Below are 576,716 nucleotides of genomic sequence, written 5' to 3'. Positions count from 1 at the left end.
GTCCGTGAATGCTCACACGGCATCTGCTAAAGGTCATATAGAGAGTAAACTTTCATGAATGCTCACCTGGATCTGCTCAAGGATGTATAGATGGTAAACTGTTGGACTGGAGACTCCCATGGTTTAGTGATCCCATAACTCTTCACCACATTGAGATGGGCTTTTTGATGACCCAGTTGCTGGAGTCATTGTTCCCATTGTAAATAACTCCAATAAACCCCTCAATTCCCCAAGCTGGACTTAGAAGTGATGATTTGGCCTGTTGTTGCCCTCACAGTCTGGAGAGAAGACACATAGCCACCAGGAAATGCCAAGCAACACAAGAGTTTGGCACAGCGTGCTCTACAGAGGGGGAGAAACCCATGCATGTCAGATATCACGACCTCTACGTGGAAAGAAAACAACTGGTCTTTAAAACGAGTAGGTCCATCTTTATTCGGTTTCCTCTTGTCACAAACCAGTCCCCCTCGAGTTCTCTTTAGCAGAGACTTCACACTCATGGACATCTCCAGCACTGGTCCAGCCTGTCCCTTAGCCTGAAGCTCTGCCTCCTCCTCTTTCTGTCTAAACAGTGCTTCTCAGCCTTCCTAATCCTGCTCCACCCTTGAGTACAGTACCTCATGGGGTGGTGAGCCCCCCACCCATAAAATTATTTCCATAGTTACTTTATAACTGTCATCTTGCTACTGCCATGAATATCTGTGGTTTCCAATAGTCTTAGGTGATGGCTGTGAAAGAGTGTTTGACCCCAAAGGTGTCAGCCACCCATAGGTTGAGAAATGCTGTTCTAGTATCTAAAGGGTGAAATCCATTGGCTCCCCCTGAGATGAGATGATGCCCTCATGGTTCCCAGAATCTCTGAACTCCTGAACTCCAGGGACAGACACATTCCCAGCCCTCTGCACTGTGTACCAGGTTCACTTGTGTGTGCTTTTTTTGGGGGGGGGGGGCGCGGTTGAGGCAGGGTTTCTCTGTGGCTTTGGAGGCTATACTGTAACTAGCTCTTGTAGACCAGGCTGGCCTCAAACTCACAGAGATCTGCCTGCCTCTGCTGGGATTAAAGGTGTGTGCCTTATCCCCAGATAGGTGTGAAGCTCTGCCGAATCAGGGTTCACACCCCTTTTGTACTCACCTATATTCAATTAAGTCCCAGTTCAAGAGAACCATCTTTTAATTTTGTTCCTCACCCCAAACAGCTTTTTCTTTCTTTCTTTTTTTTAAGTCACACTTGGTATAAAAAATAATATTTCAGGGGCCAAAGAGATGGCTCAGTGGTTAAGAGCCTAGTTTCCGTTACCATCACCCACATGATCACAACCTTCTGTAACTCCAGGAGCAGGGATCTCACTCCCTCTTCTGGTCTCCAACGGAATCAAGCTTGCATGTGCTGTGCATGTCTACCTGCAGGCAATGTGCTCAAACACATAAAATCAATAAACACTTTTGTAAAATTAATATTTTGAAGTAAATGTAATTTTTTATTTAAATTCTTTAACTACTCATATTTACATATCCATCCCCCCATTCCCTCGCCCTCCCATCCTCTCATGTTCCCCACTAACCCCCCCAACCCATCCCCCAACTCCTTCCCAGGGATAGTGAGGCCTTCCACCAGAGACCTTCAAAGTCTGTCATATCGTTTGGGGGAGGGCCTAGGCCCTCCCTGCTGTATCTGGGTTGCAATAGTATCCTTCCATAGGGAATGGGCTCCCAAAGTCTATTTGTGCTCTAGGGATAAAGATTGGTTCCACTGTTAGAGGTCCCATAAACTACCTTGGCCTCCTAGCTGGCACCCACATTCAGAGGGCTTCGTTTGGTCCAATGCTGTTTCTGCAGCTTTATGACTAGGGTCTCCATGTTCTCACTAGGTCAGGTCAACTGTTTCTTCAGGTTTCTGCAGCACCATCTTGGCTTCTTTGCTCCTCCCTCTATCCCCCCTCCCTCTCCACAATTGGATTCCAGGGGAAAGGTTCAGTGCTTAGCTGTGGGTTCCTGTTTCTGCTTCTAACAGCTACTGGATGAAGGCTCTAGGAATGGTAACCAAGGTAGACGTCAATCTCATTATAGGGAAAGGGCATCGATGGCATTTTCTCCACCACTGCTTGGATTCTTAGTTGGGGTCATCTCTGTGGATCCCCTAACATTTTCCATGGGCCAGATGTCTCTCCATACCTGTACTGTCTCCCTCTGTCAAGGCATCTCCTTTCTAGCCCTCCTCTATTCCTTCCCTGTCTCAGTCCTTATATTAAGAAATTTAGACATTTTCTTGGTTTTATACATTTTAATTATAAGTACATTACATTTCCCCCTTTCTTCTGTCTAGCCCCTCCCAAGTACTCTCTCTAACTCCTTTCATGTCCTTCTTTCACTCTGGAATCGATAACTTTTTCTTATCCAATTATTAACATATACGTGTGTGTGTGTGTGTGTGTGTGTGTGTGTGTGTGTGTGTGTGTGTGTGTGTGTGTGTGTGTGTGTGCACAAATATGTAAGGATCGGCTGAATCCGTTTTGTTTGTGCGTGTACTGTTTCAGGGCTGACCACAGCCAATTAGGGGGCTTGTTCCTGGGAGAGGCCCACTCTCTCTCTCTCTCTCACCAGTCATCAGCTGCCCGTAGTTCATTGTCCAGGGCTGTGGCCTCACTTCAGCATGTTGGCTGCTGTCACCATGGTTCAGATCTTGTCGATGCAGCCATTTCTAGGACAAGCTGTTTCAGAGCAGACTTCCCGATAACCCGGGCATTTACAGTCTTTCCATCCCTTCTCTTCTAAGACCCATGATCTCAGCAGCCCCAGGAAGCTGGCTAGGTTTCTAGCGCTAGACATGGTTTCCCTTCTGTTGAGCCGGCTTAAGTCCAATTAAACAGCTGTTACCAGTAGCAAAAGAGTACCACTCACTGCACCTGTATCCTGCCATAGTGGTCATTGTTGTGGTGTGGCACAGCCAGTGTAGGACTATTTATTGTGTCCCTCCCTCAGCAGGGTATTTCAGCAGGGTACAATGAAACCTAGACCACAGGAGCGAGTCTTTCAGGATAGATGTAGCTCTAGCAATCCGTCCTGTGTCCTAAGTGTGTGGTGTCTTCTTCAGCAGTAGGGGCTTGCTTATCACGAGTGTCTGAGACAAGCAAGGGCAACGACTGTAGTCTATATTGTTTGGGGAATCACTTGGACTGTCTTGACCAACTGTTCTACAAGAGATTTCTCCTGCTTGATACTTGGAGTTTTGTTAGATTATCGTTCGTGTGGGGAGCATCGTCAGCCCTAGTGGCACAACTTCCTTTAAGGTACATACATACATACATACATACATACATACATACATACATTCTTTAACACGATTAATATGAACCCAGAGACAGATATTGGGGTTCAAGCTGAAGATCAGAAAAGCAAAGCAGCCAAGCCAGTAGCTCTTATTGCTACCAATCTGAAATGACAATACTGTCTCCACAAATCCTCAAAGACAATGCTCTCTACGAATCCTCAGAGGCAAATGCTCTGAGTTCCTATCTCTTCCTGCCTTATATTCTTTTCTCTGCCCAGCCGTTTCACTCCTGTCTCCACCTCCCTAGTGCTGGGATTAAAGGCGTGAGCTCTGTTACTCTTTAGACTGATTCACTCTTGTATAGTCCAGGGTGGCCTTGGACTCACAGAGATCCAGCTGCCTCTGTCTCCTGAGTCCTGGGATTAAGGGTGTGTGCCACCACTGCCTGGCCTCTATGGCTGTGGCTAGCTTTGCATTTTGATCTCTTTATTAAATCATAAACAATGTATCACCACCTAGATCTGTGACTCTCCCACCTGAACGTCACAAGTTTGGAAAACAGATCCTAGCTCAATGCACTTTCCCTTTCTGTCCTTGTGTCACATTTATTTACTGAAGGATTTCTTCAGTCAACGTCTATTGACTGGTCATGAGTGGAAGGGCCATTTATGTGTCTATGAATTTATCTACTAGATACAGTAGTCATAAAATGTAAGTCTGCGACTAGATATTCATTACACAAGAAGGAAAGATTCATACACACACACACACACACACACACACACACACACACAAATACCTGCTTTGAGATACTTTTTCTGCACTGTTTGTCTCTGCTTTGGGTCAGTGGTTGCTGGGGATCTTTTCTGTCTACATGGTGTAGATGCTGAGATCTGCCCTGTCCCCACTTCAGAACTGAGTGTCTCCTTCCCCTGCTACCAGGAGGGGTCTCTCTAGTGTCCAGTGGGGCAGCCTCTCCCTTCCATCCCACTCGCCCATCCTTTGACATGGGGGTGCTCTTCGCCACACTATTCCGTCTTGGCTGAAGTCTCTTTGTACAACCCGTGTCTCAGAAGCTCTCTCCTGGGAAACCTCAGCTCCAGCTGTGCCTCATCCCACTGGGTGTGGGAGGTACTGTAGGCATTCAATGCTGCGTGTTGAGGCTTTTGACTCAAACCCAGGTCCTTGGGCTGACACAGCAGGCCCTTTGTGTAGTCAACCATCTTCCCCAGTTCTAAACGACAGTCTTAGAATAAGTCTCTGTGCTGTGGTATGGCAGAAATTCAAGCTCAGGTGAGATGCTATAACAGAGGACAAATATTTAGTCTGTACAAGTTCCTGAAACCGAACCACATCATAGCTCTCACTCTATGGAAATGGAAGTCCACAGAAGTTAAGCCACTTGCCCTAGTCTACTCGACTAGAAAGCAACCCAACAGGCAGAACACCTTCAAATCCCCACTTTTGATCTGCACATCAGTACGCCAACCATGGAATTAAAAATATAAATAAAAACATGACAAAATAGTTGAATGTGTATGGCTGGAAGAAAATCTCAACAACCAGATTAGACTCTTAAACTTTTATGTTTTCCAGACATCCACTGGGTATAACCCCTAAAACAATAAATGAATCGAGTCAATGTCATGATTTATAGACTTAGCACAGGCCTAGCTCATGATAAATGCTTGATGAAGGTACCTTGGTCACATCACTGCCACCAAAGCTCCGACAGCACAGTCAGTTGACTGGCATCACTTGAGAACGGTCACTTCCTAGGACACACCCAAGCTCTGCTAGCCTTCTTGAATTCTTACCTTATGCTATTTTTTTCAAGCTTTCTCCTTCTGAAACGTTGGAAAGGACTTTGAGAGAGAGAAGAGAGAGGGGGAAAACTTTCATAGCATCAATTCATCAGAGAGAAGATGTGTTTTCATCTGAGAAATGCACTTTCTAATATGTTGGTTTAAAATCAGCAAATACTACCTGGAATCATTTGGTAGAATAGCAAACCTCCTTTTGAGACAGCTTTTTGACCACATGTCAAAGAATGGAGCATCATCAATTGAAAAGATATCTAACATCCTCTTCCCTCATAATTCCCACAGAGAGTCTTTGTGATTTCTTCTTTTCCATCTATTTTCTTTTTCTGTAACCATAGCTTTGCTAAAAAACCCCAAGACTCCAGACTTTTCACCATGAGGGCATCTAAACATATCTACCAAATCAAAGCAGTGCTCACAGAGTAGAACGCTTTACCACGTGGGACTTGATAGACAGAAATATGGGGACATCAGCATGGTATGCAGTGTTCTCACAAACCAAGTTCGATGACTCTGGAAGCAGATGTTGTACTTGATGAAAAAAAAAAAAAACACAACAGTTGCCTGAAGAAGGGTGGGGCTTTCAGTGGAGGCCACTGTCATCACAGCTGTAGGGGTGGCTTGTGTTGGAGTGTAAGCCATGCATCTTCCAAGGTGTATGAAGCAGTGTGAATGTCAGTAAAATGGGGCTACTTTCTCCACATCACAGACACTTGATAAGGATTTATGGGTTATCAATGGGTTATCTGGCATGTGCAGAAATACAGTGTATCAGGCATTTATTTCCCTATCATGCATGTTTATAGCCTTTATCTCGCCACATTCCTGTGAAGTAAGTTTTATCAAAAACCCTCATTTTACAAATAAAGAAACTGGGTCAAATAACTTGCCCTTGGAACTTTTTAGTGATAAGTGATAAAAGAGAGATTCGAATTCAGGCCATTGTTACTGTAAAACTTTTGCTCATAAGTACTGTGAAGTACTCTTGAAGGAATGCCCCTACTTGACTGGGTATATTGCAGAATTAGCTGGGAAAAGGAAATACCGAGTTTCTGCCTCCAAGAGTTAGCGCTGTACTCATGAAAACTATTTTTTTTTCAAGCAACATTTTGGCTCTCACTTTAGTGACATGTCATAGTCACAGGGTGTCATCCTGGATGGCCAATGTTTACTAAAGAAAGAGTTCTCCAATCCTGAAGTGCAGGGTGCTGAACGGAGAAAGTCAGTCAGAGGAGTTTGTAAGTTGTCAATCCTGTCCCCTTGAGAGTTTCTCAAGAAGGAAGAGCCAGTTATGCGTCTTGTAGAGAAGGAAGAAAGACACGGGGCACTTTACTCAGCACTTTGGAAGTAGAGTCCCACCCGCTTTCTTCCCCTCCAGAAATTGGAAGGGACCGGTGCCTTTTGAATTCTACTTGAAGAGAGGAGGTTGCTAGGGCTATTGTTGCCTTGACAATAGAGGATGATTTTCATAGACAAGCTGATTACTTTCGAAGCTGCAGAAAAATACAGCCGATTTCAACAGCTACCTGAGACTGAGAGCAGCCACTTCTGAAGGGACAAAGCTGAAGTGGTGGCAGCTTTACCAGTCAGTTGCTCCCGCTTTGGGGGGGGGGGGACAGCGAGGATCATGATGTTTCCATTGGATCATTGGACATCCTTCCAAGGTTCCGGCAAAGTTTGTGCCTACTGAAGCTTATGCAAGCTTGTAGAATATAGCCAGGAAAATGGGATAATGAAGCCCAAACCCGTGTTTGTGCTCTCTGTCAGCACTAAGTGCATATAGTTAGTGTATGTAAGTAGCCTGTTTTCTGAGCCATTGAACTTGCTCTGGAAAATCTATCATTGCACATAAGAAAGGAGTACCTCCTTAGAAAGTCAGGAAAGTGTGGCCGGAACAAAAAGATATGGATGAAAGTACACATACTGACACATAGATGAGATGTGCCTGGAATGTGATTATTCCCCAGTCTTAGTGAAAACAGTCACCATGCCACATACTCATTTCCTCTAAGAGAGAGGTCACCAGATGGCTGCAGCAATCTTCACATGACCCCAAAGAAGATTTCTGCATAGATAAATGATGAACCAAACGGGTGGAGAGCATCATACCCTGTGGCCTGAGTAGAACATATAGATCAAATCATTAACTACCCTTGCTTTCCTGGGTGGTATTATCCTACTTCTTAGGTGACTTATGGAGATTTTGCGACTTGTGTATTAATGAGACATAGTGGCAAGAGTGCTATATTAATCAAGGTTCTCTAGAGTAGTTATGGAATGAATCTCATATATATATATATATATGTATATATATACATATATATATATGTGTGTGTGTAATCTCTCTCACATATATATGCATATATATGTATATATCATAAAGTATATGCTATTAGTTCAAAACCATGAAGAAGAGGCAGGGTAGCCATTCTTGTAGACATACAGAGACAGCTGTAACCAATAATTTTTAACATCAGTACTTTCTTCTTAAAGGATCTGAAGAGTGACCCAGGGGTCAAGGGCGGCCTGGAAGAATGGCTGTGGTTCTATGAACTGACTCTTTTCCTATGGATCTCTTGTGTCTGAGGTCTCTAGGGACCCAGGTAGGCTTCCCTGTGGCAACAGAGAGGCATCTAGTGGCCCAACTCCATACTCTTGGGGTATGAAGAGGCATAAACATAGACTTGCCTGACCAGCCTTCCCTGGGTGAAATCACTTGTCTAGCCTTTTAGTCCCATGCCACTGCAACACAGAATGTCTTTGACACCACCCTTCTCTCCTGTTTCTTAGTTTCTCTTGGAGTGACCCGGATGTATGCTCATGACACACCACACACATTTTTCCCATGTTTCATTTTAATGGATTCTGTCAGCTATTTACAGAAAAAATGTATCTCATAATTACTTGATAGTATCAGTTATTTGAAACCTATTATTTGCAGTTACATATAAATATGCAAATAATGTGGGTTGAAACGTTTCTATTCTTATACCCAATTATCAGTTTCCATTGCACACACACACAAATATAAACACACACAAATACATGAATACACACACACACACACACACACACACACACACACACACACACACACACAAACCTACCTAGGTATTCAATAGTAAAATGAAGAAGAGAGAGAAGTCCCAACTTTACTCTCAATTTTTAAGCAGGAAAAGAAAAAAAAAAATTCTACTTTTCCATTCTTCAGTTTAACCTTGATCTTGAGCACATTACATCATCCCACTGAGACTTGGTTTCTTTGTTTGAGAATGAAGACAATAAAACCCAGTGTGCACAGGACTTAGAAAAAAGTTGAGACATTTACCACAATCATTAGCCGTATATGAAAATACCTGTAAAGGCAAATACCCGGTGAGCAAGATGGCTCAGTGGCTTCAGCCCCCTACCACCAAACCTGACAACCTGAGTTGGGTTCCTAGACCCACATGGCAGAAAGAGAGAACCATTTACCACAAACTTTCCTCTTGTTTTCATACCCATGGATACCCACCCACTCCATACCACCCAACATGCAAAAGAAATAAATGTAAAATGTTAAATTTAAAAAAAAAACACCTTTTTTCCACATGTGGAAAACAGTAGCTCTTCCGTTAGTAGGCACAGACCACAACTTATATAATAATAATAATAATAATAATAATAATAATAATAATTAGTTTATTTGAGACAGAGTTTCTCTGTGTAGTTTTGTAGACCAGGCTGACCTCGACTCACAGAGATCTACCTGCCCCTACCTCCGGAACGCTGGGATTAAAGGCGTGTGCCACCACTACCTCCCCGATCAGATGACAACTTTTAATATCAGTGCTATCTATCACTTTGTAAACAAGGGGAGATTTGTCATAATACCCAGACTGACTTTCGTAATTCCCAGGAGCCAGACCTAACCTTACAAGGATGTTTCCCGAGTCCTTACAACGTACTCCTAAAACAGCAACAGCATACAAAAGAAGCCTTGGTTCCCGTGGCTGTCTCTGCTCCTGCAGCGGGTATAGCTTTTAGATATGATAGACTGATGTCATCCACGCTGGACAATGGATTTCTCATGTGTCTGATCATCTATAGTAAAGCAGGTTTCACAGTGAGATTTTACTGCCCCACCCTCTTAGTCATCCACATAATCTGGGGGCTGACCTTTCATTCTGTGTTGCTTTGCCTTGGCTTCTAGACAAAAGAGAACTTCCCCAGCCCACCAGGGCTTTAGTTACCCAATCCCAACAGAACGTCGTTGACTTGATCAGATGGACACCAAGACAGTCCCCCAGTGTCTGATGCTGTTTCCACTCCTTCTGGTGCTAGCTAGGGTGCTGCTTCTTGATCCCTTATGTTAGTAAATCCGGTAAATTGGTCACGGCTCAAAAAAGAGATGCATAGTGAATAAGCTCACTGTGAGTTTCGTCAGTGATTCTGAAATCCACAGACCAACATCCTTAGTCCCACAGGAAGCAAATTATCAGCGTCAGCTCCCAGGCCACACCCTAAAGTGTGCTGAACCAGAAGTTGCATTTTAATAGGATTTGTAAGAATTCCATGTGTCAAATAACTTTATTTAGATAAGACAGTTTTCTATCTAGTCCAACCTAACTATCTGGACCACTATCCTAAGATTTGGTACAAACTTCTGGTTGGTATATATTTGGTACTTATTCCTTTATATAGAGTTTCTTTATATACAGTGCTGCCGTTGCCCTGTGTTTATACTCCCCTCTGTGCCTGCTTTGTGGGGGGCTCCTCTGTGGTGATCTCCACCAGCTGGCACAGGTTCTTGGGAGCCTATTTTTTAGTCTCCCCAGATCTGCTTTCATTGATGTTCTGTTAACAGCATGTGTTAGCCTCTGTGGGGAAACGGGCAGCCCAGAGATAGGAAAATGCTATAGATCAGAGTGTTGTATTCCCAGAGAAGTAGCTTATGGTTTTAAGTCAGACATGCTGTATCTTGGCATAGTAACTTTATAAAAGTACCCTAGTCTACTGTCATTTCCAGCATACTAATTCTTTGTGCTATAGACTGAGCCTTCACCAAAATGAACAAATGATACCACCTGGTAATCTCAATGAAACTCTATAGCTCTACAATTTAATATCACAAAGAGTTCCTGAGCTATCCATTGAAATGTTCATTTGGAGCTGGGGTTTACCTCAGTGGTGAAGCATTTGTCTAGCCTGCCTAAAGGCCTGCTTTCAATCTCCAGAAACACACACACACACACACACACACACACACACACACACACACACACACACAGAGAGAGAGAGAGAGAGAGAGAGAGAGAGAGAGAGAGAGAGAGAGAGAGAACACAATTTTGTGCTCCCAGAACATAGTATCCCAGCTCTCATCTCAGCTGAATGGCATCAGCAAGTTGAGCAGTCTACAGAAGCCACCTAGTCAACTAGAAGAAGATGGTTACGTGGCCTGATTTCTACATTCTTGGATTCTCCATCGGAGGCCACTGGAAGGCTTCTGGTTGTCAGCTTCCCTGGGATGGCATCTCCAGCTGAAATCAGCAATGCATTCTTGATGCCAGGGGCTCAGGTCTCCTAAGTCCATCATCATTATTCAAATGGATTATGGAAATTACATGTTCCCTATTAATAACCCACAAATAGAAATGCAGAGAGAAGTGACTTGTCAGGGGCCTTTTGGATCAGTTAGCTAAGCTATTCTTAACTGATGGGATTAGATTCAGTCTGGTCAACTGGTCCTTGGTGACTAAAAACTAGAATTTTCTATTACGATGAATGTTCTAGGCTTATGAATAAAAGTGAGCTGTTCTGACATCTTTGGGGCACTAGTTTGGAGCAGTATAAAGGCAAGTGTTTGTAAAGAGGCAGGAATTTCCATAATGCTGTAGTTTGGATCAATTCTATTTTGAGTTTCTAACTTGCATTCTCTCTGTAGGTTCCATGTTGAATCTCTGCTAAACTTCATTTTCTTTCCTTCCTGCTGAATGCCTTATATGTTGGTGGGTGTCCGTTATCGCTTTTACAGAATTAGAGGATTGTCTTGCGTATAGTCATGCAGGTGGGAAGACCCATCCATGGTGGGTGGCGCCATTCCCTGTCTATGAACTGTGACAATGGAGAGCAGGAAGTGAGCAACAGCATGCTCTTGTCTCTCTTTGTTCTTGATTGTGGCTGAGATGTGGTCTGTTGCTTCAAGTTTCTGGGCCTTGCTCAACTGTGCCTTGGAATATAAGCCAAAATACTCTTTCTCCCTTAGGGCCTTTTGCCAAGGAACTTTATTACACACACACAAGAAACTAAATCATCTTGTAAACATCCCAGCACATGAAGACCCTAGAAATTCTTGTCTGCTGTTACAATCTGGCACAAGCCAATCCCCCACTTGATAACTATTATGATATCAAGACCGAGCCCATAACAGAACTCAGCAAATTTTGACTTTGTCATGAATCTACTGAGATCCTGCACACAGTGTGTCTGTAGGTCCTAGGTGGCCTGATACTGTGTGCTAACGCATCCCCAGCTGGTGCCCAGCTCTGTACTATGGGTAGCAAATTTCTGTCCCCCAAATTCTGTGACTAGTACTGTGAGAAATGTGTTTTAAGGTATGGATAGTGTTCTCAAGGGAACAAGACAATCATACAATCTATTGTATAAAGTGTGTGGAATCTAAGTGTTTGCCCTTTTCATTATTGTGCCCATGCTTCAGCATAAACCCAAAGTGACAGTGAAAGGAGGGAGTCAGTTAATCTGGAAGACGTGGGCAACCTCAGAGTTGGTTGCTAGACTACTGCTGTCTGGGGGCCAGCCTCCAGCAGCACAGGGCTTTGACAGAAATCCTAAACTTTTCTATCTAAGGGCAGTTAGGGAAAAAGGCACTCACAAACTCTTTTGATGATTTCCTTCTTTATTCTCTTGTTTCTTTATTCTCTCTCTCTCTCTTTATTCCCCTTCTCTCTTCTCTCTCTTTATTCTCTCTCCTTCATCTGATGTTTCTTCACAGCTTTTATACCCCAACAGAATCTTCCAGGCAGTACAAGAGACAAAATGGTTGCATTGCATTTCTCAAGTGAATGATTGTAAGTAAAAACATGTTTTCCATCTCCCTTACATAATTAAACATTTTATGCATTATAGGTGAAAAACAAATTGTCCCAAGAACCCACATAGATTCATACTCAAGCAACTTGTTATGGATTAACCATGTGGGCAAGCAAGGTGTTTTTGTCAGGTCTTTTACTGGCAGGATGCATTTTGTAGTTACAAAGGATCAATTACCTTATTACTTATCTTGAAAGGCAATCTTACAAAAAATCTTAAAGGAATCACAAACCTAAACTTTTATATATGAAAAAGAATCAGCCAGCTCTACTTTAAATCTTTAGGGTACATATCCATTCATTAATAGTCTTTTTTATATCACAAGATTGAGGGCAGAAATGGGTATAAGGAATTAATCGTCACCTTTGGTCATCAGCCAAACCTAGCAAGGGTAGTGCGTCATCCAGGAATAATTGGGCTGCTTTGTTCTTGTTTCCTGGCCTTAAAGAGTTCCACATTTAGCCATGTGTCTTTCTAAAACTTCAGATTGTCTTCTTGGGTTTTTCACCTCCAAGTTATTTAACAAAAACATCTTAGTCCACGTTTGTTATTTTCAAAGCCTTTTTTCAGCTGTGATGCACTCTGAGACCTGTGAACACATCTCCCAACATTAAGGTTAAAAGGATCTAAACTAGCTTGGCTACTGAGACTCAATGGTTAACTTGAGCTACAATCCACTAAGCTCCTTAGGTGAAACTCACAGACCTTGGTTGTGAAACATATCCTTGTATTTATTTTTATTCACCAAAACTCTGTCATCTTCTTGACAGTCCAGAGGTAGAAATGCCCAGTGGAATGTGATGTTTCCAAGAGAAAAGCACCTTATATTACAGGCGGTGGAGATCTCCCCACATCCACTCACACCATGCTAGATACCAGAGAAAGAGAGCTGCAGCAAACATGTAAAGGCACAGCAGAAGCAAAAGACATTCTAGGGTCTGCAGTCCCGTGGCCTTACCTAAATGAGACTGGCCCATCAGAGGATTTCCTTCTGGTGGGCTGACACCTGGAACTTCAATTGCAAGCCACTGCTCCTGTGTCATGGCCAATGGTACTAGACAAAACACCTACCTCTGCAACACACAGTGTAATCAAGCTTCAGGCACCACTGTGAAGAATTTGGACTTCTGGCTTTGCTGGATGGTAACACTCCATGTATGAGCAGGAATGTCTCCATAATACTTAAAAGAAGCATAGCTAATCTGCATATTTATAATACTCATAGCTAATCTGCATATTTTGAATACCCGCAGTTTCATCAGCGTAAGCCTGTTTATGAAAACGTGCTAATCTCTGAACTTCTGCTGTCACTGGAGATAAAGATGCTGGGTGTTTGTAGTAACCATTGCTTTACTTTGCCTTTTGATTAAATGCCAGTGAACCACCCCCTGGAACGTGTAAACAAATTAGGGCAACTAAGAGCACTTATTTTTACCATAGTCTTTGGAGAGATATTTTAAACTAAATTACAGACCACATAACAGACTCTTAATAAAAACAGGAGATTCAAATTGGACTCTGAGGCAGGCAAGATCAATTTAACATCTGAGAGCTATCAGTGTGAAGTCAACAGGCAGAAATAGCCTCTTTCCGTGAGACAGAAATATTCCACTAACATTTCCCAATCAAGACCTGAGGGTCACCCCCAAAACTTGGTGTCTGTGACACACATACTTTTCCGATGTATTTCTGCCTGGACACCTTTGTTGTCATGCCTTCAGGACAACACAGCCCCTGTGAGGTATGGCACCAAGTAATCAAGAGTCAGAATTGACAATTCCAGAGCCAGCACTTCCCAATCTTCACTTTCAGACCTTTATTCTGACATCTTATCACCCTGTAGTGCTCCCACAATGCCTCTGGAAGCAACAGAATGGCCCCAGATGAATCTCTTCATCCACACTCACTGAACCTTTGTCTTTGTTCATGGCGGGAGGAAGGTCAGTTAACCTGATCCAGTCATTCTTCTGACGTTCACTTAATCAACTAGGAAACCGGGGCCTCAGGAGATAAACAAGTTCACACAGATGGGGCAGAACTTGAACTCATTCTGTCACAGAACACGGGCACTAAGACAGTGAGGTGGAGTTGCCCTCTCCTCTCCCAGGAGAGCGGAAGCTCTGTAGAGCTTCCGGGAATTACAGGAACTAGACTCCGGACTTGCCTAACCACCCCAACACCCGCAGCCACTTATCTCAATCCTTCAGCTCCAGGAATAGTGGGCTTTGCTTTTTCTTGTATCTGATAGAAATCTGCCTCTCCATAGTGCCTGGTTTCACCCCAAAATCCACAATTAGGACTTTCACTTTTCTCAGTGCCTTCTGGCACTTGAAACCAAGCTGCTGGCCAGACCCATTGACAACTCACAGCAAAGACAATTATGGCTGCTCCCCTACCTGAGAATGTTTTTCTTGAGTTTCTCAAGAAACTGGCTTTACATACAGCTCATTCAACTGGTGTTCCGTCAAATCACCTCACTTCAGATTTCCTCTTTTTGGTCTTCACTTCTCAATCCGTTTTCATACTTAGTCTTTTTGTGGCCTGTGAGATCCCAAGTCAGAGAAAAGCAGGCTTCCTTGAAGCACTCTTTGGCTCTTCAGTGTCACTAGTTAGAGTAATGGCATTGGCCAAAGATGGACTTTCCCCATAGCAACATGGCAAAGTACTCTGGGAAGTAACCTACTCATATTCTTTACACTGTGGCTGTCACCCTCAGATTCTCCTTTGCCTTCTCCTATCATCTTCCCTTTCTGCTATGGTTTGACTATGAAATGTCTACCAAAGACTCATCTGTTAAGAGCACGGCCCACAACTGGAGCGGTAACTTGGGCAGGTTCCGGAAACTTTAGAAGGTAGAACCTATTTGGACAATCTGTATCACTGAAGATGGGCCTTTTGAGGGTATCCTGGCCTTGCATCCATCTCCCCATCCTGTCTTCCATGAGATAAGAACCCATCATGCCACATGCTCCCGCTGTCACTGATGCTCTGTCCAAGTCTCTAGGACCAAATAACCAGGGATTGGGCCCTCTGAAATTACACCACCCCAACCCCAGATTAAGCTGTTTTGTCAATAATTTGGTCATAGCAGTAAAAGAAAAATCTCACTAATACAACTTCCTTCCTACTGTTCTCCTAGCACACCCCTGCCTCTTTCTGGATGTATTTGCCTTCTAAGAGACTGGAGGGAAGAGTTTGGTCCTATAGAGTTCAGCTTTATAATGTACTGATACTAATCTGACAGCTTCTCCTTCACCATCAAACTGTATGACCTCCCCAAATCGGGCAGGTCTTCAGGCTGTTTCTGGAATCTAATACTGCAATAATAACAATGGCACAATGATGACCGAGAATGACAACGAGCATAAGAAGGAGAACTCAAAAGGAAGAAAAAGAAATCGAGCAAAGACAGAAGAGAAATAAAATTGGGTTCAGATAGCAGACAGCAAGGCACTGAGGAGGAACTCTGCAATCTCTACCATTGCATGTGTGATCACACGAAATCTTCACAGGGAATTTAACCCTTACCTTCATTTCATGAGTAAGGCTGTCTAGCTATATCCAAGCCTACAAGCAAACAGAAATCTGGGATTCAGTGTCAAGGTCCCAAGTCATTGGTCCAGTTCCAGATCCTGTGTCCTACAGATGACCATGCAACTCTGTGTGGGTTTTCACTTTGGGCGTGATGACAAGAACACCTATGTGTTGAGATTAGACCCTGAAGAGTCAGAGACCTAAAGGGCTGAGGCTGTGGCCATTGTTTTAGCCTGCTTTCTGTGGGACCTCATGAGCTCTCAGGAAAGAATCCAGACATTCTGGGGATGTTGATACACGTGTCATGGCCACCACAGAACCCAGTTCAGAATTTCCCTTGCTCTGAAGCTTGGAACCTGATGAGTAATTCCTCAAATATGGCTGAAGCCCTACCCCATCTTTCTGCCTCACTGCCCCCCACATTTTTTCTTTTTTTCTTTGAATTAGAAACAAGATTGTTTTACATGTCAATCCCAGTTCCCACTCCCTCCCCTCCTCCCCTACCATCCCCAACTAAAACCCTACCTATCACATACCCTTTCTGCTCCCCAGGGAGGGTGAGGCCTTCCATAGGGTGTCATCAGAGTCCATCATATCCTTTTGGATAGGGCCTAGGCCCAGCCCCGTGTGTCTTGGCTCAGGGAGTATTCCTCTATGTGGATTGGGCTCCCAAAGTCCACACCTATGCTAGGGATAAGTACTGAATTACTACAGGAGGTCCCATAGATTTCCAAGGTCTCCTCACTGAAACGCACATTCCTGGGGTCTGGATCAGTCCCATGCTGGTATTCCAGCTATCAGTGTGGGGAGCAAGAGTTCCCTGTTCCACCTGTTTCTGTGGGTTTCACCAGCCTGGTCTGGACCTTTTGCCCATCACTCATTCTTCTCTGCAACTGGATTGCAGTTGAGTTCAGTGATTAGTTGTGGGTGTTGGTTTCTACTTCCACCAGCTGGATGAAGGCTATAGGATAGCATATAAATCAGTCATCAATCTTATTATCAGGGGAGGGCATTTAAGGTAGCCTCTCCTCTGTTGCTTAGATTGTTAGCTGGTGTTATCTTTGTAGATCTTCAGACATTTCCCTAGTGCCTGATTTCTCTGTAAACCTAAAATGTCTCCTTCTATTATGGTATCTCCTTTCTTGTTTTCTTCTATTCATTCCCCACTCAACCTTTCTGCTCCCTCATGTCCTCCTCACCCCTCCCCTTCTCCCCTTCTCATTCTCCTGGCTCCCTCTCTCCTCCCCCCATGCTCCCAATTTGCTCAGGAGATCTTGTCCCTTTCTCCTTCTCCAGGGGACCATGTATGTCTCTCTTAGGGTCCTCCTTGTTTCCTAGCTTCTCTGGCAGTGTGAATTGTTGCCCCACACATCTTACGCTTTTGACCAGAAGGCTTTGCAGGCTGAGAGTACTGGCTTCTGACTCTGGCTCTCATTGTGTTCCTAAGAAAGGATGTGCGCCCGTCTCAAGAAACAGCATCAGCTGAGAAGCTTCCTTCACTGGGGATCACACCCTCTTTTCTACACACTGCCCTAGATCCTCACAGCCTCACAGGCATGTATTATAATAATACAAGCAAACTGAGATGAGAAAGAGTTTCGGAAACTGGCCTGAGAATCCATGCCAAAGCAGAGATTGAACTGGAGCCCTAGATGGTCAATAGGCTGACGTATGAGTCATGTCAGGAAGACTATGCGAAGCTGTACAATGTCTGGGCTGTGCATTGATGCGCCAGAGCTCTAGTCTTCTTCTTCTTAAGATTTAGTTATTATGTATACAATGTTCTACCTGCATGTCAGAAGAGGGCACCAGGTCTCATTACAGATGGTTGTGAGCCACCATGTGGTTGCTAGGAATTGAACTCAGGTCCTCTGGAAGAGCAGCCAGTGCTCTTAACCACTGAACCATCTCTCCAGCCCCGAGCTCTAGTCTTCTAATGGTCTTATTTGCATGGTTGCCAAGCCTTAAAACTGACTACAACTCAATGAAATGGGCCGTCCTTTTTGTTGTTGTTTTTATGTTTGTTTGATCCCAGGTTCTCATGAACCTCAGGTTGGCCTTGAACTTGCTATATAGCTGAGGCTGACTTGTTTGTTCTTTTGAGACAGGGTTTCTCTATGTGTCTCTGGCTGTCCTGGAACTCACTCTGTAGAACAGGCTGGCCTCAAACTGATAGATAAACCTGCTGCTCCCTCTTGTGTGCCTGACTGAGGCTGACTTTGAACTTTGGATTCTCTTGTCTCCATTTCACTAGCATTAGAATTTCAGGCTGGAATTTCAGGTCACTGCTGAGTCTAGCTTTTTTTGTTCTTGTTTTTTTTCTTTTTCTTTTTTCATCATAGCATGACACACAGGGGACTAATTGACAGAAGCATTTTTAGGGACCCCCCACTAGGAAGTCCTCTGTTAACAAGTTGATGTAAAGTCTTGACTGCTCCATTTTCTCAATTGTAAAAGGAGTCCCTGGCCCAAAGGCTCAAAAGTTCTCAGGAATAAATCAATGCACTAAATTTATCGCCTACCCTGCAGTTCTTCAGTTGGTATCCAGCCCATATAGGTTCAGTGTCTGGGGCCTTTCTGGACAGACTTCATCTTGCAGGGCTCCTGCACACCCACCAGCTAACATCTCATCAGAGCCTCAACTGTACTTCAAGCATGTAATAAAAAGCTGTTCCATCACCCAGCCGCCTCCTGGAAAACCTGTAAATTCATCTCTTGCACTTTTAAATATTACCATGACTACAGCAGACAGTGAGAGTGGACACTCGTTGTACCGTGGATTCTTCTAATCATCTTGTATTTAATTAACAACTATTCTAACCTACATTAGCAATCCCATGACGTAGTTAGCATTAGTTGTAGGGAAGTGACATCTGGGATTGCTTGAGCTGTTGGCCCCTGGCATCTGTCAGGGTCTCAGGAAGGAGCCAGGGGAGGTGGAGGAACCAAGTTCACAAGGAGAGAGAGAGGCAGGGAAGGCTGCTAATACCCCTGCAAGAAGAGACAGCCCAGCTGCTGCTCCTGGCTCGTGTCAACTCAGCTCTGGCAGGGCCAGCAGCTGTTCCTCACCAGCCTGCATAAATCTGCAAGCTGGAGACTACTGCCGACCTCCATCCTGTTGTACCGGCATTTCTTTTCCCTGGTGACAGGCCTCAGAGATGGAAGGGCCCTAGAATGTCAGCAAAAGGCTGCTGCTGCCTGGCTTCCTTCTCCTTTTCCCTAGAGTGCTAAGTGCGTGTGGCCTTTCCTCTGGCTGGAGGGAGCTCTGCGTTCTGATGGGAAAGGAAGCCGGTACTGGGAGTAGAGGAGGTGACTTTCTGGAAATCAGCAAAAAAAAAAATGGTAGCATGCATCAGAGGAGACCTGCTGTCAATATGGTTATCAGACCAGCTCTGCCATTTTATAATGGGTTGGGGGACAATTTTCAGGCCCTGGTGGCTGTAAAGGGAACATATGTCACCATTTATTTTTAAAAAAACTAAGGAGATTTTGTACTCCTAAGCTCTCCTCATGTGGCCGCAGAGTGACCTGTCCTTTGTTTACTCTGCTTGCTGCTGCTTTCCTGTCAGTGAAGGCCATTCACTGAGTAACGGTGCTTTTGCAGCAAGGCTCACAAAACATTTGAAAGTGACATAAATTCACCTGAACTGTGTTCAGGGCCAGTGTTTGTTTTTTTTTTCCTTCGTTCCTTTACAAAGTGGCTTTGGGTTCTTTTCAAGTTTCTTAGTCTCAGATCTCGCCAAGTCATGCAGAGAAAGTTTTCCGTTTACTCTGCCATTTAATTCTTGTAAATATGCATCCTGCCTAACCCAGGAGTGCCACTTCTTCAGAGGCAGTGAGAATGTCAACAAGGGTGGAGTCACTCAGTCTCCCCCCCTTAACTCACGCCCTATACTCCTGACTGCATTTGCTGTCTTCCTAGAAACTAACAAAGCAGCTTGCTGGCTCTTTACATTTCAGTGGCTCTCTCCTGATCTTCCCTTCATTCTTCACTGAGGTGGACATCAATAACGGCTTCAATGGTCCAAGGAAAGTATCTGAAGGAATCCTAGAGACCATCTCAGTGAGATAAGAAGTTCTTCCTGATGCCGACAATCTCCTGAACTGTATTTGCTTTCTTTGTTGGTATTTATGTCAATAACTCTTAGAAACTGACAGGGATATAGTCAAAGAACTTGAAGAATTTCCAGTGTGAAAAGAGCATCATTGCATCTTTCTCCCATGATGAAATCTTGACAGGACCAGATTTATGCAGATAACTTTGGATGCAGCGAGTGAGTTCACAAAGGCAATGGCTATGTCATACGCAGAAAACATCTATACCTCTCCATCCCCCGGTTCCTACATTCTTGTTCCTCTTCCTCGGTGTTTCATGAGCCTTGGTGGGAGGGCTACAGCTGTCCCAATGGGGACAAACACTCCACAATGACATGGTCTTAGCATTTGGACCAGCTCTGGTTTTCTCTGTTAGCCCCAGGTCACAGCAGTAAGAAGCGTTTCTCATGAAGGTTGGTTACAAAGACAAAGTGGAGCCGGGCTTGTCATTAAAATTTAAATTAAATTTTACTTTTATCAAAACAAATTATAAACACTGCTGAAAATTCAAACAGTAGTAAAAAAAAAAAGACGTATACTCTATAAAGCATCATTCATGCTTCAGTATCAATCTCTTTTGGCTTTTGATTGTTTTTCCTAGGGTACACACATAATTTTATGATATACTCTTTTATGACTTTGTGTGTCTGATGGGGAATGTACTGTGTATGTTTATCTTACTGATTGTTAAATAAAATACTGTTTGGCCAATGAGACAGCAAGTTAGACGGGACTAGGAGTCAAAGAGGATTCTGGGAAATATAGTAGAGAAGTGGTGATCCAGGCAGGAAGTGACATAGCAAGGAGACTCATATCTAAGCGAGGAAACAGGAAGTGGCCCCTTTTTTCCCTTGCTCCTCCAGCGGCAGGATGTGAGCCACCAGCAAGGAGGGATGCCAATAAGGCGTCCAATAAGATAAGTCTTATAACATATAACATATAACATATAACAATTAAGACTGAGCTAACAGATGAGGAATCCTAGTCACTGGCCAAGCAGCTTTGAACCTAAAACAAGTTTCTGTGTATTCATTTGGGCCCTAACTCGGGCGGGTGGCTGGCGTAAAGCTCACATGTGGCAGTGGGGCTCGGCGGCTTTTGGCGGAAAGATTTATTGTAACATGTGTCAGTTTGAAGGTTTACATTTTGTTGAATGAACTCAGCTCCCTTCTTCAAAAACACTGACACACTTGCCTGTCCTTCAAAAACATTTCTGTCCATATGATGTTTAGATTAAATCATGTCATATGTTCATACCTCATGGCAATGTGTAATGTTTCATATGACACCTTTTCTTTTTCCTGGAGTTTGCCTTGTCTTGTTTTTTATTTGGTTAACTTTCTTGCGAGTGGTCACCAAATCACCCTTCAACGATGATAGAGCTAGGCTCTTCAGTTTGACCGTTCCTGCTCCCCACAAAATAAATGAATCTACCCATCAACTCCAGCTTGTTTCTAAGGCAGCGGTTCTCAACCTGTGGATCACAACCCCCAGGGGACAAACAGCCCTGTCAGAGGGGTCAGATATCAGATACCCTGCATGTCTGATATTTACTTCACAATTCATAGCAGTCACACAATGTTCTGATGTAGAAATGAAATAATTTTGTGGTTGGGGTCACCACGTCATGAGGAACTGTATTGAAGGGTGCCAGCTTAGGAAGGTTGAGAACCTCGTCTTGCATGGAGCCTTGCCTGTCACTGAAGTCTGCCCAGCTGCCTTCAGGCTCGGCTCTGTCCTGTCCTGAGACTTGCCTTCCATTTACCTCTGTGCTTCACAGTCCATTTCTTGGAAGCATGTCTTGGTCCCTTTGGTTTTACTATTTTCTGAGCAAGCAACTATCTCTGACTACTTTACTAAGTAATAGAAGGCAAACTCTCTGAAAATCAAATAGGGCACAGTTGGGAATCTGCAGCTGACAATCTGTTTTCACCTCATGGATGTGCTTATCCTCTTGGCTGGATCGAGGGTTTCTCCAGAGAAGCTGAACTTGATTCTTATTTTAGGGTCTTCTCTGTGCTGCCAGTGTGTGAATGTCATTATTTCTTAGGGTGGGTTTTCCTTCATCCAGGAGTCCATTTTAAAATAGGAACCAGTGCAATTCGCTTGTTGGCCATTTTCCCCGACCATTTCTTTGATAATTTGGCCCATCTCTTGGTGGATTCTTCCTTCTGGTATTTCTGCATTGTAGATTAAGAAACGACAGTTATTTTTGGATTTCTGCTTTTATGTCTTTCCCTTGAATTTTGGTATAATTTTCATTGTCTTTTTCTTTTCTTTCAGAATGTCCTCTCAAATTCACTTTCAAGACTCTGAATGGAATTTTAAGTTTGACCCCATATTGTCTTAATTCTAAGAATGTGTATATATTTCTACTTTTATACTTTTATTTTTCCTATTTCTGATGCAAGAATGCTATATATATATATATAAAATGATGCGTGTGAGTTGTGTATGTATGTGTATTGTGTATATGTGTGATTGTGTGTGTGTATTGTGTATGTGTGTGTATGTGTGGTGTGTGTGTATATCTGTATATGTGTGTGTGTGTGTGTGTGTGTGTGTGTGTGTGTGTGTGTGTCTTCCCAAAGGAGAGGGAGATCAGGAGAGCAGATGAGAGGATGGAAGAGACAGTGGACTGAAACAGATAAGAAGAAAGAGGAGGAGAGGGAAGGAGAAGGAACAGCTTCAGGTTTTTGCTTTTTTCCCATAGGTTCATCCTAATTATTTATTTCTGCCTATTATATTATATTAGGATCAGGCATTTATGGAGAAAACTTTCCCCAAATGTCAGGTGATATGTGGATGAGAAATTAAACATTTAATTTGTGTGTGCTGATGAGTCTTGTAGACTGGCAATTCCTACCATGGGGCAATTGAGCTTTGTGGGTTTTTTTGGGGGAGGGTTTCCGCATCTCATTGTCTCTAAGTCTTTTTGATAGAGCTGTTCAGTCTCTCCATTAGTGAGCAGCCATCCCTTCTGGTCATACACTGGGCTCTCTAGATACAGGGGACGGGCATGCTGTGCCTGAGCTTTGACTTAACCCCCTCATTTTCAGCCTCCTCTTTAGCCACTTTGGTCTTCGGTTCCGTTTTGCTATAGCTGGTAAATTTCTATAAAGAGTAATCTTTCATGTGTATGTGATGTGTGAATATGGGTGTGGTTTACATCTCTGTGTGCATGACGGGGGCAAGGGGAACCATGCCAAAAAGCCTTATGAGTGGGTGAATGGAAAGAGAAAATGTGGTACCTGTACACAGCAGAATAGAAAGGATTAGCGGCTGTTACTGAGATAACATGGATGGAACTGGAAGTCATTTTGTTAAGTGAGGCAGGCATAAAAAGATAAGTATCACATGACCGAATGTATGAAATTTAACCAGAGGGTGGAGTCAGAAGAAGTAGAAATGGGGATATGATTGACAAAGGTGGTTAGATAACACATCTCCAGAGCAACTGTGCAGATCCATCACCACAGAAAACAATCACATATTTTGGATAGCCTAAAAGCCAGAAGAAAGTATTTTGAGTATTCCATCACAAAGAAATATGTGTTTGAGGAGATACATGTCTAGCCTGATTTGAAATTATGTGGTGTATACAGATGGTGAAACATCACAAATCAGTTCTTTCTTCTCAATCCATCAGGTAAGAAAAGAACTTTAAAACCATGACTACCAGGCTGAAGGTGGGGGGCCCAGGAATCCAAATGCATGATACACACTTTCCACCAATCAGCTGCCTTTAGCCCCAGTCTCTCTCCTACACTCCAAAGTGCTCCTGTCTAAACTGGTTCCTGAATCTCGGCAGTTATTTAACTTCCTCTGCTTTGTGTGCTGGGCCATTCTTTGGCTTGTGCTCTTTTCTGTGGTGCTCTTACGATTTCCTCTACACAAATTCTCTTCCTACATTCTGGTGGCATTTCAGGAGGAGTGAAACACACCCCTCTGCCATTGACTGTGTTACATCGGAAGTCCTCTTGGCCTTCGTGCTCATTCAGAATCCAGGGAACAGCCTTCATCTCAGGCCACTTCATGTTTAATGAAGAAATAAAACCATCACTTACCTCAAGAGTGGCTATTTTCTTGCAATAAACTCCACTGTGTTGTGCTTGACGGGGCAGCAGTTAACCTTTATGGGGTGGATAAACACCTCAAAACACACAGGCACGCAGAAACACAGATACACGTACATCAAACTTGGTCCCAGCAAAAAGACAGGTCATCACAGGAGGAGATTTTTAGGGAAGCTGTGACTGTTTTAATACATTCAAGCCTAATCCCAAATACTGTTTGTAGGCCCAGTTTAGATATAGCCCAGTGGAAGTTTGTTAAAAGCTCACAATATATGCACACATATACACCAACTCATTGAATTCACACACCCTTGCAATCAGTGTTCCTAGGTAAACAAAGGAAATGTGTTTAGTCTCCATCATCTCTGATGCAGGATTCTTTTAAACGACAAGGCACTTCTTAACCCAGGCCTGTGGGTTCTGTCTCCATGGCTTGTAATGTTACCTCCAGGCTTCTTTCCTGATTGCTGTTCACCTGGAATGTGCCCGTGCCAAATGGAAGTATGTTTGCTTTCAACACTGATCTTTCTCTGCCAAACAAGGACGCAGCTGCAATCCATAACACCGTGCCCACAAGTTCTGATGCAGCTCAGCCTTCCAGATGATAAGGGCCTTCAACATCCAGGTCCCATAAAGAAAATTTAGAGCCCTTAGTCAAAGATAAAGCTCTTGTGCTGCCCATACATCAGAAACTTCCCCACTTTTTCCAAATCCCTCCCTGGCTATGTTCCTGGATTGCAAATATACCTGGAGCGAAAGGCAACAGAGGTAAAGGAATGCAGAGAGGAGTCCTTGACTAACAATATAGCTGTAGGGTATTTAGAAAATCCACCTGGAGTTCTGCTTAGGTGTACCACATCCCTCCTGTAAGGAATCATGTCTGGTTCTTCTAGTGTGTAAATTTTCCTAATGTAATATTGGAATAGGGACTGGAGAGATGGCTCAATGGTTAGGAGCACTGCCTGCTCTTCCAGAGGTCCCGAGTTCAATTCCCAGCAACCAGAGGGTGGCTCACAACCATCTATAATGGACTCTGATTTCCTCTTATCTCTAATGCCCTCTGATGATCCAGGAACTACATGCAGATAGAGTATTCGTATACATAAAATACATGAATAAATAAACATTTCAAAATGTTATTGGGATAGTTCTCTTTACCTGCAGTTATCAAAGTAAGATATGATATGTATGACTCATTGGTGACACTGGGAGGTGACTTTTCTTTTTTTCTTTTTTTTTTTTTTGTAGACATCAAGGGGAAGTAACTCAACAAGGATATTGTCACCCATTAAAGTAGCCAATGATCAGTTGTATTTTTAGAATACCTATCATAAACAGCTTGCTGTAGCTGGAGTTTCTTTCCAGCCTGGCCCGAAATAGATTGACCCCAAATAAACACACAAAGACTTATATTAATTTATAAACTGTTGGCCGATGGCTAGGGATTCTTACTGGCTAGCTCTCTCTTAATTATTAACCCATTTTTATCAATCTATGTGTTGCCACCATGGCTTACCTGTATGTAATCGGGCATGTTACTCCTTGGGCAGCATGGTGTCTCTCCACGGACTCTCTCTGCCTTCTCTCCCCAGCCTTCTCGTCTCCTAGTCCTGCCTATCTTTCTGCCTCTATTGACCAATCAGTGTTGTATTCATCAACCAATCAGAGAAACATATATACAGAAGGAAGTCCCCATCAGCTTGTACAATTATAGATGCTTTTCTCCGGTGCAGTTGTCTTGCGTGCTTGTATCTCATACCACGTCTTAGTTAAAGGTGTGTTCCTTTGCAACAGTGCCCGTTGCAAGCACCATAAATGGAGATCATTCACCATCACAGTAACTATTCTGCCTGAGTCAACAGCAGCCGCATGAGCTGCCTGATTCTGCAGAGAGAGCACACCATTCTGGACTAGCTGTTCCTCACGTGCACAGGGGAATGTGTTCTTTTATTTATCAACATCGGGTCTCTGTGAGGTTCAGTACCAAGGGCTCCATTTTAAGTCATGCATAGTAGCTCCCTAGACAGCCCAGGAATTAACTGGTCAATTAGACATCTAGCCTGGATGTATGTCTAATTGACAATGAATACATTTTGATACTATATCTGCTTAGGAGATTATCCACAAATTGCTTTATGCTTTGGATGGTTCCAAATTGTTATACGGACATCTGTTTTTGTTGGCCACAAACGTGCTATTTGCAATGACAATCTTGTCATTAACTGAAATCATGGCTTTACCTACCATATTATTTTCTCTAACTTTCTTATAAATAATTGAGGATTTTATTTTATTTTGAGGAGTATGATATTGCTAAGACGAAGAGTTTCTTAGGAAATGTCTCCTAAAATGTATGCAAAACATTATCTTGGTTAAACTTAGCGTACGCTTGTTTGCTTTTTTAACTGTGTGTGTGTGTGTGTGTGTGTGTGTGTGTGTGTGTGTGTGTGTGTGTGTGCACATGAGTGCAGGGAGCTGGTAGCACCCAAGGCACTAGATCTCACTGGGGCTGGAGTTACAGGTGTTTTTAACCTGCCTGACATGGCTGCTGGGATCCGAACCTGGGGAGTTTGCAAGAGCAATTTGACCTCTTCACTGCCAAGTTCCATATGCATTTGCTTAGGAGTCCAAATAGACACCGGAGAAAACCACCAGGCAAGCCTAGATCAATAGACATCCGATTAGTCCTCAAAACTATGAAACCATTGAAAATCATTGAAACCAAGGAAAGTCTGAAGAGAAGCCAAAAAAAAAAAAAAAAAAAAAAAAAAGAGTACCTTAACAAAAGGTACTGTTCCAGATCAGATCCTGAGACATATAATGGCAAAAAAAAAAAAGTAAATACAATTAGGAGATGGGGCGATAACTAAGTTGGGGAAAGGCTTGCTGTGTAAGCATAGATCTTAGCTTCAATCTATAGAAGCCACATTCAAAATAAATGTTGGGTGTGGCGGCACCCACTTGTCAGTCCCTTTTGGTGGGGACAGAGACGTGCAGAGTCCTGGGGCTCAGTGGCAGCCTAGCACACTCAATGAGTCCCCATCCAGTGACAAACCCCAAACTCAACTGTCTAAGACTGTGTCTGACCAATGAAATCCAAGGTCAAGCTTCCACAATCATGAGCCCTCCCGAAAACACACACAAACACCTAACTCTTGACAACAGCAATAAATACAAATTCATTGGGAAAATTTAGGGGACGATAATGCGGTGACGAATCTATCAGTTAAGAAAAATTACCATACTAATGTAAGCCACTAAGAATCCATACAGGTACATATTGGCGACTTCTTTAAAGTGATCAATATTTGAGTGATTTGAAAATAATTTAGAAAACTTGTTCTGCAGGGGACACTGAGTTCAGGGTGAAAACCCTCGGTTACTAATTTCATTTTCATGCTATGGTTAATATATACCTGAGTGCTGGAGAGATGGCTCAACAATGGGTAAGAGCATGTGTTTCTCTAGAATACGATTCAGGGTTAATTCCCAGCAACACGTGTTCACTCACAACTGCCCCAGAGCTCCAGTTCCTGGGATCTAACTCTGTTTCCCTACTTACACACACACCAGCCATGCATGTGGTACGAAGACATACATTCAGACAGACCATGGATACACACACACCAGCCATGCATGTGGTACGAAGACATACATTCAGACAGGCCATGGATACACACAAACTTTTTAAACTAAATCTTTTTTTGTTTTGTTTTGTTTTTTTGAGACAGGTTTTCTCTGTGGCTTTGGAGCCTGTCCTGGAACTGGCTCTTGTAGACCAGGCTGGTCTCCAACTCACAGAGATCCACCTGCCTCTGTCCCCCAAGTACTGGGATTAAAGGCGTAAACTAAATCTTCAAAAATTCCTAACTGGTTTCAAATCATTTGGGTTACTTATTTTCTGTGAATGTCTGATTCCTTACCTATCAAATGGGAGTAAGTATGTCTGCTCTACAGCTACCTCCGAAGACTCTTTGGGATATGGTAAAAATGTGTATCCTAATAGGGGGTGTTTGTATAAACAGTGGCTGAGACAAGCAGGGGGAGCCCATCTCTCCCTGGAGCACTAGGCAGTGTTGATTCATTCATAAAATCATTAAAAAATACCATTACTCACTCTAAAAAATCAGTGTTCCTGTTAGGGATGGATCCTTGCTGTAATCATTCCTTCTAACCTGAAATAAGTAAATTTGCTAGGACAAAGACAGGACTCACTCCCTGACTGACAGCTTGTCATCTCTTCCTGGCTAGCCTGACTACCTGGAGCCATGCAGCTGTTATGTAAGCTGAACCGTCCTTGTGCCAGTGGCAGTCTGAACAGTCACAGAGATGCTGGGGAAATGCCACAAACAATTGCAGCTGTTTGTTGTCCTGTTGAGCATGAAGTCTCGGTCAGGCCCATTTCAAACAGTTTGTGCGCCAGTTTCCTCACAACTGTTTCCACCCAGACCAGAAGTGGAGAACTCCTCTTGGTGGCCGGTAGAGGGATAGACAATGCCATGACTCATATAGATAGAATTCTTCTTGAAGGTCTGCTGTGATGTTCAAATACTATTTTCTGACTGTCTCATGAGGCTGTTTGACTCACATTACCCTCAGGTAATGCCCCCTCGTTTACAATATTAGCCTCAGCTAGGGCCATAAGGACATCCAGGCCTGGGCTTCTGCCAAGGACCTTATCTGAGTCCATGCTCTTTCCATAGCCTGAGTAGGTGTTGATGTCTATGGCCCATGTTGCCACCAAAGGCCACATGGATGCCCAGGATCTGGGCTGCCATCTCTGGCCATGTTGGTTTCTGAAGGCTGTGTCCCTTCCAGTCCCATAACCCAAGTGACAAGGGCTGCCATTCAGGGCCATGATGGCAGTGTCCACATTGATGTCTGAGACTCCTGTTGCCATCTGGGTCACCACCTGGGGACATGTTGGTACTCAAGGTCCAATCAGTTTGACCTGCACTGCCAGCTGGGGCCATGGTGGCATGGTGCCCAGTCTGCTCCTAAGGACCATGTCTGGGTTCACGGTCCAATAGCAACTAGGGTCTGTGTTGATAGTCATGGCCTGTATTGCCACCAAGGGCCTCATGAACATCAGGCGTCTGGACCACCACCTAAGTCCATGTTAGTATCTAATGGCTATGCCTCTGCTGGGCCCATACATATCTGAGTGGGTTGCACCGCCATCCAGAGCCATGCAGTCCTCTGGGCCTGGACTGCTGCCAAGGACCATGTCTGGGTTTGTGGCCCTGATGCAGCCCTGTCTGTGTTTGTGTTGAAGTCTGTGGCTCCTGTTACCTCCGAAGGCAGTGAGGATAGGGATGCACAGAGTTGGCCCCGCCCTCACTGGCTGCAGGACTAGGGAGAACTGCCTCCCTCCACCCCCCACAATGGCAGCACAATTGTTGCTGGCACAGCTCTCTCTGCCTACCTTTCCCAGAATTCTCCTCATCCTAGCCCTGCCTATCTTCTGCCTCATTGGCCAGACAGTGTTGTATTTGTCAACCAATAAGAGAAACATATATACAGAAGGACATTCCCCATCGCAGCACTTGGGGGAACCAACCCTGCTGTAGCTGGACTTTTCTTTGGATCACCAGCTCACAAATAACGACATGGAGGCTTATAAATAATTATGAAATCTTGGCCTTTAGCTTCAACCAGCTCTTATAACTCAAACCTGTTTCTATTAATCTATATTCTGCCATGTGGCTTTTACCTTTCTCTCATTCTGTACATCCAACTTGTTCTTCATCCCACACTGCCTACAGTACACTAGAGCTGACTCTTTTGGTTGGGACACAGGTGATCCAGCCCTGAGGGTGTGACAGGTGATCCATCCCTGAGAGCTGGATTACTGACCCCCAGCCCCAGCTCTCCCTACAGCAATCAGGATTGCAGGGCCTGTACCTCACCTGTTCAAAACAATAGAGCTAGTGCTGGCTGGGTGAGTGCGGGCAAGCTGGACCCGAGGGCTTGAAATCAGGAGAACTGGCACTGCTCCTTGCTGCCTGCTGCCTTGGGTGAGCTAGCCAGGGCAGTGCTAGAGATCTCTCCTGAGTGGTGATGACAAGGAAATCTGGCAGGCTAACCAACCCAGCTACCAACCAGACCAGAACCAGGGCTGAGATGGCCTACCCCAACACCCACCTCATCTGTGAACTGCTAGAGCATGTGAAGGAATGAACCTACAGATCCAAAACTACAGGATCTCCATGACACAAGACAACAACAGGATATCTGAGAGGAGACCCAGTGAGGGCCCATTATAGATAGTGCAGCAGAAGCTACAGGCCTTGAACCAGACCAATGATTCATAGCAAGGAACACTTACATGTAAACATGTATGGACTAAAGGGTAAACTGCGTGGCTCACTGGGCCACACTACAGTTTCTCTACCAAGAATTTTGGTGGTGGTGGTTGTTGTTTAATGTGTTCGGTGTTTGGTTTTGGTTGTCCTTTTCAATTTTGTTTTGTTTTGGGAAAGGGTGCCAGGGTAGAGGGCAGATGAGTGGGATCGGGATCCACAATGTGAAATCCACAAAGAATCAATAAAAAGTTTGAAAAAAAAAAACATAAGGCTCAGTCAAAGCTTCTCTTGGCTAGTTTTTGCCAACTGTTGCAGTCTGCCGTTAGTGCAGGGTGACTTGGTGACATGAAGAATGAAGAGATGGTAGAGGAGACACCCAGACTTGTAGAATGACTGGAGAGCCAAACTACCAAAGCAGTAGAGCTACAGAGTAGTGGGCGACTTGGAAAGCCACAGGGCTCTCAGAGCCACAAGCTTAGCATCATCACTGGGGCAGTAAGGGGCAGGGACAGCAGTAGAAAGCAAAAGCAGCTGTCCCAGAAACAGTGGCAGCTGCCACCCCAGCAGCAGCAACCTTGGCAGTGGCTGCTGCTACAAAAGCCAGCTGAGTAGTTCAAATGAGTGCACGAGACAGGAACAAGGGAATGGTAGAAATAAAAGACGGCAAGGAAAGGCAGAGCCAAGAATATACAGCTGTAACGAGGCAAGGAATAGGAGTGTCTGGCCTTTGTCAATGGAAAAATTGCAGAGAGCTGCCAAATCTTTACTGCCAGAATTCTCAGTCAGCCTAGTCCCAAAGTTATAACACTGGCCACTCTCAAGGTCTGGTGTATCCTAACTTTCTAGTCTGGCCAAAGGTGCCATCATTAATAAAGTATAGAGCTAAAAGTTGAATAATAGTTGTGACACTAGAGGGCTCCACTCTCTGGTGTCAAATAATGAAGGAAACAAAAGCTGCCCAAGTCCAATGGTGGATATGGGATGTCCTTCTGTATGTTGTGAATATGTGTTGCTCTTATTGGTTGATAATTAAAGCTGATTTGACCAGTGGCCAGGCAGAATATAACTAGGCGGGAAATCCAAACGGAGTTACAGTGAAAAAGAAGGCAGAGCCAGAGAGATGCCATGTAGCCAGCAAAGGAGTAACATGCTGGAGCATTACCAGTAAGCCACAGCCTCGTGGCAATACATAGATGAATGGAATTGGGTTCATTTGTAACAGAGAGCTAGCCAGTAATATGCCTGAGCCATTGGGCAAACAATTATATTTAATATTAGCCTCTAGGTGATTATTTCATAAGTGGATGAGGGGACATGGAAGGTGGGAAAAAAACTGGTCCAATGGGACTGGGCAAGACAGAGGAAAACATCCAACTACTAATGGTGGAAGAGACTCTCTTTTTCTACTGTGATTTGCATCATGTAGGGCAAAAGGCACCCAGCTAATCTCTGGTCTAGGTATGCCAAATAGTAATAGAAGTTTGAATTTACCTGTTTTACAACTTTCAGCATCCTGAGAAGCATGTTAAAGAACCATGCTCAGTTTTCTTGTCAACGGAGCTGCTGCATTTCAGGAGCTTGCATAAAGGGTGTTCTGTATAAACAAGGGTGACCAGAGAAGGAAAGGATGTTTGTGAATGCAGAAGTCTCTCCTAAATGGAAGGATATCAATGTCTTAGATGTCTCACATAGATTAGTCACACATTATTACTTGACTTAAGTTCACTGACACATTTCAGTGGCAGACCTGGTGGTGGGCAGAAGGCAGAGAGAAGTGAGTAAATAAAGCTGCCCTTGCCCGTTCTTTGGAAAGCACATCTCTCCCTGCAGTGGTCTGTGCATCATGGCGTAGCCATCTACATACTTGTAGCAATGATGGGTCATTGATTTTCACATTCAGTTTGATGCTTGCCTTGTGGTTTGTGATCTTAAAAGCTATTCTGCACAGAAGGAAGCTACAAATGACCATCAGCGATAACAAATCTTGGACTCTAACTACCCAGAAAACAACAGCCTCTGAAATTGATGACCTGGTAGTCAAGGGCATTTTGTCTTCTGTTTCCAGGACTCTGAGAAGCATCCACTCTATTGATGGAAAAGGAAACATACCTTCCACTTTCCTAATTGATTAATCCAAGTCCTTCCCAAACCCTTTAGGCTGATTCCTCTGAAAGTCTTTGGAGGGTTGAGCTTATGTTAATGTGCCTGTTAAGAGAGCCATTTGGGTTAACATTTACACTGAACATCTGAACAGCCTGCTGTGTCAATAACCATATGAAAATCAGTTGCTGGAAGCATTATTTCAAAGAGTAGGTCACCACCATTGGCTATCTAACAACCTTCTTCTCAAGGTCCTATTGCCACCTCGGAGGGAGGGCTTGTAATGGGCTACTTTAAAGATAATGCTGTCACCTGTATTCACAAACCTAGGTGGAAGCCACAAATACATTTATCAAATTAAGTTCATGTTCATCATAAGAAAAGCACCTTAAATAGGCTAGGAAGCAATTGGTATGTTTTCTAGCTAAAGAAAACGATATTTTTAAACACACACACACACACACACACACACACACACACACACACACACACACACACACACACACACAGTGCAAAGCCTTCTTTTGGTAAATTAGAGGGCAGCCAGTTCTCTATGAACACAGCACAGTTGTAAGAAAAGACGAGAGTTCACTTCCCTGTTCCAATGCACTGGAGAGCTCACAGGTAATGACAACTTTTAGCAAACAACTATCAGAACACAGCTGCCATCTCCTGAAAAAGAATCCCTAGTCTCAACCCTTGTCCGATTATTTTAAGTCATCATCCACTCAAAAAAATTCCAACACAATGAAAGAGTCCATGTCCCTCATTGAGTGTGTTATCAAAGATTGCACAATGAAGAGAGAAACTGGTTTACACAATGGAGATTTTCAAACAAATTTCAAAACCATAGCTATCACTGGAGTAAAATACATTTTGTAAGGTTGCTGCTTGGAAGGGGTGATTTCTGTCCCTTGAGCTCACTTTTATTATCCCTCTGTAAATAGTAGTATAATAAATGATCTGTCTATTATCCCCCTGCTTTGAGAAAGAGGAAACAATCCCAAGTTTTCTCAGTTAGTGTCATCCCATGATTTCCACAGAGCCTGAGCACTATGGCCATATTTTCCAACTTTCTTTGTCTCAGCTTATTCCTTTTAAAATGGGCAGAGGGCACAATGTGTACGCTCTGAGCTGTAGGAAAGATTACAGGATAACAAATCCAAAGCCTTTCGATGAGTACTTATTATCATCATTTTACAAGCTGTTCAAGGTGCACCTGGGATATGCAATCCTGTCATCACGCTGTGGATACTAAGGAAAAGTCCTGAGAAGGTGATGGAGCACTGCCTTTTAAAACATCTGCTCCACTGGATAGCAGAAAGAAGCGCTCCAGGTTTGGGTGTCCCGGAGTTACTTGGACCCAGCAACCAACACAACCGTTTACTCCAGTGACGTGACACCTGAAGAAGGCAGAGGCCTCACTTGCCTCACTGCTGTGATTCCCTTTCCACTTGTTTGAAGAACGGTAAGTTAGCTTAGGGATTTCATTGGAAAGAGGCATCCCTTTTCCACCGGGCATGCTGAGCTGACCGAATAAAGCGCTTGAGTCCCAGATGGCCATCCAGCTTGCTCCCATAGAAGGAGAGTGTTCTGGGTACTGTTATGTTGAAGTGACCAAAATGAGTGAAGAACTCAGCTTCAAGGAAGGGATTAATATTGCTCTCAGGCTGCAATGATTCAGCCCATGTTAGCTATCTCCACTGTGATACAGAACAGAAGCAGAGCCAAAGGAATTCAGGGGAAGGAGATAGGTGCTGAGAACTCCTTAGCACCTGAATACACCAGTGTCTTCAGGATACTCACACATTTTAGCTTCAGGTGACAGTAAGTCTTGTCTTTCTATGCTCTTCTTTGTTATGGTGCTTTTGAAGTCAATTTAAGTAAGGCTTTGAAACTTGCAACCCACCCCACCTCATGACTTAGTGTCCCTGGATTTGGAGTCACTCAAACATGATAGATTATGCTGCGTTGAGAAGCCAAATAGAGAGCATATCAGGAAAATAGGGAACATAATCTCAGGAGAGATGGGATCAGACATAGAAGTAGAGACAGGTTCTTCAGAGCTTTGCTTTCGTAGAGGCATGGTCCACTCCCTTTCCCTGTCCAAATGGGACCCCAAAGAGAGGGGAAACTTATTCTTACAGGGTCCACCATGGTTCTTGTGACCAGCCTGCTCCAATCTGATACATCCAGAAAAATGATACAGATCCCTATAGGCAAGTTTGCCTAGGCCAAAAGTCTCTGTACACACTATCTTCATTCCATGCCCTACGAAGTTGGCATACTAGAGACAACTAAGTACGTTTCAAAGCTATACCTTTTTGAAAAGCTTGTTTATGTTTATCCAGCAAGTTAGACTGAGGTTCTCTGTGTGAATTACCTTAACCACTTCCCCGTTAACAGGAAGAAAAACTCACCCCAGCTCACTGGATGGTAAGAGCAATATCCTACTTGCATTTTAATTCTGATTCTATTAGGTAGAAGACCAGGAAGACAGAAAGCAAGCACCTCCTTAATCAATTCCTGCCAAAGCCAAGGCAGACATATTTCATCTTCTGATTGGACCCTCAGGGCTGAATTTGCAAAGAGTGCATCGTAAGCCATTAAGCCAACAAATGAACCTATTTTCAAAAGACCTGTTTAAGCAGTTAGCTCAGTTACTTAGAGAGGATTTCCAAGTATGAAGCTTTGGGTAGGAGCCTGAAGGGGTATGTAGCCTCAATCTTATCTTCTATTCCTACTGAGTAGTCACAAGGGAAGCTTTCGGTGACTGTGAACACTACTTCTCCGACCTTGGCATCTAGATGCTGGAAGGGATACCTACATACTACCTACCCAGTCCACCGCAACTTTGAACCCACAACAGAGTTCAATGCCTGTCCGCAACCAAACATGAGTATTTAACATTGTCTGACAGAGAGGAATCAAAGGACTTGATTCTGTCCTGATCTTGTGAAAATGGTGCAGAAGCTATGTTCTAATCTTCCATGTTTTAGAATAATGAATTCCACACTAACTGTGACTCAGTTAAAAACAGAACCTAATCGCTGTCTTTTCTCTCAGGGCTTATAAGCAAAAGCAAGATTTCTTTGCCAGCTTTCTCTTGGCTCACACTTCAGATCTGTCTCCCAAGGACCAAGGATGACTGTGGGGTTTTATTATGTATGCACTTGCCACATAAAGGTCCCATCTAATGCTCATGCTTCTCCACAGAAATCACCCGTATCCATCTCTGCCTCTCATCAGATTTGCCATGAGGAGTTCCACCGAAAGCGGCTCTAACAAAGAGGCCCTTAAGCCACAAGGGAGAGACTCACGGTTAAGTCCGCTTGGGAACATTATGTACTGGATCCTCCCAGCCAAGATTCATTGTTTGTGTGACATCACACTTCAAAGGGTAATTAAGGCTTGGATCTGGAACGTCACCCAAACATTCATGTGTCACTAATGGATTTGCTTCTCAGCTTGGTGGCACTTCTGGGTGGAAACTTTCAGAAATGAACGGGCTTGGAGAAAGTAGGGCATGGAAGGCGTGTGTTGAAGAGTGTCTGTTGTCTCCTGCCCCCCTTTCCTGGAGCCACTGTGCTACCCATGACTCATTTCCTGCCATGAATTCCCACTCTGCCTCGGTGTCTGTATAAGAATAGCAAAACCAGTTGAGCATCAGCTTACACCTGTGAAACCACGAGCCACGACGAACCTTTCTCTCTTTAAGTTGGTTTCTATCAAGTATTTCGTTAACACCAATGGAAAATGGAGTAATACAAGCATCTTCAAAGTCCTGAAGGAAGCCAAATCTCCAGACTGTCATCAGTTGTTTCAGATGTCACCAGGAGAAGGAGCTGGCGAGATGGCTCGGTGGTTAAGAGCTCTGGCTGCTCTTCCAGAGCATCCAAGCTCAATTCTTAGCACCAACATGGCAACCATGGTTGTATGTAACTCCCTTTTCAGGCTATCCAACACCTTCTCGGGGCTTCCACTGGCAATATATGAACATGCCAAGCACATATTCATGCTCCTATTCACATAAAATAAAATAAGTTAATCTATTTTTAATATTATTAAAAGTTACAAAGGCGGCTACCAAAAAGGGTAGCTTTTCTAATTCTTTCTTCTCCTCTGTCTTCAATTTTTATTTGTTGAAAGTTTTGTACTTGTATACACTGTATTTTGGTCATATTCACCATCATTCCTCTGGGACCCACCCCAACTCATTTATTTTCCACCCAAATTCATGTCCTTTTTTTTTTTTTAAGTCACTAAATCCAACTAGTGTTGACCATATGTGCATGGGCAGGCTCACTGAGCCATGGGCAACCTAGCAATGTCCACTTTCCACCAAGAAAAGTGATTATCCCTCCCTCAGAAACCACCAACTCCCCCGAGCTCCTCAGGGAGTTTGCACATCAGGAACCCCCCCTTCTCCACACTGGAATTTCCAACAGGCTTGTACTTCTGTGAGTTCATGTGTGGAACAAGCATGGCATGCCCCCCAAACAAGCATTTCACCTTACTCTTCCTCATCATTTGGCTTTTATATCCTTTCTGTTCCCTTTTCCAAATTGTTCCCTGAGCTTTGGAATGGAGGTGTTCATCTATATCCTTCTAAGACTATATTAATACACAGGCCTAGTGAGGTCATAGCCATTTTAGTTTGAGTAAGCATACTCTACGAGATTCATGCAATGATGACATTACCTACTGGCATGCTTCTCAGAGGACGTCACCATCATTAAACAATGCAAGACTTCACTAAATTATGTTACAACTATAAAACTACAGATGCACACCTCGCTTAAACAATTGACTTGTACCCACCAGTGTGTGAAATACAATTAGATATAAATCTCCTTTAACTATGCCCTCCTTTTCTTGACCTGTTTTTTTCCAAACTTCGAAAGGGTTGTATAATTCTAAAGGAATTAACATCCTGAAAGTATACTTAGATGTCTAGGGGCCTTTTACATTTCAGCACAAACTACCCAGAAGATTCAAGCTTCCTGCTGCTTGTCTACAAATGTCAAACAACCAAATACTTGTTTTGATTGATTTTTCAAATTGTGCTGAATGAGTGGATTGGCAGTTCTCATGTAACAAACAAACTACTCAATCTTTCTCTTTCCTAAATGGAAGTTTGTGTTCTGCTTCAAACTGTTTGTTGCTAATTATGATAATACCCACACTATGAATATTGTCCACTCTGAAATGGGTTACTTCCCTGTATTAATACGCATATGTATTTATTAGATTTTTTAGTATGGAGTCTGTACTGAAGAAAAGAAAAAACTCTGATATAGGCTCTGCCTTTGAAATGTTTGAGAGAGCAACCCTGATTTGTAGCTGTTGTGAACACAGGTTAAAGATGGAGTAAGAGGGCTCAATGGAGATGATATACTTGACTGAGCCTACACTTAGAGGAAAGAATTAAAGGAACTAGGAGGAAGGGGACCATATAGGAACACCACAGAGTGTTGTCACTGTGGTTTCATTGGCCTTGGTCAAGAGGTAGCATCCAATTTGGAACAGTCATGGGTGCTTAGATTTAGTGTCTGAACCTCACTGAGTGTATGTGGAGGGATTCAATGTCTCGAAGATATCCTGGCAAGCTATAACAGAGTAGCTGAGAGCTGAAGCTCTAACACCAGAGCTGCTACTTCCTGGCACATTATTTAAGGTCTCCACTTACAGTTGCTTTGTCTCCACATTCATGTCTGTGTGGTCCCTATAATGTCTAAGGGCATTTTTCTTAAAAGCAGAAACTACCATGAGACTCAGAGGAAATTAAATTTCTTTATTGTTTTGTCTACAAATGTCAAGCAACCAAACACCTGGTCTGATTAGCACAGAATGCAATAGTTCCTTTCTACCAGGGATGGTGTGAGAATTAGGGAGTTACTCATTCAAATACAAATATTTATCAAGCACGTACTACTTTTGAGGCTTTCTTCTGAGCACCAGTGACAGTTCTGACAGCAAAAAGATGAACTTCTGAGGAGGGCTACCTTCTAATGGAGGAGACAGACAGGACATCAGATAAATTAGGCTTATAAACTATGACAGGTACTGCAAAGAAAAACTAAATATGAAAGTGATAGTTTGAAACAAAGAGAAAGTAAATATGAGGAGGCGATTTGAAATATCAGGCTATTGATTGGATAAAGAAGAACTCACTGAAAGCGACTCTCAAGTAAAGACTAGAAATGCATTTATCAGTATGTAAAAATTGGAATACCAGTTCTGAAAACCCTCTATTCAGATGGAAAACATGCAGAAAGGTCCTGAGGTAGCAGGGTGGCTAAGATTTTTAAAGTAGAGTGAGAAAATCCAGGCAACATGAGAGTTCATATAGGCTACTGTGAGTTTGTGGTAAGGAGTTTGTGGGTGAGGACCACGAAGGTCCTGAGTTTATGACAAAGACTTCTATTATTGGAAGCTACTGAAGAATTTCAGTTGGATATGTAATAATCTTTTCTTTAGTAATACTTTATCTTCCAAAATCATGGATATAGATGATATAGACATAAATGATAAACACATAGATGATTGATATATCAACCCAAGACTAGAGATATGGTATGGCCACAAAAGATGTCATCTATTATTTTTTTCTTTGCTATTAGCATTATAAGGTCAAGGAAAAAGCAAACACTCTGGTACTAGCCAGGATTCACAGTAAAATAGAGAGTAGAGGATTTTTTCCCCCAGAACTCTTTCTGTAATATTGTGTGTGTGTTACTGTGATAATGAGCCCTCAACTAGTAGACAGCATCAGACAGATCAACCATCATCTATGCTTAGTGATTGTGTCCTCTGACTTTGCTGGGTGGTCTGATTACCTGTGCAATTTCAGGCTATTGTCAAGCTGTGGCATAGAGATTCTTGTAAAAGTACATAGGTAAAAGTTGGCACAAAAATAACTTATAGAAGCTCTAGAGGCTCTTGGATGCTACATTGGGTCCTTTCAGGGTAGTTGCTGATATCCTGTCACTAAGACCCCAAGCACTCAAAATTCCTCTTAGACAATGGGTAGTGGTGGCTTCTAGTATATGGTGGGAGTCCATTGTTCCTCCTCTGTTCTCAGAAACCAATGAACATATAACAGCTTCTCCTGTTAATAAACAGGAGAAGACACAGCCTATTCATTCATCTTCTCACACAGTCTGTGCAAACATACATTATTAAAAGTTTCCTGCAGATAATTTTAGGTAATAGCTATTAAAAAATCTCCACCCTTACCTAGCAATTTTGTCTTTCCATCTATTAATGGTATGCAATTACATCTTTGAAAAAAGAGAAAGAAACTTGAAATGTCTACTTTGCTCCTCAACAACTTGAAACGTAGGGTTATGGCTCTGTGTTTTTCCAAGGTTGCCTCAAAGATGTGCTCATGATGGACACAACATCCATTGAGTACAGCCAAGCAGTCGTCGAGGGGTACCAGGAGGAAATGGAAGCCACTCAAGAGTGAGTGTTTCCCAAAAAAAACAATGGTGGTGGAAAGGGTCTGAGCTCAACTTTGCAGGATAAATGCATGGCTTTTGGCTACATTTTTTTCAGTCAAGCCCCACAGCTCTCTTCTCTCTTTCCACAATTACAGTTCCTGGGTCACATTGGGAAAACACATGTCAGGCAATTGGAGCCATTTTTCCTATGCAAGTTTTTCCATATCATATTTTGCACCCTGTTAATTGATATGAACAGGTGTTATTGGAAAATGTTTCACAATTGATTACTTGGGATGATTTGGTGGAATTTATCTAAGTATCTTGGGTGCAAAGTTTCTCCAAAGGCTGATTTCATAATTCATATTCTATACTTTATGTTGCGTATAAAGTAACAGAGTGAATCCACAAGGTCAGGAGACTGTCTCAGACTAATTACCATAAAGATTGGGAGGGTGTCTTTTTAACCTATTAAGTTTCCATAAACCAAGAATAATGAACATATAAGTTTGGAAATTTCTAGATTGGCAATAGAGATTTCTTTTTCTTTTTCTTCTTCTTCTTCTTCTTCTTCTTCTTCTTCTTCTTCTTCTTCTTATTATTATTATTATTATTATTATTATTATTATTGAAAGACCCCCGAAGAGGTACTTTCGTAGAAGGAGACCCGTACCCAGGAATCAGCGAGACCATGAACTTGGATGCAAAAGCAAGAGGCTTTATTGGAGATACGGGTACCCGGGGCGACTTAGCTTCTGTGAGGCCAAGTGCGCCGAGCCAAGGGAAAGGGGTCCTTATATAGGGAAAAAGGCGCAAGCTAGAAGCAGGGATTCTATTGGATAATTCTAATGAGGCATCGTACAGAGCTATTCCCATTGGTCAATGTAAATGAGGCGCTATACAGGGTTATTCAAATGAGGCGAAATACAGAGTTATTCAAATGAGGTGAAACACAGAGTCTTTCAAATGAGGCGAAATACAGAATCATTTCTATTGGATGGTTCAAATGAGACACAGAGCCATTCCAGACCAGCATATTCTCAAGGTCTGGTGTCTGGTACAACAGACTCAATTCCCCCCCCCTCCGCGTCCAGATGGCTGACCTTGGGGGCGGAGACCTTGGGACGGAGTGTTTCTCATCAGGTGGGGGTGTGGGGGCGGGGCCCCAGGCCGGCCTAACTGGTGCTCTCGCCCTCGGGCCAACGCACCTGGTGCTCGCCCTCGGGCCGGCCCACCTGGTGCTCGTTGCTCGGCCCCAGCCCCGAGGCGCGGTGCCAGGCGGGGCAGGCCGGGGCTCGAGCCCTGCCGGGGTGAAGGCTTGGGAGGCCCCCGTGTCCTTGGCCTTGGAGGCGGCTCCCCGCTCGCAGCTCCTGGACAAGCAGCACTGCTGCTCTCCCAGCTCAAGTTCCCCTTCCAGGCGCCGCCCTCGCTGCATTCTCCAGCCCCTGGCCGAACCCTGGCCCTGCCCTGCTCAGTCCCTGCCGCGCTGCCCTCAGTCATCTGCTCCTCCCGCCTGCTCCAGAGAGAACACCCAGCACCGGCACAGGCGGGGAAGACAGAGGGGCAGGGGTCTTTCTATTATTATTATTATTATTATTATTATTATTATTATTATTATTAATTCAAGTTAGGGAACAGGCTTGTTTCACATGTAATCCCCTCTCCCTCTCCCTCCCCTCACCCCCATTCCTTCTCCCCCACCTCCAACCTACCCCCACCCCATCCACCCACCACTCCCCAGGCAGGGTGGGGCCCCCAACCGGGGCTCCACCAAGTCCACCAAATCTTCCTGTGCTGGGCCTAGGCCCTTCCCCATGTGTTCAGAGACAGAGTGCATCCCTTCAAGTGGGATGGGCTCTCATAGTGCCCCACACACCAGGGCAAAATGCCAGTCCACCTCCGGAGGCTCCCAGGACTGCAGGGGCCTCCCCATTGGCATCCATGATCAGGGATTAGTCCCGTACTGGCCTCCCAAAGAGCATCTGGGGTCGATATGCTTTCCCTTTTTCAGGCCAACTGTTTCTGTGGGTTTCTCCAACCTGGTACAGACCCCTTCGTTCTTCATTCCTCCCTCTCTTCAACTGAGTTCCAGATTTCAGCTCAGTGTATGTCTGTGGATGTCTGTCTCTGCTCTCATCAGCCACTGGATGAGGACTCTAGGATAGCATAGAGAGTAGTCATCAATCTCATTCTAGGGGAAGGGCTTCTAGGCCATCCTCTCCTCCACTGCCCAGACTGTCAGATCGTGTCATCCTTGTAGGTCTCTGGAGATCTCCCTAGTTCCATATCTCTTCTCAGACCTATAGTGGCTCCCTCTGATATGGTATCTCTCATCCTGCTCTCTCTCCTCTATTCTTCCCCCAACTCAATATATCTGCTCCTCCATTTCCTCTCCTCTCCTCTTCTTCTTGTGCTCTTATTGTGGGAGCACCCACTCCCCTACTCTCATGCTCTCAATTAGCTTGGGAGTTCATGCCACTTCCCATTCCTGGGGTCCATTTATCCCTTAGAGTCATTCATGATTTCTAGTTTCTTTGGGGAAGAGGATTATAGGCTGGTAAACCTTTGCTCTATGTCTAAAAATCATATATGAGTTAGTGCATACCAAGTTTGTCTTTTTGTGATTGGGTTACCTCACTCAGGATGGTTTCTTCTAGTTCCATCCATTTGCCTGCGAATTTCAAGATTCCATTGCATTTTTCTGCTGAGTAGTACTCCATTGTATAAATGTACCACATTTTCTCTTTCCATTCTTCAGTTGAGGGGCATCTAGGTTGATTCCAGGTTCTAGCTATTACAAACAATGCTGCTATGAACATGGTTGAACATATGTCCTTGTTGTATGGACATGCAGTATTTGGGTATATACCCAAGAGAGGAATGACTGGATCTTGAGGTAGGTTGATTCCCATTTTTCTGAGCAACCGCCATACTGCTTTCCAAAGTGGTCTTACAAGTTCACACTCCCACCTGCAATGGAGGAGTGTTCCTTCTTCTCCGCATCCTCTCCAGCATAGGTTGTCATTGGTATTTTTGATTTTAGCCATTCTGACAGGTGTGAGGTGGTATCTCAGAGTTGTTTTGAGTTGCATTTCTCTGATGGCCAAGGATTTTGAGCACTTTCTTAAGTGTCTTTCAGCCATTTCAGATTCCTCTGTTGAAAAATCTCTGTTTAGTTCTGCACCCCACTTTTTAATTTCATTGTATGGTGTTTTGGTGGCTAGCTTCTTGAGCTCCTTGTATATTTTGGAAATCAGTCCTCTGTCAGATGTGGGGCTGGTGAAGATCTTTTCCCATTCTGTGGGTGGTCGTTTTGTCTTACTGACTGTGTTCTTTGCCTTACAGAAGCTTCTCAGTTCAGGAGATTTCTAGATTGGGCTTCGACAAGGCAGGAAAGTCCATTTCAGACCTGCCTTTTGCTAGAATTACTTCATGTGGGTGACTTGAAATTGATGTACTGGCCACCAAAGAGCTGGATTTAGATTAATTCATGGTAGGAGAAAGAACCAACAACTATAAAGTGCATTGCACGCGCTATCTTAAGTCCCTTGCAAAAACAACACATATGACAGTTGCCAGAAGATGTACATGTTTAGACAGCAAAACCATGCAAGCTGTCATTCAGGAGAAGCCTGGAGAATCCACAAGAGCATTTTCAACCAGTGCCCAGGCAGATGTGTATCTGGAACACAGCTCCACATTCCATTCTTAGCCTAAACACTATCTTGAGGGAAACAGCCCCGTATCTGAGAGGACTGCTGAGTTCACCTTGTGTTGTCAACAGTAAATATGTCAATCACACCCAGAAAATGCCTGACAGCTTAGGATTCACATTTGCATTCCATCCAAAATAGCTGCCCACAGCTGCCTCTGGGTGGCTCATCAGCTCAGCACTCCAAAGAGGAGACTGTCCCAATGACATAGTCACTTGCTCTTCATTTGTCACCCAGAAGGTGGTGTGTCTGGCATTTACTGCATGGAGACCTTGAACCTCAGGAGTCTGTTTCTTTGATACTGCATCTTGGTGTAAAACCTGGCTCTGCCAGGCCCATTGCCAACTTTATGCAAGGAAAGCTACTCGGAGAGTTCTTTCTGGATGATACACCATCAGATGTCGGCAGAACTAAGTGCCCGTAGCTAACAAAGAGGGTTTGAGTCTACAGCTGGAGTTGAAAGCTAATTCATATAAGAAATCACATCACATCACGTAGTACGAATAATAAAAACCTAGAGACAGGTATTGGGGTTAAAGCTGAAGATCTGAGAAGCAAAGCAGCCAGCCACTAGAGAGTTCTCACCTCTACCAATGGTCAGACTGAAGGGGTGACCCACCGAACCTCAGGCTGCATTGCTCTCCACCAAACCTCAGACTCACTCAGCACCTATCTTCTCCAGCCTTATATTTTAAAAGTGTGGGATCCCAAATGCTGAGATCATTTCTCTTTCAGACTGATTTGTTCTCATGTAGCTCAGGGTGGCCTTGAACTCACAAACATCCATCTGCTTCTATCTCCTGAGTGCTGGGATTAAAGGTGTGTGCCAACACTGCCTGGCCTCTATAGCTGTGGCTAGCTTTGCACTCTGATCTTCAGGCAAGCTTTATTTGTTAGCTCATAAACAAAATAACACCACAATATTAAAGTAAGGTTTTAGAGAGGTATGGTAGAAAGTGCTGGAGTTAGATTGCCCAGGTTTGACCCTTTCCTGCACCACCCATCATCTGTCTCCTCCTTAACCTGCCTGAGTTTTAGCTGCTTCCCCTGATAGAAAAAAATATTATTATTTTATATTCAATTTGCTTTCCTTCATGAAGCCTAGGTCAATGTAGTGAATTCATCTGAACATTAATAAAGTAAGAGTATGGTGCTTCCTCCAAAGCTGGGAGATTCTGTTTCTGAGCCAAGATGTTACATTTTTCCTTTTGGATGTTTTCTCCAATTCTCTGTTTCTCCCTCTTTTCTCAAAAACACTCTTCAACAAAAAGCATGGTTGTCTATGGAGAAAATTGCATTTGCATATCCTCTGTGTCCGAAATGTGTTTACCAACCACACAGAATGGGTAGGAAAGGATGTTTTAAGTAAGGTACCAAACCATTGCTGCATCCGGCCTGCCTGGATCCTGTCATCTTTTCGCAGAGAGTCGTATTAAGGGTTGGGTATCACAACTAAGGTGTATGTTTTGGTTTAATATGTTGGCCTGGGGATCCATTTCCAGGAACCTAATTCATCTCATCCTAAGCAACAGTTCTATCCTATGAAAAAAAATGGTTATATCCGTGATGGGAGGGACCAGTCTACAAACCAGGGTTAGCAGTGAAGTCGGTGACAGATGCCACCTACATGAAGGTTGTGTAACACTCCCCCTGGAGTCCCTGCACCTATGCCTGTCTACTAGGGTGTCATGGAGACCAGGTGTGACTCTAAAACAAATGGATATACTTTCTCTCTAGTATTCTTTGGATCTCACAAGAAAGTCAGCTGGTTAATCTCCACTGTAAAGAGAAAGTAAGGCCTCATAGAGGTTAAGCAAAGAATCTGAACATGCAGAAAAGATGCCAAGAAAACTAGAATTAAAACCTCTTGATGTTTTTGTAAGGATCCAATCTTCAGATGAGTACAAAATCATAGCCAATTTCATAGACTTGGGGACTGAGAAAGGAAAAGGATTGCAGTGAATGCCCAGACTGAATATGATTCTAAAATCCTTTGGCATTATCATCTTCCCTGCTCCAGGGGAGTGACTTCCAGTAATAAGACACTTTAGACAAGGACAATATGGCGCTAATAATAATGGTTACCATTTATTCAGTGTCTCCAGACATTGTTTCAAGCCCTTGAAATAAACAAATTCTGTTAACTCTATGTTAATCCTACGAAGTAGATTTTTATTATCTGGGAACCAAACCTACACCCTTTAGAAGATAAGTGTGAGCCTGAGACTTCAATGGCTGAGCTATCTCTCCAGCTCAGATCTTTACCATCTGTACAGATCAACGTACTGAAGCATAATGAGGCTACATAGCTGACGTCACAGCAGTAAAGGGTGGAGCCAGGCCTGGACACAAAGAGCCTGTCAGCAGAGCCGATGATCTTAGCCTTTATGTTAGATAAATACCCTTGACCAGAATCTGAAAGCTCTCCTAAGTTAACTAATATTTATAAATAAATCTATAGATTACAATATTTAAAATGCAATTTATTGATTGACTGATTGTGTGTGTGTGTGTACATTTGTGGATGCATAATATATATGTATGTGTTTGGATGTGTGTTTGCCACAATGTGTGTACATATGTAGGTCAAAAAGACAATATGTAAAAGTTGGTTCTCAGGCTGGGCGTTGGTGGTACATGCCTGTAATCCCAGCACTTGGGAGGCAGAGGCAAGTGGATCTCTGTGAGTTTGAGGCCATCCTGGTCTATAGAGTGAGGGCCAGGATAGGCACAGAGAAACCCTGTCTTGGAAAACAAAACAAACAAAAAAGAGTTGGTTCTCTTCTTCTGCTATGTAGGGACCAGGGATTGAACTTGGGTCACCAGGTTTGGCGGCAAACATCTTCACATGCTAAGTCATCCTGCTATCATTAGGTTAAAGCTATTGTCATTCACAGATGCATGTGCCATTCTCACCATGTGACAAAGACTTACCCAAGCGTCCCAAAAGACCACATGCTTCCAAAAAAGGGCTCTTCATATACCTATGTCAGGCTAACCAAACACCTGACATGGAGCAATTGTCCACTATCTATTTGGCAAATGGACAAAGCAACTACAACGAAGAACTAGCTCATGCCATCAGCATCACCCAAATAGGAAGACTCCAATTTTCCACTCTGCCTGTGAACCATAATTAGTTGTCCACAGTGTCTGTCTCTTTCAGTAGACCTACATACAAGTTGTGTGAGTACAGGGAGTGCATATTTATTTGTTGTTTTGGTCCCAAGTGAAAATCAAAATACCTGGGACATGGCTGAATGCAATAACTCTTTGGTAAATAGGTGAATTAGGTTTTAGAACCTCATAACTTCCTGTGGAGAGAGCTGAATTCAATGCCGAGAGTTATCTGATGAGTGTTGCTTGGGTCACCAGGTTTCTGCTGTGATCTCATTCTGATTATGGGAAGGAATTTGTTATGTCAAGTCAACCAGTGTTCATTGAAATGACAAAAGGCCTGGTTGTTCTTAAGAATGGGAGACACCACCTATGGCTGAGTAGAGCTGGGAAAACTGGGGAGATGCCCTGGGAGCTAAGGGGCTGAAAATTAAGTCATCAAGTATTCTTTATTGAGAAATCTCTACCTGGAGCAGGGATATGCATCTTGCAATGTTTACTGGTTACACTGAGAAATGGTAAAAGCTAAAGTTGGAAAGGAACAGTAGGATTCCTCCATGGAAGCTCTTTAACCCGGGGAAGAAGTGACCCAGAGTCTCTGTCAAAAGGGAGGAAGAATGAAGGGCAACAACAGACGTTAGGGAAGAACACACAGACCTTTATTAATAGATGAGAGGTTAAGAAGGGGCCCTTTTGTAGAAAGTTCTGAAATAAGGTGGAATCTTTGAACTAATGGCATTGAAAGAGCTTAACTTCATACGACAAAGATAATTTTGCTTGTTTTATTGGGGGTGTTTGTTTTAGTTTTGAGATGGGATCTCATCTATTTCAGGCTGACCTGGGACTGCTAGATTTCTGAGACTGAATCATGTTCCTCCTGCTTCATCCTCCCAAGTGCTGGAATTAAACCACCACACCTTGTTGGGAAGATCATGTTGATCCAAAGAGGGCCTCTTGGTGCCAGGAATCACACCTTTCCAGTAATAATGGCAACTCTGAGATCTGAGAATTGGATTTGACAGTTTTTCATGAAGGCACAGTGTGGTCCCCAATAGTCAGTGATTCTCAGTGTTCGTTTTACAAGTCACACAGCTGTGTTATATGACACAGAGTGTCTTAAATGTACTATTTAAAGTATTCCCTGACATTATGAGAAAAATGCCTGAATGGTTCAACATATCTGGAAATCACAGCTGGAAAGGAGAGCTCTGGACCAGGAATCAGAATACTCAAGTTCACATCCTCGATTTGCCAATTTGTGGTCACGTGGTCTTGATAGGTCATTGTATCTCTAAATTCTCGGCGTCTGGGGTCTAAAATACATAAACACCAATTCCTAACCAAATGCAATGACATGTGAATCCTTTAGAAATGAATACAGACTAAAGCCCCATGAACTGTGTAATAAAGAGTTGTCATGAAACTTACACCTTATCCATTCTGCATATTCCTATCCAATGATCAGACCCCAACACATTTTGATTGTACCTTGAGAAAAAGCTTTGATTAAGGTTGACTGAGATATAAGAATGAAGCCCTAATCTAATAGGGTTGGTGACTTTATTCCCTCTTTACATACACTGAAGAAAAGCCATGCAAGACACAGAAATGAGGGAACTTCTAGGAACAAGAAACCTGGCTACGTGGTTCTTCAACTTTGGACTTTCTAGAACTATGAGAAAATAAATTTCTGTTGACTTACTTTTTTGTTATGGCAATCTGAGCAGCGTAACTCATCTTTATTTGTTAACTTATTTTGAACTGTACTCCACACAACAGAGGGTTTGTTCTTTTTTTAGCATAGATTATTGATATCAAATATTATGTTTCATTGTGGAATTTTCATACATGTGAAGTTGAATGTTTTTCTGGCCTGCTGATTCCCCTGGACCAGTTTCTCTCCTACTTGCTGGTCCCAGGAGCCGCTTATGAAATAATCATTCAGAGGCTGACATTAAATATAATTGTTTAGCCATTGGCTCAGACTTATTACTGGCTAGCTCTCTTCACATAGCCATGGCTTACCAGTAATGTCCTGGCATCTTACCCCTTTGGCAGCTACATGGCATCTCTGTGACAACACCTTTTTTTTTCTGACTCTGGATTTCCCACCTAGCTATATGCTGCTTGGCCATTGGCAAGTAAGCTTTATTTATCAACCAATAAAAGCAACACATATTCACAGCATACAGAAGGACATCCCATATATGCATACAATATACTATTTTCCATGGTTCCTTTTACATTTTTTACAGCTGATGTAAGGAACTTGGAAACAAAAGCTGCCATAAATACCAGAAGGAACCCACTTTTGTCCCTTGTCAGAATTCTCTATGGGAACAAAACTGGATTTTTGAGACACAGGAAGAAATATGAAATGTTTACAATTGAAACACAGAAAAGGAGGATAGGGATCTAAGGATAGGGACTTATCAGGGAACTGGATTGCAGCACAAGCATAAGGAACAGAATTTGGATCCCTAAAACCCACTTAGAAACTGGGTAAATGAGGAAGCTTGCCAGTAAGGCCAGCACAAGGAAGGTGGAGACATGGAATTTTTGGCACAAGATGACTAGCTGGAACAGCCAACATGGCAAGCTTTGGGTTCAGAAAGAGACCTTGCTACTTGAAGAGTGATTGAAGAAGATACTTGACATCAAGCCCAGCCTCAACATGCACTCCAATGTGTGTGCATACACATGTGTGCCCACACGTATCAAAACACAAGCAAACAAACATACCATCCATACAAACATTTTAAACAACAGAAAAGATCTTCAGTAACACCGTGAGACTTTTTTATGTTGAGTTTGTTTTATTTTCAATTTTTGTGTGTGGGTGTGTATGTGTTTATGTATGTGCAGGTGTCACAGAGACTAGAATAAAGTGTCTGGTCTCCTGGAGAGACTTATAGGCAGTTGTGAGCCACCAGACATAGGAACTGAGAACTGAACTTGGGTCTTCTGGGAAAGCAACAAGCTTTCTTAACTGCAGAATCATCTTTGCACCCTCCAGGTGAGGACTTCTAAATGGCAGTGTGTGTATATGGAAGAGGTCACGTGATATCAAGAAGTCATTGAATGTGGAGTCATCATTAATTCTTTGGTCGACTCAATGTACCAGATTATTGGTTCATTCCTTGATTCATCTGTATGTTTTCAACAGATACTTATCATTAATAACAGAGGAGTTCATAGAGCTTAAAATACAAAGGAAAAGGCAAACTATAAACTGTTAATTGCATAATTCTTTTTGTTTAAAGGTAATTGACATAACAGCTAGGAAAGAAATATCAAATAGTCTGACACCGTGTCATAACGGGTTCTTATCTAATCCAGCATAAGACAGAAAAGTCTTCCCTAAAAACTCATTTTGGCAGTTGCCAATCTGGAAAGGTGATGAACATGTAAGAAAAGAACATTTATCCTTAGGAAGAGGTCAAGGTGTGGGACAGGACAGGAAGACCACATAGTGGGGTAACAAGCAGGGCAAACACAGCCAGAGTGTGAGGAGCAACAGGGAGCCTACTGCTGGAGAGAGAGGGGCAAAGGTCAGGTGATTTATGAGCTTTTGAGCATTTGCAAGATAGATATGCTATAGGAGTCAAGGGGAATCTCTAGTGGCTCATCTAAGAGGCTGTAAGTTGAGAGCAGGATGACTGCTGGGCTTCACTTTCCAAAGCAACCTAGTCCTGGTTAGAGGAGAATAGAACATTCTACCATCTACATTTAGTGATGTCATGGTCTTATTCAGCCAATTTTCATCAAGGAATTGTAGTTCTTTTTGGAACACAGTCAAATTTATAAGGCAAAGCACTGGCTGGGCAGCTATGGACATGGACCACAGATAAGCAATTAGTTAATGGCTGCAAAGTGTTTTATGGATGGAAAGTAAAGTGGTAAATAGAATTAAAATGATCTGCATGGACACTGGCAGCTAATGGAAGTTCTGAGCAAAATTTTCCTACTCTGTGCTGTGTTGTGCAATGATCTTTTTATACATAGTGAAGATTTGTCACATCAGGTTGGTTTAATAAAAGTCTCAATGGCCAATAGCAAGGCAGGATTTTCATGACAGAGAGGACACTGGGAGGAAGAAGGGAGAAGACATGGAGAGTCTCCAGCCATTTGGAAAGGGAAAAGCATGGGCAGTACAGAGTAAATATAACAATGCCACGAGACAGAGAATAAATTAATGAAAGTGGTTTGATTTAAATTTTATGAGCTAGTTAGTAACAAGCCCAAGCTATTGTTCAAGTTTTCATAATTAATAAGAAGTCGTTGTGTGGTTACTTGGGAACTGGCAGGTGGGACAGAAAAGTCAGCCTACAGTACTAGTCTCCCACGTCAGACTGGCTAGTCTTGCCCAGACCATTCTGGGAGGAAATTCTACACAGAACCGGTTTCCTGTGTTTCAGTTTAATCTCCTAAAAGTGTTGTCCAGTGGAGAACTATCAGAGTGGACCTCCACCCCATTTGGACACGGTCATTGGAAATGATGTAACTTGCCGGGCTTCTCACTGTCTTTTCCTCTACAGCAAAGGTAACAAGCAAGTCCTGACACCACCAACAGACAACCACATGACCTGAGGTAAGTGGCCTTTGTGCATTTTAGTTAATTGCTGTTCATTAATTAGGCTAAACCGTCAATTGTTCGAAAGCTTATCCATTCAAAGGCTCATTGAATAAATAATTTGAAAGTCATTTACTGAATGACATCCTAGACCTGGAGACACAATGGTACACAGGATTGAATTCTTGTCCTCAAGACAGAACTGTAAACTATAGGGTAAGGATGATATAGTTAATGATAAGTGCTACTGGAATGCAGGATTAACCCTAGTGTACATTTTGCTTTTAAATTTTCACTCTTAAATAATTTCATATTCACAGGAAGTTCTAAAAGTAATTTCAAGGCATTTAGTTTCCTTCCTATCTTCCCCTCAAAGAAATATCTTACATAACTATGGTACAGGACATTGATAGTCCAAACTACAGAACTTATTCATGCTGCACCATTTTACATGCTTCTGTAGATATTACAGTCAGCATTATTTTATTGCAAATATAGTGAAGATGGTGGTTTCTGTGCTGCCAGCTCCCATCACCCCCTAGCCCCCAAATAAGCACACAGAGACATATCAATTATAAAGCTGTTGGCCCATGTCTAGGGCTTCTTATTGGTTAGCTCTGTCTTAATTGCTAACCCATAACTACAAATCTATGTATTTTCACATAGTCTTATCTTACCAGAGAAGGTTCCGGACCTGTTACTCCTTCCTCGGCTACATGGCGTCTCTCATCTGCTTTCTTCACCCCAGTCTTCTCCTGGCCTGGTAGCTGCACCTAAGCTTTCTGCCTGGCTATTGGACAAACTGTTTTATTCATCAACCAATAAGAGAAATATAATACAAAAGGACATCCCCCATCAATATAGGTTTGTGTATCTACCATTACTTGAAATATCTATGCATCTCTATCTCTATCTCTATCTCTATCTATCTGTATGTGAAACAGATGTTAAAGACAGAACAAAATGAGATGTGTTAGGACTGAAGATGGTATTTGTCTCGGGGTTTCTCTTGCTGTGATGAGACCCCCATGCACACTCTTATAAAGGAAAAATATTTAATTGGGATGGCTCACTTACAGTTCAGAGGTCTAGTCCCTTATCATCCGTCATGGCAGGAAGCAAGGCAGAAAGCAGGCAGGCATGGTGCTGGAACTGAGAGTTGTTTATATTTGATCCAAAGGCAACAGGAAGTGAACCAAGACACTGGGTGTGCTTTGAGCATATATGAGACCTCAAAGCCCACCTCCACAGTGACACACTTCCTCCAACAAGGCCACACACTCTCCAACAAACACTCACCTCCTAATAGTGCCACTCCCTTTGGGGACCATTATCTTTCAAACCACCTTGATATTCTTGTCTCAGATAAGCCAATCTAGAAAAGAGAAAGACAGCTGGGCTTTTGAGACCTTGTTAGAAGTGCTACCTTACCAACTTGTATTTACCCAACAAGTCTAATTTCTTGTGTACCACAAGGCCTATTCCTGAGTGGTTGAATGGTGCTCAGTCAGTTCTTAGTGTGGGGTGTCTTGTTTTCCAGATAATTAGGTTCTCTGTAAAGGTCATGAAAACGCCAATAAGTGGGGCTGGAATGTTCAACTCTGGAGGGACAGAACATTTTCTTGTCACTTTTAAGGAATACCCCAATGCAAGTTCCTTGCTGATAAGAACCATTTATTCCACGAGTATATTTATATTTCCAGTAAACACTTTGTCTGCCAACCTCAAGATGCCCAATGTACATCGACTGATGTCTCTGACCTTGTCAGTGATTCTTGACTAAAACAAGAGTCAGTTTTTTCACACTAAGCTGAAGATAGAAGGTTACAGAAGTTGAATGATGGAGCAATAAGATTCTGCTGTGAATCAATTTTTAAAAGCAAAACAAAGAAGAGACCATATATTTTATGTTGCCGTATTGAATTATACACTGAGCCTTAAGTATATATTATTGTTTATTTTTCTCTCCCCCACCATATTTTGTGTGTGGGAACATGCGTGAGGAGGTGTCTTTGCAAGTGTGTGTGCACATGTGTGGAGTCCTGAGGTAGAAGTTGGGCATCAGCCCCCATCAGTCTTCTAGATGACTGATTGAGTCAGGGTCTCTCAGGCAAACTCAGAGCCCACCAATATGGTCAGTTTCCCTATCCAGCTTGCCTATCTCTGCCTTCCTGTGATTGGATTACAGACAGACCACTAGGCCTACTTGGTATTGAAGGGGAATCTAAATTCTGCTCCTCAAGTTTGAATGGCAATCTCTTAGCCACTGGTCCGTCTCCCTGGATCCCATTATTGCAATGACAGCACTCACCTCCCAAATGTTGAACAGGGAGGAAATTCTAGGTGAAAGACACTTTTTTGCTAGCACTGACCTGTGGCACTTGGCACTCTTTTCCTCTTGCTTCCCTTCATGATAAGGTCCAATGAGATTTGATGCATTTTTGCTTTTATCCGGCATTTACATGCCTGTAGATGGAGGTTTTGCTCCACCTAGTCCCACAACCGGTTAGCCCCGAAGAAACAGAGAGACTTATATTAATTACAAACTGTTTGGCCAGTGGCTCGGGGTTCTTATTGACTAGCTCTCTCTTAATTATTCACCCATTTCTATTAATCTAAGTATTTCCACATGATCTTGGGCTTACCAGTGAGGCCTGGTCCTCTTTCTTCCTCGGAAGTTACATGGCGTCTCTTTGGCAACTCATTTGAGACTCCTCCCTGTCCTCTTCCCAGCATTCCTAGTCTGGTAGCCCAGACTATCCTTCCTGCCTGGCTACTGACCAATGAGTGTTTTATACATCAACCAATAAGAAAAACATATATTCATAGCACACAGGACATGTCCCATCACATCCCAGTAGGAATAATATAAACCCCTTTCCTAAACACAGCTAGAAACCAGGCTGAAAAAAAATGGAAAATAACTGAATAATGGACCAAAAAATGAATGAGGAAGAAACCAAACTGCTCTATAAAACATTGTTGTAGACTGTCAAAAGAACTAACTCTTCTTGCAAAGGCTTGATCTTGACTAGTTTCTCATAAACTACTCAGTAGTAAGTTAAAACCTGAAATATCTATGTACCATAGAATATAATGAGATTATTACATAAACATCCACAACCCTTCACCCATACAGAGCCGGTGGTGCCCTTTCCATGTGTATTTTGTTTGTTTTTACTGCTTGAGATAGCTTCACTATATGACCCAAGCATGCCTTGAACTCACAATCTCCCACCTCTGCTTCCCACCATGGTTGGATTATATGTGGTTTTGAATCATTTTCTATGTCCTTGAATGTGGGTTTCATCATGATTTGCTTTGGCCAGGAAAACATTAGAAAAGTAAAAGCCTACCTACAAGTTCTGCACTCTAGCCTCTCTGACTGAGTGCTTCCCCCTGCTCTCTCGTAGACACTTCCCATGTGAACAACCCTGGATTAATCTACTGGAGAATGAGAAGTCATGAAGAGCAAAGCCAAGACCTCTGAGCCATGGCCACCATCAAAGCCAACCCCGAGAAGTCCTGCCAACTGACCACAAACACATTTTGGGCCTAGATAAAGTAACCACACCTGATCCAGATTGTTGGCATCACTTCACCCTCCCTACCCCAATAGAAACATGATCAAAATGAAACTCTCATTAATACATGGAGCCCCACGGCTGCTTTTCTGCACTGCTACAGTGGCAATAGACAGCCAACACATTGAGCCTCTTAATCCCTTTCCTATTAGTATTTCATTTTCTCTGCCTAGATACAGCGACTCCAGAGCTTTATCTGAGTTAGGCTGGATTTCTGCCTGGTGAGAGCAAGCAACACCCTTCTGGTAGAGAGACAGTGATGTGTTTTGCTCCTGTGTACAACACAGCCCACAAATCTCCTGTAAGGCTGCTCTGTGGCAAAGCTGGAGGCTAGATGCTGGCATCATCTTTCAAGCTGAAAGAAACTAAATCGAACACTAGCTCCCGGGCTCAACCATTTCCCATCCAGTCCCTGGCAAGAGAAAGAGCTGAGTGGAGACCTTCAGCCCCCACCTTTCTAGTTTGATAGGCCAGTGCCTCGGTATTTCCACATGCAGATTATCTGTTACAAATATTTGCAGGTAAGGGGGAAATCATGTCTCAGTGCAGCCTGAATTGTGATATTCTCTACCGTCAGTAGATGTCATGTAACTCCATCGTTTCTCTGACCCTGATGGATTTTTTTTTCTTAAAAATGGCTTCAAACAAAATATTGATCTTCCCGGATTTTTTTCAAAGGTTGAAATTTTCTGCAATAGACTAGGAAAGAAGGCATCATGAGGATCTATTAACAAGCATTTCACCAGCTAATTCTCACTCGTACTTTACAGCTAAATCTAGCAAATCAACGAGCCTTGGATATCCTAGTTTGTGATTCAAAATGCCAAGTCATCAATAATTTGGATGACAGCTTGTGTCCATTACCCAGCCTCATAATAATGCAATAAAAGGCTTTCATTTCTAGGCAAGCTCCAAATACAACTCAATACTGCCATTGCTGTGCATCAGCTGACTCAAGGCCGCCTTTAAGCGATCAATATAAACACTGAACTCTCTCCCTCCTGTGGAAACAGAGGCCAAGGACCAAGAATTAGCTCATCAGCAAACCCGAAAAGGCTTATTTGTATAAAGAAACTAAAATTTATTATGTTTAAGTCTTCCTACTTGAAGGGTCATGTTCTATGTAGACTACAATTCACATGCACACAACACAACACAACACACACACACACACACACACACACACACACACACACACACACACCACAGTATTCAACTTTGCACTCAATAATATATATTGGATCTACTCAGAAGCTTCTAGAAGTGGGTACCCTTCCACTCACATTCTGTATTTTTATGTTTCAGGAACAGTACTTGGGATGAAACAAACACAGAAATAATAAAAGAGCTAGTTGTTGACCGCACTTGGGAGGAAGATGAAATGAGACAGAGTTCAAGGTTACTCTGGGCTTTGTCACAATGCCCTGTTCAATCAAAGTATGATGATGATGATAATAAAAGATAAGTAAAAACTTGATCATTAATTTTAGTATGGTCATAGTCAATATAGCAATTGAAATCTGCTTAGATTAGACACCAACAGAGAAGACAGTATATCCCCTATGCCTTTACTCAGTATAGAGACTCTAAATTGATATTTATTGATCATAGGAGCTCACACCATTTAGTTAAGTCTTTTTTTCACTCTGAGTGCATATCATCTAAGTGGTGACTGTTAATGCGTCACAGTGAAGCTCTGCTACAACAGTGTAACAACTATCTTTGTCAGTAGGCTTTAAGTCCCTGAAGGTCAAGGACCACATTTTTCTGTTTTCTTGCTATTGACTTAGTGCCTGGAGAGAGAGAGAGTTTCCTCTACAGTGAACACACAACAATGATTTGATTTGTTGAATGAATGCATAAGCAAATGAATTAATGAATGCATCAACAATCTAGCAATTTCAGGATTAAGGTCATAATAGTCACTCTACTCAAATAAGGGGTTTAAAGCCCTCATATGTACAGAAGATTCCTTAGCCATTCATCTTCCAGAAACCTCTCTTGTTATAACAGGACTGTTGGCACCTTCCCCAGATCTCTTCACAAGGCCAGTCACCCATCCTCCACCTTTTATGAGTGTCAAACCTTACAGGCTCATGGCTGCACCATTTTTTTTCTGGAAAACTGCCCTCAGCTGACAAGAGATGTAGATGTGTGGAAGGTCGAAAAGCCCCTTCCTAAGAACAGTCAAGCTTCAATGTCAGGATGAATCAAGAATACTCACAAATGTGTGCCCTGCGTTAAGATGGAGGGATTCTGTGGTGTCCTCTGATTACTAAATCTCCACTGAAGGACAGGAGTAGACTGGATTTTAGCTAGGTTCTTATCTGAACTCAGCTTCACTCCCTGTCATACACTACACCCTTATTTCTGTATGGGTTTCCCTAAGAACACCAGCTTAGTAAATACCTTACACAGGAATCATGATTTCCAATTTTGCTATGAATTAACGTCTCCTTCCCAAAGATAGAAGAGTCCTCCAGAGTCCCATGTAGGGACACATCTTTTATCCAGGATGAAATGGCCTTGGTTCAGGGAGAAGGGGATGACCTTGCTTCTGTGTATTATGTCTGGCATCTGAAAGGGACTGAGTAGAGATAATTCTGCAGAGCCTGTGGAATGACGTATCAGAAACTGGCAGCTACTTGTTGAGGAGAAAATGCGTAGACTTAGGTAAAGTAATCAGCCGCCTTTATGGTGTGACTATTGGTGACAGTTTGAATGTAGTTGGCTACCATAAGTTCATAGGGAGTGGCACTATTAGAAGGTGTGGCTTTGTTGAAGTCGGATTGACCTTGTTGGAGGAAGTGTGCCACTGAGGGGGTGGGATTTGAGATCTTATACATGCTCAAGCCATGCCCAGTATCTTAGACTACTTCCTGTTGTCTGCAAGCCAAGATATAGGATACTTGGCTCTCCCTCTAACGCCATGTCTGCCTGCACATCACCTTGTCAGACTGTGATGATAACAGACTAAACCTCTGGAAGAGTAAGCCACCACCAGTTAGATATTTTTCCTTTATAAGAGTTGCCCTGGTCATGGTGTCTCTTCACAGCAACAGAAACCCTAACTAAGGCACTATCCAAAAATGTATTTAAAGGAATTCAGAAAGACCCCTATTGGAGAGAATTGTTCTGAAGTCTGAGTCCAGGCCCTCATTTTAAAAAGTAGAAAACTTGCCCAGGAATTCTAATTCTCGATCTTGACAAGGCTTCTAGCCAAAAGTCGGGTACTGATAGCGGCAGAATTTGACCTTGATACCAAGAACATCCTGGGAAAGGCCCCTCAAGGTGCTGTCAACAATGGTAAGCTAGGAAGCCAGAAGAAGGATAATTTACTGATATGGAATGCTTCCCATGACACAGGAGTTAATATCCCGAGATGAGTCCAGGCACTGTACCTGCTGTACTCCTGGGACGCCTCCAGCGGATTGAAAACAAGTAATAGCTACATTAAGTACAACAGAGATGTCCACATTTCAGTTGCAGCGTATAGAGGGAAAGATGAAAACTCCAAGAGATGAGGATGCAAGAATGATTTCACCTATCTGGTCAGGAGCCCGGGATATGATACCATTACTTTGGAGGGCCCAGGGAGAGATTTGTTTTTCCAAGGTGTGGGTGATGGAGTGTGCAGCATTATGAGACAATGGCAGTGTATGCCCTAAGTGGATCAGGACTGACAGCAGGCAATATTGTTATAGAACTGGGCTCCGTGGTAGCCATGTGGAGAAGTAAGAAACAGCAGCCCATGCCAGGTGGCAGCACATGACCATTGGAAGGAATGCGGGCATACGTATCTTAGTTGGCGTCCGGGTTGAATTGGATGCTAAGTCGATTCCCTGAGGATTGCCTAGCAGCCCGTGTTGCCCACTATCTTAGCAAAGGCAGGCTTGCCAGACACCAATATCCCTTCTATGCTGAATCTTAGGCTCAACGCAACCTTGCAGTTTTCATACATCAGAATTATAAAAGGACATTTTGGGGGAAAACAATCTTTTCCACGCTACATATTATGATAGAGTGGGTTTTGACCAGGTAATTGGAGGAAAATGTATGCTTCAAACAAATGAATATTAGGCTATCAGGTGCACATACACTTGTATACAAATGAAAATAAAGGTCACTTGAGACTCTTAAATTGTGAATTATCCCTTTCACTCACTCAAGTTCAACTATTTCCTGTTTGCAAGTACAACCTGCAGTGCCCTTTAGCATGCTCCTCGAGGAAAAGGCACGTTCTCAAAAAACATCTGTATTTGCAACAACTTGATTTCAGACCTTGATTACGGAACAACAGCTATATTAGTAAGGGGAAGCTAACCTCTGTCACAGCCATCTCCAAATCTCCATGGCTTCACTTATTACCTGCTGGTTCCTCATCACAGGCTAATCAAAATTATACATTGAAAACACTCTGTGCTGGGGCTAGAGCCATGGTTTAGTGGTCAAGGGCACTTACTTGACACAAGTTCAGTTACCAGCAAGCATGGTAGGGGGTTCGAACCATCCTCAACTCCAGCTCCATGGGGATCGGAGACCTCTGGCCTCATGGGCACCTTCGTTCAAGTGAAGATACCCACACTTGGACATACACGCATACACATAATTAAATACACAATGGTGTGTGTCTCTGTCTAACGAAAGGTCCTAAGAATGTCACTTAGTGCAGTGTGGATACAAAGGAAGGAGAAACCTATCCAAGTTCTCTGGCTTTCAGTGTGAAATTTCCATTTAAGTGCTGTGTTCTTTAGCACCCCCTGGGAGATTCAAATAGATCCTTACAGAAAGGGGCTCTAAGAACGCAGATCTCCCTCAGCTCTTCTCGGAGGCACACACTGGAAGCTCCTTTGCCCATGGCAATGTTAAATGACAAGCCTGCCACCTCCTTTTGAGACAAACATCTCAGCAGTTGGTATTCCTAATACAGTGGGTCTGGGAAACAGAACACTTATCTTTCAACTCCTTAGGAACCAAAGCTTCTACAGTACATCACAATGTTTTGTGTCACTGATCATAATGGTTGTTAATAGGACAATCCATAGATTTCACAACCGACAACATTGGAAAGTGTGGTTTCGGTACTCCACAATGCAGTTCGTTTTGACATACTTTTCCACCGTTGGGAGAAGCCTACTCTAACTAGACCATCGTTAGCTTTCCTCTGCTTTGCTTGCTCCTGTTACAATCATCTCTGCCCTTGATGTTGGTGCCCTTCTGCAATCCCTTCTTCTTGAGTGTTGGCTCAAAGTTCTGATTTACTTGTGAAGAGTATGGCAAGAATAACAGGATGTCAGCCCCGAGTTTACGTTCTTACAACCACGGTGGCTGTCATTGACTATTCCATACTAACATTAAGAAGAGCCAGCTGCTCCTTGGTGAGCTGAATTATGGTGAAGCTGAGGCGGCAAATGGTGAGAACTCTAGGCAACAAGTGAGGAACTGAGGTCTTCATTCTCACAGCCAACGAGAAGTTTGGTGTCTTAGTTAGGATTTTCCTTGGTGTGAAAAGACACCATGACATAGGGACTCTTATAAAGGAAACATTTAATTGGAATGACTTACAGTTTCAGAGGTTCGGTCTATTACCATCACAGTGGGGAGTAAGATGGTGTGTAGGCAGACGTGGTGTTGGCTACATCTTGCAGGCTATGTTACTGGGTGGTATCCTGAGCATAGGAAACCTCAAAGCCTATCCCCACAGTGACACACTTCCTCCAACAAGGCCACACCCACTCCAACAAAGCCATACCTCCTAATAGTGCCACTCCCTGTGAGATAATGGGAGCCAATTCCATTCAAACTACCACACTGAGTCTGGCCAGGAATGAGATAAGAAGCAGGTATTGTTCCAGTTGAGACTTCAGAGGAGACCAATCCAGAGCTGCTCAGCAAAGAGTTTGAGTGAGCCTCAAATAGAGGCGCCACCGCTGTACTTCTGGTAATAACTGGTTTTGCCTACTTTCTATTCTCAAATAATTGTAGAGTCATAGGAGACAGAAAGCATAGGAAGTTTCATCAAAGGTAGAGGAGCCTCTTGTACATTTTCCCTAGTTCCTTTCTGATGATTATGTCTTATAAAACTATAATGCAATTTCACTACGAAGAATAAAACCAGGTACTCTGTGTGCATAGTGTTTTCTGTCATTTTAATTATTGCATAAATGAGTTTTACATAAAAAAATCATGGTCTTCCTCATGATAGGAAGGCTACAAGTTCTTCAACATACCCATTTGTGGTCCTCTCCACCCTGAGCACCACTTATCCTCCCTGGAAACCACTGGGCATTTCTCCACTTTTATTAATTCAATAGTGTTACATGAACCTTGATGGAGAAGCCCACAGAAACAGCTGCTATGAGCTAGTTCAAGCTCACTAATTCTGGACTGACAACTGGGGAACCTGCATAGGACTGAACTAGGTCCTCTGAATGTGAGTGACCATTGTGTGGCTTGGGTAATTTATGAGGCCACTGAAAGTGGGACCAGGATTATCCCTATCGAATGAACTGGCTTTTTTGGAGCCCATACCCTATGGTGAGCTACCTTGCTCAGCCTAGATATAGTGAGGAGAGCTTTGATCCTACCTCAGAGTGATGTGACAGACTTTGTGGACTCCCCATGAGAGACCTCACCCACTCTGAGGAGTTGATGGAGGGAGTAGGTATGAGGGATGGGAGGAGAGGGGGGAGAGAGGGGGAACAGGGATTGGTATGTAAAATTAAAAAACATTGTTTTAAAAACTAAAATTAAAAGATTATAAAAATGTTTATACAACTGAAAAAAATGTTACATGAAATGAACTGTATAACATGCATCATCTTTTATAGATAACTTTTTCACTGAACACAGAGACTTTTGAATCCATCTGTCTTTTATTTTAAGCCACTAAAATTCCAGTAATGCATTAGGCAGCAACAGTTGACACATCACTCTTATGGAGAAAAATACTTTCTGATTGGAGCAGATGGAAACATATGAACTACTCACACAGACTAAGCACCTCAGTTAAATGTCCATGAGATCATTAAACAACAGAAAAGAAATAGACAGTAATGTTTAACTCATCACCTTAGAACTGCAGTAATGTTCAACTCATGGTCTTAGAACCCAAAGCAATGTTCAACTCATGGCCTTAGAACTGCAGTAATGTTCAACTCGTGGTCTTAGAACCCTTCTATTCACAAACAAATGAATTAGAAGGGGTTATAGTTGCATAAACACAAACCAGTATTTCTCAAAGTGTCTATCAAGCAAGAGTTCAATGAGATGCAGCTCTGTGAAAATGGCACAGGTCAAAGGGAATCAATGCACTAGGCCATGTTTGATTGATATTTGGTTCACAAATATACCTAAGAATTGCTTATATCCCCATATAAACATCTGGATTCAATAGTTTGGAGTTCACAAGCTGTAGGTGCTGATTCTGAGGCGTTTATCTCAGCATCGTATTTGGAGGAATTACTTCCTGTCACATTTCCCCTTCCCCTGGACATGCCAGTCTTAAAATACTTTCGCATTTCTTTCTAACCTCAATTGCAAAACTCACTAAGTTAACACTAGTCATTGAATAGTATCTAGAAAATAGGCTTGAAAATTACACTGGTATGAGATATACTATTAACCCTTTCACTGTCTGTATCACTAACTTGGATCTGCTCCTGCCTGAGAAGCTGTTATGCTTGTCTCATAGTTTGTGTGCAGCTTTCAAAGCATCCTTTGACTTATGCTGGTACGTAGTAGGAATGTTATACACCCTAGCTAGTTTTTTCATCACTCTTATCCTTCCTCAAACATTATTTGGAAGCTTGGATCTCTATCAAACTTATCCTTTCCTTCTTTTTTTTTTTTTTTTTTTTTTTTTTTTGCTGTTACTAGTCTCCTGCTCTGCTGCTGTGTCTAGGACATTGATAACCACAATGCATTTTGTTATTGCTTTCACTACTGTTGTTCAGGTAGAAGTTCTATGGCATGACATTCCCCCACATAAATATTTTTTTGTGGGCCAACTGCCAATAAAAATAACCACAGGAAGGACCTAAAGGCTGATTTTGTTTTTTAGTAGATTTTCCCCTTTGTAAAAGACACTGTTATTAAAACATTCTTAACAATTTCTGGAACCAGTTACTTCTTTACAAGAGTCTCCGGTTGGTAATGAAAGAATGAACATTAAATGCTTTTACATAAGTGGCTGGGGGGAAAATAGGAATAGTTATGTTAAGAATATTTATTAAATTATGAGCATTTTATGGTGCTGTTAAGGTATCAGAACCCCACAGCTTGCTTTTGCTAACACTACTTTTCTAAATCTAGCTTTCTCTGGTTTGCTTCCATTTTCAACATTTTGTTTCCTGGGCAATTTGAAAACAGCAGGCCAGTTCAGGGATAAACATTAAAATACAAATCCTTCAGCTCTAGTGACTTTGCAAAGCAGCCACACAAAGCACTTGCGGTGTTAAGATTATTTTTTAAAAATGTACATTTCTTGGGGACTGCTGTGCCATAATATCTTACCTTCAATAGGTTGTTGATTCGTGGTGACACATTTAATGTCAGTACTTTTATTACTTAGCATAAAATTTGGCAACAGGCCTGGTTCAGATTCAGAGGGGGAGAATGCTAAGAAATCTGTTTTATTGATCTCTTTAGTGGAGAACCTGTATTTGTAAAAAATACACTGACTGGACATGTTTAGGGTTCCTTTTATAATATGCCATTGTAAATGATGCTTCTTTCATGATTAGCAGTGTTGTTAGTAGAAATTATCACCAAGGGTGCTAATAAGCATGTCTCAGGTAATACTTGCAGGTTACAAAGGGATGCTTCCCCATGCACTGTCTCAAAGGGTGACTGTTACTTCCATCCTACAGATGGAGAATACAAGGCTTAGGTGAGCGAAGCAACATCTATGAGCCCTACTTGGGAGATGCCTGGTCACTTATAAACCTCAGCTCGTCTTGTTTTGTATTAATGGTTTTTATCACCCTGACAAATGCCGGAGGAAAATAACTCCAGCAAGGAAAGGTTTATATTGGTTCATGGTCATAGTTGTTGGTCTTCAAGCTCCATTACTTCCAGGTCCGTGCTTGGTGATGAAGAGTGCCTTGGGAACATATGATGGAGCAAAGCTATAGAAGGCAGAGACTGGGGATGAGTTGTAGCATTTTAGGACAATTGTCTAGTAGCCTACTTATCTAAACAGGACCCCCTTCTTTCCACCACCTCCCCAACATGCCATCAATCCATTAAGAAATTAACTGTTTGAATGGGTCAGAGTTCTCAAGTTCTAATCACCCCCACCCCAAAGCCCATCAGCTGCCTATCAAGCCTTTAGTGGAAGAGCGCTTGGGGGAGGTATTTCCTATCCAAACCATAAAATCTAACAAAAATTTCTCCCAGATGCCAAAAATAATGACATCGTTTAGATAAACAATAGATTCATGTGGTGTAGATGAGTTCCATGTTCTAGCTATTGAGGAGTGGTCTGTTGGTTTGATACCGCCATTTTTGCATTTCCCCCATTTAATCCTATTCTGCCACACAGAGGCCTCCACTTTCTTGCCTTCCACAGAAGTTATATAAAATGGCATTATGCTAAGCATTGGGGATTTAGCAGGACACATCCTTGGGTTTAGGATCTTGCTGTCAAGTGAAATAGGAAAGATTAAATTCAAAATTGCAAAGGGGACTTCATTACCAGAACATGGGTTTTTCTTAGGACATACAGTGAGACCATGTGAGCTAGGTGGAGTAGAAAGAGGAGGACAGAGGTAGCAGGGGGTATAGTCAGATCATAGATGGTAGGCTTCTCTCCTACCTCCTGTCTAGATAAGAGCTGGCAGCTTACGTATTCTTCTCCATTTAGTATCTTTTCATGACAGAAAACACATTTCCCTTGTATTTCTTTCATCTCTATGCTTAAGGTAGGAATTCAATTGACATTTGCAGTTGCGGTTTTGTACCCACAGCAAAGATGGGTCAACTACCTTCTCTCTTCACCACAGGAAAAACAATAGACTATATGAAGTTTACAGGTGATTTTTCTGGGGTTATACACAACACACAAGATGCAAATTAACTGTTTGCTGGCATTTCTTCAGTCATGTCCTCTTCTAATGTTGTTGTTGTCCTTGGTAATAGTGTGTTATAATGTATATTGCTGTATATGTCTTTAAAAGAATCTATCATGACCATCCATCGTTCCCCGATTTTAGCAAGATTCCATACATTTAATATTTGCCATGATTTATTATATTATGTTCACAATATCATCTTAGTAGAGCACTTACTTTTTCTTCTAGTAATTTATAGGCCCTTCGTATTTTCTCATGGAGAGGAATTAGTGTTTTACAGATGGGTAAATGGATGCAAAACTTAGGGGGCTGGTTCGAGGACTAGTTAAATGGTGACCACGAAAGGTGAGTTAGTCAGTCTGCATTTGGAGCCTGCAATCTCAGGAATTGTACAAACAGATGTTTCTCCATGTTTTAGCTCACATGGCATCCACTTGGCCCAGTTGTCTTCCTGATGCTGCCAAATTTACTGTTTCATTTGAAAAGTAATTGTTCTGTGGAGCATCTCTGAGTCAGTGCCTCCAAACCTGAAGCCTGTAGTGATCAGTCATTCACTAGGCAAAGTGGCACAAAGAGTGGACTAGCTCTATTAATCATTAGCCCGTCAGCTGACCATCTAACTGACCAGACCTATGAAGAAAAGATTTGAACCGTTGTTTGTTTAATTCATAGACTACACAGACAATGAAAAGGTTTCAATCAGTCAGCCTATTCCAAAGAATTCATAACTCCTCCCAGATTAAATCTGCAGATCTCCAGCAATTTTGTTTTGCTTTGTGTTTTTGTGTTTGTGTTTTTGTATTTAGAGACTAGGTTTGACTGTGTGACATCTCTAGCTGTCTTAGAATTAGCTCTGTAGAGCGGGCTGGCCTTGAACTCATAAAGCTCTGCCTGCCTCTGCCTCCCAAGTGCTAAGATTAAAAGCATTTCAGCAAATCTTGATAAGCGCAAACCGCTATGACGCTTCCATTTCTGTTCTATAGGATCCTTTTCTTCACGTGTTAGAGGAGCCCTGTGCAGACAGACCATAATATTTGGAGCCAGCTTAAATATTTTCCTCACTGATGCATGTGTCTTTAGTCATGGACCTGGGAAGACCAACAGACTTCCACTGCCTCTCCTACACCCCTTTTCCCTTCCTTAGTAGTTGATTCTCCAGGGTAAGAAACACCAGGGTAAAGATTTGATTGACACATCCGTCCATCCCCTAGGATGTCCTAAGGTCACCTTCTGCATATGAGAAGGGATATGTGTGCATAGGTGGTTGGATCATGGTGAAGGTCCTGGCCAAATGCAATGCTTTCTTCCCCTTCCTTTATTTCTGACTGTTGTTGTAACATTTTGACATTATTTGGAGTAGAATGGGGAAAGAGGGGACCTGGGGAGGTGGCTTCTGAGGGAAAAAGCACCCATGGTGGAAGAAGAGAACTGACTCCTGGAAATTGCCCTTTGATCTGCACGTGTGTGCTGTGACGTGCACACACTCACAGACGTGCCTACACTCACAGACGTGTACACTGGTACACACATGGGGATTAGGTAGTCAGGCGTTTGCTTGTGTGGCTTGGTCTAAATTGCAGTCACAGAGAGGAGAATACACATTTCTTGTTAATTCACAGGCTGTGCCTAGGAAAGCAGGTTACCTTGTGACTGTAGATCCCATAAGGGACAGAGCACACAAGGGACAAGGATAATCCGAAACTTGACTTTTGCCATGACCACACTTGACCCTGTTGGCACGTCGTATGCAAGTAACTGTGTCTCATCCAAATGGCTATCTACCAAAAACAGGCAGAGGGAAACTTAGGTGACTGTGGATTTGGGTGGTTCTCCCTGATATTAATCTCCTGTCAGTGGATTTGTCCCTGAGCCCAGAGCTGGCACCGTCCGTGGTATAAAAACCGAAAGGAGCTACTTCAGTTTATTTGACATTTCTGAAATTTCCCATTATCTCCTTGCACAGTTACACAACCCTGCAGATTTGCAAGCCACCCTCTGCACAACCCCCACCCCCAGAGACTGGAAGGCTTCTCTTCTCCTTCCATGTCTGGTTCTCCAAAAGACCCATTCTGAAGTTCAGACAAGGACACTACATCACAAAGAGGAGCTGTTTTCTCTGTTTCCTGATGCAACCACAGGTGTCGATTGTAGTAGTTGGTTCCCTTCTTTCAAAATCTTCCGATTAATATGCACGAACAGCTTTTGCCCTTGTAGTTGACAAATAAGTAGTTAGTGTATCTCTTTAATTAATATTCATGACATGTCTTGAATTTTATACTATCAAAGATTTTAATTAAATATTGAAAACTTTTGTGGCACAACATGACAGCTTGCTGCCAGATCACTTGCGTATCATGTTACATTATTTTTAAAGCTCTTGCCCTGGTATGCAAAATCTTTAAAACATGTCACCTACCAAAAGCACTCAGGTTTTTCTACAAACTAAATTGTGTGAAAAAAGATGATAGTAAGTTTGGTTAGAATTTCTCCTTCTACAAAACTCAAGGGGGGAAAAACATCTTTCTTTAGCATACTTCTTAATACTGAACAGTTCAATCTCTTAATTTCTATTTTATATGAAAATACATTGATTTATTAAATGTTTCTTTGTAAACAACCTGGAGCTTTAGATTGTATCTAAATCATTCCTTCTACCCTAAGCCTTAGGGAACATTGCAGAATAGAGGACAAGAAGATTATAAGATCCAGTGGTTATGAAATCATATCTCCTGGATATGATGGTCTGTTACACTCATGAGCTCATGGCAGCTCAAGGTCCAGTGGTGTCCGGAAGATACTGTTTCACAGACGGCATCCGTCCTCACCCTAGCTGAAGAGATGAGATACAGGCAGTTGATGGCTGCTGGATGAGGGAGAGTCAGTAGCCTTTAAGGGTGTTGTCCTCTAACAAGTTGCCTATGGTCTATTGGCCGTATGTCATGTGCATACAGACAGCATTAATTGGACTTGGCGGGTTATATTAAGAGATAAAGAACTTGAAGCTGACAGGGAGGGTAAAAGGGTTTGGAGGTTGGGAGTTGGGGTAGATATGATTTTACATGTGTCAAATTTTCAAGTCATAAATTAAAATATTTTAATATTGAGCATAATAATTTATATTCCTCTTAAGGAGATAAGAAAACTGAGACCCAACTAGAAGCATATGTGCAAATTCATATGAGAATTGACAGATGAAGCTATGTTTTCAATTATTTCCTTTTTTGTAGATAATTAGGTTACAATATATGGTATCTTTAATTATAATTAATTGGGCTGATTCTGCAAGCCATACATGAAAATAACTTTCATTATGTATAATTTTTTTTCATGATAATCTTAGATACTAAGGTTATCATGATACATTTGGAAAAAACTATCCTAACACATATTTACCATCAGTTTAAAAGCTTGGTTTTTTTTTTTTTTACGTTTTTTATTTGAATTACAAACAAGATTGATTTACATGACAATCCCAGTTCCCTTCTCCCTCCCTTCCTCCCCTACCACCCCCCCAACTAAAACCCTCCCTATCACATATCCTTTCTTCTAATCTACACCTGACTCAACCTTTCTGCTCCCTCATGTCCTCTGCATTTTTCCTTTTCTTCCCTACTCATTCTCGTGGCTCCCTCCCCCCTCTTCCCATGTTCTCAATTTGCTCAGGGGATGGTGACCCTTTCCCCTTCTCCAGGTAACAAATTTTGTCTCTTTTAGGGTCCTCCTTGTTTACTAGTTTCTCTGGCAGTGTGGATTGTAGGCTGGTAATCCTTTACTCTATGTCTAAAATCCACATATGAGTGAGTAGATATCATGTTTGTCTTTTTGTGATTGGATTACCTCTCTCAGAATGGTTTCTTCGAGTTCTATCCATTTTCCTGGAAATTCCAAGATTCCATTGTTTTTTTTCTGCTGAGTAGTACTCCATTGTGTAAATGTACCACAATTTCTCTATCCATTCTTCAGTTGAGAGGCATCTAGGCTGCTTCCAGTTTCTGAACTAATAGATGTTTTCAATTATTTCAATTCAGAATATTTTCTCACGTTCTGGACTTAGGTTTCTTTCTATTTAACTTTTTAGCGCATTTTCCCCTGAGAGTTGAGAGAATGATCTTACCAGTTTCCTTCCAATCCTATGATCCTGTACTATTAGCCAATTCATTTCTTCCATCTTCTACATTACTGAGCATCCCTCAAGTTGCTACTTGTCAAGCATTCACCAAAAGAGAAAATGCATGTCATCAGTGTTGGGACAATTTCTGATGTTCTCACCTGTATAACCACTCATGCCTTTCCTGGGTACGGCATTATTGACCATCTGCTGCTGTAATAAGCCCTTGGCATGGAGCAAACAATTTCAAGATTATTTTTTGAACTCACATATGCTACTTGTGTCCACCTGGTTCCCTCTATATTTTCTCTTTTTTTCTACATGCTATGTAATGGAGGCTTTATTAAGTCATCAGTGCTGGCAATCTCCACAGTTTAGGGGTACATTTACAAGTTGAAATTGGTGTTGTGAGATGTTCCATCAACCACTTATTTCTGTGGATTTCTTAGTCCTTTGTGGTACTGGATGATACTTTTATTTGTTTTATTTCTACTTGTCTTTAGTTCATCTTTATTTAACCTTTTGTGTGTATTGTTCACACCTCCCCCAACTTGTCTGTAAGCTCTTTGAGTCAGTCCATGATGGCTGTACACATAGAATTGCTTATCAAATATCCACTGAATAAATCCAAGTCCATTTCTCTGTCTCCTGTTGTTGCTGTGTGTCTATAATCATGAGATGGCAAGTCTAAAGCCATGTTACAGCAAGCTTCTGTAAATATGAATAATACATACACCCCAAGAAAATTCACAGTCCTAGTTAGCAAACACTTCCCATGAATGATATGACCAGTGACTATAACTTTGTGATGTAGAAAACAAATGCTCTCCTAAAAGTCATCCTCTCCTAAAAGTAGCTTTATGACTTTTTCTTCCCTTCTCAATAAAACTATTAGAGCTTGGCAGGAGAAAAGTACAGAAGTTGTCACATTGGTCTTCATCTGAACCTTGTTGGACTCATCTTAGATATATTGAAGATAGAAGGTACCCTAGCTATGCCACTAAGGTATGAGAGTATCTTCATAAATAACACAGTATTTACAAGGTAAACAAGGTTTAAACTACATATTTTGCTTCCTTAGGCAAACTTTACTTTTATTTCTTCTCCCATTTTCCTGCTTTTATCATGCTAGTTTAGTGTCTCATTTCTTTAGGGATATACTCCCAGCTCTACCTACTTATAGCCCCACACTAATAGTATAAAATCAGTGAATTTTGTGACTTCAACAAGGAACAAACTGAGGTAAAAATAAGAAAACCTTGACACTATTCATCCTAACATATACAAAGGTCTGTGATCTACTTCAGTTCTTGCCTCCAGTTCCTGCTTGGATTTTATTCAGTAATGTCCTATAAAGTATAAGATGAAAAACAGTATCTTTTTCCTCCCTAAGTTAGTTCTAGTCAACATTTTATCACAGCAAACAAAGAAGCAAACTAGGACAGAAATCGAAAAAAGAGTAAATACCTTTTCACCCTTAATTAACATCTATGCCAGATATAATCCTGTTTTATACAGATCAACTAAGTCTTCACTGTAATCCCAAGAGAAGTGGTGTTACCTTTCACTAGCAAAGAGAAGAGAAAGGCCTGACTCCACCAGTCTGACCTCTGGGCCTGTCCAGTCAGTTACCCTGCAATGGTGGCTATGACCATTCAAAGTTTCCCAAGAACTATGAGGCAAACAAAGATTACTAGTTCTGAAGAGTCCCTATACCTGGTCAGCAATATTTGGCTTCATCTTTTTTCTGCCTATTCTTTTAATTTGTGTGTTCCTAAAGCTTCTCATAACTTCATTTTGATACATTATTACCATTGATAACAGGTATTCATGTCCCAGAAGTTAGCTTCCAGCTCACCTCCAGTAGGCAAATATAGATGTTTCTGACTGAAATCCCATTGACCACCACACAATGAGTGTTGGTAAATGAAGGCATCACTGTAAACATCTGTTTACCTACCCACCCGGCAGAATGCCTCTCCTGGAAAGTGAGGCAAGCTTTTCCTTCTTCATTTAATAAGCCTTCTTCATTTAATAAGAAATAGCATGCTGCTTGGCAAGAAGGCATGATTTGCAGCCCATCATCTTTGAGTAGGACTGGAATAAAACTGATTTTATATTAATGAAAACTGCACCGAAAATCAGAATTCTGGAAAGCATTAGGCATTTCCATTTTCTTCTGTAGTTTTCCAACTCAGGGAACTACCTGGGAGGCATATTAAATGGTTTAAAAATTGAGTAATGAAATGAATCACTCATTTCTTGTAATCAGTACTATGCCATATGTAAGCGGATTTAGGAGTGTGTGTTTTGTTTCCTTCCTTTCTGTACTTCTCATGATCCTCCAATGGATTTTTGTCCCACTCAGTCATTCGAATATCAGGTGTAGAATTTTTAAATGAATACAAAGTGGCAGCCTCTGGAATGTAAGACAAGAGGAAGATTAAGGCAATGAACTCAATTGACTTCCATAATTAAGAACAAGCTGCAGAGATGAGGTCAGAGAAAGAAATAAGACAGCCTAGACTGAGATGGAGAATATGGAGGGTAGGTGAATGAAGAAAAAACTCTGCAACAGCTGCCAGGTAAGAAAATCCGGGTGATTAGAGGAAGTTATGACAAATAAGGAAAGACATGAATGTCCTCTCACTTTGTGTTTGGGTATATGTGTTTATGGACAATGAACATAAATTTGTGTGCATATGAATGTGGAGGTCAGAGGCCTATGTCAAGTGTCTTTGTCAATAGCTCCCCATCATATTTTTTGAGACAAGAGACTCTTACTGAATCTTGAGCTTGTGTATTTGGCTTGATTGACAGGTCACAAGTTCCAGGGCTCCTCTTGACTCTGCTGGCCAACACTGGAATTACATGCTTATGTCCAGTCTCATGCCTGGCATTTTTACATGTATGTGGGGGATTGAACTTAGATCCTCTTGATGTATGGCACAATGGAGATGGTGGAGCATCTCTCCAGTCCCTATTCTTTCATGGGATGTCAGTGGAAACTATTTTGTAACATTTTATTGTTTGAGCATTTTCTACATTTGTATGATGAATTGTGGTCATTTCCACCCTTTCCCTCTTCTCTCAGCTCCCTCTCTCTGACATTAATTAGAAAGCTACTTCTCAAGAAGCCTCTGTCCCACTTTGATGGCTTCTTTCTGTATATGACTCACTGTGTTTAATTAGAGCTTTTTTTTTCAGAGAATGGGTAGGCAGTTATTTATCAGAGCAAGGGCAACTCATCAGTGGCTGTACCACCGGAAAAAAAAAAAAGATACATTCTGTAGATGGCCAAGAGTACCTCAGAAAGGTGTGGAGCCTCATGAGTCCCTCCTCCATATATGAGGAAACAGTGATTGGTTCAATCTTGAGTAGGTCTTGTGCAGATAACCTCTGCTGCAGTGGGTAGGTTCATAAGTTCAAAGACTGTCATGTCCAAAAAAATATCTCTCCAATCTGCATCTCCGGTTCTTATATAATTTGGCAACACAGAGGCAGTGTGTGTTTCCCCATGCTCAGAGCCTATGATCTTCCCAGCTATAAGCTCTTGGCCAAGGTTACAGAACTAGGCAAGAATTCCCTCCTGGAAAGCAGGATTCAAAACCAATAAGACATTTGTTTGTCACACTCAGAAGAGTTATGTCATTATAGTCAACACTAGTGCTAAACACACACACACACACACACACACACACACACACACACACACACACACACACACCAAACTTCAATATATTATGCTATCATAGTCAACTCTAGTGTTTTCAATATATATACTATAAATATACATATAGATGTATATTTCAGTGTAACTGTTTTAAGGAGAAAAGACAACCAGGTTTCCCACATACTTAAGGCAACAAAGATTATTTTGTAACAGAACATTGTCTTACAACTTCATAAGCACATGTTCACCAAAGTACATTAACAATTTTCAAGCTTTGATTTCATTTAAGGACAATGTCCAGTGAGATGAGTTAACATTTTATCAACTCATTCTAGCAAATCTGTTGGTTCTTCTATAGAAAATGTTACAGGCAGAAAACTCCGTTCTCTCCTAGTCTGATTTTGGATAAAACAAAAGACCTCCTGGATTCAGAGACATTTGTGATGTAAAGCAGTATCTCCTGTTTTTCTGGGTCCTCTGTATTTTCAGAATTTCTTAGAAAAGAAGATTATACCACTGGTGAGATGGTTCTTGCTGCCAAACCTTATCTCTTGAGTTTGCTTCTTGGGATGCACATGGAGAAGAGAGACAAATCTCTCAGTTGTCTTCTGACCTCCTCATATGAACTCTTGTATGTGCACCCATGTGCATAGGCATATAGATGCAAACAATGTGAGGTACATGCACACGCGCGCGCGCGCGCGCACACACACACACACACACACACACACACACACCATTAGAGAGACACAGAGAAACAGAAACAGAGATAGAAAGAGATATACACATGATAAATAAATCTACTAAAATTCAATAAATGCACATACAAAATTGTTTTCATTTTCAATAGGCTCAGAACTCTTCTGAAACCCTTCTGTGAAACTCAGAGACAACTCATGACCTGAATTATCAATCCTCCCTCTCCTGAAGTAGTTTCACTGGACTTCCAAGTTCCACCAGGCTAGACTATTCCATCTTTCCAGTTCACATGAGCTGCCATTATTCTGGGAAACCTGGAGTTTTATTTAACCCAAATTAATTTGTGTATGTAGAGATTCCAGATTCGATCCATTCGCCTATAACTGCAGGTCATAGAATTCAGTGGATTAGCAAAGGTAACTACTGATTTGACTGCCCCATAGTGGGCATTGCTTCATACTTGATTCATGATTGTGATTGGCAGGTTTGCTAAAAGCGGCTAAGGTTCTAGGTAAGAGGAGAGGCCCAGAAAGAGAGTGGGCTAGAAGAAATCAGGGATAACAGCATTCTTCACATTTCCCAAAGGAAACCTTTGAGGGTACTGGAGCTGTCTATAAATGAGGAGCAGGTTTCGAAGCCTCTTGCAGCTAACATTTTGCAGTAAACCACTGAGAGCATATTTACTTTTGGGCTATAAGTCTCATAATTCAGACTGTCCACCTGAATCAGGCCTTGGAGAATATGAGTAGAATGTGAGTAGAGTTTAGAGATTTTTCTTCTGCTGCTCTCTGCATCTCCCCATCTCTCTCTCCCCTAGTCACTCTTGCTACAAAACATCACTCAGGCTCATCACCAATCTTATTACCAAATGAAATCTTAAAATTCCCTTTACTGATCCATGTAAAATTTCTACAATCAAAGGAGGTGACAATTCCAATCAGATGTCAAATGCTTTTAAGGTACAGTTTTTAATAACTAGTTTCTTTCCTTTAATCATTTTATGAGGAACAGTTATATAAATATTATGCTTTAAAGAAATATACAGCACTGCTGTTTTTCCTTTGCTGAATCACAAGGCATTTTTTCCAGTAGGATATCAAGATGACAAAGAAGTTTCTTTTTTCAGAAGCAAAATTAGAGTTTCTAAGAAAGGGATTTAATATAGATTCAAGCACGGGATTTAAAAGACAAAGACTATACACCCAAGAAAAGAACATTAGTCCATGATCAAGAGTACATACCGGATCTCAAGAGTGAGATACCAGCACAAAAGACAGTCTTACTACTGAACTACAAATAGCATTTACACTATCAGGCTGGAGTAAAATTTCAATAGTATAGTCATAACTGTATTTATATTATATAATAAGGCTGACTGGATTCTACTTGCCAGATACAGGAAATAGGCACTCTCAGAAACAAGATGTCAACTTCATGTGAAGTAATCCAATGCCTGTACAAGCAGGGGTAGGGTAGGGGGTGATGGAAGAAAGAGACAGAGAGACGAGAAAATAGTAAAAAGTAAGTGAAAGAGAACAAATGACATTATCAATGTTCAGAGAAAGCAATATTCAGAATAAAAATCAATCCAATGGAAAGGATTCCTTTTTCTGCCATGTAATGCCAGAGGTGGTTAAGCCTCATCAAGAGTAATTTCTTCCATATTAGCCATTTTGCAGTACTTATGACTAGAGTCCCAACATCTGTATGTTGTTTATTTCTTTCAAGTCAAGAAAACACATCTTCCTTCAATCTTGCCTTCAGTGGAACAACTTCCAGCGTCTTTTTTGACCTCCTCAGGCAGAGACTGAAAGTCTGTCCTGTGATGGACATCTGTCATTCTCATAGAGAATGGCGTGAGTTACTTGGGGAGAAGTGTGGAGTCTGTTTAATAGGGATGTAATTCTGATGTCGAGAGATGCTAAATTTGAACCTTCAACCTGTGAGTGGAGGTCACCGGCCTCCTGGGAGAAGTCTGAGTGTCCTTCCAGAGGCTGAGACCCTTGGTGCTCATTTATAAGCTGATCTTCCACCTAGACCCAGCCCTGTCACTTGTCTCCACTGATCTGACTCTATGCTCTGGACCTCAAGTTTAATATGGTGAAGCTTAAAGCAGAGATCCCAGCCATAGGAAAGATAACCATCCTGAGCAACAACAGTCACTCTGTAGATGGTGTTGTCATAAGTCAAGTTTCCCAAGGCAGCATTGCAGATAGTGTACTGTGGTCTGCCTCCAACTTGTGGCTTACACCATCATTGGCTGTCTTGTCTATTCTTAAAGTAGATATCTCATGGGTATACCTTATCATCTCTTTAAAGTAAAACAGTGCATCACTGCAACTAAACCTTCCCTACATGCCTCACTCATCACTTTAAAAACCTTTTAGTGTAATTAACCTAGGTAAAAGTGGTGTGTAGTTTAGAGAGTAGCTAGGTATCCCTTCATCCATATTTCTAATGTTAATGTTATTTTCTTCATAAATATGTTCTCTGTGTCTCTCTGTGTCTCCCCACACCTCATCATCAGTCACATAACCCATGCTGTCTTTCTCCTGAAACGTGATTGTGTGTTTACTGAGCAGGTCCTCTCACACAATCACAGCACAATTTTCAAAATCACAACATTAACATAGATATAATTGTGCTGTCTCTTCTACACATCTTATTGAGAGCTTACCAGTTGTCCCAACAATTTTCATTATGTGATACGAAAAGTCAAGATCATTCTGGAATAGTTGAGTACTTTTCAGATAAATTCCTCCCGGTATAACTCAGCCAGAATTATTTACCACTGCTTGTGACAGATAACTCAAATTTGCAAAAGGAATAATGAACTTTAAATGTATAATTGCCTTTGTGGCAAAAGATAGGGGTCAAAAGGAGAAAAGATCCCTGTGCTGGACTGGCAAGGTGTGGAACTGTTTCATGTTGAATCTTTGAGACCATCAACATTCCAAAAGATAGATGAATGAAGAGTGTAGGAACTGTTCAAAAGATTGGCAAATATTTATTATTTTTAAACATATATAAATACCAGTTAAATCCTATAAGAAAGAGACATAAGGAAAAATCTCCTCATTTTCTCTGAACTTGCTCATGTATATCTGTAGCTGATACCTGGCATTCTGAAAGCCATTTTGCAACCAGAAAAAGCTTTCAAGAAAGGCATGCCACAGATGGGGTGACACTGGACCCTTGAAAGCGTGCCTGGCATCCAATCCCTGGACTGTAGCTGTGTTTATTTATTACTTAAGCTGGTGTCTGCCATGGTTTTCTGTTATTCACAGCTGAAAACACCCTAAAGATAGACATACTCAGTGAAGTGACTCTTACACTGTGCTGACATTTTGTTTGAGGGTTAGACATTTTGGTAAATATAACACCAGAGATTGGGTCATTATGCCCAACTGTGCTGCACAGCTGGTTTCCTAGATCCTTGTAACAAGCAACTTCTCTTTCTAAAGCATCAGAATCTGGAATAAAAATGTTAACATGCTAACACCATGTAAGAAAACAATATGAAAGGGCCTCTTATAATTAGCTTCCTGTGTAGGTAGGGAGAGCTTTGCTGTGGTGCTCTGCAGCATATCTGGGTGAATATAATTAATAATAGTGTATTATAGGGGTGGGAGGGAAGCAGGGGGGAGTGGTAGGAGAGGAGGGAGGGAAAGCTGGGATTGAAATGTGAAAAATAAATAAATAAAACAGTGCGTTATAATTCTCAGAATAATAAGATGAGAAGATTGGGGTATGGGGTGTAAGGCAATGCGGAGGGAGCATTTGCAAGGCCCCGGGTCAGTCCACTGCAAGGAGAGGAGGGATTTAGAATATATGCACCACAAAGAAATAAATCATATACAAATCACTCTGAGCCAATCAGCACCCGATATAAACAAGAGTCAAAATAAAACACTGAACCATATACGCATGCACAAATATTGCTATCAGTTGATAAGATAGGGCAATGACTTTTTTAAAGGCTCCATGTGCTAGAGGAAACCAACAGGATGTCCCCTCAGCATTTTTAAGTTCAAGTCACCCCTTGGTATGGATTCCTTTATTAATACATGCCGTGCTGTGCAGTAGTGATTTTCATTTTATAGATGATGAAAGGAGTGTTGAAGAGATTAATCAACTACCTCAATTTCCCAGGTACCCTCAGTGATGGAGTTAGGATTCTGACTGGAACAGTCCAGTTCCAAGGTGATAATGAGGCCAAAGTAATGACTCCCCTCAAGGCAAAATTAATTTACAGGTTCATTTGAACTGAAGGATGGATATGTGTGCTGAGTGAGGTGTGTGGGGAAGATGCCATTTCCAGACCTTGATGGGCGATTTCAGTGAGCCCGAGACTGTGGGCTAGTGGGAAGGGGCTCATGAGCTCCCATCAACAAAGACCCCTGCTCTCTCTGTAGAGTGGTCAATGCTAGCCAGCTGCCTCAATGGTGGAAAGAGTTGGCACAGAGGAACCAAAGGGTAACTAACATTTTCGAAGGAATTGTTATGTTTAACAAAACCTTTTCAGGGAGCAGCTAAGGCTAACGGCCTCATTTTCTGCAAAATGAATCCGACACGCTTGCTCAATTATATACTTGACCTGTTCTCTCCTTCTTCAGAGGCTAAGACAGACTTGTGGGCTGCCCCAAGGTGGGGGAATGGCTACTCATTTTAACAGAGTTCACGCCCCTTTCTTGGCTCTGCTGAGGCCTGTCTTCCCACCCTATCTGCTTCCTCACAGCCTGCTACTCCAGTCTCAAAGACAATTCTCCACTAGAGAGAAACTGCCGCCTGCATCTCCTAAGCATATCTCTCAAAACACTTGCCTCAGTTTTAGAAACATAAATTCTGAAAGAGACGTGGCCCATGTAGTAGACTGGGTAGAGGCACTATTAGAGTATTTGTTCATCATGTTAATCTTTGATTTGCATTCTTCAGCAACACCGTCTAAATGTTCTCTCTCCTTCCAAACCATTAACCAATGTATCTGTGTAGTTGTTACCTTTACATTGCTATGGCTGAATATTTAAGAAAACCCTTGTAACAGAGGAAGGAACTGATATCGCTCCTGGTTTCAGCCTCCTGTATTTCTCGTGGCTTCACAGTTCCAGGTCTGTGGTGAGGCAGAAGGTCATGGCAGTATGAGCACCCGGCAGAGGCTGCTTGCTTCATAGTAACCGAGAACCACAAAGAGGAAGAAACAGCAAAGAAGACGGGAGCTATGACATCACACAGTCCCTAAAGACACACCTCAGTGACCCACCTCATCCAGCTAGGCCCACCTCCTAAGGTCTCCAGACCATTCCAAAATTTAACCACTAGCTGAGAGCATAAGCCATTGGAGGAAGGCTTCCTATCCAAGCCGTGGCCTTATCTCCTGAGATTACCTGATAGTAACTGGAGTGAGATTTTTTTTCTCTTTCCACCCAGCTCCCAAATGAATCACACACAAAGGCTTATTCTTAGTTGTGAATGCCCGGCCTTAGCTTGGCTTCTTTGTAGCCAGCTTTTCTTAACTTAAATTCTCCTGACTACCTCTTGCTTCTGGGCTTTTCCTGTTCTCTTACTTCCATAAATCTTACTCTTACCCTGTGGGTTGCTGTGTAGCTGGGTGGCTGGCCTCTGAGTACGACCTCTCCTTGTTCTGTCTTTCTATTAATACTCTCTGCCTGTCAGCCCTGCCTATCCTAGCCCCTGCCTCCCTATTGGCCCTTCCGCTCTTTCTTAGACCATCAGGTGTTTTAGTCCCATGTGTGTGATATTCCTTTAAGCTGCATTTGTTTAACTCTGTGAAGCTGTGATTCTTTGCTTGTCTATTTATTTTACCACTAGTAATCCAATTTCAGAGCCAGCCAATCAGAGTATGGGAAAGGGGTAAAAAAAACTACCACTTGTGATCTCCTTACACTCTGCCAGACCATGAGCACAGTGCTTTGCTCACATTAGTTAATATCCGAAATAAACCTGTGCATAAGCCTTGGTGTCCCAAGATAGCATGAGGAAAAGAAGGCTCTGAGATACTGCATGACCTTCCCGTACTGGTAAAGCCTGTGATCATGTTTTTCTTGTCACTGAGGTCAGTACTGAAACACAGACAGGGGACCCTCCTGATTAGTCGCTCAGCTAACATAACCAAATACAGGGGGAACACAATCAAAGAAGCACTTCTCTGTGTCCAATTTCCTTTCCAGAGAGAGCTAAAGAGAAAAGCACAATATTGTGGGTGTCTAGGAGAAATACAGGGCGGAAAATCGACTGGGACGTTCATTGATACTAAGCACGTAACTTTCTGCCTGCAGAAATGCCTCCACTTGAAGTTCAGGGCACTTCTCACCCCTGCTTCTCCTCCTCAGATCCCGTTTCAGGCGCCTTGTCCTCTGCTAACCCTCAGCTGTGTCCCTCCACCCTCTTTTCTTACTAAATTCCTTTCTTACCTCATCTCATTCTCTCGTGTAGCCTAAAATAATATTTTTGTACCCATGACTCATAAATCTCTATCCCCAGCTCTTAACGCTCTCCCTCGGGCTCTAGATTTATTTATCTAACTGCCTAGTTGACATCACCTCTTAACTATCTAATAGACGTCTTGCGTTCAGTATGTTCAAAATAAAATTTTTGATTTATCCACATCCATCATCCTTATCTCAGCTAATGATGTCACCACTACCAAGCTTCTTAAGGCAAAAAGGTAGAAATAGCCCTCACTTAATTTTCCCCTTACACTTCTTGTCCAATATATGCACAAATGCTTATGTTAAAAATAAATCCAAGGTCTCACCATTTATTACCATACCATGGCTCCACTCATAACAGAAGTCACCAATACCCCTGTCATACTTCCACTCTTCTACAAGAGTTCACTCCTCACTCAGCAACCACCTGAGGTGACTATTCTGAATTACAATTCAGGTTCATTATTCTAAAGTTTGCAACAGTTCGATCAAGTTTAGAGGAAAACACAAATCCATGGATGTAGCCAGCAAAGCTAGCCAAACTCTCAGATATGACAATTTGCCTCTTTCTACACCATTCTCCTATTATCCTAGAGTTTGTCTATTCCTCTAACACACTGAGTTGAAAATCATTCATGTCACAGACCTTTGCAACCTACTCTGTCTTCAGCATTGTAAGCTCATCCCTAAATCTTCATTATTGTTCCCATTCCCCGTCGTTTGAGTCTCAACTTAAATGTCACAACCTTGGCACCACTTTCAATGGCCATTCCAGCTAAAATAACCATTTCCATTCCCCTATCCAAATTCACTGTGTACCATGACCCAGTGTTGCTATTTTAAACACACTCACATTGCTCTGTGAGCATTGTATATTGCCTGACTCTGCTTTCTAGAATGTAAAGTACAAGCCAATCCGACTAAAAGAAGGTGTGTCAGTTGATGAAAGGCTTGGTTCTGTGGTGTCAGAAGGAGGTTATTATTCTAGAGACTGGGTGAGTTAATGTCAATGTCATCTACTCGTGGTGGAGCAATCCACTAGCAACTGGTTACCAAGAAGACTTCAGATTAAAATAGTGGTTTCTGGAATCCCTTGACTTCTATTTCAATACACTGACAGTCCAGTCTTTCAGGTGTACTTTCCATTTTAAAGTTTGAAACCACCACCTTTAGCTGTAATCTCGAAGGAGTTTGAATATGCAGTCCAGTTGCCTGGGAACAAAAAACTTGATGATAATCAAATTTTAGGACCCTATAAAACTGGATTTTGCATTTCTCTTTTTCAATACAATAATACATGCCTAGAGTTGGGCTACCGTATCAAAGCAACAAAACCTGTGTTAAAATAGCTCAGTGGTCAGGTGGAATCATTATGTTGTTACAAGTTCAGCCATCTGTATTAAGCATAAGTTTTATACCATGCATATAAGAGTGTCACCTGCAGAAACTTAAAATAAAAGTCATTTACCTTGCCCATTTATAGTTCTAGGGAAAATGATACTACAATAAAACAATGCACTAAAATAAAATTGACAATTGACAAGCAAACGTAGGTCACAGGGAAAGGTCTAAAAAGTTTGAGGATTTGAAGAAGCAATAGTTTTTATTACCAACTGGTAAAAATATTGATTATATAAAAATTGTAAGAGCCAGAAGATTGGGGAATTTGCTGCGAGGCTATGTCTCCTAAGAATGTCAGAAGCTATGCCCGTAAAATCTCATTAATATGACTGTCTAAGCATAAATTGAACAAGGATAAGAAGAAAAGAAATAGCGAAGTGGACAAGGAGAACCACAAAACCTCCATAAAGAACTACAGGCAACTAAAAAAAAAAATACTGAGAGTGGGAGAAATGGTCGTCCTCAGGGGAGAGCACACAAATTGGTTAGCCAATACCAGATGGTCAGCCCTGAAAACATTATATAAACTGAACAAGCTATATTTAAGAATATGTATATATGTGCATATATATGCAAGTATGTATGTAACAAATATTAATAGAAATAAGCTAATAAGTCAAAAGAGAGCAAGGATGGGTGTTTGGGAAGACTTGAAGAGAAGGAAGGGAAAAGAAGAAATTAAGTTATTATACTAAAAAAAACAAATAATTGACTCTAATGCAGCTTCCTTACAAAAGGAGTGCAAGTTTTATACTAGTATCATCAGTTTATTAAAGTGAAAAATGAGGTGATATTTATCAGTTTAATAAAGAAGACTGAAGTTGTGATTCTTTACCTGAATTTCAGTTGGCTGAAGATACCTACAGTTATATGAAATAGCTCTCTATTTCATTTGCCTAACAACAACAACAACAACTGTGCCCGGAAGGTGGTGGCACACACTGCACGCCTTCAATCCCAGCACTTGGGAGGCAGAGGAAGGCAGGTCTCTGTGAGTTCAAGACCAGCCTGGTCCACAAGAGGTAGTTCCAGGACAGCTAGGGCTACATAGAGAAAAACCTGTCTCAAAAAGCCAACAACAAAAAGCAATCTCCCTCCCTCTCTCTCTCTCTCTCTCTCTCTCTCTCTCTCTCTCTCTCTCTCTCTCTCTCTGTGTGTGTGTGTGTGTGTGTGTGTGTGTGTGTGTGTGTGTTGGCACTAAATGTTGACCAGAATCAGCTATCAAATGAAATTGATTAAATTTTTGAAAAGTTATTCAAGCGAATAAATCATAAATATAAAAGCTCTGAGACATTTCCATGTGACAAAAAGTTTAAAACACCAAGAGGTGTGTTTGTGAACTCTATAAGAAGGTTGTTAGCTCAGAAAGCTTCTCCTTCCACAAGGAGGAAATGTTTGAAAACCCACACTGTAGACCAAAAGGCATAGCCAAAGGCAAGAGAGGATCGTTGGCTGGAGAATCCCTGCCCAAGAGTTTGATGAAATCTTATCAAGAACTGAAGGTGAGGATGTACACATCACTAGACCCAAGATAAATGGTAAATGGGTGTTTATTGGGGAACAATTACACATAAAAATGCAAAGAACCACTGGAGCATTTCCCTGCCAGAAAAGCACACAAAGGAAAGCCATACCTCAAGCTCCTCTCTTTCCACTTCTGTCCACCTGAAACCACACCCTAAGGGGTATGCCCACCATTACACGTCCATGGACCAGATGCCTACAATTCCCCTTTTAGTCTAAAGAAGAAGGTTTTAAGCCTGATGCAAAAACTATATACAATGATAACAAATGTCAAGTATACTCCAGGAAAAGGAAAGGTAAACAAACACAAATTAAAACCTACTAACAGCAAGAGCAACACTGAGCAACAGATATATACTACATGTCCAGTATACATGTCCAGTATCAGGGCAAAGGCATGGCAGAGATCACTCTGATAGCAGTCCTAATCTGGAAAATCTAAATCTTGTCTATCTAAGCTAAGAGAGGATATTGCTGTGACTGTCTAGTCTTCAACCTCATCAAAGACCTGAGAAGGAAAATAACAATACTAGGGTAGTCTGGGAGTGCAAGTGTGAGATTTCCAGAAGCACAAGCAAAGACAGACAGTCACCCAAGGTCTCACAGCAATGTCGGTGCAACCAACTTTGGCTAAGGCAAAGGAAAAGCAGGGAAATTGAAAAACTGTCTTACTCTGACTTGGCAGGGTTCAGCAGTCTTCTTTAAGTTTATCTCTTGCAAGCCCAGTTAGGATAGCATGTCCAAAGTCAGCGGTCAAGGTGGGGGCAGTTCTTTGCCCAAGAGGCCAGTAGCAAAGGAGAGAATGAACTCCAAATGGAGTGTCATCAGTGTCCAACATACTCTCAGGAATAGCTCAGTGCTGTCAGTAGCAATTGTGTCTCAAGTCAATGGAGTACTAATATTAAAACATTTAAATATCTTATTCTGTATGACTTTGAAATGTTTGAAGATCAAATATCTATGTCTGAATAACCTCATAGGTATAAGAAGCATGGGTAACTATAATCTGTAATTCTCAGAAACATAGTTGCTTAATGGCTGAACCTTCACAAAATTATTTAGCAAGGATAATGACTTCAGAAAATGTGTGTGTGTGTGTGTGTGTGTGTGTGTGTGTGTGTGTGTGTGTGTATCAATAACAGAGATAGAACTGAAATGTCTTGACTAATGGTAGAACTGTAAAGTGCAATATGATAAAATATCTTAAGTTGTATCAATATAATATATGTGTGTGTGTGTGTGTGTGTGTGTGTGTGTGTGTGTGTGTGCGCGCGCGCGCGCGCGCGCGCGTGCAAAACATTGGAAACAGAAAGAAGACCCTACTTAGTCAACATACAAGAATCTAACAATGTAAGTTATCTGTAACTAATAGTTGCTAAAATTAGTTCACAAGAAGATATCCATCCTAACCATACCTTTCCCATCCATACCCCTCAACTTATCTAAAAGAGATCCCCAAGTCTAACCATCACCTTCCATATCCAACCCTACACAACTTAAAACCAACCCTAAGCAGGAGATAATTACCCCCTTTTCAGCGACAAGAGACAAAAAAAAAACAAAACAAAACAAAACAAAAAAACCAGCAACAACAACCAAATGCCAACTGTAGGGAACGTGGGTGTTTTATGTCTTAAGAGTTGCTTCCTGCTGAAATGGGGCAATGTTGACTCTGTGTGTAGGAAAAGAATATTGCAATGGAAAATTTGAGAGGACTAACTATAACATTTGTAGCTGGTGTCTGAGTGGCAGGAGATGCTTGACTGAAGTTCTTATCAGAGGCTCTGGCCTGAGTGTTATAAAAAGGTGAACCATTTCACCTAGCTAGTGTGAAATTGTTTAGAGCAGTATTAGTCCTAAACTGGCCTTAGAGTGGTGTTTACTAGTTCAGAGACAAGAAGTTGAATCCATGATGTAGGGCCCCATCTTCTTTCTGGAGACTTCAATGATTGCTGTTAGGAAATGCTATAGTTCATTGTGGAATACTTCATCATTAATATCAATACAGAAAGTTTAACTTGAATAGGTGTGCATACCTATTCTCCTATGAGGAGAATCCTGGGAAAGTTAACAATAAGGATGAAAATAAATATGAGTGAAATTAGGATATTGGAGAAATAAAAAAGACAAATGATAGTCCCTAGATTTTGTTTTCTTCTCTCTTATACCAACTGGTTTCTTGATATAAGACAGAAACTCTGAATTTTATTTTAACAACATGCTTGAATTTAGAGGAGGAAGGCAAAATGGAACTCCAAAGATGTTATTGATTTTACATGAATTGGGACTACCAGAGTACTAGGAAGTAATGAGGACCTTAGTAAAAATAGATATTGTTACTATAAGTCAGGTTCTTCTTTGTTTGATGGTTCGTTCTGGATAGCTATCTTTTCTTCTTCAGGTATCGGCACGTCCTATGTCTTTTGGCTTCTTGAAAATGGGTGTTTTCTGTTTTCCTGTAAATACAAGAACAGAACACTCCTCCTACCTTTGTGAGGTCTCCATACAATTTGTGGGCTATACCTTGTTGGATGACCTATCATTTCTCCTCATCCAGAGGTTTCTCCTGTACAAATCAAATCTTGATCAACTTTGATAGCATCCAAAGCTTTTCTTCTCCTGTACAAATAAAATCAAAACCCCTAACCCAAATGTAACACATAACCTAGTTTCCATACTGAGTTCAATACATCCTTGAAGTACACTGGCTGATTTAGCTCAGAAGTATTTTCCATTGTCCAATGTCTTTCTGCAGCTGCTTTCCCTTTCCCATTAGCATGAAGAAAGTTTAAGGTTAGTAAAGCATTATATAATCTGTTTTGGGGGGCCTTGGTTTCCCCCTGCCTGTTTACAGAGCATTTCCTTTAAAGTACGATTAGCTCTCAACAACTGCATGTCCTGTAGGATTGTGTGGTTATGCCACTAACATGCTTTATGTTATAATATTTAAAAAACTGTTGCAATTTACTGGAGACATAAGCTGGAATATTGTCAGTTTTTATTTGTGCAGGTATATCCATAATAGGTGTGTGATAACAGAATCAGCCCTTTCAGAGCTCAGAGCAGTTGCCCATTGAAATCCTGATAATGTATCTATTATATGGTACACAGATTTTTAATTTTCCAAATTCTGCAAAGTGAAACACATCCATTTGCCAAATTTCATTTCTATGTATACCTTTGGGGTTACTAACCTGCTGGTAAAGGCGTTTGGTTATAGAAGGAACAAGTAGGGCATTTTTTTTTACAATTTCTTTAGCTAGTTGCCAAGTGATCGAAAAGTCCTTCTTTTAAACCTTTGCTATTCACAAAGTGTTTTTATGAAATTCTGAGGCCTCCAGCACACTTCCTATTAATAAACAACCAATTTCATCATTGCCTTGTGCTAGAGGACCTGACAGACTTGTATGGGATCTGATATCTGATATATATATATATATATATATATATAGGATGAATCATATTCTTGATTATTTCTTGTAATTGTATAAACAATGAAGTTAATTCTGTATCATCAGGAAGAAATTCAGATGTGTACTACGACTATCTCTGCATATTGAGTGTCAGTAACTATATTGAAAGGTTCTGTAAAATCCATCAGTACCATGAGAATGACATACAATTCTGTCTTTTGTACAGAGTTATAAGGAATTTCAACCACTTTACTTATATTTCCTGATTTATATCCTGCCTTACCTGATTTGTTTGCATCAGTGTGGAATATAGGGACTCCATGGATTGGTGTTTTCCTTACAATGCATGGAAGTATCAAAATGGTTTTCTTTATGAATTCTATTCTCTCATTTTTGGGATAATTTTTGCTAATCATTCCCAAAAAGTTACTGCAAGCTCTTTGCCAATATTCATTGTCTTTCCATAGGAGGAAATTTCCTCATTAGTTAAAGGCACTATGATTTATGTTGGGTCCTTTTCTGACAGTTGATGAAGTCTTGATTTTCCTTTTAAAATCAAATCAGAAATCTTTTAATATATGTTTTTAATTTTTTATTCTGTTTATGTGCTAGAAATTCTAATATGTCATCTTTCCTCTGCATCAAAATCCCTGAAGGGTATTCACTAGATGGTAATATAACCAGAATGCTGTTGAGCTTTGGGTACACATGGTCCACATGTGCCTCTAGTATTCTTTTTCCTACCCATTCTAATTCTTTTTCTGCTTCAGCTGATAATGTTCTTGGACAATTTAAGTCCTTGTCCCCTTTTAGGGTCTTTTCCAAATTTTTTAGATCATGACTTTCTACTCCAATAATAGTCTGTAGCTGGGAAATCTCTCTTAGCAATTTTTGAAGATCACTAAGAGTCTGATGTTGATTTCTCCTGAGCTATACTTTTTGTGGTCTAATTTTCTGCAGATCTATTTTATAGCTGAAATAATTGATAGAATCTCCACTTTGTTTTTTATTTCAGGGGAAATTTGTAACCCCCAGTGAGGTAAAACTTCCACAAACATTTTTTTTTTTACATCTCTGCCTTAGAATCAGCTAACAATATAGTGATAAATTATAGAAAATTGTTTCTATAAATTATAGAAACAAAATTGTGGAAACTATTTATGAATTATTTCCAATAGTTTTTGCACAAAATATTGGCACAGGTTGGGGTTATTTAACATTCCCTGTGGCAAGATTTTTCCATTGATATCTCTTGACTGGATGAGAATTATTGTAAGTAGGCACCATAAACGCAACATTTTCATTATCCCTTTCTTGTAAAGGTGGAGTGAAGAAACAATTTTAAAATCAATAACTCTAATAGGCCATTCTTTAAGTATCAGAGAAGGCAAGGGCATTCCAGGCTGTAGAGACCCCATTGGTTGAATGACTTTATTGATGGCTTTCAGGTCTGTAAGCATTCTCCATTTTCCAGACTCCTTTTTAATAACAAATACAGGAGAATTTCAAGAGCTGGTAGATTTTTTAATATGTCAAACATTTAGTTGTTCCTGAACCAGTTTTCCTAGAGCCTCTAGCTTCTCAGAGGTCATAGGCCATTGCTCTACCCAGACAGGTTCATCAGTCAGTCACTTTAAGGGTAGGACTTTTGGATCCTCTGTTAGTTTGGCAATTGTATTCTGTTTTTGTACAGCCTGGATAGTTGATATCTGTTTTATATAGTGCCTTACAATATTTTTCCACAACCATGAGTTTGTTTATGGTCCATATCTGATACTGGAGGAATGTTAATCTGGGTATTCCACTGCTACAATAGATCATGACCCCATCGACTTATTTCTATATCAGCCACATATGGCCTCAGCCTTCTCTATCCCTCTGGTCCTTGTAAGGATAAATCTTTCCACCAAGCCGTCCGAGCCCCGCCACCATGTGGGTGCCCGGGATAACACACAGAGATTTATATTAGGTACAATGCTGCTGGCCAATGACTAGGATTTCTTATCTGCTAGATCAGTCTTAATTATCAACCATAACAATTAATCTATATATTTATAAAGACTTGTCTTATCAGACGCCAGTGGCAGGTGTCTTCTCTTGCCAGGATCACATGGCGACTCCACAGAGAAGAGAGGAGGAGGAAGAGAGCAATTTCCTTCTTGTCCCTGCTTATATTCTGAGTCTGCATGCTATGACACTTCTGGCCTGGATCACAAGACTTCTCTTTACTACATTTCCCAGAATCCTCCTCTACTCCTAGTCCTGCCTAACTTGCTTCCCTATTGGTCAACAGTACTTTATTTATCAACCAATAAGACAAACATATACATAAAACAACATCCCCCATCAGGCCCTATATATTCAACCCATCTCATGCTTTGTTTTACCTGAGATAGGGTTCCAATACCTAAGAATTGAACATTTGCCGACTTCAGAGGCCATTTTGGTGATCAAGATTCTTGAGTTATAATGGTAACATCCACCCCATGTCCAGGAGCCCCACAAGCATTCTGTTTTTTATTTGGACTCTTAATTTTAGTCTTTGATAATTTACAGAAGTCTGCCAAATATACACTTTCTGTTCCTCCATGTATGTTTCATTCATCTTCCAAACATAATCTACCATTCAGAATGATATGATTTTTTTACAATAGGCATTAGATTTTTCTAATCATTCTGGGGAGGATTGTCCTTCAAGGTGACTGGAAATGACTGGACCACTTTTGACATAGGAGCCTTCAAGGAGGCCCCCTCAAGGAGTTTTTCCGATGCTAAAGTGTTTCCTTGCTTGTCCCTGCTAAATCTACATTCATTGGTCCAGTGTCAGCCTTTGCCACATAATCTAATTAATCCAGAACACTGGGGCCTTCTGTTTGAGTTATTTCTAGATTATTTTCAGGAATTTTGTCTACAATTTCTTCTCAGACATCCTATTCTACCACAACTAAAACATTTGGTATTTTGATGTCTTTTCATACCTTTGGAGATTGCTTCTCCTAGCTAAGCCTCAGTGTCAAAATCATTAGACTCAATATTGGCTGTATGCAGGATACATTCATCCAATGGTGCTGTTCTGATCTTTAAGGGCCAAAGCACCTTTTTGCATTGTGAATTAGCATTCTCATAAGCTAGAGATTCTGTGAGTATTCGTCTACCTTCTGGATCTGCTACCCCTATTTGTACTACTCTAGTCAATCTTTGCAAAAATTAACTACAAGGTTTCTTTGGATCTTGTAACACCTTAGTATAGGACTCGATTCTTTTCCTGGTTCTTGAATCTTATCCCAAACATCCAAGGCTGCTGTATGGCACAGGGACAAGATGTGTCCACCATATGCAGCTTGAGTCTCTGCATCAGCATAAAGACCCTCACCAACCTTTCTTTCGGCCTTGAAGTTCAAGTGCTTTGGCCTCTTTCCTCCATAAAGTATGCCATTCAATTTCAAGGACAGATGAGACTAATTGGCCCCAATCATTAGGGGTCACCCTTTATCTTGTTGTCCATGACTCTACTAATTGCCTCACATAGGGTGAATACATGCCATAGGAGACTACTGCTTCCTTCATACCTTCTAAATCTTTCATATGTATTGGCTCCCAATGACATGAGGATGATGATAAGGAGGAGGAGGAGGAAGATGAGGAAGAAGAAGATGAGGAGGAGGATGAGGATGATGGGATTATGATGACAGCAGCACCTCATAGTTATCCCAGCATTGGGATACTGGTGAAACACTAGAGTCCTTAGCAGTGGGTGTGTGCAGAAGCCTCCGCCTGGGGAGGAATTGACATGGAGGTGGAGGGAGGCCATGGGAATAGATACCCCTGGATAGCTCTCGCTTGAGGTGGATGGAGATTCAGGTGGTCCCTGGTGAGCAAATAAGAACCCTGAAGTGGGGCAGGGATGGAAAGAGCCAGAGGGGTGTGAGTAAAAACCTGGGCAAAGAGCCAGGAGTGGTGGCTCACACATGCAATCCCAGTGTTTGAGATGCTGAGGTAGGTGGGTTACCTTGAGCTTGAGGGCAGCCTGGGCTATGTGAGTTATTTTCCCATGGGTAAAGACTCAGCATAAACTGAAGGTTCAGGTGGACAATGATAGAACAAAGTTGTCATGTAGACTCAGTCCCATCCCCCAGTCATTGAGAAGCCCCCAAAATAAACTGTCTATAACAGTCAGACTTTGTTAGCTGAGACAGATGCTTGACACACACAGCTTAAGAAAGGGAAGGGTTACTTTCAGTCCATCATGGTAGGGAGGGTGTGGTGGGGATGCTCCCATCATGTCAAACAGGGTACAGAGTGGAACCAGAAAGGGGCCATGACAAGACATGGTCTTCAAGAACATGTCCCAAAGGACCAACCTACTCGAGCAAGATTTGGCAGTAGAATCTGGAAGAGTGAATCCCATAAATGAGGTAGACTAAAGCTTCATGCAATAGTCAACTTTATTCAGAGAATCAGACATTTTGTACTCTGAGGGATAAGAGCAGTCACACGAGTAAAGCAACCAATCACAAGGACAAGCCACATGTGGCAAAAAAAAAAAAAGGTTTTCCATAGAGACATATAAATAAATAACAATAGTCAGTTGTAATGAATAACACTAAGTAAATTCACTCCTATACACTATACCTGAGGGTTATGAAACACATTCCAAGATCAGTTCTGTGTTTTAAAGAAACTGAGGTCACAAGACTCTTGTCTGGTTTTCTTGGAGTTTCCTCACAAGCTCTCAGAAATCTCCTCCATTACTCCACTCTTGGTACCAATTGAAGGCGAGGATGTACTTAAATAACTAGACCCAAGATAAATGATTAATGGGTGTTTATTGGAGAACAATTACACAGAAAAATACAAAGAACCACTGAAGCATTTCCCCGTTCTTCCTACAGGATCCACTGACCCACCAGAAAAGCACACAAAGGAAAGCCACACCTCAAGCTCCTCTCTTTCCTCTTCTGTCCTCCTGAAACCACAATCAAAGGGGTGTAACCACCATTACAGGTCCACAGAACCTATAAATAACACACACAAAAGGCATGGGAGAGAAACTTCCAATATGATTTTAGAGTAGTTAGGACTCACCTACTTCTCTCCAAATGTTCTACCATTCTGTACTCAGTGAAAAAATAGAGGGAAAACTATTTTCCCATATTTGTTTGATGCTTTAAATTTTCCATATCCACATGTGAAAAAGAGACTAGCTGGTTACCATTCAGAAATCATAAACTTGGAGTTCTATGCTGCTGGGGGATGTACTTCTGTATGCTGTGAATATGTGTTTCTCCTATTGGTTGATGAGTAAAGCTGTTTTGGCCAGTCAACAGACAGGATGTGGCTAGGCAGGAAGTATAGGTGGGGCTACCAGACTAGGAGAATTCTGGGAAGAAAACTGCAAAGAATGAGTCACCAGGGAGATGCCATGTATCTGCCTAGGAAGAAAGAGGTCTGGGCATCACTGGTCAGCCAAGACCACATGGAGATACACAGCTTAATATAAGTGGGTTAATAATTAAGAAAGAGCTAGTCAATAAGAAGCCTGAGCCACAGTCAAACAGTTTATGATTAATATAAGCCTCTGTTTATTTATTTGGGACTAAACAGCATTGGGACTGGGTAGGACAGAAACTCCCGTCAACACTATGCCTTGACCAGACAGAACTTCAGGGTTGTTTCTATAGTGTTCCTCATGCTGTATGCAAAATAGTTCTAAATCTCTTGTTTCCAGTTACATGAGAGGATTATAGTCCCTTACTCAAACTGGATGCATGAATGAGACATTGTGACTGTTTTCACCACTGAGCTGGGACGGAAAACAGCACATCTTTTGTTTGTTTGTTTGTTTGTTTGTTTTTTCAGCTTAGAGAACTTAAGTCCCAGTGGGAAAGCACAAAAAAGTCTTTTCTGTAGAGCCTGGTGACTAGCTGTAGTTGGATAGGCTTCTCTTTCTGACTCCAGAGCAGCCCCACCTCCTCCCAAGATCTGTATGCACAAGCCATTGCTATTTCTGAATTTTAACTGAGTTGACTTGTGTCTCAGCCTCTGGTATATATTTTTAAGATACTTTTCTTTTTAAATTCTTATTTTATCATCTTCTAACATCTATACACTATTTATGACTAACTTATAAACCAGGCTCATGTATCTTTCTCTAACATTTTATGTATTTTTCTGCTACATCAGTATTCATGGAAGCCTAATAATCCAAGTAGGGATGGTATAAAAGTTTTTACACAATCCCATTTTTGTAAACCTAAATGAGCTATTACCAGTTTTTACTGCTATAAGTATTAAAATGATGTATATTCTTACAGTTAAATCCTAACATTAAGTTCACAAGGATTACCAATTCTTATAAATTGTACATCAAAGCTTATGCAGAATTTTAAATATTTGGGCATTTAGTCATTTATTCTGGTTGCATCCCGGGCATTGAAGATAGAGTGATGAATATGACATTTGAAGGCTCTGTGGAGCTTGGTACCAAATTGCTAGCAAAGCATTTACCAATACCCTCAATACTTGTGAAGGCAGGAGTGTGTGAGTACCCCTACTCACACCCTTGGCTGCTCACTCATGGACCCATAAGTATCCTCTTGCCACCAAAGAATTATATATCTGGAATATCCTATGCATTTTTGACGGTGAGATTATAGTAATTTCCCAAGAACGGTGTGATCCAAATGCATGTTTTTACTTTCAGAAGAATGAACACCACAAACTAAATAAAGCTGATTACAACTCAAATGTCCACCGAGCTGCTCTAGTCCACAAGGAGCACTTTTCTCACTATGGCATTTTTTAATGTTTTTTTTTTCCCTCATAGACCAGGAGGCCTTTGAAAAGGAACAGGAGAGAATCTCCAAAGTATAAAGGTAGCCAATTGCTAGAGATGATGAAGGGTGGATCAAGCCCTTGCTTACACTTCAACTTCAAGACAGTGACTACCTGCAATCTCCTTCTTTTTTTTCCCCAAGGAAACATTTTTTTAAATCTAATTAGAAAGAAGAGTATTTTACATGTCAATCCCAGGCCCCTCTCCCTCCCCTCCTCCCCTCCTCCCCCAACTAACACCTTACCTATCTCAGACCCTTTCTGCTCCCCAGGGAGGGTAAGGCCTTCCATAGGGTGTCTTCAGAGTCTGTTGTATCCTTTGGGATAGGGCCTAGGCCAACCCCCTTGTGTCTAGGCTCCCAAAGTCCATTGCTATGCTAGGGATAAGTACTGATCCACTACAAGAGGCCCCATAGATTTCCAAGGTCTCCTCACTGACGCCCACATTCAGGGGGTCTGGATCAGTCCCATGCTGGTTTCCCAGCTATCAGTCTGGGGATCAAGAATTCTCCCTTTCAGGTCAGCTGTTTCTGTGGGTTTCACCAGCCTGGTCTGGACCCTTATGCTCATCAGTCCTTCTCTGCAATTGGATTTCAGTTCAGTTTAAGGTTTAGCTGTGGGTGTCTGATTCTACTTCCACCTGCTGCTGGATGAAGGCTATAGGATGGCATATGTACTCACTCATATGTGGGTTTTAGACATAGAATAAAGGACAACCAGTCAACAATCCACACTGCCAGAGAAACTAGCAAACAATGAGGACTCTAAGAGAGACATACATGGTCCCCTGGTGAAGGGAAAAGGGACAAGATCTCCTGAGAAATTGGGAGCATGGGGGGAGGGGAGAGGGAATTAGGAGAATGAGAAGGGGAGAAGAGGAGGGGTGAGGAAGACATGATGGGGCAGGGAGGTTGAGATGGGGGAAGAACAGAAGAGAGCAAGATAAGAGATAAAATAATAGAGGGAGACATTATAGGTTTAAAGAGAAATCAAGCACTAAGGAAATGTCTGGAGAGCTACAAAGATGACACCAACTAACGATCTAAGCAACAGAGGAGAGGCTACCTTAAATGCCCTCCCCTGATAATGAGATTGATGACCAAGGAAACATTTTTTATTCTCTAAGATATAAACTAAACAAAAGCCAAGACTTGTGGGAACAGAAACAAAGATAGTACACAATTAAACACTAACATGGGCCGGGCGGTGGTGGCGCACACCTTTAATCCCAGCACTCTGTGAATTTGAGACCAGTCTGGTCTACAAGAGCTAGTTCCAGGACAGCCTCCAAAGCCACCGGGGAAACGCTGTCTCGAAAAACAAAAACAAAACAAACAAACAAACAAACACGACAACAACAACAAAAACCCACTAACATGTGGGGAGCAGATGAAGTCCTGAATGAGTATGTATTGGTTTTTATTTAAATTAAAAACAAACTTGTTTTCCATATCAATCTAAGTTCCTTCTCCCTCCCCTACAGCCAACTAACACTTCTTATCCCATCCCCTTTCTGCTCCCTAGGGAGGGTGAGGCCTTCCATGGGGATCTTCAAAGTCTGTCATATTTGGAGCAGGGCCTAGCCCTCCCCTATGTGTCTAGGCTGAGAGAGTATCCCTCTATGTAGAATGGGTTCCCAAAGTCCATTCATATACGAGGGATAAATACTGATCCACTACCAGAGGCCCCCATAGATCTCCAAACTGACATCCGTGTTCAGGGGGTCTGGAACAGTCCTATGCTGGTTTCCCAGGGAGAAACCCACAGAAACCTGAACAAGGGGGAATTAACTCATGGATCTCCTTTCATTCTTTTTTTTGGTTTTTCGAGACAGGGTTTCTCTGTGTAGCTTTGGAGCCTATCCTGGCACTCGCTCTGGAGACCAGGCTGGCCTCGAACTCACAGAGATCCGCCTGCCTCTGCCTCCCAAGTACTGGGATTAAAGGCGTGCTCCGCCAATGCCCAGATCTCCTTTCATTCTTAACACCGTCCTCCATTATACAGTTAGTTGTGCAGATAAACGTAGTAATGATTGCTTGCTTGAAAGCAAGTGCATGCTCACAATAGTTCATAGGTGATTGCAGACTGGTTTCTGTTTGTTTGTTTGTGTTGTTTGTTTGTTTTTAAGGAGCTGAAGAAAATAGCCAAAGGTCAGCCTCATGAAACCTGACACAAGTATTTGGCATATGGATCTGTAAATAAATTAATGTAATTAGATAAATATAATGAAGAGTAATCAGAAACGAATGTAAAAGGTTATTCTCTTCCTCCACACCGATATCAAATTCCATGTATACCAGCAATGAAGATACAAGGTAATGATAAGTATCAGAATTTGGCACACCCAATCTGTGGAAGTTAGGCTCTCAGTCAAATGAAACTTTAGGCATGAACATTTTTTTAAACTCTAGAGGGGAGATTTTGAAAAGAGCTGAAAAGGAATATGATCTTTATACTTTATAAGGGAAATATTACTTCTAAGAATAAAATACATAGCACCTTGCTGTGGTGGTGTTCTGAGTAATTTGTAGGCATTTCTGTGATCTGGTCACATTTAAGGATACATTGCATTCTACATAAGCAGTAAGTTGAGCTATTGATAAACACCTTTTTAAAAATTCAAACCTCAGTGAATTAAGAATTCACTACTTCTTAAAGTAATTGTATGAATAGTACTATTATTAATTCTTGGGAGTGAGTTCAAATATTCGCATCTATACTTCCCACCAAACTGTTAAAATCAAACATCAGGAAGGAGTGTGCCGTAGAAAGCTACAGAAAAGGAAACAGCTGCTTCCTGCTGCATCTATTTAACCTCCCAGAATATCCTTTCTTGCTGGATGCTTGAATGGGGGATAGATACCAGAGTGGGGGATATGGCATATGCGTCTTCCCAAAATCTGCTTTGTGCCTAGTGTCTTAATAACAGGGAAAACGTCTTTAGCACATTGGAGACCTTCTTACAACTTGCCTTCCCTTCTTGACTGAAAGCCCTCTTCCCGTAGAAAGCCTCTGTGACCACAGGGCTTTTCCTCCCACTTTTGTGACCTATTCCTAACAATTTTACCCCCTTACATCTCTCCATTGTGTGTGTTCTTTTCCTCCTTTGTGTTCACTTTGTGCTTGTCGTAACCAGAATGGCTTCTTTCTACCGTTTATGGTCCCAGACGCTGTATTTTCTGTAATTCTTGCTCCAGACACACCTTAACCCCAGACCTCTCTTGAATTCTCTGTTCATTGATGAAGGTCTTGGGTGACCCATGTATCGTTCAGATCTCATGGTTTTACTCTTACATGATGATTGTATTTGGTTGTTTGTTTTCTTAAAATTTCCAGCAGATAGGTTTGTCTAATTGACCCAGTAAGTATCAATAAGATTTATATTTAGACCAAGTTACTTTCCTATGTGCCCTCCTGTTTCACTGTAATATTTTATTAGTTTGCTAAGAACCTCATGCATGTATGCAGTGACTTTTGACAGTATTCACTCCTCCCTTCTTCCCCTTACTATTTCCAGATCTGCCCACTCTCTTTCATTTTCATGTCCTGCCTTTGTCTTAAGAGTCCACGGAATGCAATTTGTGCTTCCCCGAAACAAATGGATGAGGACCCATCCCCGGGAGTATGATGGGCTGCACTGTTTCCATGTTGCTTTAAACAACCCACCTAACGATTCTCATGAAGAAGGAGTTTCGAGCTGCAGTAGCATCGTCTCTCCAAAGTGTCTTCCCATACAGCAGTCTATGAATTGTCTTTTGATTCTCTTATGCCTTCTATGATGTCTAAGAGTATACAGAGAGATAAACAGATGGGTAACTAGCATGCTACATTAGGACATAGATGAGCAGCTGAATAGGTGCTAGATGGACATATATAGGTCTGCTGTGTTACTGATCTTAAACCCCTTATTGAATTATTTTAAAAGTCCTCAAACATTGAATTATCTTCTGTCTATGTTGATCACACATGTTACTAATGAATATAATTCTATTTCCTCTCATGTTTGCTTCTCAAATCTGTTCCAATAAAGGAAAATCTCTAGCTTCCTCCAGACAAAAGCCCCTTGGAATCTGCCTGATCAAATAGGTACACATAGTTGCTTTTGCACTTTTAATTAGGAAAGAAAAGAAGTAACTCCAGACTGGGAAATGTTAGATTTCTTTTGCATGATTAGTCCTTATGAGATGAGATAATGTTGTATAACTGAGACCTGAAATGTGATTCTCATTTATGGTGACTGTTTTAACTTTATGAAATCATTTCCATTAGCAGTTTGACAGGGGGAAGCAAAAGCAAGCCATCCTGTGTCTTCTAACAGCTGCAGACTTTGAGCAGAGAGTAAATGGCAGAAGTATATTTGGATCAAAGTGTGAACTTAATTTTCTTCCAACACTCATTCTCAGCTCCATTTTTAAAAGCTAAGATTTAATTCTCATGTGCACTCTCCAATTCTAGATTTGCATGGGAGTTACTGAGGAAATGCATGGCCTGTGATCCACCTGGAGTCTGGAAGGAAGCTCATTAGATACCCCCTTCCCAAAGTGGAATGTCTCAGTCCCCACCACAAACCCCAGTTCTCAGATTCCATTCTCCAGCAGCAATATGACAGACAGCCTGTCAGGGCCACTACCACAAATAACTGAGAAGAGCATTATGATTGTAACCCTTACTGCAAATAGCCAAACCCTAAGACAGCTCTCCTCCCAGATGAAACACCTCACCTTGCTTTGACAAAATGAAAATATCTTGTCTACTCCAAAGCATGGCAGTGGTGACAAGGAACCACAGAGTCTAGGTTCTAAAACACAAGATCATTACTTTTTTGTTAACCCTTATTCTGCTGTTTCATTTATTAAGGTTTACAGTGAGCATGCAAAACAAATGGTTTTATTGATGACCATATGTGTGTGAATACATTATTGTACCTTGGCTTGAATTATCTCCCCGTTGGTTCCCTTCCTCCTTCCAAATATTTTCACCTTTTATGTCTTATATAATACATGAATATTATATGGATGCATCTTAAGTCCAGAATCCACATATGAGAGAAAGCATGCAATATGTTGGGTTTTTTATCTCTCATTTCTATTATTTTCTCTTATCCTTCCTCTTATTTCCTTTTAGACCTCTTCATCCCCCATCTCATAGTCATTGCTCTTCTTTCATGTTGTGTGTGTGTGTGTGTGTGTGTGTGTGTGTGTGTGTGTGTGTGTGTGCATGTGTATACATTCAGATTCTATGAAGAAAAACACGATATTTGCTTTTTTAAATCTGACTTACCTCATTATGTAATTATCACAAGTTCTATCAATTTCCTACAATGACATAATTACATTCTTTGTGGCAAAAAACATATGTACATATACACACTGTATGTGTATGTATGTATGTGTATATATATATACATATACACAGTAGCTTTGATATATATGCATATATATTAATTTATTTATCCATTTATCTGTTTGTGTGACTCTCACTCAAGTACACACTACAGATTACATTTCTCACACTGTTTACACATTACATTTCATTTCTTAATTTTGATTGTGTAGTCCCCACTGTCATGCTCACAAACTAATTTTAGTGAAAATTCCACCAAGGTTTTATTCATTCATAAAATCCAAATGCATGCCAACCAGAAGTCAAGTACTATGCCATAATTTTTGAGATACAATGATAAAATAAAAACAAAATCAATCTGGAATTCAACCTCTCTTTACAGGGCCAAGTATTTAGACTTGTGGACTACATAGGTTTTTTTCCTAATCACAGCTACTCAACTCTGCTCTTGTAGGAAAATACCCATAGACTCATAAGCCAATGATCTAGGCTGTTACTGTAACCTTTTATTTACAGAATATATGACAGACTAGATTTGGTCCTCTGGTGTGGTTTGCTGACCTCTGTTCCAGTCATCTAGGATATGAGTCAATACTGTCCAATAAGAATACAGTGGACAGGGCTGATGCAATGGATCAGTGATTAAGGGTGCTGGCTGCTTTTCCAGAGGTCCTGAGTTCAATTCTCAGCAAGCAACCACATGATGGCTCACAACCATCTATAATGAGATCTTGTGCCCTGTTCTGGGCTGCAGGCACAAATGCAGACAGGACACTGTATAAATTAATAAATAAATAAATCTTTAAAAAAAGAATACAGTGGACACAGTGATATGTATGAATCTAAATTTTCAGCTTAGAACACTGGAAAAAATTAAATACTGAGGGAAGTTAGATCTGATAATGTTTATTGACCTTGATTTGCACAAAGTGTTGTTATTTCAACAAGAAACATATTCATGTCTTATCTTGCTTTCATGTTTTTAGTTCTAGGTCTTTTACACAAGAGCTCATTTCAACGCATCCGTGTCATGTTGCAAGTGCTCAGTGGTCACCACAATAGTGAGAGGACAACACTAGACACTTGCCTAGAGACATCAGTAGATTGATGTATGAGTTTTGGGTGGGAAACAATTCCTACTCATCCCAAGTAGAGAGGACCACAAATGACAATTAAATTATTCCACTCAAGACCAGCTTATTACCCCTGAGTTTACTTAAGCTAAATGGGTGTTAGGTGACTTACATGGTTACTCTCGGGCCAAAATGCTCATCCCCACATTGGTAATGGTTGATGAAGGTGCATCACTGGAGACACACTGCACAACCTGTAGGCACTTATACCACCAAAGCCCCTTCTCTACCAGCAATTATTTACTGCTTATATCACCTCACAGAGGGTCCTCATGAGTCTTTTGTGTGTTGTATGAATTTCATAAACCCTATGAGTCTTGTGAGTTGCAGAAGTCGCCTGATCTCTGCCCTCATTGCCTAGTCAGTACCATCCAATAAAGAATAAAATATGATGCACAAATACACACATATATAGAAACATACACATATATGTATGTATATAATTTGAATGTTTCAATATAGAGGAAACAGCTACACACATAGAAATATGAGGAGATGTCCACGTGATTTGGAATAAACATAGAAAAGAAAAAGACAATTTCCCAGCTATGGTAGATGTGGCTAGCTGTCAGAAGAGGGTCTTTCACATGAGAACACTCCCATGGGATGAACAAGGCTTCTTGAGTTGAGTGCAGGGAGAGACAGAATTGTAGTTGGAGGAAAGCATGCATTTAACAACCAGGACAGAGGAAAGGTGGCATCTTCTCCAGAGAATAAAAAAATATGTCAGTGCCACATTTAGATGGAGGTGCTGACCCTGAGGAGAGACAGCACTGTGGGAACAGTGTGCAGTGAAATGGACATGAGACATGCTAACAACAGAAATGATGAGACTAAGATACCTGACACATGGCAAAGAAAAAACAAGAGGGTGGGATGATGTTGAGGATATGCGCTCCTACCCAATGCAGCGATGGAACTGGCATCTGTCAAGACCAGACACCCAGGAATGGGGGAAGATCTGGATAAAGATGAAGGGTATAGTCTTGACCATCTTTGAGCCCTTAGGGAGGCCTATGAAATGATAACAGGAACCAGAAGTCGCATACAAAGAGAACAGACTTCTGCACTGGGAAACCTCTTTATGTCTGTAGCTGCCTTCTCTGATGAAATCAAAAGCTTGGTCAGGACCAGGGAGATGGCTCAGGAGATATAGCACTTGTCAGGGAAGCACTGGGGCCAGAGTTCAGCTCTTCAGAACTCACATAAATGGGTGTGGAAAGCTGCCTGTAATTCTATGGTTCAAAAGACAGGAAAAGGAGACCCTCCAGAGAATGCTGGCTTCTTAGACTGGCTGTATCAGTGAATTCCGGAATCAAATGAGAGGCCCTACCACAGTAAATAGATGAGGAAAAATGGGAAAGACACTCCACATTGACCTCTCCATACTCACACACTTACTTGTTTACATGGAGGTATACACACACACACACACACATACACACACACACACACACACACACACACACACACACACACACAAATGCATGCCACACATACATACACATGCAAATGGGCAAAAAGCTCTCTCTTCCCTTCCTCAACCCAAACTATTTGTATTAACTATCTTCCACCTCCAGGAGAATGAGAATGTTCACTCAACCTGCCTAGCACACGGGTTTTCCCTAACTAGCCCCTGTTCATTTTCATATGTCAATTCTAATATCACTGCTCAGGAAGAATTCCCAGGCTCCCAGATGAGGTCGGAGCCCCTAGCTGTCTAGATTCCCTTACATATTTCTTCAGTGGCCATTTTCACACTTGTAATTTCATATCGGTTCCCACAACTATTTGATTAATGACTTTCTGCCTCAAAATAATGATTGGTAAGCAGCTACTCTTCTATTCTTGCTTGACGCTGTAATGTGAGCCTCTGTCATTTACTTGGCCCAGGGTAGAAGCTAAATAAACATTTATCAAATGAATAAACATAATACTAAAAGTCTCCTTTGAAACCCAAAGTTTTCTGAAAAGGAATACAACCTTAGCATGGATTCTACTATTCAGCCACAAACACAATCAAAGGTGTTAACTTTCTTTATTTTCTATAATTTGACCTTGATTTTTTAATTTTTCAATCACAGCTGAGGTGGTGGAAGCTTAGTCCTGGTTGTTTTGTGTACCCCAACACTAGTAGAGGCATCACCTGGCCAGGCACCCCCTACTGGCCTAGGGAAATGGAGGAGGACCCTCATTTCTCTCAAGTTTCTTCTGACTTTAATGAAACATTCAGAAAGACTGAGTTGGCCCCTTGTAATTGTCTGCCTGTAACATCCATTTCTGGTAGGAAACAAATGTACTAGTCTTTAGCTATATAAATGGAGACGGGAGAAGGGAAAAAATGAAAGAGGAATTCTAGAACGAAAATGGTAGGTAATTTTTCAAAACATAATGCTAATTAGCTTATGTGAAAAATTAAAGATGGCAGATGACTTTGAATTGAATGGATTTTACAACAGCAGTAAGAAATATGTATAGAGGCAAGAGACACACAGAAGAAAATAGAAGTGTTTTCTAGGTTGGCCTCTTCTGTGCCCATGACCAGTAACACAGTCTGGGAGGGAGTTAGCCCTTCACTCATAGCCCCTGCATTAAGCATCATCTCACAGTTCTTTCTTGTAATTGTTCATTCATGGCTCCTGGGTTACTGTCCCACCTCTGGGTTGCAAGGTCCCCAAAGGTGAGGCACTCAATCAAAGAGTATCCACCTCATCCACTGCTGTGTTGTCAGCCCTGCTCAATCTGGAACAAAATAATGCTCAACAGATTAGATTGAATAAGTCAATCTGTTGAACAGTGTTCTAACCTTGTTTGTGTTGCTATGTTAGAACACTCTAACCAACATTGACTCAGGGAGGAAAAGGTTGATCTGGCTTCCATGTCCATTAATGAGGGATGCCAGGGAAGGAATTTAAATAGGCACTTGAAACTCTAGTGGAATTGCTGCTTGCTAGCTCACTCAACAGACCCACCCTAAGAAAGCTTTTATATACAGCCTAGGGCTACCTGTCCAAAGAATGGTACCACCCATAGGAGGCTGGACATTCCTACATCGATTAGCAATGGAGACACCCCCACACAGACATGCCCAGAAGTCGACCTCATCGGATAACTCAGTTACATTCCTTTTTCAGGTGACTGTAAGCTGTTGCGTCAAGTTGATAATTGAGGACAAACATGAAAATCATGAATGAGAATGTACAGACTCAAATTCCCCTCCTATTCAAATCCCAGCCCACATCTTAACCTTTTGAGAGAAACTACATCGATGACCCCCACCTCCCTGCAAAACACTCTGTGTTCCTTTAAGAGCATTTATTAAGAAACAGTGGTCACAGTATAAGCCCCCAAGACCAAAATGATTTGTTCAGGTAGCAGCTAAGGTTTCTAACAAGAGAGGGTATTTAAAGACTCTGAGCACTGATTTCCACAAAATGGAGAGACAATTGTAGAATCAATGTCACTAGAGTTATTATAAAGAGTAAATGGGGTAATCACTTATAACTTTTAGTTCATTAACACAGTTAAGCACCCAAAAGTCATTTTTATACTTAAGATTCTCCACTCTTTGGATGACAGTTCCAAAACTGCTACATTTGCTGAGCATATGCTATTTTTGTGCAGTAAGGAAAGAATTCTATGTGGGCTTTCACAGTGAAGTCATAGTTAATTCTATGGGTTATTATTTTACCTCTCTGTCATTATGAAACTGCAGCTCAAGGGGGTTCCATAAAGTGTCCAAGGTCTCATAACTAGTAATTAGATTTATTGTCATTGGACCCCAACTGATAATACAACAGCTTCTATGCTGTCTCCGGAGATGTATGCATCTTCCATCTTGTACTAAGTTATAAATTTCATGCCAGGCAAGGATTTGATCTGATTTATCTTTGTATCCCCAAAAGCATCCAGCTTAATGCCTTATATGCCAACAATGAGTAAATATTTATTAAATGATTGAACATGGAGTGAAGGGACCCCAAAGTCAAACTCCATCGATGTCATAATGTCATCCTGGCACTGGGTCTGCAGAAGGCACTCCCAAGCATTGTGAACAGAAGCAATCACTTCCTTGTTTGAGTAGCACCTTCAGGAACACTTCTGTTACAAAGAGAAGGGTTCCCTACAAGAACTGTTGTGTACTCAGGTGCATGGTGCCACCAGGTCTGTCTCAATGATGTCTGCATTCATCTTGAAATGTTTACATTTGCACATGGTACCACGATCCATTCGTGATTCAAAGAAACATTTTCCCAAGATAGAGGTGGTAACTTCATTGCAAGCTTGAGAAACCTAGTTAGATTTTTCAGAATCCATGTAAAAGAAGCTGAAAATAGTGGTAGGACCTTGAAATCCCAGCACTCGGGAGGCACAAACAGGACGATCCCTAGAGTTCACTGGCCAGCAGCCCAACCTACTTTGGCAAGCTTCAAGTCAATGAGAGAAAAGTAGATACCAGCTGAGAAAAAAGAACCTGAGGCTGTTCCCTGGCTACACACACACACACACACACACACACACACACACACACACACACACCTATAGAAAAAATGATCTGAAGAGCAAGAAGGGACACATTGAAATTATTTGTATGGCATTCAGTGTATCATTCTTGTGAGAGCTGAAGAAAATTTTGGTCAGATTAAGTTTATTAATGTGTCTATAATAATTTTGCTTTGGGGCTATGATCTACACATCTTCCAGTTTCAATTTTCCAGTCATTTTATGGCCTGTCAGGGGATAGATGATCATGTCAACATTCCTTGAAGAACTGGCCATGAAGGAATTTCAAACAGCAGCTACTATACAATAGTGTCAATGATAAATCTCTGCATCTGTATGAAATTTCTAATTTTCAAGGCTTTTATATTATATACAAAACTTAGAAAGCAGATGTGATTAATTCCAGAAAGTTTGAATTACTTCTCAATAAACTACTTTGCAATAAAAATGCATAAATTAAAAATAAAAAGTCACTCGTGATGGATACAGTCAGTTTCCTCAGAAGACACCAATGTGCAGAGTAATGTTTTTAGAACTTAACAGAACTACAGACAAAAATCCAAGAATGGCTAGGCACTGCTTGATTGTCTCATAGGCAGAAAGTTGGGAAAGTTTAAGTCTTAAACTTTAAGAACTCACACAGATCACATGATGCTAGAATGGCAGCTCTTGGCATCTGGCCCATGGACCACCAGCATCAGGACCACAGCAACAATACATGTACTCCGTCCTTACTCTGATCTTCAGAAGTGAAGGGGCCCCAATAATGAGTGTTTTAGCAAGATTTTGTGATGATTCATTGAATGTTCATTTGTGAACACCATTGAGCTACAGCGTTGATCTTTTCTTGTGGAGATGAATAAGACAGCCGAACGCTTTTCTTGTGAGAATGAATGCCTAGATAAGTAACTTACACCACCACAACACAAATTACTAAAAATAAATATCTAAATCCCAACTTAGGTTAAAACAGAGTGGTTGGCAAGGGCACAGGTGAGCCAGCCCTGAGGGTGTGAGAGTGAAATCGCTGCCCACACCCCCTCGTCTGCTATGTGGTGGTGAGGGCTAGGGAAAGATGTCCCCCCACCATGCCCCTACCACCTGAGGCAGATGAGGGAGCTGACCCTCCCTTTTACCAGCGCTTGGGAAAGCAGGCCCTGAACCTCACCTGGACAGCAGAGTAGAACTGACCAAATTGACTAGGGTGCAGGTGAACAACCCGAGAACATAGGAAATCTGGCCTGGCCCCGCACTGGCCGTATGGTGGCATGGGTTAGGGAGAGATGACCCACATTACTGCCTCTGGTAGGTGGGAAAGCTGGCCCTGAGGTCCTAAGAGAGGGAGAGCTGCAGCACTTGGGAGAGCAGGCCCTTGCACCTCGCCTGGGAAACACAGTAGAACTGGCCCTGAAGGTGTAGGTGTGGGCCGACCCCAAGGAGCTGGAACTGAAAGCCGTTTGCTCCTTGCTGCAAAGGGTGAGTGGGTGGGAACAATGCTGGAGAGTTCACCCTGGTGGTGAGGACCAGGGACAGCTGGAGGGCTGACCCTGCAACTACCCAGGCCCTGAACCGGTTGTAAGTTGGCCCACCCCAATATCCATTCCATCTATGATCTGATGGAGCACAGGAAGGATCATGTCCTACAGATCCAAAGTAAAAGGATCTCCTTGACACAGAACAACAAACAGGATATCCAAGAAGAGGGCCCAGTATCGATAGTGTAGCAGAAACCAGAAGTCTCAAATCAGATCAGTGATTCTTTGCACAAACACTTGCAAGTAAAGACATGAGTCAAAGTGTTTACCATGTGACTCACTGTGTTACACTACAGCTTCCATGACGAGATTTTTCTTTTATTTTTCCCTTAAATTTTATTTTATTGGGGGGGGGTTGCAAGGGTAGAGGACCAGATACTAAGGGATGCGGTGATGGCAGAAGTCTCTATTCTGCCTGGTCCTGCAGCTGCTTAGTCCCAAATAAACCACTAAGGCTTCTTATGTTAGTTCTAAACTGTTTGGCCAATGGCTCAGGCTTCTTATTTGCTAGCTCTCTCTTAATTATTAAGCCATTTCTATTAAACTATGTATTGCCATGAGGATGTGGCTTACCTGTAGAGCTCCTTCGATGGCGACATGGCGTCTACCTCACAACTCACTCTCTGCTTTCTTTCCTCCTCCCAGCACTCTCCTAGTCTGGTAGCCCTGTCTATACTTCCTGCCTGGATCCTGGCCAATCATCATTTTATTAAACCAATAAGAGAAACATATATTCACAGCATACAGAAGGATATCCCCCATCAATGGGGAGATGAACGAGATAGAGATACATGATGTGAAGGACACAAAGAATAAATAAAAAGAAAGTTTAAGGAAAGAATAGAATGATGGGTAGAAAATGATTTTCTGTTCCCTGCTCCTAGTTCTCATTGGTACCTCATAATTCTGAAGCTACAGCTCCTCAAAGCAGACTGTTTGTGTGTGTGTTTGTGTGTGTGTTTGTATGTGTGTGTGTGTGTGTGTGTGTGCACATGTGTGTATACATGTATGTTCATATGTGTGTGCAAGTGTGTGTGCACATGTGTGTTCAAGTGTGTGCATGTGTGTGCAAGTGCGTACAAATGTGCATGAGTTTGTGCGTGTTGTGAATGTATGTGTGCATGTGTGTGTACATGTGTGTATGCATGCATAGGATTGTACATGCCATGGTGGCCATGCAGAGATCATAAGAAGCTCTCAGAAGTTGCTTGTCCCCTTTCATTGTGGGCTCTGAGGTTCTCATGTTGTCAAGCTTGAATAACAAAGGCTTTCACTCACTGAGCTATCTCACTGGCCCAGTTTCCTGATTTCTTAACCTCAAACTTTATACTAGGAAATATGATTTTAAAAGCAGGAATTCCCAGGAACCTCAAAGTTTGCCTGTAACCACCATATAGTTCTGCTTCTGTTTTTTAAATACCAGATGTTAGTTCTGAACTCATGTGCAGAGGAGGAAAACCAGTATGAAATTCTGTTGTACACCAAGCCAAAATGGCAAGCAGTTTTTGTTTTAAGTGGTTGATTTATTTGAAAAGTGTCAATCAAACCAGCCAGAATACAAACGGCTTAACTTATAGTCTATAGGTTGCTAAAGAATCTTGGTTCCCAAGAGTTGATCCCTATGGAATCACAAGCATCATTTTTAAGAACATGAACACATTTGATATTTTTCCAAGGCATTTCCAAAGGTTTGTGTTATTTTTCTGTGGAACCTATAACTTATGTAATCACTAGATAATTTCAGCTTCATGTGGATGTAGACAAAAAAATCTGGATTTTTTTCCTTTGGTTGCAATTCTTGTGATTTCTCTCTTTCCCCTTTTTCTCTCCCCTCTCTTTTATTCTTTTTATTAGCATATATTCATTGTACCAAATAATGAGTTTCACTATTACATTTTCATGCATGATTATAATGTACTTTGAGCATACTAATTCCCCATTACCCTCTCTTGATTCCAGTGATTATTAATTATGCTCCTATAAAATATTCCTGTGGCTCATTCTACTTCTATTCTGCCCTCGCCTCAGTCCATATTCTACTTTTCTTAAACTTCAAACCTATTACATGCATGCTTTGACAACCTCCGACAGCTCTGTCATTCCCCTGTAATTCACACACAGTGCTTCTGACCTCTCGAAAGGAGGTTCTGGCTACAATGCCTTCCATTTCCTCTTTTGTGCACCCTCCAGTCAATGGACGGCTTGTTTCTCTGAAAAACCACTCAACTTCTGACTTATCTATTTGGAGCTATCCATCTCTCAGTTGGTCCTTCTGAAACATTCTTTATGCTTTTGACGAAAGTTGCCTTTTTCATGAAATCTCCGATCATGTCCCTGAAGTCCTGATGTCTCAATGTCTTCGTGAAACTGTTCACACTTGAATCTACACAAGTATTACTGGAATGCCTGCCAGTCTCTAAGACTTATATACAGAAACTGATAAAACTATAATTTCCAATTTGACTCTGGACATTTTTATGGATTACCCTATTCAGGGATGCCACTAGACAAGTAATATTGGTCTATTCAAACAATTCTTAGAAATGTTTGAATTTTTCTTTCTATTTGGAAACCAACTGTAGATACCAACTATGAAGTCTGACTTGTTTCCCAGATGAAAGAATGCAATTAAAAGGCAAACCAATAAAAGAACAAAGAGCCTTTCCCCATCTCTTTGCTCTCTGAACCTTGTGTTCAGAAGCCATATGCTTTCAGAAAGAATAGTTAATAATAATAATTTTAAATACAATCATCTACTTCCATTATCATAATTTCCTGTTCTCACCCACCTTTGTTCTTTGGTAGAAATGCATTTAGTAGGAATAAAAGGGGAATAAAAGCAAAAATAAGGCATAGGAGATAGGATACACAAAACCAAGATTTTTCTCCATGGATGGAGAATTCTACTATATAAAATTCCAGCCAAAGCTTAAACACTCAAGAAATACGGGGAGTTAGCCTCTTACATGTAGATTTTCTAGAAGAATGCTCTTCACTGGGAATGGTAGACCCAGCTGGAGAGAGGAGGGTATGTTCCCCCTCAGCCCAGGGTTCGGTGGATTCTGCTTCAGTCTGATACTTTGATGAAACTGTGGAAGAAAAGGGTAGTAGGTGCCTTATTAATTACTTTTTCTCCTTTTAAAATGGCTTAATAATGTGTAAATTGACTTTAAAATCCCGCACACATTTAATGTACAATACACAGGATTTGATGGGTTTTAATATGTGATTGCATAGGTCACATCACCACAGTCAAGAAAAAGAAAGCTAATAGAAACCGGACTGATCTCTTTATTGAGGTGTTAACAGAGAATTTTAGCACATAAATATAGTTTTTGACATTGTAAGGGAACTTACACTCTTCAACATTTGCCAACCTTACAATTACGTTGTGATAAAATACCATGTCCAGAGGCAAGTTAAGGAGGGTTTATTTTGGCTTACAGTTCTGAGAGCAGGAAGCTGACTGATGGCATTTTATTCACACACAGGAAGCAGAGAGACAGTCAGACGGACAGAGAAAGAGACAGAGAAAATGAAATAGAGTGAGACTATAAACCCTCTCAGTGGTGGACTCCCTCCAATGAGACTATTGTTCCTAAAGATTCCATAAACTCCCCAAATATCACGACCAACTGGAGACCAAGCGTACAAATATGTGGGCCTGGAGAGGACTTGTCTCATTCAAGCACCACAGTATTGGTGACTGTGGAAACAGCGGAGGTGAAGGGCAGCTCTTCCTGTGTGTAAAGGGCTGAGAGGTTCAGCTCTTCCGATGACCCACAATGCTCTTCCCTTTGGCCCCTTCAGAAAGGAGGGCTTTAAACAACTCCATTAGTTCTCATTCCATTAACAAACTAAGATGCCTTTTGTAATCAACTTTAGGAACCAAATTTGAAATTACATCAGAAAAATAAATTACCATATCCATCAATTTACACAGTTACGCCCAGGGACCACTTTTCCTGTCTGTCCTTCTTCTCGCTGGTGGGAGACTGAAACCAGCTGCCCAGGAATGATTGGGAAATGCAGAGTGGAGAGCTGGCTATGCAAACACAGGTGTTAAACCACCAGCAGCTCCAAGTGTTGCTCTTTAAGCGCTTTAAATTCCTCCATAGATCCCCAAACTCTATGGTTTCGTTTCAAAAGAATTCAATTATTATTGGGACTCTCTAACAAATTTGGCTTTAGTAGCAGCAAAAAAAGAAAAAAAAAAGAGAGAGCAGTCTTCCTAGGATAGACTAATTGGGTCCTGGTCTCTCAAATTTTTCTGCCTGACTCCAGGCAGCTCTTTACACTATCTGCCTCCTTTGGTTAATCTCTTTATAAAATGGAAATAAAGTATTGTCTTTCTCATTAAATCTGTGTCTGCTCGAAGTTATGTAAGGCTATAGTTCAATACATGTTAAATGATGCTAGCGGTTGGCATCGTTTCCCTCGCAAGCAACCTGAGTGCTTAAGATGAATCCGATAAATAATCCAAAATAATTTGGATCCCTGGGTAACTGCTTGATGGAAGAGTAACCAAGGTGCTTCCAAGTTAATTATCACCATCTAGAATGGGATAGAGGGTTTGCTTTTTTCAACTCCAATTTTCGGGATTGATTTTATGACTTCTAGGGTCTCCTTCATTGGTGAACTCCTCTTTTTTTTTCTTTTTTTAAGGGATAATCAATAAAAGAAAAACATGCCATTACATTCACCTGGGTCCTGGTTATTTCCATCTGCCTATTTATTTTTTTCAAAATAAGTGCTGTTTTCAAGGTAAACATCTTTCAACTTCAGTTAGGATGAAAGTAGACATGCATAGCTTTCCTCTTAAAATACAAATGCTTATGGGTAATGATATTCATTATCATGGCCTTATATATGGGCTGTGTGCTATCCCCGAGCATTGCAGAATTCCATGTTCAAATATTAAACCAGAAAGCCTGCTTGAGACACGCAGTTATTTTCACTTGAGCTTTCCTGGTTAATAAGCCATTTGATCTAGAATCTTTTGGTTGCTATGTTTGAAATTTGACTCATTTGCTGCCTTAGGAACTGCTATAAAGATTGTGATACTGCCAAAATCATATTTTATTACAATTTTATTTTGTGATAATGCAGAAAATGTGGTCTACTCTGCACAATGACTGAGTTGGTGATGTGGAGTAATGCCTCATTTATCCAGAATGGCTGTGTAGTGAGGTGGCCTTTGCTGTGATCTGTCCTGACGACCGAGGCTTATTCCCTACACATGCAAAAAGCTTTATCCCTTCTTTCTTTTTGTTCTTGTGTGTGAAGTATGTGTGCACATGTGTGGAGGCGTGTGTGTACCCATCTGTGCAAGTGTGAAGGTCGGAGGCTGATTCTGGGTGTCTCCCCAACCCATTCTTCACCTTCTGTGTTGAGGCTGGTCTCTCACTTGAATGCAAAGCTCTCCGGCTAGTCTCAGGAATCCCCAGTGTCTACCTCCTAAATGCAGGGATGACAAAGGTCAGGAAGGCCCCGCCTGTCAGGCATTTCTGTGGATGCTGGATGTCTAAAGACCAGTTCTCACACTCCTGCAGCACCCTTCACTCACCGAACCATTTGTCCATCCCATCGCTACCCGACATACAGATCAGATCTTGGGTTTTGAGACAGGGTCTCTCACTGAACCTAGAACTCATCATTTCTGCTAGCCTTGGTGACAAGGCTGGGTTCTGCTTGTCAAAGCCGCCCCCTCCCCTACCCAGCACTAGGGTTACAGAAGCAAGCCACTGCACCTAGCTCTCATATGGGTGGGAAGAGTTCAAACTCAAGTCCTCGGGCCTGCAGAGCAAGCATTTTGTCCTCTGAGCCATCTCCTCAGCCTTCTGAATTGATTTTGATAGATTGCTCACATGTGTTAGAGAGCTCCAAGCCAAATCAAATGCACGCTGGAGCCAGGGACCAGCCTTTAATGATGAAGTCAGCACCGTGTCAGCCCTTTCAGGGGAACACACCATGGTTCCCACAAGAATCTGGGAGGGGAAGAGGCAGTGGCTCTTTTGTGACATGCTTCTGCCTTGAGCCGTATTTTGTCTTATTTCTACAATAATCTGCATTTCCTTTCTTGCTATTGGTTGCTATTTTTTAATCATTATTTAATGCTTTGGATCAAAATGCTTTATTTAATGCTTTGGATCAGTTTTTCTCACATAATTTAGTGTTACAGTGGCAACTGGGCATGTGTGAGGATACAGGAGTCCCAGGCTAGCAGTAAATATCCCAGTCACTTGGTTCTTTACCAAAACCGGGCAAGGTGGCAGAGTCCATCACCAAGAATGTCATCTTCTTATCCTGCTCCCTATTTTTTTAATCTCAGAATGTCATTCTGACAGTGGACCCACAGCTAATTTGTACAGTCCTTTGGGCCAGGGCACTCATTTTACTCTTAATTGGATTCATTAAAATATGGAATACAGAATGCTGAGTGTATGAAAAATTTTGTGTCGTTTGTCTATATTGTATCTTCCAACCTTAGGAAAAAAATCTACATTGAAAAGTTAATGTAATGTGATACTTAAAATTTCTGACAATTGGCATTGTGTCAGCTGAACTTTCCCTCCAATAGAATGGACTGCCTTGCCTGAGACTTTACTGTAAGTAGGGAAATTTGTTGTTTAATTCGGGACACTGACGGGGAACCTGCCTTTGCTGCCATTGTTCTATTTTCCTGGCTTACAGTTCTTTCGTAGAGATATTCTTCTAGACTGGGTAATTTGTAAGTAGCATCTCCAGTCTTAGCCTAAAGCCAGGTTGCAGCCTTTATTCTTTCACTTGGTTTTTCCAGTAACGTATTAATATTCCTTAAGCTGCATATAGGTCAGATTTTTCCAAGATATATCAAATAATCTCTTTCCTTTGACAGGCAAAGGAGTTTTCATTAGAGAATAGTTTCAGAGAAGAAATGCAAAGGCACTGTATATTTAATAATTAAATGACTGACTCACTCAGATATTTATTCTAATTTATTTTTCCCTTGTAATGCTGGGTTATCTCAATTTTCCCGATCCTGTGAAACTCACTTCTGAAACCCATCTCTCCTCGTGACATTAATTTTTTCAGTGTCAGATTCTTGATTTGCTTGGACATTGCAAACACTGCTTCCCTCTCTCTCTGAGGCTCTGCTGTCTCCCCAAACCATCCTCCAAATCTGTAATATGGCCATGACACTTGAACACAGTCAGAAAGTGGGGTCAGCAGTCCTAGTACAATGTGCTAATACCAACTCTTGCTTAGCACATTGTGCCTTAAGAGGGGCTTGTACAGGGCACAGCCTTGTATATCTTACCTGAACCCCAATTCTCCTGGGAATGATAAGATCTGCTCTGTGTCTGGTGATTCACCATGGATCTTGTTCTGTGTGACTTTATTTTCTCAGAGCTAACTTTTAGAAGCTCTGCTTCTTCAGCTGTGGGAAACCAAGGGCAAAAGTCACTCTGCGCTCAGTGCAAACATTTATTTTTCTTTGTGGCACTCTTGAAAATCTGAAATGAATCACAATTTTCCTTATGCTGTATTGCCTATAAACAGAATACAGAAATGAAAAAAGTATAGTCGAATACCAGTACTTTATGAGTGAATAACATGAATGCATGCAAATCTGAGAGAGAAATAAATAATAAATAATAAAGTTCTCCTGCTTGCCAAAGATGAGCACATTCAGAGCCGTGATGGCTTAGCACCCTACACATCCTTCAAACACGCTTCTCTATCTCCTTCCTAAAGGGACCCACCATACTAAAGTCTGTCTTTCTCTTTCTGTATCTGCCTCACCACCATTTCGAGACATGTCATCCCAACATGATTTCTTAAACAGAGTTTTGTTTGATAGCTGGCTTTTTAATGTAGGCAAGTAAAATTTCTGTGTAAGTTTTTGGATGGGTTTTTGTTGGGAGCCAAAGATGTCAGGGTTTGGCATGAGACCCTAGGCCATGCTTGGCCGGCCACATAGTTGTATATTAACCTTCACATAGCAGCTCCTTAGAATCTCAGCTCAAGAAAAGAAACAACTTGATTCAGTCCTCCCCCTCAGGCTCAGTCACCTAGGCAACCCTTCCTGGACCTCTTACTCATGAACTCTTTACCCTGCTAAACATCCTGTATGTGGCTTCCTAATATCCTGCCTACACTAACACCTGGCGCAGAAACAACCCATTCTACCCCTCCCCATATGCTGCTCTGCTGACTGTATAAGCTAGACTGAGAAAAATAAAGTTTGCCACTTGATCAGAATCCTGTCTTGTGATCGTTCTTCCTGGGTCTCTTGTCTCCATTCCCTATCCCTGACTCTCTTGCCCCAGGTTGACGTCCTGTGGGTTGGGACAGGTTTTGCCATTCTCCCTATTATAAGATTCACCCCTGTTGAAGCAAAGGTTGTATTTGTTCATTAATGTGGTGGACAATTCAAGTTGTTTCTATTTCCTGTTGTATGAACTGCTGTGAGAATGTCTTGTGTTTTCTGCTATTCAGGCATTAGGATTCCTCACCAGTGTATCTCTTGGAGCAAAGTGACAGTTATGGAAAACAAGTTACCCACACTTCTACTATAACTTACCCACAGACATTCAAGTCTCTCTTCCTGATAGCCTTATTATACTTGGTAAAGCACATTTTATCTGACCCACTGGTAGGCGTGGAATGGTGTCTCATGGACCTTTTCATTAGCATCTTCCTGATTCATAATGAAACTGAGCATGGTAGCTCATATTTCCATCATTTGTGTAAGATATGTTTGGTTTTGTTCTTATTTTCATTGTATTGTTCATTGTTTTGTATGTTATCTTCAACTGCTTTCTATTACTATAACTGCACACCTGAGGCTAGGCAACTTATAAAGAAATACATTTCGTTCATAATTCTAGTAGCTGGGGACTCTAAGAGCATGGCGACAGCATTTGTACAGCCTCTGGTGCGCTGTAGTATGCAGACTACCAGGAGGCAAGTGTGCTAACTTGGGCCTCTTTTTCTATCTTATAAAGCCATTGGTACCCACATGGTGGCACCACTTTCATGACCTCATTAATCCAAATTACCTCCCAAAGGCCCATCTCATCGTAGCTTTAACATGTGAATTTGGAGATTAAGTTTCAAGCACATGACCTTTCTGAGTGGGGGACACGTTTAAACTATAGCAGACACAAATTATTAATCATCTCCATGAATTGCAAATACCTTCTTTGACTACAAGGCTTCCTTTTCACTGTCTATAGAATCTTTTGATTCTAAGTCTTCTTAAATTTAAAGATGCAATACCACTCGCAGCAATTTGGAGATTTTGTTTTTCTGATGAGAAAATTCTTCAGTTCATAAGATTATCCTCCCAGGAAACCCACAGGAACAATTGGCCTGAACAAGGGAGAGCACATCTACCCCACATGCTGTCGGGGAGGCCAGTACAAGACTGATCCAGACCCCAGAACATGGATGTCAATAAGGAGGCCTCTGCACTCCAGGGAGCCTCTGATAGTGAATTAGTATTTTTCCCTGGTGCAAGAAGGGACTTTGAGAGCCCATTCCATGTGAAGGGGCACACTCTGGCCCTGGACACATGGGGAAGGGCCCAGGACCAGCACAGGAAGATTTCATGGACTTTGCAGAGCCCCCGTTGAGGGCCCTACCCTGCCTGGGGAGTGGTGGGTGGATGGAGTGGGGGTAGGCTGGGGGGGGGAGGAGGGATGGGGGTGAGGGGAGGGAGAAGGGACTTACATGAACTAATAAATAAATTAAAAAAAAAAGATTCTCCTCCCGGAAATTGCTCTAGCCTGGAAATACTGTCATTCATACTTACATATTTTATTTGCTTAGAACTAATCATGATTTATGGTGTGAGATACAGAACCAATATTTAGGTATTTCTGTGTGAACAACCAATTGTCTCAATCATATGGTGTCAATATCATGTCTTTCCCTGGATCTCCAGGTTTTCTGGTGTGACCAAGGTTCTGTTTGTGTTGGGGACCTGTTTCTTAGCTTTGGTTTGATTCAGTTTGTATATTCCTGCAGCAAATCACCCTTTTGTAATCACAGTAGCTTTGAATAAGGTTATAAATCATGAAGCGAGGCTCTTTCCTTAAATGAAAGCATTGGTCTTTGGACATACGTGCATTACTTCATGTTAGGCTACCACATCAAAATCATTTCTTCAAGTATAAGGTATTTATAGCTAGAAACTACATACTAGACATGTTTTTGAATGCCTTTAGTAAGAGAACACTTTAAACTCATTGACAATAAATTGAAAGTGGAATAGAAGAAAAAAAAGAGTAAAGAGATGGCTCAGAGGGCAAAAGCATTTACTGTACCAGCCTGATGACCTGAGTCAAATCCCAAGATCTTACAGTAGAAGGAGATGACAGGACACCTGAAAGCTGTTCTTTGAACTCTACTTACACACCAGACTCTTGCTCTTTTGTACATACACACATGTATCTGCACACACACACTCATACACACACACACACATACACACAGACACACATGCATTCACACACAATAATAAATAAAATAAGAAATTTAAAATAAAGAAAAGATATATCATTAAAAAATAACTAAAAGAACATATTTATATTAATATCAAACAAAGCAGATTTGGTAGTGAAAATTGCTATTTCAGGTAAACAAAGGCATTTTGTAGTTACAAAAAAGGCCAGTCCATCAAGAAAAAAATAAAGGCATTATGATCATATAAGTTCTTCTTTATAGAAGAACCCAAGAAAGCATGTGGCAAAATTGGAAATATAGAGGAAAATGGAAAATTGAATTCACAACCCTCAATACTAGAAAGGACATCTAGAGAAAAGACCAATGAAGAAATGGAACCCATATCTGACGTCAGTGTTGCTACTGTTCCATTTTGAGATTATGGTGTAGAGCAATGGTGTAGAGTAGAGCAATCGGCATGGATAGTTTGGACAGAAGCAATGGCTTGTTTCCTGGGTAGTACAGAAGCTGGTGGTGCAGAATTTAACTGTGCTCCTTAGATTCGCATGTAATTTAAAACTTTGAGGTGTTTATTTCTGGGATTTGCCATTTAATATTTTTGAACACAGTTAATTATGGGTAATTGACATCACAGGAAATGAAATCACAGATAAGTAGAGACTACTACCTATAAATCTGACTTCATTATAATTAAAAACTTTTATTTGGTAATTTGTACCATTAATACATTTAAAAGAAATGTATAGTATCTAGTAAATTGTTTGCAAATTCTGTATACCTTATAGGTCTAAATCCAGAATATATGAGAAACTTTCGCAATTCAACAATAAAAATGCAACAAGGGAGAGCTCTTGGTCCCCAGACTGATAAATGGGAAACCAGCATGGGACTGATCCAGACCCCCAGAATGTGGGTATCAGTAAGGAGACCTTGGAAATCTATGGGGCCCCTTGTAGTGGATCAGTACTTATCCCTAGCATAGGTGTGGACTTTGGGAGCCCATTCCACATGGAAGGATACTCCCTGAGCCTAGACACATGGGGGTTGGCCTAGGCCCTATCCCAAAGGATATGACAGACTTTGAAGAACTCCTATGGAAGGCCTCACCCTCCCTGGGGAGCAGATAGGGTATGGGATAGGTAGGGTATTAGTTGGGAGGGCAGGGGAGGAGGGGAGGGAGAGGGACCTGGGATTAACATGTAAAATAATATAATAAATTAAAATAATAATTTATTATATAATTATAATTATATAATTAAATATAATATAATAATTATATTATATTAATAATAATAAAATAAAATAAAAAGAAAGAACTTTCCAGAAAGAGCTAGGAAAAAAACAATAAAAATGCAAACAATGGAATCTTAAAAGGAGCAATAATTTTGAACACTCCTGTCTACAAAAAATGTAGAAATGGGCCAATAAATAAATAATGATGAAAATCTTCACATTAGGGAACTGGGATTGTCATGTAATTCTATCTTGTTTGTCATTCAAATATATAAAAAATAAAAAAACTAGAAAAAAAGAAAAAGACAACACAAAACTACAGTGTAGCACCACTTCATGCTTAAGAATAGCTATAATAAAAAAGAGAAAACATCAAATGTTGAGAAGGTGAAGAAAATAAGAATTTCCTCCAGTGTTGTGGGTGTGAAAAATGGTGAAGCTATTTTGAAAATAATGATTTGATGAGCTCCCAGAAATTCAAATGTAACTGCCTGCCAATACTACCTCTACTTGCAAACTCAAGACTATCAGATAAATGAATAAGTATAATACAAACATTTTCATTCTTTATACTGTATATCCTATATGACCTCATATAGAGAGCCATAAATATGCCCACATAAAACTTATGTGTTAATTTTCATAAAAAATAATATTCTTAGTAGTGTAAAGGTTTAACAACCTGAGTAGCTGTCAACCAATAACTGGACCAATAAAATCCAACATAGTTTCATTAAGAATATTTTTTAGTAAAATTTTTTATTTAAATTAGAAATGAGCTTGAGCTTGTTTTACATGTCAACCCCAGTTCCCTCTCCCTCTCCTCCTCCCCTGCCCCCAACTGACCCCCATCCCATCCCCTTTCTGCTCCCCAGGGAGGGTGAGGCCTTCCATAGGGATCTTCAAAGTCTGTCATATCATTTGGACCAGCACCTAGACTCTCCCCTGTGTGTCTAAGCTGACTCCCAAAGTCCACTCATGTACTAGGGATAAATAGTGATCTTTTTTGACCATATTGTTTTAAGATGGACTGATATAGGCTACAAATGGGTTAAGTTTGACATTATTGTGCTAAAGTGAGAAACCAGATTCAAAGTTCATACATTGTAGAATTCCATTTGCATGAAGTTTCCAAGAAAAACATACCCATACAAAGAGGGAATCGGTGGTAACTAGGAATGAAAATAATTGGCTGAAGGTTTAAGCATTACTGCTCATAGCTTCAGGGTTTCTTTTGAAGGTAATGAAAATATTATAGAATTAAAGTGACAATTGCACTGTGTGTTGATAAGGTAAAGAACATTACATTGTCAGTGATGAAACTTATAGTATGGGAATTATATATTTTCAATTAATAATCAACTTTTGATACCCAAGAGGCAGAAACAGGGGATCAAGGCCATCATGGACTACATATTAATTTTCAAGCCGGACCTGTGTATGATCACATCACAGAAAGCTTCAAGGTGCTCTCACACATATTTGGTGTATTTCACAAGTTTTTAGTCTCATCTATCATCTGCTGATATTTTTCTAATTCCTTACATTTATGCTTCTAGTTCATTACTTTAAGCCCTCATTGTTTTCTTATATTAACATGTAAGACTATGTATTTGCCTGTAGATCCTGCTTCAGCTATTTCCTACACATTATAGTAGCTAATAATTTAATTGTCCATAGTTTTGAACACATTCCAATTTTCCTCATTATTTATTCTTTTATCCAAGAGGTATTTCAAATGGATTTTAAATTTACAAGCATATCACTTTCCCCATTATTAAGACTGTTTGATTTTTATCTAATTGCAATTTTGCCATGGAATGCAGTTGTGGAATATTGTCTCAGTCAGCCATTTTGTATATGCAGATATAAACTATCAGGGGTGTGCACTCACAACCAGACACACACACACATACACACACACACAAAAGTGTCTTTGTCACATAAAGCAGTGCTCAGCACATTTTCTGGGTGGCTGTTCTCCAGGTCATAACCTAGGGATCTAAGCAATATCTACTTGGTAACTTTGTTTGGCCAGGTATTATAGAACAGTTAGCTATATAGAGCTAGCAAAGAGAGGGAGGGAGGGAGGAAGGGAGGGAGGGAGAGAGGGAGGGAAGGAGGGAGAGAGAGAGGGAAGGAGGGAGGGAGGGAAGGAGGGAAGGAGGAAAAGAGAAGCATTATATTCACCTAAGCTCCTTCCACCAAAACAAACCCATTCTCCCTGTCACTGGGGTTTCTTGTTCTGTCAGGTCCTACTGCCCCTCTCTGCCCCAAATAAACACACTGAGGCTTATATTAATTGTAAAACTGTTGACTGATGGTTCGGGCTTCTTACTGGCTAGATACGTCTTAATTATTAACCTGTTTCTATTAATCTATGTATTTCCACATGGTCTTGGCTTGCCGGAGAATGCCCAGACTTGTCACTCCTTTGGCAGCTACATGGCATCTCTTCTCAGTCCCTCTCTGCCTACCTTTCCCAGAATTCTCCTCGTCTCCTAGTCCCACCTATCTTCCTGTCTCTATTGGCCAAACAGTGCTTTGTTCATCAACCAATAGGAGAAACACAGATACAGAAGAACATCCCCTATCACCTCCCAATGCCACACTGAAGACGAGATGACAGCATTGCAGGGGACAGTAAGCCACACCTGTTAGAGGCTGGCTACAGGTGTGCCTGACCACGCCTGTCAAGGCATGGTCAGGCACACCTAGCTGTGGATGTGCAGGACCAGAGCACCTGGCTAGTCTTCGCCAGTCCAGTCTTTGAAATATGTTGAGCTCAATTTTGAAGGTTAACCATTAGAATTTTTTTATGTTTCACTGAAAAAAATATGCTCATAGGGAATTTGAGAGATAGCTTAGTGGTTAAGGTCACTGGCTGCTCTTTCTGATGATTCCTAGTGTCCACATGGCAGTTCCCAACTGTCTGTAATTCTAGTTCCAGAGAAGCTGGTGGCCTCCTTGGTCACTGTAGTCACATGTTGTGCAGACACATGTGCAGGCAAAAATTCATACACACAAAATAAAAATTTTAATTACATACATAATGAATTTTTCAATGTATGTAAGAGAGACAGAGATACTAAAATTGTTCATCATGGTGCACCATGAATGCCTATCAGGTTCTATTAAAATATTTTACGGTCATACTGAATTTCTCATGCACTTTGTCAATGAATTGAGAAAGTATCTCCATCCCCTGCTTTGATAGCAAAGTTGTTGTGGGTTTTTTTTTTAATCTTCATATTTGTTGTATTTACTTGACACTGTTGGGTACTGGCAGCTTTAGAATTGTTTAAATCTCCTTGGTAAGTTGACTATCTTATTACCACTGTACGGATATCTTTATTAATAATAACATTCCCTTCCTTACCAAATACATGCCAAATAGTGACACAATTAATCATATCAGCTATTCTAAGCAAACACTATAAACATATTGAGGAATGATATTATGTTTGTGGTACCATTAATTGATTACATTAACAATATAACTTGGTGATTCTAAATTTAGAACTTTGGCACATGGCCTTACACTCCTGGCACTAGCATATCACATTCAAGAGCAACTGACATCTCTATCAGTTTCTCCATATACCTGATGATTACAGATAAGTATAAGCCAAATCCATGTCATGATTTATGCCAAATAATAGAAAAATATGTTCATTTAACACCACACAAAGAACCTGCCTAATTAGCCAGCTGATCGGATAAACAATTAAACTGCTTTTGAAGTCAGCATTTCATACATATAAAAGCGGGTCTAAATATTTTCTTTGCTCTGTGTCATATAAAATAAGCTTTGACACAGACATCAAAGTAAACCCTGTCCTTTCACCACTCCCTTCCTGGACTTAGAATGTAAGCTGCAAATATCAGCCTGCCTTGTCAGTAACTCCAGCCTCTCCACTCTGTCTCATTGCTCTTCATTACCTGCACACATTGACCCGAGTTTCTTTTGCAATTTTGGACACACTGCAGAACCACAATACCTTTCATCTCCTATGGTCCTTTGAAGTAGGAAAATTACTTGTAGGCATATTAGTAGATCCTCAATAGCTATTTCTTGAACTGAATTTTCCTCTTTGATAGAGGTTGAGCAAAGATGCAATCATGAGTTTTCTAAGTATGGCACTGATAACTCTGAAAGCCAAATCTCTCTGGGGTTTTCAGCACACATGTTTTTATGTCTGCTACAATTTCCATCATTATTGGGTGCCAAGAATGCATCCAATAGAGTCTTTTCCCTTCTATACACAAAGCAGGCAAGGATGCATACAGATATCTATGTATGAAGAGACCAATCCACTTTTAAAAGCTGAATAGATGTCAGGTCCATTTGAGATAGAGCATCTGCCATTTACATTATTTCTCTGTTTAATGTCTGTCTAGATGACTCATATATTGGTAAGAGTAGGATGTTGAAGTCTCCTACTAACAATTTGTAGGGTTTGATATGTAATTTAAGCTTTAGTTTAAGTTTAGATTTAAGTTTCTTTTACAATTCTGAGTGCCCTTGTATTTGGAGTGTAGATGTTCAGAATTGAGGCATCATCATGGTGGATTTGTTCTTTGATGAGTAAGAAATGTTCTTCTCCATCTCTTTTGATTAATTTTGGTTTGAAGCAAGCTCCACCAGCTTGCTTTGTAGGTCTGTTTGATTGGAAAATCTTTTTCCAATCCTTTACTCTGAGGTAATGTTTGTCTTTGATGTGGAGTGTGTTTCTTGAATGCATGAGAAAGACAGATCCTATTTTCATATCCATTCTGTTAGTCTGTCTTTTTATTGTCAAATTGAGTCCATTGTTATTGAGATATATTAATGATTGGTGAATGTTAATTCTTGTTATTTTGTTATTATAGTTGTTGTTGTTGTTGGTGGTGGTGGTAGTGGTATATGTGTGTATGTGTGTTTCTCTTCTTTGGGTTTTGCTGGTGTGGGGTTATCTATTGCCTGTGTTTTTGTGGGTGTAGCTAAATCACTTGGGTTGGATGCAATACCCATCAAAATTCCAACAGAATTCTTTACAAACCTTGAAATAACAATACTCAGCTTCACATGGGAAAAAGGCAGAATATCTAAAACAATCCTGTACAATAAACAAAAACTTTCTGAGCCATCACCATCCCTGATCTCATGCTCTACTATAGATCCATAGTAATCAAAACAACATGGCATGGGCATAAAGACAGACAGGTGGGTCAATGGAATTAAATAGGAGACTCAGAAATAACCACACACCTAGAGACACCTGATTTTTGACAAAGAAGTCAAAATTATACAATGTAAAAAAGAAATTTTTAACAAATGGTGCTGGCATAACTGGATGTCAGCATATAGAAGACTTCAGATGGATCCATATCTATCACTCTTCATGAAACTCAAGTCCATATGGATCAAAAACTTCAACATAAATCCAGTTACACTGAAGAGAACATGGAAAATAGCCTTGAACACATAAGCACAGAAGACAACTTCCTGGACAGAATACCAGTAGCACTGACACTTAGACTAACAATTAATAAATGGGACCTCATGAAACTGAAAGGCTTTGTAAGGCAAAGGACACCATGAATAGGACAAAATAGCAGACTACAGAATATGAAAAGATCTTCACCAACCCCACATCTAACAGAGGACTGATCTTCAAAATGTATAAAGAACTCAAGAAACTAGTCATCAAAAAATCCCAAATAATCCAATTTAAAAATGGGATACAGGTCTAAACAGAGAATTCTCAACAGAAGAATCTCAAGTGGCTGGGATACACTTAAAGAATTGCTCAACATCCTTAGACATCAGGGAAATGCACATCCAAATGACTTTGAGATTCTATCATACACCTCATGTCAGAATGTCCATTATCAAAAACACAAATGACAGCTTATGCCTGACAGGATGTGGAGCAACTGGAACACTCCTCCATTGCTGGTGGGAGTGCAAACTTAGATATACACTTTGGAACTCTACACGACTGTTTCTTAGAAAACTGAGAATCAATCTACCTCAAGACCCAGCTATACCGCTCTTGGGCACATACCCAAAGGATGCCCAAACATACCACAAGGACATCTGCTCAGCAATGTTTACAGTAGCTTTATTTGTAGCCAGAACCTGGAAAAACCTAGATGTCCCTCAGCTGAAGAATGGATAAAGAAAATTGGTACATTTACACAATGGAGTACTACCGAACTATAATAAACAAAGACATTAAGAAATTTGCGGGCAAATGAAAGGAACGAGAAAAAAAGGGCACCCTGAGAGAGATAATTCAGACCCAGAAAGACAAATATGGTGGGTACTCAGTCATAAGTGGATATTATTTGTAAAGTAAAAGATAAACATGCTACAATCCATAGACTCAGAGAAGCTAGGTAACAAGGAGAGTCTGGGGTGGAAGGGGAATGCATGGATTTCCCTGGGAAAGGTAACAGAAGAGATCTCCTGGTGTGGACTTGGGCCAGGGGGGAATGGGAGCTTGAGGGGTCAGATTAGGGGGTGGGTGAAAGGAGAGTACTGAAAGAGATGGCTGGAAATGGGGGGCATTTTCAGGGTCAGGTAGAAAACTTTTGCAAGGAACACTCCCACGAATCTACAACAATGACCCCAGCTAAGACTCCTTACAACAGTGGATACTTAGCCTGAACTAGCCCTGTCCTGTGACTGGATTGGTGGCTACAAAAATTGTCATCAGAGAGCGTTTGTGCAGTAACTGATGGAAAGAGATGCAGAGATCCACAGCCAAACATTGGGCCGAGCTCAGGGAATCCTGCTGAAGAGAGAGAGGAAGGATTGTAGGAGTCAGAGAGGTCAAGGACATCAAAAAAAAACCAACAACAAAACAAACAAACAAACAAAAAACCCACAGAAACAACTAACCTGGCTCATAGGAACTCACTGAGTCTGAACCAACAACCTGGGATCCTGCATGGGACTTGTCTAGGCCCTCTACAAATATGTGACAGTTGTGTATCTTGGTCTACGTGTGGGGCTCCTAACAATGAGAGCAGGGGCTGTCCCTAACACTTTGGCTGACTCTTGGGACCCTATTCCTCACACTGGATTGCCTCACCCAGCCTTAATACGGGGGTAGCTGCTTAGTCTTACTGCAAGTTGATATGCCATGTTTGGAGGTCTGCCTCTTTCTGAACAGAAATAGAGGAGGAATGGATTGAGGGTGGTGTGGAGTGGGGGATGGGAGGAGAGAGGGAGGGGGAAAGCAGTTGGGGTATAAAAAATGAATAAATTAAAATTTTAAAAAGCTGAAGAAATGACTTAAAAGTAAGCTATAGCTGATTGATATTTAGGAATGTCCTCCCAAATCTGCCCACACAAGCTATCGCCCAGATTTATCGAGCTTTTCACTGATTGAGATTTGATGGAATGTTCATTTTTTATTTGCTCAGTTCTCACCTTTTCGATTCTGAGCTAGTCCATGGAATGTCCCCAGCCGTGTTGAGCTCTGTGACTCTGCTGGTCTTGTTGAAATGATCTATTTCTATGGCAAGACTGCCAGCTTGAGATAGTCTCTTGCCTGCTGAGCCGTTTGCAGTGATGGATGGTACGAGGAAAGTAACACTTTCCAATTTGGCATCTTTTAGGCATTAACTGGGTCTTTTATTCCACATCCTTTCAGTGCGGCCCTTATTTTTCTGTGAACTCATTGACTTCTAGACAAGAAAATGACATATTTCCTTAAAGAATCCCCCCTAGCTAGGAGTTGGTGTCATTTTTAAAAGAACCTTTTAGAAAAGTCAGAAATGGCTCTTAAAACCTGATGTTCTTTTATTAGAAACAAAGAACTCTTGTTAAAATATGTGAACAAGGGTTTGTCTACCTGGTAATATAGTATGTTATTCAGGGAAGCCACCTGAAGCTTGAAATAGGGTATTTAATGAAAATGAAAAAAGAAAGTAAGAATTTGAAGCACTTATAGTAACATGTATACAGAATATTATCCTTGTTTGGCAAATACTTTGTTTTTCTACTTTGTACATGGGCAGAATTGTACTACTTGTCTCTGTAGTTAGATAAGATGAAGCACTTTGCCCAAAGACCTGTCTGGGGATATAAATTGGTCCCTTGTTGGGCTGCGTGGTACAGTGTAGGGCCCTAGAGGCTCTATGTGCTCTCTGAGAGGTTATGGATAAAGTTTCAGCAATGACTACCTGTGATGACCTTCAAAGGCCCACATGTTAGCAGTCCTCATGGTGGTGCCATGGACGTTCAGAGATAGGGCATAATGAGAGGTTCATGAGTCACAGGGCTGGATCAGAGGAGGACTTTAGGGAGATTGTATGGAAACCCATCTCTCGATGCTTCCTATTGGTGCTTGTTAACAATATGCTCTCCTGAATGCTTCTGTCATCAGTCCCCGTGCATGCCAAAGGCAGAAAGCAATGGGCCGGCTCACCCGCAGATTATACCCTCCAGACCATAATTAAAGATTAACATTTTATCTTTAACTGATTGTTTGTGTGTTCTTTTTTCTCAGGGAAAGGGTTGTAATCAATAATATTTTATTTGAAATTAAACATTTTGTCTTTATAACTTGATTGCCTCAGGCATTTCATTATAGTAACTTGAAGCTAAGTCTGAGTCCCCAAGTCCCTATTCTGGAAAGTCATCTCCTGCTGATCTGCAATACCTGGATAGCATGGCCAAGAAACTACCTAGATTTGGGGGTTGGTTCTCTAGTACAAGCCAGTTTATACTTAATTTTGACATTACAAAACTTATTACCACCAATGGGTAAAGGTTACACATTCAGGATACCTTTAAAATACCTTTAAAATCTTTAAAAGATTAACCATCACTATAGGAGTCTGCGGATTTCAAATTCTCTGAAGTTGTTACTAAGATTTTGAGTTATCGTTACTAATACGAACACTATATTTTCTTATGAACAGGACCAGCATTGGATATTCTGGACTTGCTAGATCCCAGATAGTCTGAATATTGAACTGAAGAGAGGAATGATATATCCAGGATTGCCTTGAACAGTCTCTCTGTCTAGTACCCAGTTATCCCATCTGCTCTAGTATCTGTTTCGATTTTCATTTGTAGGAAAGTATTGTTATTAATGCTAAATTGAAACCTGCCAGGTTAATTAGGCTTCCACTTACTTTCAGCCTCTGCCACAGTTTCATTAAGACTGTGGGAAACACAACAATCAGACCTATCAATTTAACACATGCTTACATCTGAAAAATAATCAAAGATAAGCTTTCCTTCTTCTGACCCACTGGGAATGCAATGAAGCTGCCTTTGGGGGAAGCTAAATAATGTTCATTAGAGGCTGGAGCAAGTTCTCTTTATAGTCTCTGGTGATGGTGGTCATAGGAGAAATACATTGACCAAAATACCCTCCTGTTATTGTTTAGATGTAATTTGTGCCAACACACTCCAAAGCCTTTGGTATAAAATATTTTTAATGTCTAGGACAGTAGGTCATTGCATAAAGTGCTGCCAAGTCTGTTGACCTGAGTTCAATCCTTGGGCTCCCACATAGCGAAAGGAAAGAATCCATTCTCTACAATTTCCATTCTTACATGCACATATACACACACAAATTAAATTTTAAATGTGATTTTAAAATATTTTCAAGGTATTCTAAACAGAGGTCATGTTAGTACAGGTGAAATGGTGAGGTGTTTGTATATCCAATTTTAAGCAGTCACCATAGACAGTCATCTGTCTATGGCAGATTTCCTTGGACTTGCAAGTTACATTAGTATCTGAAGAGAAAAGTTTTATTCAATTATAAATATTATATGTACTGAAATACACTAATAATTTTTAATTTATTAAAAATAAACCATACTTAGAATAAGAATTCAGGCATTTTACAAGAAAAGAATTCAATAAGATCATATCGAAAAAATAATTTTCAGGAAAACACCAAACAAATAGCGTTTAAAATAAATGCTGATGCCAAGTGGGAAAATGTATACCCAGTGCACTAAGCAGAGTTGTTTTGTTTGTGTTGTTTTAAATGTTTTGATAGGAGGGTTTTTATTTTGCTTCATGTGAACAGATGTCTTTTTATGGCTAAAGTTTCTAATATTGAAAACGGATTTTTCAATGTGAATGTTTAATAAATACAAACATGTTTATGTTTACAAATAAATTAACTAATATATATTCCAGAAAGTAGTTTTTATTTTTACACCTAATAATTAATGGCTACTCACCCCTAACTGAATTCACACACCACCTAGAGAAGCCAAGTTGTAGGATGTAATGAGTGCCCTCCGTTTCTTCTCCCATTCTAGAATCGGCTGCAAGTGTAGCCCACAGAATCACAGACCACTCTTTAGACAGTTATTTTAAGCAAAGGATAGAACACAGTGTCTTGCTTCCTTTCCTCATTTTAAAAGGAAGTATCTATTTTCCGGGTTCCTTTTGATTCCATGGCTTCAAGGACTCCAGACACAGCAGTCACCTGAGCATCACGGGTGATAAATGTCTTCTTTGCCTCAAAGGAATGTCCTAGGCCTTGATGCTTTCCAGCATTGCCGAAATTCCAAACAGACCTACATGGCTTTGTGACTTTGAAGATTAATCTCTGTCACTCACAGCTCGTTGGCTTCTCTTGCTCATTTCTGCAATGTCTGCAGATGGTGTCGCATTCTGTGCCAGCATTATTTATCCACAAGTTCACTTCTCACACAGCTCCCTCTTTGAGCAATTGTGGAGAACGTTAAACACTGAACAATTAGCCAACTCTTTCATCAGTGTATGGGTTGTCACAGTTCTGGTCCAAAAGAACACGCCTACATTAACAGCCACCATTGCATAAAGCTATCCCTGACACAGTCTCTCAACTGTGTACACCAAGATCATCAAAAGAAGTCTCCCAGGCCACCAAAAGAAACTCAGGAGAACAGCAAACCTTCATTTCTATATATTCAACAACACACTCAAATGCTGTCCTTTTCTTTGATGCATCTTTGTCTCAGAGCTTGAGCTGTGGTTTGACATCCTCTGGACTTTTTTTTTTTTATTAATCCATGAATGAGCATTTTGGGCTTGAAGATGTTAGCTTTGGAAAGATAGAAGGTAAAAGGAAAAGTTATATAAAGGAATAAAAAGAAACAATAACTGTGATAGAAAACAATCCTTTTGTTCTATTGTTAGTTTTTCTGTCCGTCCTATAAGGGAATTGTTCCCATCTCATTTTGTGTATGGGGATTTGAATGCAGGGGTTTACATCTGGAGTCTGTAGTCATAGAGCAAAAGCTTTGTTTCTCCAACACTTGGGAAAGTAGAAAAAGTAGAACGAGAAACAAAAACATGGGAGAAAGCAACAGAAATGAGGGTGGCAGAGAGGAAGACACTGGGTTGAAAAGCAGGGCATACTGGAGATAGGAAGAACAAAGAGGAAAATAGTGCAAAGATGGGGGAAAACACTGTAAAGGGACCTTGTAAGACCTCCCATGGGTCACAGCACAGGTACCATATGCCTTAGTGAAACTTGAACAAATTTCAGAGTCTTATAAAAGGAAAAAGGATATCAAGAGATAATACCAAGACCTTATTTCAAAAATATACTATTTAATTTAATTTTTCAAGAATTGCATACAGCGTATTTTGAGCATATCACCTCCCTCAAAACCTTTTTCCAGACCCACCATCCCTGTTCCATACCCAACCAACTCAGTGTCCTCACTTTTAAAAGAAAAACTGCAACGCGTCCAACTAGTGCTGTCTGTAGACTCTTCAATTCAAAGACACCAGCTGGAGTGTGTTAGACCTACCAAAGATCACACATGTAAAGGAAACTAAGACCTTTGTTCGTAGTTCAGAAAACATGTCTGATGGGGAATGTACTGTGTATGTTTATCTTATTGATTGTTAAATAAAATACTGTTTGGCCAATGAGACAGGAAGTTAGACAGGACTAGGAGTCAAAGAGGATTCTGGGAAATGTAGTAGAGAAGTGCTGATCCAGGCAGGAAGTGACATAGCAAGGAGACTCATATTTAAGTGAAGGAGAAACCGGAAGGGCTCTCTTTTCCCCTCCACTCCTGCTCCAGTGGCACAATGTGATCCACCGGCAAGGAGGGACGCCAATAAAGCGTCTGATAAGATAAATTTTATAACATATATAGATTTATGATAGTTAAGACTGAGCTAACAGATGAGAATCCTAGTCATTGGCCAAGTAGCTTTGAACCTAATACAAGTTTCTGTGTATTCATTTGAGCCTAACTCGGGCAGGCGGCTGGCATAAAGCACACATGTGGCAGCGGGGCTCGGTGGCTTTTGGCAGAAAGATTTATCGTAACACATGTCCTTTAACAAATCTTGGATAAATTTCACAACGGTTAGGATATATACTGTATTTCACTCAACATTTTTTTCAACATCTTTTCATAGCTACATGTATGTCCGGGAGGATCAAGAAGTGCTGCCTCTAACATCATTAAGGTCCTTCTGGTATTGACTATTGGAAACACTTTGCCTATCTACCTTCATTTCCCACTATGGATGTGTTCTGTAAGTAATGCATTGGAAATTGCCCATCACAACTTCTTTTGCACTGAATACAGTAACTTTGGTCATGGAGCTGGGACATAGAAAGGGAGAAACTGACCAAGGAAGTTCGGGGGTGGGAGTGGGGGTGGACTCATACCAAATGGCACTTACCACGAGCCCTGATGTATTTTAGCTCTGTTTCTGTCATGGTGTACTCTAGAAGTTTAAATTCTCCTCAGTGCTCTCAAAAGCGAGCAGGGGTTCTTGTCTTAAACCAGACCTCCTAAGTCCCACACAAGGGGTAGAATCATTTCCATGGTTGTGAGAATGGGCTCAGAGCCACACGAGGTTCAATTGCTAGGCTCTCACACTCATTGTGTCGTTTAGCCACTGCAATGCATTTGCTTTTGTGTGTTCAGCTCTGTGGAAGAACAACATCTGTTGGCTGCTTTATATCTAATGTGTCCCAGCCAGTGAAAGACACAGCCTTTCTCCTATCCTTCCAGGCATCCACAGCATGGTAAGTTTGGACAGCAAAGGACTGCGTTTCTCTTGAGCCACAAGTGTCATTAGGGATTTCTCTTACTCAAAAGATTGTTGCTCTGTGTGTTTGTGTGTGAGAGAGAGAAAACTGAATGAACGTTGCTTGCACATTGGTGCTAAATACCTTCTCAGGCACATAAGAGATGGTAGCTGTTACTTCTTTTGCACTTCTTTTGTTACTATCCGCGGTCTACCCAGGAAATATAGAAGCCTGTAAGGATGAATGAATGCAAGCTCCTACATATACCACTACTTTAGAAAGTTCTTGGTTGCTTCCATCTTAGTGATTATCCCTGTTACAAGGTCTCTGGTAGTTCATGATTCATTCTATTTCAAACAGATCTAGAATACTCAGATTCTCATTGAAATTATGAAGCTCAGATACAAAATTATGAAGCTCAGATATGTCTCCCTAAGAAACAGAAGGTTGATTAATTGTGTAAGTGAGGACTTATCTAAGTCCTCTTCATTCCTCAGACCTAAGGAGTCCCCAAGTCATCCCCATACCTAATAAATCCCACCAGTATACAAAATGACCTAGTACAAGGATCCCATGTCTTAGACAAGCCAGATATAAGAACCTCTCCTTGAACCACCATTATCCTGTGTCTTGAGTTAAAATTGGGCCTCTTTTAAAGTTCCAAGTGGAATCAACTGGCCCTGCAGTACTGAGTGGAGAGAAAGCTCTAGGCCAAGCATAGGTTCAACAGGATAAAAAGAGGTTGTGATTGATTAATAATGTCTTCAAAGAACATGGGGTAAGGATAACAATTCCATGCTTGCTACTTGTTTGCTGGTCACATAATTAATGGATGAAGGTTTTTTTTTTTTTTTTTTTTTTTTGTAAGACAGTAGAGAGGGTGGTAGCACCACGGGGACTTAACTGTTTCCTGACTCACAAAACCCTTCTTTGCACCCTTCTCCTGTAGAGCCTACATCAAATAAAAGGTAATGATGGAAATTACAGACACATCAGACACATTTTCTCATTTACACCTCTCCTTATTATGTGCATTTTCATTCAGCAGTGAAATTATAACACATATTTGGTATCTGTTGTAAGCATCTGGGAATGGTTTGTATTACAGCGATTCAAGAAATAGAGCTCTCTACTGGACAGTGATTCTGCAAAAGATGTTCAGCATAGCTCACTGAGCTCATCTCATCAATGATATGTTCATGCAGCTAAAGGCAAATGTTTAAACATTTAGTTAATGCACCATATGTCTCCAATCTTTTAGTTCCATCTGACATTTTCAAAACCCATTTTAGTGGAAACTCGCCAAGTAAATCTACTTCTGTGGAAGCTGATGAATCCATTCATCTTAAACCCAATTCTGGACCTCTCAGACACAATGAACTCTTAATCTGTAGTCTTCCAACTCCAGGAGCAGTGTTTTCTTCAAGCTCATCCTTCTGAGCATGGGGAAAAGCTAGGTTAGGTTTCTCAAGAGGATGCAACTTTTATCCTGAAGAGCAAACAGGTAGTTATTGACAAAGGAAATCCTGGGAAGAAGTGATCATCAACACTGGGGCTCAGTGTAAAGGAAAAGAAGCATGGAGGACCAATAAAATAAAATGACCAATATCAAAGAAGTTGCAGAATCAGAACAGGAAAAAGAGAACATTTGCAATAGGATATAGTTACAACTCTCATTGTTGAATCCACATTTCTATGAGTTAAAAACAGTACAGAGGAAAATTACTACTAATATAAGCATAACACATGAGTCCTGGAAAGACGGCTCAGGAAAATAAAGCACTTGCACATAAATATGAGGGCTAGAGTTTGAATAAGAAGAACTCACGGAAATTTTGGATGGATGGGGCCACCGGAATTCCAACATGCAGGAGATGGAGAGAGGGTATCTCTGCAGTAAGCTGGCAAACATGCTCTGGGTTCCATTGAGAGAGGAAGACTGAATCAACACACGAAAGAGTAATTTAGGAAAATTCCCAATGTCAACTTTAACCTTAATATCCTTGCACACACATGTTCCTGTGTAGCCATCCACACACAAACATGTATAATATACATATATACACAAAGCAAAAAGTAACACTTAGACATGGTAGTTAGAATCTTACTTTTATATCCAATACATTAATATTTCAAGTTGTGGTTTCACTTACTATTAACTGTTACCTTGGGCAAATTATTTCAACCTTCTGAACCTAGGTTCTTCACAGCATTGATTAAAATATTAAACGCGTATAAAAATGAGGTTTATTTTTAAGTAGTAAGTTAACTTTTTGTTAGTGAATTCATCTGCGTGGGTAAGCTGCTAATCTCTCCGTAGCAGGAGATAATTTTATCACATTGCTATACATTCAATTTGTTTTCAATGATTCTTACTATTTTTTTTTAAAAAAAAAGCAAGTTAAAGTATTATTTTCTTGGCCTTTCTCACATTTCCACTTCTGACCCAGGATTCTTTATCTCTAAGGTTTCTGCTGCTAATGCTAAGCCTCACTATCTACCAGGAGTAAGCAGGTCAACAGAGAGGGGTTTTGTGTAACCTCCTAACTTCCAACCATTAATGGTTTGCAGCTGAGGTACCTTAATCTCCTTGGCCTTTGGCCATTGGCCTCTGTCTCACCTGCTTCGATTAAGCTGCTCTTAGCAAACACAGGTTTTCCTCCATGGCCTTGTCCATCTTTTTGGTACCCTGCTGGTATCCAAAGCCTCTCATCAAAAGGTCCTAGATTTCTATGACTTCTTTGCCCCAGCTAAGACCTTTCCTCACCATCAGTCTTTTCTACAGTTCTATTGGCTTCTTTGACAGTCTGAAGAATGTCCTACCACTTTACTCACATGACACTAGAAGGCAAAGATCGGTGGAGACCTGCCACTCACATGCATCGCTCCCCTTCCTCCTTCTTCTGGAGGACTGAACATGGCATTGAGCACTAACGGGATTCCTCTGCACAATCCTTCCCGGGATCCCCACTGTGTGAAGTCAACATTCTAGGTTAATCATGTTGGAGACTTGGAGGTTCAATATCTTTATCTGTCTAAACACGATGTGCAGAAATGACCAGATGAGGAAGAAAATGATGACCAAAAGCAACTCTAAAGTCATTTCTTGGCATTTAAATCTGCTGAGGACTAAGTCCTTCCTTGAAAAGGAGGGTGATGCTTAGTGTTGCAGGCAGTTAAACCAGCCATTATCATGGGGAGGAAAGAGACTTTAGGGAAGTGATGAACCATAAAAACTGGGACATACCACACAACACGGCTTTTGCACGTAAGAACCCATATCAGCTGTGGATACCTGCTCAAGACCTAAACAAGATCAAACTACTATAAAATTGCTAAACACACGGGGAAGGAGTAGCTATGGCCCCAACCCTAGCTGAGAAGCTAATGGCTGTGCGGTTGACAGCTGGAGGGGAAGGTCACTTTTCTTTGAAAGTATGGCCAGTGGCAGGTTCCATGTATAACAGTAGATGACCCCACACCCATAGACACATAGGCAGCACTAAACTAGATTCAGAAAATAACTTGGAGGACATGAAGCTGGGAGGGAGATGTAATGGGGGAAATCCCAAGGGGAGTTGGAAGGAAGAGTCAGGATAGATAATATTAAGACAACTTGTATACATGTATTTGAAATTATGAGAAAATAATTTTTTAAGAAATTACTCGAGTGTTTACTCAGAAGTCAGGTTGCAAAGACAATCCACAAATAGAGATACAACCACAAAGTTAGAGTTATGGCAAGTGTATTCTCTCTCTCTCTCTCTCTCTCTCTCTCTCTCTCTCTCTCTCTCTCGTGTGTGTGTGTGTGTGTGTGTGTGTGTGTGTGTGTGTGTGTGTGTGTGTGTGTTTCCTCAGCCAAGTTTGAGGCAGCTTTTTGGTTTTCCGAGGCACTAGAAAAGCAGTTACCAAAGCTGGGAGTCCAGTGAGTAGCATGGGTAGCATGTCAACAACCACTTCTAGTCCTTAGCCAAAATGACTTAATGATGCCTTGTCAATCAAAGTGCTCTCCAAGTTTCTTTCTGCTCCCTCCAAAGGCTCTACAGGCACTTGTGACTGAGCTTCTGTGGACACAGAAAGCAAGAGCAAACAGAATCTGGAGAGATCTCAGCTCCCTTTCTAGGAAATATGAATACCAAGACAGACAGAGATGTGTACAGAGGAGTGGGTAGGAGGAAAGATCTACTAAGGGTGAGCATAACAGAGAATATCTGAAAGTAATTAACCCACTGCTGTCTTTTCAACCCTTAATTACTGCTTGTTTTCCTATCACTCTTGGAGTATTTAATACTTCTAGGGAAAGTGAGATCATCCTGGATCAAATAAATCCTTGCTAGGCATTGAGCTGTAAAATATAGACTTATTTTTGTGGGCCCCTAGGCTAAACATGAGCGCCTTTGATTTTCAGACTCTACCATTCTAATGAGTGTTTTCCTTTAAATTCCAAAATTCCAGCTTTACAGTTAGAAATGATGAAGCCTGACCTGAAAGACTGCTTTTGTCACTAGAGTCTGTGTGGACACAGCCTGGAAAAGATGAAGTGCAAACAAGTGAACCCATTTCTCTGGTCCTTTGAAACAAACACTAAAGGAAGAAGACAGATCTACATAGTTTTGGTAGATAAAAAAGCAAGGGGCTCCCAGCTTGTAGCAATGCTCTTACTTAATATGACATCAAGGATAGTCTCACATTGGGGCAGAAGGGAAAGTCTCAGATGGGAGGACCAGAGATAATCTTCATTTCCCGTCATCCATGGGAGGTTTAAGTGTGAACATGAGTTGTAAAACTGGAAAAGGAGACAAAACCAAAAGACCAGTAGCCCTAGGGATAGCCACAGTAAGACTCAAATCTACCACAGAAGCATTACTAAGTCCCAGTATAAGGTGCAGATAAAATTCCCTGCTGCAGACAGAACACAGCAGCAGCCACAGTGTGTGATCCATCAGAAGAAGACCAGATGGACTCCAAATCCCAGTATCCTATGAATTATGAATTGCTCTTAACCCAGCTACCATCTTGAACTAACAGGATGCATGGGTGAGTAAGTACCTAAACGGTGCATTTTACACCAGAAAGTTAAGAAGTTTTATCTGACAAGAATAAGTAAGTGTTCTTTCTACCATCAGGGTAGAGAGAGAAAAAAACATAAAGTAAATTAATTAGTGAAAATATAAGAAGATTAAGTGAGGCACCAGTTATTTGTTTGTACATATTTATTGCTCTGCTTCAGTTGCCATTCTAGAACACCACAGACACAGTAGATTAAACAATAGAATTTTATGTACTCTGAGCTCTGGGTTTTCAAATTTTAATACCAAGGTTCTCTAAGGGTTTGTTTCTGCCTGACTGTTGTTTCTGCCTCCTTACCTGGCCTTTCCCTGTGTGCTCAGAAAAAGTGAGAATCCTGGTATCCAGTTCTCATCTCATTGTGGTGATACATTGCTTATGATCTAATAAAGCTTGCCTGGAGATCAGATAGCTTTTGCAAAGCTAGCCACAGTCATAGAGGCCAGGTAGTGGTGGCACACAACTTTAATCCCAGCAGCCACACTAGTTAGCCATAGAGCTGGACAGGGGTGGTGCATGTCTTTAATCCCAGCACAAGAGAGATGATATGAAAGACAGGAACAGGGTCTCAGGGCTAGCATTCAGTCTTAGGAAATTAGTCTCCAGCCACATTGAGGATGGGATCTCCCCAGCCTTGGTAGAGGTAAGATCTCTCTGGTAGCTTAGCTATTTTGCTTATTTGACCTTCAGCTTGAACCTCAGTATCTGTCTCTAGGTCCAAAGTTGTTTTTTTTTTATTAATTCTATATATTGGCACCCAACATGGGGTTTGAACCCATGAACCTGAGATTGAGAGTCTCATGCTTTACCAACTGAGCTAGCCCAGCATGTTTCCTACTGTATTAAAGCCTGGCCCCTTTGTCCTCATTTAACCTTAATTGCCTCAAGAGAGTCCTATCTTAAAAAAGTAAGTCACAGTGGAGATTAGCATTTCATAACATGAACTTAGGAGACACAATTCATCCCATAGTCATAAGAAATAATGTTGTAGCAAGAAATACAATGTCTACAGCTAGAGAGATGGGTTACCTGTTAAAGGCTAGGCTTACAACAAAAAAAAAAAAATCAAGAAATGTTATCTATTTTATCCAACCAAAGACCTTAGTCTGGTACTTTTAAAAAGAGATCTATTATAATATACATTATATTAACAAAATTAAGAATTTTTAATACTCAGAAGCACTGTCTTAACTATGTGTTGCCTGTGTTAACTTCATTTAACAAAAAAAAATGTATACATACCATCATCACTCCTACCAGCTTTCTCAGGAAAATAACTTCCCACCCCACACCCAAAACCTCATCAACTGATGATCCAAGTAGGTGTCTTTCGTTACCATCCTGTCTTCATTGTCACAGTGCTTCAGCTCTTCCTCTATACTTTCTTTGGCTTACTGGGATGATATCTTCACTGACCTCAACATCAAGCATATCAGTCTTGTCATTGGTACCCACTGAAGGCATGATGATAAGAGCTTTAGTCTGATTAAGGCTCTGCTGCTTGCACTACCACCACTGAGAATATAAACCATCCATGTTCACTAGGAATGCCATACAAGTTGTCAGCCATGGCTCTTGTCTAAACAAGTCTCCCTTGCTGTCTCCCAAGATAGTGATGCATCAGATTGGGTCACTGCTGGGAATTCATTCTTTGAGTCTCACTGGCTGTACCCAGTATCACCCTACTAAATATCTGCACCTTTTGTTACTCTTAGATTTACCCACCCTGAGTACTGATATTGGCATTTCTGAATTTTATTTTGAAGAAAGAAAATGCAGACAGAGAAAATAGAATAAGAAGTCTATTCTAAATGAATTATCCATTGGTAGTAAGGCTAAAGGGACAAAACATAAAATAAAAACTAATTTTGAATTAAATGATCTGTTATAAATTCAATCACCGGGCATTGTGAATGCCTTTCTTGAAATGTAATCCCATTTACATCATTCCTTTTGTGTCCAGTAATTGGTCAGTAAGTGGTTAATACCTCTAGAGATATTCCCTGTGATTCTCACCACGAAATTCAAGAAAAGGGCATGTTTAAATAGTAAGTAGAAAGAATTCTATCTGCAGATTTCACTACTTTTCTTCTTATTTTTTTGCTTATTTGATAGGAAGTTACCATTTTTCTCTGAATAAGCCAGAGCCTGGAGCTTAGATAGAGAAATAAATCTACAGTTCATCTTCCCACAGATGTCGTTTTAGAGCCGCTCCATTTGATGGCTCCTAGATAAAGCAATCAACCTGGAGAGGAATGAGGAGCCCATATACTAAAAAGTGACACATAATTATTACCATACCTATTAAGTGAGAACCAGCCAGAGCCCAATTACATCGTTGCAACACACAATGAAATATCTCTTAAACTATTCTTCAACAAAGAAATAAACCTGTCATGGAAGAAAAATTTGCTGTACATCAAGGCTGTGTATTGAGGAAGTAATGTTGGTGTCAGGGTCGTGCTGGCTGTAACTCAATGAGCAATTAAGGGAAATTAGAGGCAGCCCTCATTACATACATTTTGCACTTTGTTTATTGTGCTACAAATTCTGTACTGGAGCCACTGACTTACAGCAACAATAGCTCATTTAATGGAAAATGAGGATGTTAACAAAGGATGTTTGATGGCGGAGGACCACAGTATAGCAATTTACATTTTTTTGTTGTGCACCCCTGCTCTTAAACCACATCGCTGATTGAGCATGAAGTAGCCACAGTCGGAGCCAGTATGACACAGCTGAAATTCTACTTGCAAATCAAAGGACTGGAAAAGTAACATAAAATAGGAAGCAAAAGTGTGTCAGTCTTTTTCATCTCCGCGAATAAATTTCCAATCAATCATTTCTCAAAGAATTGAGAAGAAAGGGAACAAAAATGGCTGAGACAAGCTTGTCTGCCTAGGACTCATTAGAAGATAGCACCAGTCTATCAGAATCACAGTTGAAGGCTATCTGTCCTCTCCAAGAACACTCATTAAAAATTTCCTGAATCTAAATGCTGACATACTTGGTCTGAAGGCTCTAAAAAGGACTTTTCTTCCAACAGAACCCTACCATTCACTTTCAGAAATAACAGAAAGGCCCCACCTCATGTTGACAGGGTGATACTGATATGGTTGTTCTACTGAGAACACAGGTCTGAGGAAAGGAGTAGAAATTACACCCATTGAGCCATACAGCTGGTATACATTTTGGCTCTTGGATACTGAGTCACTTACCTATCTTCCTGCATGAGGGTTGGGTTCTCCAAGATAGAAGAGAGTTTCATGTCTTCTTCTAGTCTGTAACTTTGGGAGTTCAAGGTGTGTGACAGCAGCACAAACAAAAACAGCAGAGAAATGGGACCACATGGTGTTTGGAAAGTGACCTGGTTGGTATTTTGATTTTGCTTGCTGATTGGTTGATTTTTTTCCAGCTTGACACAAGATAGAGTTATCTGAGAAGACAGAACCACAACTGAGAAAATACCTCTATCAGATTGGCCTACTGGTAAGTCTGTAGATCATTTTCTTGACGTGGAAGGCCACAGCCCGCTAGGGTTGGTGACATCCCTGGGCAGGTGGTGACAACCCTTAATAGACTGAATAAGCCATGGAGAACAAACCTTAAAGCAGTGTTCCTCCATACTGTCTGCTTCAGTGCCTGCCTTAAAGTTTCTGTCTCGAGTTCCTGCCCTAACATCCCTTGGTTATATAGTGTGACCTGAGAATTGTAAGCTGAAATAATCCTTTTGCTCCCCAAGTCCTTTCTGGTTATTATGTTCTGTCACAGCCTAGAATCCCTAATTAATACAGAAATACTCTGACAAGAAATAAAACCCATGGCTAATTTTGGACATTTCTGAGGTGCCTGAGAGTAAACAGTTTTGTTCTTCCAGCCCTGGACTTTTGGTAATCCCTCACATCTTGACCATTAATTGAATTTCTCCAAACAAAACTGCTTTGTGTGTGTGTGTGTGTGTGTGTGTGTGTGTGTGTGTGTGTGTGTGTGTGTGTGTGTGTGAGAGAGAGAGAGAGAGAGAGAGAGAGAGAGAGAGAGAGAGGGTACAGGGTGTCACATGTTTGTGAACACTGGAGTATGACATTGAGTGTTCTCATCAATCACTCTCTACCTTAATTTTTGGTTGTTTATTTCAACTTATAATCAGCTCAAAGATTAATACAGTGTATATTGCTTTCTTTTCACCAAGTCTTCCGAGTCCCATTGTGCATTGAATACTCCAGTCTTACTCAATCAGGGGGAAGGATGGTTCAAATGACCAGCAGCCCCACGGGGTCATTTGGGGATACTGTGGAGGGTGACTAGTGCTAACTAAGATAGGTACTGCCTGCTGAGGGCGTGAGACCAGAGTTAAAATTTATTGTACAACATGTAGTGTGTAAATTTATTCATTTGCTCATTTAATGTTCAATAAATGTGGATTAAAAACTACTGTGCTCCTGGGAAGATAGGCAGGAGCCTTATTGGTGGGAGAGAAGGTAGGAAGTCTCAGATGAGACATGACTGGGGGGCTTCTTCAGCCTGAGTATTCACCCACTTCTTCCCAGCTCAAGGTTTGGGAAAGTGCCAGAAGCTTTATATTTCCAGAACATTGCCCAGTCTCTGCTGCTGCTGCCTCTCATGATGATGGTGATGGTGATGATGATGATGACGATGATGGTGGGGGTGGTCCACCTGCTTTATGTTTTGAGGCAGGATCTTTCACTGAACTGGGGATTTCCAGATTTGGATAGACTGGCTGGCGAACAAGTCCCCAGGGAATCCTCCTGTGTCTACTCCTCCAGGGCTGAGATCACAGGAACATCCAGGTTTTGCTTTAATGTGAGTCTCTGGGGTTGAGCAGGTCTTCATGCTTGTGTGGAACATACTGTACCAATTCAGCCTCACATGTGTGTCTCTCATGGCATCAGTTACTGATAACAGTGTGCTATTTCAAGAACAAATAAGAGTGGCCTAAAGACCTAGGACGATACCTGTGCAATCACTTTCAAATATCTTCAATTTTAAAAAGTAAAAACACTCGCAGTGTCTGAGGTGAGACAGATGTGGGTTGCTGGAGAGTGGCAAGGAGAACACAGATGGCTACAAAGGAAAACTAAAATACTAATTTGCTTGCCAGGGCTCTCAAGGAGGGCAGGTTACACTTCTGAGAAATTGGGAGACATCTTCCAAAGGCAGAGCCTTGCCAAGCTGGGAAAGAAGAGCTATTTCAAATGTCACTTCTCTTCCACAGGGAGGAAAGAGACTGAGTCACATGTTTAACCCTTCCCAGAATTCACAGCCATGTTTGTTCCATAACGACTCTTGAATTTTATGTCCTCAGACTTCTTCATGTTCCTTTTAGTTCTGCGTCTCCGGAAAGCATTTCCTGTTAGTATGTCAGTGTCAGATTGTAATTAAGTTTTTGATTCATTAGGTCCCTCTGAAGGATGTTGGTACCCAAGGTTGTTCAAAGGGCTATGTCCAAGAATTGGCTACAGATCGTACCTACACTGTGGATAAGTGATTCAGGAGAGTACCCATGACTATCATCCCACAGTTCTCACACTGGGTACAATGTATGTCCAAGCCCTGTGAGATAAATGGGCCTCTTAGAGACTATAAACACCTGCTATGCTGGCAACCTTTTGAAGCTGGGAGTGAAGTAAAGGTTCCCAAAGCTAAGGTTCCCACCGCCTCTCTCTCTCTCTCTCTCTCTCTCTCTCTCTCTCTCTCTCTCTCTCTCTCTGTGGTGTGTGTGTGTGTGTGTGTGTGTGTGTGTGTGTGTGTGATGCATGTTTAGATATGGGGGATGCCTGTGCACATAAATGTTCATGAGAAGGGCCTAGGCTGATGGCAGGAATTGTCCTCAAAGCTCTTCCGCCATATTCAGTGAGAGGAACTCTCTCAGCCCTACCCACAATTCTCTGACAGGGCCAGTCTTGCTGACTAGCTTGCTCTTGGATCCCATCTCCACCCTCCAAGATGAAATTACAGGCTGGCTGCCAACCCTACTTTGCATTTACATGGATTCTGAGGATCAGAATGCCAGTTATTGTACGTGCAAGGCAACCACTTTGACCACTGAGCCATCTCCCCAGCCCGGATTCTTAACCATATAGACCCACTGCTCCTGTAGATATTATATGTATTCATAGGGACTATCCTAAAGTCAGATAACAAATGCCAAACTTTCCTATAACCCACATTGTCAAATAAAATCACAAAGAGATGGTCAAGTAAAAAGCACTAATTTTTCATCCCTAAGCCAGGTACTATTTAGTAAAAGGCCAGTGAAATGAATGGAGTTAAAAGCAACATACAAATAAAATTTAATTTAAAAGGGGAATTTTCTAGCAAATCAGGTAACCCTGAAATGTACCATTTCTTTGGTTAAGGGGAGGTGTCGGTAAATCTGTTTGTTTGTTTGTTTGTTTGTTTGTTTGTTTGTTTTTTGAGACAGGGTTTCCCTGTGGCTTTGTAGGCTGTCCTGGAACTAGCTCTTGTCGACCAGGCTGGCCTGGAACTCACAGAGATCTGCCTGCCTCTGCCTCCCGAGTGCTGGGATTAAAGGTGTGCGCCACCAATGTCCGGCGGTAAATCTTTCTTTAAATGTTTCTGAAAACTCAAGATGGTGCTAGAGAGATGAATCAGTGCTTATGAGCACATTTGTTTTCTTCCAGAGGACTTGGGTTCAGCTCCCAGAACCACCTAGAGACATACAACTGTCTGTTACTCCATACTAGGGGATCTGATGCCCTCTTCTGGCTTCTGTTGGCCCTACACACATGAATTATACTGACACACACACAAGCAAAATACCTACACACATAAAAATAAATTAATTAAAAAAGAAAAATGCAGGCATTGTTCACAAACAAGCTAGGGATGAGTTAATGAGCCTTGGATGCATTTAAGTTCCTAGGTCTGGTGAATTTATGATGAGCAAATGTCCTTCTGTATATATGTTTCTCTTACTGGTAGATGAATAAAACACTGATTTGTCAGTAGACAGGCGGAGCTACCAGAACAGGAGAATTTATCAGGGAAGGAGTATTAGACTTTTTGACAACTGCAGCTTCTCTGACCTCCTTTCTGACATGTGGATCGTCACACCTTTGGGAACAGACTTTTAGAAGAGGCAGGTATACATCAATTATAACTAGGAACTCAGAAGCTATTGAGCACTGTTTGGTAGGCCACACCCAACACCAATATCCTCATCTTATACTTCCTCCTTGCACATACGTGTAAAGTAATATGGACCCCACTAATATACTCTGATGACTTTTGCTATTACTTCTCTTTATATGTTCCTCATTACCTACTTATATCCTCTAAGTCAGCAGTCCTCAGCCTGTGGGTTTCGTCTACTTTGGGGTTCAAGAAAACCCTTTCACAGGGGTCACATACCAGATAATCTTCATATCAGATATTTACATTAAGAGTCATAACAGTGGCAGACTGACCTGGAACTAGGTGAGTGAGCTCCTGCCCGCTCCGGACCCCAGGCCAGAACACCCTACCACCCCCGCCTGTGCCTGCCGGCTTGGGCCAGACACGCCCAGGCAGGGAGGAGCCCCCTGCCCCACCAATCTGCTAGCACCCCATTCTTACATTCCGCCGCCGCAGACTGACCTGGAACTAGGTGAGTGAGCTCCTGCCCGCTCCCGACCCCAGACCAGAACACCCCACCACCCCCATCCCACCACCCCCGCCTGTGCCTGCCGGCTTGGGCCAGACAAGCCCAGGCAGGGAGGAGCTCCCTGTGCCCCAAATCTGGTAGCACCCCACTCTTCCATTCCGCCGAATGACCGAGAAACTAGGAACTAGTGAGGAGACCACCAGGAGCGTCGAGATCATCTAGAGTTGTGGACATCGAATTCCTAGCCCCCACACACCACTGGGCCACAAGAGGAGATAGAGAGAACCCACCCGCACCCACTAAAAGGATATGGGGAGAAGACAGAATAAGATTTCACTCAACAACACAAAGACCAACATGACACCACCAGAACCTAGGGACTCCACTCCGGCAAGAGCTGAAAAGCCCAACACAGAGCATGAAGATGAGATGGACCTCAAAAATTATCTCAGCAAGTTGATAGAGACCTTTAAAGAGGAAACAAGAAAATCCCTTAAAGAAATAGAAGAGAAAGCAAACAAAAAATTAAATGAATTGGAGGAAAAGACAAACCAAAAAATTCAAGAAATAAATAAATCTCTTAAAGAATCCAAAGAAAGCCAAGAAAAAACATCCAAGCAAGTGAAGGAAGCTCTTGAAATAGTTCAAAACATGAAAGCTGAAATACACACAATAAAGAAAACACAGAATGAGACCATGTTGGAAATGGAAAGGTTGGATAAACGATCAGGAACTAAAGATGTAAGTGTATCCAACAGGATTCAAGAGATGGAAGAGAGAATCTCAGCCACTGAAGACTCGCTAGAGGATATACATTCATCCACCAAAGAGAACCTCAAGTCCAACAAAACCCTAACACAAAATATCCAGGAAATATGGGACACCGTAAAAAGGCCAAACCTAAGAATAATAGGTGTAGAAGAAGGTGAAGAAATACTGCTCAAAGGTACAGAAAACATATTCAACAAAATCATAGAAGAAAACTTCCCCAACCTACAGAAGGATATGCCTATGAAAGTACAAGAAGCTTACAGGACACCAAACAGACTGGACCACAAAAAGAAGTCGCCCCGACACATAATAATCAAAACACCAAATCTACAGAATAAAGAGAAAATATTAAGAGCAGCAAAGGAAAAAGGCCAAGTAACATATAAAGGCAAACCAATCAGAATCACACCCGACTTCTCAATGGAAACTCTGAAAGCCAGAAGGTCTTGGATAGATACCCTACAAGCACTAAGGGAGCATGGATGTCAACCCAGACTACTGTACCCAGCAAAACTTTCAATCACTATAGATGGAGAAAACAAGATATTCCACGACAAAAACAGATTTAAACAATACATATCAACAAATCCAGCACTACAGAAGGCTCTGGAAGGAAAACTCCAACCCAACGAACATAACTACACTCACAAAAACACTGGCAGTAGTTAATCGAATTTCACCAAACACAAAAAGAAACAGAAGGGCAAAATCCACACGCAATGATACCACCAACAATAAATCCAAAACTAAGAAGAACCAATGAACAATGGACGTTAATATCCCTGAATGTCAATGGTCTTAACTTACCCATAAAAAGATATAGGCTAACAGAATGGATACGAAGACAGAATCCATCCTTCTGCTGTTTACAAGAAACACACCTCAAATTCAAAGACAGGCGATACCTCAGAGTAAAAGGATGGGAAAAGATTTTCCAATCAAATGGGCTCAAGAAACAAGCTGGGGTAGCAATACTAATATCTAACAAATTAGACTTTAAACTGAAAGCAATCAAAAGAGATAAAGAAGGGCATTTTATACTCATCACAGGAAAAGTCCATCAAGATGAAGTCTCAATCCTGAACATCTATGCCCCTAATACAAAAGCATCCACTTTTGTAAAAGAAACATTACTAAAGCTCAAACCACACATAAAACCACACACACTTATAGTAGGAGACTTTAACACCCCCCTTATACCACTGGACAGAACCACTAGACAGAAACTTAACAAAGAAACAAAGGATCTGAAAGAAGTTATGACACAACTGGGTTTAACAGATATCTATAGAACATTCCATCCAAACACAAAAGAATATACCTTCTTCTCAGCGCCACATGGAACCTTCTCAAAAATTGACCACATAGTTGGCAGCAAAGCAAACCTCCACAGGTACAAAAGTATTGAAATAACCCCCTGTATCTTATCAGACCACCATGCATTAAAGCTAGAATTCAACAGCAATACGAATTGCAGAAAACCTACATTTACGTGGAAAATGAATAACTCCCAATTGCACCATTCCTGGGTTGAGGAAGAAATAAAAAAAGAAATCAAAGACTTTCTAGAATTTAATGAGAATGTAGACACAACATACCCGAACTTATGGGACACCCTGAAAGCAGTGCTAAGAGGGAAGTTCATAGCACTAAGTGCTCACATGAAGAAACTGGAGGAAAGTCACATTAGAGAATTGACAGAACAACTGAAAGCTTTAGAGCAAGAGGAAGCAAACACACCAAGGAGGAGTAGACGCCAGGAAATAATCAACCTGAGAGCTGAAATCAACAAAGTAGAAACTAGGAAAACAGTACAAAGAATCAATGAAACAAAGAGTTGGTTCTTTGAGAAGATCAACAAGATAGACAAGCCTCTAGCCAAACTAACCAAAAGGCAGAGAGAGAGCATGCTAATTAACAAAATCAGAAATGAAAAGGGAGACATAACAACGGACACTGAGGAAATCCAGAGAATCTTTAGGTCATACTTTGAAAACCTGTATTCCACAAAATTGGAAAACCTAAAGGAAATGGACAACTTTCTGGATAAATATCACTTACCAAAATTAAATCAAGATCAGATAAACAGTTTAAATCGAACTATAACCCCTAATGAGATAGAAGCAGTAATCAAAAGCCTCCCAACCAAAAAAAGCCCAGGGCCAGATGGCTTCACTGCAGAATTCTACCAGAAATTCAAACAAGAGCTAATTCCAGTACTCCTCAAACTGTTCCACACAATAGAAGCAGATGGGATATTGCCAAACTCTTTCTATGAGGCTACAATCACTTTGATACCCAAGCCTCACAAAGATATGACTAAGAAAGAGAACTACAGACCGATATCCCTCATGAACATCGATGCTAAAATACTCAATAAAATATTGGCCAACCGAATCCAAGAACATATCAGAAAAATCATCCACCATGATCAAGTAGGCTTTATCCCAGGGATGCAAGGATGGTTCAACATACGAAAATCCATCAATGTAATCCACTATATAAACAAACTGAAAAAGAAAAACCACATGATCATCTCACTAGATGCTGAAAAAGCCTTTGACAAAATCCAACATCCCTTCATGATAAAGATCTTGGAGAGAACAGGAATAACAGGAACATATCTAAACATGATCAAGGCAATATATACCAAACCAATAGCCAACATCAAAGTAAATGGAGAGAAACTCAAAGCGTTTCCTCTAAAATCAGGAACAAGACAAGGCTGTCCACTCTCTCCATATCTCTTCAATATTGTACTTGAAGTTCTGGCTATAGCAATAAGACAAGAAAAGGGGATCAAAGGGATACAAATTGGAAAGGATGAAGTAAAACTTTCACTATTTGCAGACGACATGATAGTCTACATTAGTGACCCGAAAAACTCTACCAGGGAACTCCTACGGCTGATAAACACCTTCAGCAAGTTAGCAGGATACAAAATTAACTCAAAAAAATCAGTAGCCCTACTATATACAGATGATAAATCCAATGAGAAAGAAATCAGGGAAACATCACCTTTCACAATATCCACAAGCAACATAAAATATCTTGAGGTAACACTAACCAAAAAAGTAAAAGACCTGTACAATAAGAACTGTGAGACTTTAAAAAAAGAAATTAAAGAAGATACCAGAAAATGGAAAGATCTCCCATGCTCTTGGATAGGTAGAATTAACATAGTAAAAATGGCAATCGTGCCAAAAGCAATCTACAGATTCAATGCAATCCCCATCAAAATCCCAACACAGTTTTTCACAGACATTGAAAGAACAATACTCAACTTTATATGGAAAAATAAAAAGCCCAGGATAGCCAAAACAACTCTTTACAATAAAGGATCTTCTGGAGGCATCACCATCCCCGACTTCAAGCTCTACTATAGAGCCATAGTTCTGAAAACAGCTTGGTATTGGCACAAAAATAGACTGATAGACCAATGGAATCGAATTGAAAACCCTGATATCGACCCACGCACCTATGGATACCTTATTTTTGACAAAGGTGCTAAATCTATACAATGGAAAAAAGACAGCATCTTCAACAAATGGTGCTGGTACAATTGGATTCGGACATGCAGAAAATTACAGATAGATCCATACCTGTCACCATGCACAAAACTTAAGTGCAAATGGATCAAAGATCTCAGCATAAATCCAGTCACACTGAATCTTCTAGAAGAGAAAGTGGGAACTACCCTTGAACAAATTGGCACAGGAGACCACTTCCTGAACATTACGCCAGAAGCACAGACATTGAGGTCTGCAATTAATAAATGGGACCTCCTGAAACTGAGAAGCTTCTGCAAGGCAAAGGAAACAGTCAGTAGGATAAAACGACCACCCACAGAATGGGAAAAGATCTTCACCGATCCCACATCTGACAGAGGACTGATTTCCAAAATATATAAGGAGCTCAAGAAGCTAGCCACCAAAACACCAAACAACGAAATTAAAAAGTGGGGTGCAGAACTAAATAGGGAATTCTCAACAGAGGAATCTGAAATGGCTGAAAGACACTTAAAAAAGTGCTCAAAATCATTGGCCATCAGAGAAATGCAACTCAAAACAACTCTGAGATACCATCTCACGCCTGTCAGAATGGCTAAAATAAAAAACACCAATGACAATCTATGCTGGAGAGGATGTGGAGAAAAAGGAACACTCCTCCATTGCTGGTGGGAGTGCGATCTTGTAAGACCACTCTGGAAATCAGTATGGCGGTTGCTCAGAAAAATGGGAATCAGTCTACCTCAAGATCCAGCCATTCCTCTCTTGGGTATATACCCAAATAGGGCATGTACTTACAACAAGGACATATGTTCAACCATGTTCATAGCAGCATTGTTTGTAATAGCCAGAACCTGGAAACAACCTAGATGGATTGAGAAAATGTGGTACATTTATACAATGGAGTACTACTCAGCAGAAAAAAGCAATGGAATCTTGAAATTCGCAGGCAAATGGATGGAACTAGAGGAAACCATCCTGAGTGAGGTAACCCAGTCACAAAAAGACAAGCAAGAGCCCTCACCCAGTGACTGATGGAAACAGAGACAGACATCCACAGATATACAATGAGCCGAAATCGGGAATTTAGTTGAAGAGAGGGAGGAATGAAGAACGAAGGGGTCTGTACTAGGATGGAGAAACCCACAGGAACTGTTGGCCTGAACAAGGGAGAGCACATCGACCCCAGATGCTGTCCAGGAGGCCTGTACAAGACTGATCCAGACCCCAGAACATGGATGTCAATAAGGAGGCCTCTGCACTCCAGGGAGCCTCTGGTAGTGGATTAGTATTTTTCCCTGGTGCAAGAAGGGACTTTGAGAGCCCATCCCATATGAAGGGTTACACTCTGGCCCTGGACACATGGGGAAGGGCCCAGGATCAGCATAGGAAGACTTGGTGGACTTTGCTGAGCTCCCGTTGAGGGCCTACCCTGCCTGGGGAGTAGTGGGTGGATGGGGTTGGGGGGATGGGCTGGGGGTGGGGGAGAAAGTTTGGGGGTGAGGGGAGGGAGAGGGAGAAGGGACTTGAAATAAGCTTGTTCCCTAACTAGAACTAATAAAATAAAATAAAAAAAAGAGTCATAACAGTATCAACATTAGAGTCGAGAAGAAGTAATAACAAAAATAATTTTATGGAGGGGAACTGTACTAAAGGGTCACAGCATTAGAAAGGTTGAGAACCACTCTTCGGAGCACAAGCTGCAGTCCCAATCTCACTTGGCCACACGATTGCTCTTTCCTTCCTTTGCTTCTAATTTGCTAAGAACCATCAAGCATCAACATGACACTTTTCAAAGGGAAGTATGTTTCAAATGTGTAGCTCTAAATGGTAAATAAATTCCAACAGCATTAAATACTCTTCAAAGGGAATATACCTAATTTAAATTCTTTCTGCCCAGACAAGGCTATATTGTCTCAACTCTCTTGGGAATTACTGATTCATTTAACAAATAAATATTGAGTGAACAAAGGAAAAGAATTCAAATTTGAAGGTACAAGCTGGTAATGCAATATGGTTCGATACGACAAGAATTAGAATGAAGTCAAACCCTTTGGGAAAGTCACATAGTGCCAGGACTAAGGAAGCTGAACTCCCTGGTTCTGCCTTAAATCTTGGCTTGATCTTAAATCCTGGATCCTTTTAACCAAGTCATTGAGTCCTTCTGTGTCATAGCTTCTTAATCTACCAAACAGGCATATGCTAATAATCTTTACCTTAGAATTTGTTTTGAAAATACTTAAAGTACATATTTACTTTAAAGTGTCTGGTTTACAGAAAACTCATTAAATATTAGGCACTGCTGAAAGCATAGAAAATTATGTGATTGCCATTATCAAGATTTGTCAAAGTTGTCTGTTTTGTTTCATTGCAGTGAACAATGGCCAGACCATGGAGTCAAAGAATACTGTACAGAGAAGATGGCAAAGTGATTTCACAGCAGAGTCTAACTTTGGGTGGGGAAGCTTGATCGGCAGAAAATATTTAAAAATTTAGGAACATTTTTTTAAATATCATTTTTATTTAAATTAGAAACAAGCTTGTTTTACATGTCAATCCCAATTCCCTCTCCCTACCCTCCTTCCCTGCCCCCCACCAACCCGCTATCCCATCCCCTTTCTGCTCCCCAGGGAGGGTGAGGCCTTCCATGGGGATCCTCAAAGTCTGTCATACCTTTTAAAGCACAGACTAAGCCCCTACCCCCCTCGTTAGGCTCCTACTTTCCCAGTCTTGCCTAAATCCCCCCTCTTCTGTCTGTATGTATGCATGTTCTCATGTGTATACATCAGTATGTAAGCATGTGAGGCCAGAGGTTCACATCGGGTACCTTCCTCTATTCCCCTCACTTTGTTTTTTTAGTTTATTTTCTCCACTACAGACTCTCCTATTGAACTAGAAGCTCACAGAAGAGACCCCACTAGGTGGCTAGTACATGACAAAAGATCTTGAATGCCACCATACTTAGCTTTTACTTATGTTCTGAAGAACCAAACTCAGATCTCCATGCTCCCACAGCAGGAATTTACCAACTGAGGCATCCGTACATGTCAACATTTCTTCTTAAACTTTTAACATAGAAAGAGGTGGCAGACGATCTTCCCCAGTAGGGCTACAGTCTATCTACCATCTTCTGTGTCAGCTTGTCACGATGGATGATACAATAGGGTTCCTTCTCTTAGGTGACAGAGTGTCTCTTTCTTCTGCCGTGAACTTAGTACTTAGCTCTCTCCTTAACCACAAGTATGGAACAGAAGTAGCCTCTAAAGGCATAGCATAAAATGCCAGCACCCCACTCTTCAGTCCTATAGTGCTTGCTCTAAGAAACCAGCCACCAAGGTGTAAGGAGGCCTAAATTAGCCCATGTAAAAAGACCACAGAGAGAGAGAGAGGTCTATAGCTGATATTCTGATAGCTAGCATCAGTTACTAGGACTTCAGCTGCTATGACAAAATACCTCCAACTGAATATTTTATAAGCAACAGAAGTTCATTTTTATGGCTCTGGAGGCTATGAAATCCAAGGTTAAGGTCCAGTGTCAGGTGAGGATTCATTCTTTATGCTCAGTGTCTTCTACCTCCCTCCTTATATGGTGGTTGGGGATGGATAGTTCCTTAGGGTCAGTTTTACAAGTCACTAATCTCAACCATGAAGGCAAAGCTTCCTCAAACTCCCATACCCTAACACTATCACTACAGCAATACCATAAAGACTAAGTAGAGATGGAACACATTCAAATCATAGAAACGAACCCCCAAAGGGAAAACACCTCTAGTTGATTCCGGTTGCCACCTGACACATCACTTCTGGGCTTCAGACCGTCCCGGCTGAGGTCCCAGACATTAGGCATCAGATATCAAATACCTCTCCTTTGAATTTGCTTTCTAATTCCCAACCCAGAGACTTTGAGAACAAATTGAAATGGCTGTCTTTCCCATAAAGCTTTGAACAGTTTACTACTCAGAAATAGCATCGAAGGCAGGCACTTCTTCTTAACTATGGAAACAGATGTTGACTGCAAGTCACCATTTGTGGTTGCCTCTCCCATTCCAAGGGGCTACGCCTACCCAACAACCCTATAGAAACCAACATAAGCAGAAATCACACAGTAACAAGAGGCTTATTCAGATGGTTGGAACAAGAAAGGGAGCCTGAGGTGGGAGGGGAGAAGAAAAGGGTGGGCTCACAGTTAATTATTGATGTCATCTGCTGCCTCATTCCCTCTGGGTCCTGACACTCATGCTGCTTCTTTTAACATCTAATCATCAGATTTTTCATAATCACTTTTCCAAAACACTTTTTTCACAAACAACTATTTATTTTGAGATCTATTGTATTAATTTATGTGTATATATCAGTGTGTGCATCCATGCGCATGTTTACAGGTACCTGCAGAGGCCAGAAGAGGGCATCAGATGACCTTGAAGAGGAGTTACAGGCAGTTGTGATTCGGATGCTGGGAACTGAACTTCAATGCTCTGAAAGAGAAGCAAGTCAGTGCTCTTAATTGCTGAACCATCTCTCTAGCCCCCGCAAACAAGCTTTTTTTTAAAAAAAAAAATTATATCTCTTTGTGTAGTGTGCTTCTACCTAGAATCATAGCCATAGTGCTCTTTTCAAAGATGCCTCACAGGCGTCAACAGAAGATGAACAGGAGAGATGTCACAGATCTGAGGTCTTGTTGTGTGTCCACTCCCCTAAAACACATAACTGTTATGATAAATCTTTCTGCCAAAACCGCCTGAGCCCCACCGCCACGTGTGAGCTTTACGCCAGCCGCCCGCCTTAGTTAGGGCCCAAATGAATACACAGAAACTTGTATTAGCTTCAAAGCTGCTTGGCCAATGACTAGGATTCCTCATCTGTTAGCTCAGTCTCAATTATCATATATCTATATATTTTATAAGACTTATCTTATCAGACGCCTTATTGGTGTCCCTCCTTGCTGGTGAATCACATGCCGCCGCTGGAGCAGGAACGGGAAAAGAGAGCGACACATAATGGAAAGTAAGTTAGTATTTTCTGATTGAATGAATAGTCAAGACAGTGTTGGTTAAAATTCTTGTTCTCTTTCTGCCTCTGCTCATCTGGGCCACTAAGTAGTCTAGAGTACAAGGTCCAGAGGAAAGAATAGAAAGAAGGGGGCCCTGGAGAGTTTTGCCAAACCACAGTTTAGAGAATAACCTTCTTTTGGGAAATCCAATGTTTCCAGGAAAGCCTTAGTGCTAGAGGTTGAGCAGTTGGGACTGGGATCTGGTTGGGCCTCAGCTATCTTTGGGGAATCTCATGATGGATCACAGCTGCTCCCAAGAGAGATCATTTCCTGACAGGGCCGAGGCAGAGATGGTTATATGTTGCAATTCTACCCACCCAGTGGCCTTAACTTGCTCCTCCCTTCCTAAGGGAAAGCAGTTCAACTTGGATGGAAGCATGCAGACTTAACAAAGCCAAGAGCTTATCCAGCATACAAGCACCCTTGGGAAAATCCTGAGGATAATTTACAGAGTTACCATGAATAATCTGTGGCAACCTTGACTTTACCTAATAATCTTGAAAGTCAATCGCTCTCTCATAACCACTTTTGGCATGAAAAAGCTTCTCAGGAAAGGAGCGTTTGTTCAGGACGATTTCCATCTCTCTGAGAACATTCTACATCATGCTCTCTGGGTAACACCCTACTCCACGCCCTCTGTGTTGTTGCATAAAGCTCTACACAAGTTCTTCATTGCCTTAGATGCTGTACGACTGATGTCAAGAGACACCATGACCAAGGCAACTCTTACAAGAGAAATCATCTAGTTGGGGGCTTGCTTACAATTTCAGAGGCCTAGTCCAGTATCATCATGGAGAGGAGCATGGCAGCATGCAGCTAAGCATGGTGCTGAAAAAGTAGTTGAGCATTCTAGCCCAATCTGCAGGCAGAGAAGAAAGAGAGACAGGACCTGGCATGGGCTTTGAAATCTCAAAACCCACCTCTAGCGACACACTTCCTCCAACAAGGCCTGCTGAGGGAGGGTCACTCTCCTTTGAGATGTGGCAGCTGTTAAGTTATTCACTCTCCAGTGGATGGCCACAAACTTTTGTGCATATGGGCAGCACTGATTGGACTCAGGGGGTCATTAACAGCAAAAATGAAAAATCAAAAGTGTACAGAAAATTGAGAGGGAGATAAGGAGGGGGCACTAAGAGGAGTTGGAGGCAAATGATGGTGAATGGATATGATTGAAATGCATTGTATAAACGCATGAAACTTTCACATAATTACATAAAATAAAATTTCAGCCAGCTGAAGAAAGTAAAAAATGAAATCTGCACATCAATGTATGGAGTGAGGTAATCCAGGTACAGAAAGATTAATGCCTTGTGTTTGTGCCCAAATAGGAATCCTAGCTTTGAATTTTTAGATTTGGGTAATTAACTTGGAGTACCTGTGGAACCCAGGAAAATATAAAGAAGCCATTGGGTGTAAGGGAAGAGACACTAGAACATAGGTGACATGAAAATAGAGAGGGAGAATATTGGGGTTAGAAAGTTTTAAATGGGGATAAGGGTAGAAAAAAATGAAAGGGTTGGGGGGGGAGTTAACCGTGACAAAGGTTTGTATAAAATCTTAAATGGAAACCTACTACTTTTTAATTCAATTAAAAGATAGAAATTAAAGAAAAATGTAGACTGAGAAGAGAAAGATTTTGCATGGCTGAAAAAGGTTAGTCCTAAAACCTAACCTTTTAAATTTAATCGAAAAATCCCAGGGCCAGAAATGAGGAACCCCTTTATGAGCTGTTGGTCAGGATGCTGCAGAGGCTCCAAAAACAATACAGACTCATGTCACTTTGCTTGGTTGCACTACAGAACTAGGTGATAAGTCCATGTTGCTGAAGACACCACACATTTTCATCGCAAGACATAGAAAAATCAAGCTTCCTCCCTGTTGACTAGCTTTCATTGTCCTAGAAGGTACTATAGAATCTGCTGGGAGTAAAATAGTAAAATAGTCCTAAATGACTGTCAATTCTACAGATTACAATGGCAGCCTCCCAGGCAATTTGCACCCCACTGTGCAATAGTGGCACAGCTGTTATGAAGACACCCAACCAGTCTCTGATTGAATTTGAAGCCCATTCCACAGGATGGAATCAGTGTCTGGTACTGTAAACTCAACTAAAAACCCACAGCTAAGGAGGTCTTGGGTGTGAAAGAGTGACTTGTTATTGTTGTGTAATTAAATTTGTGTGGTGGCTATTCTTATAAGCAAATCCTACTTTCAGCCTTAATGAATCTCCTCTTTGCAATGAATGATCGTGAATACAGAGACTAGTAGCTGCTGGTGGTAGTCCACATGAATGATTAGCCCTAAACAGGACACATATACTATGACCTCTAAAGCTTAGAGAAAAATCAAAGGGTGGAAAGAACATGAGAGATAGAAAAGGGGAAGAAAGCTGCTGGAAATGTCTTCTGTGCGTGGCACAACCATTGCACCATGAACCTGTGGTAGCTGAAGTTGCCTGCTCTGAGCATGCATAACACAGAGCCTATCATTATTCAGTCATGGGCTTAGGGAAGGGCTCATGGAACTCTACTCTTCCTTGTTGAGCCATTGGATACTGGTGAAGGGACATTCGTTGTCTTTAGCTGAGTAGACAGGTGAGCTTACTAAGTGTCAATGGATAGTTCCCAATCAAGTTCACACAAACAGCCCTAGTTACGCCCAGATGGTCACAATACATAACAAAAAGACATGAATGTGTAAAGAGGACCTGTAGGGAACCGTGCAAGGTGACAGGCTTGGAAGAGAGATAGAAAACAGTAGGAGTTAAAGTAATATTAGGAAAATTTAAACAACTTTAAAAGTTATAGAAATATATTTGTGCTAATCTTAAATTCTTAGCTGCAAATTTGGTATCCATTTATAGGATTCCAAGGTTTATGGGTATACTTTCACAGATCTTCTCCAAATCATTGTTTTATCAAACTTTTAACTGAAAAAATTTAACTGGTGTTTTGAATTACATTTATTTTCTTATTGTGGTAGGAGGTTCAAGTGTCCTAAACTTGGAGACAAATCTATCCAAGGTCTGGAACCCAAATTAGACCACATTTGGTGGAAAACTCCTGAATTACAGGAATGTCACTAGGATTCAAACACATAGCTTTTTTTTGTACTTTTGGCTTTATTCTTGAGGATAGTAGAATTAAACTTGCTGTGAGATAGCACTGATTAACAGTTTGCAAAGGGAGAACCAAATCCTATAATAGGATTGTGGCTGTTTTTGGTAACATAATGAGAAAGACTGGGAATTGGGAATAGGCATGCAAAGAAACATGATGTGATCCATTAGTAATGCCTGCCATGGAGTTAGTGACCTGTAGAATGGTCATTCTTTTTCCCTACCATTTAAACTCTAGAGCTCTGCCAATATTTTAATCTTTGACACTCCCATTTAATTTATCTCAATTCACAGAAGGCAGTTGTTAAGCAAATACCTAGTGAAACCATGACATGGCTTCATTCCGTGCTTTTCCTATCCATCTATAAAGCACAGAGTTTCAAAAAGTTCACAAGGATTCATTTTTTGGAAGGACAGTCAGTAAATATTTTGGTATAGTCTCTATTCTGCCTTTTGGTCTTTAGTAAGTGGCTTAGGCTCTTAGAGATACTTTTACTTTACCCTCAGATATTATTTCAATAACTCATTTCCTGGTGATGTTTGAAAGATGGTTAATTATTGTGGGAATTTAAATACAGTGTCAAAATAAATGATAACAGGGTTCTCTGGTCAGGCTCAAGGTTAAAGGCAACCACATTACCCGACTACAGAGAAACATAATCATTCCCTTTCCCACAGATAACGAAGGTCTTCCTGTCAGCCTACAGGAATCTCATTCCTTTCTCCCCCAGTGTAACCAGATACTTGCCACAGAGAAATAACATTCTTCTCTTTGGCTTGGCCTCAGGGTAGTCAAAGCTAGGAAAGGCCAACCTCCAATGCTACAGTAACCACAGAAACCACACAGAGCTTAGGCGGAGCACAGTCATCATTTTCAACACAGGGAGGTGAAGTCACACAGCCTTTGCTCTGATGAAAGCAAAATGTTGAAATACAACATTGGAAACAAATGTTTTCCCAAGGGAGAAAGGTTACATTGAAAAGATAAGTTTCCATCTAGATGCCTGGGTAAGGAAAAGCAAGCCCAACTGAACAGACTGCCATTACAAACTAGACTGTCTCAGTCTCACAGAAGGCAAAGGCAATGGGACACTATGGGGGAAAGATAGTGTCATCTGAAGAAAATAAATCCCCAAAAGAAATATTGAATCACCCGAGTCCTTAAAGAGTGGGGACCCTGAGAGGAAGAGAAATAACAAACTCAGAGACACTAAAAACTAACTCAGCAAAGAAAATTTTGGCTTGAAAGTGGCAATTTTTTTTTCTGGTGACTGAACAGTAATCTTCTAAAGTGAATAGCGAGAGCCTCTTCCCAGCAGACTTGAAAGCTGTGGAAACGCTATTCCTGGCTCGCCAGCTCCACTGATTTAGTCTCACCTTGATGCAACTCTGTAACCTTTCTAGCTACCTCAACTTCCCAGTCAGCCAAGTGGGACATCCGGCTTGCTGTCTGCTTCATTTGCTAGGATGTCACGAAGATTAATTAACAACATTAATATGAGAAATATTCTTCAGGGTAGTCAGGGAGAAAGTGTGATTATGATTATCATTGCTATGGGTTCCCATGTAGAATATTGCCAGAACTGTCCAGAATGAGATGGTAGCAGGGGACTATACCTGGGAGCAGAAAAACAGGCCAAAGATTTTTCCATTGTTTCCCATGGCCCCAGCTCAAGACCCCATCTTCAGTATTCTTGTCCAGGGACTTAAAATTTCCACTGTCATAATAAGTTAATTGTTTTTAGAGTCAAAATGGTTCAACTCCACTGTCTCTCTAATACGTATTGGCTCTGAGGTCTGGGATGGATCTATGAAGTTTTCCCAATCTCAGCTTCTTCATCTAAAAATTAAGCAAACTTATCCCTCCTTGTGTCTGTGCCACAGTCCATGCTCCTGAGATTTGGATGAGTTCTGAAAACTAATCTGACTGTACAAAGACAGCATATTATTCATGAGAAACTATGCCAATGAATTGGAGAGATGACTGAGGTGGTAAAGTCCTGCCACACGGCATGAAGACCTGTGTTCAAATCCCAGAAACCATGTCCAGCTTTGCACAGCGGTACACATCTATAGTTCCAGACTTACTACAGTGACATGAGAGGCAGAGACAGAAGAATCCCCCAGAAACTTGCTGGCCAGTGAGTCCAGCAGATGCACCAGAGCAGCAAACAGCAAAGAGACCCTCCTTCCAATAAGGCGGGATGCAAGGGCGAAGACCTCTGACCTTCACAGGTACACTGTAGTGTGCAGACACACAACAAACAAATCAATAAAGAGAAAATATGCATTAGGCTAGTCCACTTTCCAACTTGTTTCATGAGACAATCTACCAGCGTAAGTGCATCTAAGACAGATATCTTTGACTCTGAACAGTAATCGGAAAGTATGATGTGGCTGTAAAGCTGAGAGCCTTGATACCCAAGCATCTATCTAGGGTGCTTAGGAATCTGTGAGCAGTTGGGAAGACAACAAGAACAGCAACAACAAAAAACTATCACTCCTTCCTGACATGAGGCTTCTCTACCAAGAAGGCAGGGAAATTTTGTTACGCTCTTTAAATCATTGTATCTGCATTAAAAAGAAGCAGAAATTATTCTAGCTCAATTTCTTACTTTATAAAATAGAAAACTAAGGCTCACTGTGACTCTGAAACCTCTTCCTTCCTGATGCCTGGTCTCCGATTATTTCCATAGTACAGCCATCACTAATGTGCAAAATGGCTTGCTAGGTGCTCTGGGTACCAGTCTCCTGAGTCCATCTCATACCCACATCTGTTCCATTCTCTTACTGGCCTGGATCTAAACGCCACATGCTAATCTCACAATCTACCTTCCTTGAACTTCTTTCTGGTCCATAATCTCTACATATTGCTCTCAGAATGACCTTCTACAAGCATCCACAGTCTAACGGCTCCTCGGATCAAATGTCCACTAATGGCCATTGTGTACAGAAGAGTAACCTGCTTACTCTGGGTTAATACAAAAACACTCTTACCCAAGGGGATGACACTCTGCACCTTCCTCCCTGGTGCTCAAGTTCTCGAAAAGGATTGACAAAAATGATAAATGCACAACTTCCCTGGGTTTGCTGTTCATCTTAAAAAGAAATCCAATTACAGTTTGCAATTGCATTTTGGTGAAACATAATGAGCTCTCTTTGGAGTTGCCTTATTCAGATCAAATTACTTGGTGGTAATTTAAAGTACATTACATTTCCCAGATACCTCTCAATGCACCCACGGTGTTTGAGCCCCTGTGTAAGAATAACACAAACATTGGCCTGCCAAGTCTACATGAGTTCACCACCAAAAATCCACTCCATGGCGATCCACAGACAAGTCACTCTTCATGTCTCTTGTGCTGAGATGTCAAAGGTCACCTGACTCCTTGGAAGCAAGTCGTTTCTCAGGAAAAAGATTGTGAAGGAAAATTTACTTCTGAGGACAGCACTACCGAGATGTCTGAGCAGTTCTGTGAGAATGATCGATATTATCAGTCAATAAAATTTCCCAGTCAATCACTCTTATATATTGACATAGATGACACAGGGCCATACGTGACTGGCAGAACTGACAAAGTCTGAAACATCGACTAAAACTCTCAAGGATGACATTTTCATTTAAAAAAAATGGCAGAGAAGGAAGAAGACATAAAATGTTCACAGAAGCTGTGTCAGTAATAGAGGAACAGAACTAAGGTTTGGGGTGTCATAATGTGCCCCAATTTCTCCAAGGAAGTTGAGCACAAACATCAATAGATCAGAAAACCTCTAAAATACTTTTCACTAATGTCAACAAGCCAGAAAGGTCACCTAGGAGTTTTGAAAGTGCAGCCTGACCTGAGTTTCTGTTTTATTGAGCCGGGGTCTCATAAAAGTAGGCTTTTCTTCTTCCATGCCATGAGATCAATGGCCTTCAAGATCCATGTTCTTGACATTTTTCCCTTCAGAGATGACAGTATGTGTCACCGGGCTTCGTCAACACTTGTGTTTATCTTTGATGATTCATCTGCTAGTTGTAAGCGATAGCCTAGATTTGAAAGTGTTTTGGACAATAGCATTAACTTCTACTCATCTGCTTGAGTCACATACATATCACGCCTGATACGTAATTAGTAAACAATGCTTTCACATGTTCAGTTACGTGGATGGCAAGTTGCATTGTTCAGTTACATTATAGGATGGCAAGTGACCTTTCAGGCAGGGGGTCCATTTGATTCCATATTACAGCTGTGGTAAAGAAGGCAAACAAGAACTTAACAGTACAGAACTTGGGCAGCCACAATGAGCTTATTCCTAGAAACAAAGAAGGAGATTGCCTTTGAGAGTCAGAATGCAAAATAAGAACTGTGGGTCAGAACACTTGTAAATAAAAAGCTTTGGTGGAGATAGGATGGTTTCCAAGACAACAACAGGACTCTGAAGGGACTTATTTTACTGTAATCATGGTTTAACATTATATCAATCTTAGAATTGGGAGGGAAGAAAGAAGGAAAGTTGGGGAATTACAAAAACAAACAAGGAAGTCACGAAGGCGAACATTAGCAGTGCCCAGACAACCACTGGCAAAAGCTATTGGATTTAACATGTTCTTATATAACTACATAATTATAATATAATTTCAATATAGGATAATATAATTCCAATACAGTGATGCATAAAGATAGATTTTGCATTGATTTAGGTCTCAGTATATTTATGGTGGCATGGGTACATGTCATGGATTGAACATCCAGTGTTCTTTCCAGATTTGTATGTTGAAACTTCTGGTATTGCTTTTTTTGAGAAGTTATAGAGACTTTGGGACATGAGGCCTAGCTGGTGGATGGAGATCAAAGGGTGATGAGATCTAGCTGGCAGAGAGACATCACTGGGACGTGGGGCCTAGCTCGTGGATGGAGATCAAAGAAAGGGTGATGGGTTCTAGCTGGTGGATGGAGATAACTGGCAGATGGCTCTTCAGATTATGGCTCTGCTTCCTTCCCACCCTTTGTTTCTTGATCCTCCCATATCTGAACAAGTCATGCCACAAGTCCCTGCATCCATTGGCCCAGCAGCCCTGCCTGCTGTTTCTTGTTTCCTCTGGGTACCCTGGGAAACCGAGCCCCATCAGTTCTCTCCTCCCTTGAGCTTCTGATGGGTATTATCAGAGTGGCTAAGAAGGTATGTGATATCTATGTTCCTGTGTCCCTGCAGTCAAGATTATCTCCACATCACCACTGAAAAGCAAAGGCGTTGCTGTGCCCTACTGTCAGTTTTCTAGTTAGAAGGTGTTCTCTCTGAGAGGACCTACCCGGCACATCTGATCCACATCCCATATTTCTCCTCTTCCCTTGCAATGCTTCATTACTTACTTTCCCCGAAGCCTTGCTTCTCTATATTTGTTACCAGAAGCCACTTGGTGCTTCAAGTCTCCTTAAGATTTCGAGTACCAAGGGTTGCACCTCTCTGTTGTCTCTTATAAGCGCACAAAACATCACAGTGTGCAGAAACCCATGGATATTCAATTATTAAAATAAATAAATAAAAGAAAAGAAAATAAACATTGCTTTGATTGATATATGTTGACTCCAGAAAGAGAAGGTTCTGGTTGGGCCAATGTTATTTTTTAACATAATTTCTCTATTGATTCTTTGGGGATTTCACATGTTGCACCCCAATTCCACCTACCTCCCAATATCCCCCATACCATCCACTCATCCCTGCAAATAACCCACCCAGAAGAAAAAAATTCAAAACAAAGCAAAGCAAGCGAACAAAGCAAAGCAAAACAAAACAAAACTCATCATTTCTCTGTCTTTCCCAGCACTCTGACACCTCTGCATTTCTCCTGATGGCATTGGGAGTGGTGTGCCACATAGCATACAGCTTTCTCCAATCAGCTTTACTTGCAAATGTTCGTTGCAATGAGTCATTGGTCTGGTTCGAGGCCTCTGGCTTCTAGTATACCATCATCAAAGTACCCTCACTGAAACTCGCCTTAGACATCCTGCAGCTAACCTGAGTCATGGAGATCCTGTGGTGTCCTTCCACAAGGCCAGTGCCTTCACCACCTCCAGCAGGTCCTAGTTGGGGTAGATGTTAGGGTGGACCAACCCAAGGCCCAACTGTGCACCTGGGCGATAGTTGAGCTGGTCAATCTGGGCTAATTGGGCTGCTTGTCTCAGGTGAGGGGCAGAGACTACTCCTCTATGCCCAAGCCATCAGAGTCAGTTCTCCCTCACCTGTGGGGAGGAGTGGGGCCATATCTCCCAAGTTCAGGGGTCAGCTCTACCGTGCCCTCCCTTGCTGCAATGTCCAGGGAGAGGAAGGGCCCGCTTTCCCAGAGCCAGCAAAGGGCAGGGCTGGCTCAGCATGGCTCTCTGATTTCATAAGTATGCATGGTTCCTATGGCCCCCTGATGTAACACAGGCCACACATATCAACGCAGACCCCAGCCTGCAGCTGGCCCACGTACCCACATGTGGCCATGGGCATCAGTTGAGACTGGAAGACATCCTGGCTCTCTGAGTAGAAGCACAGGCCACTCAGATCAGGGTGGTTCTGGTGGTGGCATGGCCCCTGGACACTAACAAGGCCACAGGTTGTGGCCCCAACCCAGGGCTTCTGAGTGACCATTGGTGGCAACACAGGCCTCGGACTTCAACACAGACTCCAGCTGTGGTAGAACGATAGGACCAGACATGGTCCTTAGCAACAGCTGGGTCTGAATGTCACCATTGCCCCAAGTGGCAGTGCAGGCCACTCAGATCAGCACAGCCCCAGGGGCAGTATGGTCCTCAGACACTTAACAGGGCTTCAGACCTCAGGATCGGCATGGCCTTCAGTGGTAACAGACGGCTGAGCCATCAACAAAGACCCCGGATGCAGTAGGGCCGTGGACCCAGACATGGCCCTCAGCTGTAGCTCTGGCCCAGATGTCACCATGACATTGTGTAGCAGAAATGTTGGCCCCGCCCTCTTGGGGGCTGGCAAGGGTGACACAGACCACGCACACTGGGGGCAGGGAACACAGTGCAAACAGAACCTTCTTCTTGGCGCTGAGAGGCTACCCTGTGGCCAGGATGACGAGCAGCTTCTGCTGCTGAGCATAGGCCCACCTATAGGTTTTATTTCTCTGCACTTGGTCTCTGCCATGCACCTCCGAGCCTATTCCAGCCGTTTTAAGGTAGCCGGAGGGACTGCCGTGGGTGCTGGGAACCGAACTCTTATATTTTTGGTTGTGAGCCTAGCCTTTAACGACTGAGCTATCCCTCCAGCCCTTTGAATAAAGCGAGGCGCAATAAATGTGTACCGCAAAAGAGTCAGAGCAAGTTTGACGAACAGATGTTTTAATAGGAGAGTACTCACACGACAGAGTCAGACCCCTACAACCACGTGAACCATGGAACAGAGAAAGCCGCCTGCCTGCCTGCAACCCTCCTATTTAAGGTCTTGCTATGTCAAAGACCACACCCTAGTGTGCATGGTCTGCGTCACCTGTGCCAGCCCCCAAGAGAGCGTGGCTAACATTTCTCCTACAACATTGAGTAGCATGACAGTCCACTAGGGTCTGTATGGCCCCCAGCTACAACATGGCCCTCAGACACCAACATGGACTCAGGTGGCTGGACGTCCTTACAGCCCTCAATGGCAACAGGAGCCATGGACATCAACGGCTATAGTGCCACAGAACCAGACATGGCCCTTGGCAGCATCCTGGGCCCAGATGACACCAGGGTCAATATTATTCATTTACCTGTGCAACCTCTCAGGTTCCAGAGTGACTTAATAGGTTTAATTCATTTTGCTAGACTGACCGTTCCCTGGGCCTTGAGTAAAGTAAGGATCTCATTGGTCCTTTAAGAAAGTCTGATTCAACTGGCTTCTTCCCGGGTGGTATTATTTTTATACATCTTATATTTTCCTCTAAGTTTCTCTGTTAGCATTTATCTTTACCTGAAGTCTGGCCTATGTTTATATCTTGCAACCATGTAAGTAAGTTCCATTATAAACAAATTGGTTCACTGGAATTCTATCTGAAGCTTTCCCAGAGTTTCCTGAAGTCAGGAGGAGGGTGTGGAATGGGTATTTGAAATCCTCAACTTAATCTGAGCACTCAAATTGTAAAGCTTAAAGGACCACTTTGGGGACTTTACAAGTTTGTGCTTTGGCTATTTATGTGACTGTTGAGGAAGAAAGTAAATGGAGGCTGAAAAACTCTCTTCCATCCCTACCCTATAGGACAGGATGTTGGGTTTGAAAACAGGGTGAAGGAGAAGGCTTGTAGATTCAAGATTCCTTTATTTAGATAAATACCAGCCAAATGCAAGCCAGAGCGTGCCCAGAGGCAGCAAGGCAGGGAAGCCAGAGAGAAGGGCCCCCACATGTCTGCAGCCCCTTAAGAACCTAACATCCTGACCTCACCTTGACCACACCTGTCAGGTCAAGCACACCTGAAGCCAGCCCTTAGGAGGCGTGGTTACAGTGTCTCCCCACAATGGGCCATGATGAAGGATGTCATTGGACAGCTGTAGAAAAAAACAGAGAAAGCAAGGGGAAGAGTGTTGAAAGCTGCAAAGTACCACGCCCAAAAGATGGCACCGGTTTCAGCCTTCCGCCAGCCCGACAGCGAGTGCTCTCTGTGGTAAACAACTCCTAATTTGGTAAAGGTCATGTATCCTCTTAATTCTGCTTGGAGACAACCTATCCTGGCAACCCTATGTGACAACCACATAGGGTTAGGTGATTGGTAGATGTAGACTATATCAGGCCCTGTCTTCCTCTACCCAGGGCCGCCATTTCACTGTAAATCAAGGTTCCCGATTAAACTGTGTGAAGAAGATTCCTCGGTGTTGCATCACTCTTGCTGGTCAAGGGTGGACGCGGCAGAAGAGATGGAGGAGGAGAAGCATGTACCAATGGAGGAAGGCTGGGGAGAGCATGAGCCCTGTCTCATGCAGAGGCATGTCAAAGTTCCTGATGAAGTAAAAGCCCCCTCAATGGCTAAGAATCAAATGTTCACTCTTTAGAGGACACTATTTGTATACTAGAAAATAAGAGATTCATCAAGGGCCCTTCTAAGGGCCAAGTCAATTTACAGGTTTATAACAATGAAAAGTATGTCTAAGATATGGCAGTACCTGCTGAAGTTCACTGAGCTTACAAATTGCTACTCCCTTCTGGTGACTAATTGTAAGAAAATGACAGATTAGGGGAGAAATGAAAGAGTCTAAAAAAAAATCCTACAATTTCACTTTGGCTAGAAATCTAAAGGCTAAAACACCCCAATGTTTTTATCTATGACCATTCACAAGTCTAGGTGCTCGTGAACTAGAGGAAAGAAAAGAAGGTCACAAAGTTCAGTCCACACGAGGACAGGGACAATACCCATCTTTGTCCTCACTGGAACCCCAGTGCCCAATACACAGCCTGTAAAATAGTTGCTTATTTCATTGAGATAGTGTAGAAGGTGAAAAGATGGCTGTGTGGGCTTCCAGATTTAACCATGAGTTAAACCTCACTGTAGATGAATAAAACATACGGTGGCTTGTAGTGGCATCTTACCTTGCCAGTGAACTTGTAGCAGTGGCCACACCTTTTGGGCATGGTTTCAGGTGCAGGTGTGACCCCTTTAAGGTAGAGAAGTTGTGGGCATACACTCTCTTGGGTCTCAGAGAATATCTGAAGAGCAGAGACTGTATTTTCTGGAGCTGGAAGGCCTTGGCGGTTATTTATTCTTACTGTATAAGTTCTTCCCCAATAAAACATTTATCATTTATCTTGGGTCTGGTGAACTCATTTTAACCCTACCTTCAGGGCCTCAAATCTGTAATTCCAGCACTCAGGAGGCTGAGGCAGGATGACCTAGAGTTCTAGGCCAGCTTGAGATGCGTAGCAAAGGCCTAACTCAAAAGCACAAAAGAGAAATGATGCCTTGGATGAAGCCATGGCTTTGAAAGAACTTTATTCAGTTAATCAGCAGTGCAAAAGAATTTCCTTCCTCATACTGAGGACATCCTCTGGTACAATTGCAGAGCTACAGCTAATTCAGTGAATTGTAAAAAAAAAAAAAAAAAAATGGAAGAGACTCCAAAAGCTGAAAGATAAGAAAATGTTATTCAGAGGTCACTAAGGCAGGAAAGGTAGTTATGGGAAATGGCAAACAGAAAAAACAACACCCTGCTGTCCATCCATAACTGAATTAATCATTATCTTTTTATGCATATTAAGCTAAGATGGCAGCAATCACCAGGGACCATCAGGAGAGCATATTTATTAATAAAATTCTTGGAAGAAGAGCTAGGATGGGAAATGAAATGTATGACATATTAAAATAATCAGTAATAATGAAACCCATATGATAATATTTCAAAGTCAGGAAAGTCCATCCATGAAACATGATAATTTAATATGTGATTAAAATGTTATTTTAAAGGGAGAAGAAAGAAGTATCCTATAATATATAGGGTAAAGATAATAACACAAAGGGAAACATCAGAGATATGTACTAGTTGAAGAACTTTACATAGACACTAATTAAACAATTACACTATTAAGAGAGAATGGTCATTTTAGAAGATGTAAAGCAAGTCAAATAGATAGTATTACTAAGCTTCTACCATGTGGCAGACACTTGCTAGGGTCTAGGGAAGAAGTGATAAATAGGGCCACCAGGTCTCATGCTGGCAACCCTACTTTCTGGAACAAGAAAACTTACCCTGCAAGTAAACAGACTAAAATGAAGAATAATTCTGAGGGGTGATAATGTAATTGAAAATTCACAATAAAATATACACAAAATGAAAAGAGCATGCATTATAACTGAACAAGAAAATATTTGCATCAAAAATTAAAGAAAAGAACAATTCCTTAATGATCTCAGAATGCATCCACATATTTTTAGAAACTATCCGTAGGATTCTACAAGCTAAGTGATCAAGTCTCAAACCAACAGGATTTCCACGGGAGAAAACACAAATAGAAAACAAATGTCTGACAGAATGTTCAAGCTAACTTGTAATCAAGAAATGCAAATTTAAGCAACTTTATAACATCTGCTAAGTTAAAAAAAAAAGTTGAAAAAATAAAAACCAGACTCACAGGAAGGATGACAACATAAACACAGCCCCTACTCTCCTCACAAATAATAACTGAAATTACTGAAAATGAGGGAGATGAGGTGCCGGGTACAAGTGCCAGCAGTGGCCTGGGGAATGGTGCCAATCATACATGAGCTACACAGTGGATAATTTCTCCCCATTTCAGCATCCACTGAGAAGAAATAACTACCTTTCCTTAAAAGCAATTGCAGGAAGAAAGGGAAAGGATGGCAGAGGCCATGGGCAGGCCCTGAGCAGATAGAAGATGGTTAGACGCTTATACTTGAGTCCATTTCCCTATGGCTAGGGACAGGGCACAGGCTTGTCAGCAAAGAAAGGATGAGAAAGATCAGGCCACTCATGAAAACTTGCCTCACATTTGGGAAACTGATGGGGACATTGCCCATCTTAGAAGAGAAGTCAGAATAATGGGAGTGTGGGCTTTCTACAGAGTCTAGAGGCAAAGACAACAGGTGAGAGAGAAGCAAATGAATGCAATATGAAGAACAGAAAGACAGTAGGCTGCTCTGGAAAGTATATTTACAGCCACATCAAGTACAAACCCCACAAGCCAAAATAGTTTCTCTTTGCTGGATTGTTTCTAACAGTCTCTTCGTGCTGAACCTGAGGCTGAATAGGAATCTAGAGAGGTACTGCTCAAAGGACTGGAGACCAAGCCACCATTTCTGCAGTAAATTCAGCAAACTATACAAAATGCCCAGGTCCTTAATACCATGGTGCAAGGAAGCCATCTATCTTTTTTGCAGTTGATAAGTACACAAATCCACACACACTATTGCTTCATCCACTTACTCTGTTCTGGGAGGATCTCTGTGGCTCCCAAATCACCACAAAGGCAGCTAACAACTACACACACTCCTTACTGACAAGTAGTGTGTCTGGACAGAACAGTCCTCATTGGAAGGATGATAAGGGACCAGGGTATGGCTCTAAGAGCTAATGAAATAGTGAGAGAGCATTGGGCTGTTTAGACTATAGAATCATAATCCCAGTTCTGCCATTTACTGCTATGCAACCTTAGGTAAAGTCATTAACCTTTCCACGCCTCATTTATAAAAGGAAGGCAATCAGGATGCTTAAATAAGTATGCAAAACATCACCAAACTACTCAACACACGGTAAATATTAGATATCACTGTCATCATCTTTATTTTATTATGCCCAAGCAAAAATTTTGCCACTAATAAAAGATAAATAAACTTCAGAATCACCATCCATGTTTTGTATCAAATATTTCTGACTGTTATCCCAGCCATATGTCCTTCCACCTCCTTCAGACTTTGGCAAAACTGCGTAACTCACTTTGACCATTGAAATGGACGGATGACTTGCATATTGCCTATGAGGGGGTAACGTTCAGAGTTAGTGCATGAGCTGTGGAGCTATTTCTCCTTCAATCACAGTAACTTTCCAGATGGCAGTTACTCAATCAACTAGGACCCTGGAGTGATGATACAGTGAAGGAACTACTTTAGCTCGACTGAGAAATGAAACCTGCTTGTCCTGACACTAAGAAATTGGGATTATTTGTTGCTGTGGCATAATACAGCCTACTGCTGACTAATACAGAGGAAGGAAAAAGAGAAGGTTTCAGAAATGCTACTTCCAGGAAAAGAGTACAGAGGTTTAGACCATAATTGTTTTATAGATCTAGGGATAATGGAGATAAAATAGAAGTACTTTAAGGCATGACATGCTAAGGTCCCCAGATAAGATTAACAGTGAGGTAGCAAAGTCTAAGAAAATGAAAAAAAATCAGGAGTAATCATGACATGAGTTGAACCTAGGCTGAAACACCCTGTGCCATCTTGTTGGAGTTGAGCTTGCTCCCCTGTGGAGTGTGCAATGTAACCATAAATGAACCCAAAGAATGCTACAAAAGCACTGACTTCAGTATTAGAAAGTAACAACCATAAAGACTCCTAACTACTCAGAATGGAAGATTTGCTCAATCGAACTGGGTAGACCTTTGAACTTTATAACAGGGCTGTAGGACACACTTTCAGCACTAATGGAAATGTTCTCTAAATATATTGCTCAGTACAAATGCCCGCAGTCACAGGGTGTCATTGGGCATGAGAATATGCCTAGTGGGAATGAAAAATGAGTATCTCAATGTTGTTTTATTTTATTCAATTTTAATAATGTAAATAACCACATTGGCTTTTGAACTAGACAGCTCATATTTAAAGTATTGCCATAACTGAGGTATTACTACATTAAAAATATTCATAGTTCATCACCAAAGTAGTATATACAGGACATTATTAATAAACTTCTTTGTGTATGTACACTATCTGTGTACGTGCATGCAACTAAATGCTACACCAAAATGTCATTGTTGGGTCCTAGAGAATGACAGCAAAGATTGTTGGAAAGTTTCTGTATTGTCTAAGGTTTTTCAAATGAAATAGTATCTTTATACAGAAATCTACAATTGTTTTGTCATAACATAAAAAGTTATTAAAAATTGGTGATAATCCTACTGCAGGCAAATGCTGGTGGTATTGCAATTCAATAAATTAATTTTGAAATATCAAATGCATTTGTTGATAGCCCAAGAAACTTTTAAAAGAAGAAAATAAAACTTTTCCCACAATTCCAACTCTAGGAAATACTTACTCCAAATTATTTTGCAAGAAGTTGATTAAAACTTTTAAAATGTATCTATGTATTACAATGAACAGAGAAAAGAGGGAAACATTAAAAGTTGATTTAAGATAATAATATGTTATCTTTTATTGCCCTTTAATATTTTAATGCTACTCAAAAAGAACTCTTCATAGAGCTAGCACAAAATGGATATAAAAATTAAATATGAAAAAACAATCCCCTAGTTATCAGTGACTCAAAACAAGGAAGTCTGGTTCATTTCCATAGACCACAGGCTGACACAAAGTGTCAGCTGCCTTTGATGGCTACCTTCTGGATGGTCACCCTTCTCAGCCATCTGTCTTCAGCCAACATGGAAAGCAACAGAGGGTATTGTAATTTAAGAAAAGCTCTGTGTGAGAGAAAGACACTACATGACAGGGTTCAAGCAGAGGGATTTTTTATTAAGGAAAGGAATCATGAAGAGGGGAAAGGGGAGGGAAGAGGTCAGCCTCTGGACACAGGAGCAACAGGAGAAAAGCAAGAGGGGGAAAGAGAGAAGGTGAGGGAAGAGGGAGAAAGAGAAAGAGAAAGAGAAAGAGAAAGAGAAAGAGAAAGAGAAAGAGAAGGATGGGAGGTGTCCAGGATAGCCAAAACAACCCTGTACAATAAGGGTTCTTCTGGAGGCATCACCATCCCTGACTTCAAGCTCTATTATAGAGCCATAGTCCTGAAAACAGCTTGGTATTGGCACAAAAATAGCCAGGTAGACCAATGGAATCGAATTGAAAACCGTGATATTAACCCACATGCGTCCAAACACCTGATTTTTGACAAAGAAGCTAAAGATATACAATGGAATAAAGAAAACATCTTCAACAAATGGTGCTGGCATAACTGGATGCTGGCATGTAGAATACTACAGATAGATCCATGTCTATCACCATGCACAAAACTTAACTCCAAATGGATGAAAGACCTCAACATAAATCCAGCCACACTGAACCTATTAGAAGAGAAAGTGGGAAGTACCCTTGAATGAATTGGTACGGGAGACAGCTTCCTGAACATAATAACGGTAGCACAGACACTGAGATCAACAATTAATAAGTGGGACCTCCTGAAACTGAGAAGCTTCTGTAAGGTAAAGAACACAGTCAGCAAGACAAAACGACAGCCCACAGAATGGGAAAAGATATTCACCAACCCTATATCCAGCAGACGGCTGATCTCCACACTTTACAAAGAACTCAAGAAGCTAGTCTCCAAAACACCAAATAATCCAATTAAAAAGTGGGTACAGAATTAAATAGAGAATTCTCAATAGAGGATTCTAAAATGGCTGAAAGACACATAAGAAAGTGCTCAACATCCTTAGCCATCAGGGAAATACAAATCAAAACAACTCTCAGATACTATCTTACTCCTGCTAGAATGGCTAAAATCAAAAACACCAATGATAACTTAAGCTGGAGAGGATGTGGAGAAAGGGGAACACTTCTTCACTGCTGGTGGGAGTGCCAACTTGTACAGCCACTTTGGAAATCAGTATGTCGGTTCCTCAGGAAAATTGGAATCAATATACCACAAGATCCAGCAATTCCACTCTTAGGCATATACCCAAAAGAAGCACATTCATACAACAAAGACTTCTGTCCAACGATGTTCATAGCAGCACTATTTGTAATAGCCAGAACCTGGAAGCAGCCTAGATGCCCCTCAACTGAAGAATGGATAGAGAAAATGTGGTACATTTACACAATGGAGTACTACTCAGCAAGGGGGAAAAACAATGGAATCTTGAAATTTGCAGGCAAATGGATGGAACTAGAAGAAACCATTCTGAGCGAGGTAACCCAGTCACAAAAAGACAAACATGGTATGCACTCACTCATATGTGGATTTTACACATAGAGCAAAGGATCACCAGTTTACAATCCACAGCACCAGAGAAGCTAGGAAACAAGGAGGACTCTAAGAGAGACTTACATGGTACCCCGGAGAAGGGGAAAGGGACAAGATCTCCTGAGCAAACTGGGAGCATGGGGGAGGAGAGAGGGAGCTAGGAGAATGAGAAGGGGATAAGAAGAGGGGTGAGGAGGACATAAGGGAGCAGGAAGGTTTTTAGGGGGAAGAATAGAGGAGAGCAAAATAAGAGATACCATCAGAGAGGGAGCCAGTATAGGTTTAAAGAGAAATCAAGACTCAAGAAAGGTCCAGAAATCTACAAGGATGACACCAACTAACCATCTAAGCAACAGTGGAGAGGCTACCTTAAATGCCCTCCCCTGATAATGAGATTGATGACTAACTTATATGCCATCCTAGAGCCTTCATCCAACAGCTGATAGAAGTAGAAGCAGAGACCCACAGCTAAACACTGAACTGAACTGGAATCCAGATGCACAGAAGGAGGAGTGATGAGTAAAGGGGGTCAAGACCAGGCTGATGAAACCCACAGAAACAGTTGGCCTAAACTAGCATGGAACTGATCCAGACCCCATGTATGTGGGTGTCAGTGAGGAGGCCTCAGAAATCTATGGGGCCTCTTGAAGTAGATCAATATTTATCCCTAGTATAGGAATGGACTTTGGGAGCCCATTTCACATAGAGGGATACTCCCTCAGCCTAGACACATGGGGGTGGGCCTAGACCTTACCCCAAAGGATATGACAGACTCTGAAGACACCCTATGGAAGGTCTCACCCTCCTTAGGGAGAAGAAAGGGTATGGGATAGGCAGGGTGTTAGTGGGGGGCAGGGGAGGAAGGGAGGGAGAGGGAACTGGGATTGACAGATGAAACAATTTTGTTTCTAATTTAAATAAAAAGTGGAGAAATTATAATAAAATAAAATACTTAAAAATGAAAAAAGGGAACATAATGAGTATATACAGGTGGTGCTCTTAGTGGCTGCAGCTGAGGGTGCATCCTGTCTGAACTCCAAAGGCAGGCCAGTACAGATGCCTGAATCCTAACAGAGAACATCAGGGGTTATGCAGGGAGTTTGATGGCTAAAATTAGAAATGGTGCATGGCCTCCATTCACATTCTATAGAAAAGAACAAAGTCATATAACCCAGGCACTTCAAGGGGTGCCTAAGAGTAACATCAAGGAGTATCTAGCCAGGTTCTGCTGAATGTTCAATTTTCAACCAAATGTGTTTACTCCCCTGACAGGTTTATTAAGCAGGTGTATTAGGTAGGTTGGTGCTGCTGGTGGCATGCCAAACATGTATTTTACAATTACAAAACTAGATGTACAGGACCAACAAATATATGAAAACATGGACAATATCACAAGAAAATGAGCATCATGGATCTCCTCTCACGTTTACTAGGATAACCTTTAAATTTTCTAAGGTAACAAATGACAATGATATGGGGGAAACTGGAACATATGCACAATCCTTGGTAGCAATGTTAGATGGTGCATCTATTTTGAAAAATGATACAAGGCTTTCTCAGGAAGTTAAAAATATAGGTATCCTACAATACAACAATACCTCCTACTGATCTAAAATTAATCGAAGTCAAGATGGCTAAGGGATATTTACATTCCCATGTTTATTGCAGCATTACCCACAGTACAGAAGACGAGAAAGCAATCTGCGTTTCCATCAAAGTGGCTGAGTGAATAAATAAAATGTAAGAATGTACAATGAAATGCTAACCAACTTTTTAATTTAAATTCTTTAATTACTACTCTTATTTACATATCCATCCCCCCATTCCCTCACGCTTCCAGCCTCCCATGTTCTCCACCAACCCACCCTCAACTCCTCCCCAGGGACAGTGGAACCCCCCACCAGGGACCTTCAAAGTCTGTCATATCATTTGAGGGAGGGTCTAGGCCCTCCTTGCTGTATCTGGGCTGCAGGGATAATATCCCTTCATAGGGAATGGGTTTCCAAAGTCCATTTGTACTCTATGGTTAAAGACTGGCTCCACTGTTAGAGGTCCCATAGACTGTCATGGCCTCCTAGTTGGCACCCACATTCAGGGGGCTTGGCTAACCAACCTTTATAAAGAAGAAAATTGCATAATCTATGAAAATAGGGTTGAATCTCAAAGACATTAGATAATCACAAGACAAATATTGTATGACCCCACTTATAAAAGAGGTACCTAAAATAGTAAGAGTCACAGAAGTAGAAAGTAAAGTCATGGTTTCCAGGGTCTTGTGGAAGGCATATTTCAACGTGTGTAAAGTTTCTGTCACACAGATGAGTAAGTGCTCAGAATCCACTGTTGGAGATTTGTGCATGTCACTAACAACATTGTGTTATGCACTTGAAACATTGAAGATAGCTCTCACATGATTTTCTTGCATAATAAAGTAAATTTATATTTTTAAAATTCCCCTCAGATCATTCATATTTCACACAATACTGGAAGCCTAGATTTTATGATGAGACACTCTTTAAAAACAAGAAGTCCACAAGTGGAGTATAAAGACTATCCATGCTCCTACACCCTAGAATCGATTTTTTTTTAACATTTTTGTCAGCAACATTTTGTTACAATATCATATGGCAGTTTACCCATTGCTTTTTCTCAACAAAATGTTTAGAAGCCAGCGCTCACACTTAGCATTCTAGCTCATTTCCTTCAAATGGAATAACTGAATTCACAGCATGACTACATAAATGTCTTATTTATCTACTATCCTGTTCTTATTGCAGCTACTCTTGTTTCTCTCTAAAAGACATAGTTCATCAAATATTCTCATCTAGGCATGAGAGGATATGTGCATAGAAGAAAAATTAATTTCAAACTTGCATAATTTTTATGCATGTGAAAATATGTAAAAAACAAAATGTCAAATTTTCAGATGAATCAAATTTTGAAGAAAGAAATTATATAATGTGGGGTGAAAGTCAATGCCCACAAGTCACAAGAGTAAAAAGATAGACCAAAACCAAGAAGACAGAATTTGAGAAAAATCAAGATTAAATCTTGCATGTGGTTGAGTGGATATACATATATACCCATGGTATACAGATAAACGGAACTGCACAGCAATTTGCTTGAAATAAAATGTCTGAGCCATTAATTAATCCTTGCTTTTCTGTAAGTCAAATAGGACATTATCCAAACCCCCAAGTTTTATATTTATACAGCTATCCTAATAGAAGAAACAAATGTTAGTTCTAAATTTCAGGTCAAAAACCCAGAGCATTCAAATAATCATATTAACATAAACAGAAAAGGAAGCAACCATTTTGCAGACTGTGTGGTAAAGAGAAATATATTCATTGGAGAAAAGCTATGAGAATTCAAACAGGGCTTCAAAATGTTGGATAATATAAAAATATTTAAAAGGGTCAAGACTATGATGGGGAAACCCACAGAGACATGAGTTCAGGTCCCCAGTATCCAGAGAGATGGAACACTTGTTTCGCCCAGATGTGGTTCCCAGTTCCCACAAGGAAGATTACAGCTGTCTGTAACTTGTGCTTTAGGGGATCTGATGCCCTCTTTTGGCTTCTGAAAACAACGCATGCACATATATGCAGGCAAACACTGGTATGCAAACACATAAAATTAAATTTTCTTTTATAGTGTAGGGGTCAGGAAAATAGCCTTAGCTAATACAGGTGCTTGTCACCAGGACTAATGACCTGAGTTTGATACCTGCGATTCAAGTGTCAGGAGGAGAGAACTGACTCCTGCAAGTTGTCCTCTACTTTTCACACGTATGCTATAAAGATCCTGTCCCAGATAGTAAGGTGGAGAGCAATAGAGGAAAATGTCCTATGTTAATCTCTGGCCTTCATATTCATTCATGCTCACATAAGTGCACACACATATGGACCCATATAAAACATACACACACACTAAATATTTTTAAAATGACGAGGTTTGGTTAGTATAATAAATCCTAAGAGCTTAGATACGGATTTTGTTTGTCTAATTATTTACTATTTCTTATTTTAGTGTAGCAGAATTGGTAGAATGTTTTGGAATTAGATAAATCCTTTGTGATATTTATTTTTTACTTTATGTGTATGATTATTATGTGTATGATTATGTGTGTAGTGTGTGTGTGTGTGTGTATGTGTGTGTGTGTGTGCGCGCGAGCGCATGCGTGCGTGTGCACTATACATGTGCCTGATGTGTGCAGAGGCAGAAGAAGTAATCAGATCTGATGGGGGAAGTCCTTCTGTGTATTTGTTTGTCTTATTGGTTGATAAATAAAGCACCGTTGGCCAATAGGAAAGCAAGATAGGTGGAGCTAAGTGTTGAGGAGGATTCTGGGAAATCAGAGGAGTTGCCATGTGATCCCAGGAAGATGGGACACTAAGGCCAGTGTCCTAGGTAAGATAAGTCTTTATAAAATACATAGATTAATGGTTACAGTTGATACTTAGGACAGAGCTAGCAAATGAGAAATCCTAGTCATTGGCCAGCAGCATTGTAACTAACATAAGACTGTGTGTGTTGTTTGGGGGCCCTAGCATGGTGGCGGGGCTCGGGTGGCTGGCGGAAAGAGTCATCATTACAAATGGCGCCCACATGGTCTTGTGAACTTCCACATGAAAACTTCACAAAAGCTTAAAAGGGGATTTTAGAAGCAAAAGAACAGAGACAAACATGACTTCTTGGTAACAGCATTTTCTCGGGTGGTCTCTGTTTTGCTAGAGACAAGCAGAGACTCACTAGTCTCCTTTAAGGGAATCTTTCTGACTGAGCATAAACGAAAAAAACACATGGCTCTTTTAAGAGGCCCTACTAACAATTCAAAGGTGTGTTTGAGCAGATGGCAGTGGAAGTAACCACATCTCCAAGTCCTGAGCACAGCTCCCAGTCCTGGCGGTAAATGTAACCCCAAAATCTTGGAAAGACAGTGGCTTAAAACAGCTGCTGCTTTAATTTTAGCAATGCTGTTTAGCAGATAAAAGAGTGTGTGGCCAGAAAAAGGTAAAGGTATACAATAAAGACAGATTCAGATGAAGAAAAACCTCCAAAGGTTTACATTGTGTTTTAAAATATATGTAGGCTTGTGAGAGAAAAAGAAATAGGATAAAGTGCTTTAAAAAAGAAGAAGAAGAAGAGGAGGAGGAGGAGGAGGAGGAGGAGGAGGAGGAGGAGGAGGAGGAGGAAGAAGAAGAAGAAGAAGAAGAAGAAGAAGAAGAAGAAGAAGAAGAAGAAGAAGAAGAAGAAGAAGAGTGGTTGGTGGCACACATCTTTAATCCCAGTTCTCCAGAAGCAGAGGCAGGTGGATTTTCACAAAGAAACCCTGTCTCAGGAAAAAAAAAAAAAGGAATTAAGAGAAATAGAATAATAAAAAGCCAGGTAAAGATGGAAAATACAAAGTCTGGATACTATATGTTTTTAAATTTTTTTTATTAGTTCAAATTTGGAACAAGTTTGCTTCACATGTCAATCCCTTCTTCCTCCTCTCCCCTCAGCCCTCCCCACAACTCCCCACTTGGCCCCCACACCATCCACCCTCCACTCCCAAGCATGGTAGGGCCCTCGATGGGGCTCCCCAAAGTCCATCGCATCATCCTGGGCTATGCCTAGGCCCTCCCCCATGTGTCCAGACCAAGGGTGCATCCATTCACGTGGGATGGGCTCTCAAAGTCCGTTCTTACACCAGGGAAAAATACTAATCCACTACCAGGGGCCCCCATATGTTCAATCATGTTCATAGCAGCATTGTTTGTAATAGCCAGAACCTGTAAGCAACTTGGATGCCCCTCAACTGAAGAAAGGATGGAGAAAATGTGGTACATTTACACAAGGGAGTACTACTCAGAAGAAAAACAAACAATGGAGTCTTGAAATTCACAGGCAAATGGATGGCACTAGAAGAAACCATTCTGAGTGAGATAACCCAGTCACAAAAAGACAAACATGGTATGTACTCACTCATATATGAATTTTATATGTAGAGCAAAGGATTACCAGCCTACATCCTCTTCACCAAAGAAACTAGGAAACAAGAAGGACTCTAAGAGAAAAATGCATGGACCCCAGAGAATGGGAAGGGGCGGATCTCATGAGCTAATTGGAGCATGAGGGTAGGAGACAGGGAGCTGCCAAAATGAGAGGAGGAGGAGAGGAGGGGAGAGGAGGAAATGGAGGAGCAGAAATGTTGAGTTGGGGGAAGAATAGAGGAGAGCAGGATGAGAGATACCATATCAGAGGGAGCCATTATAGGTCTGAGGAGAGATCTGGCACTAGTGAGATTTCCAGAGATCTACAAGGATGACACAAACTGACAATCTAGGCAATGGTGGAGAGGATAACCTAAATGCCCTTCCCCTATAATGAGACTGATGACTACTTTTTATGCCATCCTAGAGCCCTCATCCAGTGGCTGATGGAAGCAGAGGCTAATATCCACAGATATCCACTGAACTGAACTCTGGAACCTGGTTATAGAGAGGGAGGAATGAAGATCAAAGGGGTCAGTACCAGGCTGGTGAAACCCATAGAATCAGTTGGCCTGAACAAGGGGTAGCACATGGACCCCAGACTGCTGTCTGGGAGGCCACCACAGGACTGAATCAGACCCCTGAACATGGTTGTCAATGGATACTGTATGTTATACGGCTGTCTTTAAATTGTTTGATTGCCAAGGAAAGAGCTGCAGATGCTAAAATGCATTTGATTATAGGTGCTGCTAAATTAATCCAACTTACATATTTTTAAAAAATGCTTTGACTTCTAAATTTAAATATAAGGACAGGTTACTTGGGAAAAGAATTTTTGCTTGTGTTTCCACAGAAAATGTAAAGCTATGGACTCCTTCCAGACAAATATGGTTTGGTGAAGCAAGACCCCCTGAAACAGTGCCCTTGGAGATCCAACATCTAAAACAGCTGAGACAATACAGCCTTACAGACTACAAAAACAAGGACCTGGCCAGGTTTCTGTGTTTTATCATGATTCTCATGGTATGGACATCGCCCCCAACCAGCAGGAAGCAGTTTGGAATGGACGTTGCCCAAATTCCCAAATATTGTTTGTAAATGTTTGTTTTCATTTAAATGGGGTTGGTTATAAATGGCAATGATCACAGTCAATCTCTTTTTAAAGGAAAAAAGGGGGAATCGGATATAGAAAAGAACACTTTACATTGATATGGATTTTCATTTATTGATACAAATTTAAGGTTAATTTTGTTATATGTAAATTTCTCCTCTTGTTTGCTATTGTGTTTATACAGATCTTTTAAAAATGTAATACATAATTAAATACAGATTGTATATAGTCAGTCAAAACTTACAGTTAGGTTAGTCAGGTTTTCTAGATATACGAGATGTATTTGAAATGGATATTCTTCAAACCTTTCAAAGACCTACAGAATATATGGCATTTAAATGGTTTAGGATTTTTCATGACAGTGAGACAAAACTGCTTCTGGCACACCAATTACATCAGAAAGGAGGATGAGCATCAAAGAAACTCAGTATGGAGTTTGCCTTCAATGTAGCAAGATTAGCCATTTGGGCAAGAAACTACTCTTGCCTAGACTGTTTGATAAACTGGACATGCAGGACCCACAGGAAAGTGACTACTGAACTTGCAAAACAGGACAGTCCTGAAGGGTTTCTGCTTCATGGAGAAGTTTGTCAGACACACTGTGGCCTATAGGCTGAAGATGGATGCCCAAACGTTACAGAGGAACTTTGGGTGCTGTCCAGGCAGCGAGATGTCTCTGTCAGATCTAGAGTTTATATATTATCCTTTTCTGGTCTTTGATGGAGTTGAAGACAGATAGTTATGGTTATAGTTTTCTTTAGTTATTATAAAAGATAAGCTACATATAAGACTTTAGACTCACAAAGATAGGATAGATGACAGAATATTTTCTTTAAATCTTGCTAAATGTTAATGCATTAAATATTGTAACTATAGTTCTTACTTGATAACTGTCTTGTTATTTTACTACGTTAATGTTAAAACCCTTCTTTTCATTTAGACAGAAAAGAAGAGATGATGGGGGGAGTCCTTCTGTGTACATGTTTGTCTTATTGGTTGATACATAAAGCACTGTTGGTCAATAGGAAAACAAGATAGGTGTGTCTAAGAGTAGAGGAGGATTTTGGGAAATATAGTAAAGACAGGAATCACCATGTGATCCCAGGAAGATAGGACACTAAGGCCAGTGTCCTATGTAAGATAAGTCTTTATAAAATATATAGATTAATGGTTACCGTTGATACTTAGAACAGAGCTAGCAAATGAGAAATCCTAGCCATTGGCCAGCAGCATTGTAACTAACATAAGACTCTGTGTATTGTTTGGGGGCCCTAGCATGGTGGCGGGGCTCGGGCGGCTGGCAGAAAGAGTTCCTGCTACACAGATCCCCTGTAACTGGAGTTATAGATTATTGTGAACCACCATGTTGGTGTTGGGAACCAAATCCCAGTCCTCTGCAAGATCAACAAGTACTCTTAACATCTTACATTCAAATATTAATTTGGATCCTGTTTCTAGGCGTTAATGGATGCATAGACTTGGGGAAACTGCCATTAATAGTGGACACCACAGGTTCCTCTCCTGTAACGGGGGAGGACAATGTTACTATTTGCATCCAGATCAGGTTCCTCTCCTGTAAGGTGGTAGGATGATATTACTCTGCATCCACATACTGGGATAATAAAAAAGGCCAACCTTTCTTTATGAAGCACTGCCTCTCATATGAGACAAGAAACACACTCTTAGTGGGTATTGGCTAAACTTATATATCACAGATATTATTTCCATAGTAGTTACTGTGCAAGTCCTTACCGAGCACAATATAAGCTCTGCCTGGCCTGAGTGTGGAGGGCATTTGCAATTTCAGAGCTCAGAGTTTACCTAGAATCCACTCAGCTAAACAGTGAAAATACCATCTTTTCTGCCCTCACCTTAATTTGCTTTTTCTTCCATTCTCTTTGACTGGAAGTCTCTCTTTCCCCTCTTAGCCAAGATGCCATTTGGTTTCTCCCCTCCCTTAATATCTAAGTCCTTTAAAAAATCTGTGTTCCCAGCAACCTTTGCCTTCAGCTAACTGGAAGTGAAGAAAGAGTCCCCTCCCTTCCTCCAACACTGATTTTTGACTTGTAATTCCATTTCCACAAAACCACTGCACTAATGCTGATATACAATGTAAATAATTCATCAGAAATATATATTTGTTTGATGTTTATACACTCCCAGTGTTTCTGAAGAGTCTATTATATCAATCAAGGGAATAACAGGACTCTTATTCACCAAGAGCGAATGGAAAATCCTCTTCTCTAAATAGGTAAAAATTTAAGGGCCACACAGATCAACTTGGAAATGCCAAGCACTGACGAAGCAGGGGATTTTAAGGTATGTATATTTTAACACTCTAAGTTTATAAATGTGGAATAAAAGTCCCAGAGCTCTGTAACAGCCACAGCAGACCTGTGTACTCCAGAATTTTTAGACTGGGAGGGAAAGAAAACAAGAATGGCAAAGTCAAGTAAATGGTGGCTACCATTCAAGATGTCAGGTGGCAGTCACCACCCTCAGCATCTCAGCAACACAGTAATATAACCATGTCAACGACGACGATCTTGGCACCCAGGACCCTGTTACACAAATAGCCCAGCCAGACTGCACTCACTTTGAGAATTATGGCAGTGTTGGATGACTATGCAATGTACTTTTTGACATTGCGGAACTTGGTCGTGCATTCTCTGGGGAGTTTCTCCAGCAAGCAGGTAGCCCTGGATATCCTAGGCCCAGAGTTTAAATTTATGTAGCTGAGACAATGCTGAGAATGCAGAGAGTTTAGGTTACACAATGAAGGAAGCAGGGCCAAACTGGGACTCCATTATCCTCTCCAAGCTGTGCTATATAGAGAGCCTCCGGAGAGCAACCTTGACAGGGGCTAGGACTATAGAGATAAACGGTCTGTGTGCATAGTGGTGCTTGCTTCTCAAAGCACTTGGAAGCATACACAGATTTGGCTATAGACAATGTGAAGAGAGCCCTGACAAAGTAGAAGATGCTATGTACTTATCCTTCTTGAAGAACAAGCACCATGCCCTGGAATCCAGAGGAACATTTTGTCCAAGAGCTACACTAGATGAAGTGGAGAGGGAGCAGGACTTAGCTACACACCAGGAGGGAGAGGAAGGAAGAACAAGAGGGAAACAGAAAAGGAAGATAAATGTGGCTTTACCGATTAATTCAACTAAATCAGGAAGAATTTGGACCAATTCTACTTTACTTGCCAATGATTCTATGAGACCGGCATTATTCTGATAGCAAAGCCACACAGAAACATTTTTTATCATTTTTCTGTTTAAAAACAATCTTTTCTCATTTTACATACTAATCCCAGTTCCCACTCCCTCCCCTCCTCCTGCTACCCTCTCTTTCACTCACCCCATCTCCATCCACTCTTCAGAGAGGATGAGGCCTCCCATGAGGAGTTAAGAAAGTCTGGCACATCACTTTGAGGCAGGACCAGGGCTTTCCCCCTATATGTAGGCTGAGCAAGGGAACCCTCCAAAGAGAATAGGCTCCAAGAAGCCAGTTCAAGCACTAGGAATAAATCCTGGTCCCACCGCCAAAAAGCAACTACAGAGCAATATCTCCCTGGAAAGTACAAGGGTTCTTACAAAATTTAACAATGGAAGCTTATGCTATTGCATATAATAGGGGTATTGATCCAAAATGCCAGCGAGGAGGAGGAAAGTCAAGAACTAGGTAGCAAGATGGATATACAAGAAACACAACCCCAAACAACACTGGAAACAAGTGATGAGAGAAGCTACTAAGCACGTAATCCTATTGGTCAGCGTTTTCCCAAAGGCTCTCAGCAGCCTGCTTCATGAATATTGTTAGAAGCAGACGCTCAGTCAGGGATTTCAGTACAGAGGGCTAACAAAAGAGCTGCTCTCCTGGGGAAATAGATGAGTGAGTGAGGAAGTAAGGAAAGAGAAAAGGCCGAAGCATAACTAGATGTATTCCCAAGTGAAGACTACCAGTGCCCTGCTCCACAGGGTGCTATGGGAGTAGAAATGGCAGTCATTTCATCTTGAGGCAAGAGGATGGGTATCATTTGTATCTTGCATCTGTCAGCTAGTTGATGCTCCTGAAGGGTAGGAGACATCTTCTCCCAGTATGCCTGGATGAAATGGATCTCATAGACCAAGGGTAACTGTCTGTAAATGCCAGCAGGTACACTCTCCCGGTTTCAACACTCACGGCCTGTGCAAAGATGTATGTGATCACTAACGTGGCATTGCGTCTTGCTGTGGAGGACTTTGCAGAGCCACCCTATCCAGAAAAGCTGGGTTTGAAGTGAGCATGATAACAAGGAAGTCGTAAGACGGGATAAGGGAAGCAGTCGTTCAAAAACAACTTCATTGGTAGAATTGGGAGGGGGGATATTTGGTTCATTGCATATGGGAACCAAGGAGAGCAAAAGTGAGCTTAGCTGATAGACATAAGAAGATCAGAATCAAGCCCAGGATGGAAAATTCTGGAGGTCATTTTCCAAAACAATGAAAGTAAGGAAAAAGTAGGGATTGTGGGAGCTAGGATTTCAACCTGGGCATTTTCAGTTTGAAGAAAGAACGAGTACCTCCTCCATTACCTGGAGTTCCAGGGGAGCTTGGGGACCACTAAACCAAGAGGAATCGAGCTAGGGTCAGGAAGAAGCAGGAAATTTAGCCATTGAGCTCCAGTACTTGCCCCCCCCCCACATTACAGCACCTCTGTTGTCTTGGTTTGAGTCCACAAATACCTTTTGAGAGAAGGACTAAGGCACCAGTCCCATACTGAAAGATGGCGCTGGGGAATGATATCAGAGACAGCGAAATGGTCAGAGAGAAAGAGGTACAAAGAGTGTATTCAACAGTTGTTCATCTATGGCTGGGTGTGGGTGGTGCACGCCTTTAATCCCAGCACTCGGGAGGCAGAGGCAGGAGGATTTCTGTGAGTTCGAGGCCAACCTGATCTACAGAGCAAGTTCCAGGACAGCCTCCAAAGCAATGCAGAGAAATACTGTCTCAAAAACCAAGAAAAACAAAAGACAAAACAAAACAAGAAAACGGTTGTTCATCTAGGTGACAACAAGGCATGAGGGACTGGAGTCTAGTTGGATTCTTTCTGTCCTGGCCATCAGTTCCTGAAGCCACTTGTGCAATAAAACTCTGGGGCTTAATATCAATTACAATTGTTTGGCCAATGGCTCAGGCATATTGTTGGCTAATTCTCTCTTATAAATTAACCCATTTCTATTCATCTGTTATTGCCACAATACACAGTGTGAAGCTCGTTTAGTTGTCTATCAGAGCTCAATTGCACCTTATCCTGAAAACCAGAAGCAGTGAGTTTGTGGGGGAGAGAACCATGACTACTTTACTAGGGCAGACCAACCCACTCAGGTGGCATGAAGCATTATCAGCACCTACTATTCCAGTTTCTCCACTGTTTCATAGGTTGAATTCTCATGCAGGCGTTTTGAAAGGAAAGCTATTTGTTGGCTCCTCTGGTCTCACCTCTCGTCCTCCATGTAAAATTAATAGTGTACTCTAGGGACATCCCTCCCGTTATCTAGTCTTGGCAAAAAGGGACAATGGTAGAAGCAGGATAAACTCTGCCACATTGATTTCCTGTGTGAGCCTCTCTGTGCCTCCAGGGAGCCGTGGCTGTTCTCGGTGACTGTTAACAGTTACATCTTTTAACCCCTCGGTCATCCTGCTGGTGCGAATCCAACAGAAGCTCCAGCTCCAATTATTTCTGAGCACCTAGCTGGGTTGAACTAGAGTTTATGTTCAAAACTGCACTTTCCACCAGGGCAGGGACAAGCAAGGAAAAACGTGTTCAATAAAGCCTGGGCTACAGCCTGGGCAAGGAGGCAGGCAGGTCCTATATCCAAATTAGCTGGGCTGCTGTGGCCATCAATCAAACATGACCTAAGTTCTCAGTGTGTATATCAAACCTGGACCCTGCTATCAACATCACACTGAAAACCTGTCCCCAGACGTTGCTTAGAACAACTAACCCTGCAAGTGGCCAAAGCTATCATTCCATCAAAGTACTATAATCCCACAACCTAGAGTGGAGAGGCCAAACAGCCAGCTCAGTATTAAAAACGTACGGCACTTGCAAGAAACAAGTCTCTGTTTGATTGAGTTCTTGAACGTTCTGGCCAAGTCTCTTACCTGCCAAGACAAATTAGATGTAGAAATGACAAAAAAAAATCAATGTTTGTCATTTTCTTTGCAGATCTCTAACTATTACACCATGGACAAAACAGGGTTATTATTTAATATTGTAACCTTTTCTTTATCTTGATCCAGTGCCCAGGGAAGCTATGATAATTTTCCAGTTCCTTGTGTTTAGGCCTAAAGTTCCACCTGCCATACATGGGAAAATGAGCTATCACTATTGGAGGGAAAGTTGCATTTTCTACAAGATGAACCACAGTTTTAGGTGGGGAGTTAGTCAAGTTCAGGGTGTTTCTTGAAGCCCAGTACAGGGGGGACAGTCACCTCAGTACCAAGGCACTGCACTGTTGTCTTTTTGCCCTTTCCAAGTAGGAGGAGCCCCACTAGCCAAGCTGCCCCCAGACTCTGGACTTTAGGGAAAACTTAGTGGATCCATTGTGTCCATAACCTGGAAAGGCAAGCCAGGCATTGCAGCCATGGATACTTGTATTTCTCTCTACACTTCCAGCCACATGCCTTTGACTGCCCTGGAAATGCTGATCACAGAGAGAAATGACCATGGTACACATTCTAAGAAAGGACCCTGGTAACTTTAGAAAACCCTGGAAAAATAAGTCCTACTATTAGATTGCTTAGGGGTTATTAAAATGTTTTGTAGACGAAACCTCACATGGGGGCCACGTATAAAATCATGAACTCTGTGAAGTGGTGTCTGACACCTCATCACTTGGTGTCCCCTAAACTCTGAGGCAACTCCAGGAGCCTCCATACACAGAGCACAGATCTTGGAGAAAGCAAGTCTGGTGTTCAGTGGCTTTCCAATGGGACCCTGGCCTCACACGCAGGGGCCCTCACTGGAGACCATTTTTCTGGTTGTCCCGGAGCTCTCTGCCACTCTCCTCTCGAACCTCTACTGGGATCAAGAAAGACCATTGCAGAGCCACTGTTGTAGTCTGGGCCATAGGATAAAGACCTTGAAGAAAACTGGGGCTGGTGCCCAGTATGGATTGGTAGACAGAAAAGATAGACAGAAATGCAATAATCTTGGAGGAAAAATTACAAATTAAGATTATAAACTAATTAAGACACACTAAGCCTTATTAGGTTCTTCAAGAAAAGAGTGGGCCCTGCTTTTTGAAGTAGAAATTAGGGTCTTGGTAGAATTATCTGAGGCAGCCCAGTGACGGACCTGGTACAGGTTTTATGTGTCAGAACCCCCTGTGGCATGTGCCTACAGGTTCACTTTTCAAACTAGCCTCTCAATCCTAACAGGCCGCAGGGTTTCCCCGAAAGGGCTTGCCTTCTACACAGCCTTGAGGTTCTGCTGTTTCAGCTACACAAATAGCAAATATTGAGCAGGTAGGGTGTTCTACTCATATTATGGAGAAGCCTGATATCACAGAGTGTAGGGAGTCACCCTAGCCCAGTACACCCTAGCCCCCCCAATAGTCCTGGGGCAGGTACCAGGTGGACCCGGGGACTCGCCCATAAGGGCGTGGTGAAGGAAAGCCGGGATGACGTAAGGGAGCTTCTTAAGGGGCTGCACGTGGGGACGCGGGCCCCCTTTTGTTCTGGCCGCGCTGGCTGGGTTCTTAACCTAGCTCTGGCCTGTGTTTCACCCGGCTATCCTCTGAAATAAAGAGACCTTAATCCAATAACAGAGTGTCCGCAGGCATGAAGGAATGAATGAGGAACACTGAAGAGTATCCCAAGATTCCTTCCTCATGGGGTAAAAGAGCTTCTAGTTGGTTTACAGAAAAGTCTCCCTTAGTCACAGAGTTCAAGGTCAGTATCAGGATGCCTTTGACCAACTTGGATATCAAACTGTATTGCAAACCACTTAAAACTGAGGCAGGATCCAGAAACCAACAACTGTGAGCTAATGCACTGCTGGATGCTGCAGAAGTTGTTAGAGAGGTAGTATCTGCCTGTTCATGTATGTCCGTGCACACACAGACGTGTATTTTAATACACATTTACACATTTCCGTAGATGTGTATATAAAGACATACACATGGATGTTTTTCTCCCTATACATCCTCCCTCCCCCACCTTCTCTCTATTCCTCTCGGTGAACAAAAGGCAAGACCCCCATGTCTTTTTCAGTGTCCAGCATCAGCAATATCATAACCCAGACCCACTCAAATATTATTTTATGACTTAGGGAACTATATCTCTGGTTTGACCTTTTTGTGGTCTTGGTAAGAACTCAAGCTGTCCCAAGTTAACCTGTGCCTTTTTTATCTAGTGTGCACAATTACTCTCCAGCAATTAAGAGAGCCCCTAAACATTTTGTTGTTTTATGTTGCACACTTTTGCATCGTATCTGGTACTCTATCACACTAGTGTTAGTTTTACATTCTTTTTCTCATTGTCCAGAAATACTGAGTTCTCCCACTTTTCCTTGAACTATCTTTGCCAAACTTTTGGTTTCCTCACTAAGGAACAGAATGAATTTTGACATGAATTCATTACATTTTCTATGAAAGCCTTTCCTCTAACTTAATTTGAAAGTTATACTTTGAAAGTAGGCAGCTACATACACATACTCTGTTGAGCCCTTCAACTTGCGTCCAATGCCTGAGCCCTCTACAAATCTTCTACAAACCCTTCTCTTGATGCTGGAAATTTCCATATTGGAAACTCATTGTGGAGATAAGTCTACCATATCATAGCACCTTGGATGTTATGATAAAATAGATAAAATGTTACTCATCTGGGCTCTGAGGGACCAGACTCACGGAGGAACACATCTTGAAGCAGTAGGGTCAAGAGAAGCTGTACTAGGGAAGACACAGGCACCTACCTACCCAGCAGGAGCAGGATTCAAGGTTGTATGGTATGGTCCTGTTATTTAGAGATGAGTGAATGAGTGGGTAAAACATACATAAATAGTTGGAGACTGGACCTACAACATGGTATTGATCTTATTTTACAAACATATCTAACCTTCTGGAAGAATACCTGTTGCCTACTGTGTACATCATTGACGTGCAAGGTTCAGAGACCATCATTCCTCTAGTTTCCTTTGACTGTGACTTTGACAAAGTCACGTGCAATCTGCTTCAAAGAAGTCATCGCCTCTATTTGGAAATGCACAAGCTCTCTGACCATTGTCCTACTGAGAGTGTGGTTACTTACCATGGAAAGTCACCCTGGTTCCTCCTTTACTATAGTCAGGGGCCTTACTTCCTGTGAGATTAGCTACAGAGCAACTAACTGAGCAAGCAAATTGCAGGTCTAAAGTCAGGGGTATGTCCCTCTCCCATCTGCAGCTTGGGTCGCGCACAAAACCAAAGTCAGCATTTTTCAGATAGTTCATCAGCAATAGTAGGAGACCTTTCCAGGAAGGTCACCGAGCCACTAATGCAATCATGTGTGTGAGTGCCCCCAGTCAGGCTGAGCTAATTTAACATGAAGTAATCAGAGATAAGAAAAATCCACCGGAGTCATAAAAGTGTACACATCAGGGACTCTGCCCTGGAGGAAGGTGAAGTTTACTGGGAAGTAGAGATGGGTGAACCAAAACGATAAGAAAAGTGAACCAGAGAATGAAATGAAGATTTTATGAGAAGTTAAGATAAATAATAGATCAACTCTTTTTCTAGCGTAACGGAAGAAGTCAACTAAGGACTCAGAAGGATTTTGCCAAGAAACGAAGGAAAGTTACTTGCCAAAGGAGCTCAGCATTGCAGAAAAACAAGCGGATGGATGAATGCATCTTTTCCATGTTCGCCAGGGAGGAAGGCATACTTAGCCAAGGCAGAGTGCTGTCCTAAAAGGACAAAAATGGAGTCCGGAATAAAAGGAATCTGAACATCAGCTTAGGAATATTAAAGTCAGGGATTTCCAGGGCTGGAGAGGTGGCTCAGTGGTTGAAAACACTTTGTGTGCTTCCAGGGGACCCAAGTTCAGTTTTCAAGCCCCCTGTCAAGTGGCTCACAACAGTCTGTCACTCCAGATCCTGGGGATCTGACACTTCTGGACTTCTCTACCTGCACTCATATGCAAATACCCACATACAGACATACCATTTGTTTAAGATGCTTTCTTTTTTCCGTTGTATAATTTTAGCTTCTTTGTCAAAAATCAGGTATTTATAGGTGTGTGGATTAATACCAGGGTCTTCAATTCAATTTCATTGGCCCACTTGTCTGTTTTGTGCCAATATCTAGCTGTTTTCATTACTATAGCTCTATACTAGAGCTTGAAGTCAGGGATGGTGATGCCTCCAGAAGTTCCTTGATTGTACAGGGTTGTTTTGGCTATCCTGGGTTATATATATATATATATATATATATATATATATATATATATATATATATATATATATATGATTTTTTTGAGATAAGCTTGTATCCTGCCACATTACTGAAGGTGTTTATCAACAGTATGAGTTCCCTGGTAGAATTTTTGGGGTCACTTATGTAGACTATCATATCATCTGCAAATAAAAATTTGACTTCTTCCTTTCCAATTTGTATCCCTTTGATCTCCTTTTGTTGTCTTATTGTTTGTCTTGTTCCTGTTTTTAGCAGAATCACTTTGAGTTTCTCTCCATTTAGTTTGATGCTGGCTGTTGGCTTGCTGTATATTGCCTTTATTATGTTTCAGCATGGTCCTTGTATTGCTGTTCTTTCCAAGAAGGGGTGTTGGATTTTCAAGATCATGAAGGGAAAAACCACAGAGAAAGCTGACTGGAGCTAATGGGAGCTCACAGACTCTGCACTGACAGCTGGAGAAGCTGCTTGGGAGCAAACTAGGCCCTCAGAATGTGGAAGACAGTTATGTGACTTGATCTATTGCAGAGGGTCCTGGCAGTGGGACCAGGACTTATTCTAGGTGCATGTACTGGTTTTTTGGAGCCCATTGTCTATGATGGGTTGCTCAGCCTTGATACAGGGGGAGAGGAGTCGGTCCTGCCTCAATTTGGTATGTCAGACTTTGTTGACTCCCCATGGGAGTCCTTACCCCCTCTGAGGAGTAGATGGGGGGTGAAATAGAGGGAGGTGGGGGCAGAAGAAGGGGAGGGAGGGGCAACTGTCATTGATATATAAAATAAAAAAAATTAAATAAAAAAAGAAAAATGAAAAATAACTATACTGGCAAGAAATTACTTGCTGAGATTTAATTTGAGAAATAGTTTTGGAAACTATTGTAAAGACTATTTTCAAAAAAAATAAATTAACAAAAATCTCTTGTCCAAAAAAAAATGACAAAAGTACTAGAAGAAAATAGAAGCAAATACTGGACCTCACTGGGCTGAGTCTTGGGAGGAAATGACTCAAAATAATAAATATAACAATAATAATAATATTCTAATTGCTGTGTAGGCATGGAGAAAGTTCTTGGGGCCTTTCCATCTTGGGAATGTAATATTCCATGTTCCACAATAGTACAATACCAGAGGCATCTGACAGGGAGAAGGAAATCGTCTGGGAATTCCTCTCTTCCTTGCTTTTTCCTTCTCCTTTCCCTTCCTAATCCCCCCAAACTTGGGTAGTTTCCCTTAAAAACACTCCCCTAACAGGTCACTTATATTAAAATCTTCTCACAGCCTCTGTGACGATGAAACTTAACTACGATACTGGATCTAACTAAATAAAAATGTGAATAATTAGTTTGTAGAACTGCAGACTAAATAGTGTTTTCAAGTTATTCTTTATGTATACATGCATATGTAAATATGTAGCTCTTTCCAATGGTGGGAACTGAATTATGTCCTCTCTGATATTCATATGTTGGAGTTCTAAACTCATTTCTCAGAATGTAACTCTATTTGGAGATACATTTTTTTTTTATGGAGATAAATCTTAAACGAAGTACACTGGGGAAGATCTTACTCCCATCTGAGGAGCTGGTATCCTAAGAAGAAGTTGGGTAGACAGTGTGATACAAACAACAAATATACACAGAGGGACAACTAAGTAAGGACACTGTGACAAAGTGATATTGACAAGGCAACAAGACCTCAGTAGAAACCAAAATTGTAATATCTCGAAGGATAGAAAAGTGATTTTCTCAAACTACCAGCCTGTGGTATTTTGTTACTGCTGCCCTAGAAATTGTATCATACAAATGCAATGTACATGTGAGGAATAGATATATTTCTCTAGCTTACACATTCACATGACAACAGATTTCAGAATATAATACAAACGTATGCAAATCATCCTACACCATTAAAACAATGTTTAGTAGTGTGGTGGTTTGAATAGGTTTGGCCACCATAGACTCCTGTATCTGAAAGCTTGGCCCATAGGTAGTGTCAGTATAAGGGGCGTTGGCCTTGCTGGAGTAGGTGTGGCCTTGTTGGGGAAGTGAATCAGTGTGGTGGTGGGCCTTGAGGTCTCATATGCTCAAGCTACCCCCAGTATGGTACAGTGTTCTGCTCCTGCCAGTGGATCAAGATACAAAACTCTCAGCTCCTTCTCCAGCACCACGTCTGCCTGCACTACATGCCTGCTGTCATGTCCTGCCATGATAATAATGGACTAAACCTCTGAAATTGTAAGCCAATCCCAATTAAATGTTCTCCTTTGTAAGAGTTGTTGTGGGTTTCATATCTCTTCACAGTGATAGAAATCCTACCTAAGATAAGCAGCATGGACAAATGATGAGTGCCACAGGCCAAGGCTGGGAGAGCAGTGATGACAATTGGCACTTCCTGAAGACTTGGTTGCCAACCAGGATTGTCCTCAGCACTCAACGAGCTGTTCCATTTCGTCCCTCATCAAGCCAGTGAGGGGATATGATTATCTCCTCAGGTAAGAACACGAGACACAGGATAAAATAAGCCTGCAAGTGCACTTTGCCAGCAAATAGCCAGCCTCCAATGCTTCGCCTTCAACAACAAAGGACTGTTGCCAGGAAGTAAACACTGAGGGTGTTTCCCATTGCTGCTTGCTTTCTCCCCTGTCCTCCCCTTTGCATCCATCTTACTAGGAATCCGCACAACTTACTGTCTGTCCTTAGGAGAGCAAACATAGAATGGCAGAGGAGAATCCAGTCCATAAATTAAACATCAGTCTGAAACTAGGTGAGAAATTCATTTCCCTTTTTTTGTTAAAGGGTGTCAAAAGATGACAATACCATTATTCACCAATTCCACTGCCAACCCGTAAGAAATGTTGGTTCCCAGCATTAAGGAAAGTGCCAGGAAATGGACAACTTCCCATCTTTCTGGTAAATGGAGGCTGATGCTAACTTTCTATGGGCTAATTTGTTGACATATGTCAAGAGTCTGAAACTGTTCAAGTCAGTAAATCTTTTGATCTGAGGATTTAAAAATCTTCTTAAAAAAAGAATAAGGGATGTAGGTTAGGGTACACAGTAAGAGAAGTTTAATATATACTAGAAGTATATATGGTATCTACACTATCTATATATATGTATATATATATATATATAGATAGATAGATAGATAGATAGATATAGATATAGATAGATATAGATATAGATATATATTACATATATGATAGCAACTAACAGAAGTCAAATATTTAGTTAAGGAAAAGTGGAAGGATTATATTTTGTCTACACCTAAGTTACTATGCAGTTATTTTAAATTATGCCACAAGAGAATATTTAGCACCATGGAATGATCATGATACATTATACAGTGTGATTTCACTCTCATTGTGTTTTTAAAAAACACATCTATATCAGGCATGGATTTGCTCTTTCCATGCAGGTGCAAGAGCTATCACATTTCTTCTTTTTTTCTAATTTAAAGAAAAGCTGGCTTAGAACCCCATCCTCTGAAAGGAAGTGCCATGTAAGGAACAGTTGGGGCTCCCCCACACAGATACCCATCTTTATTTAGATCATCCTAGTACCTGGAGTTTATATGGTACTGAAAAGAGAAAGAGCTGCCTGGTGTGGGGCCATGGTCATCACTTCTGCGGCAGGAGATGCCTGAGAATGAAACTTGGGAATGATGAGGGTTGCAGTTGCAGAGATGCCCTGATAGCGATGGCCTCCTCACAGACATGGCCTTTGCTATTATCCTCACAACTGTGGTGGCTGGAGGTCTCTCTCTGGAGATTCCCCACTGTTGGGATGCTCAGTGTGAGTGACAAACATAAGTCTCTGACCCTGGTGCAACTGTGATTGTTCTCCTCTCGGTAACTTTTACTACTCTCTTGTAGACCATTCCACTTTTCTGTTTAAGCAGCAGACTCTCTCTCTACTTCTCTTGCAGGGCAACTCTGCTCCAATTCCATGAGAAGCCTAATGTTTCCAATAAAGTCCGTGGCTGGCTATTTCTTCCATGACTTCATGAACCCAATCAATGATCAGTTTCCATTCATCAAATCTAATGTATGTGTGTCTACACAGTGAGGATGCACCCCACACAGAGATGAGCTTAACCCCAAAAACTGTACTATGAATGGCTTTTTGTTATTTTTGCTTTGTTTTGACAAAAGTATGCATGTATGTGTTAAAGCAGAGTGAAATGAGAGGCAGTTCACATACAGAAGAAAGGAAGAAAAAAAGAAAGACAGACAGAAAGATGATGGGGAATGTACTTCTTTGTATGTTCATCTTATTGATTGTTGAATAAAGTACTGATTGGCCAATGAGGCAGCAAGTTAGATGGGACTAGGAGTCAAGGAGGATTCTGGGAAATGTAGTAAAGAAATGGTGATCCAGGCAGGAAGTGACATAGCAGGGAGACTCATATTTAAGCAATGACAAGCAGGAAGTTGTTCCTTTTCCCCTTTGCTCTTCCCCCTGCTCTCTCCTTGGAGCCACCGTGTGATCCCGGGGATGAAGACACCAACAGAAGGTGTCCAATAAGATAAGTCTTATAAAATATATACATTTATGATAATTAAGACTGAGCTAGCAAATGAGAAATCTTAGTCATTGGTCAAGCAGCATTTGTACCTAATATAAGTCTCTGTGTTGTTTTGTCCACCTGCAGAATTCAAGCAGGTGGAGGAAAGATTTATCGTAACAGAAAGAGAAAGAGGAAGGAAGAAAGGAAGGAAGGAAGGAAGGGAGGGAGGGAGGGAGGAAGAAAGGAAGAAAGGAAAGAAAGAAAGAAAGAAAGAAAGAAAGAAAGAAAGAAAGGAAGGAAGAAGGAAGGAAGGTTAAAAATAATAACTATTCCTAGTGCATTAACTGGCTTTTTGGAGCCCATCCCTGATGGAGGGTTACTCTCTCAGCCGAGATACAGGGGGCAGGGCCTTGGTGCTGCCACAGATGATGTGACAGACTTTGATATGCCCCATGAGAGGCCTCACCCTCTCTGAGGAGTGGATGGGGAGATGGTGGTGAGAATGGGAGGACCGGAGAGAGAGGGAACTGGGATTGGTATGTAAAATAAGATTGTTTTTAATTTAAATGAAAAATATAAAATAATAATAATAATAATAATAATAATAATAATAATAATGATAATAATAGAGTCAATGAGATGTCTCAATGAGTAAAGGTACCTGCTACCAAGTCTGATGACCTGAGTTCAATCCACAAAACTCACATGGTGGAAGAAGCAAACTGACTCCCTCAAGTTATCTTCTGCCCTACACATGTACACCACATTTTCCTTTACAAATGTTCATCAACAAAGCCATGGTTACCCATGGCTCCAGCAAAGGTCAGTCTCGGATGTGAGCTCAGAATTCCCTGGAGAGAGCGGAGAGGTGGACGAGAGCAGTGACAGTGTCTGGCAGCATTTTCTGCACACTGAGTTCATCTGACTCTGGAAAGTCTTGTGTTCATTACTAAACACAAGGATTGTTGGACCCAGATGTATTTAAGTGGTCCTTGCTCTTTTTCTCATAATGCCCTTTGTCACCATGAAAGGGGGAACAGTATTTTTAGTAGAAAAGGGAAATCTTGATGCAGTAAGATGTCCAAGAAATGAACTAATATGCTAACTATTGGCTCCATGTCCAGTTCCTGCTTCCTGCCCAAGCTCTGCATGTACTTGGCTTGAGAGCATGCACAGAGACAAATATCTATGCTTGGTGGACATGGAGACACTGTTAACTGTTTCCAATAGTCCATCCACATTAAGATAGTACAAAGACAGTCTTTTGGTTTAAAGTCATGGTTGCAATAGCAAAATATCCCACCCTTCCTCCCCAAACTCACACTGTTCCAAAGCTGAGTTCATTATTGTGGTGTCGCTCAAGGCTAAGTCTTTAACTAGTTCAATATGGATTGAGTACTATAAATGACAGCCATTGGACTTCTTTTTCTTTGTAATAAAATGTCTGACTCAAAATAAGAATATAATGAGTCTCCTTGTTTCACTGAGTGGCTATTTCTCTACCTAGAGCGTGAGCCCTGAGATGTCAGGAACTTAGACTAATGCCTTTGGGGCACTCCAAGTTCACCGTTGAAATTAAGTAATTAATTAATTGTTGAATCAACAAAGTAATCAATTCCCAACAAAAACGTGTTAACTGACTGGGGCAAAAAGAACTAAATTTGTGCAATGGAAATATCTTAGCTTCAACAGTTTGAGTCAAATTTGGGTTTGTCTCCCAAATTTTTGTATCCCGATACACAAGAGGAAATCCTTATCTGAGAGAATCATGAAGACTCAGTTCATAATCATGAAGTGTTTGACATATTTAATAAATGTAAGGTACCTGAATCTTCGTAATGTGTCAAAATGTTAACTGAGCGTGTCTATTTACTATTTTCAAACATTAGTTTCTACCATTTGGAGGTGTTCAGTGTATTTGAGGATTGTTCCTGAAGGTGGTCACGTGAAAAGCATCTGCCCCACCCTGTCTTCCTCCCTTCCTCCCTCTTTGCTTCCCCCAAACACATACTCTGAAATATGATCCTTTGTTCCTACCCAAACTCCTCTATAATTTGCCACCCTTTATCACCCTTACCAGAGATCAATGCAGGAGGAATTCCTTTTTTTGCTATTAGATGTTGAACCTCTCAGACCATGAGCTGCATGGAGCAACCCTTAACTCACAAGGATGTTGTTTCAGATATTCACTCTGGTAACACAAAGCTGACCAACAGGACTGTCTTTAAATCACTATGACATTGCCCGAGTCTCTATGGCATTGTAAAGATTCAGTTGCTGTGGAAAGTTGCTAAAAGAGTACTTGGCACATTGCTTCTGTTTCTCCCAATTTCATTATTAAGCTAATGGATGAAGCCGAAAGAAAAAGAATAGATTAACCAGGGCTACCAACCCCCATGCAAGTATATCTGAGTTGTTAGCTCCACAAATACAGAGACTACCCCTGCCCTGAAGTTTAAGATATTTTAAAAATAAAATTCTCTTAGTCTCATGTAGAACTTTTGCCTGCTCATCGATGCATGTAGCAATGGCTCATTTCCTAGCCCTTCGTGTAAGTAGCCTTGCCCATATGACTAACTTATCAACAGCAAGACTAACTAGCAGTGATCAGGCACACCTAGATCTTGTCTTCCCGGGAGAAAGATGTTTATCCTCCCTTTCCTATTCCCTGCGTATGAGATTCAGTCTTAGCCATGAGCCATTTTGGTCAATATGAGCAACAGCACTTTAACTTGTGGAGTGCTAGCAGACTGTAATATAACTGTAGTAGCTAACATCTTGCCTTGCCAGTGAATTTGTGTTAGTGGCCACACCCCCTTTGGGCGTGGCTTCATATGCAAATGTGACCGAAGGTAAAGAAACCTGGGCTGCCTCTCTCTCTTGGGTTGTGGATCACATGGAAAGGCAGAGACTGTATCTTCTGGAGCAGGAACACTGGGGCGATTCTTTATCTGTGTAAGTTGTTCCTCAATAAAACACCCATTTATCATTTATCTTGGGTCTAGTGAACTCATTTATACCCCGCCTTCATATAACAACAGCTGTCTCAGTCTATTCTTGTTGCTATAACAAAATGTGTTAGACTGGAAAATCTATAAACAGTATACCTTTATTGTTCACAGTTAAAACCAACGTGACAACAGACCTTGTGTCTGGTGGAGGTGTCATCCTTGTTTCATAGATGGTGACCTCTTATGGCCACTTGACATCTTCGATTAAATAAAGATGCTTACTTTGATGTGTTTTCTAAGGTAGAAATGTAATTCCACTTTCATGACTTAATCATTTCAGACTCGGTAGGTACCATTTCATAACTGTGCACATTGGGAATTACATTCCAGCATATGAATTGGAAGACATACCAGCATCCACACCGTAAGAGTATCCTAAGTTCCTGAACGAAGGAAGAAACCGTACTAGTACCAGAATGGTTATATTTACTCATCCAAAGGAGAAAAAAACACCTCCATTTTCTAAAGTGCAGATAGTTTGGGGCCTTTACTATTGCAGACAATACAAAATCTGATTGAGTGTAGAGATACTTGGAGATCTGTGATTATACAGGCTCTATTAGTCTTATCTTCAGTTCTTTTTCGCCCTCCCCTAAAATGGTCCCAGCCACCACACTAAGACTTAAAAGCCCGACCTGCTTGGTAAATATTGTTTGTTTCACACTTGTTTGCCCTTCCATGGATTTTAAGACCACACGGATAACCAATCAGAACCCAGTTTACCCCTCACTTTGAAGTGAAAGCTCACTTCAAAGGCAGTATTGTCTATGAATAAACCCCTGGTAGATGACAATTCTCAGGGATTTTCCCTTTGTCTGAGCTCTGTAACAGCTGCCCATATGCCATCTGTTAAAATTAAATCCCTCTGCCACCTTTATCCAACAACAAAGTTACTAGTAGCAAGAAACATAGTTTAGATATATTTATCAGATTTTTGTATTCTTATCAAATTTTAGAGGTAATTTCTATGCATGATACTAACCATGCTCTTTGCTCTCAAAAACACTTCTGTTCTTTAATGGTTTGCTTATAATCTTCCCTACAATATGATGTCCTCAAAGGTAAATAAGTATATCTTAATAATCTCTGCATCCACTACATATAACTCATGAATGAAATTTAGGAAATGTTTACTGATAGATGGATAAATGAATCTTAGTAGCAGCCTCGAATCTACAATGATGGTAGTACTTCATGGCTAAATGCCCAATGGCTTACTGTGGGTTGCCAAAGAGAAAAGCTGCTTGTCTTTGTCCGTTCATTGTAAACAGCATAAGCTTGACTAACTGACTTATGCAATAAGATATTTCAGCATCCTATAAAGGGGAATTACAATGAGTTGTTTAGATATGACTTGTCAACACATCCAAAAGAAGTCATAAGAGCTGTGTGGTCACTCTCCAATATTTAGATGTGTATCTTCATGGGAGCTCTTAGTTGCCTAAGACTTGGATGAACAAATATAACAGCCAAACAAAGAACATGGTCTAAGATATCTATATTAAAAGGACAAGGAATATTTTGAATGATTAAGCCTGGGACAAATACCCATACTTCAACTGTTAGAACCAGTAGGTCTATGCATTTTACTGTAAGTAACTAGGTCATATTTTTACCTCTGTAGGAACTGGATATAACTAGCTGTGAAAACTCCACACAAGCCCCAGAAAGAAGGGTGATATTTCAGAAGATTATATGTATGTGTGCTTGCATGTGTGTTATTATTACATATTTATGTTATATTACATACACATATATATTTAAACCTCAAAATATATCTATCACCATATCACAGCTCATAGGTTCATTTTACTCAAAGCTTTTCTAAGACCCTATTCTGATTTTCTTTTATCCCTATACTTGTCTCTGTTGTTATCTTCCAGTTACCCAAAAGCCTTTATTCAGTGTCTACACTTGAATTTGAATTAAATGCTCACTGAAATGGCCCAAATTTACCAAACAGAGTAAAAGGGCATCCAGAGATTTGGAGAACTGCTTTACTTCCCATGTCAAGTCTATAATACAGGGTTCCTGAAGCAAGTCCCTGGAGAAGTCACATAAAAGTTTTTAAGCATGCCTTAGTGACAGGAAAAAAATTCAAGTTGACCTTATTGACTGGCCCGCAGCAACTTGTCAAGAAAGCAGTTGGTAATTAATCAAGTGATTTATCTTTTAATTGAGATCAGGGTTGTTCTGCAACTTCAGAAGACACAGAACTACTCCAGCCATTGAAAAAAATGGGCTCATTGAACAAGTTAAAAACCCTAAAGTCTCAGAGTTCCTGGTTTGTCCAATTTTCCAGTACTCTCTAGTAAAACAAAAGTTGCCCAGGGTTGTATATTTCGAAGTTCAAAAATATGAATTCTGGATAGAAGGCCAGAACCATACTATTCTTCCCATGCCCTTGTCACTTTCTATCGTACTACACTCAAAACTCTTTGCAATCTTGCCCCAGATTCTATGCAAGATTGCCAGACTGCCTTTGTCCTGCAAGCATTCTTCCTCTGCTTTTCTCTCCAGCCCTTTCTTGGTATTTTTTTTACCATTCCAGGGATCTCACTAATATGGCTACAGAGCTTTAGAGTGTGCAGTCATTTTCCCCAGATGTTATCTTGTACCACCACAGCACTAAGAGATAAATATCACCCTTTGCTTTGCATGATGAGGAAATGTAGATTCAGAGATTACAAAAGAGTTTGCAGTCACATACAGAAACACAGCATGTCTCGCATCCAAACCTGCCACTGGACAGCTAGTGTAGCCAATTAGTGAACCCTGGATTCAGTAATAGATGCTGTCTCAAAGGACAAGGTATAGAAGGAGAGAGGAAGAACTGTTGGCCAACTCTTGACCTTTACACACATGCCAGCATCAAGCATGCACACAGACACACACACACACACACACACACACACACACACACACACACACACACACACACACACACACACAAATCTCCTTTCTTCCCCTGTGACACTGACACTAATTATAACCTGATTGCTGATCTTGACTCACCAAGTCTGCCATCTTGAAGATTTGAGACAGACCTATTTGCTTCTGGGTTCTATCTTCAGAAAGCCTGGCATAATGTTTTGGTGTTTGTGTCAGTTAGGTTTTTATAGATGTCACAAAATACCTCAAAAAAACACACTGGAAGAGAAAAGATTGGTTTGGGTTCCCAGTTTCAGATGTCTTGGTCTATGCTCACATGGCCCCATCACTGGGGAAGCAGGCATTTACATCCTGTACTTGTAGTAAGCCTGGTGGTCTTGGGAATTCTGCCTCATGGTAGGATCTTTTAGTCAATTTTAGAACAGGTGTGTACTCTCATGAACACGGAGAAGGAGTGTACCTCTTCCCATTTCTTGTTTAGAGTTGTGCTTTTATAACTTACAAGCAAAACAAACAACTAACAACAGATGGTGATAATCTCTAGTTGTGTAAATTTCAGAGTCTAAACCCAGCTCACTACTACTGGTCTTTCTACACATCGTGTAAGTGGCACTGGGAATGCCACTCCCCCTCCAGCCTCCATTACAACTTGATAGGTCTGCCTTGTGTGCCCTGTGTTGGAATTCCCAGATCAAGGACCGTAAAAACCAGACAGTGATGGGTGATGACACTATTCTTGCTCATAACCTTCAGAGGAGAAAATGTAATATGTCTGTGGCCAGGTTTTTCTGAAAGATACCAGGTGTGCAATTTGCAAGCAAATGACAATCGACATGAGTATTGATTGCTCCGACCAGCTAATTATGAGGTTGCAATTCCCCGAAGCCCTAAGACTTTCCCCCTATTTCCCATACTCGACATCTCCCACAAGATCTCACTCGTTTGCCCTCAATTCATCCCCAGAGAGGAATATCTTCTCCTACCAGCTTTCCCTGTGTCCTTCTCCAGCTTGCTAGCCTCTTAATAGCTGTCACCAGATTTCCAAGGGGCTTTCAGCTTATTGCATAATCACCCCTTCCTCGGAGACTGCCCTGGCTCCTGTCATTACCTCAGGGTGTTGGAACTTCGCTGTGAGCTGCTGACAGACCATTAGAGATCCCAGCTGTTTCTGAGCCCTAACAACCTCTGTCAACTGGTCTCCTTCCCAGAACAGCTGCGAAAGCTCTGGCAAGGAAGGGTGGAGACACAGTTTAGCACGATAACAAATCAGTAGGGAGTGGCCATTTTCCCAAGAAAAGCTATGAGGCAGTAGTAGCTACCCAGCCACACCACACCCCACTGCCCCCTAGGCAACCAACCCCCAGAAGAGAGGCAAATTTATGCTAACTCTGTGTGAAAACCCCTCTTAGCCAAAAGAAGGAAAGTGAGAACCATAGCCCCACCCTTGCTGCCAGAAGGGCTGGAAAAGTTTCTTGCTGTCTCCAGGAATCACAAAAGGATCATCAGCAAATACAAAAAGATTATTACCCTGCACACATATTGTGTAACACACGCTCATTTGCACCAAATTAGCCATGTAGAAGAAACAGTATTAGCTGACACCTAGTCACACTCTGGGCAAAGTACTCAACACATGTTTTCTTATGTATTTTCATTGCAAACCATGCATGGTGGAGGCAGCCAAGCTCCTAAGAGGTTGAATAATTTGTTTAATATTTCATAATTCAATGGAAATGGAGCTAGGATTTGAACTAGAGTCTCGTTAAAGAATACAATCTCATAATGTAGCCAGCTTGTGGATCTTACCTATTTTCATAGCAACCCACGCCTGCCCCCCCCCATATAAGTGGCTTGAATAGCTTCCTTTTTAATGAAGCCATATTCCTACCATTTTTATACATTTTTTTCTTTGATTTATTTATTTTTATTTTATGTGTATTGGTGTTTTCTTTGTTTTTGTTTTTGTTTTGTTTTGTTTTTTTGCCATGGGTGTTGGGTAGCCTGGAACTGGAAATACAGACAGTTGTGAGCTGCCATGTGTGTGCTGGAAATTAATTGAACCTGGGTATAATAGGTAATTACCAATACGGAGTCAGGTAGAAATATAAGGGTATTTAATAGGGAAAAGCCTTACTTACAGAGCGAACCAGCCAGCCGGTGGTAGTCTGTACAGCAAGAAGCAAAGAGAAACCGAAACCGAAAATGCAGACCCCCTACTCACTCTGACCACGCCCTCACAAGCCCTCAGGTACTCCTGTAGCCAGCCCCTAAGAAGGCGTGGCTACAGCTTCCCCTACACCTGGGTCCTTTGGAAGAGCAGTCAGTACTCTTAACTACACACTGAGCCTTCTCTCCAGCCCCTAATCATATCATTTTAAAATAATATATTTATTTGAGAATTTCATAAACATATTTTTTATCATAGTCACCTTCCACTCCTAAAATCACCCCATCTCCCTACCCATCCAAGTTTACATTCTCTTTTTAGCCCATTAAGTCCAATTTGTACTGTCCAATTACTCTCAGATGTAAGGCTATCTCCTGGTGTGTTGTCTTCTGACCAGTGGTCATACCCTTAAAGCAACCTGGCTCTCCCTATCCTGAGTGCTATCAATTACTCCTCTTTTCCCTTCCATGCTGAGACTGTTTTTCTTGAGCATGAGCAAGTCATCAGTGTAGGGGAAATGTTAGCCACACCCTCTTGGGGGCTGGCACAGGTGATGCAGACCATGCACACTAGGGCACGGTCAGTGAGGTAGCAAGACCTTAAATATGAGGGTCTCTCTCTGTTCCATGGTTCGCCTGGTGGTAGGGGACTGACTCCGTCTGTTCGTCCAACTTAGTCTGACTCCTTTGAGGTACACATTATTTGTACCCCACTTTACATCAGTATGCTATCACAACTGCTCTGAGTTCATATATACAGCTGCCCTGTTAAGTCTGGAAAAGTCTGTTTCCTTGTTTTTTAGTTCTGAAAATATTTCTTCTCTTTCATGATGGCCCCTGGGCCTTTGGGGAAGGGGTACAATATAGTCGTCCACTCTCTTATCATTGGCCAATGAAATGGATCTATCTACCATAAGAAGAAGATTCTCCGATGAGGGTCAGAGAGGCAACACCCTATTGGTAGAGTGATAAATCAGGATGAGTTGGTTTAATATGTTCATTTAGCAGAATAACAGTAGTAGGGTCTCCTCTTGAGCTTATGACCTGTCTAGCCACAGGTTCTTGATCCTGATAACAGAGCCAGGCACGGGTTCCATCTTGTGCCTATGCTGTGCACCTAAATACCTCCCCCCAAATTTGGTTACTTCCATAACATTGATGCCATTATTGTACAAGTAGACAAATTGTACTTGTAGACAAATCTTATCAGGACTGTCATTATTGTCATCCACAGGATTCACTGCTGAGGAAGACTGCAGATGACTTTTCTACTCTACTGTTCTACTTTGCTACCGAAGGTCACAGCACCTTCCAGAACTGTGAAAGTGAGCCAGTACTGATGAATCTTCCGGGGTTAGCTCTAATGGTATCTCTGTGTCCTATGACTCACACATGTACTATCTTCAGCAATAGGGTAACATAAGGTTCTGGAAGATAACCACATGTGATGGCAATACTCCATAATGTTTGGTATTGTCTATGGGAACTCATCAGCTAAAAACTCCAAAAGAGGTAACCCATTTCTGGTATTGGAGTTTTTATTTGTTAGCCTCTGGTGTTTAGTAGGGAGAGTGCCCACCCATGAAAGGGTACTTCCTTTCAAATCCTTAACTTCAGCACTTTCTTTTCCTAAAATGTCCTTTACTCCTAATCTTTTTATTAAATAACTTTTAATAATTTTTCAAGATTTATCTTTATCCTCATGAATAGTAAGAAACAAAATACAAGAAACGTCTTGTCCCTTGTCCAAAGGACATTCTCAATAATTTCTTCTACTTTCCTTATTTTATTTTATTTTTGAGACATGGTCTCACTATGTAGCTCTGGCTGTTCTGAAACTCACTATGTAGACCAGGCTGGCCTTGAACTCACATGCATCTGCCGACCTATATCTTTTGAGTGCTGGAATCAAAGGCATGTGCCAGGTGACTCTTCTACATTTTTTTTTGAGACAGGGTTTCTTTGTGGCTTTGGAGGCTGTCCTGTCTAGCTCTTGTAGACCAGGCTGGTCTCGAACTCACAGAGATCCGCCTGCCTCTGCCTCCCGAGTGCTGGGATTAAAGGCATGCGCCACCAATGCCCGGCTCTTCTTCTACATTTTTAAATGTCTCTGATACTGGCTTTTGTGGCACCATTCTTTATGTATAAAAGCTTCTAATTACTCTCTGAACTATGAGAGGTAAGAAAAGTGTGGTGAGGAGCCTGGAGAGATGGCCCAGCATTTAAGAGCACTGTCTGCCCTTACAGAGGTCCTGAGTTCTATTCCCAGCACCCACATGGAGGCTCACAACTGTCTTCAGCTGTAGTCCTGAGAGATCGAATGCCCTCTTTTGGTTTGCAGATACGTATGAAGACAAAACACCCATATGCATAAAATAAATAAATCTTACTTTTTTTAAAAAAAAAAAAGGAAGTATGTTGAACGTCTCATTTTCAAGGCCTCAGAGAACATTGCCTCAATATTTCTGCCAGTTCCCAAGAGTTTTATACCACCAGCTCTGTTCCATCTCCTATCTTATTTCCTCTATTATTGCTTTTGTCTATCACTACACCACTTTGAAATGAAACTCAATACCTGCTCTGCTTTCCACAATCAATATCAGTTTTTCATGTCTGTCATAGTTTTGAGGGGAAGGCATCAAATAAAATCAAATAGCATAGCACTCTGCCTCTTACATTCTCATTTATTCCTTGCTATTCCCCCTGCAATGGCAGTAGAATTCCCAAATCCTTTGCATATTCTATGCAGAATAATGTCCTCCAGAGATTCAGTACCAAGTGCCATCAATGTCTTGTAATAAAGATACTATGAGGGACTTAGAGTTGACTGTGAAGGGTAGGTAGCTAGCATCCCACTCAAAGTCTGCTGTATTTAGGATGGATTTAGTTTAAATGCTCAGTGTTATCTAATTAGGATGCAGAGATAAAGAGCATGAAGTAACATTTTCTCCATTGTGATGGAAATCTGTCTACTGGAGATTTTTGGACGATAGATCAGATAGATCAAAATTACAAAGAATAAAAATTGAAACAAATGTTTAAAGGATCTTACCAAATCTGCAATGTATGATATAATTATAAAATAAATATATTGACTCTCATAAACAAAAGAAGACATACATAGTGATCAAGAATAATACGGATATTATTTTAAATAGAAAACATGAAGTTGGTATCACTAACTACATTAAATGCCAATGGCTATTAAAAATCAAGTTAAATGATCAAACTTGACTAAAACAACTAACTGCATCTTTATACAAGCGATAGAACTTGGGAGAAAGTGTGAAAGCAAAAGGATGTTTTACAAAGCATTCTATATAAACCCATTCAAAAGAAAACTGATGCGGTAACATTAATGTCAGTAAAGTCAACTTTAAAATTCTTTGTGTAATATAGCATGCAAAATAATGGATTCCCTTACGGTATTCTCATGTATTATTTTCTTCCTTTTCACCCACCACTACTGCTGTGTATCATCCCTTTCTCACTCTCTTGATGGTGTCTTTTCTTTCCCCAAACAGCCCCTTTAGCTTTCAAAACAATAAAATTTAAAAACAGAAATAATAAATATCAAATAAAGAAAACATTTTAAAACATTAACAAAATTAATAAACTTAAAACTGATTGGGAGAGAATTACAGAATCAAGGAAAAGTCAGCCATCATTACAGTTGTCAAGGAGTTAAAAGAAGGATAATGCAACACAATTATTCTATAAAATGCTCTCAGCTAGAATATATAAAAACGTTCTATAAACCAATAAGAAAAAGAAAGAAGTAACACAATGTTCACGGGAAAAAAATCCTTAAAAGATAAATCATGTAAGAAATATTTCCAAAAAAAGGAAATATTTGCAAATGTCAATAAAGAAATGTGTATATTAGACATCAAGAAAATCAATTCAAAACAGATTCTACCAGATCTACAGGAGGAACCCTAAACTTAAAAGAACTTATTAGTGAAACCATATTGGATTGGGACAAAAACAATTAGAATTCTCATGCATAGCTAGGTGGAGTAAAAGATGATGCTTTTTGGAAGAGTATTCATCTGTGCCTATTAAAGCAAGTATGCATGTTTCTGTGACCTGCTGGTTCCAATCCTGCATATCTGGCCCTCCAAATACACACATAGGTCATTAAATATCTATACAAGAATGTCCTTATTGCAAAATATGTGAACAAGAGTTCCCATACAGGTTCCCTCCGTTGCAAAAGTCTAAAACTAGAAATAACCAAGTATCTAAGAATATAAAAGACACATCCATAACCACAACCAATAATATGAATCTTACAGAGAGTGCTGGGCCAAGAAAGACAGCAGATTCATGCTATGTAAGTCCATTCTCATAAAATTGAAAACTATAAAGTTAATCTATAGTGTCTCATGTGGTGTGTGCTGACTAGGAAAAGGCATAAAATGTCCTTCCAGGGTACTGAAATGTATTGTTTTGATCTGAGCGATAATCTCAAAGATCATCTGTATAAAAATTTATTGTGTACTGTACCCAGGATATTTTACTATTTGTGAAACAGACTCCAGTTTAAAAATCTACAAATACTACATTTATTAATAACATTTCTTAAATAAAAATTATTAGTCATGGAAAACAATAGCCTAATGATAAATAATAATAACACGCCTATTTATTTTCCATAAGACTATAGGCTCCCTCAGCATAAAACTGCAACTGAGTCACAATTACACTATAACTTCCTGGCACGTAGTAGGTGTCCCATATGTAATTACTGTATCTACAGAACTAGAGTAATGTAAGAATATAAAAGTACATCATTCTGGCTCATCCGATGGGACAGTCTGAATATCTACCTCTAGGAATCCACTGGTCCTACTGAGCTGGGTGAATGGCAAATCATGCCAGCTACCATATGGACATAATCTCAGTCCTGAAAAATACTGCCCAGCCCAGCAAAGTTCTGTTACCCAGGGATGGTGAGATATAAAATAGCATCTTAACATGTCAAGTAGCCTCTGTGAGGACTTGGAAAATTTAAAACGTAAACAGAATTCAAGAGAGTGGGGCAATAGCATAGGCAGAAGAGAAGTGATTTAAGATTTTTTTCAGTGATAAAGATAAAATATTAAAGATAAAAATATTAAAATTCTATCTGCAAAAAGTATATTCTCTAGCTATCCATCCATGCTGACTAACACTTTCTTGAAGAGTTTGAGGAAATGCCCCAAATTCTAATCAAAGTCATTAAGGAATAGGCTCAAGGAAAGACGGACTATACCACGTTATGTAGTCATTTTCCTTCTGCTGTAATAGATTCCATGACCAAAAGCAACTTAAGGAAGAAAGGGTTTGTCTTGGCCTACAGTCCCTCATGGCAGGCATCATGGAACAGCACCAGGAAGATGGTATAGTGACAGGAGCAGGAAGCTGGCTGGTCACATTTACCCACATACAGGAGACACACACACACACACACACACACAGAGAGAGAGAGAGAGAGAGAGAGAGAGAGAGAGAGAGAGAGAGAGAGAGAGAGAAGAACCAAGGCTATAAAACCTCAATGCCCATCCTCAGCGATTCACTTCCTCCAACAAAACTCCACCTCCTAAAGCTTTCACTGTCTTCCCAACAAGTGCGGCTAACCACATGTTCAAATGCACGAACCTATCAGGGTCATTCTCATTCAGACCTAACACCATGTCTCATCTCTCATAGGCTCATGGCCATCTCATAATTCAAATTCATTTAGTTCAACTATAAAAAACATGATGTGATGGCTGAAAATTGTCATCAATTGGCATTTATTGATCACTTTGAGGCAGCTATCTACTCTGCGATATACAAATAACTCAGGGTAGGCTACCTGTGCTGTTCAGAGACCCTAACTCTCAGTGGCTTAACTTAAACATTTTTAAACTTCACTCATGGTTTGGAGGAGGTTTTTGGTAGGAATGGACAGAAAGATCTCAATACACACTTTCAGTTAGGCCCTCTTTTAACATTGAACTCTTCTATGTCTATAAGAGTTCTTAAATTAGTTGATGGCGAGAAAAAAAAAACAATGGTTTCACATGGAACATTATTGAGTCAGTCTGAAACTTACATATCTTAAGTGTGTTTTCATATCCCATTGACTAGAATGAGAAACTCTTCCTGAGTATCAGACATGAATGTCTGTACATTACATCCTATCAATACTAAATACTTTGTCGTATGTCAGTAAATGCTTACCCCCTTTCTTAGAGGGTAGCATAGAGTGCCCTAACCCTAAAGAAGGGGAAGCTGAGTGCCAGCTGGATAAATGTATGAAAATGTTAAAGAGAAATTCATTAATTTTTACAATTAACATTTATTAATAACTGCAAGTGCCATGTTGAGAGACACCTGTAATGTAAATATAATATATTTATCATAGTGGATTAATAACTTGATTTTCAGCTGTATAAGTTTCAGAGAATGAGTTTGAACTTGCAAATGGAAAACTAGATTCTAAGACACAGTGACTCAGCAAAGTCATTTCCTCCTCCCATGATTCCCTAATGAATGGCCCTAGGTACTGCTGTCCTGGTGCCTATAGATACATGCTTTCCAGACAAACTGAAACAAATAGAGATACATATATACAGCAAATGAGCACTTTCTACCAAGTGAAGTTCATAAATTGAAAAGTTTTAATACTGACAATGCTATGAAATATGTATTACTATGAAGCTACTAGGACACCAAGATGTAAATAGATTTTCTCCAGGGCTGTACAGTCAGAATTGTACAGGATGCACATTTATATTTTCAGGGGCAAATTTTCATTCAAAACTTCTTTAATTCTAGAAATTGTTCATTGGTCAATTACACTGAAGACAAATTGAACAAAGATGATAGATACCAACAATGCGGTTGGTATATAGCTTTCATGACTGGTCCTTCTTGAAGTCACTCACACAAACAGAATAATCAGTATAATTCAGTTGTCACCTCATCTTCCTGGAGGACATGGCACCTCTTCATAGAAAATAGCTACACAGGAAATGCTTATGAAAGTAAAATTATTTCAATTATATTAAAATGAAGGATCTGTCATACTACATTTTTTTCCTTTTGTGTAGGTCCATACAATAAAATATAGCTAAGCATTCTATCTAAATGATCTCACTTAATTTTCATAAATTCTTACAAATGACAAAATTCTGCTGGAGTCTAACAGGTCATAATACCACGTTTTAACACAAAGTCAAAAAGTGTGATATCTCATCAACTATAAATAAAACCCTCTGGGAAATGCTTCCACGGCTCATTCTGAACATCTCTCTGTATGACAGAAAAAAACTGCTCAAGGCTTTCAATAATACAGGCTTCTGGAAACACAGGGCTCTGCTTTCACGCTTCTACCTTTTTCCTTCGAAGAAAGTCCACTTTTGTGAAGCATCGGTGTGAACAACAGTCACAAGAGGGAAGGGCAATGGGATGATGAGGAGGAGGAGGAGGAATGACATGGTCCTATAATTTTAGAAAGAGTGGGGGCAAGCATTAGATTTCCAGCTTCTATTTCTCACTCTGCTTCCATTTTTATGCCAGCAGCTCTCTCTACCCTTGGCTTCCTTAATTACAGAAAGTAAAAAAACAAAAATACATTCTTGGTATATAGTGCAATGTCGTACTTGAAGGAAAGTTCCCATGTTGTGGCCAGGGCAGACGCACCACATTTTAGAACTCGAGTTGCATTATAAAAGATTGGTTTCACATTCTCTGGAAATACTTTCAGTCTCAATTCATAAGGTCTGAGAAGGCAAAACTGCATGAGTGTGTGGACACACCAAAGATCAATGTAGGATATTGATAATGGATATTGATTTGGGGGGAAGATGATTGTAAGCGTCGTACCAGTGAAAATTGTGGCTCATCCTGTCCTTTCTCTCCCTGAATTCCTTCCTCATTAAATGTCTCACTGCACCAGATGAAAGGTTTTATGCATTCATTGCTAGTGCCCTCAGTATAAATTACTATGTATGTCACCCAACAAGAGGAAGAAGAAGGCCAAGAAAGGACTGTCTGTGTCACCGGCTCTGTAGTCCAATTGTTATCTCTGTATTCTGATATTCACATGAATGATTTTGTATTTGGGGAATATAGTAAAGGAAAAAATGACATAAAAAGTGTCTGGGACCTTCTTAATGCTGTGAAATGCTATTGACCAGGATAAACACTAGCCGAATTGGACTCACCCAAACAGGTCTAAGAGGTGCCAGAGAGTTCCATACAGCCTGGACTGCAATGAAACAACCAGCTACCCCAGGACATGGAAGCACCCCAACTTCCCCCCACCCCAAAGATGATCAACACTCCCTAGGTTAGCTGGAAGCAGTCTTGGCAATTCAGCACCCATATCCCTGCCCTACCTGACACCCCTGTTTAATCTCCCACCTTTTTAATAAGAAGAGGTGAGATTATTGATATCCTGGCATTATGCTGACCCCGCCCCATGAAAACTGGCCAGTTATGCACACCAGCATTCAGGTAGATACTTAGACAGATCAAAGGGCCCTGTGTGGCATGGCCGTGTCATGCCTTACATGGCTGCATAAGAACTCTGGACGCATGTGCAAACTTTCCCTTTTAAGTTCCTTCCTGTTCCCCCCTTTATCTATACTCTTGGTTGGCCAATACCTACCCCTCCCTTTGCTCCTTTTCCCCAATAAAGTCCTTGTGGGTTTTGTTGAGTGTTATGGTTCATGTTTCATCCCCTGCAGCTACAGCAAACAACAATTAGTGTTTCAATACCAGTATTCCTGTCGAGAGAAATCCCCAATTGCATTGATAGTAGTGATTTTAGTTTCAGCACTGGAATTTCATAAAGCATCTTGGGAGTTTGCAAATGGACGGACTTTTGACTATAGACCATTTGTTTCACAAATAATTCCAAGAACATCAGCTGCTGCTTCTTCAGCTTGAAGAAGTGGACCAATACTGTATAAGACTTAATGATGCTAGCACAGCAGATGTCATCAGAAGAAGAAAGATATTTTTTAGTCATGGTCTCCATCATGCAAAATCCTACATTTCCCCCAAACACAACTAGTTTTTCTTGTTGGGTTCCCAAATGTCTACCATATTCTTTTGCACTCCTCCTTCATGAAACCTGTACACATCTGTGAGCCTGGGTTATTACACACTGATATTTTCCTCATGTCCCTCAGCCTGTTTGCCATTTATGGACCAAAGCTGCAATCTAAAACCATCATCCCTCTTGATCTAAAGTAAGTCACTCAGAAAGCTGATGACTGAAGACTCTTGCCTCTACTGCTCTACATGAACACCCAGACATGCAGAATTTGCTTAGATTCAGCGAAGACATACCTATTCCATTACACACAAAAGTATTGATGCGAGCTCATATAACTCAATGTTACACCACATTCCCAACACTATTTCATTTAATTGTAAGGAGTTATGATAAAGTAAAAAACCTTCCAAAAGTGCCTAAGGCTGAGATCTGCCTTTTTAATATGTTTTCCCATTCTCTGTCCTTTGCCTGCCACAGTTGCTCACTTCTTAAGCTCATATATGTGACTCTCATAACAATAAGACTCCTGTTAGGAATCTGTTCTAGTTAGGAGTTTCATTCTGTTGTCGTGATAAAAAATATTCTCTCCCAAAGCAAATTAGGGGAGAATTGGGTTTGTTTCAGCTCGCCTCTGATGTCTGTCATTGAGGGAGGGTAGGGCGGGAACTCAAGCAGGAACTTGAAGAACCCCTGGAGGGATACTGCTTCCTGGCTCCTTATACTTCTCAAGGCCATCTGCCCAGGGAATGGTGCCGCCCATAGTGGAATGGGTCCTCCTACATCAAGTAGCAATCAGACAAATCCCCTACAGACACACCCACAGGCCAATCTGATCTAGACAATCCTCAACTGAGACTATCCATCATATTAATGGCTAAAACTAAGTAGGACTGAATCTTATCCCGTCAGTGCTTCATCTCAATCTCCTAATCACCTCCTGGTAATTTTAGTATCATACACCTACAATTTTCCCATCTCTGGCCTTGTTATGTTCTCCCAGAACCAGCCCAGTCACTGATCATACAGCAAAGAGAGAAACACTGTTCTTTGTTCAAACACAAGAAATTGGCTGTGGGTGTCAAGGCCTGGGGTCCTTGCAGATATCTGTGGTCTGCGCTGCCACCCAAGGCCATGTCAAAGTCTATGGTCCATGCTATGACCAGAGGCCAGGTGGATGCCCAAACTCTGTGCTACTGCTGGAGGCCATGCTGATGTCCGTGGTCCATGTCACCACATAAGGCCATGTGGATGTCCTTACTCATTGCTGCTGCCCAAATCTGTGTTGACGTCCAAGGGCCATAATGCCAAGGATTGGAATGGGGGTAATGGTGCCCATGGTTTGTGCAGCAGCTGAAGTCCATGCTGACGCTCATAGTCCTGGTCCATGCTCTGACCAGAGACCGTGTGGATGTCCATGGTCTGTGCCACCACTGGAGACCATGCTGAGGTCCGTGGTCCATGCTGTTGCCAGACACTACAAGGAGGTCCATTATCTGCTGCTGCTGACTGTGGAGGGCAGGAAAGGTTCTTCTGCAGTGATATTGATGCTGCAGACTCACGGTTGAGAACGGAAGATGTAGAAGGCTTCAGTGACAACATCCCCCCCGCCCGCTCCCCTGCCAAAGAAATGGTCTAGAGAGGAAGCCATTGGAGAGAATTCTTAAAAATTGTGGTGTGGATTCTGTGGTATAGCTCTCCAGAGTTGATGGCTTCTTCCAGGGTTGGGACTGGAGAATAAAGACTTAGTTATCTTTAATGAGCTCGCCACTGGGAGCTTGATCATGCTCCAGCAAGTATGTGAGCAACACGAAATGGACTAAGTTTTTTCTTTTCTTTCTTTCTTTCTTTCTTTCTTTCTTCCTTTCTTCCTTCCTTCCTTCCTTCCTTTCTTTCTTTCCTTCTTCTTTTTTTCTAGGATGAGTTCACAAGGGTGAGAAGAGGACCTGGGAGAACTGGGAAGTGTGTGCGATTGGAATACATTGTGTGAAATTCCCAAATGGTCAATAAAAATATTACGTCAGGAGGAAATTGGCTGGAAAGATGGCTCGGTCAGTTAAGTGTCTATCATGCAAGCACGATGACCAGAGTTTGGGTCCTCAGCAATCAACTGAAAACTAAATATTGTGGTGTCCATCTGTAAACCCAGCACTTGGAAGAGGTGACTCAGTGAGAAGAGACCCTGCCTCAAAAAATAAGCTGGAGAACCATGGAGGAAGACGTCTGACATCTACCTCTGGCCTGCACATGCCTACCCACAAACACATACATATTCACACACACACACACACACACACACACACACACACACACACACACACACACAAACAGAAAACAAATATAGCAATTGTGCCACACAGCTTTGTGTTTGGCTACATTTATCCTTAGGTAGACAAAAAGACACTACAGTGGGCTTCCAGTCCTTCATCTTGCTAAGCAGTACAGAAGTCCTGCCACTAAGTATTTTTTGTGTAACATCAAGTTCATTCTGGTTCTAATCTCACGTTATATTGTATGTAGGTCCTCATTAAAGGTTGGGTACTGAATGTTCTAATTTCAAAGTATCTCTCTTCACCCCCATACACAAAACCTTGGTTGCAAAATAACATCTTTCAGACCCACCTCAGCAGGTTGCCTCTTTGGTGCATTATTTGTCAATAGTGCAATAAACCCCTAAGATTATTTTTTAAGGCTAGGGTAGTTTGTGAATTTACATGACTTCCTCTTGTCTCTCCTTGGATACTTTTAGGAAGGAGGGGATCCTGAAGTACAGGTGTGTACATCATTTACAGACCACAGCTTGAAATGGCCGTGGCCTGACATCAGTGATTAAGAGCAATTTTGGTATTACACACATGCCAGCAAACACGGAGAGCCTCAAATGTTGGATTGACTGTACTGTTAGAAAGAGTATCTTGTCACTTGCAGACCCAGGCCCATGATTTTCTTTTTTCATTTCCATATGTATTCATTTAGAAAATATTGGTAAGTGTGTAAAATATTCCCAGTTCTCCATTGACTTGATAGTAGAGCAATAAAAATGTGGTCATCTCTCTAAAGCTCAAAAACTACTGGGATACATAGATGCATAAAGAGATAACAACATTCTAAAGCTGTAAGAATACGGATGCAATTATAGTAGAAAAAATCACTGCACTGGTAGATAAAATGGGAAAGTTATTAATATACTAGCCATGGGTGCTAATAAGACATGTGTTCATGTTCTTTTGTTCTACCCACTGTAGACTTACTGAGTCACCAGCACAGAGGGATGTGTGAGGATATTTATTAGTTGTCACTGATTGAGGCCATTCCAGGCGGCCCTTAGGTGCTGGGTATTTGGGCTTCCAAACTGAAACACCACTCCTCTTCTCCTCTCTTTCACTCCCTTCCTATTTCATCTCTGCCTTTCTCCCCTTTTGCCCACTCCCCTCTCTTCCTCTTTTCTTCCCTTACTCTCCCCCTCTCTTTCTACTTTCATTTCCATCTTTTTCCACCTTTTCATCTATCCCTGTTGCCATCTTTATGTTTCCCTCTTTCCCCATTGCTAGCTCTTTCTCTATCCCTAGTTTCCATGACTGTTCTAGTTGTACTAGGAACTAGGAATAACTGGCAAAAAAATAGACAGGTAGACCAATGGAATAGAGTTAAAAACCATGATATTAACCCACACACCTGATATTTGACAAACAATCCAAATATATATGCTGGAACAAAGAGAACATCTTCAACAAATGGTGCTGGCATAACTGGATGCAAACATGTAGAAGACTATAGATAGACCCAAGCCTTTCTCCCTGCACAAAACTTAAGTCAAAATGGATCAAAGACCTCAATATAAACCTAGCCACACTGAACCTATTAGAAGATAAAGTGGGAAATACCCTTGAATTAATCTGTACAGGAGACCGCTTCCTGAACATAACACCACTAGCACAGACATTGAGATCAACAATTAATAAATGGGGCCTTCTGAAACTGAGAAGCTTCTGTGAGGCAAAGGACACAGTCAACAAGACAAAACGACTGGGATATCCACAGACTGGGAAAAGATATTCACCAACACCACATCTGACAGAGAGCTGATCTCCAAAATATACAAAGAACTCAAGAAGCTATTTTCCAAAACACCAAACAATCCAATTAAAAAATGGGGTACAGAACTAAATAGAGGAATCTAAAATGGCTAAAAAGACACATAAGAAAGTATTCAACATCCTTAACCATCAGGGAAATGCAAATCAAAACAACTCTTAGATACCATCTTGCTCCTATCAGAATGGCTAAAATCAAAAACACCAATGACAGATTATGCTGGAGAGGATGTGGAGAAAGTGGGAGTGCCAACTTGTACAGCCACTTTGGAAATCAGTATGGTGACTCCTCAAGAAAATGGGAATCGGTCTACCACAAGATCCAGCAATTCCACTCCTAGGCATATACCCAAAAGAAGCACATTCATACAACAAAGACATCTGTTCAACGATGTTCATAGCAGCACTATCTGTAATAGCCAGAAACTGGAAACAGCCTAGATGCCCCTCAACTGAAGAATGGATGGAGAAAATGTGGTACATTTACACAATGGAGTACTACTCAGTGGAAAAAAACAATGGAATCTTGAAATTTGCAGGAAAATGGATGGAACTAGAAGAAACCATTCTGGGTGAGGTAACCCAATCACAAAAAGACAAACATGGTATGTACTCACTCATATGCAGATTTTAGACATAGAGTAAGGGATTACCATCCTACAATCCACACTGCCAGAGAAACTAGTAAACAAGGAGGACCCTAAGAGAGACAAACTTTGTCCCCTGGAGAAGGGGAAAGGGTCACCATCCCCTGAGCAAATTGAGAACATGGGAAGAGGGGGGAGGAAGCTACGAGAGTGAGAAGGGAAGAAAATGAAGGATGCAGAGGTCATGAGGAAGCAGAAATTTTGAGTCAGGTGTAGATTAGAAGAAAGGACATATGATAGGTAGGATTTTAGTTGGGGGTTGGTAGAGGAGGAAGGGAGGGAGAAGGGAACTGGGATTGTCATGTAATTCAATCTTGTTTGTAATTCAAATATATTAAAAAACTAAAAAACTAAAAAAAAAAAAAAACCTCAAAAAAAAAGAATCAAGCTCAAGATTCCAAGTCAGTGGTTCAGAAATTGTGGGTCATGACCTCTTGGGGAAGTTGCATATGAGGTACCCTACATATCAGAAATTTACATTACGATTCATAACAGTAGCAAAACTGAAGTAGCAACAAAAAAAATGGATTGTTGCTGTCACCAGAACATGAGGAACTGTAGTAAAAGGTTGCAGCTTTAGCAAGAGTGAGAATCACTCTTCCAGGTGGTAAACTGTTCCAGCAAAGTTGCCAGCAGCTCTGGATTGGGGAGAGGATGAGCATTTATTCAGCAATATCAAGTTTGCTATTTGCTGCTACATGGAAGGGGATTCTTGGATCTTTTCATAGTCTTTTAGGAGCCATAGAATAAAAGGGAAGAGTCTTGGCCTCTTCATCTCCAACTCTGCAGACTTCTTGACCAAGTCTGTCTCCTCTCTTGACCCTTCTGGAACATTGTCATATCACCACCTTGTCACTTTCAAACTAGAATTTAACTGGGGCTGAGATCTTTCATGCACTCACTTCCTTGTTTATTCAATAACTATTTGAGTACTCACTCTCTGGCCAATTCTGTAAAATGTCCTTAGGAATTCAGTAGTGTACGAAGCAGAAATAGTCTCTGTCATTGTAAACCAATACCATAATCTGAGTGGCAGATAATAAATAAATAAACTGATAGCTTAGAACAACTATGGTTCTGATGTGTTTTTTAAAGCAACTTACATGAGCATCTGATCAGGAGATGGACAATCTGAAATATAGGATTAGGGAAAGCCTGCTTTGGAAAAGCTACTTTTACAATGAGATGCAATTTACCTGGATTGAACCTAAGAAGAAGAAAATCACATTTAAACTTGGAATTAACTTAAGCAAAGGGAAGAAAGCACTGGGGTGGAAAGTTGTGTCCAAGAAGAGATTCATCATTTGAACTCAATCTTCAAAGCAACAGGAAATTATTGAAGAACTTTAAGTGTTAGAGGGACATGACTGGTTCAGTTTTCAGAAGCACAACCTGATAGCCAAGATTGCAGAGGGGCTAGTGGGAATGGGCCATTCTAGACATTTCTCTGAAGGTGGGGTTCAAATGAGTCCACCAAACCCAAGATAAATGATAATTAGGTATTTATTAGGAAAGCACTTAACACAGATAAGCGTAAAAAACCACCTCGGTCTTCGGGCTCATGAAGATGTGGTCTCTGTTCTTCCAATCTCCGCAAAGCAAGAGAGCCAGAGACAGCCCCTCCTCTACCTTATAAAGGGTCATGTCGGAACCTGAAACCACACCCAAAGGGTGTAGCCACCACATCAAGTTCACTGGCAAGAGGCTACATTTCTCATTAGTCAATTTTAAGACGTATAATCACCAAAGAGGATGGAGTCAAAGCACGATTCCAGTGTAAATCAACAGGCCTAAGCAATTGAAGAGATACAGAGAACAAAGGCTTGGTAGAGACACTTCCCATATTTCTGACTTGAGCACCTGCAGACAGAACAATCTGGGGCCTGGAGGTGGATCAGGAACTCCCTCTAGACAAGTTGCCTTTTAAGAGATGCACGGAAGCAGCACTCGGGTATATCTCCAAGTCTGTACCACAGGATAGAAAAATGACTGCGATAAAGATACAAATTTGGAATTTGTCGAGTTATAGGTGGTATTTAAAGACCAGTGATGGGAGGGGAGATCCCCTAGGGAGAATGAAAGGTGAGATGAGAGATGGCTGCGGGAATGAGATCTTGTTACTGCTAGAATGAACCACTGTTCACTGTCACAGAGGAGGGTTTGTCTTTGAGCCCACAAAGAGGTTTGCTCTTACTTCTCTCTCTCTCTCTCTCTCTCTCTCTCTCTCTCTCTCTCTCTCTCTCTCTCCTTCCTTCCCTCCTTCCTTCCTTCTCTGTTCCCCTGCCCCTGGGCCTAAGACTCTCTTACACTCACCTTGTTAAATAAGAATAGAGGATTTGTTGGATGTGTGTTATTTACTATTTACGTATTTCTTTGAATTTCTCCCCAAGAGTGCAAATATGTAGTCTTAATGAACTCACTAGTCCTGTTCACTGAGGGAATGTCCATATCATGAGCCAGGGAGTACCTCTCAAAGCCAGCCACTCGGACAACCAATGGAAATTCAGTGTCTACATTACAAGAAAGCAACTATCGGATTCTTCCTTGGTCAGCTCCTATGCTGACAGTAAAGCAGCAGCTTGCATCTTGACTTCAGACCTCTAAATCTATTTTTCTAAAGTATTCCAGAATATTCATGAAGGTTATTTAAAACTTCCCACCAGAGTCAGTAAGTCTGCCATTTAGTTTGTGTTTTAAATAGGCCAACTTTGACCTGTACATTTCCTATTAATTTTAAAAAAAATTGACACTATTATTACATTATTTCCCCTTCTTTTTGCTCCCTCCAAACCCTACTACATACCCTTCCTAACTCTCTTTCAAGCCCATGACCTCTTTTTCAAAAATCATTATTACACACACACACGAACACACATATGTATACATATATACATATATGCCTAAATACATAAATATTATTGCCTCGGTCTGCATAATACTACTGTTAACTTTTTTCAGTACATATCATCATGTAAGTGATTTACTTATAGACCCATGTAGGTCTAGCACAACAGCAGAGGTCACAAATGTGAGAAGCTATATGTAGACATTGGTAGTATAAGGCCTCATCAGAGAAAAAAAAACGTAGACTAGAACTAATTTCAAAATTTCCTACAGAGGTTTGAAAATACACCTTTTCAGCAAGTTTATATATAGTCGTGAAAAGTCCTTCATAGTACATCATTGTTCTGTACTGAAAGAAAATCACATCAGTGGATCCCAGATGATGATAGAACCATACATTTCCCAAATACATTTCTTAAGGCTCTCAAGGATAAGGGCCTGAGGGCACATATTGTCAACTTTTTGGTCTCTGTGCTGGATAGTTAAGATGTGCTTAAAAACCACTGCTTCCAACCCTTTTACGTATAAGAACCATGTTTTGGGTGTTTCTTAAGATAGATTCCGAGCTCCGTCCTCAGAGGTTCCGACTTAGCAGGTTAGAGTGCAGTCCGTGATCACGCATCTCTAACATGTCCCAATGATGCCAGGCCAAGTACTGCAGGGTTTTTCTGCCCAGTCACTCAGAGGTCCCCAGGGGAAGTAACTCTCAGCTGCTGCTGCTGGCCACTTGCTCATCAGCTCACACAGTATTCATTTCTTTTCTCCCCAGTTTGACGTTTGGTTCCAAGGCTCATCTACCAGTGTTTCAGGGGAGTATCCACCCAATCAGCTTCAAAAGCCAGGCCCGGGATCTTTTTCTTCGATGAATCCAAGCCAGGCAGTGTGGACGGGAATGAATGGGGGGGGGGGGCGGGGACTAAGAAAAAGAAAGGAAGAAAGGAAGACTTCTAGGAAAGCTTCTCCAGGATGCAGTCTCTGCTGCTGTAGAGTCCTAGCTGTTGACACCGAGGTCCCGACACAGCCAGCTGTGACTTTGCAGCTTGGACTGGAACTCAGGGCAGAGCATCTCATGGACCAAGCCTTGGGTTTGTGCCCGATTTGGGCTGCCCGAATGCCCAAGTTCAATGCCGAAATAGTCTTGAGTTGCTTGCTCTCTACTCACTTTCTTATCAACGTGGTCATCACATGTGGCCACTTCAGCAAACTCTTTCGAAAGGTATTTTATCATCCACATGATCTGTTACCAGGTCAGAACGCCATCCTTTCTCTTGACAGATGAGCTTGAAGGGAACCATTTCTTTGTCTCAGTCTAAAACCAAACAAATTTTTAAAAGGATATCAACAACAAAGAAAACCCTTTATCATTTTCTTGATAGCGTGAAAATATGACCAGTCCTATAAAACCTAGTAGTTCCTCAGATGAAAATCAAGAGTAAAGAAGGCTTTCTGTGATGAGGTATCTGCTTGCTTCTTCAACCTCTCGTTTCTTCAAAGCATATCCTTTATGTTTAGGTCATACTGAATTGCTTCCATTTCCCTGAAGAAATAGTCTTTGATTGCCACATGACTCGAATTCATTTACTTAATAACATTTATTCAGCTCCAAGGTTGTGCTAGACGCGATTCTCAAATTTAAAAAGAGACTTACGAAGCTGTAAGCAAAGGTGAGAAAAATTTTGCCTCTGTGCCGCTTATCTTCTGGCATAGTGATAGAGAGGCAACAGGTAATTCGATAGATAGAATATCAGATGCTGACGTTGCCAAGGAAAAGCATAAAGCGAGAAGTTCAAGTTTATATGTATTGGATAGGAAATGGAGCATTTGGTCAAAGTCCCACTGGAGGGAGTCTTGCAGTTATCTGGGGAACATCATCTCTGCAGAGGGAAAATATAGCCAAATGCTTATCCTTCTCTCCCAGCTTCTGCCTGGCTTCATTTACCTAGTTCAGTCTTCAGGATCCCTACTGGATCTCTCCCATTCCTGCAGCCTTTGCTGACTCCTTCTGTCCACTCTCTATTAAAAATCCAATCTTCATGCTCTTGGAGTATATAATCACACTCTTATGAAGGATTAAAAATATTGGTGATATTAAACTATAGTTAATATGTATAAAGTACTACTCAATGGCAAGTACTAAGCTAATGGTTTTTATGAGCAACTTCACAGTTCTCACCGCTCTTGGAAGAAGGTGTGTGTTTTGTACTATATCATTTTCTCAAAGAAGAAATTGACATTCAGAGAAGTTAGGGAATTTGCTCAAGATCTTCCTGGATCCACCTTTCCCCCAAGAACTGAGCTCTTGTATGAAAATGCAAAGTAATATGTATCTCTTGTATTTGTGTGTTCCTTGGAGTCCCAAATTTGCTGCTTCCAATAAACCTTGTTTCACCTATAAAATAAAACAGCATTTCTCCCTGCATGTATCTTACCAAGTGGTAATGAAATGCATACCAGGTGTGGTGGTACACACCTGTAACCGTAGCATTCATGAAGGCCATCTTAGCCTGCTTAGTGTGTCCAAGGCAACTCTGAGCAACACAGCAAGACCTGTCTCAAGAAACCAAAAGAAAAAAAAAAGATGAGGCAGAGAAAAGGAATGGCCATGTGAATGTATGTACATTTAGTGCATATGGTTATGATTTGAAAGTAGAATTCATTTAATGAGTCTCTGGAGTCATCTCACAAAGAGCATGGCATTGCTCAGGGATGCTGGAATCAAAATTCAATGCAAAGCTCATCTGACTCCCACTGCTTGGGCGACTCCATAGGCAGGGTCAATCAACAGTGGTTTCACTTATGAATCAGATAACATTCAGACAGATGTTATGAATCACTTCCCAGGTATAATCAAGCTGTTTCTCAGATGATCAGCTCTTTGTTGTTCCCCAGATGAGAAGCAGGTCTCCATGGGGTACATCCAAGAAGTTATCTCTATAATGTTGGTCAACATTATGAAGGCCTCTGAGTTGGTAATGTTTTTTAAATTCTTTTAAATATCCTTGCATGTCTCAATTCCCTAGTTTTATTGGATGCCATTCATGCCTGGAGTTTCAACAATGATAATCTTTTTCATTGTCATTTTCGGTTGTTTATTTGGTTGTTGTATATGTGTATTTGTTTGTTTTGAGAAAGGGCTTTTATGTGGTTCAGGGTGGGCTCAAATGCACAGTTCTCCTGCCTCATCTTCATGGGTACTAGTATTACAGCCCTTGGCCCAACTCTGGACAGTTTTGTCCCTCAAGGAGCCATCAGCAGTATCCAGTGACATGTTTTGGTAAAGGTAAAGAGAGAAGTGCTACACGAATATTGTCAGTAGAAGCCACCACTGTTATTAGATATCCCAACAATGTACAAAACAGTGTTCTACAGCAGAGTTATCCAGGCTAGACTTCCTGATCGCAGTATCTCTGTGATTACCATCCAATACCATGCTGAGGGCATTAGCTCTATCCTCAGTGTGTTTACTGGGGGGGGGGGATCCTCATTGAATCACTTTTTTTGCTCATCCCATTAGGATGAATCATGGCGCTAAAATCTTACTAAGGTTGCTATGTCATCCTGCCATGTCTGCCACACCCTATGCAGAGAGTGAACACCTATTCCTCTTTGAGACTGTGGGGTGTCACTCCCTGGATGAAATGAAGACTCTTCTTATGCCTAACTAGAAGAAATGGCCACGTTCTCCCTTCCAACTGTATCCTATATATACCTCCTACCAAGCAACCATATTCCCTCATTGCTATTCCTAGACCCTTTGTGTTTCTTTATGACATTCTCATTGGAGTTCAGGAAACAAGTCTCTTCCTCCTCCTCCTCCTCCTCCTCCTCCTCCTCCTCCTCCTCCTCCTTTTCCTTCTCTTTTACTTCTCTCTCCTAGTACAGCACATGGTCCTTGGACAGTCAGTGCCCATCTTTGAAGTGAATGCGTTTTCAAAGGGTCATTTCTTTCCAGCAATCATTCTATATTTTGCTACTTTAATTTTTATTGTAAAGGCGACTGTGACTTTTTCTTCTCTGGTCTCCATATTGGCAAGGGGCCACACAAACTATAGCGTCCACCCTTTTGCCCACACCACTGCCATTCAGTTACATTCCTTTGCTACCCTCAAAACAACACGCATTTGAGCCCCGGTGGGAAAGGATGACAAAAATAGGCTGCTTAAAAATCAAGCATTTTTGCACAGAAAAACAGCCGCTGGCACCTTCCTGTGAGTAACAGAAGTTTCTATTTTAAAAGAAAGGCAGTCAAATAAGAGGCAACTTTATCACAATGCCGCTTTTCCAGATCTCTTGGCCACCACCACATATCAGCCTCTATCAGACTGCTGGTGTTTCATGACAGACCCCCGTTTAGCGAGGATTTTCAGTAGCCTTGTGAGGAACAAAGACTGCCACAGGAAGAAAATGCAGCCAACGAAAAACCCAATGCTGTCAATCATGCCCACAGCAGCAAGGTGAGTGGTGAGTCTTGTCAAAGGCCTAGCCGTTCAGACTTTCTCCCCCCAAGTAGCCAACAATCCATATCTTCTCATGGCTTTGATGTCCCATGCATGCCCAAAACATTCCTGAATGCAGTACAGAGACTAGGATCCTAAGGATTCCTTCATCCTTATCTTTTCTTTTCTTTCTTTTTTCTTTTTTTTTTTTTTTTCCTGAGTGATCTGTGTGAGCTTTGGATGACTTTCAATTAAAAACAAAAACAAAAAACTACTACTTACATCACTTTGACTTCCAGGTATTAAGCAGTTGAGATTTCTAAGTTTGTTTGTATTTTTGTAGAATTGAAGGTTCTGTCCACCCTCTGTTCCCGATAGGCTTTAAGAAACAATACTAAACGATTAGGAACATGTCACCTTAGTACATGACAGAAGCGGAAGGGATGATGGAATTTTGTGGCCTGAACTAAAAACATGATCAGATCATTATTCTTGGGCAAGATGTAGGCTTTAGATTTCCCAGAAGCCAAACAAGAAAGAAAGACAGGGTACAAGTCCAAGTCTACACTGAGGAACAGATGTATTGAAAACAGGAGCCCACTTTTAGCGTCTCTTCCCCAGAGCAGAAGAGTGTCTGACTGTCCCAATGCAGAGAACAGCCCTGCACTGCCTGCACCGAGCCCCAGTGTGCCTCTGAACTTCAGTTCAGGTGACATGGTGAGGAGCACAGAGCCAGGACAGGAGGTCTCAGCATTCCCAGGTCTATGCAGTCACTACTTGGCTTTTTGTCTCTTTGACTTGCCTTTGGGGACATTCTATATAGGCAAGTTTCTGTAATGTGTGGTTTTCTGTGACTGGTTTCTTTCACTTAGTGTTTTCAAGTGTCACTCATAGCTCATATTAGAATTTCATTTCTTTTTATTGCCAAACAGGTCACAATCCTGACCACTGCACTGTGCTTCTCTGTGAGGCTTATATCAGCATCATCAGCACCATCAGCATCATTTTTTTTACTCGAGAAAGCAGAGGTCATGCAAAATGAAACAATACACTTTCCCAAGGTCACACAGTTAGCCAAGGGCAGATGTAGTGTTTCTTTGCTGTCCCCAAATTCACACTCAAGTCCTATTGAATTGCCTCCAACATGGCTTTCCTTAGAGAAGTGACCCACACAAAGGTGCCAGTATCTTTCTTTTTTCTTTCCATGTAAAGCAATAAAGTATGCAGTGCAAAAAGTGGACTTTAGGGCTGAGCTCAGAAGCAATCTGTATGACTCTGCATAAAGGATCTCCCCATCTACACTTTAGTTTCCTGTCTTGTAAAGAAAGCATAATGACATCCACATTATGGAGTCGGAAGACACTACAGATGGCATGCATTGGCCAGCTAGATACTCTGTAAGGGCTTTATCAATAGCACCATTCTGCAGGGATCAAGGGTGGACAGAGATCCAGAGAAATAAAAGAGATTTAACCGTAGGAAGAAAGGAAAAAGCGACAAATTACGGTTATGACAGAATGTCGCAAGTGTTCTCATGCCCCTGTCTCTAGGATAATCAGCAGCATGGTACTTTTGAAAGCACAGTTTAATCTGCATACCTATCTTCAGAGAACACTAAGGGAATATGACAGTCATCTCTTCCTTCTGTCCACCCAATGAGTGCCCCATGGGTGATCTGCTTATTTCTTTCCCCAAACCACTCGATGTAAAAGAAATGAGAAGCTTTGGGTGGGTGTAGAGACTGCAGTGCATTCCCTGGGAAGCCTAAATAGGCTAAAACAGTAACCTCAATACAGGCATGCCAATTACATATTCCACCAGATTTATTTCTGCATTCTACCTCATGCAATTAGAGGAGATAAGTATTAGGTTCAGGATTCACAGTAGGTTTCTGCGTTCATTTGGAAATGAAGTCATTTATAATTAATTGAAAATTGTCATTTTTTTGAAAGTAATGCAAGCCTATTTTTAAGATCTTACTGGGATTCCTTATATTAATTTGGAAACTGTGGATATAAAATAGGAAAAGACAAAAATTAAAGCACACTCTTTTAAAGGGGGAGCAGAAAGAGAAGATGAATCATTTTACAAAGTATAAAAAGTCAAGTACTCTCAGTCATCAAGTGGACTCTTTCCTTGTTCAAATACAGCCTTTTATTCATTTACTCAAGTGATGTCCACCTATATGTAAAATACAATTTTTCTCCAGTGGCTTTCAGAAAGTCCGTTTATGTCAATGCAAACTAAAAAATCAAATAAAGTTGTTTGTATAAAGGGATCAGAGGGAGGTGAGCAAATCTAAGTACATTTTTAGATTATACAGACCTCTTGTGAAAACTCTATGCATTGCACCTAAATAATCGATGCACCAAGGCCTGGGCTCTTTATATATTAATGTAAAATGTTGATAGTTTGGAGGGCGAGAGAAGCAACACTTTAGAAAAGGTTGCTTGGCACCTTCAAGGGCTATTTAAAGATCATGCCTGCATTGATTCAAGGAATAATTCATAAACATCTTTACAATGAGCATAAAAAACAAGTGGCTTGAAAGTTTGGTGGGCATAGACAAAGAACGCATGCCTGTATCCAAAGTCACTGTCACTTCCTCTCTCTCCTCCATTTATCTGAGATGGGGCCACAGGATTGGACTCGGGACCAACAGCAATGGTTATAGTGTAGAGGCCTGTCGTCTTCGAATTTTCTTTTAGGGACACAGATTTCTATCCTAAGCACTATGTTAGAAGAGCCCCAAATTAGTCAAGTGCAGGAAACTCAGGACCCTCACTGGGGGTTCTAGCAGAGCTCTGCACTAACAGACAATAACAAATTGTCGGCCATCTTGGCTAAGTGAGTCAACTTAGCAGAAGATTATGCTTGGCTACTTTTTGTTGTGTTTGTTTGTTTGCTTGCTTGCTTGCTTGCTTGGTTTGGGTTTTTTGTTTGTTTGTTTGTTTGTTTGTTTGTTTGTTTGTTTTTCCAGACAGGATTTCTCTGTGTAACAGCCTTGGCTGTCCTGGAACTCTGTAAAACAGGCTGGGCTCAATCTCACAGAGATCCATATGTGTCTGCCTCCAGGATGCTGGGATTAAAGGTGTGCCCCACCACTGTGGCCTCTTTGGTTAACTAGTGGTTAGCTCCGCCCTCTGATCACCGGGCAAGCTTTATAGGTTAGAACACAACAATATATCACACAACACTTGCTGGTCCTTTTGAAACATCCTTGACAATTAGTACGTACTGGATAATGTTACATGGGGTAGGGAGCAGTGGTCATAGTTAAACCCTCTCTGTGACAGAAGAAGAAAATGAAACTTGGAGAGAAGTCGTTTGACCAAGATGCCCCAGCCAGCATTCCAGTTACAGAATTACTCTTCTATCCTTTGTTTCTAAAGCATGATGTACAGCTTTGTGTAGGCGCACAGATCATGTCCCACCAGGAGGGGGAGTGGTCCAAAGCTCATGACTCGTGCCATTACAAGATGTCACTGGGAGGAAGCTACGGAGGTGAGGTTTCAATTGTTTGCTGAGAAAAATAATTGGCTGCACAAACTCACACCAGGATGAGGTCATCACACTAGCAGACCATGCTCAAGAGGAAATAGGACACTAGATACATCACAGGAATACCTTTGAAATTATTGGGTAAAACTTTTTCCACCCTGTGGTATTCCACTTTAAGAGGGCTTTGCTGTTAAACAAGAAATGAGATCTTGCTTGACTTGACTCCCAGTTGCATCTAATTGTCTCCAGAATTCAGAGAGGCTGTGGGACTGGTGAACAGCACACTCTATTTACTCTCAACCTTGACTCAGGGGGCCCCCAAAGACCCTCAACACAGCTTTGCTTCATAAAGATACTGGAGACTCACTTCCATAGCCTAGGACTTGTGTGTGTACTAGTGTAATGGAGATTCTATTCATTTGACCATATTCTCCTACCATTACTCTCCTCTGAGGGTAGTGGTATCTGCTTCTCCATGTATGTGTGCACGTCTGTGTGTGTAGATTCCTTGTTCTACCTCTTCATCTTCTATGGGTCATAAATCATGATATGACAAGAAGGTATGGAAAAAACTTCCTTTGGCCAAGGTGCAAAATCCCAAATCCATGAATCCTGCTCCCCCCAACCCCATCTTTAATAATCCCAAGATATATGCATAGAAAAAACATAAAAGATATATTACTATTCCATAAAAATCCAACTCCAATGACAGTCTTCAATCCCAGCTACGAAAATGGCATAAAGGGCTCTAGTCTAAAAGGTCATTTAGCCAAGCATCTTGTATTTCCCCCTCTCGATCCATAGTTGCAGTGAAGTAAAGTAAGTCCATGGAAAATCACTCTAAAGCCACACACGATGCAAAGAAGGCATTTGCTATTTCAGCTGGCCTCATGTCAATTATGGAGCATTCTTAGAACAGAGCATGGAAAAGAGAGAACGCTCAAAATTTGCCAATGGACTCTAGAGAAATCTGGGTCATAGGACCCAGGGCATATTAGGTTTTCCTATTAGCAAAGACGCTTGAATCTCTTGGACCATGGCACAATAAATGGCATTGACCTTAATCCTTCATTAGTATTTATCTTTCAAGATAAAATGCAGGACTGGAAATAGGCTAAGAGCTTCCTCCAGAGGCAAGATTGGCTTTGAAGTCACAGATACTGAAGATTTGTTCATGCCAAGACTTGCTGCCTTGCTTTCATCTTTGGCACCATTGCTCTCCTGATTCTTGCTTTTCTGCACTATCTTTGGCCCCATCTGTTTGTACCTTGACACTTGTCATCTCATTCAGCCTTGAGTTTTCTGTGGGTTCTGTTTTAAAAACAGGGAAAGGGCCTTCTACTCGGATCAGTCTTGGGAACTTCATGTTTTCTCTCTGGAGGGTGCATATCTACCAATTCATCCGTCACTCTATGTGCACACATAAAATCAAAATTCCATACATGTCTTTGACTTCATTAATAAATGTGATATTTGGACTCAAAACACAACCATCTTTGAGGTTCTATTTTTTTAAACTTTTGAAATCAATCTAAAGTATCTTTGCTATAATATGGAAGTTTTGTGCCTTTAAAAGAAGATGTAGAAGGGCCTCTCCTTACACTTTGCACACACACCCCATTTCAGTCACTGACTAGGATAGTCATCTAAATCACTGAGATACAGTCTTCACTCCAAGGCCCTCCCTCCAAGGCCGCTTTTGTCTCCTGCCCTTAGAACACCCACTGGCAGCTCACAAGACTGAACATGAGTTCATACCTAGTGCTGAGCAAAGTCGGAATCAAATATATCAATCATGTAACTAAAAGCACACTTCAAAGGAGGACACAGTCAAGCAGATAGCAGCTCTGAGCAGATTGCTCTGGCAGGTAACTGAGGAACACACAGCTTTGTCATGCTTCCAAAGAGTAGCTACGCAGACAGCTTCACCGTCAAAAGTCTCATGGGGAGAAACACTTCCAATTCTAGGAGCCAGAGTGGAGGAAAGAAAAGGTAGACTGCCCACAGAAATGATACTACTTTATGCTTTCCCTGTCTGTCACCAACACTCACATGCTGGTCTTGCCTATAGCCTTCCTGGAGCTGCTTCAGGTGCTCCTTGCTACTGTTGAGGAAACAGATACCACATTTCTATTCACACACACAGTGGGTCAGCTTTGCCTGTGAACTCCTGGGATGGAGGATTCTGGTGCTATGGGGCTTCTGTCCTTACCTCTTATCATCTCCATTATTTTATAGGCTAAGGAAGGCAGCATTTCCCTTGCCAGGTCTTCTGAAGGATGTGTTGATCTTGGGGTAGGTTACCAAGGAGATCCTGAAGCAGAAGAAGATCAAATATTTTACTCAACAGCACCAAGAAAGCTTGTGGTAATCCTGATTTGCTATATCAACCCCATTTCCCATATTTTATGTTTGAACTGCCCTAGTCTGGGTTCACAAGAAGGAAAAGGACACTGGGTGTGAAGGAATAAAATAGACACCCTCCCTCCTAAAGCAAAGCAATCCACCTCAGCCTCACAGAGCTGATTGTGATGCTAAAACATAGTGGCAGGAACAAAAGCCAAAATAAATCATGCATGAGATTTCAAAAAGGATCCCCAAAGGTAGTGCCCTGTCTTAAGGATAGTCAAGAGAGTATCTACCTGTCATTGAAGGATAGGCAAGCCCCCTTACTCCAATTGCCATATGTGAATCTCTTGTAACCAGGGAGGGTCACAGAGATTTGATTCCATAAAAAAAAAAAACAGCTTGTAAAAATAAAACTCAATTCTTGGCATGCGTTGCAACACTTCCTCTGTTCCAAACTTAATACTGAAGCCACCCACAGGACCGCTGTCATAGCCAAATACAGTAAGGAATCAAGTCTCCTTACAGGAGGCCCACAAGAACAGCATCCCACAGCCAGCATCAGGTAACAGTACAAACAGGATCACTGTGCTTGCTTCATCTTGGCAAGCCAGAGATTCTCTACAGGTCTCCTCAAAATACTACTCGTGAATATAATTCTATAGACTGCAGAGGTAGCTATCCCCTGGCGTGCAGAACTTCTGGTTCACAGGGAAGCAATTCTCAGTTTGCCAGATTCTGTAAAACACAGACTGATGACCACAGAGAAAAAGACCTCTCGTGTGATCTCTGTCTAACCCACAGTGCTCTTTCGGTTGCCCTGGTGTGTCTGCTTTCCTATATAATTTACTAACCTTTCCCACATATAATTCTTCTCCTCTCAGCTAGACCATAAGTTATATGAAGTCAGACATTGCCCAGTCCTAGATAGCATCTTCAAGCCATTAGGACCAGCCTCCTCAAACAACCCTCACATCATCTGCCTTCTGAGAACTATATTCCAATATGTTGCGTCATCCATGTTCCATTCCTGATTCATCTTCTCTCTAATTTATTTCTTTTCTTGCTCCCTGAACTATTTATCTGATATGTTGGCTTTTCAGTCTGCCTTCTTGCAGACGTACTATCCTTGCTTCTCATATTTAGCCTTGAACATGGGACCTTCTTGAGCATCGAGCAAGACACGTGACTCTGAAGACAGCCTTCCTGAGTCTAATTCCTGCTATCCCTGTTTATCAACAGAGGGGTCCTAGGAAAGTCATTGTACTTCACCCAGTCTTAATTTTCTCAAAAATAAAATAGTATCTATAACAGAACATATTTCCTGGAACTGAGATGATAAAATGGAATTTTAATCAGACAATCTGAATAACATCCAATACCATGGAGTTCTTCAATAATTATTACCAGTTGTGGATGCTTTAGTGTTTAATGGCTGGGACAAAAATCCAATGTCACTCATCTATCTGGTAGTTTCCATGAGATAACCCACTGCAGATTTCCTTCAAAAGATGAAGGAGAAAACATCTGTACCCGTTAAACAGGCACGCTGTGCCTGATACAGAGAAAAGAATTTAGTAAGTGGTAAGATTGTCTTACCTGCTGATTGATTTCTTGTAGGCGCCAGCTTATTTAAATGAAGCTCCATAGGGCTTTACCTAAATTAAACACAAAAGGTTTTTCTTTCCCCTTTCAAATAGATTTTCTATCAAAGAAACACCTATCTTATGCTTCACTAGATAGTAGAACTCACAAATAACCCTATACAATCATTTCTGGTCTCCACGCATGAGTGGACACCATAAAAGGACTATTCATTTAATCAACTAATATTTATTTGCCCAAGGTCCTTCCCTAGGTAATTATCATGACTAAGACAGAAAAATTATCAAATAGTAATAGATAGTACACAATTAGATAGCGAGTCAAGGAAACAGGGATAATTATAAATACAATCACTCTAAAGAGATGTACCAGCTAGTGGAATGGATCACAGCACTCAACCTTCTATTTGTGCTATTTGTATGTTAGTTTGAATGAGGACCTCTGGAATTAAGAAGAAGATGTGTGGTCTTTCTTCCCTGCAGTCCTCCATGACATAACAGACATGTAGCTGGGGGGACTGATTGTTCCAATCCAGGCACAGTGACCTCATTCACCTTGTCAGTTTCCAGTTCTTAAATGGCTCTTGATGTTGAGAAGAAGGTTGGCTTCTGAGACAGTTCCAGGCTAAGGAAAGCATTAGAGAAAAACACTTCTCTTTCCTTTTGGAAATTGCTGTATATGTATCTGAAGTCCATTACTTCTGTTGCTGTTTACATCTTACCAAAAGCTTAGAAATAGAAAAAAGGAAAGGGCCAAGCAAGGAACCTGACACAGGATGACCACAGCACATCTGAGTTTTTACAGTACTCTACTTTGAGACTTGCCATTAAGCAACCCCAGATATTTCTTTATTGCTTATGTTCGCTTTTGTTCTTGTTGCATGAAGCTAGACACATGCTAACTCAAAACATATGAAGACAAATTAAACATGAGCAGTATTTATAAAGCTAATCAGCTGGTGTTAACAGGCGTGGAATTCCATAAATAAACTTTGCAGTTTATTAACTAAGTACAATATGACAATGTTCTGGGAATGAACATAGATCAGGAGGAGTCAGCCAAGATTTAAAAAACAGCAGCTTTGACAACTTCAATTAGTCCTTGAAGGTGAGTTGGTAAATGATGGATAGAGCAGAATAATTAACATTTTTCTGGAAAATCCCTGCAGAATCTGGCTTAATCTTTATTTCTTCATCATTTCAGTTGTTGACTTCAAATTCAAAGTCCTCCTGAATGCTGGGATTCTACCACATTCTGCTAGGAGGAAGTGTCTTCCTAAGGTTAAATTCATCAATATTTTCCTTTTGAGGAATTCCTGTGTCTGGATTGAATTTGAGAACTTCTCTTTTAAAGGTTACTGCTGTACATCTCTGGAGGTTGTGATTACCTGTAAAGTATTAGGAAACCAGAATACATCACCTATCTTGGTGGTTATGTGTATGTCATAAAACAAAATCATTTTCTCTGTGTGATAGCATTAGATGGCTGAAACTACTCATATTAGGTTAGGCAGGGTTCCTTAGCATAAAAAAGCCAACTGATAGATATATATGTGCATTTAAAATATTAAAAGGGAATTTATTAAATTGGCTTACACAATAAAGGCTGGATAGTCAACAGTGTTTGTCTACATGGTGGAGAGATTGAGAACAAGGCTGGAGGCCTCAGAAGTCCCGGTATGGCGCTGAAAACCTGGAGGATTCCCAGAATGCCTCTGTCTGAAGTCTGATGTCAATGGATGATGTCAACGGCTGATGTCAACAGCAGAGACAGGTGCACTTGCTCTAGAAGTGAAGGCACAAGTGGTATCAAATTGTCCTGGAACATCTTTACATCTGCACTGCCTACTAGAAATTTTCCTATGTATATGTTTGGGAAAGCCAGGATATAGAAATTTTGTTTGGTTGTGGTTTAGTTCTTCAAATTAACTTTCATGACATTTTAATAATCTTAAGAATTTCATATATGCCTACAATGAAATATATTCATATATATCCATTGCCCTCTTTAACTTCCCTTACATCCCCTTCATTGTGTTCATTTCCCAAGTTTAACTTCTTTGTTATAGATCCCTAAACCCAATTAGTATTGCCCACAATTTCACGAGTGTAGGGCCGTTCACTAGAACATGGGAACCCTAGCAGTGTCCACATCTGCAAAAGTGAGTAACTCCATCACCTAGCATCCATCCACTGCCAATAACCCCTCACTAATGAATGGGTAAGTCCTAAAAATCATCAGCCTATCTATGCTGAGATTTTAGCTGGCTTTATCTTGTGCACATCTTGTGCAGGTAACCACAGCTGTGTGATTTCCTAAGTAAAATCGCCACAGCATGTTCGAAAGACAGCATTTCACAGCAGTCCTCCTCATAATCCAGTTCTTACACTCTTTCAATCTCCTCTTGTGCAATGTTTCTTGAGACTTGACAGCAATGGGGGTGGCTATGGTATAGGATTCACGATCAAGTACCCAGTTTCTTAATTTTGCTATTTTGATCAGTTATACTCTGCTGATTGCTTCCCACTGCAAAAAAAATAAACAACAAAAAAGCCTCTTTGGATCAAGATTTAGAATAGAAGCTCTCAACCTATGAGTTGTGACCCCTTTGGGTTGAACAACCCTTTCATGGGGATTACATATCAGATATTTACATTATAATTCATAACAGTAGCAAAATTACAGTTATGAAGCAGCAACAAAATTGGGGGTCACCACAACATGACAAACTGCATTAAAGGGTAGCAGTACAAGGAAGGTTGAGAACCCCTGACTTAGAAGATACTTTGACATAGTCACCATGTAGTAAAATAACAAAGGCAGAGTCTTCCTTAGGGTCTGTGACTTCCCCTGCCATGGGCTTTTAACAAGGATTACAGTACCAGCTATAAAATTCCCTCTTGTGAGCAGGCCTCAAATCCAATCAAAAAGTAGTTAGCTGCCTTTTATCAGTTGTCCTGCCATTGTACCAAAGGGCATCTCTTATCTGGTAGGTAAGTATTACAACAGTCAGGGTCCAACAGTGGGTACCACCCATATGTTTTGTCCCTGAAACAGCCTAAATAGCAACTCCCAGTACTACAAAATCAGTTCAGCAGGGGGAGTTGGGGGGGGGCATGTTCCATGACAAGTGTCAGGTTGGTTTCTCTATGTTCTACAGTCAATGTGTGTGCTGTTCTCGACAATAAGGAAGATCTTAACACGTAGTAAGGTGGGTAGCCAAAAGCAATGGCAGTAGCCTATGTTGTTTGGGAGCTCTTTCGAGAATACCTGACCAATAACTCATAGGGAAGTATTCAGTGCATTGCAATATGATTTTCATTTAAGAACTCATGTATTTTGATAGCAACATTGTCTGCTCCTGTGGAGCAGTTTGCATTATCGTTCTTGGTAGGAATGAACTTACTATGATATTTTCTTGGTAGGCCACTGGGAAGACCAGTAAGGCCTCCAGAAGTGTTTAGCAGCTTGATATCTGATCTACTAGAGGAAAAGTTTACAGATATGAAGAAGTTACACTTTTGAACCAGACTGCACGGGGTTCGAATCCTGGTTCTTACCAATTGTAGTACATTGGGAAAATTACGGATTTCCCTGAATCATTTCATAACTCATAATGACCTTAGAATGCATTGAAAATTAAATTTAGAAAGTAGCCCAGGGAAAACAGAGCCAGACTCTAGCTGTCTTTCAAACTTAGTGAGCTGAAGGCAAAAAAAAAAAAAAGGCACTATCACTCCCCTAGAGCTTTGTGATAAATACTGTAATGGGTTGGATTTGAATGTCTTCCACAGGCTCATGTATCAGAGTACTTGGTCCTCAAGTTGAGGCTGTCTTGAGAGCCTGTGGAATCTTTGGAAGGTAGCTGGACAAAGTAGGTTGCTAAGAGATGGACCTTCAAGTTTCTAGACTAATCCCACTTCCCTCCCTCTTTCTGCTTCCTTGTCTTCAGCAAAGAGCCAAGAGCCAGGAGCCTCAGTGTCTCCCATCAAGAGTAGATGCTTACTTGATATGACACATTCCCTATCACGTGGAACTGTACTGCCAAGCCAAGAGGTAGAATAAGTCCTTCCTTCAGTGGCTTCTTGTCGGAGAGTTGGTCACAGTGGTGGGAAAACAGTAATACAAATGTCCAGTAAACAACATCCCCTATAATACTCTCCCACTATTTCCTCGTGCTTTCCACCCTACATCCTAAGTTCTATTAACTCTGGAGCTAAACCTCTGAAAAGCACCCCCCTACCTCTGCTCTTTCGACCGAGCAGGCCGGTATCATGCCAGGCACAGCCACTTAGCTAATTTTCTTGTGATCTAGGACTTTCTTGTTGGTGTCTCTCTCCACATGAGTCAATATTATCAATGGTCCTTGTAAGGTAGGGCTTCGGATAAGGGGCGCATTTCAGAAGGCAGAATGTTCCTTGATCTGGAGATTATATTTATAAGATGAAACTAAAGTTCCTAGTCTGTATGAATGCTCAGAGTCACACCTCCACCTCCCCCAGTCAATTAAAAATACCCCTGCCTTGACGGCTGTGCTCCTACTCTGTCCCAGGCTCGCTCTTAAAGGATGCCCACATGCTGGGAGAGCAGCTATGCTGACCTATATAATAAAGTGACAGAAGCAGGGGTAGAGGAGGAGAGATCATAAAACTTTGCAGCCTGGCTATCTGGGATAAGTATTTTTGAAGACATTGCAGCAGCATAGGGTGGAAACAAATCAGAGAGAAAAGACAGGTGACATTGGCAAGGGTCAAGCTAGCTTAGTAATAGGTTTCCTTTGATATTCTCTAAGAACTTCAAATAAGAGGCTTCAATTACCTTCAATTGGTTTTAATTATTAGGTTATGTTCTCTTAAATATGACATACCATGCCATAACTGGAACACACGGGTCGTTGAATATATAAGGTTACACATATGAAAAATTAAGCCCTTATAAAAATTGTAATGAGTGGTTCAGCATGGACTATGCTGAGGTATCGATATTCCCTGTCTCATCTAATATGAGATGAGATGAGTTATATCTCATCTCATATTTGCGTTATATCCATCATATTCCTCATTTTTTCAGAGAAGGATACAATAAAAGAGAGAAGAAAAAGAGGTGCCACCATTACATCAGTAAATAATGATATCGTTAGTGGTAAGACTCGTGTCTATCTGAACCAAACTCCCATAGCCCTCTCTTGGAGGAACAGCAGCTATGGTTGTCCAGTAAGAAAAGGAGAACAGAGTTGTAGAGCCAGAATCCCAAGGGCTTCCAAAACTCTAGGGACTTCACACTGCTTAAAGCTTGTCTCCTGGGCTGACAGTGAAGCATTGATTCAATGCAGAGCCTGGAACCAAAATCCAAGTGATAACTGAGGTATCCAGCAAAAGGCCCAGACTTTCAGACACTTCAATCTCGTTTCCCACATCGTCAATTGCTCATCTTCAGTAAATGAATAACTCCTACCCCCCGGAGCACATCGATTTAGAAAACTTAAAACACAAAACTAGGTTCGTGAAAATGTAATTGATAAAGCTACCTCTTTCCTAGCTGACTTTTTATGGTTTCAGTTAAAACACAAGCTAAACTGGATTCCATAATGGACTATACTTCATAATAATTGTGCTCCATTTGTATGCAAATAGCTGAGCTGGCATATCTCAGTTTTAGACTCTGGCTGTAAACTCACATGAGTTTGGGGTGGATTCTAATTATGCATCTGATATAATAGGTATTGAATCAATGAGAAATTTCAACACCAGTTTTGAGAGTTAACACTCATTAGTCACTGCTTGAAACTGGGTTCAAATGATGTGTCGTTATGATAAACTGTTGGGTGGTACCATTACTTAGGAACTGCTGGAACTGACAGTTATTTAATTTCTCTTAACTACAGTGTGGACAAAAAATGGGGAAAGCAATGACTCCCTTATAGGCTTATAATATACTTAAATAACATAATGTACACAAAGTACTCAGGAAAATATTTGTAGATCATTGGATTGTGACTCTTCCTGTTATCTGTTGCCAGATCACTCTGAGGTTCTACTGGTACCTCTGAGTAGCATATTCTTAATGAATTGCCTATAGCCATGCCTCCAAAAAAAGAGATTATTTGTAACGGCAGCCTATCTGTAATCAAAAAAATGAAGAAATCATTTAAGAGGAATTAAGCCATAGCACAGAGTGGTAGATTTGATACTACCTAAAGGTCCACTTTAGGTCTACAACTTGTCCATTTAGTGTCACATGACACCCTCTGCTACACGTGATACCTACCCCACCCTGCATTTCTGAGGACAAGGTCTGTGGAAGGAAGACAGCATTCTTTATGTAGATGTTTATTTCCCTATTAATAAAAGGAAATTACTCTGTTGGTTGGGAGCCCAGATTTTAAAATGATTCCCATGGCTGTATCTAAAACCAATTCAATATTTTAAAACTGAAATTTGTTTGTTATAATAGACCTGATGTTGTCAGATCTTGTGACATGGCCAGCTACAAAATGTTCCGTGGGAACAGAATGAGGCATGCTGGGAGGGATGAAAAGAAGAGAGTGTCATCACTTTCATCCATAGGGGCATAGTAGGTACCTGGGACAAACTCAACTCCAGAAAACTGTAGAGCTTCAATGCAAAAGGCAGAGGATATTTACACTGTTGCTATATATGGTGATTAGAGACACCAGGTTTTGGTCTTGGAAAATCAGATCTTGACTTAGTCCTTACTCTCTACCTTTTGTTTTCTGAATTATATTTGGAAATTTATGGATGGTGTTAAGTCTCAGTTTCTTCATTTGAAAGAAAAAGATTTTTACCATTAATTTCATTATGGGAAGTAAGAAGAGACACATAAAGCCCCCAGGTTGGTGTCTGATACATTGTAAGCAGTTCTCAATAAATGAAAACTGTTAGGGATGTTTTGTCACTCACACATCAGCAGCTACTGTTAGTTCAACTAATCATTTCACCTCTTATAGTTCCTTGCTTTGTTATTATTGTTTCTATTTTATCAAGAAGTAAACTCACCCTTGTACAATGCGTCACAATTAAGAGAAAATCCTGAAATCTGAATGTTAAGTCTACTGATTCCAAAGTCCATGATGTCTTCGTTGCTAATACCATGTAGAAATGAAAAGCTTCCTCAAAAAGATGTTGGCTATAAAGAGACTGTGGGGCATCCTGATAGGTGGATTGCAGGATCCAGGAGAAGATCAAAGTTATCTAAGAGAGATGGACAAATGGGGCTGTTCAAAAGCACTAGCCAGAGAGATCCTAAAGGTAGGCTCAAGAGCAAAGGTAGCCAGGCAAGACCCAGGTAGTTTCAGGTTACCAAGAAGCCCACCAAGCTAGTTAAAGGCACCAATAACAGCAGGGGGGATTTGCTCAGAGTATGATATAGCATCCACTAACCTGCAGATGGGTTTGGAGTAAATCCAGATGTGGTGGAAACAGCAGAAACAGGACAACAGCTAAGTCTTAGCATCAGCCACCAGTTGATTGGTACCTTTTACTTTTTAACTTTGCAAACAGTTCCTCTGAAATTGTGCAGATAAGTAGTAAACCTGTCAATTCCAGAGGCTCTAGATTTATATATACACACTGCACTGCTCTTCTCCAAAAGCAGGACTACAAAATGTGATGTTTCTTTCCCTTTATAGCTATCCACTGTTCTATGACCTTGAGTTTAATGACAGCTGCTTCTCTAGCTCTTCCAACAGGAAAATACCCTTTCAAGACAATGGCAACTCCAAAAGGTAAGTCTTACCATACAGCTTATAACTTACTTCGGTGACCCATGACCTCAGAGTCTACTATAATCATCACATCCAGTAAACAAGTGACGTCATGGCTATAATGAAGTCCATGACAGAAATCAGTAATCAGTCTCAGAAATACTGGAGAACCCTCATGATCATCTTTCAAATGACTGTCACTGAGTTATAGTGAGCCCATGACAAAGCTTACTGGCCAGTGAAGCCCAATGGTTTACCTTCCAAGTTATTCAAATGGCAGTTTTAAATTAATCTCCTTGGTTAATAACATAACTAGATGCCCAAAGTACATTATAATCTTGTGACAAGGATATAGGAAATAAAAAAGAAGAAAAGGGAAAAGAAAAGGAGAGGAGAGAAGACGAGACGAGACCACAATTCCTCACAGAAGAAGGAATAAAGTGTTCTGGGTTCTCTTATTAGCCGTCTAATGGAATCCAGCTACAGAGGTGTGCCCTGGTATGCCACACTGTATTTGGAGAACTTTTTATATGCTGTCTTACTAGGAAACTTATTGGACACTTGCATAATTCTTCTTACAGAAGCCAAATGGAATATTAAAGGGATTTAAAAAATTCATAGAAGTCAATCAAAGTTATCAAGCAACAAGATTCAAATTAAGAGCCACACCAACAAATAAGATCCCTGAATCCCCGCTGCTTCTGCCATCTCAAGTAGACATATGAAAGCTAAAACAGAAACAAATAGTGTTAAGTTGGGAAGCTAGGGGTGCCCAAGAAAACAGACAGTCTTATGGCAATAAAAACTTACAGTGTTGTGATTTTGTGACAATATAAAAGCAATATACATTTAGTAGAAATCTTACTTTGATCTTTTCTAGAGCCTGCAAAATGTGGTGTGGTCTGCTGTCACAAGGCTAGGAGGCAACCATGAACTACAATCTCCACGAAGATAAACAACTCACTCTTCAGTGCACTGTGTTGGCAAGTTACAAAGTTGGATATTTTCAGTGCATTTCAACTTAGGATATTTTCAACTTAAGGTGGATTTGTTGGGATGTAACCCCAAAGTAAGTGGAGGAGTCTCTGCATTCTTAAGACAGGTGACAGATGCTAAGATTGCCAGATCTTTAAAGCCCTCGCTTCAGTCTGCTCCCTTGGGAACCAACAAATAATAGAGCCAATCGACAATTCCGACCACTCATTCTCCACAAGCCCCATGGGACTGGGACATCAGAACATCTCCCTTGGGAAATCACCACAGCAGTTACCTAAGCAACGAAAGAAGGCTTCCATAGATGCCCAGCCCCTTGGCTTCTCCTTACTTTACTATGTTCACTCTTTGTAGAACCTGAATTCTCTCCATAGTCACACACATATCTTTAACATTTCCTTGCAAAATGAGGAGGTTGAAACGTGACAGTTGACCGCAAACCACCAATTACAATGCAGATGTCCATTCTACATGCTGGTCCTTCCCAACATCGGTTGTGGCTGCAGCATCTTCCTTCCTGTGTACTTCTGTGTAGATACCCATCAGAGTCACCTTTGTCAAAACAGCAGACTAATTTTTGAATCTTCTGCCATAAGTGTGGGCCATCTAGCACAAGCTTGTTTGGCTCTTCATCTCTGGTTTTCTCTATCATTTTACTCCCTTTATCATGCCCTGAGAGGAGAGTAGCTCCTCATTTACTAGTGCTACTGGTGCTCTTGCTTTCACTTCTAGAACCCAGACATTTACCATTCTTCTCTAGCCTGAAACCATCCCTACCCTTGGGCTGTCTCTCTGTTTCTGCACTATCACTGTCTTTTCCTGCCTCCCCAACATTCTTGGAAGAGCACTCTCTCTCATTCTACCCTCCCCCTGTAATTCCTCTGTCACCTTAACTCCAAAAGAAAGGACTCCCTGCTTATCAATGACACGCATGACTGCATCAGATAGCATGATGAAGACAGAAACAAATTCAAACTGATCAAGGACAAAGGGGGTGATAATTCACTAGTTCATATATCCAGTTCTTGGGAAGAAGAAGAATGGATTGGAAAAGAGCACCATCATGGTATTCTCTATGACTGTCCATCTGTCTCTCATTTCTGTAGTTGGATGCCAATAGAGGAAATGGACCACAAGCCATTCAGAGCTCATATTTTTCATTATGTCCACCCACTTTATGGGAAAATGCAGAGAAATGACAAAAAGGGCTTGCCTTGAGTTATATGGATATCTCTCTGCTCATTCACTGTGTCCAGGGGAAACAACTATTATTGGGTTAGTCTGTATCCTGGGTATACTTAGCTGGATACACTGTTGTAGCATCTGGTCATTGGGGAAACCTCATGAATGACTGCTGAGAAAACCATGAGCTGGCCAGCCACCATGACAGATTGTGTACAGCTGAGAATCACGCAGAGTAAAATTATGGATGGTGAAAAAATAAGGGCCAGTGTCAAAATGACACAATCATTGATGCTGAGTGAATGATTAAGGTAGTACTGATAGTTCTCGAAAATAATGTATATCCAAGAGCTTGCAGGAGGTAGGCCTGAAGAACCAGTGCTGACTAGCTGTATGATTTGAAGGTATAACCCATAAGGACAGAAATTCTGAAATATTATGTCTACCTACCTGTTGTTTTCTTGACTCTACAAAGCATTTTTTAGTTTCAAATTTTCACAGTTCAGGCTAGGACTCCTGCCCCAGGTACATCTCTGAGAAATTTCCAGAATGATCTGAACAACAATACAAATAAAATAAAACCCCCCAGCAACAGAACAAGAAATTGGGTGCTGGTGGGTAGAAGAGGGGAGAGTAAGTCCTCCTGGACTTAAATTTAGCACACAGTCATTCAACACTGAAGGAAAATGTGTTAGTGTTTTCTCAACATCACTCTCCTCATTGACAGAAGAAAACAGTATGTCAAAAAGATACATTAGAGGGAAAGTCCTATGTTGCTAGTATGCCGGATAATACATATTTCACATGACTTGCTTCAACTCCATCTTAAGGTTCAGAAGTTGAAGGACCAGTTCATACAAACAAATACTGACAGGTTTGGGCTTCTGACTCTATCCCAATAGCTACCACTCCAGATTTGAAAAAGGAGAGTCTAGGGTTAGAAGATGAATCCGCTGGTAGAGGCTCACAACTGAAATGTCCAACAGACAGTACACAGGTAGGACAGTTAAGGCTCTGTCTACCAAGTCATCTCTTTTCTTGTTCATGTCCTAATGCAGGCAAAACCATTCTCCCTCCACCTCTGCAAGACAGGCAGGAGACAGGCGATTTCTCCCACTTAGCAGCTAAAGGGCCCAAGGTCCTGCTGGTAAGTATCCCTTCAAGATATCATTCACCCCAGTAGAGGCAGACCCTCTCCAGACACCTGGGGTTTTGCTCTTCATCTCCCCAATCCACAACTGAGCTGATCTTGCAGCCAATGCCAAGAGGACCATCTTCCAATCTGCCCATTTCTCCAGGTTCTTAGCTTCATTCCTCCTGTTTTATATTCTGAGTCTTGTCTTTCTTTTCAGTCTCTCATAAAGAAAAGTTGCTACAGAAGAATTGAGTGACTCTGACTGCCTTGTTACTCATCTCAGACTATATTTTTACATTATCAAGTAAATTAAAAGCCATACATTATAGATGCATGCATCATGGAAACTCATTTAAAATTCTGTCTAGCACACATTTGCAGGACTTTTGCTGATTCAGTGAACACCGCACTTACTGCTCAGGTGTAAATCAGTATTTTGCTTTGCGGAATACTTTAGGGATGATGATCCTGACAGAGTCCAATTTGTAATTTTTCAAGTTTCAGATTGTCTTCAGGTCTCTCCATCTGAACTAGTGAGTAATGGGAATATCCAGGAAAGTACTGGGATGACCACATCTCAAAGGCAAATGATCAATAGATCACATCTCAAGGGCAAGAGGGAGACCCCAGCGACGATGATACTACCAAGTGTATCAAGCCTTCCTGACTCCCATGTTCCATTTAATTCTCTGTTATTATAATCCTAAAAAAAATCTGTTTTGCTTTGGATCTTTCTGGAGACAGGGTTTTGTTCTGTAGCTCTTGCTAGCCCATAACTATGTAGATCAAATTATCATGGAGTTTGTGGTGATTCACCAGTCTCTACTTCCTAAATGCAGGGATTATAGGTGTGCACCATCACTCCTGCCTTTAAAATTCTTGATGCTTTAAAAAAAGCTTTGTGTTATTATTATTAGGTTTTATTTATTTTATTTCATTTGTATGCATGTTTGCTTGCAGGTATGCCTGTGTACCACATGTGTGCCTGGTGCCTGCAGAAGAGCATACGGAATTCCCTGAAACTGGAGTTGTAGACAGTTGTGAGCTGCTATGTGGATGCTGGGAATCAAACCTGGGTCCTCTGGAAGAGCAGCCAGTGCTCTTAACCTCCGAACCATCTCTCTCTTGATACTTTTAAACAGTGGTTACCAGTTTTTCTTAAATAAATCCATTTTCTCAGACTATAAATAGAAAATATAATATATTGGTATAAAATACATGTATACATGTATACAATACATTCCAGTCACTCATCTCCCTGCCCTCCCTTAAGCCCCTCCTATCCCAATGGACCTCACCTGGTCCTACCAAGTCCCAACTCTACTTTCCTGTCTTTTTCTTTTGCTTTGGTTTTTGCTTTGTAGCCTATTGGACTTAACCCAGTCACCCATGTGGATGCAGGTGGAAAGCTATCCACTGCAGTCTAAGTAATTTACAAGTGGTTGTATCACTAAAGACAATGACTTCATCTCCCCCCAAAGCCCTCAACTGCTAATAGCTCCCTTGGAGGAGAGAGCAATACTGGGCTCCATGTACCCCTCCCAGACCCATGACTAAATGTTTATAGTCTTCGTCTTATATAGGCCATATGTGTGCATCCATGACCACTGTAAATTCATACGTGCCATAGCCAGCATCACACCCCTCTGCCTCATTATCAGATTTAATTCTCTCCGCCCCTCTTCTATGATAGGGAGACAGGTAATGTGGGTATCCCATCTAAGATTGAGTGCTTAGTGTAACTTGTCCTTGTCTCTGTATTGACCACCCCATGCTGCAAAGAGAAGCTTCTTTAAGCAAGGCTAATGGCATCCCTAGTTTATCGGCATAAAGAAAAGGATTTAGGATGAAGTTTTATAACATGTCCTTTAGCAAAACAGAAGTAGTGATGTATCCCTAATGACTATGACCTTCTCAGCCACAAGCCTTTTGACCAGGCCCACAGTACCAGACATGTACTCCTTTCTATGGAGTGGGCTTCTAATCCAGTTTTTAAAAAATTGGTTACCTCCATAATAATTATGCTACTATTGCACCAGCAGGCACGTCTTGCCTGATAGGTTGGTATTTGTAGTAGACAAGGTTGGTAATACCATGCTTTTCAACCCCAGCTATCAGCATAGCAACTTCCAACATTATGGAAATTAGGTACCATGGAGGAAGCTTATGGTTTCAGCATAGTTTCTCTGTGTTCTGTAACCAGAGTATGTGATATTTTCAGCAATAGGCTGCTATTATCTAGTTCCGGTGAGCAACTAAAGGCAATGTCCTTTCTGTCCAATGACTACTAAGGAGGTGTCCCATAGCTGGAACACTGCAATTTTCATTTAGTAACCAATAGCTTTTGAGTTTGGTACTACCTACCCAGGTACAGTACTCTATTCATTTTTATTATGATTTTAATTAGCATATAAAATAAGAGGTGTCCATGTGACTTCTTCATACGTCTTTACTTTGGGTTAGCATTCCAACCACACCCTCTTTTCTCCTCAATTCTTGACCTTCATTTGTGTTTTGTCCTCTATCCTGCACATGACATGACCAGTTTTGTCAACAGTAACAATTCAGTGAGCACTTTCTCCAATTTAGACATTGTGTTTCTCTTGCATTATTTATTTCAATCCTTATATTATTTGGTTATTCAACAAATGTTAAGCCACCCATTATTTCAGCTTCCAGGATATTAAAATAAACAGAACAGGCATGGCTCTGACATTTGTGGAACTTACATTCAAACAGTACAAACACAAATATTTCCAAGATGTAATAAATACACTAAAGGAAAACATAATAAAAGACTAAAGTGACTATAATAGGAAGGATCCATTTGAAATAAAGTAACCAAGAAGGGTCTTTTAGAACACCAAAGCAATAAGTTCTCAGACAAATTACAGATATTTTACAGATAAAGAAAGTGGCTTTTACATAAGGTAAGTGAATTAGCCTAAGTCACAAAGCCAGAATATGGCAGAGGCAGACTTTAAAGTCGAGTTGTGATGGGTGTGACTTGGTGATCCTTGTTCTAAAAGACTCTATGGAAGCTCTGATATGTTTAGGAATCACTGAGGGCTGTAATTGTCTATACATTCTTTCTCATAGGTTTAGGGTACTGCTGATCTTACTAGGAACAGAGTGACCCTTTTGTACAAAACTTACAGCAACCTTGTACTAGAGAGCATGGTTAGAAATGCCCATAGCTCATGAGGTCTGAAGACTAGTGGGCTAAGTGTTGCTCTTACAAGTCTGTGCCAGTAGACAGGCTCAGAGGGACAAAGCAGAAACGCAAGGATACATGCCCTCAAGATTTCATGAATCTGTACCAACCTTAGTGGGGAAATGAAAATACAAAACAATCAACATTTCTGACCAGGATCTTTAAGAAAGAGAGAGGGATGGCCTACATAGAAAGACCCCCCTCCCCTACAGATCCACCCTCCCCCTCAGAGTCTAGGTTGACCTCCTTGAGGATTGAAGAATGGTTCTAGCTCATGCTTTCTCTTACTGTTCCTTAAGGTTACAGATTTGATTTTTGCTTTTGTTGTTGTTGTTTGCTTGCAAGGTCCTCTGTGGAGATAGAAAACAGCCAACACCCCCGATAATCAAACTAGTTTTAGGACCTTTTTCCATTTCTGAGCTCAAGCCTGAGTATCTTACTCCATTTTATTTTTGTCCTTATAAGAATATGGCAGCCATTTTCAAAACTCTCTTTTTTCTGCTTCTTCTGAAGTTTTCTTTTTTGAGCCAAATATAACATTATAAGATCTGACTAATTCATAGCAAAAATAACCACTTTCCAGCCTTGTAGAACATATTCCTTTTTCCATCCACAGTGTGTTAAACTTATGGTCAGTGATGAATGCCAGGTCTCTCTCTACTGTATGTTTGTCTTGAGTCTCCATCCTCTGAATCCATCGTTCTGTCTCATTACTGAAGCCATTGTGGTTAACACTCTGCCAGGCACACAGTAGATAATGACTAAATATCTGTGGGAAGCCAGTGCAACTACTGAAAACCAGTTTCTGCTGAACTATACTCTGTTTTTAAAGGGCATGTCTGTTTTTCAGATCACTATGAACTTACTAATGGGGATATGACCTCACTTTGAGCAAAATAGAGAAACCCTAATGAGTATCTTTCATAAGTGGCAGTTAACCAAAGCAAGGGTCGACTGTGAGTTATTGTAGAAAAGACTAGGGGATGGACTGAACTCAGTAGTAGAACCAAGTTTCTAGCTTTGATCCCATTCCCCACTTCACTCTGTGATCTTGAAGAATTCATGAGATCTCCCTGGGCTTCAGATTCACTGGCCAAAAAATGACAAGTGAGATGAGGTAACCCCTGAGGTTCTCTTTAACATTAGCAATCTGAGGGTCTGTATAAACACCTGCATTGGACTGAAAATGCAAACCAATGGGAAAAGGAATATTCTCATAAAAATAAAGGACTTTGATATTTTCCCTGGGAGTCACATTCTCTACCTGGGTGTCTGTTACAATAGTTATTGATGAACATAGGTCCTGTATGATATGAACCTTTTCTAGTCTTCAGAATGGCTGGATGTATATCACATGCTATCATTTTTTTTTGGAACAGCATTCCCTGTGAGTGGCTATAGCTGAACGTTCATAGCTCTGGGGATACAACTGACCAGTCCACAGGACGGCCACTGGCTTTGTTGTATCAACTCCTTACTTCATCAGGCCAATTGAACCAGCACAGTTATTCAGTGTGAAAGTGGAAAATTAAGCAGTCAGTGGACTTCAACCATGTCCTGTAAGCTGTAAAGGACTTCACCACAACAGCAGCTCCATGAATTCTTTGTTGTACCCAAGGGTCTTCTTGCAGAGACTACAGAGAAGTCATTCTTCTTCAGAAACACCATCCTTCTCTTTTTCCAGGGACTGCCCCCTCTTTCTAAGGGCATCTACTTTACTAGTGCCCAGACTGTGGTTGGGTATTTCAGATGACTTCAGTCTGGGAGGACAGTAGTGTGACATGAGTCAGCCTCTCCTCAACTCTGTTCCTTCCTGCATGTCCTCTACCAAGGGCCCATTTTTGCCAAAAGACTTTTTTTTTAACTCTATCAGATCGAGTACATCACCAGTTTCCCACAGGTACATAGTGTGCCATCTGCCTTTTAGCAAACATTATCTACTCATTCAGCTTGAATCAAAGCCTTTTCTCTCAGCATCTGGAATTTGTAGGTAGCTGTGTGCATTGGCTGAGCCAACCACAAATAGAAACAAAACAACATGAAATGCAATAGTACAAGGACAGAAGCCAAGGAGCTGGGAACAGACAAAGAGAAAACCCCAGCTGTGTTGAGGGGAGATGCAAAGAAAGAAAGTGTTGTATGATATTGTGTACTTGTTCTGTGCATTTATGAATGTCAATTAATCATTTTGATAAGTCTGTGTAGCTTTAGTTTTGGTTTGCAAATGGAAGAAGCAAAGTAGAGAGAAATAAGCAACTTTCTAAAAGAAAAGCAGCCAATAAGTAGATTTAAGACCAGACCCAATAAACTTCAAAAGTCATTTCCTTTTCGGTTTTATCCAACAGCTGTGGGCGGGGAAGAAAGAATGAATGAAAAAGCAAGTAGAGAAGTAGAGATGGAAGTACAGAAATGGAATGAAAGAAGAAGACTTGTGGTTGGCTTAAGCTGCACTCAGAGTGTGCCGTCAAAGCCAGAGACTGCCCCCCTCACTTGTAACTCAGCTCCAAGACAGTAAAAGTCAACATAGGTAATTATAACAAGAATCTTTTTTCCATCACACTTCTCCATGGAACATTTGATAAGTCCACACAATGCGTTCATTTCCCCATGCCCTACTTCATTGCCCAGGTTTGTCTGCATATCTCCACCTTGGCCCTCCCATAGGCCAGGACTGTTATCTGTCACCGTGGAAACAAGCCTCCAAGTGCAAGAGCTTACAAGAACCAGGACAGCACTGTGGTCTTATTATTTCTGATGACTTGGATCAATGATGTATGCTCCAGGTTTCTCGTGTGGCTACAGTGAGATAGAGACCAGGACCGAAGGAATCTCTGAGGTTTCCTTACTCACATTGTCCTATTTTTTAGATATCAAATGGGAATCAAACCCTCTTGTCTGTATTTCTTTTTAAGTTTTATTAGCTCTTTCAGAGTTTTGATCATATTCACCCAACTCCCCAAAGTCTTCCTAAATCCACCCCCATTTCCTTAATCACCCAAATTTGTGCTGTCTTCCTCTCTTTCTTTCTCCTCTCTCTGTCTCTCTCTCTCTCTTCTATCAAGAACAATTTGTACTATCCATATATGCTTCTTTATACAATTTTTATTTATATTAGATACAATCTTATTTTACATGTCAATCCCAGTTCCCTCTCCCTTCCCTCCTCCCCTGCCCACCAATGACCCCATATCTCAACCCCCTTTTGCTCCCCAGGGGATCTTCAAAGTCTGTCATATCATTTGGAGCAGGGCCTGGCCCTCTCCCAGTTGGCTAGGCTGAGACAGTGTCCCTCTATGTGGAATGGGTTCCCAAAGTCCATTTGTACACTAGGGATAAATACTGATCCAGTAGCAAAGACCCCATAGGCTGCCCAGTCCTCCTTACTGACACTCACGTTCAGAGGGTCTGCTTCAGTCCCATGCTGGTTTCCCAGCTGTCAGTCTGGGGTCCATGAGCTCCCCCTTGTTCAGGTCAGCTGTTTCTATGGGTTTCTCCAGCCTGGTCTTGGCCCCTTTGCTCTTCAGTCCTCACTCTCTGCAACTGGATTCCAGGAGTTCAGTATTTAGCTGTTGGTGTCTGCCTCTGCTTCCACCAGCTACTGGATGAAGGCTCTAGGATGGCATATAAGGCAGTCATCAATCTCATTATAGTGGAAGGACATTTAAGGTAGCCTTCCAATATTGCTCAGATTCTTAACTGGGGTTATCCTTGTAGATCTCTGGACATTTCCCTAGTGCCAGATTTCTCTTTAGACCTGCAATGGCTCCCTCTATTGTGTTACCTCCTTTCTTGCTCTCCTGTATTTTTCCCCTGACTCAATCTTTCTTCTCCCTCATGTCCTTCTCTCTCCTCCTTTTCTTCTCTTCTCTTTCTCTTAATTCCCTCTCCCCTCCCTTCATGCTCCTGATTTGCTCAGGAGATCTTGTCCCTTTTCCCTTCCCTGTGGGATCATGTATGTTTCTCTTAGGGTCCTCATTGTTTCCTAGTTTCTCTGGTGGTGTGGATTGTAGGCTGGTAATTCTTTGTTCTATATCTGATATTCATATATGAGTGAATACATGCCATATTTCTCTTTTTGTGACTGGGTTACCTCACTCAAGATGGTTTCTTCTAGTTTCATCCATTTGCCTGAGAATTTCAAGATTCCATTGTTTTTTCTTCCTCTGAGTAGTACTCCATTGTGTAAATGTACCACACTTTCTTTATCCATTTTTCAGGTGAGGGGCATCTAAGTTGCTTCCAGGTTCTGGCTATTAAAATTAATGCTGCTATGAACATGGTTGAATGGATGTCCTTGTTGTATAAGAGTGAATCCTTTGGGTATATGCCTAAGAGTGGAATTGCTGGTCTTGAGGTAGAATGATTCTAATTTTCCTGAGGAATCTCCATACTGATTTCCATATGGCTGTACAAGTTGGCACTCCAACCAACAGTGTAGGAGTGTTCCCCTTTCAGCATGAACTGTTTTTTTTTCCATTCTGACATGAATAAGATGGTATCTCAGATTTTTTTGATTTGTGTTTCCCTGATGGCTAAAAATGTTGAGCAATTTCTTGAGTGTCTTTCAGCCATTTTAGATTCCTCTATTTAGAATTCTTTATTTAGTTCTGTACTCCACTTTTTAATTGGATTATTTGGTGTTTTGGTGACTAGCTTCTTGGGTTCTTTGTAAATTTTGGAAATCAGCCCTCTGTCACATGTGGGGTTGGTAAATATCCTTTCCCATTCTGTGGGCTACCATTTTGTCTTGTTGACTGTGTCCTTTGCCTTACAGAAGCTTCTCAGTTTCAGGAGATCCCATTTATTAATTGTCAATCTCAGTGTCTGTGCTACTGGTGTTATATTCAGGAAGCTGTCTCCTGTACCAATTCATTCAAGGGTACCTCCCACTTTCTCTTCTAATAGGTTCAGTGTGGCTGGATTTATGTTGAGGTCTTTGATTCATTGGGACTTAAGTTTTGTGCATGGTGATTGATATGGCTATATCTGCAGTCTTCTACATGCCAGCATCCACTTACGCCAGCACCATTTGTTGAAGATGCTTTCTTTTTTCCATAGTATAATTTTAGCTTCTTTATCAAAAATCAGGTGTTCATAGGTGTGTGGGTCCAAATAAGGGTTTTCAATTCTATTCCCATTAGTCTACCTGTCTATTTTTGTGCCAATACCAAGCTGTTTTCAGAAATATAGCTCAATAATAGAGCTTGGAGTCAGGGATGGTGATGCCTCCAGAAGTTCCATTATTGTACAGGGTTGTTTTGGCTATCCTGGGTCTTTTGTTTTTCAAGGCCTGTGAAGAATTGTGCTGGTATTTTGATGGGGACTGCATTGAATCTGTAGATTGCTTTTGGCAAGAATGCCATTTTCGATTCTACCTATGTTGATCCTACCTATCAAAAAGCATGGGAGATCTTTCCATTTTCTGGTGTCTTCTTTAATTTCTTCCTTTAAAGACTCAAAATTCTTGCTATATAGGTCTTTCACTTATTTGGTTAGCATTACCCCAGGGTATTTTATGTTGTTTGTGGCAATTGTAAAGGGTGATGCTTCTCTGATTTCTTTCTCAGACCATTTATCTTATGTATGTAGTAAGGCTACTGGTTTTTTTTTTTTTGAGTTAATCTTGTATCCTGCCACTTTGCTGAAGGTGTTTATCAGCTATAGGAGTTCCCTGGTAAAGTTTTTTGGGGTCACTTATGTAAACTATCATATCATCTGCAAATAGTGAAAGTTTGACTTCTTCCTTTCCAATTTGTATCTCCTTGATCTCCTTTTGTTTTCTTACTGCTCTAGATAGAACTTTACAAACAATATTGAAGAGATATGGAGAAAGTGAACACCTTGTCTTGTTCCTGATTTTAGAGGAATTACCTTGAGTTTCTCTCCATTTGGTTTGATGTTGGCTGTTGGTTTGCTGTATATTGCTTTTATTATGTTTAGGTATGTTCCTGTTATCCCTGATCTCTCCAAAACCTTTATCAAGAAGGGGTGTTAGATTCTGTCAAAGGCTTTTTCAGCATCCAGTGAGATGATAATGTGTTTTTTCTTTTTCAGTTTGCTTATATGGTGGATCAAATTGATAGATTTTCATGTGTTGAACAATTCCTGCATTCCTGGGATGAAGCCTACTTGATCATGGTGGATGATTTTTCTCATGTATTCTTAGATTCAATTTGCCATTTTTTATTGAGTATTTTTGCATCCATATTCATGAAGGATATTGGTCTGCAGTTCTCTTTCTTAGTTGTGGCTTTGTGTGGCTTGGGTACCAAGGTAATTGTAGCCTCATAAAAAGGGTATGGCAATGACCCATCTGCTTCTATTGAACACTTCAAGGAGTATTGGTATTAGCTCTTCTTTGAATTTCTGGTAGAATTCTGCACTGAAACCATCTGACCCTCGGAATTCTTGGTTGGGAGACTTTTGATGACCATTTCATTGGGGTTATAGGTCTGTTTAAACTACTTATCTGTTCTTGATTTAATTTTGGTAAGATATCTATCCAGAAAACTGTCCATTTCCTTTAAATTTTCAAATTTTGTGCAGGACAGGTTTTCAAAGTATGACCAGATTCTCTGAATTTCCTCAGTGTCTGTTGTTATGCCCCCCTTTTCATCTCTGATTTTGTTAATTTGCATGTTCTCTCTCTCTGACTTTTGGTTAGTTTGGATAAAGGTTTGTCTGTCTGGTTGATTTTCTAGAAGAACCAACTCTTTGTTACATTGATTCATTGTATTGTTTTCTTTGTACTTTATTGATTTAAGCCCTCAAATTGATTATTTCCTGGTGTCTACTTCTCCGAGGTGAGTTTGCTTCTTTTTGTTCTAGAGCTTTCAGTTGTGCTGTCCTCTAATGTGACTTTTCTCCAGTTTCTTCTGTGGGCACATAGTGCTATGAACGTTCCTCTTAGAACTGCTTTCAAAGTGTCCCATAAGTTTGGGTATGTTGTGTCTTCATTCTCATTGAATTCTAGGAAGACTTTAATCTTCCTAGATTAAAGTTCAGTTGAGTATTGCTCAATTCCCACGAGTTTGTATGGTTTCTGCAATTTGTGTTGCTGTTGAATTCTAACTTTAAAGCATAAAGTCTGATAAGATACAGGGATTATTCCAATTTTTTTTGTATCTGTTGAGGTTTGTTATGTTGCCAAATACATGGTCAATTTTAGAGAAGGTTCCATGTGCCACTGAAAAGAAGTTATATTCTTTTGTGTTTGGATGAAATGTTCTATAGATGTCTGTTAAATCCAATTGGGTCATAACTTCTGTTAGTTCTTTTGTTTCTTTGTTAAGTTTCTGTCTGGTGGTCCTGCCTAGTGATGAGAGTGGGGTGTTAAAGTCTCCCACTCAAAGTGTGTGAGGTTTTATGTGTGATTTGAATTTTAGCAATGTTTCTTTTATGAATGTGGTGCCTTTGTATTTGGGGCATAGATGATCATAATTGAAACTTCATCCTGATGTATCTTTCCTGTGATGAGTATGAAATGACCTTCTTCATCTCTATTGATTGATTTTAGTTTGATGTCTAATTTGTTAGATATTAGGATAGCTAAACCAGCTTGTTTCTTGGGTACATTTGATTGAAAAATCTTTTCCCAATCCTTTACTCTGAGGTAAATGTCTCTGACTTTCAGAGTTCCATAGAGAAGTCAGGTGTGATTCTGATAGGTCTGCCTTTATATGTTACTTGGCCTTTTTCCTTTGCTGCTCTTAATATTCTTTCTTTATTCTGTATGATTGGTATTTTGATTATTATGTGGCAAGAGGACTTTTTGTGGTCCACTCTATTTGATGTTCTGTAAGCTTCTTTTTTTTCAGATTTTTTTTATTTGCATTAGAAACAAGATTGTTTTACATGTCAATCCCAGTTCCCTTCTCACTCCCATCCTCCCCTACCACCCCGCCCCCAACTGAAACCCTACCTATCACATATCCTTTCTGCTCCCCAGGGAGGGTGAGGCCCTCCATAGGGTGTCATCAGAGTCTATCGTATCCTTTGGGATAGGGCCTAGGCCCACCCCCATGTGTTTGGCTCAGGGAGTATCCCTCTATGTGGAATGGGCGCCCCAAGTCCACACCTATGCTAGGGATAAGTACTGAACTACTACAGGAGGTATTGTAGATTTCCGAGGTTTCCCCAATGAAATCCATGTTCCTGGGGTCTGGATCAGTCCCATGCTGGCATCCCAGCTATCAGTCTGGGGAGCAAGAGTTCCCGGATGTTCAGGTCAGTTGGTTCTGTGGGTTTCACCAGCCTGGTCTGGACCCCTTTGCTCTTCATTCATCCTTCTCTGAATCTGGATTCCAGTTCAGTTCAGGGATAAGTTGTGAGTGTCGACTTCTACTTCCACCAGCTGCTAGATGAGGGCTATCAGGTGGCATATAAGTCAGTCATCGTAGCTCCCTCCCCTCTCTTCCCATGCTCTCAATTTGCTCAGGGGATCTTGACCCTTTCCCCTTCTCCAGGGGACCATGTATGTCTCTCTTAGGATCCTCCTTGTTTACTAGTTTCTCTGGCAGTGTGGATTGTAGGCTGGTAATCCTTTACTCTATGTCTAAAATCCACATATGAGTGAGTACATAGCATGTTTGTCTTTTTGTGATTGTGTTACCTTGCTCAGAATAGTTTCTTCTAGTTCCATTCATTTTCCTGCAAATTTCAAGATTCCATTGTTTTTTTCTGCTGAGTAGTACCACATTTTCTTTATCCATTCTTCAGTTGAGGGGCATCTAGGCTGCTTCCAGTTTCTGGCTATGACAAATAGCACTGCTATGAACATCGTTAAACAGATGTCTTTGCTGTATGAATGTGCTTCTTTTGGGTATATGCCTAAGAGTGGAATTGCTGGATCTTGTGGTAGACTGATTCCCATTTTCCTGAGGAGTCGCCATACTGATTTCCAAAGTGGCTGTACAAGTTGGCACTCCCACCAGCAGTGAAGGAGTGTTCCCCTTTCTCCACATCCTCTCCAGCATAAACTGTCATTGGTGTTTTTGATTTTGGCCATTCTGACAGGAGTAAGATGGTATCTCAGAATTGTTTTGATTTGCATTTCCCTGAGGGCTAAGGATGTTGAACACTTTCTTATGTGTCTTTCACCCATTTTAGATTTCTCTAGTGAGAATTGTCTATTTAGTTCTGTACCCCACTTTTTAATGGGGTTGTTTTGTGTTTTGGAGACTAGCTTCTTGAGTTCTTTGTATATTTTGGAGATCAGCCCTCTGTCACATGTGGGTTGGTGAAGATCTTTTCCCATTCTGTGGGCTGTCATTTTGTCTTGCTCACTGTGTCCTTAGCCTTACAGAAGTTTCTCAGTTTCAGGGGGTCCCATTTATCAATTGTTGTTCTCAGTGTCTGTGCTAGTGGTGTAATGTTCAGGAAGCAGTCTCCTGTACTAATTAATTCAAGGGTATTTCCCACTTTGTCTTCTAATAGGGTTAGTGTGGCTGGGTTTATTTTGAGGTCTTTGATGCATTTTGACTTAAGTTTTGTGCGTGGTGACAGGCTTGGGTCTATCTGCAGTCTTCTACATGTCCGCAACCAGTTGTGCCGGCACCATTTGTTGAAGATGTTCTCTTTGTTCCAGCATATATATTTGGATTGTTTGTCATAAATCAGATATTCATAGGTGTGTGGGTTAATATCACGGTTTTCAATGCTATTCCACTGGTCTGTTAGTCTACCTGTCTATTTTTGTGACAAAACCAAGCTATTTTCAGGACTATAGCTCTGTAATAGAGCTTGAAGTCAGGGATGGTGATGCCTCCAGAAGTTCCTTTATTGTACAGAGTTATTTTGGCTATCCTGGGTCTTTTGTTTCTCCATATAAAGTTGAGAATTGTTCTTTCAAGGTCTGTGAAGAATTGTGTTGGGATTTTGAGGGGGATTGCATTGAATCTGTAGATTGCTTTTGGCAAGAATGCCATTTTTACTATGTTGATCCTATCTATCCAAGAGCATGGGAGATCTTTCCATTTTCTGATATCTTCTTTAATTTCTTTCTTTAGAGACTCAAAATTCTTACAGTATAGGTCTTTCACTTTTTTGGTTAGTGTTACCCAAAGGTATTTTATGTTGTTTGTGGCAATTGTAAAGGGTGATGTTTCTCTGATTTCTTTCTCCACCAATGTGTCATCGGTATATAGTAGGGCTCAGATTTTTTTTAGTTAATCTTGTATCCTGCCACTTTGCTGAAGGTGTTTATCAGCTCTAGGAGTTCCCTGGTAGATTTTTTCGGGTCACCTATGTAGATTATCATATAGTGAGTTTGACTTCTTCCTTTCCGATTTGTATGCCCTTGATCTCCCTTTGTTGTCTTATTGCTCTAGCTAGAACTTCAAGGACAATATTGAAGAGGAATGGAGAGAGTGGACAGCCTTGCCTTGTCCCCAATTTTAGAGGAATGCATTGAGTTTCTCTCCATTTAAATTGATGTTGGCTGTCGGCTTGCTGTAAATTGCTTTTATTATGTTGAAGTATGTTCCTGTTATCCCTGATTTCTCCAAGACCTTTATCATTAAGGGGTGTTGGCTTTTGTCAAAGGCTTTTTTGGCATCTAGTGAAATGATAACGTGGGTTTTTTTTTTCCCTCAGTCTGTTTATGTGGTGGATTACATTAATGGATTTTCGTATGTTGAACCATCCTTGCATCCCTGGGATGAAGCCAACTTGATCATAGTGGATGATTTCTCTGATGTGTTCTTGAATTCGATTTGCCAGTATTTTATTGAGAATTTTTGCATCAATGTTCATGAGGGATATTGGTCTGTAGTTCTCTTTCTTAGTTGTGTCTTTGTGTGGCTTGGGTATCAAAGTTATTGAAGCCTCATAAAAAGAGTTTGGCAATGACCCTTCTGCTTCTATTGTGTGGAATACTTTGAGGACAATTGGTATTAGCTGTTCCTTGAATTTTTGGTAGAATTCTGCATTGAAGCCATCTGGCTCTTGGCTTTTTTTGGTTGGGAGACTTCTGATGACTGCTTCTATTTCATTAGCGGTTATAGGTGTATTTAAGATGCTTATCTGTTCTTGATGTAATTTTGGTAAATGAAATCTGTCCAGAAATTTGTCCATTTCCTTTAGATTTTTGTATTTTGAGGAATATAGGTTTTAGAAGTATGACCTGTAGATTCTCTGGATTTCCTCTGTGTCTGTTGTTATGTCCCCCTTTTCATTCCTGATTTTATTAATTTGAATATTCACTCTCTGCTGTTTGGTAAGTTTGGATAACGGTTTGTCTATCTTGTTGATTTTCTCGAAGAACCAACTCTTCTTTATACTGATTTTTTTATTGTTCTCCTAGTTTCCATTTTATTGATTTCAGCCCTCAATTTGATTATTTCCTGGCGTCTGCTCCTCCGGGGTGTATTGGCTTCTTTCTGTTCTAAAGCTTTCAATTGTGCTGTTAATTCTCTAGTGTGATTATTCTCCTGTTTCTTCATGTGGGCACTTAGGGCTATGAATTTTACTCTTAGCACTGCTTTCAAAGTGTTCCATAGATTTGGGTATGTTGTGTCCACATTCTCATTGAATTCTAAGAAGTCTTTAATTTCTTTTTTCATTTCTTCCTCGACCCAGGAATTGTGCAATTGGGTGTTATTTAATTTCCATGAGTTTGTAGGCATTCCATAATTCATGGTATTGTTGAATTCTAACTTTAAAGCATGGTGGTCTGATAAGATACAGGGGGTTATGTCAATTTTTTTATACCTGTTGAGGTTTGCTATGTTGCCAAGTATGTGGTCGATTTTAGAGAAGGTTCCATGTGGTGCTGAGAAGAAGGTAAATTGTTTTGTATTTGGTGGAAATGTTTTATAGATAACTGTTAAGTCCAAATGCACCATAACTTCTATTAGTTCCTTTGTTTCTTTGTTAAGTGTCTGGTGTTCCTATCCAGTAGTGAGAGTGGGGTGTTGAAGTCTCCCACTATAAGTGTCTGCAATTTTATAAGTGATTTGAGTTTTAGTAATGTTTCTTTTACAAATGTGCATGCCTTTGTATTTTGGGCATAAATGTTCAGAATTGAGACTTCATCCTGATGGATTTCTCCTGTGATGAGTAGGAAGTGACCTCCTTCATCTCTTTTGATTGATTTTAGTTTAAAGTCCAATTTGTTGGATATTAGGATTGCTACCCCCTGCTTGTTTCTTGGGTCCATTTGATTGGAAAATCTTTCCCCAACCTTTAATTTTTAGGTACCTTCTGTCTTTGAAGTTGAGGTGTGTTTCTTGTATGCAGCAGAAGGATGGATTCTATCTTCTTATCCATTCTCTAATCTGTGTCTTTTTATAGGTGAGTTAAGACCATTAATGTTGAGGGATATTAATGACCATTGATTATTCATTCTTGTTTGGTTTGGATTTGGTGGTGGTGGTAAAATTATGTGTGGGATTCTATCCCTTTTTCCTTTTGGCTGTCAGTAAAGTGGGGTTATCTGTTGCTTATATTTTTCTGGTTGTAGTTAAACTTCCTTGGGTTGCAGTTTTCCTTCCAGAACTTTCTGTAGGGCTGGATTGGTGGATATGTATTGTTTGAATCTGGTTTTGTCATGGAATATCTTGTTTTCTCCATCTATGTTGATTGAAAGCTTTGCTGGGTATAGTAGTCTGGGCTGGCATCCATGTTCTCTTAGTGTAGGTAGAATATCTATCCAGGACCTTCTGGCTTTCAGAGTTTTCATGGAGAAGTCAGGTGTAATTCTGATAGATTTGCCTTTATGTTACTTGACCTTTTTCCTTTGCTGCTCTTAATATTTTCTCTTTATTCTGTATGTTTGGTGTTTTGATTATTATGTGGTGAGGAGACATTTTTTTGGTTCAGTCTGTTTAGTGTTCTATAGGCTTCTTATATTTTCATTGGCATGTCTTTCTTTAGGTTGGGAAAGTTTCCTTCTATGATTTTGTTGAATATGTTTTCTGTGCCTTTGAGTTGGATTTCTTCACCTTCTTCTATACCTATTATTCTTAGTTTTGGTCTTTCATGGTATCCCATATTCCTGGATATTTTGTTATGGATTTGTTGGACTTAAGATTTTCTTTGGTTGATGAGTGTATTTCCACTAGTGTGTCTTCAACTCCTGAGATTCTCTCTTCCATCTCTTGTATTCTGTTGGTTATGCTTACATCTGTAGTTCCTGATCATTTACCCAGCTTTTCTATTTCCAGCATTGCCTCAGATTGTGCTTTCTTTATTGTCTCTATTTCAGTTTTTAGGTCTTGAACTGTTTCCTTGAGAGATTTGTTGATATCTTGTATTTTTTTTGGTTTGTTTTTTCTTCCATTTCTTTAAGGGATTTTCTCATGTCCTCTTTGAGGTCCTCTATCATTTTCATGAAGATGTTTTTAAGGTCATTCTCTTCTGCTTCATCTGCATTGTGATGTTCAGGTCTTACTGGTGTATGGATCCTAGTCTCTGGTGATGTCATATTGGGTTTTCTTGTTGTTGAATGTGCTTTTACATTGTCCTTTCCTCATCCTTTCTTCTGATGGGTGTAGCAGGAGTCTCTTCCTCTCTTGGTGGGTATGGGACCAAGCTTCCCTTCTGGTAGATGCAAACAGATCCAATACTCTGATGTCTAAAGAGGTGGTACTGTTACTGGGGCCTTGGCAGTGTGCAGGTGTGTTGGGTCCCTCTGCCAAGTTTGGATCTGGTGAGCAGATCCCTGGCGTCAGATGTCTCTAAGCAGGGCTGCCGAACCAGTACCGGAAACTCTATAAGCTTCTTGTACTTTCATTGGCTTGTCTTTCTTTAGGTTGGGAAAGTTTTCTTCTATGATTTTTCTTTTTTGTTCTCTTTTTTATTTTTATAATTGTAATTGGACCAATTTTAAATTAGAAACAAGCTTCTTTTACATTTCAATCCCAGTTCCCTCTCCCTCCCCTTCTCCCTTCCTCCCCTCCCCCCTACCTCCTATCCCAACCCCTTTCTGTGCCCTAGGGAGGGTGATGTCTTCCATGAGGATCTTCAAATTCTGTAGTCTCATTTGGAACAGGGCCTAGTCCCTCCCTGGTGTGTCTAGGCTGAGAGAGTAACCCTCTATATGGAGTTGGCTCCCAAAGTCCATTCATGTACTAGGGATAAATACTGATCCACTACCAGAGGCCCCGTAGATTAACCAGACCTCCAAACTGACATCCTTGTTCAGGGGGTCTGGAACAGTCCTATGCTGGTTTCAAAACTATCAGTCTGGGGTCCATGAGCAAACCCTTGTTCAGGTCAGCTGTTTCTGTGGAATTCTCCAGCCTGGCCTTGGCCCCTTTGCTCATCACTCCTCCCTCTCTGCAACTGGATTCCAGAGTTCAGCTCAGTGTCTATGCCTATTCTAGACATAGAGCAAAGGAGTACCAGCCTACAATCCACACTGCCAGAGAAGCTAGGAAACAAGGAGGACCCTAAGAGAGACATACATGGTCTCCTGGAGAAGGAGAAAGGGACAAGATCTCCTGAGCAAATTGGGAGCATGGGGGGAGGGGAGAGATAACTAGAAGAAAAAGAAGGGGAGAAGAGGAGGGGAGAGGACATGAGAGAGCAGGAAGATTTAGTCAGGGGAAGAATGGAGGAGAGCAAGAAAAGAGATACCATAATAGAGGTAGCCATTATACATTTAAGGAGAATTCTGGCGCTAGGGAAATGTCCAGAGATCTACAGGTTTGACCTCAACTAACAATCTAAGCAATAGTTGAGAGGCTACCCTAAATGCCCTTCTCTAATAATGAGATTAATGACTACCTTATATGACATCCTAGAGTCTTCATCCAGTATTTGATGGAAGCAGAAGCAAACACCCACAGCTAAACACTGAACTGAATTCTTCTATGATTTTGTTGAATATGTTTTCTGCACCTTTGAGTTGGGTTTCTTCACCTTCTTCTATACCTATTATTCTTAGGTTTGGCCTTTTCATGGTGTCCCATATTTCCTGGATAATTTGTGTTAGGAATTTGTTGGACTTAAGATTTTCTTTTGTTGATGAATCTATTTCTCCTAGTGTGTCTCCAGTTCCTGAGTTTCTCTCTTCCATCTCTTGTATTCTGTTGGTTTTGCTTGTAACTGTAGTTCCTGATCATTTACCCAGCTCTTCTAATTCCAGCATTCCCTCAGACTGTGTTTTTTTTTAATTGTTTCTATTTCAGCTTTCAAACCTTGCACTGTTTGAATTGTTTCTTGCATTTTTGGTTTGTCTTTTCCTCCATTTCTTGAATTTTTTGGTTTGTTTTTTCTTCCATTTCTTTAAGGGATTTTCTTGTATCCTCTTTGAGGGCCTCTATCATTTTTATGAAGTTGTTTTTAAGGTCCTTCTCTTCCATTACATCTGCATTGGGATATTCAGGTCTTGTTGGTGTAGAGTCCCTAGAGACCCTCAGGTGGTGTCATACTGGTTTTCCTGGTGTTGAATATGTTTTTATATTGTCTTCTTCCCATCCCTTCTTCCAGTGGGTACAGGTGGGGTCTCTTCCTCTCCTGGTGGGTACGGGTCCAAGATTCTCTTTCAGTGGGTACAAGCAGGTCCAATACTCTGATGGGTCTCATGGTGGGCGCAGGCAGGTCTGAGACATTCCCTCTCTGGGTGGTTGGAGGTGGGACTAGCAAAGCGATGTCAGCAGACTCTGGATGGCTTGGTCCTCTGGGGGCAAGTCAACCTGCCCACAGACCCCAGGCCAGGAGATCTGGGCCTGAGACAGTGGGTCATGCTCCTTCAAATATTCTTTCATATGGGTCATTCCACTGAACCATGGTCAACTTACGAGGACTACACTCTTAGAGAAAATTTTCTCTCCCTGTCCCAGCAGCTAACATCTCTCAACATCCCCTAGGCTAGGAGTGACTCTTCACCCCAAACTCTCTTTTCCATGCTGGTCAGACTTGAGCTTGCACAGATCTTGTAAATGTTGCAACACTTGTGAGTTAAACTGCTCAATTGCCCTGCTGTGTCCAGGAGGCACTGTTTCTTGTAGGCACCCACCACCTCTGACTCTCACACTTTTTCATTCTTCTCTTCCACAATAGACCTTGAGCCTTGGGAGGAGGAGCTGAGGGATATTTTTCTACTTAGGGCTGAGCATTTTACAGCATCTCCTTCTAATCACCTTGGCCAATTTGGATCTCTATGCTAAACACCATCGATTGCAAATAGAAGCTTCTCAGATGAGGGTTGAGCAGTGCACTGACCTATGGGTATAATGGTAAGCCATTAGCAGTCAGTTTAATACTATATCCATTTAGCAGAATAGTAGCAGGATTTCCTCTAGTGCTGACTACCTGTCTAGCTATAGGTACTTAGACTGATAATGGTGTTACATATTGCTTTCAGCTTACAGAGTAGGACCAAAATCCAACTATAAACCATTAAACTATGATTACTTTAATGATGTTTGTGTTTTTTTCCAGGCCAGCTATTATAGAACGTCACAGGGTTCACAGCTGAGTAAGATTACTGATCAGTTTGAATCAGTAGCATGTGTAGTGCCTTCCAGCACTATGAAAACTAGCCAGTAGGGATGAAACTTCCAGGTCAGTAACTAGCTTGATTTCTACACATTGTCTGACTCAAGTATGTCATCAGGGTCAGGATTTTTACCATCAATTATTAGAGGATAACCAAGAGCAATGGCAGAAGTCTATGATATCTGGGAGTCACTGGTCAACAATTCCAGAAGAAGGAACCTCTTTTTTTTTATATTATTTTCAAGAGTCCCATTCTTTTTTTATTTGAATTACAAACAAGATTGAATTACATGAGGATCCCAGTTCCCTTCTCCCTCCCTTCCTCCCCTACCACCCCCCCAACCAAAACCCTATCTATCACATATCCTTTCTTCTAATCTACACCTGACTCAACCTTTCTGCTCTCTCATGTCCTCTGCATCCTTCCTTTTCTTCCCTTCTCATTCTCGTAGCTCCCTGCCCCCTCTTCCCATGTTCTCAATTTGCTCAGGGGATCTTGACCCTTTCCCCTTCTCCAGGGGACAAAGTTTGTCTCTTTTAGGGTCCTCCTTGTTTACTAGTTTCTCTGGCAGTGTGGATTGTAGGCAGGTAATCCTTACTCTATGTCTAAAATCCACATATGAGTGAGTACATATCATGTTTGTCTTTTTGTGATTGGGTTACCTTGCTCAGAATGGTTTCTTCTAGTTCCATCCATTTTCCTGCAAATTTCAAGATTCCATTGTTTTTCCCCCTTGCTGAGTAGTACTCCATTGTGTAAATGTACCACATTTTCTTTATCCATTCTTCAGTTAAGGGGCATCTAGGATGCTTCCAGTTTCTGGCTATTACAAATAGTGCTGCTATGAACATCGTTGAACAGATGTCCTTGCTGTATGAATGTGCTTCTTTTGGGTATATGCCTAGGAGTGGAATTGCTGGATCTTGTGGTAGACTGATTCCCATTTTCTTGAGGAGTCGCCACACTGATTTTCAAAGTGGCTGTACAAGTTGGCACTCCCGCCAGCAGTGGAGAAGTGTTCCCCTTTCTCCACAAGAAGGGACCTCTTTTTGGCACTTGGCTTTTTATTTGTTACCCTGTCTCATTATAGTGTAACTCCAAGATACACATGTATGTTCGGGCTAAACCCAGCGCATATTGGTGAGAAACACTGCCTCCACACACCACTTATTTTTCATAGTTATACTTTTCTTTGCCTAGAAGAACTGATGGTATTTCTTTTCTTAGCTATCAAAGCCTTTTCTTTTAGTTATGCCTGTCTTTCCTATAAGCTAGTAAAATATTTTGAGAGATAAAGGCAATCTAAAAATAATCCACTATACTTTTATGCTCATTATATGATGAATGAAAAACTCATTTGTCAGGTAATTAAATTAAAATGAGGTCTTTTGAATGGTCCCTAACTCAATATGACTGGTGTCTTTTAAGATGAGGAAATTTGGACACAGACGTGCACAGAGATATTATCCTATAAAAATGTGGGAAACAACCCAGTTGAGATATCTCAGCATGAAACAGCCTGCCAGAAACTCGATTGCAGACTTTCTAGACTTCTGTAACTATGAGAAAATGCATTTTTGTTGGTTAAGCCCACCAGATACTTTGTTAAGGAATCCTGCGCAAACTTATATAGTAGCCCTGTAGGCCTAGAAAATTATCTTGTATGCAGTAGGTATTCGCTAAATATTTGTTGAATAAACACAATAGAAGATGTTGGCACAAAGGTTGTGATAAAGGCAAGTGTTTGGCCACATACAGCACAAAACTAAATTTATATAATTGCAAAAGTATGCCTGGGGAGGTAAGCAGATGCCTAGTGCTTTCTATTCTTTGAAATTCATGGGGGTCCTCTACAGGAAAGGTCACCGGAGCAAAGGCAGCAATATACCAGCAATATACCAGCAGGTCTACTCTCCACTGGAGTCAGAACCATGGCAGTTAGGACTTTGGACAAAACAGAAGCAATTGCTTCTGATCTGTGTTGCAATAGGTGCCAAATAGTAGCCATGTCAGTGAGTCTTGCTCAAAGTAGAAACATTTCAACCTATTTCCAAAAAAAGTGTGGCCATTAATGGACATGACATTTTGGAGTTGTCATTGGCATAGTCAATGTTTATGATTCACCAAGACTGTGGCACAACTTGAGTTTTCTAAAACTTTCAATTTCATTTCATTTTTCCCCTCAGGAAATATACATACTAAAGTGATCCTAGTGAAGCAATCTGCCTAAGTCCTCGTTTAGTTAGTACCCATATTATTTTAGGTGTTTCCAGAGGCAAGTAACAGCCATAATGACTCAAATAGCTATAAATAAGGAGAAAATCCACAGTGTCTTTTTCTGGAAGGCCCACAATGTGCTCCAAGATGCAGAGTCTTTCTGATGGAGATTCACAGTTTCATAATTTCCCTAATGATAGCTCCTTCATGGTCACTGGATGATGGCTTCTTCTCTAACGTTTTGTAGATGAAATTCCTTTGATGTATTCTTAGAGTGTGAACAAGAACTTCCTAAGAGTCCACCAGAGACCCATCTTCGTTCCTCATTGACCGAATTTAGGGATCATATGCCCTTTAGTGAAACAAGCATTGGCAAAGGAAAAGGTGGTTTCTTGAGCTAATATTGTTTATTCCTGGATCACAAAAGTCCTGTCCTCTTAAAAAATAAAAGGCAGAACTTACACATCCTGGGAAACAGAAATATCTACTCTAATATCTCAAATGGAATGTGAATCAGGTCTTTCCTAGGTACCAAGCCACACCTTATCTGAAGAAATTTAAAAAGCTACAAAACAAGTGAATAAAAAAATGATTGGTTGCATTGATAAACAGTACTTTTCTTGCAAAAATAAATACAATTGATATTTTTAAAAATCTTTAAAATTCTTTTAAATGGTAAACCCTCACTGGTAACTAAAAGAGGCTGGAATATAAAACATTCAGGTCTTTCTATGACTTTCAAGAATTGGCCGTTAACATCAATTGTGATGTCCTATAGGAAAATCATCTCTTTCTTATCCCATTTTTAGTGTATTAAATCTATTTGGTACTACTCCAGGAACACTAAAGCTACTACTTTATTACAAACAATATTTTACTGCTCATTAAAGTAGATACATTGCAGATAATGAAAGCTCAATAAGTCAGTGAGCATTCTCAGGAGAAAACCATCAAGACTGCCAACTTGTGCTTTCAACTACAGAGCATCCCCAGGGACCATGTCGAGCAATGCTTGGAGGCTGCAGTTCATACCTATTGAAACCTTGGCATTGAAGGCTGCTTTCTTTGAGCAGAGACCTGCAGGCAATTGATGCTGATCGCTTGGCTCCAAGAATCATTCTATTTCAGGTTTTGTAGCAAGAGACCAATACAACCAAATGAGGAAATTAGAACCGTGCTTGGGTTTTATCACATTTGGAATATCAGTCCCGAAGGGCTCACAGGGAAGGTTCCATATACACCCCATACCAACCCATTAGCTATTGCATCAGAAAACACTAGGAAATTTTAGCTTCTCTATGACAGAAAGAAGGGAAAAGTGTAAATCTCTCTTTATTAGTTTCTTTTTTGTTACTATAACCAAAATGTATTACATGATAGCAAGAGAGGAAAAATCGGTTTGGGTTCACAGTTTCAGAAGTTTCAGCCATCATGGTAGGCAGGGTGCAGCCATGCACAGATGTTCCTATTATGTTGAAAGAGAGGCAGAGAGAAATAGGAAGCAGCCAAGCATAGTACACCAGTGACCTAAGAATCTGCTCCCAGTGAGCCATTTCCTCCAGTTAGATCCCACCATATAGAGCTTCCAGAATCTCCCAAAGCGGTAGCAGCCAAGCACAGGAGTGTTCAAACCAAGAGTCTATTGTAGGCATTTTAGAATCAAAACATAACTTTTCCCCAAATGATAAAGTGTGCTATGACAGTACCAAATCCAATCAAAGACTTAATTCTAACTCAACCTTCCAAGCAGAGTCCTCATCCAGGCTTTGAGTCTGATGTCTTCACTGTCAGTCACTCGAGGTTGAGGCTTCATCGTTATAACTTCTCCCTTTTCTTCATCCACAACTCCAGCCAACTGTTAAACCCAGCCAGCTCCATCTCTTTCATCTTTCTCCTAGGTGCTTCTGCATTTACATTTTATTTGCTGCCATCCAAATTCATCCCCGCTTAATCTTACTTAGAATACTAAAATGCTCTTATCGCTGGTCTATTCATTTCCTGCCTCTCTGGCATCCAACTAGTCAGTTGATTGTTGGGTTTCCAAACAGACAGCTCCAATTTTATGACTTACTGCTGAGATGCATCAATAGTCTTTTTTTCCTTATATTAAAAAAAGAACCTCATTTTCTATTCTATATTTGATTATCTGATATCCTCAGTTTCCACTTCTAACTTCCCCTAGCTACATAAGGTTTCTCAGACCTTCCCAACATATCCTACATTTTTCTTTTCAGATCCAAACCAAGAATTATGTCACACCTGAAATCCTTCAAATACCATTTCTGTTTGTCATCTATTTTCTTAGAGGTCACATTCGCCAATTGTAATCTTTCTATTTTATGAAAATCCAGAAAATATCACTTTTCTGCTATTGCATTGACATCTCTATATTTCAAATATAATCTATAGCATTCTCACTATATCCACAGCATTGATTCATTAATTGAGCAATATTTATTAAGCGAATTACTGTAACTGCTTTAGTACCTAGGGATATAATGCTAGATTTACAAAACAAAGCCAAACTCCTGTTGTCTTATCTTAGTTTATATTTTCAGCGAGAAAAATAATAAGATTAAGTTGGGAATTGGGGTGGATGCCAGTAATGTCATCATTCTAGAGACAGATGGGAGGATTGTGTGTAGAAAGCCTGTCTGAGCTCAACAGAGTTTCAGGCTATGTAGCAATGATCTATGTAGCAAAATTGCGTCCAAAGATGCAATAGGAGGGATCAGGAAGATTAAGAATAAAAATATGTAGTACATTAGTCTATGGTGAGGGCTAAAGAGAAGAGATCAAGCAGAGAGGCATTTGACCTTTTACACGGAGCGCTCACTTCAAAGATTACTTGAGGGAAACTCTTCACTGAAGTGAGGGGAACTAACTGCAGAAATCTCATAGGAGGAACACTGAAAGCAGAAGGAACAGAATAAGCAAAATTCTTGCAGTAGGAACTTGTCTGGAAAATTCAAAGAACAAGGAGAGCTGACCAAAAAGGAACAGAAGTTGAGTAATAGAGCATCTGATGCAAAATTGGTATTTGAAGACAATAAAGACAGAGTGGTGGTGCACACCTTTAATCCCAGCATTCAGGAGGTAGAGACAGGTACATTTCTGTGAGTTTGAGACCAGCCTGGTATACAAAGCAAGTTTCAAGGAGCTAGGGCTGTTACACAGACAAACCCTGTCTCAAAAAAAAAAAAAAAAAAAAACCCACAAAACAAATAGAATTAATTTTCTACATTTTCCTTACTTCTTTTCACATAGGCCTACTAAATGAATTTGTACAGGTTTTTGCTTGTTTAGAACTATTTTTTATTTGTACATGCCCAGAAAATATCATTTCTTCATGGCAAAGCCTTGTATTTTGACATGATTTACTTCCACAAACCCAATATCACTTCCAGTGTCTTCTTCTCCCTTCTATATTTCTGAATAAGAAATCAGTTGACTGCCTAATTAAAAAAAGTTTAAAATTTAATTTTTATTACCTTGGTCATTTTTATTTTCAGATTTTTTTTACTTGGTTTTATAACAAACATATTTTATGTATCTTTTTTGGCTTATATTTGGGATTCATATAGATTTTTTTTATTGTGGCTTGATATCATTAATTGGTTTTAGGAAATTCTCAACAATTTTTACTACAGATAGAGTTTTGTCCATTTTCTCCTCTGCTTTTCTTTTAGAGTATAGTTGTATACATGTTTAGAGTATTTTACATACTGAGAGTCCAGAGTTCATATCTTTCTTTGTTCTTAGATTACTATTAGTATTCTCTTATTATATAAAACAAAACAATTCCACTCATTTTTGATCCCATGAGTTTAATTCAGTTTTTGCCTGCTTTCCTTTCTGTCCAGATTCCTTACCTGCTTGAGAGTGTTATTGTTTCTCCAATCCTATTTTATGCATATTTAGTTGTTATTATTTGTTTTTAGTTTTTCTTTTTTTATTATGCTTTTATTCTCTTTTGTCTTTCATTTTCTATTCTCAAACTCGATTTTGTCTACTAGCTTAAGCTTTTCTAAACTTAGTGTCTTCATTTGTGGTTGATCCATTACAGTTTTCACTGGATTACCTAAAAAGGATTGTTATATTATGAAAGTTTCCATATTGCTGTCTACTTTCATATATACACTAACGATAAATATTTTCAAGTTCATAACAGACTAACTCCAATTGAGGATCACCTATAGTTTTGTTCCTATTGTTCATTTTTATTTCTGTTTGGCTTTTGATATAGCTAATCAAACTGGGCATGATGTGTGGCAAACTGTTAGCATATGAGTTGATACTTGACCCCAGAGGTGACTTACTTAATTATACAGTGAATAGCTGAAAAAGGCATGTTTTCCTTAATTTGTTGGCTAACGAAACCACTATGTAAAATAGTTAATGTAGAAAAAAAAAAAGTCACATAATGACACTTTCTGTCAGAATTGCAGGTAAAAGCAGCAGGGATTCATTGTCTCTATGCAATGCTATCTCGAGTCATGGTTGGGATGATTCAATGGAAGATAGGTTGGAATGTTTTGAATACTCCCATGTCTGGAGCCTTTGTGCTTTTCTGATTGATAACTTCTGGAGAGTTGGATCTGTTGCCTTTGTACTTGTGACCTGGGCTGAGGTGTGGGGGCAGGTGAAAACAGGGAGATTCACTCACAACATGATGTGGTCATAAGGCAGTAGGATTTCTATCTATCTATCTATCTATCTATCTATCTATCTATCTATCTATCTATCTATCTATCTATCAATCTATCTATCTAGCTATCTATCTCTATCTCTCTCTATCTATTTTGGTCATAGTGTATTCCAAATAGCTAGGTAGAAACTTCAAGGTTTATTTTTATATTTGCCTCAGACATTCCCTAAAGAAAGGCCATTTTCAGGGGAAGTGTATAGCTTGCTTGTGCTCATGGAACATTCAAGCAAAGGAAAATGAACATCAAAAGAGGAAGAAAGTTAATGATGGAGATTATGTCATCTCAATCAATAGATTCAAGTTTGGATTTCAGATTTTGGAAGCTTTGTATTGTTCTGCTTGTTTTCAGTTCTTCATGAGGCATAACTGAGAGTCCAGGGTTCATATCTTTCTTGGTTCTTGGATTACCATTAGTATCCTCTTAGTATGTAAAACAAAGCAAGTCCACTTGTTTTTGTTCCCATGAGTTTGATTCCGTTTTTTTCCTGTTTTCCTTTCTCCCTGGGATCTTTACCTCCTTGAGAGTGTTATTGTTTCTCCAAAACATTTTATGCATTTTTAGTTGTTACCAATAGTAGTTTTGGGGCACTACCATGTTCAGAAGTACAAGTCTAGAACTTTGATTTCTGACATTCACGTCTCACAGTATCATATATTCTGCATCTGATTATCCTGCTTTCTTATTTTGCAACATGTGTTGATACAAACATGATGATATAGAATCTTCCTGTCCCTTTACCCACTCTTTATGTTCTCACATTCTTCATGACATTCATTATGAAATAATGAAAGAAATAATTATTTTTGATATGGACACTGTCTATGCTTCTTTTGGCTTATCACACATAAATACCCTTTCAGAACCCTTATCATAAGCTTTAGTTTAAGTCAGAGTGTGGCTATAAAGCTGATCCCAGGATCCACCATAAGAATATAATATCGCATAAGCATTTGTCACGTCCCACCAATGACAGAAGACTGTAATGAACCATGTTCGAACATATTGAGAAGGATGATTTGGATCTCATCCTCTGAATCATAATTTATTGAATGGGTTTAAGATTTCTGATTTACATACTAACATACTAACTACCAAAGTAGAAAAAAACCTCTCCAGTAATAATAAAAAAATAGTATTTATTCCTTCCTCTCTTCAGAGTACAGTAATTTTTGTTACACTTTACTAAATATATCGATGGATGAACCACCACCCATCTGGCAGTATAGAAGAAATTAAATGTCAAAAACAAAAGAGGTAAATGGGCCTCAGCTTCCTGCATCACCTGTTAATGTTCCTTCCTAAGCTGGGCTTGCCAAGATTTATGTCAAATGAAGAGTCAGAACACTTCTGCATTAGCATAAAACATTAGTGTCTCTGTGAGAAAGTATTTGCTCTTATAGACAGACCCAATTCTTGTGCATGTGCTATGTATATGCATGTGTGTGAGTGTGAATATGCGTGTGTGTAAATGTATAATCATACTTTGATAGATGGTAAGAAAAAAGACTCTATAGTCATTCTTATTGATTTGTGTAACCTACATGTTTGTTTCTTGGAGGGAATAGTCCCTCAGTTAGGCAGCAAATGTTTGACCTTGCTGACATGGACTTCACAGTAACTCTTAAATGGGTAAGTATGAATAATTGAATAACTAGTGAAATTATGAATCTCTACTAGAATGGAACCCTAGTAGACTCTAAAAGAATCCCAACAAAATAAAAACAAACTCAACACTAGATTTTTAAACATGAGCCCTAGACTATAGCTCTATACAGAACAGCATACACAAGGGAAAATTTGCTAAAATATAGTATACTAAAGCTGGGGAATAATTAATGAAAACAAAAGAGGCATTGATTAGCTATTCAGATGGGCAAGACACAGTGTTCTTTTTCTAGGCTCAAAAGGTCAGTTTCATTAACATGTGTCTCTCAGATACATGACTACTTTCTGTTTCTCTACCTGGATGGAACATTCCAAGGTTTTATAATTCCTCTAAGTTTGTCAGTTAACAAATATCCATTCAGTGGTAGGTACAGAATAAACACTGTCTAATCATTGAAATGTAAAAATAACTAATTTATCTTTAGCCTCACACATCTCACCTTGTGCAAGAAAGGTACCTAAACCAAATAGTCTAGCATAATGTAAATTAGCTAAAAGGAACATCTGAGAACACATGCTAGAACAGATAAAGGCAAGCTAACACACCCTGGAAAAGGAGCTGGGAAGAAAGGCACAAAAATCTTGAGAAAACACGGCTCGGTTCACTTTGAAAGAGCAAATGTGGGAAAGTAAGTGTCGAGATTTCAAATAATAGAAAGAGTAGAAGCCAATGTATCAATGCCCAAACCCATTAAAACACATTCAGGTAGGAAGAAACTGTTTTCATGGCTGAAAAAAAAAAAAAAGAAGAAAGGAAACTGGAAAGTACATGCAGCTGCATCCGGAGGTCACCAGAGATACCATGGACATGCATAGGAGTTGGGACCCAATCTCCTATGCAAACCATGCAGTGTTTCTAGGTAGCATAGTGATGTGGTCAAGCTTCCTTATTTAGAAAAATCAATGTCCCATATAATTTTTCTATATGTATTTGTTGTGGTATGCATAAACCCCCAAATTCTATACATTGCAAATGAATTCTCAGTGTTACAGTGTTAAGAGGCAGGGCATTGGGAACTCCACTCTGAAGATGAGGAGCTGTGCTCTTAAAAACAGACTTAAGAATAGATGTTTAGAATGTAGATAGGAAATATATTGGTTTAGTAAAATAGTTGCCATAGGTTCTTCCCCAAGATCTACGATCTCATTAAACCCTTGGTAGTTGGTTAGTTTTCCAGAACCAGACATGATTTCCCTCCTGGTAAATGAACTGTAAGTCCAATGATAGAGTTTTTGGTTTCCACCACAATACACACAACACTATCCCAGCCGTATATTTATCATGCAATGTTGCTCAATGTTGAGTCATCATAGATGAATAGTTCTATTTGTTGCTTCCTTCTCTTGTTTTCTTTGGGACGGATGGAGACCATTAAAGAAAAACACAACTATCAAAATTCAGAGAACAAGAACTAACATAGGACCAGTTCCAACTGACATGTCTGCAGAACAATTCCTACAGTTAGGGCTCAGAAATAATTTTGGAAGATGTGGAAAGAGTTTAAGATCCAGAGGAACAAGAAGTTTGCCATGAGGTCATCGTCTAGAAATATCAGAAAGCCTAAGTTGATAAATTCTCATCAACCTGGCTGCCTACACAAGACTAAACAACACTGACACAAATGGACATGTTAACATGGAAGGAGGGAATCTCTCCGGGCCTCGGCTTTAGACATAGAACTACAGATAATTTAGGAATTCTGTGAATCAGAGAAATAGTCTTCCCTATGGAAGAGCCTCCACACTAGCTACCCTAGATCAGCTCTAAGATCACATACATACAGGGAACATTATGCAACATGGGCAGGTAGTATTTATGTAGTCAGAAGATAAAAGTAAAAAAATTACATATATGAAACAACAATTACCATGTATTAGAAAAGGAGCCTGGGTGGGTTTGGAGGAAGGAAAGGGAATAGGGAAATGATACAATTATAATAGCAAAATATGTAAAAAAAAAATATTGTGAAAACAAACAAGCAAATAAGAACCTTGGCAAGAGACCTTACTTGCCAATTGTGTCATGTGAGGGAACATTGAAGATACAATCCAGGAGGAACAGATTCCCCACTACACACTAATTCAGATGACATCTTTTCATATACTTTTTAGGCTTTAGATCTACAAGCAACAAATTTATGTTGTTTATAAATTACCAAGTCTAGAGCCAGGCAGTGGTGGCGCATATCTTTAATTCCAGCACTCAGGAGGCAGAGATAGGTGAATCTCTGTGAGTTTGAGCCCAGCCTGGTCTACAGAGCAAGTTCCAGGACAGCCTCCAAAGCCTCAGAGAAACCGTGTCTCTAGATGCCTTAAAAAAATGACCAAGTCTAAGGCACTTTATTAAGATACCTGAATGGACCAGGGTGGTATTCCTTTAAAAAGTAACCCAATCAAATTCTGAAAGTCATCAGTGATTCTATAATTCTAAATATGGCTGTGCATCAGATTATTTTAAAATATTCAGATGATGGAATATATTTCATGCTTATTGACTCATACTCTCCATGTAGGCTTAGACATCTATATGAATTATGGAGGAGACATAGCTTGGATTTTTGTGTTGTTCTTGTTTCTGCTCTGGAACTTATATATAGGGTTAACTCACTGAGTGGAAGGATGGACAGGGTCTGAGAGGTTAGATTGCTTACCTACAGGCAATAGGAGCTTGAGAGAGAGAGACAGAGAGACAGAGACAGAGACAGAGAGACAGAGAGAGAGACAGAGAGACAGAGACACAGAGATGGAGACACAGAGAGACAGAGAGACAGAGAGAGATAGAGACACACACACACACAGAGTTGTGGACCAGGATCTGGGGAATGATTGCCTGTCAGTGAAAGCAGCCTGAAGAACTGGAAGGGTTAGCCAGGAGCTCAGGGTCTGGCCCATTACCTGTCCATGCCTGGAGCTGGGGAGATGGAGGGAGTTTGGGCCAGTAGCTCAGGTGTTTGTAAAGAAGCTACATGGGAACCCATGATCCTTCAACCCAAGTAAAACATACAGTTAAAAAGGGTAGTAGAACGTGTGTCATATGAAAGAACTGAGAATGGGGCTAGGATAGCTAAAAGTTTAGGTAGAGATATGCCAGGGGTCTGGAAAGAAGCGATTAAGAAGAAAGTTCACCAAAACTAAGGATATATTAAAAAGATTTATGAAACTCCACTAGTTTTTAAGTTAAAATGTAACTTTTTAAAAAAGGAATTTGAGCAGAGATACCCTGACTGGATGATTGCTGTTGTTCCTAGAAGAAATGGATTATTAAATGGAAACCTCAGTGCCATAAATGGGTTAGTTACCCTCCTATGAGTTATTGATCAGCAAGTCTCTAGAGGCACCACAAACAATACAGGTTGTTGCCATTGCTTTGCTTCCTAACTTTCCTAACTATCTAGTAAGATGCTACTGTTGAAGACACCACACACTTTGGCTCTAGGGCATAGAGAAATCAATCTTGAGCTGACCAGGAAGCTCTCTACTTGTTGGCTAGCTTTCACAGGGCTGGGAGGTGCTGCCAAGGCAGCTGACAAGAAAAGAAAGTCCCACCCAGGACTAGACCCTGAATGCTACCGTATGGACTTGCTAGGCAAGATGGGCCTACTGTTTATGGGGGTAACCCACTGCTCTTTTGATTGTATTTGTGACCTACTCCTCAGGAATGATTTCTTGCTGCCTAGCATGATCAGAAACCATGGCTAGAGAAGTCATAGGCCCTAAAAGAGAACCTGTGGTCATGTTTTCAAACTGTCTTCTAAATATTTATGTTTTTATCCATATCCAGAGAAACTTCTTATTGCAAAGGGTAGTGGTAATAGCTGTTCAAAAACAAAGAATAAGTGCCTAGGAGTGTTCAGCCCTAGATCGAACATCTGCATTAGCCCCTCTCCCAAAGGCTCAGGGAGCATCTTGAAAGAGGAGGTAGAAAACACACAAGCTTTGGAGGATGGGGGGATGCTGTGAAATGCTGGCCTCCATAGGTATTTCACATATGGACTCATTGCAGCTCTGGTTTCTCACTCATAAGCCGGTGCATTAAAATTGCCGGTACATAGAGAATAAGGGTTTCCAATGCTCCTCCCTTAGCGGGGGACATTTGGCAGCTAAAGGCTGCTAAGAGAAGAAGAGTCGCTGCTCTTGAGGTAGGCCACTGGTAGGTTCCCCAGGCTTCAGTGGATGGTCTCACAAAGCACCCAGAGAACCAGCACTCATTGGACGTAATGGTTTATAAAAGGGAGGGGCATAAATTTGGGAGAGAGGTAAATTGGCGAAAGGCTGAAGGCAGTGGGAAGCAGGGGGTGTGGAGATGGAGATGTCCAAGATGTATACATTTATGAAATATCCAATGAATAAAATTATTAAATAAAAGTGTGAAAAATCCAGTGTATTAATCCTATTGGTGCAGGTGTGGGTGAGCCCGCCCTGAAGGTGTGAGCATGGGAGAGCTGTGCCCTTGACTCGTCTGTCATGTGGTGGCATGGGCAGGGACGAGATGACCCCACCCACCCATCAGTGCCTGAGGCAGGTGGGAGAGCTGGCGCTGAGGTCATGAGAGAGGGAGAGTTGTCTCCATCTCTCTCATCAGTTGCAGCACTTGGGAGAGTGACCCCCACGCCTCGCCTGGGCAACAGAGTCGGGCAGGTCCTGATGGTGTAGGTGTGGAAGAACCAACACTGAGGACAGGAACGCAGGAAAATTGGCCCCACTCTTGCCCCTTGATGCAAGGGGTGAGCTAGCCGGAGAGAGCCGGCGGGCTGACCAAGCCAGTCCAGGAAACAGGGTTATGAGCTAGCCCACCCCAACATCCACCCTAGCTGTGGTCTTCTGGAGCATGGTGAAGGGGCCAGGCCTGCAGACCCAAAGCTGCAGGGTCTCCATGCCACAGGGCAAAAACAGAATAATAAGAGAACTTCCAGTGAGGGCCCACCATCGATAGTGTAGCAGAAACTAGAGGCCTCCAACCAGACCAGTGACAAAAGGATTTGCTGCATGACTCACTGGGTCACACTATATCTTCCACGATGAGATTGGTTGTAGGGGACACCTTAACCATGCTTGCTAGGGGCTGGCTACTGGTGTGCCTGACCACACCTGTGAGAGCATGGTCACGGTGATGCAGGGAAGGTTTAAGAGTGCTCTCACGCATGTGGGGTCCCTTCTTCTGTTTCATCTTCGGCTTGCTGTACTTACTGCTGCCCTGCCGGCTGGCTAGGTCGCTCTGTAAGTAAGGCTTTTCCCTAATAAACACCCGTATTTTTTACCTGACTCCGTATTGGTAATTCCCACGTTAATTGGTTTTTCCATTTTTTTTCTTTTTCTTCTATCCTTTTTTTTTTCTCTTAAATTTGATTTTATTTGGGGGCAGGTTGCAAGGGCAGAAGGGAAATGGATGGGATGGAGATGCCTGGTGTGAAAGACACCAAGAATAAATGAAAAGAAAGTTTTTTTTTTTTTTTAAAGAATTCAGTGTGTGGTATGCCCCTTTATTGCTATTGCTATGCATTGATCTTTAAGAGTCACAGGTCAGAAAAGAGAGGGGTAGACTGTTACTCTTCCCTACCTGGGATTTATACGTATGTTTCCATTTTCTTTCTGTTCTGCCTTTTCCATGTAAAGAGGCCATAATGTGGCCTTACCATTGAAGAGTATGAGAGAATAAACATAACCGAATAAGGTAACCCTTATACCCATGCAAGAGTCATGGGCCACCTTCAGAAACGCAGCAAGGTGATACTTCAAGATGATCTGTGACCACACTAATGCAAAAGAAAGTTCTTAGCGGTGTGGTAGCCATTGTGAGAGCAGATAGAAACATTCATGTCGAAATGACTCGGGAATCCATCTAAGTAGCAGGAGAACAGTTGTGTCTATAATTAAAGACTCAGTAATATGCTGCAGATTCACTGCCTTTAAGCTTAGAGTTTCATGCTTTATTTTTACAGACGCTCTGAGTTGATGGCTGAGGGAAACGGGGGTCCTCAAAATAAAGTATTTAGACAATGTTATGCAAAAAATAGCTGAAGGAATTTGTTCCTGCCAATATCTAGAAGCTATAATAAGGAGTTAGGGTGTGAAAAGGAAGAAACATGCAGTGCTCTGAGATATGCTGAGTTTAAAGAGAGTTCTGTCTTCAAAAGATTTGAAAAAAGATTGGCCATATAGATGGTAGTCACTGAAATTCTGTATATCCTCTTCCTCATCTAAGGAAATGGAGAATACCATAGTCATTAACGGGGAAAAAACTAGGTCAGATTGTACACTTCACGTACACTCTAAGCAAAGAGGGGCCAAAGGTTTGAGATCATAGAAAAATAAGAGAGATTAATTAGATACAGCCTGAAGATGATTTACCGTTATCTGTCAAAAATGCAAAATATAGAGCTGGGTGTGGTGACATTCTTACAACAGCAGCACTTGGGAGGTGGAGGCAAGAGAATTAGAAGTTCAAGGTCATCTTCAGGGGCATGGTGAGTTCAAGGACAAGCAGAGCTAGACGAGGCTGTATCAAAACATGTGTACGTACATATGTTTCAACTACCTCATTACCCTCACCTAATCTTCCACCTTCAGAAACACTTTCAAGTTATTATAGACTTATTTATTTGACTTTATGTGTGAGTTCTTTGTCTTCATGTATCCATGTGTACCATGTGTGTACCTGACACCCTCAGAGGCGAGGAGAGGGTGGTGGCTCCCCTGGAACTGGAGTTAGTTACAAAGGATTGTGAGCCACCCTATGGGTGCTCTATGGGTGCTGGGAACTGAACCTGTAAAAACATGTGTACTTAACCACTGATCCATCTCTCCAGCCTCAAAAATGGACACTGAGACAATTGCTCCTACCAACAGGCTCAGTGGCATAAACTGTACTTTTGGTAACTTCAACACAATAGATACTTGAGAAAAGGAGATTCAGATTTACAAGTGGGTGCATTTTTCCAGTAAGAATCTTCAGACTAGTAAACTTAATCATATTTAAGACTCACAAATAATTGATAGTTTTTCATTTCCATTGAGCATTTTCACAAGATTGGATAGTAAGAACTAACGAGAGCCTGACTGGATGTGACATGCTATATTTAGTAGAAATGTCATATAAACTGGAGGGTGAAATTTTCTTACCAAATTGAAATCCAGTTCTTAGAAGGATTATATAAGCAACATGACTGCCTTACTCGATTCTTCTCTAATTTTCTATTCCTTTTACGGTTTAGGGAAACATTTCTTACCTTGCTATCAGTAGAATCCGAGTAGCATTTGAGTGACCTTCAGGGAATTCATTAAACACTTTCACCATATCTCAAATACTGTGTCCATGTGGTTTTGAGCACCTATGACCAGAAGCCATACAGTGAGTGAAGCTAAAAGGAGCCTGAGGCTACCCCAAAATTATAAATCAATTGTGTTAGCATCCTATACAGTATGAATCTGGAATTCCTAAATTCCAAATGCCCTACTAAATAGAGGGTACCCACTCATCCCACATGCTCTTTTTCTGGCTTCCCATTGGTTTGTATTTAGGAACCGGCTTGTTACTCAGGGCTGACATCATCACATCTAACGTTAACTACTTTTACAACTGTATTTGTTTTCTTGCTAGTGAATTTGCATATTCTGAGTGCATTTTAAGTTAAAGTACAGGGCTAGGGAGACAGCTCATTTCACACAGGGCTTGCCATGTGAGCATGAGCACTGAAATTTGATCCCCTGAAGCCATGTAAAACAGCAGTCATGATGGCACGCACATAGAACCACAGCACCAGAGAGGTAGACACAGGCAGACCCCCCAGAGTTCCAGGACAGAAAGAGACCCAGTTTCAAAAACCAGGGTAGATGGCACCCGAGCATGACACCCAAGGTTGATTTCTGGCCTCCACACACACATACACTTACACAAACACAAACTCACACACACACATACACATACATACACATGATCAAGTCTGGCCTCTGACCTCCACACAGACACAAACTCACACACACACACACACACACACACACACACACACACACACACACACACGCAATCAAGTCTGACTTCTGACTTCCACACACATAGAAACTTACACAAAGACAAACTCAAACACACATGCACATGATCAAAATTTAAATAAGTAAAAATAAGTAAATGTCCACTTTTAAGTGGACAATTCCTCCAGTTTTGATAGTTACAGACCTGTATAAATACTTCACAGCCAAGCTATAGGTTTCGGACGTCTCAAACAATTCTTTCATTTTGTTACCCCAAAATTTCTAACCTCCATCCGAACCTAGATATGACTACTATTCTTATTTTTATTGTTCAGTTTCATTTTTTGTCTATTACAAAACCTCATGAGAATATTTTCTGAATGCTGTCTTTGGATGAGGAAAACTTCCTGTGAAAACTACAGTTTTTACTTTCTGTTTTTTTATGCTGGATATTTATTATGGCAACTTATCACAAGCTAAAGTCATTGAAATGAAGGCACCTCAATTGGGACAATGCTTCCATAAGATTGTATGCAAGTCTATAGGGCATTTTCTTAACTGCTGATTGATGGGGCGGGGCCCAGCCCATTGTGAATGGTGCCATCCCCGGGCTGTGGTCATGGGTTCTATAAGAAAGCAGGCTGAGCAAGCCATGAGGAGTAAACCAGTAAGCAGCAACCTCCATGGCCTCTACATCAGTTCCTGCCACCAGGTTCCTGCCCTGCCTGAGTTTCTGGCCTGTCTTCCTCTAATGATGAACAGCAATAGGGAGGTGGAAGGCAAATAAACCCTTCTTTTCTCACAACTTGCTTTTGCTAAAGAAGTTTTATGATGGCCATAGCAACACTAAGACAAGTTTAAAATATGTTCATTTTTTTTTTTTTGATGGGCATGGTAGCACGCCACTGTAATAGAGTTTGAGGATACACACTAAGACTGTCTCAAAAAAGAAAATTCTCATTTAACTCATTTTTTATCCTCTTACTTGCAGTGATTTTAAATTATTTTGTTTTTTCGTAAAAGGTATTTGCTTCCTTCAAGTTCAGGGAGACAGACTCCAATCTTTTAAAATGTATAATTTAAGATATTCTGACTTTTGTATACATATGCATTTATTTATTGACTTATTTCTATTAGTTTTTGGTAGATTAGCTGAGTTTTATAAACACAGTTAAATGGTTTTTACTTCTTCCTTCCTAATCTTTATAATTATTATTTTTATTCTCATTGTGTTGGCAGGGATCATAATGATTAATTAAAGTTAGTGAGTAGAATTTGGTTGTTTTGACCAAAGTAGTCATGAATGCCACCCATTATGTTGTTAACTATAGAGATTTTGTAGATACCCTTTATCAGGCTAAAGAAGGGCCTCCATGCTTCTGTTTTCCTGAGAATTTGTTTTATCGAAATTATCTTCCATGATAGTTCACTTATTGTCAACTTGACACAATCTAAAATAACCTGGAAAGAATTTCAAAAAGTATTGTCTACAATGGGTTAACTTTGATTGTCAATTTAACACAATTTAATATCATCCAGAAAGACTGTCTTAATGAGGAATTGTCTGACATTGGTTTGGTTCCTGGGCATGTCTATGTAGAATTGTCTTAATAAGTCATGGGAAGATTGGGGCCACTACTAGTGTGTGTGTGTGTGTGTGTGTGTGTGTGTGTGTGTGTGTGTGTGTGTGTGTGTGTGTATTCTAAGAAGTATAAAAGTGGATTAAAAATAGCAAGAGAGTGAGCAGCATGCATCATTCATATTTCATCACAGCATCAGAAATGAAAGTAAGACAAATATTGCATTCTAATAATGATTCTCAGTGTCTATTGAGATGGATGGCATTTGTGTTTGATTTGCTGAAAGTGTAGCATTAACTTACAGTTTCCTAGTTTTCAATCAGCCTTGCACCCCAGGTCATGATGTCTTATTAGTCTGCTTCCAGCCATTATGGAAAAGTATCTCGCATAGTCAAGTTAGGAAGAGAAAGGTTTACCATTGTTCATAGATATAGAGCCCAGTCCCTCATCAATTAGCAGCTTTGAGGCCTGTGGCAAATCATCACATAGGATATAAATCATAACTACTCACCTCATATCCATTGGGCAATAAGGGGGGAGGAAGAGGGAGAAAAAAAAGGAGAGGAAGAAGGAAAGATCTCCCTCAACCTAAGGGTAGACTCCACCTGACAAAGATACTACCACCCCTAGTAGTGAAGCCTGGAGATTTGGGGGACATTTAAGATCAACTTTAATAGTTATTCTCCTTATATGTCACTGTATAAAATTAAAAGATTTTTGTGTCTATATTATGAGGAGTATCAGCATGTAATTTTTCTGTCATATCCTTGTTAGGTTTTATTTATTATGCTCAATTTGTAGATTATATTGGAACTTTTCCCTATTTTCTGGAAGAATTTACATGGCAGCAATATTTCATTCTGAAGTATTTGATATAATTCATTACTGATGATATTTATGTCTGTTTTTCTTAAGCAAGGATCTTTGATGGAAGTCCAAATTTTAAATAGAAATACAAGGTCATTCACATTTTCTGTTTCTCTTTATAGAAAAATTTGCTCTTTAACTCATTAAATTTATTGGTATAAAATTCAATAACACATTCTTATCTCTTTAATATCTGAGAATTTGGGATCATGGGATGTCCCTGTAGGTAACGGTGTTTACCACTTTGTTCTGATACCCTATGTTTGATCTTTATAACCTACATAAAGGTGGAAGGACAGTCCTATGGACTCCTCATTCATGCTGGGGCACGTACACCCTGACCCACACACATCATGTGCACATATTTCCTCATTGACATTAAAAAAGAGATCTGAGAATTTTTAGTGATGACCTCTCTTTTGTGTCGGTAAATTGTTTTTTTGGTTCTGTTGGAGATGAATTTCCCCAGAAAACTTATGTCTGAAATTATTGTACAATCATTTTAAGAGATTTTTTTACAGTGTGTACCTTTATCTTTTGCCTTTCCTTGCTTGACCATTTTGCATCTTGGTATATTTTTCTCTGTATATCTGTTTGGAGCTCATTGAATCACTTGGGTTTGTAGCTCAATGTCTTTCATCGTTTCTGAAAGGTTCTTGGGAATTCTCTTCAAATATATTCTTTTTCTCCTGCCCTTTATTCATTGCTTCTAGAGTTCCAATCACTCATACATTGCAATGTTAGATATTATCCCATTCTTGAAATATCGCTTTTTATTTTTAAATTTTTATATTGCTAAGCTTTTTAATGTATGTCTGTATTTGGATTGCAAATGTTTTATTAAGGATTTTTGCGTCCATGTTCACCAGGGGATATTGGCCTGTAGTTTTCTTTCTATGTTGTATCTTGTCCTGGTTTGGGTATTAGCACGATGCCGGCTTCATAGAAGCATTTTCAAGTGCCCTTGCTAATTCATTCCTTCCTTGCTCTCTTTTTCCTTTTTGTAATTAAAGAAGTATCTTCTTTGAAGGGTCTGGTAGAATTCTGCTGTGCATCCATCTGGGCCTTGGCTTTTTCAGTTGGAAGATGTTGTAACCACTAATTTGATCTTCATATTTGTATGAGTCAGTTAAAGTTGGTGATCTCTTCTTGGTTTAACTTTGGTTGTTTGAATGAGTCAGGAAATTCATTTAGTTCTTTTAGGTTTTCTAGTTTGAAGGACTGTGTTTAAAGTAGTCCCTGACAACCTTCTGGATGTCTTTGGTGCCTGTTTTATACTTCTCCATTCATCTCTGATTCTGTTAATTTGGGTTGTCTCTCTCTTTGTTGTGTTTAATTGGACCAAAGGTCTGTTGATCTTGTTTATCTTTCCAAAGAACAAGTTTTTAGATTTGTCGGTTCTTTGTATTGTTTTCTTTGAGTCAATTTCATTAATTTCTGTGATTTTTATTATTTCTTCCTGTCTATTCAGCTTGCATTTGATTTCATCTTGTTTTTCCAAATTCTTGAATTGTATTATTGAGTCAGTTGTTTCTGCTATTTCTGAGTTCTTAAAAGTATATTTATTTATAGCTATAAATTTCCCTCTTGGGACTACCTTTAATGTATTGCAGAGGTTTTGCTGTGTTGTGATTTCATTTAATTCCAGGAATTTTATTTCTTCCTTGATTCCTTTTTTGATCCATTGCCCCATTAAGTGACTAAGTTATTTAATCTTCATGAGTTTGTGTAATTACTAGAGATTTGTTTGCTATTGATTTGAAGCTCTATTACATTGTGGTCAGAAAGGATACATGAAATTATTTCAGTTTTACTAAATTTGTTTTATGCCCCAAAATATAATCTGTTTTAGAGGACCCATGAGCTGCTAAGTAGATGTATAATCTTTGGTGTTTGGGTGCAATGTGTGTGTATGTATATATATGTAATATATTATTATAATATAAGTATGATATATAAAAATACTATATTATATATTATATAACAATATATTATATAGCATATACTACATAATACCATATAGCATATATAATGTACTATGATACGTGACATATATTTGTAGGGGAAGCTGTAGCCACGCCTACTTAGGGGCTGGCTACAGGTGTGCCTGACCACACTTGTGAGGGCGAGGTCAGAGTGACGTAGTGTGACTTTGCTCTTTCGGTTTCACTTTGCTTCTTGCTGTACAGACTGCTGCCACGCCAGCTGGCTAGGTCGCTCTGTAAGTAAGGCTTTTCCCTATTAAATACCCTTGTATTTCTACCTGACTCCGTATTGGTAATTTCCCACTATATATATTATATACTATATGATATACGCACTATATAATATATGGCATGCATAATATATAGTTTATGTATAGTAGTATATATGATAATTATATATAATACATAAAATAATATACATGGTCTATCTGATGTATCATGACATTCAATTCTGATATTTCTTCTACATACATTCTTAGTTATATCTTTGGATCTCATTTTAATATGTATTTCTTGTAAAGTCTCCTGCAAAATAAACTAACTGCCTCCTGTGGTTCTTATAGTCTGGCTAAACCTGTTACTGTGCACAGAATGTTAAAGCAAGGACTTCCTTTGTCACAGTATTATCAGATGACCTAGAACAGATCTCACAGGATTGACAGGACATACAGCTCTCCTGGAGTTGGGATGAAAAGTGGGATTTGATCATTAAAACCAGAGAACCTAAAAGGAAAGATAGGAAGGTCTTAAAGGAAAACGGGATGCTATCTGTAAAAGAAGAGATACTTGCTTTCCAAGAAAGCTGATATTTAAAATGCTTCTACCAAAATGAATTGTTCTAGCTACTTCTGGAAGAAATAGGGAGGAAATATGAAAGGTAAACCTCTACTTTTAATCTCTAGTTCAACCTGGAGACCAAACACAAAGGACATGCTGCATGAATTAATAACTTTCTATTGCTGCAATAAAACATCATGATGAAGGCAACTCACAAAAAAGATGTTTAATTCATCTTATGGTTCCAGACTCCATAAAGCCTTCCTTTCCAGTCATCTCTTTTAGCACTCTCCCCCACTGTCCACCCCCAACCAGATCGCTCAAATTCCATGCCCACCAGCCCCCCCCAGGAAAACTAGGAGATCTCCTCTGTTTCCCTTTCCAGGTAGACCCTTACATCCCCTCCTGGGCACTCCTTGGTACCTAGCCTCTCTGGATCTGTGGATTGGAGTATGCTTATCCTTTGTAATATCTACTTATGAGTGAGTACATATCATGTTTGTCTTTCTGAGTCTGGGTTACCTTACTCAGGAGGATCTTTTTCTAGATCCATCCATTTGCCTTCAAATTTCCTTCAGAATGGCTAAGATAAAAAAAATACAAATGATGGCCTATGCTGGAGAGGATTGCAGCAAGGGGAGCACTCCTCCATTGCTGGTGGGGGAGAAAACTTGCACAGCCACTTTGGAAATCAATATAGCAGTTTCTCATAAAATTAGAAATAAATCTACCTCAAGACTCAGCAATACCACTCTTGGGCATATACCCAAAGGATGCTTAATCATACCACCAAGACTATGTTCATAGCAGCTTAGTTTGTAATAGCCAGAACCTGGAAACAACCTAGATGCCCCTCAATGGAAGAATGGATACAGAAAATATGGTTCATTTACTCAGTGGAGTATTACTCAGTTGTTAAAAACAAGAACCTCCACATTTTTAATATTTTCTAGACAGATTTTTCACAAAGTTCAAACCATAGGCACTTAGCAGTTATGGATCAACATTGTTATTGGGTCAACAACTTAATGGCCAACCTAAAATAAATATGCTAATTTCATATATATATATATATATATATATATATATTCATATTTCCTCCCTAAATCCTATGTCTTTCTATTAGGTAAGTTTATCTTTCTTCCAATATGCTTTACTGAAATATGCTTTGACTATGCTCCAAAAACATTTATACCAATTTAAATTAAACATCATATCTATGAATTACCCCAAAAGTATGAACATAGGTGTGAGCAAAGATTTATCTCCTGGGATATTTACATCATTGATTTTACAGATTAAACTCATAAGAAATATTTACTACCAGTGGTCAGAAATTATAGAAGAGCTGCATTTGTAATTATTAAAAGTAGGGTTAAAATATGGTATATATGGAATAACTGTATAATGGACTATTATGCAGGCATTCAAATTTGTATTTTATTTTTAAAAGTGTGTTATAAAATAGCATGTATATGCAAATCTATGGGGAGTAGTTAAAGTAGTCTCAGAGTTTCATTATTCCCAGCTTAACATTTTTCTATTCCAACACAGGACAGTCCGTTCCTGTCTGATTAAAGACACATTTTGGCCAGTTTTACAAGTAGATCTGGCCAAGGAAATTAGGTTATTTATGCTCAGTTTGGAATAGAAATTCAAACTTGGCAAATAATTTACAGGTTGGCAAAAAACTATATCTTCTTTCTTCACACAATTTAAGCCACCAGGAGAGGAAAAACAATAAGGATTAACACTCAAGCTTCATTTAAGTCCTCAGCTACCTCAAACATATTCCACTGAGGGATGGAAAACAGAGCCCCTCCATGAAGTTCAGCCAGAAATACAAATGCAAGTTAGCATAATTTCTGCTGATGCATGGCTCATTCCTGAATGCTATGATGATTTTATGTGGATAGGCACTAACAAAAGGTCCCCATGACAAGAGAAAGACTCCAGTCAATTTGGGGTTATGAAATCCTAAACATTAAGATAAAATGTTTTTCCTTTTCAGGTCAAGGGAAAGACGCTACATATAACTTCTTTTGGTAAAATACTGATTATTATTAATAGGTGAGAATTACACACTGCTGATACTAGTAGATGTTATATTTAAATAGTTTTATACTTATGAATTCATGTACTCCTTGTGAGAACTTTATGAGGTATACAGTAACGCTAAAATGAAGAAACCAAGGCATCAAAAGCTCAGGTGAGTTTAATGAAGTTACGGATCTACAGAGAAGCAGTCAAGGTTCTGGATGTGTACCAAAGGATGCTTTTAAGCAGAGTGCTTTGATATTATGTATGAGGGAGAAAACTGGTAAGTCTTGAATCTGCTGGGCCAAGTGAGGCTCGCTGGATCTCTTCCACACCCAGTGGAGCTCAGCTGCATCTAGAAGAGCAGGCAGAGCGTTTCACTCTCTTGCAACGTCTTGAGTTCTGCCAACCAGAGAGATGGCTCAAAGTTGGGGGAGGCCAGTCTAGGATGACTCAGTATCCACAAATAACTTCAGTCCTCTCACCAGTGGACTTGGTGGAGCTGCTTGGGCCATAAAGCAGCTCCATCTGCAATCTGTAATTTGCTCAAGGTATTTCTGCAAGCAATGGCTCTCATTGAAACATCTGTGAGGTGGGCTGGGACCAAATTTAAAAGTAACTCATCCAACTATCCTTCTCGTTTGTCCTCCAACCGGGGGATGATTCTATCCTTAGTCATATTCTTGGGGCCAGATTTTGCAAGTTTGAAACTCAAGAATGGGCACAGTCATTTCTAAACTAACACTGATGTGTCTTACACTTGCCTTCTCCAACCACATGTTAACTTCACACAGTGCTTGGTATGTGGTAGTTTTATACACACACACACACACACACACACACACACACACACACACACACACCCCTCCCTATCTATTTTGTCACACTTTCACAGGAGGACAAATTGAAATACATAACACAAACTTTAGTGGATGCCATAAATCAATACTCCCAAACGTAATTACCCTTTTTTCTCTATTGCAAATACGTTAAGTTGGTGACTTATATCTTTGCATAAAATATGTAAATGCAGAGGCTGGAAGAGTAGTGGCGCTGGGTAGGACACACCGCTGGGGTATGAGAAGAAAGAGAACTGGGTATGAGAAAGGGGTTCGTTACCATCAACAACCTCCCCGCTCCCCTGCAGTGGCCCTGAATGGTAGCTGCAGCACACCTGGAGCCATTTAGAAAACCCTTTGAGAAATGCCAATCTAATAAATACTTTGCCAGCCAGTAATTCATGAGCTCCAGGCAGTAGTTGAAACCAAGGGGGGTAATGGCCACAGCTGTCAGGCTCCAGATGCTCCGGGGCCCAGCCCTGCCACTTTGTCCCAGCATCCATGTGGAGGAACGCTGTGAACTGGGCACACCACCACCATCCACTCTGGCCCACTTCCAAAGGTACCAGCTGCATCTGGCCTGGAAGATGTCTGTTAGTGGGTGCTGGGCTGCAGCCAGGCTGTGAGAGTTGGGCCTCCACCCAGCATACTCAGTACTTGAACATCATCTGCCTGACTCCCCCAGAACCTCATGGAAGCTTTAGGGTTCCCAAAACATCAGTTCTTTCTGGAACTAGAATCCTTCTGTACCCGAGAGAAAAGATGGAATGAGAACCACACAGATGAAAAGTCATGTCATTTATTAATAATTTCTCTTTTTTTTTTCTTCTATAAATCTGAAGGAAAAAGTCTTTGGTGACACTCTATAAAACAATCTAGCTTGGATGGCAAAACCCAGACATAAAAGTTACACAGGTCAGTGAAGGAAATCAAGATCTATGGCTTTGAAATTTCTTGCACTCTCTCACGCACTTTAGACTCAATTGCACTAAAACATTAATACTCCGTAACAAATGGGGAAAACACTCCAGAAAAGACCTGTGTTGACACTACAAAAACATTAGCAACATATTAGAAAACTGCCCCAAATGCACATTGTATACAAAATAAGGTTTATTTTTGTTACAATTTGTCACCTAAAATAGTTCAGTTTTCCATGTCTTTTTTTTCTCTAACCCTCAACATAGCCTATACATTTTTTTCTCAGCATAAATATACAAGTTTATTACATGGTAATCAGGTCATTTGCATGGCCCTAATTTTAATAATAATTACAACTAAAATGAGAGAAATGTATTCCTGTAGACCAGAATGCTATTGCAGAAATCAAATGACCTTTGAGACCTAAAAGGCAAATCATTACAAAAATAGTGTGACAGAAAGGCTAGCGTGACTCAATTTTAACCAAGGGTGAGCGTGCCTTCTCAAGAGTTCAGCTTGCTCATGGTTGCCTTCCCACCTATTGGGGCAAGGGGCAGAAGGCCCAGTTGGGGGTATCTCATCCATGTTCTTGGTATATAAAATATTGGTACTCTAGGAAAGTGACAACTATAGTTCTGGTAAGGAAAAAGAAACAGTATCCTTGGCTTGGGGGAAAGAGCAGAGAGGAGAGATGTCTTCTAGTCAGAAATCACCTTCGCTATCAAAATCAACAGATTTTTCTCTCCAGAGCTTCTGGGTATTATTACTGAATCGATGGGTTAAACCTTCTTAGGATGTTGTACCCCATTTCACCCCTTTAAAAACTAGAAGCTTTGAGTCTAGGAATAATATTCTTCTCCACAAAGATTAGGTAAGATTGAGTTGAATGCAGTTCAACTTTATTCACTGAGAATTTAACCCAAACCAACTTTGTACCAATCAAAATTGAAAAACAAAATGCAGGGTGGCAACAAAAGGACTTTCTTGCTTATATCTAGTCGACAATGGCAGATGCATTCTAAAGGCTCTTGTCCACAGTCGTCCTAAATGGCAAGTAGGAAAATGAATTTCATGACTGTAGCCCTGATGCACTGGCTGTAAACTAATGGTAGTAACTGTTAGAAGGCAGGAACATTTTTATCTGAGAGTTCCTGGAAAGAGCTGATACCCTTACAATTGGAGCTTCCAGAGATCCCTAGGAAAATATGACATTTGCAGGTGGAGGGAGCTTTTTCCAACACTTGCATTCATAAATTGTCTTGTCCAGCATGAGTCTCAGTCAGCTTCTACCCTGATGAGGCTTTCTGCCTTCTCTCCATCTCGCAACGAGTTTGACTGTCTTTCATTAGCTGTTAAATCAAGCACCCCCTTTGTGATAGTCCATACAGGCTCACTTGCATCTCACCCCTGATTAAAGTTCAGCAACCTTTATGAAAGGCCACTAGCATGATATTCCTTCAAGTCACCAGGAATTTGAGGACCAACAAAATAAAGGCTAACATAGCCTACTGTAATGAAAAGCAAAAAAAATCATTTTCGAAGGGGAAACTGAAGGACTCCACTGGGAGTGAGCCTTCATTGAGCACCATTTGGAACAAGAAGTTGAACTGTAATGCACATTAGATCCCAGATATGAGGTTTCCCATTCTTCTGAGGCATCGTCTCTGGAACATGTGCTGAAATGCCTTGGTATGCCCACCTAGCTATGCTGTATTTTGTGGCAGAACTACCAGGATTATTGCATGGATTTTTCTCTCTAGTCTCAACTTTGGGTCATTGTCAACAAAAATTCTATGTTTACTATATAATGTACATGTAAACCCTGATGGCTATATAAATCTTTTCATAGAAATACATATCCAGCTTTGAAAACACTTATTTGGAAGAACACATGTGCTAATGTAGGGCTGGGGAAAACGTGTGAGCCTCTTAAGTGGCTGAGTCTCTGGAGTTTCTTCATGCAATTCATTATCCTTGCTGCCCTTGGCATCTTACCAAGTCAACACATGTTGGTCCACTTAGGGACCCCTGGTTATCATTAAAGCCAGCTGAGAGATAACTCCTGACATCCTACAGCAATGGCTGTGATTTGTCAACCTGGTGCAATGCAATCGACAACCCTTCCCTAAGAGAATTTAAATTAAAATTACATCTTGCTGTTGGGCCTCGCTGATTTGCTTAGCATTGTTCAATCCCCAGCTGTATCTTCCAAATGAGAAAAGAACATTCTAGCTGGCATCCCGGAGAGAATTACTCAAGAGAATGACATAAAATGCAACCGTGGAGATTTCAGGGCGATGAAAAGTGTGTCAGTTCCTGTTCTCATTTGTAATCACTGCACATGTTACTTGTGGGGACTGTGTCCCCTGTAAGCTTCCTGACAGGTAAACCTGGGAAGGGAGTTACCCAAATCCACTCATGGGAGTGACTGGTACAATTAGGGACACTGCTTTGCAAGCCAAGGTGACAACTTAAGTTTCACATTAGCTTGTGGTGGTTTAACAAAATGGTACATTCATGTTTGGGAAGGAGAAAGATATGAGTAACACCATCATCCGAAAAGAGTCCCCCACTTTAAATACACATATGCAAAGGGATTCATTGTTCACCCTTTAACATGCGGTTAACATGAAACCTTATGGGAGCATTTTATTGATAGATGCAAATGCAAGCGCTGTGAATCTCAGAATTACATGTGGAGAAATAGTAAAAGGTGTGCCCACATCGACTCAGGTCTCATGTTGGAAAGCAGGCTAAGGATGGATGGGTCACACCAGATGACCGAGATGTGAACAGAGTTGTCTGTGGGTCACAACGTTTCAGAAAAAAAAAAACCTCTTTGAGTGGACCTCACGGCCAATGCACCACTCCCAACACAGCATGTGTGGACTCCGGTCCCTGCTTTGCTGCTGGGCAGTTACTGTAGTCATCACTCAGGACCTCAGCAGACATCTACATACATTCTTGTCTACAGCACCCCCTCCAAGATACTAGGCGGGTTCCTTTCTCTTCCAGATGTCTACAAAGAAAGGATGAATCCAGGCCACTGGATACATTTGGTTTGTACTGATCAAGGCCAGAGGCATATAATTCTGATGAACTTTTCTAAGACAAAATTGGAAATGAATGTATGAAATGTATCGGAGCTCATGGGGGGCAAAAGAACTAAAGGGCCTGTGGATTATTCTGTAGGCCGTAATAATCTTTCTATTACTCATCTTCTGTTGGCTCTTTCAAGTGGAAGGAGACATTGAACACCAGAAGCCTCCATGTTCTCATGGCATATGCTTCATGGAGTTGTATTCTTAATGCTTCCCAAACATAAACTTAAGACAGTATTTGTAGGGATTAAAAGTATTGTTCTTCTTCTTCTTTTTTTTTTTTTAACAAGAAGCACAACTAAATTTCTCTCCATATTTCCAAACTGAAAGAAGTCTTCATACATTTCTTTCTGATTAATTTGATTGCCAAATTTTTGCTGAAAACAATGCATAACCGAAACTGCGTTTAGAGTTTTATGCAAGACACACCCTGTTACCTCACAGCATCCTCTTGTTAAATGGTGTGGATTTACACATAATCACTTTCCCCCCCTCTCAACAGAGAAGCTTTTACAACTTGAATTTTTCACAAACATTAAACCGCTTGTCTTATAAATCATCTGAACTCATTTTTTTCCTTTGCTTCTAAAGCATAGGGTTTCTCCAGATCATCAGATATTTGGGTCGGTGGTTGAGCATATAGGCCAGCCACTAGGAAGTACTGGGTTTCAGCTGTGGAAAAACTGTGTCCATCACAAACATGCTAGTGGGTTGTTTGGTACTTTGGGCAACATTTCTTAAGTCTACTAGTGTTTGGTTGGTATTAATCCCCCCACCCACTCCCCTGTAAAAAGATTATCATACTTATAGCATCTCAGACATTAAGTTTGTAGTTAGAACTGCCTACCTGGAGTCAATACTTTCTCTCATGCAGCAACACTGTAGAGACCAAGGGGATTTGAACATCTAAACTGGAAAGCAATTTGCACTGGTACAATTAGAACATGAACCTGTCTCAGTGGGTGCCCAGTTCTTTGCCAACACTACGTCAAGTAACCGATTGTGCTTCCCATGTTATCTGAGTCTGTCCCTGCGGGGAACACTGGGTGACCCATGGCCATGATGTCTGTAGCAAAGGGAGCAGCAATTTGGAAATATTCACAACCAACACAATTTTGATTAAAGAAAGAACTCTGGTTTTTAATAGTTTTGATCATTAAAAAAGTTTAAACCTGCATAGCAATCATTTCAAAAATAATTATTTAATGTTCCATAATTAAACTGTACACAACCTAGTCGTGAGACACAGAGGCCAGAGGTGAATGGAGCAGTCTGGTGCAGTCCCAGGAGCCAGGATTCCAGCCGAGTTCTCATTGGCCTTTGTTATCTTTTGTCATTGTGTTCATCTGAGTTTTTTGTTTGTTTTTTTGTTTTTAATTTTTGATACTTGGCACAGTCTGGCTCCATCGATGAGCTGAGTGGCTCTGCACCGGGAAGAGAGAGCAGCTGGACTCCAGTCCTATCTTCTTCCCCTCCCCCACTCAGTGGGATCCCTCAAAGCCGTTCAATGTCTCTGTATTTCTTCCTCAGAATGGAGACCTGGTCCTTAAAGAGGACGGGATCTAGCCTCATCTGAGAGTGGATCAGCGGCATGTAGCCAAACCAGCTGGCAAATGTGTTCATACAGCTCTGTCGCTGGGCAAAGTGGTCAGGGTCAGCCCAGCGGGAAGCACGGGAAGTCTGTGGAGAAGGAGACAAACAAGGCAGCCAGTGAGAGAAGGCACGGGTACAAGCACTAAGAGCTGGGTCTGGTGGAGAGGCCAGCGGCAGAATGTGGGGCCCGGCTGCCAAGCCTGGCCATCCACGGGGCTGGCAGGAGGCAAGGCTCACAGGCACACTGACTTCCCTTTGCCTGAAGTGCTCTTGAGTTGTGGCAATGTCACCAGTGTCCACACATACTTAGTCCCCTGAAGCTTCCTGAACTGACTAGCGCTCATGGGAATGAGTGATGGACCTTTACCAACAGACTCTCAACTACTATGGCCACTAAAAAGCACACTCCGTTTCGTATCTGGGATCAAACGCTATGCCTCACAATGAACTTGTTGCTTCAAAGATAGTTTTCAAAATCCTTAAATGAGATTTCTGTAAACATAGACTTATTATGTATGTGTGAGAGACTATGTGTGTATGTACGTGTGTGTATGGGTGCCCTTGGAAGCCAGAAGACAGCACGAGATGCCTTGGAGCTGGAATGACAGAAGGTTCCAAGTCATCTGACATGTACATTGGAAACTGACCTTCGGTCCTCTTCGAGAGGCAAGCACTCTTAACTGTGGAGATGTCGCTCCAGCCCTCCAAATTCCATGTGTCAACATGGCTGATGTGGAGATAGGAATTGCCTGAAGTTTCACTCTGGGTCACTCTTTTATGCATCTAACTTTCAACTTTTATACAGTTCCTATCAAATGGCTTGTTATAAAGACATATGTCTAACTGAAGAACACAATGAAACCCTTACACTTGACTCATGGCTAGTGCTATAGAGAACAACAACAACAAAAAAACCCCATGTTCCCTTACAGACTGCTCTACTGAGATGACTCCATAAGGAATGAGAGGGACTCAGGTCCAGTGACACACAACTGTCTATGCCTGCAAGATGGACTCGACACCAAAATATTACAGTTCTGCTCTTAACCCACTAATTGTCTTTTCAATGCCACTAACACACACACAAACACCCATGTATGTACTAAACAGTTGCTTATTTACCTGTGTTTATGAGGTGTGTGTTATATCCCATAATTAAACAATAAAAGATTATTGTTCAAAGCATCGGATGGCTCCAGGTGTTACTGCTCACCCAGCAGAGAAAAAAGTTACCAAAATTAAAAAACAAAACAAAACAAAACAAATGGCTACCATATTTTTAGTTAAGTTTCTTCTAAAGCTGGGCAAATATATTTAGACCTTATAAATGATTGCTACTGATGGGGATTTAAAGAGAACAACCAAACATTTTATTTTACAAGTATGTTTTTGTGAACAAACATAAGATGAGTTGTCTAATTATGGGATAATGCGTGCCCATGCTTGAATGCACACACCATAAACACAGATAAACAAGCAACTAACTGTTAGGTACATGTGTGTTTGTGTGTGTGTTAGAAACGCACTTTAATGAGGAGTGCATTTTAGAGAAGGTATCACTGAGAGTCACTTTAAAAATCATAAGTATCAACACGCTTGAAAATAACGTGGCAAATACAAATGTCAAGTTAGCTCTGAGCGGTGGAATAAGAAAACACTCCTTGTGAAGTGTTTTCCTGAAGCACAGCTGAGGCTCACAGCACTAAGTCGGGGAGCTCCCCAAGTCACAGCAGGTTCAAGGCGGTTCCAGTTCCTTGCTGAAGGCTAGAAGGAGGCAGAAGGCAGGCTCTATTTTCTAGCATCTACACTGGGAGAAATCACCTTCACCAGTCACAGCAAGGCAACGAATTAAGATAACTGACTGAGTTCCCATTAGAGGAGACAGCCTCTAAGGTGGTCTCCATGTATGGGTTGCAACCCCTTTGGGGGCACTAAATGACCCTTTCACAGGGGCCACTTATGACCATTGGAAAACACAGATATTCACATTAGGACGGACAGTAGTAGGAAGTTACAGTTGTAAAGTATTTGAAATAACTTTATGGGTGTGGGTCACCACAACACGGGGAAACATATTAGAGTCACAGCCTTAGGAAGGTTGAGAACCGCTGCACTAAGGTTGGTAAGAACTTGTGGCCATTTCTGATTGGTCACTCCCTCCAAAGGGCCAGTCCCAAGCCCAGGCAAATGTGTACATATGCAAATGGAAAAATTGTCAAGAATTTCAGCTCCTTCTTGACTGATTCCAACCCAATCAATAAAAACTAAAAACAAATAGTTAAACCTTTTTAATCTAATGAAAGCATAAGTTTAAACATAACACCCATTTGTTCCATGGGCACAAACATTTAATAAAATAAAGAGCATGACGGGAAGAAGGGCTCAAATATACTATACACCTGGGTACAGGGAAGCAAATCTACCATTCAGTCTAGATTTGTCTCTCAAATGTGTGAATTATTGGAGATGCACATTTACAGTTGTAAAGTAGTTGAAATAACTTTATGGGTGTGGGTCACACCAACTAGGCATGTGTATGAAACAGTCACAGAACCAATCCTAAGAGGCAACCTTGGACAAGTGAGGGTACAACCTCAGAGGAGTCTTGAGACGTCTAGCAAACAGTATTAACAGAATGTTGGGATTCTGTGTGGTAGTTGCTTTCTGTGTCAAAACATCTGGGCACACAGTCGGCAATACACACTGCTTATATCTGAAGTGTTTAGGTCTTGATGATTGGAAAAGTCTTGCAAATGCCCCTGCCTGATATTCCAATCGTTAAAGGAGGGCAGACCTTTCTTTGCTCAGAAAGAACAGGTGTTTCTCCACAGCCAGCGCTTCTAATGCCGTCTGAACCTGCATGTGCTCAGTAAACAGCGAAGAATTTGGTATCACTGAAAATCATGCTAATACTGTTTTTCAGGCTATATTTATTGATTTAGAAAAACCCAGAAAAGAAGGTTGCCATACGAGCTTGCTAAAGTTCCTTTTGCAAAACTTAGATTTATTGACAGCACCCATGATAAATCCCCAACAACTGAACAGACACGATTGTGGTCTCTTCTGATTTTGGTGGTGGTGGTGCTTTGGTTTGCTTATTGTTTAAAGATACACCACCCTGGGCTCTGAGCACTGTGTAGCTGTGGCTGGCTTGGAACCCTCATGGTCTGGAACTTCTGTCTTGGTAGGCAGTTTCTAGGCAGTAGTCACTATGCCCAGCTACATTCATGTTAAGAGTTGATTGTAGAGCCGGGCGTTGGTGGCACAGCACTTGGGAGGCAGAGGCAGAGGCAGAGGCAGAGGCAGGTGTATCTCTGTGAGTTCAAGGCCAGCCTGGTATACAGGGTGAGTTCCAGGACAGCCAAGATTGTTTCTCAAAGAAATCCTATGTCAAAAACAACAACAACAAAAGTTGATTGTAATTATGCTCGGTGCTCCAGGCTTTTAACCTGGGTAGAACTAATAGCTATATTTGAGTTTTTTCATTTCTTTTTTAAAATCATTTATTTATTTATTTGTGTGTGTATATGTGTGTATGTGTGTGTGTGTATGTAAGTATGTGTGTGTGTGTAAGTATGGTATGTATGTATGTTGTATATTTGTGTGTATGTACGTGTGTGTATGTGTATGTGTGTATATGTTGTATATGTTTGTGTATGTGTGTATGTACTTGTATATATGAGTGTGTATATGTATGTATGTGTGTGTGCATTGTGTGTGTGTGTGTGTGTGTATGGTGTGTGTGTGTGTGTGTGTGTGTGTGTGTGTGTGTGTGTATGATGTGTGTGTGTACTTGTGGTGGGTGGTAGAGCACAGGAGCACGTGCTTGCCACAGCTTGCATATGGAGGTCAGAAGATGTGTTGTGGGAGCTGGTTTTTTCCTTCTACCATGTAGGTCCGGGGATGGAACTCAGGTCTTCAGCCTTGGCGAGAATTACCTTTACCTGCTGAGTCATCTTGCTGCCCTCTCCCCTTATTTTTCTGTTTGTTTGTTTATTTTGAGTCAGGGTTTGGCTTTGTGGCTCACACTCACTGTGTAGTCAAGAACAACTTCCAATCTTCCTGCCCCCACCTCCTACGTGCTGGGACTTTCATAGTCCAAGCCTGGGCTACCATATCCAGTTTACAGTGCTGGGCATGGAACCCAGTTCCTTAGGCTAAGCAGGTGCTCCACCACGAGCTCCATCCCTAGCCCTCATTTATTACATGTTGTATCGGCTCTGCCAGAGAAGAATAAAGTGAACTTCAACTTTTCGATGGGCCTGACACTGCAATTGGCGTGTTGGAAAATGGCAGTGGGTCAGAGACTAGGATTCCACTCTCAGGTCTCTTTCCAACTTTCTGGGGTACTCGTGGCAATAAGTTGACATTTCTAGATCCAGTCTTCCTGCCTGTAAATGGGGGCGTTGTGTGATTTTTTTCCATGAAGGTATCTTTATCATGGAAGTTTATGATTGAAGCAGACATTTGGCTTTTCTTTAGCAACTGTGTCTATCAACTTCATGAAAAAGATTTTTCCATTTCATTTTAAAGATGAGCCAAAGGAATTTCATAAGGTGACTTGCTCACAGCTTATATATGCTGGTTCTAGAACTGAAAATGGCTAGTGTGACTTCTAGTATTTCACTATGATATTGGCTCAACTGAAAAACAGCTGCCGGTAGACTGCCAAGAGGATTGCTTGCGACTGTAGGCATCTACAGTAAACTGCCATGAATCCATTGTAGACCTTTAACTCTGCTGTGGACCGAATGCTGTCTCTCTCCAGAAAACACTGGTGTCTGATCCCCAATATGACAATCAGTAAGTGTGGTATCTGGGGAAGTTGGGTTCATGGAGGCAGAATCCTCAAGAATGGGGTGACACCAGAGAGCTTTCTACTGCACGGGACATGGCAAGCAGGTGGCCATCTATAAATTTGGATGTGGTTCCTTGATGGGTATTATGACTCCTGACACCTCAATTTTGGAATTCCAGGTTTCAGAAGTTTGAGATATAAATGTTTGTAACTTAAAGCCTCAGATCTATGTTGTTTTTGTTATACTAGCCCAAAGGGAATAAGACAAACTAAGAACATGTCACTGTCATGTCACATTATAGGTTATCTAAGAGCTTTATATTCTTAATTATCCAAGTGCCAATCATTCTTTCCTTCAGGGCTTTCAGATGTGGCTTATTTTTGTGTTCCCTTATGACACTGCTAGATAAAGAGGAGGAATACATATTTCTGTAGCCTTGGGAACAAAGTTCTGTAGCCTTACCTGTCCCATCATTGTCTCCTTATACTGTTTCTTCTGGGTCACTTTGATTGGAGGCAATTTTGTCACAGCAGACACCAGGAAATTCATGAGAATGTCCTCACAATTGGCCAGTTGGTCTACCATGTTCTTCAGGCTGGCTGGCAGGTAATGGGTGTACAGGTAGTGATAATATCTGTAAATGACAAAGGAAGGTCTCTTACATAGTGACAAGTAGACTTTAAACACATTCTCAGAGTCCCTGAGCAGGCTGCTGAATGCATTAATGATGACAGCTACCCTTCCATGGTACTCACTATAGGCCAAATAGTTTTCTCAAGCCTTGAACAAGAAATGCCTCATCTAACCTGCCTAAGAAATCTATGAGGCAGGTGTTACTGTATCATTACCCATATTTTACAGATGAGGAACCAAGGCACACAGACCCACAGATATTGCTTGCCCGTCAAAACTTAGCATCAGCCTTGGTCAGCTGGAAAGAGAAACTGAATGCTATGATGTTGTGATGACAATCTTCAGTGCCAGTTTGATGCAATTTAGACTCACCATGGAAACACACCTCTGAGGGTGTGTCTACAAGAATGTTTCCAGAAGTGTGGAATACAGCCCTGAATGTGGACAGCACCATCCATGGGCTGGAGACCAAGATTGAATAAAAAGAAGAAAGTGGGCCGAGTACCAGCTTTCATCTCTCTCTGCCTCCCTCCTGTTGCCATGACTTCCCTGCCATGACGGGCTGTGTTCTCACACTCTGAGCCAACATAAACTTGCTTTGTTAAGTTGCTTTTGTCGGGTATTTTGTTACAGCAATGAGAAAAGTGACTAATATGGATGGCACAAGAATTTACTTACAAATAAGACAAAGCACTTGGATGAATCAGATTCATCTGTATGGAGGTGGCAGGAGGAGGGAATGCCCTGAGATCAAGATTTACTCAGCCAAATGTTTATACTTGGGCATTTCCAGACTTATCCCTGAGATGAGAAGATTCTCAGTTCTCTATTTTAAAGTCAAAGGTAAGAAGGGTGCACTTTCCTCATTAGGTTAAAATATGGGGGGGGGGGTTCATTAATGATTCAGTGGGAACGTGGAAATGCGAACTCTCTATATTCACTCATCTGGCGAGTTTACTTCAGTCTACTGGTTTTAGGACCAAATTTGAAGACTGCCTGTTCTATATCTCTGTCTATGACTTTTTTCAACAAAGCCTTTTAGGTGTCTTAACATGCCTAGGGAAAGATTTCCACTCACAAATAGTTATTTTATCTGTAGTATTACCTTGGTTGATGGCATTCTATCCCTTTGGACCTCAAATCAGAAAACTTGGCAGTCATTAAATTCTGATTAGGTCACCATGGTGAAACAGCATCAAAATATCCCTACAGTGCGTGTGGTCACTATTTATGCCATTGCTCATTGCCTGGTCGCAGTTAAATCACCTCTCATCTACATATGGTCAACTACTTCCTAAAAGTTCCTCGTCCCTACATTCTTACTGCCTACTCTCACTACAGCATCCAGAGTGGATACCGGGACACAGCCCTCTGTTCAAGGCCATGAGCTGACCTATTCACCAGAGGGAGCATCAACTTCTGTCTCTGGGCTCCCAGCCCTCTTGGACTCGCTCACTCACTGACACCAGTCACCAATGACACCCTTCTTTTCCATGTTTCTCCACTGTCGGCTCTGGGTGTTGACTGTTGCTATTCCCAATGCCACAACAGCCTTGGCTAACCTCCCCTCGCTTCTGCAGACTCCTCATCTCTATGACGCTGCCCGTCTCTGTCACCCCTGCTATGTGACCCTTCATCAGTGACTTCCTGCTGATCCCGATTACCCCACAGAATCTGTGTTTCTCTACTCATCTGAATATAAGTCCTGCACCTTCAGAGAATTCTTCTGTTTTACTCAATGGTGACTCCCGATCACCTAGAACAGTGACTTGGACGCTTAGGTATCCGCTCTTAATATTCAGCTACCCAGTCTAGCACTGAGTGTGTCTTTATCTTATGGCTTAACTGAAAATGCTACCCTGCCTTAACTTCTAGAAATACAATAAGCCAAGAAGATTCATCGAACACGCTTGCTACCGCAACAAAAATCAAGCAGGGATACTGACTAATTTTCACTGATGGCGTTAACTAGATTTGGCCTAAGTTCCCATGAACAACCCTTGTCAGAAACGAACATAATGCATTTCAATGAGAACTCTCAGCTCCTCACTTGTGGTAGATAGCAGCTCCTGTCAACACCATGGAGTAGTCGTTTGTCCACTTGGAGGTGTATCCCCACCGCTCCTTAGAGTTATCCCAGAAATGGCTGCGTGCAGGGTACCCCACAATCCTCTCGGGGAAGCTTTGCCACACGGTGAAGGCAAAATCCACCTGTGAAGCAAAGTACAAGCCAAACAAGTAATCAACACGGTGAACAAATGTCAACAAAACATTACCTCCCCCTGCTAATTCATAATGCGGGATCCCAAGACTGTTTCAAAACATTAATTCCCCATATTCATCAGCAAATTAAACTGACTGCTTGACATTTTGCCCCATAATTATGCACATTTTGAATGTTTTCTATGAAAGAAAACTTAAGGTTAGTATAAGAAGGAGAGGAGGAGAGAGAATATTACTGATTTGTCCTTTAGAAATCCCAGTCTGTTCAAGCTAAAAAAACAAAAAACAGTTGCTTCCCTCTCCTCAGCCCCAAAGGCACACGTGACTACTGATTCACAGGAAACACAGAAGCATCTGTTTTGTAAATGAGAACAGATTCCCTGTGTGCATCCAGGGACTGAAATACGGCATGCGTTGCAACTAGCACATATCAAAACCCGAGTGACTAAAATTAAAGCATTTTCTGTAGGGAAAAGTTTTTGTAAAGAGCACAACTTTCAACAGGAACAGAGAGAAGACACCACAAAAGGGAATGGCACCAGGTATGTCAGGTCTGAAGAGGCAGGATGCTAGATCAAACTACAATGGCAGCCACCATGAAGTCACTGAGAAAAAGTGGGGATGAGGCCAAGTTAAAAAACAAAACAAAACAAAACAAACCCCCACAAGATTATTTTCAAGAGAAGTCAGGAGAGTACGGTATTTTTGAACCCAGTCTGAGCTAGCGCTCAGAGCTGCCAAGTAATCTCTTTTTAATTCTGTAGGCTCCCTTAAGACCATCTGATGAATCATAAATAAAAATAAAACTACAAAAAGTAAAAGTAATTGTTATGTTTGTGATCATATAACACTATAATATAAAGGTTTCTAAGATCTTATGCATGGTAGCTCAGATTATCCTTACAATAACCCTGTGAGGCAGATACTTACATATTCTGCAGTTCATAAAAGGAATAGTAAAATACGTGGAGGACCAAGCAATTTGTCTGCACTAGTAAATGGCAGGGCCAAGATTTGAACCCAGGCACTCTCCTTTCATATCCTCTTAGGTTCTACTGTTACAGTGTTGAAAGCAATACATCTTAAACACATGTTCTTATTCACCTTGCAACCCTGGCCTATCTCTTCTTGGTGAGCAGTGAAAAAGAAAATTTCCAATTCTACAAAATATTTAAGTCCTTTGCTGTGGTAATGGCTGGGGTACTGAATACCGATGGTAAGTCCTGGACCTGTCATCCAAGATGGTCAAAAAGATCCACTAAATACTCAGAATGTCCAAAGGGTGAAAGCAATGGAACTTTATGAACTAACAAAGGTGACTATCCAATGTAACCACAAAAGGGAGGGCCACCCAGTTACTGAAAAGACTACCCAGGTTCCTGAGCTCTCTGGTTAGATATTGGCAGGCTTAAAGGCTGCTGGGTTGTCCCCTCTTTCACAGTCAATGGTATGAAAAACTAGGAACCGAAGCTTAGGGACTTAGATCACTGGTTCAAGGAATGGGATCTGAATCCTATCTCTGGCCCTGGACAAAGAGAGAACATTCTGAACGGCTCCAGGGATCAGCAGGTTACTGCCTATTCAGAGGCTTTCTGGGAAAGAATATGGATGTACCTTACCCCTTTAAGAACTACTGCAAATGGATCTGTCAATCACCTGGACAGGAAAAGATCCCCCAGGAAGCTGTCTCTTCCGGAAACCCTAAGTAGGATATGGACTACATAAGCATGCAGGTCAGTACAAGGCTACTGCCCTCTTGGCTACTGCCCACTTGGTGAGGATGGTTTCTTCGACAATGGTGCCCTTGGGACTCCCAGCCTCGAGAACGCCTCATGCTGTTCTATAATAATTTCTGCTTCTCTTTGCACTACACTCTGTGTCTCACCTAATTCTTCCCATAGGGATAAGAGACAGGTGCAGAGAAGGAATCAGAGTGGAGTCCTGGCAACATTAATTCGGCATGGCTGAAACCAAATACATAACACTAGATATCCAAGAGAAATCAGGCAAAAAGGGCCATGCAGAATACAATGCCACAAACACGAGATGCCCTGGTTGGGGCAGGTCCCTGACACAGAAGATGATGCTCGTCAAAGATGGGGAAGCAGAACTTGAAACAAATTTTCCTTTGTGGTTAGTAAAAATATTTTGGAAAAAGACAGACGTGACCATAACTGTACACACTGTACATGAACTAAACCACTAAATTTCAAAGTGTAAACTGGTTACTTTTATAATCTATAAATTAGTATTCACTTTAGTAAATAATTTTTAAATGGAGTGAATAAGCCTAGATATTTCCCAAGTTTTTTCCCCCCATACTCTCATACCACCCATTACCTACCAACTAGGTAGGTAACATTTCTCTTAAATAGACTATACTATTTTTTTTTCTTTTTAAATTAGTCTCAGCCTAGATAAAAATGTCAGGGAAATCCTAGGTTTGATTAGTGACTATGTTATTTTCAAAGAAAAGGTAAAGCAAAAAGATAATTATTAAAATGAATATGCTACAGAACACATCTTTTTGGAAACATTGGTCCAGAAGAGTAATTTACTTTTCTTATTCCATCCATTTCTTTGAGTTGAGCGGGGAAACGCATGCATGTCCCAGTGTGCTTGATTTCATTAGGTGGGGTGAGGTGACATGTGTTATGATAAGGCCCCTGGTGAACCTTGCTGGATTCCATGGCAGGCGAGGTTGACCGAGGCGGGGACGAACATGCTAGGCAGACAGAGCTTAGTGAGAATTTTTATTAGAAAGGGGAGGAGGGAAAGAGGTAAAGACACACAGAGACAGAGAGGGGACAGAAGAGAAGAGGGAGACAGAAAAAGTCCGGTCTGCTCCAGGGAACAGTGGGAAAGAGAGGGGGAGAGAAAGGGAAAGAGAGCCTTAGGGGGCGGGGGTAAGTCTTTTAAAGGGGGCCTTTGTACCTGTGTGCAGACTACACAATCGTGGAATCCTGGGCTGACCAGAGCACTTCATGAGTGCATTCTGCCAGGTGACAGGGACAGGCCAGCATAATGCCCGAGTCCTTACACAGGGGACAGAGGATGCATGTGTGGAAAGAAAATTTCCACCGTCAGAACTCTGCTTCCATCACTTGGGCTTTACCTGAAGTGGTGAGGCACTGTTACCCACTGCACCATTTTATTTATTTTGAAATAAAATTTTTACCTCTAACTTCCTCAGCCTTAATTAGAAGCCACTCTCTTTGTAAACAGCCAGCAGTTGAAGTGAAGCTTCAGCTTGATGACCCCTCATTTTGAACTATGCCCAAGATCGCACGATTTACTGTTTTCTAATATAAAGAACAATTGTTAACATGTTGTGCCTACGTGACCGCCACAGGAAGACTATTTCTGTGTGGACCAGCAGACATTTCAACATGAGACTAACACGTGAGTGTCCTCTTCCGTGGGTGGCCATTGTTCAATCCACTGAGCTCCCAAACAGACAGCAACTGTGGAGGAGGAACATGTTTGTGCCTTTTCTTAACCATTTTTAAAGTTTAGTGTGTGGTGGTGGTGGTGGTGGTTCGGATACGCCACAGGATACGCCACAGCACACAGGTGGAGCTCGGGAACCATTTTCTGGGGTTGGTTCTCCCCTCTACCTCACTGAGGCAGGGTCTCTCTTCTTCCTGCCACGCTGTGAACTCCTGACTAGCTGATCTGCAAGCTTCATGCAGACTGTCCTGTCTCTGCCTCCTGTCGTGCTGTAGGAGTGCTGGGATTACAGATGTGCACCCCCACATCTGGTTTTTAATGCTGGTTGCAGGTATGAAGCACAGATCATTAGGCTTGCATGGCAAGAGCTCTGACCTACTTAGTCAACTCACCTACCCTTTCGTCTTTTTCCCCCCTACCTCCTGCCTCTGCACAAGGTACTTCTTCTACTGCCTTTGTGCTGTGACTTAACCATTGGCTATTCTGGTTCTCAGGCCATCATTTTCCTACTGGGACTGCAATACCAGAATCCTGGGACCCAGGCTTGCACAAGGAAAGTTGTAGCCCCCATGACCACATAAACTAATGCCTCATACAAAAAAAAAAAAAAAATCCTTACTGGCTGGGCAGTGGTGGCACACATCTTTAATCCCAGCACTCGGGAGGCAAAGGCAGGTGGATCTCTGTGAGTTCCCAGGTCAGTCTGGTCTATAGAACGAGTTCCAAGAAAGCCAGTACAATGCAGAAAAACCTAGTTTCAGAAAACAGAGAGAGAGAGAGAGAGAGAGAGAGAGGGAGGGAGGGAGGGAGGGAGGGAGGGAGGGAGGAGGAGGGAGGGAGAGTTAACACAGCCTTTCCCCCAAGCCATACTTCCAGGAACTGGGAGGGAAGCAATAAGATTTGCATAACAAATCTTATTGTGAACATTGCCAGAAACCTCAGACGTGGTCGTGATAACCCGAGATCTCAAAACTCACGATGCCAACTGATGGGAGGGCATATTATGCAGCCCCTTGTCAAAGAACCCGCCTGACTGCCAGCACTCTTTGGGGCTGCCCATTCTTCTTTGATAAAGAGACATGCTGGTTGGCTATTGGTATAGAACCCAATGGGGTGTTCTTGCCGCATGAATTTCTTCCTATCTCGGGGCTGTTTCAAGTCATTTCAAAGGACCTCAAAAAAGTAAGTCCCGCTAAAACTTCGATTCTTCTGATAACACTGCTTTTGTTCAGATCATTAACACATCAAAGAAGGCAAAGGTCAACACAAGGCCCCTTCTCTTAAAAAATCAACATCTGTTTTCTTTTGAGGTTTTGCAGCAACTCATAAATGTAAATAACCATAAACCAACTATATCTAATGCCCTTTACAGGGTGCAGTTTAAAAGTCTATTCTTAATGCTTCAGTGGGACATTTATACAAGTGAAGAACCCTTGAGCTGTGTGTGTGTGTGTGTGTGTGTGTGTGTGTGAGAGAGAGAGAGAGAGAGAGAGAGAGAGAGAGAGAGAGAGAGAGAGAGAGAATCCAATGGAACCAAAAAAAGAGAATAGGGAAATTCTGTCCACAGCCATTTTAGGCAGTACAACCACTTTGCTGATCAGCAAGCAAAGCAAGCCAGACTGCCAACCTCTTAAATTTACATATCATTTCCAACCCACGTTGACTTCTAATTACTTCACATACAACACATGTTCCTCCCAGCATGCACTGAGTAGTTGGAACTGCCATCCTTTGAATGAAATTATCCAGCACAAAGACGCATCCCAACGGTGGAAAGTTATCTCGGCCTGGGTCATGGAAAAACAAAGCCTGGTGTGGGACCAACTGCCTTGTGCCCTGGGGGAGATGTTTTATGAATCACAGTCCAGGTCATAGGAAGATGTTCTAGGTGTGTGCTGTGGGTGTTTGCACCACTCGATCCACCATGGGGGTGTGCTGGGTTTGCCCTCCGAAGGGCACTGCCAGTTCTTGCCCGGGGATGACGGAATACTAGAGTGATGGCTAACTTTGACTATTAATTTGATTGGCCTCAGAGGTGCCCAGGAAATTAGTAGAGCACATGGCTAGACGTGATGTTATCTGTGATAGTGTTTTCAGAAAGGAGGAACTAGGAGAGGGGACGGCTTGGTGGGAATGTAGGGTGTGAGATCCATTAGACTGGAATTCAGATGGAGACCAAGGGAGGAGGGGGAAGCCAGCTAGTTCAGGTATCCTCCGTCCCTCCCTGCTCCCCGGCTGCCATGGGATCTCTGATCTGCACATCCTTCCTGCCTCGACAGAACGAAAGCTCTGAAACCCTGAGTCAAATACCTCTTCCTTCCTTTTAAACTGGATGGCCCCAGGACTTCGTCATAGCAACAAAATGCCAACTAACACTCAGAAATGGCACAACCTGCTCTGGTTTGCTGGCTAGAGTATAGTTAAGTCAAGCCACTAGTAGCCACCAGCAAAATTACACCAACAGACAGAACAAAAAAGGATAGAAGAGAAGGCAATGTCTCTCAGGAAGATGTCACAATAGCCACATCTCCATCAACACAGCTTTTGGGGGAGGGCGTCCCCTACATAGCTCCATCTCTCAGAGGCTGGGCATTCCTGTCCTTTCCTTGTTCTTCCAGGATCGAAGCGTTTGGCTCCTGCCAGGTGTTTTGCCATCCTTGATGGGGTCCATCAACCCCACCCACACCTCCTGAAGTAATTGAAAGTGTTTTCATTTGAATCATCTGGCTTGAATTCTGTTTGCTGCCAGGACTTTGCTAGACATAAGCAGGGATGGTACAACCCAAGTAGCTGGCATGGAGACCAGAACGAAGGAATTTCTCAGCAAATAGTTGCTGAATGAATGTGCTCTTGGGATGCCAGCTTCCCTTTGCAGCAGGAAAATGCAGGCTGGAGTCTCAACACTCACACTGCATTGCCATCCCTTCAACTGCTCATCCTATCTTCAGTCCAACAGTCAGTGCTCTTGCCAAAAGCCACGTGACACAGAGGCCGTGTGTTCACCCGTTAGCTGGCACAATGCTCATCCCTAGCATCCACTCATTGAACAAGTATTTCTAGAACTCAGGCTATACAAAAGGGTCATAACCCGGTGAGGCCCAGGACATTTCATCCTGGGGTTATTTAGGTGGCTTTGAAAGCAGTATCCATTCAACTACCTCTGGTAACAACTAGAAACTGATGGGGAAGTGCTTCTGTGTATGTGTTTGTCGTAAATGGATGATATGTACTGTTTGTCCAATGAGACAGCAAGTTAGACATGACTAGGAGTCAAAGAGGATTCTGGGAAATGTAGTAGAGAAGTGGTGATCCAGGCAGGAAGTGACATAACAAGGAGACTCATATTTAAGCAAGGAGAAACAGGAAGTACCCTTTTCCCCCTCCGCTCTTCCTCCAGCTGCGCAATGTGATCCACCAACAAGGAGGGATGCCAATTAAGATAAGTCTTATAAAATATATAGATTTATGATAATTAAGACTGAGCTAACAGATGAGAAATCCTAGTCATTGGCCAAGCAGCTTTGAAACTAATACAAGTCTCTGTATTATTTTGTCCATCCACGCGGCGGGCAGAACTCGGTGGCTGGTGGAGACCACCCACGTGGTGGTAGAGCTTGGGCGGCTTTTGGTGGAAAGATTTATCGTAACAAGAAACAGCTATGGAATCTCTTTTTTCTATTTTGTTTTGTATTTTCGAGACAGGGTTTCTCTGTGTAGCCCTGGCTGTCGTCATGGAACTCAGTTTGTAGACCAGGCTGGCTCACAGATCTGCCTGCCTCTGCCTCCTGAGTGCTGGGATTAAAGGTGAGCGCCACCACCAATGAAGCTATGGAATCTCAAGGAAGACACTGAAGTAGCCAGCCTGTTATTGATAGTAAATGTGCCTACTAGAACCAGACTGGGTTCCAAGACAGTGCACGCTGGCAAGTGCCAACTTCTATAATAAAAGGAAAATGATTATAAGTTTTAAAAAAAATAAAAATGAAAGGAAACGTAGTCAGCTAAGACTCCATGCCTTTAAGCAGCTACCATTAATAACATGATCCTGGTATTCTACAATTTCATATAGCTGTCTTTGATCTCATCTATGGCTTAAAGCTTCAGAGATCAATACTCATTCCAGTCAGAGTTTCTGCCATCTGTCTTCCCTCGTCTCTCTCTTTCCCCACACACTTCTTCAAAGTAGATGAGGTCTCCATCTTAGCCTCAAAAATGAAACTGTTTGCTCCTCTCTGTCTCTGTCTCTGTCTTTCTCTGTCTTTCTCTGTCTCTCTCTCTCTCTTTCTCTGTGTGTGTGTGGGGGGGTGGGTGGGTGGGTGGTGGGGGCAGGGAGCACGCTAGAGAAGATGGAATAATGACCTCTAGACCCCAGTAGCCTGCCATAACAGAGACTGCATACTGGGCAACAGACATCACTGTCACTGGGGAAGGGTGGGATGGGTTGGCTGTGGACCACGGTTTCAGGACAGTGCTAAAGAGGTCTTCCAGCCTGCGGTTCTACACACCTGCCCACAGTTATGCAGCTTAAAAACCAAAGGAGATGGAAGACAGGGGGGGGGGAGAGGAACAGTCACGCAAATGAGGACCTAATTAGAAGAGAAAACCAAGGGGAAAGTACCCTCAGCAGGGTGCCAGGTGGTAGCAAGGCACTAACAGGAATTGGGTTCATTAAAACCAATTCTTCAGGAAACTTTGGAAGATGTTTTCAACTTCCACCAAGGCATGGGCAAGAGCAGTGGTGGCACCTGGGGATTGACGATCCCTACCTGCTCGCCCCTGAGATGGCACTCTTACCTCAGTGGTTGAAAGGACAGTGTCCTCATCAAGACTGAGCACAGCATCCGTGATGATATTGTCATAGGGCAGAAACCGGCTGCTCATAACCTGGGGAGGAAGAGAGGCGGGGAGAGAGGTTAGACAAGGAGAAGAACCGGTTAGAATCCGACCGTCAGGAACACTCTGCCAGCCATGTCATCCTGAAGGCTGCTCCACGACCATGCCATCTGCCACAGCGAAAGTCTTCCATCTCTCACCAGTGAAGATTAATCTGGGCAGCAATTATTGAACACCTACAGGTACCACACCAATCACAGCAAGGACCAAAACAAATGTGATTCATGGCCTGCCCTTAGGAACCCACAGTCTGTAGAAATGGAGGGCTAGATGACTGGCTTTCACTCAGAATGAAAAGGGCCAGACAGGAGGGCTGCGCAGACAGCTGCCTTGAAGAGCAGGTGACGGCTTCAGGGGAGAGATGATTTAAGCAGGATTGACTGGGTGGGAATCTCCCAGGCAGAGACAGAAGGGGGTGGGGGATGGGGGTTCGGCAATTGGGCGTGGTTACAGATACTGGATCTCAGGCAGATAGCTTGCTATGGGGGCCCCCAAAGATAACCAGTATCCCGAGAGCAGCAAAGAGCAGAGAACAAGACAGGATTCCATCCTGGTACACACCCCTGGGAGGTCAGACCATTGTAGATGTGCAAACATTTACAGTATTGGCTTTATGCCCATTTTAGCACAAATCGTAGAGAATACATGTACACATATGTTGTTGCTATGCCAGTGGAAGGCATTAAGAATGAGAAATGAACTGGTATAATCTTTTAAAGATCAGCATGTGTGGTGCACAGTTACTGAAGTCACAGGAGTCCATTTCGGGCGATTCTCCATCTGTGGGCATGGGGTGAGAGGCAGTTGGGACTCGTGAAGGTATGGGAGCTGTCTGTCACAGGCATAGCTTCGCCCTGTGAGGAGTGTACCACACAGTGACTAATACTGCTTGATTAGCTAGTGTATGCCAGGGAATGCTCCAGGCCCTCCCTTCATCTTGCATCTTTACAAACCCATCTCACAGGGGAAGCAGAAAGGCCGTGAACTTGGCCTAAGCTGGACCTTGGCTTTGTTCCCAGATGGTGAAATGCAGCCTCAGGTTTGCAAAGGACCTAAAAGTGCCCATAGGGATAAATATGACAAGTGCTTCCCCTAGGTCCTTTGAAAGTCAGGTTCCAAACTCACACATAGAGACCCGAGAGGCATGGCACACTTGGTTTCATTTTGAAGAAACAAAGGATGGGTAGTAAAGCTTTAGTGGAGACCAAGGTGACAACGGTGACACCTAACAGGCTCCCAGAGGTACAATATCCACAAAGAATCCCATGCTTTGCCTTCATGGAAAAGCTGAGCTTGTCTACTCTTCTCAAATCCAAGATGCAGCCTGTGAGCTACAGAAGGGTCTTCCAGCATTAAGAATGGGTAGCACCAGGCTAACCCATCCGAGAGCCCAAGCAATGGAGCTGCAGTGTACGTGGCTGCGGAGTCTACTCCCCACATCTGTCAACTGGGTCAGGGTTTCTTTTCTTTTCTTTAAAAAAATCTTTCCCAGTCTTTCAAAATAAAATAAAACACAAAGCGATCAGCAAGCCCATATACACAGAGCTTGGAAATCTCCGCCTGAAGCAATTCTCCTGCTGCTGTTTACATGTCCACTGAGTAACGCAGAAACCATTAGCTGGCAGCTTAGCAATGCCCTGACCTTTCCCGTGTTCAGCCTACAGGGGAAAACTGCAAAGACAAGCCCTATAAATTCACAACAGAGCTCTGCAGCAGCCAGTGTAGCACACATCAGTTCTGAAGTCCTGGCTAGAGAGGGAGAGAGGGAGATGGATAAAGGAGGCCCAGTGTTGCTCTGCCCATGGGTCCAATCACTGACTTTATAGGGATGTCTGTCTGTCTGTCTGTCTGTCTGTCCTCCCTCCTGCCTTCCCCACTTTTTCTGAGCCTAAAGTTCATGAACCTGTTAGTGTCCGTGGCAGAAATAAGGGGCTTTCAAGCCATGGACTCAGTTACCTTCTTGAATGAACTAACATATGAGGAAGGAATATACCCATAGGGTCAAAGCTGTCCTGTTTGGTTACAGAACTGGTTGAACATGTGAGAAGCCGACTCTTTCAGAACTTGTAAACATGACAACGAAATGGCTAAGACTCATGAAGTTTATCATCTAGAACAGAGAAAAGAATTCTATAGAAACAATCATTCTACACAAAATCTGGGCAGGGTGTGTGTGTGTGTGTTCTGTGATGCATGTGTTACAATTTCTAGCTCACAGGGTATCATTTGATTCTTTGAGTGCTCATGAACTGGGTATGGTAACTAATTCTGCCTACTGGAGGATGTATTAAGGCATGGAGATTAAGACACTCCTCTGTGCTCACATAAAAAAAAAAAAAAAAAAAAAAAAAAAAAAAAAAACAGCCAGACGCTAGAACCTGTAACACAGACCACAATGTGGCAACGCACCTCAGAATGATAGCCGACATCTGTTGAAATATCCGTGTGTCGAATAGGCACTGGCTAAGTGCCTGATCCACACCATTGCACTGAATCCTCCAAGTGGGCCTATGTTTTAACCCGCAGAGCCTGGAGCAAGGCTGAAATGCAAACTCTTCCACAGAGCATACCATCCACAGCACTGAGATGACACACAAAGCACACAGCCCACGGCATCAGTGGCCAAAGTAGACGTGAAAACTGAACAAATTGCCAGGAGCACAGTTAAAGACATGGATGGGGCCATCTCCTCATGGTACTATTCCAAGAAAGGCACTGATGTCCTCATCACTACTGTATTGGAAATTTCTTCCCACTGGGAGTAAAGGTATACAATTAGTGAATCAGTGGGTGAAAACACGGTGTGATCTGGAGACACCAAGATAGCCCGCCAGACAAATGATACTCTGTCCAGACAGCCTGACACACACAGTCCAAAGAAACATGGGAGGTACGGTCATCCATGAAGGCAAAGCACCAAAGAAGTCCAAAGCTCCAAGTTGCGGGCGTGCATCTGAACACTGGGAGGGCTCCAGGTGTTCAGATTGGGACACAGCCATACCTCTAACACACTATTCTTTTGTGAAACCACGCATATGGTGGCATGTATTCAAAAAAGAAAGACTCGTGGGGCTGGAGAGATGGCTCAGTGTTTAAGAGCACTGACTGTTCTTCCAGAGGTCCTGAGTTCAATTCCCAGCAACCACATGGTGGCTCACAACCACCTTGAATGAGATCTGGTGTCCTCTGCTGGCATGCAGGCAGAAGATTGTAGAAGTAATTAATATAACTCTTAAAAAACAAAACAAAACAAAAAGACTCATGTCAGGAGGCTGGCAACAGTTCTCACGGTCACATTTTCTTATCAAATGCTAATCAACCAGGCCCAATACCCACGTTGATTGACACCAGACCCATGGATGCTCTAAGTCTGGTCAGAGTCTCCTGTGTGGTTTGTACGTCTGTTACACAGGATCCAAACCCACAGTGTGTAGTCTAAGTGGGAAACGAATATGTAATGCAACATACTCTTTATCTCTTTTCCATGGGGTCACTGCAATTCTCAATGCAGTGTGTTGAGCCACACGGAATCGCCACTTTTGTAGGGTTCAAAGATGGTTTCAAATGGTTTGGCCTAACAAATTGATCTTCTGCTACTCTAGGGTGTGCTACCTAGTAGAAGGTGGTCTCTTTGGGGTTGGCAAAACAAGTCTCTTAGATAGCAATGCTGCTCTGACCTCAATTTTTCCATAGCAGTGATTGACTTCTCCACAACTGGGGAAGAACATGCCATGACACCTGGGGCCGTGGATCCAGCTCTGGCTGTTAAGAGTGGGTAAGATTTCACGAAGGCCACAGGATGAAGGGGTTTGAAAGATAAGCAGGGATGCTGAGAGAGGAGAAAAGTTGAGATAGCTGATAAAGACCTGTGCCAAGTAACCATCAGGATCATCATAACCAGTGGCCTCAAAAGAAAGCAGGGAGAGAGGAAATGTCAGAAGGCTGTCAAGGGCTAGACACATGGCTTCAGATGCCAATTTAAGTCATTAACGATCACAGTCCCAAAAGGCCACAGCATGATCAGACAGTTATTGAGTTCTAAGCAAGGTGCACTGGGCAAGGAAAGTAATGAGCCAGGGAGGCCAAGCTGGGGAAGGTCTTTGGATGGAGGCATCAAGACAAAATATTGAGAAACACCCTTTTTAAGCAAAGGGTTAGGAAGAACCACTATTCTGAAAGACCCAATGCATTAGCGCTAGCAAACCAAGCTAACTTGGTGTACGTAGCAGCAGCAGCAGCATTTTGTCCTTGTCAGTTATGCAAAGACTGTTGGATTCATTCCACTGCCTTGAATTCCTTTAGTCCTCACAGAAACCCTAGGTGGTATGCAGTGTGATTCTCATTTTCGGAGTGAGAAAAAAGCCTCCAAGAACTTAGGTTAGAAAGTTACCAGAGAATTTGCATTGAAACCCAGGTTTTACTGATTCCAAAGCCCATGGCTGTCAAAGCTGAAGACATTCAAAGACAAGTACAGTGTTAGACACTTAATCCAGACCCAGGAGCTCTTAATGGGAGGGGGAGATGTCTAGAACCAGCATCTATAGTGATCTGTCGGGACATAGCTTCCATGATGGCCTCACATTAGCCCCCTCCTAGGCCTACCTTGCTTTCTCCTTCAATGACGATGACAGGCACAGCAGTGGCAGGCCAGCGGTGTTTGGCTGGTAGGGGCTTGTCACAATTCCACAGAACTATGATCTGAAAGGGACAGGGATCATTAGACAGCTGGCTTGGGTATTTCTATAGCTCCCCCCGACCCCCAAAAAAAGGCTTGGCTTGTAGACATGAGCTGGTAAAACTAAATTTCAAAGTGAGTACACACCCATACAAACTTCAGAACTGCCATCTTCAACAACCAGAAGGGACAGGAGGTATCTAAAATGTTACTCCCAGGGACTGTGAGAAAGCTGAAGGAGAAAGGAGCAATCTCAGGGGACAAGGAGTTGGCTCAGTGGTCAAAGAGCTTGCTGTGCAAGTGTGAGGGCCGAGTTTGCTCCCCAGCAGCCATGTAAATGCCACATGGGTATGAATGCCCACCTACAACGCTAGCCCCTAGGAGGCCAGGGATCCTTGGAGCGAGCTTGCTTGCTAGACTAGCTGAATCAGTGAGCTCTGGGTTGCAGAGATTCTGCGTTAACATACATGAAGGAGAACAATGGAGAAAGACACCCAACGTCATCCTCTGGCATCCATAGGTATATGCAAATGTGTGCACACACCTGCACACATGCATGAACCCTGATATACATACAAACATATAGACAAACACACACACACACACAAAGTAGCTTGAAGTTTGCCAGAACTTAATCAAGTGTTTTCTAACTTCTGATATCTTATGGTAATGAGTGCAATAGCAACTGTGATCAAGTTAAATAAAAATGTATACCAAACATCTGAACATCTGCTGTGAACTTGTTCTACACCAGGCAATGTGGGCGACATAAAAGACTCTGAGATAGAGGCACAGCGAGTTCCTGCTTCGGATTCTTCTGAACAACTGCTGATTTTATAACTTCCCATAAAGGCAGCGAGTTCAAAAAATGAACGCTTCGCTAGGATTTGATCCTCTTCTCATTTGTAAGCCATCTTATCTATACCGATCACACGTTAGAAAATTAAACAGTGTTAAGACTACGGGCGTGGTGCTGATTTGGGAAACACTGTTAGCATAGACGGCATCTTCTATTCTCTCCTGGCTGCTGGGAAAGAGAAGTTGACACCTCCCGACACCAGCAAGTCTGTGTCCGTTATTGGAATGTAGTGTTCTGTGTCCTGCCCATGGCCTTTTTTGGTATGACTTTATCATTTTGATATTTATAAATGAAATAAGGGGCTGTGGGGGGAGGGCGGACCAGTCGGGAAAGTGTTTGCCATCCAAGCAGGAGGATATAAGATCCACAGCTACCGCCCAAGTGAAAAGCCAGGTACAGTAGTGTGTGCTTGTAATCCGAGTGCCAGGTGCGGCAGCGGAGACAGGCTGACCCTAGAGCTTGCTGGCCAGGTGTCTACACTAACCAATGAGATCCAGCCAGTAGGAGACTCTGTCTCAAAAGAACAGGTAGACAGCACCTAAGGAACAATATTCTAGGTTCACCTCTGGTCTAAACACACAATGTGCATATATCTGCATGTGTACCAGCACAAACATATAACCCCCCAACCCCAAACACACACACACACACACACACACACACACACACACACATCCATACGCAAAAAGAAAAGGAAGCAATGTGTTTTATATATTCTTTAGAGACCCTCTCTCTCTCTCTCTCTCTCTCTCTCTGTGTGTGTGTGTGTGTGTGTGTGTGTGTGTGTGTGTGTGTGTAGGGCACACTACATCACAGCAAGGTCATTCTGTAATCTGTACTTGTATCTGGTTTCACTTTTTGAGAGTCTCCAAGTTGACGGAAAGAGTGTGCCAAGGCCTGGCCACTCACTAGAGTAACTGTGTATATTGCCTGAAGGGTCCTGGAAAGGCGAGCGTGGTATAGGGATGAAACAAGACTGTGGCCCATCAAGCTGCAGAGGACAAGTGTACTCACCTGGGCACAGTACTGGGACTTGGCTGCAGCCACGAGAAGCTTCAACACTGGCTGGGACTGGGAGACCAGGGGGGTCACAGCATGGATGACCGCAGTGAATTTGGAGGGGGGCTTTAAACCTGAAAGGGAATGAAGAGACGAGTCTAATGAACATTGAAAAACAGGACTCAGGAAAACCCCATACACCCCGGAGCTCATGTCCCCTCCAGCACATTTCTTACGTCCTTCGTTTCTTATGTACCGAGAGAACCAAAGAGTGGAAGCTGCTATGTAATGACTAACCAGCCTAGAGACCTCTAGGTTCATCTCCCGCTTTCCCGGACATTCTTCTCTTCCTTTGGTGATGCTTGTCACCTTCCTTTTGTGAAGGTACCCAATATCTGCCCGTGTGTGCACTTGCACTCGTCAGTTACCTGTTACTTGGTATTTACGTAAGCACACTTTGTCCACCAGTGCACTGGCATGTATCTGACTCTTCACGGAAGGGTTTTGTGTGATGAACAGGATTTCATTTAATAATCAGCACATAGGAAAGGTTCAGAGACCAGGACCTGGCATCCATCTAGGCTCGGCTCCCAGTGCTACCATCTTGATGGCATTTAGAAACACCGCTTGACCCTTTGGGTTCCTTTGTCTGTGAATTGCAGCTACTCCAAGAGTAGAGCACCATGGTGCGCACTAAGCACTTAGAACAGGACTTGGCGAATAGGAAGTGCTCGGTGTTAACTGTTACCACCATCAGCATCCTCAACCCTGGTCATCAGAGTCCCACTAAGGGAGCCTCCACCTTCCAAGAATGACTACTCAGTATGTGAGATGGACTTCTGCCCAACAGGAGCTCAACACAGGAAAGAACAATGAATATGCTAATCAACCATTACCACCAAAGAGAAGCCAGAGGACAATCTCCGCCAGGAGCCCTTCCACAAGGACTCAGAAACTACAAACAGGTTAAGAGCCTTTCAGAACTTCATTAGCGTAGACCCAGTAATTTGGTACATTAGTAGCTTAGGTATCAACCAGACACTGTGCAGCCATCCCAGTTAGACTTCAATGTAAGTTAGGACCTGAGTGTGTATGTGAACTGATTATGCAAATGTTTTGCATGGACAATTGTGCTGTCCAATTAGCACTTTAATCGAAGTTTAGGAAGAAAGTGAGTTTCCAGTTCTCTTGAGCACACAGGAAAGCACGATACACATGACTGAGGAAGCACTTTTTAACAATGGAAACCAGTCATCGCTTTTAGGTTTTCCAATGAAAAGCATCATACACACACTTGTAAGGGGCTAGCAGAGTTGCACCGAAGATCACAGAGCTACAAGAAATGGATGGATGGCTTTTTAACTACTGCCAGTGTCAGACAATGAATTCTCACTGACCCACTGTGGGCTACCCACTGAATTCCATATGGTCCTCTCAGTGTGTCTGGTTTACATTAAAGGGTTACACATCGCTGATGGAGACTTTAGGCCCTGCACTTTCAGTTTCATCTCACGGCTTTCAAGCTAAACACGTACAATTTAAAAAGGGTGACTTTGTGTTGGAGAACATTAGTATGGAGTGGACAATCTTGAGTCCTTGTCATATCAGTTTGAAAGATGCTTTACTGTCCCTGGCTTTCTAAATTTCTAAGGTCTGCAACTCTGAGCTAAAGTGTGAATGATGCCACTAACAGGAGAACAACAGAGGCACCAACTATGGAAATGACTGTGGTAATGACATCAGCCTCAGCAGAGCGGTAGCCCTGTGCTCACATCCTTCGCCCCACTGAGGCTCAATTCAAAGCTGCTTGAGAGCACACACTCTGTCTAATATGATCTTTAGTTCAACCACCTAGCCAGGCATTATTAGCTCAGAGCATGAGAGGAACACAATAAACACCAAAAGAATGAATAAATTTGCCCTTTTCACAAATGCTTGGTTATTTCTTCTTTCTCTTTCTTAATTCAGATTTTTCTAAACATATAGTAAGAGACGTGAGACTGTGAAAATAAAATCAAGGAGAAATATATACACACTGTATCCCTATATATACATACACACACATGTATATTAAGTTTATACTTAATCTGCTGTTGTGTTCAAAATGATCCATAATTTAAGAACATCTCTCTCTGTGTGTGTGTCTCTGTCCCCCTCTCTCAGTGTCTTTCTGCCTCTCTTTGTTTTTTCCAGACAGGGTTTCTCTGTGTTGCTTTGGAGCCTGTCCTGGAACTCGCTCTATAGACCAAGTTGGCCTCAAACTCACAGATATCCTCCTGCCTCTGCCTCCCAAACGGTGAGATTAAAGGCGTGCGCCACCATTGCCCAGCAAGAACATTTCTCAATACGAGTAACTCAGGAGAGCTGCTCAGATGAGAGGGAGGTCTTCCTTTCTTTTTGTTGTCCAGTACTCTGTTGTACTGACAAATCTTGATGGTGAGTTTCTGCTATAAGAAGAGCTCAGAGAGCAATCTCCAAGCCAGGCTGTTGGGAAGAATGCCCACCACAGGGTAATCAAGGGCATTCATTCACTTACTCCAAACAACTCACTTACCTAAATTAGCGTAGTAGTAAGGGAAGTCTCCCAGGTAAGAGGAATACTGGGGGAGCACGAACAATCCTCCAGGATGCTTGTTCCATATTAAACTGTTTCGTGATATGTGCTTGAATATTCTGTCCTGAATAATCTAGAAAACAAAACAGCACACGGTGACGGTGAATCCAGGATGACAGCTAGTAAAGGTCTCGCCCAATCCAAGTTTGGGGACGACAGCGTTAAAAAGACACAGTGCACTCTACCTGTTCCTCCTCCAATTTCCTATTGATTAAAAACATGGGCAAGAAAACACAGTGATGGGCTCCACAGGACAATGTGAGAAAGAGCTGAACCGAGGCTGACTAAGTCTCTCAAGTCCTATTTGAATCACAAAATTTGGTTTTCTTATTTTGTTTTTCTAATAGGGGTCCTTGCTAGTTTCAAGGTACAATAGAACAGTTCACTTATGCCTGGTGGTGGGAACATCTATAGATGGATCCAGATGTGATCAGTAAGATCTGTTCCAGGTACGCAGCAGCATCAGTGTGGACCACTCAGAGGCGGATGTGAAGACGGGCACATTCTCCACTGGCCTCTATTCTTTCAAGTTTCTAAATTGCCTGTCATCATCGCCCATTCCCTTTTCAAAGTCAGCTGCAGGACTTGGAGTACTGGCCAGCTCAAGTTTTTCTGTACTTCAAAAAGTAGTGAGTTAACAATTGCTCAAAACATCCTACAGAACGGACAAGGAGCATGGCAGATGAAGACTAATAATTGTCAAGCTAGTTCATTAGTTTCCTTGGACTTTGGGACCTTGCAGATCATTAAATTCCACATTTAGAGACAAACCTTCTCCCAACCTGAATCGTTTGTCAGTTGAATGTGATTACTCTACTTTAGGGCTTTCTCTCTGACTTTCAAACTCATGTAATAAAACTCTCGACTCATTAAGATATGATGTGGCAAATAATTAACTTGGTACAGAATATCATGCTTCCAGCACAAAATGTTTTAATCTTAAAAAAAAAAAATTCTACAAGCTTAGTTGAGGAATATGTGTTAACATTTATAAAGCCCTGAGTTTGACTTCCAATAATCACTAAATCTATCAATCAATCCTTATATAACTTTTAGGAGTCTGAGGACTTAGATCACCATTTTATAGGTCTCCATTAAAGGAAATGTGAAGTAAGTATGGAATCCCAACATTTGCTAAGTTATTAATGCCTTCGTCCATCTCATCCCCTGGTGGAGAATGGGAGAGTGAACAAATGAGCTCTAGATATCTCTTAAACCTTCCTACTGAACCGAAGTAGGGAAGAAATTGAGAAGAATGCATAATCTCAACTCAGTAATATCTGCATTTTAGTTTTCACTCAGATCAAAATTGCTCATTTTATATGGTTAGGTAACTTTCCGAGCTGTTGAAGATCTTAGGAACCCTGCTATAATGCTGGTATTTACTGTCTAGGGTACAAAGGCATGGCTTACAATGCTGTCATCCAGGCAGCTATTGTGAGCAAAGTGTCATAGCTGGAAAGAGTTTTTACATGGCAAGCAATTCTTTGTACAACACTTATTCCATTTTTCCATCTCTTATACTTTCCAAATCCAGGCTATTAATTTCCTTTTATAGTGTTCCATTTAGATCTCCTTTTGTTTTCTTTCTAAATTTATGTGCCTTTCAGCATGTGGTCACATAAATGATCTTGGCTATCAAGACACAGAATAAATTGGCAATAGACAGCATTAGAAATTCAAGCTACAAACAAATGGCATGGAACTCAGAGATGTTACAAGTAGGTCATTATTTGCTCGGGTCTCGGGGAGCCATGCCTCACACAGTCATAGACTATCTTTTGGATTTAAAGTCACAGCACTGTTTTCTTTTAAAATTTCCAAATATGACCATCAGTTTTGGGACTTTCTTGAAATAATAATCAGCATTTCACACTGTATTCAAATGGATCTTGGCGAAAAGACTCAAGTTCCAGTGTGACTACATAGCAAATGTTGAACTTAACCTTGGCGAACTGATGTGCTGCCTCTAGGACTAATCCTCTTATTGGTAATAAAATGTTCAAGTGTCACTAACACTTATGATAACCTTCCAGAATATAGGGTAATCTGACAAAACTCTTATATCTAAGATTTGATTTTGTCTTTAAAAGGAAAATTTTCTCAGGGCCTCTGTGAGTTCAAGGTCAGCCTGGTCTACATAGCTAGTCCCAGAACAGCGAGGACTATACAGAGAAGCCCTGTCTTGAAAACAAAGCAAAAGAAAACAACAACAACAAAAATCAAAGAAAAGAAAATTGTATCTTTATGTTTGTTTTTTTAGTTACAAACAATATATTTTTTTAAAACATATTTCTCCATGGCTTATTTCTTTGAACTGACCAAAAATAGAGTAATTTTTCTATGCAAAAAAATGAAATACCCCTAAATAAAAAACTTCTATATTCAGTATTGATTCTTTAGGACTTTGGTTTGGGGTATGAACACTATGAAAGCTGTTTGAATGACTGGTCAAATGTATTTGATATAATATATATATGTTATATTATATCAACCTGCATTGTCAAAAGTTTGAAAGAGTTTGGGTCTCATTCCATCAAGTAGAAAGGCCATTTTTTACTCTCCTAATGTCTTAGTTCTCCCTGTCACTTCACTGGACAGCTCTCAGAATTCTTGCATAGCACTTAGTGTTTATACTTTATTGCTGTGGAAGAAGATGTCACATTTAGAGGCTGGATATTTCTTTGCTATTTATGAACACACACACACACACACACACACACACACACACACACACACACACACACACACAAAGATTGTTTGTTAAGGTCCTCCATAAAGATAATACTTGTCTAGTGAATTTAAAGGGCAGAATGACAGGTTCTTTACTATTCTATGCCATCTTTTTTTTTTTTTAAGATTTATTTACTTATTATGTATACAGTGTTCTGCCCACATATATGCTTGCATACCAGAAAAGGGCACCAGATCTCATTACAGATGGTTGTGAGCCACCATGTGGCTGCTGGGAATTGAACTCAGAACCTCTGGAAGAGCAGCCAGTGATCTCAACCTCTGAGCCATCTCTCCAGTCCCCTATGCTATCTTTTTATTTTCTTCTTCAAAATAATGGGTAGTGGGTTGAAGAATGCAGCCATTCTATTTGGTCTTCACTTGTTCTTTGGTTAAATGATGCTGCCTAACAAACAAAGGGCCTTCAAATGCCAAGTGTTCAAAGCCAAAGCAATCTTGGATTTATATTATTTCACTAACTTTACAATAAACCAATCATCATAACAGTACTGTAGCTCAAATGTACTTCGTCTGATAACTGGGGAACAAATGAGAGAAATTTCATGAAACCCCCTCTAAAAGAGTGTTTTATAGGCAGCCAGACAGAGGCTGTTAAGTCAGATATCATTATAACTTATTGCATGCTTTTTCTTTGCTTGTCTTGACTCTGTGTTACTATGGTCCCATCTATGAAGGAACACAGTCTTTGCAGTAGCTTGCCTCTTATCCCATTATCATTTTCAATCTGTATACAAGTACACAATGGAAACACCCAGCTGTAAAGCGCTTAATCCCAAAACGTAGCACTCAGGCCTGAAAGCTAAGAGAACCCCAAGTATGAAAGTGTGGACATGTGACTGTCCAGTCCGGGCTTTGGGGAGAGGTGGAGAAAGCCCATCTTCAGCTGTGTCTAAGCACTACCTGCAACTGCAGAGCTGGCCTTGTGCTTTGAGTGTGAAATGGCCACCATAGGCTTGTGTGTTGGAATACTTGCGCCTACGTGGTAATGCTGATTCAGAAGCATGTAGAGCCTTTGAGAAGCAAAACATTGCCAGAGAAAGGATGTGGGGGTGGGCCTTGAGGTTTGGTGACCACTTTCTGTCCACTTTCTACTTCCTAACAGGGATAAAACCTTGACTAGTTTTATCCTCCTCCTGTTCCCATAGTGTTCCTGTCATAACGGACTACAGTCCACTCTAAACCAACCTACCCTACCTTAAACAGCTTCCTGTCAAGTATCTGTTCATAGAAAGGAGGAGAATTGCTCCTGGGAATTCTCCAAAGGCTGGTAATTGCTTTCTCAGGGCCAGTATGGTCAGTAAGGAAGAAGTACCATAGATCTAGCGTCTCGGTGTGGATAAAATAAGCAAATGAGCCTCGTGTCCATGCTGCCCCGAGTTAACTTCCATTCTTGTCTTTAGTAGGTACAAGAGTAATCAAATGACTTACTCCGTCTGAGTGCTACACCAGTGGGCACCTCTGACATGTGACCCTTGAGTTCATCTCTTGAATGCTTATGCTTTGTGGCTTTGTGTATAACGATGGCATTTCCTCTCCCTCCTTTGCTTTTCTGTTCGTGCTGAATTCTAGCGTTAACGCAAGCTCCGAATTAAGCAGGAGAGGAAGTGTGGTCTCCCTTGCAATTTGGCTGAGAGGTCAGATGGTTACAATACAATCTTGGAATGATATAGAGAGATTTGACAGCTGCTATAAATTTGAATGAAGTATATGGTTTTAATGTTTAAAAAAAAAACACAAACAAAACACAACAAAACAGTGTTGCTAAAGACTTGTGTGGCTTAGATCCAAGGGGAAGAAAGCCTTTCCTGGCTCAAAGATGAAAACCGCTCAATGTAAGATTCTAGTGTGATGAATGTAACAAACCCAGATGTTATTGCAGGAGAATGGAGCTCTGTTAACTTAATAGAGGAGAAACGGGATCCACACAGTAGCTCACCACAAAAGAAATATAATTAATGAGATACGATCTTTTGCCTGGCAAATTAGCAATGTTGTATGAGTGTTATATTTTAATTATAATCCTGAAGGCACAAGAACACAGCAAAGGAGGGTCTCTCCCAGACAGCCTGCAAGAGTCTAGGTGGATGCAACCATTTACCACACTGGTTCTCCTGCTGTACTCAAGGAGATGTGTCATTTAGAGCAGTCTTCTTTCTTATATAGACTTCTTGATATTTTGAACTATCAAGAGAACATATTAGTCGCTCACATAAGACAGATTCTTTGCAGCAAATTAATAAAGACAAAAGAGAAAAATACATTCAGATTCAAGTAATCTCCTGCTTAGAAAGGTACAGCTAGCAGAATGAGTGCCAGGAGAGGCTCCAAAGCTACACAGAGAAACCCTGTCTCGAAAAGAAAAAAAAAAAAAGGTACAGCCAAGGGATGTAGGGGATGAAAGGTGAGTTAGTGGTCCAGTGCTTACAGAGGACCCAGGTTCATTTCCCAGAATCCACCCCAGCTCAGTCACCTGACCCCAGTTCCTGGGGATCCAACACCCTGTCCTAGCCTCTGAGGGCACTGAGTGTATGTGCTCCACATATATACAGACAGGCAAAACATTCTTACACACAAAAGTAAAATACATAAATCTTTAAAGGCAGACACAGCCAGCATTTTATATTGCCTCCTAAGGATGTTTTTCCCTGAATGTGTATGAGTTTCTATTATTTGGACCAAAATGAAAGATGATTCGTTCTTTTTGAATTACTTTCTAATCTGTTTTTAAAACCCAGTATGAACATTTTCTTATATCAATACGTATGTGTCCTTAGTATATTTGGTGTCCCTATAACTCTCCTCAAGGCAGAGGCATCACAACTGGCCAATCTGTTTCCAGCTACTGGCTGAACATGTGCAATGTTATAATTAAAATAAACACTCTAAGCTATATATTTGCAACTTTGTTCATTAGGTCATTATCTGTTTAAGAAAACTGAAACAGGGAGAAGTGCAGGGTGAAAATTATGTGTTCTTCTGAAGGTTTTAGCCTCTCCAGAAGGGTTCAAACTGGGTAGCCACTCTCCACTCTAAAATGAGAGTCTTTCTCCTGCAACCTTAGTGGCACTGGTGCCATGATTTCCTGCGACATCTATTGACATGTGATAGGTAGAAGGTAGTATTTTATTTCATTTTAACTTCCTTGAGTAAGGATGTCTTTTTCATAGTGACTGATGCTCTTAGGAACAATTACAATTAAATTTAATTACCAACTAAAAAACTTTACACTTAAATTTTGCATCTGTTCTCTTCATTATATATTATCTGTACATATATATCACATACATATATGTATACAGAATAACACAAAGGATTCTATAGATCCTTTTTAAGACTATGAAGGGGGGTCACATACTAATAAACTCATCATAGACTGAAAATAAATTGAAAATGTATTTGCTATACCCAATTCACCTAACATAGTAACCAGCACACTGAGAGTATGCTATGGGAGATAGGGTTCATAACCACCACCCAGATTCATAACACAATTATATCACACATATTGGTAGCCTGGGGAAAGGTGGAAAAATAAATGCTCAAATTACAAATTTACTGAATGCATTTACTGAATATGTGTGTGTGTGTGTGTGTATAGCATTTACTGAATGTATATATATACACATATGCATATACATATGTATATATATGTGTGTATGTATATATGTATGTATGTGTGTCTATCATGCTTATATATATATATATATGAATATGTGTGTATGTATATATGTATGTGTGTGTCTATCATGCTTTTATATATATATATATATATATATATATATATATATATGTATGTATGTATGAATACACACATTACTAAAAAATTAGGAGTTTTTCTGTAATGAGTCTTTCTTTATCCCACCAGCCAGCTCTCAAATACTGACATGGAGACTAATTATTAATCATGAAAGCTCGGCCTATAGCTTAGGCTTGTTCCTAACTAGCTCTTATAACTTAAAGCAACTCATTTCTATTAAGCTACATTTTAACATACGGCCTTTCCCTTTCATTTTGTATGTCTGACTCCCTCCATATCTCATTGGTGTCTCTCCCCTGCCTCAATTAACTCTGCCTACTACTTCTCTCTGCCAGGAAGTCCACCTACGGAGAAGTCCCACCCTTCTGCCTAGTTATTGGTTGTTTGGCTCCTTAGTAAGCCAATCACAACAATATATCTTCACACAGTGTACAAATATTCCACAACATTTTTTCCTTTTAATAATATCAAAAATTCTTCATTTCATTTCATACTCTAATCCTGAATGTTTGTGTAATGATGTAATTTGTCAAGTTTTAGGAAAAGATGTACCTAAATTGTCCTAATTTGACAATACAAGTATTTTTTGATAAGGCTTCACTCTATTCTGGGCTAGTTGGGAACTTGAGTATTTTTCTAATTTTTATTAGAGTTCACGTTTCAAAAAGATTAGCTTTTTCTTAGCCTCACATTAACTGTGACCCTTTGACCTCAATTTTGCATTTTCTTTATGGTGTCTCCCACTATACAGAAGTGTTTGTGATTTCTATACTCACATTTAATAATGTTTTACGCCCAAGATCATGCTCAGAACGGCTTCTTTAACTTCAAATTATACAGCTATACCCAACTCAAACATGTCTCAGACATTTTATTATCTTCTTTCTTGTGTGCATGTGTGAGTGGGGAGTGCTCACCTGGGGGTAGGCCTGTGTGCTGGTCAGAGGTTGACAGGTCAAATGTCTTCCTCAGTCCTTCACCTCAGTTTTTGAGACATGGTGTCTCATTGACCCTGGAGCTTGCAGTTTTGGCTATGGTGGTTTGGCATCAAGCCCTTGTCATCTGCTTGTCACTGCCCACACCAGCGTTGGGGTTTCAGGCTGAAGTCAGCACAACTGGCTTCTACAGCCAACACTTTTTATATTATATTAACAAATTTAACTTACTCCAAATCAAATAACACAACTCAAATCTTCTCTCATTCAAAAAGCTGGATCAAAGCTGTCTTAATTATGATGGCTTTATAATGTGAGCTAATTAAGCCATGGAAATAAATGATCTTTACTGCTTTCCAATAATGCCCGGCTGTGTTTAGGCACATATTCTTCAAACTAAAGCTCAGAGTAATTTTTGTCATCTTCTTTTAAGACTTTGATGTGTAGATCGAGGAAAATTGCTATCTTGACAATCGATTTTCCCCTTTCCTCAACTTTTGTTTTATGTCCCCCAATTCCATCTATCATTTTCATCAAATAAAAATAAAACAGTATTTTTTTCAAGTTATAAAAAAAAGTATAGTAATTTAGCAAAATGTATTATGACCTTAGTAATGACTAAACTCTTTGGTTCAATAATTTCATTTCATGGACCCTATCCTAAAAGAAAAGACCAAAATGCATGCAGAAAACTGACTGAAGGCACAGCATACATTGCTCGTCATCTATGTAGAGCACAGTAATTACAGACTGTATTCACGGTGACCTGCACCAGATGGGTAGATAAGTAGAGGCTTACCACAGGATGGCATTAGGATGAAGACAGATTAAAACGTGGTCTGAGTGTACAGGAGGACAGCAGCAGGACAAGACAAAAAGGCTGGGATACATCCAAAGATGCACCAAGAAGAACAATAGGACACTCTGGAAAGAGTGACTAAAAGCATGGGAGAAGAACTCACAAGAAAGAGAACATGAGGAAAAGGCAACCCTTTTAATATAGGTCATGATTAAAAGCCAGCTGACTAAATAGTTAAACAGTTGGAAGGGAAACAGTAAGCATGTATGCACTAAGACTATTTGTAGGTATTACATACATAATAAATTATGAGGCTCTTTCTAAAACACAGCTGGTAGAGAAGCCACAGACACTAGACCACGTGACACGAACAGAAGAGAATGAACATGACAAACTCAGGGGGGCTGTTTAGGACAAAAGACAAAGGGTTAATATTTCAAATATTATAAACTTCTAGAATATAGAAATGTCAACAATACTGTGCTAATTTCTTTCATTTGTCTGAGAGCTTCCAGAGCAAACAGATGAAATTCAGTTAGTTTAGCTAGCACTCTGAGAAGCAGGAGGCTAGAAAATAATTTATTTTTAAAGAAAAAAAATCTCCAATCTGACCAAAAAGCAAAAGCATAATCAAAACAGGCCTTCTGTTTGCCAAGCTTCAGGACGAACACTGGGCATGTGCATGGGACAATCCTGGTGACGGCTTGCCTAGGGCTGAGCTGTGGATCTGACCTGAGGCTGGTGTGGATAGATTCCACTGGGCTTTGACCAGCACTGACTCTGACCCTCACCACAGCAAGAACACTGTCATGTGGACGGAACAGGGACTTCAGTTTCCACACTATCACCTGAGTGTCTTGTGTTTACTCAAGATTACATTAGCTTCCAGAGTGATCATTAACTTCCAAAGGAAATATTCCCCAAGTGTGTAATAAATTGTCCTACCCCATTCTGCAAGCACCTGGGTCACCTCAGGAGACTGTCGGAACACACCCCTTCCCTCAGGCCTGGAACTCATGAGTGTGCAACTTTCTCTGTCCTTTCTTAGCTCCTCGAACTGCTCTGTGTAGCCTTAGGCCATTGCTATCTGCTCTACTTCCTGTAGTTTTAATCATTTCCATGGTTTTCTATTTTTCTCCTGCCTTAAACAAGGCAATTTAACGGAATGAGAATATGGCTCAGTGGCAGAGAGCTCTCTCAACATGAACAAGGCTCTATGTTCAATTCCTAATGGCAAACACATGACCACACACACACACACACACACACACACACACACACACACACACACGGAGGGGGGGGCATGTACGCATAGTAAAGCAACTTGAAGATAACTATCCACTCACCTGCACAAGTTTCTATTTTTATAAAGATGGACACTTTCTATACCAGTTGGATATAGTAATGACAATGGTTTTCTTCTCACCATAACCTTACAACATGGGATGTTGGTTGGTTGGTTGGTTGGGTTGTATGTGTCTACAGGATCAATATCACCGTCTCTTCAAATGCTGTGTACTATGGTGGCGACCAAACTTTGACATTTTTAGAATGGTGAAGGATATTTCCCTTACTTGGTCATTATCTTTTTTTTTCTAAATGCACTCCAGAAATATGTCTTTAAAGGATGCCATTGAGCTTGAGTGACAGGAAGACGGTCATTACCCACATATCTCTAAAATTATGTCAGACAAAGCCAATCTCTTTGTCTATGTCACTTCTGCTCTGAGAATTTGTCAGGAATGAAGGCATTTGCTTGGGAATCACAAAACAGATGGGGGTGGGGGGACAGCCACTAACATGTTCAAGGACAGAAAATTTGGTTTTGTCACATTTGACCAAATGCACGACCCAACAGCAAAAGAGAGGGTTGAGGGGGAAAAAGATCATGAGCCAAGGGAAGTCTCACTTACCTCTAGTGTAGTTAATACAATCTTCTCAACTGAAGAAAAATAAGCCTCCCACAAGAACTGTGTCTGCTGTCTAAGTGCTAGGATTTTATCCTGATGAATAGACCTGATTGTAGAAGGAATCTGTAACAGAAGGGAAGGAACACACGGTAATTAGAAGTGTAGGGCAGGAAGATGTGCTTGATCAAAACAACCCAGTGGGTTACACTTCTATTCTTCAGAGCCCTCATTTTCTAGCAAGCAGGTCTAGTAAAAAATCACCGACCAGCTGGTAGAAATGTCCTCAAGAAATGTCAGTTCAAACAACAGGTCTAGAGAAGCAGCCTCAAAGACACTCAAGTACATGGAAGTTATGCATTGGCTTAGTTTAGTCCCAAGATTCCATAGTAGCAGGTCAATTGCACAGGGGACTCCTATAGTCACAAGTTCTGTCTCCTCCTCCTCCTCCTCCTCCTCCCCCCTCCCCTTCCCCCTCCTCCTCCTCCTCCTCCAGTCCAAATAGTCTTTAGCCCTAACATGGACAGTCAAAATTTTTCCAAAAAGTAGATATAGGCCTTGGGGAAAGAAAAAAAGTTTTCTAAGAAGTCACTCCAGGAACCAGAGTGTCTCTAAATGTGTGAGTCTAGAGACTGTTCGCAGGCCTCCGCACTCAATACAAACAGATTTAGCCATGTCTACACGCACACCCTCCATCTAGCCTTTATGAATCTTTGTATACCTGGAAGCGCTCTCCTCTTGGCTCCAGCCCTTACCCCGATCTCACTGGATCTCCCAAACACTGCGTGTGTTTCATCATAGACTGCTCTATACTAAGTTGGGTAATTTTGAAGGAAGGCCTTTCTTGCTCTCATCTTGCTATATATTTTGTGGCTAAGAGAATAGTCCTTATGCTAGCTATTCAAGAAATAAGAGCCTACCTGAACGTGGCCACCTGAAGCTATCACCAGGGTACTGTTATGTTTAATAACAGCGTGGCTTGATATAACAGTACAAGTGCTAATGGCACTAACGTGGCACTCTTGTTCTACCATTTACTAGCTATGCCTCCTCGGATGAGTTACTTGTTCTCTCCAGTTATTCATTTACAATATGATATGGTGGCTGGAATAAAGACTATGTAGACTTGCAGTGTCTACAGCATGGGAAGATTGATTACGATGGTTTATTATGACTACTGCCATTGTTGACACAGGAGGTTGCTTTTCCAAGCTGTACCAAATAATTCTATGCAAAGCTGGGCCAGTTGTTCACTGCCAGCCTGTTAACCTGCCCTCGTAGTTCTAAGATGCGCGCCTTGCATTTCTGGTTAAGTTTCCTAGATTTACTCCCCCGATGGCACCTACAGTTCAAGGTCTGTTCCATTTATGTTATCTATATTCTCATAGGAGATTCTTTGTGATTATCATCTGCCCTGTTGAACTCTCCTTTCTGTATGCTTGCCTCCCTAATGGGTGATGAATCGGGCAAACACGGCAACCTGGGTTACATGAGGAATGCTCTGCCAAGCACATTAATAGGAAAGTTATCCCAAATATAGGACTACACTATATATGAGTTCCCCTTAGGGAGGAAAGAGATGATGGCGCACTGTGAGATTCAAGGCTGCCCCTAGGAAAAGCAGTGAAAGTTTCACACAGTAAGAATGGAAGGAAAACTCACTTGCTCTGTCAACATCCCAAACTACATACTGAATCTATGCTTTGAAGGGATCATAATATTGCAAAAAAATATGGAGGCAACAGGTAAAGTTGAAACACTGGCAGGCTCAAGGTCAAGTGGAAATAAAATATCCTTAGAGGAGATAAACCACTCATGGCATATATCCTTGGTAAGTCAAGAAAATTTATTTTTATTTACTCACTGAGAAAATGACCTAGATTGCCAAGGGAAAATCAGAAAAAAACTTATCCTCTATTTTCATAAGCATGCCCTTTTAAATGTCAATGGCATTCTCTAAGTCATACAGGTTGGCATCGCTGTTTTTTTTTTTTTTTTATATCATGGCCATGAGAACTAATCCATTAGGAAAATGCCAAAAGCAATCATTGCTAATGGCCTCCAGAAAAATCAAGTCCATGCTGCTTCGAAAGGGAAGAAAGAAGTGTCACAAGCTCAGCCACCAGTACCCCCCTCTCTTCCATGGCAGCATCATGTCCTCACTACTTCTAGAGCTGTGTGTTCTACCAGTTCTTGTGTGGGCCTGAAGTGTCTGTCAGTGCTCTGTCAAGTGTTCTGGAGGACAGCCCCAGATGATTGACAGGATGGAGTTCCAAGTTCTCATGTCACTTGGCTATTGCTTATTAATCTGCTTGTCCTCAGAGACAGGTATGGGGAAGTGATGAATTAATTCCAATTTGGACAGAATAATCTGGAAGCTGAAGAGCTCAATGAAGAAGTCCTAATAAAAGGTTACGTATGGCAACAAAATGAATAGGATCTACCCAAACAGATAAAGGAAAGCCACAGCATGCTTCTCAGTGACAGGATGACAAGAACAGATGCAAATAAAAACACCAGAGCTGTTCTAAAACAGGAAATGAAAAACTGTAACATAACCCAAAACATTTCCCAGAGCACACAGTTAGGCTCTGTGCCAACTCTTCAAAACCATTGTTAACAACAGCGCAGCCACTGTTCAATATGGAGGCAGCTGTGTAAAAACAGATTGCAGACGAGGAGGAACAGCACTAGAAAATGTGGGCACAGGGGTGTGAAAAATGCAAGCTTTAGAGTGAAGCTAAAAAAAAAAAAGTGACTTCAAAAGGTGACCTATGCATCAACTTTGGTGCAAAGATAGACACTGGACAACCACACTTAAGTGTCGTACAAGGCTTCCCACCCCAAGACAAGCTCCAACTTGTTCACAGGAAGGGTGCCTAGGTACATCAACAGAGAACCCGGTTGATGTTTTAATATCTAAAGTTTCCTTTAATGAGCACGTATTATTAAAACAAAATAAAAGGAAAGACAAAGGCAGTGCGGGCAAGCCCCACATACCTCACTCTGAGTGAGGCCTCGGACATCTACTATCTCTACATGAGGGCTCTTTCTCACTGAGTCTTGGAGGGCGTCCCTATTGAATTATACTAGGGAAGAGTTGCTACAACATTAGCTTTTCATAAGCCCCCCCCCACAAACCCCTTCCTCAGTAAGCACCTATGAAACTATGTTTAGAACAGAATGGGCTAACACCAACGAACAGTTCATCATTTTCAGAGTACGCATTCTTCCAGGTTTGTGCTGAGAAGGTTCCAAAAGCACAAAGGTCACAGGCCTGACAACCACATGAAAGGAATGTTCTAGAGCAGTTGTGACCGAGGCTGGATTAGTCCACAGTGCTCTCCATTAGAGGGTGCATTGTCTGTGACTCTGAGGAGATGACCGTATTCCCTCACCAGTCCATTAGCAGGCCGGCCAGGAGCACAGGAGAGCAAAAGCACAGTTAGAAGCTCACGTTTATGGACGTCCATTGTTTTTGTTTTTAAAGCAAGAATGTTAGAGATAACGATTTCTACAAAAACTTGCGGAGAAAGTGTCTATCGCCATGAAAGAAAAACATGAACTGGGCTATGAGAGTGTGTGGCAACTGACAGTGAACCTCAGACACAACTGCAGGGGGCTTGGGAATCCCTCAAGCACTCTTGTTGCCCTTGCATGTCTCTGTGCAGGTTGAACAACTGAAACTTGTATTAGGGGCCCTCCTTTTCAATAGTCACCCAAGTGACAGCCTTCCTAGAGGAACTCAGGGTGGGGCACTGCAATAACGCTGGACGCAGCAACCAACTCCTGAGCCTGAGTTCTGGAGTTAACCAGATATGAATGCAGGAGTCGAGCCAGGGGTCTGAGGGAGGGACGCGGGTAAACAGTTTGGTGCCGATGCTGCAGGGTACCCAGCTCTCCTCGGTCAGGAAAGCTCATGCATTTTTATCAGGACAGTTACTTCCCGGAATATGTTCTATGGACCCACATTTGGTGTTGGAAAGTGAACAATATCATATTAAACGACTTCATATTCGCCATGACACAGGCAATTTTCTCCTGATAAAATTTCTTTTATGGAGCTGACCTTTTGGATTCATCTTCTTTGAAAGTTTGGATGGAGGCAGCAATAATCTGCTGTCCTGCCGAAGGCCACAGCCCCTTCCTTACCTGTAATAACAATCTCTCATCGCCGATGACGGCAGCTTGGTTCCAATTAATCACTTCGGAGAATGGCAACTCCCATCCATTGCTGAGCATTACAGGGACACAGGCAGCCTGAGCAAAGGAAGGATTTCATGAGTGTGAGGACAGTGACAGCACAGACCATTGAAATTAGAAAAGGAATCAGTACAAATTCGATTACTGGCATTGCTTAGGGAACATGGGTTCTGGACTGCTGGGGCCACCAAGGAAGTGAGTGCTTCAGAATTACCAAATCCCATGGCATTGTAAGCATCAAGTCTCTCCATAGAATGATAATCCACCTTTTCTAGTCTAGTATGTAAGGTGAGGCTGACCTTACTTGATGGGGGAAGTACTTCTGTGTATGTTTATCTTATTGATTGTTAAATAAAATACTGTTTGGCCAATGAGACACCAAGTTAGAGGGGACTAGGAGTCAAAGAGGATTCTGGGAAATGTAGTAGAGAAGTGGTGATCCAGGCAGGAAGTGGCGTAGCAAGGAGACTCATATTTAAGCAAAGGAAACAGGAAGGGTTTCCCTTTTTCCCTTCCGCTCTTCCTCCAGTGGAGCAATGTGATCCACCGGCAAGGAGGGACGCAAATAAGGTGTCCGATAAGATAAGTCTTATAAAATATATAGGTTTATGATAATTAAGACTGACTGAGCTACCAGATGAGGAATCCTAGTCATTGGCCAAGCAGCTTTGAACCTAATACAATTTTCTGTGTACTAATTTGGGCCCTAACTCGGGCGGGCAGCTGGCGTAAAGTGCACACGTGGCGATGGGGCTCAGCGGCTTTTGGTGGAAAGATTCAACGTAACACTTAACTTCCATGGAGGTGACTGACCTTGGTGCAAAAGTTTTGCAGATGCAACAGGAGCTTTCTCCAATGGAATCCGAGCATAAAACCAACGGTGAATATAACAATTTTGTCAAAGTAAGTGCTACAGATACACTTCTGTCATAGTTCACCCTAATGTCATGAGCTAACGGAGCAGAAGGGGGCCCAGCCTTTCTGGGTACCACTTTGTGGACTTCACTATTGTAGTATCTAGCTTTCCTTTGCCCTATAAACATGTGTCTCAAAACTTTGCTCCCTCCAGTGTGGAGCCTTGCAGAGCACAGCCATACCAGTCTCTAGTCTGCACTGGGATCAAACAGTCAGTGCACGTCAGGAAGCTAATGACAAAATGTAGCTACCAAGGAAATCTTCATCCAAACCAGAGAGCAATCTGGTCTCTGAAACAGCCATGAAGCTGCAAGAATGTTAGTGGCTGGTGGCATGCTTCTCGATGCTTGCAAAGTGCCCTAGAATGTCCTGCCATAGAAGGGAGCTCTTTAGCCTGAGGATACAGGACTCACAGCGTGGCAGGGTGAAGATGCTGTGTAACCCTCCTCAAAGACACAGATTCGGACAAAATGCAAATTATTGGGAGGAGAGGAAGGAAGGATGAGAGGGGAAAAGGGCATAGTTCACCCTGCCATCCCAGAAGGCTGGCTGCAGCAGCAGCAGAAGGGTTGAACAGCAGAGAGACTCCCACACGGGCTTCCAAGCCTCCTCTGAATTGCAGAGCTTTGACTATCAGGGCAAGTAAGTCGCATCACTCTTAAGAGTTTAGAAGAATTCATAGAGGTCCAAGATAGGGACTTAACTCACAATTTCATTTTGGGGGAAATATGAGCAATATCCCATTGTCGGTGCTCCTGATATTGGCTTGCAAGAAAAGAGGAGCATTCCCTCTCTAAACTCAGGAGCTAAGTTGGCAAATAGATCTATCTGCCCATCTGCCCTCGGTCTGCAAATATGTCCCTGATGAATCTAGTGCCCGGGTGGCGAGACCAGTTGGTCTTCTCATGTCCGGAGGCGGGGAGTCAATCTTCTTCCCAATTCTAACTCTTCAAACGGGTTCAGATTTTCTTGGGAAGTTTTTTTAGATCCTGGGCAAAAGCCATGGCTTCTTTTTGACTACTCCAGGAGGTAGAGAAGACTGAAGCCAGTTTGGCTTCCACCCTCAACCCCATGCTGGCGAGTGTCATGGTCTCCTTACCTGCAAAGCCTCCAGGAATCTGAAGGACCCAAGCCTGCGACCACGAGGAACCAGACAGAAAGTGGCATTGTGCAGCATTTCCCGATAATCATACCTGGAACAACAAGAGACGTGGTCAGTAATCGGAAATCTAAGAGGGAAACCAGATGGCAGAGGGTCATGGGGTGCATCCATTTATCCCATATAACCGACCCTTGGGAAGGGGCTAACTCTCCCTTTTCCATGGGGGGGGGGATAGAGCGCCTGTTGAATGGGGAGAATAAATGGGAACGATCCTGTTGTATAATGCAATAAGGATCTCTTTTGCAAAGTTTACAAAAGGCCACATCAGTGGTTCTCATCTTGATTTGTCCTGCCTAGCCTCTGTTCCCCAAAAGCACATGGGGAGGAGCAAGGTCTCAGTATGTTGCCCTGGCTGGCCCTGAACTTGCTATGCAGAGCAGGACGTCTTCCAATGCCCACTTCTGTCTGCTGGGATTAAAGGCGTGCCCCATGCAGATAATTTTTTTTTTTTTTTTTTTTGCTGGGGTAAAATACTTTGCTCCATGGGCCTCTCCCTCACCGCCGTGCCACTCAGCAACACAGTGTTCCTGTTCTTCATTCCCCACACCGTGCTATTAAAAGGCACATTGAAAACCTCAAACTAAGCGCAAGCCAGCATTTGTTTTCTCTTCACACTGGAGTTTCTACATTTAACCAAGAACGTTCCGTGACTCCTGACAGAGCGTTCTACGGGGTATAAGAATGGTTGCTTTGACTTTTGGCAGAAAGTTGGGGGAGGGGCGGAGGGAGGGGTAGAAGTAAGCTGATGGAAGAAAGAGGGATAACAAAGAAAGAAAAATAGCAGGGAGGCATTGGAGACTGGGATAGAGAATGGGTGATTATTCTTCTTACTCAAATGCCATGCAATAGTGTTATACTGTTTTGTTTTTGTTTGCCTGTTTTTGTTTTTTTGGGGGGGGAGGAGGAGCACCACCCCAGACAAATTCTAATATACGACGAGCATCACCTGTCTCTTATTGTCAGTGAAATTTAGGACCAGCAAAAACCATTTAATTGCTGGAGACTCCAGCTTTAAAAGCGATGACTGCCACACACATTTCTAAACAGGCAGTTTCAACTTGATTAGGAGTTTAAGGAAACTTGGGGAGCTGGCGATACCTCATGTCTCCTAAAGGCTCTGAGTCGTACAGCCGAGATGAAATCACTCTCATTTTTCAAGCCTTCCCAGTGCTGAGCAGACAGGTGTGTGGCTCTGAGAGCAGCATATGTCACTAGCATTTCCTAACTCTAATAGTCTAATTTAACCATAGCCTGAAGGCACTGGATTCTTCCCTCTCCTTTTTTGGGATATTGATATATACATTCATATTTTTAAAGCCCACATCTATTTTTACATTCTCATATAAACCAGGCATATGGGAGTAAGCCAATTTTCAATTATAAACCCGTCATTAAGGAGAGGCATCATGCAAAGGACCATTTGCTTAAACAAGCATGTACAACTAATTTGCACAAGAAAAGGTCACTGTGAATAGATTAAGATTATCTCCATTGAGAGCAAAATAAAAAGCCCTTGCTGCATTAATTAAGCTGCAAAATAGACTTCAAAGTGGAAAGGATTTTTAAGAAGGATCAAATTTAGCTAAATAAAAATATTAAATTTTGATGGTAATGACGTCTCCTTTTTCACCAAACGCAGGAAAATAATTGACAAATATCTTCAAGTTCAAATGTTGATAATGTCTGAATTCTACCTAATAGAGAAGAGGGAAAGAATATAGACACGAATTTATGTGTGGAACTTAAACTGATTTTTTTTTTTTTAATATAGAAAGGTCGAATATACTCAGACTACTGCAAGGTTTAACAGATACCCAGAATAGAAAGCCCCGAGGGACCAGCACCGAGTCCTACACCCTCATCATTAAACTGCTAAAAATGTAAAACCTTATTAGTGTCCTGGATCGTAACAAGTTTCAAAGTTTCCACTTGCAGAATTGACTTTATAGAATGATTGGAAGGAAAAGAAGGGCAAAGAACTCCCGGGGAGAAGTCGAGTGACAGTTACGCTGGGGTGCTGATTTTAAATGGCTGAGCAGGACAAGCCTCAGGTTCTGAGGTAGCAAATGAAGCCACATGGTTGAAGATGGAAGCCATTCGTATAATGAGTCATGTGAAACACGCTTGAGCCCCTCAGCACCTTCTGTGAGAGCAAGAGCTTAACACAGGTGCTTTCTGGGAATCAGTTTTTCCATCTGAATTAGGAAGCCTGGCCTTGGTGGAGGATGTGTGTCACAGGGGGCGGGTTTTAAGGTTTCAAAAGTCTCACACCAGGCCCAGTCTCTCCCTCCCCATGTCCCTGACGGCTCCAATACTTTGCTTGCTGTCTATCACGGTCAGCACTTTGATGGTCATGGGCTTGCCCAATGAAACCGTAGGCAAGCTCCCAGTCAAATGCTTACTTTTCTAAGTTGCCTTGGTTATGGTGTCTCTTCATGGCTACAGAAAAGTAATGGAGATAAATATTTCCAACTTTTAGCCGAGCGTTGGTGGCGCACACCTTTAATCCCAGCACTTGGGAGGCAGAGGCAGGCGGATCTCTGTGAGTTCGAGGCCAGCCTGGTCTACACAGCGAGTTCCAGGACAACCTCCGAAACAATACAGAGAAACCCTGTCTGGAAAAAAAAAAAAAAATCCAACTTTTAAGCACGCTCAGCCTATGCACTTTCCTCTCTTTTGGATTCTATGGTCAATGAGTTCGTGAGCTAACAAGGCGTTCCAACTGAACAGGTAACTACACCCTTTGATTGGGCCGGCTATCGGTTTTAGTTGGGGACTTCCTGCTTTGGTATCCTTTAACTCCATCTCCTTTGATTTGATTTTACTTTATTCATCTGTCCTTCTAAGGAACACTTGGGATGTTACTGTCACTTTCAGATGGACACCATTCAGAGGTAGTTTGTTTATCTGCCCAAGAATGAGCTGACAACAGATAAGTTGTAAAAATCTCCTTCCTAAAGAGTTCTCATCACCAGAGAAAACTAGAGCCATCACTGCAGCGTGACACACGACACACGTGAACCCGGTGGAAATCACCCCCAAACAAATATTTTACTGGTTAAAAAAAAAACAAAAAAAGTATGATTGTATGATTTAAACTTTCTTGAAATAGTGCCAAGGGCGTACACAAAAGAAAGAAATGTCCATTTGAGAAAATGTGTCCAGCCTCTGATGACTGCCATCTGTTTTGACTTTGGCCAATGAGAACTTAGACCTGAACTCTGGGAGACACACCCACACATCTCCTTGCAGGAAGGGAACAGACAAGGCGCATGGAAGCTGAGTAAACATTTTCAAATCACAATCGGATAAGGAACTTTTGTCTAGAATACGTAGAATCCTCGTGCCTCAACAAAAAGACAATCCAATGTAAACAAGGGCTAAGAATGTGAAATGATAATCTCCCCCAAAGAAAAAGAAGAAGGCACCAAGTTGAGCACAGGAAAACACTGAATATCTTTCGTCTTTGGAGAAATGGAAATCAAGACATGATGGGGCACCACTTGCTACCTGTTGGGTATTGTTAAGAGGCAGATGAGAAGAAACACTGATAAGGTGTGGAAAACATGAACCCTTCCTCAGTGCTGGGAGGAGATGAAACAGGGAGACTGCTCTGGGGACAATCTGGCAGGCCCTTCTCAAACTAAAAATGGACTTTTCATATGACCTGGCATTTGTCCTTGGGCATTTATCCCAGAGAAATGAAGACTTATTTTTTACATGGAAAAACTGTCCACCAATGTGAACAGCAGTTTTAACTGTAAGAGCCCCAAAGTGGAAAGCACTTCAAAGCACGAAGGAGGCATCAGACTGTAGTATAGACAACAGACTGTGGTATAGATGTAGCCTAGAACACTTCTCGGGAATTAATAAAATATAATGAAAGGGAACAAACTACTCGGATATACAAGAACCTCGAGGATGTCAATGCTTGAGTCCAAAGCCACCCTCTGAAGCATACACACTGCGTTGTTCCATTTTCGTAACCCTTGTGACAGCACATAACTACAGGGCTGGAGAATAGAGTAGTGGTTTTCATTAGTTAGAGGTGGGGAGACAGACAGGCAGACTTGGGAGGTCAAGTTGGAAGACAATGTCCGACCGTAAACCAATTCCCCCGATTAAGTCAGGAAATGAAAAGTATGTTATAATCGCACATAACTTAAGGACAAACACACTAACCAGAGGGAGTTGGAAAGGATATGTGACAACTGCTCTCAAAGAATTTCTGCCTTTAATTGATAAAATTAAAAAAGTGGTTTACTCCACTTTGCTGATAGGCGTTACGGTCTACTCCAGAGGTAATGACACAGGAGGTAGGAGAGTTTTCCTAAGTGACTACAAAGAATGCCCAATAAAAAGGACACAACCCTGAATTTAACCTGGAAACCAGCATCACTCAATAGCTATAATAATTATCTTCCTAAACTTGTCACGAATAACGGACTGGATATACCCCATTTATGATGAACTATGGAATGCATGTTTGAAGGTTTTTTTGTTTTGTTTTGGTTTGTTTTTTTGTTTTGGGTCACCACAAAAAATGCACTGTTTCTAGTAGTGAGTCACTGTAACTGACAAGGGGAGGGGCAGAGTGGTGCCTACCAGGCCACCAAAGGTTCTGCAAGCCACTGGGATCACCCACATTACCTGGGAACTGTAGAGATCTCAGGGTCACCCAGACCTGCTGAATCAAGAACTCTGGGGAAGAGCCTCGGATTCTGTGTGAATTCATTGTAATGCACTCTACATTTTTCGAGGCACGGGCTTGGTAGTTAAGAACTCAGCAATCAAGAGCTCTGTGGTCAAGCAGCCAAACCTGGCTTCCCAACCCAGGCTTGCTGTATGCAAATGAGGTGATCTTAGGAAGTGGTAATTTGCCTAGGCTGAGTTTCCTTGTTCATCCAAAGGGGATCCATACTGCTCAAGGATACATTTTAACTAAAGCACAGCACCTTATAAACAGTTCTGCAAATGATAGCTATAATCACCACAGCTGAAGAGAGACAGCAGATAATAGGGAAACACAGGCAGTTGTAAATGAGGAAAGCTGGGTGGGAGCATTCGGAGTTTTGGATCTCCGGTGTGACCCCCATGCAAATCTCTTAGCTTCTGTGAAGCTCAAATGAAATTATGTGCATGCAGCATGATCAGGAACGCAGTACGCAATTGCAAGTTATTACGGCAAATTATATCAGAAGGGATGGAATAAACAGTTTTTAAAAACTGCCAACAATAAAAAAACATAAAATAAAAACAGATTTGCAAAGACAGCCAAGAGACAAATGTGGAGCAGACCCTTCAAACGGAAAATGAAAACAGAAGCCGCACTTCTCAACACAGCAGCAGCGTGCCGTTTAAAAGCATTTTTCTCATCACCAAAAGCGACACAGCGAAGGATGCTACTGGTGTGGCTTGCAGTCTTCCGGGGTTTCCCACAGACCCATGTCACAAGCACATTTGCCAAATGATCCTGCTGCCTTGCTAGCCACAGAGGACAGGGGAGAAGCCAGCAATGGCACCCTAACCTCCGGACTCATATAATTCCAGTCTGCTCGAGGTGGTAGCTTGTTTCAAGTATTTATTTATGAAATGGGTGAAAGTCTACAGCTGATCTGCTCCCGCCGGCCCCCATCCTTGCAAGTAATTACTCTTCCCCTGTTTGCACCCAGGTTTGAGTCCTATCGCTTAGGGAAAGAATCAGGAGGAAAATGCTTGGAATGGTTAAAATTCCAGAGTGCCCTGGGATGGGGAATATGAAATGCAGATCCGTGTGTGTGTGTGTGTGTGTGTGTGTGTGTGTGTGTGTGTGTGTGTGTGTGTGTGTGTGTGTGTGTGTTTTCTTCCACCCACCATCCATTCAGCAAAAGTCAGGAGGGTGCCTCTCACATGTTAGGCACCACTTCCAAGCTCCTGGTCCAGTGAAAAGACCCTGTCAGGTCATTATCAATCAGTGGGGGTCGGGAGATACCCATATGGAGGCATGGGCTGGTCTAGGCAGGGAAGACAAGGCAGGGCCACAGGTGGTTCTAGCGAGGAAAGAGAGAAGAGAGATGATGCCTATGTCTAGGGTGTCAGCTGAGTACTGACTGAAGGGGGAGCAAGAGCTAGCAGGTACAGGGAGGGATGGGCATTTCTGGGCTAGAGGTAACAGTCAGGAACAAAGGGTTCAAGGTGAGGGGAAACACAATTTGCAGTGGGTCAGAAAGGGTCAAAGAGGCTGTTAGGCTCAGGAGAGGGCCCAATAGGACAACCTTGCTTGCTTCCTCCTGGAGCGCAGACATCATTCCATGCCAGTGAGTCTGAGTCATTCAAGAACTCAAGAGAAACAGTGACACGATCCCAAAAATATCATGAAGACCATAAAGCCCAGCTCCACGGGCAGAGCAGCAAGCATGCAAATGGAAGTCATTGCTAGGACTGCGGCACCACGGTCCCAATTAAAGGTCCTGATTCTAAAACCATCTTCTTTGCACAACACAAGGCTGCCTCTGTAACCCATATGAAGAGTTATTAAGCTGTTCGGTTCATCTGTGGATGAGCAGTTGTCACTTATAGGGCTCATTCTCCTCAAAACTTAGCCCTAGGTCACTACTAGGGGTGCCGTACATGAGGGGCCTCTGTTTTCTAAGCTTATTGCTTCTACCTCTTCCTAAGCTTTAATGCTTAAAATTTCAAGCACTCTTGAGGGAAAAGAGAAAAAAAAAAAATCTGGAAGGTCAGGACATGGGACAATATGAACTTGATCCCTGGCACAGATTTGAACTGAGAAACATGAAATAGGAGCTAGAAAATGGGTCCAGCTGGCCACCGTGCTGAGTTCTCTTGAAAACACATGGCATGGAAAAGTACATGCAGCCTGGGAAAGTGTGGCTTCCGGGGGTTACACAGCATTCGCTGGGTTTGTGGAATCTGTGTTTGCCTGAGCAGCTTTACATACATGTCAATCAGTTTATCCAGATGCATGGAACGGCACACTGAATGGGACTGATCAGAGTTGAGGTAGCCTTAGGGACAGGCCGAAGCACCCCTGTGGGAGCAGTTGCTACATAAAGGTGGTGCCACTCCTTGCCTTCAACATTCAACTGGCAACCTACCAGCCGTGGCAAGGATTAGGTAGGTATTCCCCCCTCTGCAATCCCTGGCGTGAGGCTGCCAATTCTAGACCGTCCATTGCAGACAGGGTTGTTTGTACAAAACCACAGACAGGCACTTCCATTCATCTGTTCAGATTTCCTGGCTTCTACAGCAGACAGTTTTCTTTCTATGTCAATTTAAAATCAATTTCAATAAAGGAACAGGAGGAGGAAGGTAGCCTTCCTTCTGTGGGCCAAGGAACCCAACCTCGAGAGGCCTTAACTCTCACAAGTATTATCATGTGATCACCATGATTTGATACATAGGTGACACCTGCCTTTCACCGAAGGAGAAAGAGAGAAAGGGGGATGGTTGGCATCAAATATGCTCTTGAACACATTAAGTCATCACCTCTGTTGTTACTAATCTTGCCCATTGCATCCCTACCTTGAACAACCACTGAGAGTTCAGAACTGTGAGGTGGTAATCGTTACTCACATACATTCACAAACATAGCAAGCACTGAGTATAGTGTGTACTTCCTAAAGGGTAGAATACCATCCCGATGGTACAAGCCTTTAATCCCAGGACTCAGGAAGGAAAGGCAGGCATGTCTACGTTGCTAGCTCCAGGACAGTGAGGACTACACAGAGAGACCGTGTCTCAAAAAACCACCCTGGCTCCTGCTCATTAAATAGCAGCTTAATGGCTAATATATAAACAGAGGAATAAATATGACAACTGTTAATGACAACAATTATACTACTGATAATCCCACTGATGAAACGTTTCCTGTGGGCAGGGAACAGTGCTACCTAATCTATAAGCTCCATTGCATTTTATCGTTACAACCACCATGAGGCGTAGGTGCAATTACTGTCCCCATTTCACGGGTGGCAATAAAGAGCTGGAAGGCTTTGTGGAAGGACAGCAGTGTTTGCAGTGTGTTCTAGGGGCCCTCAGAGCTTTTCCTAGAAGGAGAGGGAAACACAGAGGTAGCAAAGGTGAAGACAGTGATTTGTAACACATGGCGCCCTGTGACATTAATCTCGGGGAGCTTTCAGGAGGACACAGGTCTTGCTGCACCCGTTTTTTTTTTTTTGTTTTGTTTTTGTTTTTTTAAATACTCTCAGTGCCAGATTTCAAAACTATTCTGAGAGGAATGCGGTTCTAAGACATGTGAGTCTAAATTCTCTGGTTAGAAAGGTAGCATTTCTGACAGCGCTAAATAAAGGGATACCCGGGTACAGAGAAGAGGGGAGAAACTGGCGTTAAAAGAACCTGATGCAACAATGGCCTTGGATGGCTAAACGGTCAGGAAGAGATATATAGCAGGCCATTCAGCAAAGGAGAATGCCAAGGTCGTTATCTTACCATTAGCTTTTCCCTAGGTGCTGGGTCACAGGAGACGGCCAAGTGGGACAGGGCCAGAAAATGGAGAGTAAAGGCTAGGAAGACTTGGACAGTACGGGCAGCATGGAGAATATGTTCTCAGGATAGCTTCACTCCCGTTGATGAGAGTGAGCATGACAGGGACCTGGAAGTGAACAATCCAGGCTCCCCTGCCTCTCTGTCTCACTTCCACTCCAGCTGCCAGAGTACTGTCCCCATGACCACTCAAGTCCTGGGGTCGTGGGGACACTTCAGCCTCCTCTGCCTTTCTGCCTAACTGCCACTGGTGATGTCTAGAGTAAGTCTCTATGGCCACTCAAGTCCTGGACCCCGTCTCGACTCTATTCCTCACTTGTTCATTTTTACCCCTTCCTTCCCTCAGGCTTCACCAGTCTGGGCTTAGGCCCTATCTCTTGGCCCACAACCTACCACCTCTGGCTAGCATTCACCAGCTTTCACTGTGTTGTACAGGAACTATAAAAGAAAGAAGGTAACGCTGAAATGATGTAACTTTAGCCAATAAGCATACCTCCAATTCTTGATCGTACCGAGCCTGCCTAAGGTGATGCTCATGCTCCAGTTTCAATGGGACTCAGAACAAAACAAAACAGAAATCAATCTTTTGTTCCTCGTTTTCCTTTTGGACATCGAAAGCCCCATTTTCTCTGTCTTTATTTCTAAAGGTCTGGCAAGTAGTTAAAAAGTTATCTTCTCCTTGAACAGTGATGAGAATTGGAAATTTGTGCTTCACCAGGCCTGATAAATAGCATTGTGTGGAAATCACGTCAAATGTGTGCATGGTGGTGCTCTCTCTCTGAACACTCTCCTGCCCTTCCCTCCATGCCTGAGCTGAGGAGAACAATGTAGACTCTGCTGATGGCTTCTCCAATGACAAACACTGACTCAGTCCAAAAGCAAAGGCTCCCACGCACAGAAGGAACGGGGCTCATCCTAAGGTTCTAAGCAGTTCTCTTTTTGACCCAAGAAACGGCCTCTTTTCCTCCCTGGCTATCCCTGTGTGGCCTTAGATGAGGCAAATGGTTGGAATTCCTGATGGGCTTTTCTCATAGCCAGGGAAGGCCCGGATGGAGACACAGACTGTCTGGGACACGGCATCCTTTGTTAGTACTTAAACCTTGTGTCTGATCCCTGCACTTAAGTGATTACAAAATACCTTGAGAAATGGCCCTGGTATGGTAACCTCACCTTCCCATCTTCTCTCGCATTATCCACTGAGTTTTAATTTTTGACTTACACAGGAACAACTCAGCCTTTGACGCTGACCATGCAAACAAGAACTTGGAATGGCATATATTAGTATGATAAGTGCTGCAGAAATCTAAGCCCTCAAACAGAGGATGTTAAATTTAATTAAAGAAGATGTCAGTGGAAAGTGTAACTTCCCCCCTTTGGTGTAGGGGTGCACAGACATACAAATGCAGGGACCGGTGTGACCACATGACATAAAACACATGCGCCATGATTTTAAAAAAAATAAAAGAATGTTACAGACTGATGATGTACTGAACCACCATTGTATGGTAGCTGAGTTGGTAGGGACTGGGAAGGTCCAGAAGTCTAGATTCTGCCATTGCCTTTGGCAGAAACACAACATTGCGTTGGGGGAGACAGTCTATGGAGCTGAGTCACCGCTCCTTCCTCCAGCTGGCTATATTTTCCTCAGTCTTCTGGAGAAGTTGCTAAAGAGATGTCTCGTTCTGAAACAGGGCCATGGAACAGAGAAAAATGATACATCTGACTGGAGAGAGGTAGACCAGATGATCCCAAGGATGCCTTTGTACCCTGGCATCATTGGATGTTAAGGTTTGGACAGGCTCATGGTTTTTGTTTTGTTTTGTTTTTTTTTAACAAAAAACAAAAACAAAAATAAAGCTGGTTCCCAGCTAGTGGTGCTACTTTTGTAAACCAGTGAAAACTTTGTAAGTAGGAGCTATTAGAGGAGGTAGATCACTAGAGGCATGTCTCAGAAGGCCACATTTTACTCCTCCTGTCTCTCATTGCTTTCTGCTTACCATGATCTGAGCAGATTCACATCTCCCAAATGCTCCCATTTCCCCATAAACCCTGATCAACAGGACCAACTAAGGATTGTAGACTGAAATCTCTGATACCGCTAAATATCAGAATGAAGTTAAACTAAAGAATTCCTTCTTTGGGGCTAGAGAGATGGCTCAGTGGCTGAGAGTGTATCCCCATGGTGGTTTACAAGTGCCTGTAAATTCAGTTCCAGGAAATCAGACACCCTATTTAGATCCCAATATGCTCCTGCACATACATGGTTCATGGACATACAGCCAGACATACACATTTACATATAACAAATAGTGCATATTCTCGTAAAAACCCTCTCTTTGAAATTTTCTTCTTGGGTTTTTTTGTGGTAGCTCTAAAAAAGTAAGCAGTGTCATTGAACAAATGAGTACTGAGCAGCTCCCATATGCCAGGTAGCATTCTGAGCCCTGGGGAAGCAAATGTGCAAAGTGGTCTAGGGCTGCCTACTAGTAGAACTTGTCATTCTGGAGAAACCAGAGAGCGTTCCCATCCTTTGCTCCCGTGCTTCTCCAATGCTATTTCTCCTTCCCATGGAGAATGAGCTCAGCAACAGAAGCACATTCAAGTTCCTGCTGGCTTTAAAACAGACCAAGCTTATTCTTATCCCCTTAAAATCTGCTTTCTATCAAATGACTAAAGATCCCTCTTAAATGTCAGGCTCTGGGTAAAATGATCCCAATGGCTCCAGCAGCTGCTTAGAACAATATTTATACCCCCCTTGACTATGGGGACCTGTGAAAACTAGCTTCTCCCTGCAGCTTCAATATCCCCCTTTCCTGCTTACCATCTACAGTCACAGTTCTTAGTTTCTCAGCACAGCATACTTTCTTTCTTTCTTATACTTGCTGTGCCCTTAGACTGAACCATTCTTCCAGATACCTGCCAAGATGCCCATCAGGGTGCCTACTCCTCAGAGAGAGGCTCCTAGGCTGACCTGTGTGCAGGCTTTCCCACTGCTTGGTTTGACTCTGTCCTGACATTGGAGGCTGCTTGAATTGAAGCACATATTCTTTCCGGCCCAAACATAACATATACTGTATAACAGCTAGAACACACCTTTTCTTGTTCACTACTAGTACCCCAGCCCTGAGTATATGTCTGGCCTAGAATAATCTTTTATGATGTCTTACATTGAACAAATGTCAGAGCATTCTACCCTCATCTCATTCTTCAGGGTCTGTAATGCTTACGAGGCTGTAAAGCGTCCAACTGCTGTTGGTGTTCACAAGAAAAAAGTCACATGTGTTTCCAAAGAGATCTTGAAAGTCCCATTTCACCACTGTGCTATGAAATGCTAGCCTTATTTCTCTAGTTAATGTTAAGATTTGTCAACTTCTCTGAATGCCATCTGATTTAAAAGGAGGAGCCATTAAAAATGTCTTCAGGAACCACTTATCAATATTTTAGGAGCATCCTTTAACATGTTTATGTAGAGTGATGCTATAAAGCCTGCAGGAACTAATATTCACAACAAAGTTCTGGCTCTGGACCTGGTCCCTGACTCATCATAAGTAAGCCATACTGACTCGAGTCTATTCTTGTTTATAAAACTGAGAGTCATTCTGATCTTGCCTACCTAACAAGGTGTCCTGAGGAACTAGCAGGACAGAATCAGAAAACACTGAACAAATTGAAGTACCTGTGGGTACCAGAAAGGATAAGGCCAAACTTCTTGGAGCAGCTTTTGCTCTGAGTCACAAGCAGAAAGCTTAGGAAGGATCGATCATTTCCCAAAAGCCTCTGGAAAAGTGAGTTTCTTCCAAGCCCAATGGTGATGAAGCACAGGCTACTGTAAAGCTAAATGGCTGGCTTCCATCCCTGGTTTCCACTGTATTAAATGTCAGCTATTAGCCAATTGGTCTGTGAATCTGAATTGAAGATGGTTTAGAACACTTAGCTATGGGACCCTTCAAGACCTAGCACTTCTGTAATGTAGAACAGTTTCCATTGAGGCATCTTGGTTTTTAAATAAATCGACACATAAAACTTGGCATCAAAATACAAAGTGAGTAACTTCCGTGGTAGAGAAGGTGAGGCTGTGTGCCACACACACAACTATGGAGAGTTGACTACAAAAGTGATTTTGTCTTCTTCCTATGTATGCCTCTACCACAAATTGTCACAGGATTAATTCTAAGGAAAATTTTGGGATGATCTTTATGGAAAGCTAGCCCAGCAGCCGCCAATCAACCATACCCCTCTCCACAAGTGTTGGGTTTGGAATTATAAAAGTTTTGGAGGTGTGAAAACATAATTGGAAAACTTTTTTTCCCCCTGCTTAAAGGGCTAATTGATTTCACAGGTGTTTAATTATCATTTGCCGTGAGATAATACCTTGTAGTGCCATAAAAAATGGATTTAATTTTCGAGTGCTTGCAAAACCATTGCCAAAGCCAAGTTAGAGCTGAAGCTAGATAATTATTCTATAAATCAAACACACTGCCTCCTTTCTTTTGAAAATTTTAATACTTGGGGATAATGATATCTGACAACCTTGAAACTAACATGAAAAAGATTTGCCTGCCAAGTGCCAAAAGGCAACCACTGGAGCATTTCAGGCAGTCTGGTTCATTAACAGTGACTCAGATGGCCTTAGGACCCTGGCTGCAGGCTTCCAAAACCTGCCAACAGCAAGAATGTTGGTGTATGTCCAGGCATGGGTAGTTTCCACTGAGATCAAATAGCCACACATCCAGCAAGGCCTATAGAAATGTAGAAATAAAACCTAAACTGCCCTTACCCTACAGAAAAAAAAAGGGGGGAGGGAGGAAAAGGAAAAAAGAAAGAAAGGAGGTTAACACGGAGAGTGGAAAGGACAGATGAAAAGCAAGAGAGGAAGGCGGGAGATAAGAAAAAGGAGAAAGAAAATGTACATGAATGAAACAGCTGAGCTCACACTAAGAAAGCCAGACACGGAAGCTGTAAATTTTCAACGTGATCAATTAAGAGTTTCCTATTGAGGCATGGCATTTGTACTTCCTGTAACAACCAAGAAGGGGAATCATGAAATCAAAAAGTTTAACCAGCTGGAAGGCACCGCCAAAGTTATTTAGTCTAAACATCTTAGATAAAAATCAGAGATGTCAGAAGAGGTTGAACCACCTGCCCAAGGTACCACGGGGAGACCAGAACGGAGATGAAAAGACGAGCTCCAAGTGAGCAGAGAAAGGAAGACAGCTCAACAATAAATCCAGACTCACGTTTTCATCTCAAATCTAAAAATAAAAGGGGGATAGCTCCCCTCCCCAGGGGGAGGGGCTGGCATTCTAAAAGAACAGTGGCTGTTCTTTGACCAAGCCCAATTTCCACACAAGTGCCCGGGCTGCCTTAAATAACTCCCTGGGGGAGCCTGGCTGGTGCCATGTTTCAGATTGTTTTTTTTTTTTTTTCCCTCCTCCAACTTTTATTCAGAAGCTGCTGAAGTCATAACGCATTCCATTACACGAAATGTGCTTAAATGATCTAAGAAATCTGGGCGGCAGGCTGGGCACACTCTCTCACACACACTGTCAGCACTATTTAATTTATCTCCTGCCTGTGTACACAGCATGCCCACGCCCCAGCTACTACACAATATGGATTATCGGACAGTTAAAGGTTGTCTCGGTACCCCTTGTGAAGATATTGAAAGGTGAAATGCAGGATGATGAGTGCCATTCTTTGCACACTGTGTTTGGGTCCTTGTAGGAAACAGTTGGGGCCAAAGGCACGTAGGCAGACAGGATAGATGGAAAATGTGGTTTCTGCCATAGCCTGAAGGGGAAGCAACCATAAAGGCTGGCATGGAATTCCCATCGAAGCTGCTGCAAATAGTCAAAAGGATGCTACTAATGACAGCGAGCATCTCTTGACCATCTATGACACACCCTGTCCTCTGTAAGCACTTTATGTCCACTTGGCCCTATCAAACCACTACCAGGTGGGCCGTGGTCCATACCCACACCATCTTCCCTTGACGCAAGAACATAACCATGTGTCGTGTTATATATCCCAGCCTGAATTTGAACTCATCCTTCTGCTTCCGTCTCTAGTGGTGGGACTGGAGGCTTTACAAAGCCCAACCTTTCCCCCAACTTATGGAAGAAGAAATGGATAAATACAACTAATTTGTCTAAATTCACCTTAAAAGCAGACAGGAGATTCCAACTGAGACAGTTCAATCTTGGGGTGCAAGGAGCAAACGCCAATGCCCATTGCTTCCCTGCCCTGTTGCATCTAGAGGGTGCCTTGGGCCAGTCAAGTGAGCTGTAGCTTGAAGGATCCCACAAGGACTACAATGGAATCTACTGGACTCGGCTATGTTTTTCCAACCAGAGATATGCCTGGAATTGATCAGAGCTTTTATGTGGTGCTGAATCAGACAGGAGCCCTACCTGAGGCCAACCTCTGCCTGGGGTATTCTTCCCAGGTCCTGAGAACACAGAGCAGCAGCAATCCCAAAGCATGCTCAGCTCCCCCCTCTGAAAGACAGAAACTTTAACAACTTTTCCTAGGACTTTGTGTGACTTTTACTTTCCCAACTTTCCATGGGGCTTTGAGGCCAAGACCTACAATCTGCCTTTAGTTCCCCAACAGGGTGCTTTCTAGTGTGTCCCTCTGTGCGTGACGGTCCTCTAGGTCATGAGGACAGGCTAGGAAGAGACATCAAATAAAATGTAGGACACAAGGACATTTCATACATCCATTTGTCCGTCCATCCATTCATCCGCTTGGTCACCCATCAGCAATTCTTACTGGAGTCCTACTCACTACCAGACATTCTATCACCAGAGGAGAATGACAAACCCATTTACCTTAGAGACTCCACTGTCTTGTTTCGGGAGAACAGCAATGAATCCTTAAGCACACAATAAAATCAACAGTGACAGTGAACCATGGATGGCTCTGTGAGAACACATGGAAAAGGAGTTTGATACTCTTGGAAGGTAGGGATTGGGTTGAGACCTAAAGGACCCTGCCAGCAAAAGTGGAGCTGGAGATTCAGTGCTGACAGTAGCTGCAAAGGCCATTAAGAACTTTAAAATACATTGGGGGAAGCAAAATACACATGCCACAGCTATTCGCCTCAAGAAACCAAAGATACCTTACTGTGAGCTCAAGTTAAATCTGTGGGGTGTTATGCAAAGCGAAGACGGTGGCCTCTTTCTGCCTGGGAAAGGAGTGTGATTAAAGACCGGAGGTCTATGCAGGTAAGCACTTTCCCTTAAGTTGGCTTTGTTGGACACTTGCAGATGCCTGCTGAGGCACAGCTGAGGAGCTGCTGGCATGAACCCACGTTCCGGATGGGACATCGAGGCAGGAAGGCACCTTCGCAATCTGACTGGAGTCAGTCAAGGATGCTGAGGACTGCTGGCCATTCCCTCTACTTGCTCTTCCGCCAGGACCTGCCACCTCACCTATTTCAGTCCTTATTCATGAGCCCCTGTTCCTGCTGCTGCAAAATTCTGCAGCCTCTGCAGAGACACTGCCTCGTCCCTAAATAATCATATTTTCACAGTAATTAAAAGGCAAATTCCCCAACTCCCTAAATGCATGAGCAGCATGAATGCTTGTATTTTGCCCTAACATTTTTACATCTCTAGGGTGAGGGAAAAGCATGATATGAAATAATGGAAATGACTTAATTGCAGGAAGAACCAGCTGTGGTAGAGGTCTGGGAACAAAAGAAAGGCAGCCTCCGCCAGGATGTCCCCTTGGGAAACAAAACTGTTGGTAGGAAGAGCTCAGGGGTCTCGCTTCTGCCCTTCCATAAGTAATAACGGTATACAAGGCCTGGGCTGGCAGAAGCAATTGAAGATATTTCCTACTACGGGTGACTAGGCTGGCCTGCTGGTTCTAATCTCTAAGGGGCGAGAGGTGGGCAAGGGAATTCTAGTTATTAAGGAATTAGCTTGGACGAGTGCCAAAACAAAAGTCACAACTGGGTTTTGCCAAACCAAGACAAGTTTTCATCCATCTTTCTCTTAGACTAATTTAGGAATTGTAGCACCTACTCAAGAATGTCCCGTGCTGCAACTCAGATGGTAGGTGGGGTCAGACCAGGCCAAAACACCAGCTGCGAATCCCTTAGAAACAAACTGGAAGAAAGGGTTGAAAAGAAAACACAGACACACAGATTCCGTTTCTAAATTTTACATCAAAAGTCCTCTGTAGAGTAAGAAAATAGCTGGTAAGAGTCTACGGAAGAGATCAGAAACCACATTAAACACACCCATAAAATGAAACCTTAACATGTGAAAAGGATGCCCATATAGCAGCCATAACCACTGACCATACACATATGTGCTCAGCTTCATACAGAGTCTCAAAGTCTGTGCCCCTATGTGTGGGGGGAGGGGTCAAATTCATGCAACAAACACATTTCATTGAAGATGACGGTGGACAGAGGTTTGGTCATCTGTCCAGTTTTGTTTTGTTTTGTTTTTTTGAGACAGGGTATCTCTGTGTAGCCCTTGCTGTCCTGGAACTCAATTTGTAGACCAAGCTGGCTTCTAAATCAGAGATCCACCTGTCTCTGCCTTCCAAATGCTGGGATTAAGGGTGTGCAGCACCACCACTACCCATAGCTAGGATTTCAACATGCAGATGCTCCCTGAACTCACAGTATGAGATGCTGTTAACTTGGCGGTCCACACTGGCAGCTTCGATGTTATGCAAAAATAGGTACAAATGAGCTCCTTCAAAACATTGTTCACACAAAAGATAACGTGATGCTCATGGGCCATTCAAATAAAGTAACATGCAATCTCTTTTTTTTTTTTTTTTTTTTTTTTGGTTTTTCGAGACAGGGTTTCTCTGTGTAATTTTGGAGCCTATCCTGGCACTCGCTCTGGAGACCAGGCTGGCCTCGAACTCACAGAGATCCACCTGCCTCTGCCTCCCGAGTACTGGGATTAAAGGTGTGCACCACCAATGCCCAGCTGTAACATGCAATCTCAAAACACAGAACCCACATGTGCTGACTGGCAAGCTGTGTGGCTGCTGCATCCTGCACAAAATAAAACATTCACATTCTGGTCCCCTTTATCTCCCCCCACCCATAATACGACGTTAGGCTGAGACATCATGATCGCTCCAGAAACTCTGGGTTACTGATGAGGAAGACTAAGGCAGTGACTGCTTATTTAAAAAGAAAAAAAAAATGAAAGGGACTAATAAAGTAATTGAGGATGCTGATCATCGCAGCATATGTGTGCAAGTGCCAGCACTGAGGCTGAGGAAGGAGGATCCCAAATTCGAGGCCGGTATAGGTTTTATAGGCAGCCCTCACCTCAACCAAAATGAAACAAGAAAAAGCTCAGAGTATTTGCCAAATTCAGAAGATCTCAAACACCATTCTTCCCAATCCTGATGTAGAAATCTGAAGAATACGATACAGGAGAGATTATTCCAGATGGGTGTTATATGGATCTCTACAGAATGTCAGATTTTCAACGCAGAACAAACCTAACTGACCTCAGGTCCCAGGCTTATATGTACACATTAATGCTGGGGTGTTTCAGCCCTATCCTAAGCAAGACACAGGAAGGAAAACACCCAAAGCTCGCTAACTTTCCTCTTGGGGGACACTACTGTACATTTCTTTACTACTGAGCTATTTTAATTTTATTGAGTATATATTTTGGTTGCACACAGATACATATATATTTTAACATACTTTCAACCACACACTAGTGATTCAGCAGTGTTCCTTGTAAACATATGAGATACACACACACACACACACACACACACACACACACACACACACACACACGTGTGTGTGCGCGCGAGATGAATACATGGGCCATCAATTAGAAGGTATCAAGGACACTGCCCCACTCACCGACTGATACATTTGGTTTATATTAGATGGGGTCTAACAAAGCCATCATTTTCAAATTAGCAGATTGCATATCGAAATTGAGATCTTAGACTTCTCATGACAAATGAGAAGTTCCGGGAACTCTGGGCTGTGCTTTCTCAGAGAAAACTGTCAGGTGCTGAGCTATCCTTGCTTCCTCTGTGATGCCCCCAACATGGTCACAGGAGCCAAATTGCACTAATAGCTCCTTGTATGCAGGTGAAGTGGCTGGAGGTCAGACAGGAATCAGGAGAAGATATGCCAGGAGGCGCTGCCTCCTCCAATAACAACTAAATACTTGGCTTTACTAGGAAAACACTTTGTGTGCTCTATAAACTTGGCCATACTAGACAGACACCTTGAGCTTTTTTCCCAAGGACTTGGCCTTCCTCTGCCCACCAAAACAATTTTCCAGCTGAATATAACACCATAGGCATCTGTAGCCCATTCTGCAGTGGAGAAGCATCTGCTGAATGTCACAGAGCAGCCTGCTGACCCCCGGTAGGCCGACCCTGCTGCGTTACTCCACCAAGTCTAATTCATAATTTACAAAAGATATTCTGGCATGGAGGCGATGACATAAAACATTTATTGACAAAGGGAACAGCCTGCCACTTTAATGTATTTATGCAAAGCAACAAAGTCTATCTGTTTATTGAGCCTTATAGGAGATTTAAGCCCTTATTTGGAAGCTGTGAAAGGAAAGCCAGAAAATTCCATGAGCTCTCTGAAATTTTTATCTTAGAACTCAGGGTTCATAAAGGTAGCTCCCTCACACTTCCAAAGTGGGGGGAGGGGGTACAGATCTCTCTGTCAACTGTCTTGTAGGGAGTATTTGCTACATGCTGTAACTCTGCTCCACACAATACGCAGAGAAAAACTAAACAGTGAATGGTGATATCTCACTATGTATTTTAACCCTTGGGTCCTAGTGTAAAACTGTGTAAAGCCTACTGAATAGGACTGCCTACCACTGTGAATATGGAAATGTGTGCTCTGAAAGCCAATTCTGAGTCATGATCATTCTGGCTGTCAGGAGGGCCACAAATTGGGATCCAAAGCCTTGCGTTGCCTCAGCCACTTTTAAAGGTGACATGAGCAGCATTTAGTTACACAGGGCTTCACAATCCACTGTGAGTGTAGCCACCAGATTCAGCCAGTAGATGGGGCAAGTCCATATGGCAAGTGTCCTCCCTGACCTGGCCTAGAGAGAAAGACTGTGGGATCCTGCTCCCTCCTCCAAACAGTCAAGAAGATACCAACGAGAAATGCAGGAATACACCCCTTCTCCAAAAGTGGTGTTTGAGCGTTTCTCTGGCTTTGTTTCCATTCCTGTTACATGGTAAATAATAGATAGAATTGGTGTGGCCAGGGTGAGAAAGGCATCATTCATACTGCTTGAAGTGAGTACATCATTCATTCAGTCAACTTACGCTTACTCTTGACCTGTATGTACTGGATGCTGGAAGTAGTTGCTGGATCTCCCATGGGTCCCAAACGGTCCCATTGAGTGGGCCTGCGCACACTGACACCAGGCAAACTGGAGGTTACGAAGAGCTGCAAATTGGGTTGGGAGCTGAAGAGCCACCCAAGTGACCAGAGGGGCTGGGAGATGGTAACCCTGATAAAGATGGGCTGTCAGTAAAGCCCTTTCAGTAGAAGCCAAGGTCAGAGGACTGCAGAGAACACAGCCCAAGGGGCAAGGGAAGAACAATCCAGAAAGTGAACACAGGAATGCCGGGCAGCAAGTTGCAGCACTCTCCACACATGCAAGAACAATGCAAACGAAGTCAGTCTCCCTGGGGGTGGTGGAGGTACCCTTAGAGACAGGAATATAAGTGGTAGGGCCAAAGACAGCCATCTGGAAGGACAGTGGGTGTCTCTGATATCCACTCATTAACATGCACCCCTGGGGGAGCAAAGGCAGAGGAACACACAAACACACACGCGCGCGCGCGTGCGCGCGCTCGCTCGCACACACACACACACACACACACACACACACACACACTAGTAAGTGCTTAATTTTCCAAGCATTCCTCTAAATTTCTTATATATGAAAACTTCTTTTATGCTGCAAAATAACCATAAAAGCTATTATCATTACATTAATCTCCTTTTTGCAGACGAGGAAGTGAAAGTGCAGAGAGGTCCAGTGATTTGTCCCTAGTCCCACGGTTTTTACATAGTAGGTCCCAGAGGAGGACCTCAGCAGTCTGTTTCCAACACCACTCTCCTAATTTCTACATATTCAGATGCATCATTTGACTGCCATATTACTTTATACATTTTTATGCAAGGGGTGTTAAAGTCTAGGCTTTTGGGGATGGGTGGGTACAGTTTTGGTGGCAGTGAGGACCGATACCATCTAAAAAGACCATCTGCGATTTGGAACTGTGTAAAAGAACGAGCAGACCCATGAGTGATCCCAACAGGGCAGCTACTTCTGCCAGACACTATCTTCCTTGGGAGTTTGGGTTCTATACATGGACACCCCCAAGGATCGTCAGTAAGGGTAATGAATTTCCCAAGGAATCTTCGAACAGATACAGCCTGCGTCAGGGCTCTCCAGTTCTCCACAGGCTCCACAGCCTGGCTCCTTCCTCCTGCCAGCTCTCCACACCTTCTATGAAAGGCAAGTTGGGGAGGCTCTCAGAAGCAGTGCTGCCATGGTCTTGGAAAGAGCCAGAGAGTTCACACATCCCCACAACCCTGAGCCCTATCAGAGCCCATCTGTCACCCACCTCAGTGTAATCTAGACTCTTCCGTGAGTAATAAGTTACATGGAATTTTACCAAACTGACATATTTGCAATACTCCTCTGTGTCAGCAGGGAAGGGAGCCACAGGGAGAAATGTGTTCCAGCAGGATGTTAAAACAACACATCTGGGGCTGGGGACGTGGCTCTGATGGGATGAGTGCCTGCCAAAGATGCCTAGAGCCCTGGGATGGATCCTCAGAACCTGATGGGAGCCATGAGTGCCCCTTTACAGTTCCAGCACTTGGGATGTGGGGGCAGAAGGATCATGCTTTGACACCAGCGTGGGCTACATAGCCAGTTTCTGTCCAGCCAGGGCTGCAGGAGACACTGTCACAAAAACAAACAACAGCTGCAAAACCTCAAAAATTACAACTTTCCCAGGCCAAGGAACAGGTTTGCACGTTTGTTTCCACCTAAATGCTTGACCTTCTCTAATGATTTCCGCTTGTGGGGAAACCTCAGGGGGCAGCCCACGGTCACCCACCCACCCTAGCATGATGTTCCTTTTCTCCAGCTGGTTTGTTTTTACTTCTTCTTTTTTTCCCCCCTTAAATAATAAGAAGTCACAGCTTCAGGGCTAAGCTGGCTCAGTGGACAGGCGTGGTTTTTGCTGCCAAGCCCTAGGACCCACAAGGAAAAGGAAGAGAAGCCCCTGGCAAGCTGTTCTCTGACCCCCACGTGCGTGTCATGCCATGCTTATGCGCACATGTACACACATGCATGCAAACACACACCCCAAATAAAATGTAATGAAAATATTTTAAAAGGAGAAGCTGTGGTTTCTTTCATGGAGTTCATACTTCCAGCATTTGTTCTTAATAAAAGATGAATTATCTTGACAGAGACCCAAAGCTCTCAGGGCCAGAATGAATATTTGAGATGAGCCTGCCAAGCTATGCAAACAGTTGTTGATTTTGTTGGAATCCCTTGTAAATTTCACTTTCTATTTGTTGGGTTTTTCCATAGAGGCCAGGAGGCTCAATCAAACCCCCTTTACCGTAATCAGTGGTAAAAAGAGACCTCTAAGATTATCTTCTCAGCAACATTCCACAGGCTTTCTGACAAGACGGAGAACAACACCCATCGAGATTACTCAGATGCAACTCCCTCTTGTCTTTCACTTTAAAAAAACTCTGCTTTATCTTACTTGGACTCTGGGTGGCTAGAGTATTTCACACCCAGATTCCTTCCAATCTCCTTTTACAGTCAGGTTAGTTACGGTAAGGCAAGCGTATTTATTTCTGACTATCATAGCTCACAGCAAGGCTAGCTTGCTCAGATAGCCATTCTATCTGGAGATGATGGTGCTCAGAGTATAAATCGTGGTAAATAACCAGGTGTCTGTGCGCACTGAACGTTTAGGAATACACTCAAGCAGACAAAGCTTACATTGAGTTATCCTGCCTTTAATCTTGCCACAGATGCAAGGAGGAGAAGCAGACAATGTCACACTAATGAAGAACTGGACATTGTGTTTTATCCTTAGATGGAGCTTTTCCTTCCTTATATAAATTCTAAATACATGAAAAATCAGGGCACTAAAATCTATGCAGCACTGAAATATTTTTATCACTATAGAACATAATTTTGAATGAAGCAGACCTTTTACCTCAAGGATAACTGATATAAATAGGTTCAGAAAGGTTGAGTGTGTGTCCAAAGTAACACAGCTAGTGAGGAGCAAAGCCAGAATTGAGGTCAGGTCCCTTGGGTACAACTTCTCTATTGCACTGCTGCATGCCTGTCCAGCTAACTAATGGAAGCAATCACTGACCACCCCACCTGTCCCCCAGGGTCACCCAGAGCATCACCGGAGTGTGGGCTGCTCCTATGCAGGCAAAGAGTGTGTTTATTCCATTAGGAGGTGGCTATCCATCAGTTACAGCGACTCAGGCTCTCATCTGTTTGGGGTTCATGATTATCCATTCTTGGAGATGATTCTGGAAGCAGCTAGACTAAATGTTTTTCTGGGTCAGTAGTTCTTTCTGAATCTACTACCAGGCTGCAAGAGTATTTGTCTAGGAATTTGCTTCCCTAGCTTTTCACACAAAGACAGAAAAAGGAGTGTGATTTGCTCCGTTCTCAGACAGTTTCTACTCTTGGCAAGGAAACCAACTCCCCAAATATAAATGACCCTAATGACAACAATGAGTTTCCTTTCCTTCAAAAAGAGAGAACTTCAGGAAATTTATAGCCATGGAGAATACGTGCTATTCAATACACACACACACACACACACACACACACACACACACACACACACACACACCACACACACACACACACACACACACACACACACACACACACACACACACAAATCAAAGCAGCAGGCAAGTGGAGGGTTTGGGCTGGGGGTAGCCAGCGTTGGGAATGGACAGAGAAGGGTAGAACATAGGAAATGTTCACGGCCATGGGCAATTCAATTTCTAGCTGCTCCATGGAGACAAAGCAATTAGTGTGGATTGTCAAGGTGGTTTGTGTGAATTGGCTACTTGCCCATTATGAATTGGACTGGGATTAACTAGCTCGTTCCAAACACTCCACCAAACAGCAAATGGCCATACGAAAGTGATTTGCAGCCACCAGCAATGGCACTGGATTAAAGCCTTAGGGGTAAAACTTGATAACCCCCCAGCAGCTCTGAATAAGCCTTAAGATTCCTTAAGGACCCACTGTCCCTAACATTCCCCTCTCCCTACCTCATGCTCTTGCTTTAGTAAAAAGCCCTCTTGCCCATTGGAAGAAACAACCCATGGCCAGTTTTTATTAGAAACACCATATCTTGCTGTCTCTGATACTTGCAATTTTCAATCGCTCCCCTCCCCAGGAGGGGGGAAAAGACAGGAGCAATTAATTTGCAAGTTACCTTCAACATACACACACACACACACAAAGAATTGACCTACATTTAAAAAAAATAAACTTGGGGTCTCCAACGCAAGGCCAACATCACAAGGCTCTCTGTCTCAACTTTTAACTAGAAGTTCTGGTGGTTCCAGGCACCAAGCCTTTTCATCCTACACTGGCACTCAAGGTCCAGCACTAGCCAAGATCATGCTGGCTCCCGAATGAACACCTTCAAGAAAGAGCCCATTCAGACTTCACCCGCAGCCGTCTGTGGTACCTTGTGGATGTCTACATGGCTAATTGCTTCCCCTTCCCTCAAACAGCCCTTTCCGCTCAGCTGACACTGAGCACCTCCCTCAGCATGGGACCAACATATAAGCCACCAGGTACCAGCCCTTCCCCATGAGAGATCACGTGTGGAGCTAGTAATCCTTTGGATCAATATGGCTGCTTATGAACCAATATGGCTGCTTATCTGGCAAAGTTCTTTGTTTCAATGTTGCTTCTCTTCATCAGAGCTAGAAAGAAATGAAAGCTGTTTCCACGCATCCTTACTACCATGGAAGATATTACGTGAATATATATTTCAGAATAAATGATGATGCTTGCTTTCAAATATGAGCCTGGGACTTTCTGACAGGCCATGAGTCTCCCAGTGTCCTACAGAGGCCACCTTCTGGATTCTTCTTGCCTAGCCACCCCAGGGCCTTCAGGCCCTCCCCAGAGCCGGGTAGCTGCCAACAGCCTCATACCCAAATCTGTGCTCCCTGCTGTATGTGTTTTCTGTCTGGTGGGCTGGGCTTCACATCATCTCTCAGGGACTACTAACTAACTGAGTCACTGTGTTGGGCCAGGCTTCCTTCCAGACCCAGAACTTTCCTCTCGGTTTGCTCTGTGGATCTGGAGTCACCAGCCCAAATCATTTTCCAGGCCCCAACCCCAGAGTTGGAACAGAAACTCCAAGAGGCAATGACACCCCGTTTTTTCATAAATAGCAGTTGGTTTCTTCTTTCCATAGGATTAGAAACTCAACCTGCAGGCCCAGATGTGAGCTGAGTAGGCTTCAGGGTTGGGGGAAGTTCAAATCTGTGAGAAAAAGATGCCTGGCAATGTCCTGGGCTCAAATGCATAACAGTCAACTACTAGAAAGTTTGAAATCACCCCTCAAACATCTGTCTTCTCATCATAAATCATGACTGCAAACTCAAGTAAAGCAAACTTGGTCAGGGTCCCTTTCTTCTGGCTGTACTGTCTCTCAACGGAGAATGCTACAGCAGGAATGGAGCCCATTTTATAGCACCCTATCTTAATGTCAAACATAAAAACCACGGGCATCTAAATTCCTAACTTAAAAATAGTCCCATTTGATTATGTTATATTTTACTGGTTTCTATTCGAAAATAGAAACACGGCTGAAATACTAGTCATAAGTATTCATTTTTGTTCATATTAATAGATGTCTGTCTATCGTCTGTCTGTCTGTCTGTCTGTCTGTCTGTCTGTCTGTCTTTCTGTCTATCTACCAGTCCCATCCGGCATCCTGGAAGTAAGCATTGGCTACTAATTCATACTTTCAGAATATAGGTGAAAGCTACATCAAACATACTTGCCCCTTACATAGTAAATTACTTAAAATTTAGAGAGAGAGAGAAAGAGAGAGAGAGAGAGAGAGAGAGAGAGAGAGAGAGAGAGAGAGAGCCAACACTGTATCTTACCCTGAATGACAAAGCAAGAGGTAATAGTAAGTGGGACTAAGACATCTGTTCATTAAGAATGGCCTCAGGCTTGTGCATCCCTGATTTCAAAGGAAAATGCTACTTCTGTACTTTGAAGACTTTGCTCTTGACTCAACTGCAAAGAGATTTATGAAATTTTAAAAACACTTCATCTGAAAGATGACCAAACCTGTCACAACTACTTCCACACTGGCTAATTTGTCTTAACACACACATGAAGCCAACACTAAAATAATTCAATATAATAACATGATTTCAAAGGGACTCGAGAGCACACTGATGATTTCACAGTCCTTACTGGTGGAGGGAGGCACCTTTGCATCATTTCCCCCTGACAATGGACCCCAGAGCAGAAGCACGGTGCTCCTGGGTTCTGCAGGAATGTGTTTACTGGAACCCTATGACGCCGGTGACAGGATCACGTGACGGGCTCCACTTGAGAAAGCTCAGTCCGAAGCATACATCCCTGCAAAGGGGCTCTTTGCAGACATCTGTTTCAGCTCAGCCCCCCAGAGATGCCTAAAATCTAATTAAACAACTCATTTGCAAATATACTCTAATGTATTCAAGGTAAATTTTATTGGACGTTAAAATTATTGACAGTGAGCTACCCACAGTACACAAGAGCAGGAACTCACCGAAGAGCCACAGGTTACTCAGGCACAAGAATGGCTTATTATACTCTGGTCCACATAGAATTTTGTACCCCAAAGAGAAAACAAGTTGGCATTTTCTCCATCATCATTCTTTCAAATAGTGCTAAAAATTTTAGCGAGCACAGAGATGATTGGGCATCCCCAGGTGTTTCCTAATGTGTTACCGTAGCATCTCCTTGAGGGCAGCAATGCACATCAATACTTGCAAGCAAAGAATTGCATAAAAGGAGAAAAGAAAGGACCATACATTCTGTCTTAAACTGTGTCCCTGTGGTGGGAGACGAGAAATTGAAGTTATGGGAAAAGTACACTGGAAATTACAAACTGCCGCTAATTTGCATGCAGAACTCAGCTCTACAACAAGGCAGCCACAGCAGGTAACACTGTTTACTCAGACAATCAAGTTGTAATTTACTGAACTTGTGTATTAAAAAAAAAAAAAAAAAGATGTTCTCAATTGCTACATTGCAACATTTTATCCAGCACAGTGGCTGCACAGCTATAGGTAAGAACCAAGACTAACACCATGAAATGCTACAGGATCACCTAACAGGATGAAGAGTATCGTCACGTACACGGGGACACCTAACTTAACACAGCATCCATCTTAATATTTTTATGTCAGTCTGGATAACCACTAATGGCATAAAGATAAGTTGCCTTTTTGGTAATTCTATTTTATTTTTTAAAAAATTCTTAATTGTATTATTTGTAAAATGGAAGAGAAAGATATGGTGATATTATACTGTGATCGTAGTTTTTTTTTTTTTTTTTGAGACAGGGTTTCTCTGTGTGGCTTTGGAGCCTATCCTGCCACTGACTCTGTAGACCAGGCTAGCCTCAAACTCACAGAGATCCACCTGCCTCTGCCTCCCGAGTGCTGGGATTAAAGGCGTGCACCACCAACGCCCGGCTCATTCGTAGTTTTTAATATACATTCTTCTACTACTACTAACTTCTAAGGTTACCAAACTTGCAAACATAAAATTCTGAGGCAGAGAAAACCTCTAATAGGAAATGTAAGTCCACTTCAAGGCTCAGAAAAACCACACGGAATTCCACGTACCACACTAGATTTTGTTCAAGGATTAGAAAGAAATTAAAAGTTTGTTAGTTAATTAGTTAGCACTCAGGACAGAACCCGGGGTCTTGAACACATTAGTCAAGTGGTCTATAACCCAGCAATACCTCCCAACTTTGGTTTTCTAGATGGTCTTTCTCTGTAGTCCATACTGGCTTTCAACACAAAGATAGTCCTGCTTCTGCCTCCTAAGTGTTGGGATGTACCTTCAAACCCAGCAACGTACAGTATTAGATTTGACTCTGGTATACCTATGTCCTCGCAAATTTCCCATGCTTGAGAATCCTAAGCCCAATGACACTGTGAGGTGAAGTTTTGGGGAGGTGATTAGGGCAAGAGGGTAAAGCCATCATGAATGGGGAACATGTATTTGCCTGCCCTTTCTTCTCAAGCAAGTGGTAGACAAGGGCCACAGTAGCCGTTGAAGCCTCACTTCAAACCTTCCAGGCAGCCAACAGGGCAACTGGCTGCAGCAGAACAGATGTTACTGGCTAACTGAAGCCGTCTATAGAACATAAAGGACAGAAGTGAACTCAAGCAGGAAATGTTCCGAAGCACCTATTGGTGCCAAGAAACTCCACGGATGCCCACCATGCAGAGATGAGTAATATCCTAGCCCTGGCCTAGAGGCGCTAAGAGTTTAATCATCTAACCATTGATCAAACAGCCACAATAAAGCATGATAAATAGTATGCGCTGGAAGTGTACTCAGAGAGCATCGGGGTGCACCGAGATAGAGAAGCATCTAATTCGTGAGGGGTGTATCCAGGGGAAATGACACTTGAAATGAATTTTAAAGAGTGATAGTGTTTAGAGGCAGGAAAGGAGGGGTACATTCTTGGAAGGAGAGATTGCAAAGGAGCGCAGGAAAATTGAGAACCCTGTATGGCAAATCTGAAGCAGCATAGAGCTATTTATTGCAGAAACATTCGGATATATTTTACAGCAGATTTCACTCCACACCAGAGAGAGACTCGTGACAGCATCTTAGAAAAGGGCTTATTAAAAAAAAAAAAAAACCATGCCAACCTTTCGCTCTTTGTTGATAAGTAGGGTTTGGCAATTCGGTGTTTTTTTTAAAAAAAGATTTATTTTTATTTTATGTGTAGGAGTATTTTGCGTGTGTGTGTGTGTGTGTGTGTGTGTGTGTGTGTGTGTGAGAGAGAGAGAGAGAGAGAGAGAGAGAGAGAGAGAGAGAGAGAGAGAGAACCACATGAGTGCCTAGTGCCTGAAGCCAGAAGAGGGCGCTGACATCACAGCCCTGGTCTTAAACTGCTGTGTGGATGCTAGGAATGGAATTATGGTTCAGATGCGCTAGACTACCAAGTACCTTTCCAGTCCCAATTCTCTCTCACCCGCCTACTCTTCTCTCCCTCTCTCCCTGCTTGTCTTTTGTTTTTCAGGACAGGGTTTCCTCCTCTCTTAACAGCCTTGGCTGTCCTGTAATTTGATTTGTAGACGAGGCTGGCTCACGGAGCGCCCCCGCCTCTGCCCCCAGAGTTCGGGCACTAAAGACTGTGTGCTACCACGTCCATCCTCAAATTGCTATTCCTTAAAAAAGGACTTTTCTCCCTGACAACAGAAGAAAAGATATAGGAATCCTGGCTTAGTGGCTCTGGGCTGTAATTCTGTAATGCCAGCAATAAGGGGATAGGAAGATCAGGAGTCCAAGGTCAACCTTATCTATAAACTAGATTCAAGGCCAGCCTGGGCTACACAGAGAAAGCCTGGCTTAACACTCCTCCACCCCCACCCCCTGCCAAAAAATGTAAATAGCACTGGCAATAATAGTAGGAGATGTAGTAGCATGTGTAGCATCTCCATGGTAAAGGATCTTAACTTGGGCTTTCTTCAGTCTTTTTCCTAACAGGATACAAAGCTAACTGTAAATTATTAAAGACTGATGAAAATTAAACAATTACTTCTTGTCTGTATGCCAATCATGTTTCATTCCACAAACACTTGCTGAGCGCTGTCACGGGCATCCTTCGAAGATGTTAAAACGAAGATAATAAGAAGTAACAACCAAACTTATAAACAGATGTCATAAGTCTTCACAGACATTTGATCTCCCTGACTGTGGGAAAGGGGATGACAGTAAAACAAGAAAACAATATGGCCAGCTGGAGCCAATGTTTCTAAAAATAGGCCCTGGTTGGGACACAGAACCAGCCATGGCACAGTCCATGTCACAGAGACTTGGGTATTCCAGCCCTAATGACCTAGTGTCTTGGAGACCTTAGATCTTAATTGCAGCCTTTATTGCTGTTGTATTGTTTTTGCTGAAGCTTTCCCTTTATGGACTCACCTCTGTCCTACATGACTTTAATAACCCGAGGCCAGTGTTGCTGGATTGGCTAGGCTTTTGCTGGCCTCCCAAGGGAGGGTCACAGAGTGAATGATGAACCAGATGCAGGCAGGGCTATGTAGTTAGAGCCACCACCCAGGAAAAGTCCCAGAGAGGGGAAGGGAAGTGAGCAATGGTTATGAGCCCTGGGGGCTCCAGTGGGTGGGATCCTTAAACTAGCACTTATTTCCACTAAAATATAACTACGGTAGAGCGGAGGTGGAAAAAACAACAAAGAACAATTAGTTCCCAAATGCAACTGCAAAACATTTCCATAGGAATTTGTGCTTGAAGAGGAAAACTGTTCCCACAGGACCTGTTTTTAGCCATTTTATTGTAAAAAATTAGAAACCTTCTCTGTGTTGAAATTCTGCATTGGGAAATTTTATAGCAAAATCTTCCAAATTTTTATGTTCATTGGTGCCAGATCTCATTACAAATGGTTGTGAGCCACCATGTGGCTGCTGGGAATTGAACTCAGGACCTCTGGAAGAATGGCCAGGCCCTAAAGTCTGATTGCCTATTAGAGGTCTAGACACCTGGTTAAAGGATGTGATTATTCTTGTTTTTCATAAAGACTTTGTTGTAGTCTCTCACTAAATACAACTTCTGGGAAGTAAGCATACTAGGATCAAGATGGCCAGGTACTTGTAAAGTTCCTAAATATTAAACAGCGGACAGTCATGGCAGGGGAGCAGGGGTTTGAAGCGAGGACAAGGTTTACATCATTGTAATGCCTCCAGTGTGTAACTTGAGAACTTTGAATACAGCAGTGTGATTCGGGAGGGATGCTAGGTGGTTTGGGCTAAGATTAAGTGGTAGAAACAAATGAAGCAGTATCTGACAGCCAAAGAAGTTATATAGTGGGCTCCATTCCTCATGCCTCTGATGGGACCCAGGTAACACAGGACCTTGCCTCTGGGACATATGTAACTCTTTGTCACTGTAGTTGAAACAAGGACAATGGAGCTCAATGCTTTGCCCTGCTAAGTGGGACAAGTTGGCTTTATTTCACAGAGCATAGGCCAGAGCAGGAAGCAGCCAGAAGCCAAGCCCCAGGGTGGGAGTGGTGAATTAAACACTGGGGTATGGCGAGCTAGTAGCATTTTTCAGAGTTTAGACAGCAGCTAAAAGAAGGTACAGGAAGTATTTCCAACCCTGTCATTTCTCCAGACTTGTGATCACTATTAAACTGTGACCCAATCTTCTGAAGAGAAATAACTCCCTTTCATGGTGTCATTCCTCACCAGAAGTATACGGATGCAGAATGAAACAAAAACAGACAAAGTCCGGGAGAATAATTTTTCCTTTGTGGTTAAATGTCAAACCATTTCTTCTGACCCTCAACCATTCTTTGCCACAAGGAAAGAGGCTCAAGAGGCTGTATCGTGCAGGAACCCATTTCCTGCCTCAGCTAGTAGATTCTTCCTGAGATCTATAGATACTTGGTGTTGGCCAGAGGAAGGAAGTAAACCCGAGGAACAAAAAGTTCTGGAAGCTTTGCAATGCAGCAATCAAGCAGACTTCGACCACTAGAAAGACAGACCTCTGCAGTTCTACAGGGCATCTGAGGGCTCTGTTTCTTAGCAACATGTGGGAAACACCAGCCCAGCCCAAACCCCCTGGCAATTACTGATGCTGATTTCACTTACTGTAAAGTGAAGCCAGGGCGGGGCGGCAACAGTAAGGAAAACTAGTTGTCAGAAGATTGTCTCTTTAAAAACTAAAGGCAAAAGCCAGATATGGTGGTAGATACCCGTAATCTTAACAATTCATTGTTGGAGGCAGAAGAATGAAGAATTCAAGGCCAGTCTCAGCTACACAGTAAATATGGGGCTAGCTTTGGCCTTCTGAGACCCCCATCTTTATTTATTTATTATTTTTTGGGGGGGCAGGGGTACATGCATCAGTGTGTGTTAGAGGACAGATGAGACTATATATCTTGGACTGTATTTATTTATTATTTTGGGTGGAGGACAGAGGACACCCTGAAGGAGTTGGCTCTTTCCCCCCACCATGGAGATGGTGTGGCTAGAACTCAGGTCACTGGGCTTGTTAACACTCACCAAGCCATTCCACAGACGCCCTAAAGTAACTTCCCCTTTCTCTCTTCCATCCTTCCCTCCTTCCCCACACCCCTTCCTTCTTCTCCTCTTCTTCCTCAACTTCCTGGAAGTGAGAACGCCAAGAGCAATGGCAACTCTGCAATGTTTATGGGTTTTTCCCAAATGTGAAAGAGTCTATTACACGCCTATAATCCCAGATACTCAGGAGACTGGGGGGGCGGGGATGTGCAGATCAACTGAGCCCCAGCGTGAAAGATGATGGGACCAGCCGGAGCAATATACTGAGACCCTGTCTCAAGGAAAATGGAGAGGGAGGGACAAAGAGGCGAAGGGAAGGAGACCCCACAGACAACTAGAGATGATCTGGTTTGGGTTCTAGTCAGCCCTACAGAGATGAGAATTGATATTCCCTTACCTCTACAAAAGCAGCCTCCTGCCTGCTTAGGACTCAAAATCCATAAACCCTGTACATGTCCATCAGACAATAGCTGGGCATTGGTGGCACATGCCTTTAATCCCAGCACAGGTGGATCTCTGTGAGTTCAAGAGCAGCCTGGTCTACAAGAGCCAGGACAGCCTCCAAAGCCACAGAGAAACCCTGTCTCCAAACCCCGCCCCCCCAAAAAAGTTTTTTTTGGAAACTCACATATAATCAGGAATTTCTAAAAACCATGGTAAGCCACAATCGGTACCAATGTACTAGCAAGTGTGACTGCATGGAGGCATTGGGCCATTCATCTGAAGAGCCTTTGAAGTCACAACCTGTACCTAGAGCCGTGCCGACCACATCAGGCTCACCTGCCCCAAATCAACATGCCAGGCCATCAGAGCAATGAATGGCCACTTTGCTCGCCAAAGGCAGAGAGCCATGACTAATAAGCTGAAGTGACAGAATTCATGAATAAGTTGTTCCTTTAAATTATTGATGGAGCTTGTAGGTGAAGGGACAGAGTGTTCTACTTAGTGACAGGTTTTCATATGGCCTTCATGGCTTTAAAGGAATGGTCAGTTCATCAGGGGCTAAAGCTACACGAGTTTTCTTGTGAATGGTGGAAATCTGGAAAATGCAACCCACAATTAGTAAGCAATGAATCAGTTGCAAGTTTTAAATATAACAGAATATGCATGCTTTTGACACAACTGACTTTCTGTTGATTTTGCTAACATCTTAACCATTTTAGGATTCCACATGGTGCAGGATAGTTTGTGTATAGATGGGGAGGAATGTCTGTGTTTGTGTGTGTACATGCATGTGGAGTTTGTGTACAGATGGGGAGGAATGCCTGTGTTTGTGTGTGTACATGCATGTGGGGTTTGTGCACAGATGAGGAGGAATGCCTGTGTTTGTGTGTGTACATGCATGTGGGGTTTATGTACAGATGGGGAGGAATGCCTGTGTTTGTGTGTGTACAAGCATGTGGAGGGCAGAAGTCAACTTTGGGTGTCATTCCTCAGGAGCCCATCTACCTTGTTTTTGAGATAAGGTCTCTCATGCGACTGGAACTTACCAAGTGGGCCAGGCTTGCTAGCCAGCCAGTCCCAGAGATCTGTCTGTCTTTACTTTAACTCTGGTATTGTAGGAATACACATCATAGTCAGTTTTGTTCTATGTGGGTTCTGGAGATCAGGCCTTCATGCTTGCAAGGCAAGCACTGCACCTAGCCAGCTGTCTTCCCGGTGTCCTTTGCGGATTCTTTTATTCCAGGCAGCTACACTTTCAACAGCACTGAATGATTCTTGCTTGCAACGAGGTGGCATGTTTAGGAGCACACATTCTCATAATAAACATAACTACCTGCTGAGAATTCGGTGCAGATGATGAGGACCTACACTCAGCCCGAGCAGGCAGTGATCTGATGCAGGGGTGGTAACCCATGCTCCATGTGTTACCTGCTTTTCTAAAACGGCTTTCATTGGAATTCAGCAACCTTCGCTTTATTGCTGTTCTATGTGCTTTTGTGCAAACCCCAGCTGAGTGCCATAGCTACATTAGGTACAGTAAAACCTACAGGGTGTAAAACGTTATCTGGCACTCCAGAGAAGAAGCCTGTGACTCAGGATCCAGTTCATTGCTCTGTCTGCCACTCTGGAGCACTGCCTGCTTCCTACTGAGGCTCCCTATAAAGTGGGCGAATGAATGAACTCATGAATGACTCTCGGTTTTGAAAGCAGAGCCAGGCGGTATTTACCACTCATTTCAAAGCTATTGCCTCACAGCCTCGCAGAAATGATCATGGGTGTTGATTTTGTCATAGCGACACAGAAGTTAGGCAACTGGAGTCTCAGGGTTCAAAATACCCCTGTGGTTTCAGAACTGCAGCCCGTTGCAAAGCAATGATTGGTAGCAATGGCTAACCAACCCACACTGTTACAAAGACACTACTGAGGAACTCCAAACACACCTAAACCAGGCAGTCTCTAAAACCCAGGTCATTGTTTATCTTGAAACAGAAAAAGAAAATGTCAGTTGGCCAATGTGTCTTCCGGCCTCTGAAGGCTGGCAGTGACTTCGTGGTTGGAGATACTCTGAAAAGCCAAACGGAAACACCAAAACCCACACCCACGGCTCTTCCCAAGCTGCACACAGCAAAACATGCACGCTCTCCTCCCAGAGATGTCAGGACAATGGAAGTAAGTGTTCACAAACCTTATTCCGATGAGAAATACTACTAAAAAGCCAAGTGAAAATTTTCTACCATGCAACAGTATGGTGTTAGGCTCAAAGTGGTAATGAGAGAACTCAAGGTGAGGTAAGTTTGCTGTTGTGTAGTTTAGTTTAAAAGTCAAGTAGGTAGGTAGGTTGACTGGGTCCCAGGGAAGAATAGGAACCAATCCTGGCACTGAACCTGAGATGTGTCTCAAGAAGTCAATTAATTTTTTTCCAGGCAGGCCACTCAATCAGCCCCTTAGTGCCAATCATGGCTTTAGGTTCTCTATGTCTAACGCAACTGATACCTTACATTTGGGGCAGACAGTTTGTTGTCTAAGAGTCCAGGCCCATAGGATGCCAAGGATGAAGAAAAGCACAAAAGAGCAGAATTAAGACAGAGTACTGCAGATCTTGGCATCCGCTAGTTTTATGTCAACGTGCCACAGACTGGAATCATCTGGAGCACGGAAATCTGAGAGTTGAGGGTGTGGCTCTGGCAGACTTGCTTCTGGGCAAGGCTGCAGTACGTCTCTTGACTGACATGAGGAAAGGTCTACCTCACTGTGCATGGTGCATTCCTGAGCCCCGTATGTGGTCCCGGAGGGTAAAAGAAAGCCGGGGGAGAAGAAATAAGGGGGCCGTGAGGCCAGGCAGCACTCCTCCATGGCCTCTGCATCAGCTCCTACTGCTAGGTTCCCACCCCAACTGAGTTTTTGCCTTGATTTCCCTCAGCAATGGGCCATGTGCTGAGCCTTGCAAGCTGAAATAAACCCTTTCTTCCCCAAGTTGCTTGTGGTCATGGTGTTGAATTATGGCAACAGAAACACTAAGACAATAGTCACTGGACATAGAAGTAACCTAATCTGGTTAACCCCGCCCTCGGGGTAGTATTCTCCTCTGTCACCAATAAGCAAAGGTCAAGAAGGGGTGACATGAAGTTTTCTAAGTACTGGAACCTTTTCAAGGAGTCCTTGATATGTAGCATTTAAGGGGGAGTGGGGGCGGGCGGGGGGGGGGGAATCTACATCTAAGGATCCCTGTGTTCAGCACTGTCTCCAGGCCAATTTCTGCAGCCTCTGTGAACCTTCCTTTGACCTCCGTGCCGCCACTCCTAAGATTACAACCATTTCCAAGTGATTTCAGAAATCACTCTTCAGCAGAGAGTACTCAGCCTTCTTCTGCTAAAGGCACAGCCAGCAAAAACAGCAATAAAAGCCCATCAGATGACCACAGTTACAGAACATTCATTCATCCGCCATGCACACTAGCAACGATTAATCCCCGGGCCCACTCGGCCTCTGCTCTAAGAATATCGTCTACTGGTACTCGTTTCTTGCCTTTGGAGACCCTTCACTATTATCACAGCCAGCAAATGGTAATCAGAGCGGTCCTTTGCCATGTCGACCTGCTAGCACTGGCCATCTGGAAAGGGTTTATGAAGACAGGGAGCCAGGCAGGTGGCTGGAGTGGGAAGAGTCTGTGTAGGGGACCTCAGACCAGCTGTAGTGCAGGCTACACTAATAGCATCAGCAGGTGAACTGTAGACTTGCATGTACATGGAAAAATCTGACTTGTATGACGCCGGCAGCTCACTTTAAAATGTAAAGTTCAAGTTCTTAAAGGCTATTATTACAAATGGTTTAGAATAGAAATGTAGGTTACTAGTTAGTTATCTATAGGAATCAAACTTGTAGTCAAATTTGGTATGTTTTCAAGGCTAAACAGATATATTTTAAATAGTTGGTCTCCCAACACGTCACAGACACACAGAATGCGGCATTTAAGATGTTTTAATAACATAAGGCATGACAGTGAGACATGTCTGCTCTTGACAGTATCAATCTACTTCACAGAAGGATGATGAGCATCGAAGAACCTCCGTATGGAGTTTGCTGTGAAAAAGGAGGCACAAGACGGAAGATAGGTAACACAATTTGATGGAACATAGATTAATAAAATTATGGTTTGATTTAAATTATGAGAGCAAGTTAGGAAGAAGCCTAAGCTATAGGCCAAGCTTTCATAATTAATAAGAAGTCTCCATGTCATTATTTGGGAGTTGGCTGGTGGTAGGATAGAGAAAGGCCAGTTACAGAAGTCATTAGCTGTGAGAAAACTTTAAAAATCTCATAGCAGAAAGGTGCAAACTGCTTTGACCTGCACACCTGGGAACTTCAGACCCTCTCAGCTCACTTACGAGAGGCGTTTGGAGACTTGGAGAGGGTGGAAGCAAGGTCCGCTCTCTTTCTCTGTGTCTCTTGAAAGAGTCTCAGGAGTGCCTGCTTATGCAAGTAGGGTTATGAGTGACTCCAGCTGATAAATGGACATATCCCTGAAACAACACAATTCTGCTCAGAAAATTCCTCACCTCTGGCTAAGCATGAAGAGAATAAAAGTAAATATTATTCTATCTCCTTCCTTTTCATTCCCCCCTCCTTCCATACCAGACAGCGCCAAAACTGGAAGAATGTCTCATTCCTAATCACAGACAACAACGAATGGACTTGTCGGGGGTCGGGTAGTGGCACTGGCCCCTGTGAGATCAATGCTTAATAAGTAATGGAATCACACAGAAGGCGAGGCTTCACAGTTGCTAGTCTGTATCTACTTGGACAGGGCAGAGGTAAGCACTAAGGCTTTTCTTGAATGAGATTATCTGTGGTGAATGTATGAGGCAGATATCGAGTTCCATCCATCACCAATGAATAGCCACTGATTAGGACACACACACAGTGATCTAAACCAAACAATCTTTTTTCCTAGTCGTGTTCTCCTTGTATCATGTGTGTGCAACCGGCTGCACACTTATCTTAACAGCATGCTTGGAACAGACTCCCCCCCTCAATGCAAAACACTCATCCCCTCATCTATTGCATGGAAATGAACTCCCCTGAACCTACTAACACTCCAATATTCGCCCGCTGTGCAGTTTTATTAAACAAGCACCGAGGAGAGTGGTTTCTTGAGGAAGGAGGTGGGCACTGAACCCAGCTATATGCTGTGTGATTAATAAAAAATAAAATAAAGGAAGGAGCTTGCTGCTTCTCTCTGGCTCTGGAACTACATGGAGTAACAGCACGGCTCAATTTCCTTTGATTAGCCCAAGGATTTAGATTTGCTTTTCAAAAAGTGCTAATCAGTTTAGCTTAAATGGATCAAAACGCAACACAAAAGTGCTTTCTCGCTTAATGCAGGTCTGCTGATTTTTCCCCATGAGTGCTGCATTAGAGACCTATCTAAAAACAATGCATCTACATACAGTTGTTTGTTTAGAAAACATCAAGTTAGACACTGCTGAAGGCCACAGAATAGTTATCAAGGCAGAGCCCAAGCATCATTGACTCTTCACAATAAGGAATGGTTGATATAATGACTGCCTTCCAATACACTTCAGTATAGCCAACATTATCCACCCAAGAACGAAGCAAATAAATCAACACTCCTCCTCAATGCACTCCTACAAATGGCCAGGTATACGTGCAAAAGCAAATATTTTAAGTAAATATTAAAAGATGGAGCTTGCCTAGAGATCCACATGTAAATTTAACAGCAACATTGAATTGTTATATTAGCTCAATGTTTCCTAATATCTAAAGTCTGAAGTTGTTCTGGCAATATTGACATTAGTAGTAGCAAGGGAAGAGAAAGGAACCCTAAAGTCGATTTTTATTTCCCTTAAAATGACAAGTAACAGAGAAAGAAATAAGACCTGGAATTGTCAGTTCTGATGCACAGTGAAGAGGACATACACTAGTGCCTTCTTCTGGTACATGTGACAGCTCAATAAGAGTTGTCACACACCCTCTGGGCCCAGATATAGTGGCGGGATACCTGCCAAAACTGCCTCTTGGGCCCATTGGCACTTTCTTTGCTGCCCTGCCTCTGTTTCTTCAGATAGCCAAATGTGGCTATCTGAGTTTCTCTTTAGACTAAAGTTTATTAATTTTCCCTTTGCGTCATATTTTAACACAGGCATAGTTGAGTCTCTGAGATTTCTGATATAGTCACTCATTACCTTTATCAATATTGTAACTAACTCAAATTTTTTTAGTGTGTGTGTGTGTGTGTGTGTGTGTGTGTGTGTGTGTGTGTGTGTGTGTGTTGAATGAGGGGTCCATGCACATCTGTGGAATACAGAGAAAAACAAGAATCAATTCTCTCCTTCTACTGTAGGTTCTGGAGATCAAACTCAGAGCATCAGGGTCCTGTGGCAAGGGCTTTTATTCCACTGAGCCATCTTGAATATTTAAAATGCATCTAGTGAGTTAAAGAGAAGCATGTGGCCAACGGATTTGGTTGAGAGTCTCCTTGCACTATAACTGTGTTGGTATCAGAATTTTAATTAAAATATATAGGCAGTAGACCATAATTTCCTTGGAGAGGTGGAGCTGTTTTCTCTGATGAATTCACATCTCCAAGGACTTGCCTAGAGCCCAGCTTTGTGGAATCCAATAAGACTTTGATGAATACTTTATTCTCACAGTGACACGGGAGCTTCTCAAGGTGGCAGTCACTATTAATTCCCAACACCATGACGATCCACAAAGTGCTCCATGTAATATACGTCCATCCTCACAAAACAGCATCCAAAACTAGCTTTGCTCTCAATGGTCTTGTATTACGGAAGGACAGGAATAGGCCAAAGTTGACATCATTATCATCATCACCAGTCTAGTTCCAGAGGAAAAGTCACAGTCTTTGTTCTGCCTTGTGGCTCACAATACTCATGTTAGTTAATTACCCAGCTTACTCAGAGAAACCTATAGGTGAACTCTAGCACATAATTATAATTTTTACATGAACAAAACAATCGTTTCCCTCAGGAGGTCATTTTAAGTAAGTTTGAGAATTGGGTGGGAAAGAACACCTTCCAAATAAACGAAGGAACATTTATATTAACATTGCCTTATTTGACACATATTAATACTCATTAATGTTTGTCGAGTATGCATCAAAAGTCTTATACATGAACACTATTAAAAGATATTAGTCATTAAAAATATGAAATTCGAATCACTCAATAGTAGAAGGGTGGTTTTTAATTCCCAGGGGATCTCCGGCAATTTCTAGAAATTTTTGGTTGTCATGGTTGGGGATAGGTAGGTGCCAGGGATGGAGCTAAAATTCCTGGAAAGCACAGGCAATTCCTACCTACAAGGAACGTTCAGGCCCAATATGTAAACAAGAAACTCTATAGATTTTTTTTTAATTTATCTTCTTGCATTGGTTAAAGATGTCAGATCCTCTGGAACTGGAGTTACAAACTGTTGTGAGCTACCATCTATCTGGGTGTTGGGAATTGAATCCAGATCCTTTAGAAGGGCAGCCTATGCACTTAGCCACTGAGTCATCTCTCCAGCCCCTGAGAAACTCTGATTCTGCATTGCCTAGGAGCCAAGGGGTGATCTGATCACTCTGGAGCTTAAGTCAGAGGACATAGGACCATGTAGACAATCCAATTGGTTCAGCACCCTGAGAGCCCAAAAAATCTGAATCAAATCTACAAGTGTTAATGTTGCCCACAATTAAGAAGGTATTATCATTTTGGTCCTTTAGTTATTTAGTTGGAAGCAATAATTCCTCAAGTGCATCAGTAAAACTGAAAGTAGGAACCAGCTCAAATTTAACAGCTCCTCCATTACCTCGTCTCATCTCCTAAGATCCAGAGTCCACCTGAACATCCAACACCATCTCTTTTTACAGGCAGTCTTTTCATTGTAACACAAACACTACCATAGTAACTCTTGCCCGTAGCTGGAAGAGTAAAGACTATTAGAGGGCAATTGTTTTCTCTCTTAGCCACAGTGTTCCTTTCTCCAAAATGCTTTCCTAGTAACACCGATACAACCTCCTGTTCCCATGTGTGTAGCTCTGTCTTCGCCCATGGACTCTAAATGTCAAGTTTCTCAGTGAGCTTCAAATGGTGTGGCATTTATCTCCATGAAATCTCTTTGGCTACAAGGATCAGCCTAAGTAAGGAAACTTTCATGGGCTACAGTTTTCCTGCTTGTTGAATCTACACACAAAATGCATTTGTAAATGATTTCCTGGTCCGCTAATTTGTTAGACCAATCCCCATTATCCTGCGTCCAGTGTGTGTGTGTGTGTGTGTGTGTGTGTGCGCGCGCGCACGTGCGCGCGTGCGCTCTAGTGTAACTGTCCCAAATTTGACCTTCCTGTACTGCTTTATGTGGACTAGCCACACATCCTCTTGACAATAGGTTGCTTCTCCTAATTGGAATCAATTTTGCTCATCATGACTACAACCCAGCTCTACACACAAGTGCTGAGGAAGACAGTATCACCTCGGGTCACCAGGGTTTATTCTAAACATTCTGATGGTATGTTAAATGCCCTCAAATACACATAAAAGTCTCATCATTAAATTTAAACAGCTTGATGATGTGCTGAACAAGGCTATGGGAACAGCAGATGAATTGCTGTAATCCGCCATACTGTCACTTACCCTGCTCTTGAGCAGCTGTAATTGACTAATAGGATAATAAGGTGGCAGGTGACAAATCTCAAAAGCTACACGCCTTTGTTAGAAATGCCCTTGAGGAGAAAAGTCAAGAAGACAGAGAAGGTGTGCTCAAAATCATTGTTCTGATGCAACAAATGTAAACATGTGTTTCGAATGAACTCAAAAAAGAGTCACTGGGAGTCGCCGGAAGTAGAGACGGTTGGTACTAAATGCCACTGGATTTATTTAGGATTTTACTTGCAATCTTCATGTCCTACGAGGTTCTCCCCCCAGCCTGCATCTAGACTGAAGAAGCATCCTGAATGAGGCTGGGAAAGAACTTCTTTCCCCAAGCCAAGTCCCTTCTATGCCCACAGTCTTGGAAGCGAATGTCTAGATTCCTGGGTCCCTTTTATATACAACTTGGTCCCTGCATAGGCCAATCCAGGAAAGCTACCTCAATTGGCCCCATGTTTACTAAGGCTTTGAAATAAACTTTGCCCAGGGATACACAGAGGAAGATCACCTACTCCTAACTATAGAGACCACCACTGGGCATTGGCCTAGCATCTGTCAACAAGGTTTGAAATGCATACGCCAAGCATACCATGAAAAATTAAGCATTTCATAGGATACATTTGATTGGAGAATCATTACCAGGAAATGAATTACCAGCTGCTTCGGGCTGGGCATCCGATCAAGTCTAAGATACTTCAATGTCATATTTTTGGAAGGAAGGAAGATACTCAACTGGCAAAAGTCTACGTAAATATTCTAAACAACTTCTGCCAAGCACTACCAAGAATGTCCAATCAGGAGACACTCACTTGATTGCTACTACTTAGAGAACACTAGTCGGCTCAGAGAAAGGAGAGAAAGAGGAGTATTAGGAAGTGGCATACAACTTAGGGACGCCACGGTCACACTTAAAGAATGTGGCTGTCACCGGGAGATGAGGCTTCATTGATGACTCTGAGAAGAGGGAAGACGGGCAATGACTTGTTCAAGGATTCCTCTGGTAGCAGCTGAGTAGCAGAGAATTTGTGGGATGTGGCAAGAGAAGGTAGGGAGGTTACTTACTACCATGGTCAGACAGGGGTGACCACAGCTGGGGGGGTGAGGTACCAGCAGACATCTTCGGAACTGTCCAACATCTGGACACATCTGTAAGCTCCAGCAACCAGGCATTCAGAAGTAGACAAAGAAAAGGAGCCGGGGGCCTCATGGTTTCTGAGACACCTTTCTAAGAGAAAGGACTTGTGTTTCATGAGATGAGAAGGCTGTAGAAGAGAACATTTGGGTAGCTGCTAGCTGCAGGGTGTGTGTGTGTGTGTGTGTGTGTGTGTGTGTGTGTGTGTGTGTGTGTGTGTGAAAAGAGAAAGGAATCAAGAACTTCATTTTGGATATGTTATTACAAGATGCCATCACAATTTTCTACCTCTAAAATTGTGTTCTCTGCCTCATTTCTGGGCAGTCTGGACACTTTGTAGTAATATCTGTACACTCTGTAATATCTGTACATACACCCAGGCACGTGCACAGGTGCACACACATACAAAACTGTATTCTACACAAGTCCTGGAGCATACTGAAAGTGAGAGTGGGCCGATGGGTGGGTGAATGACATTCTCTTATCTTTCTTTCAGAACCAGAAATAGCAATGATTTACCATCATGCTGATTTCTTTCTAAGTGAACATTCTACTGAACAAGCATCTCCCAGCGTATCAGTACAATGAAGTAAAAAGGAAAAACGCTGGCATTTTCCAATCTGCCAACAGATGAAGCCCAGAAAAGCCATTTGGACAGAAGCAAAGGTCTCCAAGAACAAGTCAGCCACGCTGTTACTCTCACAGAGCTAGAGAAATCTCCATTCCAAGGCCATGTTGGAAGTTCATCTGGAGAATGGTATAAAAAACAAAAGATCCTGGGATCCACTGTGGACTGCTGAGGGAAAATGGAATTTGGGCTGTGAGGCACAAGTATTCAGGCTGACCTCTGTGGGGTCCAGCAGTGGCCATTTGAAGTGCTTGCACTCCAGCAGGGTACTAAGCTCCTCCATGGAAGCCAGCATGTGAGCTCAATCCTAATCTCTGACCCCAGCCTGGAACAAGTCATTCTTCAAAGCAGGCCACTACTTGCCACAGTTGCTGCACTTGTGACTCAGAGAGAGGCCAGTGACAAAATCCATCTTTGAGTCAACTTCATCCAGGCTCCTGAAAGCCCTGGTTGTCCATCCTTGTATATCTGTACTAATACGACTTGAGCAAGAATCATATTGAGTCAGTGTCGAAAGAACCTCCACTCCAGGGGGCTGGCCCAATCTCCCCAAGGCAGGTCCAATAGCATTCACTTGTAAAAAGAACCCCAGACAGCTTCATGTTGGGGGTGTGTGGGGGGGATCCATCAGTAAACAACTCCATGCAAGCATAGATGGAAAGTCACCAAGACCCAACCAAGTCTGAGCATTGTATGAAAATGTTACTGTTGTTAATTACCTTTCAGTGACGACGCACAGGACAGAAAATAAGGAGAGTGTCACTCAGAAAGCTAATGGGAATCGGCATTTCAAAGCCTACCCTGCCTGGCTCTGTGATGCTCCTTCCTTGCCTACTGACCAACCGTGCTGGAAACCCTAATCGTGTTCTCCTTTGCTAGAGCAAATGAAACAATCCCCCCTACAGCTCCCTGCCTAGCACCTTCTGCTCATGTCCAAAGCAACTTTCATCAGTGACCACTCAACCTAAGCATCTCCCAAAACACAGATGTATTCCACATTGGTCCACTGTGGTCCACATGACACGGCAGCTTCCTCAGAGTCATAAACGGGCATGTGTAAAAAGCAACAATGTTGGATTTTAGTTCTCCTTACAAAGAAAGCACTATACTGCAGTATTGCGGGGAATTAAACACGGAGAAGCATATACATATGCATGCATGTGCACACGTACACAATTAGAGTTTCAATTTAAAGAAACCCAAATGACCACATAGCAAATGATCTCTTTACTATAAAACCTGTTCATACGTGAATTGAGGAAACTATTTGCAAATAGTGATATCACACACACACACACACACACACACACACACACACACACACACACACTCACACTCACTCACTAAGTCAGGCAGGCTGATCTTTGCAGAAGCAGAAGCAGGCTGATCTCTGTGAGTTCGAGGCCAGTCTGGTCTACAGTGAGTTCCAGGACAGCTAGGACTGTTTCACAGAGGAAACCCTATTTTTGAAAACAAAAACAAAAAAAACACATTCTCTCCTCTCTCACAGAGTGACAGACACATACACACATATGCATGCTCATGCTCTCTCTCTCTCTCTCTCTCTCTCTCTCTCTCTCTCTCTCTCCCCCTCCGTCCCTTCCTCCCTCTCCCTTACCCCCTTCTCCTCCTACCCCTTTTGATACTAAAATCCAGAATCAGAAAAGAAATTTAAAATCAGCCAAAAAGAAAACAAGAAAACTCAGGATTTGAGCAGGAGTACATTTGGAGCAGGAGGGAGCCAGCTGGTTAGCTGGCCTTTTAAAGGGTATCAGGGAACCAGGCGCAAGGCCATTAATCCTGCAGTTTTCACTCCTTTGCCAACTCTCAGGGCTTACATTACTGAGCCATCATGGAGATTAAAAATGGGTCTCCATAAAGGTTTCTACTTCCCCAGGAACCCTCCTTTCTCTCCTCCCCACCTGCTGCCCCTTCACACAGCAGCAAAGTCAAATCCAAAAGAAAAATATTAAAATCAAACTCAGCTTTAGGGATTTGGGGAGACAGATGAGTGCAGGCTCTTATCTGGGCTTTAGCACAAGATTCCTTCTCGAAAGTCTCCTTAATTACATCCAGAGAAAGAGCAGGGACAAACAGAATAGCTGCCATCTAAACCCACTGCCCTTCGGCATACAGGCAGGTGCATCCCCAGGGGAAAAACGACAGGCCTCCCCTACTCACCTCCCTTCCCCCCTGGGTGGCAACCTGCAGGCCCCGCCTACATCAGCCTTCTATCCTTTCCCCATCACCCCATTTGTTCAGTATCCTCCCTGATCCAAAGGTACCCCCTGCTGTCATTCTTTCCACAGAGTTTCCCTGCCGGGCAAGTACATCATAGTTGTCAACTGGAAAGAATTCGCGAGGGTGACCATGATTCCACACGGCCAAAGCAGCGGTTTAAAAGAGAATAACTGCAGCTGACCCAGTCTGTCCATCCTAGCTAAACACAAGTATTTCATCTGTGACCTATAGCTTGTCCAAATGCCCAGGGTCTAAGCAAGAATATTAAAGAACATCCGGCAGAGTACAGAGCATACATACTGCCTTGCTCAGGGGAAGTGATTTCAAACATGGCTGGTGGTCACCTATCCCATACCCCAACCACAGTCTCTGTGTAATGGCCCTTCCTCTTAGAAAACAGAGCTGGGCAAGGTGGCACACAGCTGTAATGCCATGTACTCAGAAAGACTCCATGTTAGAGTAGGGATGGTCAGATGGCCTCTTTAAGAGATCCCAGACACAGGGAAACAAATATTGTCCTTTGGGTGTGTTTTGAAACCTCACCAATTTTGCCAGGTGATGGTAGCACATGCCTTTATTCCAGAATTCGGGAAGCAGAGACGGGCAGAACTCTGATATGGTGGCCAGTCTGGTCTACAGAGTCCAGGACAGCCAGAGCTACACACAGAGAAACCCTATCTCAAAAAACCAAAGGCAAAACGAACAAAACAACCACCACCACCATCGGCACAACAACAAAAAACCCTCATCTTTTTTCTTGTTTCAGTCTTGCAAACTGAGTAGCTAGACAGGGTTAGAGACTAGAGATGTCAAGCCATAGAAACTAGGTAGTAATTCTCAGAAATTCGGTCCACTGAACAGAAATCTTGGTTCTTTCATTACCAAGTCTGTCACTTTAGATGCCACTGTTATGTAATTATACCACTATGACAAAGTGAAACTTAACTTCCCTCCCCACTGTCTTTCTTCTGTTTTGTCAAATGTGTGAACCACCGCTATGGAGCACAGGAAGTGGGCCACCAGACACTTTCTATGTTACTCTGTGAAGCCACCTGAGAAGCCCCCTGACTGGGGATTTCCCCTTTACATCCATCTGTGCTAGACAAGGACCAGGAACCTCTGGTTCCGAGGTATCCTGCAGCCATTTAATCTATGGTACAGGGATTTTACATTGCCCACTAACCCCAATCTGCAGAAGGAAACTAAAGATGAATGAACACAGCTCCCCCTAGCTGGGAAAAAGCCACCAATCAGAACAGCTAGGAAACCATTTGCCAATTCCTGATTTGTTTTGATTCAAAGCAACTGGCCCCCCAAATGCCTTCTTGTTCTGCCCTCCAAATCTAAAACTGGAGGAAAATGAAGTAATTGATAATGAAGCTTTCACTATTATCCAAAGGGTAGGGGGTACAGGGGGCATGCAAAAGCAATCTGAATAAAAGACCATTTGCTCTCCTGTTTCTGAATACATTTATTCTGTTTTAATAGGCACGCATTTCCACTAGAGAGAAGGCCATCTTTGGAGTAGGCACATGCTAGGATTAAATTTACATTCTCTGTCCAAACACTGGCACACACATTTGAAGTTGACAAGGCTACATGTTGCCATGTTGCACTCACATTTGCAAACAAAGGTAAGTTGCTTCAAAGGCAAAAAAAAAAAAAAAAGGTGCAACTTTCAACACTCACAAAAATAGAATTTTCTATTACTCACTTTTAGATTTGGGAAGACCCAAGAGGGAAATGGCCTGCTTTGGTGGCAAAGATTCATGACATATCTTGCTATACTTGATAGCCAGCCCAGGCTTGACCAATCCCAGGAAGGGGGAGAAGTTTATGTGTAGACATAATTAGGCAAAATAAGCCTGCAGATGCTGTGAGAGGAGCCTAGTGACAAAGTAACAGTGACAGCTTGCTAACGTGTTCAGAGTTCATCACATGCTCCTAAGAGTCACTTTGGAAAGGGTCAAGTGGGCTCCTACCGGGTAAAACACGAGCATTCAGAGGAAGCCTGTGTTCAACAGCTGTGCTAGACTGAGAACCCCACACAGAGAATGGAGGGGACTGGAGATTGCATCCCCAAGGTATTCCAGGCCTGTGTTTGGAAGAGGCAGTGCAAAAAGTAAAGCCCACATGAAACCAAAGCTTATTGGCTGTAGAGCTTTTTCTATGATGCCACCTTTGCAGCTGAGGAGTCAGCAAAGTATTTGTAGTGATTTTTTTTTTTTTTTTAATCACTACATATATTTAGAGGGGGAAAAAAGTCACTTTCTATGTGGCAATTTGAAGATAGAAAACTCCATGTCTGTTCACTCAGAAGTGCTGATCTAAATCCAAGTCGGAGTTAAATGAGCACACAGTGAGGTTTAGTTCAACCAGAGCAAAATGGACCCGGCTAGGCCTTATGGAAGGCTCTCAAAGGATGACTGCAAGAAGGGCCATGGCTTCCAGGGGTAGGAATCCCAGTAGGGCAAGTCAAGGTGCTCACATTTTAATTGTACACTGTGTTCCATGGGGACACATGGGAGGAGGAAAGTCCTGACTGGATGCCAAGAAATGGCCAGACATGACAAGTGGCCTGAGATGCTTCTCCCGTGAAGGCCCACGATTTTAATGCATGCTATGTGTCTTTCACATAGACAACTCAAACAAGGAAGCTCTTTACATTGTTTTATAAAAGCAAGTTTGAACACTTTAGTTGTATTATTACTGTCTGGAAGAAATCACCTGGGTATGGTTGCTCAATAAATTCATTCTACTTCATGACTAAACATGGATGGACAAAGATACAGGACCCAAAATTACCATTTACATCAAGAACCAAAGCATTCACTGTTAAAGGATATTTATTGGCTGGTGACCTCAAGTTGAATTTGGGGGTTGGAATCTACTCTGCCTTTCAGTCCTTGCCAACAATGACACATGAAGAAAGTCAGCACAATTTGCCAACATACAGCTACCACTCTGAGTGGACTCACGCCCTGGAGCAGCAGAAACCCAAACTCCATCTCATGATCTGATGTCTTAATAGGGCCCTGGTTTCTCAAGCCTTCCAGCAATTACTCTTAATGGCCAGCTGCACCAGAGCAAGAAAAGGCAGAAAGTAAGTTAATATCAACAAACCACTGGCTTCCTTTTTGTTGGTGTCCACTCTTGATTAAGCATTTGACATTCTTTCTTTCTTTTTCTCCACCAAGCCATCAGCACACGTGGCAGGGGTTCGGGAGGGTGTTTAAGCTTAGGTGTAGCCAACTCAAAAGCCCATTTTCCCACGAGCAGTATTCTCCAACTTCCACTGAGAAATACATTTGTGTACACAGAAAGCAGCCAAGACTGGTCAAAAGTACAGGTGGAACTTGAATTCTGGGCTGCAAGAAATGTGCTCTACAGGGTGAGAACCAGCATTTATTTCCCAAGGAGCTCCTTAGCAAGACCAGAGTGCTGACTTAGGGAACCACTTGGCTGCTGTGTTGGTGTGATGACTTGCTCACCAGCACAGCTGGGTCATGCCAGGCAAACAAAGCAAAACCTCCCAGGAAAACAACAGAAAGACCTGGCCTAGCCTTCAGTCACCTGTGCAAAGAGAAGAGAGGACACTGAAACAGGACAGTGAGAATCTCCTTTTACCCCATCCCCTTTCTTCTCTGTAACAGCCAAAGGAGCAGCTCAGGCTCTTGTTTAGCACACTTAGCCTTAAATAGAAACTGCTGTTGTCGGTCAGGGCAAGAGACATTGCAAATGCACTCAACCATCTGGACATGAGGAATTTCTTTTTTAGTCCTTTAGGTGTTTCTTGTTTTTTTTTTTTTTTTTTTTTCAACGTTCTAACTTTCAAAGGGGAGTTCATTTTTTTATTACACACACAGACACAGTCACACAGACACACAGACACACACAATAACCCTAGGATTTGCATGTATTATCACCAAGTTAAACAGGCATCACTGTCATAAATCATTCATTCATCCCATCTGTATTTATTAAGCTCTTAATATGCAGGCAGCATCGAGTTTGTCTAGATCTGTGCCCAGCAGCACAGACAGCGCAGGAGACCGTGTGAAGCTGTCCTCTGGGAACTCACCTACTTGAAAGCTATTTATTTATTTATTTATTTATTTATATTTATTTTCAGCTGTATTTGAGTGCTCAAACCAAGGAGAGGAGGGAATAAGATACTGTCAACAGAAAACCCCAACACATTCCAAGATGCTAAGGCAAGCAAAAAACAGGAGAGTATAACTTGATTCTTTGTTGGTTGCTCTGTTTTATTTGGGATAGGGTCTCACCATATATCCCAGGCTGGCCTGAAATTTGGAAACCTGCCTCTGCCTCCCAAGTGCTGGGATTAAAGACATGTGCCATGATGTTTGGCTGACTTGATTTCAACATCAATTTAACTCCACGGATTGTAGAAACATTTTCAGTATATCGTCCCCCAGTGAACTACAACCACCCAGTGAATGAGTGACTGGAGGAAAGAAAATACTCTATTTTGAAACTTTGTGCTTATTATATTAATATATTAGAGCATCTTATATGTTTCCAATGCATAAGATTACCAGAGTTAGAACTGACTCATAAAATGCACATTTAATATGATTTGCTATTGATTCAGCTAAACATGGATCAAAAGCACTCCTGAAAACAGAAAAACAGTCTTAAAAAATTAATTTCCATTTTCAGTGACCTATAGCTGAACCCCAGTTTCTCTATTTTTGGTCAGACTTTTGCTTGCCGGGAGGTATTAGTCTAACAACAAGTTGACAGACAGGCTTTATCAAAATATCAAATTCTAACCAGCAATCTAAGAACAGGCTGGATCTCAGTGTGTCAGTGTTTTCTGGGTTGTCAGAGGTGTGAAAGGAAACTGAAAACTAATAAGGCAGGTCTGCATCCCCCAAAATTCACACTGTAAATGCTATTCACACTGTAATGCTATTCATACTGTAAATGCTATTCATACTGTAAATACTATTCACATGACCTATGTCAGAAACAGTCACATTCTGAGATGCAGTTCTCTTTGAGTTCATTAGCACCAATTCCAAGAGCATGGAAAAAAACATCTGTCACTCAAGGGCCAGTAACTGACCAGAGATCCTTAAAAATCTGTTCATGAACTAGAACACAAGGGAAGCTGATTTCTGCTCTCACTATCACACTGGGATAACTAAGAGGCTTGCAAAGAGCAGCTCTGAAGGGGTACCCAAGACTTTCCAGTTCTAAATTTTGTCCTATTTCTAGGACTGTGATTACCTGGAATCAGAAAAGGAAGGGAGAGCCAGATGTGGTGGCCCACGGCCTTAATTTTAGCATTTGGAAAGCAGAGACAGGTGGATTTCTGAGTTCAAGGCCAGCCTAGTCTACATAGTGAGTTCCAGGACAACCAGAGTTACTTACAGAGACCCTGTTAGAAAAAGGGAACGGATGAACAAATGAAAGGGAAGGAGAAGAAAGAGCAACTCCAGCAACAAACCTGGTGCCTACGCTCCTCTTGTTCAATTTTGTTTTATTTTTAAGCAGGCAGGATCTCCTGCTCTCGCTAACACACTGGAAATAAGAGGCCTGCGAAGAACAGCTTGGAAGGGGAACCCGAGACTTTAAGTACTCGATTCTGTTCTATTTCCGGGACTGCAATTATCTGGAATCAGACTCCTTCTTCTAAAAAGGAGAAGAAGAAGAAGAAACAACTCCAGCAACAAACCTGGTGCCTACGCTCTTCTCGTTCAATTTCGTTTTATTTTTAAGCAGACAGACATGTAGCAAAGAATGGTGGAAAAAGCAGGTGGTTATGTTACGTTCTAAGGGGAAAGGGAGGAAGGTAAGAATGTCACTGCAGCCTCTTTGACTTCAGTTTCACTGTGTGGGAAATAAATACTTCTGACAAGAAAACTCAAATAGGCACCGTTCCTAAACTATTACGGAGATTGGATGGGTCATGATACGAGACATGTTTGAGAAGCCACAGCTTGACGCAGAACTAAATCCCCCTCACATTAGAGCTCTGTAGCTCAAGTCATTTCCCAAAGGGGGCACGTCACTCCTGCTCCCAAGTGACTTTTGGATGTCCTTGGGATGAGGTCCTGTAATCAAGAAGTCTAAGCAAACATTTTGAGACTAGAATAACTAAAGACAGAGATAAGGGGTGGGGAGAGAGGAAAAAATAGGAAGGAGGGAATGGAAGGAAGGGAGAGATGAAAGAATGACGAGTTACCCTTCATTCACCCTAATAAAGGAAATAAAGTTGAATTGCTCCATGAAGAACTTACAACATGTGGTCAGACTCCATAGCCAAGTCCTGCCATCTTGAAATGGTGTCTGGCACGTGGCAAGCAGCTTAATAAATTGCTGACTAAAAGAAGGTGATTGATGACGCGTTTCTCACTTCCCAAGGGAGCTGTAATCTAGAACACTAGCAAAAAGAAGACAGCCATGGAGGTGGGGATCATTTGCAAACCCATTACTGTCTGGTGGCTGTCATTCATTTTCTAATTACAAACAACCTCTTCCCCTAGGCCATGGCCCTTCCATGCTTCCAGCATTCTTCATAGAAGCTCCATCTGCTACACAGAACCAACTCCATTGTGCCATCCTTTGGTATGTCTTTCCTAGCAATTCACGGCGTATTTGTTTCCCTTACAGACTGTAGCACACAGTAGGTATTTAACAAATACTTAATTTTAATTAATTTACTTTTTTCCATTGGTCTTTAGCCTAGAGTGACCTTGAACTCCTGATCTTTCGACCACTGCCAGGATTATGGTGCCTGGAGCCCCATAATCCTGGCGCCAGGATTATGGGGTGCCAGGCCCAGCGACTGACGTGCTTCTTGAAACCTAATTTAATTCTTGGAACACTGTTTCAGAGGCTGTCTACATGGCAGGCCATGCTATCTCTCTGCTTGCCTAGTTTCATGGAAGTGGAGTGGGGTATACAAGGACTAGCAAGCAAACAATTAAAGGGCAGGGTTGATACCATGGCAGACATAAGTATCCATTGAAGCCAGGAGCACCCAGAATCCTAATATTGAAAACCAGGAAGCCATAAGCAATCAGTCTGAGTTGTCACCAGTTTAAATCTATTCATCAATCCCAGGAATAAATACCCTCTGACATGACAACTCTGGTAAGACCTCACAACCCCAGAACATGTGTTTAGAAACTCTGCTCATAAGTGCAGTGAAAAACTCCTTAGGACATAAAAATGATTCATATTCTGTATGTTAAACTTCATATACAACTGGTATGTGTCAAAAACCAAATAATGATATAGACCTTGGGGATCTGAAAAATTAATGGGTGAAAAAGATCTCACAAGGAAAATACTTGTCTCATTAAGAAAGAACATCTAGTCTTCAGGAGAACGATGATGACACAAGCTACCTGAGACAGCAGAAGACAGAGGTGTGTCATTCAGGTCTTACTCCACAAACCCCATCTTCCAGCTTCACAGACTCAAACTATGGAGACTCACAATTCCAAGCACAGAAAGTAAGCAAAATAGGGAAAGTAGGTCTTTGGTGCACCCATCCATCTCTTTCGTCCCTGGATACAAAGACAGTCTAGATCAGGCTTGACCATGTATGTCAGTCTGGAAACAGATGTCATTCTCTGTAAAAGAGGCTGCATCCCCAAGAATTCCACCTTCTTCCTCCTCTTCTTGCCCCAAGCTAATCTCAGACATGACAGCAAGGCTGCTTCAGCAAAGTAAACATTCCTATAGTTGCCCAACAGGTGACAATGAGGTAGCTGTCAGCATTTTAATAATAAAAATTTGCCCATCTATGAATAGAGCCATTTTCCCTATTATTGTTTACCTCTCTGCTCTCATAAGTATTTTTACTGAGCATTTGACTACTGCAGAAAGGTTGCTCCAGGCACCCAGTACAAGCATCAGAGCCCTGTACACATGGTTGAAAGACAGAATCCACAGAGCCCCCCTGAGTCAGGAAGATGACCTTTCTGCAGCACTGCCCCCCCCTTTTTTTTTTGGTTTTTCGAGACAGGGTTTCTCTGTGTAGCTTTGGAGCCTATCCTGGCACTCGCTCTGGAGACCAGGCTGGCCTCGAACTCACAAAGATCCGCCTGCCTCTACCTCCCAAGTACTGGGATTAAAGGCCTGTACCACCAACTGCCCAGCTGCATTTGTTTCTTCTATCAGTGCTTTTGTTATTGATAGTGTAAGGAAAGTTCTGGTAATAATTACACCATATACTAAACTTTTTGCTAGGCAGATTAACTGATTAGAACTTTACCATCTGTGAGTTTGGAATACTGTGTGACCACAGCCTAACTAAAATTCATCTTGGGCTATCTTTAGGCCCCCTTTTAAAAGCCAGTCAGTCCTTGCTTAGCTCTGTGTCTGTGTCCTAACTTCTTTGTAATTATCAGGTAAAACCTTTTGGAGTATATTACCAGAACACTACCCTCCACAAAACAGAAGCCCAAGGATATTGTCAGACAGCATCTGAGGTGTGCAGCAGAGATGTCCCACCTTGGCTCTAACCTGCCTACCTCCTATCTTCATCAATGCATTTTAAAGGTGTCTTGACTTATGGCTTTGCTTGGTGACAGTAAAACCTTTCATTCCTATCACATTGACCGTGGAATCGATGGTAAACTGAATCTGTGTTCCTGGACTATGGTCACTGAAGTGTGGCTCCAGAACAGACCATCGCGGTGAAGAGCTGTGTTTTTGAGCGACAGTGGCAACATCATTCCTTTAAAATAACATTATGCTCCCCTATGCTTACTGCTGAGCACACCAGCACTCTTGGCTGTGACACTTGAAAAATGAAAAGCTCCATTAATTATTAACCCTAGAAAATGAGATGTTCTGAATGAAAAACAAGCTCTTGGCTTGCCGTTTTTAGTAGCGGCAAGTGATGCCATGTTGGGTAGCAATTTGAAATGCCAGGTATGAAGTTCACTGTCACAAAACACTCAGAACTTGGGGGGGAAATCCAATCTAGGTCTTCCTGATTAAATTCCCATTTTACAAACAAATTACCTTAGAAGTATTTCTCTGTGATTAGGAGGTGCTCATTTTTGAAAGCAACTCATAATGTTTGGGCAACAGCTTTTTAAGTTCAGGTTTTGAAATCCTTTAAAACATACCTGTCCTCCGTGGAGTGGTCGATTTGTCTTGTTTTTCTTTCTCTCTTTTTTTTTTTTACACTTGAACTTTTCAATTTACTAAATAAGGGTGGCACCGAGACATTTTGGAAGAAGGTGAGTACTTAAGTCCATTTGTAACACCAAAGGGCAATCTATTAACTCAAATAGGATCTAAACTCTTAAGAAATAATTTCTTGGTTCATTTAAGCCAAACATTAAAGTTTCTGGTAACTTGGGCAATAGTTATTTGTTATAGAGAAATGAGCCTAACTCATTTCTGGGGTGTGCTTTGCAGGTGTTAAATACAGAAACACTACTAATAATGTAGAATTAGGGAGAAGTCAAGAGAATCATTTCCAAAACTGGATTTACAAGTAAGAAATGAATGTTAAGACTATTTCATATCTACTACAAGGTGGTCTCTTAAGAATATAAAACCTTAGAACCAGTGGGGCACAGAAACTGTGGAACTGTTGACTGTCTCAGTGTCTATAAACAGTTAGGTCTTGAGGAAGATGGGCAGCCTTAGGAATCAACACCAGGCCTTCCCACAAGGAAATCTGGAGGGCTCTGTGGTGCAAAACTTCAACAAACATAAAACAAAATGAAAACAGAAAAACCCAAACAAGTCTTTATAGAATTTACTTGTCTGTCCTAGGAGTCACTATGTCAAATGAGGATAAACCACTGGCAGCCCACCCACGGATGGACGGACGGACAGACAGAATGTGTGCGAGTGTGTGGATGGACAGACACATGGACACACACACACACACACACACACACACACACACACACACACACACACACACCCTTGTACTTTTGAATTCCAGTGCTGAGTGCTCATCTGTAAAATGTACTAACAGGATTATACAGATAACCATGCTGGAGTAACCCTGAGTGATATTTAATTAGGTATAAATGAAACAAATCTCGTTCTCTGATTTCTGCTACAGCCAAATGACCAACCTCAACAAAACAGGGCCATCCAGCCCTACATTAGTGTCTGCAGGGCATGTGCAAGCCTAAGAAAGGAAGCTCTGTCCTTGCTCCAGCTGGGCATCCATACCCTCCAGGGTCTTTTTAGCACTTGATCTGCTGGTTAAGGTCTTTTCAGCAGTCCCTCAACTGCCACCCCTATGACAATGGACTAATGATAGAGCTGTCAAAGGTAACAACTGTTTAAACCAAGACATTTCATTATCCTCAAGGAATCTAATTCAACTCCAGCTGTTTGGGAAAGAGGTGTCCTACTGAAATATCCTTAAGAGAAGAGAGGACACACATACTCAAGGGCTCATGACAGAGCTGACATTAACATAAAGGCCTTGCAAACACTCATCCTTTTTTCCTGATATCTGTCCCTAACACTATTCAAGTCAAACAGAATAAAAAAGAATAGGCAGTGTTTCCCCTCCCCCCCCCAAAAAAAAAACCAAACACCTATTATGATGCAATCACCATGGAGACCTCCAGTAAGTTTTTGTTGAATGGGTGACTCAGGACAGGCTGCTTCTCAAATGCCCCAGAAAGTGTGAGGACAGCTCTTTTCCCAGGGACCATCTGTCTGGAAAAAGGTAAGCAATCAAATATATAAAATAAACAAAGTGTGTGTGTGTGTGTGTGTGTGTGTGTGTGTGTGTGTGTGTCGGGGATAATCACTACAAAACTCAACAAAACTGTGCCTGTTTCTGCTTCTGTTCATCTACCTTGCAAATTCTCTGGACCAAGAGGCCAATGACCTACCCATGTAAAATCACAGACATCCTGGACTTCATCTCCTGCCTTCAGTGTCTGGTGCCTGGCACGGGGGGGGGGGGGGAGAGGGAGGGGGGGTAGTGGAATATACTATGGGCAAGATGAGGTCTATATTCTGATCATTCACATTCTTGTGGAGAGAGATCAACAAGCAAGTCATGGTGGGGAGTGGCACAGCAGTGTCTCATATTAGAAGACACAGTCAAAGAAGGCCCATCTCAAGGAGACGCCGTAAGATTTTAGTGGGCCAAAATAAACAGAAGCATAGAAGGAGCCTAGTGAAATCAGGAACAAGCCTGGACTGTAAGGAGGACAAAGGCCACCTTGGCCAGAAGAAACGAGAGAACGATGGTATGGCCGGGTAAGGGGATGGGAGCAGGCGGAGGCCATGTGTCTGTGGGAGCTTGCTAAGATGAATGGGTTTAATTTCAAGTGTGAAGGAAAAACTGAAAGTTTTAACAATATCTGACTCCTCTTAAATTTACTACAGAGAAACTCTAGTGACTTAATACGGCATGTGTTGAAATTTTCACTTAATGGGATGTTAAGTGAAAGAAAAAGAACTATGACAGGATCATAGCTGTGGCTACAACACAAAGATAACGACTAAATGAATGCCAAATGATTAGTGCCAGTGTAATTAGATTTAAGACTGAGGGCCCTTTCAGAGAGAAGACTGAGGAGACTACAGGGATTGCTGAATCGCAGATTAGGATCCATAACAGAAAAGGGGGAACCCAAGCTAGTGGCTTATCTAAGGACGTAACAACACAACAATGTAAATTCTTAATTTGAAAACACCGTGGTTGTTATTTTAGGGGAAGCTGGGTGGAGGGTTGAAGAGAACTCTCTAGACAGTCCCTGTCATGTTTTGTAAGTATTAAATTATTTCCAAAAGCTAAAACAACATTCATCATCATTGTTTGTTTTTAAAATTTTGGTTAAAAATTTGCAAATAAGCCGGGGGATGGTGGCACAGGCCTTTAATCCCAGTACTCAGGAGGCAGAGGTAGGCGGATCTCCGAGAGTTCAAGGACAGTCTGGTTTACAGAGCTTTGGAGTTCTAGGACAGGCTCCAAAGCTACACAGAGAAAGCCTGTCTCAAAGAAAAATAATAATAATAATAATAAAAATAATCATGATGATGATGATGATAATGACAATGATGATGATTTGCAAAGAACCTGGTAGTGGGGGCCCCCATCTTTAATCCCAGCATTCAAGAGGCACAGCTAGGTAGATCTCTAGAGTTCAAGGCCAGCTAAGCTACACAGAGAAACCCTGCCTTGAAAAAATGACAACTGTAATAATAATAAAATTTGGGGAAAAAAATTACAGTTGAATGCAATATGCATTTGCATATTGACACTATTCAATGTAACCAGTTGTCAAGTCCCTTCTCTAGCAATTCTGTAGGAGAGAAGTTTCCTAATTAATCTGCAAGGATGGCCAGGATGTGGGCCGAGCATACGTTGAACATTTCTGTCCCCTCAAAAAGGGCTGCCTGTGCCTTAGGTAAAATGTCTCGAGCGGATATTGGACAGGAGTCATCAGGTTGAAGCTCCAGTTAGATCACGGCGGGGAAGGCAGGGTTAGTCAAGATGGCCTGCTAAGGAAGACACATCCATACTAGAGGAAAGGGAATCAGATCAAGAGTACAGTTTCCTAGTCAGGCTACTCACCGATAAGGTGACACATTTGTCTACAGCCAGGACACTCCTTCCTCTGGAGAACTAGAGGTAAGATGGTCACCCAGATACAGCATGCAGGCACAGTGCCAAAAGTCCAGAAACTCCCCGTCAAAGCTTAGAATTGAGGAAAGCACATCCCATCTGCTTTCCTACCCTGGGAAGCATACAGCTTAGTGAGGAGAGCACTGAAGACAATGGTGACAGCCAGGGTGAGAACCAGAAGGACAGAGAGGGTATAGTAGGTAATTACCAATACGGAGTCAGGTAGAAATATAAGGGTATTTAATAGGGAAAAGCCTTACTTACAGAGCGGCTGGCTACAAGAGGGAACAAGTGTTGGTGCGAAAAGGGAGGAGAAACCAACGTGTGAGCCAGTCATGCGTGGGCTTCCCTATGTTTCCTAGGCTATCCAGTTAAACGCCGTGACTACCTGGCCTAAAAGTCACTGTCCTCATTGTTCAGACTGGAGCTTAGAAAGTGAAAATGGGACAGAGTTTTGAGGCTAATTTCAGGAATCTTTCTGGATAATCTTGGCGGTATCCATGAGACCCTGAACCAGAAAAATCAATACAGCCCACTAGTGTTCTTTGTGTGGCTGAGAAACACCTCTGCTGTTAGGTGCTGCAGGGACAAGGAATGGAACACACAAGCCCACAAGGCCTAAGTCTACAGGATGCCAGGTGACGGTGATAGCAGATGCCACATCATCCAAGGCCAAGAGCTTGGACACCAGAAACAAACCACCTAAGGCTGGTGTCTAGTGCCAAGGCTCTCTCTGGCTGAGGGACCCTGGTCATCCCCACACACTGAAAAACTTTGGTCACCTTTGCCCTCAACAGGTATGACTGAGGCACTGGTCTACTAAGAACTGCATGCTTAGCCAGGGCCTGGCTCACAGTAATTGTTTGGTATTCTTAGTCAGTAATTGCATTACTATATTTCCCCATCTGTATAATTAAACTAATGACACAAAAGAATCCTAGATTCACATCCCTACACACTGCAAAACTTTGGTCACATGGTGACCTAAATTTTTAATTTCCATTTTTTGTTATTTGTCTTTTTTTCCCCCCAGAAATTGTGCAAAAGAAAAAAAGAGCCAGGCAGTGGTGGCTCACACCTTTAATCCCAACACTCTGGAGGTAGAGGCAGAGGCAAGTGGATCTCTGTGAGTTCAAGGTCAGCCTGGTCTACAAAGACAGTGCCAGGACAGTCAGAGCTATTATCCAGAGAAACCCTGTCTCAAAAAAAAAACAAAAACAAAACAAAAACAAATGGGGGGGGGGCAGAAAGACAAGATAAAGAAAAAGGATAGGACAGGGCTGACTATAAATTCATGAAGACTACTGAAGACAAGGTATGGGTGGAGGTACAGCCCACGTTATGGCCAACAGTGGAACCACATTGCAAGGGAGAGACAAAGGGTAGACAGGGACACAGACCAAAGCTGTTATCACTTGCCTACAAATGCCTTGCTCTGCAGCCCAGCCTAGTACACTATTATGCCACTCAAAAACCCAAGGGGGGCATATTTTGCCACCTTTAAGTATGGCCTCATTGAGTTTTTATTTCTGAAATTTCTTCTTCAAAACACTGACTACATTTGAGGACCCAGGGAAGGGACACTCACTGGTCCCTTTCTCCTTTTCTTCCCTGGTTTATTTATCACAATGCACAAGTTCTCATTCTATTTAAGACAACATCTTCATGGATGCATCAGATCTGGAAAGAATAAACTTCAGGGGTCTGTTTTCTAGGAGAGACAACTGAAGGGCTTAAGGAAGACCTACTGGGGCCAGGATGCATGCTTTGTAATTTTGGGCCAGAATGTTCCTGCTCTATGCTTTACACAGCACTCTAGGGGTGCCAGTGTGCAGATGCCAGTGGGGAACAGCCAGGGAGAATGGCTTTTGCTTTGCTAGACTGGCTCCTGACCCTTCCATGAGTCATCCGTAGTTACACAACACGAGCACCAGAAGGCCTAGAAACTTGAGTGTTCCCAAGTCAAGACCAATCTGAGGAAAAATACTCTCCCAGAACTTAGGGAAATACCAGGAAACCAATGTCTGTCTTAGTAGCCCTGGGCATCATGTAAAAGTTATGAAATCGATTCTGGATAATTACCATACTGTACAGACCACCTATGGGTAGGAGAGTTGGTGACATAACACTAAGCACTTACCAAAAGGCACCATGGTAGCCCCAAAATTCCCAGCCTGTCTAAGGTTCCTAGTCCCCAACCTGGCTTGTCTGACCCACCGCCACAAGGTAACATCGAAACTAACAGAATCAAAGAATGTTCTAGAAACTGAAGTCTGGGGCCCTGATGCATGATGATAATTAAGGGCTTTGTTTCATCCTCATATTCAGTCTTCTTGCCCTCCTTCTACACTGACCCCTGGTACCTACCCCACCCCCATGCCGCCCAGGTCCCTCTCATATACCTCTGTCACTATTTCAGAGATTGTAGGGTAAAGTCTCCTACACACTACGAAGAATTCTTTTGCTGTGTACAAAATTAAAAGATTTTTTTCACCTAACACCTTTCCCAGAGACTGTCAAGGAGCTTCCAGCCTCTTCCCTCATTAACCACTCCATGATTCCTGTCACCTTCAGCAAAGATGGAATCTGGTGGCCTGCTGCTCTCGGCTCCACTCTCGGGAAGGGAGGCACTCAGTGGGAACGATAACTTCTTGGATTGATTCCAACAACATTCCATAATAATAGAGGCTGAGTACATTACATTTCACAAAATCATTCCATAACCATTATCTCATTTGCTCATTACAACAATATTGGAAGAATGTATAACTCACTTCATTTTTTTCCAGTGAGAAATCTAGGGCTCCGGGGTTAAGCAAAACCAATGACAGGAAAGACTAGGCAATTTGCCCATGTCACGACTTGAACATTAGCCAGCAAGTTTTAATGCTGGTGCTCTTCCATTTCAACAGAATGTCCATATCAAAGCTTGGAGGCAGGGGAGTTGCTGCCTAAGGACCCCCAAAACAGGAAACACACTGTATTTCTCTTCCAGATGTGGTGTCTGTAGAGTACTGTGTAAATGACTGCTTTATCTTGGAACTATAAATGATTTTTCTTAGAAGTTAATGGACACATAAAGGGATCTTTTGGTTTCCTTTGGTTTTCAAGACAGGGTTTCTTTGTCTCTGCCTTGGCTGTCCGGGAACTCACTCTGTAGACCAGACTGGCCTTCAACTCACAGAGATCCGCCTGTCTCTGCCTCCTAAGTGCTGGGATTAAAGGTGTGTGCCACCACCACCTGGCTAAAAGGAGCTATTGAGAAATTCAGACTATTTTAACAAGGTTTCCATATGTTGTTTAGCCATTCCTCACCCTTCAGCTCGGAGGTGTTCCTTAGTTAAGGAGCACCCGCTGGACACCTGCAATACCTTGGGTTGGATCCCCAGCACCTCAAAGCCAAAAGTTTGGAGAGGACTTTAGCTGTCCTTTCTGGCTGACATTGGAGGTGAATCATTCTACAGATCATTTTTGAGGGTTATTTCCTCCCATGTTCGATGACCCTTTGCCCCCCACCCCTACAACCTAAACAGACAGGTAAGCATTTAATATATCCTCACTTCTTTCAAATTGTACCTAGTGTTCCGCCGTGAAGGTGTACTTTTTAACGTTTTCAATTTCTCAGTGGTAAAAACTTAGTGTGTTTCAATCTTTTAATTTTTATGAATAAGAAAGTATCAAATACCTTTGTAAAATCAAACAAAGAACGGAAAGATGAAGTCACTGGTAGAGTCTGGGATGAACTTTCTGACTATAAAATGAAGACGCTGCTGTTGGACAAAAGGCAATTCCCTACAGTTTTAGGAATAGAAAACCACTGTATTTTGTGGATTTCTTTTGGCAAGTCACATTTTCCCCCATTGAGCAGCTTATTTGTGTAGGGGCTGCATGATGCTGTGTCTCCATACGCGCGTTATTTGGACGCGTATCACAGTGATATTGCCCATGTTAACAAGGCTGTTACCTTCCTGTGGGACTCACTGTGATCGTGTAACAGGGAAGCTCATTTCACTGGCACCTGAGTCCTGAGGCAGCTGATACTTCCATGCTGCAAATACCCCCTACCCCTTTTTGGCTGGAGGAGTGTTAAAATCCAGAGTGTGCTTTTAGGTCAGTATAATTCTAACACCAATCTCATGGATACCAGTGTGGGTGTCTGCTATGACACACATACACACACACGTGTACATATACATGAATGCTCTCATACACACGCATGCTCGCACACATACACACACGGAGGGAGGGAGCGAGGGGGGGTTGTACACACTACTCAAGAAGCCTATGAAAGAAAGTCTCACCCTTCTTCAAGAGATGTACGCCTCTCAGTGTGGAGTCCTGCCCTTGCTCAGCCTTTGAGTTTTGGGAATGACAATATATGCATAATCAAAACACCAGGGCAAGGTGGAAAGAAGCTTAAAACGACAGGGAACCCAAACTACATATGAGCACTTAAACAAAGTACTAGTGCTTTTGTTTAAAATTTAATAGTACTACTGAAGAAAAGCTACTTGAAAATATAACGGATAAGAAGGAACACAAATAATTCAGGAGAGCCTATCAAAGTCTATCCCCCCTCTCCTGGCATTACCAAACCAGCAATATTGGTAATCACACCAATGAGAAGACAACCAAAGGACCACTTGGGTTGCACAAGCTGCTGCACACAAGGGTCTCTTCCTAAGTGGCCTCCTTCAGGCATAGCCTTTCCTCATCTTGAATGATGCTCAGAGAAGACTGTAAAACCTGCTGGTGAATATGTTCATTGTTCATAAGTTTTCCAAACATCTCTGGTCTAGAACTCATCTGACTGGGCTAACGGGGTAGCTATCGACACAGGACGCTTTGGCCAGACCTGTGATCATTAGCATGCTTCCCCCTTCTGGTGTGCAAATAACACGGATGCCTCTTCCTTCCTTGGTTGGACAGACTCTGACATAAAGGGGCCTGGAGATGAGAGTGAACCTGGGCAAGCAGTAAGGCATTCGATCCCACAGGCATTTGCTATGAAAGACTGAAAGAAAGAAAACAAAAACAAAAATGCACGCGCCAGGAAGTCAATGTGTGATACCACAGTGCTGAGAGTTCAGGCCTGTGGGAAGGATTTAGATCAGCAGGGCTGCACCTTCATGAATGAACTAATGCTGATTACAAGAGAACTGGAAACTCTGAGTTCCAATTCGTGCACCTTTGGCCATAGGACGCCTTCTCCCACAAATGGCCCTGACCACCTCCTCTCCCCCAAAAAACTGCAGCTTGTTGGTCTTGCACTCTGGCTTCTAAAACCATGAGCCAAATAAAGTTCTAATGCAGAAAGTTGCCTAGGCTATGGCACTCTGTCACAGCAACAAAAAAATGGCCCAACACTACTCATCAGAGAGCACTGCATATTCGGTCATCAGATCCTCTCTGTCAAGAGTTGGCATTTATTATTTTTACTAGTATTTAGGTTCTAGGTTCCAGCAATACACAGGCGGCCACAGCTTGGCCATGGTTTTGGGGGTTAGCATTAGTGACAGGATCCAGCCACAGAAGCTGACAGGAGTTGAGCCCTATGCCTTTCTGATGGGTGCTCCCTAAGATCCCCAGTCAGCAGGACTCTCTGCTAAATAGCTTCTTTTTGAACATCAAAGCTGTAACACTACTAAACAGCATAGGATACTGTAACAAAGATGCCATTGCACAGGCTGTGAAATTGGTATTCTGCACTTCCCAGCAATGCTACTTCCCAGGATTTTAATAGACTTAACTTCATAGACTTTCACAGCAGAGTCTTTGAACAGAAACGAGCTTTTGCCCTAAACACAAAATGGTGCCAGAAGTCCCGTGGGTCCTCCCCAAAAGGCATTCCATGGACCATATTCACTGGTCAATATTGCCCAATGTCACAGGAAGCCCACACGAAATAGGTGAAATACATATACTGATCTCCAGAGATGGTCTCCAGCAATACAGCTTCCTTCCCAGAACGTATTTGCCATGTTGCTTCTTTCAGAAGCAACCTCAGCCAACTGCGGGACTGGCTCTGACCAGCAGAAAACACTGTGTCTGTGTGGAATGGAGCTGTTAAGAGGCCTGGCGTGTCTGCGCTCACTCCTTAGGACTCTGACGTAGCAGCCATGTTGTAAGGACATAGCATTCTCCACTGATGTAGATGCTAAAAGGGAACTTCAGTCAAGATGCCCAGCTGAGCTGTCAGCTAGATGTGGTCACCACAACCACCAGACTCACAGCACCGTCAGAAAGCGCAAATGGTTGCTTTCAGTCACACGAGAAGAATCCACAAAGGACTAAACATGATGCTGTGAGCACATGATCAGGGCACGAAAACATGAAAGCATGAAAACAATGTCCATGGATGTGTTTCCCTAAGTGAACTGTCTAAAATCCCTAAGGATGAAAGAGAAGGGTGGGGAGGGGCTACATTTCCTGCTTCCACTGTGGAGATCCAGGAATGTGACTTCACAGGAAAATAATAAAAAGCAAAACCTCTCTTCTCTTTCAAGTTCCTCAAAGTGAAAATTAGGAAGACGCCTGAGCTTTTAAGAGCTAATTACTTAATACTTCTCCCAAGTTCAAGTTTCAAATAATACTAAGAGATTCAATTACACATTACTTTGCGGATTGGAAAATACAGTATGTTGCGCAGCATTAATCCGTACCTGTGAAGAGTTAAATTCTCACCTTCTTGTTTTCTGAATTTCTCTTGTAAAATTAAATTTATTGCGTGTCTGTGTTGGGGGCGGGTGTGTCTCCACATATAATTGGGGAGGTACTTGTATACCACAACATTCATGTGGGGGTCAGAGAACAACATTGTGGAGCTCTTGCCTTTCTCCTTTAAGTGGGTTCTGGAGATTAAATTCAGGCACAGCTATGTACAGCTATGCACAGCTAGCGTCTTTATCACTGTGCTTTCTATTGGGCAATGTCTGTTTGTGGACAGCATCTCACGTTATAGCCCAGACTGCCCTAGAATTCGATGCTCGCCTCACCTGGACCTCCCAAGTGCTAAGATGACATTTGCAAACCACCACCCTTGGCTCTGATTTGCTTTGGATGAATATGGCCAAGATCACTCATAGTCTTGACAGCTGATGCCATAAGAGTAGGAAGGAAAACAGGAATAAATGAATGTGGAGCCGGGGAGATGCTATTTTTGGTTTTTATCTGCATTAGCGATGAAATTACAATAGCAGACCATGTACAAATTAAGAACACGCGCCTCATTTCTGGTCTCCCATATACTCTGTCCTAAGTGTGGAGAAAATTGTCTTTTAACACAGAAAGCACCTGAAATAACTGTTAGGTAAAGTCACCTGGGAAGTAAGAGGGATGCTGCCTTTTACGCCTCCTGCTGGTGAGAGTTTACAGCACACCTCTGCACACAATCACTATGCTGTGGCTTCTCTTGGTGGGGCCTCTTTCCAAATGCCTAGGAACATGGTGGCCATACCATCTCAGGTGTGACCAAAGCGAGAAGCAAACAGACCCATTGCCATGAAAACGGTGTCTTCCCAAATAAAGCAGGGGTTCCTTCCGAGCACAGGCCTGGGTCTTGCCAACTTGCTCTTCTGTCAATACGGATGGACAAGTGCCCCCCCACACACACACACACATTCCACTGCCCCAGCTCCCACCAGAGAAACTTGCAGACAAGTCTGCATTCCGAGTCTGCAAAGCATACCATCTCAGGTCATCCTCCAGCATTTCCCATCAAAAAGGCGATTCTTGCTGTCTTTTTTGTGCTTTAAAAATGCAATTAGAGCTCGCCACGGAACAGCCTGGTGGGCATGGATTTCCTCCCAGAGATGACTAATAAAAGCTTCAGGCAAAGGCGCACCTGCAACTCCTCTGCCCGGCTTCATTAACAACAAGGACACAGGTAATAAACACCAGCAGGCCCCCCTTTTATCTGAGAATTCTAGTGCACTTTACAGGGCTCCTCATTAAGTCTTAGGGGGCTTCTCTGGAGACAGACCTGAAGAGACATATAAAGGGGAACCCTGGTGTTGACCAAGGGGAGAAAACAGCAACCAGTTCACATACTTGACAGAGCAGCGGCAATTTTACTGGAGGACATCATTGTGAACATTACCCAGAAACCTCTAATCTGGAAGCTTTCTTGGAAGCAATGGCCAAATGAGAATAATAACATCTATTCGTCCGACTTCGTGGGATTAGAGTGGAGATCAAATGGAAGCAACAGCTCTAAAGGTGCTGAGCAAACTCTCATGTCCACATGAATAAGGGGCTCTATTTATCTTATCTAAACCAAAGGGAGACTTCAGGCAGAAAGAGCCATTTCCAAACCCTCGACACAACGCAAGAAGCCTTTGCTGCAAACAGCATGGGTATTATTTATACAAATGCAAAGTATATTTCCAGACCTGGGATCACATTCCTATAGGGTGCAAGAGAAGATGAAAGCAGAGAAAGCAAAATGAGAGCATGCAGACACAACAATTATCCTTGATTTTAATGTTTGCACATCTTCAAGAGGCAAAAAAAAAAAAAAAAAAAAAAGCATCTGCCTAGAAAACATTCTCGACTGAAGGATCCACACTTCTCAGTGGATGCAATACCTAGCTTTATATTTTCATCTCTCTCTCTCTCTTTCCCTCTCCCTCCCTCCAATCCCGTCCCTGACCCCCCACTCCTGTTTGCCTTTTCTTCACTCCAATTACATAATATATCTTTGACGTTTCATTGAATGCATGTAAGGAGAGCAAATGTCCACTTGCCAATGGACTTGCCACAAGAGGACACAGTTCCTTTTAGATCAGATTAGTTTGGGAAAGACCAATGCCTTCCGGAAATGTGCATAGGTGACTTGAACCAAGCATTTCCTAAGTATTCCTGTATTTCCAAATCCCCAAAGTCCCAGGAGTCTCCTTCCCAAAGAAGAAAGGGGGCCACTCCATCCATCTGAAGATGACAATTATTTCTGTCTCCCAGGGCCAAATGTAAAAAACACCCCCAGCAATTTATTTTCTAAAATTCTCGAGTAGTTAGCCCTACAGTAAAAAGTAATCAGAAGTTAGAAGTCCAAAGAAGCCAGAAGAAAACATTGCGTTTCTAGAGTAACTTCCATAAGCATGACTATGGAGGGATATCTGTCATTCACTAGGCTGCCTAATAACCGTTCCTGTTTCCTATTAGAGAATAGTTGAGTACAATGAGAGTCTCTAAGGCTGCAATGGTCTGTATTTCTCTATAAAAGGGTAGACCAGCTTTTCTTCCTCTTGCTCAGTTAAGAATAAATAAATCAAAAACAGAACCTCCATTCGTCAAGTAGGTATGGCATTTCCAGGGCCACTTGCACCCAAGCAAGTGTCCTTGCAACCTACTGTACCTGTGGGTTCCTCCAGCATTATAGGTCTTGTCTTTATGGAAAGTGTCTTTTTCTGGTTAATTTAGCCAGAGTCAGGTTTCTCCCCTTCGTTGCAATGTCCTCAGTGGATTTATCAGACAAAAGATGTCTCGATAAGTCTGAGCAGGCAGAGCTGCAACAGGAAGGGTATGAGACAGACTAAATAACCCTCATCACTTGGCATGATTCGGACTCAAGACTGATAAGAAGAAATGAGGAAACAAGGGACCGTGGAAAGAAACAATGGAAGAAAGAAGCACTTGATTACCAAGACCATTCTCTCTCTCTCTCTCTCTCTCTCTCTCTCTCTCTCTCTCTCTCTCTCTCTCTCCCTCCCTCCCTCCCTCCCTCTCCTCTCTCTCCTCTCTCAATGCGGTGCATGCATGCGTTCCTGTGTGTGAGTATGAACATGCATCTGGCTCTCAGAAGACAACCCCACATGTTGGTCCTCGTCTTCTATTTTGTTTTCCTCTGTTTACAGGCTTCTGAGGATTCTCTGGCCACATCTTGCCACAGGAATACTGCATGCAGCTGTGTGTGAATTTATGTGGATGCTGGAGACTAGAATTTAAAACTTCACCCTTGCACAGCACTGAGCCACCTCCTGGGGACCCTAAGTGATGTAAGCAACAGGAGTCTTGAGGAAGACCACTCATGGTCTAGAGCGAAGGTCAACCCAGTTCAAAGTGACTGCATGAAACAAGGCATTTAGAATCATCCTGAAGCTGTCTCTGGCTCAGGGACCTGAGGCCATACTCAACCAGTGTCACTACCATGCAAGGATAGGGAAATCGAGTGGCAAAGAACTCCAGGACTAAGAATTACAAGAGATGGGTCCTGGCTCTAGCTTTGCCTGTCAGGAGAAAGTGCATCATCCTGGAACATGTTGGGAAGAGAAGTTCCAGAGAGACATATATTTCTAGAGAATAACTAAGTAGGACTGGAGGTGTGGTTCAGGTTGGATCCCCAGCAATGCCTAAACCAGGTGTGGCCTGGTTAGAGGCCTCCTACAGGCCTCTAAGTCCAGCCAGTGGGAGGCAGAGGGGAAAGCATCAGGAAGGCGCTTAAGGCCATCTGTGTCTACTCACTGCACTCAAGGCCAGCCAGAGATATACAGACTTCATCTGAAGAGAGGGAGAGGAGGGGGGTTGGAGGGGGAGGAGGGGAGAAGAGACCAGAGTAGAACAGAATTCTGTGATTTATATAACATCAACTGAATCTTTCCTGACTTGGGAATAAAAATCATTCTCCGACTCCGTCTTCCTAGTGAACTATTTACTAAATGTTCACTCCATGTAGTGCTCTGGTCTAGCGTTAAAAGAATTCCCAGGAACTGACTGATCAGATCTTAAGTTCACATGCAATTAAGAGATTTACTTCGCATGTCATCAGCTCCCCTCCAGAGTGGTGTTCTCTGGGGTTTTAGGTTTGGCTGCTATAGAAGCCAGCAGGAACAATGCTAAATGAGTGGGAATCCCTTTAGATTGCTCTGCAGAACAGAACCTAGAAGGAAATGATCTATTTACACCTTTATGCTTCATCTCCCCAAAAGCACAAAGGCAATCAGTGGCTGCCACTAATTACTATGCCTTGTGGATACTCCTGACCCCACGAAGGCTTCCTTGGTTACATGGAGCGCTTCTGAGAAAAATACTTAGGCCTGCAGGCAAAAGTAGGTAAAGGGAGACATCAAGAAGGACACCCCTTTCTACATCACAGCCACCTGTCAAGAGAAATGGCAGGGACCAACGGTCCACTTATCATTTGGGTTGACATAAAACCTAACCTAAATTTGATTAAAATAAGAACCTCTTTATTCTCCATAGTGGGGTCTACCAGTTCAGGATACATTTTGTGTTACATGTCAATCAAGAGAGTATATTTCAAGTTGCTCCTGATGTACACACACACCATACATATTTAAATATTCCATTTTATTGTCACCGAAGACTATCTCAAACCCCCAACTCATTTTCTTGACACACTAAAATCCCCAAGTAATTATTCTATCCACTTTAACTCTAAAATGGTTTTAATTATTAACTTGGCAAGACATGTTTTCCATGGCCAGAGAAAACAACAACCACCATCCCCCAATGGGGAGCTGTAATCTCCCATGTAAGAAAGATTAGGTTGAAGGCACACCAATGCCACCCTGGGCATGTCTGAGCTGGAAACAGGAATGCTGTTGAAGACCTTTCGTGAATACAATGCCATTCCCCTTTACCCATGGCACCTTCTGTGGCTTCCTCGAGTGACAGCTGATGAGGTGGGTCAGAAAGAATAGATAGGAACCATGCCTGACATATACATCAATATTTCCACAGCACTTACTACAGTCCTCGGCTTATGAGTGTTGAAAGCACTAATGTATAAACAAGTGGTGTGTGTAATAACAGTGCAATACATCACACTTAGTGGGGAGAGAGCTGGCACCACACTCCAGTGCTGAAGCAGAAGTATGTGAAGAAACTTTTCGTGTTCTCACAGGGCCTGTAGGGAACTGGTGTGCTAACCTCTCAGAATCTTTAGACTTTTCCAGTTCTGGAATCTACATATATGATCCCAGGGCTGTGAGCACACATCTGAAGTGTGTGCTGTGACTTACCAACAAACTGTTTTCATCCCTCATATCTTGGGAGAGCTATTTCACGTGCTTTCCCCTCTTAGCTTTTTCTTCAAGGGAAGAAGGAATGAAGTCTAAGGAGACGACTGTAACGTCAGCAGGGCTGTGCCTGCTTGTCCAGCTCCATGAAGCATTCAGCCCAGCAGCCCTGTGCTCAGAGGAGGGACTGTGATCTTCAACACCATCAAGTCCTCGTGGAGTAAAATCCCAAACACAGTGGCCATAGCCACGTTATTCTCTGCATTGCTGAGAAGGGTTCTTACTACTTTCTCTACTTTCCTTTCCTTCTCTTCCTTTGTATTTCCAATATTTTAGAGAGTGTCACTGGCTCCTCAGGTAGACCCACAGTGAGCACTCACTGCTTTACACCCTGTGAGCTAGGGATCTCAGATGACTTCCTATCAACACACAGGGCAGGGCCGGCTCCTCACTGTCCATCCAGCTGTGTGCTTCTTATACATGAACTTCTGGTTTCCATTCCACACTAATTCATCATTTAGGCTGCATCCTTAAGGAGGAAGTCTCAGTTGGATGCAGGAATGGGGTGGTACCCCATAAGTAAACTCTCTCTCTCTCTCCCTCTCTCTCTCTCTCTCTCTCTCTCTCTCTCTCTCTCCTCTCTCTCCTCTTCCCCTCTCTCTCCCTCTCTCTCTCTCTCTCTCTCTCTCTCTCTCTCTCTCTCTCTCTCTCACACACACACACACACACACACACACACACACACACACACACACACACACACGAAGCATTAACAACCAAAATCACTGAGAAAATGCAGAGGACGCCCATGCATCTAGTAACAAAAGGAATCTGCTCCTGGAAAACAGACAATAGGGAAAGATTGCTGAAGCCACAAAACAGCCTAAGAACAAAAGCGCTGGTAAGGCAAGGGAGTGATGATTCATGCACCTGTGTGGATCTGGAAGACACACACCCAGCAAATCAGCTACAGAAAAGGCTTTGCCTATAAACATCTTTATTTACCGTCTACTTAAATGGATTTCTAAACTTTCCTGGAGAGTCCATGTTATTGAAAATAACTGCACCACTGCTGTCTCTGGGTTAACAGAGCTGCCAAAATTTCCAGAAGAAATCTCGCAACTAAAGACTCAAATGTCAGAACGTATTTCATCAATCTGTCCTCAGAGGCTTCACTAATGCTCCCAAGTCCAGCCACTGCATGTTCAAGTCATAGCTCTGTCGACCTGCCCTCTTCAGGTTCTTTGCCATGTGGGATGTGCACAGTAATAATTTGACCCTATATAAGAAAACCATTTATTTAACATCTCTTGGAATAAATGCAGAGTTACAAACACCCCATGGGACAGCTCACTGACCTGCTTAGGTCTGCCCCAGCTAGTTATCTTTCCTGAACTTCCAACTAGGAACCAAAATGATGACTTGTGTCACACCAAAGTGGTCGTGTAAAAGGCCATTCTCTTAAGAGCTTTCCTTTTAAGTTGCATGGCCCAGTTCTATTTAGAGACAACTCCACAGTGGCCCATCCTAGTCCCCTGAATATCTTATTAAATGTTACTTTGGCTTCACTAGGATGTATTTAAAACAAACAAACAAAAAAAAATCCCTTTTCCCTGGGTGGGGGGAGGCTGGACTAATCTCTGTGGGAAACCAAAACAAAATTCTTGTTATGGCAAATGTATGTCATGCCCACTGAATTCAGGAAATACCCCACGGCTCTTTGCCGGCTGAAAGTGAGCACAACAACGAAAACTTGAGTCTCAGGGCTTTTTACTCTCGGAGAGAAAAAGGGGCAGATGAGTACTGTTCGTAATGCCAACAGCAAAACAAAACAAAACAAAACAAAACACTAACACATTGTTGGAGAGCCACTTGCTCTTGGAGCTACTCACAAATGGAAGATCTTCACATTTTACATCAGATTCATTCACAGGTGGGGCTGACTGCATGGTCATGTGAGCCTTTAGACTCTTAGAAGGCCCTACACTTCATTTACTTCTCTATTTCTTGAACTGTGTGCCAATTTTGAATGGCGGAGGGCAGTTCTACATTGCATTTTGTGTTAGACCAGGTAAATTATGCAGTCCAGTCCTGAGAGTAGGCTAAAGCCTGCACGTCTTTAGTCTCTCTAGCTTGTGAAAGCTGCCCTTTCAGGGTACAGGCTATGGGTCAATGAGAAGTTTAGAGTGAAAGTTGCTGGTCCAGAATAGCCTGGAGGGCAGAGGCAGCTTCCTCCCAGCAGAATGGGCCCATTGTCATTGCTGGGGTACTCCATGAATGCCAGGCTCATCCCTTGTCAGAATATCTTAGAACTTTGGAGTCCTCAGAGAAGAACTAGGCCAATGGACTCATTCTGAAGGTGAAGAACCTGGACACTGGGGTGACTCATCCCTGAATGAACAGGTATTCTTGGCAAAGAGGGTGAAGCCAAGGCTGGCTCTTTCCAAGACTTTCCATTCTGTTTGGTAAGCCTGAGAAAGCAGGGCAGGACACGGCAGTTGGCTCATTTTGGTAAGTCAGCACTTACCACGGTGGGTGTCTGCTGTGTTACAACTATTTGGTTGAATGCATGCATACGAGCAAACAAAACAAAAGGCCAATAAGACAACACATTATATCCCACTAGGCAGAAAGCTTAAAATTTTCTCAGCTTTTGTTTACTTAACCTCAAACTTTCTTAAATTCTTCTGGCTTTGCTTTTTCAAATAATTTTTGGTAAGATTCAAGAAGGGAAAAACATTTCTCTGAAAAAAAATGAAATGGAAATTACAAATGGCGATGATAACATTTACACTTGCTTGGGACACACTGCCAAGGGAAGCTAAGACTCTAGACCACAAAGGGCTCTGCTCTGACACCCAACAGAAACCACCAAGAGTACATCTCTGCCCTTTGAACTGATGACCATGAAACATGTGAGAACCACAGGCTGGGGCTCGGGCTGTCACTCAAAAATGAGCAAAGACACATGTATTCAGAGACCACACACTCTCTTGACACATCAAGCAATAGTTCAAAAAAAAAAAAAAAATCAGCCCAGTGAATTATATAGTATTATATAGTAGATCGTTCTTATCTTTAAAGAGAGGTAAACCTAGCTCCTGATACAGCAACCATATAGAACAAAGATGAAAATGAGGAGGAAAAGTCCAATGACCTTGAGTTACACACCCATTAAATGGACATAAAAGGCCAAGGCCAAGAAAAAGTGCAAAGATGACTTCCTGTTTGGTCAAATAGCACGCCCAATGGTGGCATATACTTGAAGTATATCTCAATCTCTTTTGATCCTTCCTTTTTTCAGTGAGGGTAATCAGAGAGACAGACACCACATGGGCCACTGGACAGAAATGAGCTCCCACACAACAGTGACTAGCAGGGTGGAGGATGAACAAAGCATAAGCCTGTCAGTGGGAAAAGCCTGACCGAGTTGTGAGTCTGCTACAGTGTGGAAGAAAGAATTGCAGCAGGTCAAGAAACAGGCATACAAGAAACCAGCTCACAAAACACCATCCACAGGCAGCTAGCTAAGCAGCCCAAGTTCATTTCCCTTCTCGCTAAGGTCATAGGGAATGAGACAGAAGATATTCCCAGAAATGATCAATTGCACATTACACGGACATAACAACACTCTTTGCCTATATATGGCTGTTTTTCTCAATATGAGTTTCTATCTATTTGTGTGTTGGTATCTGAGTGGGAGAGGAGGCCAAATGGATGAGCTTGTCATTGATCAAGAAGTGCAAGACTATCTGTCATTCACTGTCACTCCCAGAAGTGGAACCAGTTAATATCTTTCTTGAGATGCTTACACTGGGAAGAAAGGAGGTGGTACGAAGGGAAATGGTGGGGGGGGAGGGGGGAGGGGGAATAATGAGTGACAGTCATTATTTCTTCCCCAGGCTATGAAAATCTGGATGATTGAATGAAAATTAATTCTTTCATCATTACATTGAAAAATAGGATATTTACGCATATGACCAAGATGTCAAAGATCAGATAGCCTTCTTCATTCTCTAGACTTATCTCGAAATATTTGTATATCGTCAACCTTCAAAATCAATTCTAAATATAGAATGGGGCTACGGGGATTTGGGAGGGGAAGAGAGAATGAGATTGCAGAGTGTCTACCAAGTTTTAAATATATGGTTCTATATTTATATATGCAATATGACAAGTTGACAGAGTCCTCTTGGACAGGCAGAGAGACTGATAATTGGATACATTTCCTGTATATTCCCCTGGACTACCAGTTCTCCACAAAGACAGGATTAGATACAAGGTAGGCTGAGATAGAAGGAACTCATAAATCTTTATAAATGATAAGTTACCTTAATAAATACATGCATGTGTGAATACGGTATGTCTAACAGAGAGAGCACATACATGGCAAGAATGGGAAGGTAAAGAAGGGCAGAGAGGTGGTCATTAACTAAACACTGATACGCTTCTTTTCTCAACGTTATCAGTCTTGCAGAGACCCAAAGGAAGCAGGGTGAACACCTACTTCCAACAATGCATTGCCCAGGCTGCCCTGTGTCAGACACACCCATATGACGTAGTTGCAAGCTACACTATCTCATTATCACTCCGTATCAGCATCCAATATGACCTTCAGGGCTTATCGTTGCTAGGGATGCCATGGCACTAAGGGAACTCACTCCTTGGGCTCCCATTACAGCTAAGGGCAGAATTCCAAAGCTTCTTTGCATTCCACTCTCTGGAACCTACATTTTTGATCACTTGAAAGACTTACTCTGTCAACCAAGCTGTGACTCCCAAACTTAAAATAATTAACGACCATATGAAAGCAGAAACTGCCCTTATGGACAATAAGAGAACAGACTTATCTTTATCATATTGTCATCCATTATGCACTTATAAATCTGGCCTAAAAAGAAACTGGAATGACTGTGATTTGGGATCGCATGTTTCACTAAAAACTCCAAGATCCACATTGCATTTCAGAGCAGAAAACGGAGTCTTGCTGAAGGGATATTGACGCATCAGCACCCACAGTGCCTGTGTCTATAAGTGAGTTGGATAGACAAGTTATTAGTGATTTCAGAGCCCTCTCTGCAGGCTCAGGATAACCAAGCACTGGCCAGGGAATGAATAGTCCCTATTGGCAAATTTCACTGATGTTCTTGGTAAAATCGGAGGTGTTTTGTTTGCCTCAAGATAATACTAGTTTAAAGGCATTGAAAGCTGTTTCAATAGCATCCACTCTAGTTACTGAGGTTGAGGGCAAAAGCAGCAAGGCCTATAGCCTACCAATGTTGAAGTTACCTTCAAAAAAAGTGTCAAGCCTGGTGGGGAACCCTGGGAGTCTCTTCCCAGCATCAACGTGACATTGAGCACCTGGCTTGGGTTCTTGAGCATGGTACAAATGGCTCACCTCCTGTTCCCTCTGCTTACTCAACCACAACAATCTCCCCAACTCCCTGAGCCCTCATTTTCGGAACAGACCAACTGTAAGGCCACATACAATGTTAAGACATCCACAGCTTTGCTTGGGCTTTGCAACATCAAGGTGGCCAGAGAGCACCTTGTGACTGTCATTTAAAATCATCACCAAAATAAAAAATGAAGGATGATCTGGACTAGCATTCATGAACCACCAAAATCTACTGGGAAGCCATGAGTGGCAACAAAGGCACAAGGAGGCGGAGTCACGTGCTCAAAGACACCCAGCTAGAACACAATCTGAACCCTTTCCTACCTTCTCCCTTCATGGTGACCTATTTGTTGCTCCCTGAAAGTGCCAAGCTCTTGTCCACTTCAGGGTCTTTAGAACTGATGATAACAAGGCATGTTTTGTCTCAGCCTTCTATACTTTCTTTCTACCTCAAAAGTCCCCTCCAGAGGGAGTCCCCATGGTCTTAGAAAACCCAGTCGATCCCTGGCATAATATAAACCAATTGTAGTTCTCTGCTGTACATCATTGCTCTCACATATTTTAATCGGTATGTTGGCTGACTTGTTTATTCTCTGCTAGAATGTCAGGCCAGGATTCACAGGTCATCCTTGTCTTGTTACCTGCTCTGGCCAGTGTTTTGCTGGTCTGACACACTGACAAACAAGCAGAAACAAGGTAGAGGGCTTAGGGAAATGGCCACAACTCTCCCTTTCGATTCTACTCATTCTACTTCTGCATTCTTGGGGTGTTGATCAGCTTGTTTGGCAGGGATTTGGTAGGGATATGCCTCCAGGCCTTGCTCAGCATGAAGCTTCAGGTATTCACAGAGAGGTAAGTGGTCCCTGCCTTCTACATCCATGCTCTGGCAATCCTTTCCACATCTCCTCTGGCCAAACCTCAGTCTCCATCTCTCCATCAACATAAATTCCTACTTTCATCTGCTAGGGCCCATGCCTGCTTCAGCTTGTAAAGGCAGTTATAGTATCTGGCAACTGCTCAGCCTGGGGCACACATACAAGCTTTCAGAATTCTTCCTCGATGCCCCGTCCCCACATACACAAGAAAAATACTATCCATGGGTTGAGCACTGCCTTCTCTCTTTCCCAATGGCTTAGAAATGGAGGTCTTCAATGAAAGAAGAGACTTGTGTCTCCATGAAGACCCAGAGAAGTCGAGTGATGGAGTGGGCAGGAATTGAACGAGGCAGACAATACGTGGTGAGCTTCCTGGGTGTTACAAAAGGCCCCCAGTGTTCATTAGACCACGAAATGGTTTCTCATGAAGCTCCAATGAATGAGGGCAGTGCCGACTGGGGTGCCTTGCTTTTCATCTGGATGACCTTCTTTGCTTCCTGGTAACTCAAAGGAGTCCTACCTACCTTTTAGTTCTGGGTATAGAGCAGGTCAAGTTCCCAGCCAGCCAGCTGCTCAAAGAACCAGGGGAGACTTCATCCACAGGGAACCTGGTGACCCACCTACCACGGTGGCACCAAAGGAAGTTGGATGCCTCTTTTGTCCTTTTGTTTATTTTTTTTAAGTACAGAACCCCCATTCTGCACCCCAAGAACATGTTATATGGATATAGACAAGTTGAGGACTTGGGTGGGAGTCTCAGCCCACTGAAGCCCTTTCCGATCTACTGATTCCACCTTGCCCACTCTGTCTCAGAGAACTGCTGGGAGTGAAAAATGCAGACCCAAAGAGGACCAGTGGGCTGATGACGAAGGAGCTTGGTTATGGAAATACACCAGGGCCTGAAAACCAGCCAGGTGCTTACTAGACTTTCAAGGCTCTCTTTGTCTCAGTAAGGTTGTGCATGTTTCCTTGGATATGGTGAGAGGTGAACGAACAAGAGGGTTAGAGAGGCCTTCCACCCATGGTGAGCTCCCAAGAATCAGTATAGCCGGTTAAGGGAAAATAGTGTCATGTCTATAGCTACACACAATTACACACACACAACTCCCACAAATATACTCACGTATTCTTCCATCCCTCAAATGCAACCCTACTTTCTTCAGAAAATACTGTCTAGCTAGTACTTTTGTGGCATCCAATCTCAACTTTAATGGGCTAACACAAATAGGTATTATATCTCTAAATCATAGTTTTGTTATTTTTGAAGGGGGGGAGTAGAGACCTCTAAAATGTCTCTTAATGAAGACAAGCCAAGTTTTCAGTGTGGTGGACTACACAAACAGCAGCCCACAGACTGGGAAAAGTTCTTTACCAACCCCACATCTGACAGAGGGCTGATCTCCAAAATTAACAAAGAACTGAAGAAGCCAGTCTCCAAAACACCAAACAATCTAATTAAAAAGTGGGGTACAGAACTAAATAGACAATTTCAATAGAGGAATCTAAAATGGGTGAAAGACACATAAGAAAGTGTTCAACATCCTTAGCCATCAAATGCAAATCAAAACAACTCTGAGATCCCTTTTACTCCTGTCAGAATGGCCAAAATCAAAAACACCAATGACAGTTTATGCTGGAGAGGATGTGGAGAAAGGAGAACACTCCTCCACTGCTGGTGGGAGTGCCAACTTGTACAGCCACTTTGGAAATCAGTATGGCGACTCCTCAGGAAAATGGGAATCAGTCTACCACAAGATCCAGCAATTCCACTCTTAGGCATATACCCAAAAGAAGCACATTCATACAACAAGGACATCTGTTCAACTATGTTCATAGCAGCACTATTTGTAATAGCCAGAAACTGGAAGCAGCCTAGATGCCCCTCAACCAAAGAATGAATAGAGAAAATGTGGTACATTTACACAATGGAGTAGTATTCAGCAGAAAAAACAATGGAATCTTGAAATTTGCAGGAAAATAGATGGAAGTAGAAGAAACCATTCTGAGCGAGGTAACCCAATCACACAAAGACAAACATGGTATGTACTCACTCATATGTGGATTTCAGACATAGAGTAAAGGGTTACCAGCCTACAATCCACACTGCCAGAGAAGCTAGGAAACAAGGAGGACCCTAAGACAGACATACATGGTCCCCTGGAGAAGAGGAAAGGGTCAAGATCCCCTGAGCAAATTGAGAGCATGGGAGAGAGAGAGAGAGAGAGAGAGAGAGAGAGAGAGAGAGAGAGAGAGAGAGAGAGAGTGAGCCTGGTCTACAGAGTGAGTTCCAGAACAGAACAGGTTCCAAAACAATACAGAGAAACCCTGTCTGGGGGGGGGGACTTAAAAAAAAGAGCATGTATACTATTAATTAATGAGAGCTAAACTGTACAGTGTGTCAGTGTGTGCTATGTCCATCATGTCAAAAGGCCTCTATCTTGTGAAAACTGCACAAGTTTTCAATTTGTTTCAAATGAAACAGTGGTCTGACTTATCAACGCATCTCCACTGAAAACTGTGGAAAGGAAACAAAGGGGGGCCATGAGTAGGTGGAAGTGACCTATAAAACCACTTTCTTCCCACAAATAAAACCTTGGGCAGCAGAAGTTCACTCCCTACTTCCTGGCCATTAGGCCTGAGTCTGTTCTTAGTATCTCAGACAATGTATGGCTCTAAAGCCTCCAGACCCCATGATCTAACACATTCATAAATCTTTTTGTGATCTTTCTCATGTGCAGCACCTCACAAGTCACAAAACCTGTCACTGGTCGCAAAGTTTGGGTGTAGCTGCTATTTGTATGAATCAAACATCACTTAAAAAATAATCTAGATGGGGGCTGGAGATGGCTCAGAGGTTAAGAGCACTGGCTGCTCTTCCAGAGGTCCTGAATTCAATTCCTAGCAACCACATGGTGGCTCACAACCATCTATAATGAGATCTGGTGCCCTCTACTGGCCTGCAGAAAGACATACACACAGAACACTGTACACATAATAATAATAATAATAATAATAATAATAATAATAATAATAGAAGAAGAAGAAGAAGAAGAAGAAGAAGAAGAAGAAGAAGAAGAAGAAGAAGAAGAAGAAGAAGAAGAAGAAGAAGAAGAAATGAGAAAACCAAGAGAACAAAGCCCTGGTACCCTAACCCACCAGGTTGTTGATTATAAACAAGAGGTAACACGGTGACTCACACACAACCATCCAAACCCTTCAAATCCCCTATAGTTTAAGCTACTGTGAGCGGGCCATCTTCTATGTAAAGCCAGGAGCAGCCACACTCACTGCAACTTGTAGGTTATGACCAATGCCATCCTTGTAGTTACCTTGACTACGATCTCACATACTCCCACCATCCAATGCAATCCCATCTGTCCAACACCCAGCCACAACCAAGCACCCTGCTTAGCTCACCCAGAAACCTTTCATAGATTTTTGCTTGTTGGCTTTTTCCCTCAGGGTGGCTGCATGTATTTGACGTGATTAACAGCTTTAGTTATTTAACAGTGTTTCTTTAAGAGGATTGGGTGAGATTACCCGTAGGGTCTCAGGCTGAAATCTCGGCACAAGAACTCAGGAGAGGTAGGTAAGGGGAGTTCATCAGGATGTAACAACTTCACTTAATACTTCATATAATTGATGACACAACCCATAAAAATATTCATCCTAAACTAATCAAATCATTAAAATGTCAGCTTCCACACAGACAGTCCACAGCATGCCCGCCCCTGGCCCTGATTCAATTCAAATGGAATCTTGCTGAATCGGACTGCTTGATGAAGTCTGTGTTTCTTTATGCTGTCCTTTCCCTGATGGGCGCTCATCTCTGCCGGCTTGAAGACAGCCATCCCACAAAGCAAATGTGCTGGCTGCAAGCCAGAAAACAAGACACAGAGTGGGCTCCTGTCATTAGCCCTCCACACACAACAAAGGCTAGAAGGCTTTTTTTCTTTCTTTGACTTGTGCTGCAAGGCATTTCCCCATTGTTTAAAATATGAGGCTAGGAAGGGAACTAACCCTTGTGCACTAAGTAGCAAGCGAGCCCGAGATTGAAAGACAGAGCAAGAGAGCTCATTGACTTGGGGTCTCTCTCTCTCTGGTTTATTCTTGGGGCCTGGCAATGACAAATGTTTCCTGTGGCTCTGTCTTAGTTAAGGTTACTGTTGCTGTGGTGAAGCACCATGACCTAAACTCCAAGGGTTTATTTGGCTTATGATTCCACACTATTCATCACGAAGGAAGTCAGGACAGGAACTCAAGCAGAGGAACCTGGAAGCAGGAGCTGATGCAGAGGCCATAGAAGAGAGCTTCTTAACTGGTTTGCTCCACATGGCTTGCTCAGCCTGCTTTCTCGTAGAACACAGGACTACCAGCCCAGGGATGGCCCCACCACAATGGGCTGAGAACTCCCCCATCAATTAAGAAAATATACTACGGGCTTGCCAATAGCCCCATCTTATAGGGGCATTTTCCCAAACGAGGTTCCCTCCTCTCTGATGAATCTAGCTTGTGTCTGTTTGACATAAAAAATAGCCAGGACAGGTTCGAACATCAACCTATAATTTTCAGAGCACTCCACTGGGGTATAGCTTTCTGGTCTTAGTTGATCTGAACACCCACTAAAACAATATTGAACGAAATACACAGGTAGTTTTCTAGGTCTCCACGTTTGGGACCGATCAGAATCTACCTTAGAAAACCCCTCCTTCGTCACTGAACTCAAGGATTTGAATCCAATGTTTCTCTTCTGCAAATTCTTCTATGAAGATCTCAAGTTCTTTCTAGACTGCTATACTATACAATATGGTGTCCCTGGGTGACCTGGGCTACTTGAATTTAAAATAACTAAGATCTTTACAAAATAGAAAATTGGGCTTCATAGTCGTATCGGCAAATAGCTGTATGTTTCAGAGAAGGTCCTCAGCATCACAGACAGTTTCAACTGGGCAAATCTGCAACCTGGAACATCACACCAACTTTATGCGGAACCATCAAAAATCACAGGGACTGAGAAATTCCTTAAAGGTAAAGATCACATACCACTTGGAGCACCCAAGTTTAGCTCCCTCAATCCATGTTGGGCAGCTCACAACCAACTCCAGAGGTCTAACTTGCTTTCCTGGAGCTGGAGTTATAGGTAGTAATAAGCTGCCTACAATGGTTGCTGGGAATGAACTTTGGGTCCTTGGCAAGAGAAGCATGCACTCTTCCTGCTGAGCCATCTCTCTGACCCCAACTCCATCAGCTTTCTGTAGGAACTGAAACTTAACCACCATTGGTCACTACATTCCAGCTACATGACACCATTTTCTATTTCCTTGATAAGACATGCAATTTTTGTCCATTTTTTTCAGTCTGTTCCCATAAACTAGATGTGAAAATTCAAAGTTCCACTCAAATGCCATCTACACCAGGAACTGCTCCTAACCGATGCAAGAACTGGCCTGGCCACAGTCAGTCACAGTCATCACAACAGCTAACATTCATCAAGTTCTATTTTATGGAGATTCTCTTATAGGATGCTCACGACTCTGTTGGGTGTGTGCTACTTCCACCTACCAGATGGAAAACTGAGACGATTACTTGTCCAAAATTTCACAACTGAGAAATTATGTAACTGCAATTTGGCTCTTGCCTCTCTAACTTCAGGTGTCTGGTTGTCAATATTGTCGTCCTTGCTTTTCTAAGTGAACTTGGGCCTCACATATGCAGAGCACAAACTCTAACACTGACTTCCCACCCCCAGAAATTAAATTCTAAACTAGTACACACTTCCCTTCTTGTCATATATATCCCATTATTTCTTTGATGAGCATGAGCTGGGTAGACATCTGTCAAGTCCATCTCCCCCCCTTAATATAAATTCCTTAAATGCAAAGAGAGTAATAATTGTATTCATGTTGCATTGACCTAGCACCGGTACATTCAGAGTCAAATTTCAAAGTCCAAACTAGGAAGTGCTCACCCTTTTCAGTCCCTAAAATGGCTCTAAGTCTACCGATCATTTTCAAATTTTTCTGAAAACAATTTTCATAGTCACTTTGGTAGGCCAAGACTTTCACTGTTATAGCCAGAATTTGTCAGATTCTAACAGGAGCCAGACTATCGTGGAAAATGTGATAGTTGCTCTGCTTCCCTAGGGCTCAGACCCCATGGAGGTGGCATACCACATCAAGCCATCTGCAGATTAAGTGGGGTAGCCCCATGCTATGGGGTGGGTAGAGTCAAGTCTAAAGAGTCCGGTGGTGGTGGGATTCCGGGGAGAAAAGAGATGCAGGCTGAGTAGCATTCTAGAATAGGCCCCAAGACAGGGAAGGCTTGCACAACTGATCTTTGGGAGCAAAGCATCAGGGGGCCTACAAGAATGCTGTCACTCATTTCAACTCAGAGACCTCCCCTGAACAGCTATACAGGGACAGCCTGGGGTCTGGGGAGCAGCTATTTAAAGGTGAATTAAAACTTGCTGTGCCCTCAAGAAATACATTAGTCTAGCAGGGAACCAGACATTAAGCCAATCTGTGGTGACGGAAAGCAGATCTTGATCAACCCTATAATGAGACACCAAGAAGTGGAGATTGACAATATCATTGATTCAGAAAGAAGCTTTCTAGTCTGGGGGAAAGGTCTCCAAGATAGGATCAGTTTGGGTCTTGGAGGATCAGTAGGAGTTTAATCGGTGGGTATAATGGAAGTATACACTGCCTGGATGCCTTTCCCAGGGCAGTGCAATACACCCAAGCTGCTGGTTGGTAAGGTCTCTTGAATAATGTCTTCGTAATTAAGCTGTTGTAGGGCTACCAAGAGGGAAATGCCTGGGCCATTCTCTTCCTCTACCAAAGGTCAGCCTACAGCCAATGACAGACAAGTATAGGAGTCTGAAAGGAAATCCCCCACTCCTAATTCGAGACCTCTTGACAAGCCATGGGCGCTGCATATGCCCCTATTCGATAAGACTGAGGTTGAACTTGAACTAAACCCAATGACCAGTTTCTGGCCCTGCCCTATCCTGTTTCCCTAAACCTTTACTGGTTTCTATATATTATAAAACATTCAACAAATCACTTGTGTTGTGGGAACTCATTCAGCCAATAGCCTTTGAGTTACCGGCTCCTTGTGGGCTTGACCTCGGGTGCTAAGGGAGGACTGACAAGGATGTTCTCTCTCTTGTGTGGTAGTTGGAGATCTGATTGCAGCATCCTGTGCTTTCAGGTCAGAAGACCACGCCCAGACGGGACTAGTACTTCAAAGGGAATTGACTGAAAAAGTTCCCACAACACACTTGCACACAAATCCTCTTTTCAGATTGACTTCAGGAAACCCATTCTAAGACAGTGGGTAAAAGGGTGCAGCAACCAAGGAAACTCTGTTGTGTACACACAACCAAGACACACATATAAAATGAATGCAGGCAGTTCACCAACAGTCAGGCTTAGCATTTGGAGCTATGATGCAGGCAACGAGGCCACTGGACAGTCATAGTAACTTTGAGGAACATCAAAGTTACCACATCACAAAATCATCAAACAAAGATTTGGCCAGTATTACCTGGTGGCAGTTTAGGCCCATCCTCTAGGAAACTAGTTTTATGAATGAAGTCTACAAGAGCTGAATCTAGCTAGAGAAAATATCCTGTGGAAGGAGAGACAGAAACAGTAACACACAGGGCAAACTCCATCACTAAGCAACAAACCGAAGCCTGTACCATGATCTAGAAAAGGTTGACTATGAACGAGCCTTTCTCAGTCTCAACAGCATGTAGCCCTAAGAGGCCTGGCCCAGAAAGTGTCTGTTCACATGCACTCTGTACCCTCATTCTAACCAAACAGTTATTGTAAAATGGGTCTTTCCATAAACTTTAAACATAGAACACAGCGTCATTGTAAGCACTCTCCCAGTTAAATGAAAACATGGAGTAGAAGTCACGCCCTCATGCCATCAGCTTATTATGTGTAAGTGAAAATTGGCATCAGTTGACAGTCTCCTGACTCACAATAGTCCACACTGCTTGTGCCTCCCTTTGGCCACCAGTTACTTCTGTTTCATTTGCCAAGTGCTGCACTCATGTCCGGGAACTAGCCTAGCTCACACGAACATCCTATGTTCACATAACAGCTGAAGCTCAAAGAGCACAAACTGTAGAAGGAACAGCTGAAAGACCCATGACAATTCCTCAACCTCAGGCTACCTTCTTAGGTTCATTAATGCTCAACTTTATTTGTTTGCCTGGAGGACACACGAGTATATGAACCTGACTTCTTGCCTCTTTCAACTTAGCTCAAAGGGTCTTCCTCTTAAGCCTGTGCCTGGGAAGACTCGCACTTTCTCTGCATCCTTTACACTAGGTGTGCAATTTATAATGGCATAGCCTGCGGTGAAGGCATGTGTGTACCATAACCCTCTAAAGGCTGGATACACCTAATACAGCAGGCCAAAGCAGAATAAACTGTGTCTTTTATATCCCAAGAGCCTTTCATGGTGCCTGATATGAGTAACTGATAAGAAAATGCTTAACTTTAATCTACTAAGCGCTGTGAAACATTCTTATATAATAAATATCACACTTGATAAAACGTCAAATGGCGGGTCTCCACTCCAAGCCCTGAGACGTGGTAGCCAGTGACCCTAAGCTCCCCTGACACCATAGATTACTGGGATATTAGGCAGTTCCTGGGCTTGACTCTTAAAAACAATGCCCAATATAGATGAAATATGCCTTATCCATAATACTTTCGACCAGACATGGTCAAAAGTTTTGTACTGTGGATTTTTTTTTTTTTTTTCAGATCCTGGGACATCTGACTACACATAATGATGCTATTGGGGGCGAAACCAAAATCTAGTCACATGATTCAAATAGGGTTTCATATTCATACATGTACTTATAGCCCGAAGGTCTTTTGATGCAATATTTTTGGTGGAGTAGAATTTCCCACCTGTGGTAGCATGGCATTTCTCAATGGCTTTTGATTCAAACACTTCAGACTCTGGATTTGGACTCTGAACATCATGTAAAACGAATCTACGTTTACATGATAACAGAACAAATGGTCCATGCCCAGTTTTCTAGCAACCAGAAAGTCTGACCACTCTCCTGCTTATAAAGGGTTTTCTAAGGAAGACTTTACCAGGGCAACTTCAACACATTGTTTTACTTACACCTGTAATACGTGATTTTTACCAGTGGGGGCTAAATCGGTACTCACAAACTGCTGGTTAAGAAAGTGAATTGAGCCAGGCGGTGAAGGCGCATGCCTTTAATCCAATCACTCAGGAGGAAGAGGCAGAAGGATCTCTGTGAGTTCAAGGCCAGCCTGGTCTACATAGAAAGTTCCAGGACAGCCAGAGATACATAATGAGGCCCTGCCTCAAACAAACAAACAAGCAGACAGAAATAAGATGGAAGATCTGCCAGGGCTGGGTGGGGAGGATAAAACAATTTAAGCAACAAAACTACTCCGGTGCCATCCCCATCTTCTCTGCTAATGAGCTGCTGATCTAAGTCTCACGTGCAAGGCACCCTATGCCAGGACCCTAGCAGCTACCCCAGAAGTCTCAACATGATTTGTGTCTTCATTCCCACGGTCTGCCCCTTGGCAATTGCTCCATTTTCTATAGACGGGTCAGTTTCGAGCGCTGCTCCCAGAAGCTCTCCACATCTCTTTTAAATGGAGAGAAAGGACACCAAGAAGGTGCAGGGCTTTATCTGTGTTTGTACCCCAGAACTCTCGGTAACTCCAATTCTTTCCTTGCTATCCCTGAGCACTGTTGATTTGGTATTTCATTCTCACTTAAACGAGAAAAAGTGAAAAATCACCAGATAACAGCTTTGCCCACTACCACCACACTGTGCAAATGAGACTGTTGAGAAATGGCATATACAGTGTATTTTAAGAAAAAAAGGAAAAAAAAAAGCAAAAAAACATTCCTTGGCTTTTAAATTGGAAATGTTCCGACCATAGCTGAAGTGCTTACTAAGGAAGAATGCACACATTAAAAGAACAGGCAGTTTTTATGACTGGCACTACTTCTATTTGTAAGTGTATTCTCTAAATTCAAAGTACAAAAATGACTATTGACTCTCTATCCCAACAATGAAAATAACAGTAATAATGCCACGATTTACTGGAAACCTCCATGGGCTCAGCTCGTGTGCCATACTGTAAAAGAGATGAGCTCATTCAATATCCTCACATAACAGAGAAACTCAGTCTTGGGGAGGTTGAGAACTAAGGTCACACAGCAAGTTGCAGGGCCAAGCATTGATGGCAGAATTCTTAGCCCTGGGGCCTACACTTCCGCCATCAGATTATCATGCACTGTCAGGCAGCCTAATTTTAGCTCATTCTGCTTACAGTGGACTTCATGTGTTCTCTGGATGACCGCTGGGAAAAAGAGCTCAAGTTTAATGAATCAAAGGATCTCTCTCTCTTCTCTCTCTCTCTCTCTCTCTCTCTCTCTCTCTCTCTCTCTCTCTCTCTCTCTCTCTCTCTCTCTCTCTCTCTCAGAAGGCTCTTTCTCCACATCCCCTACTGCCCTGAAACTCACTACACTATGCAGATCAGTAGGCTAGGCCAGGCTGGCCTTGAACTCACAGAGATCTGCCTGCCTCTGCCTCCCGATTGCTGGTAGGCTATTTCCTCATCTTGAATGTAGAAATCTTGGACACTGACAACTTTCAAATATCCTGCAGATGTAGATGAGGAAATACCCTACCAAAAAATATGTTGGGGTCTAGAAAGTATTTTCTAATTTAGACTCACTGGTGAAAACAGATGACTGTATAACTTAGTTTCCCACTTGGCATTCAAATCCATGTAATGATTTTTTTTTCCTTTTTCTTTTCTTTCTGCTTTATGTCACTGTTTCAGGGTGAAGCTATAAAAGGCAGGAAAGCACTTAGGCATGGTAAAGTCCCACTTGATGCTTTGATGAGGTGCTTAATCCCAGGTCCCCTAGGGCCTGTTGCTAAAGTCTGAGGTAGAAAAGGAAGGGAGAGACAGGCCTGGGCATGCAGAGACTCTACCTGCAGACACAGCCTACAGGAGTCAGCCTGTAACTTAGGCCAGCAAGAAAGCCACAAAGAGTCAGCAACAGAAAGAGCCACTTCCTGGCTTTGAGATCAGGTACTGGCTGGGGGAGTGCTTCAGCAAAGGACAGACATTGCCTCAGGACTGGGAGGGCCACCAGCTTCTTAATTATTAACTTCTCCTGTGTAGTCTTCAGCATCAATGCTGACCTCGAGCTGGCACTGTGCAGCGGGATTTCCCCACCATCCTCTTTGGGGAAAAAGGAACTTATTTTAGAGGATGAAAAAGAACTGACTTCTGCCTCTGAAAGTAGACTGGCTATTCCCCACCTGTTTCATCAGCATTTCATGGCGGCAAGATGTGGATGACTTCCGGGCTGGTCTTAGACATTTACAAGGCATATTTTTGAGATATGTGTGAGCCACCTAAGCCAAGAATCATTACAAGGCTCCTCCTCTGCCTGAGATACAGACCTATTGTGTCTTGTTGAATGGGACCAGTATGCTATTATTAATTCAACCAAAGAATGGAGAGAGGAAAGGGAAAGTCATGACGATACAGGTATGTAGAATCCATGTACATGAGAAGAGTCAGAGCCATGGGCAAGGATGCTTGCACTCCAGTCACAATGGGACAGACACTTCTGTTGCCAACCATGCAATAAAGACCTTGCAGTCAGCTCAGAACTCACAACTTTACCTTTGTCACTTTGCTTTCTTTTCATTTATTTCTGTTCATATAACATTTATATGGAAAAAAAAAACCCCACAAACTACACCCTATAGTTTTTAGGGACCAGTTACTATGAACTAATTGAATCACTTCTATTCAAGACAGGTTATTTATCTCTTTTTTTCTTTTCTTTTCTTTTTGCCCTTTTTTAACTTTTGGTCATTTTCTATTAATTTATTTTTTATATTCCAATCCCAGTTCCTCCTCCCTTCTCTCATCCCACTCCCTTTACTCCCCCCCACCCCCCACCTCACCCCACCCCACCCCCCACCCCGCCATCTGCTCCACGGAGTTTGTAAGGCCCCTCTAGAAGTTTACTAAGTCTGTCCCATCTTTTAGTTGAGGCAGGACCAAGGCACCTCTCCACCCCCACTCCCCTGTGTTTATCTCTTAAGAGCTAGGGCAGCAAATTGTGCTGGAAAAAATCATTGCTGGGCGTTGCTGTCGCACACCTTTAATCCCAGCTCTCGGGAGGCAGAGGCAGGCGGATCTCTGTGAGTTCGAGGCCAGCCTGGTCTCCAGAGCGAGCGCCAGGATAGGCTCCAAAGCTACACAGAGAAACCCTGTCTCCAAAAATCAAAAACAAAACAAAACAAAACAAAACACAAAACCCAATCATCATTAAGCTTTGGCGTGTTCCCAAAGCTAATGGCCCTTCCACCACAAACAATCCCATCACACTCATGACAGTCTTAATATTGAGAACAATGTTATGGTGATCCACATGGAAGCCACAAGTCACCTACCTACTAGTGTCTTGATCATTAACTCAATTCTCACTTCTGCCTACTCTGAGGAAAACGTTACTTCCAGAACATACAATAAACACATACAGGGGTGACAGCCTTCCTTCCTTCCCAAGGAGCTCAAAGTCTAATAATGGGGGGCACAAGATAAGCAACCCCATAACAGACTATAAGTAATTGTACCTAAGAAAGTGTAAATTAGTGCTAGGAAGGCACAGATTATCTTAGTTTCACCTTGGAGGTGACCCAGCTGCTGGACCTCCATTTTAAAAGGACTTTCCCCAGCATCCATCAGCAGAATCAAACTCAAAGGCTACATTCCTGTCCCCAGTTATGGTTACATGAATACTGATGCCCTTTCCCTGTAACCAGTCTTCCAGCTACAACAACACAGAGATGCACCAGCTTTATACAAGTCTAAATTTCTTCCAAAAGGGATTTAAGGTGGCTTATGAAGCACTCATTGGTCCAAGGCAATGTTTGAAAAACACCTAACTACATACATGGATAACAAGGGATAGACTGATTCAGAAAGGGGTTGAACATATCAGAGAGCACTATCTTTTTATTGCATTTATTTATGAATCTATTGTGGGATGTGTATGAATGTGTGTGGTATTGATATAGATATATAGACAGACAGACAGATAGATATGGTATGTGTGTGTGTATGGTATAAATGTTTGTCTATGGTGTAAATATTTATGTGTACACAAACATACATGTCCTTACCAAATGTGCCACTTTGCACATGTGAAGATCAGAGGGCAATTTGTGGGAACTGGTTCTCCCCTTCTACCATGGGGGTCCCAGCGATCAAATTCAACTCACCAGGCTCAGAGCCATCTCACTAGCCCAAAAGACAACAAATTTGAATGAACACATTCAGCCATCCACACAGTGAAGTCTGAGGTTTAAAGTCTGAATTTCCTTGCCTTAAAACAAAAAAGCAACAGCAGTTTTTTGGGAAGGTATCTCTGGTTAATTCTAAATGACAGAGAACAAAGACCACAAATTCCCACATTCTGCAAGTAGCAGCTTTGAATTCCTACATTTAGGAGAAGGGATGCTTTAAAGTCTAAGGAACATTCTGGAGCCTTTCCTCACAAAACTTCGCTACATACAAACATTGCACAGATGATAAAGTTCACAGACCCAGAAGGAACCCCGTGCCATGGGAGTTTGTGCCGGTTGAGTTACCTCAGGAAACCCTTACTCTGCACCTCTCCACTGAGGGCTTGGGGAGCTACTGGCTGCAGCCAGACATGCTGAAGGAAGCCTGTGAGTGTAGCTTCTTCTCCCTGCTGCATACAACCAACAAGGCTTGCAGCCATAAATCAGAGTCATTCTGCTTGAGAAGAAGTTTAGCAAAACTCTAGCCATCTCTCTTTGCCTTGCTTTTCCCCCTTCTCTTGAAACCTGCTTCCATTTTTCTGCTGAGATTATTTTCCCTGCTTATCTACTTAGATTTTTAAGAGTCGTTGGTTTGGAATTCTTGGCTTTCACATATTCTTGCATCTTAAATCCTCGTAATTTACTGTGTAATTAAAACATGTATGCACAATTGTTTTCAATTAATAGAGACAAATTATTCCCCAGTGGAAGACCGCTCTATTCTAACTTGGAACCAGAAGAGGGGCAGATAGGCCTGGAGTTTAAAAGTTGTCTAGTGATTCTTATTATTATTATTTTTTTTTGAGTGAGTTTTAAGGCATAGGTTGACCAGGGGTTCAGTGAGATGGCTCACTTGGTAAAGGGGCTTGCTTGCAAGCCTGGAACTTGGGTTCAGTCCCCAGAACCCATATAAAGGTGAAAAGAGGGGACTGATTACTGAAAGTTGCCTTATGACCTCCAGGGTGTCTCTCTGTTCCTCCTTCGCTCTTCTTTTCTCCAAGTCTCATAAATTTAAAAAGTAATCATTGGTTCACAACAAGAAAACTGTTTATTTATTTAGTTTTTTTAAAGAAAGAGGGAGGTTGACTTGCCCTTGAGAGACAAATATTCCATGGTCTCCTTCTCACCTGCAGAAACATGATTCTATGAGCTCCCCCTCTCCTATTTTGTATTATCTTAAGGACAGTGGCAGCGTGTTCCAAGATCATCTTCTGGGAAAAGAAAAGGAATAAACTCGAAAGGCCAGCTGACGCTGGCAAGATGGCATTTAGATTGAATGAGAAATATCTGTTTGCAGTCAATAATTCCATCCTAAGTCTACACAAATAAAGGCTTTTAATATATCTGGAGACATGAAAAAAATCACAGTGGCTCAAACAGAGAGCTGACATTATTTATAATATTTAAGTAATTCTGTATCAGGTGTGTGTGTGTGTGTGTGTGTGTGTGTGTGTGTGTGTGTGTGTGTGTGTAAGTAATCAAGGCAGAAAAATATACAAATATTCAAAGTTACTCATTTAGGTGTGGTTATGAGTTATTTGTGAAAAATACAAAATGAATTAAGATTAGAATGCAACGATTTTATACCTAAGCAAGAATACGACAGCAAACACGATCAAGAGCTTTTTCATTTAGAATAACTTTTTAAGTGGATACTGGGAAAAGAAAGTGCAAAAGAATCACTGTAGGTCAGTAATCTGAGAAACTGTACTTGGAATTTATAATGCCTCTTTTGAAAAGTCCAACATTAGCTCAAGTGGAAAAGGAAGTTATGCCCATGTGTAGGAAAGATAACTGGGCTCAGAGAAAGGAGATTAAATAGGCCCTAAGTATCTTTCTAAAATTATTGACAAGGAACTTCCTAGTAGGCTTGCTATAAAATTTACAACATGTCCTTCCAAAGGCCACAGACCTTCCCACCAGCAGGTAATTCACAGAACCCGTTCTAAGCTGCCTCACTGCAAAAGGACCAACAGAGCTTTACACTGAGTACTTTGTTCAGGGTTCAACACACTTTAATTACATCAGATAACACCCGCTGTTCTCATTTTTCCTGGAAATGGGCGATGAGTCCAACTCCTATTTATTTAAGCTCCTGTCACAATGAGCCTGTACTGTGTCAAAATAAGAGGACACAACTAAAGGAAAGCAGGAATAACAGGAAGGAAACTGTCTTGGGCCAGCATCTTGATGGGTCCTGAATTGTCCTTTTGAGGCTTACAACAGCTTAACCTGATAGAATCCGGTAGGGACACACTGCGGAAGAAAAGAGCCTGGAAAGAGGCTGTACACTGGTGTGCTAGAATGTTCCAGTGATGGGGCCATGAATTGTGCACTACGGTACCCATCACTTACAATGATTGTACCAGGCACTATCTGTAATTAAGTTGAGTGTGTTCCTTTTTTCCATAAACTTAGGACAATGATTCTTATGGCTCTTTTTGTTTGGTTGGTTTTGGTTTTCTTTTTTTGGTTTTGTTTTTCAAGACAGGGTTTCTCTGTATTGTTTTGGATCCTTTCCTGGAACTCGCTCTGTAGACCAGGCTGGTCTCAAACTCACATAGATCCACCTGCCTCTGCCTCTGCCTCCCAAGAGCTTTTTGTGGCTCTTTATACTATATCCACAAGAAGAAAATGTTTTAAAAGAAAAATGTGGAGTTTCGGTCATGTTGTATCAATCCCAGGGCCTTGTGCAAGATAAACAAATACTCTACTACTGAGATACATCACCAACCCCCAAAACGTACAGATTCATCTCCTTTTAAATGACATGACAGTCTGTATTTACAGGAGGCCACAATGAGCCTTGGGCCCCAATTACGTTGGACTAAAGTGCATTCATGCCAGAAATAATAACAAAACATGAAGGTCAGGCTCCTGGATGGAAAACCTACCACTACTTAGGAATGCTGTTCCTCAGTAAAAACAGAACATGGAAACACCTTTATGAGGATCCACTATCAAGAATCAAAATTCTTAGGCCTCAGAGAGCCAATGAAAATGGAAGCCGTTACTTCAATGATTTGTGAGTTCCCTATTAAACAGCCCGGTTTTACTGATCTCTTCAAAACTTTACTCCAAGCCTGCCTAAGAAGGTGAGGAAATGGGTTCTGGTCTCACAGCCAACCAAAGCAGTGTGGGGAATTGGATTTAAGAGTTTTCCTGAAACGATGCCTCATCGTTTAGAAACCTGAAAACCCAGACATCAACTGTGACCTACAAATCTGACACACTTCTTTATTCTTTATTCATTGGTCCCTTCCCTGGTATAAATACCAGGAAAATGGGCCATGCCGTTGCTCTCCAGAAAGGTACCCGCTACCTACTGAAAAGGACAGATAGCAAAAACTGATGGGATGACCGCTGACAGAAGAGGAATACTCAAATGTTAACATGCAAGCTCCTTCCCTATTCTGGATTCTTCTTATAAGCCCTCTTCATATAACCATCCACTTGATGGGTAAAGCACTTCAAAGGTGACTTGTTTAGAAGTCTACAAACCAGTCCAAGGCCACATTGGTCTACTACTTACACTATCACAGTCTACAAGCTAACAGTCGTCTTCATCTTGTAATGGTTGGGGTGGAGAGAAACACACAAAAACAATAACCTAAAACTCCAATTTCAGTGTCATAAGCACTTTTATTGCAATATAGCCACTATCATTCATTTCTGTGATATTGATGGCTATTTGGGGGTCAGGAAGTTGAGACAGGGTTTCTCTGTCTAGCCTTGGCCATCCTGGAACACACTGGTCTCTGCCTCTGCCTCCAGAGTGCTGGGACTAAAAGTGTGCACTACCACTACCTAGGGCTTATGGCTATTTTCAAGCTACCACGGCAGAGATTAAAATGGTATCAGAGATTATTAAGTTTGGAACACATGAAAACATGGCATCTAATAATTACCAGGGGACAGTAAGCCACCACACAAGTCATGGAGAATCCCTTTCTTTCAGTGCACACTAACTTTCTGTCTTTACTATGTGTCATATACATTCAATGTGTAGGTAATAGATCACAAAATGCTAAAATGTAAATCCAAAGTTAGTGTCATGTTACTTAGAGACACACTGGTTTACTTTAATATATAGGAATAGAAAAAGATGTTATATGTTTAATGACCTTACAATTTAGAAGGCCAGCCCAAGACATACAGACCTCTTGTTCAAAGCATTCATGGGCAACCTGGTGAGACCCTGTCTCAAGACAGAAGATAAAAACAAAGAAAAATAGGAAAACATATATGATGGACACAGCTCGGTTGGCTGAGTGTTTGACTAACTAATATGCACAAATCCTGGGGTTTGAGATCCAGCACTATATAAAACCAAACATGGTAGGATATATCTAGAATTCCAGAATTCCAAAGGTTCAGTGTCATCTCCACTGATATTGTGTGTTCAGCATCTGCCTTGAATACAGGGGACCCTGCTCTCAAAAGGAGAACAATATATAAACAATAAAATCAAAAGGGATGAGGCTTTAGCTCATGGAAAGTACATGTTCATTCAGTACGCCTGAGCCCCTGGGTTCCATCCCCTGTCCGCGCCCTCCAAAAACCCCTAACAAAGCTTCTATACCCTGCTCTTCCCTTCAGTTCTTCGTTGTCTGAAATGGTATAAGAACAGAAGACAGACATGCATGCTAAAGCAGGCCATCTATTTCGAAAACAGTTATTCACTGACTGACATATCACAAGCCATATTTAGCAAAAGCTGAATATTATCATTTAAAAAATCAAATGCTTAATAGCTTTCAATACTGGCAAGGGTATATGTGCTAATTATCTTAATTGCATTGCCTTTCTTCTTTTCACCCACTTTCTCCACTGTGCCCCAAGTAACAACCCACCCTTGGTTTCTCAAGGGTTCCGGGCATTTGTAGACTATTATCTTATTTGAACCCTCACCTAGTTGGCAACTGAGCCATCAACTGCCAGCTACACCAAAATTAAAATATCCACACAAAGGTATGCACACAGACACACACTTCAGACACTACTTCAGTCTGTCTAGTTGCCACAGCTGTGCTACGCTGCTTTCCCACCATAAGGCTGGCCCCCGGCTGGCAGATGCAAAGGTTACCAGCCTGAACAACTGTGAGTGGTCCTTCATGGGGCTCTGAGCCTCACAGACCATGCATAGTCTTGCCACAGCCCCAAGTGAGCTCTCAACTGATGGGAGATGTCCTTCTGTAGATATGTTTCTCTTATTGGTTAACGAATAAAACACTGTTTGGCTAGTGGCCAGGCAGGAAGGATAGGCAGGGCTACCAGACGAGGAGAATTCTGGGAAGGCAGGCAGAAGAGGAGTCGCCATGTAGCCCCAGAGGATAGGGCACACATGGTGTTCTCCGGTAAGCCAATACCATGTGGAAATACATAGATGAATAGAAATGGGTTAATAATTAAGACAGAGCTAGCCATTAAGAAGCCCAAGCCACTGGCCAACAGATTTATAATTAATGTAAGTCTTTGTGTGCTCATCTGGGGCTGACGTGGCAGCGGGACCTAGGTAGGACACAAGAAAACTTCACAACACTCAACTCTGCTCCCCTCCACTCTACTTATCTCTTGTCTTCCTGACCACAGTCCTGGTGACTGGGCCATCCTGAAAGTCTCGAGTACATATGGCTCAGGTTTGCCAAATGATAAGGACAAGACTTCCAGAACTGAATACCACCTTTGCCCCAGCTTTGATTACAGTGCATTAGGACTCATTCCTGCAGCTGTACTGGGACATTTCTTTAAATAAAATTCATGGAATATAAGATTTTTCAATGTCGTTAGCAGGAGTTGCCATTTACTGAACATTTATTGTGGGCCTAATAAATACCACTATGATGGGACCCCTAATAAATACCAATGTTTATTATGGGCCCTGTCTTTATACCATTAATTTGTTAAGATTTCTGCAATAATCCTATTAAGCACTGTTAGCATTCTCATCTTACAACTTTAGAAATAGGTGCAGTGATGTCTTGATTGTCCCTTGCAGGCTTCCTTCCTCCTTTCTCAAACAATCTACTCTCCATTTGGAGACTATTGGCTGGCACAAAGTCTGGCCCCCACCAGCTCCAACTCACACAGAAAGCAGCTCTGATGGTTCAGCCATCCATGGAACTCTTCTCTCCAATGAGCAATTTAGGCAGAGATGTCAAGAGGATTTGGGTTCCAGAAATGTCCCTTTGTTGCTTTTAAGGCCCTCTCAGGATTCACAGATTCTTTTCTTATTTTGAACCCTAAACCAGTTGTCTCCTTGGCCAAGGACTTGCACATATGGGTCTTCACACGGTCGGACTCAGGAAGCCTCTTGAGTAGCGCTATGCCTTGATTCCCTAGCTACAGCCAGGCCAGGAGAAGAATGCATTTGTCACCAAAACTGGTGTGCTGAGGTGCCAAGTGGAAATCATAAAGTGTCTGGAATCCCATGGATATGACTAAGCCACAGAATAAACCAAGCCTGAGGCTCCCCTATGAATCTGCTCCTTGCTCTGTGGATGAATACATGTCCCTGCTAAAACATGAAATAAATAAAGCTGGAGTTGGAGCCAGGACTATATCTGGAGCCTTATTTTTAACCCCAGCAGTGCTCAGTGGGGTTATAATTCAAAAGTCTATTACTATTCTACACATCCTCTGCAACTGTGAATTATTTAAAACCAATGCCCTACCAACAGCATACCACATCACCTAGGAGGGGAAGCGGCTGCTTCTGTCCTCGCAATGATTCTGACACCAAATGGACTTTCGCCCACAATAACAAGTCCCCAACTCACTGGCTACTAACAAGTTGTTAAATGGTTCCACTTAAGTCTGATGCTATGCATTCATTTAGTGCAGGCCCAGAGGTGCAGGGGCTTGGTCTCAAAGGCTGCCCCCAAATGCCAGTCCAAGTGCTGAGCTCATACACTTTGGACAGTTTGACACAATTAGTGGTCAATCAGAGCTTTCCATGTGCCTCCCCCCACCCCACAACCCCTGCCCCAGTCGGTTCAGCGATTTGGTACGGCCAGTTATAGAACTCAGGAAAACAATTTCGCTTCTATTGCTGTACTAGGAGGGACAGGAAGGAAAAGCCAAGTGAGAACAAGACCCTTTGAGATCCAGAAAGGTTCCAAGTAGAAAAGTGTGTGTCCCCACATGGATGAAGCCCCCCCCCCACATACCCCAGAGTTTTCTTTTCTCAGTCTGGTTATCCCTAGAAGGTGTCTACTAGGCAAGAAAATCTCCAAACCTCTCAATCTAGAAACCTTCCAGGGCTGTGTCTCATGATAAAGATGTGCTCACAATCTAACAGACCACCATCCACCCAGGATGGGGGTGGGATGGAAACTCCTGGACCCCTAATCTTCACCCCGTCTTTCGGTGTCTGGCTCCTATGCAGAAGCTGTCCAGGACTCCTATCCTTAGGACAAAGGAGGTCCCTTCACCCAGGAAGTTCTAAGAGATTTGAGAGCTGTGTGGGGTTCTCTTATCAGCCCATTACTCAGGAAATGTTTGCCTAGCTGTGTGACAGAAACTGAAATCAAAGCCCAAATAGTTTAGAACAAGAGGTGCTCCCAGAATCTCCACCACTCAGACAAATCTCCATCGCACGGCCATCAGCAGCTCTGCTTCAGGAACTGGGGACAGAACTGGGGTGACTTTATGGTGTCACATGTGACTTTTGGTGTCATCACATCCACCCGAAGCACAGAATCTTCCATGCCTGGTATCACCACCTATGGCAAAGATGCACCCAGGGTGCTCTCCAGGAAAGACTAGTTCCCACAGAACCGAAAACTACTCCAAACAATGGGACTTAAGATAACAACCAAAGAAGTGAATTTAAACGATAAAGCAAGAGCCAGGGATACAGCTCAGGGGTAGAGGCAATCAAGGCGAGGCACTATGTGCCCTTGCCAACAAGGGCATAGTCCTAGGGGAGGAAGACGTGGTTTGGTCATAAAAACAGCCACAAGGAATTCCTGCCTCCATGAGGAAGGAGCTGAGCTGGGTAGGAGGATGTGTGCTGGGGGCCTCAGTCCCTGGCTGTGTCTGGGCACTGTCTCCCCAGCTAAATGGACAGGCTGCTCTGAAACACACTGTTCTACTTTTTCCCAGGCTGTAGCAACACAGACTCATAATTTTCTTCTTAACTTAAACCATCTGACAGTTTTGGAGAAGAGGCTCATGGCACACTGTCTGTTTTTGAGTCTCAATGACAGCACCGTGTTAACAGTCACTAGGAGCTATATGGGCACTGAGGGGGAAGACAGAGCCTTGAAAGACAGAAAACCACAGAAACATTAGAAGCAGAAAATCCTACCTGTGTATTTTAAGATATTTGACATCACCTCATAGTTGCTGTTTCCCAAAAAGGTTAGCTTAAAGCATGGGGCTTAAAACCAAGGCAAGTGGTTAAATGCATTACTTTTGACAAAGTTGCAAACCAGACAACAAAACATTGCTGCTGAATCAAGTCATCTCCAGAGAAGCCAGGGTCTGTAATACCCAGCCAGTAAGTTCTAGAACGGCAATGTCTTTGTGATGCTCTCAATACAGGCTCGTCCTTCCTCAGGCAGATTCTATTTCGCTGGGACCTACCACACTTGATGGGAGAATAGGAAATGAAAATAGGTTTCTGTAGTCTTCCTTAGACATACACAGGACTGTCAGGTAATGGAGTGCCAGCAGACACTGTCAGAACCTTACAATGAGCAATTACATAGCTCACTGTAAAAATGGCACCCTTAAGACTGGGACTCCATGGTTATTCTGGAAAGGAATGAAGGGGGGCAGTCTTTGATGAGTTGGACAAAATGAACCCAGGCTTGCGTCCTGTTAAGTCTTTAAAAAAACAAAAAACAAAAAACATAAGCACATGTATTTAATTTTGAAGGCTTGGAGACTCATTTAAATGGAGACTAAGAAGGGAAACTTTGAGATCTTTTCGCAGGCACAAAGTACTTTGTGAGCAATGATTGAGCCATAGGGAAACAGGAGTTGAGAAAAAGGAAGATTAACAGTTTATATGAACAGAAAATGAAGTCCAGGGGCACATCATTCCAGTTCCACCCATGACCCTAAACCTCCTATGAGGCACTTGACTTCCAAGAATAAGCAAACCTGAGGTTCATGTCACACTTGAGCCAAAAAGACGTCACCTCGGCCACGCCCACCACCAATGCTTTGCAACAGGAGGCACTGACCCTGCTTATATGGAAGCTGAAACCAAACTAAGTCATCACGAATACTTTCCAGATATAGACTTTATTCCAATGAGAGTGGCTTCAGTTTTCTTTTGTTATAGAATGGTTAGGTTGCTAACTTTTTTCAAATTAAGGTAGCAATAACAAAGACCCAGGTTCCTAAAATGCCATGTTAGAGAAGCACAATTGTTCTGTTTCTAGTTAACAAATATTTACCGAGCTAGGCATGGTGGTGCATGCCTTTAGTCCCAGCACTAAGGAGGCAGAGGCAGGAAGATCTCTGAGTTTGAGGCCAGCCTGATCTACAGAGTGAGTTTCAGAATAGCCATGGCTAGACAGAAAAACTCTGTCTCAACAAAACCAAACAAAAATAAAACAAACAAAAAATAATAAAATTTACTGAGCATTTCTTGTATGCCCACAAATATTCTTTTCAGTCCTTCTGAGGGAAACTGGGACTTTTACTCAACTATCCCAAATAAGATCATATAATATACTGGCTTGAATTATTCATTTTAATGGGAATCAATCTACCTCAAGACCCAGCAATACCACTCTTGGGCATATACCCAAAGGATGCATACTCACACCACAAGGACACTTGCTCAACTATGTTTATAATAGACAGAACCTGGAAGCAACCTAGATGCCCCTCAACTGAAGAATGGATAAGGAAAATGTGGTCCATTTACACAATGGAGTACTACTCAGTGATAAAAAACAATGACATCTTGAAATTTGCAGGCAGATGGACAGAACCAGAAAAGGCCATCCTGAGTGAGGTTACCCAGACCCAGAAAGACAAATATAATATGTATTCACTCATAAGTGGATATTATAAATAAATCAAAGGACAACCAGCCTACAGGCCACAACCCCAGAGAACCTAGGGAACAAAGAGGACCCTAAGAGAGTTGGATCCACCTAGGAAGGGGAAAGAGACTATAATTACCTTCTGAGTAAATTGGGAGCCTGGGGGGCAGAGGGGAAGGGGGAAAGGACAGAGGGAAGGATAGAAGAGGAGGAGGATAGTAATAAAATCTAATTTAGAAAAATACTCATTTTGAAATCAGTTCCTCTTCTGTCCAAATATACTGTGTCCCTCCACAAGGCATTGGCTCCCTGTGTCTGCTAAATGACATCCTCATTTGACTGCACAAGGAGGTGTCTTCTCTGAAGCAACAGAGAGGCAACAGGGTGGATTTATCTTACTGACTCCCAGTTACTACCCTTTATTCTACTATGTACTCTAGTTCCATCACCAGCTAAGACACACCCTCGAGATCAGTGGTCCTAAAGCTGCTGCCATGACCCCCCACACTCACACACCCAAACATAGTTATTCCATTGGCACATCACAGCTGTCATCTTGCTAGTTATGAATTGTAAATATCAGATGTGTAAGGATCTTGCGACCCACGAGTTGAGAACCACCGAACTAGAGATTGACATATGAACTATCTAATAATGCCTCCTAATCTAATAATGCCTCCTCCAATAGCATCCTTGGCAACTGGAAACTGGTGGTTTATGAATGGAATCCAGGAAGGGGAGATGGTTGGGAAAGGGGTTACCTTCTGTGCAAGCTGCAGTCATTAGGAAGAGCTGGCAAGGGACAAATGGAAATTCCTGTGGAATACACAGAGTTCCATGCCTGCCACAAAGGTTGCTACTGACCAAGGCTAGCTGCCTCCTCACCTGTGTTACTCACTCCACTTTGTTGATGTTGAAGGAATAAAATAAGATACTTGACTTGAGACTGCTACTTATGAGAAGCCTTCGGCAGAATCTGTTGAGTGTTGGTACAGGAAAGGGCTACAAGGAATCCTTTGTTTCCCAAATAAAGGGGAGGAATTCCACAGCAGTGACTGTGCTTAAGATCTTCCAGGCTGCACCAGACCCTGGAGATTCTGTCAGCTACAAAGGGGCGGCAGGAGGCAATGGCCTCTTCAGCATTCTTGATTTTGGAGGAGGGCAATGAGGGGCAATTAAGGAGAGTCTGTGCCTACCTTTGGCAAAATTTCAAGGTGCTTACTTGTCCAATAGATTTCCTGTTTCTGAAGCAGTCTAGAGACAAAGCATATGGAATCCAAGGGATGGAGAGGAGAATCCAACCATACAGGCCCAGGGATAAATAGTTATCTTTAACATTAATCACTGACTTGCATATGCTTTGCAATTAAAATTTAAAATGAAAATTCAGAACAACTAGCTGACAGAAATCTGCCTGTACCAAAAGGAATATTAAACAGTAACTTGACATTCTGAGTCTCTGCCTCTGAGTTCACTATAGGAAATTTTTACACAATCTTTTCAAGTCAATTTCTATTTAGAAACATGTAACTCGCATGCACTTATTTCAAGAGTTGGCACAGAGCGGGGCGTTGGTGGCGCACACCTTTAATCCCAGCACTCGAGAGGCAGAGGCAGGTGGATCTCTGTGAGTTCGAGACCAGCCTGGTCTGAAAAAGCTAGTTCCAGGACAGCCTCCAAAGCTACAGAGAAAACCTGACTCAAAACCGCCCCCCCAAAAAGAGTTGGCACAGAAAGTGAGATTTGCTATATTCTGATGAGGACAGATATATTTGCAGCAATTCTTTATTTGTTCATATATCACTCTTACACCTTAAAGACTGGTCTGTCTAAAAACTAGATCCAAAACAACCTGAAGTTGCCTGACAAGGTCCCATTGCTACCTTGAACTGTGTGTGGCGTCTCTGCAACTCCTCTCAAGGATGTCACAGCTAAAAGGGTCATAGCAATCCCCAGTCTTGGCTGGAGATATGACTACCTCATTCAATGCCACCTATAAATTAGTGGTGTGAGATTTTTCCTTTTAAAACAATTTTGAGGAGATGGGGTGTGATACGTGTATCCCATTCATGGCTAAGCATTTGATGTCCCTTGTTCTTCGAAAGCTGACCAACTGTGAGTTTGCCACTGAAGGATGCTACTCCTCTAATCCAGGTTGAGCAATGTACTGCTAGAAGGAGAGAAGATACAAAGTTGGCTGGGTAGAGAGGTAGGATCTGGGAGGAGTTGGGGGAGGGGGATGAATATGTTCAAAACACACTGTATGAAATACTCAAAGAACAAAAAAGCATGCTTAGAAACAAAAAAAAAAAATCCACATACATTATATATGATACACACACACACACACACACACACACACACACACACACACACACACACACGTATCTCCATCTTTCAGCTGAAACACTCTTCTTTCTAGGCATCTACACTAAGGAAAGCAGACATTCCTTAAGCTGGTTCTAGAAGGTAGGGAAAATCAAATTGAGCCACTGATTCTCGCTGTCGAGAATATGCCGTCTGTGTGCCTGTTTACCCCAAACACAGTTGACTCTACCATATCCTACCCACCTCCTCTTCTTTGAAGTCAGGTCCATGTAGTGAAAGTCGGTAATTTTGACTAAATGGTTATGCTAATGCAAACTATAAAAAAGTGAAATGCTAATTTTAAATACAAACCATTGTGTGTTCTCAAAGAAGCTGCCTTGGGGAATCTCAGTGTTTCTTATCATTTGTTTACTTATATACTTCAGATATTTCCCCTCAGTCCTTTGAATTTGCATTATCTTTGAGGATAAGCTTCAGTCTAGACAACCCTCCTAGCAAATCCAAAACTCAGAATTTGCAGAATTCCAGTGAAGTGCTTTTAATTCTTGTCTGTTAAGGTTTTTTTTTTTTTTTTTTTTTTTTTTTTTTTAAGGCCTCCCTGAGGCCAACTACCACCCTGGCTTCTAGAATACCACACACAGTAAATATTGCAAGTCTATCCTTTAACCTCCCTGCAAAGTGTGTGAGTAAGCATGGTATTTATTGGTGGAGGTGGTGAGAATAAAGACAAAGAGAATAACTGCCCATCAAACTACCAAAGTAGAATGTGTAGAGGACTACAAGGCAAAAATTTCCAGTCAACTCCGTTCAGGAGAAATGTGAATTTTACACCAACAAGAAATTTTGCCTCTATCACTGTTCCAGTCTAGACTCCTCATGTCTCCAAACACATATTTAACATTCAATTAACAACAGCTGAATAAACGAACAAAAGAAAATAGTCATGAGTAAGAGATTTCATAACCATTTACCCTCAATATCTCCCCTGATAGACTTGAACTATTGACCAGCTTGGTTTTTTTTTTTTTTTTTTTTTTTTTTTTTTTTTTTTTTTTTTTTTTTTTTTGTGTGTGTGTGTGTGTGTGAACTTGACCATAAGAATAGATAACCAGCAAAGACTCTGGAACTTGAGGAGAAAGATGAAACAGGGCACAAAGTATGTGCTGTTTTGTTTCAGTCTTACCAAATGTCTGTCTGGGCATTAGTCAGCAGCACTAAAATATGAAAGATCACACAGGTTGATTGTTCCCCACGATTAACAACCTGGAATGGGATCTGGGCTGTCAGCCTGGGACCTCCCTCAGTGCAGAGCCCTGAATGTCTCCAATAAGCTTTTCAATGAATATAGGAAAAACAAGGGGAGGTTAACTGCCAAGAACACCAGGTATGATGCTACAGGGCAGTCTGAAGTCAGGGCATTTCCTTAAAATGCTGAGATGGATATTGTACCATTCACGGACAGACAAGCTTCAGAAATGAATCTTCTCATGTCCCTCTTCCAGTCTGCTAAATAGAAGAAGAGTAAGAACTTGTATTTCCCTTCCCCAGCTTTTTGAACTTAAGTTAGAAAAAGCTGTGAACGTACCAGCACACTGCCAGCTGAGTAACCAGATCAGCACACAGCAATCAGCAAACCTCTTAGGTTCTTCTTCCCAGTAATGCTCTTTCTGTAACTGGTTAGCATTTAACCCTACCAGTTGCTAACTGTCCAGATAGTTCAGATAGGTATGGTGGCTAAAAGGCCCCTTTGCCATGAACAAAAGACAATGTCCAAATTTGACATGGAAGGAGAACCAAGAGAGAGTTTCTTTGGAGGTCATGGCAGAAAATCTTTGCTGAATTCAGTAATTTTGTTTTAACCCAAGACCAACTTATCGTAGGCAAAACTGTTCGATAAGTAACTGAATACTTTCCCAATAAGTTATATAATGAGCCAAAAAGCAACACAAAGAAAGCATAATTGTCCACATGTTCTTCACAAAGGACCCTGGGCATGGTTTCCTCCTTTCCCTATTCCTCATGGGGTAAGCAGCTCCCAGAGCAGGGATTCTCTCCCCAGGAATGAGCGAGCTCTTCCTCTCTAGTTTTTCCATCTTTTCAAGCTGTTCAGACCTCCAATACTTATCATTTCCCTCTTGCAATTCCATTTCTAATCAGCTATGTCCCTGTTGACAGGATAATAGTAGCATCTAGTATCAATTTAACACTGTTGTGTTTTCCTAAGTGCATGCATTATTTCATTTAACCCCCATAATCAAGTCTGTCAGGTCAACATCCCATTTCACTGATAAAGAATCTGAGGGGCCAAGGGGCTAAGCGACATGGAGCTCATATAGCCAGGAAGCCCAGGGAGTGTGTTTTAACTTTGGGGTTTCTATGACTTCAGAAGCCAGGCCCAAGACATACTGGTGGCATGTTCTCACAAATGAAGGATTTGTTCTTCCTCTTCTTTTTTTTTTTTTTCTTTTTCTTTTTCTTTTTCTTTTGTCCCAGGCAGGGTTCCACTGTGTAGTCGTGGCTGCCCTGAAATTCATTCTGTAGACCAGGCTGGCCTTGAATTCACAGAGCTCCTCCCTTGCTCTGCCTCCTGAGTACTGGGATTAAGAGTATGCCACCACGGCCCAGCAGATTTATTATTTTCTGTATTTCATCATTATCAGGGACATCAACTCAACTGCTACTCGATGAGCACAAAGTATTCTTGATTTGATCAAATAAAAATGAGATAGATATTTTTATTTAAGACTGTGGATAATATCTGCTGGTAATTTTAATAATAAAAATCGCCTTTTCTTTTTCATTTTGTAACCTAGTGTAGTTCACTGTGTCCTCCCCTAAGTAAGGTACTCTACTGCTATTGGGAAACCAATTTTCTCTCAAGCCTTTACTGCAATATGATCAGGAAACTGGCTACTTAAACAGCAGGTAATCTTTTATTTCATGCATAATTACCATGCACTATATTTTGATTTGATCCTAATGGCCCTAAGTACATTTGAAACAAACCCTCAACCTGCCCAAATGAAAAACATTTTGCTTCCTCCGCTGCACTTGCATGACAATGATAATTAACACATCTTGGGGAATTGGAGCTACATCTGATTAAATCATAACACACCATAAAGGTCTCTCCAAATAATCCTTTGAAGAATCCAGCTGAGAAAATCATGAAAGGAAGAATTATGAGAAGGAAAGCTCATTATGGTTTTGTGCCTGGCACTTAGAGGTGACCCTACCAAGGTGAGGGTTTTGAATTCAGCTAACTTTCCCAGAATGTACCTGCACCCTTGAGGAAGGAGCACTGCAGACAGGACCTAGCTGTCACTTAGTGTTTCTGTTCACTTCCGGCATTTTGAACAGTGGCCAAGGAAGCAAGTTCCCTTTCCTCTGACAAAGGAAATGCCATGCTTAAAATTTTACTTCAGCCAATGGTGGAGAATATTTTTTGTGATGAAAACCACAAGTATGGCTAAGAATAGGGGGAAAAAATAGTCTTAATAGAAATATCCAACTTAAGACTAAACCTAGCTTGTTGCTTCCAAAGGTCAAAAGTCAACCACTATGAGACTGTGGATAACTCCACAGGTCCAAAGAGATGAGCGTGGAGATAACTAGCACACCATCCCCTCCAATAATGAGCTATTACTCCTGCTGTTGCTACAAGGCCCACTGCACTTGACATTTACTGAGTGCTTACTCATGAACGCTGCTACTCCTTAGGACAGAGAAGAGTGTTCTATTAACTAAGAAGACAGAACAAGGGTATTAAGTCATGTGCCCAATAAATAGGACAAAGAAGTCTACAGAGTCATCACACATAAGAACTGAACTTGATACTGTACCGTGGTCTGGTTATTTCACTAAATAACGGTTTTAACTCCTCTCAACATGCACCCATATGAGCTGACAGATATGTTAACTTGCTTCGTTACAGTAATCATTTCACTATCTGTACACACTGTGTGACACTGTTATATATCTTAATATAGACCATCAAATATATTTGTGACGGAGCGGTAAAGATCACATCTTAAGTTCTACCTCGGGCCTGTGTCACCCCCCAAATCTCTTACTTCTAACAAGAGTCTACCTTATTTCTGAGTGCCAAAGTATTTATTAAGCAAAATTAAGTTGATTCCTCAGTAGAATTGCAAAAAAGGACGATATGAAAAGCCAACCTGATTCAAAGAAGTTCATCACCCTTTGTGGGCAAGGTAAGATTTTTACAAATGAGACAGATGGAACAACACAAATCAGTTGCACTTATTACCAAAGCCTGAGGCAGGGTCCGAGGCTTTCATGAAATGCTCAGCTCCTTGGAATTCAAACAATGTGAAAGTGTGTCCATAAAGCAATTAGTCCTACAGACTAAAAATTCCCACCTAGTGTGAATACCTGTGTTTTGAAGAACAGTGTCTTCCCTTCAAAATACATACATTAATGCCAATAATACAATAATAGATTCTTATTATTCTAGGGCCCACTTATTAGCTCTTCTATTCTAGGGCACAGCCTGAGACTCCAACTTAACATTTTCAGAGTTATCTCAATGTAGAGCTAAAGAAATTGCTTCAACTGAAAATTCTGCATAACTTATAAAATTATAGGTGGCTTACCAGCCGCCTCCCTCCACTTGGGAGTGTGTGTGTGTGTGTGTGTTATTAGACAGAAAGCCTTCTATAAAGCTTACTGAATCTTTCCACCTCCTACAGAGAATTCTGAAGAAATGTACTGTTTTGGTTTTTTTCAACATTCAAATGTGGGTGAATCAGAATGGCTGATCTCCCAGGATTCATCTTTTATGTTGAGTGTAGGGTCACTGACAGGACTGAAATGGATCCAAGTTGCTGTGATTAGCAGATTTTTAAAAGGCTGGAGGCAATGAGCTATGGTGTAGAAGAAAGAAAACCAGCTCTGGTTTTGTTCCATCATAAATACACCATGAGAATTTTAACACTGTTTTACCCCCTGTGTAAATCAAGAAAACAATCAGATGTTCTTAGAGAGCATACACACTCAGGCAGCCTGTGAGGACAGCATCCTTTGCCCCAAGAACAGCATTCTTACCCCCAGAACCATGTCTGTACTGGAGGATTGTAATGGGGCTTCATTGTGTGGCCCTCAATCTTTAGTGAAAAAATAGAAGCTCCCAGAAGGTCTCCATCTGATCACCCAACACCAGTGCTTATGATCTCATTGGACAGAGACAGCATCCTGCCCCATCAGCAAGGGCTCTCATGCAATCCCAAGTCACCTGCTTCACAGACCATCCTTTGAAAAACATAAAATCCATTGAATTGTGGGTAATTCGGGTGTATATATCATGAATTAGGGAAGGTGGGGCTAATACAAACGAATCCAAAACCTCACTCAAGGAAATTAAGACCATTCACTTGAACAGGTACCTATGATACATAGAGGGAAAGAGAACAATTCCAGCACCTTCAACTTTTTAAAGGTATACGTAAATCTGGGCATTTTCAGGGCTTGCACCTGGAAAAACAGGGACAGGAAATATCATCTTCCAGAATTCTCTGTGGTTCTTAGGACAGAGCAGGTGACAATAGCCCAACTTGGCTCTCTTCACCACACAAACATGGCACTGCCCAGAGCTGGCATACTAAGCAGGACCAGCCCCCAGGTGTCTGCCCACGGCCTGCCTTTCAGGCGCTCACTCACCTGTGTGGGCTTGCCCTCCGCTTTTCAGAAATCTCTACAGATCTCCTGCATGCCTCCTGGTTGGGAAAGGAGGAACCTGAAGCCACCTGCACTGCTGGCACACCAGACCCCATTACTGACCGCACAAACTGCCAAGAAAAGGAATCTATTATTCCCTGTTCACAACCCGACCCATCTAACCCCAATCCCTGAGGGAGACAGGTAAATTCCGGAAGTGGAGTTACATGATAAAACTCTGGCCAAGCCATAAACACGGCAGGGACTAATTACAGACGTAATTGCCCATGATCAAAATCACTCCAAGGCACTCGTGTCTACAAGTTAAGGGACCTTTGCAAACTGAAGGAAGGACGGGGGTGAGTTCTGAGAAAAAATTGAAAAGCAGTCTATGCACAGTCAAGTGATATTATCCTTTGAATTTTATATATTAATGAAGACTAAATCCAAAGTTTATAAGATTATTAATAATTCAACTAAAAAAAGAAAAAGAAACTCTGCAAAACGGCCTTATAATGCAAGACCGGACAAAGTTCACCACCCTTCTCCTTTGCACACATACACAAGAACATGAAAAACTCACAGAATGAATTCATTAAAAATTATAGAGGCTTCATATTGGGGGGTAGAGTCAGACTCATCCTGCAAATGTGCCCTTTCTTCACCACCCCCCACACCCACAGGTCTACACCCCAGTGGATACAGGACAACCAAGAGGACCATTTACAACCTGGAACAACCGTGAAGAGGAGACAAAGGAAAACCAAAGGGACACCAGGAAGAGGCAGCAGCGGCTGGGGGTCAGGAGAGCAGCGAGGAAGATGTTAGACAAGAGGAAATGTGTTACAGCCTCTGCTCATGTGCTTTTCTGTGCAGTCAGGATGCTGAGAAATATTTACTGTTTTCTGCGTGAAAAGCAAATGTGTGGCCAGAGTGTTAGGCACACATAAAATTAGCAAGCGGTAGACACGGAAAGGTCAATTGCCAGATGATGACAAATGAAATTGCTCTTGATCAGATGGCACAAGAAGGTAAAGTGTCAAGTGAACAACTTTATCACACTCCAGTTGCCCTTTTACGTTCCAGGGAAACAAATGAACGCGCTCAAGCACCATGCGCTTGTGCGCACGCACACACACACTCATGCCATGGTGGCAGACGGTGTAGCTTTGCCTTCGTGGTTTCAGTTCATCTCACCAGCCTTGGAGGAAACCAAGAAACAGACCTGTGCTAGCCTTAGCCTTACCTTGAATTGTAGTTTTCAGACACAAGCTACAGGTTAAGTATCCCTTACACAAAAGGCTGGGGGCTAGAAACCAGATTCGGAACTGTTCATACAAGCACATATGCACACATGCACACACACACACACACACACACACACACACACACACACACACACACACACACACACATATATACATATGAGGAGATATTTTTTGGACAGGACACAACCTGAACTTTATGCTTCATATATACCATATGTACATAGTCTAGACGGTAATTACATAAAATATTCCCAGTGGTTGAACTGTTTCATGGTTTGGAATTTGCCACTCATGGTGCCATCATGGAATTTCAAATTTTTCAAATATTTAAGCACTTTAGATTTTCAGATAAGGGGTGCTATAGTTGGCCATTCTTTGATCACAGAAAAACAGTCGATGTTGTGAGAAACCGGGTGCTGGTACTTTCATGCAGAAGTGTGAACTCTCCTCTCCAGAGCTCATTCCTCGATTCAATGGTGACACCATCATGGAAAGCAAGTTGGTGGCAACACATAATAAAGACAAAAGGATGAGAGTGGAAATGGCTGGAAAGCCACCCTGTTGCTGTTAGAAGCCCCGCTGCTTGTGGGGCGGGAGGAAGGGCATTGGCTGATCCCAAGTGTGTCAGTTGGTAGTGAAATGTGTGCAAACAAGTGAATGAAACCTCTGACGAACTGCAGGACCACCATCCTCAGAGGTGTTGGTGACAATCTGCAAATTAACAGTTATTAAGTTAATTAACACAGGGACGTAACACCTATTAAAACTCTCAAACACGTGGAAAAGAAGGGTAAGAGCAAAAACTGACTTTAGAACTCAAGTTTTTGGAATAGGTACATTTCCTCCAGCAAAATTAGAAAACACACACACACACACACACACACACACACACACACACACACACACACGAACTACTAGAAAAGTGAAACCACAGGACGAGTCAACACACCAGTATAAACCAGCCTCAACTGTTCAGTCCGTCAACCAGTGGAGTATGCACACATCAGAAAAGCTTATCATTGCTTCTACCCCTTTCCAACCACTGGGTCTTAATGCATTCCTATCTTCAAAATAACTAGGCTTGGCCAGCAAGATGGCTCATCAGAAAAAGGTCCTGGGTCCCAACCCTGACAGCCTCAATTTGATCCCTGGAAACCACATGGTAGAAGAGGAGAACCAACTTTCACAAGTTGTTCTCTGACCTATGTGTGCAAGCCTACTGTGCCATTCATTTGTGCGCGCACACGCACACAATTAAAAAAGCATTAAAATTTTAACTTGGTTTGATTCAATGGTTATCAAATGGGAAATCACGGCTAGGATTCACATTGACAGTAGAAGAGGCCTTCTCTTTACTTTTGGTTACATGTTACACCAGTGGATAGACTAGGAATACATAGCTGGAGGGAAAACAGTGAGCTGATATTCTTGGCTCCCTGTATCTCCCTGACATCCTTGAATCGCCTGCCTTGGTCAGCCCCACACTCATCCTAGTGTGCTCCTCCACCCAGCCCTGCTTTCCAGCCTCTGTTGGTCAGCCTTTCTATTAACTCTAGTCAGCGTGTGACACCATAAATGATCAATGCCTAGTTTCTACTTTCCATTGTTGTCCCTACATGGCCCTTGTTCCCATGTCTATAACCTAGTTTAGCCCAAATAAGGCTTAGTTAGTTCAGTGTGCCCTTCCTCATAGGGAGCACTTGGGCTCCTCCACGTGGAGCACACCCCTGCTCCGGTACCAGCTTCAAGCCACATCAGATGATTCCACTTTAATGTCAAATCGCTATGCCAGAAACATGACTGAAAGGTGACTCCTGGGGAAACTTACCCTGGTGACGGGTAATTTTTAAGCACAATTGGCATTATGTAATCAGCTCCCGAGTTTTGAGGCATGTACATCTGTGGAACTGTCTCATAGCAGTAGGTTTTAAACCTTTCTCAAGACAGACTGTTTGCCTTGGAACGAGCAAAAGTACTCGGAAGACAAATCTAGTGAGTCTCCCGCTGGGAATTACTACTTGGGTCAACGCTTTCAAGTCTCCAGAGTGATTTTTCTGGTGTGGCCTGAAAATTAGCTGGGAGAGGCATTTCAGAAATGGATATAGCAGTAACACCATCAGTGGAATAAAAGATGTCTTAGCCCTTAAAATGACAGCTGATGGCTATGGCTATTTCATGGCCTCCATTTTATTAAATATGCTATTCAGTCCCTTTGCCTAGAACATAGGCACACTCCATCTCTTCCAATGCCTGAATTTTCCCTTCCTTCAAATGCACACCTCAGGATGTCTTCTCTGGGTTTTCTAGGATCCTAACCCCCAGGCTGCCACACTGCCCCCGCCTCCATAGCATGACTTCTAACATACAGCTAAATGACATGACCAAACAATGGTTCATTCTGTCCTAACCGGTTGCTTCATTCAAAGTACAAATATGTTTTATAGTATCAGACAGAATGATAGCTACACAAATGTCTGGTACTCAAATAAACCCATTTGAAAAGTTAGCTCCTTAACACTTTAATCTTAGTTTTGACATTAGTGAATCTAAGCACACATTAGTATTTTTACCATAAATGATCCAGATACTAGATGAGAAATGCAGCTAATAGTAAGAGAAAACAGAAACATGATATAAAGAAGGAGCCTGAGATTGGAAAGAAAAACATGTAAATAAGTGATCAAAGAGACAAATAAAATACCTTAGACTAAGTGAAATGCATTCAGGTCCATATGAGAGCTATCTCTCAATCCATCAAATACAAACTCCCAAAAGCCTATTGGGAGTCATAATTTTTAATATCAAATTTTCTTATGTCCCTTAAAAATCTCATGCAACTAGCCTGGCATCCTGGATTCCACTTGTGGCTGTACAAGCAACAGAAATAAATGTTTGGCTTCATCAAGATATGTATCAGGGTCTGCACAGAAGCTTCATTCATACATGGTCCCGAACTGGAGCCAAGTGGAACGGTCCATGAGAGAAGAATGGATGAACACACTACAACAGTCACACAACAGAACTGTTGCTCAGCAATAGCAGAGAATGGGCAGGAATACATACAGCTTCCTGGATGAACCTCAGAGACAGGATGCTGAACGACACAAGTTTGAGCCAAAAGACTACATACCCCCAGGCTCCCCTTGTGTGAACTCTAACAAAATGTCAAAGAAATGACGGAGACACAAGCGGCATTACAGGGTCCTGGAAAGGGTATTTATCTTGAATCCTCTGGCACATACAGGGACTTACAGCTCCACAGGGCTAATACTTAAGAGGTAGCATTTCATTTAACTTTATGAATTAAGGGAAATTGAAACAGATTTGTCTAAAGATTTTGATCTTAAACGGGAAATTAAACCATGAGATAGTGGGAGCAAGAAGGCTCGAGATACACAGGATGCTGGTGCTGATGGGAGTCCTGGTCAGGTTCAAGAAAGGGATTCTCTTAAAGGATCAAAAGGGGGAAATGGGCACAAAAGTAATGATTTTCGAGCACTGGGGTCCTAGGTCTGACTCCAGGAGGGAACATGGGCTTCTGGTATTTGTGTTGTGATACAAGGAGTGGATTTAACTAGTTGGTCCTGAGATTTTTCATCTACCTAGTATGTCTGTGAGTGTCTCTTCATCTGGGCATCAAACACCCCAGCCAGGCAGGTTTCTTTGTTTGGTTTGTTGTAGTGGTTTTAATGCTACAAGAAAAAGGAGTATGAAGTCAGAGTGGGTGACGGGGAGATCAGGGTCCAAAGGTTAAAATCAGTAAGCTCAGGCATCTGCAAGAAGGGAAGGAACTCAGCAGCAGAAAGCACAAGCTAACACTTGCATCAAGAAGCACTGGCTGATGCCAGGGTTCAGTTCGAGCTTCCCTGGGTCACTGTCTGACTTGGCATTTGACCCACAGCGGATGAAACTAGAGGTGACAATGTGCAATTCATGCAAGTAGCTCTGATCCACCACCCAACACCAATGGTCTGGTGTGTACACACCAAATATGTTTAACCTGGAGGCTCAGAGTGAAGTCAGCCATTAGTTTTTCCTCTGGTGAAATTGCAGAGCTCCCTTAGGAGAGCTAATGCACAATCCAGGTATTCAGACAAGGTGTAAATGAAGGAAGACTCCATGCTGCCCCGGCTTTCCTTTCAAAGGACACAAGTGCCACAATGATCATTGTCTAGGGTCTGGAAATGCAGGCAAGTCTGTCTGGAGACGTCTAGAGAATGCAGGCCAAGACCGTCTACTTCCTGTGACATGAAGGGTTCTCTTTACTGATGAAAGTGCAAGTGCTCACTTCATACCTGGGGTCCTCATGTTTCTTTCCCAACAACACAGGATGCCCGGGGTCATGGTGAGTGTCTGCAGCTCTGTACTGATGACTAAGTAACCACATTCCAGCTCTCAGATCGCACCTTCACGCTCACACTTGACACACTCATCCTTCTTCTGAGTGGTTACAACATAAAAACTGGGTAGTAACACACACACACACACACACACACACACACACACACACACACACACACCCGGCACCCCTCAGCCTCCTTCAGCCCTACATCACCCCTGTGGAATTTTAATTCAAATGCTAGTGCACATGAAGAGGTCCACAGGTCACATTCAGCTATGCAAAATTACTTCTCATGGGAAATTTTCTCCCTCAGATACAGCGCCCGGAAAGCAAAGGAGGGAAGAAAAGAAGAAAAGAAACATTGGGGTTGGTGGGATGCCCAGGTTGAGGCACTGGGCATCCAGGGTAACAACCTGAGTTTGGTCCTCAGGTTCCACTAGGTGGAAGGAAAGAATTCAGGAAACGGTCCCCTGACCTCCAACACACCTGCACGGTGGTGCATGAGAGTGTGTACACATATTACATAACAAGATGCAGGTTTTTAAATTCTATATAGAAAAGAGGAAGGGGGGACTGGGAAGGACAGAAGGGTGCCTCTGCTTACGAGGATGGGATGGGACAGTGTGAGGAGGCTCGGCAGTGTTTATCTTCGGACGTGTCCTAGCAACATGAGTCACACTCCTAGTGCTGACCTCCGGAGACTTGTTTCTAGTGGTTATCACCAGAAAACAGACACTGGGCAGGCTGGGTCTGGTTTGTGGCTAACCCAACCACTTCCATGACTAATGTAACCGTAAGGAGGAGGGGGAAAACAGCGCTTCTGATAAAGCACTTTGGGCTTGATTTTTCCCTGCAATCTTGGACAGAGGTGAGGTAGAATTTGGCACACAGGGAAACAGGAAAGCCCAGCAGAAAAGATTCCCAGATTTGACACTTGGACAAGGAGAAAGGATATAAAGAGACAGGCCCAGCCTTTGGTCCCTGACCTCAAAGACATTAGTACGCTTGCTTAAAATCCAAAAGGGTCACTTGATCTCTACAAACGAACGAATGCTTGACTACAGTGTATTCCTGTTATATTTCCATGACAACTTGGGGTGGAGGGGGATTACAAGAGGGCAGTTAAGCAACCATTCTGTCACTCATTAAAACATGCCCCAGACCAGAGAAACTCCTGGAGAATCAATAGAATGTTACCAAAGAAGGGGGGGGGGCAGCTTCCTGTCTCAATATCCAGAACAGGAAACACACTTGCTTCCAGCAGATACTGGATGCTCTACAACAGAACCTTCTACAGGGTGGTCCTTCATCTCTACCCTTCAAGAGGTGAAGGGTTCTTCTGCTCTTCCCACAACCCTGTCACATTATTTAGGGCACCCACATATCAAATAGCACCACAGAGAGTGGCACACAGAAGTGAGAAAATAAAATCTGTCGCCAAACAGTGAGCGTGGGGTGGGGGTGGGGGTGGGGGGCGCACACACATATACCATAGCACTGAACCCTCTTCCCCTCTGCTTTTGAAATACTCACCATCTCCCTTGCACCTGGCCTCTACTGTAACCTTACAGAAGATCATGTGGATCGGGGTTGCAGAGCTGGTTCAGCAGTTAAAGGCATCATTTACTGTTGCAAAAGAGCCAGGTTTGATTCCCACAGGCGCACCACCTCCTCAGGGACTAAGCACACATGCAGGCAAAGCAACCACACACATAAAACAATAGAAGTAAATCTAAAAAGCTATTTATTTATTTATTATGTATGCAGCATTATATTTCCATGCATATCTGCTCACCACAAGAGGGCACCAGATCTCATAACGGATGGTTTTGAGCCACCATGTGGTTGCTGGGAATTGAACTCAGGACCTTTGGAAGATCAGCCAGTGCTCTTAACCTCTAAGCCGTCTCTCCAGCCCCCTATAAAGCTAATTTTTTAAAAGGCTGGGCAGTGGTGTCACATAGCCTTAATCCCTACACTTCAGAGGCAGAGGCAGGTGGATCTCTGTGAGTTCCAGGACAGCCAGAGCTGTTTGTTGCACACAGAAACCCTGTCTTGAAACACAAAAAGCAAAACAAAAAGAAAAATTAAGGAAAGGGGAGGAAGAAGGAAAGGAGGAAAAGGGGGGGAAGGGAAAGAGGATAATGGTGGTGATCATGCCAGGAACCAAACATCTTCAGTGGGCTTCCACCCTATCTGGAACAACCCTACACCAGGTCCTCGAAGGGCTGGTTCATCCGGGTTTTCTGTCGCTGTTCAAAGGCCACCACCTCAGGGACCTCCTTGAAGTGTCATAGCTTAAAACTACTGTGTCCCCTGGTCTAACCCAGGTAGTTTTGAATCACTGCACACTTTGTGTCAACTGTATCACAACAAATTTCTAATAATAAGGTTACAGTATACATAATTATGTATTTAACTTCCAATTGAAAATAATTGGTATTTGCAAGCTCGGGGAAGGCAGAGATCAGGGTGTCTTTTGGGCAAGTTTCCACTGGGAACACAGCTCACTTCCCGGCAGGAGGTGGAGACACAGGAGGGAGGAAACCCAGCCCCTAATGCTGGAGATGAGCTCCTCTTTGACTCCCCCCACCAAGAACAACTTGAGAAACAACTACACCCTAGCTCTGAATGACCCCAGATTTCAAGTCGTACTAAGCTAGTTAATGAGCAGCTGTTTCACTTTGGGAAAGACCTTCAGAGAGGAGAATTCCTTCTCCAGCACGAACAATTAGTGCTACTGTTGAAAAAGTCATTACAAACTGTGTATACGCCTTCTGGATAGTTTTCTGTTTCTCATCATGGGCCCTCTTCCAAACTTAATATATGGAAATCCCACCCAGAAAGTTTGCTGAAGAATGACTTAGTCGCTTCGTGCTAATCCAAAGGTCTGCATTTTATCCCAGATGGTCTTTTACTATGGAAGGTTTATTCAGGATTCCCCCCCCCCACACACACACACACACAACCACATACACTCAGGACACCCCTTACACACACACACACACACACACACACACACACACACACACACACACACAGAAAGACACACACACACACACAAACACACACAGTTAGTTGTTGTAAAGTGGAAATTTTACTCAGCTTTTCCAGCACTTTTTCCAGCAGCTGGAAGAGAGGTCACTGTCCCCTCTCTTATAAACAAAAAGGCCAAGCCCAGTCCTCAGGCACCAAGACAAACACACACTCCTGCTGGGAGGGCAGCCCCATGCAGGGAATGCACAGCAGGGTGGTGGTGGCCAGGAAGCAATTGTCTACTGTCATGACTGTGCTGTCATGCATGCAAAAGCCAGGGCCATCAGTAACTTCCTTTCAAAGGGGCCATTTTCATGTTTACTGACTGCCTATGTATGTATGGTGTCTTCTCTTCTATCAAGAGACCCAGCTTACACTTCAAAAAGGAAGCTTGGAGTATGTGAACACAATTAAAGGTAATGTCTTGTAAGAAAACATCTACAGACATAATAGTGTTCCTAAGTGTTCTTGTTGCTAATAAGGAAACTACAGTATTCGAAGGCGAGGAGGCTGTAACTAATCTTTGTGCTGTCTATGAAGAAAGAATTGCTAAGCAAATTATAATGCATGAATAAGGCTGTTCCAAGAATAGATAAAACACTTGGCAGAAACTATTTTGGGTCCCCTGTAGTACTTTGGAGCTACCCATTAATTTATAAACAGTTGATCTACTACTAATTACAAAACCTTTTTATCTATTCATTTCACCCGGTCCCTACGGAGCAAAGCAAGCAACCCTGATGGTTCCTCCTGACTTGCACTGACTAGCTCTCTGCATTTTCAGAAAGTAAACAGAATTTTTTTTTAAGAAGAGCTTTATAATATCTTTAATTTTTAATTTTTTAAAATGGCATGTAAAGCAACAGGTTTGCTTTTGGCATTTTCATCCTGTCCTGCTGTGTTCTTCCACCCTCAGCATTGCCCTGTGTACTGTGGCCTCTTTGTTCCCATCTCCTGGGCCCCTTTCTTGCTTGCTGCTACCCACACATGCTCCACATAAATACACGTATCCAACAACTAGAAGCTAGGATCCCATGTGAGAATGGATATTTGTCTCTGAATCTGCATGTTACCTCACTCAATTGTATTGTATGCAAATGAAAACACTCTTGTTTACACATTTTTTTCCTTTATCTCTGGCATACTCAATACCAAGATGATCAACAGCATAAACAGAGACCCTGGAAAGACCACCCACTGACTGCTTGGCTCCTAGAACAGAAGCCCAGGCACAGGCCCAGTGTGGCTGGCATTCCCACTCCCACAAGCTACAGTTTAAATTTTGCTGTTTTCACGTGGAGCCTTGGGTCTTTCTCAGTACACACATGGTGTTGGCAGAAAGCATCTCCTGTGGTTGTAGGGCTGAGGTCTCTACTTGCTGCCCACCAGCTGCCCACTCTGCTATCAGAGGACACCTACCTTTCTTGTTCACTCTCTTACTTCTTAAAAGCAAGGAGATGGTCCAGCCCCTATCAACCCTTATTTGGAGGAAGAATCTAGAACCTTCTTAAGGCTCCAGCTCATCGGATTAGGACAGGTCTGTTCAAGATAACCTTCCTATCTTAAGGTCAACTATTTAGGGCCTTAACTATATCTGCAAAAGAATCTTTGCAGAGCAGCCCTTATGTCTCTGTTCAAAGAGACAATTGGAGAATGTATGAGTCTGCTGGAGTATGGAAGTCTCGAAGACCATGTTAAAATTCCACCCACGGAGCTGGAGAGATGACAGAGCAGGTTAAAGCACAAGCTACCAAGCCTGACAAGCTGAATTCAATCTTTCACCACAAGGTGAAAAGAAAAAGACCCAACTCCTGGAAGTTGTCTTCTGCAATCCAGGAGCATACACATTCCTGTGTATGCCCCCCTACACACACACACACACACACACACACACACACACACACACACACACACACACACACCAAAAACTACCTGTAAAATTGCTTAAAGAATTCCAATACTTCTTTCCCATTACCCCAAATGAGTAACATTTTCTTTCACAACATGAAAACCAGACTTTAGCTTTCTCCCCAGTACCATTATCTTGCTCTTAAATTAAATATTCTAAATACTTCAAGACACTCTTCCTCCCAAGTAAGATTTATAATCTTCTTGAAGGCAGCCAACAAGACTTGCCCTTGTCTTTTCTTTTTGGTGCTTTAGAGATAGGGTTTCTCTGGGTAGCTTTAGAGCCTGTCCTATAACTCGCTTTGTAGACTAGGCTGGCCTTGAACTCAAAGAGATCCGCCTGCCTCTGCCTCTGCCTCCCAAGTGCTGGGAATTTGTCCTTTTCTATTCTCAATGTATGTTCCCAGCAGCCAGAGTACATTAGAAAAAACTTCCAGTATCAAGTCCTGGTGGGGGGAGAGAGAGAGAGAGAGAGAAAGAGAGAGAGAGAGAGAGAGAAGAGAGAGAGAGAGAGAGAGAGAGAGAGAGACAGAGACACAGAGACACGGAGATAGAGACAGAGAGACAGAGACAGAGAGACAGAGAGAGACAGAGAGAGACAGAGAGAGAGAATATTCAAATGTGCACTTGCTAACTCAGACATAATAGCTCTAATGTCACATGTGAGCACTTCCCTCTCAAAAGACAGAGGTGGTCCTGGCAGAAGCAAGGTCAATATTGCAGTCATCAAAAGCCCAATACCATTTTAATGGAACCATTTAACACGAGTACACACATGTGTGTTTGCTTCAAAGGGGCCCAGAAACAGCAAGGAATCGTTTCCAAAGCTAGCAGTAGCATGGAAGCGAAAGCACTGCTTCTCCTCAGGTCTGCCTTGGTCTACTCCAATTCTTCCCGAAGCACACAAAAATAAGAAACAGAAAATATGAAAATATACTGTTCACTTTGGCAACTAATATATACCAAACCCTACTGTGTGCCTGACAAAACAGTGCCCACTCTGTTTTTGCAGGGTCCCTGAGTGTCTGAGTCACTGTTCTAGTGCTGTAAAGAGACACCATGATCAAGGGAACTCTTATAAAAGACAGCATTCAACTGAGCTTGAGTTACAATTTTCAGAGGTTAGCCCATCAACATCACGGCCAGGAGCATGACAGCATGCAGGAGGTCATGGTGCTGTAGAAGTAGCTGAGAGGTCTACATCCTGATCTACAGGCAACAAGAAGCCTGGACCACAGACACGGGCTTTGAAGAGCTCAAAACCCACCCCCAGTGACACATTTCCTCCAACAAGGCCACACCCACTTCCACAAGGCCGTACCTCTTAAGCCTTCTAATCCTTCGAAACAGTTCCACTCTCTGGTAACTAAACATTCAAATGCATGAGCCTATGAGGCCATTCCTAGTCAACCACACTGAGCAATGAGAAGGTGGCCATCAGGAAAAACATCCCACAGTGGTGACATCGGCTAGGAGTGCTTGCTCTGTGTGACAACTGAAAATGTGGCAAGTGGGGATGCCCTTCCTTGAGCAACAGGAGAATGAGGGAAGACTGTTACAACATCTCTTAGGAAGACTGAGGCCAGGTTGTAACTGAAAGAATGTTGGGAGGAATCACGAGTGGCTCAAACAGAGCGCTCAATCAAAGGTGAGGCCTGAAAAGTGGCTGGAGCCATGTCATGCAGAGCCAAAACCACTACGATGGGTTCTCAAGAGATGAGAACATGATTGGACTTAACAAGTGCAAAAGGGCATCCTGGGAGTTGATGCTAAAGAGAGTAGAGATGGGCTGCAGGCTGCACAGGCTAGGCCCCCGACTCTCAACGGTGTATATGAGAGATGGAGTTGACGAAAGCTACTGGGCAATCTCCTGCAAGAGGAAGAGATGATACCAAAGTTGGTTTTAGCTACTTCCACCACTTCAGAATTACTCCTGAAGAAGAAAAAGCCAGGATCTGGGAAGAAAAGCTACCAGACAAACCATGACATGGCTGAGAACCTCGGGCGGGGACCTTCAGGAAAGGTCTCCTGGGTGGTAGGAAAGACAAAGCATTGCCTGCTTTTCTGGTGCCCCAAGAATTATAAATCAAACAGGCAGGGGCTCTCCCAGTACTTTAAATATCAAGTCTGCGGAACAAAGACATAATAAAAGGAGCCCATGCCTGCTAAACCAAACCCCGGAGCACACAGGGGGCTGCTGGAACCTTGGGCCGCTAAGCAAGCCTGTGCCCCCCCCCCAATTCCAGCTCTCCCTCCCACCTTCAGCTCTGCTAGGGGGATGCCAGGTCTCTATCCACAACTTCTCTTCAGCTTGGCACACAGCTGCCCTTTCTGTGTGTGTGTGTGTGTGTGTGTGTGTGTGTGTGTGTGTGTGTGTGTGTGTGTGATTTTTTTCCCCCTGATGATATCACACCGAAAGCCTGCAGCTGGTGTCGATCTTGCCTTGTAGCTCAGTCCCTAAAGGAGGCCTTCAAAGCACTTAGCACAGACATAGCCAGACACTGGCAGCCCATTCTAAAAGGGTCCACTAGGCATCTAGAGCCTTCCTGGAATGAACAAAAGAGGGGTTCGAAGGAATACGAAGGAAAAGTTCTGACAGGGCTAGAGAGACAGACGGTGGGTGCAGCAGTTAAGAGCACTTATTGCAGAATGCAGAAGATCAGAGTTTGGTTCCTGGATACCACCTGGCAGCTCCCAACTGTCCTCCCAACTGTCCTCCCAACTGCCTCTTCTGACTCCTGTGGGCTCCTACCCCCATGTGGACCACTATCAACACTTAGGCAGATACACATACATGTAAAATAACAAACTAGACAAGTCTGGCTGAGAACCTAACAATAGAAATTCTGTTCGCTTATGCTGTTTTTGCTAACTTTGAACAAACGTGAACTGGTGGGGTGGGTAACTGCTTTGATTTACTTTATTGTGCTTAATTCAAAATCTTGCTAATTCAAGATAATGCAATTACTGGTTCTGCGGTTAGTTTATCGTTCCATGATATAAGCGAATCTGGAATGCTTAAATCAATATTTTTTTTTCAGTCCTGAGCTACAGGAGAGCTTCACACGTGTTTTCCTCTCCCAATTATCATTTCTCCTGCCTTCCAGTCTCCATCGTGAATAACAGAATTTGACTCTATGTCATCACGTCTTCAATTTCTAATGTTGGTTTTCTTCTCGGACTTGAAAATTGAACTTGAGAAAGTTTGAGGCCATTCCTTGAACAGACCCACTGAGAGGTTCAATCCGATATGTTGCCATGGGAACTGTGAGTGACAACGAAAAGAATCAATGGAAAGTCAAAATGCAATGTCTCAGGTCCGGCTGGGGAATAAAAAAAAGCTAGGAAACTCTTCCTACCAACAATATCCAAATGCATCCTAGGACCACACATGAGCGTGAGGGCCATGGGCTTGCATATACGAGGGTTTATGTGCACACGGACACAGACAACTTGCACAATACCGCTTATCGCTACTGGATACCAAACCTGGTATCTAGGCTTTCTTTCACTCTCTTTTCTGTATTGTCTCAACCCTCCTTTCTCTTCTTCATCTCTTGGATCTTCCTTATGCCAGGCCACCCACTGCTATATAGGGTCCTCCCCCAGCGTGTTCACAGAGTCTCTGGCCACCGTGGGCACTTGTGAATCTCTACATTGTGCTATCTCTTCCTTTACTGAGGCCTGTAACAAAACTAAACTATATTTGTTTCTAGTTCACAAAACCTGGCCTTTGGTATGAGACACTCTGATTTCCTTAAAGGATAGACCTGAGAGGCCTGTGCCTGAGGGCTAAGGAAGGCCCCTGGGAATAACACGGTAACTGGTAACTGGTTTAATCACTGAAACGCATTGTGGCTGCTACTTTTCGCTCTGCTCCTCTCACTATCCACTGGGGGGGGGGGGGTAGGAAGGAGGAAAAACAAGGGACCTGAGGAAGTTACACCACAGTCTGACTTCCCTCCTGTCTGGATACTTAGTTATGCTGGACACCAAGTGCAGGGTGCCCTACGTCTACACAGACCTTCCTCAGAGAAAAGGGCACCTACAGTGACAACCACCCAAAACCACTCAGCCCACACCCAGCCTGCTTGACGGCTGAGACCCCACATCCCACAGGACTCCAAAACATGGCTTCAATGAATGAACTGGAGCAGATTCCAAACTTTAAAATGAACCAACTTACAAACATGCAGCAACCAAAGGTCAATTTACAAAAGGTTTCTTTAAAAAAAAAAATGGCTTTTCTTCAGAGTTTATGCATCAAATAAAATATTCATGGTGTTCAATATCGGGACAGTTGCAAGCATGGACGCTAAGATTTCCTTCTCCCTTTCCATAATCCCCTTCTCTTCCTCCTCCTCCTTCCTAAGCTGCTGCTAATAAAACAGGAAACATCTCCAAGAAGGAGATGTGTGTGACAGGAAATGCTAAGCTGCACTCTTCTGAGATGTCCAAGCTCTTGGGTACCCCTGCCTCAGCTTCCACTGCCTCTCCTCACCCTTCCTTCATACAGAATAACTTTGGGGCTAAACAGAGGACCAAAGCTCATTAACCCAGCACGAGATCTGCAGTCATGTCTCCCAAGTAGTTATGTTCAACACTAGCCTTTCAATAAGGAGAGGAAACTCAAATTAACAGTGAGAGATAAATAAATTCCAGACAAAGATGAACAGGATCACAGCCTCAGTTTCTAAAAACTTGCCTGACAACCTCAAGGTTTCTCATTATAAACAGCTTGTAAACCGTATACCAGAGCCATGAAAAATCTGGCCAGTGCTGATCCGGACAATTAGTCATAAATCTTGAGGTTGCCACAACCAAACCAAAAGTACCACTGTCAAATGTGAAAGACTCTGACAGTTTCAAATTATCACTTAGTGAAAATCAGGCCTTGTGTTTTCAGTGTGCTCACAGCAGAAGTATAAATACAACAAACAAAACTATTTCCAGAAGGCAAATAGGACTCACTCCGAGGAATAAGAAATGCCCTTTGAAAAGTCCAGAAGCAGAGGGGTTTGAGAAAATATGAGCAGAAACCTCCTCACTTGTTCACATTGCCGTGTAAGGCACTCTGGTCTATCCACATCAAAACTGTCTCTACCTGAAGTGATTAATGTGATTTCTTTAGCAAAGTCCTCCTGGGACTTTGGTTCCAGAGGCACTAGGACCCTAAAGCAACAGAGGACTATGAATGAAAGGGTTGATTTTTATCTTCAAACCTGCTTGGGCTGCTTCTACTTCAACAGCTAACTTTTCTCAGACACTCTTCTGGAATTGCCAAGAAGAAAAAATTTCTTCCAGGAATCATGAGACACTGGGGAAAACCTCAGATCTCACTCCTTGCACGGCCTCTCTTGATGAAGATTTTCAGCAAGGCTCAGTGTGAACTGCAGCATTCTACCTGTTCCGGTGTTGGCCAATTTACAAGGAAGATATTTCAAATACAGGCACAGCACTACACAGGCATTTGGCCACACACAGAGGTACACAGGAGCTCAAAGGGTGCAAGAATAGCCTGGATGCACCCTGGATTTTCACAGAGCCAAGTGTGAGTACATGGCTTGGAGTAACTCACTTGGGGGACACAGGCAAACTGAGCTGAAACCTGGACTTCAATGTAATTGAAAGCTCAGTGGAAACATACTGTCTAACATGTAACCTACCTACTGCACGACAGGGAGTCACTGCACTCTGCTTAACAAAGATTCAGATGAAATACCACCATGCAAGGGAGGTGGGGGAGGCTAGCAGGACAGGACTGGGGCCTGGAACTCACAGACTGGCTCCTAGATCTGTAGATGAGCCAGCCGATAATAACACCCACTGGCAAAACAAGATTAACTTCCTGTGTGTATCACATGGATAGTTTTGAGAATTAACTCATCCTCTATATAGAGAATGGTGTGTGTGTGTGTGTGTGTGTGTGTGTGTGTGTGTGTGTGTGTGTGTGTGTGTGTGTGTGTGTGTGTCCTCTATATAGAGAATGGTGTGTGTGTGTGTGTGTGTGTGTGTGTGTGTGTGTGTGTGTGTAAAACAGCAAGCATCCCCGCATAATTAACCTTCAATGTAGATTAGCTGCTACTATTTCAAAATCAAAATCACCTTGATTCTCTCTTTTTTTAAAAAAAAAATTATTTATTTACTATGCATGTAGTGTTTTGCCTGCAAGTTTGCCTGCACACCAGAAGAGGGCACCAGATCTCATTACAGATGGCTGTGAGCCACCATGAGGTTGCTGGGAATTGAACTCAGGACCTCTGGGAAAAGTCAGTGCTCTTAACCTCTGAGCCATCTCTCCAGCCCGATTCTCAAAATTTAGAGGGCACTAGTTTTATAAAATTAGGATCTCCTAAAATAAATAAATAGATGATGGACAGACAGACAGACAGACAGACAGACAGACAGACAGACAGACAGACAAGAGTTTCTGCTGAAAGAGGTTCCTAGTAATTCCAACCCAGTCGAGCACAGTAGGTCTCAACCTTCCTAACGCTAGTCTCATGTTGTGGTGACCCCCAACTATAAAATTGTTTCCATGCTACGTTAACTACTTCATAACTGTAACTTTGCTACTGCTATGAACTGTAATGTAAATGTCTGATGTCATATATGTGACTCTAAAGGGGTCACGACCCACAGGTTGAGAATGTCCAGCTCAAGAGCAGCAGAGCCATTTATAGAACTGTCTCAGGGGATGGTGAGGCAGAATGCCTGTGTACCCTGACTTTGAGAGCCACTCTGCTAACTGGAAAGCAGAGCATTACAGCAGACAGTGGAAGCTGCTAAGAATAGACAAAAGGCAGAACCTACCCGGCACAAGGAAGGAAGGGGCCCAGACCTCCAATTTCTAGACTCTAGCCTCAGCTGCTGCACTTACAGCATCCTGTAGCTGCAGAATCAGTAGCAGAGGCTCCAGGGGTGTACATGGCAGCCTCTTTCCATGCAGCCCCGGGAGATGTGTATTGTAAAAGAAGGTCGGGAAGGCCAAAGAGCCTGATAATCCCATGGATTCTGTAAGCATGGGTCGCTGCTGGCCCACATTAAAGCCAGACAAGTGCTTCCTAGAAAAAAAAGAACAAGGACTCTGCAAACAAGGTGAGGGGCTCATTCCCATACGCGTACTTACGTAGAAGGAGAAAACCAAAAACTTATTTTGTTTGAACCATGACAGCTATGGAATTTACAAGCATCTCCCTTTGAGAAAAGAAAACAAATGGAGGTTTTGAACAGACATAAAACAGCACACCAAGCCACAGCAGGAGCAAGACCTAGCAGGTCTGGGCTCAGCCTCCAAAACACAGGATGAATTCTTTCCCTGGCTCCCCACGCCTCCCTAGTCTAAGCCACGTTACTGTGTTCTCAAGTACATAAAAGAGCCTGCTCTGGAGTCCCCCTGGTCCTCACACTGCCTCCCAGACTGACTTATTCAGGTTTATGTAGGCTTCTGTTTTTATTGTCTGCCTGGCCCTGCTAGATTATACTCTCCTTGGGAGGTACATTGCTTCGCTGTGCGGCTCATCCCTGTAGCCCTAGACCTCAGCAAAGTAGGCTCTCGAGATAACCTGCCATCCCGTTTTTTAATTGGCCAACTTCAAGTCCACTCTGTAGGTAGTTTCTTAAATACAGATGTACCACTTTGGTGAGACCCTGCTGAACGTTCATTTGCGAACGGCAAAATTGGAGTCTGAGGAGTCAACCACTCAAAAGAAAGGTCCCAAACTAGGACTCGACTGTCGACATCAATGAGACAACCCGGAGATATGCTCAAGAACAACTGATGTCATCCCTCTCTGGAGGATGGGGATTCTCTGCCTGCATTGCTCAGATGCTACCAAGGAGGCTGCAAAGCAAAGCATGTGCCCCAATGAAAGATGGAAAAAAATATATATATGTAGCATAGGTTAGCTTTCTCACGCTTGAGAAAACAGTGATGACTAAGAACAGAAGAGCAGTTTGTCTTCAAGTTGGTAGAAGAAACCACTGACTTCATTTTCACAATCCTCAGAGAGGTAAGACCACTCCATACATAGGTGGTACAGTATCCCTTGGACCAAACCACAAAAACACACAAAAGTTGCAGATGCCAGCATGCTAGCAAGTGAAGGTTGCACACATTTACCTAAATATGATGTATGCTGCTCACCTGGCAGCAGATCTCAGCAGCCATTTGTATCAGTTCCTCTGGCTGATGTCACAACATAAGCCAGCAGAACAGCATGGGGTCTACAGCACCAGTGCTGTAGACAATGGTTCCTTCGCTTGTCACGCGATGTCTAGCATCCGGCTTCTTTGGCATAGGCCCTGTTACCTTGCCAAGAATGCCAGTCTCTCTTCCTTTCCATCTCTTGCTCTTGGAGAAACAGGACCTCTGAGTGACTGCCTAGTTTGTATGACACTGAACGAAGGGCTCAGAGATATGCTACAGAAATCCCAACAATGGTGCTTTCTCCCCAACCTGAAGATGTTCGGGGTACCCCTACACCAATGCAAGAATCTAAGACTAGTGTTGGCCTGCACCGTTTCTCAGCTGTGCATCATGGGAAGTGGTGTTTCTATTTACAGATGGGAAAAGGGAGGCACACCCTTCTCAAGGGCCACAAGATGCATGGAAGAAGACTTCAAACTATTTCTGCAAGATGCCTGTTTCCAATGTGCAGACAGGGCTTCTAACAGTCATGTTGTGAAGACCATGTAAATCTCCAGACTGAAAAGGGATATGCCTGAAAGAAAAGAAGGAACAGAGCTAAAAGACCACCACTACCAGGATCACAGTCTAGCACGGCCCTGTGACACACTTCTCTCTCTCTCTCTCTCTCTCTCTCTCTCTCTCTCTCTCTCACACACACACACACACACACACACACACACACACACACACACACACACAGGAAGCAATCTCAAATGCCCATTTGCATGGTCACATGAGTCAGCACCCAGAAAGAGGAAGCATAAAACTTCTGGTGAAGAAGACAAGCATCTCACCCATCACATGTGCTAACAGCTGCTCATGGGGATGCCTCTCTCCCCTGGAGTTTTCTTCCCTCTTACATCATCCCAAATTCAAACACTGGCTAAGGTAAATACTACGGCTCATGTCTCTTAGGAAGAAAGCCGTCTTATATACATACTTGCAAAGAAGAATTACTGCCTCAACTCGGAAGCCTCCCCCAACACATTATAAACTCTCCCTTATGCTATTGTAAATATTAAGGTTTGCATTAAACATTCTGGGACGCTGCTCTGGGTGAATAATTAGACAGAGCAAATATTTGTTCAAATAATCCTCCATTGGACCTCCTCTCTTCAACAAGCCAGAGAAAGATAGACATAGGATGCAAAGGCTTTGGCCCCAAATCTTCTCCTAACCTCATGACTGCACTCTAGCAAGAGCCAAGCATCTTCTGAGGAAACAAGAGGCTGCTGGCTTCATCCATTAGCCTAACACTTTCTCCCAGGACTTCTGAGCTTCTAGTTCCCCTGCTGAGACAGAGTCAGGCTGGCACTCTGTCTAGGCACCTAAACTTCACAGACCCTTTGTCTACAGACAAGACAATCAGCCCAGGCCAGACAGATAACAGATAACCAGTGAGAAGTAGAGGTGGTCCCCACTGAGTGGGGCTAGGACTGCAGAAGATGAGGCTGGGAGCCTGGAATAACAGTGGAACAGATAGTCGCATGCTCGCACATATATGCACACACATATACACCAGTACTTCCAAGCATGTGTGTGTGCGCATGCACATATGTGTGCGTGCATGCGCACGCGCGCGCACACACACACTTTTTGCTACTACTTTACTGTAGTAAATCTTGGAAAGGCCAACATTTCCGCTCACCAACAGCATCTTGCCAATGTCACTTCTGTTGTGTGGTAAACTGCTTCTTCCCAGCCAGAGGGGACATGCAGAGTTTAGACACCAAATTGTATTGATTTCTTGGGAGATGGGCACTTTCTGCAGATAACTTGTTGAACAATTTAAAGAGGGAGAAAGGGAAAGAAAGAGGGAAGAAGGGAGGGAGAAGAGAGATTGTTTTTCCATTTTTATAGTTCTTTCCTCTCCTGACTTGTGTGATAAATAAAGAGAACTATAAATTAGTCACTCATACCCTGCTACCTGATGAAGTTATTTCTTAAAGTAAGCATACATTCATCCTCATGCTCATATTTACATGAGGAGCAACAATGGAACGGTTTGTGAGAGAAAGAAACAGTAGCATTTGCCCAACTAGAGGCACCAAACTCAAGCACTCCGGACATCAATTACTTTCTACACAAAGGCTACACCTCTGCCCTTGTGCAGTGTAGCCCAGGAAACCTGGATATTTATGCATTTGAAGAGCTAGCTAACAATATATGGAAGGCTGAGCCAAGTTCCACACAGGGAACTTTCAGTGGACCGGAAGCTCACTGGGCCTGGGGGTTACGGTTCCCACTGTGCAATGACTTGCCTGTGTGTGTCTGTGAGTGCTTTAGGAAAAGAAGTAACAGAGTAAAAGGGCAGTTTTTTTTAATGGAAGTTTCTCAACTCCCCGTCTCCGGCAGCAGCCTCTATTGCTTCCTTCTAGAGTGTGAATGGGGAGAAGAACTGAATCCCAAATGAAGATGCTGTTAAAAAAGCCACAAAAAGCTCACTAGCTCGTCACACCTCAGCAAACACCATCACTAAAGACAGACCCAAGCTCTGGGCGGGTGGGATGGTATTGCTGGCCACACAGGGCTACTTAAACTGCAGAAATTCAAACCTCATTTGCACTATCGACATTTCAATATTTAATATCCACACAAGGCTAATGGTTGCCTTGTACCTCAGGAGCATTTCACCATCATAGGAACTTCTCTTGGAGAGTGTCACTCCCCAGGTACACCAAAATCCTAGGTTTAAATGCAGAGGTCCATTTTGAGATTTTTTTTTTTCCATTGAAAGGACTCTCGATTAGACTGAACCAGCCTCATCCACAGAGAAACAAGCTGTTTCAGTCCCTCTAGATCTGTGGTGCTAGAAAGACTAATTCACCAGCGAAAAGGCTCCTTTTACAGGATCTCATACATCTGGCAGAGACCAAAGTATTTCTAACTCGGTTGACAGTGAGATGCAATCAGATAGATGCAACCAGCGCATTTTTCTACCAGCGGAATAAGAACACCAAGTCAATGGACTGAATCCCAAATTTGAACACTCCTGAGCATCAGCTGTTTGGACATATTCTTTCAATTAAGTGACTCTTGCACAGCACTTTTAATGGGGGAGGGGGAGCAAGCCAGAAAATGCTATGTAGAATGGGCAATAATGAGGATGGGCCCAAGGAAAGAAAGATATAAAGGAGAGGGACCATCTTCATCCAGTCTCCACTCTGGCCATCTCTTCCGCCCTGTAGCACTTAAATATTCCACTCCCATATTTGAGGTCTTACAAATAAATGGAGCTAACACTCTGACCCATCAGCACAGTAATGGTTTTCCACACCCCAGCACTTCTGACATCGGCCTCTAACCCACTCTAGCTCGACTACTCAGCGGGGGCCAATCAATATTTGTTTTCAGTGCTGACCATGTGTTCAGGCATCTTTGTTTTGGAGCCAGATCTTCTTTAGAGAAACCAGCATGGCAGAAGAAGTCTCTAATCCAATCCATGATTCCTGCTGACAGGCAACTTGTCTGTAATTCATCAATGATATCCCCTCGGGCTATGGATTTTTCTGGATTGGTGACCTGCTGGGTATGTTCCTGGTTCTCAATATGCACTGTGTGGGTGGGGAGGCATGCTCCCAGTGAAAGAGGTGGCTGGCTGAGAAGCTGCACAGCAGTCTTTAACAAAAAATGCATTGTCTGGTGGAGGCGTCCCCAGAAAAAGCTTAGACTGTTGCCTTTCTTCCTTTGTGTGTGTTTGCTTGCTTGGTAAATGACCCACCCCTCTCTGGAAAACTCTAGAAAACTCTGGCCTAGAGCTAAGATCCTGTTTCACCTTGATTTTTCATAGAGACTGACATGTTTGGCCCAATTGCCCTTGTACACGGTCCCCATATTCCCATGCCAGAAGCAGTATAGATGACCACAGACCCCTCAGCATACCTTTCCATTTACATTGTCACAAGCATCATTGTTGTCAACTGCTGTGTCCTAAGTAACGATGTCTGGTACGAGGCGCACATTGTAGGTCTACAGAATTAACAAGTGAATGACTCGACTGGGTTACCTGGAAGAACCGTGCCAGAACAGACATGAACATTCCTAATGTCCATACAGAAACCTGCCAATCCTCATCAAGACAGACTCTGAACCTGGATAAACTCAATACCACACAGCATGACTGCCTCCTTCAAGCCTACTGTGGCCCTTAGAATCCCAGCCACGTAGATGAGGAAGATATTAGAGAGATGCTCCAAGGCAACACATCCAGCCTCCAGTAAACCCCAAGCTGCTGGCAAGCAGACTGAAAATAAGGAGTAACCTATTCAGATAGACAAGCCACCACTGGTAGCTGAGAAACCAAACTAAAATTCAAAATTCACTTCCGTAATTACGTGCACCGCTCCAAGTCCAATTGCTCAAGAGTCATGTGTACCTAGTGGCTGCCCTGTTGGGAAGGGCAAATATACAGCTAACCCCCATCATCCAAAACTTCAGGTGTCCATAGTTAACCACAGCCCAAATATATTAAATGGAAACCTCCAGCAATCAGCATCTCTAAATGCTAAATGCTGTGCTGTTCTGAGCAGCAATGTGAAGCCCCATGCATAGCAGTGAATCAGCCCTCCGTCCAGCATATTTACACTGTACATGCTATCTGCCCGTTATTCACTGAGAGTCTATCAACTGTTGAGATATCCTAGCACCGTGCTTAAGGAACCCTTGTATATTAATGTAAAGCGCACTGTGCTTGCGTCACTCCATCTCATTCCACACATATTGTATATCAGAAGAAGCCAGACAGGAGACATAATACATTGAGAATTTAAAGCTGAGCATGGCATGGCGACACAACCTTTAATCCTAGTAGTCGGGTGGCTGAGGTGGACAGATCTCTGTAAGCTTAAGACTTCTGTTATGTTCTATATAACACACTCCAGGGTGGCCAGGGTTTCCCAGTAAGAGCCTGTGTTTGAAACAAAATAAAAGAGATTTCGAGGTGGAGAAAAAGAGGTCAGAGTCACGTGAAATTTGCTTGTTTGGTTTGGGTTGGTTGCTGCTGTTTTCAAGACAGGGTTTCTCTTTGTAGTCCTGGCTGTCCAGGAAATTTGTTCCACAGACCAGGTTGGGCTCAAACTCAAGAGATCCACCTGTCTCTGCCTCTCAATTGCTGGGATTAAAGGAACAGCTTTTTATTGTAGCATACTACAATTGCTCTGGTGTGTGTTATTATTGCTAATCTCTTAACAAGTCTAATTTATAAATTATACTTTTATTATATGTGTGTGTGTATGTGAGTGTGTGTGCGTGCGTGCGTGCGTGCGTGTGTGTGTGTGTGTGTGTGTGTGTGTGTGTGTACATATACATATGGCTCTATGCAAGCCACAATTTTCAAACACCAATTAGGAATCTTGAGATATATCCCTGCAAATAGTTGGGGCTTCTAAAGGAGCCTACACATTCTGGGAATTCCTATTAATACTATTTCAGATGAACCGAGTGCCATACTTTAAGTTCTTCAGCTAAGGCCTAGAACAACAGGGCAAAGATATCTATGTTCTGCCCTATCTATCTATCTATCTATCTATCTATCTATCTATCTATCTATCTTTTATTATTATTATTGTTGTTGTTGTTACTAAACTTTATTTCATGTGCATTGTTGTCAAGGCCCCTGGAACTGGAGTTTCAGACAGTTGTGAGCTGCCATGTGAGTGCTGGGAATTGAACCCCTGTAAGCAGCCAGTTGGCTAAACCACTGATCCATCTCTCCAGCCCCTTCTGCCCTATCTTAATGCTTAATCCTGAATCCATCACCTTAAAAAACAGCTGTTCATGCTGGCAAACTGTATAATGATTTGTGATGCAGCCACTGTAACTAGGAAAACAAATCTTCATATTGGAACTTCTGAGACATTTTGCAAAACTACATTATTCCTACATTTCTTCAAATAAATTGGAGAGGGGAAGAGAAGAGCCACAAGCAAATGGGAAACAGTCTTCTTTTGTTTATTTTAATGGCTTATTGTAATGCAGCTGAATATTCCTCTCTTGCTGACCCTCTCTCTATGCATCCTAAGCCAAGTAACTAATGTTTTTGTTTTGTTTTGTTGAGAGAAAAAAAAAAAAAGGCTAAGATTTTCCATGAGTGCTCTTTTCTAAGACCCAGCCTGCTGAACACCAATTGTATTCTCACCATCTTACCGGGCTCTGGAAGATGGAGAAATAAGATACCAAGACGTCCATCATCCAGACCTCCATGATTCTCCCACACTTCTAAAAACCCTCCACTGCAGTGACAGTCACTAGCACTGGGGAAGGAAAATCCCCTTCTGCTTGTCTCTCCCTGCACTGAAGGGGTGATTAAAATAAATAAATAAATAAATAAGCACTGATGCCCCGTCCTCTTTGAGAGAGTCCCACTGTATAGCCTAGACTGGCCTGGACCTCACTGTCCTTGAATGCAGAGATCTACCTGCTGGGATTAAAGGCGTGCTCCACCAGGTACGCCCTGAATGTTTGCTGTTTATGAATCTCCATTACACACTCACTCTACAATGGAGTTTCAGCTCTCAGTAGCAGCAAGAAGGATACATTACACTCAGATTTCTATACCTTTTTACTTTAAGAAAGGATTTGTAATTGTTTCCTGGGGAAGGGGATACAAAAAAAAAAAAAGAAACTCAAACTCATCAGTCATGAGTATAGACCAGAGTCCATCATTTTTTTCGGTAATGGGTCAGACACGGGCAATGGGTCATATGTTGGCAACTGTTGATATAGACAAAAGGACAAGTGGTTAATGCCATTAACTCAGAAGGAAATTGGTTAGAGAAAGAGATCAAGAAAGATAAAAACTTAACCCAGCTAAGCTGACACATACACTTTGCATCATTTAGTAGGAACACCGACTAGGAGACAACCTATTTCATCCTTTGTCTAAAAGCATTAGCTCAGATTAGCTCATTTCTTTTTTTATAAGTTATTAAGTATAGCTTACTGTGCCATTAAAATCTCAGTGCACAAGAAGCCACAGAATTATAAAACCCTTTTCCCCTTGTGTGTCAAGCATTTTAAAAGACCAAGTCTGCTTGGATGGCATCTTAGTTCATCCTTTCCGGCTGCTATGACAAAACAGCACACTAGTCAATTTATAAACAATAGACATTTATGGCTCAGTCCTAGAGCCTGAGAAGTCCAAGATGAAGGCACCAGATTTGGTGCCCGGTGAGGGCTTGTTCTGAGTCACTTACGTGCTTCCTTGCTGTACCCTTACATAATGGGCTATACCAGCAAACTTCTTGTGCCTCTTCCAGAAGATAACTAAGCCCATTGATGAGGATGGAGCCCTCAGGACAGAATCACCTTCTGAAGGCTCTACCTCTCATCTGAATACTACTACACTGAAGAATAGGTTTCAGTGTGTCCTAGAGAGGGCCACTAACATCAGACCATAGCCGATATGGTCCTCTTTTATTACTGGAAACAAAAGGCATGAATCACTGATCACAAAGGACACAAATCAAAGGTAAACTTCATTACCACCCTTTATAAAGCCAGCTTAACCCCAAAGACAGACACTGGCCAATCTAGAATAAGGAGAGCCCCTATCTGAAGTCACCCCCCATGATATCTTCATGGTCCTCATCATGACTACTAAAGGGGTCTGACTGGATCAGCTATTTCATGGAAACACAGGCAGGAAGCTAGAAGTATAGAAGTTAGTAGCATGTGTCAACTCCAGATCCATGACATCCTAGGGTTCCAGGCTCCAAGGAATGAAACAAAAGAATGAAAGCCATGAATTACACAACACCAGCAACACACAGCAATGCACTTTTCCTCTTCCTTGAATCTGCCACACAGACGGACAGACAGGTTAGAAAAAATGAGAAGACCAGCAACTCCTTAACAGTGCAGCACATAGACTCGGTTGTTTTAATTTAGAGTTTCATAGGCGGTTTAAAACCTTTACTTTAGAGCTAAAGCAACCCAATTCTGCACAAAACATCTCCCACTGACTAAACCAATGAAAATGCAATCATATAATGTCTAAACAACAAACAAGTCAATATTTATTCCAAGTAGAGGGGAGTGATTCTAGCAGAGAGCACTGAGGTCTACACAAAGACTGCATCCCCTACTATGCCTTCTTAAAGCAGACACATGCTATTTATTATCCTTGCAGATGTACTGAGATTAAGCAAGAGAAACCGAAAAACATCTGTGCTTCGGTTTTAGATGCTCTTTTGAATTTCTGCTAGCATTCTGATCAATGCCCTATCAAATACATCCTCTAATATGCCTTTAAAAAAAATTACAAGGCAACAGTTAGAAAACACATGATTTCTGACTTTTGGGAGGCTCACACATTTTTAATCCTCAAAGATATTTCAATTCCAGGAATCACAATGTAAGGACTCCAGTATGGCGCCCAACAGTGGGGCATTGGCTTTTAATCTGCTGAGCCTTGTTCTAGATTCCTGTTGTGTTCTTCTATCTGTCTCTGCTTCTGCATTCAATGGCTTATAAAGGGGATTTTTTTTTTTTTTTTTTTTTTTTTTTTACACCTAGGAAGAAAACAGAGGAGAAATGTTGTCTTAAAACTTCAGAAAAAAATTTTTTTTCTATGGCCAGAACATAATCTCATTGGTAAGCTTCAAAACACAACATGAAGCTAAAGCTTTAATATTTTTTTGACTATGTATTGAGAGGCATAAAGACATGGTGCATGCGCGCGCATGTGTGTGTGGGAGAGAGAGAGGGGAGGGGTACCCTTGGATTCTTTATTCCTCTAAAAACATGCAAAATGTGCTTATATTTCACCAAATGTTAGCAAAATTTCTCATTCATCCTCACCAAACGGCAAGTTATGTTTTCAATGGAATAAAATTGTAAAAAGATTTGTGTGCAGAAGGAAAAGATGACAGGAACAAGAAAAGGAAGGAAGGCAGAAGGGAGCATTAGGAAGCATTAGCCAGGACCTCTCACCTAGACAAAGCGCTGCCAAGGACTTGACAAACAGAAACCTTATCTACCTTTAAGGAAGCTGAGTCAGGAAAGCCATAGAGTGATGGGTATGAAACTCAGCCGTAGAGCACTTGCTAAAAGGCCTTGGGTTCTATTCCACATACCAAAGCGGGTAGGGTGGGGTGAATCCCAGTATCACTGTCATATCTCAAGCCTGCACATCATTTGAAATTTGTGCCGGCATCCTGGAGTCTCCAAACTGTGTGACTCGTTTCCATTTCACACATTTGCCTGCAAAGCCAAGTTGCCTGAGGTGATCTTTCCCTGCCTAAGAACCAACGTCTTGGCTGTGTAGCTAGGCACTATTTAACTTCTTATTGGTCAATAACATGCCCTAGCAAGCAGTAAATATGGCCTGACCCTGAAACTGCCCTTTAGCACTGCACGCATCATTGATCTTATGGGTCCTTGGAAAAAAGCCAATCTGAAAGAAGCTAAGCGGAGGCCAAGGGCTGTTTCCACAGTCTCCCTGCAAGTCCTTGGTAATAGTAACCAGGAAGGCAGTACTTCAACCCAGGACACCGTGGATGTGTGTGTGTGTGTGTCTGTGATGAGAGAAGCTTAAGACTATGTGCACAAAGAAACAAACCTGGCCCAGAACAGAGCGAATCTTCCGGTCTACACGGAGTGTAGCATATCCTAGAAAAGGAAGCCCAAAATAGTAAAGGGAGAGCTCATTCCCATGATTCTGTACATTTTCACCATTTCATTAAAATGTGTTTCCTAGCCGGGCGTGGGGGCACACGCCTTTATCCCAGCACTCGGGAGGCAGAAGCAGGCGGATCTCTGTGAGTTCGAGGCCAGCCTGGTCTCCAGAACGAGAACCAGGATAGGCTTCAAAGCCACAGAGAAACCCTGTCTCGAAAAACCAGAAAGAAAAAAGAAACAAAAAAATGTGTTTCCTTCAGAAAACAACTATAATCAAACACACATTGAGCCAGTTCCAGAGAGGCCCCTACTAGGTGAGGGAGGCACCAGAGAGCTAAGTAGTATTAACCCCTGTGCATCAACAGGATATCACCTCAAGCAGAAAATTTCTAAATTTTCATATATGTATGTATGTATGTATGTATGTATGTATGTATGTATGTATGTATATCCATCTCACCATTTAGAAATATTTCTGAGAGCTGGGCAGTGGTGGTGCATGCCTTTAATCCCAGCACTCAGGAGGCAGAGGCAGGTGGATCTCTGTGAGTTCAAGGCCAGCCTGGTCTCCAGAGTGAGTTCCAGAACAGCCAGCCTCCAAAGCCACAGAGAAACCCTGTCTTGAAACCCCTGCTCAAAAAAAAAAAAAAAGAAAAAAAAATTCTGAGAGACAAGTGGATCTCTGTGAATTCGAGGCCAGTCTGGGCTACACAGTGAGACGCAGCTTCAAAAACAAACCAAACATGCAGCCCCTAGACACTGTTTACTTTTAAACAATAAACATGGCCTACGGGAGTGATATAAAATACACATTGTGAAGTATACAAAATAAGACTAAGGGGCCATGTTTAAGCAATTCTACATTTTTGGACAATAAAATCATTAGAGACAGCAGAGTGAGAGGGCATGCCGCTTTCCTTTAAAACCCAGTTTATACTTTCTAAGCCAGTGATTCACAGAGTCGGTGTGAAATGGGAGGCCTTTTCCTTGGAACTCATGAGGGTTGCAGCTGCATGAGAAAATAAACACAGATAAGAGACTGCAAACAGTAACTGCCTGGACCAACACTGACTGGACCAGGCTGTGGCTGGAATCCTACACACCAGCTTCAGAAGGAAAGGTTTCCTGAAACCCATCAGGACACTGTCGCTATTCCACTGGCTGAGCGGTTTTCTTCCAAATTGACCAATGAAACTATGAGTTTATATTTTAACAAATTAGTTTGGTAACTACTTTTTTGTTTGATGCGTATGGGTTTTCTTTTGTGGGGGAGTGTAGAGACAGGTTTTCTCTGTGTGGACCTGGCTGTCCTGGAACTCCACTGTAGATCAGGCTGGCTTCAAACTCAAGAGATCCACCTGCCTCTGCCCCCCAATTGCTGAGATTTAAGCCATGCACCCCCACTGCCCAGCAATATAGTAACCCTTGTTTGCTTGCTTTTATTTTTCAAGACAGGGTTTCTCTGTGTAGTCCTGGTTGCCCCAGAACTCAAAGATCCAATTATGCCTCCTGAGTACTGGGATTAAAGGAGTGTGTCATCACAGATAGTTTTTTTGTTTTATTTTGTTTTGTTTTTTTCCCCTCCTTTTCCAGTGTTGCTTTAAAGTGAGAAAGAGGGAAGCCTCTCTGGGAAGAATACATGTGACTTCTTGTGTTGGCTTCTTGACAAAGGGTCTCACGCTGTAGCCCAGGCTACCCAGGAACTCACTAGGTACATTGGCTGGCCTCAAACCCAATGTGACCCTCCTGCTTCAGATCTCCAAAGTGCTGGGATGATCAGTGCACACCTCCTTGCTGAGTGACATACAAGATCTCTAAGGAGGGATTCTAACAGGGGAAACATTGCAAATAAAGTATGTTCCAAATCAGATCTCAACATAATGGCCTTGCAAAGGTGAGAAACTTTTGATGCACTAACTGTCAACTTTACAGTAGACAGAATTAAATCAAACATGTATTTGCATATTTCCTGGGAGCTCCAAATGGCCACTAAGAAAAATAGACTTCAGTAATTCCCAGGTACCACCAGAACCTGTTGCATGACATTCGTGGGGAACTGGACTCTTTATGAAGAGATCCAAAATGAAACAGGGAAGGAGAAAGCATCAAATTGTCTTAAAAGCCAGACAGTAAAACAAGCAAGCTCAGAGATCTTGCAAAGTTTTATTTACAAGAAAAAAAAAAAAACCTTCCACAGACATTTTTAAATTCTCAAAGGCAACAAATTCTACTTACCCATAATCAGACATACATGTTCAAGTCAAAATATACAGTTCCTATGCTTTGATTTGATTTCAGTTTAAATAGTTCTCAATAGCAAACACACCAACCCACTATTTATTATGTCCTCAGAGATAAACCCCATAGAAAAACGGGACTCACTGGAACTTGACCTCCAGCATAGGTAAGTAATATCCTTCATTTTCTTATTGACTTCTTCAAATGTGACCTATTTTCCTGATTGTGTACTTTCCTATGCTTTCACTTTCAGTGCAAAGAACAAAAAGGCATCAACACCATCACATTCTAATATGGGGACAAACAGCAGATCAAACACTTTATTCCTAATTTCACTGTATTGAAAAATGAGGCCTCTTAAGAGACAGTCTGAAGTCGGTTTGAAAGAGATTAGTACAGTTTAAGCAATTAGGCTTGTAAGCTAAATACACACCTCAGGAATCTTAGAGACAGAAACAAACATGCGGATAAACCATAGCAGTCCTAAAAAGAACACACTATGTTTTGTTTCCAGCTAGAATGAAGACTTGGCAGAACAGGGATTTGTGTGTGTGTGTGTGTGTGTGTGTGTGTGTGTGTGTGTGTGTGTGTGTGTGTGTACATGTGTGATTTACTGATCTCCAAGGCCTGAGATGTTATCCCCTACACAAAAACCAAATGCTTAATAAACTTTCATTGGAAGAATGAGCAAATACAGAAGGAAAAAAGAAGGGTGCGCAGAATATCAAAATATTGAAAATGTTTGGCTGAGGAAGGGGAAACACGGATGCTCCAAGCTTAAAGCCACTAGGGGCCAGGTGAACAAGAAGCAGAGTGCAGACTTCCCCCAAGTGATGTCAGTCCATCATCTCCCCAGCACTTCGAAGCAGCCTGTAGCCTTTGTTCTCAGCCCTTGCAGCTAACTGAGCTTCCCTCATGCCACAACCCGGGAACTTCCTTCTGATACCATCGCAAGCACATCACACCCTGCCTGCAAACAATCAGACTGCCCAGACTCTCCAGGTGATGTACAATCTGTATGTCTTCGGATATTCTAGTGAGCTTGTGTTAAGAGTGTTGCTGAGAATGAGGGTGAAATATTTAGGTGAGTGGGATCTAAGGCCTGAAAATTTCCCCATAATTATCCTCATGGCTACAAGGACTAATGAAACATCCGGGCACTTAACTGGCATGATCTAGATGTTCCCACCATGTAAAAGACCAAATTCTCTTCCTAACACAATGCAGATAGAGGAATGCATCCTTGAATCAAAAATGACTTGGGGGACACCACAGAGCAACTGAATGGCAGTAAGGACTCGCTTCCAAAGTTTACATTTCTTTGCAGGGTCACCTGACTTTTGACACCTGGCAGTTTTCAAGCAAAAAGGTGATGCCGGTCACAGGCTTCACCATGCCAGTGGTCTCTGGAGGCTATTCCAGGTCTTTCTATAGCTACAAAGACAATCAGAGTTAAGGAACGTGCACCTCAAGATACCCATTTGCAGCTTCTGTGCCTGGGTTCTCACCAGTTTCTAAGCTCTAGGTGACCCTTTGTGAAAACAGGGGAATTCAGAAGGAGGTATCAGAGCAATAATTCAACAGAGACAGCCGCAGCAGGTAACAGCTATGTAGTGTTTAGTGTGTGGTAGGCTTAATCATACACATGTAATCCACTAACCTGTACTGTAGCCTCTCAGCGTTATTACACTCCCCATTTAACACAGGAGAAAACTGAGGAAACAGGCAGTCAAATGAGGTCCCAAGAACTGGTAAATGGCCAACCAGTAGTGCTCCGTGCCTTTAATTCTAGCACTCAGGGTGCAGAGGCAGTCATGCTTGAGTTTGAGGCCAACCTGGTCTACAAAGCGAGTTCCAGGACAGCCAGGGCTTCCTAGAGAAACACTGTCTCAACACAAACAAACAAAGAACTGGTAGTAAATGATTCAGGTAGAACTGACATCCAGCAAGATGCATCCTTGCCATACATACTGTCTTCTGAGATAATGGGCCACTGTGTCTTATGTACATCAAAATTGTAGGATGACTTGAAACTCTTCAACAGGAAGTAGATAACCCAGGAAAATAGCTCATCGATGATTCTTGAATTCTACCTCTTATAAATGTGTTCCTTGTTACGTATAGCATTAACTACCGTGCTCAGCATACTCTCATCATGCAATGGACTGTCCCGGGTCTTCATCAACTGCCATTACTAACACTGCACAAGGGAACATGCCTTCCGCCCGATAGTCTGAACACAGTTAAGACAACATTCACACGGCTTGTTGATACTTAGTCTTTTAAAAAGCAGTAAGTCCTTTCAGACGTAGGGGAGGCTGTACTACCTAATCTTAAAGAGCTCTGGAAAGCAATTTGTTATCCCAGCCTTGCAACTCCTCCTCTTTGCAGCCCAGGCCTTAAAACTCACACAGCCAGTTAGCATTTTGCTAGGAGTTGGTCTCCCCCAGTTGGCCTGACTGACTTCAGGAACTTTCCATGTCTCGAGAGAACATCAACAATGGGGGCATGCCACCCTTCCTGCTGCTGTTTGATAGCAGATGTGGTAGAATCATTAATGTCTTGGCTGCACTGAATATCAGAATTCCTCCATGGCTAAAGTTTCTGTGAACAACTAAAAGGAGACAGTGCCTGGAGGGAGAACATGGGGCCCCATTCCAGTCCTTCCTTTTTCCTTAGAGAGAACTGGACCAGGCTCTGGGTTGCTCGTTTGCGAAATGGAAAGGATACATTATCTACTTCAACAATGCTGTGAGGGTCAAACAGCACCATAGTGGAAGACAACTGGAGCTCAGTGGATGCAACACTAGAGCCCAGTCAAACAGCCTTGAGTCCGAATTCTCCGCTGTCCTCACTCCCTTCCATGACCATCTAGGGCTAATGTCTAACTTGTCTCTGCATTATGTGCCAAGCACTCTGCACATGCAGTAGTTGCTTTTGAAAGAAAACAGACTAGAACCCCCTTCTTACCTGCCCAAGCTAGTCAATGTCATTTCCACTCCAGCATTCTCGAACTTACTTTAGAAGGGCCTGGGGGAAGCCAGGGAACACAGACCTCATGAGGGGTACTGTAAGGGCATCTCCGGGTAGAAATGCAATCCTGGGCCGCCTAACCTTCCAGTGTTTCTTTCTAAGCACAGAATCCAGACTTTTATTTAAAACTGTTAGAGATGCAGTGGACTGTTCTGTTTGGTTTGGTTTGGTTTTGTTTTTTAAAAGCAGTTGACGATTATTGCATGACTGTTCTTCTTACTATGACATCAGTCCTACCAAAAACAACTTAAGGAAGGGTGTCATCTGGATTGCAGTTTGAGGGTACAGTCCATCCTGGCTGGACAGGCATGGCGCTGACAGCAGTTTTAGCTTTGAGGGGCAAGAGAGGAAACTGGTCACGTTGTGCCCAGCCAGGAAGCAGAGAGACATGAACATTGGCTTTCTACTTTTGTTCAGTCTGACCCCCAGCCCACCAGATGGGGCCACTCAATCAGGATGGATTTTCCCCTCCTCAGTTAATCCTCTCTAGAAATTCCCTCACTGACAACCTCAGTTGTGTCTCTTGGGCTAATGCAAACTACAGCCAATTGACAATCTAAGTACCATCGTTGCAAATAACATGTACAGAGAACAGGCAGGTTAAATAAGACCCTTTGTATTCTTGTCAAGGTAACAACGAACAGTTTTAATAGGCAGAAGTGATCTCAGGGGATCCTGAATGTCTTTGAGACCTTAGTACAATCTAGAGGCTTCCACCCAAGGAAAGAAGCCCTGGGAAATCAGTATGTACTTACCACCAAAGTCAGCCTATAGTTTCATGGCACTTTGGGGATTTCTTACAGTCCTCATATGGCTCCAAGGTTAGGTTAGCGACCCCACCCCCACCCCCGATTGGAAATCTTTCCAAGATAGTCTAGAACAGAAAAGCTAACAACAGCTTCTCAGGGGTAAAGATATAGTCCAGCACTCGACACACACAAAGTCCTGGGTTCAAATCTAGCAACAGTCTCTCTCTCTCTCTCTCTCTCTCTCTCTCTCTCTCTCTCTCTCTCTCTCTCTCTCTCTCTCTCACACACACACACACACATGCAAGCATACATGCAAACACTCCTCCATCTAATTTACTTTGTATTAGATCTATTTATTTTATTTCACATATGAGTTTGCCTATATATGTCTGTGCACCCACTACACGCATTCCTGCTGCCCATGGAGGACGGAAGAGAGTGTCAGATCCCATAGACGGCTGTGAGTCACTGTGTGGGTGCTGGGAACCAAACCTGGGTCCTCTGTAAGAGTAACAAGTGTTCTCAACCGCTAAGCCTTCCCTCCAGCCCTCTTTCTTATTGTAAACTAAACCTCTCAAGGAAATAAAAGCACTATCACATACATAAGCATTCATTTTAGCAAAGCCATGCAGGAAAAGTGGCCAGCCTCCTACTTTAATTAAGATTTACATTTTAAGTACATTTGAGCCCACAAATTTACCTACTTAAAACACAAACTTTTAAAACTCAGCCAAAAATATTTAACTTCACTTGCCTAAGTTCTCTTCTGAATAGATATAAAAAGCCAAAAAGACAGGCCAGTAGCACAGTGAACTTCCGAGTCAGCCAGACCACACATCTCAAAGCTAGAGCCTTCATTCATCAGCCTTCCTCGTGAGCCCCAGCTTTCCACCTGGGAAATAATGCTAAAAATACCTCTGCCAACAATGGCTGGCAGTCAAAGGCCATTTGGGATGAAACCTTGTGTAGAAAGCACCCGGACTAACAAAGATTGGTGGCAGCTGCCATTCTGCCGTCTAAACCAGCAAGTTGAGCTTATTCATTCGGGTTCCACCATAGCAATGCTGCAGAAATCCTATCTTTGTAATTGTGAATAGTCAGGCCATCCACATGATTGGGAACAAATGGTTCAGCACTCATCATGGGAAAAGCCTCCCCATGTGCTTCACAGATAAGCGCTATCACTCGTTTCCTCAGGAATGTTCTAGAAATTACAGTAATCTTTCCAATCCCTTGTACAACTACAGGATACCATATTCTGCACATACACTCATCTGTTTTCCCTTAACATATTCGACGCCCTTACCATGTTAACAGCATGTGAAGATATTCAATGACACATTCCTGGACAACACCCCACAATGTCAACAAGGACGCCTGTAATCAGACACACATATTGACTAGGCTGTTGCAATCTTCTCTTAATAAGAACAAACTCTGGAAAATAGAAAACAGCTCTGGTTAAATTTTATTTATCCCCTGTTTAAAGTGGCTTACCTGTAAATAAAGACAGTAACAATCCCACCAAGTTCACTTAAGAATGAACGCAGTGAGCAGGGCATAGCCCGGAAGCCCCCGTCACTAGAGGGCCCGGGCAGAAAGAGCACAACAGCACAGCCTATGTAGGCTGTGTAGGGAGACAGACTATATCTCACACCACCAAACCAACCCCAAACAAACAGAACACACCAAGCCAACCCCAAACAAACAGAACAGAAGGTAAGGGCGATGCATAAACCCTTAGTTCCTGAAATCAAGCAGACACTTAGCAAGTGGGGGAGTGGCGGTTGTTCTCTATTACCTCTACAACAGGGGGAAGCATTCCAAGTGATGACCCTATTAGAGCACTTAAACAGCATTAATGTGGAGGGCCCAAAGATGTCAGGTACCCATGAAGCAAAAGGAGGGGCCATCAGTTTAGAGCAGACAGGCTGAATGCTCCCAGAAGCCATATGCGATCCCAACTTTAGAAGTGACCAAGTCGTCACAGTGAAGGACAACACACACCAAGCTGGCTTTGGAAAGCAACCTCGCCAACTGGGTCCTGACACGCTTCTCGGCTGTCCCAATAAGCCACTAACGTGTCCCAAAAAACACAAAATTCCTGGTAGCCAGATTACACTTGCCGGATTCCCTCAATCGGGGCAGAAACAACAAACACTATGCTGGCCACACACGCCCCCCACCCCCACCCCCAATTTGAAAATAAGGCTCCAGGACAGAACTTGTCATGGTTCTGACAGGACACTCAAGAGAAGAGTGTGAGGAGTCATGTAAGTCGCTCTCAGCTCTCAGCATTGCTGACAATGCTCCACTGGGAAACTATATTCGAGTACACCAACACTCCAGCTCCCCAGACTGCAAGTGTTCATCGTCAAGCAAGCGGCAAGGCAGAGGCGGAAAAGGAACTGGGTTCTGTCTAGTAAGTGGCCTATTACAGGGTCACTAACTTGTAATAGAACAATCTTTGCTCATCCATGTCTTTGTTAGCCTAGGGAAAGACGACTCGGCACTCAGATCTGGCAGGACACATCCGAGTCTATGCTCTGATGCTTTGGCTTAGTCCATGCCTCCCAAGTCCACTGAATTTCCCTGAATTTCATCAAAACAAATGAGGAGCAGCAACACTTTGGCCGCCAGCCGGAAAGAATTCCAACTGTGCCTGCTTACCAAGAAAACCAACAGAAAGAGCTCCTGGAAGTGGCCCACTGACCTACTGAAATCCATCTCACTGTTTCAAAGCAGAGGCTTCTGAGCGAGGGGGACGCCTGGTACTAGCCTGCAGATCCCTGTGGGGGTGTGTACCTGGCATGTCCTACCTGCGAGCAGCGCCTGTTACCATGGCCAGACAGAAGGCACCTTTGTCACAGGCAACACAGCCCCACGAGGGTTAGGGCAAGCTCCCTGGAGCCTCCCAAAATGTTTCAGGACTCTCTTGGCTCACACCTCACTCTGCCCCATCTCAGACTTCCGGTTTCTTCTTTGGCTCCTTCCAGGGCAGCCTCTCTCAGTGCCAAGGTTTACAGTGATAACCCAGTGAGGAGCAAGATGAATGTTAGCTTTCCGGGGTTGGGGTCGGGGTAGGGGAAGTCAACTCCTTTATGAACAAGATGCTGAAGAAAACAAGAAAGGTAAGGAAAATAAGGAAAGCTGAGAGGCAAGAAAAGAAGATGCACACACACACACACACACACACACACACACACACACACACACACACAATATGTATGAAGCACTGCAAACACTTCTTGGCTCAGCTTCACCACAAAAAGGATTATACTCAAAGAGGCTCTCCCAAGCCCCTGTAGCCAAACCCCTATATCAGTGTCCCTTGCCGGAGCATTCTTCAGTATTATACTTGCCATCTACAGTGTGTCCTATCTCTCCACCTCCCCATCCATGATGGAAACTGAGTTGGGCAAAAACCTTGCCCATTTTGCTAATTAATACTGTCCTGCAGTGAAATACTTAGATGAAGAAGCATTCAGTAAATCCTGAGTCTCAAATCATCACTTCTGACTTCTTCAGGCAGTGCCGGGGACTGAACCCAGGGCCTCACACATGCTTGGCAAGCATTCTACCACTGAGCTATACCTTGCGCCATGCCTAACAACTTACATATACTTCGTTTAATTCTCAGGACCCTCTGGGATCATCAGCATGATTAACCGGGTCTCACATTAGGAAAGAGAAAGAGGCTGGAAGATGTGAAGACAACTCAGCTACTTGTCTATGTAGAAAGTACGGTCCTCAATGTGTTTAAATCCAAAATCACCCACAGCTTTGACTCTCCCCTCCCGAGCCCCCACCCTTCCAGCTCCTTACAGGTCTCATTTGGGTTTGCTAAGATCAGGTCCCCCCTGACATGCCTCTGAAACATGCAGTTAATAGTCACTTGGAGACAAACTTGAAGTGTGTCTTTGATCGCTCTGTTTCAAGGAGCCCCTTTAATCACTTAGAAATGGGAACAGTCTGTTTTCCTAAGTGGTTCTAGAAAGGAGGTTGCTTGTGACAGTCAGGGTCCCCTGAGGAAGAACAAGAGCCCACAAGAGGCTCGGTGACATGTCAGTGACACACAGGCACACAGGTTCCCTGTCACCCTGTGCTTCCGCTTTGCAAGGCAGGCCATCACGACCTGTCTCCTGCCTTTCAAGTGTTTCGCGATGGGTTACTGATGATGGCAAATTCACAGGCCCTCATCCAAGTTAGGGGTCTTCACTTGAGCTTCTGCCAGATGGCAGGGTTAAGTCCAAAGCCACCCTGTGACCACCATGAGTTAAGAGGGGCTCAAGGCCAACCTGGGCTACATAGGAAGACTCTATGCTCCCCTGCGCCCCATAAAAAAATTGTTAAGAGAGCTACTTAAAGCTCCCTCAGCATACAGAAGGCAGGTCTTCAGATCTAATCCCTGAAGGCGTTATTATGGCAGCCAGTTTAGCACAGATGTCAAAAGCCACCTCTGAAGTGACCCTTTTTGTGGGAAACTACCATGCTGAAGACAAAATGGAGTAAGTAGCTAGTATCTGCTAACGAGAGCTGATTGTCAATGGTGCCGCCATGGACCTCAGGAAGTCTTTCCAGTCTGGAAGCCACAGAGCAGATTCCCACAATGCTATTGGGTTGGACTTTGTTTTTTTTTTTTTAAGTTTCTAATATTTTCATTATCTGTATGGAAGTTTTTATGCATGTCTATGTAGCTTCTGCCTAAAGAAGCCAGAAAAGGCTTCTTTAGAAGCCTTCTTTAGAAGCCTTTTCTGTTAGATCCCCTGGAACTGGAGTTACAAACAGTCGTGAGCCACCATGGTACTACTGGTAATTAAACCCAGGTCTTCCAAAAGAGCAGCCAGTGAGTGCTCTTAATCACTGAGGCCAGCCACACACACACACACACACACACACACACACACACACACACACACGCATGCACACACTCATGCATGAATACACACAGTGCTGTCTTACCAGGCTGTCAACCATAACCAAGAGGAAGTCTTCTGTAGAGGTGACAGTACAGGGTTGAGAACAGGTCTGCAGAGAGCCACCTGGGTGAAACTGCATCTCTACCCATCACTCCTATTGATCTGAGGCTATGCAACTCATTCATCTAATAACCTCTGTGTCTTCCCAGTGGAGGTGATAATGATACCCACCTCTCGGAGACTGCAAGAACTGTGTATGCAAACGCCCTAATGTGCCATGTGCCAGGTGCCGGTTTAATTTCAAAGCAATTCTGAGACTGTCAAGAGTTAAGAGGAGCTAAGGCCTAAGGATTTCCATCAGTCTGAAGTAGGCGTGGGCAACACAGTGAGATCCTATTATTCTCTCTCTCTCTCTCTCTCTCTCTCTCTCTCTCTCTCTCTCTCTCTCTCTCTCTCTCTCTCTCACACACACACACACACACACACAGAGTTGATATTGTATTCAACTCATCTTCATGCTCTGATGCTAACACACAAAGTCCTTTTCCTCCGTTTGTTATACAGTGCAGAGGCTGCTTCTTGTGTCACTAGGAAACCACCTGACAAGCTCTCATTCTTGTTGCTAAACTCAAGTAACTAAAAGCTTCCAGGCTGTGGTTGCAGGGAATGTGAGCTACTCATGTGTTTGCTGATGGCCTTTTCTTACCTGGGCCTTTTCCACCTACTTTACCAGAGAGGGCTGACATAAATAAGCCATTGATTCAGCCCCAAGGAGGACAGAGGGACAGGACAGGACAGGACAGAGCACAGCATGCTGTTTAGAAAGCAGGGATGGACTTGGAGTCAGAAGTGAGAAGGATGCAACTAAATGAAGCCCTAAAGATGACATAAGGCTGCTGGATTCAACGGATGAAAACATAGGATAGGGTGCCTACTGAAACGGAGAGGCTTTAATATAAATAAGGTCTACTACTCTTCAACATAATACGCTGAAATATGTTATGGGATATAATTATATTAAATATATACTACTTAAAATTCCTATTTACTGACCATTCTGTATTTTGCCAGAAATCCTCCTGACACTAAGCATGGACTTAGGATTTAAATAAGCCTGTGTTTGAATCTGGGCCATACCACAAACTACATGTGAAACCCTCATTAATTACCTTGCCCACCTAATCCTCATTTTCACTATCTGCACACAGCATCTCCAGGGGGCCATTGCTTGTGTGCAATGAGACAAAGGTAATGCTGCACATGGAAACTACTACTGATGACCAGCTTCCCTTTTAAGTGATCAATACATTTTCTTTTTCTTCACCCACTGCACCTCAAACATTTTTCCACCAGTACAGGGGAGCTAAATACACTGGTGATAAAATTCAAATGCATTTCCTGGTAAGAACAAGGGTACTCGGCCTCCTCGTAGACTTACAAGAATTCTATTTTTCCCAGTTAACAAAATGGCCCCTCAGAAAAGATGAACAAAATAAATACACACACACACACACACACACACACACACACACACACACACACACACACACACCATTATCTTTGATTGCTCTAGCAATGGCAAGTGCATTTCATGGGACACAGTCTTGAAGTTCCTCTTAGGAATATATCCACTGTCCCTCTCACACCCCTGGCATTCCTCTCAAGTTGGATGGGAGCACTGAAGTCACCTGGAATTGCAAGAGGCTTCCCGGGGCTCGCTCCAGAACTGCCAATCAGAGTTCCCTCCCTGGAGCCACAGACTCACCTTCCCAAAGTTGACACTCCTCAAGAGAAATAAAGAAGCCCTGAGGATTCTGCTAGGAAGGGGAATGGCGCACTACCCGGCAATCCTATGATGGAAGCTTCCGAACTTTTCTATGAGGGCCCGACCAGATCATCCAACACTCTGTTTCGGATCATTTGTGTCAAGTTGACATTCCAATTTCAAGACCGTACATAAAACCCCATTCAATTATTTAGCACTATACAGATTTTACATAACTCTTGAAGTTACTGACTCAATTCATTTTGCTTCCAACTACAAGACAGATTAATCTAAAATGAATTAAGACAGGCAACCAGAAGTAATGTTAGCACTGCCAGTGAACAGTCTTCCGACTGCTGGAGCCGGAAGCTGCTTTCCAAGGACTGGAACATCTGCTCACAACTGGAGCTCCAGAGTCAAGGCATGTACAAGCCTTGCTTGCCCGGGATCTCAGAAACACAAAGCAATCCGTAATTCGTCACTTGAGCTTTTTTATTAACCACTTATTAACCAATACATATTCATTTCTACCCACAAAAGAAACTGATGACAGCTTAGACGCCAATATTTCCAGGTGCATTAAAATATGCAAACATTTCCATATTTCAATGATTGATGCAAACCTTCCAATAATTTGAATATAAATGCTATGTACACACACATGCATACAGTGTGTGTAGACACACACATACGTATTACTAAGGCTGCAGGTAAGGCTAACATATACAGATTCCATTCCCAGCACATCAATGAATGAATAATTAATTAATCTATCTAGATTGCCCTAAATTGTAACAACTATGGGAGACACTTACTAGTATTTAATGTGAAGAGTCAAAGCAAGAGTTAGGGTTAACTTGCCTAAAACCAGGAATGCCTGAAACCACCAGGAGCAGAGGCAAGGAGTCTAGAAGCTTCCAAGCAATCGCTTCCCAGCTGGCCTCATGATTCTGGACTCCTCTTGCTTAAAGTTGCAGTACTTTCTTTCCTTCAATAGCACAAGGGAACTGACACTGTAGTAAGCCAAAGGGACAGATCCCGTCCAGCACGCAATGGGCACAAGGCCTACAGATCAAGAAAACAGACTTGATTTCAAGAAAACACAGGCCCAACAACGCTGGGCGTTGGTGGTGCACGCCTTTAATCCCAGCACTTGGGAGGCAGAGGCAGGCGGATCTCTGTGAGTTCAAGGCCAGTCTGGTCTCCAGAGTGAGTGCCAGGATAGACTCTAAAGAGAAACCCTGTCTCGAAGAAAAAACAAACAAACAAACAAAAAACACAGGGACTTCAGTGTGGAGGGATGAAGGGAAGGCAGGCAGTGGCTGAAGGACTTATTCCACTAAGGTCACCTTCTGCTCTGTCTATGCCTTGCCAACCAGAAGGCTCAGCTCTCCCAGGAGCTAAGCCAACCTGCAGCAGAGTGAACAAGACGCAAATCTCATCCCAGGAAAAATTAACCTACAACTTCAAGAGCACCTGCATTCTCAAAGTCATCAGTACTTCCTGCTTGCAAAAGGCAAGCCAAGTGTTCAACACCACCACACAATACTGAGTTAGTGAGGAAGACAGGCGGCGGCAACCCTCTGGATCATAGTGAGGCTCAGTCTCTTCCGCCTTTTTCTTTGTGCTGGTTAAGAGAGACACGATCACTGTGCAGAAACCATAAAGATGAATTGTTGTGATGCGTGGGATACTGACAAACTGTCTAGTAGATTCCAAAGAAGGAATATGTGGCTCTTAGCATTTTTTGCTCTCAAGAACTGGTGACTTCATTTACAAAGATAAGGTAGTCATTACCGAGAACACAAAACACAGCTCTCAGTCTGAGCAGATCCAAGTCTACTTGGTGGAAGATGGTTTTTAAGTCTCCAAGACATTCCTAAGCAAAACCTACCTCGTTCTCCTTAGACTGTTTCCTCTCTTTTGTGGGCTAATTAAAAAGCTTGTCTCAGCTGGTCTGGTTTAATAATAGAACACTAGTTCATATTTAAACAGCAGAGCTCAGTTTTGAGAGGTTTTGTCTCTTGTAAAACCTTGGGTTTTATAGGAAACAAACAAACAAAACTATATGATGCGTTTAGAAGTGAGTCATTAACATAAATAGTAACGAAACTGAATCAGATCCTAGGGAAAGTCACTGTTAGGGCACAGACATAGGATTCCCAACCCCTCCTCTGGCTGGCTTACACTCATGCCGCTGATTCACAAAGCAGGCAAAAAAATATTTAAAACGGGCCTGAAGTCTAATGAACAAAACAGGTATCAGACAGAAAAGCCTCCTAATTGGAAGACTCCATTTTTTAGTTATAACCTCAAAATGGATTTTGCAAAATTATCAAAGCAACTCCAATCTGCAGAATCTCAATTTAAAGCAACGTAATTCAAGCCGGTGAGGAACCTAATTGCTGGCTAAGCAACTGTTTCCAACTGTAATTGGCTTCGCACAACCCTGCACACAATCGTGCACACACATGCTTAAACCAGCTGACGTGGAAGGCATCTGGCCTGGGCCCAGCGCTGCCAAGAGAATCTTTGGAAAAAAATGTAACAGAAAGAATGAGCTCTCACACAGGGTTCTCCAGGCATTGGCTCAGAGCTGCCTCACTTTCCAGAATCTTGCCCTGAAATGTCAAGAAGGAAGTAAGTGCTGTTCATTGCATAATGCTTTTTCCCCCTTCCAACCAATTTCAATACTTCTGAGAATCACTCAACAACCTACCACAGAACATCATCACACACACAAAGACCAAGAAAGGCAAATTCACAAGTGAGCTTGAGGTTGAACTATGGCCCCTTCCCAAATCCAGATGCTGAAGCTCCTAATCCACTTTACCTCTTGATGGCCATTTTGTTTGGAAGTAAGAGTATTATTATAGGTGTAAACATGGATGCTAAAGGTGTAAAGGTGAATGGGCCCTGATGCCCTTAAAAGAGGTGGAAATCTGGGCATGGGTGAGCCTGTATAAAAGGGGAAGGGAGAGAGGGAGAGAGAGAGAGAGAGAGAGAGAGAGAGAGAGAGAGAGAGAGAGAGAGAGACAGACAGACAGACAGACAGACAGACAGACAGAGGTTCTGCGAACCAAGGAAGGCCAAGGACACTGGCAAATGAGCAGAAAGCAGGAGAGAGACACAGAAGCAGTCTGGCAGCAGGATGAAGGCAGTACCCTGCCAACATGCTGGCCTTTGTTGGACCTCATGTTCTCCAACTATAAGGCCAGTGTGGTGTAAGCCACAGATTCCATGGACTTTGCCATGGCAGTCCTAGTAAGCTAACAGAGACTACAGACGCAGATGTTTGCCTATAAAGTGTGTGCCACTGTCCTAGTCATGTTCACAAGCATATATGGAGCGAGAGTCCTACTGGTAAATAACCTCTGGTATTTCTGACTCCTTGGTTGTTTGATTTGTAATGGTTGTGGGTATATGGGTTAATCACAGGGTTGAGGAAACTCTGACTCACGGCCCCAGGAGACTAGAGCTGCAGATTTTGTCATGCAGCCCTTGAATTCGTTCCAGCTCTGGGAAACTCCAGGTCCCCAAAAGAACACAATCTGGTTTTCTCTCTCTTCCTTCTAATACAGATGCAGGTATAATTTAATAATCCTACGCTGCTTCCCGAGTGCAATTAAAAATGGCCTTCATTCCTCTTCCGGATGAGTATGGTTTACAATGCTGCAATCTTCGGTTCAATAAAAAAGCAACTCTTGCACCTATCACAGCAAAGCTGTAAAAAGTGATCAATGTGCTTTGGGTAGCTACAGAGGCAAAGGAGGCCAAATAAAAACACAAACAAACAAGTAAAAAATCTTAAAGATATAGACACAAAGCAACAAAGCATACAGCGCTGCTCGATTTAGAAATCTAGCCTTTTGTTTCTGAAATCTTTGGTTCCAGTCCGCACTCCTTTTTACGTAAGCAACGATGGGACAAGAAGTAAGAGATGGTAACAGGAGAAAAAGAATTCCATCTTCTGAAAGTGGAGGCTGAAGTCACGAGCATTTATCTCCAGGCAGGGCTGTGATCCACCGGAGACCGTGTGCATGTGTGTAAAAGAACAGGATATGATACGGAGACATGCCTGTGAGTAGAATAATCATGAAAACATAGAACCCAGCATTAAACTGTTAGAAAGAACCACACGAGAATAATGGGTACCAATTCTACTGCAGGGAAGATCCGTGTCCTGTGATTACTCATCCCTCATGATCTGGGCCGAGAAAAGAAATGCTTAAGGCTCCTGAGAACATCCTTCAACCACTCCTTAAAGGACGCAGGGTAGTGGAATGTTTCTTTCCCCATCATTATGTCCCATTCTAATAAAGAATAAGAAAATCTTCTATGTGCCAGCCACTATTTTAAGTACTTTTATAGCTGGATTAAAGCAAAAGGCTAAACAATTCTTCCCAAAGGTAAGGATGGAAAGTGGCAGAGAGAGGAGCTCATCTTTTGCCCTCAGGACCACTACCAACCAAGCCTTCTAGCCAATGGTAGCTAATAACCAAAAGCAGGAAACCCAATGCATGGGGAATGGTTCTTTTGTGCTCTCATGCCAAGGACTTCTCACTTGCCCACTGTTGAGAAGATTCCCCAGAAATGTCAGGCAGCCCTAGTGTAACAGCTCCTCCAGTGGTCTCTGAGGCAAGCAGTTGGGCGTCTTTAAGGGGGAGGAGTACCTAAATTCCATAGTTGGGACTTTATTAGCAATCATTATTAAAATGTCTGCCCCAAAGAACATTTTAATAGAATTTCATTCAGAAATTATTAGCCTACGTAAGCAGGCTCATCTCGGCTTCTGCAGTCACATAAAAGGTAAACAACCTAACAGTGTTTGAGAGTTTCATGGAATTGGAAAGAACATCTCATAGTCTTTTCTTTACCTATCACTGATTGCAACTTTTAGGCTACATTTCAATCGACTCCTTGCTAGGTACTGGTTTGTGTGTCCAAAGTAGCCTTGGCTTTTAAGCCATCAAGTGGAAACAGAACTATTTTAATTGCATTATCTAAAATACATTAGAGATGTGATAACACTCTTCACAACTATGCTTTAGTCTATTATCTGATAAACACAGAAAGACTTTTTCTAAATAATCAGCTATCCAGAATTAGACAGGGGACCAGTGCGGTTAATCACAGCTGCCACCTAGTCTTCTTTGAATAGAATCCAGCATGTGCCCTTTGCTACTCAGCATTAACAGGCATTGACTGTTTCAGTACCTGATCAAATAGCATTACACGATGGGCTAAGCATGACTGAAGGAGAAAACAGCAGGATGCGTAAGGTGTGAGTCTCACTTGGCTATTTCAATGGCTTCTCTCTGGACCCCAGCTTCTTCGGCTATGAAGTGAGATGCTAACTCGCCCTGCTTCTGACTTTAGTATAGTTACACAGATGAAATAAAATGCTACATGGGAAAAGTATTCTGAAAATTGTTAGGTTTTCATCCAATAACACAAATAAGCCATGTGGAGAAGGCAGAGTTAAACCCAATCTCTATCTTTTGATGTGTGTTCTTCTTCTTCTTCTTCTTTTTTTTTCAAAAATAAAGCACAGTGCACTTTCCAGTTTCCGGGATATTTTGTGCTATAGAGCAATATTTATGAGTTCATTTCAGAGCTTTCTAATTTTCAGTTAGAGTTGGTAGAAAACACACATATTGCTGAAGGGTGGGGGCCCATGCCTTTACAGCACTCAGGCAGCAGAGGCAGGCCAATCTCTGAGTTCAAAGACAGCCTGGTCTACACAGTGAGTTCCAGGACAGCCAGGGATACACAAAGATACCCTGTCAGGGAGGGAGGGAGGGAGGGAGGGAGGGAGGAGGGAGGAGAGGAGGGGGGGAGGGAGGGAGGGAGGAGGGAAAGCCTATATATTAAAATTTCTCTATAAATCAATTATTGTGTAAATAACAACTTTTGGGGTTTTTTGTTTTGTTTTGTTTTTAAAGGGAAAGCTTTCATTAATAAGAATCTCCCAACTGTGTTCTTTAGACTGGTTCTATGAAATTTTTTCTTATGACCAACAGTAATCACCTATTACAAGTATTCTTCTCTTGACTACTAATATTAGATTTTCAAGTGTGAATCTCCCCTAAAGTTCTGGGAAGTGATTTCAGACTTGAAAATCCTCTCTATGTTATGTCATTTGGTCACTACGTTCTAAGATATATGTATTTAATCTCTCTTTTGAGCTAAACATTTAGCTAATAATTGTCAGGAAGGTTTTGACATTAAAAATTTATGACTCAAATAAAACTTCTCTGCAGAAGTTCAGGTACTGAGACATAAGCACTATAAAAATGGGCACTTCTGGAGGATAACCAATTTTAAAAACATAAAAAATGTCATTCCAGGTCAACCCGAAGTCCAGTTCCCACCAGACTTTATGTCTGGCAGTGGCATCAAACAGACACTGTGAGACTGAATCACTTCTGTGGGGGACGACACACCTGAGGATTAGAGAAGTTGCCTTGGTACTTCTAAATCAACCTGGAGACTCTATCAGCAGGCTCTCTCTCAATTGTTCTAGAGCACAGAACCTCTTACACTACAAACACCCGGAACGATGAACCCTATTTGCTTGTTACCGTCTGAACATACACAGCCTTTTTCTTTTTATTTAAAGGACTTCCTTCCACTTACTGTAGAGAGGTGGCCTTTTATGACAGCCTTCTGAGATCTGGGGAGCAGGTTTGAGTTCCCCAGGACTGTACATCTCTGTCCATCCTCCAACTCTCAAACCGTGCTATAGTTGCCCTTTCCCTCAATCTACACCACCCTCTTAGTCATTTGGTTGCCCTCATCAATCTATTCTAGTAAATATGGAAAGGGAGGGAAGAAGGGAGGGAGGGAGGGAGGGAGAGGGAGGGGGGAGGGAGGGGAAAAGGGGAGGGGAGAGAGAGAGAGAGAGAGGAGGAGGGGAGGAGGGGGGAGGGAGGGGGAGAAAGGGGAGGGAAAGGGAGGGGGGGAGAGAGAGAGAGAGAGAGAGAGAGAGAGAGAGAGAGAGAGAGAGAGAGCATGTGCTAGGTCATAAATTAAGATTTGTCTGTCTGTCTGTCTGGGGGCTGGAGAGATGGCTCAGAGGTTAAGAGCGCCGACTGCTCTTCCAGAGGTCCAGAGTTCAATTCCCAGCAACCACATAGTGGCTCACAACCATCCATTATGAGATCTGGTGCCCTCTTCTGGTGTGCAGATATACACGGAAGCAGAATGTTGTATACATAATAAATAAAATATTTAAAAAAAAAAAGATTTGTCTGTCTGAAATCAAATAGAAACTTGACTGAATTCCATGATTTTCAAGCAAGTCTCCAGAGTCAGGAAATCCCAGGCAAACCAACCACCACTCAGACTGCAATTATAGGACTTATATTCAATACAAATTATGTTATCTATGAGCAATAACCTATTGGGTATCTATGAAGTTGATACATATGAATGTATCAGAAAGAAAGAAAAAAAAGGAAAGAATAAAGTTGGGAAAGGAGAGAGAAAGAACACACACACACACACACACACACACACACACACACACACACACACACACACATTTTTAAAAGATACACTCTTCATTCCCCTGAGAATTCACTATGTACTACCAAAGTTAGCCCCAAAATGACTATAACCATTGCTTGTTATTTCCATAATCTCACTAATTTTTTTTTATCTTATGAAATACAACCAGACAGACTAAAGGGAAGGAAATTAATACTGTGATCAAAAGAAAGTCTGTAGTGTAACAGTTATGGAGGTACATACTAGGACAGGCAAGCACAAGGCAAACGAATATTTTCCATGCTGGAATGTTTACAGAATAAGGCTTAGCATCCAAGCATTTCCCCCTTCTGACTTGGCATAGTGCACTGCAGTTAGTATACACACAAAACCATGTAAACTTCACAAAACAAATGGTTCATCTCCCACTATAACCAACAGAGACCTTGTCATGGCCTTCTAGCACCGCATTTTAACATAGACATATTTCACGGAAAATGACAATCACACAGAAAGGGTTATAATACAATTTTTAAGGAAAGGAATTTTTGAATTCATATTTTCTATTAACAAGCAAGATACATCCATGCATACATGAACGTGATAATTCTATTAAAAGTCAGAAAAGGGGGCATGAGAGTTACTGTATTCAGGTCTATAGCTTTAATCAATGTCCTAGTTTGCTTTTTGTCACAGTGTTAAAACACTGACCAAACCAACTTGGTAGGGAGGGGGTGAAGGAAGGGGACAACTATTCAATTTACACTCCTAAGTGCATCACCGAGAGCAGACGGGGCAGGAACTCATTTTGGAGAAATTGCTGCTTGCTGGCTTGCTCCCCATGGCTTACTCAGCCTGCTTTCTTACACAACCCAGGACCACCTGTCCAGGAATGGCACCGCCCACAATGGACTGTACCCACCGGCTTCAAGCAAGCCACTTGATGGAGACAACTCTTCAGTTGAGGTTCCCTCTACCCAGGTGACTCTAGTTTGTGTCAAACTGACAAAAAGTAACCGGCACAATCAGTATGGTAAATGACACGTCATTTCAGGGAAAGGTCCCAATAGTTCCAAGAAAATAATTGACTATTATGTAATGTTCACAAATGAATAAAAGAGTTGCATTGCTTATAAGGAATGAGGGCAAAGTTTACTTTCTCACTAACTACAGAAAAAGGAACTTTGCTGTGAATAGGAGAAACAGGAAGACATACTAAACTTTGTAGACACTTCAAATAGCATGACTGGTATACAGACAATGGACTAATTATAAACAACTCAGTAATTCTTATTAGACAGTAATGTTCCTGACTACTAGCAATTAAATATGGTGTGGCCAGGTTTACAACAATGGGGATCACAACAAGGACACCTTCCCTGGCCATCACTCAGAAGAAAGTTTAGTCAGCCAAATGGCAACTTCAAAGAAGGAATGGTGTCCTTCCCTGGGCATCCTGGAAGAAATACAGACTGACTCCCAGGCTGCCAAGAAAATGTGGGGATTAGAAACCAAGTCCTCCACCTTCCAAAGGGAATGAGGACCACATCCCCGTACAAAGCCACGCCTACAAATTCCTCTTCCAGTGTCGACACCATCACTAGGGCTGAGAAGAGGACTCTGTTGGTAAAGTGCACTCCGTTCAAGCATGAGCAGTTAAGTCCCATCCCCAGAGAGCATATAAAACCCAGTGCAGGGGAAGTGGAGACAGTTGGCTCGTTGACACTGCCTGACAGTCACCCTGACCTAAACAGTATGCTCTGGACCATGTGGGAGACATGCTGACTGCTGGCTCCCCATGGACACGCCCATAGGAGCACCTGCGCTGGAAGATACACACACACAACAGGAAGAAGCCTGAAGCTGGGCATGGCGGTACATACCCCCACCTGACCACCCAGAGGCTGGTCCAGGAAGAGAAGTTTGAACCCAGACTGAGCCACAGAGTTAGACTCTACTTTTAATAATAATAATAAATAATTTTTTAAAAGAAGAAAATCATTGTTGAAGAGAGTAGATGGAAAACTACAGAAGAATGAAATGAAAAAGTGGGTGCGGCCCTGAGGAACACATAGCTCTAGCAGTTTCCTGTCCCCGAAGTCTGTTCATAGCAACAAGCTGTTCCTTAGTGACAGTGACAGTGACAGTGCCAGGCCCAGCAAGCACACTTCTTCCTTTCTTCCCACTGATCAGGAACTCATCTTCATGTTCCAGGGCCAGGATGCATACGAAGCAGATCCCTGACTCCAGAAGCTGGGAAAAGGTGCTGAACACCAATACTCGCCTTGGGCTGACAGTTGAGTCTACAGTGCACTTGGTTGTCACTGACTGTCCCCTTCCTTGATCACGGAACTAGAGAACTGTGGGGCGGAGATCATAAATACCTATGAGGCAGTCCAGAAAACAACGCATCATCGGTGCATTAATAAGATAACAGGGAATCCTTATGCTCCCTGTTAAGTTAAGACAAAGTAGAGGAGAAAGGAGTGGGAAAGCATAAACCAGGAGCTATTCTTAGTAACTGTCAAGACATCTCAGAGCTCTGCTGCTAGGCTTCTTAGGATGCCTGTCCTCTCTGTTAGGAACAACAGAGAGAAAATGCCAGGAGTCTACAGATAGAATTGTATTAGGGAGGCTGGGGATGTTGTTTGGTGAGTGTTTATCTAGCAGGCATGAGAAAGATGGAAATGCAATTAAAAAAAGGAGGAGGAGGGGAGGAGAGGAGAGTGGAGGGGAGGAAAGGGGAGGGGAGGGGGTACAATGAGTCTAGGAACTGAAACACAGCTCTTCTTCCAGGGTGTGTGTGCTGGGTGGAGATCAGAGGACAACATTCAGGACTCAGTAGGTTCTACCTTCCACTGAAGGTTGTGGTTATGGAACTGAGAGTTCAAGCCTCCTGCAAGAGCTTTCCAATCCATCTCCCCGCCCACAACGCTACTGAAACGACCACAAGGATGCCAGACTCTAACCAAAGGGTGCCGGAAGCTACCAAGAGCCAGGCCAGGCCACTGCAAGCCAGGGCAAGGCTGGAGAAAGACATCTGCCTGAGCAATAGCTGAGGAATGGCAGAGCCTGGAGGGCTGAGGCAGCGGGGAGAACAGAGCTAGAGGAAGCAGGAGAGCTAAAAGGAGGCCTGGCCCTTGGAGGAGGCACAGGAGACATCTTTCCACTAAGCGCAGGAGGCAGAACTGGATGCTGACATGCTGAAAGAGCAGACTAATGTCCGGGTTTAGCAGTTTATCTGTATCTTGCTGTTGGTGTGTTTGCGTGTTTCCACAGATGGGTGTGAGTTAGGGACGAGGCTGCCTCCTTACAGACAAAAAGTCCTTCTGACAGGGTTTGTTTCTGAGAAAAGAAACTGAGAGCCAGAACTGTATGTACAAGCAGGAGGAGAAACCTCTAGTTACTACGCCTGGCAAACTGAGGAGAGGCAGAAGCTACAGAAAGAAAAGTTCTCTAAGCAGGATGTGGAATCTTAATGTTGGAGAGGCCGAAACAAGGTGAGCTGGAGGCCAGCCTGGGCTACATAGTGAGTTCTGGGCCAGCCTAGACTATACAGTAAGACCCTGTCTCTAAAACAAGCAGGAAAGAGAGCGGATATGGGAAAGAAGAAAGTGAAGGAGAGAGGGTGGATGGTGGCATATGACTGTAATCACAACACTTTTGAGACGTGCACACAGGAGGGTCAGTTCAAACTCATCCTAGTCTACCTACAGAGTGGGTTTGGAGGCCAGCCTGCACCACATGAGACCCTATCAGAAAGAGGTGGCCCGAGGGAGAGAGGAAAGGAGAAAGATACTGGGGGGTGGGGGGCAGCACATACCTTCTAGAATAAAGGGACTGGAAGCATTCCTGGCTCCTGTGGCTTCCCCATGAGGAGACTTTCAAAGTACAGGGGCAGATTTCTAGGTTACAAAGGCAGCCAGAGACCTGCAGGACTGGCATTCCAGCCAAAGAATGTTGGCTGGTGGGGTACAAACAGAAGCAGAACAAACCACACCAGGTTTGCGATAAGAAAAGGGCCTGATAGCATCTACTCACACCACACTCACGTCTACCTTAAAAGCCTGCTCAAGGGACAGCTGAGGAACTTTCTCCACAGTGCCACTGTCTTTTCCATAGCGCTGTTGCTTTGTTTTCTGAGTTGTTGATGTGGTTTTATGACAAGGTTTCGAAGAGCTCAGGCTAGCCTCAAACTCCCTGGAGTCCTGCCCTACAGCAGTGTATCACTGCCAGGCTTCAGACTGCTGCTGTCTAAAGGCTTTTATTCTGCGGGCTAGAAAAGACCCAAACAAGCAAAATACAAGGCCCAGCAAACACAGGCACGGGACTATAAAAGAGGAGCGAGAAGACCAGTTTGCCAGGTCAGCAGTCACAGAGAGGCTAAATGATGGGGCTGCCAACCTCAGTCAAAAGGCAGTTTGGGGCACTGGGGGTGGGGGTGGGTGGGGGAGGAATTGGTGAAGGAGACTTTTTTACTTTTACTCTTAGATAATTTTTTTTTTCAGAAATACCACTTCAATCAAGGATCTGACAATTATGAAACATGCCAGCTGATAGCAAGAATCCATCAAACGTGACGTAAGTGACAGGAAATGAGAACCTGGATCCCCAAATTGGATGGGCTTCAAGAGTCCCTGACAATCACTGCCATAAATCATCGGGGCACATCGCTGTCAGGGTGGAGGAGTTGCTGCAGAGCACACGCAGAAATAGGAGACACTCTATTTTCACAAGTCACAGAGACTGAGGCCACGGATGCTACAGTTCTGATAAGCAACGCCACCCACCATTGTCACTATGGGCTAAATGCAGATGTCCCCATAAGGCAAGAGGCACTGAGACCACTGTCGAGATCTGTGATCTACCTACCTCGTAGGTACTGCTGAGACCATTCTAGCGAACTGGCCCTCATATAGGGAATATTTCCCTGTCGACAGCCTCAATGCTGGCAGCATGCAAAAAAGCAGTCAGAGCACTGGCTTAACTGCCGCCCCAAGATAAAAGTCCTGAGCTATAATTTTTTATTTACACATAGTATGCTCTTTATTTATGAAGGTAAAACAATGCAGCAATCTCTAGGCCCTTTTTCTTCCAACTTATCAATTTTTTTGTTTTTGAATTCAAGCCAATAAGACACATTTGCCTCAGTGACAGATGCTAAGCAGACAAAATCAACATTTTTTTTTTTTTTTTTTTTTTTTTTTTTTTTTTTTGGTTTTTCTTGAGACAGGGTTTTCTGTGTAGCTTTGGAGCCTATCCTGGCACTCGCTCTGGAGACCAGGCTGGCCTTGAACTCACAGAGATCTGCCTGCCTCTGCCTCCCGAGTGCTGGGATTAAAGGTGTGTGTCACCAACACCCGGCAACAGTAGTAAGTTCTAAGTGGTAAGTTGATTGTCATTTGTCCAGCTCTGTCATGGACACCGTTACAGTTGGAACATGTCATTTAATTCTTCTTCTGGTTCCTTCTAAAAACTAACAGGGGTGGGGTTTAGCTTTAAAGACAACAGTCACTGGTTCTTGACAGGGTTTGGATCCTGTCCAGTTCCCAAGACAACCCATTAGCAAGCACGCTTCTGGGAAGGGCCTTTTCCAATGAACCCTCCGAGGTTCATTTTGAAATACAGAAAACATACTTCCCAGGCATCAGATTGCTTGAGGCAATAACCCAGACTCACAAGTACCTGGGTTTCCAGAAAAGTGCATGGGTCCAAATGGGTCACAAACTCACTTCCTCTTGATAATTTTTGAAGAAAGCAACTGGCAGCAGTACCCAGAATTAGTGTTCTGAAAGAAGCGTGAGTATTGCTAGGAACTTACAAAAGAACAGGTATCCAGAGTCCTCAGGGTTGGAAGTGATACATCTCATTAAATGTGCTGGACACATTAATTAATCTCATTTAATGTGTCCAGAAATGGCTACACATACACATGTGGGAGAAACTGAGGTCCCACGGATGTTCAGGGTCTTTCTCATGAAGGCAAGCTCGACTCCAGTCTTCTGTGTGCTTGCTAATGCCTGGTCGGTCAGTTGGTCTGTCTGCCCGCCTGCCGCCTCTCAGTACACACACACACACACACACACACACACACACACACACACACACACACACACACGTATCCGCTTACATAAATGTGGATACTTGTCACCACACAGGCTCTCAGCCAGTGGCTGGAAAGCAACTGCCTGGTGTCCTGTGTCTACACAAAATGCCCACTCCTCCCCAGCCATTCTTGTTTAGTTCACAACTAACTCCTGGTGAGTGATCAGCATTGCCATGGCAAGCGGCACCAAACAAGGCACAAAATGACAACAGCTGGATCTTGCAGCTGTCCCTCCATTTCCCTCCAGGGCATCATGAGAATTCTTACCTTTTATTAGTGTAACCTCATAGTTCACAGTTATCAACGGTATGCAATTATCAATATCAGCCATGCTGTTTGATGCTCACGCTCCCTTGTCCATGAATAGAATCACTGCAGATTCTAAATAAATTACAGTGGGAATTCATGGTTGCCGAGATGAGTTTTCTCCTCCAAGTGAATGTTTTACAACTAACTATGTGGCTGAAATGGGACAAGGAAAGAGAGACCTGGCCCCCATTCCTAAAGGCCCTTATAGAAAAGAAAACACTGAAAACCGACGAAGACCCACAACACTGGGCAGATGGCAAAGGGGCCAGTGCTTGGGTCCCTGCAGCCACCATTCTCCTCCCAGAGCTACCAATACCTGTACTAGTGGCCCAGTACTGTTTGAAATGTTTTTGCTCTTTTTACTTTTTTGCCTTTTTGAGGGGCCTACCATCCAACTCCCAAATAAATCAAACACACACGGGGTCTTATTATTACTTATGAATACCCAGTCTTAGCTTGGCTTGTTGCTAGCCAGCTTTTCTCATCTTAAAGTATCCTGTCTACCTTTCCCCTCTGGGATTTTCTCTTTCTTTTCTTTCTTTCTTCTTCTTCTTCTTCTTCTTCTTCTTCTTCTTCTTCTTCTTCTTCTTCTTCTTCTTCTTCTTCTTCTCCTTCTTCTTCTTTGTTTTTTTTGTTGTTGTTGTTTGTTTTTTGTTTTGTTTTGTTTTTCAAGACGGGGTTTCTCTGTGGCTTGAGGCTGTCCTTGTAGACCAGGCTGGTCTTGAACTCACAAAGATCCGCCTGCCTCTGCCACCCAAGTGCTGGGATTAAAGGCATGCACCACCACTGCCCGGCGATTTTCTCTTTCTTAGGTCTGCACATCTTACTCCGTGGCTGGCTGGGTGGCTGGCCCCTTATGTCCAAGTTCTCCCCTTGTTCTCTCTCTCCTTGCATCCCCTCCCTCATTTCTCCTCCTACTTATCCTCTCTGCCCGCCAGCCCCGCCTATCCTTGCTCCTGCCTCCTCGATACTGGCCATTCAGCTCTTTATTGCACCAGCAGGTGTTTTAGACAGGCAAAGAATCACAGCTTCACAGAGTTAAACAAATGTAGCATAAACAAAAGTCACACCCCTTAGAATAATATGCCCCAACAGCCCAGGGCCACGTGAAAGAAGGTTACATCTGGTCTCAAGGTAAAAAATAAATCCTTTAATAATGCTCACTTCCAGGTTAATCAGGGAGCGCCAGATAACTCCAGAAAATGAATGCACATGAGAACCCTCAATGGAAATACTAACATGCTCCAGTCACCATCATCTTATATGACCTCTTCAGGTGGCTGTATGAAAGCTAGTGTTTTCCATTTTTTCTGAATAGTAGTAAATTTACATGTATATAAATAATTACATATATACACATACATACATATCTGTTTGGGGGATAAATCAGCTATAAAGAAGAAAAAGGAAAGGAAATTGAGCAATAAAATAGGATAACAAAGTAAACATGTTGGTATACATTAAAAATAGGCCTTCATGCCAGGCGTTGGTGGCACACGCCTTTAATCCCAGCACTTGGGAGGCAAAGGCAGGTGGATCTCTGTGAGTTCCAGACCAACCTGGTCTACAAAGTGAGTGCCAGGACAGGTTCCAAAACAATTCAGAGAAACCCTGTCTAGAAAAACCAAGATACACACACACACACACACACACACACACACACACACACACACACACACACACACACCTTCGTTTAGTAAGGCACATGTCTAGACAGTATATGCTAGAAACATTACTAGATTCAACAATGATTAACACTATTTTTTCTATTCCTTTTTTTCTTTTCTTTTTTTCTGGTTTCCCCCTCCCCCAACTCCTCCCAGATCCTCTCCACCAACCCAACTCTATGCCCTTCCTTTCTTTCTCTCTTTAGAAAACAAACAGAACAAACAAGAACTGAGGGAGGGAGGGACGGAGGGACGGAGGGACGGAGGGACGGAGGGACGGAGGGACGGAGGGACGGAGGGACGGAGGGACGGAGGGAGGGACGACACTACAGCCAGAGGGAGGCAGCCTTGAGAGTAGAAGAAGAAGCATGGATGGCAATAGCTAGAACTGGCCTGCCCCAGCCCCAGCCGGCACAGACATCTGCTCCCCAATCTCAAACTAATAGTGTTGAGAGAGAATCTGGGCTGGAACTCCTCCACTTTAAAGCTGCCATTCAGCGGGAGATGCATGGTTTTTGTTTGTGTGTGAAAACATCTCTAGTTCAAGCCAGCAACTACTTCAAAACTAAAAAGAATTTGGAGCCAATAAAACCTGTCAGTGGGCAGTTAGCATGTCTGCATAGCTCTACACTTTCCCTGGAGTTGAACAATGATTTATTTGCCATCCTTCCCACACGTGACCCTTAAAGGGGTGATAAGGGTTTATCTCAACTCAGGGTCATGTTCAACAAGAGCTTTGAAATCTACATGCATATGTGATGTCGGCTATGCTAGAGAGGCCTGCTTGACATGAGACAACTTTACAATCTGGTTGAGACCCGAGGAGAACCCTCTCATTTGCTGATGCCACGGAACAGGCCACGCCATACATCAGGGCTGCTCTCCAAGCTGAAGTCAACCGATCTGCATTTCCCAGCAAGCCACCAAGCACGACACCTGGATGAGATGCCTTCAAGCGGCTGGCAGAGCAACTAAATTGTGAATGAAACAAAAGCACCAACTTAAATATAAATGCCTGCATCACACTGGGACAGGCTTTCTGTAATATAAGGACCCTCAGCATGAGTCCCAAAGCACCAGCTGCATGAGGAACGAACTTAGTAGACACCCGAATTCTCAGGGCCCCCTGGACCTAGTGAATAGGACATTTTGGAGTAAGGCCCAGTAGTCTGTGTCCACACAGATACATATCTCTGTTTGAGAAGCCCTGCTACTCAAATAATAAAAACCAGTTTGGGGTCTATGCCAGTGTGCGTGACTCTCTCATAACCTGGTTTAAAATTCCATCAAAGCTTCCCGGCACCTTTCAGAGAACAAGAACTCAACTTTTAACTAAACTGAAATTTTATCCCGAGGTATATAATTTAATTAATAGGTAACCCAGGCAGCAGGTGTCAAAACTGCTCTCAAGCGGAAATTCTATGAACACTTCTTCCCACTGCAACCACTTTAATTATGAAGGGTATCACTTAGGAAAACGTAGCACAATTTCAGTTTACAGGTTATTACAATAAAGCCTACGAGAAGAGGTTGCTACCAGTCTGCCTGTCAAGAGTCCTTCCAGAGGTAAGTAACTTCAGGTATTTATGCCAGCTGCAATTCACTGAATGCCTCTCCACGCCAAGCGCTGTTACAATAGACCTGTCTACATATTTCTAAGTCCTGTACACATGAGGTAAAGATGCTCATATCCATGACTGCCCTAATCTTTTATTACATATGAACCTGAGACTTCTTTCCTGTGGCCAAGTGCTCAGAAGTCCTCTTCCGCAAACACAAATGCTGGTGACGACGCAATGTGGGCCAATGTTCTGTGCCCGTGTGTGCAGATTCAGATACATACATGGTAATGACTTGGTGTCTCGTTTATTGGCTGACATGGACAAAGGCTCAGTAGGAAAGCATGTGCTTAGCAGGTGGAAGCACCAGGCTCCGTTTAGGCAGCACGTTAAAACAAAAGGAAAAAGCTCGAGCCAGGTTATCTTCTAAGTCACATTGATGGACGAGAAAAATCTGTTAGCAAAATCTATCCCCAAATTCCTGGTAGCTGTTGAGTAAAATGTCACCAATATGATTTTAATGACTATTATAAAAAGGGTGAAGGGAAGCTAAGGATTGGGAATAGAAGGTAAACAAAACATAAAAATAATGCAAATAATCGAGCCAGAGCACAGGAAAGTTAAATCCGGATGGGATTCATCACACATCTATCCAAGTAAGACCCTGACTACTGAGACGGCATGCTGTGTCCACAATGCACCGGGTACCCTTCTAAAAGCTCCAGGCTCATGGGCTCTGCTAACTCTTGATTTGGTTTCTGAAGGCAACCTAGTTTAACTTCCAATCCCTCTGGAATCTTGCTGAGGGTGATTCTGAGACAATCCCAGAATGGTACCCTCATTTTTTAAAAGGAGGCTTTGTATCTAGGGACACGTTTCCTTGGATACCAGAACCACAAACATGTATGCCACTTCAAACATTCCCTTCCAGCTCCCGGAAGACAATGTCTCTTAAACCTTGTGGAGTCTACATCTTCTCTAAGGAAAACTGATGAACGCGATAACACCTTCTAGAGCCCGGCAGTGTGAACAGCTCACCGGGTTCTACAATTTTAGGAAAACCAGAAACAGCAGCATGCTGGCACTGATGAAAACACACAACCTCGCTACAATCACACAGACATGGATGGGACACTGGCTCGGCCTTCTTCCAGCACCTGAAATCACGGAGCTCTCCGGAAATCGAGTGTGGCTAATGAGTCCCCATTTGCTATTTCCATAAACTGGTCCATGATTTGAGACTGCTACAACAATCCTGGTGGCTGAATTCAAAAGTGGTGAGTGGTTTGGATCCTCTTTTGTTCAGCTCTTAATCCAGAGTGCAGAGGGAAAAGAGGTGATCAAACCAATGGGCAAAGCACCGTAGCAACCGGGTTTCCATCTGCACACAGCAGACTGAACCCATCACTGGGGAACAAGTCAGTGGCCACCAGAAAAGCAGGAAAAGAAACGACCACCTATAGGTGCCCTTTGCAAAAGAGCAAAATTAAAAATTAGAAAATAGGCTGGAGAGATGGCTCAGTGGTTAAGAGCACTGGCTGCTCTTCCAGAGGACCCGAGTTCAGTTCCCAACAACCACATGCTGGCTCACGACCATCTGTAATAGGATCTAATGTCCTTTTCTGGCATGCAGGTATACGTGAAGAAACTCATACATAAAATAAAATTTAAAAAAAAAAGAAAAGAAATTTACCACAAGTCTACCTCTAAATGCATCTCAATACTTTATAAGGTTTAATAAACATCCATCCTTCGACTTAAGCATTTCAAAACTAGGAGTCCAATCTTGGTGCTTCTTCCCAACATAGAATGTTGGAGAAGAGGAGAAGGGAGAACTATTTTCCTCCAGAAGCCAAATAAGTGATTTTAGGTGCAATTTCAATGAATTCAATTCAAGCCTGTATCAGACTCCGAAACTCAGAAGTCTCTGTTCCCAACAGTATATTATTTCTTACTTGTGGTCGTCATTTGAGTCCACGTCATCCTTTGTATCCCTGGCAGGCCTGGTCTTGAACTCAAGGCAACCCTACAGTCTCAATCTCACATGTGCTGGGATTACAAACACACACCACCCAAATGGGCCTGGAACTCGGCACCTAGCCCAGGCTAGCCTTGAACTGAGGAAGTACTCTTGCCTCTGCCTCCTAGATATCACCATGCTTGGAAGCAGCCATTCGTTTTAAAAAGGTAGCTTCCTCAGAAACACCATTGTCTTCTACCAAACAACTATGGTAGAGACCATGCTTTAAACTAAACATTTTTTAAAGATTTATTCACTTATTGTGTATAGTGTTCTGCCTGCATATACACCTGCATGCCAGCAGAGGGCACCAGATCTCATTACGATGGTTGTTGAGCCACCATGTGGTTGCTGGGAATTGAACTCAGGTCCTCTGGAAGAGCAGCCAGTGCTCTTAACCTCTTAGCCACCTCTCCAGCCCCTAAACATTTCTTTAATCCATAAACATTCTGTGGTTTGGATTTCTTCCAAGTGAAAGGGAGAGAGAGAGAGAGAGAGAGAGAGAGAGAGAGAGAGAGAGAGAGAGAGAGAGAGAGAGAGAGAGAGAGAGAGAGAGAGCAGGCTGACATGATGGCTCCTTTAGGAACTTTTCATTATGAGAAGTTAGATTTGATGAATCCATAAGAGAACGCATCCTGTCACCTCTTTGACTGGTGAACATATTTTTCTCATCTCTCTTCCACTGTTGCAATCTGTCTGGACCCTTATCTCATTAAGCCCTACAAACAAAAACACTCCAGGGCTGGAGGCACAGCTCAGCGAAGAGTACTTGCCTGGCAAATACTTCCACGAGGCTTCAGTCCCCAGGGCCGCCACGCAATTAAATATAAGTAAATAAACAAACAAAAAAAAATCGAAAGCATCTCAGGAATAATGACCCACTTTAGGATGGTCTCTTCCCTCGCTCTCACACAGATTTATGTTAGGATATTAAATTATTCATACATGTTCTCACACACATGAACAGGAAGAATGCAGACATCTTCTGGGCCATGGTTTTGATGAACTGTAGGCCGCTGAATCCTGCTATCTTGAATGCCCAGCTCAATAAATACTTGAAATACCAAGAGATAGTTATAAAAAAACAAACAAAAAAAAAAGTCCTCTTTTGAAACCCAGAACTTACTGTTTGATTTGAGTGTTGATGTATGAAAGGTAAACTTTTGAAAATAAATAAAATTTGTGAGGCTGAACAGTAATGGAGGCAAAGTGTCGTTAAAAAAGTTATTTAGGCCAGCCAGGCAGTGGTGGAACACGCCTTTAATCCCAGGACTTGGGAAGCATAGGCAAGCAGATCTCCAAGATCGAGGCCAGCCTGGTCTACAGTGAGTTCCAGGACAGCTAGTTCTACAGAGAGAAACCCTGTCTCGAAAAACCAAAAAGTAAAAATATGTAGACTGCACAGAGATTGGCCCTGACGATTTATTTGCCAATTCTGTTTCCTCCAGAGTTAAAGCTACGCTTTGTTTCAAAAAGAGTAGCCAGGATGCACGATGAAAGGGCTACTAAACCGTAATGTCAAATCAAAATACCACAAAAACAGGAATTTATGAAGGAAATGCTGATGGGTGATTTTCACTGAACACGCGGCAAAGAAAGGGTATGCATCTCCCTTGGACTCGATCTCGAGAGATGGACTACTGACTGGGCAGCCTGACGCTTTCTTCCAAAGCAATCACACCGATGGGACGAAACCACTGAAGTGACAGCACTTCGCTAAGGCCACGTGGTGTTTCACCTGGGATTGTCATTCGGAGGTGTGGCACATTTAAAAATTCTAAAGAAACACAGCTCAGGAAAACATACAGGTCTGCATGGCTAACACTGCAGTTTAATGAAGAAACGTCCTTGATTATAAAAAAAAAAATAATCACAGATGTTTGGCCTCTGAACTTTCCTTCTCATTATGGGGAGAAACCTGATTTGGATCTATTTTTAGACATAATTTTTAGCAAATTACTCTGAATCCTAATAAACTCTGCTGGCCTAAAGTACCAGTCCTCAAAGCAGATTCACACCAACCAACCCCTCTTTCAGCCGTCTTCCTGTGCAGGAGTCTCTGTTACCCAGAGATGGGAATTCCAAGTGCGTTTAAGGTGACAATAAACTACAGAAAACTATCCTTGCAGAACTGCTTTTTGTTTCCTGGAGAAATGGGGGTGTGAGACATTCCTGGCACATCAGTTTGGCTTCCCCTGGTAATGCTGGTGATGGTGGTGGTGTACTGGGACCAAACCCAGGACCTTACACATTCTAACTACCTTCTCTATCACTCTACCCAGGACCTGCAACCCAAACCCCATGTCTAGCTTATTGATGATTCCAAATGTATTTCCCTTCATTGCCTTTTCTCGTCTTATTTCAATAAATTAGATTGCAAACTATGGGCCAAGGGCCATGTCCATCAGTGAAGCCTCACTCCCTCAGGAACACCTTGGCTCACGTAGAAAGGGTAGCACAGTGGTCTTTCGGATTCGGATGCCACAGATAAATCATGTCTGTCTATAAAGAATTATCGTCTAAATATGAATTCATGCAAACTAGAGAAAGAACGTTGGGTTTTTTTTAAAAGAAGGGGAGCGATGAAGGCATGCAGGCAAGCTAGGGGAACATATCTGTGCCCTCACTAAAGCCCAAGGGGACAGGCCAGCTATGTAGATGGGGCCCCTCCTCTGCACTCTTTCTCCAGTGCTCACCCTGGTGACCAGGGTACTCTCCCCATTAAGGATGGGGAGTGCCACACAGTTAGTCTCTGCTATTTGGGGCTGAAACAATGTTCTGAGACCTAATGGTGGTTCTTATCTAACATTAAGAAGTCCACATCATAGGGGCGGCCGTGGTGGTGCACGCCTTTCATCCCAGCAATCGGGAGGTAGAGGCAGGCGGGTCTCTTTGAGTTAGAGGCCAGCCTGAACAATTCTTTAAGTCTAGTGTAACTTTGCGCTGCTCGTCCTCTTGCTGGGCAGCCTTTCTTTGATCTATCTGAGATATACAATTCTACTCATCCAAGTCCAAACGCATCTCAATTCACATAACATATCTGACACCATCATGAGAAGCAAGAGAAGAGTTGCCCACGCTCACTCACTGTGTCCTTGACACTCAAAGTCACGTGTTTAGCGCACAGGCCAATCTCAAACATTTATCTTGGTCATGAATCAGAAGCAAGTGGGCACTGACTCTTGGTGTGTTCTGTTCTGGGCGCTCTGGAGATGAATGAATTGCCCTCTGCCTCTTTCTCCAGCTGCTCATAGCAGGTCAGCCTAGCATCCCGAGGGCAATAAGCAGAGATGGGAGGCATCGGGTACACTCTGGTGAACAGCCACCCTCACTTTTTAGTTCTTTGAAGTGTGAAGCAAAGCCAAATGCCTTAAGACCTTTAAGGGTCGCCACAAAGTTCTGCATCTAGGTCCCTGACTTGGCGATTCAGTACCCTGTCGTCAAAGTGAAGATATACTTGCCCGCCACAGGCTGAGCTGAGCTGAGCAGAGTTACTTCCTAGGGAAGAAGAGATCTACCAAAGCTGAGATGAACTCCGTGCACAAAGTCCGCTCCAGATTTTTCTTCGTGATGCTTCTGGAGTCGGAAGCCACCTGAGGTGACTGTGCGCTCACGTTCCTGTCCTTCAGCTGTTCTACCTCAATGTATGTGCTGCACGAGCCCTTGTTTATTTATACACTGCCTTGGCATGTGTGCCTGGCTATTGCATGCACGTGTGTTTCTCCCTGAGTCTGTGACACGCCCTGTCATTATTGCACCTCCCTCCAGGGCTGCAACACCTCCCACAATGTGAGCATATAGCAGACACTGGGTAAATGTTTTGTTTGTATGAAAAGCACTTCTAACATTTCAACTCTTGGGGTGGGGGAGTAAGGTGGGTGCAAACCTATGCCAAAAACTGAGTCAAAGTCTAACTCTCATCCAGAAGGGGAATGAAACACAATTTCTAAGAAGAAGGAAAAAAAGAAAAAGAAAAAAAAGACCACCTTCCAAAGAATAAACATTAATGAACATTATTGGCCATGTGGAGTTTTCTATAATCTGGGCTTTTTCTAATCTGTTAAAAGTCAGCATCTACCTATTTCCATCTGTCCACTGTGCAGAACTGTTATCCTAAATGGGTTCCCGAAGTTTCCTTTGCTGGTCTCTTCTTACCTTTAAATGGTTGCCATTAAACATCAGAGTTACTGTGTAATACAGACTAAAACAGATTTTATTCCCTCTATTTAACCTTTTTTGTAACTTTTCCAGTCACTTCGCCAAACCATCTGGGAGATCCCATTTATTATCAAAATAGCCCTTTGAAATTAGCTTTCCTATTGCTACCATTTGAACAGGTGACAATGAAAACTTGGAAGGCAAGGCACAGCGCGCCCATATACTAGGTCTGGGTGGGGTCAGCAAAGCTGTGGCCTGAGGCTCAAACCCAGCCCACTTTGTGGAAGCAAGTTAGAGTGTGACATAACTAAGTTTATTTGTTTACACACAGTCTGTGGCTGCTTTGCTGTTAGAGCAGCTGGCTTGAATAGCGGGGACAGACATCCTATTGCAAAGCCTAAAATGTGTTCTATGTGGCCCTTCCGGAAAGCCTGCCAACCCCTAATCCATGCTATCCCAGCAAAATGGAATGAAGCTGTTAGCAACCTTCAGAAAGGCTCCATCACACCATCTACAAAGTACAGGGGGGTTTGCAACTGCACACGTAAATGGCCTTAAAAACCTAGAGTGAGAATGGTCCTTGCAAGTCACCTACTGTCTGCTTCTGAATTATAAGTCAAGCCTAGCCTTAGTAAATGTATCATTAGTCTAACTCCCATTTAGGAACAAATACTCTCAGAATATTAGAAGTATTCACTGCTTACAGAACTTGCTGGTAAGAAAGAGACCGTTCCATCATCAAACAAGAGAAGATCTATCGACTTCCTATGCAAAGAACTGCGTGCAGCCCTCAACACACAGGAGGAAGAAAGGAAGAGTTGGACCTAAAGGACAGATGGGATGGTGGCAGCCGTGGAAAGCTTTCTTCCGGACACATCCTTAAACCACTGGAAGTTTGCTACTGTGAAATTCCACATTAGCCCCAAATGTCCAATCACAGCACGTGGATAATAAGATGCAGTGTGACACTGTGTTGCTCACAATAAAGTTTGCAAAAAGAACTTTACCCAGAATCCAGCTTCCATCCCCTTCCCTCGCAGCAGTCAGTCTCTTCCATGCTGTCCATCTAGGGATGTCTCTAAGACTGACAACCTCAGTACCCCATCCCCTTCCCAACACCACTTGGGTTCCAAACATACTCCAAATGCCTTCAAGCAAAGGCCTAGATGTTTTGCCTAATTAGAGACTCTTCACGGCTTCCGATTCTAATCCACACTCAGCCACAGGTCATCTTATAAGGTCTATATCTAGTTTCTGATTTAGTCGGATACCTGCATAGCTCCTCGATGACTGTCAAATTAAGAGAAACCCTGTGAATTCAAGGACCAATAGAAAAAGCCTAGTAACCTGCTGGTGATACTTTCAGCCTATCAGCAGAGGCCCTGAAGGTCAGATGGAAAGCTTCCAGTGGTACATGGAACATGGTGGCAGCAGCTGCTGATCAAGCCCTTGCCCTGGGCCTGGTCATTGGTACCCAAAACCCCACTGCGGGGCAGATGGACTTTGGGATCAGGCATGGGCACTCTAGGGAGTAGGTGCTGGACAGGAACCAGGTCAAGGCAAGACAGGAGCCTCATGCCACCCCATTTCCTTTCTGCCTCTGCTGACTCGGAAGCCCTTAATCCTCTGTCCCTCTAAAGTGACTCTTAGAAAATTAAACCTGGAATTACATTTATATACTTCCCTTCCAAAATTGAAAACTCCTGGAGGGCAGTGGTCTAGCTTTATTAATCTGTAAACCTCCTCCAACCCCAAGCCTGGTACCCAGCTGGAGCTCCATGAAGAACAAAGGGACACCCCCCCTCCAGGAAGTCTAATGGGGGAATGAAAAAGAAAAGATCGCTCAGAAAAATCCATCAACAGAATACCCCCAAGAGGTCTTTCTTTGTGGTTTGTTTATACCCCAACATATATTCCACCAGGACTTCCTGAAAATAATTCAGAAGAAACAAAGACCATGAAAAACCAGCTGCCAGATTTGGAATGGTGAGAGTTTCTGGGCGGAGGGGCAGGAACTAAAGGAATGCCCACATAGAGCGACCAGATTTCCTAAGGAGAGTAATTCATTTGACTCCAAAAATAGGGGAGGCAGCAAGCTGGAGCTATATTAGCACACCCTGGGGAAATTTCACATCCCAGCCTGACCCCATGCCATGGACAATATCCTTGAGGACCCACTAAGCCCACCTCTCTGGGGATGTGCCCAGACACACGTGTTTTGAAGGCTGTCCAGCGGGTTCCATATATGTAGCCAAGATAAGAACAATTAGAGAAAAAGAACCATTTTAGTACTCTGGCTCCATCAAACACTCAGACAAGGGCCCTTAAGGAAAGAGCATCAAATGTCTCTATAGTTTCCCTTTTTAAAGATTTATGAATTTATTTTGTTTACAGTGTCCTGCCTGCACGTATCTCTGCAGGCCAGAAGAGGGCACCAGATCTCACTACATATGGTTGTGAGCCACAGTGTGGTTGCTGGGAATTGAACTGAGGTCCCCTGGAATGACAGCCAGTGCACTTGACCTCTGAGCCATCTCTCCAGCTCTGGAGCTCCTCTATACTTACCCACGACTGTCAGAGGAAAGCAGGAAACGCTAATAGAACATTATCTTCTATTTATCTCCAATTCAAATTTACTTGGGTGTCCTGGATTTTGCTTTGCAAAATCTGTCAGGCCTTCACTCACCTGTCATCAGGATTTAGGCTACAACTGACAAAGGCTGAATCTAGTCCATGAACGTACCAAACACCTTTAATGTACATACATACATACATACATACATACATACATACATACATACATACAATCTCAAAGCCAGTACTGGGGATCTCAACCACTCTATTCCTTGGAAGTCAGAAGACAACTCCCAAGCAACCACCCAGCAAGCAGACACGGGGCAAGTCAATGCACTGTTCCTAAGACCAGAACTCGGAACTGCAAGAAACTATTCAAGGCAGAGAACAAGAGGGAAGAAAGCTTTCTTATCTCTCTGCTTCACAGTTACTTGGGGCAGAAATCAAATACGGGGAACATCTGAGCAGAAATCTTACCCACTGGGCAGAACGTGTTCCAACCATCCCACCAGGCAAAAGCTCAGCTGTAAATTATTTACTCTAGAGTGACCCACTGCCAAAACCCAATGTGTCCCAGGCTCTGAGAATCCTCCACAGGCCTGGAAGAAGGATCGGATCCTAATTCTCTGGGTTTTGTTGTTTTTTTGTTTTTCCCTTGATGTTTTGTTTTAATTGTTTTGTTTTTCTTGTGCTTTAACTCTCCATTTCCAAAAGAGCTAAATTGAGATTAACCTTTCAATGCATTTGTTCCACACTGGAAGAAAGACAGAATAAGATCAGAAAAGCCGCCTATGTGAAACTCACTTCATATCGTATTCTCTGTGAATGCCCAGCACTAGATCCCCGAGGAAATGGTAAATTCTGAACTATATCCACCTCACTGAGATTAAAAACACCGTTGAAGACTTTTAGAGGCATTAAGAGCCAATGAGTCAGATAGCTCTGTAAGAGTTGAATTCAATCAGCCACTGGATTGCTCAGTGATTATCACAAACAGCCCAAGCCCTCCTACAAAGGCATCTTTCCCAGTTCACTTGGCTAATCCCTTCTGAACAAGGATCCAAGGAAAGAAAATTATTTATCCAATGGCAAGCTGCACAAATTAATCACACCCAAGCACCACATTGGCGGCCAAACACAATCTATTAAAAAAAAAAAAAAAAAAAAAAAAAAAACACTCCAGACTATCATCGGAAGCCAATAACAAGATCCCGCTCTTCCTCCCTCAACAGACATCCCAAGGTATAAAAGGGTGGGAGCAACACCTTCAATCATTTATAAGCAGATCTCTCAGACCCACCAGGTCACATGGCAATACTACTTTTAAAACACAAGAGTGTTTAACAGCGACAAAACAAAGGTAAAAGAAAGCCCAGGGGACACACCATTCATTAATGTTCTACAAAATTCACACGCAGGAGCACATGGCACCCGCATCACCCTGGGTTTCTTAGCTACGTCTATACTAGTAACCTAGGTGAGGCTGACACAAGCAGATTTTTTTTTTCTATAAACAGGAGAAAGTAACATTGGACAACAGTAAGCAGTACACTCACACAACAACCCCACCACCCAAAACAGACCTTGGTGAAGGTCTCGAGGTGGCTAACAATAATACATGGAAAGCAGACAGCACAAGAGAGGAGGAGGAGGCCAAGAAATGTCCATGCTTGTCACCCTGCCTGGGCAGCGCTCCCTATGAGGCTGCCAGGTCTGAACGGGAAAACACATGTGTAACTTCATTGGAAAGAAGGGGGGGTGTCTCCGGTTGCTGCAAGCACCTCGGCTTAACAAGAAGCATGGAAAAGGGGGACACGGGGGAACAGCCAAGAGCTTTACTCGACCATACTCTAACCAAGCAGCCATGGCTCTGCTTCACCAGCCAGCTATCGCCTGGGATGCTCTTGATTTACAGAAGAGATTCTACAGGGAGATTCACCTCAGCAAAAAGCCCTGAGTGCCGAATGCCACCAATTTGATGGAAAGATGCACGTGCGTGCCTGAGTGTGTGCGTGCGTGCCTGAGTGCGTGTGTGCGTGCGTGCGTGCGTGGGTGTGTGTGTGCGTGTGTGTGTGTGTGGTTTTGTTTTGGTTTCTGTTTGCGGGCTGACTTCTATTTGAACAGGTGACATAAAGCCAGAAGTACCAGTAACCACTGCAAAGACGAAGGCACAAACACCATTTGTTTCTGAGGTACTGGTAGTTGGTACACTTGCACTCACTATCCCAATTCATCCTCAGCCAAACCCTCGGGGATGGGATAAGTTTTACCTTTCAGGAAACTGAGGCCTGACGCCCTACTGCCTAACTTGAAAGGTTGTGTCCTCTTCATGTGGCTCATGTTTCTTCCCAACATGTGCCTCAACACACAGGTTCAGCAAGCTTGCTTGCCTGCGAAGAGCCAGAGAGGAAACATCCTAGACTTTACAGGGCCCAATGCAATGACTAACTCTGCCATTGCAGCCACCAGACATGACATGTATGTAACTGAATGAGTGTGACTGAATTCCAATGGCATGTAGCAGCCAAGAAGTCATAGTTCACCTCTCATTACTCATCAATGCTATTTAGGTGAATTTGGGGTTGAGGAAATGAAAGAGAGATGATAACTGCCCTAAGAATTAAATTGGAGAATGAAAAGGAGGTAAATTCTATGTCATAGAGCCACTCACAACTTCACCACTCAAAGTAGGTGATACACTTGAAAGAAATTACGTTATAAAAACACAATAGTGGGTACAACAAACAAACAAACAAACAAGGGACATCACTCTGTTATGATGATTCTTTCTAGAACACCACATGGGTTAAAAACAGCAGAACCCCGCCTACCTGGCTATTAGCATATTAACAATGCCAGTGAAAGTTAATCCATCTACACAAAGTGAGTGACAGTTTAATTAAAACTCACTCAGTTTAGATATTAGCATTCAATCTCAAACTTGGTTTTTTTTAAACATTCTAGTGTGTGTGTGTGTGTGTGTGTGTGTGTGTGTGTGTGTGTGTGTGAGAGAGAGAGAGAGAGAGAGAGAGAGAGAGAGAGAGAGAGAGAGAGAGAGAGAGCATGCTACAGTGCATGTGTGGAGGTCAGAGAACTCAGCTCACATACTAGATGCAATCTGAAACTTGCTCTTTACACATTCTATTTACTCTGTGTGCACTCATGGTGTGATGGGTGCATACAGCACACGTCTAGAGGTCAGAGGGCAGCTTTCTGAAGTTAGCTCTCTTTCCACGATGTAGACTAAGCTCCGGGGGTTCAGACTCAAGTCACCAAGCTTGGCCACAAGGGCTTTCATCCACTGAATTACTTGCCAGCGGGCCCCACCCCCCCATTTCCCTTTAGAGTCATCACAGCTTTGGTTCCTATCCTGTGAAGAACTGCTACCCCTATGAGAAACAAGACCTGAATAACACCAGCTTTAAAAAAAAAAAAAAATGTCACTAAAGAATAACAGCTGATTGGGCAGAGAAATCACAGGGATGGGTGGCATTCGGACATTATGAAGGTGTTTTCTGTGTTGGCTAATGCCAAGCTGATTTCCTAATTTTATAGTGCTAACTTACTAACTAATCCGTGAGCTTCTCCCACAATGCCTCCTAAGCACAGTGTTGCCCAGTAGCTGCGGGTAAACCCAGTCAGCTAGAAACACTACACTAACAGCATCAGTAGGGTCAATCGTGCTCTAAATTACTCCTGACAATATACTGTGTCTTCCAGTATCACTCTCCACGTGGCTGCGCTATGATTCTGCTATACATCCCTGCATAAAATGCAACCACATCCTGAAGTCGGAAACCGCCTTGCCAGTGGCCCTGGGGAAAGGGATTACAATACTGCGTATTTCTGGAAAACTATAGGTACACATGGGCATGCTTTGACGGTAACCCATGAATTCGACTCTGTGGTTCTTTGCCTTTTCAGTGTCACTGTGCATTAAGGTTACATGTAAATCGTAGCACCTCATACCATTTTCCAACATTTCAAGACAGACAGGAACAGTGAAGATAACTAGGACTAAGATGACCTCCTAAGGTGGTGGTGGGGTGCTCAGTGGGTAAATCACTTCATGCCTTGCAAGCGTGAAGACCCACATCTGATCCCTAGCATAGATGTATAAAGCTAAGCACGGTGACCTGCCAATCTAATCTAACTAGTAAGCTCTGAGACAATGAAAATCCCTTGTTTCAAAGAAGACAGATGGTGTCCCTAAGGATGACACCAGAGGCTATCCACTAGCCTGCAGAAGAATGCCCTTAAGTACATGGGATGAACACGGACACCCATAGGCATTTAAAACTAACACTAACACAAACACACACACACACACACACACACACACACACACACAATCACTACCAATAGGGCACAGAAGCACATACCTGCGATCCCAGCATTCGGGAGGCAGAGACAGGAGGATGGCTACAAGTATGAGAGCAAATATGAATCCAACCTGGCCTACATAACAAGTTCCAGGCTACCCAGGGCTACCCAGCAAGACACTATCTGAAAAGGACCAAACAGAACAACAAAAAGAGTCCAATTCCTAGAACTCAAGGGTAAAGCTGTCAATGAATTCCTAGAATGATGCATGTGCGTACATTCATGAGTATGAGTGTGTGTGTGTGTGTGTGTGTGTGTGTGTGTGTGTGTGTGTGTGTGTGTATGCACAAAAGCAGACTGATTAGGACTGGGGTTGATATGGAGTACTTGGGGTGTTATGGGTCCAGAAGCACAATAAATAGCCTTTCCTCATCCACCTGTATTGGAACTAAACATCCTGTAACTAACAGATGAAAACCTTTTGAATTTATTAACTTTGGAGACCCTAGTTTCCACCGACCCCAAAGCAGCTTCCACCAACCCAAAAGCTCTGATATGCTCACCAATGTATTTTAAACTTGCCTTAACATATATCTGTCTTTGCTCTGTGAAACTATGGACCATGGAATTTGAAGTAACCTAAATCAGTGTTCTTGAACCACAGTCACTCAAATTTGGGTCGAGAATAAACTGTCTCTTCCTCCCATGAGAGGAGAGCTGTGTTCTTTGATTTGGGGAGATATAACATGACATGCGAAGGAAAGCAATGTGATGCTATAAACCAGCTTAAAATATTTAAGAAAAAAAAAAACGATCCAGAAAAATTTTCTGTGTGATTTCCAAACTCCTTGCATAGTGTCTTACTTAGGCCTAATACTGCTGGGATGAATCACCAGAACCAAAAACAGCTTGGGGAGGAAAGGGTTTACTTCATGTACACACTGATACCCTCCATCACTGAGGGAAGTCAGGCAGGAAGTCAAGGACGGCAGAACTGGAGGCAGGAGCTGAGGCAGAGGCCATGGAGGGGAGCTGCTTATTGGCCTCCTTCTCATGGCTTTCTCAGCCTGCTTTCTTACAGAAGCCAGGACCGCCAGCGAGGGTGTCACCACCCACCCACAATGTGCTGAGCCCTGTCCCATCAATCACTAATCGAGAAAATTCCTTACAGCCGGATCTTACGGAGGCATTTTCTCAACCCAGGCTTTCTCCTCTCCGATGACTCTAGCTTGTGTCAGGTTGACATAAAACTAGCCAGCCTATATAATCAACAGGTCAAGATGACAAAATAAGGATAAACATTTTGCTTTTGTCTGCTATCCTACTTTTAATATAGTATTTTAAGACAGTATCTCACTATGTCACCTTGGCTGGCCTGGAACTCTCTATGTACACCAGCTGGTCTTGCATTCATACAGATGCCCCTACATGTGCCTCCCGGAGTACTGGGATAAAAGGTGTGTGCCAGCGTGCCTGGCTGCTATTTTACTGTTTTCCCGTTATTTGCATTTCTATGATTTTTCTTCCTCCAGACCTAACCCTGGTGATTTAGCACGAATGTAAAATGAGCCTAAATGGCTGGGAGGATTTCACATTGTTTTTAAGACAACTGGGTTAATGTTGGCATCATATTTACAGGGTGATCACCGTGCAAAGTCAGAGAATAGGTTCCAGGTCTTAGAGGTAAAAATATTTTCTTTTAAACTTTAAACCCTGTTTAATACTCGTTTTCCAAAAGCAGGCATGAGCAAAATGAATCTTGCTTTGTTTTGGAACAACCTCAAATTGATGTTCCAAACAGTTCAGACTCCTTCCATCAAGAGAGTAAAGCAAGTTAATCACAATGGGCAAATGTTACCAAGTACCCTCTGTGTAGAGCACAGTAGCCCGGCTGCCTACAGTGACCGCACGAGGGCTTTAAAGTGGCCTGCTTGTGATGGCTAAGAGCAGAAATCTCTTTGTACATTTGGGATTTGAGAAATTTGAGAGACTTTGGGGAAATCCTTCTCTGACCTGGAGACACAACGGGACCTGTTGCTAACAGAGACCGGCCAGCTCTGTGCTGGCCCCTGGTCAGCTCCAGGGTCTTTGTTGAATGCAGAGAAAGACACTTCCCTGGGCCAATCTCACTCTCGGTTCCTTCTCCAAACCCTGCCACTGACATCAATAACAGCCACTTCATGCCCTCGATATCATTTTCGGCTCAGCTCAAGGAGACTTCGCTCTTAAATAACAACTCAAGGATCTTTCAGTGGGCCTAGGGAAGAAGACTCAGCCCGGGGACAAAGTACCATTTCCCACATTTATCTTCCAATACCATCGCTGCAGAATAATTTTTTAACAGATCTCTTCAAGTGAAGACCACTTTAAAAATCAACTCGAGAGAAGCGCAGGCCGGAAGACTCTCTCTTTTTTTTCCCTTAGGCTGCTTGCAAAGTCTCTCAGATAAAGAAAAAAGGACGCCACAGTTTCCTTCAAGCAAACACTCAATACTTTCAGCTTACTTATTCCTCACAGCCACCAAGGTAAGTACCATTTTTGCCCTGTGGTACAAACAGGGGAGCTAGCAAACAAACTACTGGTCGACCGCCTTGAGGGTTAATGCCTGAAACCAGCCATTTCCACTAAACTAACCCAATGATTAATTATATCACTGGCGATGAGTTTTGTTCACTTCTTGCTTCCAACACTGAAATAAATATCTCGACACGACAGAAGTAGTCCCCTGCACCTGACCCCAAGAGATATTTGACAGGCAAGAGATTTTCACCTGTCATATAGATGAGAGCGGAAGTCCCTCTTGGCGTCATAGGAAAAGGGTGGGGATGCTACTAAGGAACCTACAATCTACAGGGTCGATATACAAGTGCAAGGCATGCAGACCAAAATATCAGCAAAAAGAATAGTCAACCAGAAGCTCTCATGACCCTTTCGCCATCATTATTCTACACCCAAGACGATCAACAAGTGACAGTTCCCTCTGTGGAGGCTTTCTTCCCTGATCCTCCTCGCCCACTTCCAAAAAGAGCTAACTAATTTGTGTGGACTCAGTTCTCCACTTTCATTTGACTCCTAAATACACTCAAAACTTCCTTTAAGGGCACATCTGCTGGAGAAGGCCAGCCCACAGCAGCCCCTGGGGTGCAGACGGCCTCAGAGTCAATGGCTCCCCGTGCAACAGGTACCTCAGGTCCACAGTTAAAAGTCACCTCTTCACAGCACTGACAACATAATCACTGCCTCTGCATTCCTGCCAGTTGTCCACATTTAAGCAAACAGTTAATATTTATTATTGCTGACCCTTACACTGGCCCTGAAATAGATGCTGTCATTTGTGTTTTCCCAATGACCAAAGTGAAATAAGGAAAGAAAAAAAAAAACAAAAAAAAAAAAACTTGGCTTTCTGTTATTGTCAATTAATTTGCATCTTCCAGTACTGGAGCATATAACTGAGTTCCTCTTTCCTTCCCTGTGTTCTTTCGTTCAACCAAGTGTTTTGACTTTCATCCATGCTACCAACTATGAAAGGTCACCCACTATTTTTTTTTTATTGCTGGATATTATCCATTAATAGGCATACATAGTTTGTCAATTCCCTTGTGGATAGCCATTTGCCCTGTTTGAAGCCTTGACAAATATTAATAAAACGTTGGTGAATATTCATGGGCTTGTGACCATTCCCTTTTAAATTCATTTCTAGCTCAAGAAAAGTTTTGCCAGGTCATAGCGTATGATCCATTTTGAACATGTTTTCTACAATAAAGAAAAAATAAGAAAGGGAATTTTCCCTGGCTGGAGAGATGTCTCAGGAGTCACATGGGCTTGGTCTCCTTGCAGAGAACCCAAATTAGGTTGCCAGCACTGACATCCGGTGGCTGACAGTGCCTACAACTCCAGTGGATCTGACACCCTCCCCTGGCCTCTACAGGTACCTGTGTTCAAGTGCATACATACACATAAAAGCTATTTTTTTCAGGGACAAAAGAAAGAAAAAAACTTAGCTTCTTGCTTGTTGTACACGGACGTGTGAACATTCAGGACAGATGGCCTGTCTTGTCACTTGGACCCATCCCTTTCCCAATAAATTAATTTCATTTATCTCATACATAAAGTCAATCTCAGAAGCTCCTCAACTGGTGATGCTCACGCCACCTCAATGTGTGGTAAGTGTCCATAAATATGAGGCCCGGTCACATTAATATTAATGTCTATTATAAAAAGTGACTAAGCTTCATTATACTTTCAAACAGAAAAACCTGTTGCTTCTATCAGTTTCCCAAGGCTGATTTTACTGGTGCGATTACTCTGCCACTTTGAGATAATGTAGGAAAAAAAAAATCTTACATGCTACCTCTAAACCATTGAAACCATTTTAAAACCATACTTACTTTGGGATGGATTAAAAAAAAGAAATACAATTGGGTTCGAGGCCAGCCTGGTCTCCAGAGCGAGGGCCAGGATAGGCTCCAAAGCTATACAGAAAAACCCTGTCTCGAAAAACCAAAAAAAAAAAAAAAAATGGATGGATGGATGGACAGACAGATGGACGGACGGATGAATCCTAGAAGAGTCATGTCGAAAAATGCACCCAATGCAGTCTCCCCTTGGGTACAGTAGGGCAGACTGGCGAAGAATATGTTGCAACCTTCTAACTGGAAATTCATCGTGAGTCACTTGATTATTCATCGAGAAGGAAATGAAGGGACTTGTGAAACTCAACCAGTTTTCAGGAAGAGCCGAAAAATGTTCCCTGCCTCGTGCTGGCCCTACTTCCCAAACTCTAAGTCCCCTGAGCTCTGACCCTTGTCCTTTTGAATGTGTGGGCAAGTCGGAAAAGGGAGCCATTGGAGGGAAGTCATTACCCTGAGTGAGGAAGAAACAGGCTCTGTCACTGAGCCCAGGTGACCATCTGTGAGGAAGACAGGAATCATGCTGGACGGGCGGTCTGGGCCAGGCAGACAGCAGGCTTGCCCTGGTGGTAGCAGGGTGCTCTAACTAGACAGTGATATAACCACAGACACCATTTGTCAAGGAGTGCTCCTAAGGAAGAGAGCCTGGAGGGGATACTTGGTGAGCTTCCAGCCTTGGCTGGGAATGCGGGACCTGGTGGGTCTGGCAGGCAGAACTCCGAAGCACAGGAGGACACCACAGTCAACGTAGAGGACAATTCCTCAGAGGGACAGCCAACTGTGTCCTGTTAACTAATGGCCATGGTGATGTGACTGTTTCCCAAGAACGGGGCCTGGGTGGCAGGGCAAGGCCACCCTCAGAGATGCTCTCTTTTCTGAAGATGGCATCCAGAGGGCTGCAGGGTATTGCATCAGACTTGCAAGGCAGTATGGCCCTTTCCCAAAGCATCTCTCCCGCTAAGGCCTGCCTTATCCCTCATACTCTATTACCCCAGTCCTCCCATGGCCCGTCTCCCCTTCAGAGCACCTGCCACAATTAATGTATATTGAAATAAACATATTGTCTCTTCCCCAGCCTTTCTCTAAACTCCAGCAGGGCAACCATTTAACTCACCACTGTATCCCTAGCACACAGTCTACTGCTCAATACCTAATAGGTGATCCATAAGCAGATATTAAATTAAGGAATGAGATACATGGATTCGTGAATGTTCGATGACACCTAGGTCGTGACCAGTTTCCTAGGGGTCTTGAAAAGGCAGTCTTCCAAGCCAGGAATGGTGCCTGGCAAAACCAACACTTAGGATGCTAAAGTAAGAGGACTGGCAAGACTCAGCAGCCAGGCTGGGCTTACAGCGAGTTTAAGGCTAGTCAGAGCTACACAGAAAGATTCTGTTTAAAATAACTAGTCTTCCCACTGGGGAAACTTGGCCTGGAGAAGCAATCACTAAGGGAGCGATGAACTAGCATTTTAAGGGGTCATTTTCATGATTTGTCTGACTCTATGGCAAAGGCCACTTTTAAGAGTCAAAGATTTCTTTTGACTCATGATTTCCCGGTGATTTCCACTCATCATGTGATTGATGAAGGCCTGGTAGGGGCAGCCACGACTGGTGTTGGAAGTCTATGGAAGCAGCTTCTCCAGATGGTTTCAAAAAACAGAGCAGGAAGCCAAACAAACATTCCAGAAGCAGGTACAACCTACAAAGGCCTACTCCTATCGGCCTTCTGCCTGCCAGGCCCTTCCTCCTTCACAAGCTAAGGACTCATTCGAGACCTGAGCCTATGGGGCCATTTCCGATTCAAACCAAAACAGGGGTTCAACAAATATCATCTGCTCTCTTAAGCTTTTTAAACGATCTGCACCTATTCCAAGGATTACCTCTACCTGTTGACTCACTAAATCAGGAGACTACTCCCTCACAGGAATACCTCTAAACCACACAACTCCCTGACTTGCACACACACAGACACAGTAACATAAGAAAACAAACAGCAAAAGGAGGAAAGTACTGGTCATTTATATGACAAGTAACACTTACTAAAATGTATTGACCGAATTGGGAGTCAGTGATAACATGCTCACTTCCAGCTGTAGGAAATGAGGAGGAAAAACCGGGCCCTGTGCTTTCACTCACTCTCCAAATTAACGTCCTAAGGTTTGAAAGCAATTTGCCTTATCTTATTCAGCAGCCACAGTAGCCACCAGTCAAGAAGTAGCTGTAGCCAATATTTCAATAAAATGTTGAAGTGTCACCTACAAGCAGCTTCTCCCTTGGCAAAAATTGCCAACTCCAACCACAGACTTAGAAATACGCTTCCCTTTCCTGCATAGATTTAACCTCTCTGGCAACACTGTGGTTGGGTAATGGGGTGGCAAATTGGGGAGCAGGAGCTCATATTTATCCTAGCGTCTCGTCATACAGAGAGAAGCCAATTTTTTTAAACCAACTGGTGGGAAGGAGGCAAAGCAATGCTAAGGCCACTTTGAGTTTCTTATGTGCTGGAAAGACACCCTCAAGTCTGGCAATCCCTACAACTAGATCATCTTTCAAAAGACTCCTCAACTATCTGATACAGAATACTTTTAATTCCAGATAGTCAAACACCCATAAAATTTACCATTGAGCCAGGCGCTGGTGGCGCACACCTTTAATCCCAGCACTTAGGAGGCAGAGACAGGCAGATCTCTGTGAGTTTGAGGTCAGCCTGGTCTACTAAGAGAGTTCTAAGGCAGTCTCCTAAGCTACAGAGAAACCCTGTTTTGAAAAACCAAAACTAATAAAATAATAATATATTATCCATTGAAAAGTTTTTGATTGTGTGTGTGTGTGTGTGTGTGTGTGTGTGTGTGTGTGTGTAGACTGGAAAAGTTCAATGAATATACACTCAGATAGATAAATGTGTGGCTGGATATAACCATAGATAAATGGATATATGAGTGTGTTTCTTTGGGTTTAATCCAAGGCAAAGTTTAATTCAACTTCCTTCAACCTACTCTCCAAAGTTCCTCTCTCCCATTTTGTTTCTTCTACAGGATTTCTCCATGTAACCCTGGCTATCCTGAAACTCACTCTGTAGGTTAGGCTGGCCTCGAACTCACAGAGATCACCTGCCTCTGCCTCCCAAGCACTAGGATTAAAGGTGTATGCCACCACCACCTGGCCCATTTTGCTTCTTTATTTCAACAATCCACCAGACCAAAATTTTCCAGGAAGAAAAAACCATTCATCTTAATGTGCATATAATCATTTAATGAAATGCTAGGAGGAAACCACAGGTGGATCCTACACATAAAAGCGCCTACTGTTACCAGGTGGTGGTGGCACATGTCTGTAATCCTGACACTTGGGAGGCAGAGGCAGGCTGACCTCTGAGAGTTCGATGAGTTCCAAGACAGGCTCCAAAGCTCCACTGAGAAACCTTGCTTGGGAGTGTAGGGAGTGCCTACTGTCCAGGACTCAGTAATTCAGTAATCTCTATTTCAGTCCTAAATTTAAGAATGAGTGAACGTCTCTTAGTGGCGTCAGTAGACAGAGCAAACAGTCCTCAGGAATAGTGTGTTAGGGTGTGGTTCTTCTTAGCCACAGAGGATGTGGTGTTGAACTTTGCCCACTTGTCACCTGGGAACTCCCACTCAGGAGAACTTTCTCCTCGTCTGATTTCCAAAGTGAAAGTAAGGCTAAGGCCACAAGATTCAGTGTGAGCAGGTGGAAGGTGACTGGTGGTTCCCAGTCCCGCCCTTGCTTTCTTCTGTTCTCACCTTTCTGTCCCAGGACCCAGCTGATGAGCAGAGGCTCTGCCCAGCAGCAACCACCACACAGACACAGAGGCAACAGATTTTAGACGCCTCACTGTAGCCCTCCCTTGTGGTCCCCTCAGCAGCCCCCACTTCTGACCCAACCACCCCTCCTCCTCTAAGGCTTCACACGAAACTTTCTAATCCTCTGCTCCCCTGCGGGACCTTTGCTTCCCCTCGAATCTCTCATATTTGAGGAAGGGCCAAGTTCTATAATAAATCCTTTAATCCCATAATACTCAGCTTGTTTCTGCTTCTTTGACAGGCACCTGCCTGAACAGTAGGATAATAGGAAAGACCTCAGTCCAGAGACCCTGTGTAGCCTACTGATGGATCCATGTATAAAATAACTTACACTCTCACACAAAAGACGCTGGTACCAAAAAATGGTTCCATAAAGAACACACTTCTACAGGCCTGCACTTATGACCAGAGCACACACAGAGTCTATGAACCCTGCAGATAGGCCCAACAAGTCTCAGGTACATGATAAATGGCTCCCTACCACACAGACATCACCAAGGACTGCAAAGCTTCCAATATTTTGCAAGGTGTACAAACAACTCCTGAGTATCCGATAAACAAATGGCTTTTTCCTTGTAGGTTATACACTCTTGGGCATCAAGGAGGGGCACTAGGACAGATTCCTGTAGGCTGTGTCTAGCCTGGGGACTTCTTCAAACACACTTTCTGAATTTAGGAGACTGGCCCTAAAACTCCACATTCCCAGTTTCTGACAAACCATACATGCGAGCAAAATACCCATACTCACAAAATTATTTTAAAAAAATAAAAAGGACTGGTGCTACCAACTGTCACTCAGGAAGCTGATCCCTGAGGCCTTCCAAGACTGACAGTAACCTTCCTGGAGTATTTAAGTCTCCCCAGCTGGAGGCATGGATTTGAGTGGTCTCTGCTGGCGAAGGCCATTTACATTCCATGTTGCTTTAAAGGCCTCCATTTTCCAGGTCATAGTGCAGCACGGCCCTTCCCTTAAAGGAGAGTCAGTTAAAAAGAGGTCTGTACTTTTAGCAATTAAGGGCTGCATCAGCATGCCCAGGAACAAGCTGCAACACCACCGCACACAGCTGCTGCTTGTCAGAGTCACGTGACCGAGCCTCTGGAGCACGGCTGTGATTCCACAGCCAGAACAGCAGGCTGTGGAAGACGGCTCTGCTTTCTGTTATTTCAAAGTTTCTGCCTAGGGTCATTCTGTTTCTTTATAGCATGAGAAAGTAAAAGCAAAAACGGAAATGGCTGCTTCTCAAGTGAAGGTGGTTTGCGCAGGAGGTGCCTGAGTTTGAAGAGGGAAGCATCCCACCCACACAAAAACACCACAAACTGTCCACTGTGGCTGAGTGGCTTAGGATACGTTATTTCCCTCCACCTTGCTCTGGGTTGTCCACCTCACAAGTCATTCCAAAAGCACCGTGTGCAACTGGACTGCACACTGCCAACAAGACACATTCAGGAAAGGATTAAGGTTCTGTAATTGGCTCCTTATAATCAGTAAAGAAAGCCCATGCCAAAATTAAAATCACATTCAACCAAAGAGGAAGGAAGATTCCTTTGGTGGATGTTCCATCGGGGAGAGGGTTAAAATTGAAGGATTTCCAACATGCATGTGGTGTGTATGTTTCTTGAGCTAAAGGGAACCAATAAACACAGTCCATAGAAAATGTGCTAATAAAACTGTCCATCTGTGAAGAATCAGAGTGTCCCTCAATATACTCCTAAAAACACTTCATAACCCACAAGGTTCAACAGCCCCAGCTTTTTAGTCAAATGTCCAAACATCTAAAGGTTAATTCTTAATATAAAACCATAAACTCCCCATGGCTGCCTCAGGACATTTGATGTCAGGATTCTTAAATGTTCTGGTCCGGGATAATTTGAAAAGTGCTTCAGTCAACTCACACCTCAAGACGAAGCTGCCAATCATTTATAATGACGTGTGTTAAGCACAACACTTTCATGTTGAGTTGGTCAGCCAAAGACCATGCCAGGATTTTAAAGGCATCATCATCAGAGCTGTGTGTCTTCTCGAAGGATCTGTAGATCATTTAACACTTCCATTCTATCCCCCCTTAGATAAATTCACAGAACAGACAGCACTTTACTGTTGGGAGTAACCCTGGTCATAGGTACCGCTGACCACGCCCACTTGGGCATGGTCACAGGTACCTAACAGGGGTTTAAGAAGCAGAGAGGACACTGGGTCTCTCTTTCTAGGCTATGTGGATTAGGAAGTCTTTCTGGATCCATCCTTGCGTGTGTATTTTCTCCCAATAAACTATCATTATTAACATATCTCTGACTACACCTTCTATTCATCCATACTTTACACATTTAAAATTCGAGTGGGCTGAATGAAAAAACACTTTGAGTGGGATTTTTGAAATTCAAATCTCAAAGTATGGGCTAGAGAGATGGTAAAAAGCACTTGGTACTCTTGCAGAAGAATTGGGTTCAGTTCCTAGCACTGTCATGGTGGTTCACAATGTCTGGAACTCCAGTTCCAGGAGACGGAAGCTCTCTTCTGGCCTCCAAGGGTGGTCCACGCAAATGGTATACTTGGTAAGTACAGGCAAATTCATACACGTAGAATAAAAAAAAATCATTTTTAAAAACCAATTCAAAGTATTACTCCCTAGATAAGAAAAGAAATTGCACCACAAACTTCCAGAAAGGAAATGGTTTGTGGTGGTAAAGCTTAAAAGACAAAAACAGGGCTAGAGAAGAGGCTTGACAGTTAAGAAGACAGCTGAGTGCAAGACAGTGAGCACCCACCTAGTAGCTCACAAAAATCTGTAATTCCAGCTCTAGGAGACCCAGTTCCCTCTCCTGCCCTCTACAGGCACCAGGAATGCAATTGGTACACAGACATACATGCAGGCAAGACACCCATACATACAAAATAAAATTAAGTGTGCTAAGGTTAAAGGAAGGAAGGAATGACAGAAGGAAGGGCCACAAGACACCAAGTAGCAGATAGCACTTTCTCATTTCTAGAAACTTCATGAAACGATGCCTCTAAAAAGACACCTGTGGGGTGACTTTAATTCATTTCCTAGACAAAGTGCCTGTGCCTCTCAACAATCTTTCCTGGGGACACAAATGCCAAGAGATGAAAAGGTCATTTGTTGCTTGCTCAACAATGTGGACACTGACTTGCTCAATAGCAAATTAAACAGGCCTCCTAGACATCAAGCTAGGGTTAGGGTAGATACATATCCAAAAGAGAAGAAGCTGTAACTTCGGAAGGAAGACGGGCAGACAAATGTACTTCCCAACACCGGTCTGCATGCTGAACAAAAAGACCATGGAGCCGGGTGGTGGTGGCGCACGCCTTGAATTCCAGCACTTGGGAGGCAGAGGCAGGCGGATCTCTGTGAGTTCGAGATCAGCCTGTTCTATGGAGCAAGTTCCTGGACAGGCTCCAAAGCTACAGAGAAACCCTGTCTCAAAAAATAAAAAAATAAATAAATAAAAACCATGGAATGGGGTCAGAATGTTGACGAGACGCTAACCTTGCCCATGTTACTATCCCAGGACTTCCCAAAGTGAGAGTGTTTGATCTAAGTGCACAGAAAGTCACCAGCTAGTGAAAGAAGTGGCTTGTCATGGCATTCAAAGCAGAAGCAACAGCATGTTAGCAACCCAAGATGGAAGGCCTGTGTGAGCAATACCAGTGGTAAATAAAGGTGACCAGGATGACTGCTCAGGGTGGGTTCCAAAAGAGTGCCTCAAATTGGGACTTTGCCCACAGGGAAAGGGCAGGTAGGAACAGCAAGCTTTTAAACAGGAAGCTGGCCTAACTGGATCCTTGTTTGAGAAAACAACAACAACAACAACAACAACAACAACAACAAACAGTTCTACATTTATACTGTATGAAGTGTGCTAGCCCACTTGCCAAAAAGGATATACAATTTATTCTGCTCACTGTGTAACTCACCCCTTTCCTTCCCGACAGCACCTCCTAACCAGGGCTAGGTCTCTATAAACTCTGAGATGTCAACTGATGCAGACCTACAGAGTTTAAGAGCATAAACCCTGAAAAGCAGAAATACCTGGGAGTTCTAATCTCTACTTGCAAGGGGGAAAAAATGAAATGCAACCTTCTTGGCAGGTGATGGTTTCTCCACAATTCATTTAATTTCTTAATTTGAATTACATTTAAAAACTTGCCAGTGGTGACACTCTTAGGGGTGGAGGCTGGGAAACAACGTACTAAAAGCACCCGAGATTAAACAACTGGCAGTTGTGGTTTTTTGTTTTTTGTTTGTTTGTTTGTTTTTTAAATCAAGTTCCTTTTTAAAACAAAGAAATGCATATCTGCTGAGGAACTAAAGTGCTAATCACTGGCAATCACACATCATTCAGAGTTATCACAAACTGGCACTTTCCACTGCAGTTCATCTGACAGTTTTTGTTGGAAAGGTGTACACTGTAACCAGGTTTGAAGTGTTCAGTAAAAGCAGCTGCTTGGTACTCTTCTAGCTCGCACAAAAGTTCACGAAGCATTTTGCCAAGCTGGCTGATGTTCTTGTCACAGCCAGATGTTTCGTTTGCTGGGGCCCTTACCATGAAGGGCTTTACTTCTCTGTAGGAATTCTATGTTGTTGCGCTGTGGAAAAAAGAAAAAAAAAAAAAATCTGGAAGGCTTTTTATTTTAAAAACGAAACAGAACCAAACCATGGCACCATTAGCTACAAATTGTAGCCTTCTGTTTACAACTGGACTTGCCTATGGGACCAGCCAAATTGAAAGGGCTTTCTTGTACGTTTGTACTCGAAGGATTAATTGGTTGGATCTTGCATTATTATTATTATATAGCTAACACTGCGCACTCATTAAGACTAGAGCTCTGTGTGGTAAAACACTGTAAGATGTGCTTTTCAATAAGCCTCCAGATGGAGCCTTTGAAAACAGCTCTCAATCCTCTGGAGGCAACAGCTATCATTCCACAGGCTCTAAAGTGGGCATAGGGACAAATCAAATTTAAAATAATGATACACTGTAGCAATGGATATAAAAAATACAATTTCACAAAGTTATGTCCAAAATGAAGTAAGTGTATCAAGCCTCTTCCTTCTCTTCTGGCTTTAAATGGGAAATCATTTCAAGGTTTTAATTAGAGGCTTCCAATGAATCTGAGGACCTGGGATGTGCTGGAAAAATTGCAACACTACACTGAAGCATGCCCTGTAGTGAGAGCAGTTTGTCACTCAAACTGAACGTCAAACACACAAACCAGGATTGGTTGGTTGTCTGTTTATGAATTCAAGCATGTTTGTGCATGGGAAGAACTGAGAAGGTGAAATTTAGTCAGAAGACATCTTCTAACATTTTGTCTATGGAAGACCTATTAGACTGTGGTGAGCTGCAGAAGTAGAGTTGAGTCTGTGGTGTCCGTATTTAGCACCTGCTGTCGTTGGACAAGGGACTCAAATCTGTGGCTGCCACACTTGGAGGTAAGAGGAGACCAGTCCAAAATTTTAACTTGCTTTTGTCGGGTGTTTTCTCACAGCAACAAGAAAAGGACTTCTATCGTCTGTGTGTTTTGATGGATTGTGTGCAACGTGGCCGCAGTAAATCATCCCCCCCACCCCCACCATATGCTTTGCTGAAGAGTCCCCTCTAACTAAGTTTATCCAGTGACTTGTTTTGGCCAAACAACTTTAGCAAAAATGATCCACCAAGACTCATAAGCCTGAAGTGCATGAAGCCTTGTGGTTTCTACCATTGCCTTCTCAGGATACCACCCACCATCAGATGAAGAAGGCCCAGACAACCTGCTGGGAGGCCCCCTTTACCAGAGGGTCCCTTCTCTGCATTCAGCAGTCAGTGCCTGGCTTACCACCATCTCTTCATTCCGTAACAGTTCTTACCTAGAGAGACACACCTCTCACAACAACAAACAAGAATGAGCACAAGCAAAAGCAGGTGAAAAGCAGCTCGGGAGAAGAAACTCAGTAGATGGCTTATGGTTCCGACAGGAAAACCCACTGCAGGCATCGTGCACTCGCCAAGGGAAGACAAATCAACACACCCTCGCTTCAGACTGTCCTAGACCAAAAAACGGTGGTCAGGGCGATTCTAATTGAAATAACGGCAATTACACTTCTTCAATTACTAAAATTGCAAAGCAACTATGCAGAGATCCTATCTCAGCAAGAAGAGAGCCAGCTAAATGCTGGTTAGTTTTTAGAAAGTACACATTAAATCTGAGACATTATCATAGTACTGGCTACTTCTGCTGTTTTGCTTGACAACCTTTGTGCTGACCCAGTATCCACAGGACTCATGCTGCAAGCTTTGCAGGGGTAGAGTGAAGTGACAACTTGCCATGACAAGACTTAACCATGGTGGCATGTTTGGGAAGTATTTGCTATGACAATAACTACAACCATCTCTTTCTGACTACCCAAGATGCTCCCAATTTACACCAAGGGCCATAAAAAATACACCCTCATTTAATCTTCATAGCATCTTTAAATGGAGACATTAGTGTTATTTTCCATGGGACAAGTAAGTTCAGCAAGGCTGTGTGGCCATGGCACTTAACAAGGCTAGAGCTGAGCCTGGAATTCGAGTACCTTAGAGTTAAGTTCCCAACATTTCTTCATATGTGGCCCGCCTTTTTGTGGCACATTGAAAATAACTCAGAAAGTGTAAATATCCATCTACGTCAAGGAAAAATGCCACATCTAGTTCTAAAGCCACATGGTAAACAGGCTCTTGAAGTAATATCCAGGGCACATGGAACCCAGAATTTGTAAACTTTTAAAACATATGAATGTAGATACATATTGTCTCTTTGTGTATCAGAATATCTTACACACACACACACACACACACACACACACACACACACACACACTTTCTCTCTCTCATTAATTCCAAATTCATGTGCCTGAAAAAAACAGCAAATGATCAATTAAAAAAAAAAAACTTGACTGGGAAAAATATTTTTTTTTTTTATATTCACTGGAAAAGTTTATCAAATTCCTACCAGGCTCTTTTCAGCAATCCCAGTACACTTTGTTGTGTCTCTCCCAGGTTTGCTCCAAGTATAAGCTGCACTAGTGTGCTACCACTCCTGCCTTCTGGAAGCAGGTCTGAGCAATAAATCAGGTTGGAGAAGTCGTCTTCCCTGAGGTAGCTATGTTCCCCCTAGTTCAGTGTTGGTTCGGAGCAGTTTCTGATTCAGACAGACATAGCTTGCACTAGCTGGAAGAAGCAAGTGATATAAACTAACAAGAAACTGAGAAAGGGCATGACGGGTATGTGTTGAAGCAAACCACTCTTCTCTTTGTACTCTGCCACAATGTATTGTTATTAGTATTACACGGCAATACTCCTGTCATTTTGGCTTAAATTTTCTCCTAATAGAACCCGGGAGTCTTACATGCTAATCACTAAGTTTTGGGTTATTTGGTTTTCATTTCTTCCTTCTTACATGAGTGATCTCAGAATTCCTGCTGGAGAACAGCCTTGCAAAACTAACACCCGCTCTCAATGCTTACCGGGCAGAGAAGGGAACAGAAACCACACTAAAGCAGAAGGGGGAATCTGGAGGGAGGGTGCACCAAGAATTAAGACTGCAAGAGACAGACAGAGGGCCTCAGAAACCAAATGGACCCCGAGAAAGAACATCTGAACAGCCAGCCGCACCTCCAGAGTGAAGTTCACACCAAAGCTACCTGAAAACTGTTTCTGGATTCGTTCTTTTTAACCTACTAGTCTGCGGCATGCCAATTACATAAGGTTGATCCATGGAAGACATGGGATGAAAGCCCGCCTCTAGGAATAACGCGATAGCACAACCATCGTTTTGTAAAGCATAGCTGTAACTCCAGAACACTTCAGAAAATTCCAACACTACCCCTGCCAAGTAGGTAATCTGTTCACATACCCCTTTACCCACGAAAATGTAGTCATCGGTAAAGTGACATTGTTCTCAATGGCAGATGTAATTAATTATGTCCAAGTTTAAAGTGTTCATAAAAATCTTGTTAGTAAACTTTAGTCCCAAGTGTCCTGAAGAACATCGAAAATTCGTGTGTGTGTGTGTGTGTGTGTGTGTGTGTGTCCTGACACACACACACACACACACACACACACACACACACACACACACACACACAGAGGACTGTGTCTACTTTTTAACATATTGAAGTTCTTTTTCTCTCTTACAATTTATGTTTCAATACCCTCAGAATAACTAACTTCTGCTCTAAGAATAGTCTAAGATGCTGGAGAGATGGCTCAGCAACCAAGAGCACTAACTGTTCCTCCAAAGGACCCAACTCCAATTCTAGGGCATCAGCCCTTCTGGCTCCCTCAGGCATTGCCTGCATGTGTCTGCACAGACATACATGCAATGAAAAATATCCATTCAGATAAAAAAAAAAAAAACTTTTTTTTTTTTGGTTTTTCAAGACAGGATTTCTCTGTATAACCCTGGCTGTCTGGAACTCACTCTGTAGACCATGCTAGCCTCGAACTCATAGAGATCTGTCTGCCTGTGGCTCCCGAGTGCTGGGATTAAAGTTGTGCACCATCACTACCCAGCTAAAAAGGAGTATTTTAACAATTAAATCAAGAATACTTTTCTTTCAGAATATCAGAAAGTAAGAGTAATTGACCCTGAACCCAGAATTTGAAAAATCTCTAAGGAAACTGAAACTGACTTTCAAAGAAAGACATCACACCTCGAAAATGGCCCCATCTTTGGACTTCACTATCAACAAACATCAGAAATAAAGCTTAAAAGCTAAAGCCAAATTAATTACTTGAACACCACTAAGTGAAAGCTTAGAAACATTGTATTTTACAGTGCATAAACACCATAGACTCAAATGAATAATCCAAATGCAATTAAGTAGAAGGAAAAACAAAAGCAAAATTTTTCTGGAAATTTCCCTTGGCATAAATTAAGTTGAAATTACCCCGTCAAGGCAACCTGTACAATGGTTCTCTCCAACACCACTAGAAAAGGAATTCAAGGGTACATGCACCAGTAAGAGGAAAGAGACTTTACAAAAATGCCCAACTGAAATATAAAGCCATATAAAATATTAAACATAAAATATTGTGCACTCCTGGGGCTGCTATTGAAACCTCCATTTGTGATCCTGACCCTTTCAGAATAAACACTAATTTCTTTGTCTCAAAGTAGCTTTTATGAACAAAACAGCCTCTCATTACAATCGTATAAGTGGGTGTAGTAAACATAGGTAAGCTGTAAAAAGTGAGAATTCAAATAAATAAAAATAGTGTCACTAAAAAGCCACTTTGGTCTGCAAATGATTCCGTCACTCAATTTTTGTAAATTGGTAGGTAGACATTTCCTACTGTCTGTCAGAATTCATATCCTTTAGAACGAATAAATAATTGAAGAATAAATAATTGTGCCAGTGCTTGGTCTATGGGCTACTTTTATAGATTGTCATCTTATGGCAGCACCTTCTATGAGACACTGTATTAGTACATGGTAAAATTACATAGTTCTTTGTTTATTCTGACACCATGGGACAGAATCCTTTAATTTTGTCTGGAATACCAGGCAGAATAATGATTCGGGGAGCTTTTACTGTTAAAATCTCCATCATAGGAAGAGATAGCTTTGTTTATATTCTCCCCAGGAAACAAGCTGGGTGCTGACCATTGGCTGTCATAAAAATGGTGGAAGGTAAGGCTATTAAAAGGATGGATGGTAAAGAGCAGCTAAACTGGAAAACGAGACCTTTCATTTCTGATCCCTCCTCTTGCCTGTCCTATCTAAATGACTCCATACAAAACCTATCATACCATACTTTAAAACCCTACCACAGCAGAAATGAGCCCTTCCTGTAGAGTTCAAGCAGGTCTTTTTGGATGGGAAAATGTGACAACATCCTAAGCATTTTGAATACAGACAGCACCCACTCACTGAATATTTCACAGAAAGTATCTCAATTCTTATCTATATTCTTTTCTATTTAGAAACTCTGAGGGGGTAAGCCACTTGTCTAGCAACCTATAAAGTAGGAAAAACAAAGCAAAACCGAAAAGCCACTCAGGTGAAAAGCCACGTCCTTTTCCCAGAGTACAGCAAGCCCATTCTTCATTCATACTCACCCAAGTGCCAAAACTCAAAAAGAGGAAGAAATTAACCAGAGCTCATTTGGGGTTGGAATCAGCCTCCTCCCTAGCCAGCTTGGTTTCCTTATGCGCAAAAAAATAAAAATAAAAAAGACTAGCCATCCTAAAGGTACATAGTAAGGATTTAGTAACTTAGTAGCGGTTTAGTAATTTAGTAATTTAGTATGGGCAGAGTTCTGAGACCACTGGTAGACTTGGTCATCACACATGTAGAGTCATTGCTTCAAGAAAGCAGGAAAGAGGTGGGCTGGAGAGATAGCTCAGCGATGAAGAACACTGGCTGTTCTTCCAGGGGGCCCAGGGTTCCATTCCCAGCACCCATATGGCAGCTCACAGCTGTCTGTAACTCCAGTTCCAACACACTCATGTATGTAGGCAAAACACAATGCACATTAATTAAAAGCGACAGATAAAGAAAGCAGGAAGGACACCAGGATTGTGAATAGAGTGGATTAACTCAATCACAGGAAACAGCTCTACAACCTCCTAAAGACACTGGGATTGTAAACGTCCCTTCTCCATTTCTGGATGACAACCTCTCTACATAATTTAACACTTAACTATATACTTACATTGTTACCTAATTATCTGACCCAAGGAGAGGCCCTTTCTCTTACTTTCCTTTCTTCCTAGACCCCTGTGACTAGACTCTCAATACCTGTTGACTTAATGTCAATTAACATTTGCAGCGCAAACCTTATTTAAAAAAAAAAATCACAGGAAGAGATCAAAGGATTGTAAGAGCTGGTTTGTTCTACAGATGGAGCTGGCTGAGTACTATTTCTGGACACCCAGCCCAGTCACTTGAGCATCTGGTTACAGGTGTGTGAGGGTGTTAGCGGCACTGAGCAAAGCTTTGCAGTCAGCTTCCTGGCCTAACAAAGAGACAGGAAAGGCACTGTGACTAGAAAGGCTTCCTCAAAGGGACCTGCTAATGAGTCAATCCCAGCTCAGGCAGGTAGGTCTAAAAGGATGAGTCTAAGGGCGCTGACCTACTGCTGTTCTGTCAACAGAGCATCAGAGAGGCCACTGGCAAGCTTGTCCCACCAGAGGCAAGCTAGAAGGCAAGTGTGAATGAACGGATACCGTAACCCAAGGGCAGAATCCAACAGTTAGCCCATCCAGCTAGAATCTCGGACAAAATCTATTAAGAACTTATAAATATAAATACGTTAATGTTCCACCCAATGGGACAGAGGATGTAGTCAATAAATAATCTATGTAGAAGTTATTCAAGAGATTTTAATTGATTGAACTATGCCATGAATGGTGACCTAAATTTACGCATCAGCTAACTATGTCAATTTTAGGTCACTTGGAGAAAAGTAAAGTTCACCTCCATTAGTCAAGTACAAAGAGGTCGGTGGGTGTGAAAGACATGAGTTTTGGAACTCAACACCGTGTTGACCCCGCCTCCTGACAATGGGCGGGGCACGCACAGTGGCCTGGCCGCGTCATCACTACATCACTGGTTACAAGGCTGAGTGAGGACTCAGTAGGCATATGTAGGCTTCCCCTTTTAAGTGAGCACCCCCACGTGGTCGAACCTTCTCTCCCACTGTCTTCTCCCTTCTCTCCTGCTCTACCCTCTCGTCTCTGTCTCTCTCTCTCTCTCTCTCTCTCTCTCTCTCTCTCTCTCTCTCTCTCCCCCCTTTAATATTCTGGTTAATGTATTCTCTTAGGTCGTGTTCCATCTTCATCTAGCATGCTATCCTTTATCTTAAACAAAAGAACAATGAGCACTTAGGAAGGACTTTGACTAGGGCAAGAAGACTAGCTCAGTCTGCTCCCCATAAGTACAATATCCTCACCCACGTAAAAGCGGGTATGGTGCCCTATGCTTATAATCCCAGCACTGGAGAGGCAAAGACAGGAAGACCCCTGGGGCAAACTAGGTCCTAGTGACAAAGTCCCAAAAAGCAAGGTGAGCCCAGGCAATGGCGGTACATGCCTTTAATCCCAGCAGAGGCAGGTGGATCTCTGTGAGTTCCAGGCTAGCCTCATCTACAGATCCAGTTCCAGGAAAGGCTCCAAAGGTACACTGAGAAACCCTGTCTGGAAAAACCAAAAACAAACAAACAAAGAAAGAAAGAAAGAAAGAAAGAAAGAAAGAAAGAAAGAAAGAAAGATGAAAAGATAAAAGAGCAAGGTGAGCCGTCTTGTTGGCACACTCCTCCATCTAGCAACCTACCCTTTATCTTAAAAGAACAACAACTTGGACAGCAGATGCAGGTGGATCTCTAAGGCCAGCCTGGTCTACAGAGTGAGTTCCAGGACAGCCAGAACTACACAGGGAAATCCTGTCTCGAAAAAACAAGCAAACAAAAACAAAACCCAAGGAGAATGGCTCCTTAGGAAAAACACTAGAGGTTGACTTTCAAACTCCTAATACAAGTGCGCATATTTGCACATTTAAGGGCATGCACACACACAACTTGAAGAAAGGTAACCTGACATGCTTTTTCCAGTGTGGACAGGTGAATGGTATCGCAGAGAATGAACCTCTTACCTCTGCTCCCATTTTGGTCAACGGCCATTTCTGCCATTCATATTGTAAGCGGTGGCTTTCTTCGCCTGGCAGGCTTTTCCTCCTGTATCCTTAGAAGGCAAACAGAGGACCTACCACGACCTATGGCCAGATTAACAGAGGCTCCTACAGAATTTGTTTCTCTAAACTTGGAGAACATTTGCAACACTTCTCTGTAAGAAATATATGGCTCTTGGGGTTAAGAGCACTTACTGCTCTTCCAGAGGATCCAGGTTCAATTCCCAGCACCCACCTGGCAGCTCACAACCTGTTATTCCAGTCTGTTATTCCAGTTCCAGAGGACCAGACACCCATGGCAAAACACCAATGCACATTACACACATACACACACACACACACACACACACACACAGTCTTTCAAAAGAAATGTGACTTCCACATATGTCTGGGTCTGCTACCCAATTTAAAATGCTGAGTTTTACCAAGAAGCCGGGAAAAATGAAGAGCTAGCTGAGACATTCCAATGACAAGACAGAAAAGGGGTTAAAGTATCCCCAGCATTCAGAGCAGGGAAGATAGAGAATGGGATACCGCCAGGCAAGGGAACTGAGTTCAGGGAGAAACAGGACTTGGTGCATATCAGGCTGGACCCGAACACCCCTTACAAGCTCCTGCAACCACAACACTGAGTAGAACGCCTGCAACCATTTGGGCAGTCAGGGCGGGAGAATCCATGAAAACTCCAGGTCCAGTGGAAGATTGACTCAGACAGTAAGAGGAACAGCAAGACACCCAATGTTGACCTCTGGTTTCCACATGCAAGTGCACATATGCATACATGCATACACGTAGGAACATGTGAACTCATACGCAACACACAAACTCTACAGGAAATTGGACCATATTGAAGAATCTCAGAAAAAAAAAAAAAAAGACTAAAAACATGCAACATGTGGCTAAGGTTTACTAACCAACTACGACAGCCAAGCAATGTATGAAGCACAAGGCCTTTCTTGTTTAATCTTTGAAAGACTTCTCTGAGATGGGCAAACCCAGGCAGGTGAGACTTCTTCAGAAGCAGAAGGGGCTCTGATCTGGAACCTTCCTTCTCAGTTAACCCTTGAGCTCTCCAGCCCCCTCTCCCAGCCTCACCTTTTCCCACACAAGGGTAGACAAAGCACAGGGGAATAAAAGGAAATTCAGAATGGGGGTTGGGCTGAGAGAGGGACGGGGACTGGGAGGGAGAAATTCCTTAGAGAAAAGCTAGGATGAGAGACCCGGAGCGAAGAAGGTAGGAGGCTGTTCCACCAATAAGGAAAGTGCATTTCTCTAAGATAATCACAAAAGTTCAGGGCTTGCTCCAGACACGGTAAATCTCCGCGGGTCTTCAAAAGTCATTTGCTGTCGCAGACATTCGCCCTTTTCCCTGTTACAAAGAGAAAGGAGGCAGCGACCCATGAAGTGTCAGGGATGCATCCGAGGGAGCCCCAGCTAGGGCTGGGGAGGCCTTTGTGCGACTCTGAAGTTCAAAGGAATTGGCCGGCTGATGAGCTGGAGGCAGAGCACAGCGGGAGGAGCACACTGGGACCCCGGGAGGACCAGCCCAGCACAGGACTGCAGCCGAAAGCACCGCACCCACCCAGCGGCCAGCTGCCAGGGAGCCCGGGAGAGCGGGCGGAGGCGACACGAGCTGTGGGGGGTGGGGGGTCCCTCCAGACTCGGTCAGAACTTGAGAAGTGAGTAAGCCCAGCCTTGTGTAGGGATGCGGCCAGAGGGTGAGGGGCCAAGATATTTACATTGCACCCGAAAGGGAGGGGGAGGGGGGCAGGGCTGGGGAAGAAAGCAAAAGAAAACAAACTGTTCTGGCCATTAAATATTCATGACAGCAGCCTTACTAAGTTCTAATGGAAGGCACATAAATCCCTTTACAACTGTGTTAAATGGAAGGGAAAGAAAAAAAATGGCCGAGGGTCACAGCACCCGGCCAGCTGGAAAAAGATGAAACTGTAGCAAAGGAGGTCCTCAAGCTTTCGGAGGCTGGCCGCTGGGGTTCTAATAACTATTTAGTGCGTGTGGACGTTGGTGCCATTCATTCCTCCCTACCACAATAAACCACAACTCAAAGGGTGGGTTTTCAATTACCCTATACTCCTGAGGGGTATTTTGTGTCGTGAAAGCTCACTCCCTCAAATAGAGTGCTCCCGGTTCCATGTGACACAGGTTGCCGGTTTGGGTCTTGCTGCAACCTGGTTTAAGTCTTGAAACAGACTAGTCTGATGAAGAAAATGAAGATCCAATAATCTAATCAGAGAACTAACTACTCTTTCCCGGTGATGTATAATGGACATGTTCAGAACCCAGACGGCAGCCGCAGAGATCAGGCTAAGCAGACGGAAGGACAAAGGAAGCGAGCTGCAAAGCCAGGGCCTGCTGCCTTCTGAGCAACTGGTGTGTGTGTGCTTCCTTCCCACTGCTCACACTTCAGCCTTCCAAAGGGCTGGTGGATTGTCCGAAGGAAGCATCCACAAAGGACAGACTGTGCAGCATAGAAGATTTTTTTAATGTAGGCTACCCTCTCTACACTAAATACTGTTACTAAGAACACAAATTGCTCGTTATTTAAAGGGAACAATTAAGCTTTTGAAAAAAACAAAAAGCTGTACTGCAGGTGGTAAATGGTCTACCTTTCTTGGTGGCTTGGGTTTTATTAATGCATTTTTACATTGTTTGTGGGAAAGAAAAAACAGGAACGCAAGGTTATGCTTCAAACTCAGGGCTAGATTTATATATCCCCACTAGCATAGCTCAGGGCAGACATGCATAACCCCGAAATAAACATGACACAATTCCAAAAGGTCCTTGAAGAAAAGGCAGAAGTCCTTAACACAGAGCTCTATGACCTCAAAGGCCACAAAACCCAAACATGGCTGCTTTAAAAAGTAAACACAGGGCCTGCGGGTAGAGTACTTGTTGTACAATCATGGGGACATCTCCACCACCCATGGGAAAGCAGGGTGGGTTGGCACACCCTGATGCTGGAGTTTGGGAGTGTACACAAAGTAGCCACTTCCAGAACTCACAGCCAAGCTGGTTCTGACCTAAACAGAGGATTCAATGGAGACCTTGTCTCAATCAATCAATCAATCAACCAATCAATCAATCAATCAATCAAGTGGAAAGGGCCAGAGAGATGGAACTGCCTGTACTTCCAGAGGACCTAGGTTCAATTCCCCGCACCCACATGGTAGCTTCGAATTGTCTGTAACTCCAGTCCCAGGGGATCTGATACCTTCACACCAATGCATTATAAAGTTAAATAAATTTTTACAAATGAGGTGAACAGTGACAGAGGAAGGACTCCAAGTCAGCTTCTGGCTTCCACGGGCACACTGGCGTACACAGGAGAGCACACCCTGTTGCACACAGGCACCACACAAACACTACAAAGGCAGCAAACGCATAACGGAAAGAAAATGCAAAGTTTCATCTTTGATGTCTCAAGAACTAATTTCCCGCTCTCTGTTGGGCCTATCATGCCGAAGGAATGTGCCGTGTGACCATCTCCACTGTAATCAAGCTGGGCTTCCAGTCTACTGGGCATCAGTATTACTGGCTGCTGTGGTTTGGTTTGGGGCTTTTCTTTTTCCCTTCATTTTTTATTTATATAGTTTATTGAGGTGAGTGGTGTCAGTGACACATATCGTGGATGGGCTTATGTCAAGTCAGAGGACAACTTGTAGTTGGATCCCTCCCCTTCTATTTTGTAAGTCCAGAGGACCAAACTCCAGTGGCCAGGCTTACATGGAAAGTGTTCTTTCCCACTGAGCCATCTTATAGGTCCTAAGTTTCCTGGTGCTGGGGATGGAATAAACTCAAGGCCTTGAGCATACTTGGCAAGTGATCCATGCTACAAACACAACTCATTTGGGAGAAACTGTTTCAAACACCCACATGAAGAAGTCTTGAGTGGACCACCACCTGGACCTCCGCCTAAATCTCCCATGATTACTCACCAAAACCAGGTTCAGAGAAGGTGCCCACATACACAGTAAACTACCAGTTCAAAGATGCGTTTGCTGAGTGAATGATGGAATTAAGTGAATGCCTTTCTTTTTGCTTACATTATTTGTGTTGTTTTGGTTTGATTTGAGATTCGTTGGGTGGGTGGGTGGGGTGGGTGGGTGGTGGGCTGGTGGCTTGGGTTTTCTGAAACAGCGTCTTGCAATGCACTAAGTAGCCCACATGGTCTTACAGCCCAGGCCAGCATCTTCCTGGGTCTCCTGAGTGTGGATGTTTCAGTGTGAGCCACACCCAACTTACCTCATATTTGGATGACAGCACTGACTGTGCATCCAAACTGAAATTAAAAGGTAATTTCTGCTTGATTTCATATAAACAGAAGATCAAGAATTATTAATGGAAAATAATCACAGAGCGCTAATAATAAGAAGTCTCAAACTTCTTTTTAGCTTTTTTCTTTTTAAGTACTTGCAAAGCAATGTTCCAATTTCCTCTTTTTAAAAAGAGAGATCAGTCTCCAGACAGAATTTTCAATTAAAGAAACAACACACAGAAACATACAAGCTGTTGTAGTTAAATAAATAGGTTCATTTTTCTTCCCAAAGTGCATTTTAGACCATATGTAAACAAACAAGTCCTACCAAGTCCAGAGTTCCTAGGAAGCAATAAACTATCTCTTCAAGGTAGTATACAAGGAATGTCAGGGGCTCTGCAGCACGTGCAAAAGGTCACCCGGAGCCAGAGGCTTCCTCCAGCCTCAGGGATTCTAGAGCTGTGAGGGCTTAGCTACACTTCCCACCTACCCACCTTGTGCCCACCTCCATCTGGTGAGGCACCCACGGTGGAGAAATCTACTGTGATGACCACTCCTAATTCCCATCAAAGAGGAACCAAAGAAGAAAAACTGCATCCCCCAATAACTGCACCATGGACATGCCTCCATAAACCTCAGAGCAAAAGTAAAGAGCCCTTCCTGGTGTGCCAGACCCCATCTGGGGTCCCCTTTAAAGAAAAGCGACCTTGTTGTATTGTTCATCATGGTCTCAGCAAAAGACCGTGAACAGGAAGGAAGGAAACCACCAGCGAAGTCAGTAACGGCAAGCTGCTCTGGAGGACCAAGGTGTTATAACTATTCTGAAAAGCAATAAAGCCAGAATTACTAACAGGATGGCTCTGGTAATAAACATCAAGCAAGTGATAATAAACATACTTAATAATTAAAACAAAAATTGAGATGGTCTCTCTCCATAGAACTGCTGTCCTGAAACTCACTCTACAGAGCAGTATGGCCCCTTGAACTCACAGAGATCCACAGTGCTGGATTAAAGGCATGAGCCACTACCCCCAGCTTCCTAATTTAAAATTTAAGGAGTCAGCTTTCTGTTTAATATTTCTAGCTAGATCCATCTCTCCAAAAGAGGGGAGGAGTTAAAATATTGTTCTTGGTACCAGCACTTGCACGTTAACTTTCAATATTGATGCTTATCACCTATGCTGATTTCTTAAGACACTGCAGTGTCTTAAAACAGAGACAATGTCATAATTTGGGTGTTCATTCAATGTAGCGCCAGCAAGTATTCGTATGCTTTTTTTTAATACTAACCATATTTTACATCTGCTTATCATTTCATTCCTCAAGTATGGACCATGATTTAGTCATATCCACTTATTACATAAAAAAATTTCCACCCATTGAGTCATTGTGAACATAGAGGCTCCTTTCCCAACTCTTCGCTTCCAGCTCACTGGTTATATGTTGAACAACAAAGGGATAGCTAACTTGGTTTCTCAATTTTTTTTTCTATTTTATTCATGATCATTTCTACATTAGGACTATCTTGGGAAAAAAATAATTTCTGTCTGAAACGCCATTATTGAGATGTTAACTAACTTTGTAGAAATGAAGGGAAAATAAGAACTCTGGGATGAGCAAGTATCATGCTGACCTCTGGATCCTGACATCCATCAGAAAAATACCAGGCTGAGGACATGGGGAAGTGCTGAACAGTGGCCTTATTTAGTTTAAAAGCAATAACGAATTAGGACAAAAATCTATCTTGATGCACATGCAATTGAACCCGAACCACCCTCAACCGAGAAACAAACTAAGCCACTGTGAGAACACAAAGGACAGTCAAGTTGCCCTAGCTTCATATTGAGAACCTACGAACAACAAAATATGCAGGAGGCAAGATTCAAAGTTCCATCAAAAGTTAGCCAAAAATACATTCTTACTGGTTGATATTGTTGCTGTGAAAGTTGTCATATGCTATAAAAATGTTGCTAAACCATATTTGCAGTTTTTCAGGGGTAAAAATTAAACAAATTAGATGTATTAGCATAAAAGAGAATTAAAAAAAAAAACACCTTAAGATCATTTTTCCACATGAAAGAGTAATTGTAAAGGTATTAAAAACAAAAGACAAGAACATCAGGACAAATGTGGCCTCCTCATCCGAAGGATAAAATTATCATACAAATAAGGCAAGCAAGGCTGAAGATGCTTAAGTTTTCACCATGACCACACGTTTGGGCTGCTTTCCCTCTGCGCCTTAACAGTATTAATTACTTGGACTTTTTCCCCCTAAAGCACAGAATTCCTTTTGAAGTCAAAAACACAGAAAGTTCAAAGGTTAGGCTGCCACTCAACATTATGGCATGTCCAAAACCCAGCCAGGAAACCCATTTCTAAACTTACTTATACAAGGTATTGCAATCTGAAAGCCAGAGTCCACCAGACAATGCAGGGCCGCTGGTGTTTTTGTACTTTGCTTAGGGATTTATTCATAAGGGTGACAATGCCTACCTCATCACCAAGGAGAAACATTCTTTTGGATACAAAGAATCCCAGCCATTTCTTCCAACGACCCCCTCCCCCTTTCACCCACTAATTACTTTCTCAACATTCTAGAAAGCTAAAAGAATCTAGTGGAGTTGAATAGCCTGGGATTTAGCCCACATTATAGTCCGTCTTGTACTTTCACACCCCTCCAAAACTTAAAAAGGAAAACCTGAACCATACATACTACACGTACAGGGGAAGAAGGGTGAAGCACAAAACTCCTATAGAAATTAAAAGTAACTTCAGTGGAGACGAACAGGAATGGCGGTCAGATTAAAAAAAAAAAAAATGGCTTTGCTTACAGAAGGCTTCGCTTACTCAAGGGAGCCAGGTTTGCATGGAACATGATTCATTTCTTTTTTTCAATGACCATTCACTAATGCATCCAGGCACCCTGCTAGGCACTGGGTGAAAGGACAAATGTGGTCCCCATCCCCAAAGAGACTGAATGAGTGAGGCCTCAGTTGTGATACAACTATAATGCCACATCACACATCACACTGCTTAGAAGATGCAAAAGATGGAATGCAAGCCAGAGATATGAATGAGTCTCAGAAGAGATGGGCGGATACGGCAAAGAAGGACTGTTGGAAGGTGATGCTATCTATGCAGGCTACAGTTGGGCCTTACATGAGATAAAGGCCAACAATTAGGCGGGCGTTGGGCTTGTGACAGATGACCTACCCAGGCAATGAGAACAGCAAATGAAACTATGAGCGTCAGATCTGTCTGATAGATACAGAATGCAAGAGAGAAAGCAATGCAGAAAGGAACCCACAGATACCACCAGCTCCAGGCATCGGCACTTGCTGAGTGGCTGAGGGTCATCAATTCCGCTTGCCTGTTATCAGTAAGAATTTCTTACTCTCATCTTGAAGCTGATCTTCCCTCAGTTTCCTTGAATGATGCTATGCATCTTTAAACACTGTGACTTCTCATCTCTGTCACCCTTCTGTGGATTTAATGGTCACATTTGGAAGGAAAGAAATGAATTCAGTTGTTTGCTGGCCTTTTCTTTGTCCTTCACATACTCTAGTCCAGCTACCAGCACAGCACAAAAGTCCCACTGACGGCATTCGGATGGAGACTAAGCACTAGTCTTTGAGGAAAGCTGGCGTTTTTTGCCCATTCATGTCACTTGGAGTCTTAATGGTTTTGCTGAAGGCCCCGAGCATAATCAAAGTGCATGCATTTTCCTCTCAGGGTTGATCTTTTAAAACTCAGCCAATGTTAATGACTTCAAAACTGCAAGGGTTTTTGCCACCAAAGGTACTTAAGTGATAAAGAACAGGGAAATGTGTTCATAAATAATTTTCAAAAAATCACAAATCAAGCTGGGCATGGTGGCATACGCCTTTAATCCCAGTACTCAAGAAGCAACGACAGTTAGATCTTTGTGGTTCAAGGGCAACCTGGAATACATAGAAAGTCCATGGTCATAAAAGACTACATAGGTAGACCCTGCCTCATGTCTAATTCACATCAAATACAAAGATGAAGGAGATGTCGATTCCTCCCTACCAAATGCAGACCAGAGGCAAATGAGGAGAGGATGGCCCTCTCACGAATTAGGGGGAAATGGTTAAGATGTGGATTCTAGGCAGCCTAATGGCACATGTCTGTAATCCTATTACTAAGGGCGGGGGTCCTAAAAGTAAATTCATAAAATAAGCATTTTTACTAACGGCCATTTATAACAGACAGAACGCTAAATGCTTTCCACTTATTATTTCATATACATTAAGCACTCTTAACCCTGAAGACTCAAATGCTTCCCCATGCCAGGCTCCCACCAGACCATGCAAGCCATAAGATACCAATTGATTTTTCCTTATTTATTTCGTACATGGGTGTGTGTGTGTGTGTGAGAGAGAGAGAGAGAGAGAGAGAGAGAGAGAGAGAGAGAGAGAGAGAGAGAGAGAGTGTGTGTACATGTTCATGTAAAGGTCAAAGGACAACTTTGAGGACGAGAATCTCTGTTTCTACAGTGGGTTAAAGGTACCAAACTTGGGTTGCTGAGCTTGCAAAGCAAGCGCTTTTACCCACGAAGCTGTCTATAGCAACCCTGATTTTTCTTAATTACATTTGTTTTCAAAACACATACACAGAGATGTAGAGAAGTGGGGGAGAGGGAGGGAGGGATGGGAGAGAAAGAGAGAGAAAATTTTTGCAATTTTTACTTAAGATTGTCAAATACGAGTAAGTTTGGATAAGAAAATCCCAATCCATATTTCCCCCCCACAAAATTCTGCTTAATCTCCAGGCAGCTTTAAACTGCTTGGACCAAATCAGGTGACACCTGTGGAAGCAAAGGATGTTTGCAGATGGGGTCTCAATCATCTTTAGAACATTTTATTTTTTGCTTCCAGTGTCTACAGGTATTATGGGTTCCTTTCCTTCCATAAGCTCTGCCATCAGAGATGCAACCACAAAGGTGACTGGGGAAGGAGATACCTTACATAGCTGTGCCTGCCCTTGGCAGTCTTCCTGGGTTTTGCACATCTGTTTTCCATCCCTGCACAAACCAAGTCCCAGAAGGAGAAAGAGGAAAGGGACTTCAAAAGGAATTGCCACTGTCCTTTAATGAATTAATGCTGGCATGCTTTGAATACCCCCATTTAATTATAGGGTCGTACTTTCTACAGAAGCCTCCTGCCACTAATGCGTTCACAATCTCTGATTCTGTCCCTGAGGAGTCTTAAATGCTCCTTTTTCTCCTCCTTCAACCAGCCCCTCCCTACATTACTTGCCCAACCCTTAACAAGGGTAGGAAAGCTGAGAAGAAAACAAAACCAAAAAGTTACAAGATTTCTACCAGGTATCATTAACTTTTGAGAGGAGTGGGACAGAGAGACAGACCAAAGATGAGCATGATTAACAATATAAAACTAACAGACTGCTGCAGCCACACTCACGGGCGGAGAAATGTTAATTTTTCAGTTATTTTGGAACCATAACATCATCAAGTCCATTACAGAGAACTGACAGCTACAATGACCTCACGCTCAGCCAAGAGGGTGGCTTTTCTCACCCTCAGATAACATGCCAACCAAAAATAGCAAAATGCATTAAAAATAGTAGATGTCTTAACAGTTGCATCCAGGGATGTGTTTATTTCTAAAGCTCTGCCGGTGTACAATACAATGCAATTCTTACGTGGCGTCCTAGGAAAATGTCCTAGGAAAAATGGTTTGTCACACCTGGATGACACACCTGGAAATATTCCGAAACCAGACACGGTGAACGGACATCTTATGATGGCAGCTGCAACCCCTCTGACAACTATTCCTTGGAAAATTTTAACTCTATTTTTTCCAGGAAGATCCGCCCGTGCCTTTCCAATCACAATAGGAACAACACTCCTCAGGAATAAAAACATTAGGAAGCCACAGCCGAGTTCTTCAAAACAAAAAATATTCTAGCAGATGCTCAGATTCTCTTATCAGAAAATGAACGGACAATTTACAATGTGTAATGTATCAATAGTCTATTAATTAATTGATCAATTAGAGTTCCAAGCTTACAAATCGAGCAACCCAAATCAAGCTAAGTTGATTTGTATATGCTGGACTGGCCTCAGCTTTTAAACATCCAATCAGTGCCGTCTTTGCTAACGTTCCCAGTGTCATTCAAACTACACTTGTCCCTTGTAAAGTTCTGAAACTGAAAACAAAGATGTGCTGAAGGACAGTGAAAGTGGAAGCTAGTGATGACACTTCCGACCGGGTACCAGCAGGAAGGCAGAGTACATTCTTATGATGCAAGGCGTTTCCACAGCGCTAGCGGCTGATGAACACAGACGATCAATAGAAGAACTGGTAGGGTTTAGGGGCTAGAGACTGACTTCTTTATTTTAAACATGCAATTCAGATAAAATCCCTTCTTAGCTAAACTCTGAACTTGAATCTGACTTTGAAATTCAGACATACAACCAGACTTGGTGGCGTACACCTTTAATATCAGAATCTGAGAGTAAAGGGGGGGGGGCGACTCTGGGTTGAAGATCAGCCTGGTCTACAAAGCAAGTTCGGGGACAGCCTCGGCTATACAGAGAAACCCTATCTCACAAAAATTAAAAAATGAAAGAAAGACGATGAAGGAAGAGGGGGGGAAAAAGGAAGGAACGAAGGAAGGACAGACAAAGACAGACATAAGCGCCAGGTGTGGTGGTGTACACCTTTAATCGAAGCAGAGGAGAGGGAATGTCTGTAAGTCTGAGGCTACCCTGGACCACGTAGGGAGTTCCAGGACAGCCAGGGCTACATGGTGAGACTGTCTCAAAACAGAACAGTGCAATGCAAACACACAACTCAGAAATCCAGACACAGGGATGTGCCTACAAGACAAAAAGTGTCAAGCAGATACATACTCAATTCATGCACCTGACTAAATCCACAGAACGGCACTTTCCACAATTAAAGAACAGTTAGAGAACACTGTGATACCTCATAGTCTCCATCCAGTCCTCACGGCAACAATTACCGGCTATGAATGTATCTTCTGATTAGTGGGCAATCACCCACCAGTCACCAGAAGTGTTTAATGGTTCCACTTGTCAAGGCCAACTTGGCCCCGATCCAGTCTGAATAGAAAGAATTCCACTACTAACCCTGTATCATGAAGTCTGTCCTCCCGCCTCTGAAGCTATGAATGGGCTCCTGCAAAGCCACTCTCACACTGGCAGCCTCACCACCCCGCACACAGGAAGAAGTCCCCAGTAGAAAACGTTCAAAGCTCAGGAAGCAAGCATTAGCTTTTGGTCAACAGGCCTCAGTAAGAATAAACGATAGCACATCAAGTTGCCTGCCCAGTTCTCTTTCATGCCGTATGCTTAGCCTAATAATCCCATTAGTATAGAAGGCAATCAACAATGCTGGGGACATATCTCAGTGCCAGAGCACTTGCCCAGCATGTGCAAGGCACTAGGTTCAACTCCCGGTACCACAAAGACCACTGACAATACCATTATGTTTCTCCCTGAATACAGGAAGGGTCGAGATTCCCTATGAGAGCCTAAACTACTTCTGCCTGGAGAACAGAACATAGACGCTCAGGGCCCCACTCCTGGAGATGTTAGCACCATGCTTATCAGGGTTTTGAAAAGATCCTGGAGGACCCTGAAAGCACAGGGCCTTGTAATACCCAGAGCATAGCACCCGGTAGGTGGTCAGGTTCCAGAACCCACTGTAAGCGGGGCTCCCGTTCTAATGCTGCCTTCTTGAGTGGTTCTGGGGAAACCGTGGAACAAGTCTAAGTCTCACTCTGCTAATCTCTCAAGCATAATGTACAGCTAGCTCCTTGTAGAGCTTTTGCAAGGACTAGAGGAAAGATGGTATGTAGAGTCCCTCCCCAATATGCAGCGAGTACCTACTTTCAAACAGAATTCATCCAACCCTCATCACATCATGACGGCTCACTGAAAAGAGCTGGTAGGAGCCTTTTCTGCTAAGAAGGCATGGAAGCTTCCAATGCTAATCACTAGGCACCATCAGCAAGCATCTTCCTCCAAAGATTGGTGACCAATTGGTAGAGGGTCAGAAGGAAATATTTAGAAAATACTAAATACAACTTTTATGCTCATATTAAATTTTAAAAGCTTACATATCAATTTTATAAGCTCTGAGGACAAGGATGTTGGAGTTACCGAAAACAAACCACCCATTTTGGGGACTGTGGAAACAGCTCAATAGTAGAGTGCTTTGCATCTGTGAGACCCAGGGCTGAATCCCAGTCAACTCAAAGACATAAACAAATCTATTCGCTGAAGCCTTCTTTATGAGCGTTTTGTCTTGCACAGGAAGAATGGGATAAAGAGTCAGGAAAAGACAGCAGTGACCTTCAGGGTGATGAAGGGATTGCAATTCCCCAGCTATTACTAAAGTCACATGGGCTACAGCGTGAGTAACGGAGGAGTAGATTCTGAGCATCATCAAAAGCTTCATCAGAAAGTGTTTCCTTTAGATTCGCCCTACTGAAAGGGCTTGGTTGCTGTTTTGTAGGCTTTGACTATTGGGGTGTGCTGTTATGTGGGAACATATCACATTCACAGTGCAGTTGAAGACAATGTCATTTTTATGGAAATCACTCGGGGAAAGTAATTCACACACTAGACATTCTCTTTCCTGCGAACTTATTGCAATGCTTTCTTATATAACTGGGAAACAAGAATCATGTGTTCACCAGGTGGTGGTGGTGGTGGTGGTACCCACCTTTAATGCCAGCTCTTGGGAGGCAGAGACAGAGGCAGGCGGAACGCTGTGAGTTCGAAGCCAGCCTGGTCTACAGAGTGAGTTCCAGGACAAGCTCCAAAGCTACACAGAGAAACCCTGTCTCAAAAAGAAAGAAAAGAAATGAAAAGGGAAGAAAAAGAATCAAGTGTTTACATACACATGTCTATCACAGTCACACACGCACATGTGTGTGAATGTGTGTGCACACACATGAGCCATGCATGCTGTACATTTACTGGAATAAAGTGGACCTGTTTTGTTGGAGAGCATTCCAAAAGAAAAGCTTTTTCCATCCTGCATTTTCATGAGCAACAAATTCTATGTCCCCGTTTATTCTCTCAGATAATCTATTTTAAAGGAACATTTTGAACACACACACACACACACACACACACACACACACACACACATATACAATAAAAGAATAATATCCCTTAGGTGAATCTGACTTGTAAATAAGAAACCTATTAGGCGTTTAGTGTTTTTGGCTTCTCTATCATAAACACTATAAATAATCTCAGAATATACAGCTCATCTGGCTTTCCTCAACAAGGCTTCATTTTTCAGTAAAGGCCAGCATGGCAGCCAGGTCAAAGTCTGGTACCCAACCATCTTCTCTTAATAAAAAATAAAAAGTTGGAGGAAAATAATTGCCAACTTGATAAATAGAAAGCCTAAGCCTTAGGTGTCTATTATATAAAGTTATGTATATGTATTACCACCATTTACATGGCTAGTTATGGTTACCAACTGCCTAAAATTTCACGGTGGAAAAGAAAGTCTTCAGCATTTTTTCACGCCACCAATAGTTTTATGGAGCTGGGAATGGAACGTCTTTAGGTGAACCATTTTAGGAGTAATAAATAACCCACCATGCAAAGGCTTCCTAGTTTAACCACCTGGCGTCAAGCTATTGTGTCCAGTGATTTCATGCCACGGCCTTCCACACATAAAGGAACTGTTCTAAAGCTGAAGGACTAATTGCATATCCACAGACTTCCTCTTTTCGAGGAGCTTTTTAATTGGGCACTCCAAGTTGCCAAGTATGTTCCAAAATGGTATTTCCAATAACCACGCAAAGCAGCGGCTGCTCCAAGCTGGAATACGCGGCTTCCCCTTGGATGAGGAACCAAGGCACTTATTTTAAGCTGTTCATTCTCCAGAAGGTGAAAAGGAGAAGGAGGGGCACCAAGGGCCTTCATTCACAACAAAAGGAATGGCACCTCGGACTTCTGTGCAAAAAGTTAGTGCAAAAACAATGGCTAGAAATCTAAATATAGAAACTCCTATTCAAAGGGAACATGGATATTAGATGGACTTTTCCTTCCTGTAAGCAATTAGGGCTGTAGTGCCCAAAACAACGGAGGGTCTCAATTTTGCAGAAACTGGTTATTTCTGAAGCCTCCCTTCTCCAGTCAAACCCTGTGGTTTGATTGAAAGGAAGAGAGTCAATATCACTGCAACCTCACACAAGCACATAAACCAGTCACCATGAAATACACCGCTGCACGAGTCTGCTTTTTTTCTTGCAGCAATGGGCACACAACCCCAGAGGATGAATTCACCACACCAAGAAACAACAAAAATAGTCCTGGCAATAAAAGCCCCAAGGGACATAGGCCCTGCCATCGACTTGACAGCACAGCCACCTTTGAGTTAGTAATTCCCAGACTTCCCACATTCTGCATCCTCCCCCCAGATAACAATATTTCCACCATTTGTAGAAAGGAGCCCAAGCCTGAAATTAAATTCAATGCCGCAAAAACTGTGGAGGAATTTCTTTCAGCTGATACTCATTCGCTGAAGACAAAAACCTTAGCTTCAGATTATAAATACAGTTTTCAAAATAAGTGTCAGAGACTGGCATAGGTCCCTAACCAATGGTCAGAAAGCCTATGAACCCCACAAAGATGTCCATGAGGGGAAAGGTAGATGGCTCAGTCAGTAAAGTGTTTGCATGAGGACCTGAATTCCATCCTCAGCACCCACATAAAAGCCATCATGGTAGTATGCCTATAGTCTACGGCTTGGGAGGCAGATATGGAGAGGATAGCTGTGACTTGCTGGCCCCCCAGCCTAGCAGCATCAGCAAGCTCCAGGCCAGTAAGAGACTCCACAGCTCCTGAGGTCATTCTATGACCTACACGTGCATACCCATGTGCGTGTGTGTGCACACACACAACACACTTAAAAGTTTAATGTGCACTTTCCTACAAGGAGGAATCTACAGAGTGGTCCATGACCTCCAGAAACTCACCAAGGAAGCATAAAGCTGCTTTTTGACTTGTACTGAGGGAAATAAATCAGAAATAGAACCCTGCCAGTTCAACAGACTATGGAATAGGAAATAGAATTTTCTTCCAACTTAATGTACTTACAGAGACAGAGTGTAATGATAACCTTTTAGCATGTACACTATAACCAAAAGAAACCCTGTTTGTTTAATAAAGGTGGATTTGTGAATAATTGTGAAGCATTTGTTGCTATTGTTATTGTGTATTAATGTACAAAGAAAGTCCTTATCCCATGAGTAGAATTGAAAACCCTGATAGAAACAAGCCCATTCTCAGGCTTATAAAACAAGCCTTTACAGATAATTATGTTTTATTACTCTTCATTTTATGGGGATTGTGTTATACAAAACAAATACCAGATGCCTATTTGTTTTATTCATTTCAGAAGAAAAAAAAAAAACCTACAAGTGCCTCTGTGAATAGAACTGCTTTTAATTAAACACAATCCACAAAGAGCACATAAAAATTAATACTGTTGAAAGCCAGCAGGTAGAAAGTAAATGTATCAACCAGCCAACTGCTGAATGCCCCTTCTCTGGGCTGGCAAGGGAAGAACACACTCCCTACCTTATGATTTGGGAACTGAAATCAGCAAGGGATACTTGAACATTTGAACACTCACTGACCTCTTCAGGGGGGAAATTAAAGCCAACATGCACAGAAACATAAAACTCAGAGGTGAGAAGAAAATTTAAAGGCAGTGTGTTTTAATGGCAGCTGTATTGAAGCACAGCCCATGAGAGACCTTCTTTATGAGATCAAGCAGATCCCTCGAGAGCCACCTAGGGAAAGCTATTGAGAGAGATTGGACTGGATGGGTCAAACATGCCCGTTACTTAGCATCTGGAAGGCTGAGGCAGGAGGATCATGAGAAATTGAAGGACAGCCTCACATAAGTATCCAGTCCCAGCTCATCAGGACTAGATGGCAAGAACCTGTGCCACACAGATGGGTGGACAGACAGTGGATTCTGGCATGGTTGTGACTTCATTTGCAAATGGCACAGAGGAATGTTGATACAGTGGCTGTCATCTAATTAAAGCAGCCATGCAGAAAGAGAAAAGAAAGAGGGAGAAGAAATAGAGGAAAGAAGGAAGGAAGGAAGGAAGGAAGGAAGGAAGGAAGGAAGGAAGGAAGGAAGGAAGGAAAGAAGGGGGCAGAAGGAGACCTAGAAAAAGAGAATATTCAAACTAAAATCTAACACTTGTTCCTGGCCCCAAGAAGTAAATCCTATCTGCACAACTGTCAGTTCTAATCAGAAAGTAAAACTCAACACGCACCATGAGCGCCTCACAACCAAACTGTGAGTCCATCCCGGACTTTCCCCCTCTCTGCTTCTGTTTCTTCTTTAAACCTTTTGAACCAGTCATGGTTCGATGCGCTCATGGCAGGTCCTATATCTAAGATCATCTGTCCAGTTAGGATTTGTACTTGCTAGTGCCAAGACGGAAAACAAGCGCATTTTAAGAGCGCTACAGGAAGTAACTGGAAAGAAGCAGGCACCGGGTCTGGCAGCCTGGGCTCCACCAAGCCTCCCCAAGCACCCTTACTCACAGGCACTCAAGGGCTCACACCGAAAGTGCCACTTTACAACTCAGAATCTCACTCAGAGTCCCAACTCAAGGAAACCTTTTCTTTATTTCTCTGTCTTGGTCTACTGGGTTTTGGCCTTTGTGCTGAATGGGGAAAAAAAATGCTTTGTTTTTATATTTAAAAACAAAGTCACAGCTTTTAAGCCTTGAAAAGATTCCTTTAACAGATATGGGTAACTGAACGGGTGGCATTTAAATCAAAACTACACACCCCAGAATTCATTTTGCTAAAACAAACAAAATCAAAGTACTGAATATTCTCCAAAACACAGAGGCTTATAAAAGGTATTCTTCAATTGTACTCAATTATAATATAACCAGAGTACTGTTTTCACAACAAAATACCTCGCAGCTACTAAAACGGAACAAGAGCGAGCAAGACATGCTGATGCAGAACACGGCCTGATACACAATTGCCTGGTCTTTTTTAACTACCCGCAAAGACCATACGCATAATGGCTCCGCTTTCAAGGCAATCAATCAATAGCACGTGCTCAGCCAAGAACACGCACTGACCTGCTCAAGTGGTCACGGGAAGGTATCACAAGGAACGTTCACTCCTGTGAACTGGAACCTTTCTCGTATTGTAAGCACCGGAATCTTCACAACATCCACCCAATCGTGGCTCATGCTGCGGTGTTTGCACGGCTCTCTCTTAAAAATCCAATGCAAAAATCACACTTCTGAAATTCTTTTTCTTTCTTTTTTTTCCTTGGACACAAGAATCTCACTCTGCAGCCAGGGTTGGCTTCAGACTCACAGTGATCCTCCTGCTTCAGTCTCGCTAACACCGAGCGAAGGTGTGAGGCATCATGGTCACTCAGCTCTGACGTCAGAACTCTCGCTAAAAGAGCTTGACTGCATGGCGGTAGGAGGGCTAGCATTGGATAAACTAGGGGACAGTGCGTGCGTGCGTGCGTGTGCACATGCATTCGTGCGTGCGTGTGAACATGCATTCGTGCGTGCGTGTGCACATGCATCCGTGCGTGCGTGTGCACATGCATTCGTGCGTGCGTACGGGCATGCGTGCATGTGCACATGACTGTGTGCGTGCGTGCTTGTGTACGTGCGTGCATGCATGTGTACGTGCCTGCGTACGTGCGTGCATGCATGTGTACGTGCCTGCGTACGTGCGTGCATGCAGGTGTACGTGCCTGCGTACGTGCGTGCATGCATGTGTACGTGCCTGCGTACGTGCGTGCATGCAGGTGTACGTGCCTGCGTACGTGCGTGCGTTCATGTGCATGTCTGTGCATGCGTGCACGTGTGCGCGCACACGCGTATGTCCTTGAAAGAAGAAAGGGACAATTACAAAACAAGAAAGAAAGAAAAGAGTAACTAACGGGAGCAGGGAGCGCGCTGACTTGACATGAAGAGGGGTTTCTGAGAACAGCCTTGATCCTGGAGAGCACCTAGAAACAGGAGGCGTGCAAAATGCACGCCTTTCGTGGGTGGGCAGAAGTGGCTGTGTGAAAAAGAAGGAAGTAGTCTAAGGACTCAGTGGAAGCTGAGGCTAGCACGAGGACCCCAGGCCGCCGGGGATGACAGCACAGAGTGCTAGGTACAAGCTTTAGTGGACAGCTGATGCTATGAGTCCACGAAAGCTTCCCAGTCCCCACAGATCTTTGCTGAGCACAGTATATGGTGCTCCAGGAGCCAAAGAGGTCGCTATTTCTGTAATAAACACCACGACCAAAAGCAAGTTGGGAGGAAAGGGGATTTTTTTTTTTTTTTTGGTCTTACACTTCCATCCATACTCCATCACTGAAGGAAATCAAGGCAGGAACCTTGAGGCAGGAACTGAAACAGAGGCCATGGAGGAGTGCTGCTTGCTGGTTTGCACCTCCAGGCTTCCTCAATTTGCTTACTTATGCAACCTAGGACCAGACAGAATTGCCCACAAAGAGCTGGACCCTTCCGTCAATCATCCATCAAGAAAAGGATCCACAGTCTTGCCTACGACAGTACATTTTAAGGAGGCATTTTTCTCAGTTGAACTTCCCTCTTCTCAAATGATCCCGGCTTATGTCAAGCTGACATTTTAAAAAGACAGAAGAAGAAAAAAAAAAAAAAAACCCACAGGACAAGCATCCCTCAGCATGCTCCTCAAAAGGCAGCCAGTTTCCATGCACCGTCAGTGTTGCACATGACCAAGGATGAAATGCCCACCTTAGACAACACAGTGCAGGTCACAATTTATAATACAGTATTCTGCCGGCCAGAAGTAGCTCTAATGTCACTAAAATAACAAAGGCTGAAGTTATTTTAAACCAGCAGATCATCATCTCATTTTGATAAATCTCTAATTTTGCTCCTATTATCTTGAACCTCAAGGGAGGAAAAATAATCTCTTCTAAATTTACTCTTCCTAGTCAACATCCCTTAGATTGTTTATTCAAAAAAAAACATACTGAATTAAACTTATCGGCTCCAAAATCTTTCTTTCTTCACTAACAGGCAGCCATGACCAAAGAAACTCATCCAACAAATACTTCTTTGGGATTCTATATAGGCTAAGTACCAAGGAAACAAACAAGAAACAAATAAATACCATTCCAGTTCTCATGGTGTGGAGACTGGAAACTATGATCAGCTTAAATAGCAGAGCAGAAAGTATCCAAATAACTTGGTGATAAAATCTATTTGGGGCAAATGCTGGGGAAAAGGTCTCTTTAGTCAGTACATTTTTCTTCACCAGAAGTCAGGGAGGTCTGGCCTCCTTGAAAATTGGAAAAGACGTAGACCAAAAACATCTTAAATATTTTTTTTTTAATTTTAAAAAATGTGTGTGCATGTTTGTTTTGCCAGAATGTATGTTGTTTGCTACTTGCATGCCGGGTGCCTGTGGAAACCAGGAGAGGTTGTCAGGACCTCCCCCGACCCCCACCCTCCCCCACCCCACCCCCCCCCCACCACCCCACCCCCCGAACTGTAGTTATAGATGGTTATAAGCTGCCTGTGGGTATGGGCAGTCAAACCCAGATTCTCTGGAAGGGCAGCCAGTGCTCTTATCCACTGAGCCTTCTCTTCAGCCAAGGACCTCTCTCTCTCTCTCTCTCTCTCTCTCTCTCTCTCTCTCTAAGATTTACTCATTTTATGTATATATATGTTTTGCCTGTATGTATACAAGGTACTATATGTGTCTGGTACCAGCAGAGTCAGAAGAGGGCATCGAATTATCTGGAACTGGAGTTAGAGACGCTGATGAAACACCATGTAAGTGCTGGGGGTTGAACCCAGCTCCCATGCAATGGCAACAGTGCGCTTAGCCACCTATCCATCTCTCTAACTCCCTTTAAAAACTTTTTTTAAGCCCAGATCTGGACATATTCTAGTCTTTTGTTTTAGTTCTGGAACTTTTACACTTAAAAAAAAAAAAAGAAAAGAAAATACTACAGGCAAAATATAGTTCAAAAAAAAAAAAAAAGAAAAAACTACAGGCAAAATATAGTTCAATAATAGTGTACTCATCTAGGAGGACCAAGGTTCAATCCCCCACACCACATATACACACAGAGCGAGCGAGCGAGCGAGAGAGAGAGAGAGAGAGAGAGAGAGAGAGAGAGAGAGAAAGGCACACACATACAGAGGCACACTCATATGTATGCACATGTGGGCATGCACACACATGCACACACACACACACACACACACACACACACACACACACAGGCAAATGTAATAACCTTTGCTAAGCACTTACCAAACACACTAACACGGTGGGAGGGAGCCTCTGGAATCCAGAGAATGAGCCAGCTCCCCACCCCCCCCACCCCCAGTGAAGGTGCATGAGTCTGAGGAGACACAAACTTTACAAAATTAGAATTCAGAAAGATTCATGGTCCAAAAAAAAAGAGTGACCCCTCAGTTGTCAGTCTAAAGCCCAGAATTCAGTGGGCCTTAGTGACATGAGGAGAAACCTAAAGCCCGCATGCCTGTTGCAGCCCTAAAATTACAGAGAGGAGACTAGAAAAGGGGAAACTTGGAACTCCCTCCACATCGGCAAGAACCTACCTCTGAGATTACCATCACCCGCGCCATGTGGACAGAGAAACACTTAAGAGAAGCTTCGCTAGATGAAGGCGGTGATTAACAAGGAATGCCCGGGGCTGAAGTGCAAGCCAAATGGCCTGCTGCCGTGTGTTCTACTATCTCAAAAATCACTAGACCATTTTTACACCCCCAAGGGGGCCGAAATGACAGGCTTCAAATGATAGTTCTTAAGCCATGTCCTGAATAGAGCACACTGATAAAAACGCCCAGGCCATAGTACCTAGGAGTTCCAAAACTAGGTGTTTTCTACTTTTAGAGACAAGTCCAAAAATTCTAATGATTGTACCTCATCTAATTAAAAGAGTTCACTGAAAATACGATATGGTATTTTTAATCACACTGCTCCTTGACTCTCTAAGTCAGTTTACTAGAAGAAAGGCAATTTCTATTTTGAAAAGACATTAAGAGAACAGGGGACAAGGCTCAGTGGTTAATAATGCTTGCTATGTAAGCAAGAAGACTTGAGTTCAAATCCGCAGCACCCACATCAAAAATGGGCATGACTACACACGCCTGTAACCCCAGCAATGAGGGATCCCAGAAACAGGCTAGACAGCCCAGCCAATCAGTAAGCTTGAAATTCAGAAAGACACCAATCTCTCTGGTTTGGTTTTTTTTTTTTTTTTTTTTTTTTTTTGGTGTTTTGTTGTTGTTGTTTGTTTGTTTGTTTGTTTGTTTTTCGAGACAGGGTTTCTCTGTATTGCTTTGGAGCCTGTCCTGAAACTCTCTCTGTAGACTAGGCTGGCTTTGAACTCACAGAGATCCACCTGCCTCTGCCTCCCAAGTGCTGGGATTAAAGGCATGGCGCCACCAATGCCCGGGGCCAATGCTCAACTGTTGTTTTTGTTTTTGAGACAGGATTTCACTATGTAGCTCTGGCTGTCCTGGATCTCACTCTGTAGACTAGGCTGGCCTTGGACTCACAGAGATCTGCCTGCCTTCTGAGTGCTGGAACTAAAGGTGTGAGCCACCACCACCTACCTGGCTGAGACACCCTGTCTTAAAGAAATAAGGGAGAGAGAGATAGACTACACCCTACAGTACTATTCTGGCCAATGCACCAATGGGTATCAGCATACACCCCATATAACCATCCACCCACACATATACACTCCTAATACACCACACAAACATAATAAACACACCAAAAGAGAAAGCGACAGGAACAAAGGGGGGTAGAAAGGAGGGGGTGGGGGGAAGAGATGAAACCACAGGACAAGAAAGGAAGAACCCTCTCTCCAAACAAGAAGTGTGTTTGAGAACGTCATACCTGTTTCTTTGTTTTCAATGTAGAGCAACACACAACCGGGCTTGTCGGTTTCCGTTTTTTCATCCTAACTCTTAAAAATCAAAGGCAGGTGGATCTCTACGAATTAGAGGCCAGCCTGATCTTTTGAGAGTTCCAGGCCAGCCAGGGCTACATAGTGTGGGAAGGAGGGAGGAGAGGAGGACCTGGCATCAGTCTTGTGATGTTCTGAGAGATAGGGAAAATAACAGATATTGATTTGGGTTATACACTCCTTATACAAAATGCTGGCCCCAAATTATCACTTCAAATTCTCTAGGGAACCACCTGCCAGTCACTCCTCACAAAACATAAGTCAGCTACACAGCACAGGAGTACCCCGTTGATAACAAGAATATGACCCTATTCCAACCTGTTCCCCCCCCCCCATTTTGGATATGGTGAGGTTCCAGGGCACACAGCTGAGCCAATGACAGCCAGGACTTCTTTAATGTGGACTCCAATAGGAATCAGATCACACCTCTCAAGAGTGTGTTTGTTGGTAACCGCAGCTGTGTCTCCTGGGAGAGAATGAAAACTGGATTTCCAGTGTGTCTGAATGCACCTAGATCTTCAAAACACAGTCTAGAATTTCCTCCCTGACTTCACCTTGGCTGCAGTGACAAGTTTATCACCAAGGACAGGTGCACACTGGTTAAATATAACATGCAGAAACAACACAGAAGTCTTGGTCCTGCAGCTGCAGATGGCAACCATCCTAAAGGAAGAGTCCCTGCTCATTAATAACCATGCAAACTGTTGAGAGTGCCATGGCTTTCTGGTTTGCTAATACTCTCGCTTGGCTACTTGAATTGCTGGAGAGAAAAAAAAAAAATTAGTTTTACCTTCTCGGTCCCACACAGGCTATTTCTGAGAGTTATTTCGGGGGATCTCACAATCGTATCTGCCATCATATTTGGATGGTTTTGCATGGTGTCTGAATGAGGCATCACAGAAACCAAACAAATTTTGTTTTTAAAGACACAATATCATACTGATGATTGGCGTTCTTGGCTAAACCACTTGTGGAAAATGAAAATCTTTTGCATTTTGGCAACAGTTCCAACAGGTGGTTGGAATTCTGGGTACTTGCCAAAACACCAGGAGGTTCTCCGTGACTGGCAAGCTAACGTGTACCACATTGCACACTACAGCTGTAATGAGCTGGAAACAGATAGGTCAAATGGAAGAAATGAAATTAAAGGAATGATGAACACACACAAATGGTAAGTCTGAAATTATGAGTCTAATGTGGTCTTAATGAGACAGATGAATAATGGCAGGAACCGTTGTTTCTAACCAGCTGTTTACTATGCACCAAGGCCTGGCCTAAGCACGTGACATGTATCATATCCCATTCAACCCCCACAATCACAACCCTCTGATGTGGAAACCATCACCATCTCCATTTTAAAAGCAGAGACACACAAACAGAGCCATTGCTCACAAATAGGAACAGAGACCCCACCGTAATTCACCAGTCTGCAGAGGCTGCATGCCTCCGAGCTCTGAGTTGAGAAACGACTGTTCCATTACTGTCTACATGCTGAGCAAGCTGCCCAACCCAACCTCTCTGGTCCTCTAGTTTCTCACCTACACCATGCAAGACTTTCACGAGGTCAGAAGAGCAGGTCCCTAAGGTGGTGACTGGGGGATGTGGATTACCAGTTGTGGCTTTTTCGCCCAGGTTGGCCCTAAACTTGGGATCCTCCTGCCTCCACCTCCTGAGTGCTGATTCAACCAAGTCCTACCTGCTTCCATAATCTTCCCGCTCACGTCTCTAAAGGAGACTTCGGACCCCAACTATTGAGTGAACTGAGCACCAAGTGTCCTGGTATCGCCCCCTCCCCACTGCCCCCCCAACACCACACAGCACACTTACAACTTGCAGACACACAGATAGTGTGTGCAGACCTCACACCCCAGTTAGCAGAGAGCTCCCAGGAATACTAGAGGGAAGAAAGCGAGAGCCAGCTGAAGGAAGGCCACCACCACCCTTGCGACACAGCTCACATTAGCTTCCTCTTTTCTGTTCCTGCTTCCCACAGGTGATGATTTCTTCACTTATCACCTGTCATTTATTTTGGAATTTAATACTCCTTGCCCACTATTATCCTAACTTGAGTTTCTCCTGAGACACGACAACACATAAAGTAAATTCATTAAAATTACTGCTGGAATCTTTTACCTGTACTAAACACTGAGGTAGTTAAATTTTATCTTAACATAAACTACTGCTCATTTTTTTAAAACTGTACTATAACTCTACAATCCAAATATTAAAAAACTGCACATTTCTACTCTTTGAATCCATAAAAGGCCACGGCTCTATATTTAAAGGTTTGCTACCTTGCACCATACTTAAAAATGCAGTCGTCATAAAACACGTTGTTTAAAGGTAGCTTCTTAACGTGAATTTTAAAGGAGCCTGTAGCACCTAAGAAATGCTGTTTTCACACAAACAAATACTCTCTGCCTCTCAGCAAAGCAATGCATTTTAGTGTCAGATTCCCCTCTGATTGGATTTTCCAATCCTTTAGATATACAAAGTTAGCCATAATTTTGGAAAATAGCGTTAGCAACCTTCCGAAGAACATAAAACATAGTTCACACTTAACCGAGTGTCATATGATCATCACGAAATACAAGTCAATTTTTAAGGCTTACTAAGAATTGAGTAATGGCACTGCAGTAGCTATCCAAGCTGGATACCCTGAGCACTGGCATACGACATGCCTGGTGTCCTCAGGAGCCAGGGCAGATTCTAAAGGCAGGAAATAGAAGCCAGCGGGATAAATAACAGTGCACCTTCCTTCCACGCCCTCCCCTTGCTTTTTAATTGAATGAGAAATCCCCACATGAATTCTTTAGAAGCCTCATATCTTTATTAAGCCCCGTTTCTGTGTGCTTAGCAGCAATGCCTCAAGTACCAGCTCAGATGAAGGGGAAAAAAGAAAAAGGATGCCAAATTTTTTTATTCAACGAAGCTTTGGGGGATGGAAGAAATCTCAGAAAGAAACTGCATGGTCTCCCATATGTAGACTGTAGCCAGTAAAATAGGTCTATACATGAACTGTTGGACATATGGGAACAGTGTGGCATGGAGAAACAGGAGCAAGAAAGGCTGAACACAAAGAGGTGAGGAACCCGGATGAGCTAATGGCCATGAGGTATGCCAGGGGATCTACAGCTGCTTTTCCTTTGGTTCTACTGCTGTACGGACTGTTTAGCTACAAAGGTCAAATTTGGTGTGAAACTCCACAGCTTCCATTCCGAACGCCATCTCTATATATAACTTCATAAGTTGTATTGACTTTAGGTCTAGTTAATTTGGGGCTAGGATGTTTTTATCTACTTGTAAGTCTTCAATAATAAAAGTTTATTTAGAAAAAAATTAAAGGGGGGGAGTCCTAGTAGCTGGAGACTATTACTATTAAATGGTAAAGGGGTCCCTGAAAATTTTTCATTTAGTCCTCATAAATATCTTGGGTTTGTGTGCAGCAAACCCCTTGGTTGATTTGGCTTTGGTTTCACTCATTTTATACCAACACAAAAAAGGGAAAAGGAGAAAGTACCTCAAAAAAAAAAAAAATACCGGAAGAAATTTCTCATTTGCAAAGAGAAGGGAAACCAGGGAAACCAGCAAAAGAACAAAATGAACTTGGAGAAGTGACTGGAAAGCCTGTTTTATAAATGGAAGGGAGTGAGACCTAAGAGCCCTTATACTTTGAATCTATGGACAGTAGTGGCATCACTCTAGGTGGGTCAATAAAAATGACCTATTTTAGTTGATATGACCAGAGCTGGAGAAATGGCTGGGTGGGTAAAGTGTTTCCATGCAAGCATGAAGGCTTATATTCATAACTCCAGAACACAAATAAAAACAACAGACAGTGTGAGGTGGAGATAGAGAACCACGGGCAGCTCAAGAGCCAGCTAGCCTGAGATCCACAGCCACAAATGGCAATGGCGCTCCCTCAAACAAAGCAGACTGGCACCTGAGGTTGTCCTTCAACTGCCACATGGGCTTTCCCAGAACTACGGTGGGAAAGTCCCCAGCTGTGTTCCCAAGGAGGCTGTCTTCACTCCATATTTAAAAACCACAAAACCATCTCTTCAGTCTTACTTTCACCGGGTGTCCAAAACACCGGCTGATCTTTTCAGAAGCCTGAAACTGCATCCCTAGAGAGTTGGACAGCTGGAGCCAAGACGAATTCACACAAGTTCCAAGGAGATCCTAGAACACAACCATATCGTGGGGCAATGCATTGTGCATCCCATGATCTTGCTTTTTCTTCAAAGAACCTGGCATCTCCTAACATGAGGTACCATTTGCATGATATCAGAGGGCAGGATGCTTGTCACTGCTGAGTATCTACTGTATGCAGATGAGAGGCAGGAACTATGTTTTGTGCACAGTAATTAAAATAACCTCAATCATGGCCCTGCCTTCAGCACACATGTAATTTCCTGAAAACAGAGAAACAAAAAGTTAAATAAATGGAAAGCCCAAGCTACAGTGACTATGAAATGTTCTAAGAAAGCACAGTCCAAGGGGTCCAAGAAGTAACTCTAGAAGTAAGAAACTGCAGAGTGACAGCTTTCCAGAAGGCTGTAGGAAGAGGAAGCAGGAAGAGGGGTGTGGCTCTCACTTGAGGAAGAGATGAAGTTGAGGAAGCAGGCACAGCTAAAACAAAGGCCATAGAGTGTCCACTACCAATGAGAAGCCCTGGTAGTGCTATGATCATATTTTACAACAGCAACATCACAGATGAGTTCATGAACTTGGGGTGCTGGAACATACACCAGATACATGGAATCCATTCTAGGCTTCCACCCATCAGTTCTCATCTCTAAGAGTGTGAGCATCATACCTACCAGGGACAACTCTGGGGCACAGACTAGAGCTCTCCTCATCTCCTCCTGGGCATCTCCTTTCTCTACATCTCAATCCCTCCCACCCACCTTGGGCACGAAGGCAAGTTGCTAAGGTTAGCTTGACTGACAAGTTTTCAAAAGGACAGCTTATTCTTTTTTTATTATTAAAAGATTTTATTTATTATGTATATACAATATTCTGCTTGCATGTATGCTTGCAGGTGGGAAGAGGGCACCAGATCTCATTATAGATGGTTGTGAGCCACCATGTGGTTGCTGGGAATTGAACTCAGGACCTCTGGAAGAGCAGTCAGTGCTCTTAACCTCTGAGCCATCTCTCCAGCCCAGGACAGCTTATTCTTAAGAGCACCCAAATAGTTTAATATCACCCATCTGATTAAGCAAGTTATGGAAACAGACTGTTTCTTTCCACTTTATTAAAGAGGAGTACACACAAATGATGCCTCGGGGTCAGCACTAAACTACAGTGTAGCTTATCAAATATTTACCGAAGCTGTACTGAGTTACAAGCAAGGTGCTAGCCACCCACGAGTCGGAGGCACAGCCACTGCACACACTCTTGAGCGCCGGGCCAGCTATTCACAAACTGCCAGGCAACCCCCAGGCCTACTTTCTTATATTTGTCTTGTCAGCTGTCCCATCTTCCCAGATCTACTTGCAAGACTCCAAGTCTGGCCTTTAAATTTACTGTTTCAAATCCACTCTATCTGGGAAATCCGATTTCCAAAATAGTTAGAATTCTCTCTCTTAAACTTGATGAAATCTATTCTAGGTGAAAACCCAAGTGATGTTCCACCCATCAATCAAGCATGAGACAATTGGTGAGAGAGCGGTCCTGCTGCTGCCAGAGACTACTCAAAAGCACTAAGGTACCATGGTTGAGAGCGCAGGCCTGGGAGTCAGAACATCTCCATTTCTATAGTCTGTGTGTGCTTATGTAGGTCAATCTAAAGATTCTCTGCCTCTGTTTCTTCATTGGAGCAAATTGTACTTTCCTGCTGAGCTCAGAAAGAAGATGCAACCCAACCAGCACACAGCAGACTCTCCAGAAACACCAGGGGCTGATGCCATCACCTGGGCTCCAACACAAAAGTGCCAACAGGATATGGCTTCAACAGTACCTGCCGCAGCAAACTTCCCCTAACCGCAGTCCCCTGTTCCAGGAAACAACTTCAAGGTGTGCTTTGCAAAAGGATGCCCACCTGTTCTAGAGCCTGAGAGCAACTGGTGTGCTGAGTCCCAGAAGCAGAATTTCCCTGTGGGCCTTTCTAGATTATTGGATCACTCCAGTCCTCATCCCAAGGGGGTTTGTCTATAATCACCTTTTGCAATCACTTATTTTTCAAATAATCTTTGCAAAAACAAACAAAAACAAAACATTTCCAAAATCAAAAGAGTGGCAATGTGACGGGGAGATCCCTCCACTGATCGTGTCTCCGCCACACCCAAGTCACGGCCTAATATGAATGACTCCTCCCGACAAAAACAAGGATCACTGGAAGACACCCAGACTTGGTTTGCCACCAGACATGGACAACAATCAGCCAGGAGCAAAGACTAACCGGTGATGGTTAGCAGACCCAGAGAAACAGAAAAGCTGGCCAGGGCAGAAGCAAAGCACCCTGTCCACACATAGTATTCCATCCCCAGAACTTAGCAGAGCAGTTTCAGTTTAGTTTCTGTCTCATGTCCCCTTACAATAAATCCTGTGACTTGAGGTGGCCTGAGAGATTTCTTTGCTTGTTACTGCAGCCTAAGAACCTGCTGAGCCAGCTCCAGGAGACTGCTAAGTGGCTCGGTTCCATTCACTCAGTGTGGCTCTCCACGGGTCACCCTCAGCCAGTAATGGCAGATGCAAAAGGGATAACCCGAATTCTCGAAGCAGCGAACACAAAGGACATGGGGCTAATAAAATGCTGGACTATCCCAGAGGCCACCCTGTCCCCCTGCCATCTGCCACCTCCAACATGAAGATCCACACAGGTCATCATTCCACAGAGAGACGACTAAGCAGCCGAGCATCTCTGCCACATTTCTGGGAAGAGATGAGCAGAGTTATTTCACGGGCACAGTGAAAAGGAGTCAAGTTATGAAACTCACTGAGCCACTATATGGTTGCCTAGACCATGCTGGGAAGATGGTTTTAATAACACCCCCGCCCTAGAGAGCACACTAGCATTTACAAGGCACACTCGCATCCACCTCTCCTCTTTTGATCCTCTTGATGACCCTGTAAGGCTAGTAATCTAATCTCTGTTTCCAGATGCAACCCTTGAAGCTGAGAGGTGAAAAACAGTCCGAGAAATCCTTGTGAGTCAGTTTTTCCCTTGCTCTTCCTTCTACAGCTTCACATAGGACAAAAAGGGACAAAGGAAAACGGAAGTGGGTATTGCTTCAAACCTCTCAGTGCTATCAAAAGGAGTTACATTACCAAAAAAAAAAAAAAAGTCTTGAAACTAAGGATGTAAACTTCTCTCTCTCTCTCTCTCTCTCTCTCTCTCTCTCTCTCTCTCTCTCGTGTGTGTGTGTGTGTGTGTGTGTGTGTGTGTGTGTGTGTGTGTGTGTGTGTGTGGTTTAAAAACACTTGGAACAAATGTGTGTGTGTGTGGTTTAAAGACACTTGGAACAATGCACTTAGGTTTAAGAATTCCTTACTTGGCTGTCCGGAGGTAAAGAACCTGCCCAAACTCCCTCCCCATGGATCATGGAGTCTACAATCAAAGGGAACATAGAAGCAAGGCCTAGATGCTAAGAGAAGGATATCTCCCCCAAGTAGGGTCAACAGACCCCGAGACCCCCAGAAAGCAATCACTGTGTTTGGCGAGAGAAGTCTAGGGCTGCCAGCATTGTAAAGAGTCCAGAGAGCTTTCTGGCTGGAGCCAAAACAAAACTTCAAAGGGAACAGAGCCTGGAGTTTCAAAGACCCCTGCAGGGCCAATTACCACCTACAATGTTTATCTAAGCTGTCATTTAATGACGGCCACTTCCCGAACTGGGTGCTCTGCCTCACCTTAAAAACACCTACCACCCTAGAGGGATGAGAGGTGGGGGATGGGCACACAAGTCCTGTGTTGTTTGTGAGAAAGAGACCTCCGTCAGGAAGCAGGCACTCTAGTCAAATTCACCGTCCAAAAGTAAGGAAGTACATATGGTGAAACTATGATGCAGCTATGAACTAAAGAAAAAAAAGTGCTCTCAAAAATCCCACCTTCAAAGTCATTTTGGTAGGACAGTAAAATGCTCGTAAGTAATGTTGAGAGAAAAGTCCAAAAGGCACTTAGTTCTCACTTTAACTTTCCCAAGCAGAGAGACACAGGGTGGACTGTGGAAGGCTGGGAGCTGTGCTTATCAAAGCAGAGGCCCCAGATTGAGCACGTAGGCAGCTTGGGCAAACAGTGAAGTTAAGGTTTATTTACCACTGACTAAATAATTCACATAGCTGGACAAAGCGTTAGGGTATGCAGAGATACAACAATACAAACATAAAGCTAGGTGGCTCCATCAAACTTTAAGATGGCCTAGCTCTCACAATGGGGGAAGAAATGACCGGTAGTGTTGTCGCTCTGCTGAATGCTGTGCCTTCCCCGTTCCTCACAAAGGCTGGCAGACAACTTTTATAACCGTGTGTTCGTGCGTATATGTGACGGGCCTGTGAGCACGGCAGGAGTATGTTCAGGCCATGTGGAGGACAGAAGTCAATGTCATTACGGGGTGTCTTGTTCAATCACTTCACCTTATTCTCGGACCCTCAGGTTCACCAGTTGTGAACTAGCAAGCACCAAGAATCCTCTGGTCTCCAACTCCCCAGCACTGACATTATAACCACACACAGCTGACTTTTCACATGGGCGCTGGAAATCCAGACTCCTGTCCTCATGCTCACTGAGCCACAGTGCCACTTGTGTTCCTTTCAAAACACAGTTTTACCTGAAACTGTGTGTGTGGGCTCCACCCCAGCCAGCAGCACCGTCTTTCTTCCTAGAGCAGTGGTTCTCAACCTCCCTCCCTAAATAGTAATTCCTACCCAGTCTAGCACAGTAGGTCTCAACCTTCCTAATGCTGTGACCCCCAGCCATAAAATTATTTTCATTGCTACTTCATAACTGTAATTTTGCTACCATTATGAATCGTGAGGTATATATCTGTGTTTTCTGGTGGTCTTAGGTGACCCCTGTGAGAGAGTTAGTTGTTCGACCTCCAAAGGGGTCGAGACCCACGGGTTGAGAATGGATGTTCTAGAGCTAAGGCTCTGGGAGCAATGGCTGCCCTGTGTCAAGAAGCAGAATCTACCGGTGGGTCTTTCTAGATTATTGGATCACACATCTACCAGGGGCAGCTATCATTCCAGGCCTCATCCGAGGGGGTCCGTTTATAATCCCCAAGACCAGACAGGCAGGGCGGGGACTTTTTTTCAGTGAGAGCAAAAGTCACTGTGAAGAGTCTAAGGGAGACTGAAAAGCGGAATCCATGCAGGCCAGATTGCAAGTTTCCCTTCAAGGAGTTCAAAGTTGGTCTGTCAGAATTGAAGTCCTTTCCCTGCATGTGCGAGCGAATTTGTTTATTCTCCAGGGTGCTAACATTTTGAAGGCCTGAGAGTATGTAGGCTCGGGGATCTAAAGCCCCTGGTTACAGGATCATTAGCTCATCAGATGTAATTCTTTGCTTGCTTTCCTCCATTCGGTACCCTACACAATTCACTTGTGGGAAAGGTTTCACCGAGCTAAGGAAGGTAAAGTCAAGTCGTAAGCATTCTTCCAGTTTGGAAGGAGGGTAGTAAGTTCTAAGCTGACCCATGTAGAAGAGACCTTGAGTGAAAACAGTTAGTTATTACATTCCATCAAAGACGAGTCCCCATGTTTATATCTGGAGACTGCAGAATCCAAAGACCACTTCACCTGACCTCATACACTGCTCTGCTGAAGGCTGAGTGTCAGGAAGCAGTAGCGAGCAATGGTGAGAAGACAGAGAACTGGGAGCCAGAAAGCCTGGGCTACAACCCAAGACCTGCCACATACGAGCTGGGAAGCCTTGGACAAGCTCCCTCAGCACCTCCGGCTTCAGCTTACACATGGGAGTGATGCACTAGCAAGATAGGCTGCAAGGTGGCTTCGAGCAAGACAGCCAGGCCCTACTCACCAAACCCTCAAGTATTCTAGCACCTGCCCTTAGGATCACTTTTACACCATCACACAACTGTGGGGGAAGAGGTGCTCATGTTTTACATTTGAAGTCTGTGACTCACAGTTCCTGCCTTTCACTTGGGAGGGGGAAAACATTTACTGAAGAGTTAGGCCTGGACCATCAGGAACTTGCTCCAAGTGTCTGTCAAGCCTCTTTAGGATAAAGGAGGAAAGGGAGAGAAAAGCCCTTTTGTGTTATAACTTGTCTTAAGCACATCTTCCGAGCTCTACAATGACCTCTGAATTCAAGTTGTTTGATCAATTTGATCTGTTCCCTAAGTTCTTAGGGTCAAATAGAAAAGTCTCAATAAAATAAAATAAAACATTCAAAAGAAGACCTAGTTAAGCTAAGCACTTTCTAGGACACACCCACCCAACATAATTAACAATAAAAGGAAAACGTGAACCCTGAGGATGTCCTTTCAAAGGGCTGCCCCAACCTTTAAGATGTGACAAACTGCATATGCATTTTGTTTTCTTTTTCATTGCCTTCCAGTCACCCTTGGAAAGTTTTCACCAAGTTGCAGAAATACCAACCCTGGGGGGGGCTGAGAGTTTCCAAAGTGGTTGCAATTAGAAACGAAGAGTGCTGACTAGTTAAAAATCCCAAAGGCCACTCTAGAGCTACTCGTAACAGTCATCGGAGTTCTGATTGGTCTCGAAAATTGTTTTTCCTAAGAACTGAGCATGCTAGAAGCTAAATGGTCACCTACCTATAACACGCCCCGGATGCAGATGACTCAGTGGGGAAGGCACTTGCCTCCAAGCCGGAGGGTGTGAGTTCGGTTCCCAGAGCACACCTAAAGAAGAGAACTGGCTCCAAGTTGTCTTCTGAACTCTATATGCGCATGGGCACACACACGCACTACAGAAATGTTTTGGTTTTTAAATACCAGTAGAGTACGGCTTTGGGGAACACAGAAAGAGTCTGCAAAGATCTGCACCATCTTCTGTGGTCAGCAAAGTTACTTGAAAACAATTATGGGGGGAGGGGGGGTCAAAAAGAGACACCACCTCTCACTACCTTCTCTTCCTTCTGTTTGAGACAGCCAAACTTGAAGTCCCCTAATAATGACCTTCAAAGTGATCTGAACTGTGACCTCCATGCAAAGACATAGTAAGGACGCCTGAGATTTGGAAAGGAGTGTGTTTCTCCGAGGCCTCATGCCAGATCCCACCCAGCACTTACTTAAGGTGCTGTTACCTACACCTGTTAAGGACTGCAACTGAAAGTCAGGCGTGATGGCGCTCGTATTAATCCCATCACTAGGGGGAGGCAGAGACAGTGGATCTGAGTTCAAGACCAGCCTGGCCCAGAGAGCGAGTTCCAGGACAGACGGAGCTACACAGAGAAATCTTGTCTTGAAAAACTAAAAAAATATATAACTGGTAAGAATTATGTGCACCATAAAAAAAAATGGTTAATATAATCTTGGAAAGCTGGGTCAAAGTTTTCAGGAACCAATTTTTTCCCTAGCACAAAAATATTCCCATTCATTCGACGGAGCTGTTCTACGCTGGTGTGATCAATGTGTGACTTTTCACAAAATCCCAAGTGGGACAGGAATCCTCAACCATCTATCTGACTTTAAACTTACAGCATCACATCACCAGAAGCAACTATTTTTGGAGTTGAAGCATCTGCATATGTTCTTCGAGCTTAACTTGACCAAGGTGCCATAAATTTCCAATCTAATTAACAGATCCGGTGTCCAAGGCAAACTTGTACGAGGTTGCTCGAAGAAGCAAATTAAGGTGAAACCTTTTCATAGGCACTTGCTAATGAAGAAGAGAACTAGATGAAAATTGATCCCGTCTTTCCAGTGCGTTACTAAGTGACCGCTTGGAGAGCCCTGGAAACAGCCTAAACCCTGGGTAGAAATCAACTCTAGAGATGATTCCATGTAAGAAGCCAAACCTTCAGGGACCACTTCCACGGACCTGACTTCAGCATCTCCTCCTCTTCAAAGGCCTGGTGTGGTTCACCTCAGTGGAGTCCTGCATGCCCAGAGCAGGACCACATCAGTTTCAGAGTGTAGCTAGCCCAGGAGTGTCTGCTACGCTTCAGATTTCTGCACTCTGGCTTGTCTCTGTGTATTCCGAAGTCAAAAGCAAAACCCGATAATATTCGAAAGTAGCAATTCTGATAATCCAAGGAATTGAATTGGATTGAAACTTTAGGAAAGTAAGGAATTGAAACTTTAGGAAGGCCAGGCTGGTGGGAGCAAGTGTTCTGCACTACTAACCTGTCCTACTAAACAAAGTTAGGGCTGGGGGGAGTGTAAAAGGGACGATAACACCAAAGAAAACCCTGCTCTCTTCCTAAGTGCCACATTTCCAAAGAGATACATATGATCCCAAGACCCAGGTGGTTTTAAAACATAAACCAGGAAAACGTAGAAGATGTCAGTTTTTTTGTTGTTGTTGTTGTTGTTTTTTGGTTTTTGGGTTTTTTTGCCCAAATCATAGCAAGGTGAAAAGTCAATTACATTCAACTAGCAAAACAAGGCTGCAAGGAAGCCAGTCAGCCACACCTTTCTTCGTCCCTGCTCTCCAGAAAGTGAAAGTAGCTTTCCCCCGAAATTATAAAGAATTAATAATGACTGTGGGGAAAAGACCACAACGAAGATATGACTGGCGGTTGGCAACTCAGGCAATGTCCCAAATACAAGGCAAGTTTCCTAAGGTGGAAGCTCAGCTCTTCTGCTCTTCCAGAATGGGGAACACCCTGATCTTTCTATAAAAATGTGGTGAGATTTCTTTAAAAGACACCAAAAGAGGAGGTTACTCTACCACACACCAGCCAAAGAAATTCCTAGAAGGCACCCCCAGAATATATCAGAGTAGATGTCCTTTAAACAAAGCAGTTTATTTCAGACCACAGTTTAAGACTATTTTGTGAAAAAACAATTCACTCCGTTACAACAACACTCGATATTCACACATACCTTCCCTGTGTAAGAGGAAAATATAGATTCACAATTGATCCTAGCCTTGGGCTTTTCCTAACTTGAAATGGAAAAGGTCCTAGGGGTTCAGAAACAGAATCGGAGTACTTGATACTGCCTCCCTCCCCGCCTCTCTATGATCAAGTCTGAGAGGACTTTAATTTCCCTGGCAATCACTCCCACGAAGACCAGAGAGTCCGAGGGATTCCATGGACAACAATCAAACCTTTCATTTCAGGGCCCGTTTCCCACCCTACCCCTTCCTGATCCAATCAGGTTTGGGAAGCATTTCCCCTACTCTGCATTTCATGAATCAATGGCACAGGCGGCCAACCCCTGCCAGTTCCTCTTGTAGTCAGCTGAGAGGTTTCCCCTTCCTTCCCTGGGTAGCACAAGGCTGCTCTGGTTTTTAACTGGCGTAAAGTGGAAATGCACCGTAGGAGCTCACTAACTCTTTCCCAGCCAGATGCAAGTGAGAGTCTGGGGCACTGACCTCAGCCTATCAGGAAACTGACCTGCTAGCCTCGGTTTCAAGCAGATTTGTGGATTCTACCTTTGACCTGAAATCCTGTGTGTCAGCTACTGTTAAAGGCAAGGAAAAGGAAGACAGAAAGGGGCTACAAAGTAACCAACTCAGTTACTTAGCAACTAGACAAAACTCTGCTCTCCACAGAGGCTAAGGAGGCATCTCAGGCCCATTCAAAGAGTAACAGTCTACATTTATATGCAAATAGATAAAGACAAAGAAGAAAGGGAAATCTAAATTAGCAAGGGTAGTTTACCACAGTGGGCCTGAGGCCCAGATTTTAAAGTTTCTCCAAAGAAGACAGGGCTTATACATACAAATGAATGAATGAATGAATGAATGAATGAATGATGAATACATTCAAAGCCATAGGCCTTAGCCAACTTACACTCTACCTTTATAAATACCAATGCTATGGAGGAAGTAAGAAGCAGTCACAAGTTGGGTAGCTAAAATTTAACTATTGCTCCAGCTAGCAAGAACCTACAGCTTAGGGAAAAAGATGAAAATTTATGCCTGGCAAAGTCCACGAAGAACAGGAACCCATGTTCATGAAGAAAACAAACAGCACAGTAGGGAGTGTCTGTGGACCTGGATAGACTCAGTGTCTCTCCAGACACCCCCACAAACCTTCTCCAGTAACCCCCCCCCCACCCCCCAAGGAAGCGCAGTTTCCAAACTTGGATCAGAACCCCACAATGCACGGAAGACACACTGGTCCTGAATGGTTTTCAAAGTATCACCTACTGGACTGGAGAGAGTACTGGAGAGAGTTTGCCTGAGGAGCTCAGACTCGCTCTCTAAGCCTGAAACCTGGCTGCTTGGTCCCAGGCAAGCAGGAAGCCACAGCTCTGAGGGCTCCTCCTCCTCCTCCTCCTCCTTCTCCTCCACCCCGGCATCCCCCACCCTGGACTCAGGCATCCAGGGCCCAGGGCTGAGCCACCAAGGGCGGCAGCCCCCACTTACTTCTCATACTCCGTGTTGTCTCTGTCACAGCGAGAGTCCTTGTGCTTTTGCCAGTCTTTGCCGTGTTTGCAGGTGGTGAGGAGAAGGACGTCCTCCCCGTTATGGACATGATATAAGGCATTCCTGGTGTCTGACCCTATCCCTGTCAGGTACCTCTTCCCCTTGAATACCAGCATGTACTTCCTGAGAGGAGGGATGGTGTTAAATTTCAAAAAGCCCCTCTCCCCTCCTGTCCTGGGATGATCCTTAGAAAAGAGGGGAATAGAAACATCAAAGTTGGGTCGGAAGTTTTCAGTACTGATGCTGGCTTTGGCCAGCATCGCCTGGCCGATGTCAAACCCCACGTCCTCGGTGTAGTCAGGCCAAGTGCCGGAATATAAATTAAAAATTAAATGATTCCTACCATTGTTCCATAAGTGGAGACTCTGCACTTTGGATCTCAAATTGTGCACATACTGAGGTGATAACTGGTCTCTGTCTAAAGTATCCAGACTCAGGACAAAGAGGCACGCCTGGCTGGGGTCCGAGGTGTAGAACCTGGAGCCCTCGATGGCCGCTAGAATGTTTTGGTAACTTTCGGCGATTTTCTCCCCTTTCTGCTGCGGGTACACGTAGACTTTGAAGCCGTTTTTCTTGCAAAGGGCGAAGTCGAAGCAAGACTCCATGCGGCACTTCTTGCCTTTGTAGACGCTGGAGTTGGCGTCTCGCTTCTGCCGGGGGGAAACGTGCACGCCGGAATCCTCGTTTTCCAACTGATCCCAAGGAAAGAAGGGGTGCAGAGCGTCCGCGAAGCGGGGCCAGAAATGATCCGGACTGGGCTGGTGCAAGCCATTCCGACCACTGTGCTCCTCTCTCCGGCTGTGGCTCCTCGATGCCCTAAACTGCACGCCTCCGAAATAAAACAAAAGGGCGAGACAAGAGCCAGCAGAGAGCAGGATGAAATAGCGTTTTTTGGCCTGCATGTGTCCTGCCTGGGTCAAGAGGATTGGAAATAAACACAAGAATCACCCAAGTTTCCCAATCAACACTTTGAGCTCCAGTCCGCCATCTTCCCGCCTGTAAAGACTCCAAACTCTCCGCTCCCACCTTCTCTGGATGCCTTTCCCCAAGCCGTGGACTGATCCAGCGCATGTGGGCGATTTCTTTAACTTTCTCCCCTCCGGTCTTTCATCTTCGGGCTGCACAATGCACGGGAGGGAGCCGGGCGGGAGGTCTCGCAGCCAGGGCGGGCGGGCGAGCGAGCAGCGGCCGGCGATTTGCTTGCTTGCTTGCTTGCTTGCTTGCATGCAACAAGACGGAGGGAAAGAAAGCGAGCGGCGAAGGAGAGAAGAAGAAGAAAGAAAGAAAGAAAGAAAAAAAAAAAACCAGCCAAAAGCTCCCGATACCCAATCAATGGCAATGACCGAGTGCCTGGCTTGCCTCGCCGCTCCGATTCCTCTCTCGGCGGCGTCAGGAGAACGAGCCCGGGGGGGAGAGAGCAACTCTTCAACTCCTCCTGCACACGCTCCGGTGGCCGAGCACCGCGGTTCCAACAAGTCAGCCCGCCCCGGCTTCAGCCGGCTAGTGCATCTTGCAGCTGGGGCGCCGTAACCTCACGAATCCCTGCATGGCTCTTTCTTTTTTCCCTTCTGCAGCGGCTCGCACACTCACTCCGCCGCTGTTTACTCCTGCGCTCGCCGGCTCGCCCGCCCCCCGCTCGCTCGCTCGCCCGCCGCGGGGCCGGCTCCCCGGGCGCGCGGCGGCCCGGCCGGCTGCACTGCACGAGGCTGCGCCGATCGGCGGAGGAGGCGGCGGCGGCGGTGGTGGCGGCAGCGGCAGCGGCGGCAGCGGTGCGTCCTCCCCGCGGGCAGTGCCGGCCCGGAGCGTGGCTTCGCAGGGCCCCCGCGCTAGCGCTGCCGACCGCCGCGTTCGGTCGCCGAATGTTACCCGGTTCTGAATGTTACACTTACACATTCCATTCCCGACACGACAGCGCTGACCTCATCCATCCACGCAGCCCGCGCTGCCATTGGCCGGGCGTCACGTCCGGGTGGGGCGGGGCTTCCGCTGCGCCCATTCATAACCCCCCGGCGGCGGCGAGCCGGCAGAGGCGCCGGCGCGCGGCCGCGGGACCCCCTGGAGCCTCCGGGCGAGCGGGCGGGCGGGCGCCGGGGCGAGCCGATCTCCCGGGCGTCGCCCATCGCCGGCTGCCATCTGGACCAGGCTGGTCCACACCATCCACCCCCATCCCACCCCCCAAGGCGAGGGCGCAGGGATGGGGACACGCCCGGGCAGCCTGCGGCTCGGGATGCCCGGGGTCCCCACGAGCCGGGGACGCCTCCCCCGCCCGGAGGCTGAGAGGACCTGGTGGAGGATGCCTGAAAATGGAGAAGCCAGGAGGAAGGGGGTGGGGACTTGGTGGAAAGCGAGCGCCGGGCCGGGAGGTTTCTCTCCCGCGTTGACACCCGCTGAGGCCCAGTGTTGGTTTGTTTTGGTTTGTATTTTGTACATTGACACGATCTTCCTGATTCCCCTGTGTCTAACCCACCCGTTCTTGGGTCTTCCCGGCGGAGACACCCATCCTCGACCAGAAAGAGGAATTGTCACAGTCCGGTGGAATCGTTGCACTTCTCCACCCGTGCTTGGGAGCTTGAGAAGACACCTCCTGAGCCTTTCTTTCTGCTCTGTCCCCACTTCGGTCCTGAGTCCCTCCCTTCCACCTGTTCTCTTCACTGGCCCGGAGGGACCTAATGGCTGAAGAGAGACCATTTCACTTTGCCCCCATTTGGGCTGTTATTCTTGGGGTGGTGTTTTTAAGATGTCACCTGCCCTAGCTATAGAAGGGGACCTTTGAAGCAAAAAAAATAATAATTATTATTATTTACAATAAATGTGCCATGATTGTCCCTGGCTTCGGTTGACCTTGCTTCCATTGACGACCCTTCCCCAAGCCTGTCATCCGGGGTGAACTTATTTGGATGATTCTGATAAACCGGTCTTCTAAAGGAAGCGCCAGTGCCCCCAAAGGTGTGCTAAACTCCTGAGCATCACTTGGCCTCAGAGCCTGAGCACCCTTCCCACCCTAGCCTGGGAGCCTGACCAAGCTGGACAAGCAGTTGCCTAGGGCAGCAGAGCTGTTTAGTGATTGTTTATTGTGGGAGTGTCTGAGCTGGGAGCAGACACATCCAGGCCTCCCTCGGGCTATTGAAAACCCCAGCCGGCTGTGTACCCAGGGTACAGTTGTAATAGGGCAGAGTGGAAAGTTTTCGAACATTGTTGTTTCAGATTTTTTTGAATAGAGCAGGGAAGGGTTGTGGGTGGGCTATGACGGGACATTCCTGAAGCTTCTGCCCGTGTTGGACTTACCAAAAATGAGGCAGCTTTTCAAAGTTTATTTTGTCCCTACCACATGATTTAGAGAGGCCAGAAACAAGGGTTCAGTCATCTTCCAAATAGGATGAGAACCGTGCAGGTAAAGGCAGTTATTGGAGTCACATGTGACCCCAGCTCTCTGCGGGACTGCTAAGAACAGTCTTCAAGGTAGAGTTCTTTCTGCTGAGAGCTGGGTACCAAACACCTCCAATCCGTAGAAGGTGGGACTTTCTCTGCATTTGCAGAATGTCTTGCTTTTCTTGCCTAACTATGGTGAATTCCCTCATCCCACAGCACATTGTCAATTACATTCACATAGTGGTTTGTGTAATGTGAGGGAAAATGAGGGGAAATGGGTTCAGTCCGTGTTTCTGCTGTGGACTAGTGCCTTAAGCCTGTGTATGGACCTCCTGTTACCCTCAGCTTCTCATTGATGGGCCTGGAATAATGCTTTTTTTTTTTTAATCAGCCAATCTCATTTTGTAATGTATACATTTCTCTACATCAGATGTCTCTATAATGGATGTCATTAGCTATAGTCTAGACTCCAAAAACCCAGGCACGGTCTACAGTAACCCCTACAATTGCTTCATCAGTGCAGCACCCACACTCTGAATTTTCCACCAAGTCTCCTCACCTACTGATATCTTCTTTTAATATTTATTGATGTGTATGGATGCGTTGCCTGCATGGGTGGATGTGTGCCACACACAAGCCTAATGCTCATGGGAGTCAGAAGAGGTCAGATCTCCCGGAAACGGCGTTGCTGATGACTGTGAGCCATCATGTGGGTACTGGAAAGTGAACACAAGTCTTCTATAAAAGCAACAAATGGTCTTAACTGCTGAACCATCTCTCCAGCCTTGATATATTTTCCTTTTTCTTGCTGTTAATCTAGAAGGAATAGTCTTACTCTGTTAAGGTGTGTGTGTGTGTGTGTGTGTGTGTGTGTGTGTGTGTGTGTGTGTGTAAACAAGGACCTGTGAAGGCTGCAGGCATCTGATCATAGTAATGCCGGCATTATAAGTAGATAAGAGCCTCTCCATGTATGTGTTATGAAATGGAACTTGGTTCATCTGCAAGAACAGAGCCTGCTCTCAACCACGGAGCTATGTCCCCAGCCTTCGTCTTGTTTTTTAATCCTTAGGGCATGGGACAGTTCCTGAACTCAGGTAGAATTCAAATAGTGGACTAAATGAATTAATGAATGGATGGTTTAAAAATGACTTGAACTAAGTTGCAACGAGAGGTCTCATAAGGACAGACAACAAAAGCAAAGATAAGTGATTCATCTAAGAAAATGTTCCACACAGCAAAGGTAACAATCAACAGGATGAAAAAGTAGCCAGTGTTAGGAAAAAAAAATTAGTTTCAAATCATACATCCAAAGGAGGTTAATATGGAAAATATACAAGGAGTTCATTAAACTCAATAGCAAAATAATGAAAGTGGGGTGAAGGATTTAAATAGACATTATCACAAAGAAGATATGCAAGTGCCCTAATGGATATATTCAAAGGAGTTCATCATCACTAATCATCAGGTAAATGCAAATTAAAGCCACAAAAAGATGCCCACTCACACCTACTTGAATGGCTATGTGAAAAACACAAGAGATAGCAAGTTTTGAAAAGGGTGCGAAGAAAAGGGAACTCGCCTTCTACTGGTGTTTCTGTAAGTTAATACTATTTTAGTAAACAGTATTAAGGTTTCCTAAACACATTAAAAACAGAAGAAGTGATGTGGAATGATCCAGGAATACCACTACTTGCCTTGGTATAAAGCCAAAGACAATGAGATCTGGATGTCAAAGAGATCGGCACTCCCATGTTCATTGTGGCATTATCCACAATAGCCAAGATATGAAAACAGCCTACACTTTTGTTCATTGATGAATGGATCAAGAAAATGTGCACATAAAATAGAACATCACTTATCCATAAGAGGGAGGGGAATTTTTCACTTGCAACAATACGTGTAAATTTGGAGAATAAAATACAAAGTGAAATAAGTCACACACCAAATGATCTGACTTATGTGTGGGATCAAGAAAACCTTGAGCCCAGGCTGCAGGTTAGTGGTGGAGCGTTTGCCCAGCATGCAAAAGTTTGAATTACGTGTACCCTCATAACAAAATAAATTGAAAACTCAATTTAAATATGTATATATTACACACATAGTTATATGTATATAACAACAATTAATTAAAGACAGAGGCCCTGAATTTAAGAGACAGCAAGCAGATACATGGGAGAGTTTGGATGTGGGGAAGAGAGTGGGGAAATAATGTAATTACAGTATAATCTCAAAAAAATAAAAAAAATGATTTCTAAAATTTGAATTCGCAAATGCAGAGAATAGAAAGAGTGTTTGGCAGGACTAAGGCGGAAATGGAGAGATGTTGGTTGAAAGATAGGAACTTGGCGGCCAGCACTGGTGGCACACACTTGTAATCCCAGCACTGGGGAGCCGGAGGCAAGCAGATCGCAGTGAGTTCTAAGCCAGCGTGGTCTACAAAGCGAGTTTCAGAACAGCCAGGACTGTTGCACAGAGAAACCCTGGCTCGAAAATCCAAAAATAAATAAATAAATAGAAAGAAAGAAAGAAAGGTGAACTTGCAATTGTAGGCTAAATAAGTTTTATGCTCTCAGCATGATGACTATAGTTAACAATGTGTATTGTCTAAAATGGAGGTGCACATTTGTAGTCCCAGCCCTCAAGAGAGAGTAGCAGGGAGATCAGTAGTACAAGAAAGGCCAGCCCATACTACAGGAAACCCTGTCTTTAAAGAAAGAAAAAAGAAAATGAGAAAAAAAAGAAACAAATAACATAGGCTGTATTATATATAATCACCTTCTATTTCTGATAGGCTGGAACCCAGTACACTCATCTTTAGCTGAAAACATCCTAAGTAGAAAGGGCATTTAACACACCTTACCTACTGAACAATGCTTCTCAGCCACAGAACGCTATAGAGCATCAGCGGCTTCCCTCTGTAATCCGAAGGCCATGAGCTGCTGCTTGCCACTGCTGCTTAGCATCCTGTGGCAGGATCCCTCTGTTTTTTGAATTTGCAATTCAGAACTTAATTCAAAGTTTGATTTATACTAAACATGTTTTGCTTCCACACCATCATAAAATAAAAAAATAATAATTTCAGTAAGTTGAACCTTTGGAGGTAAAGGACAGCTTTTATTTAGAAGCTGCTTTTTAGGGGGCTGGGGAGATGTCTCAGCAGTTAAGAGCACTGCCTGTTCTTCCAGAGGACCCAGGTTCAGTCCCCAGCACCCACATGACAGCTCACCACAGTCAGTAACTCCAGAGGTCCTCAGTTCAATTCCCAGCAACCACATGGTGGCTCACAACAGTCTATAATGAGATCTGATGCCCTCTTCCGGTGTGTGTATACATAATAAATAAAGAAACCTTAAAAAAAAAAAAGTTCTGCCCTAGAGCATTTAAACAGCCTTAAGGTGTGTGTGTGGTGGGGGTGGGGATTGGACTATCCCCCACAAGACAGGCAAAGGAAGTGTTCCTTTTAATGTATATAAAACCATGGGCACAAATGATTCTCTCGGATCCTTAAGTGTATTTGTTATAGAAAAAAAAAATGACTACAAAACACAAGTGTTGCTGGAGTTTCTTGTCCCGCCAGGTCCCGAAGTCCTTGAGTCACAAATAAACACATGGACATTATATTAATTATACAACTATTGCTTGATAGCTAGGGCTTCTTATTGGCTAGCTCTGTCTTAGTTATTAACCCATTTCTATTAATGTAAGTATTTCCACGTGGTCTTATCTTACCGGAGAAGGGTCCAGACCTGTTACTCCTTCCTCCACTATATGGAGTCTCCTCCAGGTCTGTCTCTGCCTGTCTTTCCCAGAATTCCCCTCACCTGCTAGCCCCACCTATCTTTCTTCCTCTATTGGCCAAACAGTGTTTTATTCATCAACCAATAAGAGAAACACACAGAAGAACATCCCCCATCACACGAGCACAAACTAAATAGTTTATCAGTGATTAAATGATCTACAATGTTCATGATCAATGTCAATAAGGTTACACACAATTTTTATTTGGCAGGGGTGCATCGAGATACATGTGTATGACCATGCCTGACAGAATCTGAGGCAGGAAGCATTTCTGGCTGCTAGAAAGGCTAAGAGCTGCTTGTGGTACCTAGAAGGGTACTTGTGAGAAGTTACTTGTGAGAAGAAGGGAAGAGACAAGCCAGCAAGGACCACCCTGGGACATCTTGGAGGATGGAGACATTCCCTGCCAGGATCAGGAGTCCAGGTGGCAAGTTCTTCCCTTTCCCCTTGAAAGGATCAGGCATTATGCTGGCCTGCCCCTGTTACCTGGAGGAACAGGCAGTAGCCTGGTCAGCCCAGGGTTCCATGGGGACTAAGTCTGCATGCAGGTGCAGAGGACGCCTTTAAAAGACAGATAGATCCCTGCCCATTTACGCTCTCTACTCTTCTCTTCTCTGTCTGCTTCTGCTTCTCTTCTCTCTCTCTCTATGGCGACCGGCCATGGCGGTCAGCCATTAACCCTGTTTCTCTTCTCCTTTAGTCTCCCTACTCTGCTGGGCCTATAATAAACTGGTTAATACGTTTCATCTTGGGCTCCTCTTTTTCTTTATATCTAATTTAAACAAAAATGTAACACCCCTGACAGGATCTTCTACAGGAATCTGAAGTAGGTTGTTCCTGAAGGCCTAGTACACAGTTTCTGAAAGATGCATGGTGGGGCACGCTGTTGATTGTCCCAGCAGAAATAGTCAAGGGCATCTGTGCAGAGCGAGGGGAAGAGTGGAGAGGAGCCCCACCCTCAAGGAAAGGAAGGCAGTAGAAGTGAGGGGCCTCACCTGGCTTGCACAGGAATGCCGCATAGGAAAGCTAAGTACCAGCCCAGCAAAAAGAACTGCACAGTGTATGTGTTAATCTCCGGGTTAGCCCTTCCCAGACGCCACCTCTCAGTCTTAAGGTCCCCAGCACATAATTCTTCCGGCCTGGAACAAACGGGGAAACTGAATCCAGACTGGAGGAGGGGAATGCCAGGAACCCATTCCGAATTTCTTAGAGAACTATTTATTGAGTAGCTCCTCTGTCCCAGTCAAGCCAGAGCCTGGGCTGATC

The 576,716-nt window shown here is 42.5% G+C and overlaps 1 protein-coding gene and 1 non-coding gene across 2 annotated transcripts; both read right to left on the bottom strand.

Annotated features, from left to right (window-relative positions):
* Positions 1 to 135,929: 135,929 nt before the first annotated feature.
* Trnae-cuc lies at positions 135,930 to 136,002 on the bottom strand. The gene has a single exon. It is a non-coding gene; the product is annotated as a tRNA-Glu (tRNA).
* Positions 136,003 to 290,186: 154,184 nt separating this feature from the next.
* Positions 290,187 to 569,901, bottom strand: Ext1 (exostosin glycosyltransferase 1). The gene is given in 11 exon segments (NM_001246767.1): positions 290,187 to 290,491; positions 295,666 to 295,837; positions 297,887 to 298,047; positions 306,304 to 306,393; positions 311,005 to 311,100; positions 312,951 to 313,069; positions 315,490 to 315,622; positions 325,708 to 325,827; positions 329,854 to 329,961; positions 331,919 to 332,012; positions 568,224 to 569,901. Coding segments are annotated over 11 exon segments (2,241 nt in total). The 5' UTR covers positions 569,186 to 569,901; the 3' UTR covers positions 290,187 to 290,305.
* Positions 569,902 to 576,716: the final 6,815 nt, after the last annotated feature.

The sequence above is a fragment of the Cricetulus griseus genome, chromosome 10 (assembly GCF_003668045.3).
Source record: "Cricetulus griseus strain 17A/GY chromosome 10, alternate assembly CriGri-PICRH-1.0, whole genome shotgun sequence".
Lineage (NCBI taxonomy): Eukaryota > Metazoa > Chordata > Mammalia > Rodentia > Cricetidae > Cricetulus > Cricetulus griseus.
Note: the sequence above shows the minus strand (reverse complement) of the source record. Positions and strands in the feature narration are given on the sequence as shown.